The sequence below is a fragment of the Pleurodeles waltl genome, chromosome 1_2 (assembly GCF_031143425.1).
Source record: "Pleurodeles waltl isolate 20211129_DDA chromosome 1_2, aPleWal1.hap1.20221129, whole genome shotgun sequence".
Classification (NCBI taxonomy): Eukaryota; Metazoa; Chordata; class Amphibia; order Caudata; family Salamandridae; genus Pleurodeles; species Pleurodeles waltl.
Genome location: NC_090437.1, coordinates 571,439,858 through 572,016,573, shown reverse-complemented (window position 1 = coordinate 572,016,573; position 576,716 = coordinate 571,439,858). Strand labels below are relative to the sequence as shown.

The 576,716-nt window shown below is 45.0% G+C and overlaps 2 protein-coding genes across 9 annotated transcripts; one reads left to right on the top strand and one right to left on the bottom strand.

The window, feature by feature from the left end:
• Positions 1-96,052: 96,052 nt before the first annotated feature.
• SCLT1 (sodium channel and clathrin linker 1) lies at positions 96,053-515,482 on the bottom strand. Of its 5 annotated transcripts, XM_069242146.1 has the most exons (22): positions 515,375-515,442; positions 481,165-481,228; positions 453,387-453,430; positions 432,941-433,013; positions 417,037-417,092; positions 404,668-404,803; positions 399,105-399,227; positions 381,918-381,983; positions 366,925-366,995; positions 351,520-351,610; positions 340,503-340,594; positions 319,483-319,660; positions 303,325-303,423; positions 293,016-293,087; positions 264,588-264,662; positions 255,436-255,581; positions 196,336-196,528; positions 190,031-190,227; positions 132,836-132,914; positions 132,670-132,720; positions 111,632-111,727; positions 96,053-96,567 (listed from the first exon to the last, which is right to left on the bottom strand). In XM_069242146.1, the coding sequence occupies exons 2-22, from the start codon at positions 481,165-481,167 to the stop codon at positions 96,505-96,507; spliced, it is 2,004 nt and encodes a 667-aa protein (XP_069098247.1). In that variant the 5' UTR covers positions 481,168-481,228; positions 515,375-515,442; the 3' UTR covers positions 96,053-96,504. The 5 variants fall into 5 exon arrangements, with proteins under 5 accessions (XP_069098247.1, XP_069098252.1, XP_069098255.1 ...); XM_069242151.1 differs by lacking the exon at positions 481,165-481,228 and having other exon boundaries at positions 515,375-515,471; XM_069242154.1 differs by lacking the exon at positions 481,165-481,228 and having other exon boundaries at positions 515,409-515,467.
• Positions 515,483-515,588: 106 nt separating this feature from the next.
• Positions 515,589-563,823, top strand: LOC138301652 (UPF0462 protein C4orf33 homolog). 4 transcript variants are annotated; one of them, XR_011205114.1, is made up of 7 exons: positions 515,661-515,787; positions 538,381-538,561; positions 544,742-544,802; positions 556,220-556,271; positions 556,383-556,582; positions 557,438-557,604; positions 562,080-563,823. XR_011205114.1 is itself a non-coding variant. In XM_069242176.1 (6 exons), exons 2-6 carry the CDS (start codon positions 538,381-538,383, stop codon positions 562,183-562,185), a joined length of 600 nt encoding a protein of 199 aa, XP_069098277.1. In that variant the 5' UTR covers positions 515,589-515,651; the 3' UTR covers positions 562,186-563,823. The 4 variants fall into 4 exon arrangements, 3 of the variants coding, with proteins under 3 accessions (XP_069098277.1, XP_069098270.1, XP_069098284.1); XM_069242176.1 differs by lacking the exons at positions 515,661-515,787; positions 557,438-557,604 and adding an exon at positions 515,589-515,651; XM_069242169.1 differs by lacking the exon at positions 557,438-557,604.
• The last annotated feature ends 12,893 nt before the right edge of the window (positions 563,824-576,716 follow it).

The window sequence follows — 576,716 nt, the reverse complement described above, 5'->3', positions numbered from 1 at the left end:
TGCAAATTCACAAGCCTTGCTAGCAAGGTATGATAGAGCTCACTGGGACGAGATGCAGGAGCTATTACAACACCTGCCAGAAGAACATCAGAAAAGGGCTCAACAAATTGTTGAAGAAGGTCAGGTAATAAGTAATAACCAGATAAGGTCTGCCCGTGACGCTGCAGATAAAGCAGCTAGAAGTGTGAATACTGCTGTAACCATACGCAGACACGTTACGTTCTTCTGGATTCAAACAAGAAATACAGCAGGCAGGCAGTACTGAATATGCCTTTCGATAAGAAGCACCTGTTTGGTCCAGAGGTTGACACCACAATAGAAAAACTCAGGAAAGACTCAGACACTGCTAAAATATTGGGAGCCTTATACACAACACCTTTCAGAGTCTCCTTTCATATGCAGCACTTTAGAGGAGGATTCAAGCCCCAACTGACAGAGGTTTCTACCTCCCAGCCTAAACATGGTTAACAACAACAGTACCAGAGATTGGGATTTAGAGGGTCTTCTAGAGGTCAACACTTCTGAGCCAGAGACAAATTCCAGGCCTCTAAAAATGTCACTACTCCATCAAAACAGTGATTTCATAAGCATGCCACAACCCCACACATCTCCTGTGAGGGGCAGACTGCAGCAATTCCACTCCCAATGGCAAAATATCACCACAGACCAATGAGTACTTTCAATTATCCACAATGGTTATTGCCTAGAATTGATTTCTACCCCTCCAAATATGCCTCCCCGTTATCACAGGTTGTCCCCAGAACACAAAGTTCTATTACAAGAAGTACAATCGCTACTACTAAAAGAGGCAATAGAATTAGTTCCAAAATCTCAACACTGAACAGGGGTAGTCTCACTATACTTCCTCATTCCCAAAAAGGATGGCACTCTCAGACCCTTTCTAGATCTCAGACCACTAAATATATATATCCTGTCAGAACACTTTCACATGTTAACTCTGCAGGACGTCATTCCATTACTACAAAAACAAGATTACATGAGTGCATTAGATCTCAAAGATGTGTATTCCCATATACCCATCTATACAGCTCACAGAAAATACCTAAGGTTTGTGATAGCGGGAAAACATTACAAATTCAAAGTTCTGCCATTCGGCATAACAACAGCTCCAAGAGTATTCACAAAATGTCTAGCCGAAGTAGCAGCTTACCTAAGATGACAACGCATACATGTCTTTCCTTATCTAGACGCTTGGCTAATAAAATAAAGCAATTTTATACAATGTCAACAAACACGCTCAATACACAATAGAAACTGTACATACATCAGGGTTCACGCTCAATTACCAAAAATCCCATCTTCAGCCAGCACAGGTGCAACCTTACCTAGGTGCTATTCTCAACACATAAAAAGCCTTAGCCTATCCAAATACACAAAGGATACAAGCTTTCCAAAATCTCATACCACAAATGCAGCCAAATCAAATATACACTAAGATTTATCATGAAACTATTGGGAATAGCAATAATACCGCATGCAAGACTAAACATGAGAACTCTACAACAGTGCCTCTCACAGCAGTGGTCTCAAGCACAGGGTCAATTGCAAGATCTAGTTTTGTTGGACCGCCAGACACACAAGCCCCTTCAATGGTGGAATCTCAGCAATTTAATGAAGAGGTGATAATTTCAGGCCCTTGTGCCTCAGATCACAATAACAACAGATGCATCAATGATAGGTTGGGGATCTCATCTCAACAACCTTACCATACAAGAGGAACGGAAATCAAAACAGCTAAATTATCACATAAACTATTTAGAATTATTAGCTGTGTTCCTTACCCTAAAAGTGTTTCAACCACTACTCAAACACAAGACTGTTATGATAAATACAGACAATATGACAACCATGTATCATCTAAAGAAACAAGGTGGGACATGTTCATCTCAACTGTCTCTTCTAGCCCAAACATTATGGAAATGGGCAATTCACAATCACATTCATCTACTAGCAGAATACATTCCAGGAATACACAATCAGCTAGCGTATCTCCCAAGCAGAACACACCAACAGATACACAAATGGGAGATTCACTATCAGGTACCTTAACAGTACTTTCAAAAGTGGGGGACACCAAAAATAGACCTATTCGCAACAAGCAAAAACGCAAAATCCCAAAACTTTGCATCCAGACACCCACACCCTCTGTCCAAGGGCAATGCTCTATGGACCAACTGGTCAGGGATATTTGCTTATGCTTTTCCCCCTCTCCCACTACTTCTATTTCTGGTCAACAAACTGTCAAACCTCTCTCACCATGATACTAATAGCCCCCACGTGGGCATGACAACATTGGTACACAACACTTCTAGACCTGTCAGTAGTACCTCACTACAAGCTTCCAAACAAACCGGATTTGCTAACACAAAACAAAGGACAATTCGGACATCCCAATTCCAGTGCTCTCAACTTAATGATTTGGCTCCTGAAGTCATAGAATTTGGATACTTGCAACTTCCATTGGAATGTATGGAAGTTCTCAAGCACACAAACCTACAACCAAACAATGCTATGCTAACAAATGGAAACAATTTGTTTATTACTGCCAATCTAAAAATAATGACCCACTTACAGCATCAATACAAGATATTGTATGCTACCTACTTCATTTACAAAAGTCAAATTTAGCATCTATTAAAATTCATCTTACTGCAATATCAGCATATTTGCAGACTATACAAAATAACTCTCTTTTTAGAGTTCCAGTAATCAAAGCCTTCATGAAAGGACTAAAACTTATTATTCCACCTAGAACATCACCAGTTCCTGCTTGGAATCTGAATATTGTATTTGCAAGACTAATGGGCCCACCTATTGAACCCATGTATTCCTGTGAGATTCAATTTCTAACTTGGAAAGTAGCGATTACTTCATTAAAAAGAGTTACTGAAAAACAGGCATTCGCTCTCGAGGAACCTTTTTTCCAAGTACACATACATAAAGTTGTACTTAAAACGAATCCAAACTTTCTGCTAAAGGTTGTACCACCTTTTCACATAAACCAAACAGTGGAATTGCCAGTCTTCTTCCCACAGCCAGATTCAACCATAGAAAGAGCCCTTCACACTGTTGACCTTAAAAGAGCTCTAATGTATTATGTGGATAGAACAAAAGAATTTAGAAAAACTAAACAGCTTTTTGTTGCCTTTCAACAGCCACATTAAGGTAATCCTATCTCTAAACAAGGATTAGCTAGATGGATTTTTAAATGTATTCAAACATGTTACATTAAGGCAAAACGACAACTTTTAATAACACCTAAAGCTCATTCCACTAGGAAAAATTTGCATCTATGGCATTTTTAGGAAACATACCAATGGCAGACATATGCAAAGCTGCCATATGGTCTACACCACATACATTACTGTGTAGATGTATTTTCAAAGCAACAGGCCAATGTTGGTGAAGCTGTCCTACGAACATTATTTCAAACAACTCCAACTCCTACAGGCTAGCCACAGTTTTTTTGGGGGGAGAGCAACTGCTGTTTAGTCTATGCATAGCATGTGTATCTGCAACTACACATGCCATCGAACAGAAAATGTCGCTTACCCAGTGTACATCTGTTCGTGGCATGTAGTGCTGCAGATTCACATGCACCCTCCCACCTGCCCGGAAGCCTATAGTCGTTACAGTTTTCTTATTTGGTCATATGTATATACATTTACATTTGCATGGACATCTATTTTACTTATTATTTTGATAGCACATTTACATTCTTTCACTCTGTCACTCCTTCCTACACCCTTTTGCGGGAAAACAATCTCACAAAGGAGTCGATGCCCATGCGCAGTATAACTGAGAGGAGGAGTCACTCGATTCCGTGACTCAGAAAATACTTCTTAGAAGAAAAACAACTTGTAACACTCCGAGCCAAACACTAGATGGCGGAAGCAATGCATAGCATGTGAATCTGTAGCACTACATTCCGCAACCAGATATACACTGGGTAAGTGACATTTTCCATATATATATATATATATATATATATATATATATATAATCCATCAAACGGTCCTTGTGGCTCGCAACTTCACGGGTACACACATGAGGAAAGGACCATTCCTCTACAATCTCCAAAACAAACAATTGCCAACCAATTGACTTGTTGCACTCCAGGAGAGTTTATTGCTTTATCCAAAAATGTACTACAAACAACACCACCAACGCGTTTCGACCTCTCGGTCTTGTTCACAGTTTGTAACACCTTAAAGCTCGCCCAATGCCTTTTTTAATACAAATCCCAGAAACGACTTATTAGCTCCTACCAAACCCACAAACATTGGCATTGCGGTGTAAGAATCTAGCAGTCACTTAGGGATGTAGAAACAGCTCACCTAGTGCATAAACAGTTTTCCACCTGACTGTCCATGGCATTTCCTGATTCCATGATAGTCTTTTTTTTTTGTTCTTTTTAACTTTGGATTACATTTTTTTCCACTGATGCATTCACTGGTGGTTGTAACCAGTGTATTGTGGGTGGTTCACTCTGAATATTGCTGGTGAAATTAATGAATCATTATATTGCCACGTCTAAGAAAGTACTAGACTGAGCTGCCTTTAATCGCCTATAATTTTGGCCATCAGTATGGAGCCATTTAGGGACAGTTTAAGGACTTTTGAGGGCTATGGGCTAAACATATTTTGGGGGGCCCTGTTCCGAACACCTTTGAATTTATGATCCAATATCAGCTGTTTCATGACCTCTTTGGCCAGGTCACTGACAGTGCACAGGCAAATTGGTTCAAATTCTAAATGTGTTTAAATCTAATATTCAGGGATAGTGACCCGTGTTTTCAATATTGTAACAAAGTAGCAGCTCACTAACATTATTACATGATATCCGTGACCCCCTCCAATTTCTCCTATGTGAGGTCCTGTTTTGCTCTTAAATAATTTTTTTAGGGACGTTGAATAAAACATCAACATAACATTTCTCTGCAAAATGTATGGAATGGACTCCCACAGATAACCCAAATTGAATAAACTAACGGAAAACAGTATTTAAAAAAAAATGTTTAAGAATTATTCAAGATCATCGGCGCAAGACTCTCTACAGAACAGAGCTGGCTCTATCAAGGGGCCCTCTGATAGTCTGGGGCCCTGGGCCAGCACCCATGCCTTAAAATGTCTTGAGCCATTTTTTGAAACCACATTATTCTGTGGCTCCAGTAGTGGTGAGAGCCACTGGAATATACTCAACACCATCACAGCGCTCACTAGGAAATTCGTGGGTATTCATGAGTTGACATTAAATATAACTAAAGCATTCATGTATTAAAACTCACTGCACTCTCTATAATTCGATGAATTGTGTATCTAATACAGTTTATATTGAGGTTAATCTGTCCTGACAAGATGATGCTCAAATAGTGAAGATTTTCTGCTTAAAACTGGAGCTGTTTTTTACTCTGAGGTTTCCCTCTGCTCTTGCTGTGCTGTGTAAGCCGTTATTGGTAGATGTCTTTCTAATTATAGATTTGATAACTTTACAGTCTCAAGAGTTTCAGTATTTTCCTTTGTCCCAAGCCTTTCTCTGATTTGCTAATCTATTGTTAATTTAAAGCACCCACAAGTTGAGGGTACAGTATTGTGCTTGATAGCTATCCCCTGTCTTGCAAATCCCTCATAATCCCTTCACCTGCTCCCTTCCAGAAGCTAAAATATCTATGTTCAACAGGACTAATCCATAGATGTAATAAATATTTGCATGTCCCATGTACCTAGTTTTCCTATTCTGATCGCTTGATTCGGAGAAGTAATACCTATTTAGCTCAAACAGCTGTAGGAAAAAAAAGAATAAATCATCACAATATATATGTACAAAATATATACAATATATTACAATATATATTATTTCTAATTATAAAGAATTAGTCCCCACTTCACTTGTTCCCTTCCTAACCTAGGAGATCCCTCCCACTTCACACTCATGCACCTGGATGGGTGCCACAAGATTTTTAGTCCCATCTGGAAATTTTCTTGGCCCGCAGACATTGAAGGTATAATCTTGTATTATACTGAAAGAATGACTCAGTCACTTTGTACAGTGCTGCTAATCACCTGCCAGTGTATCCAGGTGCTTGCAGGCTGCATAAGGCTCAGTCGAAGGGCCAGGTCTTGAGTGCTTTTTGGAATTCCTGTAGAGATGGGGTGGTACAGACCTTCAGAGGGAGATCACTCCATGTCTTTGCTGCAGGTAGAAGGAGTGTCCTCCGCTAGTGCTTCTGTAGATGCGGGATGTGGGCTATTGATAGGGAGGTGAAAGTGAGTTGTCTGGCCGGTTGGTGGAAAATCAGGTGGTGGTTGATGTAGACCAGTCCCAGGTTGTGAAGGGCTTTGTACACATGGGTCAGTAGCTTGAATTGGTATCCCTTCTTTACAGCGAGCCAATGGAGTTCCTTCAGGTGGGGGGGAGTTGTGGGTCCGTCTGGACATGAGAGCCTGTTTTTGAATTGTCAGTCCTACTGGTGACTGGACTGGTGGGTGAGTATGCTTCAGCTCACCTCATTACTTGTCAAATAAATAAACAAAACATGTAGTCTTGATAATATAGGTATTTATTATATGTGAACCTAGTACAGAACATATATAGCAAAATGGTGGCAAATATGAGTTATATTGGCAATGGCAAACATTGCAACAGTATAAAGCATGAAAAACACAAGCATGGTATATATTTTTAGAATAGTCCAATCAAATTACTTCTGATGGGTACTTCTAACCACAGATTCGTCACCTTTAGATTATCCCCTGGAGCCAGATTGGATCAAGAGGATTTTTCAGCATAGCCCCTGCACTCTGGTAGGCAATGTTGCATGGCTGCTCACTGACCTCGTTGTACCCTTATGTGACAGTAGGAGCTACAGATAAGTGCCATCCTAGCGGGCAGTTTCTTTCTGCACCTCATTATGTTGATCCTAAGGTAGCTCCTAACTTTTATCCCCTAAGTTGACTAGTTTGTCCTCCGAATTATTTTCCAGTGCCCACGGGAACATGTTCCCTCCTAAAGTTGCAGGGTTTAACTCTTGTAGGGACTGTCGCAAGCAGATATTTGTAGCAGATCCACACGAGGTGTCTGGTGTTTAGGTTCTGGCTGCACAGTCATGTGAGGCATGTGCCCTTTTGAATCCAAAGGCAATCTGAGATCGCGAATTCAAGTTGTTCATCACCAACAGCAAAAGAGGTTATGTTATCTCAGTTTCCACTCAAAGATAAGGGTGCAGAACCATTCCTGCTCTCAGGGCCATTCCCACAATAGGTTTTTGTCCTGGTCTAAGGACCTGATTTAGAGTTCAGTAGATGGGGTTACTCAGTCACAAACATGATGGATATTCCATCTGCTGTATTACCATTGCATTAGACACTAATACGGCGGACAAGATATCAATCTCGTTTGTGACAGAGTAACCCGTCCGCCCAACTCTAAATCAGGCCCCAAGTCTTTTTTTTAGTAACCACATATTATTGAGTTTAACAACGCAAAGCATTATTGAATCGAAACAAATAAACACTAAGGTTGTGTGTGTGTGTGGGTGTGTGTGGGTGTTGGGGGGGAGAGCATGTCAGTCACAATAGTAACCCAATCCCAAGAAGTTGTGTTGACAAGACGATAGTAACCCAATCCCAAGAAGTTGTGTTGACAAGTTTTAGTAAGGGCTTCCCCTTTTATGGAAGAGGCAGTCTCAGCTAATCATGTCATGCTTCATCATTGACCACCTCTCCCCTCCCTGGTAAGACAATGCCACCCTGGCGTACTCAACCTCTCAGTAGACATACAGTGAAGGTAACAGAGTTCTTTCAGAATTAGGGATCCAGTAGACAAAGTGCAGACCAACAGGGACAGTGAATCTACCAGCCCCATCCATCCAGCAACAGCCCCTAAGCTACACACGACCACACTGTGGGAGGCAGAATCAGTCATTTCCTGTAGCGGTGACGGACCACAACATCTGACAAGTCGATTCTACAGATTTCTTTTCTGACCCTTGCATCTTCCACCCACATTACAGGGAGTGCAGAATTATTAGGCAAGTTGTATTTTTGAGGATTAATTTTATTATTGAACAACAACCATGTTCTCAATGAACCCAAAAAACTCATTAATATCAAAGCTGAATATTTTTGGAAGTAGTTTTTAGTTTGTTTTTAGTTTTAGCTATGTTAGGGGGATATCTGTGTGTGCAGGTGACTATTACTGTGCATAATTATTAGGCAACTCAACAAAAAAAAATATATACCCATTTCAATTATTTATTATTACCAGTGAAACCAATATAACATCTCAACATTCACAAATATACATTTCTGACATTCAAAAACAAAACAAAAAAAAATCAGTGACCAATATAGCCACCTTTCTTTGCAAGGACACTCAAAAGCCTGCCATCCATGGATTCTGTCAGTGTTTTGATCTGTTCACCATCAACATTGCGTGCAGCAGCAACCACAGCCTCCCAGACACTGTTCAGAGAGGTGTACTGTTTTCCCTCCTTGTAAATCTCACATTTGATGATGGACCACAGGTTCTCAATGGGGTTCAGATCAGGTGAACAAGGAGGCCATGTCATTAGATTTCCTTCTTTTATACCCTTTCTTGCCAGCCACGCTGTGGAGTACTTGGACGTGTGTGATGGAGCATTGTCCTGCATGAAAATCATGTTTTTCTTGAAGGATGCAGAATTCTTCCTGTACCACTGCTTGAAGAAGGTGTCTTCCAGGAACTGGCAGTAGGACTGGGAGTTGAGCTGGACTCCATCCTCAACCCGAAAAGGCCCCACAAGCTCATCTTTGATGATACCAGCCCAAACCAGTACTCCACCTCCACCTTGCTGGCGTCTGAGTTGGACTGGAGCTCTCTGCCCTTTACCAATCCAGCCACGGGCCCATCCATCTGGCCCATCAAGACTCACTCTCATTTCATCAGTCCATAAAACCTTAGAAAAATCAGTCTTGAGATATTTCTTGGCCCAGTCTTGACGTTTCAGCTTGTGTGTCTTGTTCAGTGGTGGTCGTCTTTCAGCCTTTCTTACCTTGGCCATGTCTCTGAGTATTGCACACCTTGTGCTTTTGGGCACTCCAGTGATGTTGCAGCTCTGAAATATGGCCAAACTGGTGGCAAGTGGCATCGTGGCAGCTGCACGCTTGACTTTTCTCAGTTCATGGGCAGTTATTTTGCGCCTTGGTTTTTCCACACGCTTCTTGCGACCCTGTTGACTATTTTGAATGAAACGCTTGATTGTTCGATGATCACGCTTCAGAAGCTTTGCAATTTTAAGAGTGCTGCATCCCTCTGCAAGATATCTCACTATTTTTGACTTTTCTGAGCCTGTCAAGTCCTTCTTTTGACCCATTTTGCCAAAGGAAAGGAAGTTGCCTAATAATTATGCACACCTGATATAGGGTGTTGATGTCATTAGACCACACCCCTTCTCATTACAGAGATGCACATCACCTAATATGCTTAATTGGTAGTAGGCTTTCGAGCCTATACAGCTTGGAGTAAGACAACATGCATAAAGAGGATGATGTGGTCAAAATACTCATTTGCCTAATAATTCTGCACTCCCTGTAGAATGGCATTCAGAGTAGCACCTGTCTGTTTTGCTGCAGTAAGTAACCGAGCAATAAAGAGAATTCCAGCCTCAAAGTAGCAATTGGACATTACTCACACTATTCTCCAGTGCCAAAAAAGGGCAGAGGCCTTCAGCCTATTTTAGATCTCCAACCTCTTTAATTTTCTCTGTGAGGGTACGTCTGGATTCCTGCATCCTGCTTGTCGACCATGTTACAAAGCATATTATGTGGACTCTGCAATGGAATATCATCTGAAGTGTTAGTGGGGCCAGCATCCATGGAACCTGTCTGATTTTATCTAGGTTTCAGAAAAAGACTACAGAAGATCTGCACTGGTCACTGTTGCAAGAGGCTGGCCCTCTATTGTAGTGTGCAAATCTGTGCAGGGGTAAAAACTAGATCACCTAATTCTCCTATTAAGGTAGCTTGATCGCGCAGTTAGGCCAATCTTGGAGAAGTGGAAAGCATTTGTTGAACTCAAAGTATCAATCTTGCAACTCACACACTCAAAGGAAAAACTCAAGAACAATTTATAAAAATACTTCAGAATTTTATGTAATTTGTAAGGCTTAGGTTATCTAAATTGGTTAAGTACTTTTTGAGATATGGTGTTTTGAAGTTTATTAAAAATAGTCTTTTTGTGCGTAATTACTCACCATAGGACTCAATGGAAAGGCACCTTTAAAAATACATATAAAATTGTACAGTTGGTTTGCCAAGTTCTTATTTTGCAGGTTGGTTGAAATCGTTGGTGGGTACACAGTGCAAGCTGGAGAAATTCCGGCGGGGCAGTGGTGAAAGGTCTCTAGAGCTGGTGCAGGGCCACTGCGGTGGACCACTTGGAAAAAGACTGCACAGCTGAGTTTAGAGGTAGTTCCTTGGGGTTCCTTTGGAGTGTCGATGTCACAAGCTGTGAGGGACCCTTAGGGAACAACAGGTTCTTCGTTGCAGGGCACAGGGTGGCCTGGTGCAGAGCAAATCGGTAAGCCAGGAGCTGTGTGCAATGATGCCCTTTGGAGCTTGGAGGTAAGTCAGCTCAAGTGTCGTATGCAGGATAACAGGGACTTTCTAGCGGGAGGTCCAGGGTGTTCTTGAAGTCCCTTGACTGGGGCGGGCTGGTTTTCCTAGTGTCGACGTCAGTTGACTAATACCCATGGTATTGGTACAGTCTGACCACTGGAGAGTGCAGTGCCACCAAACTTGGCACACTTGCAGGGTTTGTCCTCTCGGTTATCGGTGTGTCGTTGGGTCCAGCTACGACTTCCAGTTCGGGAGTTAGCAGATGGTCAATGAAGTGACCCTCACTGGATTGCTGGTTTCTTCTTATTGCAGAGTGGTACCTTCACTCTGAGGAGAGTTCTTGGGCGATTTTCAAAGCCTGGAGGTCCTCTGGGGTTCTTTAGAGTTTTTCCAGTGGTCCAGCAGCTCCTCATCTGTGATTGTCAGGTCCTGGGTGCAGCAGGCAGGGTTTGGCGCCTTCTCTTTGTGCAGCAGGTCCACATTTCTCATGCCTTGGATCTTCTTGGTGCTGGTCTTTTTGTTTGTTGAATCTGATTACCTGGTCTAGGGATGCCCACTGAATACTGAATTTAGTGGGCGCTTTAGGGGACCCTCGTAGTGTCCAATGGGACACCTACCTTGGGTGGCTACACCCCCTATTGTGACCACTACCTGTGGTCAGGGTCACTTCCATATCCATGATTGGCTTTTACCCTTCCATCTAAGATAGAGGAAAATAAAATGGAGTGTCCACCTCGTAGGAAACACCTTACGGGTGGTGCATGCCAGGTGGGGCCACTCATCCTACACTTTGTGTAGTTTTTCGCCTTTGCTGCCACCAAAAGTGGCGGTTTGCAAAGGGATTGGCCATCTGCTGCTTGCAGCAGGGCTGGGGGTTGAGTTTCAAAGGCGGTAATCCCTTTGAAGCTCGCCACCAGGGTGGTGCACATTCCTAAGGGAGGGGGTGTTAGCACCTTCACCCCGGAAGGGCATTGTTCTACAAACCAGAGAGACGGATCTTTCCCCCCAAGGATTGCGGATTGAGTATCTGGAGGTGGCAGGCTGGACAGGACCAGTCAGCAACCATTCCAGGGTAGTTAGTTTTTGCAGGGGGCACCTTTAATGTGTCCCCTGGGTACATTTAGGGATAAATCCAATACTGGTAACAGTTTGGATTTATCATTCTGAGTTGTTTGATACCAAACAACCCAGGGTTCAAAATGGCCATCATGTAGCTGGGAAACTCGTGTTGACCAGTGTCCAGCACACATATTAAAATGGCTGCTCTGTTCACTCACTATGTCGCAGGTTTGGCAAGCACACAGTGGGGGCAAATTGCTCGTGCAGCTGTACCCTCACATATAAAGTGGTGCACCCTGCCTTATTCATAGTGTATACAGTGTATGGTGGGCACGGCACACAGGTAGTGTAAAATAATAATATACTTACCTGTACTTACCTGGGACGGGGTCCCCCATTCTCCCCTGTCCCTCTGGTGTGGGTGGGGGTGTCCCTAGGTTCCCTAATGCATTCCCTGACGCAGGCAGTAAACATTTTTTACCCCTCCTCCCCCCGTGTGTGATTTGTGCATGGGAAGATAAATAAGGTGCTAGGACCTTAGAGACACTTTTTGCCACGGAATGCCTGCCTTCCATCTAATTGATGCTAGGTATTTTTTCACAGGCAAAAAATGACTTTAACTCCAATTCTTTGGCGTTAGACATGTCTAGCGCCAAAATATAAATATGGAGTTTGCACCGAATTTGCATAAAATAAAATGATGCAAATTTGGCTCAAACAGAGTATAAATATGCCCCATAATGTGTAATACAGTTTAAGCACTATAGACCAACACTATGAATATGCATTCATGTTATGAAGCTTATCTCAGGTCAGCTCCCAGACCTGAAGTGTCCCTTTGATTACAGGCTATGTGTGCGCAGATACCAGGCTGTGCAAAATTGTAGTCACGCTAATGCAGCCTGCACATGTGTGTGCTCACATGTAACAAGTCCAGGGCGCTTAAACTATCTGCACAACAGTGGCCTTATCTTTTAAGGCAGAAACTGGTGGTTACTACTCTCACTCCATTTGCTGTGAGTGAGACTCATGTAATAAGTCTCACTCACAGTAAAAGGACAAAAAACAAGTAGTCGAAAACAAAGTATAGGGTGGATTCAGTGGTCAGAACTGACTTTACATCACACTTCCTAAAGAAAAGAACTGTGATCCTTTACCACTCAGCGCTTGTACCCAATAGAGCATCAGCCCCTCCTAGGGGGTTCCCTAAAATGGATGAAGGCCCTAACTCACCAAAGTGGCATGCTTCACCATTGAGCCTCTCATTACCATGGCTCCTGAGGGTCCACACAGTGAGTTCAACCTGGTGCGCTTTTCAGAGGCTTGTTTCCTTCCCTACTGGTAAGTTATAGGGGGCGTGATAAGTTAACACAGCAGTATGGATGGTGAATTTTATAGCTACTTCTATTATTGCCTCTGTCGCATGGATCTAAACAGTGTACTCCAGAATCTGTGTAATGCAGACCGTCTATTTGCAGTCAACATGTTTCTGCCCCTAGGTTTTATGGCAGTAGTTGGTCCAGTGGATCTCCCGTTTTCCTATTTTCTACCCTGACTTAAATGACTGTCCATTTCCAGTCACTGTATTGTTTCTCTATGTAGCGAGTAACAACTTTTTCAGTTTTACGATTTGGATGTTACTGTGATGGTCAATAAGTTGGGTTTTGACTTTACGTAAAGTCATTCCAGTATATTGCAATTTACACAGGCATGTATTCAGATATAAAGTTGATCTGGTGTTGCAGTTGGTGTGTGAAGTCTATTTGCAAGGGTATTTTAGTTCTAAATCAAGTTCAGTGCTTGCTAAAGTGAACCAACAGACCCCACAGTTACCGCACGGATGGTTGAATGGATAGGTTTATTCATTTGTGCAGGTCTTCTAAAAATTAGGTGATCCCTTTTACCATTACCCCTTCTGTGAGAGAAAAAAGGCGTTTCAATTGTATTTTGCCACACACTTTAAGAATATTCCAATGTTTATCAGTGATTCTTTTCAAATGGTTTGAAAATGATTACACAAGTCATATTGTCCATTTTCTCTTTAGAATGGGTCTTTAGAAGGCATCCTTGTTATTGTTCCTAACTCTTTTCCTCAATCTCTGCATTCATTCTTTAGAAAAGTGTCTAGCTAGTAGTTTGTTAGTAAAACACTTAGACTGTTTGTCCTAAGTCCCTAAGTTTGAACAGTTTCTGCTAATATGCAGGAACAACCCTATAGGTAGATTATCCTTCAAAGTTGGTGGACTTCAAACAGCATTAGAGAGTTCGGGGGTTATTCTAACTTTGGATGAGGTGTTAATCCGTCCCAAAAGTGACGGAAAAGTGACGGATTTACCACCAGCCGTATTACGAGTCCATTATATCCTATGGAACTCGTAATACGGCTGGTGGTATATCCGTCACTTGACCGTCAGTTTACCGTCACTTTTGGGACGGATTAACACTCCTCCAAAGTTAGAATAACCCCCTTAGACTGTTTGTCCTAAGTCCCTAAGTTTGAACAGTTTCTGCTAATATGCAGGAACAACCCTATAGGTAGATTATCCTTCAAAGTTGGTGGACTTCAAACAGCATTAGAGAGTTCATGTCATTGTGTTTTGTGTAAACTTTATTGCTAAGTTTCCCTTTTTCAGCCTTAATGAGGAGATCTAGAAATGGAATCTCCTTATTATCCATATGCTGATGAGGGATCTCTTTGGTATAGCCACATCAAAGATTGTTTGGCGTACTCTTTATGAGCTTTCCAGACAAACGCATCATCTATGTAGCACTTTTATTTAGTCATTCTATTGTAGAATAGGTTATCAGTGTTATATAATTCAACTCAAAGTCAAGGACAATGACAGAGGCAAAACATGGCACAAATATGCTGACCATTGAAGGTTCCTCTCATTCATTAGTAAACAGTATCCTCAAATTGCAAAAGGTTGTGTCAGCACTATTTCTGCTACATCGTAAGGGAGGGTTTGGTATTGAGAAAGTGTTAAGTATTTTTTCCATGGCTGTTGATCTGGCCTCTGGTGGGATGTTGGTGTGAAAGGACACAACATCATTAGTAATTCATTATTTGTTGCAAAAGAAAGGTCTTTAAATATATTGAGCACATGTTGTAGTATCCTTGATGAAAGTAGAAATGTCTTGACCTCAGGTTCAAGGAGACAATCACAGAAATCTGATAAGGGGCTCAGAATCGAGCCTATTGCAGACACAGTTGATCTTTCAGATGGAGATAGCATGCGCTTACACATTTTAGGCAGGATATAAAAGTGGGGAATCCTAGGTTTGTTGCAATCTAATTTTGTTATCTTCAGGTTACTAGTCCCATTAGTAGAGCCCCTCCTTAATTTCTCATAATGTTTTTCATTGCCAAGGAGGCAAAGACATTCGGTCCTCTAGTATTTTCCTTACAGCAAAATAACTGCACACCATATGTCTACTTGTGTAATCATTAGGTTTCGCTGAGGTTCACCATGGTTGTTTTGTGGATTCCTCTCCCTTGCTGACCCTTCATCTGCTCTTAAGTTATTATAGTTGTGTTGTTCTCCCACTGGTTTTTATTTTTATTACCCCTATGTTCATTTCTCATCCATATTCTAAGCCTGAAAAGGGTATTATCCCTCTCTTTTGCGGTCTACCAAAGGACTAGTACAGTGGTTGCCAGGAATTGGATTGTTCATATGGGTTAGCTGATGTTCCAGGATATTCCTTATTGCTATTTTCTTCCACTAAAATAAATATCCACTTGGGGGGGGGTAGGTCTCCATTTTATATGATGCTTAAAAAGAAGCATTAGAGGAAGCAAAGAAGTACTGTAGTTGTTCACGGGTAGGATCTGGCCAGCATAACTCATCAATAGAATATGACTGAAATATGGCAGATTTGTTAACACGCTTTAAATAGTTAATTTGAAAGACAGCCTCACAGATTGCTTGATCCGCTGTAGTGTATTATTAATTTCTGCCCGGCTGTCATCTCTCCTGAAACACAAAGGAGATTGGTTTAATGTGTGTAAGTGAAAGTAATTTAAGCCACATTCTATTTAACTATTCTTTGTCCACTGTGCCACTCTGACTGGGACCAATTTTTGCAAAGCTGTCTTTCTCCTGCTACAATGGGAAAATTCCAGCTTTACCTACCACACCAGGTCCCCTTAGAATTTAAACACAGTCAACCCCAGACTGCTTGCATGCTTGTTGGTCCTTTTCATTGAAGTTCAGCTACAGGCCCCTGGCCTAGTCAGAGTGCCACTTCAGGGCAAGCTTGCAGGTATGACACAGACAGGTGTCACACTGGGCCACAAACCTGGCCACAAAACTGACAGGTATGTACAGATTTAGTCGGTAGACCCCTGGCTGCCAAGACGGCATCAAATGCAAAAAGAACAAGTGATGGAAGGAATGCTGAACAATGTCAAACATACTCCCCCAGTACAGAGATCTGGGCCTAAATCCATTGTTTTTTTGCCACCCATGCCATTCCAGTTTGGACCCAGCCATATGCAAATCAGTCTTGACCCCTGTTTCCCATGTGAACAGTCCAGCCCGTACTGCCAAGCCAGGCCCTCCTTGGACTGGGAACAAGCATCCTAGGACCGGTATCAGGGTATCACCCTTCATCAGCCAGGCCAGTGGCATATGGCTGGGTCCTAACTGGGGTGGCGTGGTGAGCAAAAAAACAATAACCGTGATCTTTGTGACTGAGGGTGAATGTTTGATTTCTCTGCATTCTGTCCATCATCTGTTCTTTTTGCATTTGCCAAGACGGCATCAACAACCACAGGAGAAAGTTCAAAAGAACTAAAATGCTGTCTTTCAATATTCAAGCTTGGAGGTGGTGTGTGCACAGGCTTGGATGCAGAACCCTGCCTTGCCACTACAACAGGAGAGCCTCCTGAAAGAGCAGCCTGAGTTCTGGATACTACATTTTCCATGCCCAATCCAGTGCCATTAGAACTACTTTAGCCCAGTTGTTCCTAATTTTCTTGAGAACTCTGGGCAGGAGCGGTATTGGCGGAAAAGCATACAGAAGTGCAGAATTAAATTCTAGTCGGAATGTGTCTTCGAATGAGAGATGCTTTGAAAATTCTAAAGGATAATTGCCTTCACATTGCACATTCTCTGCAGTGGCACAAAGATCAAGCCAAGGTTCTCCCCATTCGTGGAAGAGACTTTAGTCACCTCTGGGTGTAACTGCCATTCATGCATTCATGATGAACTTGGCGTCAAAGGCTTTCATCTGCCCTGACATTCAGAGATCCTACCAGGTGGTGTACTCCCAAGAAAAATCCCCTGGTATTCCAGTCACTTCCAGAGGTAGGGAGCCTATTGATGTGGAGTACACAACTGCACCCATCCTGCTTGGTGCAGCGCCACAAGGTGGTGGTGTTGTCTGTGAATCCCTTCACCAGCCTCCCTTTAATAACTGATAGGAAGGCTTTCAATGCCAAGAGAATGGCCCTCAACTCCATCTGGTTGTTGTGGATCGGAACCTCTGCTCGAGACTAGAGGCCTCTGATCTCCACCTCTCCCAAGTGGCCACCTCAACCCAGAAGCGAGGCATCCATTACCACTTTCCACTCTGGGTGGGATAGGGAGATGGGTTTGAAGCCAACTCAATCACATTTCTGTAACGGATCGTTTGCAGTCTCTTCTCAAATCTGGATGTGATCACAGAGGTCTCTCTAATACTGTGCCCATCGGTACTACAGATCCCACTGCATAGCTCGAAAATGCTACCTGGCATGCTCAACAAACAGGATGCAGGAGTTCAACAGTCACAGCAGCAATGTCCTTACTGAGATTCAGGACAGAGGCTTAATCATCAGGATTATAGTCCGAATGTCCTGGACTATTTTCTCTGGGGGAAAAGATCTGAAACTGCACCATGTGCACAGTGGTTCCACTGGAAGGGAATGTCTGGGGAGGAGTCAGTTGTGACTAGGTACAGTGACAGTGAACTGTAGGAAGCTGGCTCTTAATATAGTGCACCAAAATGAAGTACATTGTGTAAAGAGTCCAACCCCAGAGTAACTACAGAGGCACTAATGACACCCAAAAGCTCTCTTTTTTAGTAGTGTGGGCAAGCAGTTAGGCATATCAGAGGGTAGTGCTAAGCATGTCATGCACACATGTATGCAGTAAGTGAGGCACACTCAATGAAGAAACCAGACATCAGTTTACAAAAATAATGTACCTTTATATACCTTTTAATACCAAAATCACTGGAATCAGGTGCATGCTTATTGAGTTATCAATTTTTAGGGTCAGCAAAAGTTGACAGTGCATTTTTTAGATGCAGCAATATTATCCTATGGAGGAAGAACAAGCACTGCATATCAGTATAGTACAGCGACTTATGGACCAATCTCCTGGACTTAAGGTAAGTATGGGTCGAGGTCACACCAACAGGGCACCTCAGGCAGCACTGGGGCAGCCAGGTGCAGTTCAGAATTAGGTGCCCCATGTAAGTCTGTTGAGATCAGTCCGGTCACAAAGTTGCTGCAGGGGTGCACTGAGAGTCCAGTCCGGGCGAACCACCAAGGGGGTTCAAATCTTGGGATGCTTGAGGACATCGGGACACCAGTGGTCTTGTTCTCCTCGGTCCGGAGCATCTGGGTGCAGAGGTGGTTTGAACCATTGGGGTTTCTGTTGCTGGAGGTGGTTGAGGGGGCCCCGCAGAAACAGGCTTCAGGTGTGGACTGGGTGGGGGCTGAGGGGGTCCAGTCCGACTGAACCAATGAATGGGTTCAGGTCTTGTAGGGATGTAGGGACACCTGTGGTCCTCTTCTCCTCCATCCAGGGCATCCGGTGCAGAGAAGCAGTGGACTGTTGGGTCTCAGTCACCTGAGGTGGTCAAGGTATGGGAGGGATCGACAGGCTGCAGATGCCGCCGGGAAGTCCAAGGTGGACAAACTCATGCTGGGCATCATCTCTGAAGGGCCTGGGACCCAAGCTGCCACCGTTGGCCTACTTCAGCTTGGGCTAGAAGACTCAGGTGCCGTGGTGCTGTCTAGCATCATGTTTTTGGCGGTCCTCGTCCTCACAGTTCTTTCTTAGTTTGCCTGCAGACGCAGGGAAGCCACTCCTCTGCTCCAAGGGAGTTCTTCTTGGCAATTTGTGAAGCACTGGCAGTTCTCCCGGTTTCTTGGGGGCTACAGTGGCAGGACAGGTCAGTTGCTCCTCAAGGGTCGGGTGCAACAAGCAGCCTAGCAGAGTTGGTGTCAAGTCCGTTGTGCTCCTTGGTTCTCTGGTTCAGCAGGTTTCTTGTCCACTCCTTCTTTTGTGTCCAGCACAGATCTGAAGTCCAGGTATTGGGGGTGGGGGGGTCCTCTAAATGCTCAATTTAGGGGAGTGAAGAATAGTAGCAAATGGGCTACTTACCCTTTGGTCACAACGTCCCCTAGATGGCCACTTCCTTTGGGGGATTGGACATCAACCTTTCCCAGAATGCCTAATTCCACCACAATCAAAATGATGGAATTCATAAAGCTGTGTTAATTTCAGGCTGGTCAACATCGTTTCAGTGAAGCCATCATGTAGCTGGGGAGCTCGTGTTTACCAGTGTCCAGCACATGTACTTAAAATCGCTTCGGTGCTCACTTACTGTGTCTAAGAATTAAAGAAAAGACAGCAGGGTCATATCTGTTCTTGCAAATATGTCCTCACCTATAATATAGTGCACCCTGCCTCAGCGCTGTAAGGACTGCTGAAAGGTGACTTACAGCTATTATAGGCGGTGTTAGCGGACATGGCACACACTAAGTATGGAGCGTATGAGCTGTCCTTGGGGCAAAGTTAGTATGTCTGCATCAGGAGGATTGTTAAAAGGCTGCACCCTGTGTAGATCAGAGTGGGGCCTCAGTCAAAGCATCACAGATTTGGGGTCTGACAACACCATGGGTTGTCTAGCGGAGACATCAATAAAACCATACTCTTGTGGGGTTTGTGGCACCATGATGGGAGTCCGCAAAGGCGCCAATGCAGAACCCATAGTGGGTCGGCAGAGTCCGACCTCATGCTGAGGGTGGCTCTGCCCCCTGAAGCCCAGTTGGGAGGCCTCTCAGCTCTTTTTGGTGCAAAGGCACCACAGAGTTAGTCAGTAATGTTCCAAAGATGCAAAGCATAGTCTTGCAAAACTCCTTTGTTGGTTGAAGAGTTGCCATCGGCCCCAATAACTTGGGATGCTGTGGAACAAGGGTCGGAATCTGCTTTGAGGTTAACTTTAGGAGTGAGACTGGGAGGCATGTTTACCCCCTCCCATCTTCTTTGGTGATCAATGGGAAGGGGCTGAGTACCCTCTGGATTTTTTCCATTTCTTCTTGGACTTGGTCGAAGATTTTGACTGTGACGTCGATCTGTCGAGGGGACAGGACCTGAAGCAGTCACAGCATGTCATTTTCCAGTGCTTCATGACTTGGAGCTTCACTTCTCATTCCAGAATTGCTTTAGAGTGCATAAAGGTACATTTATTGCAGGCCTTGGGGTCCTGGTCCAACCCCAGGTAAACTGAATGGGGGATGTGTCCAGACATTTGTTTGCAACAGTCCCTACACTGTTTGAACCCCAAAGGTTTGAGAGGTGACATTCAGTTAGTAGAAAACAATTTCTGAAAATATTAGACGAGGGGTAGTTGAGGATCCGTCTGTGCAGGTGCAGAAAGAAACCAAACTGATGCCATCGCGCCTGAGTAGCACCTATATGACTCCACACATCGTTTTCGGAGCAGGACAATGCCACCTACTGGCATGCAGGAGTGCTGCTGAAGATTTACCAGATCCAGTCTAACATTTGGGGGAGCATTCAAAAGGTGAAGAATCTGCAGTTAGAAGTCTATCAGAATTATTTTTTTCTTACGTGGCCAGGAGGCAATCACGTTAGATCAGTGGGTGCTGCAAATATGTTAAAACAAATATGACTATCGTCTCTCCTTGTAACTCAACTGTCCCTGTTAAAGTTTCAGTAGATTGTGCTGACATCCTTTTGCCGAAAGTCAAGTTGCTTTTGGCCAAGGGGGCTGTCGAGATGATACCAGAATCAGAAATGGGCATGTTGTGATATTACTACTACTTTATTCCTGATGCCCAAAAATGAGAGAAGGGTCTGGCCAATTTTGAATTGTTTACCCTCTGCATGCCTTTTATTTGCCCATTCTGCAGTCTACTACATAGCCTTCAGTTCGTGGGGGCATCAGAGTATTTCTGTTTTGCTACTCTACCCTTCTGACCTTGTGAAGGTGGTTACAAATATTCTTGTACCTCAACAATAGGCTTCTCAAAGCGAGCTCAACACACTTGCAGATTGTCTCTGCAGATTGTCTCTGTCTCTGAATGACAATCGTCCTTTAGTCCTTGGGTTTTTTAATCAGATAACCAAAGCTCTTTTTGACACCTGCACATAGATCTCCCTTTATAAGGCCATCCTGAACACTGTTGCATTCATGGCCTTCTCAGTCTTATACCTGTATTGGGCCATGAGACTATGGCTCCATGACCTGTTGATCTTGGGTATTTGCACTCTGATGTGTCTGCCCCATAGGGAGGACATCCTGTCTTGGGTACAGTTCAGGGATCTGCACTCGAATATCCACAATCTATACATCCATTTGTGGATACTCATCACTGACAACTTAACTGTTTCAATTTGCCTGCTGAAGCTATGGATGTGATGATTCCTGTGGCTAGATGCCCTAGACTACATCCATGTTTTGGGAGCTTTGATGAATTTGCTGCTCAGTGTAGGGACAGTCATCCTGATACCCTATAGGCCATATTAGCAGAGGTTTTGTTATATGTCTTATCTTTGCTCTAGCAACGCTTTGTGGTGGTCACAGTTAAAAGGTATATGTCGACATTTTCAGCCTTATTTCTGCCTGGCCAGCTACCTTTATTCATGTCACCTACTTTGGCGAGGTTTTTAAAAGGTGTGATGCAGATGTTTCTGCTATGGCCCCTCATTATGCCTCAAAGCCACCTTAAGTTGTTTTTTGTGGTTCTGATGAGAACCCTGAATGAGTCCATGCACATTTACTCTGGCTCCTCACTATCACGACACATTTTTCTTATCACAGTCACTTCTGCATGCTTTGGAAATGAACTGCAGCTTCTTTCAGTGCAACCTTCTTACTCCACTTGTATTTCTTGACAGATTGGTGCTAGCAAGCCAGGCTTCTTTTCACCCCTTTATGTGAGTCAGTCCATCATATTTCCTACATTTCTCTATCTTTTGGGATTTACAAGTGCAAGCACAGTAGAGCAATTCCTCTTGAAAATCCATATCCAGTCTGGTGTATTCTAAAGGTAAGGAATCTGTAGCTAGTGTCCACCAGCTAGAACAGAAGTTTCCAAACTTTTTAGAAACAAAACCCCCTTTTTTTAGAGCAAAAAACTTTCATGACCCACCTACCTTTAATGGACATGAGGCAGAGGGATTTTTGAATGTAACAGAAGCATTATGTGGTAGCTTATTGTCATTTACAGACAGCACATTTTCCATTCAAATGGCTACTAAAGTTGCATAGACGTACATTTTTTTTCCTGCTAAAACTCTATATCACACAAAGGATAATGTTTAAAAATAATTTTTTTTAAATATTTACCATTTGTGCATGACCAAGTAAAGTGTCTTGATGTGTTTTGATCCTATCAATCTATCATGCTTCAGAACTACAAAAAAGTGCTTTGTTTTTGCTTTCCTGACCTTGGATGCATACAATTCTTTTATAGGTATTTACATTTTGTTGAGTTTTGCAAAAAACAACATGCTACATTCCCACATAATTCTCTTTAAACATTCCTTTCACTTTGCAGTCAGAGAAAGAAAAGTAAACACTAATCATCTTGTTAAAAAAATAAAAACAAAAAAATAAAGCAGGCTGACATTTGACCTCTGTGTTGAATTACCGGCAAGTGTGACAAGGTAAAGAATTTACAGGCATCTTTATTTATTGCTCGACCTTCGCGATCCACCACAAATCAGCTCATGACTAGGCTTGGTTGGAATTTTAATACAGCTCCAAAAATTGGAGAAATTTGTCAATGACAACAGAGGCAACACGAGGCTCCAGAATGCGAGCTGGCAAGCATGAGCAAGATTTGGCACCCCTTTGCAAGACTTCGGTTGCTAGGAGGACTTTCGGTGGGATTTTCTAATGCAGGTGGTCACAGTCATGGTCGGAATGCAGTTTCCCGATCAGACTTTCTACTCAAGATCCAGCAAAGTTAACTCAAAAATAGTTTTTGGAGTAGATATTCTACCTGAACAGACAGTTCAGGCAGTTTCTTTAACATGAATCAGATTCTTTTAATTTTACTTTATTTTTTTTTTTTTTAACAGGAAGGACATGTCTCAGGAATTTCAACTTCCTATTCCTATCTAGAAGACTCCTTCCAATGCTTTGTCCATTCCTTGGTCACTTTTCATTTGATTCTAGAAGGAAAGAATTACTCATTGTTCGCAATTTCTCCTGCAGCGTACATCACTGAATTTTAAAGGGTTTTTATTTGGTGAGAAATAAAGCAAGTTAAAGAACGTTTAGATACATTTTTTGTTTGACAGAGGGCATTAACCAGTAATTTTTCTTTTTAAATTTTGAAATGTGATTGGGGGTGGCCTTGAGTTGCAGTAGGGGTCTATGTTTTATTCACGTTTTCAGGTTTTTTTTTTCTAAGGAAAAAAGGTTGCACATTTTTGGGAGAGCTGTGGACCTGGTTTTAAAGTATTTTTTCTTCATTTTCATGTGTTTGAGAATTTTGCAGTAGTTTGCTCATTTTACTGCCTAGGACCTAGCCCATGGGTCACAGCTAAGCAGCACTAGGCATTGGGTGTATAAAAAAAGAAAAGGAAATTCTGCACCGTATGTTTTTTTTAGACCATCTTTCGATTTATGGATGGCCTTGGATTAAATGCATTTTTTTTAATGCTTTTCTGCAACGTTAGTGGACTTTGGTGAGGTAATTTTTAATGCCTTAGGATATTTGTGGTTGGGTAATTTTTCAAGGTGACTTGGGGGGGGGGGGTGTGTGTGTGTGTGTGTCTGTCTGTCTGTCTGTCTGTCTGCCATTTTCTCATTGCCCTACTTGTTCTCCATACCATGTGGCAGATGGCCATTTTGTATAGCCAGTGTGCTTTGCACTTGCAATAGACCTCCATGTATTCTTTGTTGTCCATGCCCTCTTGCTTGTTGTGAACATGTGGCTGGTGGACATTTTGCATAGTCAGTATGCCTTTGCCATAGGGCTCCATCATGTGTTCTTTCTTGTCCATGTCTTCGTCCTTGGTCTCCATGCGGCAGGACGCCCATTTTGTGTAGCAAGTGTGCTTTAGGTTTCCCATAGGCCTGCATGTCTTCTTTGTTTTCCATGCTTTCTTCCTTTTGTTCTGGCGGCCAGTTTGCATAGCCAGTGTTTAAATTATTTTCTTCCACTTTTCAAAACCATTTTCTAGGGATGGTGACAACAGACGTCTATGCCTTTTTGTTTTTTGTTCATGTCTTCTTTTTTCCCTGATATGAATGTAATGTGCTTCAGGATGAGGGAGGTTTCCTTGCACCACCTTCCTGCAGTAAGTATCTCATAGACCATAGGCACACACCAGCAATTATTTTGTAAGAATTATTGCCTTTTCCCCTGCAACCTCTGCTTGCTATAGGTGTTTCCTAGGTGCTCACCATCAATAATTTTTTGAAGAATTATTCCATTTTCCCCTGCCTGACACAGTTGTCTCATAGGCCATAAAGGCACATAAAGAAACATTTCCAATTTTTAGATAATGGAAATATTATGCTTATGCATGGTTTGGAATGGATACACTATTGTTAAATATTTGTGATGGCCTCACTGTTAGACCAGGCAGCCTTAGGGTGGTCACCCCCCAACCATTTGCCTGCCTCCCTCCATTCCATTTTTCTGATCCTGTTTTTGATGGTTTTAGGACTCTGCACACTTTACCACTGCTGACTTGTATTAAAGTGCATATGCTCTGTCCCCCAAACATGGTAATATTGGTTCCTACCCAATTGGCATATCTAATTTACCTATAAGTCCCTAGTAAAGTGCACTACATGTGTCCAGGGCCTGTAAATTACATGTTAGAAGTGGGCCTGCAGCACTGATTGGGCCACCCACATAAGTAGCCCCTTACCCATGTCTCAGGCCTGCCATTGCAAGGCCTGTGTGTGCAGTTTCACTGCCACTTCGACTTGGCATTTACAACTACCTGCCAAGCCTTAAACATTCCTTTTTCTGCATATGCCCCCCCTAAGGTAAGCCCTGGGTTACCCAGGGCAGGGTGCTATGTAGGTAAAAAGTAGGACATGTACTATGTGTTTTACATGTCCTGGTAGTGAAAAACTCAGTCGTTTTCCACTGCTGTGAGGCCTGTTCCTCTCATAGACTAGCATTATAACTACCCTCATATACTTTTGAGTGGTAGATTTTGATCTGAAAGGAGAGGCCCTGTCATGCTTAGTATTGCCAGAATGGCAATAGAAAACCCTGCTTACTGGTGAAGTTGCATTTTATATTACTATTTTAGAAATGCCACTTTTAGAAAGTAGGCATTTCTCTGCACTTTCTGCCATCTGTGCTTTACAGACTGTCTCCAATCCATGTCTGGTGTGGGCTGGCTGATAGCTCCCCTTGTGGATTCCACCCAAACAGCCATAAACACGGTCACATCTGTATTCTGAGTGGGTCTACCTGGGCAGGAAGGGTGGAGGGGGCTCTCTTATATTTCAAAGGCCAGTTGCCTGCCCTCACACAAAGGGCTGATACCCCCCACCCCGAGATCCTGGCAGACAGGACTTGACTGAAAGGGAAACTTGTGCACTTTTGAAGTTTCATCCCACTTCAGAGGCATTTTTGGGTATATAAACTGGGTCTCTGACCCCACTAAATCAGACACTTATGGATCTACACCTGCACTCTGTCATATGAACAGCCTGGCTGCCCATAAGACTCATCTGGACTGCTTTGCTGAGAAGGACTGCTGCCCTACTTGTTACCCTGCTAGTCTCTGCCTTTGCTGGAAGGACATCCTCCTTCCCTAAAAGTGCTCTCCAATGGCTTGGATTGAGCTTGCCTCCTGTTCTGAATTCTCAGGGACAGGAAAGACTTCACCAGATAGCTTTTAGCTAGTTTTCTGACTTCAGCAATGCCAAGAACGACTACAGTGACATCGGCACCAATGCCAGAGCTGCTCCCGCTCCATGGACAATTATTGGGACTGACTCCGTCAATGATGCTGTGATAGCCCCAGTTTGAGCTATTGAGTTTCTAAGCATTTTAGTGTGATTTAATCTTTAAAAATCCATAACTTTGCTTGTTTACATTGGCTTTTCATTGTTTTGTCCCTATTTTATTCAGATAAATATTATCTGTTTTCCTAAACGTGTGTGGTGTATTTTCGTGGTGTTTTCACTGTTACTGTATGATTTATTGCACAAATACTTTACACATTGCCTTCTAAGTTAAGCCTGACAGCTCAGTGCCAAGCTACCAGATGGTGGGCACGAGATCATTTGGATTGTTTTGTGATTTCCCCGGACTAGGACTGTGGTCCGTACTTGGACAAGGGGGTATACCTTTGCCAGCTAGTGACCCAATTTCTAACACTCACTAAATTATATTGTCTGTAGATTCAAACTCCAAACACTACATTTCACATAACATTTTTCTTGCTTTTAGGTGCACAGACACCTCACAAACATTATTGCCAGACAGAAAGCCAGCAGCGACACCACCTGAGTCTTCCTCTGATTCTGTTTGTGCTGCTAAATGCCAACTGCCAGAACCAAAAACTTGAAGAGGTCCCCAATAAAATGTGTTCCTGCCTAGAAAGTGGTCAGTAAGGAGGGGGAGGGGGGAGAATGCCATCCCTGGTGTACAGCCCCCAACCTTTTTCAGGAAATGTGGTGTACCTGCCACACCCTTCACTGGGCACCAGAAGGCAGGGGACAGCACTCCTGCATTAATGGTACCACCCCAACCTAAGCCCCAGCCCCCAAGCCCCACAGCAATGCAGTCACCACGACGAACAGTGAGTCTGAAAAGGATTTGTCTTAAAGTACTGATTTGTTACAGGACAATGGACAATAGAAGCTGCAGCCAGCAACAGTTCTTCTTGAAATGAGAGCAGAACAGGACGTTGAGCTTCCTGCTGAGCAAGATGTTGCTCATCAATGACTGGCTTCACGATTCCCAGCAAGAATAAGAAAGAATACTCCACCATCTTCTCCAAACCCCCCTTCTGATCAGCTGGACATGGTTTGGTCCCAGCTGAGTCTGAGACACACCACAAAAGACAAGAGAAAAGGAAAATTAATTAAAGCCTTAGACTTATGGAAAGTAACAGTCGTGACCAGCCAGTATTTGTCATTGTAGAGGGTAGTTCAGAGGATGTTGTGATGTCCCCATCATTCAACCTACTCAGAGGGAGGTTCTACTACCACCACCGGCTTCCATTTGGAAGATTCCCCACCCAGACCTGCATCCATCACTGTCAAAGTGTAAATAAGCCCTACAGAGTGGTTAATGGCACGCACCTACCTCCATTTCTTCAGATATTTGCAGTGGCACACTAAAAAGGCCATCCTCTCCAATTTGGGACTTCTTTCCAATTAGAAAACAGGAGAATAACATTGCAGTAGTCTCACAAAAGTGTTTGTCTGGGTACGCCAGGTTTGCACTGCAGTACTGGAGGCCAAACATCCCATCTGATTAATCCTCATACAATCCAATAGGAACAGCACACTAAAAAGATAGCTGCTGATAGTTGTGATGAGAGAGGGGAAGAAGCTCAGTTCACAATGATACCAGAAAAAGGTGGTCATGAGGAAGAAAAGGATGACAGCATTGCGTAAAGAATCCCTGTTCCATGTAGTATGCCAGCATCACCTGCATCAGCAACCTCTGAAAGGCACAATACTCTGCTGCAGATACAGCTGCATACAGTCATTTCTGCTTTAAGATATACATTAAATCTACCATCTCCTAATTCTCTCCATAAGTTGCCTGTGTCAGTGGCACCACAAAAGAAAAAAATCCAAGGTACTATTGTGAGTATGTTTAGGCAAGAGGGGCCCTATGAACACAACCATCCAGTGGCATTATTGTACAATGGGAAGCTGGATAAAACACTACAGCCAGACTGCCTCCCTTTCTATTTTGTTGAAGGATTGGAATTTTTAGAATGTGTGGCAGACATCTTCCCAAAGTGGAAGGTTGCCAGCTGGACCTATTTTGCCAGAGTTGCTGTTCCAGGGCTCCATAGTGATGTGCTGCAATTGGCTAGCCAAGTTGTACAGCAGAGTGCTGTTCAGACTGTCCACCTGACAACAGACGTGGACCAGATGTCAAGCCACTAATTACATGAATATCGCTGCATACTGGATGTCTATTGTGGTGGTCTAGGCAACAGCTATCTGCAGGTCTCAGGACGGAAGAAACCATTAAAGACATTTGGGGGCATGCAACAGTAGCAATGTTCACAATGGAGAAATCCCATACAACTGTAAACATTTTGGAAGGCTTTAACAGCAAGGTGTTTGAATGGCTTCGACGTGGAGGTCTCAGAACTGGATTTGATGACAATGGCAGTATTATAGTTGAGTCAATGGCATATGATGGATACTTCAAGGTCCTGTGTTTGCTGTATTGCATCAACCTGACTGTGCAGGACTTTAAAAAAAAATAAGACATAGTCAGCAAAATACTGACCGATACTGAATAATCTACACTCATTTGTCATTCTTTTAAAGCCCTGAAGCAGTTGAACATCATTTAGCATGCTAATAGAGTACAGATTAAAGCCCTCATACAGGAGGTGGCAACACATTGGAACTCGACCTACTTTTTGCGGCAATGTCTGTTTAAGCAGTACAGGCGTATCACAGACTATCTCCTCTAAGAGCTGGGTGTGCAACTGGGAAAAGCATGACAATGTAGTTGGACAAATGAGGGCCAGTCAAGTGTCTAATGCTACTTACTTTTGAGGTTTGTACAAGGAAGTCAGCATGGAGGACAGCAGGATGAACAAAGTAATCCCATTGTTGCATCTGCTACAGGACCAGTTGAAAAAGGTGGCACAAAGATTTGCAAGTGTGAACCAAAGACTAATATGTGTTAGTGCAAAGCTTAATCATTTGCTTGGCTGTTAATCCAATGTTGCAAAAAGAGACTGTGTCCTCCAGAGAGTACATGTTTGCCATAACTTGATCCACAGTGCCAAAAAACAAAAAAAAGCCCACTTTTGTTATTTTATTCAGAAGGGGATGTTTAACTTTGCAAGGCTTGGATTGTCAAAAAAAACTACGGCCGGAAGTTATAGACTTGGGCAGAAGTTGTGGTGTGCAGCCTTCAACCTCCTGAAAGAGCTGTGCTATTGTCTCACAGCCAACAACATCATCACCAGCAGCAGAAGAATCCAACCCAAGCAATGGCTTGATTTCAAGTGGAAGGACTTACCTCAAGTCCTGAGGTGAAGCAACAGAGGTTGAGCAAGTAGCAGCACCAATGACCATTCAGTGGATGGTCCAGGACTATCTGGATGAGCCAAAAGAGGTCTACCTGGAACAAAACCCATTGGTCTGTTGGAATGAGAAGATGAGACAATGGCTAGAGGTCAGCACGCTGGCAATAAAGTATATAGCTTGTCCGGTACCTACTGTGTCTTTTGAGCATGTGTTCAGTGCTGCTGATGCAGTTGTCACAGAGGGGCCAGTCTCGTCCCTCAAGCAAAACGTGGAGACATTGACCATGATTTAAATGAACAAACATTTCATGCCAAAAGATTACACTGCTCCTTAAACAGCACAGGAGCAAGATGAGTGCAATTTACCAGACCCAAGTGTGTTAGATGATTAACCTGTGGGAAAACCTCATGAATTTGAAGACAAACTCTACTTCTTTGCATAAGTATCCTACAACAGAACTTCATGTATCATGAAACTGCTTTGGAAACAAAATTATATAGAAAAATATTGATATATTTGGTGTCTGGCTTATGCGGCCCACATTTACATGTACATTTACATGTATTACATGTATGTAGTAGACCAGTGTGTACACACAAAGCATCTATTTACAAAAGCACATGAAGACAATGCCGCCCATCCCTATCCTTTTTTCAATTGCCGGGTGGTGCTGCTAATAAAGACCATTATGCAAAACTTCCCTTGAGTATCACTTCTATGGGGAAGCAGATAAACTGGGCAAATGTACACCACTACAGGAACTGGTAACTACTGCACCAGCTATTGACTGATTGATGACATGGTTGCTGGGAGGGTGTTGTAACAAATGTTTTTACTTGATTTGTAATGCTTGGGGCTTGGTAGATGATTCTGTCTGAATGCTTGCCTTGCTTTCACATTTCACTATAATTACTTGCATAGTCCTTTTGTGCGTTTTTTTTTTAAGACCAGGCAGTTTAGTTACCAAAACTACACAAAATGCTCACATTCTTTAAGTTTTCTTAGTCATCAATACTACAGGTCTAACTCATCCGGGTAAGGAGTCAGGTGGGACTACCACAACAGTGAGAAGAAGTTACGAACAATGGCTATCTACTTCAATGGGAAACAACATGACTCAAAGAAGCCTACTTATGTGGATTGGAGAGAGGCGCATTTGCTGGAAAAAGTCAGAGTAGTGGCTCCAATGTCAAACTCTAAGTAATTGTGGTCTGAGGGAGACTGACACTGGACATGTCACAAGTGAACATACACTGCTAAATCCTATTGACATTGGTGAGATTGATCAGCCAGATACATGCCGCTACTTGTCTGGGATTGGTGGTAAGAGATTGTTCTCAGTCAATCACACACAGCTGCACTACCCTATGCTTTGCCCTCTTGTTCCTTACCCACCATGAAGCTTTCTTTGACTCTAGAATATTGACATTTACTTTCTGGCATTCAATAGGCCTTCTCTTCTTCTGCAGGAATGCTCCATAACACTTCTGCTCACCAGACCAATTCAGCCTGGCACCCATGACAGACACTCCGAAAAAGAAAAATGTAGATGCACTGTCCATTTTGACATTTGTATGCTTTATCATGTTTCTTTTCTTAGCAGTAACAATTTTTCAGAACTGTGTGGATCCTCCCTACTTTGCATTTTTCAACCTTGAGTAACATAACATTTAGGTAACTTGGGACTCTTGGGCTGAAGGACTGTTTGCATTTTGTAACTGGACTGTGTCATTTCTTCCACAACAGATGTGATGATGAAGTGATTCTCATGGTCTTGATAAATGTTGTGTTTGTCTTACATTTCCCCTACGCCACCTTCCCATCCATTCATGAAACTCCTAGCCCTCTTCCCTCTGTTTGTGAGATCGATAGATGTTTGACTTAGTAATTCATACCATAAATTGATCACACATTCGCAGGGTGAGTGTGGTTAAAGTGAAATTAACTGTTACAGGGCCTACTTAACTAAACAGTAGCACACGCCAACTATACTACCCACTCAGTCACGAAAGGGATATCATTTTAGTCTTATAACAATGTCTGTCCAAGGAATGGTATTACTAGTATGTACTATGGCCTGATTCACAAAGGTAAAGTAACTCTTTTGGTCTAAGTTTACTCTTGCAGTACACCTGTACTACCAGTAACATTAGGAGTAGTAAGGTTAGTAACAAGTAAATGCCTTTAAGGATTGGTTTTGTGCAGGAAGATGTCCCTTCCTGCACAAACCTAGTCAAGGGTGTAACATGGCACCCTTACACTATGGCGCAAGGGTGCCTGTGTTGGCACTAGGTAGCACTCAATGCGCAGGGAGAGAGCAGGAATGCAATATATGTTGGCAAATAAATATGTCACATATATATAAAATAAAACCTACTGGCGGTAGGTAGTTATAGTTGGGGCCTAATTTTCCAAGGAAATTTGTTTTGTTTTGTCAATAACTTTGTCACCATTTGACAAATCTTCATGAAATTCTCAAAACTAGTATGACAGTCAGTTCAGCTGCTCTATTGAAAGTGTCAGACTTATTCGTCAAGCTGGGGTCTTTAAAAAAGGGGAAGGGTTCGAGAAATGCTTTTTTCCCATGCAATTTCCCATAATGATTTGGAACATGACTACAGCCCGAACCACTGAATGCAACTACACCGAATTTGCCAGAAAACGAGCTCTTGGTCCAGAAAGAGCCCTTTTTGTAATTTGGTGTAAACCCGTTCAGTAGTTTGAGATATTAAAAGAAAACCAAATCTGTATATCTAGAGGCTCGAACCCATCGCAAATCTAGACACTTTCCTGCAGAGATATGATTGACTGCCAACACTTCAACCAGGAAGTGTTGGCAGCTCCTTTGGGACTCCGACTCAGCTGAGTCCCAAACAAAAAGACGAAAAAAAAGCGGGGCGGGTACGAATACCCTGACCCCCACTAGCCCTGGTGCTTGGGTCCTCCCTGGGACCCAGCAGGGCAAAAAAGCATTTTTTCCAGGGTGAAAATCATGACTGATTTGCGTATCCCTGTGAAAATTTAACAAACAAAAAAAAGCTCCCATGTTTGTTTCTGGTTAAGCCCCTGGGTGGGCCAGGTCCTGGGGGCATATAATTATATATTCACCCCACACGATCAAAAAGGACACAGCAGCATCGCCGGTAGGGTCGGGAATCTACACAGAATTATCGCCCTCCTGCAAAGGAACCTACAGAACATCACAAGTAGTCGCCAATGCAATTCACAAATAACACTGGAGTAGCAGCACCATCGCCTGTCAGCACAGAAACCTATAGAGACTTCACAATTCCCCACACACACACATGATGTAAACCGTAGACATCTTATTTAGGAACCTGCTGAGCCATCAGATCATAAGCACAGTGCAAAGAGATCACATGGGTGACAAAGCCAGATTATCGAAGACTTCACATACCTACATCATTAGACAGATGCTTGCAGCTCCAAATGACTTGTCTGCTGACTACTTGAAGAGCCCACTCAATGAGGCTTCTATCACCCTCACTGGAGTCCTGACACCGTCAGTCACCACTACCACAGGCATTCACAGTAATGCAAAATGTATTTCAGGGACCTGCGACCATGCTGGAGGCATCCACCTTGACAGTATCCTTCCCTCAAGCTTCTACCCTCCACTTCTAAATCAATAGCCAGCCATAACCTGCCCATTTCTGGAAGAGGCATGGGTGCAAAACTTACCATGTCAACTCGTTGACTTTTCCGGTCCTTGTGAGGCAAGAGAAAATAGGGGGTCAGAGGTCACAGGTCACAGGCTTACAATTCCTCTCTGTATGTATGTAGCGCTTTCAGAGCAGAGTTCGCTTCCTTAGGTGCTTAAAAGAGATAGGTCGGGTGTGCCAGTTACGTCTGTCACATGCAACTGAAGGTTATTCTTAACTTCCGCCTCCCTACTCAAAGCCCTGGCTAAAGTGTGTGACAACAAAAGGTATAGTTATAGTAACCGTGCTCTAGAAAGACCCCATCAGTGTAAAACCCAACTACTAGCCCAGCCTCCCTTACTGCTAAAATAACTAACAGCCCAGCACCAGGGAATAATGTTAAACACAGTGATAACCTAAGCCCAAATAAATCCCTCACGGTAAAACGCACTGATAGCCTAGCATCAGATAAACCTCGTGATAAAAACACACTGATAACTGGGGGTGCAGTGGTGTAGTGTGGCAGGGCCACAAGTTATTTATAGGACGAAAGGAAACACATGTACACTGGATTGGGGTCTCAAGGGGAACTGCGTCAGCTCAGCCCCAGCTTTATTACGTAAACTCGGTTCCGCATTCCATCCGGATACGTGGAACCTGACACCAAAGAAAGGGAGAGCCTGGGTGGCTCTCTACATCCCTCCCATGTTTTAATTCAAACAGAAGAGAAGAGAAAATTTACCGGAAAACTAAAAATGCAAAATGAGACGGAAACACAATAATAACAAAACTGAGAAAAAGGATACAAAGTCCCGGGGACAACGCCCCTCTGGTGAGCAGGCAACGATGGTCCAACATTGCTTCCTAGGGACCCAGGGTACAGACAAAGGGGCATATTTATACTCTGTTTGCGCCGAATGTGCGTCAAACTTTTTGACGCACAATCAGCGCAAACCCTGCCCCATATTTATACCTTGACGTCCGACCCCGCGGGTGTCAAAATTCCACCATGTGCGTCATTTTTTGGAAGGGGGAACCAGCCTTGCGTTAATTATATGCAAGGTAGGCGTTCCCTTCCAAAAAATGACTTCAAACTCTGATGTCATTTTGACGCACAGGAGGGGGCAGGCCTTAAAAAACGGCGCACAGCCTGATGGGCGCCGTTTTTTAACGCCTGGGTCAGGGCAGTCGTTAAGGGACCTGTGGGCTCAGAAGGAGCCCAGAGGTGCCCTCCCATGCCCCCAGGGACACCCCCTGCCACCCTTGCCCACCTCAGGAGGACACCCAAGGATGGAGGGACCCATCCCAGGGAAGTTGAGGTAAGTTGGGGTAGGTATTTTTTTTCGTTTTTTTTTTGTGGCATAGGGGGGCCTGATTTGGGCCCCCCTACATGCCACTATGCCCAATGACCATGCCCAGGGGACACAAGTCCCCTGGGCATGGCCATTGGGCAAGGGGGCATGACTCCTGTCTTTGCTAAGACAGGAGTCATGTCAATGGAGGTTGGGCGTCAAAAAAAATGGCGCAAATCCGGTTTGAGGCCTGAATTTTGCCTCAGACCTGACTTGCCCCATTTTTTGGCGCACAACCCCCATTTTCCCATACGCCGGCGCTGCCTGGTGTGAGTCATTTTTTTTTACGCACACCAGTCCGCAGCGCCGGCTAACGTCATTCCATAAATAAGGCACCCGCATGGCGCGTTGGAATGGCGTTAGCCGGCGGTAAAATTTTTGACGCACAACTGCGTTGGCGCAGTTGTGCGTCAAAAAGCATAAATATGGGCCAAAATCTCTGAGCTGGCTTGCTTGGCACCGGGTTGGGGCGTAGATGATAACGTCCACCCCTGGGAAGTGATCCTTCCCAGCCAGCATTTCCACCTGGAGGGTGTCGTGCACTTGGCGCCACTACCTGAGCCTCTTCAATCTGTACCTCCGTAGCTGGGGGTTCAACCATCGAATCATTGATCTCTCCTGCTTCCTCAGATGTGACCAAAACCCCTGCTCTCCTGAAGTGTGATATATTCATAGTTACTCTCTGCCTGCCTCGTGCGGCTGTTAACATGGCACCCCGCACACTGACGACTTGCCAGGGTTCAGGCTCAAATGGAGTTTGGAACTTCCCCCCTGGCCGGCGGTTCTTCACTACCACCATATATCCTTCCTGAAAACTCCGGTACCGACCTCACCGTCGTTCAGTAGCTTTTTGATTAGTGTGTTCTCTATGTTGCTGAGTGGCTTCAACATCCAGTTCTGGGGATGCCCACTGAGGACCAGCCGGGATGCAATCTCGAGGCAGAACTTTAAACATAAGGGCAGCCGGAGCACACCCTGTGGTACTATGAGGCGTCTGGTGATACGCACCCAAAAATTGCTGTAGACATTGCTCACTGTCTACTCTTTGTTCAACACCTATTCTGAGGGCTCTGCTTAAAGTTCGCATGAACCTCTCAACATCCCCATTAGCCTGCGGCCAGTAAGGCATGACCTTGCAATGATGTATGGCTAAACCTTCCAGGTAAGACCGAAACTCCTGTGCATTGAACGGTGGACCATTGTCTGTTCTGACTTCGTCAGGGAGCCCAAACATAGCAAACGCCTTTTGAAGTACTGGCCTCACATTCTCGAACGCCGTTGACGACACCTCGTCAACAACAGGGAACCTGGTGCAAGAGTCAATGAGGACGACTGTCAGCCGCCCATCCGGGAAACTCCCAAAATCCATGCTCACTTTGGTCCAGGGCTTTGTGCTAGCCGGTTCAGTGACCACTGGACAGCAGGGTGGTTCCCCTGATGTGATAACGCAGGAATGTCATTTTTCCACCAATTCATCCACCTGACTATCCATGCCAGAGAACCACACCTTGGCCCGCAATCTTGCCTTGGTTTTCGCAGTGCCCTGATGGCCCTGATGGCCCTGATGTGCTAATTCCACCACTCTGTCCCTCAAACTCTGAGGCAGTACAATTCTTCTTCCTCGAAGAACCAGTCCTTGACTGTCTGTGGACAAGTCATATTGCACCCTCCACATTCCTTGCATCGCTAATTTGCATTCATGATTGGCCACTTTAGTCTCTTCCAAGAAAAGCTTCCACTTCCTATGACTCAATGCTTCCTTGACCTGATTGAGTACCATGTCCACCTTGGTGGCATCAACAATGTCTCTTACACTGAGGTCATTGGGGTGGCTCTCTACACAGTGGCACTGGAGTGATGGCAGTGAGGGGCCTCTGCACCCCAATTATTGTTAGCTGAGACAAGACATCACATTTTCCTTTCTTCTCTTATGGTCCTTTGTGCACCGCTGCTGATAACTTCTGCGTGAAACCCACTAATAACCTAACTCGGCTCCCGAGAAATCATCGTTAGGCTTGCTGATATCGCTTGTCCAACAGCCTAGAAGACGTTCGTTGCTTTGGAGGCGTAGTAGTGCTCCCCCTCTTCTTCTTCACATGGAACTTCATTCTGCACTCAGCTGTGCCCCTTTCCTATCTCCTGCATCCTTCCTCCTCACTGAGATCCTCACGCCTCCAGGGCTCCTTTTACTAGCATACCTCCTCTCTTCACCCTTCCTGAAGCTTCCCTCCTTCACTGAGGTCCTCCATTGTCAAGGTAGCACCGTCTCTTCACTGAGTCGCATACCACTCCAGGGCCCAAGCTCTCACCTTCTCACTCACACTGAGGCCCCATCACGCCACAGTCCCTCCATTCCTAAATCATCCGTTTTTACCTTTCAACTCTAGTCCGGAAGCATTCCTCCTACTTCCCCAGGGTGCAAAGTACAGCGCCAGGACTGAGCCAGCATCCTTAAGACACTGCGGGCAATCAGGTATAATATATGCAAGGAGAGTGTTCCCTCATTAGGAGTGCCAAATAAATGGCACATGGAAATCTAAGATATCCGTGCGCTATTTTGTTCAGCATCTTTAACACCTGCTCAGAGCAGGTGTTGAAAGGACGCTTCTATTGGTTTCAATGGGCCTCTCGGTGCTTTGCAGGATTACCATCAACATATTTATGCTAATCCTACAAAATGCTGGACTAGCATAAAAAATGATGACACTAGTACCTCTGAATACCGCCATGGAGCGATGTATTTTAAATACAGTGCACATATGGTGGCGTTGGGGGGGGCGCAAGGAAAGTGGCGGTGCCCTAGGTGCAGCACCACATTTCATAAATCTGCCCCTGCAGGTAAATTGTTAACACCTTGTCTCAGAATCCTATCACTCTAGGCATCTGACACCGAAGAGCTGAGGGGGTCTAAGGCCGATCACCCCGATTTCCTCACCCTCGCTGGCTGTCTGTACAAGACATAAATACTTTATTGACATTGCAAGTTAAACGTATGTTGCCAAAGTTCACGGTATGCAGGAATTGACACATGCAGGGTGGTTTACAGTGGCCTTTGGAGGCTTTTTCTTGTGGAATGAGATCTAGATAGAACTTCATAAACCACAGAGTCTCATGCCTGTGACCTTGGCCTAGGGACAGTATATGTACACAACTTAACTTGTCCACACTGTACTTATCTGTCTACACATGCACTACTGCCTTACTGCAGTCTGTGCACCGCCTTCTGCACACTCTCCACCATCTGTCTGCACGCTCTGCACTACCAATCTGCATAAACTCGACAGAGAAACTATAACACTTAGTGAGTAGGCTAATGTTTGGGCTCAGATATCTAAGATGGGACTATTGAATTCTGGTTTACTTACGGGTAATTCCTTTATTGTCGGATAATTCTTCCTCGTTTCAGCCATTACCTTGTTGAAGTGCACCTGCCTCCCAGGCAAAACCCTAATTTTCCTACTTCCTCCCTCTGTTCTGTAGGAATACAAGAGACATGCCTGGAGATTATCTTGTTCATTACACAAGAAAAAGGCTTGAGTTGCAAACCAATGAAAGGCAGGGAGTTTCCTCTCCGAGCAATAAAATTACTGAAATATTAACTTTTCGTCCACTTCCTCTCAGACACTTAAGCACCCACTAAGAAACTGAGTGAGACAGTCTCACACCCACTGACAGATCCACTCAGACACTCTCACAACCGTTCACACACCCTCTCAGGCAGTTATGTACCCATGGTCAGACCCACTCAGACACTCCTGCACTTGATCACAGACCCACTCAGACACGCACCCACTTACACTCCCACTGAGACTCATGCACCCCGTCACAGATCCACTCAGACATTCATGCACCCACTATAGCACTCACTCACACAACCACTTATACCCCCACACAATCACTTAAACACCCATACAGCCAGTCACACGCATTCAAACACCCACTTACACTCCCCTACAGCCACTCACATACCCAGGGACATTATAGTTACATAACACCTTAAGAACAAAGAAATTCACTGAAAAAACAAAAGGTTACAGAGACTTTATAGTTAGGAAATATAATTTAAAAAACCTTAGAAATTCACTTAAAAACACAAAGGTTATAGGAACGCTATAGTTAGGAAATAGAAAAAAAAAATTAAAACAACTTAGAAATTCACTAAAAACCAAAGGGTACAGGGACATTATATTTAGGCCCTGATTTTAAACGCACAAGGCATTTGAAATGCAGCAGTTATAGTTACCTGAGCTAACTATATGTTACGCTCCCGCAATGCACTGCATATGACCTCCCATATTACATCACTCATGACATGGTCAGTGACATCACTGTTGATATCTCAAATGACATCTCTCATGACATTATCCACTGAACTACTAACACACCCACTAACAGACCCATACAACCACTTACACACCCACTCACCGACCCATGAACCTACTCGCACATCCACCCAGTCACTCACACAGTCTCTCACTCACCCACACAGCTACTCACATACCCACTTATTCACCCATACAGCCACTCACACAACCACTCACCCATACAGCCTCTCAACAGAGCTGCTCACTCACCTACACAGCCGCTCACACAACCACTAACATACCCATTCACACATCCATACAAGCACTCACGCGTCCATTCACCTCTACAGTCACTCACACAGACACTTACTCTCCAATACAGCCACCCACACACCCATTGTCACTTACACACCCAGTCCCTCATAAAGCCACTCACCCACCCATACAACTCACAACCCACTCACTCAGCTAGTCGCACACCCATACACGCACACCCATACAGCTACTCACACACACAGTCACACAACCACTCACATATATGTTAGAAATAGTAGCACTCATTAGTAGTACACATAGGCGGTCATTCTGACCTTGGCGGGCGGCGGAGGCCGCCCGCCAAAGTCCCGCCGTCAGGTTACCGTTCCGCGGTCGAAAGACCGCGGCGGTAATTCTGACTTTCCCGCTGGGCTGGCGGGCGGTCGCCTTCAGACCGCCCGCCAGCCCCGCGGGAAAGAGGCTTCCACGATGAAGCCGGCTCGGAATCGAGCCGGCGGAGTGGAAGCTGTGCGACGGGTGCAGTTGCACCCGTCGCGTATTTCACTGTCTGCGCAGCAGACAGTGAAATACATGTAGGGGCCCTCTTACGGGGGCCCCTGCAATGCCCATGCCAGTGGCATGGGCACTGCAGGGGCCCCGCGACCCCCCCTACCGCCATCCGGATCCCGGCGGTCGGACCGCCGGGATCTGGATGGCGGTAGGGGGGGTCGGAATCCCCGCGGCGGTGCAGCAAGCTGCGCCGCCGTGGAGGATTCAATGGGGCGGCGGTACACTGGCGGGAGCCCGCCAGTGGTGCCGGTCCGACCGCGGCTTTACCGCCGCGGTCGGAATCCCCATTGGAGCACCGCCGGCCTGTCGGCGGTGCTCCCGCGGTCCTCCGCCCTGGCGGTCTTTGACCGCCAGGGTCAGAATGACCGCCATAGTATTCAAATTTAACTTTTGTAGTACCTTAGTATATATGTTTAACACTCATTAACATTTATAAAACACTCACAGGATGATGTCATAAGTGATGACATCAGTGATGTCACTGACAATGCATGAGGGATCTAATATGTGAGGTCATAATCAGTGCATTGGGGACGTAAGGTATATTTAGCTCAGGTAACTATAACTGCTGAATTCCTATGGTTTCGTGCATGTAAAATCTGAGCCTAACTATAATGTCCCTGTAACCTTTGTTTTTTTTGTCAATATATATATATATATATATAAGAAATTGCAAACATAACTTGCCTGTGATCATGCTGCTTGAAAAAAGTAATGATCAGAATTTTTAGAACTCCGACACCTAGCAGGTGAAGCAGGTTCTGTTCTCGGTCCAGGATGTCTGCCCAGCGAAGAAGTAGCTGCTGTTGGGTGCGCAGGGTGCCAGTGGAGCAACACATACAGCGTTGCACTCGTCCCCAGAACATCGTATGCTCCTGCAGGGCATAGCACTTGCCAGAACTACCTCCTGCTGCCAACATGCGAGGGGAGTGGTGCAGCACCCAGAAGATGAGTGTGGCCAACTCTGCCTTGCCAAAAATATGTCAGTGTTGCACCGCTGCTTGCGGGCATCCTCCACAGGGAATGCGAGTGGCAGACGCGGCAGTGTGTTTTAAAAGCTGTATTCAATAGGCATCTTTTAGTGGGCGTGTACAATGATACAATAAGTTGTGATACCAAGTCAGTGTGCTCTCTATTCTGACAAACGACGCATTCTGAAGGTACTAATTCAAACATCAAAGCAAGATTTGCTGTCGGAGGTTTCTAATAATGTAGTAATCTCAGCCCCTTTTCCCCACTCTGTGTTGTGGAATGCTGTACACAATTTCAGAGGTTCCATCAAGAGAGGAGATATTGGGGGGGTGGAGGGGGGATTAATTTCGCTCCAGTAAAAAGGTGAGTGTGTATGCAAGACCTGAAAGCCGCTCTTATGTGCAGTCTACAAAATCTAGGAAATTATATGACCCCTAGAAGAGACTCGTATTTGTGTAATCTGTAAATGCTTATCTTTTAAAAAAATATTTCACTGCCGAGAAGCTTTGTAATGTACTCCTTAGAAGGATATTCTTTTTGTGACGGAGGTTTATAGAATGCCCCAGGAACTGCAGACATTTCGACAAAGATGGAATCAACTTCTACTGAGTTAGGAGGAAGCCCCAGTTGCTAACCCACAAAAGCATGCTTAGGCATTCTGTACAGCATTCTGCTTCGAGATTCCCTTGTTGAGACAATTCCCTAAAAAAGGGAATACTGTTTGCTCTACTATCCTTAGATTAGATACAACCCATGCCAGGCACTTGGGGGCATATTTATCAAAGTCTTGTGTTGTCCTTGCGCCATGCAAGGTGGCACCAGGGTGACGCAAAACCTAGAATGATATTTACAAAGCACCAAAAGGCCACCTTGCATAGCCCTGCAAGGCTTGGTAAATCCGGAATAACACAAGGCAGTGCAAGTCACTGCCTTTCATTACTCTGCCTCGTGGATTTTGGCACATTCCCAGATTCACCAAGACTGGTAAACCTGGGAATGTGTCCAGGGGAGGTGTAAGAAATATTGTTATTTGTCTTTGATTTTTCCACTACATGTGCTGCATTCTGCAGCACATGTAGAAAGAAGAAAAAGCTTCAGTAGATTGTTTTTGTGCACAAAAGCAATCCTGTCTGTAACACAAGCTCTCTTGCACCATGGTGTAGGTGTGCCTGCATTGATGCTAAGCAGCACCCAGTGCGCCAGCACAAAGAGAAAATTTGGAGTTAGGTTTGCACCGAATTTGCGTAAAAACAATTACACACATTCGGCACATAGCAAGTATAAATCTGGGCCTTAGTGGTGTCTCCTGTTTTACGTGTTTGACAGCAACATCACCATTGTTTCCTAAATGTGATTTTCCTTTGAAAAGCATCTTGAGCCCCCAGTTCTGCTCCTCAAGCCAAATGATGCTCCTGTGCCATCATCGGGGCATAAGTACAGCAGCACCAGCAAATTGGAACACCGTTGTACTGGCCACACTCATAGTTGAATGGATGATAGCCAATGATGCTTATTCTCAGGAAGCAGGTCTTTGAAAGCAGCAATTTTGGCCCACATCTGCCTTGCATAGGAGTTAAGGTTGGCAAGAGTGTTTGGTATTTTAATGGAACTTGCGGACATGGCACTCACATGCTTTTGGGTGTATGTAGGCAGACTGGAGCACTGCCAGTTATTTAATATTAGTTAGTCTCCTGTTGTGGAACAACAGCAGATACAGTGGCCAGAGCGGACATAAGCATCTTAGCCTCCTCACCGACGTGCTCTAAGATGGGTATGGCTTTTTGGTGGCTCCATGAAGTTGTAGAGGAAACAGTCCTTTTGCTTAGTTTCTCATCGGGAAGTTAAAACTTTTGAGGGTATTTTCTGACCTTCCACTGGTACCATGTAGTCTTGCCATATGCTCACTACGTTGTCAGGATTTCCTTTCTTTCTCCACAGTAGCATCATCCCCTACTTGAAGCTATACCATTGTATGGTATTGTAGCATTTGTGTAGTGATTACCATCACTTGATATGGTGCATTATTGGAAGTGTGATGTTTTCATTTGGAGCCCTGTGGGAAGTGTTTCAATGTTGTAAATGATGACTACCACGGCGAGGTTATCATTTTATAGAACTTAGGCCCATATTTATACTTTTTGACGGAAGCCAGCGCTGGTTTGCGTCAAAAAATTTACCGCCGGCTAACACCATTCCAGCATGCCAGGCAGGCGCCTTATTTATGGAGTGACGTTAGCCGGCACTGCGGCCTGGTTAGAGTAAAAAAACAAATATTCTAACCGGGCAACGCAGGCGTAGAGAAGATTGGGTGTCGTGCGTCAAAAAATGGTGCAAGTCAGGTTAGAGTAAAAAATCATGGCTCTAACCGGACTTGCGCCATTTTTTGACACACAACCCCCATTGAAATGACTCCTGTCTTAGGAAAGACAGACGTCATGCCCCCTGGCCATGCCCAAGGGACTTCTGTCCCCTGGGCATGGTCATTGGGCACAGTGGCATGTAGGGGGCCCAAGTTAGGCCCCCCTATGCCACTTTAAAAAAAGAAATACAAAATTAGTTACCTCTACTTACCTGGGATGGGTCCCCCCACCCATGGGTGTCCTCCAGGGGTGGATGAGGGTAGCAGGGGGGGTCCCTGGGGGGCAGGAAATGGCACCTGTGGACTGCTTCCATAGTCAGAGACCATGGAAATGAGCCCACAGGTCCCTTAACGCCTGCCCTCACCCAGGCGTTAAAAAACAACATATCAGGCTGTGCGCCATTTTTTAAGGCCCGTCCCCTCCTGTGCGTCAAAATGATGCAGGAGTATAAATAAGGCGCACATGCCTTAAAGTAATTTTTTGGACGGGAACGCCTACCTTGCATGTCATTAACGCAAGGCGGTTTCACGCATCCAGAAAATGATGCACACAGCGGAAATTGGGCGTTTGCACGATCAGGCGTCAAAGTATAAATATGGTGTTAGGTTTGTGCCGAATTTGCGTCAAAATGTTTTATGCAAATTCAGCACAAACAGAGTATAAATATATGCCCCTTAGAGCTTGGCGGTGTGATAGATGGGGAAATTTAAAAAGGATGACATGTATTTTTAATACATAGTAGCTTTAATTAGCTGTGCAGGTCCCTTTATTTGATTGGCAGATTTTCTTCTATGTTGTCAATTGGATTTCCTGTGCTGTTTAAGGAGGGAGGTGGTTGACTATAATTGAACCCAGAGGTACATGACATTATATGGTGACATGGATTACCTGAGTCTAAGACTGGACAGACGGGCAGAAAGGCTAAAGTTATTCTCCTACAGTTTGCTGTTAGAAGTAGAGCAGACATTATTCAGTATATCTGTGACGGATTGGGGACGACAGTGAGAGACCTCCATCTCTTTAGGGAAAATGGAGGTCTTCGGGAGCTAAGTTGCATAGGGTACTTCCATTGAGTGTAGATGTATATGTTATTGCTGGGATGGTGTAGTTATCTATTCCGTTCATATGCAAGGCAGTGTTGAGAGGAGGTTTCCAGTTTGAATAGGGAGCCTGTCTCTGTCTTCTTGACATGGTGTGCTGGTGGGGACCGTTCTGTAGATGAGGGACATACTTGTACCAATAGGAAGAGGAATTATGGTTCCAAGTCCTATCCGAGAGTCAGCAGTTGATGTAATCTCCGAAACAACCTTGTTTTTACCTATCTAGCAAACTTTGAATGTTCCTCGATACATCAAATCCAGCTTGGCAATGGCTTCTAGAGCTTGGTAGCTTGTACAGAGAAAGTGGAGCCTCCTATGCAGTTCTTATTGTAAAGCAGCACGATTGTCTGTGGTGCTGAGCTCAAGTGCAGTGTCCTTTTCAGATGGTAGTACTTAGGGGCATATTTATACTCTGTGTGCGCCGAATGTGCGTCAAAACTTTTGACGCACATTCAGCGCAAACGTTGCCCCGTATTTAAACTTTGACGCCCGCGGACGACAAAATTCCACCATGTGCGTAATTTTTTGGGATGCGGCAACCCGCCTTGCGTTAATCATATGCAAGGTAGGCGTTCCCGTCCAAAAAATGACTTTAACGCCCATGCGTCGTATTTATGCTTTCGGGCAAAAATTACGCACGGTCGGGAGGCGGAGCCGGAAAATGACGCACAGCCTGATTTGCGGCAAAAATTAACACCTGGGTCAGGGCAGGCATTAAAATGGGGCAAACACACCTGTATTTAATCAGAACACACAGAAGCAACAGCAGAGCAGCAACAGGGAGACATGGAGGTGATTCTAATCCAGCGTGCACGCAGACGCAGAGCCCAGCAGCAACAACAGCAGCTACAACAACACCAGCAGGGACCCCAAAGGCAGCGCAGAAGGCAGGAGAGGATATTCCGCCCCAGAACAACCCTTCATGGCCTCAGGGAACACAACATCATCCAGAGGTACAGGTTGAACCGGCAGGCCATTCAGCAGCTGCTGCGCAACATTGAACCGCAGTTGGCACCCACTTTGCTGACACCCCGCACTATCCCAACAGAAACCAAGCTGCTTGCCGTACTTCACATTCTGGCAAGTGGCTCTTTTCAAACAACTGGTGCCCTGGTTGCCGGAATATCACAACCATCATTCTCCGCCTTTTTGCCCAAAGTACTGGATGCCATCATTGGACTTTTACACCGTCACATCTGCTTCCCTAACACACTGCAAAAACAGCAGGAAACAAAACAAGGGTGCTAGCTCATCAGTGGCTTCCCACATGTCCTTGGTGCAATCGACTGCACACATGTACGCCTTGTGCCACCTGCTGCAACTGAACACCTCTACCGCAACAGGAAGCACACACATTCCATCAATGTGCAGGCCATTCTCGATCACCAGGGATTGATCCCCAACATCGTGGCTAAATATCCTGGGAGTGTACATGACTCCTTCATCTTCCATCACTGCACCATCTATGAACACTTCCAGGATGGACGGTATGGCAATGGACTACTTGTTGGTAAGTACAAAAACCTACTTATATACACACTGCACAGCAACCCTCTAGGACACACAACACATACACCACAACAGCAACATGTGAACAGGAACACACAGAGGTCATGACATCGCTAGCCATGTTTCTTAGGTCTGCAGTGAACCTGTCACACATCTTAAATTACTGTACAGCCTAATGTTAAGATGTCAAAGATCACAACGTGTGGAGAGGGTTGCCTAAATGTCACCTTGCAAAATGTAAGTGTCCCAAAGACGTTTACATGAATCCATTGTATAAGTCTAAAGGTATGGGATGTCCAGGGAACATTGATTTGAACGTGTTACCAACACTGTCAATTTTAACCTGTGTATGGAACTATCATCTCACCCCCAGTGAAGACACAGGAACACCTGTATCACAAGTCACAATGCTAGGGAGGGCACACTGTACTGCAAATCCCAAAACATACTGCTGACAAACGGTCAGCAGGCAAACACTCGTTCAGCCAAGGAAACAACACAATGCAGATGGTACATCCTACAAGCCTAAGAAGGAACACTATAATACAAAACTGTCACAGACAACACAAGACAACTACTGCCATGCAAGGTCATTTCAATAGGGCCAGCTACATCATGATCCCATTCATTTTCTCTTGCAGCTGATCAGGGGTATGGCATCCAGCCATGGATAATGACACCCATTGGCAACCCGAGTACTGCTGCAGAGCGTGCCTACAACAACGCACATAGGAGGACACGCAGCATAGTTGAGAGGACCTTCGGCATCCTCAAGTCAAGGTTCCGGTGTCTCGACATCACTGGTGGTAGCCTCCTATATTCCCCGGAGATGGTCTGTAAGATCATCCTAACATGTGCTATTCTGCATAACATTTGCATCAAAAGGAACATTCCCCTCCTGGAACCAGAGCCACACATGCCTGAAGAGGAGGAAGAGGAGGATGCTGGCCTGCAACATGAGGGGGAATTACAGAACACGGCCGCTGGTATACGCAGGCGGCAACTTAGCATCAACAATTTCTTTTAAATATAATCACCTTCACTACTTTAGTTAACTAATTTAAATAAACACCTATAATAATCACCATATCATGGTCTGGCTAATCATTTTTGCACACCTTCATCTCTACTTATCAGAATAAGAGTGTTGCCTCATGGAGCATTGCTGAGATACTGATTAGGACACTGAAAATCCCAGAGCTAATGTGATGCCTAACATACAATGGTCACATACTCACACACTGTAAATGACATCTATCATGTACATTTCTCCTTTAAAGGCCAATAGCAGAGGACCACAACTATTTCACACATACATGTTGAAATCAAGGTCCAACGCAGCATATGGCACACAACTAAGACACCATCACTCAATAAGGGGAAAACAAGCCTCATACATGAGGCAGTCGATGTGCTTTTGCATCAGTAACTGGAATGTCTGTCCAGAACCCTGACAGCTGTAAGTCCAACTGCATCCAATATTTGCAAGGACTATCTGTGACTAGAGTTCCATAGAAGCAGAACATAGACAGCACAAGTGCCACTCATATGAGCATTGCACACATGACATTCCATGTACATGTCAGCCCATTTCCTAACTCCTGACACACCCATGCACCTGGTCACAACCCACCTGTCTGAAGAGGTCCCTGGAATACTAAGATGTGTACCCTGATATTACCTCCTCTACACACACAGACTAATAATAGCAATCCAGTGTGCTACACCCTTTCCTATGGTATGCCATTGTCATAGAACATCTGACTGCATGGACGTCAGGTTAATTTATACACTGTCTTCTAGTTTCTAACCTGGAGATTGCTTCCCATGTGAAAAAGGATGTTGGCCCTTAGAATGCAAATCTCACCTACAGGACTGGTGAGAAACAGATGCAGCCCACACCTGTGATCACTTCCATGCACACCACCCATTTCAACAAGCACTGCCCCTGCTGATGCCTGGAACAGCATAGGAGTTGCCATTTTGTCAAATACACCGTTAAGCATTGATACTAATTAAGCCGTGTAACTTAGCCCTTGGGTTCATTTGTCACCTTCAAAAACACAGGACATAAACAGTTTGACATGTCAACTCTCTAGTTCGTCCACCAAACAGTCTGAGTCAGACCACTGATTATGTAACTTGTCAAATTGCTGGATCCTGAATCACCCTGCATTCTGTCAGCCTGACTGGCATCTGTCTGTGCATCACACTAAAGTAGCCCTGTGTCTACATATGTACCACACTTGCGTTAACAAACCTCTCATTCATCAGGGGGTATTGGGCATGGGCTTCTTCAATGCATACCCAAATACATTGTATAGCATCATCTGCCTTTTAACTGTACCATTTGAGTAAAATCCTTTGTGAAAAGCTAAATTCATGGCCCATCCCCTGTCTGGGTCTCATTTATGCATGAATGACAAAGTGTCCCAGGGCCGTATGCAGGGATTGGGTACGGGGCCTTCAGCAGAACCAGCAACCTCTGCTAATGTCCATGAAAAATCCACACATGTCAGGACCATGACAGTTCATACACAGAATCACAGTGCTCACAACATATTGATGGGCCGTGTGTGGTTAATAACTGCAAGAATAATCAGCACAGAGGCTATGATGTTCCCAGATGCAGTGGGAATTGCAGAGGCTAACCTGTGTACAAATGTTGTAATGACACCTGCCAGAACTTGACCCCTGAGACATTATCTCACTCAGCACACCAAGGTTGCCCTGTTGACTGTCTCATTACACGTCTTTAGTGACAGGGTGGGACTATCCCCATGTAGGCTCACATGTCCTCATCCACTTTACTCACATTGATCAACCAAGGATACTCAGTAGATACAGGAATAGCTGCCACTGACTCATGATGAGTCCTGGAACGAACTGTGACAAATTACACCCCCAAACTATATAAAGGATAGTCATTGGACCACACACATGAACAAGACACCTATGTGCAATTGATCACTGGAAATATGTGGACACGTGCTGTCTTGTATGCTGGTCCACCACAACCACTTGATAGTTGTGGCTCACTTCTATGGTCTCAACTGTGGTGTCATCATACATTTGAGAATCACCCTTGTCTGTCTGTGCAAACAACATGGTACCCACTTCCTCAATGCATGTGTATGACTCACTGTGGGACTCACCAACCAGTGCCTAGGAAGCTATTACCAAAACTCTAGGACATAGGATGTTGAAAATGTGGACAATTGACATGAACAAGCGTCTGCCATCTATCTGGTGCATGCTTTGTCACATGTGGTGCCTACGTTACCCTGAATCTTGGAAGTCCACATTACGGATGTTGCTACATGTATGACTAACACATACCCTCTCTCAGTTCCACAATGACTTGCATCTAAGGATTGGACACATGGACGTCACATTCATACAAGCATATGTGCAATAATGCTTCATGTGATACACACACACTTGGTCAACAAATACATTAGTTGCCAAAGCACACACTTTGAGCCAAAGTCATTTAGGTATTGTACATATGTGCGTCACATTGCTATCCTCTCATTTATGCCAAACATGCCCAATTTGTGCAACACATATACTGTATGTAGGCCACGCTTATGACCATCTATTGCATCAGCCAACCGTAAAAATACTGTGAAGGGAGTAGTGGATCATGGTCCGCTGCAGTATGATGTCACACATGTGAACATACAACATCAACACCATAGTGTGTTCAATCAGCCTATCTCTGATGTGTCCCAAATGTAACATAACAAAAAAAAAGAAAAATTGCCCAAAACCAGTTAATGCACTGAAATGTTGACGTTCCTAGCGTTATGCGTAATTTTTTGCCCACCAATACTATATTTGCGTCATTTTTTTTGATGCACAGGAGTGAACATTAGGCCGCATCCAGATATTTGTACAGGCCATGTACTATTATTTGGATGCAGGCTAATTTTCACTCCTGTGTGTCCCAAAAAATTATGCAAATACAGTATTGGTGGGCAAAAAATGACGCATAACGCGAAAAAGGGCAGACATTTCATGCAGGAAGTGATGTAATAGGATATCCTGTTTACAGATCATGTACAGTGGGTGTACTTTCACTTTTGCAGTCTATGATTCTTCTAGACTGTGTAGCTGTGTAGAGAGTGGTGTCCTGAGATTTTGTGCTTTTTTTGTCCTATGTGCTATCTGTATTGTCCATTTGTGAAATAAATATTGTTGGTGTATACTGTAAGACTGTGTTTTGTGTACATTTGTTCATTTACCTAGTGTTTTTGTTGTTTGTGGGAGTCTGTTGTGGGTAGTGTTAGTTTGGGCATAGTTGGGCTCTTTTAGTGGTTGTTTACTTTTCATCTGTATTTGTACCCCTACTTTCCCCCTTTTCCCCTTTCTATTTCTTTTACCCCTATTCCCTTTCACATTTCCACTATGTCTGGTAGGCCACGTCTTGGCAGGATGGGTGAAGAGGAGTTGGGGGGGTTCATATGGCTTGTGTGCCATTTTTTGCCACTCATGATCGAGGCAGGGTGATACAGGGGCATCCAACAGAGGCGCGCAGAATCCGGTGGGGAAAGGTGCTGCATCACCTGCAGCGTGTGTATGCCAGCCAGAGGAGTAACCACCAGCTGAAGCACCGGTGGGCTGACCTCATCACCAGGGAGCAGGATCTCTTGGACCACCTGGGAATCGTGATTGGTGGCACTGTTTGTGAGTACTAATCATGTAAATGTGCACGATTAAATGCTCTGTAGTGACATAAGAGGATTTGTACTATGTCTGCCAGCTAACTTGCTGACTGTGTGTAATGCTGGGGAAACATACAGGGATAATTGATTCACTATGGTAAGGATCACAATTGCTAGCTGTCAGGTAGCACGTTCTCAGCAAACTTACAGGATACATTTCCATGAAGTAAATTGGTGCGGCCTTTGTGTCAGACAACCAAACAAAATAGGAGCCAATCATGTCTATAAAGGGTACTATTGACAGAGAAGTAAAGATGTACCAACATATTGGCTAACTTTGTTGACGCAATAGCTAGACTGACTTTAGAATCACTACATGATGCAGAAAATGAGTGCTGCCTTCACGTCAATTGATAATAGCAAAATGGCTCAGACACATGTCTCATATGAGTCTGGTGAGTGTGGAAGGAAAGCGTTCACAGAAGTACTATGAATGTTTGGGATTATTGTGTTCATTTATCTTTTTGGATACATGTCAGATCTGGATTTGAAAACATCGTGAAAAGGTGTAAGGTGCCCTCAGCTAACATCTTAGAATGTTTGTTGGAGTTAGTTGTGCCACATTCCAAATATGGATGGCAGTCCAAAGGTATGCACATGGCTTCACATCTCCATGATTGGTGCAAATCATCATAGCTGGGCCACATTAATTGAATCAAATGTAACAACAGGAGGGCTTACAAAAGTCCCTGCCCCTCCTTCTGTACATTGTACCTATGTGTAATAAATGTGTAATGGCCACAAGGCATGTTTGACTGGTAATGCAGTCCTCAAGAAACCAAGCTTTGGATGTCTCTCTTGGATGCACATGATGAGATGATTACACTCCATATTTTTTTCTGGTCACCAATTACGGGGCATGTTTGCAACCATATGATAGTTAGGGCCAATGTATGTGTGCAAATATGTGTGTAACTGTCACAGGAGACCCATGCTATGTACAAGTTGGCCGTGATATACCAGATGCAGTATCATCATGTCTGAATGGCTGCCATTTCCTTATTCAGCCTACACATTGTATATGTTTATGAAATTGTTCCTCTGTGCACAGATTTTGAGCATATTTCTTCCTTCCATGCCTTACAGGTGGACCGGCACCCTACACTGTGGGAGAGGTAGCGACATTTGAGGACCCTGACCACTCCAGTAAGTGTTGATATGTCTGTTATGTGTTGTGTTTGCTGTTTATGGACTCATGTGTGTTGAACGCATAGCAAGGCTTGATGCGTTGGTGTTGGACTTTTGCTTTTGCAGGGTCATCCCCAGACTTTTTTTGCCTCCTGCCTCCTATATTTTTCTGACATGTTGCTGTTGGCTTTTCAACTCTGAGCACTTTACCACTGCTAACCAGTGCTAAAGTGCATATGCGCTCCTGTTTAAATTGTATATAAGTGATTCATCCATGATTGGCATATTTGAATTACTAGTAAGTCCCTAGTAATGTGCACTAGAGGTGCCAGGGCCTGTAAATCAAATGCTACTAGTGGGCCTGCAGCACTGGTTGTGCCACCCACATAAGTAGCTCTGTAATCATGTCTCAGACCTGCCCCTGCAGTGTCTGTATGTGTATTTTTACACTGTAAATTCGACTTGGCAAGTGTACCCACTTGCCAGGCCTAAACCTTCCCTTTACTTACATGTAAGGCACCCCTAAGGTAGGCCCTAGGTAGCCCCAAGGGCAGGGTGCAGTGTATGGATAAGGTAGGACATATAGTACTGTGGTTTATATGTCCTGACAGTGAAATACTGCCAATTTCGTTTTCACTGTTGCAAGGTCTGTCTCTCTCTCATAGGATAATATGGGGGCTACCTTTAAATATGATTAAAGTGTAGATTCCCCTAGAGAGTAGATGGACATGTGGAGTTTGGGATCCCTGAACTCACAATTTAAAAATACATCTTTTAGTAAGGTTGATTTTAAGATTGTGCGTTTGGAAATGCCACTTTTAGAAAGTGAGCATTTTCTTGCTTAAACCATTCTGTGACTCTGCCTTGTTTGTGGATTCCCTGTCTGGGTCAGTTTGACAGTTGGGTTGTTTTTCACCTCACACCAGACAGTGACACAAAGGGAGCTGGGGTGTGATCTGCATTTCCTGATTAGCCATCTCTGCTAGGAGGGAGGGGTGGAGTGGTCACTCTCATCTGAAAGGACTGTGCCTGCCTCTGACAATGCTGTCTCCAGCCCCCTGGTGTGTGTCTGAGGCCTTGCCTGGGCAAGGCAGGATTTCACAAGAAGGTGTGAGTCCCCTTTGAAGGAAGGTGACTTCAAAGACTAAAATGGGTATAAGAAGGGCACCCAAACTTACAAACTTTAGAAACACTTCTGGAATCAAGAGGAACCTCTGCCTGGAGAAGAGCTGATCGCTGAGGAACAAGTGCTGCCCTGCCTGTGACTGTGCTTTGTGGAGCTTTCCTGCAGTGCTGCTTCTGCCTGAGTAAGAGGGCAAAGACTGGACTTTGTGTGCCTTCCATCTTGAAGAAGAAATCTCCAAGGGCTTGATGTAGAGCTTGCCTCCTGTTGTTGAAGTCTCAGGGATAGCAAAGACTTCTTCCTGCCAGCACCTGGAGTCTCTGGAGAGACCCCTACTCTGCTCTGTGGTGCCCTTCCAGTTCCTGGGACCCTGAAAGGAGAGGCTGGCAGCCTAAGGACAAAAATACACGCACCGAGCACCGTGCGGAGAAAAGATCGACGCGAATCCGATCGCGGCTGAGAAAACGACGCGACGCCGGCTCCGCAGCTGAGAAACGACGCCGCAGGAAACGCGACCGGAGAATCGACGCCCGGAGCAGGAGAAACGACTCGCAGCATCGCTGACGAAGGCTGAGAGATCGCAACCAGCGCCGCGGGACTTTCGGACCGTCGCGTGGCTGGCTTTTTCGACGCGCCTCGCCGTGCCGAGCTGTTTTCGACGCATATACCCGTGCAGGGTTATTTTCGACGCACACCGCCCGTGCGGGGTTATTTTTGCCGCAAACCAGGTACATTTTCACGCTAGCAGCGCTAGTGTGGTGTTACAACTACCTAAAGACTCTTTTTATTTTTAACCTTTAAAAAATCCTAACTTGACTTGTGTATGTTGGATTTTTGTCGTTTTGGTCTTGTTTTGTCTAGATAAATATTTCCTATTTTTCTAAACTGGTGTTGTGTCATTTTGTAGTGTTTTCATTAAGTTACTGTGTGTGTTGGTACAAATACTTTACGCCCAGCACTCTGAGGTTAAGCCTACTGCTCTGCCAAGCTACCAAGGGGGTAAGCAGGGGTTAGCTGAGGGTGATTCTCTTTTATCCTAACTAGAGTGAGGGTCCTTGCTTGAACAGGGGGTAACCTGACTGTCAACCAAAGACCCCATTTCTAACATTGGTGACCAGCGGTCGGGATTGGACTTGTATTTGTACTTGACATACAGTAATTAAGTGTACACTACTGTTTTGATCTCAGACCACTACGTGACCACATACTACTTGTCTTGTGATTCTGCTTTTTGTTCTCTGATGTCCTCCTGGAAGTATTGATGATATTTTTGGACTTTGTTTTTTGGTTGTGAAGCCTTTGCAGAAATGGAAGTCAATTTCTGGCACCTATCTATGTATAAAAAGTGGCAGCTTAAAGCATTCTGCATGGAAAGGGGACTGGCTGTGAACAAGGAATCCAGAAGGGAGGATCTTGAGTCAGCCCTGCTTCAGGATGAATTGAAACGTTGTCAGGCAACACCACCAAATGAGTCTGAGGAGGATAACTACTCTGAGGAGGAGGATTACTCCAAAGAGGAGGGCAGTGGCCCTGAGGAGGGAACAGAAAGAGATGATAGGCTCCTAGCTCGAATCCGGAGTCTGGAAGAGCTTAAGAGGGCCGAGGAGAAGAGAGCCTTAGCCCTGGCAGAAAGGAGGAGGGACTTAGAGATTAAAAAAATGATTTATGCTTACGAGCTTAAATTGAAAGAGCTGGAAGTCATGAGGGCTGAGTCCAGCTGGAATGGTGGCAGCAACAATTGTATATCCAGTGATGCTGCAGAAGTACACATGCCCAGAGAGGTGGTGCCCTACTTGAAGGAGGGAGTTAACACACGCCAGGAGGTTCAGGGGTATGAGGTAGCTCCAGTGATGCACAGGGTCTCTGAGGTGGATTGGGGAACTGGCATGGGGAGTCATATTCCTACTGGTGGGAGGGACACTCTACTGACTCTAGTTGAGAGTGACAGGGAGAGGGGTTCCCCCCAGGTAGAAGTCCTGGTTATGGAGTGTGAAGACATCCCAGAAGAGTGTGGGTTGAGTGTCAGGGACAGTCAGGTACTGTCTCACCAGTCTCAGGAGGGTGATGTGGGGTGCTTTGTCAAAGCAGAGTCACTGGATGGTTGGGTGAAGGGTACTTTGGTTAATTCATGTGAGGGGCTGAGTGATGTAATTGCTGGAGAGCATATGTCTAGTCCTTATTTTCCAGAGCTATGCCAACACCAGGTGGAGTGTGAGTTCTCTGACCCCAGGGAGCTTACAATGGAGGCAGACTTCTGGGTGAGTACCAGAGAGTCTGAAGAGGCATTTGGGGGTGCTCCTGAGAGGAGTGGTCTAGGTAGTTCCCAACCAGGTGAGGTAGGGAAGGATTGTAGTGTCCCAGGTAGGTCCCAGTGTAGTGGGATGGGTGAGGGACCCCATGTCCAGTCTCAGAGGAGAGGGAATGGGGATGGGTTGAGGCCCAAGGTGCCCGAGATCCGGTCCCAGGTCCTGGAGGGTTCCCTGCGGGAACACCAGGAGGGGAGCCTAGCCTGTACCATAGGGCCATCTGTTGAGGGAGACCCCACAGTGTCAGGAGAACTTGGGGGGGCGGCTGTAGCCAGCGTCCCACCAGTTCTGGTGTCTGGCAGTACCACTCCTAGTGAGGGGTTGCAGAAGTCCAGACAGAGGGTTGAGAGGGGGTTGCGGACCCCAGTGGAGAACCTGGAGGGTCAGGGGTCAGCTCTGAGTGCAGAGCCCCCCAGGAATGACCTTGGTGAGACCACTTCTGGGCTGGGGGGAATCCAGACTCTGTCAGATGGGCAGAGGTCAGGAGACCTGCGCCAGCCAGACTCTTGTATGGCCCTTGGGGAAAGTGTTTCCCTTGTGGGGGGTAGGTGTGCCCCCCAGGAAGTCCTGGTGCGCCAGGCAATGATTCAACCGCAGGATGGTGACTCTGGGTTGGATGATCAGGTTCAGGGGGTAAACTCTGACCTGATGGGGAGTACGTGTGCTCCCAAGGAAGTCCTGGTGTGCCAGGCAGTGGTTCAACCGCAGGGTGGTGACCCTGGGTTGGATGACCAGGTTCAGAGGGTAAACTCTGACCTGGTAGGGGGTAGGTATGCCCCCCAAGAAGTCCTGGTTTGCCAGGCAGTGATCCAGTCTGTGGGTACAGGCCCTGGATTGGGAAGCCAGGTTAAGGGTGTCCCCCCTGACCTGGAGGAAGGGGCTACTGCTAACAGTGCCCCTACCATGTTGTCTTCTGGGGGGGGCGCTCCTAGTTGGGTGGTTCAGGACCCCAGAAGAGAGGGCAGGGGGAGGGAAGCCTCACCCCTGGCCCTGGTCCAACCTGAAGGTACAGACCCCAGGTTGGAGGATCAGTTGCAGGTTAACATCCCTGCACTGATGGAAGAATTGTGCAGGACTGCTTATACAAGCACCCTGACAGTTTTTGACTCTGGGGGTGCCGCTTCTGCAGGGAGGGTACAGAGCCCCAGAGGGGAGGACCAGGGTCAGGTTGTCATCCCTGACCTGGTGGAAGAGAGAGTGGTCAAAGGGTGCCAGGCACCTGGGGCTACCACCCCCCACTCTCCACAGTCACAGTGGTTAGAGAGGCCTGAGGTCGGGCTCTCATCCCTGACAGTTGTCTGGGGCCACTGTGGCTTGCTGTCCTGGTGGACAGAGTTGCCCCTGGGGGGGGAAGGACGAAAGTCACACCCCAGGGGTGGAGTGGGCAACACCATTGTGTTGGCCCTGGTGGTACTATCTGCCCATTGCAATACATCTGTGAGCAAAGTAAAGTTAGGTGTTGCACAGATGGTGTCTGTAGATGTGGAGAAGGGTTCCCCATGGGTTAGCTTAGTGGGCCCTGAGAGTATGGACAGAGGGATCCAACTGGAGTCAGGAAGGCGTAGAACTGGAGCATGCCCCTGCTGTTGTGGGCCTGGGTCCCTGTTCTATCGCCCCAATCAGGGAAGTACATCAAGGTATTGATTGTTCTCCCCTGGCTTTAGGCTGGTAGGGGGTCGTGTTGGACTTTTGCTTTTGCAGGGTCATCCCCAGACTTTTTTTGCCTCCTGCCTCCTATATTTTTCTGACATGTTGCTGTTGGCTTTTCAACTCTGAGCACTTTACCACTGCTAACCAGTGCTAAAGTGCATATGCGCTCCTGTTTAAATTGTATATAAGTGATTCATCCATGATTGGCATATTTGAATTACTAGTAAGTCCCTAGTAATGTGCACTAGAGGTGCCAGGGCCTGTAAATCAAATGCTACTAGTGGGCCTGCAGCACTGGTTGTGCCACCCACATAAGTAGCTCTGTAATCATGTCTCAGACCTGCCCCTGCAGTGTCTGTATGTGTATTTTTACACTGTAAATTCGACTTGGCAAGTGTACCCACTTGCCAGGCCTAAACCTTCCCTTTACTTACATGTAAGGCACCCCTAAGGTAGGCCCTAGGTAGCCCCAAGGGCAGGGTGCAGTGTATGGATAAGGTAGGACATATAGTACTGTGGTTTATATGTCCTGACAGTGAAATACTGCCAATTTCGTTTTCACTGTTGCAAGGTCTGTCTCTCTCTCATAGGATAATATGGGGGCTACCTTTAAATATGATTAAAGTGTAGATTCCCCTAGAGAGTAGATGGACATGTGGAGTTTGGGATCCCTGAACTCACAATTTAAAAATACATCTTTTAGTAAAGTTGATTTTAAGATTGTGCGTTTGGAAATGCCACTTTTAGAAAGTGAGCATTTTCTTGCTTAAACCATTCTGTGACTCTGCCTTGTTTGTGGATTCCCTGTCTGGGTCAGTTTGACAGTTGGGTTGTTTTTCACCTCACACCAGACAGTGACACAAAGGGAGCTGGGGTGTGATCTGCATTTCCTGATTAGCCATCTCTGCTAGGAGGGAGGGGTGGAGTGGTCACTCTCATCTGAAAGGACTGTGCCTGCCTCTGACAATGCTGTCTCCAGCCCCCTGGTGTGTGTCTGAGGCCTTGCCTGGGCAAGGCAGGATTTCACAAGAAGGTGTGAGTCCCCTTTGAAGGAAGGTGACTTCAAAGACTAAAATGGGTATAAGAAGGGCACCCAAACTTACAAACTTTAGAAACACTTCTGGAATCAAGAGGAACCTCTGCCTGGAGAAGAGCTGATCGCTGAGGAACAAGTGCTGCCCTGCCTGTGACTGTGCTTTGTGGAGCTTTCCTGCAGTGCTGCTTCTGCCTGAGTAAGAGGGCAAAGACTGGACTTTGTGTGCCTTCCATCTTGAAGAAGAAATCTCCAAGGGCTTAATGTAGAGCTTGCCTCCTGTTGTTGAAGTCTCAGGGATAGCAAAGACTTCTTCCTGCCAGCACCTGGAGTCTCTGGAGAGACCCCTACTCTGCTCTGTGGTGCCCTTCCAGTTCCTGGGACCCTGAAAGGAGAGGCTGGCAGCCTAAGGACAAAAATACACGCACCGAGCACCGTGCGGAGAAAAGATCGACGCGAATCCGATCGCGGCTGAGAAAACGACGCGACGCCGGCTCCGCAGCTGAGAAACGACGCCGCAGGAAACGCGACCGGAGAATCGACGCCCGGAGCAGGAGAAACGACTCGCAGCATCGCTGACGAAGGCTGAGAGATCGCAACCAGCGCCGCGGGACTTTCGGACCGTCGCGTGGCTGGCTTTTTCGACGCGCCTCGCCGTGCCGAGCTGTTTTCGACGCATATACCCGTGCAGGGTTATTTTCGACGCACACCGCCCGTGCGGGGTTATTTTTGCCGCAAACCAGGTACATTTTCACGCTAGCAGCGCTAGTGTGGTGTTACAACTACCTAAAGACTCTTTTTATTTTTAACCTTTAAAAAATCCTAACTTGACTTGTGTATGTTGGATTTTTGTCGTTTTGGTCTTGTTTTGTCTAGATAAATATTTCCTATTTTTCTAAACTGGTGTTGTGTCATTTTGTAGTGTTTTCATTAAGTTACTGTGTGTGTTGGTACAAATACTTTACGCCCAGCACTCTGAGGTTAAGCCTACTGCTCTGCCAAGCTACCAAGGGGGTAAGCAGGGGTTAGCTGAGGGTGATTCTCTTTTATCCTAACTAGAGTGAGGGTCCTTGCTTGAACAGGGGGTAACCTGACTGTCAACCAAAGACCCCATTTCTAACAGTTGGGCAATCATTTCTCTTGTTCCATGAGTGGGATTTCAGTTTCTCACATGTTTTGAGTTGGCCAATGCGTATCCAATGGTATTATGTAGGGATTGTAGGACATTCCTGTAGGCCCCACTGTGAGTACTGGGGTTAGTCATGTGGATGACACTTGTATCAACAAGAGTCGCACTGGAAGTCAGCTCCGATTTAGTCAGCCTGTCAGACCCACATTCTCCAAGATTGGTACAGCAAATTGCTTTCCAATAGACTTCTGCTTCCCCATTTACCAACGTACTTATGAAACTGTAGGTAGAACCTCCTAGCAGCATGTACTTCCACATGTAGTGCTACAAGTATGTGGAACTTGAGTGCAATGGCCTAGGTGTGCATGCAAATCATGATCATGTGTGTTCTTGCAACTCTGTGTCTTGATGTAAGTCAGGCCCCACTGGAAGTATATGTTGTGTACCAAGTTCTGCATTTCCTGACATGTGTGGCCCTATGATTGGTCTAGGGTTTGCTGACTCCTAATTGTTGATATACCTTACCTGTGGTGTGTGTGTGTGTGTGGAGCCAAACACGTGTGGAGTTTTCTATACACTCCTCGGTGTACATGTTGCTGGAAATTTATAGTTGTTTATCCACCCCCCCACCCTCAAACACGGCCATGGGTTTGTGAATGGGGTACCTAGTACTGATGCTACCAGTATGTTACACATACATGTGAATAAGTGACTGGTTGTTTGGAACCTAGTATACACACTCAGGTATGGCACTTGGTACTATACTGGCAAGTCCAGTTACAACTTGCAGACCATGTGGCTTTAGTTTTGCATTCCGTACACTGACATTTGTAGCCCAGGTCTTGGCGGAGGATATGCAGCATGATTCTTAGCTGATAACTGGCAGAACTCAGATGGCAAGTCAAAACCAGTTGTTACCCATCTTGTAGGTTATGGATGTGCTATGTGTGATGTGACCTTTGTAGGCTGGCCTGCCATGTACTTCCTCAGGGACATTCAATGATCTGTATTGTGATATGAGCTGTTACAAGTACTGTAGATGTATTATATCAAAAACAGAGGGTGTGTGATGAGTGATAGGCGCTTCCTACTCTAACACCGTAGTAATGTACTCCACTATATCATACGGTGCAAATGACTGGGGTCAAACCCTCTATATCCCCAAAAATGACAACATCATGTTATCTAAAGTGAAAATGAATACATTTGCACACGTAATAGTAGCAAAGAAACCAATCTAGTTACAATAGTGTATTCAGATTCTATTATATGTACAATATAGACAAAAGAAAATACAATAGTCAAAATAATACAAATCAATCATCAACCCAACTTATATCCCAGATATGGGTGCCGCAGAAATCAGTTTAAAGTATATTTTTATGTCCTCTCCACAGTCCACAAATAGTTATCACCAGTTCCAAATGTATATCCTCATACTGATCAGTCCCGAATATGCTTATGACAGATCCACAGTCCAAAAATAGTTTTCATCAATTCAAATTAAATTCCTATGAGTTAGTTCCAAGATTACCGATTCCGTCCAACAACATCCTCCTTTGTCCCTTTGTCTGTCAACACGTGTTTCATCCGGGGAGTACCCCTGGATTTCATCAGGACTTCCTATAATAACATCATATGCATATTATTTTATGAAATATAAGTGTTATGTGTTCTAAGCATTTCCCAATTTACATTGTGACCGCGATTTTTCACTCAGCAGTGAGAATCCATATGAGTCCCTTACCAATAGTTGTGACACATTAAACATTCTCCATCCCCATGTGTAAATCCATCTGCCTTGTGCAAAAACCAGTGATTCGTTGCTCAAAGTATACATGCAATTTTCTTACAAATCAAAAGAAGTGCACATCCCATACATAAAAAAGCAACACATTTCTTATACAATATATTCTTAGTGGATACTCCCCCACAGATACAAATTCCAAAACATATATATTAACAAATCATACCTTCACAATATCTCCAATCGTCATATACGCTCCATATTGTCCATTTAAAACTGTTCCATTTATTCCTTATGTCCTCCTTGAACATAGGTATGATATTTGTATATAAGCATCATTCTAGCATAATACATTCCTAAATTAAATTTGTGTGTTTCGCTTACCTAGTACATATACATCTTCCTTAAGTCTCCGATCGTTGCTCTAATGTTATGTGTATTCCTGTGAAGTCATGTAAGAAGTATACTGTTTAGATATCTTTATACTTATATCCATAACTCCTATCATAAATAATTATATTTCAACTACTCTCGGCCACTATATCGTATGCTTACCTAATGGCTATCCTAATATACGCGAGTACGCTGCAATGTTGACGTCTTGTCCGGCTCCGATATTTTAAACCGAAGCCCCGTAACTTCCGACTATTTGTACGTCCCCCTCTGTGATAAACATAGAGGACGGACTGCATGCATTACAGTCTCCGTTTCCGGAGTTGTAAACACTAATGACGGATTATATTTTCAGTCTTTCCATATTGATCGGTACTATTTCCTAATATTGTTGACTGGAACTGTAACGTTCCCATCCAATCTGGCATTTCTCTATTAGAATGATAGAAAATAAATTACTTATGTGTATTACCTCCCCAAATCGGATCTATTAAAAGATTATTAAAAAAAAAAAACTTATGTCTCACATGTTATAGTATATTCTATTATCATAAATAGATATATTACATATATTACATCGAAATAAATGTATTGCATTATGTTATGACGAATCCAATTAATTCAGTACCTGTGTGTTCCCTAAAAAAATCACTGAACTGTATTTTTGTAAGGCAGATATAATGTATCTAGATTAGTATATTATACTTCACAGGACATGTCATACAAGGTCTTAAATAGTTCATAAGATAAGACATTAGTTAACGTTATCTCCGGGACTAGTTTTCCCCTAAAAAATATTCCATTTCATAATCTGTGTTTAAACCCCATTCTACTGCTCCTAGTCTCATAATCCATTTGGATTCCCTCCTCCGTAACTCCAATTCCCTATTGCCCCCGTGGGTTTATTTCACAATGATCAAAACCTATAAATTTGAACATTTTATGAACTCCCTGTGCTGTACAGGTTTTCATATGGGATGCTATGGGATAGCGTTCATCCCCTTGGTTGATTGCCCTCCAATGTTCTAAAATTCTGACTTTCAAAGGCCTAATCGTACTGCCAATGTATATTCTATCACACACACATATGAGCATATATATCACAAATTTCGTATTACAATCAATGTGCGATCGTATGAATATTTTTTCACCTCTAATATCCTCTAAATCCTTCTTTGGTTGCCACGCCCATTTACATACTGTGCATGATCCACACTTAAAGAAGCCCAAATTCCGCTTCATAAGCCAGTCTTTTGTAGTTTTATCTACCAAATAACTTGGACTAAGCATATTGTTGAGGGTGTTTCCTCTTCTAAATACCACTTCTGGTTTTTTCCCTACAAATTGCTTGAGTATCTCATCCCGACTTAATATAGACCAATGCTTATTCATAATCTTTATCAGTTTTTGAGAATTTTCCGTATAATCTAATACGATTCTAATTTTGTGTTCCCTATTCTGTGTATTATCCTTCTTGCGGCTGGTACCTAGATCCAGTGTCTGTCTACGGGGTATACTTCGCACCTTATGTAGAGATTTTTTTATAAGTGTCTCAGAATAGCCCCTGGCCATAAATCTTTGTCCCATATCTCTAATTTGTTCTTGAAATTCTTCATTCTTGCTACAGTTTCTCCTCGCTCTTATCATCTCTCCTAGTGGTATGGCCTCGATTTGATGTCGAGGATGAGCACTAGTGGCGTGCAATAAAGTGTTACAAGCAGTTGGTTTGCGATATAACCTACTTTCAATCTTATCACCCTCTATGTATAGTTCCACATCAAGAAATTCCAAATGAGTTCGACTGTACTTACATGTGAACTTAATATTCTCTTCATTCGTGTTCAAATATCTACAAAACTCCTGTAACACTGATTCATCACCTGTCCATAACATGAAACAATCATCAATGTATCGTCCCCAGTATAAAATATGTGTGTGCCATCTTGCTGCACCCGGGCCCCATAGCCATGTTTCTTCTAACCACCCCATAAATAGATTAGCATATGAGGGGGAAAATTTGGATCCCATTGCAACTCCCTGTTTTTGTTTAAACCATTCGCTTTTAAATAGAAAATAATTGTTATTCAATATGAAGTCTATCAGATTTACAATCATCTTAGTATGTTCTAAATAATGTACTGCTCTTCTATTCAGAAAGTGTTCTATCGCTCTCATTCCACAATCATGTCGTATGGAAGTGTATAATGCTACTACATCTAGAGTAACCATAATCATGCCTGGCTCCCACTGTATATCTGATAGTGTACTGAGTATGTGTTTAGTATCTTTAATATAAGACGGTAGATTACAAACAAATGGTTGTAGGAATATATCAACGAACTCTGAGAGTCTCTCAGTAGGGCCCCCCATACCCGAAACAATCGGTCTTCCAGGGGGGAAAGGTGACTGTTTATGTATTTTCGGTATGGTATATAGGCATGGAAACTTTGGACGGTATACCCGTAGATAGAGATACTCATCTTTATCCAATAGTTCTCTGTCTCTATAGTTTTACAAGAACTAAAGAGAATAAAACAGGGGAATTGGGAGATAAATCAAAAACGGAATCGAATAGGAAGACCAGAAGAGGAAAAAGAGGTGGAAAAAAGCGAATTGTACTCTGGAATGAAAACAAGATCACGGGACAAAAAGGTATAAAATTGCATACAGAGGATGGAAACAATGTAGTGAATTTGTCAAATAAAGAGTTATCTCCAGATATGATATCGTTGTTGAATAGGGGTCTTGGTTTCTGCCCATCATCAAAGGGGGACATTTGTAATTCCAAAATAGACCTATATAAATTTATAAGGAAATTGAAACTTAAAAAATACTTTTATTCTAGAATGACTGATGAGGATGCGACCCAACCTGGGGAATCATTATATGGTGGTTTATCTATTCAGGACATCTATGATACGGCTATAATAATGTCAATTACGGACTATGAGGAATATCCAACTACAGTTGCTACTGTTTTACAAGATCTAGACTTAGCATCAAATAGACATGTTACAAGTGGTCTTAAACAAAGATCCACCTGGGTGCCCAAATCCCTGGTGGATGGGAATGTAGAAACATTTTTCAGAATGGTATGGACTGACCTCAATAAAGAAGTGAAGAAGAAAAAGATTTTGAGAAAACCAAATCTTACGAGTCAAGAATATTCCGCATTGAAAGCTCTAAGAACAGATAAAGATATAGTTATAAAAAGAGCAGATAAGGGCGGGAATATAGTGGTTATGAATCGCAACGACTATGAGCAAGATATCTATACGCAACTAAATGATCCTAATTGCTATGAGAAGGTGATACGAAATCCCATTACGACTCTAACTAGGGAAATCAATGATATGTTGAAAAACTATAGAGACAGAGAACTATTGGATAAAGATGAGTATCTCTATCTACGGGTATACCGTCCAAAGTTTCCATGCCTATATACCCTACCGAAAATACATAAACAGTCACCTTTCCCCCCTGGAAGACCGATTGTTTCGGGTATGGGGGCCCTACTGAGAGACTCTTAGAGTTCGTTGATATATTCCTACAACCATTTGTTTGTAATCTACCGTCTTATATTAAAGATACTAAACACATACTCAGTACACTATCAGATATACAGTGGGAGCCAGGCATGATTATGGTTACTCTAGATGTAGTAGCATTATACACTTCCATACGACATGATTGTGGAATGAGAGCGATAGAACACTTTCTGAATAGAAGAGCAGTACATTATTTAGAACATACTAAGATGATTGTAAATCTGATAGACTTCATATTGAATAACAATTATTTTCTATTTAAAAGCGAATGGTTTAAACAAAAACAGGGAGTTGCAATGGGATCCAAATTTTCCCCCTCATATGCTAATCTATTTATGGGGTGGTTAGAAGAAACATGGCTATGGGGCCCGGGTGCAGCAAGATGGCACACACATATTTTATACTGGGGACGATACATTGATGATTGTTTCATGTTATGGACAGGTGATGAATCAGTGTTACAGGAGTTTTGTAGATATTTGAACACGAATGAAGAGAATATTAAGTTCACATGTAAGTACAGTCGAACTCATTTGGAATTTCTTGATGTGGAACTATACATAGAGGGTGATAAGATTGAAAGTAGGTTATATCGCAAACCAACTGCTTGTAACACTTTATTGCACGCCACTAGTGCTCATCCTCGACATCAAATCGAGGCCATACCACTAGGAGAGATGATAAGAGCGAGGAGAAACTGTAGCAAGAATGAAGAATTTCAAGAACAAATTAGAGATATGGGACAAAGATTTATGGCCAGGGGCTATTCTGAGACACTTATAAAAAAATCTCTACATAAGGTGCGAAGTATACCCCGTAGACAGACACTGGATCTAGGTACCAGCCGCAAGAAGGATAATACACAGAATAGGGAACACAAAATTAGAATCGTATTAGATTATACGGAAAATTCTCAAAAACTGATAAAGATTATGAATAAGCATTGGTCTATATTAAGTCGGGATGAGATACTCAAGCAATTTGTAGGGAAAAAACCAGAAGTGGTATTTAGAAGAGGAAACACCCTCAACAATATGCTTAGTCCAAGTTATTTGGTAGATAAAACTACAAAAGACTGGCTTATGAAGCGGAATTTGGGCTTCTTTAAGTGTGGATCATGCACAGTATGTAAATGGGCGTGGCAACCAAAGAAGGATTTGGAGGATATTAGAGGTGAAAAAATATTCATACGATCGCACATTGATTGTAATACGAAATTTGTGATATATATGCTCATATGTGTGTGTGATAGAATATACATTGGCAGTACGATTAGGCCTTTGAAAGTCAGAATTTTAGAACATTGGAGGGCAATCAACCAAGGGGATGAACGCTATCCCATAGCATCCCATATGAAAACCTGTACAGCACAGGGAGTTCATAAAATGTTCAAATTTATAGGTTTTGATCATTGTGAAATAAACCCACGGGGGGCAATAGGGAATTGGAGTTACGGAGGAGGGAATCCAAATGGATTATGACACTAGGAGCAGTAGAATGGGGTTTAAACACAGATTATGAAATGGAATATTTTTTAGGGGAAAACTAGTCCCGGAGATAACGTTAACTAATGTCTTATCTTATGAACTATTTAAGACCTTGTATGACATGTCCTGTGAAGTATAATATACTAATCTAGATACATTATATCTGCCTTACAAAAATACAGTTCAGTGATTTTTTTAGGGAACACACAGGTACTGAATTAATTGGATTCGTCATAACATAATGCAATACATTTATTTCGATGTAATATATGTAATATATCTATTTATGATAATAGAATATACTATAACATGTGAGACATAAGTTTTTTTTTTTTTAATAATCTTTTAATAGATCCGATTTGGGGAGGTAATACACATAAGTAATTTCTTTTCTATCATTCTAATAGAGAAATGCCAGATTGGATGGAAACGTTACAGTTCCAGTCAACAATATTAGGAAATAGTACCGATCAATATGGAAAGACTGAAAATATAGTCCATCATTAGTGTTTACAACTCCGGAAACGGAGACTGTAATGCATGCAGTCCGTCCTCTATGTTTATCACAGAGGGGGACGTACAAATAGTCGGAAGTTACAGGGCTTCGGTTTAAAATATCGGAGCCGGACAAGACGTCAACATTGCAGCGTACTCGCGTATATTAGGATAGCCATTAGGTAAGCATACGATATAGTGGCCGAGAGTAGTTGAAATATAATTATTTATGATAGGAGTTATGGATATAAGTATAAAGATATCTAAACAGTATACTTCTTACATGACTTCACAGGGATACACATAACATTAAAGCAACGATCGGAGACTTAAGGAAGATATATATGTACTAGGTAAGCGAAACACACATATTTAATTTCGGAATGTATTATGCTAGAATGATGCTTATATACAAATATCATACCTATGTTCAAGGAGGACATAAGGAATAAATGGAACAGTTTTAAATGGACAATATGGAGCGTATATGACGATTGGAGATATTGTGAAGGTATGATTTGTTAATATATATGTTTTGGAATTTGGATCTGTGGGGGAGTATCCACTAAGAATATATTGTATAAGAAATGTGTTGCTTTTTTATGTATGGGATGTGCACTTCTTTTGATTTGTAAGAAAATTGCATGTATACTTTGAGAAACGAATCACTGGTTTTTGCACAAGGCAGATGGATTTACACATGGGGATGGAGAATGTTTAATGTGTCACAACTATTGGTAAGGGACTCATATGGATTCTCACTGCTGAGTGAAAAATCGCGGTCACAATGTAAATTGGGAAATGCTTAGAACACATAACACTTATATTTTATAAAATAATATGCATATGATGTTATTATAGGAAGTCCTGATGAAATCCAGGGGTACTCCCCGGATGAAACACGTGTTGACAGACAAAGGGACAAAGGAGGATGTTGTTGGACGGAATCGGTAATCTTGGAACTAACTCATAGGAATTTAATTTGAATTGATGAAAACTATTTTTGGACTGTGGATCTGTCATAACCATATTCGGGACTGATCAGTATGAGGATATACATTTGGAACTGGTAAAACTATTTGTCGACTGTGGAGAGGACATAAAAATATACTTTGGACTGATTTCTGTGGCACCCATATCTGGGATATAAGTTGGGTTGATGATTGATTTGTATTATTTTGACTATTGTATTTTCTTTTGTCTATATTGTACATATAATAGAATCTGAATACACTATTGTAACTAGATTGGTTTCTTTTCTACTATTACGTGTGCAAATGTATTCATTTTTACTGTATATGTATTGTCTTATTAACTTCTTGTGCCATTTCACACAATGCAGTTACTAATGTAGAATATTTGCATTTGTCTTCACAGCTGCAAACATGACTCCAGACCAGGTCCGTGATTTCCAGCGCCGGGCCATGAGATACCAGCACATCCTGCTGGTGGAGTCAGGGTTCAGGAGGATGGCCTGGCGATATCGCCATGAACGGGACTCTGGGGCATGGAGAGCCTTCCCACAGGGTGGGCCTACTTTGCCCACCACAGCCACCACCAGCACAACAACCACTTCAAGCCAGGTGGGCCCACCCACAGCTGGGACTGTTGTGCCTACATCTGCTGGACTTCCAGGCCCCAGCATTGCTACAGGTGCAGGACAGCCCACTGCGCCTGGCTCCACACACACACAGACCTCCTCCACCGGTACCCAGACTGCCACAGCTCCATCTGTTGACCCTGCAGCCTTCCGCAACATGGAACGGAAGATGGACTGTGTGCTGCGCAAGTTAAGCCACCTGAGCCGGGATGTGCGCCACATTAACCGGCGTGTTAAGTCAATCAAGAGGACCCTCCGCAGGGCCAACCTATAGACTGTATTTGAAATGGAAATGATTCCCTCCCCTCCCTCCTCTTTCCTTGTTCTTATAGTTAGTGGGCTTAGGGGGCTTAGTGTTAGGTTAGTATAGGCTGTTAGTTTAGTTAGTGTTAGTGGGTGGGGGTCCTGATTCTTTCTATTTTTACTTATTAAGTGTGTGGGTGGGTGGGTGGTTGCTATGTTGGGGTTCTTGTGTGTTTAAAAAAAAACACAAAAATGTTTTTTTTAAATAATACAAAAATATATATATTTGTTTAGGATAGTATAGTATGTGTTTAGGTTAGTATGTGTTGTCCTCCATGTGTCCCGTCTCATAAGGGGGGTGAGGGGTAGATGTTAAGAACGTTTTATTACATGTGATAAGTAAGTGTAGCGTAGGTTAGTTAGGGACAGTTGTGGGTAATGAGTAGTCAGGGTAGATTAGGGTAGGTAAGATTTTTCCCTCAGTTTCCTCTTCTGTGATTAGCATTTAATAAATATTTGGTTAACCCTTAACAGTATGTGTTAAATGGTACTTGATCCTGGGTTTGTATTCAGTGTACATAAATTTTGTACTATTACATTTGTGTTCTATGCTACAAACAAAACCCAACTGAGCTGTACGATTGGCAGCTAGCCCAAAGCTACCTTGGATAGTGTCCACCTTTCGTTACAACCACCAATCACAGTTAATATGGATGACAATGTGTTTCTGTTGATAAGTGTGTTTTCAAGGTCACAAACAGTGCTTCCAGACTTGGTACTGGGGGAACAGTTTTAGGTCTGACTGCATTGTGATGATCAAGGACACCCTTATAAGATGAGTTCTCATTGGCACTCTTGTATTCCTGTCTTCATGACTCTCATACGTCATTTGTGACACAGTTCAGCATGATTACCTATTTGTATGTAAACTCAGACACCTTTATTTTATTCAGTTTTTGTAGTGTTTGCTTAGATTAGTGTGTACTGTTATATGTGTTATTATTGCATAGTGACAACATTTTGCGGCCACTATTTGATGACTTAGATATCCCTTGAGGAAGCATTATTCTGTCCCACACAGCATGATGGTGTACAGTTTCTCACGTCATCAGATCTTACCCTCAGGAAGGGCAGAGTATGATGCAATCATGGGCACTGTGCAGATTTATCTGACTACATAATATCAGGACAGTTGTATTGACAAGCTACGTAATTTGACAGTAGGCACATTTCAGTTATCTACTGCACAGTTGATATGTCACATTACCCAGAGTCAGATTTGTTGTGTAAGTGCTATTTATTGAAAAGTGCTGTAGTGCTATCTGTACATTGTTCATGATTGTGAGTCCATTATAGTGACATCTTACATTGTGAGCCTACACAAGGGTTTACTGAAATGCTTTTGACATGCTGGGGGTGATGTTTCAGACAGTGCAGAGGGACAGAATTTGTCAATGAGTAGGAGAGAGACAATCACTGGGCTGGGTGACAAGATATACAGTGGTTTGCAGAACAGTGCTTGAGTACAGTTGTTGCAAGACTGGCAAGTTACAAAGTGCAGGACCTTGGTAATAGTTGGCCATGTGGCAGGGACTAGTGCTTCCGGGTACTTTTCATTGTGAATGTGATCTGTTCCATGTCTTCTTCTTCTGATGTGTGTGTGTGTGTGTGTGTGTTGCCTCCTCTGTCCTTGTTGTTGTTGGTTGTGAAGGGGAAACACATACCTCAGTGTTAGAAGACGTGGAGTCAGACATCCCGGTCGCTGCTCCCTGTGAAGGTCTTAAGGGCAGTACCGCAGCAAGGAGTATCTGCTGGTTCTTGAGAATAGTAGCCACATCATGATGGTAGGCAGCCAGGTCGGCCCTGACGGGTTCAATGTTGCATTTGTGCATGCATTGACAGGACTGCTGCTGTAGGTGTTGGGTCAACTGTATTACAGCTGTGCTGATTTCCTTCTGGTTTTTCTGCAGTTCCTGCAAGATAGATGTTAGGGCTTGCATAGCTGCTGCCTGATCTGCAGATGACATAATGCATGAACGCACCCCCTCTAGGCTGGCTGCCATAGTTTGCATCCCCGCCCGCACCTCGTTGGCCAGCTCCCGCTGTACTGCAACTACAGTTCTCTCAAAGCTGGTGCCAGTGTCGTCTGAGTCCTCAGCTGTATTGGAGCTGGCAGGTCTTACAATTGGGGTGGTGGGTGGATCCTCTGTGATGGCTGTTTGTTCTGTGCTCCTCCTTGTGACTGAAGGTGGGGTCTGGAGGGTTTCAAGGACCTTTTGGATAGTCTCCTGGGGAATGTTTATCTGCCCGTCATCCATGTCATCAGGGTAATCTGGGACAGGCATATCCGCAGGAGATCCATCTTCCTCTGCAATGAAACAGGGTACAATTAGTGTGTCTGTGTTGTGGCAATTTTGATGTGACATACCTGCCTTGTGATGAATTCAATTTGTGATCTTGTTTCATGTTCATTGCTCCAGTCCTTCAGATGGGCATTCTTCCATGCCTATGGCCCACCTGCATGTCACATGTATGTTATTGAGTTATTAGACTTGTCAGCATCATCGCCTCTAGGTGTTGGTTTAGGCCAAATAGAGAATTGCCACCTTCTTGTCCTACTCAAGCCTCCGTCTACATCCATTCTCATGGTGAGACCTTTCACTGGCGGTGGGTGTTCTGATTGCCCTGGCAGCACACTTAACAATCTGGACCTGCCCCAATCTCTGATCTTTCACATCCACTTAAATGTATTTGACATGTGGCATATCCTATGCATAGCAATGTTATGACACAATATGGATGTTGGCATTGGTAATGTGTACTGCTGATGTTGGGGAATGTGTGTTACATTAGATTGCCCTGATAATCGTATCAGTGTCCTATTTGCTCCTCTGACTGTGCAGGTGTATTTCAGTGACCAGTTACATGTGTCCCCCCCTCAATGCTGTTGTCTGAACAGTATGACATTTGGGATATTGCATTGTTACCCAGGCACAGGATAGACCCTGACATATGCAGCATGAGTGTGTCCTTAGTGCTGTGTAGCTCCTATTGTTGTTTACATTGGCTGATGTTTGCGACAACGATGGGCATTGACATTTGACAGTACTGGGGCCTTTGTCTTGTTTCTGGGGATTGTTGAAGTTGTCATCCTCACCCCCTAATTTAGGTGTGTATGATCCATGGGGAGGTTACTGCCATTGGCTAGTTGAGCTGCACACAGAGCGGAGGTGGTAGTGGCAACTGTTGTCGCAGTTACATTCCAGTTGTCAGTATGGCTAGAGGTTGTTAAGCGAGCCCTAGTTAATGTAGGGGGTATGGTGGCTGACGTGTGCCGGGATGTCAGTTTGACGTTGTGCCCTTCCCTCCTGCCGTGGCTTTCCCTTTGCTCCATCGTTGGCATGACAGCATGCCCCCCATGAGACTGTTGTTGGTGTAGTGTAATGGTGTGCCCTAGCTTCTGTTTGTGCAGGCCATGCCCTCATGCCGTGCCCCTTTACCCATGCCAATCCATGTATATGATGACGACTTTGTGGCCGGAATAATTCCCCATGTGACTTACCCTGCATGTGCGTTGTCTCCTGGTAATCTGCGCTGTCCTGTCCTTGAATCCCTGTGACGATCTCCTCAGGGATGACGGCTGCGACCATCTCCTCCATGTGGTCCAGGGCCTCCTGGTGTGCTGGACTCCCCCCTCCAGTCTGCAGTGCTACCTTCCTGTTCCTGGCCATCTTTTCCTTGGTTCTGCGCTTGCAGTCATGACAGCATTTCTTGCACTCAATGACTGTTCTGCGTACTTCTGCCACACTGTTAATCTTGTGGACAATTTGTTGCCATATAGCCTCTCTCCTACTAATTGGCAACTTTGAGGTGACAAACAGTTGGTGCTGGTGTTCCGTCACCTCTTTAACCAGAATTTCCTGCTCCTCTGCACTGAAGCAACACTTTATTTTCTTCTTATAAGTGTCCTGGTTCTTGTGTGGGTCCTCCTGGCTGGTTCCAGGTCTGTTGTCATCTTCCTGGGGTCTGTAGTGGCATCTGGGATCCATTTTGGCTCTCCTCTGGTGAAATGGCAATGTTTGCGTTTTTTTTTTACGCTATTGCGTCAAAAAACAGCGCATATCCGGTTTGTGGGGTCGTAAATCGACCCACAGTCATTTCCGCCGCGTTAACGTTGTTTTGCTTTATGACTTAATGCTGCGGTGTGCGTCAAAAATAATGACTCCCACCTGTGGTTTGTGCTGCTGTGCGTCAAAGTATAAATTTGACGCCCGCACGGCGCACCAAAATGGCGTTATCCGGCGGTAATATTTTTGATGCAAAACTGCGCCAGCGCAGTTTTGCGTCAAAAAGTATAAATATGGCCCTTAATATTTTATCCATAGCTATAGAAGTTATTTTGTACAGTAGGCTCTAGTTGATGCAAAGTGCCTTGAACGTTGATTGTCTAGCCACAGGAAGCCAGTGAGGTGTTTGTAGTGCATGCATCATGTGCATTCTGGGGTTGAAAGTGGAAGAAGAGCCTTAGTGGAGGGTTATGAAATAATTGCACTTTGCATATGATGAAACAGGGGCCCTGTGGGCCTAGGCAATTAGTATAGTCAAATTTGGAGATCACACATTTTGGGATAGCTTGTAGTTGTTGCTATCCAAGGCATAGAAGATGCATTTCTGTGTTTACATTGTATTGAAGGTGCTCCTTGTGACCGCAGTGGCCTGTGCTATCAGGGATAGATCTGAGTCCATGATTATCCCTAGGTTTTCCCTACTCTGCACCTAGCTGGAAGGTCATCCAGGTACTTGGGCCATATGTCTGTAGGCTGCTGTTTGCTGCATTGTCCACAGGCCAATATCTCTGTCTTAACAGAGTTGAGCTTTCAGTGATTAATCATCATCTATGTATTTAAGGCATGGAGGTCATCGTCAATTGTTGACCTGCAGAGGTCTTCTGGGCCACGATTGGCACATTATCTGCATAGTTTTAACGGTAAGGTAAAATGGTCAGATCCGATTGGTAAGTTGGGATATGTAGATGCTGAATAGAAGAGGAGAGAAGATGGACCCCTCAAGGACGCCGCAATGTTCATTGTGAGATCTGGATATGAAAAGCGGAAGGAATATGAAGCTCTGCCTGTCTCTGAGGTATAAGACAACCTATTTTAGAAGATTTTCGCATATTAGGAGATAACAGAGTCTGTGTATTAGCGTCTGGCAGTGGACATTGACAAATGATGCCATCAGGTTTAGGAGCAGTAGGACAGCAATTATATTGTTCTGAATTTTAGGTCATTTCATAAGAATAAGAGGGCTGATTGTGCACCGTTACCTAGTTTCAAACCAGACTGTTTATCCAGTATGAAGTTATTTTGCTCAGTAAAATTACAGAGTGGCGTAAAAGCTGCTCTTTCGAATAGTATACCCAAAGACAGGTCATTTACACAATGGCTTGTAAATTGCTGGTTTGAGTGGCTCAAGGTTCTTTTTCTAGAGGGGTGGTGTAATGCAAGAGGTTTTCAACTCAAGTGGGAAAGACCCTAGTTTCAAAGACTTGTTTAGTATGTTTGTAGGTACTTCTCCTGCATAAGTTGTGCGAAGGGTATCCTAAGCATTTTCTTTTTGGGGGGGGGGGGAACAGAGCCAGAGTGTGATCCAGGTGGCCTGCTTGCATTGATAATGTCTTAGAATTATATTTCAGTGGACATTAATGGTGGTGAGAGTTTGAAGGTTTGTGTTGTCCTGTGTAGTGTCAAAGGTTGGATGCTGGATCTTCTGTGAATGCCTTCTCTTGATGATTCCAAGGTAAGGGTGATACCATGCAATAGCCACCTTGCTCCTTCTGGAATCAACTTTTTGTCAAGCTTTTGAATGAAGACTGGAGAAAGCTTGCTTAAGAGGGACTAGTGCTACAGTCTAGAACAGGTCTGAAGTACAATGACAGTTGAAGAATGAACTGCATAAAATAATGAAGGAACTTCTACTGCATTAGCCTAAGTTGTTCTGATGCATTAAAAACCTGAAAAAACAGGAAGTAACTCACAGGAAGTGACCTGCCAACATATTTGATTGGAAACCACTTAAGGCACCATCTTGCACCTTTAGAGGTGCCCCACAGAACATCCTTGCTGGACCAAAGACAAACCAAACAACAATAGATCAGATAGTTTAGCCTACAACTGGTCCCTCTGGCAGGTACCACACCATGCAACAAACCTATCCCAGTGCGCAGCATACACTGATTTGTGGAAGGGCACCTGGCAACCAGGATGACACCAACAACTTCACTAGGGAGGTAAAAAAAAGATCATCTGTCAGTGCTCAATCCCCACAAATGAAAGAGCAGGTTTCGCTCAAAGCAGCAGCCTGATCACAGGACAGATGCTCATGCCCAGATGTTTTGGGTACTACACTCTCCCTACCAGAATAAGTTGGGCCCGGTCATTTCTCAGGGCAGGAACGGTAGGATCAGGAAGGCGTTTAGACGTCTTGTGCTCCACTCCATGCAGAATGCATTTCCGAGAAGAGCTTTCTTGGGCAGTTGAGGCAGCAAAAGCATTAACAGTGCACTTTCTCAGCAGTGGCATAAAGGTCAAGCCAGAGTTCTCTCCATTGTTGGAAGACAACCTATGCCACTTGAGTGGATCTGCCATTCATAATCCACTTTATCCCATTGGCTGAGTTTGTTTAGACTGGTGTTTAAAGATTCTGCCAGGTTGTATACCACCAGAGAAATTCTCTGATGATTCAGCCAGGTTTTACAGGCTTAGGTCTTCTGGCACAAGACCCAGGACTCCACTTAGCCCTGCTTGTTTTCCGTACCAAATAGCGGTGGTGTTGTCTGTGATAACCTGTATGTCCTCCCCCCACCCCCCTTGATAGTGGGTTGGAAGGCCTTCAACACACAGCAAATCACCCACAACAAAAGCAAACTGAAGTGGAGTCAGGTCTAAAGTCCTCTGATCTCTCTCTCCAAGTAGGCCTCACAAATCCATTAATGATGCATCTGTCACCACTGTAAATTCTGGATGGATAGGGGCCTGCTGCTACTCCAACTGTGGTTGAAAACCCACCACTGCAGATTTTTCAGTCTCCTCTGAAACCTTGATGGAGTTCAACATGTTTCCTTGGTACTGGGTCCAGTAAAACATCAGATCCCACAACCAGAGCATGTGCCATTTTGTATGGTTGATGAGTAGGAGGCAGGTGTCTAGCAAGCCAAGTAGTGTCAGAGCATCCTCACCGAGACTCAGGACAAAGGCTGAAACATCAGGATCATAGTCCTAATGTTCTAAAGCTGTTGGTCTAGAGGAAAAGCACAAAAGTACAACACATCCAGGATAGCACAAATGAAAGGAAGACTCTGTGAAGGAGTCCGGTGTGACATCAGCAGATTAATTGAGAATCCCTGAGGATGTCAAGATGTTTGGAGGTGGCCTGTCACTGACCATGGTGAGCCCCCTTCAACAGCTAGTCATCAAGGAAAGAGGAGACTTGTACTCCCAACCTCTATAGATGGGCAGTGACCACCGCCATCACCTTTGAGAACACCAGAGGGGTACTGGTGAGTCCAAAAGGGAGCACAGCTTGCAAACTGCTCATGACCCACCTTGAATCACAGATAGCACCTGTGGGCCTGCAGGACAAGGATATGAAAAAGGGTGTCCTGCGGTTCAATATCACCATCCAGTTTCTCGGATCAGGGGTGAAAAGTCGTGAGCCAGTGTGAACATCTTCAATTTGTCAATGCACAGGAAGGTGTTGAGAGGGTGAAAACCCACATTAGGATGAAGGCCTCTGCCTTTCTTCAGTGCAAGGAAGTAGTGGGAATAACGCTCAATCCCCACATCCAAGGCAGATATCCTCTCTATTGCTCCCTTAGCCAAAAGAGCCTAATTGTCCTGGCGTAAACCGGCAGATGCTCCTCAGAAAGCTGCTGTGTTGTAGATTGCAGGTCCACTGACTCAAAAAGGAATGGTAGGACATAGCCCTGTTGGGCCATTTGAAGAACCAATCTTTCAGATGTGATGTTCTGCCACCCCTAAATGATTTGTATGACCGCATCTCATACCTAATGGCACACTAAAGAGGTTTTGAGGTTGCTGCTGGTGGATTGGGAACTGCGCTACTCCCAATGGCCTGGCCATTGTCTGTTGGGCTCACAACATGACTTTGAAAGGGCAGAAAGACCTGCTATGTGGTTGGTGGGGCCTAACACTGATGATACACAAGGGTGCTGAAACTTCTGGAAGGGTTGCCAGACTGGTGCCGAAAGGCCCAAATAGCCTGTCAATCCTACTGTACATGTCCTGGATAGCAGAGTAACAGGAATACTCCTATACTCGTAGATTTAAGTCTCTCATCTTCTATGCAGTCAACTCTGCTAATGACCTTCTGGATTGCTCCCACCATTGCAGGCTTCAAATGAAACTTTGGTGGATGTCTATCCATTACCCCAACAATTAAAGTCCATGGCCCATATAACTGGTATATCTATGTATGAAATGGATGATCCAAACAAAATAAACTGTTATCATCAGTATTTATGCATATGTACTGCTGAAACATATTTCTGTGCCATTCACTAGTCCATAAAGCAACAGGTAACCACCCTTGACATCTGGACTACTGGCACAGTGCAGAAAAGGGACACCAAAGCCATCCAAATAAACATCTCTCTTGAAAACGATGTAATTGCAGAGGAACACAATTGTCCCTGTCATATCGTTTGAAACCTCCCCTTAACTCTATTGATTAAATATGCTTCTTAGAGGAAGACAGTTTAACAGCCTGTCATGTGAGATGTGTGCATTCGATACTGTTTCACATAATCATTAAGGCCCCGAACATTCCGAGTTGCTACCTTAATTTCGGTGCCCATCTTGCATGCATCGGCTTCATTGCAAGTATGGAAATCCTTGACCAATGGGTCCCGAAGGCATAACATTGCAGTGTGCTATGATGCAGTGTGCAATCGTCTGAGTGCCTGTACGTTTTACAAGCGGTGTACCTGAAAACAAACTACCCTTAAACTTCCAAATTCCTATTCCTGGTCCTGATAACACACTGATTAAGCCAACTTGCCCATCACAGAGCTAGCAGGTAATCCCGAGACAAGTCCCTGCTTGAAAATGCATTTCCTTCAATAAAACTACAAACAAAATTGTTATTAAACCTAACCTAATGAGTAAATGATCTGGAAGAGTTGCGGCTCCTAAGGCCTCGTCCGCTCGATTGAGAGAGCGGTCTTTCCACAGGGCGATGTCCTAGCTACCTTACATTAATTAAACCAGTCAAAGTAAAAGAAAACAGGTATACTCCAAACTCGGGGATAGACTAGGGCGTTGTCTGATATCGTCCCTTAATGTATTTCCTCAGCACCTCAATTTAAGGTATTCCAGTGTTCTCAGAGCATTATGGCTTTCCAGGTCTAACACCACATCATCCTGAACTTCAATTCTGCTATTCTGAATTGCCCACGGATGTTTACTTTGCCCGATGTGTACAGTGATTCTGATGTCATCAGTGTAGCAGAATCCACCGTGGACCCCGGTATTCCTTCCATGTCCCACCAATCCTCCTGAAGCTCTATGAAGCAATAGGACTTTTCATTATGGATAACTCGCAGCTTGGCAATGAAGAAGAGGATGTATTTCAAATGCACTGTAAAACGTAAAGGCACCCAGACGATGTTACACTACGTCATCGCACACTGCATTAACTTCAGCAAATGTTATGCCTTCCTATTAAAACATACAGGCACCCAGATGATTGCACTCTGCACCATAGCACACTGCATTGACTTGAGCAAATGCTATGTCTTCCTCCCCTTCCTAATGGCAGCCGCACGCCGCCGGTGCACCAAAAGCAGCCTGTTTGGTGAATCCGTGCCTGGACCACACCTGAACCTTGCCCAGCGCCTCGAACTCTGATCCTCCGATTTTCCTTCGCTACAAGAGACCCTCCACGTGCTGAACACGGGATGCTCCACCACCTGACATTTCGCTTTACCTAGAGATAACCATGGACCATTCTCTTGCCTCTACTGCCACTACAGCCTGCACTGGACCCTCCTGCCACAGAACACCAACCCGGAGTGTCTCAGCTGCATCCTCCTCAACATTCTCTCCCTCAACAAACATGCCATAGAACTCCGGGACCTACTAGACTCCACCTGCCCGGACTTCGCCTTATCACCAAAGCATGGACAAACCCAGCGGCGGAACTGGACATCGCCATCCCCAGCACCTACAAACTGCTCCGCAAAGACAGACCTTCTCGCCCAGGCTGCAGCATGGCCATCGTACACAAATCCACCCGCTACCTGACAACCAAAGTGGAAGAAAACTCCCCACTCGTGGAGCACCTCCATTTCCAGATCCACACCACCCCCAAGTCTACCTTCTGTGGCACCCTCATCTACAGGCCACCCGGCCCCTGCCCAGCCTTCAGCAACTCCATCAACATCATTTCTCCCCACATACTTGCCTCCACAAACTACTTCCTCTTCAGTGACCTCAAGTACCACATCGACAACTGCAACATCAACACCGCTTCCCTGCTCGAGAATCTCACCACACTAGGAATAAACCAACTGGTCACCTCACCAACACACATCGCTGGACACTCTCTTGATGCCATCTTTTCCACCAGCAACATCATCACCGTGGATAACGCCTCACTGGACTGACCACCACTGCATTCATTTCACTGTCACCACACCGAACATCCACCCCCGCACACTCCGAGCCCCAAGCAGAAAATGGAACCAGATCACAGAGGAACAGCTCACTAACACCCTGAGCAAGTCTTCCCTCCCCTCACCACAGACGCGAACATCTCAGCACGGAACTTCCACCAATGGATCTCCAAATGCGCCAACACTCTAGCAACTCTCTGAAAGACCTCAGCTAAACACCACCTCAAGAAGGCCAGCTGGCTCTTCCCCACACTCCAGGACTCCAGGCGCAACTGCAGATGGCTAGAGAAAAGATGGAGGAACAGCAAGTCTCCGGAAGACTTCGATGCATTTAAAGCTGCCATCAAATTCCACCACCACCTCATAAGAGCCACCAGGAAAGCTGTATCAGGACCATCGCACACAGCACCAAAGAGCTCTTCGCCAAGGTCAAAAGGTTTGCCAAACCCCAATCATAAATGGCAAACATCCCTCTATCTCGAGTCCTCTGAGACAGACTAGCCAACTTCTTCCACTGAAAAAAATCAGACGTATATGACAGGACCCTCCGAACCCTGCAACAACCCCTCAGCCCCTACCCTTCAAACTGTCACAGATTCTGCACCACTGGACCACCCTCACCACAGACGAAACCCACTCCATCATGAGCAACATCCACTCCGGAGCCCCTATGGACTCCAGTCCTCACCACACCTCCATTGCACCCGAGCTCCGCCACACCCACAACTGTTCCATAGATACAAATACCTTCTCCGAGAACTGGAAGCATGCAGAGATTCGCCGCCTCCTGAAGAAACCCACAGCCAACCCCCTGGACCTCAAGAACTACTACCCCATCTCTCTGCTGCCTTTCCCTTTGTCATCGAAAGGGCCATCAACACACAGCTCCATAAGCACATCGAGGACAACATCCTGAACATCTCCAAATCAGGTTTCAGGAGCAACCACAGCTCAGAGAAGGCACTCCTCACTGCCACAGATGACATCCGTGGCCATACAGCAGTCCTCATCCTACTGGACCTTCAACACAGTTTCGCACCACACCCTTTGCTCCAGACTCCACACAGCTGGCATCCGCAGAAAGGCCCTACAATAGATATGCTCCTTCCTGTCCAGCAGAACACAGAGAGTCAGACTCCCGCCTTACCTGTCAGATCCTATGAAGATCAGCTGCAGAGTTCAACAGGGCTCCTTCCTCAGCCCCACACTCTTCAAAATCTACATGGGCCCACTCGCAATCAGGAAGCACGGGCTGAACATAGTCTCCTATGCCGACGACACCCTACTGATCATCTCACCAACTGAAAACCCCCACAAACTGCCAAGAAGAATTTCCATGACGGGATAGAAGCCGTCACTGCCTGGATGAAGGACAGCTGCCTCAAACTCAACTCTGATAAGACCCAGATCCTCATCCTGGGACCCTCCACATCAGCCTGGGACGACTTCTAGTGGTCCCCCCCCACCCCATCCCAACAAACCACACATGCAACCTTGGTTTTATCCTGGATTCTTCGCTCACAATGACCCGCAAAGTCAACTCAGATGCATCCTCCTGTTTTCACACCCTGCCACTTCTCAGGAAGATCTACAAATGGATCCAAAAGGACTGCCGCAGAATCATAATCCATGCCCTGGTTAACAGCAGACTCGACTATGGCAACGCCCTCTACGCCAGCATCACCAAGAAGAAACTACAGCACATCCAAAACACCTCTGCCAGACTCATCCTGGACATTCCCTGCCGCGAACACATTACCAATCACCTAAAAGATCTCCACTGGCTTCCTGTTGAGAAAAGGATCAACTTCAAACTCCTCGTCGACACATACAAGGCCCTCCACGACCAAAGACCAATCTACCTCAGCCACTGCATCAACTTCTACTTCCCAACCAGACTTCTCCACTCCACTAAACAGGCACTAGCCACCGTACCGCGCATATGGAAGACCTCGGCTGGAGGAAGATCTTTCGCCTACCTTGCGGCAAAGATTTGGAACACCTTGCCCTGGACCTCAGGCAGTCACCATCGTTACCTCAATTCAGAATGGACTTTAAAACCTGGCTCTTCAACTGAAACACAGAGGACAAACACCCCTCAATGCCTTGAGACCCTTAAGGGTGAGTAGTTGCACTCTATAAATCCTGATTTGATAGCTCAGAGTTTTTCCTTACCTCAACAAAGGATTTGTTCATTCTTTGGAAATTTTGGGTATAGTCTTAAAAAATACAAATCGTTCTGTCTTCAAACATTGGGTGCCAGGGTGCTTGGCATATTGCAGCATTCTATCCCTAACTTTATAATTCAGAATTCTCACGATCATCGTTCTCGGTTTAGCTCAGGGGTGGCATTGGTGCTAGGACTCTATGGGCCCTTTCGACCACAAATACTGTAGACAGGCCAGGCAGGTTTATGGTTTCCCTGATCCAGTTTTCAATTAATTATTCTATGGCATTACTTTCTCTGTTAAACCAATGAATCTGCGGTTATTACGGGGAGATCCTCCTTTTGCTTGTGCGACCCAAGACCAAAATGCAATCTATCAAGCCACGCACAGCCTCCTTGTGTAGTTCTGAGTGGTTTGATCAATTCAGAGTAAGGCAACACCGCTCAAAACACTGCATTGCGTTACACTGCCACAGGGAGTTGTTCCATGTGTGCTGCATGGGTGTTCCATGCAACACCTGTGGATTTTGACACATTCCCAGATTTACCAAAAGGGGTTGACCTCGGAAAGTGCTAAAATGGTATACCTTTCAAGGTAAGGTGCAACAAGGAGAAATATTTGTATTTCTCCTTGTTACTTCCAGCACACATCGAAAGAGTAAAGTGTCTCAGAGGATTGTTTTTCTGCAGGACGGTGCCCCTTCCTGCACAAAAACAATTCTACTTACAAAGCAGGCACCCTTGAAACGGTTGGAAATTAATGAAGAGCTTTCTGGCTTCTGTATGTTGGTAAAGGGGCCTGTACGAGATTGTCTTGCCCCAGCCAGTTTAAGAGATCATGTATTCACTGACGACCACCAATAGATAATGGGTCCCGCACCACAGAGTGAAATAATCAATACCAATTTGGTGATTAGTGATAGAATCACCTTTTTCAAGAGAAGACATTGAGTATAGGCTACACACTTATGAAATTATTGAGGGGTGCTTCCTATATTAATATTTCGTCCTGATGATGACCCTTTCGAATTAATTTCAGATTTTGGGTTGAAACGTCAACACATAATTGAAATGTGAACTGGATTTTTAAAATGTCAGTAGACTGTTGACACCTCTGCAAGATTGTTAGCCACATTTGTTTGTATTGCCTTGTAAATAACTCTGATGCACTTTGACACCTTACTCACCTACACTGCACCGTCACAATTTAGGAGCACCTGTTATAATATTTTGCTTTAGTTGTTCAATTTAAGTATATTATTCCTAATAAATGCATGTAATACTGAATGAATCCTGTTGAGTCGGAGGGTTTTAGTGGTACAACCACTGCCGTGGAAGTTCAGGATTAGACTTCCCCCGGGGGCACCATTGTTTACGGTCACATTATTACTTACCCATGTCCCAGGGTTACTGGGTTGTCCCCATCTTCTGAAACTGCATTGGCGCCAGGCAGCAAAAACCGCAACAGTGCAGGGACAAAGGCAGGAATGCGCATATTCTTTTAAACACAGCGCATTCCTGCCCTTTCCTCATCACACACTGCAGCGAGGTGACTTGCTGCACTGCGTGACTGTTATAAATATGCCACTTAATTCTTAATCTGTTATTTAATTCATGCAAACTGCCTACCACTGTTTTCAAAGATCACAACCTCTTCAATTTTGAGAAGTGGTTCTCCTGCAACCTAACACTACCTCTTCTGTTCTAGCCCACCTATTTACCCCACCAAATATAATCATTATCTCAAATATTCAGTTACATATTATTACTCTAATCTACTACAAAGAAACTGGAATGAATGCATGGAATGTTTTGCTTGAGCACACTAGTCTAGTCCCAATAACCAAAAATAGCCAATAACACTGGACATACTACTAACCCTGGGTTCTGAATCAGTGTGCTGACAAGAGTAAAACGCTTCAATGCCTCATCGAGTGCACTACGTGCAACATCAATGAAATTGCAATTGCAATTATTGTAAGGGGTGGAACCAGAGAATTTGGCAGCCGGGTGGGTAGACGCACAGGCAGACATGCATTGCACTTGTATTCATTGTAGACAGTTAATAAAATCAAATGAAAAATACACTTTACAATACTACATTGGTTACTGTTAGATAAAACGTAAAAAAAATAATAAATAAGTAAATTGGCTGAAGAATGAAGAGTCGACTCAAGCAAAGATGGAGAATACAGTTTGCTTTGTAATGAAGCATAGACACTCCGAGCTTCTTTGCTTTCTTCTTGTCTCATTACAACAGCATGGACTAAAGTGTAAATTCTATTCTTAGGATATTTCTTGGGTTTCTATAATTTCATCGTTGTTAATGTGGGGGGGGGGGGGGGGTAAACGTTCTTAATTGCTCATGGGGACAGCAGGTAAAGTCTGCTTTGCAGCACTCAAAACCAAGATGTTTCATGACCTATCACTCTCTAGCTGAAAATCAAACTCAAATTGTTAGGATATTCTGAATAAATACCAACTCAACTTTCTGTGCCCTGGTGCCTACGATAGAAATTCATATGACTGCTGCCAGGGATACCCCCAGCTGCTGTACTATCTCCAGCTCTAACTGAAAGGAGAGCGGGAGAAAAGCAGGATCACACTGAGGTTTTGGGTGTGCCCGTAGGATCAGATGAGGGGGCTGCTGAATTTGCAGAGGCACGCTGCACAGCAGTGGTACAGCAAAAAAAAAAAAAAAAAAAAAAAAAAGACTGGTACAGCAAAAAAAAAAAGACTCAGAAAAGTGCAGAAGTAGTAACTAGGGGTAAGCGGCACCAGCAAGACCACCTAAAGTATTGTAGGTGAAGGGGCTAAGGTTCTGTCATCTCATTGGTAACCGAGCCTCCGGCACAAATGACCGAGGCTCCGGCACAAATGATAACGTAATTTGAGGTGCAGATTCCTTTTTCAGTCTTGCGGGGGACACCACAGTTGCAGACCAAGCAGCATCACCATACTGTGTTGACGGGAAACTCCGGAACAGACAGAAGACTCACATTGGCACTTTTAAGCACACACTCTGGGAAAATAATGAAACAAGAACATGGTGGGCCTGTGAAAGCAAGGTGAAGTACAATATGTTTTTATCTTTAAGTATGTAAACAAATATGGGGTGTGATTTAACCCCTTAGCTGCTGGGCCGTTCCCCCCCCCCCGTGCAGAGCCCTTTTTTGGCTATTTGGGGTAGTTTGCGCTTAGGCCTTCATAACTTTTTGTCCACATAAGCTATCCACGCCAAATTTGTGTCCTTTTTTTCCAACATCCTTGGGATTCTAATGGTACCCAGAGTTTGTGGTTTCCCCTGGAGGAGACCAAGAAATTAGCCAAAATACAGTGAACATTTTGTTTTTTCCAAAAAAATGGGAAAAAAGGGCTGCTGAAAAAGGCTTGTGGTTTTTTCCCCTGAAAATGGCATCAACAAAGGGTTTCTAGTGCTAAAATCACCACATTCCCACCTTTCAGGAACGGGCAGACTTGAATCAGAAAACCAAATTTTTCAACACAAATTTGGCATTTTACTGGGACATACCCCATTTTTACTATTTTTGGTGCTTTTAGCCTCCCATCCAGTTAGTGACAGGAATGGGTGTGAAACCAATGCTGGATCCCGGAAAGCTAAACATTTCTGAAAAGTAGGCAAAATTCTAAATTCAGCAAGGGGTCATTTGTGTAGATCCTACAAGGTTTTCCTACAGAAAATAACAGCTGAAATAAAAAAATATTGAAATTGAGCTGAAAACAACAGCCATTTTTCTTTATGTTTTACTCTGTAACTTTTTCCTGCGATGTCTGATTTTTTAAAGCAATATACCGTTATGTCTGCTGGACTCTTCTGGTTGCGGGGATATATAGGGCTTGTAGGTTCATCAAGAACCCTATGTACCCAGAGCCAATAAATGAGCTGCACCCTGCAGTTGGTTTTCATTCTATAGTGGGTATACAGCAATTCATTTGCTAAAATATGAAGAGTGAAAAATAGGTATCAAGAAAACCTTTGCATATCCAAAATGGGCTCAAGATAAGGTTTTGAGGAGCAGTGGTTATTTGCACATCTCTGAATTCTGGGTGCCCATACTAGCATGTGAATTGCAGGGCATTTCTCAAATAGATGTCTTTTTTACACACTCTCTTATATTTGGAAGGAAAAAATGTAGAGAAAGATAAGGGGCAATCAATCACTGCATTTGTAAAGCGCGCTACATACCCGCAAGGGTCTCAAGGCGCTGGGGAGGGGGGGTGCTACTGGTCGAAGAGCCAGGTCTTGAGGAGTCTTCTGAAGGCCAGCAGGTCCTGGGTCTGTCGTAGGATGGTGGGGAGAGTGTTCCAGGTCTTGGCGGCGAGGTAGGAGAAGGATCTGCCGCCGGCGGTGGTTTTTCAGATGCGGGGGACTGTGGCGAGGGCGAGGTTGGCTGAGCGGAGGTTTCGGGTGGGGGTGTGGAAGCTGAGTCGGTTGTTGAGGTAGGTTGGTCCGGTGTTGTGCAGTGCTTTGTGTGCGTGGATCAGGAGCTTGAAGGTGATCCTTTTGTTGATGGGGAGCCAGTGCAGGCCTCTCAGGTGGAGTGTGATGTGGCTGTGGCGGGGGACATCGAGGATGAGTCGGGCAGAGGCGTTCTGGATGCATTGGAGTCGTCTCAGGAGCTTGTTTGTAGTTCCTGAGTAGAGGGCGTTCCCGTAGTCGAGTCTGTTGGTGATGAGGGCCTGGGTAACGGTTTTTCTTGTGTCGAGAGGGATCCATTTGAATATCCTGCGGAGCATACGGAGGGTGTTGAAGCAGGACGTGGAGACGGCGTTGACTTGCCTGGTCATGGAGAGAGTGGAGTCGAGGATGACCCCCAGGTTGCGTGTAACACTTGTTTTGCTATTCTATGTTCCCCCAAGTCTCCCGATAAAAATGATACCTCACTTGTGTGGGGTAGGCCTAGCGCCCGCGACAGGAAATGCCCCCAAAACACAACGTGGATACATCCCATTTTTTGACAGAAAACAGAGCTGTTTTTTGCAAAGTGCCTACCTGTAGATTTTGGCCTCTAGCTCAGCCGGCACCTAGGGAAACCTACCAAACCTGTGCATTTTTGAAAACTAGAGACCTAGGGGAATCCAAGATGGGGTGACTTGTGGGGCTCTGACCAGGCTCTGTTACCCAGAATCCTTTGCAAACCTCAAAATGTGGCTAAAAAAACAAGTTTTCCTCACATTTTGGTGACAAAGTTCTGGAATCTGAGAGGAGCCACAAATTTCCTTCAACCCAGTGTTCCCCCAAGTCTCCCAATAAAAATGATACCTCGCTTGTGTGGGTAGGCCTAGCCCCCGCAACAGGAAATGCCCCAAAACACAACGTGGACACATCCCATTTTTTGACCGAAAACAGAGCTGTTTTTTGCAAAGTGCCTACCTGTAGATTTTGGCCTCTAGCTCAGCCGGCACCTAGGGAAACCTACCAAACCTGTGCATTTATGAAAACTAGAGACCTAGGGGAATCCAAGATGGGTTGACTTGTGGGGCTCTGACCAGGCTCTGTTACCCAGAATCCTTTGCAAACCTCAAAATGTGGCTAAAAAAAAACACGTTTTCCTCACATTTTGGTGACAAAGTTCTGGAATCTGAGAGGAGCCACAAATTTCCTTCAACCCAGTGTTCCCCCAAGTCTCCCAATAAAAATGATACCTCGCTTGTGTGGGTAGGCCTAGCCCCCGCGACAGGAAATGCCCCAAAACACAACGTGGACACATCCCATTTTTTGACCGAAAACAGAGCTGTTTTTTGCAAAGTGCCTACCTGTAGATTTTGGCCTCTAGCTCAGCCGGCACCTAGGGAAACCTACCAAACCTGTGCATTTATGAAAACTAGAGACCTAGGTGAATCCAAGATGGGTTGACTTGTGGGGCTCTGACCAGGCTCTGTTACCCAGAATCCTTTGCAAACCTCAAAATGTGGCTAAAAAAAAACACGTTTTCCTCACATTTCGGTGATAGAAAGTTCTGGAATCTGAGAGGAGCCACAAATTTCCTTCCACCCAGTGTTCCCCCAAGTCTCCCGATAAAAATTATACCTCACTTGTGTGGGTAGGCCAAGCGCCGGCGACAGGAAATGCCCCAAAACACAACGTGGACACATCCCATTTTTTGACAGAAAACAGAGCTGTTTATGGCAAAGTGCCTACCTGTAGATTTCGGCCTCTAGCTCAGCCGGCACCTAGGGAAACCTACCAAACCTGTGCAATTTTGAAAGCTAGAGACCTAGGGGAATCCAAGATGGGGTGACTTGTGGGGATCTGACCAGGTTCTGTTACCCAGAATCCTTTGCAAACCTCAAAATTTGCCTTAAAAAAAAAAAAACATTTTCCTCACATTTCGGTGACAGAAAGTTCTGGAATCTGAGAGAAGCCACAAATTTCCTTCCACCCAGAGGTCCCCCAAGTCTCCCGATAAAAATGGTACCTCACTTGTGTGGGTAGGCTTGGTGCCCGCGACAGGAATAGATCACACAACGGTCAATGTTGGTCCTTACATAAGGCAGCTGTTGACCCTGGGGTGATCCATCCTGACGCAGGCACTAGGTGTAGGCACTCAAGTGGGGTAGTGTTTTTATCAGGACAGGTGAGGAATCACTGGGTGGTAGGAATTTTGTGGATCCCAGCATATTCCTATAGTTCGTGTGACAGAAATGCGAGAAAAACTTAGGTTTTATTCAACATTTCAGCTTTGCAGGGTATTCTGGATAAGAAAACTTTGGGGAATCCACACAAGTCACACCTCTGTGGACTCCCCCGAATGTCTAGTTTCCAGAAAAGTTTGGGTTTAGTGTGTTTCTCTATATGGCCGCCAAACCCAAGACCACAAACACAGGTGCCTGCCTTACAAAACCAGTTTGTTTTGCGATAGATAATTTTGATGTCTCCACAATACGATTTGGGCGGTGGAATTTGGGCCTGAACTAAATTGGGGAGCTCCCAAGAGAGCACTCTCTCTCTGTGCTTTCTGCCGCATTCACCTGCTTTCTGGGTTGGGCTAACCCACTATTACCCAGTTGCACAGACTGCTTGCAAAGGGACAGCAGTACTGTCCTCATCACCTCCCTCATAATGTACTGGAAGAGGAGTTATCGAATGGGACTCCTCCGACTGAGAAATCACTCCCAGAGTCTGTGCCATTGTCCTATCCCTCAGATGCTGTCTCAGTATCTGATGTCTCAGTCTCTGATCCTATGTCAGAGCTGTCCTCTATAACCCGAGTGACGGCAGCAGTCATCCATCAAGATGCCATCTCTGCTATTGGCTAAACTGTTGCTCTAAAACACTAGCCTACGTAGACAGTCACAAAATCGATGGTGTGTGTGAGATACGTGCAACAGTAGAGGCCACCTTACCTGCGCTTCTTCCCTCAATCAGCACGTTCTTTCAAGACACTCAAAAAACACCTTGTCACATACCATTCGTCACAGTCTTTAGCACCTCCTGCGCCCAGTCCAACAATCATTATTGGTGCTCCCACTCCCTCCTCCTCGGATTCCCTCATTACCACCCAGCAAAAGTGCCCTTCATCTCTCCATAGCCGCCCTCCACCCCGCACATACTTTTCATTTGTATTATAGCGCAGGTAATGGCTGACTTTACTAATGTACTCAGCTATTCACATAAAATACAGATTTGCTCTTTGCAGTAGGCATATAAACTTTCTGCGCTTCTTTATGGCACTAAAACTGCCACTAGACAAGTCTGACCCTTTTGTAGCAGAAACTTAATCACAATACTTACATGACTTTTTTATTGCTGCCTAAAAGCTACTGTTGAAAAGCCTCAGTTGAAGTATGTGCATTGCTATATATATATATATCACTTTTATATGTGGGTCTGGTTTTCCTGGGGGGCGATCGCAGCCCCCAGGAAAACCACACACATATTGACAAAAGTGATATATATATATATATATATAGATATATAGATATATAGAGATATATAGATATCTATGTATATAGATATATATATATATCTATATATATAGATATATATACATATTTTTTTTTTTAGTTGTTGTATGGTTTCCTTGGGGGCCAAAATGTCAAGGACCACTGCTGCCCTATCCACCACCATTGCATATGATGCACCCTCCTCTGTAGCCACTGTAGGAGGGGAGAGCAAGCCAGTATCTGGAGAGGTGTCCAGTCCACTGCCTCTCCTAGTTCCTCATACCAGTTCAATGGTTCCTGGTCCCATATGGTTTTCTAGAGGGTCTAAAGGCGACCCCCCATTCCTCACCAGTGCCTGGCTGTTCAAGTAAATACTCAGACATAGATCTGGCACCTGTGGGCACTGTCAGCTCCAGACTGTCGGTGATAAGAATGGGGCTTGCATCACCGGTGGACACCGAGAGTGTCGATGTCGGGAGTGGCGCCGGAGAAGGTTGACTCTATGAAGCCGGCACTGTTCCAGGTCCTGAATCGGATCCACAAAGCCCCATTGAAGCTGAGGCCTAATCCGCTGGTGTAGAACCCGATAGGGCCGCTCCCGACTCAGCTGGGCTCTAAGGCACTCTGAAGGGGCCGGGCCTCTCAAACACAAGGTGCATGGCCCCGTAAAACTTCTTTGATAGAGCAGGGGTCGCTCCGTCTTCTGGGAAGGGAGGAAGGCGCAAAGTCACCCCTGGCATTGGTTCTGTGGAACCGTGCCTGGAACCTCGAGACACCATAGATATACCTGGTGTCTCGTCACCAACATGGCGCAATGGCAGACACCCCATGGCCTGAATCCAGTCTTTCTCAAGGTCATCCTCGCACAGACGAAAAAAGTTTAGACAAAAAGGTAAAAAAAAAAAAAGGCCGGTCAAAAAGGAAATGTGTAGCTGAGAACTGACATATGCGCTCCTGAGTGGTGCCTTTACAGGTGATCGGGAAGTCACAGACAGCTCCAACGATGCCACTGACACCACATGGATCCATATGATGCCACCCGATGACACACGCAAGGGTATTTGCTCAGCAAAAGTTAGAAGCATGTTTTTAGGATTTAGGGTTGGTAAGATTATGGTAATAAGGGTTTTTTATGATTCAAGTGGCAGTAGGAGGTTGTATATTGTTTCTAAGGAACACATCTCAGGTGGCAGTAGTTAGGTCTGTATTTCCATAGGCAAAGCATTTTTTGTTTTCCTAATAACTTTGGCTGCATTTGACAAATCCTCCCAAAACGTCCTACAAAAAAGCTTAATCCATCTTGGCTCCTCCTGGAAAGTCTTGGGGTGACTTGTAAAGTGGAGAGTGAGAAAAAAGGCGGTGGGGTCCATGGTGTAGGAAGCTGGCCTGGTCTGTGGTGAGTACCAAAGGTAATTACACCTTATACCAAGTCCAGGTATCCCTTATTAGTGTAGTGTAGTCAGTGTCTAGAAGCCAGGCTTTCTGGAGGTAGCTGTGGATGAGCAGCCAAGGCTTATTTAGGAGATATGCAAAGCTCAAGTAATACCACTATAGTCACACAGCACTTACACACATAAAAGAAAACACTCAGTTGTACAAAAATAAAGATACTTTATTTTTGGCCACACAATACCACAAAATACTTGAAGGGCACCCATCCGATAAGAGGTAAGTAATACACTAATGATATACACTAGTAAACAGTAATAGGCATAGCAAAGGTTAGAAAACAGTGCAGTTGCAAATAAACAAGAGTGACCCTAGGGGGAGCCCAAACCATATACTAAAAAAGATGGAATGACAACAGAGGACCCCCACCTAGGTGTGTGGAATGTGTAGAGAGGAGCTGGGAGTACTAGGGAACCACAAAGGCAAGTAACACAGTAACCCCCAGCGACCAGGAAAGCAGGAGTAAATCACTGGAATTTCCCCAAACCACCCAAAAGGAAGGAAAAGAAGAAAAGACACCCAGACAAAACTGCGAGAAACCAGCGGTGAATTCCTCGAGAGGAAGATCTGTGGAGAGAGGGGACCAAGACCAAGAGTCACAGTGGTGTCCAGGAGGAGGAGGTGCTCCTACCCACCCAAATGTAGGTGCAGGAGTTGGTCGATAGTGATGAGAAGAAGGTCAGCACTGCAGCCGGAGAAGAGTTCCTGAGGGATGCAGATGACGTCCCATTCTGGAAGAAGAATTGCAGTCGGTGTTGGTGCAGGAATTCGACCAACAAGCCTTGGCAAAGGCAACTGTCGCGCATGGCGAAAAGTGGAGCTGCCGGGGACCAGCAAGGCCCAGGAGGACTCGACCCAGGAGGGAGAGCCAGAGGGGACCGTCAGCGACACAGAGAGCCCACAGAAGAAAAGGCAGCACCTACAGGAGTCCCACAGGAGGGGGACACAGGAGTTGCAGAAGAGCCCATGCAGGAAAAACTGGGGAAGGGTCCCACACTGCAGGAGAACCACGCAGAGGGCTGTGCATCACAAAAAGGAGTGCTGGGGCTGGAGCTACATGTAGCTTGAAGATCCCTTGGAGGAGATGCAAAAAAGCCTTGGCAGCTGCAACAGATGCGGTGCACGGAGTTACTGTCCTGCGTGGGAAGGCAAGGGCTTACCTCCACCAAAGCTGGATAGCTGGCAAAGAGGACCAAGAGAATCACTCCGGACCACCACCCGTAATGCAGGATCCACGCAGCTCAGGATGAGAGGATATCATGCAGTCGGTCATTGTTTCAGCAGGTGCCTGTGGATGCAGGGGAATGACTCCTTCAAGGGAGATTCCTTCTTCCTTCTTGTGCAGGCTGAAGATTTGCTGCCCCCAGAGGATGCACAGAGGAAATGTTGCAGGAGCCGTGGAAACAATATTGCAGGAAGAGTACCTAAAGGGCCCAGTCACGGTTCTAGTGGCTAGAAGTTGAAGTAAGGTTGCAGAGAGGTCCTGCTGGAATCTTGCAAGCTAAATCTGAGGACCCACCCAAGAGTGAGACCCTAAATAGCCCTGAAAGGGGGACTGATCACCTAGCTACGTCTCCACCTATTAAGAGGGAGCCCTGACGTCACCTGCCTGGCCTGGCCACTCAGATCTTGCCAACCTTGGATTACCCTCTGGAGGAGCTCTGGGCACCAACCCGAGGGTGGTGATGGACAGGGGAGTGGTCACTCCCCTTTCCATTTTTCAGTTTCAAGCCAGAGCAGGGACTGAGGGTCCCTGAAACGGTGTGGACTGGTTTATGCACAGAGGGCACAATATGTGGCCTTCAAAGCATACCAATGGCTTAGGGAGGCTACCCCTCCCAAGCCAGTCACACCTATTTCCAAAGGGAGAGGGTGTTATCTCCCTCTTCCAAAGGAAATCCTTTGTTCTGCCTTCCTGAGCTTGATCAGATCAAGCAGAAGGGCAAAAACCTGTCTGAGGGGTGGCAGCAGCTTGGGCTGCCCGGAAAACCCTAGAAGACTGGTGGTAGCAACGGTGGGTTCCCCTAAGGAGCACCCAGAGTGCATGGATCATACTTCCAAAACTTGCAACAGTATTGGGGAATGATTCTGGCATGTTTGATACCAAACATGCCCAGGTTCGGAGTTACCATTATATCGCTGGACATAAGTAGTGACCTATGTCCAGTACACAAGTAAAATGGCGTCCCCGAACTCACAAAGTCCAGGAAAATGGAGCTAGGGTTCATGGGGGCACCTCTGCTAGTGCAGGGGTGCCCTCACACAAAGGTACCTGCACCCTGCCCTCTGGGCTGAGCAGGCTTGTCATGGGGTGACTTTTAGTGACTTAGTTTCACACAGGCTGTCATGGCAGGCCTGCAGAGCACTTTGCATGGACTCTATGAGCGGCATAATATATGCTTCAGCCCATAGGAATCCCCAGGTACCCCCAAAGCCCTGCAGCACCTTTCCTCAAAAAAAGGAAAATCAGCCACCTCAGGTTCTTCCTGAAAAGTTTCAGGGTGATCTGTCAAGCGGGGGCCGAGAAAAAGAGGGGAGCCAAAACATGTTTTACCCATGTGATTTCCTATAGGAACTTTAGCCAATGCTACATCTGAAATGGCTGAACAGAAATAAATCAAATATGCCCGAAAGCTTGATATTTACCCAGAGAGCGTACTCTTTGAGATTTGGTATAAATCTGTTGGACCATTTTTTAGAAATTAATCTTCAAAATGTAAGCTATCTAGTGACGCAGTCGTACCAAGAAAGTACTGAGGTAGTTAACAGCAAATAAAGCATACGGATTAGCCGGACCCCCCCAGACTGAGACAGGCCCAGCAGAATCAATGGTTGTGAATTAAGTGGTGCAACATTTAGAGAAATGTTGTGGCTGCTATTTTAGGACTCTGGTCCGATGTTCTGTACTTAAAAACAAAGAAACATATAAGGCAGCAGGGTAGGGGTAGTGTGACTCGCTGGCCCCTGTGGGGAGGGGGGGGGGGGCTCCTTGATGGACCCACCCCTGGGGTCAAAGTGAGAACAAAAAACTGCGGTTCTGCAGTCTTGCTGTAGTACAGAGGGAGTGCCAAGTTACTAAATGGCAAATTAGGCATACTGATTGGATGGATCTGTTAGACCAAGAACTGTCTAACAGAACCAAATGTTCTGATTGGCTGGCCGCTTCATGAAGAGAAATGTTGCAACCTCCATTTTACGACTCGGGGTCTTGGTCCCCAGGTTAAAGTGATGTAGTTGGGTATGGTAAATATCTTACTTTAAATAAATAACAATAATAATCAGAAATTCATTGCAAACAACCTTAGGCTAAAGTGACATTATAGGTAGATGAAAACGTCAGTTAAAAAGTAAAATTAAAAAAAAAAAAAAAAATCCACAAGGTCTAGTTTACTGAGCCAACTTGAACTTGCCCCCCTACCATTTTTTGGTTTGACTGTTTTATTGCATTTTTAAAACAAAAGTACATTGTATTACAGTGCTTACATTTCCATGAGATCAAGGAATACATGTAGTGGTGTTCGAAAAACATGGACAGACCACAGTGCTCAGCATACACTGCGAAATCCCGACTTCCGCAGCACAATATAAAGTGGTGTTAGATACAGGGTAAATGTGGTTTAAAGTCAATATCGTTGATTATCGATTTGGTCTGTCCCAGAGTAAGCAGATCATATGTGTTACGTTTCAACAAATAGTTCAGGCAATGCACATTTACAGAGACATTTTAAACCAGTATAAGAGAAACAATCAACACAGTCAACTGAACTGCGGAACAAATAGAACCAAAAAAGAAAACCCATGACTGAATTAATAGGCAGGCAGACCACAAGATCATATCTCAGTTTCTTTTAGGAAAACATATTAACGACCACTTTATGTCAAACTGCATAAGGAATGTCTGGGCGTTGCCAGTGATTATGTGGATCTTGGTGTGGTGTGCGAGAAGGAAGGAGATAGTGTGTTGTGTGTTGCTCCCGGCGGCGTGCGTGTCAGCGGCGATTCTACTGCTCCCATCATGTGTCCTGGTGACAGTGTGTCTACATGGTTAGAAGTGTCAGAAATGGTGGTGTGGGGGTTCACTAGTATTGTGTCACAGTTAGCAGCTACAGGGTATTTGTGGAGCCCTAGGTTGTCTTCCCGGTGGATGGCTGCACTTTCCGCTTGCACCCAAACCGACATGGATTGCAGCCAGGCTTCGTAGCGTTGCAGGTCTGGTGTCCGACACCTGTGGGTGATGAGCCTCTTGGCCATTTGAAGTCCCAGGTCAAGGAATTGGGATGTGACTGTGTTTTTTGTCCCTACAGAAAGGTTCCAGCCCACAAGCTACCCAGGTGAACAAGATGCTCCTGTCCACGAAGTGATAGCCAGTGTATCACTGTGTGCCAGTAGTGATGTAGGTGAGGGCATGTCCACAGCATGTGTAGTTGGCCTGCATGTGCCAAGTGGTAGTGAGGGCAATTGGCGTCTGCACAGTTTAAATATCTGTTAATGTTAGTGGGTGTGAGGTAAGCTCTCTAACTTGCACCCCCACCATGTCTAGTGTTGTCACCAATTATGTCATTTGAGATGCTATCAGTGATCACTTCAATGAGGTAATTGAACATGTCATGAGTGATGCAATCTCTGAGGTCATAAGCAAAGAATGGTGGGGGCAATCTCAACCCTGCTGGAGGGAAATGATTGATGGGAAGAGGGCCTGCTCGGTCAATCAAAATGGTTTAATTTTTCTAATTCCCAGTTCCGCGGGACTCCCGAGGCACTACTGAGTGATCAACTCTCAATAGGTCTCTAATTTTTGGAGCTTCATTTCTCCAAAATTGTTAAACAGATTTACACCAAATGACAAAAAAAGCACTCTTTCTGGGTAAAGATCTAGCTTTCTGTTGGTATAATTCTCTTCAGTCATTTTTTCTATATGATTGCAAATTGCATGGGAAATTTTGTTTTGGGATCCCACTCAATTTTCTTGGCCCAACATGACAGATCGCCCCAAAACGTTCCAGAAAGGACCTGATATGGCTGAAATAAGTGGTTACAAACTGTAATGCACTGTAAAATACATCAGTGTACAATAACACATTATAATAGTTACGTTGTAAGACATATATGAGACAGGCATGTGTTGTAACAACTGACGTTCCTCATGTCACAGGAGCTGCCTGTTAAGGTGTGGAGTCCAAGAGGGGTTGGAGGCACCCACTAAAGGGTTTCTAGCAGGCTAGCTTTCTAAACTGTGTTAGAGCACCTGCTCTCCAATAAAGCCGAATGAGACAACTTCTCATTACTGAGTGGTCTATTATGTAAGAATACTTCAGTCCCTCCCCAAAAAATTAGCAAAAACAAATACAGGTACTATGATGGCAAAAGGATATTTTTCTGAAAATACAACACATGCGAAACAATTTTATCAAACGTAAGATATTTTATAAGACGTCTCCATAAACAGGCTTGTTTCCTTACCAAATGAAATGAAAAGGGTATTGCTGTAAGGTATTACAACCCCATCCATGGCTTGTGATAATTTACCCTAATTAAGACTAAAAAGAAAGCACGTTTTATTCTTGAAAAGAAAGCACATTTTATTCTTGAAAAGAAAGCACGTTTTATTCTGAGATTGCTTTAAGGTTTGTTTAACATGAACAGTACGTGTCGTAATTCGCATAGAACAAACTTTTCATGTTGGCTACATCTGGTCATTGTATTATGAGATCCGTGAATAAATAGATTTTGAAAGTAATAATATTTTGGCACGTCTCCTAGTTAGAACATTATCTGTAAATAGCTAAAAGATAAGTAGAGTGACTGCTTTGTTGCTATATTTAGAAAGCAGCACGAAATGATAATGAGCCTTAATTAGAAGCGTGTGTTCTGGGATTTACTACAGAAATTCAACCTTAAATTTTTAAGCGCCAAGGGAAATGACCTCATCGAGGTAAAAATACATGTCATGAAATACCTAGACAAAGTGAATATAAAATTGAAAATATGAATAAAAATGGATCAGACGCATACTGGATTTATTTGACAAAAAACATGGGTGACAAAAACACATGAACCGTGAGAGCGACAGCCAAATTCGACGAGAGTTTCGGCTGATTTGTAATCGGTTAAAAAAAAATCGTACACTCATAATTTCAAACATTTCAGCAGTACAAGAAGTATGATTTAAAATTAGCAACCCGACCATTGTTTATGCATTCATTTTTTTTAGAAAGATCCCGGGGGAAGAAACCTAGACGTTCCGCTGATGCAGAGAACATTCTGCTCCTCCTCTTCACTTTGTCTTCAGATGATAATTTTTTTCATATTTGTGACCATTAACTGAAATAATGGTATACGTAATTTTTCAATTTAAAACAACTGAATGTGCATTCGGATTGCAGCAGAATGCAGTTTCCCAATCTTGTGCTTTACAGGCTGCTTTCTTCTTCACGCTTTAGGTGAACCAGGTTTCATATATTTTCGATATCAACTGTGCTAGCTGCTTTTCGTCTTTGTGCTGTAATCCTATGAAGCTGCAACAAATAAACATGCACATTACTTCTTTAAACAGTGTTCATAAGAAATAGTTTTGATTAAAGTGTCATAATTTTGTGTGAACAGTTTGGAACAGATCATAAAAAATAGACACTAGTGTAAAACAAAAAAACAAACAAATCGATGCTAATGACGTAATTAACAGGGCTGCCTACTAACACAGGTATCACCTTTATTGTCCAATACATTTTAAGGAGGTAAAACCCATAGCCTGCATACTATACCTAAATATGGACATATATAAATATATATCAAAACCGACACTTGTTTTTCTTGAAGTTACACTTAGTGGCTGTTGGTTATTGCTGAGAGAGCATCAGCAATAATGTATTCAAGGCTACTGGGATGATGGCCTATGCAATCCGGCATGATGGTGTGGTTATCGTACTCTCCTGATCCCTGACCCTTCTATGATCATTCTGATACAACCTGGTTCAGCCTGCCTTGGGGGTCCTGCGGGAGCTTCAGCAATAATGTACTCAAGGCTACGAAGCATGGTAGATTCCAACTTGCCACAGCCTAGATGACGGCCTATACGTATATGCAATCTGCCATGACTGTGGACACACTACTCTCCTGCTCCGTGGGCCCATGCTATTGGTGATGTGGAGAGACATTCTTCCTCCAAGATAGCTAAGCTGTAGCTTCCTGATGGGGAGTCCAAGGGTGACCTATCTTGATAAAACGAGTCTCCAATAGTGTTTTGCCATCCTTCCCTGGGGTTTCTGATCTGTTGCTCATAGAAATTACACTATATTGGATTTGACAGGTGCCAACGTATCAGTTTCTGTGACTGACTAAGACGTTTATTTTGATTTAGTCTCATCATCTTCAAAACCCTTCAAACTGGGATGGCCTCTACCAAAGAAAACATTGCCAGTTGGATAGTGTACTGTATAGTCTGCTAGCAAAAGGCTAACAAGACTCATAGTGGTAAAGCAAAAGGACGCACTGCCAAGGAAAACTGTCTACTGCTACTTGGTTAAGAAACATTTCTCTTTCTCAAATCTGTAAGGCCGCCACATGGAGGTCAATCCACATATTCACTAGTTATTATTTGGATAAGACTACTAAAGCTGATACAATGGTTGGTCAGGCAACTTTGAATACTTTGTTTGGCTAAGGTTCTAAAATGTTTAAAGTTTAACCTTAAAGGTTTATTAGAGCTACTGATATTCTTTGTGAGCAAAATGCGTGATACTCTATTGTATGTTTATGACCATTAACATAGAGCCTACAATGCAGAAGTAAATGTTATTACTTGTAATTCCATTTCTGCATAGTATGAATCCTCACTGAACCCATTGACGGACCTCCTTCCTCCCCGAATACTAGTTATTTCTTTAGTAGTTGTAAAATCACGTTTTGCCATTCAAAAACAACTGAGGCTGTCAGGCAAACTGCTAGTACAATGCATTCTGGAAAAGGGAAGCTGCTGATCCCTTAAAAAGAGCAGTGTTCTTTGTGAACTAGTGGGATTTTAACCTATCAGGCTTTCTTTTCCTTTATCCTTCTGTACTTTCATGCATGGTTGGACATATTTCTAATGTGAAGGCTGACAGGTTTCAGCTAGGTGCTGAAATGTAACATTTATTACTGTTTTCTAAACTGGCTATTCCAGAGAGAAAAATGCTATTCCAGAGAGAAAAATGGGACCGTGGTTGAGCAGTGTAAGACTCTACTAAAGCTACAGTCACATTCCTTGTCAGAGTGAACCACAAAAAGGCAATAAATTAACCTGTGCTTAACCCTCTGGTAGCTTGTCACAAAAGCAGTCAGGCTTAACTTAGAGGCAATGAGCAAATTATGTATGCAGCCTACAAATGGAAAAAAAGTTAAAACCCAACACAAGAAAAATCCCACACCTATTTAGAAACAGAGTAAATTTTGATAAATTATTTGACATCAAAACAATAAAAATCTAACCAGTAGCACCTGAGAAATGTAATTTGAGTTTAAATAAGTATGGTGCGTAAAAACACAAAGTGCCACTCAAAATCATTTGGTCGTGTGGGATCGTCGGAACTTCACAAGTAAAGGCCGTCTGCGAAGGAGCATGGTGGTGAAGCAGAGACCAGCTTATTCTCGCTGACAATGTTACCTTCTAAAGTCCAGCACAAAGACTTCTGTTTGTGGTGGAGAAGTTGCAAGGAGAAGGGAAAGCATCGCAGACTGTCATCACTGTAGAGCAAAGAGCAGTCCGTGTGTCGGGAATGGTTGCCAGTGTAGCAGAAAGATCCTGTCAGGTGCCACAGTGGATCACTGCTGGAAATTCATGTTGGGAGTCAGCACGGACTTTTGATGCTGTATTACAAAGTGCAGATCTTGCATTGCCGACCATCGCTGTAGCTCACAGGGTAAGGCTCACTGGAGCTTTCTATTGGTGGGCGGCACGGGTGGCAAGATCTTGGTATGAACGGGCCTGTTCACGGTCTCGAAAAGCCCAAAACTTCGGATTTCTCCTTTTTGAGTCAGAGGAGGGCACTCTGATGCCAGCCAAAGGTCCAGTCCCAGGGAAGGCATCTCAGAGGGATCAGGGAATCACTCTTGCACAGGCCAGCAGGTCTCAGGCAGTTATAGTTGCAGGTCCAGTTAGCAGGTCAGCTGGGCGGATGAAAAGACGCCTTTGGAGGTCATGTCCCTGTTGCTCAGAAAAGGAGGTCACTGATCCTGTGATGAAGTGACCAGGTCCAGTCTTCCTTCTAAACAAGCAGTGAAGGCCTCAAGCAGCAAGGAGTTCTTCTTCTGTAGTATCCACAGATCCAGGAGTGTACTGAAGAGTGGGTCTACAGGTCTTATTTTTATACTTGGTGCCCCCTTTGAAGTGGAAGAAGCATCTAGAGTTTTCCCTCCTACAGAGGTGTCTGGAATTTTCTGCCTTCCTGCCTTGGCCCCAGTCTATCTGGGGCCACAACTGGCTAGTGTGAAGCCCTTTGAGTGTGAGCTGATCCAGTGACTTTAAAGTGCAACTGTGGTAGATGACAGGCCCCGATTAAGCCAGGATGGCTCCTTCGGCGTTCACCCAGACCATATATTGTGATACTGTCGGGAGGAATACACAAAGGCCAACTACACCTAGTCATGTGACCCAGGAACAGGCACCAAATGGTTAAGTCAAGAAAATGCCAACATTCTAAAAGTAATCAACCAAAAAGAGCAACCCAATAACCCCTTGTGAGCTTGCGTACACATTAGTAGGGTAAACTACTGACAAGGGGAACATATAAGCCCAGATACACAATATGAAAGTATATTTAGGATGCCCAAGTTGTAGCATCTAGAATGAAAATCAGACATTCAGATTTAAGGGTTTTATTTTTTTTTGGGGGGGGGGGGGGGGAGGAGTAGTAAAGCCAGTTCAAAAAACTGAAAAATAAGACAGACACATCAATTGATTAAATCATAAAGAAACCTGCATTCATAAATCAAATAACTGGGGTTAAAGATTCAATAAAATCTGTGTATACACAGACAATGCACTATACAAATTGTCCATGATGTAATTTGTGAATTTATAAGAACACACTCTCCAAAGGATCAATATCAAAGGTCCATCTATCACGAAGGAGATATACGAACCACACCCAATCTAAATGAATGAAGTAGCTGTTTCAAGTCTGCTCATAAGCATTTTTCATTAGTGAAGTCTTTTGCTTGAATCATTCAGCTCAAACAACACTTACTGATTTGAACTGGAAGTAATTTCTTCAATTCTTTGGTCATTCTTGTATCTCTGCTTAATTCATACTGGTCATGAGGATTGACAGCACTTAAGATCGAATTGTCAACGCTAAGCCCACCTCTCTTTCGATCTCATCATCAATGTTGAGTATATTGTTCGTGAGAGATGGATATTTAATATGGCGATAGCCTTGTGGATTGACAACACTTAAAATCAAATTGTCAACGCTAAGCCCACCTCTCTACTGATCTGATGATCAATGTTGAGCGTATTGTTCGTGATAGACAGACATTTAATCTGGCTCCTTAAGAGAGTGGGTTCTTATACATAGACAAATCATGGATTGTAAAATACAATTTGTATAGTGCACTGTCAATGTATGCACGGATATTATAGAATCTTGAACCCTTGTTATTTTATTTAAGAATACAGTTTTCCTTATGATTTAATCAACTGATTTAACTGTCTTAGTTATGAATTCTTTTCCAATGGCTTTACTCCCCCTTTTTCTTTAAAAAAAAAAGTACATTTGGAATGACTGATTTTGATTCTGGATCCGAAATGGAATATTTATAATATTTGCCTGAACCTATGGTTTGAAACTGGATATTCTTAATCAAGTATGATGCCTTAATGTCCTGGCCATCATTTGGCGACTTGCCTTCTCTGCCGCGTCTAACAAACAACTTACTTACATTCAGTAACACCTTATCTGGTAGAGAAAATATCTAATTGCAGATTCTGTACCTTTGAATTTCCCCTAGGGATCAGACTGGATCCAGAGACTTTAGTGAGTAGTACCCCTGCCATCAGGTGGCATCGATCAGCTTCATGTCAGTCATCGTCCAAGCAGGATATGACGTCAAGCTTCCTATATGGGCAGCACCCTGGCACACCGACATCCCTTTATTTTCAGGACTTTGCACAAAAGAAGCACAGAGCCATAAAGAAACTGACTACTGGTGCATCAAAACTAAGGCCCAAAAAAGGGAGTCTCTGCCCCTAGAAATCAGTTTGCAGGGATGGGTGGGTCAGGAAGGAATCTGCACAATATTATCTCTGCCAGATAAGGCGTTACCAAAGGTAAGTAACTTGTTCACCTAACAGACTTCTAGTTGCAGATTCCTTACCTTTGAATAGATACCCAAGCACTGCCTTCCACGGAGGTGGTTCTGCAAACCATGTTCATACTAGAAAGTCCTGCAGCACAAGACTGGCAAGGTGCCTGTCCCCACAGACCTGACTATCTAGGCAGTAGTGTTTGGTAAACGTGTGCAGAGATGCTTGCATTGCTGTCAGACAGATGTCGAAGACTGGTCGCAGCTTTACCTCGGGTAAACTGAACACAGAAACCCTCAAGGGGCTGCTTCTTCACCAGTGGATAGTAGAGATTACTATAGAGAATGACCCATCTGGAGATGGTACGCTTTTGCACTGCCCAACCATTCTTCGCACCCACATAACCGACCAAAAGTTGATCATCCACCTGAAACTCTTTTGTAGATCAACGTAAAACGCCAACACTTTTTTGGGGTACAGGCGCTGGAGTCGCTCCTCTTCCTTAAAAGGATGGAGGGTGCGTAACAAGTAGGCAAGGCGATGGACTGGCATACATTGAAGGGTTTAAACACTTTTGTTAGAGAGGGAGCCCTAGTGAGAAGCACCACTTTGTCAGGATAGATGGAAAGGCAGGGTGGCCTAGATGACAATGGCTGCTGCTCACTCACCCTGCGGGCAGATATAATGGCCACAAGAAAGGCTGTTTTTAAAGTGTGAGAAGCCTGCAAGGACAATTGTGGAGAGACTCAAAAGGAGCAAACATCAGAAATGTCAAAACCAAATTCAGATCCCACTGGGGCATAATGAAAGGATTTAGAACAAAGAGATGTGTGAGACCTTTGAGGTACGTTTGAGGTACCTATTTGGGACTTAAACAAAGAAGGTTGATAAGGCAACCTCAAAAAGGCAGAAATAGACAAATAACCTTTAAGAGTGCCCATAGCAGAGTCATCCTGGTCAGAGAAAAGATAAGCAACAGGACCTCAGAGAGAGGGTCAGAAAAGGGGTCAACAGACTTGTCTGTGCACCGTACCACAAATTCCTTCCAATAACAGGCACATACCGTTTTGGTGGAGGGATCCCTGGCTGACAGAATTATGTTACAGACTTCAGGAGGCAGGTCAAAAGCTGTCAACTGTCACTGCTCAATTTCCATGTAAGAAGGAGGAGAGGGGACAGGTTCTAGTGCAGAACCCTTCCTTGCTTTTCTGACCAAGATTCTCCTGAAGGGGCAGTCTGATCGGAGGATCGACGGACATGCTCAGCAGCTCGGGTTACTAGACTCTTCATGGCCAGTCAGGAGCTACAAGGATGACTTGGGCTTGTTCGTCCTTGATCTTCTTGAGAACACTGGGCAGAAGTGGTATGGGCGGAAAGGCATACTGGAGGCCTGAGTTCCACTCAAGACAAAAAGTGTCTCTGAGTGGCTGCTGCCTTGGAAACTCCAATGAGCAAAATTGCTGACATGGTGCATTTTCGGCAAAGGTGAACAGATCTAACCTGAGGCACTCCCCACTGGTGAAAAAAAAACCTGCGTCACCTCCGGTTGGAGATGCCATTTGTGACCCGCTAGGTATTTTTAGCTGGAGCTCTGGAGTTCACAGAGCCCGCCAGATGTTGAACCACAAGGGATATGCCCTGATGTTCCAGTGGGGGGGGGGGGGGGGGTGCTAACGAAGGGCTGCTGAGAGGCCCAAGTACCTAGCTATAGCCCAAGAGTCTTTGAAACACTCGAGCACTGAGTTGCCCTGTCTCCTAAGTGACCGGTGCCATTAATGGGCATGTCCATCAAAATAGCTGGGACATCCCCTGAAAAGCCAGACGTCCTCTGTCGGGTGTGGCGCCTCAAGGCCACTGTCGAGGAAACCTCTCTGGCTAGCGAGTCGGTCATGTCCAGTCTGCAACAGATAGTGAACTTCACTGCATCTCTCCTATTGGCAACAGCCTGAAAGGCTACAGCCCAGGCCCCCTCTGGGACCTGTAGCAACATCTACGCAACCGCATCCCACAGCCTGTGGGAATAGTGGCCCAAAAGGCATGTAGTGCTCACAGACTGCAATGCAAGGCTGTTGGAAGAAAATATCTACTTCCCAAGTGTGCCCAACCTTTTGGATTCTCTATCCGGGTGAGCGAATGGGAATGCTCCCTGAGAGGTAGAGACTGACAACCAAACTCTCAGGGGTGGGGAGTTGTGTCAGAATACTTGAGTCCCCTGTAGTGGGCAATTGTCCTATTCACATGCACCCCAGTGCTGGTTTTGGAAGAGGTATCCAGTAGGACATTCGCAATGGCCTCATTTAACAGGAACATGGGTTCTGAGGTAGAAGCTCCCGGTTGTAGCACCTCTGTCAAGAGATTACTTCTGATGGCAACTCAAGGTCCAAGACCTCAGCTGCCCTCCTCACCATCATAGAGTAGGAAGCTCCCACCTCCATAGCCATGGTAGGGAGAGAAAGCACACCAGTCTCTGGAGAAGTATCCAGTCCGCTGGCTTCACCCAAGTCTGCATGCCAGTCCATAGTTAGTCTTCATGAAGCTGGTATTCTAGAGGGTCCAGCATCCCCTACTCTTCATCCTCGTAACCTAGCCCATAAGAAATGGACTCAGGATCCCACCTAGGAGGTAAGGCTCCTGCTGGTGTCAGAATCCGCATCAGACGATGCCTATCTGGCTCTTTGGTGGAGTCATGGATTACAAAAGGGGTGGTATAGCCCATAGGCGCGGACGGCGCTGATAGCATAGTCGTCTGGAAAGGTTGGAGTGGTACAACCAATGTCAGTCCGGACAGCCCCTTAGCGCTGAGTCCAAAGCCGCTGGCACAGAACCCGAAGGGGCCTCTTCCGGCATGAGGTGGGTGGCCTCATATAACTCTTTAGGTTGGGCAGGGGCTGTTCTGGCTCCCGTAAACATGGGGAAGCATGGGGTCAGCCCAGGCTCTGCAGAACAAGGCCTAGAACGTCGGCTGACAAATTAGAAGTTGAAGAACACTTCAACTTCTTCTTAGAATTCTTCTTGTGCCTCAACTTACTAGAGTGCTCCGAGGACTTAGAGTGTGACAACGATGATGGAGGACTCCACAACCGATCCCAGGACCTTCCTCTATACTGTGATCTCGACTTGCGCAGAGTTGAGCATCGGGCTGCCAGTAGCTTTATGGACTGCTTACTTAAAGCATTTGGATTTATAGCTCGACACTCGGAACATGACTTCCAGTCGTTGTCATACTCCAGGCACCAAAGACCAATGAAGTGAGGATCTGTCATGGACATCAACCAATGACAAGATCTGCAGGGCTTGAAACTGGTCTTCCAAGATGAAATCCTCGAGGCACCAGGAGTAGAAAACCTCCCCAAAAATATTCAAAAATAAATAAATAATAATAATCAAAAAAAGCCAGTCAAAAATGAACAGCGCTTGCTTGTGTGGAAACAAAAGAACTGACGTCAGCGCGTCCTATTCCACGCGGACGACACCAACAACGGCTGCAGGGCTGATCGATGCCACCTGACGGTGCACAAGGGTACTGCTCACAAAATTCTCTGGATCCAGTCTGATGCCTGGGGAAGATGTCTCTATCAGATGCAGACTTTATTATCAATGTTCTTGCCTTCTTCCACCAGGCTTTCTGCTCTCTTTGTAATGCTCTGCTAAGTGCTTCATTAGCTCTGCCATTTTCTCCCAATGTTGTTAAGTATACATATTTAGAAAAGCGTTAGAGTTGGCTATCAACCACTGACTGGCTGCACCTCTCCCAAATGTTCTCTCCATCAGATCCATCTTGGTGCTTTCTTCATCTGGTGGGGGCCCAGACATTGTGAGGATACTGGCCCTTTTTCTTGCCGTAGTTGTGATGATGGTGTCTGCTGGCACCGTTCCTTTTATATATTAAGGGTCTTTAGATGAGTGTTTGTAGTTTTTTCTGCCCTTGGGAGGTACAGCTCTGCACGTAGCAGGCTCATTGAATGCCTGTTCCCTGATTTAGGATACTAGGCAGCAGTGGTGGAAACTGGTTCTTGTTTGCAAGGGCATCAAGATATCTAGGAGAAAGCTTGATTGTGATTTTTCCTCCAGTTTAACTTCATATTTTTCTGTCACTTTCTTTATGATCTGTCCGTACCTTAAAATTTCACCTAGAGGGGAAAGCCTTGATGGATAAGAGTCAAACCCCTCCTTCGGGGAATGTGTTTCTAGATCCTGCCACTGTGTGTCTGCATATTCTGACTCCTCAGATTCCTGGCAAACCCCCCATGATTTCTGTGTCCTCCTCTTCAACGAAGAATTCTTCCTCATCTTCTTGTGGCTCTGGTGTCATAGGCAGGTCCAGTTCTTTGACCTCCTCCTCTACTTGTTCTGTTGGCACAGTAGATTTTTGAGAGATCTGAATTCTTGAAGGGAAGTGTGAAAATCCCTCTTCTTTTGCAGTAATGCTGCTAATTCAGCCTCAAGATGTTTTTTCTTTCTTTTGATTTTGGCTGACTGTTCTTCGAGAATCAAGTGTTTGCGCAGAGTTTCTCTTCAACGTCAAAAAATCTTTCGATAATGTATTGATCGCCTATTTTTTCAACACCTCCTGAGGTCTTTTGAATCTTTTCGACTTTGATGGTCTTTCAACTTCATATTTTCAGGGCTTTTTCCATCTGCGGTGTCCCTGCTGAGGAATCCTAGGAGTTCCTTCTGTTTGGGTTTGCCTTCAATCAGCAGGTTTTTTTTTTTTTTTTTTACGTCAAAGTTCCTTTTTGTGTCTGAGTCTGGTGCTCGAGACTTTGGCTCTGAATGTTTTTTAGGCGTTACCTGGGGATCTCTTCCCCTTGTGTTTGAGAGATTCTCTCTTGATGATTCTTATCTTGGCGTCCGACCACTCTCCTTCAACTCCTTTAGCAATGTTATCTTCATCGTCGCTCGACCAACCTAGGTCTTTTAATGATGGAATTTGCCTCTGTCCCTGCACGGTGTAGTGTACCTTCAATGTTTTCCGGCTTGTCCTGGCATTCTCCACATTGACTCTGAAACTCCTGTTGTTGACAGGACTCTTCTCCAGTATCTCAAGTTTGTGGTCTTCTTCTGATTTTAATTGATTAACTTTGCCCAAACATAGTCTTTTTTCGCAAATTGGAGAGCCTTCACCTCTACTTCCAGACTCATCAGAATATGAGAGAATCATTAGCAAACTACAGCCAAATGTGAAAAGGTTTCACTGGGCAGCACCTCATCCAGTCCTCCACTTTGGCAAACTCCAAGATACAATTAAATAAGGCAATACCACAATGCACAAAGAAACATGTATTGGAAAGGGGGATATGGGCACCTGTTGTTCTGAGAAATGTAATTGCACAAATTCTGGTCTTGGTTCTCCTGACATTTAAACTAACTGAGGTGTATCCAATTCAAAATAAATGTCTACAGTTGGTTAAATGTTCAAGAAATTAAGAAACTCAAAGATAGTGCTATCTGTTAATCAATCTTTTCCCCTGAAGCACAAAATCATGGAAAAGAACCCATACACTGGTAAGAACGTGGAATGACCTCATAGTCAAGGCACTAGACCTCACGAAGAAATGTCAGGGCAGACGCCCTAGGTATCTCAAATTGTAAAAGGAGCAAACATAATTTTAAAAAACGTGCTATTGTAAAAGATTTGACACTCAAGGCCTCTGTTAGGGGATATGATGTTTCTTAACTGGAGCTGTTCTGTTTAATTATTCTTTAGCTTGAATTAGAGGAAAAGAACTGATACATAACTAATTTCTCTACACATATGGCCCTTTGCCAAAACAAGTGCCTTATTTTGGAATGCAATGTGTGGCAGAGACATAAAAAAATAACTAGAAAGATAATAAGGGAAGTAAAGAACAGTAAGTGCACTCTAAAAGAACTAACTAAAAAAGGACATGTGAGAAACTTGATGAATTATTTAACAAAATAAAAGAGACATCGTCTGCAAAACGTATGGCTACACTGAGCCACAGTCGTGCACAGGACGAAGAATAGATGCAAGCCTTGTCCGGGTAATACTTGCACAGCCTAAGTTAAACAAAGACTTAGTGAAATACATAATTTCATGTGCACGCTGAAAGTTAACAAAATTTGATAAAGCATACTGATGGACGGAAAAGGAAGGTTTGACAATAGGTAGGACAAGTGAAATATTTGTTTTTTTTTTATATGGCAAAGTATGTAGTATCGGCACACATTCCTTACATTACATAGTAATTAATTTATGTATTTTTATATGGCAAAGTATGTACAATCATCACACATTCCTTACCTTACATAGTAATTTAAAAGAAAAATGCCAGTGAAAATGGAAAGGTGGGAAACAAGATTTTTATGGATCATAATTATGGATCATGATGGAAAACTGTTCATTAACCAGACAAGGAATATAACCCAACTAACTATATTTCACGCCATCCAATACTAACATTAAAGGGACAAAACTCGGTGGCAAGGAATACATACGTTTCCCTGTAAGACAATCAGTGCAGGAAAGGCTAACAGAAAATTAATTGGTAAGCACTTCTTGTGAGGCTGTCACAAGTGATTCAAATAACACAAATGAATGAGGTGAAACAGATCAAATAAGTTTCAAGAAGGAGTAAAGAGCAACAAAATGCCAGTATACAAGCAAGTAGAACTTTGATTGATGATCTCAATAAAAGGACTACACTTGAAAAACGTTGCTTGTAATTCCACAACAATTAAAGAAAAGTAGTTTAAATAGCACATCACGGCCATAGGGATATATTAGCTTCAAATACATTTTTGAGTGAAAAGTCAGGTTTCCTGATTTAGATTCTCTGGTAGATGAGATGATACAATCCTGTCATTTAGGCATTGGAAGGTCTAGTGCCTTTGAGAAATGAATTGTGTCAAACCTTCGGAAAACATTTGATTGACTGTGGCTGTTCATGGGGTAATAGACTGAGGTCATTATTTGCTTGTCCTTATCAATCAGTATCCATGCTGTCCAACGGTTCGGCAAGCGAAATTTACATCTGCCTCAGTTATACTCGCAATACTGGATGAGGTACTTGTTTTACAGGGATATATGATATGCTCAAGTCAGACACGGGGCGCCAGCCAAAGGAATACAATGTCCATATGTCCTGCATTATATGAGTATTAACTACAGTTAATACGCACCACTGTGGCCACAAAGTGAATGGCATTGCTGAAAGGTTCATGGCCAAAAATGAACAAAAGAAGTTTGCACAAATTTCAGTGCAGCTGCCTTGTGTCAAGTTTTGTGTGATCATAGAGTGAGTCCACGCTTCAACACGTAAATCCCCTTGTGAGCTCCGGTTTGGTTGTGGCAGAGAGACTAGGCAACCAGATGTGCAGTGTTTCAAACATCCTGATCTTGACAGTGTATTTAAAAGTGACCAAAGTGCAAAACAGAAAATTTAAGCATATGCTGACAGTAAACGACCTGCAAAGGATTCAACCTTCAGGCGGGGACTTTGGGTACTTGTGAAACAGCCTCACCTGGGGAAAACTGATGCTCCTACAAGACATGCTCCATTCCAGATAACCTAGGTAAAAGGAACTGTGATTTCTGCACCTTCTTTATAAACATTCTTTGAAAAGTATGTTTCACCTTTCGAATGGGTGAAAAACTCAAGCTTATGATGCATGGAGCTAGATTCGGCAAGGAATCTGAACTGACATCGCAAGAGCACAACTGAATCTCACATAATGAGAATACTCTGCACGGAACATTCCAAAAGATGCTCCTGGCCAAGAAGTAGAAAGTACATTTCTTTGGAATGATATGTTAATGGATGCTAGTAGCACACCCATTCATAGATTTATGAGAACTATTCAGAGACCACAGTGATTCATTAAACACATTTAATAAAGAGGAGACGAGCTGGTTGTGTTTACATTTCTTTTTTTCTCTCTTTCTTTCTTTTTTACTTGAATATTTCAAGACAGGAAAGACATAATGATTAAACATTATTAGGTGTGTTCACTGTAAATGTGACCACACAGTAGTTCATGTTTCTTAGAATTAGTTATGGAATACTGGCGTGACAGTGGAGGACAATAGGTAAGGCACTGATTGAAAAAGATGAAACATTGCAACCTCCATTATATGATCCTGAAACACATGTGGCTTGTATGATTATTTCCGTAAGAATTATAGTACAGAGAACAGAACAAGGCAAGGGCTCTTATTATCAGCTTGAAGGGAGCAAAGTGCTTCACTGAGACTTTCTCAGTTTCAAGTGGGAGACACTGTAGCAGATCATACAAATGTCACAGGGTGAAATTCTGTGTTGCCCCTTGATCTGGAACTTCTTAATATATCGGGAATACCAGCAATTCCAGTGATTTGCCATTCTGCATGGTCTCCTTTTGAAATGAAATCTCCCTCAAGATTTACCTAGGTGCAGGCACCAGTTGCGAGCTAGCCCCACAATCTGGGTAACTAGCGGCACCTGTACCAGGAGGACTGGTTGGTACATACCAACTCTTAGGTAGGAAGGAAGGAGGCAATGATTTACAGACCATGGTTTAGTTTGCAATTCTCTTCAATCTTACAATGTTCAATCCGTCCCCTTTCAAAAGATCTGCAGTACATTTGAGTTTCAGTTTGAATACAGATTTGGAGTTTGTGTCCTTTAGCAGTAACAAGTGCAAAAAAGTTATGTTGTTACTATTTGGGTTCCATTAACTAGGCCGAACTAACCATCATAATTGTGAGTTCAGCTCTGCGTGGACATGTAAGTCCAATGCTTTTGTTGGGAAGTGAAGGTGTTTGGTGTAGTCCGTAATTCCTAAGGTTGTCCCCTTTTTCTTTGTTATTTGTCATGTATTCAATAAGGCGACACCTAGGTCCACTGTCAACTCAAATTCTGACCCGATGGCATCCATAAACTCCACTGAATCCAAAAGCGACCCCATTGTGGTGGGGCGAATAGTTGGGTCAGGTGTCGAAGTTGCAGGGCTTTGGTAGGTGGGACAATATTGGAATAGGTCACCTGAGGGAACAGTTCTGCTCCCATTTGAAGATACAAAAAGTCACTTATTTCAGCATCTCCAGCTGAGGCATGCGTTGACCGTACGTTACAAAACTAAATGAACTTCCAGGTCTCAATCAGCTGGAAACCAAATTACTGAAGGGGGTGAATGTAAAATATCCCAAATATACTGTTCTCTGGTTTAAAAAAAAACAAAAAAAAAACAATTGGGTGCTCAGTAAGTACTAAATCGTTAGCATTTTTTTGCAATATTAATAACGCCTCTTTTAAAAAGGATTTTCATTTCTTGTAAATGACAAGAAGCGTTTCATTATTGGTGACCCGTCAACATGCCCACTATTTCCTCAACCAGAATGACTCTTACCACAGATCCTGGTAATTCCAGGGAGCAGGAAAATAACGGGAATTACAAGGTTTTGGGGAACAACATGCGGGAATCGGTGCTTCCCTTTCCATTCCCGCAGGCTTTTTTCGACAGTCTTTTAAACAGAGATTTCAGCTGCTTTTATCAGCTAAAACCTGCATGTGGAAAACCAAAAATCGTAATTCCAATTGGCCCACTGTAATTTACAGGTCATTACTAATGAGGGCTTAAATGTGGCATACAACGAACTACGTACAAATTATAACAATAGAACAGGGGGGATTTTTTATAGGGCTGGCGCTCACGGAAATTCCACCATATATCGCTAATAAACAAACATTAATTGTCACGGTACTCTCGGAAGGAGGATCCTCCCAACTTCTCCACACTTCTCAGGGAGAGAAAACGACAACAATCAGAAAATCCAAGCCACACGGGTAGGTAACAAATCAGTGTCCATGTCTTGTAGTATATCCAGTTTTATTTTTAATTCAAGATTGCTCCAAAAGACAAACAGCCAACAGCCAACACGTGTTTCGTTGTGCAAAAATTGCTCGCAATGACTTCCTGAGGGCTCTTCAATTATTTCCGTAATAATATAAAGCCAAAGTGTATCGCGTGATTAGAGATCCAAACTAAGCACAAAATTCCAATATAATCGTCGTAAAGTGAAAAAAGAATAGAAACGGAAAAGGGGAGTTTTCCTTTCACTCCCAACCGGCGTGTACGCAGAACCTGAATCTAAATAAAAATTGTTGTGATAAAACTAGCACAATTCACACGTTAATTACTCCATCGCGAATACTCAAATTAAAATATGTAATGTACACGTTTATGTAGGTCTAACAAAGCTGCCCATCCATGGAGAAATCTGCAGTAATTAATCCTCTACAATCATGATAACCTCTATCAATCGTGAGGCGTTTATTTAGTGCCTGTGGTAGTTGGTTTACCTGTTGAGATGCTGATGCGGCCCGCTGTTCAGCCTGAATTAGTCGCCTTTGAAGCCTACTTGTCTTCTCTTGATATTCTGTCATCAACTTTTCATACTAACAAAAATGAAAGCACATGTCACAAGTATTTTTGAAGAAAACCGTACATGTAGAGTAAACTATAAGTAGCGGCCCACTGTATACCTCATTCAAATAATATCAAAAGCAGATTTCGCCAGACAATAATACTCAGTAATGTGGGAATGCTTCTCAAATATCTGTTTCAGATAACAAAATCACACTGAATTCAAAACATAATATGAAATTTATAGTACCTGCTGCTCAACGTATCTTTAGCTTACGTCACATATACTCATATTCAAACCTAGTGTTTTTATGGTTATATCTATGCATTAGGTACCAAGTTCCCCCTCCCCCCCATATACACTCTTCTCTCTGTCATTTGTGTGTGCTCCCTCTAACTTACTTGCCATTTTGTACGTTTATAAAATAGTTACAGAAATAGACAAACATTAACAGTGGAGTTAGTGGGTGAGTAGTCAGCAAAAAGAATTAGTCGTAGAGCACGGCATACAAAAGCCACTATGGAATACCTTCCACTTAATCATAAATCCCATCCCCACTCATTCAGACTAAGGACAAATAAATCCTCACAGCTGGTGCTGGTGTTTGAAAGCAGTTGGCCAAGTTGAGCATGGCTTGCCCATATTGGACATATGCAGTGAAGAGACATCCACTGCACAGTGTTTATAAGAAAGATGAAATGTAGCACAAGTAGTTGCTTTGCATACCACAAACAAGAATGCACAGTGGAAGAACAGCCTGCGACCCAACTGCAGTTACATAAAGAAAAAGACGCACAGAGTTCAACACGCCAAAGTAGAGGATACAAACCAGTAAGTAATAGAGCCAGGGAACACCTGCTTGTCTGGACTAGGGGTACCATACACAACAGTCTTCTCAACACTTTATTAGACTTTGGATGATCTAGATAGAACTTTATAGTTCTTTAAATAGCTAGACTGAGAAAACCATATCAACACAATATAACAGAAAAGTGAAGAATACAGCAAAGAAATGTTAACGAATTCTGAATGGAAATCCATGTCCAGAGAAGTAGTAAATAGCAAAAATGCCAAAGGTTTCTCAGAGAGAAAAAACAGTTTACATATTCTTAGTGGCATCTATTTCATTTTAAAAATGTAATGTCATTTGATGCCACTGGCTCAAATTATCAGTAAACACATATTAAACGATGTTCAAATACCAAACAAGATAGCATCTTTGAACACTGTCTCAGATTATAAAAGAGGCATCTCTTCTTCAACTAAGTAAAACACTGACAAACACTGGATTAGACTTTATCTGTACACTATTAATGTACTGACATTTTCCATACAAAATCACAAATGCAAGAATCGTATAATGGTGAAAGCTATGAGAGGGCATTATTGCCATAAGAAGAAAATGTATATATGATGAACAAGTTACTTACCATCAGATAAGCTTTCTGGTGGATGTTCTTTCTCACAGCAAGACTCCTCACCAGAATATTCCCCAAATGGCAAACAGGATCTGGAAACGTTTCATTGCAGTGCTCGAACACACACAAAAGGGGGAGGGGTGGAGGAAGGTTGGGGGGAGGGCTGTATAACTCCACATAGGCTTCGCCCTGGAAGTGACAGAGTGCAGTGTAAATAAATGGCAATGTCAATTTCTTGCTTGAGTCTTTCAGCACCCTGGGATGTGGAGTATAAAACAACTGTCCGTACCAGTGTGCGTATCACTAATGTGGGACCTTTGTAGAGGGTTAAAATAGACATCTCCAGAGATGGGGAAGTGGGAGAGCAGTGAGGAATCTGCAGTTAGAGTATTCACAGTAAAGAGTTACCGAAGATAAGTAACTTATTCCTCTGATGGATACTTCTAACTGCAAGTTCCTCGCTGTTAGAATAAATGTCATAGCAGTACCTCTCAAAGGTGGAGGGTCTGAAGTAGGCTCAGAAAAAGAAGACCTGCAGCATAGTGAGCAAATTGACCTTCCCTTAGGGCCTGGCTGTCAAGGCAGTAGTGCTTCATGAACATCTGCACTGATCCCCACATTGTGAAATAACAGATGTTAAGTATAGGCACTCCAAGTTCCAATACAGTGGTAGCAGCCTTGGTCCTTGCAGAATGCACCATTAGTCCTTCCGTGGGCTGCGGTTTGGCCAATGGATAGCAGATCTTAATGCAGAGGACTATTCTCCTTGACTGAGTGCTTTTCTGCACTGCCTTCCCTTTCTTTGCTCCAAATAATCCCACAAAAATGTTATTGCCTACCAGATGCTCTTTGGTGTGCTTGATTTAAAAGTTTAAAGCTCTTTTGGGGTCTACTAGATGGAGCAGATCTTCCTCTTTTGAGGGGTGAGGCGGCACAAAGAACACTGGAATAGAGATGTATTGCCCAGCATCAAAATGTTCAAAATGTTTGCAAAAAAGCTTGCCTGCGTCCTCAGCAGCAGCTCGCCCAGAAAACAGGTGGTGTAGGCCGACTGCACAGACAGCCTTAAGCTCATTCATGCGACAAGCTGAAGTGATCGGTATCAGGAAACCATCTTTTGGGTCAGAAGTTGCAGCGAGCAGCAGTGCATCGGTTTGAAGTGAGTACACATGAGAAATGTAAAGACTTACTTAAGGTCCCACTCTGGCATCACAAATTAATTGTTAGGAAACATATGGGCCAAACCGTTTAGAAAATGCATCAGGTGATTTAAACAAGGATGGTTGGTCTGGAAAATGCAGAAATGCTGAAAGGGCTGACAAATTACTATTAAAAGTGGTAAACACTTGCTGAGCCAAAGAGAAAACAAAGGAAAATATCAAAAAGTATAACAAGTGAAGGGTTTGCCTTGCGGAACCCACACCAGGCCAAAAATATGTCCTAGTGCCTAGTGTAAACAGGCTACAAGGAAGGACGACTGGTATAAAAAATGCTTTCAACAACTTTGTGTGGCAGATCAATAATCAACTGCATTGCTCGACCTCCATGCATGGAGGTGCAGACTGCACAGGATTGAGTGGAGAACCCTATTCTACTGCTGCAACAGAAGATCCATCCAAAATGGTAGTTTGGGCACAGAAGTTCTGAATACCACACTCTGGCCCAATCTGAAGCCACTGGGATGATTTAGGCCTAGTAATTCCTGATTTACTGCAATATTCTGGGCAGGAAAGGCAGAGGGGGATGGCGTATATGAGAGCCATGCCCCACTCCAGCCAAAGAACATCCCATAGAGAGAGGTTGTATGTGCACACCAATGTGCAAAGAACTGACACTGCAAGTTTGACAGTGGTGAAGAGATCTATAGCCAGGGTTCTCCCCATTGTCAGAAGACACCCTGTGCTGCTCTGGGATACAGATGCCATTCATAATCCACTAGGTACCACCAGCTGAGCTCATCCGCTCTTGCTTTCAAGGATCCCATCAGCTGGTTCACTATAAGGGAGATGGTCTAATGTTCCAACCACCTCCAAAGGTGCAGAGCCTCCTGGCCACCACACCACCCTTATTGCTGTAGTTCCACATGGCTGTGGATTTGTTCGTGAGGGCCTAAGCCAACATCCCTTTGATGGACGGGCAGAAGGCCTTCAGCGCCAGGCAGATGGACCACAATTCTAACAAGCTGATGTGGAGGTGGGTTACTGCTGATGACCAGAGGCCTCTGAGCTCCACCTCTCCCACATGATCTCCTCAACCCAGCAGGGACACGTCCATCACCACCATTAAATCTGGGTGGGGAAGGGAGAAAGGACTGCTATTGATCCAGACTGGTCGAGCAGATGCCATTGCAGATCTTCAGCAGTCTCCCTCGAAAACTGGATGGACTCGGGCATGCTCCTTTGGTGCTGGGCCCACTGAGTCTTCAGAATCCAATGAATAGCCTGACACAGTCTGAGTGGCTCTGGGGATTCTTGGACTCCTGCATCCTGCTTGTTGACTGAGACCCAGAACAGAGCCTGAAACATCAAGGATCATAGTCTGAATGTCTCAAACTCATTGTGACAGTGGGAAGGCCTTAAACTGCACTATATCCAAGATGGCTTCAATGAAAGGGAGCCTTTCGAAAGGAGTCAGGTGTGATTTCTGCACGTTGACTGGGAATCCCAACCATGTCAGAAGATTTGCAATGTTGGAAGGTGGTCTACGACTTTGGTGAGCCCGCCTTTAACAGCGAGTTGTCGAGTTAGGTAAAAACTGCTATTCCCCAACCTCCTAAGGTGTGCTCCAACCACCACAATCACTTCCCCAAATATCCAAGAGCACCAATGAGGCTGTGGGGGAGCATGGCAAAATGAAAATGTTCCTGGCCTACCTTAAACTGCAGGTAACACCTGTGGCACTGCAGGATGGGTATATGAAAATAAGTGCCTTGCAGATCCAGGATTACCATCCAATAGCCTGGATCTAGAGCGGGCAGAACCTGGGCCTGTGTGAGCATCCTGAATCTGTCCTTCCACAGGAAGGAGTTCAAAGGACGGAGATCTAAAATAGAATGAAAGTCTGTGCCATTCTCAGCCATAAGGAAATGGTGGAGGTAACAACCAGCCTCTCTTTCCGAGTCTGGTACCCTCTCTATGGCCCAAGACAGCCTGCACCTCTTGCAACAAAATGGCCTTGTGCTCCTCTGAAAGCTGCTTTGATATGGGTGGAAGATGCAGCAGGTCGGTTGAGGGACTAGAATGATTGATGTGCTTGGTGACCTCCACAATGTCTGCCCAAACCCAGCCCATAACCACAAAAGGAATGGGTACCTGCTGCTGGGGTGAGTGGGGAGGGGACTGATGCTGCCTGTATGACAGACCTCTGGAGCACCCTCAAAATGAAAGAAGTTGCTAGAGAAACTGCCTGGCAGTTGCTGAAAAGTCCAAGGTAAACACTTTGGCCCAGCTCTCCTGGAAGTGTTATAGGAAATGAGCTGGGGATCACCTTGCTGGTGGAAGTCACAACATTGGGGGCACCTGGTGCCAGTTTATGGCGCCTAACTACCTGTCTGTTCATTGGTGTGAAAGAACAAGGCTTTGCCCAAAAACCCATCCCTCTGTAAGTAAGGGCTTCTTTAAATGATAGCAAAGGCTCGGACGAAGCGTGCCAAGGCTGTAAAAACCCTGTGAGTACATTAGTCTTTACCGCCACAGAAGGGATTCGTGGGTCCAAACACTTAGCTGCATCTCTGATCACCACAACAAAGGAAGCGCTTCCTTCACTGGTGGTCTGGGGGGATTGAGGTGAGGGCAGAATCAATCCAGTATCAGGGGATGTATCCAGCCCACTGGCCTCCTGTATGTTCAGGTAGAAACGGTCATCCTAATGGGCTTGGCAAGTCATTCACATCATCTCCACTGCCATCTTCAAAGGCTGGCTGACTCTGATCAGAGGCAGTAAAGGTATCTTGTTGCTTCATTTGATAAATGATGCAGAACACTGTTGTAAGTGTACGTTATGAGGTCAGGTTAGAATGCATGTATAAGGTTCTAAGGTTCTAGCAATGACCGGTTAATCAGTTGCTACTAGGAACTTGGAAGTAAAGGACGTGTTTGTGTCATGGTCGCTTTGAGTACCAATAAAGTCCTTTTCATCAGTTTTCTTTGAGTTGGACTACTTACTTTATACTGGTGACGAGTGTTGAGGTAGTGAGCTCGCACCAACAGCGTTGGTAACCACATGCAGACAGCCCAGAGCGCAAGGGAGCTAGAGAGGGCACCAATGGATGGGTGAGATTGTATCATTACATCAGTGATGCTTCTCCCCTCTCACCTGTTTGCACCTTATCTGCAGGCATTGGTGATCAGGTGGAAAAGAGTCATCGCGTTGGTGACGTTTCCGCACAGCTGTCTTGGATTGGGCATATTGGGCAGGCCCAATAGACAGCTGAATCACGTGAGTGACACAGCAGCCAAGTTATTTATTGATCTAAGAGGTTTCATTCTGGCCTGCAAAATCGGTGACAGACACCCCTGATATCCAACCCAGAGGTACAGGCTTATCTTTCTTTAAAACTGCCAAAATCCCTTTGATGCATTTTTAATGTAGCCATCTGAGTTTCAAATGCTCAGAAAGGCTCTCAGGAACATTTGTACCTTAGTCAGCTGCATTGCTTGATTCATATATTGTGCTGTATATTATGGCATTATCAATGTCAACATACCAGTTTGAACAACCACAATTTCTTTAGAATCCTGGTAAACCATCAATCAAATGGAAATAGTGGCTTAGGTTATTTGAAATTTATTTGGTTGGAGTTGATGCTACGGATTATTCTTCAGTATGGAAAATGGAATTATTGTTTGGTAGCTTGGGGCAAGCTGCGCAAGACATTTTCAACAACTTACCAGTGTTGACACTACAACAGGGTCGGTCAGTCTGGGGATGGTGATTGGGATCAGAACAATATGGTTGTGGAAAGGTTACGCAAGCATTACTCCGATGAGCTCAGTTTTATGCTAGAGAAGCATGATGTCTTTAAACAGAAGCAACATGCTGGGGAGAGTTTGGAGGAGTATGTATTGGCGTTAAGGATACTTGCAGCAACATGCGAGTTTGGAGCTAATAGACAAGTTACTTACCTTCAATAACGCCTTATCTGGTAGAAACAATATCTAGGTGCTGATTCCTTATGTTATAATTTCCCCCAGGCGTCAGTCTGGAGCCTGAGATTTTCCTCAAGCAGCACCCCTTCACGCTGTTTAATGGCGTTCATCAGCTCAGCGTCCGTCGCTGGCTTCATCTGCACCGGATGTGAGATCGCAGGTCCTATATATCCTATCATATAAGGCATTACCGAAGATAAGTAACTTGTCTATCTGTTACAGACATCTAGTTGCAGATTCCTTATCTTAGTATAGATACCCAAGCAATACCATCCCCGGAGGTGGGTCTGTGAGCTTAGATCACACCAGAAAGTCCTGCAGGACTGAAAGGGCAAAGTGACCACCACTCCGGGCTATCTAGGCATGAGTGTTTGGTAAACATGTGCAGAGATGCCCACATTGTCACCTGACAGATGTCCAGGATTGGAAATCCGAATGCTAATGCAGTGGATGTAGCTTTAGATCTGGTAGAATGAGCATGCAAATGTTCTGGGGGTTACTTCTGAGCTAATGTGTAGCACACTTTAATTCATAGTACGACCATCTGGAGATGGTTCTCTTCTGCACTGCCTGCTCGGTCTTCGCACCCACATACCCAACATAGAGCTGATCATCCACCTGAAACGCTTTAGTATACTCAAGGTAAAACGCCAATGCAGGAGACGGAGTCTCTCCTCTTCATTTGAAGGAAGCAGTGGTAATAAAAAGTAGGCAAAATGATGGATTGACCTACAAGGAATGGTATGACCACTTTCGACAGAAAGGAGGCCCAAGTGTTAAGCACCACTTTGTCAGGATAAATGGAAAGGTAGGGCCCCTTGGATGACAATGCCTGCAGTTCCCTCACTCTGCAGGTAGATGTGACAAGGAAGGCTGTCTTCAGAGTGAGGAGCCTGAGAGGACAATTTTGGAGAGGCTCAAAAGGAGCACACATGAGAAAAGTCAAAAACAAATTCAAGTCCTTTTGGGGCATAATGAATGGGGATGGAGGAAACATGAGAAAAGCCTTTAAGGAACCTATTTACATTAGCAGATTTAAACAAAGAAGGTTGATCAGTTTATGTATACGAACCTTCCCATTAAACAATATTGAGTTATTTACTGCATCAGCCTTTGTATCACAGAGATCTCTGAGTAGACTTACAGAGTCCATGTGGAGTTTATAGTAATGGGAAAAAGATACAAGCTCCTGCATTTATTAAACACCATACATCAAATGGAGATGGCCACGTTATATGATAAATGGTGTCAATATTCAAGAAGCTAGCCAGCTGGTGGGAGCTGTCAATTTGGGGGTAACCACCTACCTGTAGGGCTTATTTAGAAGGGTGCATGTGCTTACTTACCTCGCAGATTCCACTGAGGCAGGGTAGGCTTACCATCATTGGGGTACGAGTGTATGCTCAGAAAAGAAATAGCTAGGGAATGTCTGGATAACACTCTTTCTCCATGTTGATTACATCCATGTATGTCAGATTGCCTTACTGGACAAACGGCTAGTGTCGATGTTATCCCCAAGGGGGCTTTATACTGGAATCTAGGAGGTTAAGAGTAACTCAGTGGGGCATGCTTTGCGGTTTTCTGTGCATGTTTACATTTACACCATACACCCCACATTGAGCACCAGTACAGCGGCAGTGTTCACATACACCTGAAACACTTACTGTCAGGGAGAGAAGTGTGCTCATGAGTATGTGATTGATCATTTGTAATTCTATTTCTTAATCAGGTTCCTGCACTTTGCAGTACGAATTGCTACTGTAAGATTCTAGATATGAGAAACCTAGGTGGCAAGGAGTAATTTTATTTTTATTTTTACTGTAGTGTAGGAAGTACCCCCACAGTCTTTCCACACATACACCAACAGTTGAGGTGTTAGGTACACACTTTCCTGAATTTTAGGGAACTAGATCATTATACTTTGCTTTCCCTTTCTAGGTTTTTAATCTTGACATTGGTTTCAGACTAGAGTAAAGATTGTTTTTTTTGTTCTAGTCCCTCAGACTTTCACTCACCACCGGCAATTTCTTTGAAAAGTTCTCCAGCAAAGAGCTCTCTAGAAAGGTCCATCAGGCATTGCAGTGCCGGCCTGACAAGTAGCATGGCCGGATGATGAATCATGTCACCTAATGGTAAGTGAGGGCTATTGTTCCTAGTAAGCTAATGCTTAGACCTCGGAACTGTGAATCTTAATTCATGGATTAGGTTCATGTAGGGGGACTGATGCACTGTTTTTTTCCCCCTCTTCCTTTTTTGTAAGGTTGATCAGGCAACCATAAGAAAGCAAAGATTGCAGACAAATAACCTTTGAGACTGCCTATGGCAGAGCCCTGCTGGCCCAAAGAAAGTATAAACAACAGAACTTCAGATAGGGGGTCACTAGATTTGTTAGTGCACCATGCCATAAATTTCTTCTAATGACAGGGGTATACCGTTTTGGTGGAGGGATACCTGGCTGCCAAGATTACATTACAGACTTCAGGAGGCAGGTCAAAAGCTGTCAACTGCCACCGCTCAATCTCCACGCAAGAAGGCAGAGGCTGGACAGGTTCAAGTGGAGAACCATCCCCTGCTGCTGTGATAGAAGATCCCCTCCCCGAAGGGGCAGTGTGTTGTAAGGATTGATGGCCATGCTCAATAGCTTGGGATACCAGACTCTTCGTGCCCAGTCCGGAGCCACAAGGAATACTTAGGCCCGGTCGTTCTTGATCTTCTTGAGAACTCTGGGCAGAAGTGGTATGGGAAGAAAGGCGTACAGGAAGCTTGAGCTCCACTCAAGACGAAAAGTGTTGCTGAGCGAGTGCCGCCTTGGAAACTTCAATGCTCAATATTGTTGACATTGCATGTTCTCTGCAGAGGTGAACAGATCTAACCAAGGCTCTCCCCACTGCTTAAAGAGTCCTTGCTCCATCTCTGGATAGAGATGCCATTCATGATCGACTAAGCATTGTTGGTTAGTTAGTTCGCTCTGACATTCAGAGATCCTGCCAGATGTTGAACCACAAGGGAAATGCCCTGTTTTTCCAGCCACATTCAGAGGTGTAAAGCCTCTTGACAATGGGTCCATAACCCCACCCGCTCTGCTTGTTACAGTACCACATGGGGGTGGTGTTGTCCATAAACACCTGTACTACCTTCCGTTTGAGAGAGGAAAGAAATGCTTTCAATGCTAGTCTGATCGCCCGGAGCTCAAACAGGCTGATGTGAAGTCCAGACCCTGCCAGAGACCAGATGCCTCTGATCTCCATCTCTACCAGATGGTCACCCTATCCCAGGAGTGACTACTGTCAGATCTAGTTGGGGAAGAGAGAGGGCTCTGCTTCTGACACAATCGTGGTTCATTACCTAACACTGCATATCTCACGCAGTTCCCCCAAGACCTGGATCATGGCAGAGAGATTCCCCTGATGCTGCACCCACTGGAACTTTAGGTTCCACTGCAGAGCCTGTATTTGCCATCTGGCATGTTACCAGCAGGATGCAGGAAGCCCTGAGGCCCAGCAGCCTCAGAATCATTCTCACTGAAATACAGGATAGATGCTGAAACATCAGTATCATAGCCTGAATATCCTGGACTCGCCACTCAGGAGGAAAAGCCCAAAACAGTACTGTGCCCAAAAAGCTCAGATGAAAGGGAGCGTCTGAGGGTCAGGTATGATTTTGGCATGTTCATAGTGAATTCCAGTGAATGCAGGAGGTCTGCAGTAGTCTGAAGGTGAGAGAAGATAGCCTGAGGTGAGCCCGCCTCCAACAGCCAGTTGTCAAGATAGGGGAAGACTGAAATCCCTGATCTGCGCATTTGAGCTGTGACCACCGCATCACCTTGGTGAACACCCGAGGGACGCTGGTCAGGCCTAACGGGAGTACAATGAGCTGAAAATGCTTGTGGCCTACCATGAACCGTAAGCAACATCTGTGGGCAGGCAGGATGGGAATCTGGAAGAAAGCATCTTACAAGACCATCGCTACCATCCAGTCTCCTGGGTCCAGGGCATATAGAACCTGAGAAAGAGTGCGCATTTTGAATTTCTCCTTCTTGAGGTAGAGATTGAAGGATGGAAGGTCTAGGATACGGCGGAGGCCCTTGTCCTTTTTGGGCACCAGAAAGAAGCGGGAATAACAAGCATCACCTACTTATGGCACAAGGACCCTCTCTATTGACCCCTTGGCGAATAGAGCCGTAATCTCCTCTGGAAGAAGCGCCAAGTGATCCTCTGTCATACGATCATAGGACAGTGACATGGATGGAGGAGTAGTCTTGAAGAGAAGGGAGCAGCCCCTTCGGACTAACTGCAAAACCCACCTGTCTGACGTGATGGGTTGCCAGCAGAGCAGGCGATAGTGAATCCTGCCTCCGAGTGGTCCCTGGTGGGGAAGAGTCAGACTAGGAAGACTTGGAGACAGCTGCAGGGGGGCTGGGTGGCGGAGGACTGGCCAGATTGCTGGCTCCCTGATCGACAAGGGTTGTGGATCCCACGTCCCTGGCCCCGCACAGGCTGTGCAGCAAACGCAGCGGCTGGACAGGAATGGACATTGTGGGACTCCCCTTCCGTAGCTTCAAAAGGGGCGAAAAGCAGACTGATGGGGGTGAGGAGCAGCCACGAGGCCCAAGGACCTGGCCGTAGCACAAGAATCCTTGAACCGCTTGAGCGCAGAGTCTGCTTTTTCTCTGAAGAGGCGGGTGCCATCAAAGGGCATGTCCATAAAGTTAGATTGGATATACCCCGAAAAGCCAGATGTCCTCAACCATGTGTGGTGCCTCAGGGCCACTGCTATGCAACCGCTATGCCCAGTGAGTCAGTCGTGCCCAGTCCACATCAGATTGGGAACGTTGCTGCATCTCTCCTGTAGGAGGCTGGATCAGTTTATGGAGTACACCTATGGTATGGCACCCTATACTGAGTCCAGGCAACCTTTAGTGATAGTGTTCAGGTGTCCAGATAGCAAAATCTCTCTAGGGGTAGCTGTGGTGAGTAGCTAAAGCTTATGCAGGAGGAGTGTAAAACACTTGCAATGCCACAGTAGTCAGTCAGTTATTGTCACCCAAGAAAGAACCAAACCAGGTGTTGCAAAAATAAGGTATTCTTTATTACAACACTACTTTTATACTAACAACAGTATATCGCCACTTGGAGATATCTACATACAAAATGTACACTTAGAAACAAGCAGGAAAAGCATAAATATACATGGAACCCTATGGAGGGGTGGGGGGGGACAAACCATATACTAAGAAAGTGGTCTAAGAATAGAGGTGCCCTACCAAGGTAAGTGTGTTAGAAACCCAGGGGCTGCAAGGAGTAAGGAATTACCAGAGGTAAGTATCGAAATTCCCACAGTTGCCCGGGTTTAGAGTTATCATCAAGCAGGATTTCCCATAGGCTAACAAAGGACCGTTGTGGTTGGAATTTCTAGTATTCCGGGCCCTGCCCAGGGAACCAGAGGAAACCAGCTAGCACAAAGAAGGGTGAATAGTACACCCAACCGTGGATACCCAGAAGATTGGAGTACCTACACCAGGGAGCCCAGGTGCATAGGGTTGAAGTGACGTTGGAAACCCTCGCTGGAGTCAATGGGAGCCTCAGTTGTCCAGCTGCTGTCACGACAAGTGGATCCCAAAGGTGGATTCCAGACATGAAGAACCTGAAAAAGAAGCGGACAGTGTCCAGAGCACTCGGAGATGTCCAGGCTGTGTAGGTAGGCAATGCCCACCCTCCTAGAGGTGAAGTTCCTGCAGGTCGATGAAGGCCGAAGCCGAACTGCGAAGTCCAGTGGATGGAGGAAGATCCTTGGAGTCACCCACAAGTTGTCCCACGTCAGTCGCTGGATTGCAGGAGGGTCAGTGATCATTAGGACCAGCAACAGGCATTGGCAAATGCAAAAAGTAATCACATAGAAGATTGCAAGTTTTTTGGGACCAGCAATGCCCACATGACTCGACCTTTGGAGGGGAGTCAGGGCTGGCCTTCAGCAGGTAGGAAAGCCAGGAGGAATCGTTGGAGCCCCCACGAGCGACCAACTGGCAGCAGGCACAAGGAGTCGCAGGGAGGCCTCAGCAGCACAAAAAAACCAGAAGTCCCACGCCGCAGAAGCTGCAGAATGGAAGCTGAACTTAGAGTTGCAGAGTGCCGGAGGCTGGGGCTTCTTGGAGCTAGAAGATGTCTTGGAGGAAGAGCCAACAGTCTTGGTAAGAGCAACAGTTGGGGTGCATAGGCGTTACATTCCAGTGATTGCAGCAAGGGTCCACTGCCTCCCATGTTGGTCAGAAGACATGCTGGACCCGGACAGGACCACAAAACCACCACCTGTGTTGCAGAGCTTTTTGATGTTCATGGGACAGCAGGATCCACCAGCCGGTCAGTGTCATCTTAGGGTGCCTGCAGATGCAGAGGAGTGACTCCTTCATTCCAAGAGAGATTTCGTCTTGCTTATTGGTCCAAATAGAATCCTTGTGACCCTGGAGGATGCACAGCCACAAATGTTGCAGAAATCTTGCAGGAACTGGAGAAACAATGTTGCAGTGGGTGCCCTCCCAACTGGATACAGACATGTTTCAGTTCCAAAAGCAGACCAGCAGTGGTTTCGGAGGCCAGGAGCATAAGATGCCTTGCAAAGAGTTCCTTGCTCAAAAGATCTGAGGACCTACCCTCAGGGAAGCCCTTAAGTAACCCTAAAAGGAGGTTGGTCACTATCTGCAGTGCCCAACCTATCAGGGACGTCATCTAGCTGGCCTAACCATTGAGATGCTCCTGGGGGCCTCTGCACATCATATTTCCAGGATGGCAGAATCAACTGGCCACCTAGCAGAGCTCTGTGCCCCTCCCTAGGGCAGGAGCTGCACAGCGGGGTGGTCACTTGTAGTGAATCCTAGTTTGTTTTAATGGGATACAGGAGTTAGCGTAACCTTTGGCTTGCAGACTTGTGCCCCCCTCACCTAGTGACTTTTACCCTAATTAGCTTGCTCTGGTTTAGCGCATTTATTTAATTAAATCTTTTAAGATGGCTGCCTTGTTTTAGTTAAGACCTATGTTTTAGTTCCCTATTATCAGCGCCACCGCGCTAAGGCGTCAATATTGACTGACAAAGATAAACAAACTGTAGGTGTTCACATTAGGTACTCTTTCTCTCTTCACGCTTCCGAGGGAATTGTTTACATCAATTACCATCCCAAGCATGTCTTGTTATCTATTGTTTGGGGACAGACCTATGTCAGGGGTCCAAGCAGATCTGTATAAATACTCCTCATTTAAACAGATAGTCAGTGGAATTCTGACCAGATGACATCGCTGCTGCACATCGCCTTGACGCTGACCCAGTCTCTGTGTCCCTACGGAGTCTGAGCTAGAGACCTCATTCCAAGGTAACAAGGGTTGGGTGGGGCTCTTCTCATGGACATGGCATTGGCTGATTAGGTTTAACATGCCTAGCTCTCTTATAAGTTAGAGATTAGGTACATGACATTAGGACATATTTCACATTTCATGATATTGCAAGATAGTGGAGGTCTTTGTATTAATGACTCTTGTCTTTACCATTCTGTTTCTTGCATTATTCATTATCCTAATCATTGCAGCCTTGCAACTTATCGCAGATTGCAGTTTTGCTAAATAAAACCTATTGAAACTTTACTGCATCTTCTTCATTGCCTGTGTTCGAATTGAGACATGTTGTTCATGTGAGAAAAGGGTAATCTCTGTTTAACCACAACACTCCCTGAGATGTCACACTCTTGAGTCCGTGCGTAAAGGCTGCCACAAATCACCTTTTACTGTTTGGGTTTTTGGTGAGGCACTGCTTGTGAGCCGGGAGGGATGGGACGACAGTTGCGAGTTGTTGTAGGACTGGCATAGTTGCCTACAAATGTAAGTACGGTCATCCTTAAACCAGAAGTCTTTCCTAGAGCAAGAGTCTAACTACGACACCCTCCCCTGTCCTTTGTGTGCTTTTGCGCTATAGCAGGAACTGGGGGTTCCTGGACTGGTCTAAACCTGTTTATGCAAGGAGGGCACCAAACGTGCCTTTCAAAGCAGTCTGGTGGTGCTGAGAGGCCACCCCACCCCGGCCCAGAGACATCTAGTTCTAAAGGAGAGGCGGTCACACCTCACTTCTAAGGGGAAACATTTGTTCTGTCTTCCCCTGCTTAGGTTAGGCTCAGCAGCAGGAGGGCAGAACCGTGTCTTGATGTCTGCAGCAGCGCAGGTTGGCAGGCAGACCCTGCAAGGTTGTATAGATCAATCTGGGTGATCATCTAAGGAACCCCAAGAGTACATGGTATCATGCAACTAACACAGGAATTGGTGTAGTTGCATGATTCCAACATATTTGACACCAAACATGCCTAGGTTTGGAGAAGCCATTATGTAGTTGGACTACTCAGGTTGACCAGTGTCCACTACATACCTTAAAATGTCTTCCCCACACTTACAAAGCCCAGGGAATGGAGTCTGGGGTTTGTAGGGGCACCTCTGCCCTTTGGGTGGCATAATACATGTTGCAGCCCATGGGAGACCCCTGGTGTACCAATGTCCCAGGTACCTAAGTACTATATATTAGGGGCTTACATGGGTGCATCAGTATGCCAACTGCAGGGTGTAAACGTTACCAAACAACCAAATTTAGAGGCAAGAGCACAGACACTGATGTTCTGGTTAGCAGGATCCCAGTGTTCTACAGTCTAAACACAGTGACACCAGGCAAAATCTGGAGGCAACTATCACAGAAAGATGCTACTTTCCTACATTTCCTGTCAGCAACTGCTTGAGAGAGTACAGCCTGGGCCTCCTCTGGGACCCGTGGCAGCACTTGCGCTACCGTATCTCACAGCATGTGGTAATAATGGCCCAAAAGGCATGCGGTGTTCATGGATCACAATGCAAGGCAGGCAGAAGAAAACATCTTCTTTCCAAGTTGGTCCAGCCTCTTGTATTCCCTATCTGGAGGTGCGGAAGGGAAAACACCGGAATACATCCTTGATGTGGAGGCTTGGATAACCAGGCTCTAGGGGGTGTGGTGTTGCATCAGGAACGCTGAGTCAGGCTGCGAGCAATAGCCTGTTCACAGGAGCTCCTGTGCTGCATTTGGACTGGGTACCTAGTAGGACAACGGTAAGGGTTTCATTAAAGGGCAATAAGGGTTCAGAGGATAAAGCCCCAGGCTGAAGCACCTCTGTCAGGAGGATAGTCCTGACTCCCACCGAAGGCTCCTTGAGGCCCAGGACCTCAGAAGCTCTCTGAACACCTATATAGGACCCATGACATCATATCTGGTGCGGACATTGCCAAACCCCGAGCCGATCGACACCACCTAACGATGTGAAGGGGTACTGTTCAAGAAAATTCTCTGCCTGACTGACCGACTGACGTCTGGGGAAAACTCTAATGTAAGTAATCTGCAACTAGATCTCTCTATCAGATATTCATATTTAACTGCTGCTCATGGAAAATACAAGAGAAATTGTTAAGGTGTAGAAATCCAACTCTTAAAGAAGTCATTCACTTGGCAAAATAAAATGAGCGATCCATGATTTCATCCAAAACATTGTTGACGTCCCCGTCAACATGTAAACTTCTACTGATGATGATATTGAACCTTGCAGAGTAGAAGTATGTTTGGTTAACATGCAGGAAAAGGGGGAAAACTGTTAAAAGAAAAACAATTTACTGTGTTATGGATGTGGTTCGTAAAATCATATTGGCAACAATCCGGTCTGCCGTGCTACCAGAAAATGTTGCATGTCATGTAAAAAAAAAAAAAAAAGAAAAAAGAATCATTTTCAGGCAGTATGCAGAAGTAATAATTAATGTCTACAATGCTGAAAATCAGCAGTGTAGACATTTCAGAGGATGCATGTGTGGAAAACCAATGTAATTTTGGCTATTGAATGTAATTCTGTTACAGGTACCACATTGGTGAAGGGACACTTGGTAGACGCAACCACTGGAGGTGCATCTCTGCAAGTCATGGCAGACTCAGAGTCACTATTTTAAGGGATTCTACCGTTAATGATGTGTGAAATAATGAAATCAGTCTTAGTCCGTCAGATGTTAACTCTAAAGCCTTCAGAGAGAAGGATATCGACATGACTGGGTATTTTAAAACAAAAGTAAAGTGTTTAGGAAGGATTGCCACTACTAAAGTTTATATGGCCGTAAGGGAAAAGAACCTTATTGGCTGGCAGGATTTAGCAAAGATGAGTTTATATTTGGTACATGGTGTTGAGAGCCCTGTTGTTGTAGGTGACTTACCCACAGGTTATGTTGAAGAAAATATGGATGAGCAAGTACCTTGTGAAAATGAGGACAGTGAGATATTTTGCGAAATTTTGGATATGTATTCAAGGAACAATTGATTAAACCATGTTCTTGTCCTGTGGTACATAAGGTGCACAATGTTCCTCTTAGTGTAAAGGAGGACTTGAAGGATGTTTTGAAGGAGATATGTTCCCAAGAGATCATTCGGTCAACTGAGCTATCCCAGTGGGTTTCTCAGATTGTTGTGGCCAAGAAAAAAACAGAAAATCAGATGAGATAATATGCGCCGATTCACGGTCACTGAGCAAAAATATTGTCATTGACTTTCATCCCATTCTTAAAATTCAGCAGCTATGGGCTAATCTGGGTGATGGTAAAATGTTTTCAGTAACTGGCTTACGTTCTGCATATCCCCAAATTGCTTTGACCCTGGATTTGCAAGAACTAAGTACATTTGTTACACTTTTCGGAGCATATAAATATCTGAGGCTTCCATTTGGTCTAGCTTTAGTGGCAAGTGTCTTCCAAAAATTGATGGATAATTTGTTTGGTGATTTGCAGGGTGTACAGGCTCATCAAGATGGTATCTTGATTTTTGCGAAGGACAAAAACTCTTAATTGCATCTTATGGAATGTATTAAAGGTATTATCAGAAACTAGAATGACCACCAGCTGTACTAAGGGTCAATTTGGTGTTCAGGAATTGGAATATTGAGGTCACAGTAATTTATCCTTTCTTATAAAACATACGTTTTGTTTCTTAAAAGCCATTTAAGAGGCAAAGATGCCCAAGTCAGAGTCTCTGGTTATTTCTAGGTTTATTTGAGCATTATACATATTTTATACAAGGATATTCCCAGATTGTAGAGCCATTAAGAGTTTTATTAAGAAAGGGAGTGAAGTATTCACGATCAACTGAGTTGGAGGAAATGTTTTGTAAAGTAGATAAAAATGATTTTAGAAGCTCCAGCTTACATGCTTATAAAGCTGAAGCAAAAGTGTGATTATAGTTATTGACAGCTTCACTGGTTTAGGGGCAGTCCTCAGTCAGTCGATGAACAGAAAAGGACAAACATTTGGTTTTGCTTCAAGGTCACTTTGACAGTCACAGGAATAATACATTAGTATAGAAAGGGAATCCTTGGCATGTATATGGGCAGTGCAGAAATGTAACATGTACATTTGGGGATGTCAGTTCGATTTATATAAAGACCATAAACCACTAGTAAATATACTTAATGGGAGAGGTTCCAAAAATATAACTGCCAGACTAGTAAGATTGATTTCTAAACTTCAGCAGTACCATATTGAGGTTAAACATCTTAATGGTGGGGAGAATTTTGAAACTGACTGCTTGTCGCATGTGATTAGATAATGATGAAGTGGATGACACTAAGTGTATGGAGACGGTTCTGGATGCTGTTAGTGACTGTGAAAACAAAATATCAGAGGAAAGGAGGTTGGAAGCATGTTGGGTCATGAACATTTGAAAAAAGTAATTCAATTTGTAATGCAAGGATGGTCAGAAAGTAGGTGTTCGTCTGGTGAGTTAAACACATTTGCTGAAATTTCAGAGGAGTTGTCAATGGAATGGTCATGAGAGGGGAAATGTTTCTACCACCTGACTGGTAGGGTTAGCTCATCAAGGTCATTTGGGAATTTCAAAGACTTGCAAAAGACGAAGCATTTTTTTGGGTGACTATCATTGGATGCTGAAGTAAAATATGTGACTGATAAATGTCTTGATGGTCTAATTTCCGATAAGCATTGGAAAACCACAGTAACTCCTTTGCATCCGGTACCATTTCAGAACAACATAAGGTATTTGATTTTCTTAACTGATTATTATTCAACGTAGATTTTTTTTTCCTTCATTGATTCGCCAAGTACCAATGCTGCCATAACATTTTTAGAAAACGTTTTCAATCATGAACGTGCACCTAAAGAGATTATCATGGAGAGTGATACTCATCTTGTGTCTGAGGGTATATATTGCCTTATATTATCCAACTTCAAATGGGTTAGTGAAGCGGGTCAGCAAGATCATAAAGTAAGGAATTCAAACAGCTGTAACCTAAGGTCAAGGAATGTTTAAACTTTTGAAAAACAGAACTTGTAATTATAATATCACCCCTCATAATATCACAGAGGGAGCTCTATTTACAATGTTAAGGGGACTTAAGGTGCATACTAGCTTGTTCCCCGAGTGGTTAAGGAACAAAACCAAGAAGGATAATGTGGGACAGTCTAGCGAGATTGTTTCTGACACTGTAGCACTGGCACAAGTTAACATGAAAGAATATTTTGATGAGAAACATAATTCTTATGACAGAAATTTTAGCACTGAGTAACGGTCAAGAATCCGAGAAGAGTTAGAAAGGATAAGTCTAATTTTCTTTACCAGTTTTCATTGTAAAAGTCACCAAGGTGCCATTTTCCTAGAAGGCAAGGGTGGAACAGAGGGCAGCTTATCATCATTTTTGTGAAACAAGCAGACTGTATTAGTCGAAGGAGAAGAAAGGATTCTGACTCCGACTGCTGTGCTTGGTTACAAGCCAGATAATGTGGAAAACACTCAGGATTCCAATTCCCAGTTCCAGTTCGGAATGATTTTCTAAATTTGAGAAGGGAAGTTGGTTTAAGTGTGGTAAAGATACCGAGAAGGTTCAATGATTATGTGATGTATTGGTGTTTTTAAGTACAAAGCAATTTAAATGATTATGTGGTGTGTTAGGTTGATTTAAGTTTTTTAAGCATGAATTATTTGCTGTTATTAAGATTATTTATTTGTAAATTTTTGTGTTAGTTTGTTGTCAGTTGTGTAAAGGGGAAGGTGTGGTAAGTGCACTTTATGAGGCCAGGTTGGAATGCATGTTCTATCATGCATGTTCTTGCAGTGGCCGATTTGTCAGTTGCTGCTGGGATCTTGGAAGTAAAGGACGTGTTCGTGCTGCAGGCGCTTTGAGTACCAATAAAGCCCTTTTTAATATTCTTTGGGTTGGAATACTTACTTCAAACACAGAGTCAGAAGTGCAGCTTCTTTTAGTCAGCACGGTGACAGAACATAAACGGCAGTTAGAAAACGTACACTTGAAAAGTTTGAGTGTGAGCAGAGCCACGTGCTGAGGCTGGCTTAGTTCTAAAATAAGCATGAGAACAATACTTCACAATGAACACAGTGAATCATTTACAACACCAAATATAGTCAGTCACATTAGGGAACAATACTTGGCCACAAACTGTGTCCTAGCGATGTTGCTACTCACCTGGTCTCTCTGGCCAGTATGTGTATGTGCTAATTCTCAACAGCATGGCATCCATAAAAAGGTGAAACGCTAATGGCAAGACACTTTAAGATGTGCCTGCCACCTGATGTGGCAATTGTTAGCTAGTAGCTGTCAGAAGCAGGAGAAATAGTTATTAAAAAAGCTGCACAAAAACTGGGGTCCCAATGAGCTGTGTCTGTCCCTAACAATGAAGCGTGTTCTTCAGTTAGATCAAAGATGACCTGCCTGCCGACTCAATACCTCTCACAGGCTCCATCCTTATGCTGCCCAAAAGTTAGGGTTTGCTGAAAATCCTCTCCCTAATCAAACCCTCCTACTCCCTTTTTTCGAAGCTCTCACAAACAACATCCATGGGACCAAGGTACAGAGGACTACCATAATAAATGTATGTGATGCAATACAGGCGTGGCTTGTCTGAGAAGCTGGCAATTTCCAAACTGTCTTTACCTTTTTGCCAAATTCAAAATGTTTTGTACATGAGGTATGTGATTCGCTACATGTGAGAACCAGGGACAGAGATTCATACAGAAAAAGTTACATGCAAATGTGTTTGCATGCGTTCAAATATTCCTATTGCCGATTATTGCATTTAGAAATACATTTGCAACTCATTTTGAATTTTCACAGCTTTGTACATCTAATGCCATCTAACGCCAGCTCACAGGTTTTGCTGACTTATAATGCAATACAAACAAAATTACTACATGTTCAAAGCATAACCTAGAAGGATAGGAAATCACGACAAAAAAAATTCTACCTATTCACCACAAAATGTATAGCTCATAAACTGAAAATTAATCCTTTCACTTTAACAGGTCTTGCTTTATGAGTGAAATTGCTATGCTATTTCTAGCTGCTAACAAGTACTTACAGCATCAAGATGACAGTGTGATTTCACAGCAAAATTAGTTGCAGCAATAGTCTAAAAATCATAGAGGTTAGATCAGCATAACCGTCGACATGATTAGAATTAGGCAAAATTACGCATAAATGCCACGTGTATTTTAAGGGAGCTCTCAGGAGAGTCATTAACTTACCTCAACTACCTTTTCAGTAGCAGATTCCAGCTGAGAAAGCAGCTCCTGGGTCCGGTGTTTCTGTTGACTCAGCTCACTTCTATCAATTAAAGCAGATGGAGTCGGATAATAAATGTATGATTTTGTACTATATCCATAGCCTTATAAAACAGCCTACATTTTTCTTGGTTTCATTTATGTTTTGCTTCTTTATATAGTGCGAGTTTCGGTTGAGGGCATTAGAGAGCTTTTTTATAACTAGCAGTTTATATTACGCAAGAGGAAATTAAACTATTCATCCAGAACCACAGGAAGTTGAGCAGAGGTACTGGGACTCCAAACGGGTTCTCTAGTTAAAAAGTCAGCAACTATGGTCATAAGCCCACAGTGTCCTTCTATATATGACTGAGTAAATAAGGATAGCTCGGGAAGAATGTGGGACAGTATTAGAACGAAAAAAAACACAAAGTGGTTCATCTTAGTAAGAAATCGGGTTACTAGATAGAAAGGAAGGGGGTCCTTCAAAAGTAATACGTTTGCATTCTTCCTTCTGTTGGGAACCAAGTACCCTTTGTAACACTTGGCTGTCAATGTAGCGAGGCAAAGTAGTCCAAGAGCCTACTCAGAGGATCTGATGTTGGCAAGCACCACATTTCATAGGCATGCAATAAGCAACACTCAACACACCACTGACCAAGTCTTTTCACTTACGAAAGGAACAGTACTTAATGACACACAGTCCTCAATATTTGTTAGAGGTGGGGTCTCTAGTTGGCAGTCAGTTTACACCCTAAGTCAGGACCCTCCCTCTAGTCAGAATAAGGGAATCACACTCTTATGATAACTCCTGCTCATCCCCTTGGTAGCTTGGCACAAACAGACTGGCTTATCTCAGAGGCAATGTGTTAAGTATCTGTATCCACACACAGTCACACAGTGAAAACTCTACAAGTGGACACCACACCAGGTTAGAAAAACAGCTAATATTTGTAGGAAAGTAGCATCTTTCTAGCTTGGTTACCCCCTACTTAATGGACTGTTTGCCAGTGTGTTTGACTGTGTTCACTGGGACCCTGCTAACCAGGACCCAGTGATTATGCTCTCTCCTTTAAATTTGGTTACTGGTAACATTTCATCCCACAATTGGCATACTGGTGCCCCCATGTAAGCCCCTAGTATATGAACAGTTTAGAAGGCTGGCTCTCTATGTAGTGTGCAAAACTAGGCACACTGTGCCAGTGGTCCAGGCAACCACACGTTCGTTTCCAGAGGAAACAATTAGACCAGCTAATGCTCCAGTTTTTAAGATAGCTGGTCGAGCAGTTAGGCTAATCTAGGAGATGTGCTAAGCATTTGCTGTACTCACAAATCCAATCATGCACCACACACACTCAATCAATAACTCAAGATCAGAATTTATAACAATACTTCAGACTTGTATATACATTGTAAGACCAAGATCTTTAAGATACGTTAAGTACTTTTTGAGATATGACTTTTCAAAGTTTTAATAAAGTTAGTCTTTTTGTGAGTAATTACGCATCATAGGAATCAATAGGCAGTCACTTTTAAAAATGCATTAAAAAACGTATAGTTGGGTCACCAGTCTCTTCTTTTGCAGGATGGTCACAGCCTTTGGTGGGCACCTTGTGCCAGCTGGAGAGCCTTGGGAGACTCCCGGTTCTGGTGGGAGCAGCTTTGGAAAGTCTCTTGCCACAGGCACAGGGCCACCTGGAGGGGCCACTTGGAAAAGGAGCTGGATTGCAGATTTAAAGGTGGTGCTTTGGGGTCCCCTTGGGCTGTTAAGGTCGCAAGGGGTTGGGGTCCCGGGGCACACAGCAGATCCCACGGTGCAAGCTTCAGGGCGGCCAGGTGCAGTTGTTTTGGAGGTCTTGGATGCTGTGCACAAAGGGACCCTTTGGAGCTGGGGGTAAGTCTTCTTCTGGGGGTCTTGCAGGATGTTGTAGATGCTCTGGTGGGAGGTCTGGGGCGTTACTGAAGTCGCTCTACTGGGGCTTCCTTCTGGTCCAATTGCAGATCTGGGGGAGCAGTTTTTGGTGGTGCCCGACGTGCACTGACCAGTACCTGGCGTTTTGGCACAACTTGGCCACAGGATGGCGCGGTGCCACCAAACCTGGCACACTTACAGGTCTCGTCTGGGCTGTCGTTGGAGGGGGCGGTCGGGTTCGGCTGCAACTTCCGGTTGCAGAGATATCGTCCGGTCGGTGAAGTGTCCCTCACCGGTTTGCAGGTTCCTGTGGTTTCTTGAGTGGTGCCTCCACTCAGGAGGGAGATCTTGGACTATTTGCGAAGCCTGGAGGTCCTCAGGGTCTTTTGAGGTTGGTCCAGTGGTCAGCTCCTCTGCAGCAGTGATTGTCAGGACTCTGGCATAGCAAACAGGTGTCTTGGAGCCTCTTCTTGTGCAGCAGGTCCTCTGTTCTTGTCCTGTCGGGTTCTTTTGTGCTGTCTTCTTTACTTCCAGATGAATCTAATCTCTTGGTCTAGGGGGAGCCCACTAAATACTGAATTTAGTGGGAGTTTTAAGGGGAACCTGGTAGTGTCTAATGGGACACCTACCATTGGGTGGCTACACCCACCACAGTGACCACTTCCTGTGAGAAGGGTCACTTCCCTAAACCTCACTGGATGTGTATTATCCTGCCCTCCAACATGGAGGAAAATGAAATGGGGGGGCCCACTTCACCTGCAAGCCACTAGGGGTGGTGCTTGCTCAGTGAGACCTCTCCTTCTACCCTTTGTGTCTTTTTCCGCCTTTGCTCCCACCAAAAGTGGGGGTTGACAAAGGGGGAAGCCATCTGCCGCTAGCACCAGGCCTGGGGGCACAGGTTTCAAGGGTGGTAGCCCTTTGAAGCTTACCGCCAGGAAAGTGCACATTCCTGAAGGAGGGGGTGTTAGCTCCTCCACCCAGGTGGGCATTATTTTACAAACCAGAGAGCCAGGGCTCTCCCACAGGTTTGTATATTGGCTGTCTGGAAGGGGCAGGCTGGATGGAACCAGTCAGCAAATATGCCAGTTAGGTTAGCTCTTTTGCAGGGGGCATCTCTAAGGTGATCCCTGGGTACACTTAGGGTTAAATCCAATACTGGTACCAGTTTGGATTTAACATTCTGAGTTGTTTGATGCCAAACAACCCAGGGTGCAGAGTGGCCCATCATGTAGCTGGGAAATTCGTGTTTGACCAGTGTCCAGTACATGTACTTAAAATGTCCTTAAAATGGTGCACCCTGCCTTAGGGCTGTAAGGCCTACCATAGGGCTGACTTACCCATATGCAGTGTAGGGTGGAAAGGGCACACAGGGAGTGTGCCATGTCAAGTTTGCCTTTTTAGGTGTGCCCCAGTACACTCAGCCTGCACTGGCAGTGCCGGGTGCAGGGCCGTAGAGGGTGGCAGAATCAGTGCTGCTGCCCTCAGGGGCCTATTCATACTATCCCATGCCCTGTGTACTGGGGTACTCACTTACTTACGGTGATATGTAAGAGTGTAACCAATTGTGCCAAGCATCACAACAGATTTAGGTAAAGAGCTCTGGCCCAGGGAATCTGGTTAGCAGGTGCCCTGGATACTACCAACTTCTAGGACACAAAAAGTGGGGTCTAACCATGCAGAAATAGAGAATTGGGGTTCCAGGGGATCCCTATGGACTGCAGCAGTTATTCTGCCAACCATAGGGAGCCCTATGCAAAGGGTACTGCAGACTTGCCTTGGGTGCATGCACCCGTTTTCACTATAGGTCACTGCACCAGGTCACTATTAGTCACCTCTATGGTAGACCCACTTGTAATGACATTAAGTATGTTTGACCACTGACTTTGTGTTTCGCCACTGTGCATATTAGTTGTTCAATGTTCACCAGTAGCACATTACATTTTGTATTCAGTTTAGCTGCCTATTGGCTTTAACGTGGCATTAGACATTTTGTATTCAGTTTATCTGCCTATTGGCTTTATCGTGACGTTAGACATTGCAGTTGAGACACTGAAGGTGAGCTGTGTTTTTCCACATGCTAAACCAAGCTGTGTTTTTCATGATTCTCTAACCGAACACTAATCATGATAAGGAAGCGCATATTTTGTGTTTTTTTCTAGTCAGCCTTGGGAAAAACAGGCCTTGAAGACTTGGCCAACCTTCGCGCTTGTTTTCTTCCAACACTGACCTACAGTAGCCAGCATGTTTTGACTATTAGAGGGAAGGGCGTTTTAATCTACAAAATGTGTCCCCGGGCAGTAGCGAGGGGGAATTTTCCGAGACATCAGTCAGGAGCGGACGTCAGCTGCCTGACCTGTCCCGTATGGGTGGAAAATCTCTTACTCGCAGTTGAACAGGAGTCATCAACTTGCAGGCATGAGAAAGATGAAGAGCAGTGTTAGGCCCTACGGTGATGAATTTTGACTTTTATTCTTTGCTTTGAAGTTATGCTATAATAAAATCACATATATGTGCTGTGTACTTTGCAATTGAGAATCACTTTGATACATTTTTCTTTCATTGCTGTGACTATCTTTAAACGTGTGCCTCCAACCTACTAATCTCCTTTCTCAGGAACCTTGTGGTGAAGTAATAATAAATGTCTTCTTTAAACTAAGAAGTGCATTCCAGAGATTGTTTTCAGCTCGGTCATTAGTGAAAGCAAAACATTTTGGCGTAGTCGATTGCAGGATTCGAAGGGGAAAAAATGTGCAGGTACCTGGGTGTGAGGGCATCCCTGCACTAGCAGAGGTGCCCCTACAAACTTAAGACCCACTTTACTGGACTTTGTGAGTGCGGCAACGCCATTTTACACGTGTACTGGACATAGGTCACTACCTATGTCCAGCTACATAATGCTAACTCAGAATGTAGGCATGTTTGGTATCAAACATGTTGGAATCTTACCCCAATACTTTTCCAAGTATTGCTTGTATGATTCCATGCACTCTGGGGGTCCTTAAAGGACCCCCAGCATTGCTCCTGTAGGCTGAGTTTGGTGCCGTACATGCATAAACCAGTCTACACTGGTTCAGGGACCTCCAGTCCCCGCTTTGGTGTGAAACTGGACAATGGAAAGTGGCATGACCACTCCCCTGTCCATCACTACCCAGGGGTGGTGGCCAGAGCTCCTCCAGAGGGTGTCTGGGTTTTGCCATCTTGGATTCAAGGTTGCCAGGGAATTCTGGGAGCATCTAAGTGGCCAGGCCAGGCAGGTGACGTCAGAGCCCCCTCCTGATATGTAATCACCCAGCTAGGTGACCAATCCCCCTTTCAGGGTTATTTAGGGTCTCTCCTTTGCGTGGTTCCTCAGATTTGGCTTGCAAGATTCCAGCAGGATTCCTCTGCATCCCTTACTTTGACTTCTGACCAAAGAAACTGCATCTGGTCTCTCCGGGACCCAACAATCTGCAACAAAGGTGAAGACTTCACCTGCAACATTGTTTCCACAGCTCCTGGGTTAAGTCCTCCTGGGTCTTGCTGGTCCCCGGGAGCACCACTTTCCGCCAACTGCAAGTTTTGCCTGTGCCAAGGCTTGTTGGTGAAATCCAGACAAGCAAACCCGACTACAATCTTCCTTCTGGCGTGGGACATCACCTGCATCCCCCAGGAACTTGACTCTGACTCCAGGACTGCAGTGCTGACTTTCCTTCCTCAGCATCGGCCAACTCCTGCTATCCTCAGCTATTTGGGTAGGGGCTCCTGCCCCAACTGGACTCTGCTGTGTCTTCTGGATTTGGTCCCCTCTTTCCGCAGGTCTTCCTCTTAAGGAATCCACTGTTGGTTTCTTGCAGTCATCTCTGGGTTTTGCAATCGTTCTTTTCTTCTAAGTGGGTGTTTTCGGGAAATTCTAGTAATTTACTCCTGCTTTCCTGGTCGTTGGGGGGTGTTGTGGTACTTACCTCTGTCCTGGTACTCCCAGCACCCCTCTACACACTCCACTTAGCTAGGTGGGGATGACACTCTTGCATTCCATTTCTTTAGTATATGGTTTGTGCTCTCTCTAGGGCCACTATTCTCTAGCATGTTTTACATTGCTTTGCACTGTTTTCTAACTGTTCTTATACCTATTTCTGACAACTAGCGTATATAACTTGTGTATTACTTACCTCCTAAGGGAGTATTGCCTCTACAGTATTTTTGGTGCTGTGTTACCATAATAAAGTACCTTTATTTTTGTAACACTGTTTGGTTTCTTTCATGTGTATAAGTGCTGTGTGACTACAGTGGTATTGCATGAGTTTTGCATGTCTCCTAGATAAACCTTGGCTGCTCATCCACAGCTACCTCTAGAGAGCCTGGCTTGTAGATATTGCCTATACTTCCCTAATAGGGGATACCTGGACCTGGTATAAGGTTTACGTACCTTAGGTACCCACCACACACCAGGCCAGCTTCCGACAATAGTTATCTAACTAAAACAAGACCAAAACTACAAAAATCCAACATACACAAATATATGAATGATTAAAGATTAACTCCCAATAATACGCTTAGAATCACACCAGTTTCAACTGCTACTATCACAGCGTAGTGACAGAGTTGTTCCCAACAGTCCAACGCCACTCGTGAGGGAGTGCGGTGCCAGTCACGGAGTCACACGAACCCCAAATACATTACCTTTGAAAGGAGGCAGAGTCAAAGACGTGCACAGAGTGGGGGTGGTGAGGCGGTGGTGGAGCTGGTGCGGCATCAGTTCCTTACGATCCGGTGATGTCGAAGAGTCCAGCAGATCAAGACACAATGGGGCGACCTCTCAGGGTCGCGGTCACACCACAGGGCCACAGACGCCACGGCTGAGTCGGGTGTCACAGGCGTTTGTGGCACAGCACTCAGGACTCGTGATGTTGTGGAACTTCAGAGGTGCTGCTACGGTGTCAGGCGTGTGGTGTCAGTCTTCGCATTTCAGTGGGGACCCTGGCTTCAGGTGCAGGCAGCAGCGCAGAGTCGGGCAATCGCTCCCGTTTTGGAGCTGTCCTGAGTAGATGGGCCTGCCTATTCTCGTTTTATGTCAGATTTCACTCCCGAGGGCTCAGGAACTGGAGCAGGCACCTCTTGTCAAGTCAAGGTCCTCAGCAGGAGAACCCAGAGCTGGACCCAGAGGCTGGCAGGTGAAGTATTTGATGTCCCTGAGACTTCCTTACAAGAGGCAAGCTCAGTCCAAGTCCTTGGAGAAACTTCACAAGCAGGATACACATCAAGGTACAGTCTTAGTCCTGTCCAAAGTAGATGCAGCAACTTCAGGCCAACCCAACAAAGCACACACAGCAAAGGGGCAGTACTCATCCTCACAGCTTTTAGCTCTTCTCCTTGGCAGAGTGGCCTCTTGATCCAGAAATGTACTAAAAGTCTGGGGTTCTGGTTCCAGTACCTATATTAATTTCTGCCTTTGAAGTACATAAACGTCAGAGGAAAGTCTTTGTAGTGCACACAACCCTGCATTTCCTGCCCTGGTCTCAGAAACACTCTAGGGGGTTAGAGACTGTATTGTGGAAGGACAGGTACAGCCCTATTCAGGTGCAAGTGTCAGCTCCTCTCACCAGTTTAGCCCAGGATGACTGATCAGGATATGCAGGGCACACCTCAGCTCCCTTTGTGTAACTGTCTAGAGTCAATTCACAACCAGCCCACCTGTCATCCTGACACAGACTTGGAGTTCACAGCCAGGCAAAGGCACAGAATGGTTAAGCAAGAAAACGCCCACTTTCTAAAAGTTTTTAAATTGTGTGTTCAGAGACCCCAAACTCCATAACTCTATCTGCTTCCAATGGGAAAGTATGTTTGAGAGATATTTCAAGGCAATCCCCATATTAACCTCTGGGAGGGATAGGCCTTGCAATAGTGAAAAACAAATTGGGCAGTATTTCACTATCAAGACATGTAAAACACACCAGTACATGTCCTACCTTTTAAATACAGTGCACTCTGCCCAGGGGGCTACCTGAGGTTTACCTTAGGGTTGTCTTACATGTACTAAAAGGGAAGGTTTGGGCCTGGCAAGTGGGTGCACTTGCCAGGTTGACATGGCAGTTTAAAACTGTACACACATACACTACAATGGCAGGTCTGAGACATGTTTACAGGGCTACTCATGTGGGTGGCACAATCAATGTTACTAATAGCATTTGATTTACAGGCCCTGGGTACACATGGTGAACTATACTGGGGACCTATTAGTAAATCAAATATGCCAACCATTGATAACCAATAACAATCCTAATTTCCACAGGGATCACTTAAGCAGTGGTAAAGTGCCAAGAGTATAAAAAGCAGCAAAAATGAATTCCAGCACACAGTCGAAAATACAGGAGGCAGAGGCAAAATGACAGGAGAAACCATGCCAAGGATACCAGGTCTAAAAATACTATACATCAATTTACAAATATACACGAGCTGGCAGATGGAAATACTCCCCAGCAAGCCCTGAATGCTAAAACCACAATACCTCCCAACCGCCACATAGGCCAGACACAATATAATGGGGTGTAGTTATCAAAGGTCAGGCTTACAGGTTTGTTCAGGGATGCGCCACCGCAATTAAGACAGAAATATTTCATCAGAATCAATGCAATTAATATCAAGACCTCCAAGGATGGCATAGTCTTACAATGACATTCATTAATATATGTAATGATTTACTATTAACATTGTTATTGCCAATATAACATTTACCATTCAATAGTGTGTGTGTCTGTGTGTGTGTCTCTTTATACTTTTACACATGCTGTAAAGCAGACTCAGTACTTCACAACAAAGGTCCCTGCAACCCAAAGACTAAGGTTACATGTTCCAGCTCCAGAAATACTTAAAGTAGTTAATAGTCATAAGGTGCATCCCCCGGGAATCATAGGGTACAAACCAGATTTTAACGTGAAAGTTCCTGTGGGGACTGCTGCCCTCCTGGGAACCAACAGAACAAGGTAGAATCACTGGTGGTTCCCCTCTTCCTTCCGATGTACCAAGAAAACATTGTGCACATTTCACAGGTCCTTCCAAGGCCTTTCCCTGTTTCATAATTAAGAAATGAGTTACTTACCTGTAACTAAAGCTCTCCAGTGTTGGTATATTTCATAGATTTGAATGCTCAAATTATTCCTATTGGTCAGCGTGGGAACCCCCAATAACCTTAAATAGCAGTAAATAATGTTAAAATGGCAACAGGGCTCAACAACAATGTTTGGTTAGTAAGACAGTCACATCATTTGAAACAACCCAAACTTCCACCAAGGAGATGGAGGTACTAGGCTTTCCTACTCACCTTAGAGATCAACGTAGCTCAGATTTCAAAGGACAAAGAGTGAGTACAGTATATAATAAATGAGCCTATTACTGGGGAGGAGGGTGTTACTATATGTGAGATATCAACACTGGAGAATTGGAGTTACGGATAAGTAACTAATTCCTTCACCATTGCTTCTTTCATAGATTCAAATGCTTGAATCAGAACACAAGGCAGTATATAACAATATGAATGAAGCGGGAAACATGCTCACCTTTAATAAATCTTTTGAAAACCTAGAAGAGGGGATCTTACACAGATTATTGACCGGCATTCATGTTCTCTCTGTTGGTGTCAGTCAACCCATACTGACAGTTCTGAATCACAAAAAGAGAAGGATGGGGCACATTTTGCAAGCTCACACAAAACAACCTTCAGTATTTTTTTCTTTATATGAAAAAACTTGACCAACACATGTTTTGTGTGCCAATCACTTCTTCAGGGCCACCTAATGAAGTGTCTGGCACACACTTGTTAAACTTGTTTCAGAGTTTACTCTCTACTGTGTACAAAGGACAGTTCCTTATCAGATTATTTTAATATTCTGTTTGTGATAGAATGTATCTGTCATAATGCCGATCGTATTTTCATTATACGCAAAAGTTTATTAAGTGTGCCGGACATATAATTATGCAGCCATGAAGAAGCGACGGACTTGTGAAACACATGTTGGGCCAGTCTTTTCAGGGTTAGTGAAATGGGTTTCTGAGGACTAACTGTCCCACTGCCGAGTCAGCTGCTACATTCATGCTCCCTCAGTACTCCTTTGTGAACATGTGCCTGCTCCTCTAGATAGCTGCATGGCAGATGTCTTGCAAAGTCACATCAGCATATAGCGTTGCAGTTGTTGCCATGCTGATGGTGGAACATGCCCTCACTCATCCCTGGACCTGGTTGTAGCAGGTTATGCAGTCTGACATCCAACAAACTATTCAATGTTGGGAAAGGAGTCAACATATCCTTGAATTGCCAAAGGATACAAATATTTGGACAGAGTAATGAATGTCTTTCCTCTGGTCTATGTAAAATCAAGGACATCAAGCAAGTGAAATTACTTTTCTGCTGACGTTGTGGGATTTTGAGAAAAAGGAGCACAGCATGACAAACTCATGCAGGAGAAGGTCAGTTGAGAACTTGCATATGAAATTAGTATTGTTCCACAAGATGACTGTACTTAGTAAAGCAGGGAAAGGGTTCTTTCACAGTAAATGCTTGCATCTCTCCTACTTCTCGTGCTGACGTAAACACCAAAAGAATGGCTGTCTTCCAGGAAATGATCATTAGATGAACTCTGTGGCTCCGCTCAAATGAAGGTATCATACATCAGCTATAATGCTATGTGTATTTGACCACCAATGCCATCTTGACCACTGACTCCATTTTGTGCTTAGCTTCAGGTGCCATCACAGCAGCAGTGCAGGGTTTTTCCACACCGAGCTTTCTACACCAGCACAGGGATACATCTTGCTGGAACACAATATGGGGGGATGAGGAAGGTAGACATTATTAGAGAGCCTCAGGCTGGGAATGCTTTCATCAAGGAAAAGTACAGCTCTGTCTCTGGAATGCGCATCGGGGCAGGGCTCGTTCCTTTTTGTGTTTTTGACACAGTCAGCACTTGAATTTCATAACCGAAGGGACGGGCATTACTAGAATCTTCCTCTTGGGTTAGTTTAAGGTATATAAGCTGGGGAAACTTGGCACTGAGGAAGGAGCTCACCTGAAAGTGGACACACTGTTCAGGGAAAATCCCATTTTGGTGACGCCTCCTGCCTTAGCCGTTCAGGGTTCCTCGGCTTGATGCTGGCAAGGACGATGGATTCAACCCGTATGGTGATGCATTTTAATTCTTAATTAATTAGCTTGAAAACATATTTTTTTATATACACACACATGTACATATCTACAAGGACTCCTGCCCCAGTACACAACCTTCACTTCCGGGCAAATCCAGAAAAACTGCACAATCCAGTACAGAGACTTGCTATTAAAAGGGTTTTCTTTATTCCATAATTATAAAGTGCAAAATGAGAGGTGCTACATAAAGAGACCTGGCCGACGCGTTTGGCCAAAAGCCTTCGACTGGGCCATCCCATGGTGCAGTGCAACACAGCAATTTAAAGGAACATACTCCATTTTCTTTCTTTTTTTTTTTTTATTTTTTTTTTACCTTTTCTAGTATAGCCACACCATTAAATAACAGTGCATACACACCTAACGTATAACAGAAAATATTAACATCTTTGCTTTATATAATTTTTCTCATTTGGTCAATGTCTTCCATAACCAGGCTTGGCCATCAACTGGGTTGTCATCGAAATTGAAGAGGCATATCCCAAAAGTGACAATGGTAGTGTTGTTGACAAAAACTGTTTTTTTCTTTGTCGTCAATAATGATGACCTAAGTCACCTGCAGGGCCTGGAGTTCAGCCAGGACATCAAGGGAGCTGGATTTTCACACAGGGCTTTGGCAGTTGGTGACAAAGGAAATGTCTCCCTAGTTTAAAAAAAAATTGAGATTTCCAACGAAATCACCCCAAAAGCAACTTGCAGTGCACTGGATGCTGAAGATAAGAATGGCTAAGCTTAAGGACGGACCAGAAAGTATCATAAGTTCAGTGAAAGACTAAAGCAGAGCTATTCTCAGGACTCCCTCACACATGACATGACAGTAGGAGAGCTTAGCATTTCCACCTCATTGCCTGAAAATAGAGTTGCTTCAAATGAGGTGGATGCCCAACTAACCAAACATGGCTGTTGAAGTCTAAGGCCATTTTAACACTGCTTGCTGCTATTTAAAGTTACTGGGCAGTCCCAGCCTGACAACGCAGAATGATTCAAACATGTGAATATATCAAAGATTCCAGTGCTAGAGAAGAAAAGAACATGTGCTCATCCTCTTAGTTTTTCCCAGATCGGGTGTGTGACTTCAAGCAGGCACTGGAGACACTCCGTCATGTGAGGGAATGCAAGCAAGGGAACCCAGGCCCCTGTGGTACCTGTTGGCTTCCACTACATGCATCACTGCTCCTGTGTACATTTGCAGGAGCAGGCTCATTTCTTACTCCCCCGGTTGCGTGTGATCACATCCAGTGATGCTACCAGGGCTTTGGCCTGTCTGGGCAGTTTCTGACCAGTGCACCACCACTGCACCTGTCTTTGGGGCAAGGAGGATCCCCTGAGACTACTTATATTAGAGGAAATGCCACAGGCACCCCCTTCCTTTGGGCAAGCTTCTACCCAGGGCCTGGACCTCCCTAGGAAGTTGTAAATTTTCACTATGAGGACGCCACACGTCTGAGCTTGCTAACCACACTTCTCCCTCTAAAGTTCAATGCAAAAGGCCTTAACAAACAGTGGGTTATATGGCCCTGGTGGGCTGATTTGTACTCAGTAAATTGCATTTTACCCATGGCACTCATCAGCCACCAGGAGTGTTTATATATGGCCTCTAAAACATAATTTTCTTCAGGAGCTTGAGTTTTCACTACTCTTCCTCTGATGTGGGATCGCTAAGGGCCTGCCTCCTGCCCATCACCTCCACAGCCAGGACCTGCCCTCTCTGCCTGGGCTCCTGGTTCCCTCTATTGCCCGGAATCTTGTTTATCAGCCCCCGCAGTAATCCAGCAGATTACCATCCCTGCCTGCACTCCCCTGGACCCAGACCTTCTTAGCCACTTGCAGGACACCTGTGTGTCAGGAGGAATCTGGGGTCAACCACTTTTGGGGGACTCCCACCAGCAGGACAAGTCCAAAGAAGCAGCAGAAGAACTATCAAGGACACCCGTAGCAGGTTCATAACACTACTGTCCCATAGCCTAGCGTGAGTGTGGGACGGGGCAGTCCCTGGCTGCCAGCTAAAGTCAGAAGCTCTTCAATCCCCCTTTCCATTGGGAGCCAGACATTTGTGAGTCTACCTCTGCAGTAAGAGTCTTTAGTCCTTGAGCCCAATTCAGCAGGAGTCAGAATTCTTCTTCCTTTGAACTGGGCATTGTTCTGTTGTAGCTTTTCCAGGGCCAGAATGTCCTCAAATGTTTCTAGTGCAGAGGTTTTTCTGTGGGGATGGAAAGTTCCATAAGGTAGGCCACTCTGACCAATCTCTATGTGATACAACATCACGCTATCCATGTCCTTAGCATCTTGCACAGCATTTTGGGACTTTACAAGATAGTTACTTCAAGTGTTCTGTTGATGGAGCTCTCTGAGAGCCTTAGCCATGCCCATAATGCCACAGCAGCTGATGCCTTCCCCTAAAACTTCAAGAGGGACCCTTCTGCGTTTGTCTCCAGAGGTTTGGCTACCTTCTTTTGTTTCTGTCGGGATGAGCTTTCCTGGGCAGGGGTTAGTCTAAGAAATAATTCATATATACCGATTCTGTTCCCACCATTTCCCCTACCAAGGGCATACCTAATCACTGTCATTGGCCCTATTGTGCAGGGAAGCCTTTGATCTACCTGCTGGTCAGCAGAGTAATTAACTTGGAACAGCAGGGTGAGTCAAAGCCAGAGTCCAATTATGCAGCTGGTTCAAACAATAAGGGATAACTGGATGTAGCAGAAGGAGTGCAGATATGTGAAAATTTATGTAATATGTGCACTCAGGATATTTATTTACCTGGGCATTCATGAATCAAGTGCCTCTCTAGGCCCAACTAATGCAAGCCTGCAGTTTAGTGCAGCTTTCGTCCATAATACACAATACAGTCTGGCACTCCATATACCTTAGTGAAGAACTACAGATTTACAATTTACACTTTGACTAGCACAGGCCATTACCAATTTATTAAGTGTCACCCTGCTGTGAAAGACTACCTATGGGCAGATGTTGGGATAAGTTAGATGGTAGCCTCAATCAGCTGATGCACACACGCACATAATCATGTGTTATGAGCAACCAGCCCACAGACTCTTTTCTCAGCTGTGCCACAGTGGACCGTAACTTAAAAATCAGACAATAGCAGTGAGCACTCCCAATCCATTTTGACTGAATTTACAGTAAGACTTGGGTATGGAGACTCACAGCAGAGGTCCAAAAACTGGACATTCCAATAACAAAACAGATAAGAGAAGTAAACATTCCTGAACACCCTGTCTCACAATCTTAATCTGTGAAACATAACGATGTTTGTTCAGAACATAATGATTAATGCTTATATTTCATTCTACTATATCTGATTGCTTTAACAATTAGACATATTAAATGGAAGAAATATTAACTAATTCAGTGTCATAAATTGTGCACCTGTAGGGACCAATGCATTCTCCCTTTTTAAATCACAGAAATTCTGGATTTCTTCCAAACACAACAATTCTAGGAGCTAGCCACGAAGGCATGCATATGTAATAAGCTTGAAAAGTCTGAAAGGGGTTGTCAATGTGTGATATCATCTGTCATCTTCAAGAGGCAGGAAATAGTCTGAAACTAAATTGAAATGAAACATTATATATAATTACAGAAAAAGGGAAAATGGTAGTCTTACTAATCTCTTTAGAACAAGCAAAAGAATAGATATGGAATAAGCACAGGAATAGACATTACCCCTGACAACACACAAGAGTACAAGGCTTTGATTACACACACTGTTAAGATTCCTTATAAGGGGTCCTGCTCTTGCTACAGTCCTTACTTATTGAGGGTGCCCCTTCCTTTGCAATAGGCATCTTGCTAACTTTAAAAATAATATAATTCTAAGGTGCAGCAACAACTGGGATGGGAAGACAAGCTATAGCAGAGGCAACAAGGGTGGTAAGGACCAATGTCTAAGCAACCACCATACTGGTTAAACAACTGAATTATGAAGCATTAAGCATTGGATGAATGACAATGTACTTGTGCCGCAAGGTAGTATTGCTCGAAGCCTGGAGCCCCCAGGTCACCAACTTCCACTGGGAGTCGCAGTTTAGACAATGTCACTTTGCAGCATCTACTACTTCAAACTAAGGGCCAGATTTAGAGTTCGGGAGAGACAGGATATTGCTATCATCTGATTACCGTTGAGCTTATCGATGTTAGAGTGATATATGTTACTGCCCATATATGTATTTATATGTATTTGAATAATTACTCATCACACAGTGGGTACACAAGATAAATAAGTACAATTGTATATTTATATATTGCAATGTAGGCAGAGAAGAGCAGCAGCTGAAGATTGGTTTCCTTATGGAATAGCGCTTTTTGCGACCTGCATCATTTCGTAGTCTATAGCACCAATATCAACACAAAAGGAGCATTCTTCTCAGCATCCCTTACACACATTTCACACTCCATACCCTCTAAAATTATTCCAGGCACCCCATATCTTATTTCTTGGGGCATCCCTTACTCTGGTAGACTACCTGCTCCGCTCTTTGGCGCCAGTTTAAGTCTGACTCCCAGTCTTCAGTTTGTGGGGGAGCTGTTCTGCCCCAGGTCTGTGTGATATTCTGTTTAGCTATCTCAGCTGCAGTAACCGCCCACAGTTTTGAGTATTTCGACCATGTCGCCTCTCCCGTTATTATCAAAAGGAGACATTTCGCATCCATGGGGATTTCCTTCAATAGGACAAGAGATATCCTCTCCTTTACCATACGCCAGTAATCTTGTGTTACTGGGTATTCCCAAATTATAAGGAAGAAAGTACCCTCCTGGCCACATCCCCGGAGGCACAACTGTGTGTCTTCCCTCTGTATCTTGAAGAGTAGGGCCTTGGACTGGTAAGATCTGTGCAGAATTCTCAGTTGTATCAATCTAAATGGGGTGTTGATTGCTATCTGCTGTGGGCCCTGTAAGGTTTTTGTCCAGTCGTCATCTCCTATGCCCCCTGGTTCTAGGCCCAGGCATCTCTCAGGGTCACCATCAGCTATGGGGAATTATTAATCAATTTTTTTTGTCAAATAGTTTTTATTGATTTTGAAAAGGCACAACAGTAACCATGACACTATCATGAATACGTAAGGCCATCAATCAAGTCAGACCGCAATTAACAGGTACAGTTTCAAAAAAATTTAAGTTCGGCCACATTTGTATATACGACTCAAACTAAATAATGGCCAAAGAAATTAGGCATATCATAATCTTGCAAATAAATAAATTTCCAAGTAATGTGCCATTGTCTTGTAGAGTAAGAGTGCCACAAATGAACAAAAGTAACACAGGTAAAAAACATTGAAACATGTGGATGGTCTTATAAGGTGGTGTGAGATGGGAGGGATCAGAGTCTAAGCCTGCCAGGGATGTAATTTGTGGACTGTCAATGTTTGGTGTTGAATAATGGAAGGAGGGGAGAGTTTTCACACTTGGAAGAGGTATGGCGCCCTTGTACGAGTGGAATATGAGACGAGTGGAAGGACTTGGAAAGAAATTGTACTAGAGGACCCCAAATAAAATCAAAGCCTTTGAGGGTATCAGCCAGTAGCACGCGCTCCATTGTGAGGGCTTGCCAGAAGTGAACATGTCATTGGGACGTGGAAGGAACCTCGAGTTTCTTTCATGCTGAAGCTAAGGCCATTTTGGCTGCCCCCAAACAAAGCCAGGGGATAGAGCGATCACCTGGTGTTTGATGTTTAAGGGATGTGGCTCTGAGACCTAAAAGTATGAACTATCGAATGCATGGGGCTGGGTAATTCAATATTTCATTTATTTGAGCTAAAGTTTAAGTCCCATAGGGTCATATGGTCGGACAGTCACAAATATGTTGAAAGTCACCCAATAGCCCACAACCTCTCCTGTAACGATCTGAGGTGTTTGGGAATATTTTCTGAAATTCTGCTGGATGTAGGTACCAATCGTACAGCACTGTAAAATCAGTTAGGAAACAGTGCAAATAGTGAAAATCACAATAGTCAGAAATGGGCCCAGGGGGAACACAAACCATATATTAAGAAAGTGGAATGCAAAAGTCGGTTTCCCGCCTAGGCAAGTGTAGTGTGTAGAAGGGCACAGGGAGTATTAGAAAACACCAAAGGTAAGAAATAGAACCCACCCAGGGCCCAGGAGAGCAGGAGTAAATCACAATAACTTTCCTAGAATACACAAGAGCATAGGAAAGAAGATTATGCAAGAACCAGAAGAGACTGCAAGACACCAACAATGGATTCCTGGACCTGAAGTCCTGTGGAAGAAGGGGACCAAGTCCAAGAAGCACAGGAGAGTCCAGGGAGAACAGGAGCCCCAGAAGGTGCAAAAGAAGAACCTTCGGTGAAGAACAACAGTCAGTACCACACCCAAGAACACTGCTGCAGGTTCCTGGCTGGTGCAGATGATGTCCCACGCCGGATGGATGACTGCAGTCTGGTTTATGTTGCTGGATTCCGCCAACAAGCCTTGGTACACGCAAAGCTCACTGCTAGCAGAAAATGGTGCTGCCAGGGACCAGGAGGGACCTGGTGGACTCCACCCAGGAGGGATAGTCAGAGGGGGCTCTCAGCAACTCCGAGAGCCCTCAGAAGACCAGGCAGCATGCACAGGAGTCCCACAGCACGGGGAAAAAGAAGGTGCAAAAGGAGGCCCACGCAGCACTACACAAAGGGATCCCATGCCGCCGGAGAACCACTCAGGAAGCTGTGCATCGCAGGAAAGAGTGCGGGGGGCCGGAGCTGCACGAAGAACTTCGTAGGAGGATGCCAACAAGCCTTGAGAACTGTAAAACACACGGTGCATGTGGGTACTGTCTTGCGTGTTGAAGCAAGCTCTTACCTCCACCAAAGATGGACAGTAGTCGTCAAGACCGTCTAGACCACTTCAGTCCACCACCTGTGATGCTGGATCCATGCACTTCAACAGCCGAGGGGACCCACACCATCTGTCGTTGCTGCAGAGAAATGCTTGCTGAAGCAGTGGAGTGACTTTTTCACTCCAAGGGAAATTCCTTCGTTCTTCTGGTGCAGGCTGAAGACAGGCAGTCCTCGGAGGATGCACGACCTGGAAACAGTTGCAGTTGCTAGCAGGAGCTGAAGATACAATGTTGCAGAATTCGGCTTTGCTTCTTTGTTGCAGTTTGTAGAGTTCACGTAGGGTCTAGATGCAGTTTCTTCGGTGGGAAGGTGAAGTAAAGGATGCAGAGGATTCCTGCTGGAGTCTTGCAATCCGAATCTGAAGAACCACCCAAAAGAGAGACCCTAGGTAGTCCTGAAAGGGGGATTAGTCAGCTAAACATGTAAGCACCTATCAGGGGATGGTTCTGATGTCACCTGCTGGCACTGGCAACTCAGATGCTCCCAGAGTGCCCTGCCAACTTGGAATCCAAGATGGCAAAATCCAGGGACCCTCTGGTGGAGCTCTGAGCACCATCACTAGATGGACAGGGGAGTGGTAACTTCCCTTTCCTTTGTCCAGTTTCACACCAGAGCAGGAATTGGGGGTCCCTGAACCGGTGTAGACTAAATTATGCAAGGAGGGCACCATCTGTGCCCTTCAAGGCATTTCCAGAGGGTTGGGGAGGCTACCCCTCCCAAGCCTATAACATCTATTTCCAGAGGGAGAGGATGTAACATCCATCTCTCAAAGGAAATCCTTTGTTCTGCCTTCCTGGGCTTGAGCTGCTCAAGCAACAGGAGGGCATAAACCTGTCTGAGAGGTGGCAGCAGCTGGGGCTGCCTGGAAAACCTCAGAAGGCTGCAATGGCAATACTGGGGGTCCTCTAAGGAGTCCCCAGAGTACACAGAATCATACAAACAATGCCTGCAAAAGCACTGGGTTGTAATTCCAACATGTTTGACAGCAAACATGCCTATGTTCGGAGTTACCATTATGTAGCTGGACATAGGTACTGACCTATGTCCAGTACACGTGTAAAATGATGTCCCCGCACTCACGAAGTCTGGAAAAATGGTCCTGGGGGTCGTGGGGGCACCTCTGCTAGTGCAGGGGTGCCCTCACACACAGATACTCTGAACCCTGCTCTCAGAGCTGAAGAGCCTCCTATACGGGTGACTTAGATTTGACCTGGTGCAGTGTAAATGGCAGTGAAAGGGTGCATGCACCTTTTCACACAGGCTGCAATAGCAGTCCTGTAGAAGCCTTTGTATGGGCTCCCTATGGGTGGCAAAAGAAATGCTGCAGCCCATAGGGATCCCCTGGAACCCCAACGCCTGGGTACCACAGTACGATATACTAGGGACTTATAAAGGGGCACAAGTATGCCAATAGTGGGTGAAATATTGGGTTACCAGTATGCAGTGACAGAATCTAGAGGAGAGAGAGCATAATCACTGGGGTCTTGGTTATCAGGATCCCAGTGCCCACAGTCAAACACACTGACATCAGGCAGAAAATGGGGGTAACCATGGCAATAAGAGGGTACTTTCCTACTATCTGTCACTACTGTGATATCCGGTTGGGGAAGGGAGAGGAGCCTGCCTCTGACCCAATCACAGTTCACTAACCACCACTACAGGTCTTTTGCAGGTCCCTCTGAGATCTGAACCATGTCAGCAGATTTCCCTGATGCTGCGTCCACTAAAACTTCAGGTCCCACTGCAGAGCCCTCATATGCCATCTGGCATGTTTGACTAACAGGATGCAGAAAGCCATGAGTCCCAACAGCCTCAGTGTCTGTCTCACCAAAATCCAGGATAGAGGCCGAAACATCGGTATCATAACTTGAATATCCTGGACTCGCTGTTCGGAAGGATAAGCCCGAAAATGCACTGTGTCCAGAATGGCTCTGATGAAATGGAGCTTCTGAGAGGGAGTCAGGTGTGACTTTGGCATGTTTATAGTGAACACCAGCGAATGCAGGAGGTTCCCCGACATCTGAAGGTGGTTGACAAGATCCTGGGGTGTAGAAGCCTTCAACAGCCAGTTTTTAAGGTACCTGCGCAGATGAGCTGCTACCACCGCCATCACTTTTGTGAACACCTGAGGGGCACTGGTGAGACCGAAAGGAAGCACGGTATACTGAAAGTGCTTGTGGCCCACCTTAAACTGCAAGTAGCGCCTGTGGGCAGGCAGGATCGGGATGTGAGAATACGCATCCTGCAAATCCAACGCTACCATCCAGTCTTCTTGGTCTAGGGCAGACAAGACCTGAGCAAGAGTGGGCATCTTGCATTTCTCCTTTTTGAGGAAGAGATTAATGTCCCTTAAATCCAAGATAGGGTGAAAACCCTTGTTCTTTTTTGGAATCAGAAATTAACAGGAATAACAACCACTGCCTGCTTCTGACATCAAGACCCTTTCTATGGCTCCCTTGGATAAGAGAGCCGTTAACATCCTCGCGGAGCAAGATTAAATGATCCTCAAAGGCAACATCAGCTTCGATGTGGAAACCCCCGGCTGAAGCACCTCAGTCAGGAGGTTAGTTCTGACTGGCACCATAGGTAAATTTAGGTCCAAGACCTCAGCTGCCATATGAACCACCATAGCATATGAAGCTCCCTCCTCTGTAGCTACAGTAGGAGGTGAGAGCATGCCAGTATCTGAAGAAGTATCCAGTCCACTGCTTCCCCTAGCTCCTCATACCGGTCCATATGCTCAAATCCATACTCTAAAGGGGCATAGGACCCCTCCCATTCCTCCCCTGTACATGGCTGTTCCAAAAAATCCTTGGGTACTAACCTGGCCCCTGTAAGTGCCGTAGAAGTATGAATCTGTGTCATACGACATTGTTCTGGCTCTGTATCATTTGGGATAAGGATGGGGCTCGCTCCACCGGTGGAGCAGGGAGAGTCAACATCGGGAGCGATGCTGGAGGAGGTCGACTGTGTGAACTTGGCATCGCCCCATATCCAGTATCCGATCCTGGAGTCCCCAACAGCGCAGAGGCCAATTACACCTGCATTGAACCCGGCAGGGCCCCTGCTGACCCCTCTGGGCCCAAAGGCATACCATCAGGAGCAGCCCACTTAAATACAAGGCGCATGGCATTGTAAAACTCTTTGAGCTAAGCGGGGGTCGCTTCAGCACCTGGAAAGGTGGGGCAGGGGGGAGGGGAAGCTCGAAGTCAGCCATGGCATCGGTTCTGCTGTACCATGCATGGAATGTAAACGTTCCCGAGATGCCTCGTCGGCAGACTTGGATTTCTTCTTCTTCTTGTGCCTCTTCCCCGAGTGCCCAGACAATTTTGATTGGGAAGAAGAGGACTTAGGGCTCCTGGAGCAGTCCTACAACCTCCTCCTCGATCGGGACCTTGATCTCCTAGGAGTTGTACCAACCAAAAGGCAGTCGGAACACAACTTCAAGTCGTGGTCTCGGTCGAGTCACCAGAGACATATCTGTTGGGGGTCCGTAACCGGCATGGTGCGATGGCAGACGCCACACGCCTTGAAACCACTCTTCCTCAATGTCATCCTGCAGACTTCAAGAGACTCGACAAAAAGGCTGAAAAAAGGCCTGTTAAAAAAGGCAGAGAGTAGCTTGATCCCAGACCTGAGCTTAACCGGCACAGAAGGAAAAGAACTGGCATACATGTGCCAGGGTGGTGCCTTTATAGGTGACTGTTACATCACAGACAACTTCGATGACACTGATGACGCCACGCTGAGCCTAACATCGCACGCGGATCCGAATGACGCCACCCGATGGCGCGCGAAGGGAACTGCTCAGCAAACAGTTCCTGATTCAAAGGTGACGCCAGGGAATTCAATAGTAAGGAATCTGCAGCTAGAAGTCTATCAAATGCCTGATTACTCTTGGCTTTCTTCGGCGCCATAGAGGTATCCATGTCATGTACAGCAAGAGTTCATATGGCAGTGATTGTTAAATGTGTATTGCCCAGCACAGCCCATAAGTTCAATACACGGAGGTTGTACCTGTTTAAAATGATTGACAATGTAGTGGACTCAGAGACGGCAATATCCCACCAGAAGGTAGGACGATGGCATACCCCAGAGCTCTCGCAGTTAGTAGTGGCCTCCCATCCTACTCAGGCAATCCCCATTGTTTAGAGGGATAGCTTGTATCCCTTCATGAATCCCACTACGCTTGCTGTGTAGACGGTGGCACCACAAGGTAGAAGTGATATAGGGGCACCCCCCTGGTTGATCCAATTGTGTCTCTGCGGGCTACACATAGGTGTAGGCACAAAACGCTTCAGTGATGAGTCCAGAGCATAAGGGGCAGGCCGCTCGATTTACAGCAATGCGGGCGCATAGGTCACATGTCGTAGCTGGTGCCATGAAAGACCACGGTATTAGACTCTGTCCCGGCCCCCTGCTTTCCAACGGTACTAGCGTCACACATCTGGGTCACAATGCAGTCAGGGCCTTAAGAAGGATTTGAGGGCCGCCCGCCTGCTGGGACTTCATGCAGGGTCTACGGCCCTCACCTTACTGCAGGCTGGGAGTGTCAGAATCGAAAGGGAGGGCAGCACACCCAGTTTAGGGATCGCACTCCACTCTCCTCACTGTGTCTTGAGGCTCCATATTGGGGAAAGCTTCTCCCACAGATGACAGGTGAGGCCTGGGGGTTGCTTAGTTCAGGCGGCTCGTCTCAATTCCTGCTACCACCATGTTGCATCAGGCCGGGTCAGTGAGTCACTGTCATCGAGGGTTGATTTTCACTGATAAAGGTGTGGAAATGGACAGCCTAGAGTATCAATCAAGTCAGTCCATCACTCTTGTTCCTTGCAGGGTGCATAAACCGGTGGATGTCATCAGATTCAGTGCTCTCTCCAGGGTGTTTAGCAGAGCCTTCGTGGATCATGTTCACACAACCATGACCGTTGACCACACCCTAATAATCAACTTTTTATAGATATTAGAGATCATCTTATCAGCAATAGGTCCTGTGAGTAATTGGTCCCCTAATGGAGTCACCTCTTGAAATTGTTCCCCCTCAGTTATACGTCTTCTGAGGGCATGTCCGAGTGGAACAATCTATATCTTTCTGACTCTGCCAGTAGGTGTTCCTGACGTAGATCTTCAAACTGTACTAGGGTAACACTCAAATATTTAAAGGTTGTAGCCTTACAATTGATCAGACAGCCTTCTATTACTATGTTTCATCTCGGGCAGTTGGAGTTTAGAGAGAAGATACAGGTTTTTGACCATTCACGCCCAGGTCGGAGACCTTTCTGAAAGTGTTAAGTTCCTGTGCTATGGTAATTACTCCCTTATGAATGTCTCTAATGTAATTCAGTATGCCATCGGCATACAAAGATGTTATGTGTATCTAATGGTCAAGGGGGATACCCCGTTCCTAGCCCAGGAGACGACGTTGAATCACTAAGGGTTCCATCACAAGGGCAAACAGTGTGGAGAGAGTGGACATCCATGTCTGGTATCCCACTGGACAGTAAAAGCATTGGCTATGAGTAGCCAGTTCTGATGTGGGTATTTGGATCAGTGCATAGTAATTCAGAAATTTTCCTTGTTCTTAGCCCTAATCCCACGTGGTGGAGTACATGCAGCAAATGACCCTTTTTGTGCACCTCTGCCGATTTGATTGTGTAAACGTCAAATGTTTAAAGACGTGGATCTCCCTGGAATGATACAGTTTTGGATGGGGTAGACCAGCAACAGCATTAGCGGCATTAACTTCATCATCAGTGTTTTGCTTAGGATCTTATAGTCATTATTAAGTACTGCCAAAGTTCTATAGGAGTCTATTTCAATGGGATCCCAGCCTCGTTTAGGCAGCAAAACTAGAAGGGTTTCTCTCATAGAGGGAGTGAGAGTACCATTAATCATTGCCGTACTATAAAGGCCAGCTAGGGATGGTGCTAGTATGTCTATGTAGAACTCAATGGGGAGTGTGTCTATGCCAGGAGGTTTACTTGTGGCGAAATTGTGAACCACCTAGTGTGCTGCTTGTACCACGATAGGGCTCTCCAGTATCTCCATGGGGTCAGCAGATATACCGGGAAAGACCAGGCCCTCGAGGAACTCGGATATGTGGCCCTGTGATGCGGAGAGTCTAGATCCATTTAAAACATCATAATGAGTTGTAAAGATGATATGGATAACTGTTTACATATAGGTTATGCTGTTATGTTGTGCGTGGATGGCAGAGATGGGAGTTCTGAGGGAGTCTTGTTTGATCATTTGTCTGCCTACCTACCACCCTTATCTTGAATTTTTGTGAAGTGAGCTTTATAGTCTAAAAAACTGAGTGCTTCGACTAGTTGTGCTTGGTGTTCCTCGGCCAAGGACAATTTTGTCTTGCGAATATGTTCCCAAATATTTTATGAAGGTCTTTGGCTAGGGTACATAAAACTCCAATTACTATGCAAATGCAGGGTCCATGGAGAACAGTTCTGAATGCATCCTATTCTACCAGGTTGAAAGAGGCGGAATCACTGTTGTCAGCAAAGTAGTTTATGATATCTTCTCAGATCTGAAATCCAAGCCCTCTCTTGTGGTGGGATGTAGCTTGTAGCTTCTAAGTCAGACCTGGGGGGGGAGGAGGAGGGGGGGGGGAGAGTAAATATTTGCTCAATGCAATGTGAGACACAGCAGCAAAGCTTTTGGTCTAACAATGTCTTGTCCAGATATTCAATAGTTAGGACCCATGACTGCAGGGAGTGAGAGTGAAGGAAGTGATTTAATCTGACATATAAGTCATGCTGGGCAGAGTAGTAGGAATAATCAGTAGTATCTGGGCGGATAGCCCTCCAATGTCTATTGAGGACCAATGTGAAAGTCACTGCATCAGCATTGCATACTGTATGCGTATGTGAGTGGAGGAAAGGACCTATTTAGGTGTGTGTCCAGAGTGCAATTGAAGTCCCCACCTAGGATCCAGTGAAGATGGGCCAAGTGAAGTAGGTGTGAGGACAGGTCTGCCAAAAATGTAGGCTGTCTGACATTTGGAGCATATATACAGCTCAACAATTGAAAACCATGAAGTCCATGCACTCCAGGGCCCCCACGGACCCATGCCCCCATCACGTATTCAACAGAGCTGCAGACACTATCACCCCCAAGCTCTGCTTCATCATCAACTTCTTTCTAGCTGCCGCCACCTTCCCAGAGGACTGGAAACGCGCCGAGATCAACCCCCTCCTCAAGAAACCCTCAGCTGACCCCACCGACCTCAAAAACTTCAGGCCCATCTCCTTACTTCCATTTACCGCGAAAGTCATTGAAAAAGCAGTCAACAGCCAACTCACCATGTTTTTAGAAAACCACAACATCCTCGACATCTCCCAAACCGGATTCAGGTCAAACCACCGCACTGAAACAGCCCTTCTGTCCACAACAGACGACATCCGCTCCCTACTGGACAAGGTTGAGACGGCGGCACTCATCCTACTGGACCTCTCTGTAGCTTTCGACACTGTCTCCCATCACACCCTGATAAGAAGACTCCACGAAGCCGGCGTCCAAGACAAGGCCCTCACCCCTTCCTCGCAGAACCCACACCCACCACCTGCGGAGTGCCCCAAGGATCGTCCCTCGGCCCCACGCTGTTCAACGTCTACATGGCCCAGCTAGTCACCATCATCAGAAGCCATGGAATAAACATCTCCTACGCCGACGATACTCAGCTCATTCTCTCCCTCTCCAACGACCCAGACAAGGCCAGACACAAAATTCATGAAGGCATGAAAACAGTCTGCAACTGGATGAGAGACAGCTGCCTTCAACTCAACACAAACAAGCCAAAGTACTCATCCTGGGCCCTCAACCCAACGCATAGAGCGACTCCTGGTGGCCACCCACCCTTGGAGTCCCGCCCACCCCCGCCAACAACCTCTGAATCATCCTTGACCCCCCAACCTCAGCATGAACCATCAGATCAACTCAGTCACCTCCACCTGCTTCCGCACCCTCGGCCTCCTACACAAGACCTTCAAATGGATCCCCCTAGAACATAGAAAGACCGTCACACATGCCCTCATCACCAGCAGACTGGACTACGGCAATGCACTCTATGCCGGAATCAACAAAAAACAAATCTGCAAACTGCAAAACATCCAGAACGCCGCTGACAGATTGATCCTCGACCTACCCTTACACTGCCACATCTTGCAACATCCACGTACTGTGCACTGGCTACCCATAGAGAAAAGAATCACTTTCAAGATCCTCACCTACGCGCACATAGTCCTCCAGACATCAGACCAGCCTACCTTAACCAGCGACTCAGCTTCCACGTACCCTCCACAGGGCCCTAAGCTCAGTCCAGCTCTCTCTCACAGAAGTACCCCGCATCAGGAAAACCAGAACAGGAGGACGCTCCTTCTCCTACCTTGCAGCCCCAGCCTGGAAACCCTACCCATCCACATCAGACAAACCACCTCCCTCCTGAGCTTCACAAAGGAACTGAAGACATGGCTCTTCTAAATCCACCTCCGGTACACGCTACACCCCCTACCGCCTTGAGATCCTAACGTGTGAGTAGATGCGTTTATAAACACTGATTGATTGAATAGCGGCCAGTCATCCTGCGGCCTGTCTACGAATACATACGCCACCTTCTTCATCTAATGGTACTTCGTTAGAGACAAAGGGATCTTAGTGTTTGACCTATATTATAGTACCTCTGGCATAGCTAAAGTGTTTGGTACAGTAGCATAAGCCTCTCCATCTTTTCTGTCATTTCGGACCCATCCCCTTGGCAAAGTGGGTCTCTTGTAGGAAAGCTATGTGGGAGCATCTGTGCAGCAAAACAACATGAATGCTGTGTCGCCATCTTGTCTACCTCATCCCTGAACATTCCAGGATGCCAATGTTATTGTAGACCTGATATGTGATGTGATGTGATGTCAGTTAAAAGGCCGTTTTCAATGGATGAGTTAAGAGTTGTAAGCACCCACAGTCTGGACATACTTCAAAGTGTTTAGAACATATTCAGTGAAGAATAAGTTACTTACCTTTGGTAAAATCTTTTCATGTAGAGACTATCTTACCACAGTTTCTTCATCTTATAATATTTTTCAGGTGTCAGACTGGATCAGGAAAATCTTAAGCAGTACATCTGCGCGATGGAAGGAGGTGTCTATTGGCTCCACATTGGCAGTACCAGAAGTGATGTTGCGGTGCCCATATAAGCAAACCATGGTGCTCTGATATCAGTTTATTTTGTGACTATTTCCACCCCAAAAACGAAAAGCCACTTAAAAGCCAATATTTTGACCAGTGTGGAGTACCTAATGAGATCTGTAGGGTTTAGAGCCCACTTTGCAGAGTGGGAAGGATGGGAAGGTCGGTGAGGAATCTGCAATTAGAAAGTCTCTACCAGAAAATATGTTACCAAAGTTAGGTGATTTGTTCTGCTGATCAAGACTTAACCGCAGATTTCTCACCTTAGTATAGATACTCAAGCAACACCTTAATCAGATGGGTCTGTGAACTGGCTCAAACCAGAAAATCCTAGGTTACTGAACAGGAAAAATGGCTGCCTTGATGGACCAGACTATCCAAGTAGTAGTGATTTGTGAACGTGTGGAGGAACGCCCACAAAGCAGCGTGGTAGATTTGTGTGCCAACTAAGTAATAGTGGCCCTGGCCTTGGTGGAATGGTCTTCAAGTCTTCAGTAGCCTGCTTCTAAGTAAATGCGAAGTAGATCTTAATGGAGAGTACAATCCATTGAGAGATGATCCATTTATGTACAGTATTTCCCTTTTTTGCTCCAGTGAAGCTGAAGAAGAGCTGACCACCTACCCGAAAGTCTTGAGTGTGATCAATGCAAAACGAAAAAGCTCTCTATGGGTCCATGTGATGGACTCTCTCCTCCTCCTTAGAGGAGTGAGGTAGAGTGAAAATGTAGGATGTATGATGCTCTGGTCAACATGAAATGGGGTAGAAAAAAGGCATATGTGTGAAGAACCAGTTTGTCAGGGAAATAAATGGTGTACAGAGGATGAACTGAGAGAGCTTGAAGCTCGCTGACTCTTCTGGTCAATGCAATGGCCACCAGAAAGACTGTTTTGATGGTTAAGTGTTTCAGAAAACAGCTATGTAGGGAATCAGAGGGGGAGCATATGAGAAACTTGAGGACCAGATTGAGGTCCCATTGTGGCATCACAAAAGTGGTAGGAGGGAACAAGTGCTGCAAACCTTTAAAAAAAGGGGCCACAACAGGTGAGTAGAACAAGGAGGTTTGATCCAGCAGCCGCTGAAAAGCTGAAATGATTGACAAGTAACCCTCAACAGTGCCCAGAGCTAGGCCTTGCCATCCTAGGGACAAAACAAACAGTAACTCCTCCAACAACAATGCAGTAAAGGGGTCCTCCTTGCGTAAAGAACACCAGGCCACAAACTTATCCCAAAGTCCTAGTGAAAGAACACCTGGCTGCAAAGAGGATATTACAGACCTCAGGAGGAAGATTGACAATTCTTAAACATTGTCGCTCAGTGTCCATGCATGAAGGTGAAAAGTACACAGGTTCAAATGCAAGACCTTCCATGTTGCTATTCTACTGAAGGGGCAGCCTGACCGGAGGCCTGATGTGCATGCTCAGGATGTTGGGATACCAAATCTTCCATGCCCAATCTGGAGTCACAAGAATAATTTCAGCAGAAAGGAGTACAGGATTCCCAAATGCCACTTGAGACAAAAATGTGTCTCTGAACGAGAAATGCTTTGGAAACTCCAATGCAAAAAGATTGAACCAAGGTTCTCCTCAGATGCAGAGATATCTTGTGCCACCTCCAGATGTAGTCACCATTCATGATACGCAAGGCATCAGTTGCTGAGTTTGTCCACCTTGGCATTCAGTGAGCCAGCTAGATGCTGCATGTCCAGGAAGATGTCCTGGCACTCCAACATAGTCAGAAGCAAACAGCTGCCTGGCATAGGGCCCATGAACCCACTCTGCCCTATTTGCTGCAACACCACTCTGGGTGGTGTTGTCTGTGAACACCTGAACAAGCCTTCCTTTGATGGATGGAAGTAATGTTTTGAATTCCAAATGAATCACCCTCAACTCCAGAAGGTGAAGCTAGGACTGCACTGGAGATTAGAAACCACTGATCTCCACCTTTTAAAGGTGGCCGCCCAATGCAGCAGTCAACACTGTCAGCTCTGGGTCATCTGCAGTTCGTTAGCCACCACTGCAGATCTTGTGCAGTCCCCTCCAATATCTGAAACAGATTGGGGAGATTTCCCTGATGTTGTGATCACAGAGATTTCAGGTTCCACTGCAGAGTATGCAAAGCCATTGTGCATGCTTCACCACCAGCAGGGTGCAGGCAGGAGGCCATGAGACCCAGCAGCCTCAGAGTCAGTCTCACCAAAATCCCAGAGAGAGGAAGAAATGTCGGAATCAAAGCCTGAATATCCTGAGCTTGTCGCTCTGAAGGATAGGGGTGGAATGTTTAAAATAGCTCTGATGAAATGGAGCATCGAAAAGAGGGTCAGGAGTGACTTCTGCAGGTTGATAGTGAACTCTAGCAAATGTAGGCATGATGTAGTCTGGAGGTGGGAGAAAGCGGTCTGGTGTGGTCTTGCCTTCAACTGTCAGTAATTGAGGTAGAGAAGACTGCAAACCCCAGCCTCTGCAGGTAGGCTCCAACCACTACCATCACTTTTGTGAATACCCGAGGGGCACTTGTAAGGCCGAAAAGGGGGCACAATTAACTGGAAATGCTTGTGGCCTACCAGGAACCACAGTGGAATTACATGGCCTGCATGCCCAGCGCTACCATCCAGTATCCATGGACCAGTGCAGACAGGACCCGAGCCAGTGTGAGCATCTTGAATTTCTCTTTCTTCAGAAAGTAGTTGGAAGGGTGTAGATCCAATATAGGACAGAGGTGTCTATCCTTTTTTGTCAACAGAAGGTAGCAGGAATATTAACTACACCCTACTTCTGGTGCAGAACTAAAATAAGAAAGACCAGCCCAATATGCCCACCAGGACCTAAGTATCTCAATAATAATATCAACTCTAGGGGAGCTCGGTTTCAAATGCTGTGAACCTCAATATATCAATCAGCAGAACCCTGAATTAATCCATGCATTTCATGGCTGTAATAAATACAACAAATGGACCTTCTTTTTACAACATTAGTCATTACGTTTATATTTCAGCATCAAGTAAGTCCAGAACATCAACTTGTTGCATAGTGACAAAAAGCGCAGACAACGTAGTGTAGAAGAAGCACATAATGTGATGATGTACAAATAAAAACAACAGCTTTTTATGATAGTCCCCGGTCTCTCTCCACAATAAAGTCAGATCCTTCTAATTCACAATTTTATCTTCCAACAAGATAGGAGCTTTGGGCTAGGGGATCATAATGTTGACGTTTATAACCTAGGGATACTTGCAAGGTCTCGTCAGGGCAAGTCGTCTGAAAGATATTGCCTACAAGAGACCCAATAAAAAAAAAAAGAAAATTTCAGTGTACAGAGTAGTGGTATGAAAATGTACATACTATTTACTCACCACATTAGTGTATTTGTTGAGAATCAGCATATTATTCAAGAGTCCATTCATGTGAAATTCCAAAAGGCAACACAAGCAATTAAATATTGTCAATAAAATGTATCAGATCTATCTACACCGCACGTGAACAGTTTTACTAAGCCTAAAGTGGTGGTGGACACCCACGTGTGCACTCATCATGAGCCCAACCAGATCATCTGCATATCAAAAACGTTCACCCTGGGTGCGAGACAGCGCATCTCAAGCAGATGTGGCCAGTACTAATCAGGGCTGATGCCTAGGTTGAGTCGTAAAAGTGGGTCAGCATCCCCTAGTATTCAGAACATCCCATCAGTACCATGTTGCTATGAAATGTGTCTTAGATCGAGTTTGCCTACAAGCTACCAGGTCATGCAATATATCTCAGAATAAATAAATACAAATCTGCAAACTACCAGCCATCAGGTGTAACAAGCAGATACCATGATATGTGACCGACTTAAACTGGAAAAGTCAATAAGATTACTAAAACACAGCATTTGTTGGAAATTATCACTAGTATCAAAGGCTTGTCAAATGTATGGGACAAGCACAGGGAACTTACATTCCCCGTAAAACAGGCACATCTCATGTAACCCATAAAAAGGGGGACATTACAAGAAGAAACTAAGTCTTCTGGTTGCCGACAGTACAGTGCTCCAATCCTATAAGCACTCACCACTCCTAAAGCCAGGACACACCTCCATTATCTGTTGCTATGTTTCAGGGGATGTAGACAAGTGGGAAGCTCTGCATTAGATAAAACCACTGTCTGTGCTCAACTAGACTGGCCACCATGTTGGGAGGGCACCCATCACCAATTAAATCTCACTCTTACATGTCCGCCGTGGATTATTCAGTGAAGCAACAGAATGTGATCATCAATACCTGAACCTATTGATTGTCGGGAACCAATGCGAAAAACCCACATCTGCAGCCATATAGACAAACCGATGCCTGCCTGTGGTGAGAGAGTGGCAGTTAGGCAATAAATAGAACCCTAAATGTCTCAAATTATGTAAACCATATCACATAAAGAAGTAGGCAACACGTGCACACAAAAAGGACAGCACAGTCATACAAAGAAAGTCACAACTTGAGTTCTATAATGTATATGTGTCTCATAAGGTGTCATGAATCAACAGAATAAAATAATCAAATGGTTGCAGTAGCAGTCTGCATGAAGCAGGGAAGACAATACTACAACTAAGTAAGCAGGCTGTTAACAGACAGTAGGAACAATGGCAGTGTACAAGATCTAGTGACATATACAACCCAATATGAGCACAACAGTTCATAGAAAGACAGTGGATGTCACATACACTATTTAGTCCATTAACCATACTTTTCAGTATGTCTATCCATCTGCAAACTCTCTGGTTCAGTTTGGTTGCTAAAGCTCCACCACGAATGTCACTGTTGACTACTTTCAGCACTTGCCACTGTATGTCATGTGCATTGGGATTCTTGTTCATAAAATGCTTCACCAGTCATGCCCCTTCTACCTTACACCTCATATGACTTCTGTGTTGGCAAATTCTTTGTTTGATCAACATTCAGTAGAGTGCATGGACAATGCACAACCATGAATCACATTAAATGTGTTACAGTTAGAAAAGACTCAATTTGTATTCTTTGGATATTGTGATCAAAACTGTGCTTGTGGTGTCTGACAATGATTGCATTTCTAGTGTCCTACAATCTCAAGGGAACCTCACATAGGCCTTAAAGAATTTGGGAGTTGGGGTTCTCTATGTGCTCTCACAATACGATTGCGTACATTTTTGTTTTGTTTGAATGCAAATAGTGGGGACTGGTTTCTCATGTTTTCTAGCAAATGCTAATGTCTCTTTATGATCTTTTGTATTCAGTTACTCATAGGATTAAATGTGCTAATCATAACTATCTGTAGTTTGTTCTCCTCTCTTCTGTGTTTTGGTCTCAAAAGTGATTCCCTAGAGCAGTACCATGCCCTCTTTGGTACTCTGTTGACGTCCTGCTTTGAATAGCCTTTTTCCATCAATTTGAGTTTTAATCCCTATGCTTCCTTAAAATAGTCATCCCTATTGAAACAGAATCTTCGTATCCTCAAGAATTGACCGTAAGGGAGATTATCCTTGCGTGCCCAAGGATGGTGGCTGTCATACCTAAGTTACAAATTAGTGTCTGTCGATTTCTTGTACAGTGTGGTTATAGTTTACCATCCTTATGTTTGATAAGGAGGTCCAAAAAATGAGAGTCTATACAATAATTGGACATAAACTTCAGGTCTTAGTATTCAGGCACTTACACACTCTTCGAGCTGCTCCTCAGAACCATGCCAAATGATGAATAAATCATCAATATACCTTTTCCAAGACACAATCCTGACTCTCTACCGGTTGTTATTGTTTATAATTGGTTCTTTTTCAAACTCTGCAACAGAGATTCACTTTATCAGGTCAAAACGAGCCCCAATAACAACTCCCTTGATTTGTTTTTAAAATTATTTTTCAAACATAAAGTAGTTTTTTCTTAACACTATCTTTAGTATCTGAATTATGAAGTTGGTGGGAACCTGGGCCTTCTACACATCACTGTTAAGTAGTCTATTAACCATGTTAGTTGCCTGATCATGAAAGATATTCGCGTACAGGGACAAGAATTTCATTTGAGTTATCAAACGTAGTCCCTTCAATCATCTTGATAAACTGCATGCTGTCTTTCACATTAGGTTCCACACGGCCATTGTGTTGATATTACTGCTTCTGTTGCGAGTACATTCTCAATGGCTTTTTTAGTCAGAAGAGACTGTATTTTCTAATGGAGCAAAGAGGGATGATTCTCAGTCAGCCATTCATGGGATGATGCGAAAGGCGGAGGGATAACCATGAATGGAAGGGCCTACCCCCCTTCTATACAATTTGAAGCAACACTTGTCAGAGGTTATTGCAGACCATTGGGGCAGGAGGTGCCTTCTGCCAACAGGATGGCTGTGCTGAATGGAGGGTGCACTAAGGAGGCTTAGAGGCAGCTGCTGCCAGAGGGGTGGAGGACTGGACAGCTCACTGAGTCTGACTCCAGCATCCCCATTGAGATCTGTGACCCCACCCATGAAAAGACTAAGCCTGTGACTGTACTGTTGGGTATGGTTGGTATTGCTAGTGACAATACGTGCCCCGACCACAGCTGTGGTAGAGGCGTAAAGACTGCTGTTTGAACTGGGAAGATAAGGAAACCTCAAGGGATGTGGCGATGATTTGGCTCTCTCGAAAGTAATTGAGCGCCAAGTCAGCTTTGTCGCCAAATAGGCAGGTGCCATTGAAAGGCATGTCAATCAGGAATGCCTGGACATCCCTGAGAACCCAGCGGATCGCAACCAGATGTGGAGATGTAGTGCCGCCCCATAGGCCATGGCTCTACCTAGGGAGCCTGTGGCATCCAGTCAACACCGGATGGAAAACTTTGCTGTTGAGATGGAGAAAACCTCCTCATGGTAACGGACATGCACCCCTGCCCGAGAGCCCCAACTGTACTGATGTCTGGATCCCTAATACAGATTTTTCTTGTTATAGGCAAACATGGATAATCTGTGTATGCCATGACAAAGACCTGTCTCATAGATTGCGGTCTTGTTGGACTAGGAAGTGCACCCAAAGTGCTACCCTTATAGTGGTGGAAGGCCACTGCCTTTACCATGAGATAAGCAACACAACCACAGTGTTATCAGCATACATTGTAGTGATCAGCAGGAGTGAATAGGTCCTTTCGATCTGTGTCACTGGACTACAGGCTCACACATTTAAAGTTCCCCGGCTGTGTGCTTAGCTCATCCTTGGCCTACATCAGTATGGTGTGTAGTGCTGCGCGATGCATGTGTGATGTACATGTGCTGGATGTACAGGGAGTGCAGAATTATTAGGCAAATGAGTATTTTGACCACATCATTCTCTTTATGCATGTTGTCTTACTCCAAGCTGTATAGGCTCGAAAGCCTACTACCAATTAAGCATATTAGGTGATGTGCATCTCTGTAATGAGAAGGGGTGTGGTCTAATGACATCAACACCCTATATCAGGTGTGCATAATTATTAGGCAACTTCCTTTCCTTTGGCAAAATGGGTCAAAAGAAGGACTTGACAGGCTCAGAAAAGTCAAAAATAGTGAGATATCTTGCAGAGGGATGCAGCACTCTTAAAATTGCAAAGCTTCTGAAGCGTGATCATCGAACAATCAAGCGTTTCATTCAAAATAGTCAACAGGGTCGCAAGAAGCGTGTGGAAAAACCAAGGCGCAAAATAACTGCCCATGAACTGAGAAAAGTCAATCGTGCAGCTGCCACGATGCCACTTGCCACCAGTTTGGCCATATTTCAGAGCTGCAACATCACTGGAGTGCCCAAAAGCACAAGGTGTGCAATGCTCAGAGACATGGCCAAGGTAAGAAAGGCTGAAAGACGACCACCACTGAACAAGACACACAAGCTGAAACGTCAAGACTGGGCCAATAAATATCTCAAGACTGATTTTTCTACGGTTTTATGGACTGATGAAATGAGAGTGAGTCTTGATGGGCCAGATGGATGGGCCCGTGGCTGGATTGGTAAAGGGCAGAGAGCTCCAGTCCGACTCAGACGCCAGCAAGGTGGAGGTGGAGTACTGGTTTGGGCTGGTATCATCAAAGATGAGCTTGTGGGGCCTTTTCGGGTTGAGGATGGAGTCAAGCTCAACTCCCAGTCCTACTGCCAGTTCCTGGAAGACACCTTCTTCAAGCAGTGGTACAGGAAGAAGTCTGCATCCTTCAAGAAAAACATGATTTTCATGCAGGACAATGCTCCATCACACGCGTCCAAGTACTCCACAGCGTGGCTGGCAAGAAAGGGTATAAAAGAAGGAAATCTAATGACATGGCCTCCTTGTTCACCTGATCTGAACCCCATTGAGAACCTGTGGTCCATCATCAAATGTGAGATTTACAAGGAGGGAAAACAGTACACCTCTCTGAACAGTGTCTGGGAGGCTGTGGTTGCTGCTGCACGCAATGTTGATGGTGAACAGATCAAAACACTGACAGAATCCATGGATGGCAGGCTTTTGAGTGTCCTTGCAAAGAAAGGTGGCTATATTGGTCACTGATTTGTTTTTGTTTTGTTTTTGAATGTCAGAAATGTATATTTGTGAATGTTGAGATGTTATATTGGTTTCACTGGTAATAATAAATAACTGAAATGGGTATATATATTTTTTTTTGTTAAGTTGCCTAATAATTATGCACAGTAATAGTCACCTGCACACACAGATATCCCCCTAACATAGCTAAAACTAAAAACAAACTAAAAACTACTTCCAAAAATATTCAGCTTTGATATTAATGAGTTTTTTGGGTTCATTGAGAACATGGTTGTTGTTCAATAATAAAATTAATCCTCAAAAATACAACTAGCCTAATTATTCTGCACTCCCTTGTATGTAAGCCTGTGAATGGTACAATACAGGTATAATGCTGTACTGTGCTGTGTGTATGTTATATGCTTGTGCAGGAGAGTATGTGTGCCTGTGAGTGATACAATTCATGAAGCATGTAGTGCGGGGAGTACATGCTGTATACATGAGCTGGGTGTATGTGTACATGTGAATGGTACAGTACATTGCTGACTCTGTGTTCCATTTTGGGAGACTCAGGGCTGCATGGTGAAACATGAGGAAAGGAGGTAGAGGAATGTCCCATACAGATTTGCATATTGCTGCATTCATCTAGGCTGGATGGGGCACACTGGAGAAGAGGGAGCCAGGCTCCTCCAAAACACTCCAAAGGGAGCTCTGTGATTCAGAGGGTGGTTACAAGGAAGCGGCCTGGGCACATCTCAAGAAGGAGAGGGAGGATAAGAGAATCATAAAGAGTAGGGCTGACGCCCTTGGCTAACTTTTTTGATACATATATCTCTGTGGCTGACACCCAGGTGTAAAATCTAGTCACTCCCACTGCCTGTGTTGTGGCCTGCTGTGACAGAGTGCTTTCTAGCAGAAGAGAGGGCAGAGGTGTGGGCATTTCAAAATGAACAGACCCCCCAAAAAATGTCACAGACTGTAAATCATATTTGGTGTCTGGAAATGGACTATAAGAAGGGGATCTTGAGACCCCAAACATTGTCAACTGTCAAGCACCCAGTTGGGCAGAGCCAGGAGGAGAGGCTCTGCAAAATCTTTGCTTGTAACCAAGACTGGGGTCCAAGCCTGCTAGTCTCCCAGCTGGGAGAGGAGACATCACCAGTGGCTTTCTGCTTGCCAAGAGCAGTGTGCCCTGTGAGGAAAAGGAGGGCATCAGAGGGAGCGAGGTGCAGTAGGGAATCCTGTTGAGCGGACTTCCTTAGCGGGGTGTAAGGAGATGGCTGCTGAACCGATTGGGTCACTTCTCATGTGCAGGAAAAAGTGATGAGCACGTATGCCAGGAGGGCTGCTGTAAAGTGAGCTGTGACCATTGCCATGCTGAGTGGGCCAAGAGGCGGACACCAGGAACAAGCAAGAACTGTGACCCGGTTGGGACTGTCGCCGGAGGAGAAAGTCTGACATGAAAAAGGACCCCCTTCTCTGGAGCAGTTACTGTCCCATATCTGTACTTAATGGGGGATGTCATAATACTGGTCACTATACTGGTCACCCATCTCAAGCGAGTCCTCCCCTCTTTTACTTACCATTGGCATGTGGTGCTTGTCCTGGACCACTCTTTGCGCAACCACCTCCGCACGCTAGCCCATGCGACCTGGCAAGTAGGGGACCTCCTGGAGGAGGCCTTGGTGCTGTCGTTGGACACCAAGAAGGCCTTCGACATGACTGAATGGAATTATCTGTTTGCTGAGCTCCAGCTATTTGGCCTGTGTGACAACTGAATCTCCAGGGTACGATGGCTTTACAACACCCTCTTAGCACAGGTCAATTGTGGGGGCTTCCTTTCTGATCCCTTCACGTTCCGCAAGGTTGCCCACTCTGCTCATTCTTCTTGCGATGGAGCATTTTGTGGCATTCCTGCACCTATCAGATTTTGACGTAGGTGAACCCACTCACTGCGGGCCCTCGACTCTGTTTATATGCGGATGACATCTTACCCCATCGGCCCTCCTCTCCTCCATCCCCCTGGTGCTGGAGATCATTGACACCTTTGCAGTGGTATCCAGCTACAAGGTAAACTGGGGAAGAGTGAGGCCCTACCGCTTTCATGGATCACCACATATGCCACGATCACTGGTTACCTATTTCAATAGAAGAACTCCCGCCTGTGCTATCTGGGCATCCAGATCAACAGAGGCTTGGAGTGCATAGTGGCAGACAATGTGGACCCACTTATGGGCTTGTTAGGGCTTCTGGCACTTTATCTTCCTGGGTCTGCTGCCAGCAGGACCCCAAGTCAACGCTGACAGCTATGCATGCCACCAGGATAAAGGGCCAACAAGCTCCTTTCAGTGGCCCTCTGGAATAATACTATCATTTACATCGGGGGAGCCATGCTTGACTAGGGCCTCTGGCATAGAAGAACAAGTTACCTTGAGTCTCTACCAGATACCCCGTTACCGAAGGTAAGTAACTTGTTCATCTGATAGAGACTTCTAGCTGCAGCTTCCTTACCTTAGAATAGATACCCCAGCTACAACCCATGGTGGCGGGTCTGAAGGAGATTTTTATACCAGGAAGTCCTGCAAGACAGAACGGGCAAAATGCCCCCTCTCTTCTCACCTGGCTATCCAGGCAGTAGTGTTTTGCAAATGTGTGCAAGGAAGCCCACGTTGCAGCCTGACAGAAGTCCACCACAGGTACACCACGTGCTAATGCAGTGGTAGCAGCTTTCCCCCTAGTAGAATGAGCTCTCAAGCCCTCAGGAGGCTGCTTCTTTGTCAAAGCGTAGCAGATTTTTATACAGAGAACAACCCAGTGCGAAATGGATTGTTTCTGTGCTGCCCGACCCTTCTTTGCACCAATGTACCCCACAAAGAGTTGGTCATCCACCCGGAACTCTTTAGTGCGGTCAAGATAGAACGATAACGCTCTTTTTGGGTCCAGCCGATGGAGATGCAGTGGTCTAAAGAAGGTGGGCAGGGTGATACTTTGACCCAGATGAAAAGGAGTCACCACCTTGTGGAGGAAAGAGGCACGAGTTCTGAGAACCACTTTTTCAGGAAAGATTGTGAGATACAGCGGTTTTGATGACAAAGCCTGTAGCTCACTCACTCTTCTGGCAGATGTAATTGCCACCAAAAAGGCTGTCTTAATGGTGAGCAGCTGAAGAGGACAGTTATGTAAGGGCTCGAAGGGAGCACACATAAGGAAGGTAAGAACCAGATTAAGGTCCCACTGGGGCATAACGAAAGGCACAGGTGGGAACAAATGCACAAGCCCTTTCAAAAATCTCTTTACTATAGGCGATTTAAACAAAGATGGTTGATCGGGCAACTGAAAAAAGGCCGATAAGGCTGCAAGATAGCCCTTGAGAGTCCCTAAGGAGGAACCCTGTTGGGTGAGAGACAATACAAACAAAAGGATATCAGACAGAGAAGAAAGAGGATCAATAGACCTCTTTGTACAATATGAAACAAAATGTTTCCAACAGCAGGCGTAGATCGACTTAGTAGAAGGACGCCTGGCTGCCAGAATGACATCACAGACCTCGGGAGGGAGGTCATAAACCATCAACTGTCGCCGCTCAATCTCCACACATGAAGGCGCAGAGTTGACAGGTTTCTGCTGCTGCAGCAGAAGATCCTCCCGAAGAGGCAGCCTGATTGGAGGACCGATGCTCATTTTGAAAAGCTCTGGATACCAAACTCTCCGTGCCCAATCCGGAGCCACTAGTATTACTTCGGCCCGGTCGTTCTTGATTTTCTTGAGAACTCTGAGCAGAAGTGGTATAGGTGGAAAGGCGTACAGGAGGCCTGAACTCCACTCATGACGAAAAGCATCGCCTAGCGATAGCCCCCTTGGAAACTCCAACGCGCAAAACTGCTGACATTGCGCGTTCTCTACGGAGGCGAACAGATCTAACCAAGGCTCTCCCCAATGCTGAAAGAGTCCTTGCGCCATCTCCGGATGGATACACCATTCGTGATCCTCTAAGCATTTTCGGCTGAGCTCGTCCGCCCTGGCGTTCAGAGAACCTGCCAGGTGTTGAACCACCAGGGTCATGCCCTGCTGTTCCAGCCATGTCCAGAGACGTAAAGCCTCTTGACAAAGGGTCCACGACCCCATACCACCCTGCGTGTTGCAGTACCACATTGCAGTACTGTTGTCCGTGAACACCTGCACCACCTTCCCTTTCACAACAGGAAGAAATGCTTTTAATGCTAGTCGGATCGTCCAAAGCTCCAGCAAGTTGATGTGGAGCCCTGATTCCGCCGGAGACCAGTGACCTCTGATCTCCAACTCTCCCAGATGGTCGCCCCGTCCAAGAAGTGACGCATCTGTCACTACTGTGAGATCTGGTTAGGGAAGGGAGAGGAGTCTGTCTTTGACCCAATCGCAGTTCACTAACCACCACTGCAGATCCTTTACAGTCCCCTCCGAGATCTGAACCACGTTAGTAAGATTCCCTTGATGCTGTGCCCATTTGAACTTCAGGTCCCACTGCAGAGCCCTCATGCGCCATCTGTCAAGCTAGACCAATAGGATGCAGGAAGACATGAGTCTGAGTCTGTCTCACCGAAATCCAGGATAGAGGCCGAAACATCAGTATCATAACCTGAATATACTGGACCCGCTGTTAGGGAGGATAAGCCCGATACTGCACTGTGTCCAGAACAGCTCCGATGAAAGTGAGCTTCTGAGAGGGAGTCAGGTGTGACTTCGGCACATTTATAGTGAACCCCAGCGAATGCAGGAGGTCTGCCGTCGTCTGGAGGTGGGTATGAGAGCCTGGGGCGTAGAAGCCTTCAGCAGCCAATCGTCTAGGTAGGAGAAGACCGAAATCCCTGACCTGCGCAGATAAGCTGCCACCACCGCCATCACCTTTGTGAACACCCGAGGGGCACTGGTGAGACCAAAAGGAAACACGGTAAACTGAAAGTGCTTGTGGCCCACCTTAAACCGCAGGTAACGCCTGTAAGGTTGGCAGGATAGGAATGTGGAAATACGTATCCTGCAAATCCAACGCTACCATCCAATCTCCTTGGTCTAGGGCAGACAAAACCTGAGCAAGGGTGAGCATCTAGAATTTCTCCTTCTTGAGGAAGAGATTAACATCCCTTAAATCCAAGATAGGGCGAAGGCCTTTGTTCTTTTGGGGAATCAGAAAGTAGCGGGAATAACAACCACTGCCTACTTCTGATATCAGCCATTCCTTTGCCAGAGGGATAGAAGGAGGGAAAGACTGGAAGGGAAGGGAGTAGCCCTTCCGTATGATCTGCAGGACCCACTTGTCCGTTGTGATGGAAAGCCAGTGAGCGAGATGAAAATGAATCCTCCCTCCAACTGGATGGACGTGATCCTGCAGAACCACACTAGGAGGGCTTGGGCGCAGTGGAGGGGGGCTGTGTGGTGGCAGACCTCTGGCCAGACCCTCTTGGTCTGATGGTACCACGACCACGTCCTCTTCCGGGATGTTGTGAAGCCTGAGGACGGTGGCTAAACTATGGCTGGCGTGGTACCACGCCCCTTCCGAAGCCTCGAAAGGGACGAAAGACAGACTGCTGTCATGCTGGCGCTGAAAGACCCAAGGATCTGGCTGTAGCTCGAGAATCCTTGAACCCCTGAAGCGCCGAGTCTGCCTTTTGGCCAAAAAGGCAAGTGCCATCAAAGGGCATGTCCATCAAGCTGGACTGGACATCCCCTGAGAAACCAGTTGAACGCAGCCAGGCGTGGCGACGTAGACCACTGACGATGAAATCGGTCTGCCCAGCAAGTCGGTTGTGCCCAAACCACACCTGATAGTAAACTTGGCTGCATCTCTCCCATCCTTGACAGCCTGGGTGAGAGTGTCCTGTACGCCCTCCGGGACCTGGGGCAGCACCTGTGCCTCCGTATCCCATCAAGTTTGGGAATAACGGCCCAATAGGCAAGAGGTGTTTACGGACCTCAATGCCAGGCTGGTGGAAGAAAACATCTTCCCAAGCTGGTCCAGCCTCTTGGATTCCCTATCCGGGGGAGCGGAAGGGAAGGCACCATGGAAAGTAGAGGCTTGGACAACCAAGCTCTCAGGAGTGGGGTGTTGAGTCAGGAAAGTAGGGTCGCTCGGAGCGGGTCTATGGCGGCGGCCGACCATCCTATTCACAGGAGCCCCTGTGCTGGGTTTGGACCATGAACCCAGAAGGACGTCTGTTACAGCCTCATTGAAAGGCAACATCGGCTCTGATGTTGTCACCTCCGGTTGAAGCACTTCTGTCAGGATATTCGTCCTGACTGGCACCGTAGGCAAATCTAGGTCGAAGACCTCAGCTGCCCTACGCACCACCATAGCAAATGAAGCATCCTCCTCTGTAGCCACATTAGGAGGAGAGAGCATACCAGTATCTGGAGATGTGTCAAGTCCACTGGCCTCCCCTAGATTCTCATACCAGTCCTGTTACAAACCACATTCGAAAGGGTCCTTAGACCCCTCCCATTCCTCTCCTGCGTCTGGCTGACCTAAATAATGATCTGGGCCGAATTGGCTCAGTCGAAGTCGGAGTTGACGTCGTACGACGTCACTCCGGCTCCAGATCATCTGGAATAAGGATGGGGCTACCACTGGTGGGCGCCAGTGGCGGAATCGTCGATGTCGGAACCGGCGCCGAATGAGGTCGACTGTGAGAGACCGGCACCGGTCCGGATCCGGTATCGGATCCTGGGGTCCCCAACGGTGCCAAGACCGAAGCCACCGGCGTCGAATCCGAAGGGGCCCCTGCTGACCCCGCGGGCCCGAAGACCCTTCCACAGGTGCAGCCCACTCAAAAACAAAACGCATGTCCTCGTAAAATTCTTTTATCTGAGCGGGGGTCGATCCGGTCCTCGGAAAGGGGGGAAGACGCGGAGTCGTCCCTGGAGACGGCTACACAGAACCACGCTCGGAACGTCGAGGTTCCACAGACGCCTCGTCGGCCGACGGGCATTGTGAAGACAAAGTCTGCTTGGACTTCTTCTTCTTCTTGTGCCTCTTACCTTCAGATGACCTCGAATGCGAGGAAGAGGACTTGGGGCTTCGGGAGCGGTGCGTGACCTCCTCCTACTGCGGGACCGTGACATCTGCGGAGTCGCGCCGACCGAGGACGAATACCGGGCCGCAAGAAGCTTGAGAGAACTTTCCCTTAAGGCCTTTGGAGCCATGGCCCGACAGTCTGAGCATGAGGTGGAATCGTGGTCCTTCTCCAGGCACCAAAGACAAACACAGTGCGGGTCCGTCACCGACATGGTGCGATGACACACCACACGGCTTGAACCCTGTCTTTCTCGAAGACATGACTTCAAACAGTCAAAAAAGCCGCGACAAACAGTCGAAGAAGGGTAGCTCTTTGCGGAACTGCGCTTTAACCGGCGCGGAAGGAAAAGAACGGACGTACGAGCGCCAAGATGGCGTCTATATAGACAACCGTGATGTCATAGACGGCTCCAACGATGCTGGTCGACGCACGTGGATCCGAATGACGCCACCCGATGGCGCACGTAGGGTACTGCTCAGAAAAAATTCCGGATTCGAAGCTGATGCCAGGGAATTCTAAGGTAAGAAAGCTGCAGCTAGAAGTCTCTATCAGATCTGGGGTCCTCACCCTCATGCACCTGACCTCAAACCGCATGCTTAAGTCCTTTGAGCCACAACGGGACGAATTTGACCTGTCTCACACGCAACAATGGTGCTACACACAACTGCCTGCTGAGCAAACTGGGTCCCCAACCTGGGTCCATCCCCTTTATCCAATGCTCTCTTACCTTAATACCTGTAGGCAGTTTAAAAGCGCGATGTCTGGATTTTACAATCTCCTTATCTGCCACCTCTACTTTCAACCGCAATTGATCAGCCGCAGGGTGACCTGCCAGACTCTTTTACAGATAGAGTATGGCGAGGAGGACTGGGCGGAAAACCTGGAGGGCCTAGACCAGTGAGTCCAGAAGGCCCAGATTAAGCTCATTCTCTTTATGATCCACCATGACTGACACTAGACCCCCCCCCAGTGCGGCTTCAGGCTGCAGGATTGCTCCCTCACTCCGCCTGTTGGCAGTGTGATAAGGCGTCCAATTATATTATTTGTATCCTGCTTAACTGTCCCGCCATCCACCCCTTCTGGATGGCAGTGGGGCCTATGCCCGTGGAAGCTATGGATGTGCCCACACCGCTCCCAAGCCCCTTGATTCTCCTCCCTGACCTGGTGGACCTTCCCCAGCTACCCCGCCATGCCCGCTGCCTACTCATCACAGCCCTCATGTCTGCCAAAATCTGTATCCTGTGACATTGGTGATTCCCGCAATTGCCGATGTATGAGGAATGGCTCACGGCAATGTAAAAGATTGGTTCCTATGAGAAGGTCATTTACAACTTGATGGACTTGCTTTACTGTACTAGGTCCCCGCCTGACCGGCCGACCTTCAGCTTCTCTTCTCGCCCTTCCCCCCATCTACTTTATCGTTCCACCTCCCCTCCCCACTTCACTTTTTTATTTTTTTATTTCTTCTTTCCACCACTCCTCCCTTTCTGATATATTAGTACTGTTTGGTTTTGATGCATGCACCGCAATTAACATTGGCATTTCACTGCAGGTCCAAGTTGGACTTACATGTCACTGTATGTACCACTTTTTCACGCAACTTTATTAATGCCAATAAAAATAATTGTTACCAAAAAAAAAAAAAAAAAAAAAAAAAAGAAGAGACAGCACGCCGTTGGGGTCTCCCCTTCAAGTAGTGTGGAACAGACCAAACAACTTACCTGGCTTGGAGGAGCCATAACCATGTGTGCGGAACTCGGGAAATGCTGAGCGCAGCTTGTCTGGGCTTCGTGCAGTGAACTCACCTGAACAAGCCGTTGCTGTTCCAGCACCTGCGGATGGTCGTGATCAGGAATTCTGGTCAATCGGATCCGGCAGGTGTGGAATAGACAAATTTCAGGCCAGTGAGCCTAGGGGAATTTGTTTGCTACATAGTGCTTTGGCAGTTGAAGACTTTTAGGACAGTCAGAGTGGAACTCTTGAGACCTGCGCTGCTAGTGGACTTACTCTGGATGCTGCCTATAGTGAATGGGGAATAACCATTATCGCTAGCGTGAAGAGGGAGCAGGGCACGGGGTAGTGTCTAAGAAAGGCAACAGTCCTGATCTAAGGGGGGCTGTGGAAGTTGTTTCTGATTGTCATATTTCTATATTGTGTTGGTAGCGGTAAAACAAAATGTATTTTTTCACAAAAGTGAGTTTTTGGATGGACAATCATTTATTTCTGCCCGTATTTTGAGTTGTCAGCCTCTGTTCACTCCCTGCATTTACCTGAGAGGGAGCCTTGCACTGCTCGAACCATGCTATCACTGAGAGTCAAGGACTGAAGGGATACTTGGCCCAGTTGCTCAGGGTCCCTAATAAACATCGAGGCCTGGGCCATCAGTAGTAAAAGGCCTCAGCCCCCATGGTTGGGCCCTGTAATCCCTGCTGGCCCTGTAGCTCCATCTTATCCCCCGGAGGGATTTCGAGCTGCAGCCAGGGAGGCACGAGCAGTCTGGAAATGCAGTATGGTCCTCTCTGCAGGGGGGTATTTGGCAAAAGTGTCCCATCAACCATACTTCCAGTGGGGAGAAAAAAACATAAGGTGGGAACTGAGAGCTGTTGTATTCTTTTGCACCACAGGGGGAGTCTGGCCACCACTGAAAGTGAGGTTGTATGGATGGAGAAAGAGGAAGTCATCCAGACTCAGGCCAGTAGTAGGCCCTAACTCCCAGATCAAAGTTCTGTGAGGTTGACTATCTCGGTACAAGGACAAGAGGGGCAATGCAGATGAGAGCCACAGTGCTGACCTATATCCAGAGGTTGAGACCCCGGCAATCCCAGGGTGGGCCGGATGACCCAGGCCAATTGTCAAACACGCGACTGTGATGACACACAAGGCCCTCTCCTACCTTCCACCCCACAGAAGGTGAGGTGCTGCAGTGGGATTCAAGGGTCAGATCATACTGAGCTCTCACCCCGATCCTCCATGGAAGTGGCGCTCCTCTAGGAAGCATGGTTGCCACAGTTCTCCCTTGTCACATCCCGGATGCCCTGGGGATGCAGGCTGCAACGGTATCCAAACCAAGAGTAGAGGCAATCAGAAGCCATTGTGGAATACAGCACTGTCAGTGCAGGGACATGGGGTATATTATGCACAATAGATGCCCACACGTGCTCTAGATTTTTCAGGATTTATTGGGCCGGCCGGGAATTCTTCATTCAGGCATCCGCCATTCACACCTCTTGAAAAAGAGTCATAAAATTGTGTTACAAACTTTTAGCTGAATCATGTCCATCCAACAGAAAGTGGGCTTGATTGTCAATCAGAGCTTGAAAAAGCCCCCACTAAAGAGGTATCCTAAAGTGCATTCAGAAAAGTTTGAAGAAACTTTATAGATGGAAATAACAGTGCTGGGACTTTAAGACATCTACGATAGAGCCCCAGCAAAGCAAATAGAAGTTTAAACAGTGAACCTGGATTCAAACATAGAAGCAAAAATAGCTGTTTAATAACATTTTGCAGTTCTAATGTACAATCTTTTCTTCGCTAGGAAAAGTGGAGAGTAAGCATTTGGATGGTATCTGCCAGAAGAAGATCTATAGATGAATCATGACACCAAGCTGTGAATGCTGTTCATCTAACGTTACAAACTGCCCTGGGAGACATCCATGTGGCCGACAACAATCCCCCAGTCACTTTCTACAAAGATAACACAACACCTTCAAATCCTATGTGGGCAAGTGTAATGTGTGGAGACTATCACAATTAAAATCAATAATTTGATGGGTTCTAAATCAGAGATCCACATGACATCATGCATACAGTTTGCAAATCGGAATGTTTGGTAGAATTCAGAAAGGGCTTGAAAATATTTAGTAAAGAGCAGTGCTGACAGCACATTGAAAATTAGCATTTTATATTTGACCACTGCAAATACATTTTAAGACTGCTTTCTAAAAAGTGCATAACAATAAAAGCATGCTTGGGATAATAGAAAGCAATGGTAAAAGTAGTCCTGGAAAACAAACATGCATCGTCTTTTGGTGAACATTATAAGCCAAAGCTAAAACCAAGATAATAATTTGCTACAGAAATTGATAGGTCACTAGTCAGTAGCCATACCTATTAACGTTGGCGGCAATAAGGTGGTATTTTCATTGAGAATTAAAAGCAAGAAGTAGGGAAGGTGCGCTTTTATTTATTTAAAAGCTTTCTAAAGCAACCATTACTCAAGAGTACATAAGCACTGTACAGCTGAACAATATTCTGTGCAGTGAAACTGTAACAAACAAGGAAATTAAATGTTAAATGGTCTCCATATTAGGAAGATCTACCCTAAACACGCAAGTCTTTAATTGTTGACATAAAGACAGGAGGTCTGTGTGGCACCTCAGGTCCTTTGGAAGAGAGCTTGTTAGAAATGGGGTCTCTAGACAGGAGGTCTGTGAGGCACCTCAGGTCCTTTGGAAGAGAGTTTGTTAGAAATGGGGTCTCTAGTTGGCAGTCGGTTTGCACCCTGACCAAGTAGGGACCCCTCACTCTAGTCAGGATAAGGGAGATACCCGCTCAGATAACCCCTGCTCACCCCCTTGGTAGCTTTGCACGAGCAGTCAGGCTTATCTCAGAAGCAATGTGTAAAGCATTTGCACATAACACACAGTAATAAGTGAAAACACTACAAAAGGACACCACACCAGATTTAGAAAAATAGCCAATATTGATCTATATAAAACAAGACCAAATACGATAAAAAGCCAACATACAGTAAGAAAAATATTAATTCTGCAAGATTTACTCAAAACTACAGTTCCTTAAAGTCGATAGCTCCACCTGGGGCTATCACGGCGGCGTGATCAACAAAACCAACAGTTCAGCCCGGCTGCAGCGTTGCGGGCCAGCTACGGTGTCGGGAAGACCCGCAAACAGTACCTTGGATTTGCAGGGCATTGTGATCCTCGCAGTGAGCGTCACTGACGTCGCATTGTTAGTTCCGGAGCCGGTGCAGGAGTCGTTGGGCCCTTGAGGTCACACGCGTTGCAGATCGAACTCCAGGATGATGAAGTCAGGTGCGCCGGTGTGGATGGCATCGGGGCTGGGGTGTGAAGCAGGACAATGAGACGTGCGGTGCCCACAGGTCAGGGTGCAGGCAGCGGCTCGGTGACAGAGTCCAGCGGCGTCGCGAGACCAGGGCTGCGGTGTGAAGCAGGGCGGTGCGATGTGCAGTGTCCACAGGTCACGGTGCAGGCAGCGGCATCGTCGTTGTTGAATCGTTGTCGTCAGTAGGCCCAAGCCAGAGGGCGGGACGGTGCTTCATGACCCTTATGAGCGGTGTCCACAGGCCACAGTGCAGGCAGGATGCCTGGTAACGACATAGGAATCCATGGTGCTGGCGTCGGTGGACCGGGGCTGCGGTATGGGATGGTATGGTGGTTTGTGTACCTCACAAGCGGTGTCCACAGGCCACGGCCGTTGTCAGCAGGAGCGGCGGCGTCAGGCTGCGGTGAGAGCAGGCGATGTCGGTGTGCGGGGCCCACAGGTCGCGGTGTGAGCAGCGGCTCGGTAAAGTCATCTGATGACGGCGTCGGTGAGAACAGGGTCGCGGTGTGAAGCGGGGCAATGCCACTCCGTGCGGCATCGGCAGGTCACAGTGCAGGCCAGCGGTATCGTTGCCAGCGTCGCAGTGGGTTCTCCTCTTGAATAGCACAAAACACACAGTTCCCAGTGCTGCAAGTCGAGGAAACTGAAGACTTTGGTGTCCCTGAGACTTCCAACAGGAGGCAAGCTCTACTTCAAGCCCTTGGAGAATTTTCTCAAGCAGGACACACAGCAAGGTCCACCCCTGGCACTCTTTTCAGGCAGAAGCAGCAACTGCAGGCCAGTCCAGCAAAGCAACACAGCAAAGGGACAGTATTCCTCCTTTAGCTCTTCTCCTGGGCAGAGGTTCCTCTTGATTCCAGAAAGATTCTAAAAGTCTGAGGTTTTGGGTCTTCTTCTTATACCCAGTTCTGCCTTTGAAGTTGGTAAACTTCAAAGAAAAGTCTCAAGTGTTTGCAAGATCCTTCCTGCCCAGGCCAGGCCCCAGATGCACATCAGGGGGTCGGAGACTGCATTGTGTGAGGGCAGGCGCAGTCCTTTCAGGTGTGGACGACCACTCCTCCCTCCTCTCTAGCTCAGATGGCTCATCAGGATATGCAGGCTACACCCCGCCCCCTTTTGTGTCACTCTTTAGAGAGGTGCAAAACAGCCCAACTCTCAAACTGACCCAGACAGATAATCCACAAACAGGCAGAGTCACAGAATGGTACAAGCATGAAAATGCCTACTTTCTGAAAGTGGTATTTTCAAACAGACAATTTAAAAAACAACTTCACTAAAAATGTATTTTTAAATTGTGAGTTCAGAGACCCTAAACTCCACATTTTCATCTACTCTCAAAGGGAATCTGTGCTTTAAGGATATTTAAAGGCAGACCCCATGTTAACCTATGAGAGATAGGCCTTGCACAGTGAAAACCGAATTTGGCAGTATTTCACTGTTAGGACATATAAAACACACTAATATATGTCCTACCTTAAACATACACTGCACCCTGCCCCTGGGGCTACCTAGAGCCTACCTTAGAGGTGCCTGACATGTAGTAAAAGGAAAGGTGTAGGCCTGACAAGTGGGTACACTTGCGAAGTTAAATTGGCAGTTTACAACTGCACACACAGATCTGAGCCATGGTTACAGGGATACTAAGGTGGGTGGCATAACCAGTGCTGCAGGCCCACTAGTAGCATTTGATTTACAGACCCTGGGCGCCTCTAGTGCACTTTGCTAGTAAATCAAATATGCCAATCATGGATAAACCAATCAATAGTACAATTTCTATAGGGAGCACTTGCACTTTAGCACTGATTAGCATTGGTAAAGTGCGCAGAGACAATAAACCAGCAAAAACAGACCTAAAAAAATAGGAGGAAGAAGGCAAAAGTTATGGGATAACCCTGCAAAAAAGGCCATTTCCAACAGAGCTACTTAAAGTTGTGGTAGCCCCTGAGAATGACTGTTGCTGGTCATGGTATGCTCTAAAACAGAGGCTTTCTAGGAAGCGCATATCCTTGTTTAAGGGGTCTAGTTGGCCTACAGAGACTTTAAGAAGGTTTGTGAGGTAACGAGGGTGTGTTAACATGTAAAGCATTGTACGATTTGACATTAAGGAGGAAGCTTATGGATTTATTTTCTAAGGTACATCAACAAATGCAAACTGAAAAGTGATATCAACATTTAAATGTGATATTCAAGAAGAGCGACGTGTTCAAGGATGACTCTCCACCGTTCAGGCTGGAAAGTGAAAACTTGTTGACAATTTTTTTTTTGCACACTGAATGACACAACAGGAACACCATACAAACACAAGATGTATCTATGCCGCGGGTGAGCCACCGGTAGGTGCCATTGTGCAGAGTACAGTTCTAACACGAGTGTTAAATGTAAATGAAAAAATTAATGAAAAAATCAAAGTATTGAGTTAACTGTCCTAGTGCAAACCATACAATGTTACACAAACTAACAAAGTCCAGAACTTACATATAAGCCACCTGTGAAGTTCCAGGACAGTTCCTATCAAAAGCTCGGCTGGGAGGCACATATCCAAGTGACTCCAAACACAGTCCGGATTATATCCTTAAGTATAAAATGCCATATCCAGTGGTTTGTAAGCCAAAGTTCGCACTAAATGTGGTTGGGTATTGTGTGAGCAAAAGTGTGACAAACCATTTAAATTTAGCAAGATGGACGGAAATGTTTCTAAAGGCTTGGTAAAAGACGTGATCCAGATTGAACTGTGCCATGCGCAAGACTGCCGCCCTAAGATCTGTTTATGGAGCAGATAAGCTTTCACAAATGGCAGTTCAAACAATTGCACCTGATGGCATGACATTTCCATTAGAAAATAGAGGCATGGTACTAGAATCAGCTGTTGGACTTTTTTCCTTATGCAGGGTCATCCCCAATCTTTTTGCCTATTTTTTCTGACCTGTTTTTGTTGGCTTTAGATCTCCGAGCACTTTACCACTGCTTTCCAGTGATAAAGTGCATATGCTCACTGTTTAAATTGTATGGTTGTCTGTATTTCCATGATTGGCGTTATCTTATTTACTGCTAAGTCCCTAGTACAATGTACTGGAAGTGCCCAGGGCCTGTAAATCAAATGCTACTAGTGGGTCTGCAACACTGGTTGTGCCACCCACATTGGTAGCCCTGTAATCATGTCTCAGACCTGCCACTGTTTTAAACTGCCAATTCGACTAGGCAAGTGTACCCACTTGCCAGGCCTAAACTTTAACTTTTCCTACATGTAAGGCACCCCTAAGGTAGGCCCTAGGGGTGGTGCAGTGTATGTTTAAGGTAGGACATATACTAATGTGTTTTATATCTTCAGACAGTTAAATATTGCCAAATTCGTTTTTCACTGTTGCAGGTCCTATCTCTCTCATAGTCTAGATTCCTTTTGGGAGCAGACAGACGTGGAGTTTGGGGTTGCTGAGCTCAAAATAAAAAAAAACATCTTTTAGTAAAGTTAGTTTTAAGATTGTGTGTTTGAAAATGCCACTTTCAGAAAGTAGGCATTTTCTTGCTTAAACCATTCTCTGACTGCCTGTTTGTGGATTCCCTGTCTGTGTCACTTTGACTGTTGGGATGTTTACACCTCTCTCTAGACAGTGACACAAAGTAAGCTGGGGTGAAGCCTGCATATCCTGATGAGCCATCTGTGTTAGGAGGGAGGGGAGGAGGGGTCACTTACACCTGAAAGGGCTGTGCCTGCCCTCACACAATGCAGTCTCCAACCCCATTGTGTGTGTCTGGGGGCTGGTTTGGGCAAGGCAGGATTTCAAAAACAAGAGAGACTTTCCTTTGAAGTAAGCCTACTTCATAGGGAAAAATGGGTATAAGAAGGGCACCCAAAACCACAGACTTTAAATCAAATCAAATCATTAGCATTTATAAAGCGCGCTACTCACCCGTGCGGGTCTCAAGGCGCTAGGGACAAAGGGGGTGGTTATCGCTGCTCGAACAGCCAGGTCTTTAGGAGTCTCCGGAAAGCGGAGTGGTCCTGGGTGGTCCTGAGGCTGGTGGGGAGGGAGTTCCAGGTCTTGGCCGCCAGGAAGGAGAAAGATCTCCCACCCGCCGTGGAGCGTCGGATGCGAGGGACGGCGGCGAGTGCGAGGCCAGAGGAGCGGAGGGGGCGGGTGGGGACGTAGAAGTTGAGCCGTCTGTTGAGGTATTCCGGTCCCTTGTCGTGGAGGGCTTTGTGTGCGTGGGTGAGAAGTCGGAAGGTGATCCTTTTGCTGACTGGGAGCCAATGCAGGTGTCTCAGGTGTGCGGAGATGTGGCTGTTGCGGGGTACGTCGAGGATGAGGCAGGCTGAGGCGTTTTGAATGCGTTGCAGGCGATTTTGGAGTTTGGCGGTGGTCCCAGCGTAGAGGGTGTTGCCGTAGTCCAGGCGGCTCGTGACGAGGGCGTGGGTCACGGTTTTTCTGGTGTCGGCGGGGATCCAGCGGAAGATCTTGCGGAGCATGCGGAGGGTGAGGAAGCAGGCGGAGGACACGGCGTTGACTTGCTTGGTCATGGTGAGAAGGGGGTCCAAGATGAAGCCGAGGTTGCGGGCGTGGTCTGCGGGGGTCGGTGCGGTGCCGAGGGCCGTGGGCCACCAGGAGTCGTCCCAGGCGGACGGGGTGTTGCCGAGGATGAGGACTTCAGTTTTTTCAGAGTTCAGCTTTAGGCGGCTGAGCCTCATCCAATCTGCGACGTCCTTCATACCCTCTTGTAGGTTGGTCTTGGCGCTGGCGGGGTCTTTGGTGAGGGAGAGTATAAGTTGGGTGTCGTCGGCGTAGGAGGTGATGATGATGTCGTGCTTGCGTACGATGTTAGCGAGGGAGCTCATGTAGACATTGAAGAGTGTCGGGCTGAGTGATGAGCCTTGAGGTACGCCGCAGATGATCTCAGTGGGTTCTGAGCGAAACGGAGGGAGGTAGACTCTTTGGGAGCGGTTTACGAGGAAGGAGGCGATCCAGTCCAGGGCCTGGTCTTGGATCCCGGTGGAGCGGAGGCGGGTGATTAGGGTGCGGTGACAGACGGTGTCAAAGGCAGCCGAGAGGTCGAGAAGAATGAGGGCGACTGTTTCACCGTTGTCCATCAGGGTTCTGATGTCGTCTGTGACTGAGATGAGGGCGGTTTCAGTGCTGTGGTTAGTTCGGAATCCGGTCTGTGAGGGGTCGAGCAGGTTGTTGTCTTCCAGGAAGGTGGTCAGCTGTTTGTTGACGGTCTTCTCTATTACTTTGGCTGGGAAAGGCAGAAGGGAGATGGGGAGGAAGTTTTTCAGGTCGCTCGGGTCAGCCGTAGGTTTCTTTAGTAGGGCGTTGACTTCGGCGTGTTTCCAGCATTCGGGGAAGGTAGCAGATGAAAAAGAAGAGTTGATGACGGTCTGGAGGTGCGGGGCGATGATGTTGTCGGCTTTGTTAAAGATGAAGTGCGGGCAGGGGTCCGAAGGGGCGCCGGAGTGGATAGAGTTCATGATGGATTTGGTTTCTTCCGTGCTGATGTGGGTCCAGTTGTTGAGGGTGATGGTCGGGGATGTGGGTTCAGTGGTGTTAGGTTGGGTCTGGTGTCCGAAGCTGTCGTGGAGGTCGCTGATCTTGCGATGGAAGAAAGTGGCGAGGGATTCGCATAGATCCTGTGAGGGCGTGACAGCGTTGGCGCTGGGGTTGGAGAACTCCTTGACGATGCTGAAGAGTTCTCTGCTGTTGTGGCTGTTTTTGTCTAGTCTGTCGGTGAAAAAATTCCTTTTGGCAGTGCGGATCAGGTGGTGGTGTTTGCGGGTAGAGTTCTTGAGGGCGGTCATGTCAGCGGTGCAGTCCTTGTGCCAGGCTTTCTCAAGTGCGCGACAAGTTTTCTTTGATTCTTTGAGGGTGTCAGAGAACCAGAGGGGTTTCTTGGTGTTGTTCTGTCGCTGCGAGCGTTTGAGGGGAGCAAGGTTGTCTGCGCAGTTGGAGATCCAGTTTGTGAGGTTGAGGGCTGCGACGTTGGGGTCGGTGGTGAGGGTGGGTTGGTTGGCGGCGAGTGCGGCGAAGAGTTGCTCTTCAGGGATCTTGTTCCACTGTCGGCGAGGGATGGGTTGAGTGCGGAGGTGGCGGGTCTCGCGTCGGAATGTGAAGTGGACGCAGCTGTGGTCGGTCCAGTGTAGGGCGGAGGCGTGGCTGAAGAAGACGTGTTTGCTGGCGGAGAAGATAGGGTCGAGTGTGTGTCCGGCGATGTGGGTGGCAGTGTTCACCAGTTGTTTGAGGCCGAGGTTGTCGAGCAGGGTGGTGGTGTTGGGGTCGTTGTTTTGTTCCAGATGGAAGTTGAGGTCGCCTAGGAGGATGTAGTCCGGTGAGGCGAGGGCGTGCGGGGAGATGAAGTCGGCGATGGTGTCGCTGAAAGGGGCGCGAGGTCCGGGAGGACGGTAGACGAGGGATCCTCTGAGGGTGGTCCTCGGGTCGGTGCGAATCTGAAAATGCAGGTGTTCAGCGGCAAGAGGGGAGTCTTCAGTGGAGGTGGTGACGCTGATGGAGTCTTTGAAGACGATGGCGATGCCTCCTCCTACTTGGTTGGTGCGGTCTTTCCTGGAGATCTTGTAGCCTTCGGGGATGGCGGTGGCGATGTCTGGAGCAGAGGAGGCGTTCATCCAGGTCTCCGTGATGAAGGCGACGTCCGGTGCTGTGGAGTCTAGGAGGTCCCAGAGTTCAACGGCGTGTTTGTGAACGGAGCGAGCGTTGACTAGGATGCACTTGAGGTGGTTGATGGCGCATGGGCTTGTGGTCGTAGTTGTTGCGTGGTGGAAGATACGTTTGCAGGAGTTGCAGGCGAAGGTTCCATGGGTGCGTTTGGGGTGAGCTTGGAAGCAGGTGTTGGAGCGTCCTGGGTTGAGGGCATGGAGGGTGGTGGGGTCATAGCGGATCATCCGGGCTTGGGAGCGCTGGGGACCAGGGGACATGGCGCTGGGCGCGGGCCAGGCGCGGACGGGCTTGCCTCTGGCGCGCCTCTGGCGCGCCAGCGGGGCACCCGCTGCGCGCTCGCGCAGCGGCTGCCATATGAGGTGGGGGGGTAGGGGTCAGCTGGGGGCGAATGGGAGCTGGGGGGCGGGGGCGTGCAGGAGGTCGCGGCGGGAAAGCACGAGGGAGGGGGGGGGACAGGTAGAGTGAGAAGAGCTGGGGGAGTGGGGTTTAAGGGTGGAGGGGGGAGAGTGTTAGGAGGTTTAGGAGATTAGGGAGAAAGATAGGTGTAGGGTTGTGAAGATAGGGGAGGGGGGTTGTAGAGGTGGGTGAGGGTGAGAGGTAGAGTGAGGGGATAGGAAGATAGGTAATAGAGGGGGTGGCGGGAGGGGGGGGGAGAGAGAGAAATAGGTAGAGAGAAAAGGTAGATAGAGAAATCGATAGATAGGGAAAAAGATAGAGAGATAGGAAGATAGGAGGAGGTGGAGAGTGAGGGAGTTGGATAGTGGGATAGAGAGATGGAGAGATAGGTAGATAGGAGGAGTGAGGGAGGTAGAAAGTGAACGGGTTAGATAGGGGAGATGCGAGTGGGGGAGGGGGATGAGGCAGGAGCACGAGGGCAGGCGCGGGGAGAAGAGGACGGAGGAGGCAGAAGAGCCGAAGGCAGAAGACAAGAAGACAAGAAGAAAAGAAGAACAGAAGAAAAGAAGAACAGAAGAGCAGAGGACCGGAAGGACTGAAGACCAGAAGAGCAGAAGACCGGAAGAGCAAAGACACACAGAAGAACACAGAAGAACAGAGAGGAGTACAGAAGAACAGAGAAGAATACAGAAGAACACAGAGGAAGACAGAAGAACAGAGAAGAATACAGAAGAACACAGAGGGAGACAGAAGAACACAGAGGAAGACAGAGGAAGACAGAGGAAGACAGAGGAAGACAGAGGAAGACAGAGGAAGACAGAGGAAGACAGAGGAAGACAGAAGAAGACAGAGGAAGACAGAGGAAGACAGAGGAAGACAGAGGAAGACAGAGGAAGACAGAAGAACACAGAAGAAGACAGAGGAAGACAGAAGAACACAGAAGAACACGGAGGGAGATACAAAAAACGAAGAAACAGGGTGCAGAATACCACAGCAGAAGATGAGGAAGAAGAGAAGAGGAGAGAAGACGGGGAGAAGAGGAGTACAGAAGAAGAATACAGACGAGGAGCGAGGAGGAAGAACAGAGAAGAAGGAAAGAGGAAAAGAAGCAGGAGCAGGAGAGAGGGTGAGTAGCGCGGGGCAGAACGAGGGGCTGGGAGGTGGGGGGTACTTACTGTGGGGTGGGTCTCAGGAACTCAGGAACCTGGAGGAGCTGCAGCGGCAGGGGGAGCGACCTACCCTTGGGTCAAGGGTCGCTTTAGATCACTTCTGGACATCAAGAGGAACCTCTGCCTAGAGAAGATCTGAAGAGCCGAGGAGAAGTGCTGCCCTGCCTGAGACTGTGCTTTGTGGAGCTATCCTGCAGTTGCTGCTTCTGCCTGTGCAAGAGGACAAAGACTGGACTTTGTGTGCCTTCCTGCTTGTGAAGAAATCTCCAAGGGCTTGTCCTGAGCTTGCCTCCTGTTGTTGAAGTCTCAGGGCCAAAGACTTCTCCTACCAGCACCTAGACTCTCTGATGAAACTCCTGCCCTGCCAAGTGGTGCCCTATCCAGTTCCTGGGGCCTTGACAGGTGAAGCTTTGAAAATCCACGCACAGACCTCCATGCGGGGAAAATTCTACGCACCTTCCGAGACGCGGCTGGAAAATGATGCGCTGCCAGCTTTGGGCAGAAATCGATGTTCCACTGGCATCACGGCTGGAAGATGGACGCACGCAGCTGGAGAAACGACACTCAACACCCACTGACAGAGGCTGATAACCTCGCAACCCAAATTGCGCGGTTTTGCTGATACCGTGCAGCAGGATTTTAGACGCAAACCTTGCTGGGCACGCAAAAACAACGCAATGCCTGCCCAGACCAGAGTGCTGCCCGGATTGATGCCGCCCCAACCGGAGAAGGAAAAACGACGCACAGTCTCGTTTGCGGGTGAGAAATCTACACACCACTTACCGTTTTCGATGCACACTTGCCCGGGCATGTTATTTTGACGCTACCCAGGTACTTTTCAACGCTAACAGTGTTTTACCTGTCTTTTCAAGGATTTAAGACTATTTTTGCTTTTTAATTAATAACTTGACTTGTTTAAGTTGGATTGTCGTTTTGGTTTTGTTTTGTTTAGATAAAAATGTTCTATTTTTCTAAACCTGTGTTGTGTAATTTTGTAGTGTTTTCATTGAATTACTGTGTGTGTTGGTACAATTACTTTACACCTAGCACTCTGAAGTTAAGCCTGCCTGCTCGTGCCAAGCCACCAAGGGGGTGAGCGAGGGTTAGCTGAGGGCGATTCTCCTTTACCCTGACAAGAGTGAGGGTCCTTGCTTGGACAGGGGGTAACCTAACTGCCAACCAAAAACCCAATTTCTAACATCAGCACATGTAGATATTTTTCTCAAAACTTACCTTAGATTATTTAGTCTGCTTTCAGCACCTTCTGTAAGCATTCTGGTTTCTTCTCTCCACCGGTTAGTTGCTTTCTGCTGAGCCATAAGTAAGCGTCTCAACTCATTGGCTGAACTTCGATTACTATCTTCCAGCTCTTTCAGCTGAATTTCAAACCCTTGTTCCTTTACCGAATATTCATGTTGCATTGTGCAGATCTGTTTAAATACAAATTAATTCCAGAAAAAGTGTCAGATAATTTTCTTTAAAAAATAAATTTTAAAAAATTGTTTTTTTTGGCATTTATAGTAAACAATATACAAGAGTCAGGACATAGCATAATAAAAGATTCACAGGCAAACATGGCATGCCAAAGCAAATTTGAAGCAGTGGTTGAGAACCATCGGACGGGGTTACTTCCTCAACTGGTACACAAAGTAATATTGACAATCTAGTAGTTCCCTGACGGCAGGGAAGCAAATCACAAGTACTGATACAACAAACAGTTTCACTTCCCCACCTCCCTCCCCCGGGGCTCAACCAGAACATGACCAATATGCCGTACACAGCAATGCCCAAATTAATTTATCTGTCCAAATCGTGCCTCAGTCTCTGTCAGACTAATAAAAAGGAGTGAGATATATGGGAACCATGGACTCCAATGTGTAAAAAAACAAACAAAAAAAGTAACCAAACTGTCTCAGAGTGCATACAGGTCAGAAGGGGGTGGGGGTGAGGAGGGTGCAGGCAGACAATGTCCTACGTGCCAATGGGGGATCCTGGAAAGTAGGTTTGATAACCAGAAGTTGGGGGTTAGAGGACAATTGCCCAGTAAGGCTACAACAGGCAAAGGAGATTGCTCATCCCGGGTGTAGGAAGTTGACTCTGTATATACTATCTTAAAGTGAGAGATAGTGTGCACAGAGTCCAAGGGTTCCCCTTAGAGGTTGAGAGTGGCAAAATTCGATAATTCTAATGCTCTATTTTGTTGTAGTGTAGTCGAGCAGTAGGCTTATCAGAGGGTAGTGTTAAGCATTTGTTGTACACACACAGGTAATAAATGAGGAACACACACTCAAAGACTTAACTCCAGGCCAATAGTTTTTATATAGAAAAATATATTGTCTTAATTTATTTTAGAACCACAAGATTCAAGATTTGAAGTAAATACATAAAATGCAAGGTACTCCACACAGGTAAGCAAGGAACTTTGAATTAAAGCAGTAGTAAACACAGTATAGGTTAAAATGGCTATAAGCTATTTTAAAAGTGGACAGTGCAAAAATCAACAGTTCCTGGGGGAGTTAACTATTGTTAGGTTTCTCAGGTAAATAAAGCACTTACACAGTCAGTTTCCTGGGCATCGGCAGCCCAGCGTTGAGGGTTCAAGGCAATCCCAAAGTCACTGCACCAGGAACACAGAGCCGGTCAGGTGCAGAGGTCAAAGGAGGGCCCGAAACACATAGGTGCCTATAGAGAACAGTGGTGCTCTGGTTCCGGTCTGCTAGCAGGTAAGTACCCGCGTCCTCAGGGAGCAGACCAGGGGGGTTTTGTATAGCACGGGGGGACACAAACAGGCACACAAAACGCACACTCAGCGGCACAGGGGCGGCCGGGCGCAGTGTACAAAGTTGGCATCAGGTTTGCTATAGAAAGCAATGGAGGGACCCGGGGGTCACTTAGGCGATGCAGGCAGGGCACAGAGGGGCTTCTCGGGCCAGCCACTGACTGGGCTAGGCAGAAGGTCGCCTGATGGTCACTTCTGCACTGGAGTTTGGTTCCTCGGTCCTGGGGGCTGCGGATGCAGTGCTGGGTCCAGGCGTCGGGTTCCTTGTTACCAGGCAGTCGCGGTCAGGGGGAGCCTCTGGATCCTCTCTGCAGGCATCGCTGTGGGGGTGCAGGGGGGTCATCTCAGGTTACTCACGAGGTCGCAGTCACCTGGGAGTCCTCTCTGCAGTGTTGGTTCTCTGGAGCTCGAGCCGGGGGCGTCTGGTGCAGAGTGTGAAGTCTCACCCTTCCGGCGGGAAGGGTGAGTTCTTTAGAAATTGCTTCAAAGTTGCAAACATTTTGCTGTTGGTGAGCAGTGCCGCTGTTCTCTGGAGTTTCTTGGTCCTTCGGTTCAGGGCAGTCCTCTGAGTCCTCTGAGGTCGCTGGTCCCTGTCAGATGCGTCGCTGTGCAGGTTCTTTGAGTCTGGAGACAGGCCGGTAGGGCTGGGGCCAAGTCAGTTGTCGTCTCTGCAAGGCTTTCAGGTCAGCAGTCCTTCTTTGTGTAGGTTGCAGGAATCTGATTTCCTGAGATTAGGGTTACTGAATTTAGGGGTGTGTTTAGGTCAGAAGGGCAGTAGCCAATGGCTACTGTCCTGGAGGGTGGCTACACCCTCTTTGTGCCTCCTCCCTGAGGGGAGGGTGGCACATCCCTAATCCCATTGGGGGAATCCTCCAAATTCAAGATGGATGATTTCTAAAGGCAGGGGTCACCTCAGCTCAGGACACCTTAGGGGCTGTACTGTCTGGTCGGTGACTCCCCCTTTTTTTTTTTTTCATTATCCTCTCCTGCCTTGCCGCCAAAAGTGGGGGCATTGGCCGGAGGGGCGGGCATCTCCACTAGCTGGGATGCCCTGGGTTGCTGTAACAAAAGGCAGGAGCCTGTGAGGCTCACCGCTAGGTGTTACAGTTCCTGCAGGGGGAGGTGAGAAGCACCTCCACCCAGTACAGGTTTTGTTTCTGGCCACAGAGTGACAAAGGCACTCTCCCCATGTGGCCAGAAACTCGTCTGGTTGTGGCAGGCTGCCAGAAACTGGTCAGCCTAGCACTAGGAGTCAGACTGGTATTCAGGGGCATCTCTAAGATGCCCTCGGGGTGCATTTTACAATAAATCCCACACTGGCATCATTGTGCATTTATTGTGCTGAGTTTGATATAAAACTTCCCAGATTTCAGTGAAGCCATCATGGAACTGTGGAGTTCGTGTTTGACAAACTCCCAGACCATATACTCTTTATGGCTACCCTGCACTTACAATGTCTAAGGTTTTGCTTAGACACTGTAGGGGCATAGTGCTCATGCACATATGCCCTAACCTGTGGTATAGCGCACCCTGCCTTAGGGTTGTAAGGCCTGCTAGAGGGGTGACTTACCTATGCCACAGGCAGTGTGGGGTGGGCATGGCACTATGAGGGGAGTGCCATGTCGACTTAGTCATTTTCTCCCCACCAGCACACACAAGTTGTGAGGCAGTGTGCATGTGCTGAGTGAGGGGTCCCCAGGGTGGCATAAGACATGTTGCAGCCTTTAGAGACCTTCTCTGGCATCTGGGCCCTTGGTACCAGGGGTACCATTTACAAGGGACTTATCTGGGTGCCAGGGCGGTGCCAATTGTTGGAACAAAGGTACAGTTTAGGGAAAGAACACTGGTGCAGGGGCCTGGTTAGCAGGGTCCCAGCACGATTTCAATCATAACTGGCATCAACAAAAGGCAAAAAGTCAGGGGGTAACCATGCCAAGGAGGCATTTCCTTACAATGCTCCTTTGAGGAAGCTAGGTACTTCACTCTCCCAAAAATCAAAGGAATGTCACAGGAAGACTTTTTCCACCCAGTGTGGTAAGGATTACTGAATACAAAAGTTCCTTCATGCTACCTTGTTATATAGAATATTATTTTAAGCAAGACTGTGGACTGACTGTCTATGTCCTTGAGTGCCAGTATTTTCAAACTGCACACGAACCCAGTTTAAGAAACAGAATTTGCGGTTTTCAGATGTATTAGGCCAACAGAGATTTTGTTCCATAGTGTGTTGTCACAGTTCTGAGCATCACCAGATAAAGTAGGTCACTAAAGAGAGACAGTAGGCTGCTCACAGGCTATTTTGACTAGTTTGGGAACAAAATGACAAGAGTCAAAGAGTAAAAAGATCACAACACCTGCCTAATGCCCTATTTAATGTATTACTCAGTCTCTGACTTTCTGTAAATTATCATCAACTCTTACTTCCCTTAAGTTTTTGTTGAATACTTGAATCTGTTTGCTGTCTGTCATATTTCCCCCCTTAACAGCAGGATGTTTCCTTCTTTCACTTGCCAAGGCCCTAAAAGCCCAACAATGTTGGTTCATTGTTCGGTGCCTCCAACATCTTCTAAGCGGTCTCAAATGAATAAAAAATGTTTCCAAGCAGGCCATAGACACATACCAGCGTTTGTGGGGTGCCAGCTACATTGCAATGTCAGTGAGAGACTTAGGCTAGAGGCGGTCTTCTCGGAGGATAAAAAGATGCAATACATAGAAATAGAATAACGACTTACATAAAAATGAGTGCTTGGCACTAAACTGTTAAATAACAAAAAAATACCATTGTTGTGATTTTGTTACTCACAGCTAACAGTCTCTGCTCTAGATTGCATTTATTGGTAGGATCAGAATTTGCTTGTGAAGGCTGAAAAAAATGAGAACCCTTTTGGGTCAGTGCCACACACGCACAACCATGCAGCACCTGCCCCCCAAATCCCTACCCGCATAGCTGCACACCATTCCTAATGTCCTAATAAATAAGGAACATTTCCACATGCGAGTGTCTAGGGCAGCGGTTCTTAACCTTTTGGCTTCTGTGGACCCCACTAAATGATTACTTGAACTCAAGGAAGCCCACTGAATCACCTTTGGAATCCAGCGACACCCACTGAGTCATTACTGGAAGCCAAGGACTCCGGGTTAAGCATTTTTGATTATCTGAACCATACAGAAGCAAGCATTTATCAAACAAATACACAAATGATAAATTATTTTACTTAATTTACAACAAACAGAAAATACATCAAAATGTAAACTTTAATTGAAAGTTTGGAGCTTTACTCAATTCATTTAAGGCCGTTCACTATCGATACTGTAATCGGTTTCATGCACTTGCAGTGCCCATACAAATCAATCTGAGGATCCTAACTTAATTTTTAGCCTCCAATTTCAAATTATTTCACATTTACAAAACGTTTTTTTTTTTTAAATAATCCATTTTAACATCTTGATGCAACCCTTTATCAATCTGCTAATATTATTAACATTTCCAAGCAGTCATGGACCTCTCCAACTTCAACTGAGAAAGAACATGGGTGAAGGAGAGCGACATGGAGTGTGGGGGCAAAAATATACTGTGAAAGAGCAACCTTGAGTGCGGGACGCATAAGCACAAGGGCGAGAAAGCAATACAAGAGTGGGTGATGTGAGAGAAGCACATGGACCGAGACAGCGAAGGGGAATAAAACGACGGAGACAGCTGGAAATCACATGCACTCTCATGGAGTGCTGTAAACAGAAGCCAGCTAATCAAAGACATGACTAAAGAGCCTATGCTTCATGGCAAGGACAAACACATAACTGACAGAAAACACCTAATAAGAAGTAGGCAAATAAGGGTGACAGGAAATAAACTAGTGGTATGCAATCGGTGGGCTCCAAGCCCATGTATGTTACTGTAAACCCACAATGTGTCTTTTGCAACCAGACAACATGCACTGTCTGGAAGGCCTAACCTAAAAATAACCCTCGCAGGTGGATAACAAAACACACAGAAAGAGCAGATATATCCAGACTTTAGGTTAAGAATTTCAAAAATTAAGACACTAAGGTTAGTTAAGAGTAGAAACAACCACTTATCCGACCAATTTAGTACTCATTTTGATCACCATAAAACAGTCACTCACTGATTTAATAAAACATGTACAGCTTTGTATGTGTGGCTGTCCCTTTAGTGGTTCTATCAGATTATGATAATTTACAGTATTCCCATCTGCGAAAACAAATGTAGTATATTCAACCACAGTGGAAGTGAAACAGGTATTTCTGATACCTTCTTAAGCCGGAAACATGTAGCACCAAATAGTTGTGATCTTTTCCAATTTTAGAAACTTTGCACACTGTAATGTGTTCAAGTTGCAATATCCACAGTGAGGGAGAGTTTTAGCTAGTAATAACTATGAGTTTATTATTGAGACAGACGAGTGATTATGACGTTCATGCTAAACTCTCAAGGTTGAAAAAAAAGACTTCTGCTCTTCATAAGGCACCACATCAACCCGTTATAATGGTTTCATTTGTCTCTACAGCCGTATTTCTATAGAGTAAAGTGCTGCCTGGAAAGAACTGCACACCACTGGCCTGAAGAACAGACATACTTTTATGCTTTGCTCAATGAGGTTCCTGACATTTCTAAAATAATCAGACTGTGCCTCTGATGGTAGTTATATTTCTGTCATCAAACATGGAAGAGACATCAAAATAAAACATTACATAGTTTTAATAAACAGACTATGCGAGAAAACATATATTTTACAAATACCTGAAATTTAGCTTTTTGCTGTGCTTCCATGCCGGTCTTCTTCCACTCCTCCACTTCTTTTCGCAGCTTCTCATTTTGTTGTTGTAGCTTTAATCGTTCTTCGCTTACAGAGGTTGAGTTTTCTCTTTCAGATTCCAGAGTCTTCTGTAGCTTCTGAATTCTTTCCTGGCACCTTGAAACTTCCTCTTCAAAACTGTAATGATTGAATTCCTTAATTGATAATCTTAAGCAAAGTTGTGTCGGTTTAAAATTTTACATTTTTGTGCCTTTTTACTCGATTGTAAATAAAATGTATTCTTCTGTGTGAGGTGTAGATAGTGTTCAAATAATACAGACTTTCACTGACATTTAAAAATAACCACTAAATAAATGTGAACTACAAAGCACATTGACATGTTTCTTAGAAAAGGTTTCGTCTGTAGCTGTGAAGATAACATCTACAGATATTAGTATTTTTGATCTGTAGATAAGCTTACAAATATTATTTTACACAATAAAACTTGAGGAGAGGTGGAAACCACTGAGCAGGTTAGAAATATTCCGAAGCTGCACTTTACTACACTCAAAATGATAAACTTAATCTGCTTAACTGCTTAAATGGTTCCTGTTGGAAAGTGGATTACTGGTAAGGGCAGGTAAGTACCTACACTTTCCAATTGGCCACTAACCGCCCACTTAGGTCCAGTTAGGTCTCAATAAATTAAACCCAGCTCAACCCTTGGTAGGTTGGCAACAAGCAACAAGGCTTAACTTAGAAGACAAGTGTGTAAAGCATTTAAAAATCACAAAACAGTAAATGCGTAAAACACAAAACAAAACAAAAATCCATCACCAATTTATAACAATAGATTATGTTTTTATCTTTAAAATGACACCAAAATGAATAAAATCGGATAACGGGAACCGGAGATGTGAATTTCTAAAGAATTAGTGTTTTTTAGCGCATAGAAATGAAAAGTGCCAATCTGGTCATCTGGGCGCACCTCGACCGGGGCAAAGTAAAAGTTTGAGGCCAACCGCGATGGAGCCCTGCTCGGCTACAGCAAGCGGGAGGCCTCCATCAAAAGTTTACCTTTGAACTAAGTTGTTTTCTTGAAGATTTTCTTCAGCTGGACGAAGTCGCCAGTCTGATCTGACCTTCCTGGAGCCCTTCCTCAGATACCCGTTACAGGAGACCTCGGTGAAGATTTCTACATTCAGACTTAAACAATTTTTTGAGACAAAAATCATTTGACCGGGCCAAACCTGAATTCTGATCTGGCCTCCCTGGAGCCCTCTTCGGATACACTGCGCAGGAGGTCCAGGTCAACTTTCTCATTTTGAACGTAGTCAGTTTTTCAGAAATTTTCTTCAGCAGAACAAACCTGCAGGTCAGGCCGTGTTGCAGTTGAGGCAAGCCAGCTAGGATCACTGTGACGGGTCAGTCCCTCTATGGAGCTTTTTCCAAAATGTTCTCCAATCTTCTCCAAACTTTTGGATCTTCTTCCAGAAGGTCTTTTAATGTCCTTTAGGAGTCCACAGCTCATCCCAAGGTTCCAGAAGCTCGGAGTTGATTCTTGCGGGTAAGGACTACAACTCCCAGAATGCACCTGGCCCAAACTCCAAAATAGCCACTGGACAGTGGGCAGCTGGTCAGTTTCTTCAGGATTTGAGACAGGGGACTTTGGTTAGCAATTTTTCACCTGTAGAAAACAGGGAGTCCCTCATTGAACAATTTGAAGTCAGGCAAAGTCCTTCTTGTGGTGAAGCCCTTCAGAGTGCAGTGTCCAGGTGTAGGTCAGGGGTCCAGCAGGGCAGTCCTTCTTGTGATGTTCTTCCTTGTAGGGATCTGAGGTGTGGGTGCAGGTCTGGCATATTTATCCTTTCTCCTGGGTGAAAAAACACGGGGGTCTGGGGTATCCAATCAAAGGCAGGCTCCTTCCCCCTTTGATGACCACTTCCTGGGAAGTGTGGCAAAAAAACAATCCCAAGGAGCAACATTCCTCAAAAATCCAACGTGGCTGAAAGTGACTTTTGGAGGTTAGATCTGGCTAAGCCCACCCACTGGTGTGGCTAAAAATTCTAAACACACCCCTCTCCTGCCCTCTCCTAATCTAATCAAGAGGGCCCGTAATTGTCTGGGGTTGCAGGATGTGAGGGAGGTGCTGGGTTGTTCCAAATGTCCATACCTGCCTTTAAAGACCAGTTTGGCAGCCCTCCCCCCTTTCTGCTTCCCCATCTATTGAAGAAGATCTCCTCCCCCAGCAACATCCTTTGTGTTCAGCCCAGGCCACTTCACACCTCAGAGGAGGGGGGCACATACCTATTCCTATTGGGGGAATCCTCCAATCTCAAGATGGAGGATTTCTAAAGGCAGGAGTCACCACAGCTCAGGGCACCCTAGGGGCTGTTCTGACTGGTGGGTAGCTCCTCCTCGTTTTCCTCATTATCTACTCCAGCCTTGCTGCCAAAAGTGGGGGTAGTGGCCAGAGGGGCAGACATCTCCACTAGTGGGGGTGCCCTGGGGTGCTGTAACAACAGGCATGAGCCTTTGAGGCTCACCGCCAGGTGTTACAGTTCCTGCAGGGAGATGTGAGAAGCACCTCCACCCAGTACAGGCTTTGTTCCTGGCCACAGAGTGACAAAGGCACTCACCCCATGTGGCCAGAAACTTGTCTGGTTGTGGTAGGCTGGCAGAAACTGGTCAGCCTAGCAATAGGAGTCAAACTGGTATACAGGGGGCATCTCTAAGATGCCGTCTGGGTGTATTTTACAATAAACTCCACACTGGCATCATTGTGCATTCATTGTGCTGAGAAGTTTGATACCAAACTTCCCAGATTTCAGTGTAGCTATTATGGAACTGTGGAGTTCGTATTTGACAAAGTCCCATACCATATACTCTTTATGCCCACCCTAGAATGTCTAAGGTTTTGCTTAGACACTGTAGGGAAATAGTGCTCATGCACTTATGCCCTCACCTGTGGTATAGTGCACCCGCCTTAGGGCTGTAAGGCCTGCTAGAGAGGTGACTGGTGCTGGGGCCTGGTTCGCAGGGTCCCAGCACAGTTTCAATCATAACTGGCATCAACAAAAGGCAAAAAGTCAGTGGGTAACCATGCCAAGGAAGGCATTTCCTTACAATGGGGATATGAAAATTTGCATCCTGCAAGTCCAACGTTACCACCCAGTCTCCTCGGTCTAGGGCAGACAAGACCTGAGCAAGAGTGAGCATCTTGAATTTCTCCTTCTTGAGGAAGAGATTGACGTCCCTTAAATCCAGGATAGGGCGAAGGCCCTTGTTTGTTTTGGGAATCAGAAGGTAGCGGGAATAGCAACCACTGCCAACTTCTGACATTGGGACCCTTTCTATGGCTCCCTTGGCCAAGAGAGCCGTAACTTCCTCGCAGAGCAAAACCAAATGATCCTACATCAGCCGTTCTTTTGTCAGTAGGAAGGAAAGACTGGAAGTGAAGGGAACAGCCATTCCGTATGATCTGCAGAACCCACTTGTCCGTTGTGATGGAAAGCCAGTGAGGGAGATGAAATTGAATACTCACTCCAACTGGATGGATGTGGTCCTGTAGAACCACATTAGGAGGGCTAGGGCACAGTGGAGGGGGGCTGTGTGGTTGCCGACCTCTGGCCAGACCCTCTGGGTCATATGGTACCCCGACCACATCCTCTTCCAGGATGTTGTGAAGCCTGAGGATGGTGGCTAAACTGTGGCTGGCGTGGTACCAAGCCCCTTCCGAAGCATCAAAAGGGGCGAAAGACAGACTGCTGTCGTACTGGCGCTGAAAGGCCCAAGGATCTGCACGTAGCTCGAGAATCCTTGACCCTCTCAAGTGCGAAGTCTGACTTCTCACCAAAAAGGTGAGAGCCATCTAAAGGCATGTCCATCAAACTTGACCCGAAAAGCCAGTTGACCGTAGCCAGTAGCGTAGTGGCGACGTAGGGCCACTGACGATGCAATCACTCTGCCTAGCTAGTCGGTCGCGTACAATCCACACCTGATCGTAAACTTGGCTACATCTCTCCCCTCCTTGACCGCCTGGGTGAGAGTATCCCGTACGCCCTCTGGGACCTGGGGCAGCACCTGTGCCACCGTATAACATAAAGTATTGGAAAAACGGCTCAATAGGCAAGAGGCGTTTACTGACCTCAATGCCAGACTGGTGGAAGAAAACATTTTCGTTCCAAGCTGATCCAGCCTCTTGGATTCCCTACCCGGGGGAGCGGAAGGGAAGGCACCACGGGAAGTAGATGCTTGGACCACCAAGCTCTCCGGAGTGGGGTGTTGGGTCAGGAAACTAGGGTCGCTAGGAGCTATGTATGGCGGCAGCCGACTGTTCTATTCACAGGAGCCCCTGTGCTGGGTTTGGACCATGTACCCAGATGGAGGTCTGTTAGGGCCTCATTGAAGGTCAACATTGGCACTGATGTTGTCACCGCTGGCTGAAGCACCTCTGTCAGGAGATTCGTCCTGACTGGCACCGTAGGCAAGTGGACCATGTACCCAGATGGAGGTCTGTTAGGGCCTCATTGAAGGTCAACATTGGCACTGATGTTGTCACCGCTGGCTGAAGCACCTCTGTCAGGAGATTCGTCCTGACTGGCACCGTAGGCAAGTTTAGGTCCAAGACCTCAGCTGCCCTACGCACCACCATAGTATAAGAAGCTCCCTCCTCCGTAACCACATTAGGAGGAGAGAGCATACCAGTACCTGGAGATGTGTCCAATCCACTGGCCTCCCCTAGATCCTCGTACCAGTCCTGTTCCTGGTCTTATTTTAAAGGATCCTCAAACCCCTCCTATTCCTCTCTTTTGCCTGGCTGTTCTGAATAATGCCCAGACAATGATCTGGGTCGAATCGGTGCCATCGAAGTCAGAGTCGACGGCATACGACTTGACTCCGTATCATCCAAAATAAGGATGGGGCTACCATCTGTGGGCGCTGGTGGAAGTGTTGACATCGTCCCCAGCGCTGGAGGAGGTCGACTGTGTGGGACCGGCGCTGATATCAGATCCCAGGGTCCCCAAAGGCACGAAAGCCACCGACGTCTAACCTGAAGGGGCCCCTGCTGACCCCGTTGGGCCCAAAGATCCACCTGAGGGTGCAGCCCGCTCAAAAATAAGAAGCATGGCCTCGTAAAACTCTTAGTTCAGCGGGGGGTCGCTCCAGTCCCCAGAAAAGAGGGAAGACGCAGAGTTAACCCTGGCGACAGCTCTGCAGAACCGCACTTGGAACGTCGGCGTTCCCTTCACGCCTCGTCGGCCGACGGGTGTGCCGAAGTCGAAGTCCGCTTGGACTTATTCTTCTTCTTGTGCCTCTTACCTGAATGATCAGATGACCTCGAATGCGAGGAAGGGGACTTGGGACTCCGGGAGAAGTGCCGCGACCTCCTCCTATTGCGGAACCGTAACATCCTCAGAGTCGCGCCGACCGAAGACAGCTGTCGGGCCGCAAGAAGCTTGAGGGATCTCTCCCTCAAGGCCTTCGGAGCCATGGCCAGACAGCCAGAGCACGAGGTGGAGTTGTCATCCTTCCTGAGGCATCAAAGGCAAACACGGTGCAGGTCTGTCACCAACATGGTGCGATGGCATGCACCACACTGTTTCAATCCCGTCTTTCTTGAAGACATGACTTCAAACAGTCAAAAAGGTGAAAAAGCCTCAACGTTCGTCGAAGACAGGGTAGCTGTAATCCAGATCTGCGCTTACCCGGCGCGGAAGGAAAAGATCTGACGTATGCGCGGTGAGGTGGTGTTTATATAGACAACCGTGACATCATAGGCAGCTCCAACGACTCAGACGCCACACGGAGCCGGACGAAGCACGCAGATCCGAACGATACCTCAACACAGCACGCGCAGGGTACTGCTCAGCAGGAAAATTCAGGATTCGAAGCGGATGTCAGGGAATTCTAAAGTAAGGAATCTGCAGATAGAAGTCTCTAACAGATATGTTCGAACTTTCGGGAGTCCAACGCTACAATCCATTCTCCTTGGTCTACTGCAGACAAGACCTGAGCCAGAGTGAGCATTTAGAATTCCTCCTTTTGATGAAAAGATTGACGTCCCACAAATACAGAACAGGGCGAAGGCCCTTGTTCTTTTTGGGTATCAGAAAGGAACTGGAATAACAACCACTGCCTACTTCTGATATCAGGACCCTTTATATGGCTCCCTTGGCCAAAAGAGCCGTAACTTCATCGCAGAGCAAAACCAAGTGATCCTCCATCAGCCGTTCTTTTGAAGGATGCACTACAGGAGGAAAAGAGTGGAAGGGAAGGGAATAGCCCTTCTGTATGATCTGCAAAACCCATTTGTCTGATGTTATGGACCACCAGTGATGGAGATGAAAATGAATCCTCCCTCCAGCTGGGCATACATGGTCTTGCAGAATCATACTAGGAGGGCTTCAACGCTGTTGAGGTGGGGGGCTGGGTGATGGACAACTTCTGGCCAGACCCTCTGGGTCGGAAGGCAGCACAACCTCGTCCCCACACAGGATGCTGCCCTGGCGGAGGACTGTGGCTGGTCTGTGGATGGTGTGGTACCCTGACCCTTCCGAAACCTCGAAAGGGGCAAAAGACTGTTGGTGAGGGGACGCCGAGGGGCCAAAGGACTTGGCCGTAGCCTGGGAGTCCTTGAATCGCTCCAGCGTCAAGTCTGCCTTTTCCCCCAAAAGGCAGGTTCCATCAAAAAGCATGTCCATAAGATTTGCTTGAACATCCCCCGAAAAGCCAGAGGTATGTAGGCAGGTGTGGCTTCGAAGGGCCACTGTCGAGGAAATTGCCAAGCAGAGCGAGTCCGCCGAGACCAAACCACACCTGATGGTAAACTTGGCTGCATCTCTCCCCTTTTTAACTGCCTGTGAGGCAGTGGCTTGTGCGTCCTCCGGGAACCAAGGCAGCACCTGCACCACTGTATCCCATAGTGTATGGGAAAAACGTCCCAATAGGCATGAGGTGTTTACCGACCTCAGTGTCAGGCTGGAGGAAGAAAACATCTTCTTTCCCAATTGGTCCAGCCTCTTGGATTCCATATCCGGTGGTGGGGGTGGAGGGGGACCGACAGGAAGGTGCCATGGGAAGTGGAACCACAGACCACAAAGCTCTCCGGGTTGGGGTGTTGCCTGAGGAAGCTAAGGTCAGAGAGTAGGCCCTGGCAACAGTTCAGCTGAACCGTGCCTGGAACGTCCATATTCCCTACTCATCTCTTCAGATGACAGACAAGGTGAACTTAAAGTCCTCTTGGACTTTTTTTCTTTTTGTGCCTCTTCCCTGCGTGTCTGGAGGACCTCAAATGGGATGAAGAGGACTTAGGGCTCCTGGAGCAGTCCCACGACCTCCTCTTTGACCGGGAATGTGACCTCAGAGGAGCTGAACCAGCTGACATCGACTGCTGGACCGCCATGAGCTTCAGGGACCGCTCCCTCACAACTTTCGGAGCCATGGCCCGGCAGTTGGAACACAACTTCAAGTCGTGGTCTCGGTCTAGGCACCAGAGACATACCTGGAGGGAGTCACTCACCGACATGGCGCGGTGGCAGGTGCCAAACGGCTTGAACCCAGTCTTCCTAAAAGCCATCCTGCACAACTCAAAAAAGTTTCGACAAAAAGACCTTGGCAAAAAAGACAGAGGGTAGCTCGATTCTGGATATACACTTTAACCGGCGCGGAAGGAAAAGAACTAACTTACGAGTGCCTGGGTTGTGCTTTTATAGGCGACCGTGACGTCACAGACAGCTTCAACAATACAAACACCACACAGATAAAAACAACGCCACCCAATAGCGCGCCGAAGGGTATTGCTCTGCAAAAGTTCTGAATTCCAAGCTGATGCCAGGAAATTCTAAAGGTAAGAAATCTGCAGCCAGAAGTCTCTATCGGATTATTCCATTCAGTGAATAAGATATATATCTCTTTTGTCACTTTGCTCAGATTTTTCTTGGTTATCGCCTCTAAGTTTTGAGTGTCAACAACTCCTAGGTAGCTAATCTCAGAACTAGTTTCTCTTTCAGTATACTTTAGATTCCAACACGTTATCTCTGATTTCAACCTATTCTTATTTACTTATTTATATAATTTATAAAGGGCACTGTCACCACACAGGTATCCTGCCGCTGACTGCCTCTGTCTGGAGAAACCAGTTCCAATTATCAGGGCAGGGTGTTGCATTACAGGTTGCATGGGAACAATACAGCTTTTCAAGGCTTTCCTGCAGTGCAATAATTCAGACAACGATCTTAAGGTAGCTGGTAACTGATTCCGTGGCTAAGCTGCTACAGCTACAAATGCTTGCCCACCATGCCTAGTTTACCAGACTTTGGCAAAATATATACGATTTGCCATTGCTGAGTGAAGACATCTCCATGGAGTGCATATTTTTAATTTATTTTTTAGGGGCACAGGGCCCTTGCTCTCGAGTAATTTAAAGACTATACACAGAGATTTGAAGGCCATCCTCTGTTCCTTCATTGCGTTAGATGCCAATGATCTCCTGGGTCGATTTAACACCAATTTTGCATCTGATGCCTAAACTCTGTAGAGTCTATTTATCAGATTGTCTGGAGATCCTAGATGTAGAGTGTTACAGTAGTCTAGTCTGCTTAATAACACACTGCGCAATCAGAGCTTTTGCAGGAGTTGGCAACAGTGAAGAAGTTTCCTTAGGCCCCCGGAGAAGGGCAAAGTAGATGTCCGTAACTTTGTTTGCATGGCTTTCCATGGACAACTTGGTTTCAAATGTAACCCCCAGATAGCGGACCATGTCTGAAAATTTCAGCTCTTCATCATTAGATAGTGACCAGAAACTTGAAGGGAGTTTCACTGGGATTTTGTTTGCTGAACAGCACAGAAACTCTGCTTTATCCCTTTAAACTTGAGGGAGTTTGTGTCTGGCCAATTGATAATGTTACTCATGCAATTGTGGAAAACATCCAAAGCACCCTGTTGGGTGCTATTCATAAAGAGAATCAAGTGCGTTTCGTCAGCATAGTTGACCAGCCTAATGTTGTAGGTTTTATTTACTATGGTGTCCTAAAAGCGCCCCATACTCATCAGGCATCTCTTCAATACGTGGAATCATCTGACTGGGGTCTGCCGTATATAATAGAATGTCAGCTGCAGAGTTTAAGGTTGTTGGAGAAACCCTGAGACACAAATGGGACAGCCAGATTGTCAGATTAGAATTGTAGGAAGCTGGCACGGTGTGTGGTGAACACCTATGAAGTTATCACCTTATACCAGGTATCCCCAATTAGTGAGGTGTAGGCAGTGTCTAGGAAGACAGGGCTCTCTAGAGGTATCTGTAGATGGACAGACAAGACTTATCTAGGTGACATGCAAAGCTTATGCAGTGCCACTATAGTCACACAGCACTTACACACATGAAAGAACCACAGTGTTACAAAAATAAAGGTACTTTATGACAGTAACACAGATACTAAAATACTGTATAGGCAATCCCCCAAGAGGAGGTAAGTAAACGCACTATTATATATACATCTGAGATCAGTAATTAGCATACAAAACAATAGGCATTGATAAAAGCAATACCAAATAGTGAGGGCCCTAGGGAAGGACCAAACCATATACTAAAAAAAAATTTGAATGTGAAAGGCAGATTCCCACCCAAGGAAGTGGACTCAGTAGAAGGGAGCTGGAGGAACTAGGAACCCCAAGAGGTGAGTACCAGAGTGACCCCAGCAACCAGGAGAGCAGAGGTAAGTACCTGATTATCCCCCAAACCAACAGGAGGAATTTGGAAAAGGACTGTCCAAGACCCAGACAAGACTGGAAGACCCCAAAGGTGGATCCTGACAGAAAAGGACCTGTAAAGGAAGGGGACAAAGTCCAGTTCATGATGGAGTGTCCGGTTGTGGCAGCATCCATTACCTACCCTTCTGTGGATGCAGGACCAGGTCGATGGTGGACGAAGAAGGTTAGCAGTGCCGTACAAGAGCAGAAGAGGAATTCCAGAAGTGATGCAAGTGATGTCTCACGTCGGCGGTCGCAATTCAGTCGGTCAGTGGTGCTGGAACACCACCATCAAGCTTGGCAAATTCAAGAGTCAGAGAAGAACATTTTGCAAGGGCCGGAGAGGACCAGAAAGGTCCAGGGTGACTCGTCCCAGCAGCTGGGAGAGTCACAAGAAGAGGAGGCAATCCCCTCAGGCGACCCACGGGCAGCAGGCACAGGGGTCACAGTGAGGCCCACTCGGCTCACCTGAAGAAGTGTCCCACGTCGCTGGAGTAGCTGGCAGGAGACTGTGCATTGCAGGGAGAAGTGCTGGGGGCCAGGGCTGAAGATCCCTTGGAGGAGGAACAAACAAGCTTTCATCGCTGCAAGAAACGTGGTGCACAGGGGTAAAGTCCTGCAAGGAGAGGCAAGGGCTTACTGTCTCCCAAGTTGGACAGCTGGTAGAGAGGACCAAGGGGACCACTCCAGTCCACCACCTGTAATGCAGGATCCACACAGCTCCAGAGGAGAGAAGATCCACGCTGCTGGTCATCGTTGCAGTTAGTGCCTGCGGATGCAGGAGAGGGACTCCTTCTCTCCAAGGGAGATTCCTTCTTACTTCTTGTGAAGGCTGAAGACTCATCACCCTTAAAGGATGCACAGCTGGGGAAATGTTGTCGTTTCTAGGAGAAGTTGGAGAAACAATGGTGCAGAGCGGAGTTGTCTCTGAAGTTGCAGATTGATGGTTCCTGGAGGGACCCAGTGGCCAGAAGATGAGGTAAACAATGCAGAGGAGTCCTGCTGGAATCTTGCACGTTGAACTTGCGGACCTACCCAAGAGGGAGACCCTAAATAGCCCAGGAAGGGGGATTGGCCACGTAGCTGGATGACCACCTATCAAGTGGGGGCAGTTAGGTCACCTGCCTGACCTGGCCACTCAAATGCTCCCAGGGGCCTCTCCCCACCTTGGATTCAAGATGGCAGAATCAGGTGACCACCTGGAGGAGCTCTGGGCACCACCCCAGGGGTGGTGATGGACAGGGGAGTGGTCACTCCCCTTCCCATTGTCCAGTTTTGTGCCAGAGCAGGGACTGGGGGTGGGTGGACTGGAGCAAACTGGTTTATGCAAGGAGGGCACCTAATGTGCCCTTCAAAGCATACTGGTGGCTTGGGGAGGCTACCCCTCACAAGCCATGTAACACAGACTTCCTAGGGAGAGGGTATTGCAATCCTCTCCCACGTGAAATCCTTTGTTCTGCCTTCCTCTGCCTGAGCTGGTCAAGCAGCAGGCAGACAGAAATCTATCTGAGAGGTGGCAACAGCGCGGACTGCCTCGAAAACCCAAATAGACTGGTAGGAGCAATGCTGGGGGTCTTCTAAGGGACATGGAATCATACAACCAATACTGGAAACAGTATTGGGGTATGATTCCGACATGTTTGATAGAAAACCTGCCTAGGTTCGGAGTTACTATTATGTAACTGGAGACAGGTTGTGACCTGTCTCCAGTACACGGGTAAAATGGCTTTCCCACACTTACGAAGTCCAGTGCAATGGAGCTGGAGTTCGTAGGGGCACCTCTGCTCATGCAGGGGTGCCATCACACACACAGGTACCTGCAACCTTCCCTCTGGGCTAGGAGGGACAACCGTAGGGGTGACTTACAGTGACCTAGTGCAGTTACCTGTAGTGAAAAGGTGCATGCACCTTTTCACACAGGCTGCAATGGCAGGCCTGCCGATACATTTTGCATGGGTTCCCCTGGGTGGGGCAATACATGCTGCAGCCCATGGGGAACTCCTGGTGTCCCAATGACCTGGGCACTCAAGTGCCATATACTAAGGACTTCTACGGGGGCACCAGTATGCCAATTGTGGTGTGTGCAAAGTCCTAAGCAACCAAATTTGGAGGGAGAGAGCACAGTCACTGGGGTCCTCGTTAGCAGGATCCCAGTGAACATAGTCAAAACACACTGACAGCAGGCAAAAAGTGGGAGTAACTGTTAGAAATGGGGTCTTTGGTTGACTGTCAGGTTACCCTCTGTTCAAGCAAGGACCCTCACTCTAGCCAGGATAAAAGAGAATTACCCTCAGCTAACCCCTGCTTACCCCCTTGATAGCTTGGCAGAGCAGTAGGCTTAACTTCAGAGTGCTAGGTGTAAAGTATTTGTACCAACACATACAGTACCTTAATGAAAACACTACAAAATGACACAGCACAGGTTTAGAAAAATAGGAAATGTTTACCTAAACAAAACAAGACCAAAACGACAAAAATCCACAATACACAAGTCAAGTTATCAATAAAAACGGGGGTGCGTTGTTTCTTCTCTCTGCAGGAGATCGATGCGTCGATCCGGTCAGCGCTCTCAGGTTCGGGCAGGCCTTGCATTGTTTTTCCCGGCACAACGGTACTTGAGTCGGAAATCCAGCCGCACGAGGATCTGAAAACCCTGCAGCGCGGGTTGTAATCTCCCAGCCTCCGTCAGCGATGCTGCGCGTCGTTTCTTCTGCTCTGTGCGTCGATTCTTTGGTCGCGTTTCCTGCGAGCGTAGTTTCTCAGCTGCGGAGCCGGCAGTGTGTTGTTTCTTCAGCCGCAGATCGGAGTTGCATCGATCTTTACCCCGCACAGCGCTCTGATTGCCTTGTCTTTAGGCTGCCAGCTTCTCCTTTCAGGGTCCCAGGAACTGGATGGGCACCACAGAGGCACCTCCAGAGACTCCAGGTGCTGTCAGAGAGAAGTCTTTGCTGTCCCTGAGACTTCAAACAACAGGAGGCAAGTTCTAAATCAAGCCCTTGGCGATTTCTCCTCAAGATGGAAGGCACACAAAGTCCAGTCTTTGCCCTCTTACTCTGGCAGAAGCAGCAACTGCAGGATAGCTCCACAAAGCACAGTCACAGGCAGGGCAGCTCTTCAGTTCTTCTCCAGGCAGAGGTTCCTCTTGTTTCCAGAGGGTTTCTAAAGTCTGTGGTTTTGGGTGCCCTTCTTATACCCAATTTCTCCTCTGAAGTAGGCCTACTTCAAAGTAAAGTCTCTTTTGATTGTGAAATCCTGCCTTGCCCATGCCAGGCCCCAGACACTCACCAGGGGGTCGGAGACTGCACTGTGTGAGGACAGGCACAGCCCTTTCAAGTGTAAGTGACCACTCCTCCCCTCCCTCCTAGCACAGATGGCTCATCAGGAAATGCAGGCTACACCTCAGCTCCCTTTGTGCCACTGTCTAGTGTGAGGTGCAACCAGCTCAACTGTCAAACTGACCCAGACAGGGAATCCACAAACAGGCAGAGTCACAGAAACGGTATAAGCAAGAAAATGCTCCCTTTCTAAAAATGGCATTTTCAAACACACAATCTTAAAATCAACTTTACTAAAAGATGTATTTTTAAATTGTGAGCTCAGAGACCCCAAACTCCACATGTCCATCCGCTCTCAAAGGGAATCTACACTTTAATCATATTTAAAGGTAGCCCCCATGTTAACCTATGAGAGGGACAGGCTTTGCAACAGTGAAAAACGAATTTAGGAATATTTCACTGTCAGGACATATAAAACACATTACTGTATGTCCTACCTTAACCATACACTGCACCCTGCCCTTGAGGCTACCTAGGGCCTACCTTAGGGGTGCCAAGTCAAATTTACAGTTAAAACTGCACACACAGACACTGCAGTGGCAGGTCTGAGACAGGATTACGGAGCTACTCATGTGGGTGGCACAACCAGTGCTGCAGGCCCACTAGTGGCATTTGATTTACAGGCCTTGGCACCTCTAGTGCACTTTAATAGGGACTTACTAGTAAATCAAATATGCCAATCAGGGATAAACCAATCAACCCTACAATTTACACAGAGAGCATATGCACTTTAGCACTTGTTAACAGTGGTAAAGTGCTCAGACTTCAAAAGCCAACAGCAACAGGTCAGAAAAAATAGGAGGCAGGAGGCTAAAAAGACTGGGGATGACCCTACATAAGCAAAAAAGTCCATTAGTAACCATGCCAAAATGAGGGTACTTTTCTATGAGTCACCAAAATGTGTGCTGACGTGACCTCAAAGTTTTTTTGACTAAGTTTATAAATACCGGATGTAGGAAGCTGGCCTCGTGGAGCTGTGGAGCCCAGGAGCAGAAGAGGAGTCCTTGGAGCAGTGCAAATGGTGTCACACGTTGGTCGTCGGGTCACAGATGGTCAGTGGTTTAGGAGAACCACCAACAGGCATTGGCAAATGCAAGAAGAAGCAAAAATAGAGTTGAAAGGCTGAAGAGGACCAGCAAGGTCCGGAGGGGGAGGGGGTGTGGGGGATTCCGTGCTGACCCTCAGTAGTCGGGAGAACCAGCAGAACCAGTCACAGCCCCCACAGACAACCCACTGGCAGCAGGCACAGTAAGTCCCAGTGAGGCACAGTCAGCACACCTGGAGAGGAGTCCCACGTCGCTTGGGTGGCAGAGCGGAGACTGTTCTTGGCAGGAGCTACACTGAGCCTGAAGATCCCCTGGAGCAGGAGTCAACAAGCCTTGGTTGCTGCAAGATTTGCGGTGCACAGGTGTATTGTCCGGCAAGGAGAGGCAAAGTCTCACTGTCTTGTCTCCCCAGTTGGACAGCGGGCAGAGAGAACCAGGGGGACCACTCCAGGCCACCACCAGTGATGCAGGATCCACACGGTTCCAGAGGAGAGCAGATCCACGCAGCCAAATTTTGTTGCTGTAAGTGCCTGCAAATGCAGGGGAGTGACTCCTTCACTCCAAGGGAGATTCTTCTTGCTTCTTGGTGCTGAAGTCTTGTCGACCCCAGAGGATGCATAGCTGGGGAAATGTTGCAGTTGCTGGAAGGAGCTGGAGTAACAATGTTGCAAGGCGAGGTCGTCTCAGGAGTTGCAGTCTTCTCGGTTCCTGAAGAGTCCAGTTGCGGTTCCAGTGGCCAGAAGTAGAAGTAAACGATGCAGAGGAGACCTGGTGGAGTCTTGCATGTTCAATCTGGGGACCAACCTGCAAGGGAGTCCCTAAATAGCACTTTCCATGGTGACCACCTATCAGGAGGGGTCTCTTACGTCACCTGCCTGACCTGGCCATTCAGATGCCAGATACTCCCAGGGACGTCTGCGGATCTTGGTTTCAAGATGGCAGAATCAAGTGACCACCTGGAGGAGCTCTGCGCACCACCCCCTTTGTCCAGTTTTGCACCAGAGCAGGGACCGGGGGTCCCTGGTCTGGTGCAACCCAGTTTACGCAAGGAGGGCACCAAATATGCCCTTCAAAGCCAACTAGTGGCTAGGGGAGACTATCCCTCCCAAGCCTTTAAACACCTATTTCCAATAGAGAGGGTGTTGCCTCCCTCTCCCACAGGAAATCGTTTGTTCTGCCTTCCTCTGCTTGAGCTGGTCAAGCAGCAGTAGGGCAGAAACCTCTCTGAGGTGTGGCACCAGTGCGGGCTGCCTGGAAAACATGAGGATCCCAGTGAAAACAGTCTAAGCACACTGATAGCAGGCTAAATGTGGGGTTAACCATGCCAAAAAGAGGTTACTTTCCTACACCGGACTTATCACAAAAGATATCATAATCTCTCCCAGAGGTATGTCCAGTTTACTCAGAAAACACCTTTGCAGCATCTAATGTAATTATGGCCAATGGATTTTAATGACAAGGTTGCTAAATCTGCTGAACCAATGAGTAAGTGGGTTAGGTCATGGATCTGCCTGCCCAATCTGGCTCAAATGCCCATCTAATAAACAGCTGGCAATATTAGCCAAAAGCCATGCTAAACTCCTACCCAAACTTACACATATAGATCAGAAAAGCTTAAGCCCAGAACTAGGCCTCGTTGAAGGACATATCCACAAATGAAGCCTGGGCATCTCCTGAAAATCCTGTGGAACACTACCAGACATGCCTATGAATAAATATCTTGGTTCGTACAGTCACCAGCAAATGAGTATTGACATCCACGCCAGAACGTAATATCCGACTGGCTCCATCCTTTCTATCTTTAACTGTTTGTGCAAAGGATGCTTGAATTTCCTCTGAAACTTCCCATGCCACCTTCTAAAGAGTGTGGCATTAGCTAGTCAAAAGTAAAAAAGCATTCAAAGAACACAGTACCAAGCTGTCAGAAGAGAATATTTTCTTGTGGGTTTCAAATTCCTCCCAAGAGGAGAAGAGAAAGAATCTGGGTTCACCTTTCAAGTAGCACAAGTGGTCTCACACTAGGCCCAGGCATAGCGTACTCTATCAGAAACGTCAGGTCTCCAAGTGCTGGCCTATCGCATCTGGTAATGGGGCAGGAAAAAGCCTTGTTTAAAACAGCATAGACCAGGCTGCAAAGACCAGGTCAACCAATGCTTAACTGAAAGGCAAACGAGGATGAGAAATAAAGGGCCCAGGCAGAAGAAGCTCCATACACAAATTAGCACTACTACTAAAAAGGAAGTGCTCTCTTTAGTAGGACAATTTCGCAAATTAAGGGCTTAAACAGACGATGTGTCAATGACACGGGCATTCAGGAAGTCCAGATAAAGTCAGTGTGACTATAGTGTGAAGGAATTAAATTGGAAGGAGTAAGTTGTCTGCCTCTTCCTAATTATCCTCATTGTGCAGAACTGGCAGAAATTTGCCATATGAAAAAGCTTTAATTCTCCTAAAATACAGGCCTCGAAGAAGTGGAGTGCAGGAGAGTCACCACTGCCACTTGGCTACTGTAGTAACTGTGTAGAGCAGTGGTTCCGAACCTGTGGTTCGAGGACCCCTGGCAGTCCGCACAGCCTCATCAGAGGGTCTGAGACTGCACAGAAAACTAGCTGATATTAACAGATTTTTTACGTGTTTATAAATAAAGTGGCTAAATGTACACTTGAACATTTTAAAACGTAAACATCAAGGAATTTGTAATTGGAGGCTAAAAATTTAATTAGTATCCTCAGATTCATTTGTGGGCGGCTTCAATAGAATAGAAAAGCTCCAACCTTCCTATTAAAATTCTTTTTTTTATTTTTTTTTATTTTAATTGTTTGCAAATTAAATCAAATGCTTTATCATTTGTGTATGTGTTTGATGGAATGCTCGCTTCTGTATTTCTTTGTGTTGTTTGTGGTTCAAATCATCGACAATGTTTAGCCCTGGGTCCTCGGATTCCAGTAATGACTCAGTGGGAGGTCCCAGTATTGCAATAATGAGTCAGTCGGGGTCCCTGGGTTCCAGTAATGATAAAGTGTGTGTGCGGCGGGGGGGGTCCGTAGATGTCTAAAGGTTGGGAACCACTGGTGGAGAGTGACATGGGATGGGTTCTCACTAATGAAAGGTCAGAGATCAGCACCTCGGGATCCAATATGACTATGGCTTGAACCAGTGGCAGTCCAGTCGAGCAACATCCAGCAAGGCCATCTGTATAGCAGGCTTTGCAGACTCATAATGGAGGGACCTCTGGCGAAGGAGTGACTGCAGGCCTTGGTGGATCTGTGGTGCCAGAAGGCACTTCACAGGGAATTGGAGCAAAGTTAAACATCTGAAGACTAGTCATAAAAGCATCTACTTGTCGCAGAGCAGCAGATGGCTGGATAAACTCAGGTGCTTTGGATCAAGATTTGGAAAAGGCTCTGAGGACAAAGATTAACCCGAAGTCTGGTTCTGTGAACACCAAGTACAGGTATCCCAATAAATGGGAATATATGGAAGTCAAGGAAGTCTGCTTATTTATTTTGCTTTCTATTCTACTTGTCTTTTGACTTTAACTTAGCTGACGAGGGTGATTGGGATCAGGACTGACCTCATATGTTTGGCCTTGTAAAGTTTTAACTCGTTCCTCCTGATAGTCTTTGGGTGAATCAGGGAGCATTTGTCACAAGGGCTGGAGTCGTGTTTGGCACCCCATATCTGTTACTGGTCCTTGCCTGTAATTTGTTTCTGACAAGCGTAACACTGTTTGAAGCCTGTAGTCTTCTGCAGGTACCCCTGCTAACCTGCCAGAATATTTAGAAATCGGGAGAGGCAGAGCCCTGGCTCTCTGTTGTTAAACACAGAAAAAAAACTAGCTTAATTACACAAGGGTAGCAGGTATATAGCTCTGTATTGTCATGTCAGGGACACAACAAAGTCACCATCTACCAGCATGCAGGAGCTACTACAAGTTTTTTCAGATCCTGTTTTGGCGCCTGGTGATCCAAGAGGGGAGGAATATGTGTGCAGAAATCTCTATCAGAAAATTACAGATGTCTGCTGATGTTCTTCTCTAGTTCATCCATATAATATGTGAGATTAGAAAGAAAATGCCATGTTGTGATACTCACAAGCACGGAGTCACCATCAGCCTGCATGGCTGTGGAAAGTAGAATTCCACATTTTACGGAATACAAAAAGAGGGCTGTGGTGTTGTCTGAATGGATTACAGTCACTCTGGATTTCATCACTAGGAGATAGTCTTTAAACCCTAATCTTTCTGTTTAGGAACGTATCTCCCATGGTTTACTCCATCCCATTGAAGAATTTGTGGTGACTAGATGCTGCCAAACGGACACCCCATAGACCAGTTCAGAGCATATTTAGACTATCCCAGTGTCCGGTGTAACCGTGTGGGAGTGACCGCTCATCCAGCAACTGTTCCAGTGTTCCACCAGGTTAAGTTTGCTTTCCCCCAAAGTATGGCTAGTATAAGAAGCTCTTGGCACTGTAGTGAAATGTTTGTTTTGACCAGTGACTTCATGTTGCACCACTTTGCACCTCGCTTAGCTGTCCAATGATCATCAGTTACAAACTCCATTTTGTATTCAGTTAAGCCTTAGATTCATTCTGCCTATTGACTTTATTGTAGCATTAGACACTGCCATGTTGAAGGCTGCCCGTAATTTTCCACATTGTAAACTGTGCATTCTGTCTTGTTTTTGTGCTTTTTCTCATCAAGGGCTTTGGTTGATAAGGATGTACTCAGACGGCAGGGAACGGCATTGCTTTGACTTGACATCTTGGGATTGTGGCCAAACCCCAACGTGTTATTTTCAAAGCATACCTAAACTAGCCAGCATGTTTAAATACTTCTTGAGCAACAGGAGGTTTTTTTTTCCAGAAAGCTCCTTTGTTTTTTTAAGATATAAAACAGACCCAGTGCGACAGTGAGAGTTTCAGAGGCCTCAGTCAGGATTCAGACGTCGAATGCCTGATATAGATTTCCCGTGAGGGCGGAGATCTCTCTTTCTCGCAGTCGAACGGGGTCATCAGCTTGCTGGCAGGAGAAGGATGAAGCACGTGACAGGCCCTACAGTGATGCATTTTTATTAATTATTTGCTTTGCATTATAATATATATATATATATATATATATATATATATATATATATATATATATATATATATTTGCTGTGTATATTGCAGTGGAGAATCATTTTGGTATGTTTTCATTTCATTACTGTGACTATTTTTAAACATGTGCTTTCAACATGCTAATCTCCTTTTAGAAACCTTGCGTGGTGAAATAACAAATGTCTTCTTTGGACTAATAAGTGCATTCCAGAGATCTTTTTTCAGCTCTTGAGTAGTTCAGCTCAGTCATTAGTGAAAAGCAAACAGGCACTTCTAGGTTTTGTCAGACAAAGTAATCCACTGACCGGAAGATCATGGTAATCCCCATGAGGAGGTATAGATTTTACCAACCTTGGGTCCACCCCTATTGAATGCATTCACTTGGTTAGAACCAAGGATGATTAGGTAGCATTCACAGGGAATACAATTTTGTATCAGGTCCAGGCTGTCAAGTCTATATCAGACGGCGTATTCTCCATTTATGCTTACACTGATCATACAGTCCTCTCGACAGAGACAATACAGGACCATCTGTTGCAGAAAAAGGCTGTCACTTGAGCCGGGATCATGGCTATGACCCAAGGAGCATCACTGAGTCTGAATGGAAGTGCCCAGCTTAAAGAGCTGCCAGCACCTGAGCCAAAGTCCATACTTTAGAGTTCTGAAACAGAATAACTCTTTCAGATAATGGAGATTTAGGATAGTGCAGAAATAATTAAAGTTATAGCCATGTCCCTTTTCTGGGGGTGAGGCAAGGTCGATGTATTAAAAAAGGGGGCCCTCTCTACCGCCTAAAGATGTTGATGTGCCAACTTGGTCAGAAGTGGCTTGGGTGGGGAAATCAATGAAAGCTACATAGCATAACCCCATATACACAACTGAGAGGACCCAAGCATCGATTATTGTTTCAGAAGTGCAGTGGTAATGAAGGAAAAGCTTCTTCTGCCCCTTCCCACTGGAGTGGAATGGGCTGCCTGAAATGCTTCTGAGGAAGACGGCTTGTTCTTGGGAATGACTATTGGGACGTGTTGGCCTCTTTTAAAGAGGAATTTTCTTCTCTTCAAGTGCCACAGGCATGGGCAGTGCAGGGGCCCCCAGGGGCCCCACGACACCCGTTACCGCCAGCCTATTCCTGGCGGTGAAAACCGCCAGGAACAGGCTGGTGGTAAGGGGGTCGGAATCCCCATGGCGGCGCTGCAAGCAGCACCGCCATGGAGGATTCCCTGGGCCAGGGGAAAACCGGCGGGAAACCGCCGGTTCCCCTTTTCTGACCGCGGTGTTACCGCCGCGGTCAGAATGGCCCAGGAAGTACCGCCAGCCTGTTGGCGGTGCTTCCTCTGCCCTCTGCCCTGGCGGTGTTACACCGCCAGGGTTAGAATGAGGGCCATAATCTCTTCAGGAAACTCCTTGTGCGCCGCAAATCGCCGCACAGCCTGCCAGAAACCACACAGACGTTTTGCGATAGAAACTGCTGCACAGCTAACCTGGAACGATGCAGCCTGACTTCCCGAATGAAGAATCTACGCAGCACCTGCCTTGCGGACCGATATTTGACGCCCAGCCTACTGGATCGACGCACAGCTTAACCCGAACGTCGCAGCCCGACTTCCCGAGTAAAGAATCAATGCAGCTCCTGCCATGCAACAGAACATTTGATGCATCGTCTACCGGATCGACGCAAAGCCTGTGACTCTCCCCGAACACACAGGATTTCCCTGCATGATCTTTGGGCGTCAAAAAGATCCCCGCTTAGCAGTGAGGAACCAAGACTGCGCACTGGAAATTGACGCAAAGCCCCTTCCAGCGTGGAAAGAAACAACGCATTGTCTGTGCTGCGTCCGGAAATCTGACGCACAAATACATCCAATTATATCCAATTGTAAGCGCTAAAGTCCGCTCTTAAGGGAGGATACAGGAGCTCAAAGGGCTATTCGGAACGAATACTACTTAGTTCATTGCAGATGAAGGTCGGCAGTGTTGGTATAAATGATAACAGAATCGATGTTACAGGACAAATAACCCGAAAATCCACCAATTGTCACATATTAAACAGCAACTCAGAGAACACAACAAAATAAAAACCTTAAGATTCTGTGTTTATGTCTTTTAGCCGATGGTGCCAGTCAACCAACTGCTAACATTGATCCCTTGCATTCTTCACAATAGACACGTCAGTCTTGGTTTGTCTTAGATATGTGCATATTTTTCTGACCTCTCTCTTTCTAGGGCACATATATTAAGTTACAGTCCTCCATAGGACTTTTATCATTCTTTATACTACATTTACTTCTGCTTGCCAGTACTTTTCCTGCCATTCTCAATCTATAGAGACAGACTTTCAAATATACAACCCTCTGGACATGAATATCTCCAAATATAGGATTGGTAAATATCTGTTGGGTGCAACATAATTCACCCTGTTGGCATATTGTTCATGGAGTATTTCATAAAGAAGAATTTCAACATGATACGTGGGTGTGCCAACTGTCACGTTTTCTTGGCAGCAAAGGACATTGATATTTGTTTAAAGTGTTGAATTTTCATTTCTTTAAAAAAAAACAAGCGGTATTCACAGTGGTTATTGTGGTGGAGCATGATATTGGTTGAGGTTCTGACTATAAGCCACATTGACTGAATATCAGGGTGTTTGTTATGCTTCGAAATTATTATAGAATATATCAAAAGCAGACAAAGATAAAATGTGCCACAAAACATTGATTGATGATCAAAATGGTTATTTGTAGATAAATACAAGAACTAATTTGTTAAGTTTATCCTATTAGGTACTTAGGGGGTCATTACGACCTCAGCAGTCTTTTTGCAAGACCACCGATGGACTGCCGTGCGGAAGACCGCCTGTGCAGGCGGTTTGCCGCACAGCGTATTATGACTGTTGGCTGCTCTCCGTGTTATTCTGACGGAGAGCCACTAACAGCCATACTTGCGGGCGGCGGGGAAGTGGAGGTTGCTCCACCTCCACCGCCACCGCCACGGCAACAGAACACCGCCCAGCGAATCACGTCCTGTGATTTGCCGTGGCGGTGTTCTGTTGGCGGTGTGGTGTCGGCGGAGCTGCCCCCATGGCTCCCGTCCCCTACTGGAGGATCGACGGACCAGGTAAGTCGATCATCCGTTAGGGGAGGGGGGTGGGGGGTGTTGTGTGCGTGCATGGGGGTGTGTGTATGTAGAGGGGGTGTGTGGGTGCGTGTATGCTTGCGGGGGTGTTGTGTGTATGGGAATGAGTGCGTGTATGGCTGTGGGTATGGCTGTATGGATGTGTGCGTGTATGTTTGAATGTGGTTGTGCGTGTCTGACTGTGTGTGTGGATGTAGGCATGTATGTCGGGGTGTGTGTGTTGGTGGTGCCTGCATGCGTGTCAGGTGTGTGTGAGTAATGTTATGATCGGGCTCGGGGTGGGGAGGGGGGCTCTGCCACCTTTGGGGGTGGCAGGGATGATGGGGGGTGTAGGGGAGGGAGTCGGGGTGGGGGTGGGAAGGTGGGGGAGACCCCTTTCAGTGCCAGGGAAGGAATTCCTTGGCACTGATAGTGCTTACCGCCATGGATTTCATGGCGGTTGAAACCGCATGAAATCCACAGCGGTAAGCCAGGTCCAAATACCACCAGCGGTATACTGACGCCCGCAGGGCTGGAGACCCAGGTCTCCAGCCCGGCGGTTGTCTCCGCCTGGCGGGCGGGACGGAGAACCAGTGGATGACCATGGCAGTAACCGCCATGGTCATAATTCACCAAGGTAAGACCGCTAGCCTGTTGGCGGTCTTACCGCCGGTTCTCCGCCATCCGCCAGGGTTGTAATGACCCCCTATATGTTTTAGGTAGGATGAAGAGGTCCAAATGAGTATGGAAGTACGTAAGATGGCTTGTTTGGCGAGAATGTTGCTTGCATAATATGTATTTAAATTTTTGGAAGTAATTTGTAAATTTGATTTATGAGACATTGTTTATATAGGAAAATTAGAATATTTATGATCAAACACCTATTTATTGTTTATTGTTAGTAAATACATGAATGTAAAGAATATATATTATCTCTGAGAGATACATTTCTTATGAATTGATATATGAATGAGTAAGGCTGCTGGGGCTTTTTCTGCATTGTTCATATTTTTCAGGCCCTAGGAACCTTTGATCTGTAGCAGGGGGTCCCTTTTTGTTATAAAATGAAACATGACAGGGAGAGTTCTCTGCTGGTTTGCAGCTGCCTTACACACCTGATCAGGCCTCACCAAATACAAATATTTAAATTGGGCGCTTTGTGATGCAGATACTGATCCCTGCTTGGCAACATTTAATTTTCCTGTAAATGAGCCCACATCACCCTCTGTCTGGGACAGTAAGGCATGTGAAGATTCTCTTACAAAAATTGCTTAAAAATACACATTTTGTCTTCAACAAAATAACTTTCATGGGCCTTGTATACATTTGTTGATCTCTCAGCTCTCTCTACCATTAGGCCTTTGACGTTTCTGATATCTGTCACTGGCCATCTGTGCTGTTGTTCACTGTTAGTTTACCCTTCCATTTTCAGGTTAGTACACTGTCTTCAAATGTTTCATTAGTATGTCATTAGAAATATAGTACTGCAATGATGTTTACTTCACATGTCACATACAGTCTAAGTACATAGTAAACTCAGGCACTATTTATAAACGGAGAAAGTTTAAATATTATAGATTTAAGAATGTTGACAAGGTTTCCTTTAAAATGCACAATTTATGCCGTTTCATTAACAGTTATTACAACACAAGCACCTTGCAGAAACGCAGATTAAGTCAGGAAAAGTCAAATGTCTAATAGTTGTGGCCTTGGTAAGCTGATTCAATGGCCAATTACAAAAACAAACAACAAAAAAACATAATAGCATGCAAATGCACTTGCATGTGCTACAAAAATAAACAGAAGAGACGCCACCCAAACATGGCAGGCATACGATGCCAATACAAATTTTAAAATGGAGAAAATAACCATTGCACATTCTTCTAATTGAACAGTAGCAGTACTTCCAGGCAGGTGGATATAGTACAAGTGTAGAGACCCTTTTTAGTTGTTATGTACATAATGGGAAAATATGGTTTTTATCTGCACAAAGAAAGGGATTATTCGGTGTGAACTGCAGCAAAACGAATACATTTTTTAAACACAAGGATTTTTAAAAATCGAGCAAATGAATGGAAAATAAAAAGTATTGGCAAAGGAAACTTAATTGGTGCCACAGCCCTGTCAGTGACACACAATTCTTTTGAAGGAGATGTGCACACGTGAACATGAGAAATTAGCTATTCACATTGCAAGAAAGTCAGTGGATGCAATGGGCTGCCCTATTGACCTATGCTGAATGCTGTGGTGGGTGAAAGTAACATGAATGAGAGCTTAACAGACCAAATGATGAAGCGGTATGACTCAAAGTCAAAGCATGTTATGTTATGTAAAGGTTATTTTTACAGCGCCAGTAAACCAAAGTTTCTTGGTACTATAATAACCTAACGATAGTGGCAGAGCTAATTTAATAATAAGTTAGATTTAAAGCGTAATAAGTGAAGATTTCGAATTAATTGATAAGGCTAGAGAAGTATTCTGCCTACTGTCTGCAATTGAGAAAGCACTGCTGCCGAAGGTAACAGTTCTAGGGTTCGTGAGCAGAAACTTCTAATTCGACCTTCAACTCAGAGGGTGCCCGTTCCAAGAGAAGTTACATGCAATAAAATGTGGAAAACGTTGAAAAACAGGTCTACGATCTAAGAACTTACAAATATTTCTTTAATGGACTAGAAGCCTATATAATCAGAGACGGCTAGCAATGCAAAAAGATGGTGGGGCATGATGGTGCACAACTCACCATTAATGGTGCTCCCGCCTGCTGCGGCACTCCTATCCCCCAATACATACTGGTGTCCGCGAGCAGGGAAGGGAAGGATTTCCTTCTTGCCCAGTTAAGCGCTAATCAAACCAATCGTGAAGCTACTCTCATGCTGTTTTCAGCGTGAGAGCAGCTCCAGAATTAGTTGGAGCAAGCTAACCCAGTGTTCATTTTGAGGCTGGGGGCTGGTGCCAGCAATTCCACCGTTTCACAGCCCTGGCGTGCTGGGTCTACAGTGCGCACATAAGGCTGGCAGTCGCAAGACAGACAGCCAATTCGACATGTGCACTGTAGACCCAGCAGTCATTCTGCAATCCCAGGATTCAGCCCCACACTCTGTCCTCACACTCGCGCTGGTGGCAAATTAAAATGACATTACTATGCCATTTTTTTTATTTGTTTGCGTGCGGCGCTCCTCCGCCCTTTAGGAGGAACTGCCCCTGTATGTGATTGCTTTAAAACAGATTAAATATTTTGGTACATTGCACATCAAATGGGCAGCCGCTTTGTTTCAGTGATTTGTCACTGGCTGATAAGACTCACAATGCCATACAAAATGAACATATACATTCATCACAGGAACATGATATCTATTATGTATGACTGGCAGAGTATTTCATGTAGTTTTCAGATGGAAAAAGCAGATGCTTGAATTCTTGGAAGCATGACAGCCAAATATAAGTTGGCATCAAGATAGGTTCCCAAATAATAGATTAATTTTTTTATAAATCGTTGTATTGAAGGCATGGCAAAAATAATAAACACAAAGAAAATAAACTGTTGTACATTGGCATAGCCAACTGAAGCAATTTTCATCCCAATCACAAACAGTCCCTGTTCCCTCACTATCCCCACCTCCATCACATTTCAAATGACATCTGATTCGGAGTGATTAGCGAGCAACACATCAGAACTAGCACTAATAAGGAGAGTGCTTGGACTTCCTGTACAGTCTTTCAATTTTACCCACATTTTTGTCCATTTTTGAGGACAGCCACACCTTTCATACATCACTTTTTTCAACCAGCATGCACCAATTCATGCCTAATTTCCAGTCCCCAAGCTGTGGCGCTTGCTCCAACCCCCATAATCGCACAATATTTTGTTTGGCTATCGCCAGTTCCAGGGTCATCAAAATCTGCTCCATGCAGTTTATTTCTGTTACATCCCAGACACTTAGGAGACACAATTTTGCAGAGGCGCCCATGTTGCTCCCACATACAGGCAACCACTGACTCCCCGATTGCTGAAACTCAGGGCAGCTTCATATAGTGTGGAAAAATTTACCTGTCTGGCCGCACTGTCTAAGACACTGTGCCTCTGTTGCCCTACCCATTTTTACAATGGTGGTGAGTGCACAATAGGATCTATGTAGAAGTGTTAGCTGCACTAGATGGAATCTTAACCTCACAGCCACCTCACTTGGGGATGCCAGGGCCTGAGGCCACTCGTCATCTTCACGACCGTCTAGATCACACTCCCACCGTTCCCATAGTTGTTTTAGGATATCTGGTGAGTTGCTGATTAGTTTTTGATATGTAAGGGAAGTTACGTTGCGGGGCATGTAGTCATCTAATAATCTGTCCTCTAAGGGCAAAGACTCTGGAAGAACCTCTCCTTTCGGCAATGCAGCCTGTAATGCATGGCATATCTGTAAATAGCTATAAGTTTCAGTGGGTGCTAGTTGGTACTTGTGTTGCAGTTCAATGAAGGGTATGAACTCTCCCAGTGCCGAGAGTTCTCCACTGTGGGGAGACCGATGAGGTCCCACTTATCAAATCCAGAATGTCTCTCTAGTGTTCCTAATTTCACTGTAACCCAGAGGGGAGTGGTGCGAGTTATCTTATCCCTCCAGTCAAGTGTGTGAAGTGCTATGTGTGACAGAGGCTGAGTGTTACTGCCGTTGGGCCATTAAGAGTTATGTTCCATGGTCCGCCATGGATGGCTCTAAATAATCTCCCTGGTTGCATGGTTTGTTTATTCATTGGAAATGCAGGTTCTTATACAAGGAGGTATACCCAGTGGTTAATGGTGGTTAGCTGTGCCACCCAATAGTGTAACTGAATGTCAGGGAGGGTGATCCCTCCATCATACCATGCCCTCCTCAGTTGTTTAATGGCTATACGCGTGGGGCCACCATCCCATAGTAATGTACCAATTTCACTCTTGGTTGCTTTTATTGTAGGACACCTGAACTGGGTTGGGGGAGTTGTGTAAAGCATAAAGGAAATGGGGTAGGCCCTCATTTTAAAAAAGTGAGGCTCTGCTAAGTAACAACAGTGGTAGGGATCTCCAGTGTTGGACAATGCGCCTCAGCCGTGCCAGTGGTGGTAACAGATTGTTAAATATGTCAGGGTCAGTAGTGATGTAGATTACGCAGTATTGAACCCATCTGTGGCAATTATCACCTCACAGTCGCTGGGCAGTCATGGCATTTGTCCTTGTAGGATGTAGATCAGGGAGTTTATGAAGTTAATAGTATAACCAGAGTAGCAGCTAAACTAGGTGTGTTTTTGCTTAGCTCTGTCAAGCGTAATGACGGGGTCCAACAAGTAGAGCAGAAAGTCATCCACACAGAGTGATATTTTATCCTCCCAGTGGTCGGTCCATTGCAGACCAAGTACCAGAGGGTCCCACCTGACCCAAGATGCCACAAGTTCTAATATGAGAGCGAAAATTAATGGTTAGAGTGGGCAACCCTGTTTAGTACCACGTTGGAGCTGAAATGACTGGGAAATTCCTCTGTTAACTGTCACCTATGCCAAGGGATCAGTGTAAAGGAGCTTTATCCAAGCTGTAAAGCGTGGGCAAAAACCCATCCTAGCCAACACTTCAAACATGTATAGCTATTCTGGTGTCTTCCTAAGGCCTGTCGGATTGACCTAAAACACCTTGGAGATGCAGTAGACTGAGAGCAGGGCTCTACCCCAGCATAAAGCCCGGATGGATAAGAATTGTGATTGCCTGGATCAGTTGGGAGGCCAATATTTAAGCCAATATTTTGATTTTGGCAATTAAAAGTGAAATAAGCCTATATGAGATGCACTCCTCTGGTGGTCTGTCATCTTTGTGTTTGAGCACGGTATTGGCCAATCTGTGCTCTCTAGGGAGTAAGCCCAAATTGCGACTTTCCTTGAACAATCACAGCAGGTGTAGGGCAAGTTTACAGGCAGTAACCTTGTAAATTCAATTGGCATGCCATTACGCCATTCCTCTTTCCCCGAGTTTAAGTCGCAGATTGCTCGTACGATTTCCTCTTCAGTAAGTTCTGTTTCTAGGAACACACTGTCTGAATATGAAAGGCTTAGGAGATGTACGTCTATCAGTATTTCACAGGATTCGTCCACTGCAGCAGTAATAGCTGGGGAGTAAAAGTGGGTGTAGTAAGCAGCAAACGCGCCCTACACTCCCTGTGGGATTCCTGGGAAGCTGCTGATCCAGTTCTCTGGTGCTGGGATGAGCTTTGGTGTTGTCGTAAGCCCCCAATTCATGATTTCGGTCCGGGGAGCAGTTTTCACGTTGCTATTGTCTGAGTTGGGTCCGGGGCCTGGTTCCCCCAACTGTCCTCCATTCGCCCAGCCAGTCTCAAGCTGCATTTTGAGTCACAAAATACCAGGTCGTTCCGTCTTCCACCACTCTCAGTTTTGCTGGGAATATTATAGAGTATTTCATCTTGTGCTCTTTCAGTGCCCTTTTGACTTTATCAAAACTGCAGCAGGGTTTCTGGACTCGGAGCATAAAGTCTGGGAATAAGCTGATGCTGGTGTTTTCGTATTTGACTGATGGGGCACTGCGAGCTGTTTGTAATATGATTTCACAGTCCCGGTATTTGAAAATAAGAGCTATGATCGAGCAAGGTGGGGCACCCTGTTTTGGCTGGGCGCCGGGGTCACGATGAGCTCGCTGAGCAGAGAAATAGTTTGAGAGGCCAGGGGATTGTAGCAGTTTAACTATGAGGTCTACTCAAAGAAATCAACTGCAGGCCCTTACGATCATTCAGGGACTCTGATTAGTCATGTTAATATTGATAAAAACTATGTAAATGTACGCCATGATATGCATATGCATAACAACAAACTCGCATCACTGTTCCACGCTATGTGACTTCCTCATCAACCCAGAGTCAGAAATACGTGGTTAGACAAGCCCTGCAACCTATGCCTCAAGCACCTTATTGACTGAGCACAGGTAGGGTTTAATGTAGCCCGTAGGCAAACGCATAGGAAAAACCCAGATCGATCCCTCAGATAGGCAGCAACACCACAATGATCCTAGGAGATTGACCCCCTAATAAAACACATTGGGCCATAGGGGCACATATTCCCAAAACACCATAAAATGTAGATACCACATAAAGTTAGGAACACACAACCAATCAGAACACAACACAACATGCAGTGATTACGCGTGCCCCCTGCTGGAAATCTTGGCATGTTATTTACTGGTCTGCCGTGTCCCCACGCAAAGTCGAGATCCACCTGCGCACTTTATCAGATGGTCAGATTTAGGACTCCATGACTAGGCCCAGATTCCTTTATCTAAAGAATGCATAGAATTGTTTTATGATGCTTCGAAAGTGTATATAAGGGCGCTCATAACCAATATGTTTGAGGCAGTGATCAGACACCAGGCTCTGTACTGCTCTCCCGGCCGCTGCGCTTAATTAAACCAACTGTTCCTGTTTTGCCAAATGCCTTTTGCCTTTCATTTCTTTAAGGTAAATCCACATTTGAGCAACATTTTGGCAAACCAGATAGGAAAGACTGGTTCTTCGAACCAGTCTGGAGCCGAAGGCAGAGGACCACACCCGTACGGTTTCACATCTGGGCAACAAGAGAGGTGAGCAGACGCCGCAATTGATTGAAAATTCTGCTGAATCCGTGGGACGGAGGTCCCTTCTGAAGCCGCCATTAGTGGGTAAGAGACTACATCTGATCCTTGGTCCCAGTATTTGACATATGGCTAACTAGGAAGAAGAGTAAAAATTTAGGCTGAGCACCCTGCACTGACAGGTATATGACTTATTGAACATTTCATGTGTCCAAACTGAGTAGTCGCGAGGCGGCCTCAGAGGCGATCCTACGGAGATCACCCTTTTAGGTCAAGCCTAGGCAGCACGCATACCCTCTCTCGACATGCTGTAATCTACTTCTGTGGGCTTTCACCACACCCATCACTTTTCACTTGTTCCTTGGCCTGCCTTTCAAAATTCCTTTGGTTTATTAGGTAAATGCTTTGGGTTTGTCCCGCCTTGAGGCTGTTTTGTTACCACGTTCAAGACTGACCCTGTTACATGGATTACTGCAAGATCGGCCATATACCTTAGTGTCGGTCCACAACTTATCTTTTGCCTCTATGCTTTGCGCTCGTGGCGCTATGTTGTTATTTCCTCTGGCATCTTGCAGTTTCTTTGCAGTGTCTACACCTGAAAAGGCTGCAAACTGGAGGGGGATGCGTTTTTATTTATTTATATAGCGCAAACAGAAGATTGGAGTGCTTTACATGAACAACCGTTAAATTTGCAGCCCCATTCCTACATTATTCCCAAGTTTAGCAGTTGAAAAATATACAAACTGGGCCCTTTTAAATGGAAAAAACACAAGGGAAACCCTCAACTGGTCTCTCCCCAGCACAGTGGGAGAGCCGATACTACAATATTCACTGCACTCGGGAAACTCACCCCATAATGCTTTGCAGGGCATTCCTTACAACACATTGTAGCCCATAACTCAGCCTGTGGTGGTCCTAAGACAATAGGACCACCGACAGAATGTTCAGCACGCCATGCTCTTTCTGTCCATCTCATCTTATGAGTCCCCACACTAGGTTGGGGGGGACAAAATCATATCCTCTTCCACCATTCAATGTATTTTTAAGTTCTCTCATGGCTGGAGCTTTTCCTTTATAGCTGGGAGTAGTTTGTGTTGTAAAGGCCTTGTTTGTAATAATATTCTAGCAGGCCTGTTAGGCCTGAAAATGTGTAATGCACTATGCTCTCTAGGGGCTTAATGTACAAGTTATTTACCTTCGGTAACGATATATCTATCTGGTGGAGACGTAGTCTAGTCGCAGATTCCTTACCTTAGAATTTCCCCCAGGCGTCAGACTGAATAGAGATATTTTTCTTCCAGCAGTACCCCTGCACGCCGTCAGGTGGCGTAGGTCGACTCTGCGGACGTTGTGGTTGCCATGATGATGTCGTAGTCGTATATTGGCGCCACCCCGGCACGTTCACGTCAGTTTATTTTCAAAACTTTCCACACCAGTAGCGTGGAGTCATGAAGAACACTGAGGATGGTGCTCCAAAACTAGGGCCTTTAAAGGGAATTTCCTGTCCCTAGAAATCAGTTAGCAGAGCAGAGAGGATTGGTGGGTCGGTAAGGAATCTGGAACTAGAATATGCCTCTACCAGATACATTGTTACCGAAGGTAAATAACTTGTACACCTGAGAGAGATTCTTTACCTTAGAATGGATACCCGAGCAATACCATCCCCGGTGGTGGGCTGAGAACTAAGATCACACCAGAAAGTCCTGCAGGACCAAACGGCCAAAGTAGCTGTCTCTGCAGACCTGACTGTCCAGGCAGTAATGCTTGGTCATCATATGCAAAGATGCCCATGTTACCGCCTGGCAGATATCCAGGACTGGAACTCCGCACGCTAACGCTGTGGTAGCAGCAGTTGCTCTGGTAGAATGAGCGTGCAAACCCTCAGGGGGTTGCTTTTTCACCAAAGCGTAGCACATTTTGATGCAGGGGACTACCCATCAAGAGATGGTCCTCTTCTGCACCGCCCTTTCTTTCTTCGCACCCACATAACCCACAAAGAGTTGATCGTCTACCCAAAAATCTTTGCTACAATTTAGGTAGAACGCTAACACTCTTTTTGGATCCAGGCGGTCGAGTCTCTCTGCATGAAAGGGATGCAGGGGCACGTAAAAAGTAGGCAAAGTATCTGACTGGCCTACGTGAAAAGGTGTCACCACTTTGGGAATGAAGGAAGGAAGCCCTAGAACGAAGCACCACCTTGTCAGGAAGTACTGCTAGGAATGGTGGCTTCGAAGAGAGAGCCTGGAGCTCACTCACTCTGCGAGCAGAGGTGATGGCAATCAAGAAGGCAGTTTTAAGGGTCAAGAGCTGTAGAGGACAGTTGTGGAGCGCCTCAAAAGGAGCGCACATCAGGTATGTGAGGACGAAGGTTCAAATCCTACTGCGGCATGAACGGGATAGAAGGAAACGTGCGAGTCCATTGAGATTTGAACAGAGAAGGTTGGTCTGGTAGCCTTAAAAAGGCAGACATGGCAGACAAACAACCTTTGAGGGTGCCCAGAGCAGAGTCCGGCTGAGCAAAAGAGAATAAAGAGGAGAACCTCAGAGGGGTGCAGGGAGGGGATCAACAGACTTGTTGATACACCATGCCACAAATTTCTTCCAATGACAGGCGTATACTGTTTTGGTGGAGGGATGCCTGGCTGCCAAGATAACATCACAGACTTCAGGCAGAAGTTCGAAAGCTGTCAACTGTCGCTGCTCAATCTCCACACAAGGAGGCGGAGACTGGACAGGTTTGGGTGAATGACTGTCCCCTGCTGTTGCAACAGAAGATCTTCCCGAAGGGGCAGTCTGATCAGAGGATCGATGGCTATGCTCAATAGCTCAGGATACCAGAACCACCAGGATTACTTGGGCCTGGTCGTGCCCGATCTTCTTCAAAATTCTGGGCAGAATTGGTATTGGTGGGAAGAAGTACAGGGAGGCCTGAGCTCCACTTGTGACAAAAAGCATTGCTGAGCAAGTGTTGCTTTGGAAACTTCAACACGCAGAAGAGCTGACATTGTGCGTTCTGTATGGAGACGAACAGATCTAACTAAAGCACTCCTCACTGCTGAAAGAGACCTTGGGCCACCTTCAGATGGAGACCCCAATCGTGATCGACTATGCATCAACAGCTGAGTTTGTCTTCTCTGATGTTCAGAGTGTCGATAGATGTTGAACCACCAGTGAAATGTCCTGGCATTCCAGCCATGTTCAGAGGCGAAGAGCCTCTTGACAAAGGAACCACAACCCCACTCCGCCCTGCTTGTTGCAGTACCACATGGCAGTGGTGGTGTCAGTGAACGCCTGCACCACTTTCCCTTTGAGAGAGGGAAGGAATGCTTTCAATGAAAGTCGGATCACCCAGAGCTCCAAAAGGGTTGATGTGGAGTACAGACTCCGCCGGAGACCAGGGGCCTCTAATCTCCACCTCTCCCATGTAGTGGCCCCATCTCAAGAATGACGCATCTGCCACTACTGTGAGATCTTGTTGGAGAAGGGAGAGGGAACTGCTGTTGACCCAATCTTGATTTGACAACCACCGCTGCAGTTCTTTTGCAGTTCCCTCCGAGGTCTGGATCATGTTGGAGAGATTCCCCTGATGCCACGCCCACTGGAACATCAGGTCCCACTGCAGAGCCCACATATGCCATCTGGCATGTTGGGCCAGCAAGATGCAGGAGGCCATGAGGCCCAGCAGCCTCAGAGTCATACCCACCGAAATCCAGGATAGAGGCTGCAACATCGGGATCATAGCCTGAGTATCCTGGACTCGCTTTATGGGAGTATAAGCCCGAAACTGCACTGTGTCCAGAACAGCTGAGAGGGAGGCAGGTGTGACTTCGGCACATTTATAGTGAACATCAGCTAACGCAGGAGGTTCGCCGTAGTCTGAAGGTGGGAGACGACTTTATGGGGCGTGTTCGCCTTCAACAGCCAGTCGTTAAGGTAGGCTGAAGCCCCTAACCTGCACAGATGAGCTGCAACCACTATCGTCACTTTCGTAAAGACCCGAGGGGTGCTGGTAAGGCCAAAGAGGAGCACGGTAACCTGAAAGTGCTAGTGACTGACCACAAATTCCAAGTATCGTCTGTGGGCCGGCAGGATGGGAATGTGAAAATAGGCATCCTACAAGTCCAACGCTACCATCCAGTCTAAGGGCAGAAAGGACCTGTGCTAGGGTTAGCATTTTGAACTTCTTCTTGAGGAAGAGATTGAGGGACCGGAGATCTAGGATAGGGCGAAGACCCTGGTCCTTTTTGGGCACCAGAAAGTAGCAGGAATAACAACCACAACCTACTTCTGGCGAAGGAACCCTCTCTATGGCTCCCTTGACCAAGAGAGCCGTGACCTCATTGCGGAGGAGTGCCAAATGATCCTCCGAATAATGATCGTATGATGGTGGCGTGGCTGGAGAAGTCTTGAAGGGTAGGAAGTAGGCCCTTTGGACAATTTGTAACATCCACCTGTCTGTGGTAATGGATTCCCAGTGGGGCAGGTGATGGCGGATCCTGCCGCCAACTGGTTCCAGATGTTCCGACGGACTAGGAAGGCTTGGAGGTGGGGGTGGACTGGGTACTGCTCGAAGAAAAATCTCTGGATCCAGTCTGATGCCTCAGGGAAATTCTAAGGTAAGGAATCGGCAACTAGAAGTCTCTATCAGCTATATGGTTACACTGCAATTCTCTCTTCCCTTCTCTCTTTGTGTGGTTATGCCCTCTAGGGGCAGACTATATGGTTACATGACCATGTTTCTTCCAAATGCTATTTTTATTGGACTGCCCTCTAGGGGATGTTCTGATTATTACAGTCTAATGCCAAGTGTATGAAGAAATGCACAAACACAGTTTATTGCTGAAAAAAGGTTTAATGTGCTGTATGGCTAAATACCTATAAGGTCCCAAAGGTGAGACCTCTCAGCTATGCCAGCATTTGTTACTATATTGGGCACACGGCTAGGGAAGGTGAGAAAGCTGTTAAGTCGCTTGGACCGCTGGGCGTGAACGCTGGGCGTGACACAGATGGTACACTTGACCCCTGGGTGTGACAGGGTTGAGGCCTCACCGCTTGGACCATTGGCTGTGACACAGACAGAGCGCATAGACCCTGGGTGTGATTTAGGGCCAACACCTAAATCTTATTTATTTTAGTCTAAAAGAGTTTTCTCAGTGCCGTGGGTTTCTTAACACTGGTGGAAACTGACAAAAAGTGAGAGAAGTTGTTTGCTTGGACTACTGGGGGTGACGCAGATGGTATACATGACCCCCAGGTGTTTTTTAGGGTGCAATTTGGATGTTGGGGAAAGATGTGGATCTTAGAGATTAGGAGTAGCTTGTGATTTGCTGAGGAGGGATTGTGATTGACAAGTGTCACACAGATGGCATGCTTGACCTCTGGGTGTGACACAGAGAAGCGCTTGAACCATGGGGCGTGACACAGATGGTATGCTTGACCCCTGGGTGTGACATAGTGTGAGACCGCACCACTTGGACCACTGTATGTGACACGCTGTTACCACTGCCAGTGGGTGTGATATAGGGTCAACATTTTAATCTTAGTTTTTTAGTCTAAACGGGTTTTCTTAGTGCCATCAGTTTCTTAACAATGAGATATGTTATTCACTTGGACTGCAGGGCGTGACACAGATGGTACACATGAACCCTGGGTGTGATATAGGGTGCAATTCGGACATTAGGGAAAGATTTGGATCTTGGAGATTAGGTTTAGCTCGTGTTTGGCTGAGGAGGGCCTGTAGTTGTCGAGTTGTTCCTTCTATTCCATGTAAATTGTTGCTATCTTCGTCTCAGAGGTGATGTTGACAGACTATTGGGCTCACCTGATCTTGTGTACGGCACAGAGCCTCCCCTTGGCCTCAGGCAGCATGCGCTAGGAGCGGTCTAAGTTTTCTTTTTTTTTTTTGGACAGGCATTTTTTTTCTGTCACTTTTTTCTCTCTTCTCATTTTACTTCCATTGTGGTTTTCAATTGATGCATTATTGATGTTGTGGTGCTGATAAACTACTGCAACTATATTTCATGTTGAAATGCTATGCCTCATTAAGTGATTTAATGTATGCATGAATATGTCACTATCTTTCTCTCAGAAATAATTATTCCGTATCTGCTATTCTGCTGCTAAACAACGGCTCATAATGTTTTGAATTAACCAATGTACTTTCTTTCAGGTTTTGACCCTTCATATGTGTTGTTTTATGTATTGCAAAAAGTCTGTTTGATGCATCTCTGGCTAAATTTGAGCTTGTAGCTAACAGTTACTGATGGCATAGTCCAGTGTACATATTTCCTCACGTTCAGAGTAGAATTTAGGATTATTTAAAACTCAAAGTTAGAACTATGCCAGTCCCTTAAAAGAAGTTCTCAACCAATCATGGAGTCACTGTTAAGCCACATGCAAACTAGATTACCCATGCAGGCTAGATAAATTTTGCAGTGAAAAGCACGCACACACTAAGGCACACGTGTTCCTTTGGCCAGAGGAGGAAACCTTCAACCCCCGCATCTGGCGCAGATCCTCCGGCGGCAGATCGTTCTCTTACCTCGCCGCCAAGACCTGGAACACCCTCCCGTCTGACCTGAGACAGACCCAGGACCTGCTTTCCTTCAGAAGACTCCTCAAGACCTGGCTCTTCGAGCAGTAGCAGCACACACCCCCCCTCCTCCACCCTCACCCAGCGCCTTGAAACCCTCACGGGTATGTAGCACGCTTTACAAATAGATTGATTGATTTATCTCACCCTGCTACTATGATCTCCCTAACCCCTTCCAAAGACTCTTCCCGCCTCCATCTTCCTTTACTCATCTCAAGCCTAAATCCTATTACCATATACTCCCAATTAACACTTCTGGATTCTTCCCTCCTCCACCCCTCCATTACTCCAGTCAATCTAACTAACAAACTCTCATATCCGCGGCTCAAATTAACTCATAATAATACTAAAACTGTACTCATATTTCCCGATACTAATTCATCATTAATTCTTGTTGGGTTCCGGAGTAGCGTGCTACTCGCCGAAAAGCGCTTCAACGCCTCCTCAGGGGTAGTAAGCGCTATATAAATACTATTACATTACAATACAATACAATACAATACAACACAGTAGCACACAAGGACAGTCCCCGCAAAATCCACATCCACAAAACCAAACCCAGCTCAACCCAAATGCAACCTACTTTCAGCTGCAGGGAAATCAGGCAGCCACCACACCACTACAGTAAGGATCAGGTGGTTGTTCAAACACATAGCAACAGCAGCTGCAGACAGGGAACCCAGCCCAGCAAGGACCAAGGCCACAACCATGGCAGAGAGGGGTAACTGTCTGGGGAGGCAATTACTTTACACAATTGCAAGATCCAGATAGGCAGTTATTCCGAAACCCCCAATAAGTTTACATTCACATCATACCCACTTCAAAACTCATTTAAAAAATAAAGACTAGAGACAATATTGAGAAAAAAACTCAAGCCTTACTCTCATTTGGAGAAACTTAGGGCCACTATACACTCTGTTGATCAGGAATTTGCACTAGAATCTGCCATTCGGGTGCCTGCAGGGGCCTTAGTCGCACTCTGCTGATGGCCCCCTAGGACGGATTTGGCTGGCCATGCCCCAGGTGGAAGGTAGTACGACGAGGGGGTAGGGCAGTCCCTGACCAGTGCATAAAAACAGGTACCCAGGTCCCGTCACCCAAGTCACTAGGGCGGGCTAGAGGCCTGTTGTTGAAGAATGGGGTCCTTTCGACTTGGAGCCAGGTTTCCAGTGAACTTGGGATAAAGATGTCTCCATAAAACTACAAAGTCCACGCACAAATCTGACAGATTATGAAGCAACCACATGGCACCAAGTCATTAGAGAAATTCACCGGAGCAATCAGCAGTCCCAGTTAATTACCCGTACAGGGCATACCTCAACGAGCACCTGACTCCCATCATAAGCAAATGCTCTGCTTCCTCTCCCCAAAAGGCTTCCAAGCATCCAAAGACTGCTCGTCAGATCATGTCCCTCCAAAACAGCAAGACTAGCATGTCGTCTGGTGTAGGAAGCTGGCCTGGTGTGTGGTGGGTACCTACAGTGCCTACGGTACTTACACCTTTTACCAGGTCCAGGTAACCCCTATTAGTGAAGTGTACGCAGTGTCTAGAGGCCAGGCATTATAGAGGTAGGTATGGATGAGCTGCCAAGGCTTATCTAGTAGACATGCAAAGCTCATGTAATATCACGGTAGTCACACAGCACTTACACACATGAAAGAAAACACTCAGTTGTACAAAAATAAAGGTACTTTATTTTTGGTCACACAACACCACAAAAAGACTAGAAGGGCACCCCTCCAATAGGAGGTAAGTAATGCACTAATTATATACACTAGTAAACAGTAATAGGCATAGAGAAGGTTAGAAAACAGTGCAGTTGCAAATAAACAAGAGTGACCCTAGGGAGAGCCCAAACCATATATAAAAAAATAAAATGCGAACACAGGACCCCCACCTAGGTAAGTGGAATGTGTAGAGGGGAGCTTGGAGTACTAGAAAACCACAGAGGTAAGTAACAGTACCTCCCAGAGAACAGGAAAGCACTGGAATTTCCCTAAACCTCCTAAGAATACGGAAATGAAGAAAACGCAACACTCAGACAAGACTGCAAGAAACCAGCGGTGGATTCCTGAAGAGGAAGACCTGTGAAGAGAGGGAACCAAGTCCAAGGATCAAAGTGGAGGCCAGGAGGAGTAGGAGCTACTACCCACCCAGTTGTAGTTGCAGGAGTTGGTCTACGGTGATGAGAATAAGGTCAGCACTGCAGCCCTGGAGCCGGAGAAGAATTCTTGAGGGATGCAGACGATGTCCCACGCTGGCAGGAGAATTGCAGTCTGGTGTCTGTGCAGGACTTCCACCAACAAGCCTTGGAAAGGGCAAATATCGCAGTTGGCAGAAAGTAGTGATACCGGGGACCAGCAAGGCCCAGGAGGACTCAACCCAGGAGGGGGAGTCTGAGAGGACCCTCAGCAACACAGAGAGCCCACAGGAACAAAGGCAGCACTCATAGGAGTCCCAAAGCACCGGGGACACAGAAGTTGCAGAAGGAGCCCACGCAGCGCACAGAAGATGGGTCCCACACCGCAGGTGAACCACGCAGAGGGCTGTGCGTCGCAGGAAGGAGTGCTGGGGGCTGGCGCTGCATGTAGCCTGAAGTTCCCTTAGAGGAGATGCAGACAAGCCTTGGCAGCTGCAAGAGACGCACTGCATGAGGGTACTGTCCTGCATGGGAAGGCAAGGGCTTACCTCCACCAAAGTTGGACTGCTGGCAGACAGGACCAAGAGAACTACTCCAGAACGCAGGATCCACGCAGCTCAGGATGAGAGGAGAGCCACACAGCCGGTCATCATTGCAGTTGGTGCCTGCGGATGCAGGGGAGCGACTCCTTCACCTCAAGGGAGATTCCTTCTTTCTTCTAGTGCAGGATGAAGACACACTGCCCTCAGTGGATGCACAGCCAGTGGAAATATTGCAGAAGCTGGCAGGAGCTGTGGAAACAATTTTGCAGAAGAGTTCTTCTTCTTGGAGGCAGATTGTCGGGCCCCGGAGGGTCCAGTTGCAGTTCCGGAGGCAGGAAGTAGAAGCAGAGGTTGCAAAGGAATCCTGCTGGAAATTTGCAAGCCGGATCTGAGGACCCACTCAAGAGAGAGACCCTAAATAGCCATGAAAGGGGGACTGGTCACTAAGCCAGATGACCACCTATCAGGAGGGGGCTCTGACGTCACCTGCCTGGTCTGGCCACTCAGATGCTCCCAATGGTCCCGGCCAATCTTGCATTCAAGATGGCAGAACACAGGGACCCTCTGGAGGAGCTCTGGGCACCACCCCTGGGGTGGTGATGGACAGAGGAGTGGTCAACTCCCCTTTCCATTCTCCAGTTTTGTGCTAGAGCAGGGACTGGGGAGTCTCTGAACCAGTGTGGAATGGTTTATGCACGGAGAGCACCAAATGTGCCCTTCAAAGCATACCAGTAGCTTGGGGAGGCTACCTCTCCCAAGCCAGTCACACCTAATTACAAAGGAGGAGGGTGTTCCTCCCTCTCCCAAAGGAAATCCTTTGTTCTGCCTCCCTGAGCTTGATCAGATCAAGCAGCAGGAGGGCAGAAACCTGTCTGAGGGGTGGCAGTAGCTTGGGCTGCATGGAAAACCCCTAGAAGACTGGTGGTAGCAATGCTGGGGGTCCTCTAAGGAGCCCTCAGAGTGCTTAGGATCATTCTTCCAATACATGCAATACTATGCCCAGTATACATGTAAAATGGTGCCCCCACACTCACGAAGTCCAGGAAAATGGAGCTGGGGTTAATGGGGACATCTCTGCTTTTGCAGGGGTCGCCTCACACAAAGGTACCTGCACCCTGCCCTCTGGGCTGAGAGGGCCTGCCACAGGGGTGACTTACAGTGACCTGGTGGAGTGACCTGTAGTGACAACGGGTTCGTGCACCTATTTCACGCAGGCTTACATAGACGCCTGCAGAACACTTTTCATGGGCTTGCTATGGGTGGCATCAAATATGCTGCCGCCCATTGGAATCCCCTGGTACCCCAATGCCCTGGGTACCAAATACTAGGGACTTACATGGGGGGGGGGGGGCAGTATGTCAAATGTGGGGAGAAAGAGATCCAGTTGCCAAGTTTTAAGGGACAGAGCATAACCACTGGGGTCCTGGTTAGCAGGATCCCAGGGGACACAGTCAAACACACTGACAACAGGTAGAAAATGGGGGTAACCATGTCAAGAAAGAGGGTACTTTCCTACACAAATCCCCTCGCCACCCATCCACCCCCTCCAAACGAAGGACAAGAAGGCTAACCTTGCCCCGATGAGTCATCACTGTTTTAGTGGAAATGTCTGGAGAGGCCTTCTGCATTGGAGTGGTTACTTCCAGGTCTATGTTCCAATGTATAGTCCATTCCCTGTAGTTTAGTTTAGTTTAAGATATTTATAAAATACATAGCTACCCAAAGGCCTCCCAGTGCTAAAAGGAAGTGTTAGCTCTGATAGGGAAAATATAAACTAAAAAGAAATAAGGAGGTTAGATCCATTAAAGGACAGTTTTAATTTTTTCCGGAACGGAAGTTCCAAGGCTTCTTGCCAGAGTTCTAGAGGTAGGTAGTTCCAAAGGCGCGCTGCCTTGATTGAAAAGGAATTACCTCGCCATGAAGACATCTTGAACCGTGATATGTGAACTAACTGTGTGGTGGAGGATCTCAGCGTTCTTGTAGGGGCATAAAGAGAAATGCTTTGCCTAAGAAAGTGGGGTCCCTTATTGTGCAGAGCTTTAAGTATCATGCATAGGGCCTTGAAGTGAATACCCTGTTTTATTGGTAACCAGTCAAGAGAAGCTAAGGCTGATTTGGCTGATTGATGTCTAGGTAAATTCATAAGTAGTATTGCAGCCGCATTCTGTACAACCTGGAGTTTGTTCACTACATAGTCCAGAGAACTGAGAAAAAGAGAGTTGCCGTAGTCCAGTCGAGAGAGCATCAGGGCCTGGATAAAAATTCTTCTGGCCAGAGGGGGTAGCAGCTTAAAGATTTTCCTTAGGGTTTTAAGGAGGCCAAAACAAGAAGAAGACATCTTTTTAGATTGCTATTCCATTGTAAGGCGACAGTCCAGCCAGAAGCCAAGGCTCTTTATATGATCTTTAGGAGGTGGAAAGTTGCTAAGAACCTCTGTGTACAATGCCGAAAGATTAGAAGGGGCACCATTGCCTACAATCATCACCTCTGATTTCCAGTCGTTAAGTTTCAGTTTGGACATATTCATCCATTTGCCAACGTCCGCTAGAAAGAAGGAAAGATTAGTTAAAGAAGGATCCTTAGTATTGGAAAGAGAAACTACTAGTTGGGGATCGTTAGCATAAGTGACCACTGAGAGGTCATATGGTTTGACAACTTTAGCTAAGGAAGAAAGATAGATATTAAAAAGAGTAGGGCTCAGAGAGGAGCCCTGTGGGACTCCACAGGTGAGGGGAAATATGTCGGACAAAAAAGAACGGTCAAGGACTTGCAAGGTTCTTCCATTAAGGAAAGAAGAAAAACAAGCTAATGCTGTACCTTCTATCCCTAGACCGGAGAGCCAATGAAGGAGGGTGTTGTGATCTACAGTGTCAAAAGCGGCACTGAGATCCAGTGGAATAATGGCTGCATGACCTCCATGATCTAACAGTTGACGGGTGGATTCAGTAACTGCCAGAAGAGCCGATTCAGTACTATATTGGGGTCTAAATCCCATTTGAGTGGAGTCGAAGAGTTCATGGTCCTCAAGAAAACATGTCAATTGCTTATTGACATGCCTTTCCATGATTCTGGCTAAAATTGGAAGAAGAGCGATAGGCCTGTAGCTACTGAGCAGGGTAAGGTCGAGTTTAGGCTTTTTCAAAAGAGGTTTAATGATCGCATGTTTAAGGGATTGTGGCAAAGATTCTGAAGTTAAAAGGTGATTCAAAGTCCTCGTCAATGGCAGGACAATAATGTCAGAGGCCAACGCCATAATAGCGGGAGGGGCGGGATCAAGAGGGGATCCTGACTTGATATTATGGAGGAGGTCCGTAACCGAAGCTTCAGTTAAAAGCTGAAAAGCTGCAAATGAAATCAATGAGGGCTGGGGACTGGCATACTGCCCACTAATGAGTTAATAGTTAGTTATGGTTGGAAAGAAAAAGTATATATCAGTAACCTTCTCCTGAAAGTAGACTGCCAGTTTATTACTGTGCTCAATAGAAGCCTCTATTGGTGACCCGTCAGAGTGTATATGGATAAGTGCTTTAAAAATATGAAAGATCTCTTTCTGGGAATTTGCTGATTGCTCTATTCTAGTGCTATAGAATAAAGATTGGGCTAATTTAATATTATCATGGTAGTTTCTGATGGCCTTTCTATACATTTTCTTGGAGGAAATACTGTAGTCTTTCCTCCAAATTCCTTCCAGCTTCTTACATTTTTGTTTTTGTTCTAACAATTGAGGAGAAAACCAGAAATTGAGCTTATGTATAGGCCTTTTTATTATCTTAATTGGCAAAGTGGAATCTACAGAGGTGGAAATCCAATTGTTAAAGGGATCAACAGTTTTGAGATTGGATTCATAATAGTTGGGGAATGAGGAACAAAGAATATTCTGCCATTCTTTGGAGTCAAGTTTTGACCATTGACGACAAGTTGTTTTTGTAAAAATTTGGCGGCAGGAGGAAGTTTCACAGAGAGGTGTAAATGATAGTAGATAGTGGTCTGTCCAAGTAAGAGTCAGAGGAGTGTAGAATGAGAGATCCGAAAGTTAACTGTAGGGATATGGACCACCTTAACAATTTGGGGTTTTCTCCTTTCATCTGTTTGAGCCAAAGAAGAGACTTGTGGTCTGTTTGAACAAGGAAGTGAGTGCCAAACCGGTATGTCCTCAGCTCTTCAAGGCCCAGACCACAGCAAAGTCCTCACTTTCTATGGCTAACCAACTCCTTTCCCTGGGGGTCAACCTTCTGCTTATGAAAGAAACTGGTTGGTTCTGGCCCTCGGTGTTAAGTTGAAAAAGAACTGCCCTAACTCCTACCTCTGAAGCATCTGTTTGTACTATGAACTGTTTGGAGTAGTCAGGGCTTTTTAACATAGATGCAGAGCACATAGCCTGTTTGAGGTACTCAAAAGCTTTTTGATAGCTAGCTGTCCACAAAACTTTCTTTGGCATCTTTTTAGAGGGGAGGTCATTAAGATGGGCTACAATAAAGCCATAGTTCTTAATGAACCTCCTGTAGTACAGAGTGAGACCGAAGGCGGCTCTCACCTGGGTCTGTGTAGGAGGGGGGAGTACAATCTAAAATAGTTTGGACCTTCCCATGTAGTGGTTGAATCTGGCCCCACCTACCAAGTGGCCCAGATACACAACCTTCCCCTGCCCTTAGAGGCCATGATAGTGAGGCCTGCTTTTTGCACAGCCTCCAAAACATTCCAGAGGTGGACCAGGTGGTCATCCCAGGTGGAGCTAAAGACAGCTATATTGTCTAAATAAGCTGTACTATAAGTTTCCAATCCTTGGAGGACTGTATTCACCAGCCTCTGAAAAGTGACAGGTGCATTTTTTAAATCAAGGGACATCACTGTAAAATGATAATGCCCTCCAATGGTTGAAAATGCAGTTTTTGTTTTAGCATCATCCGAAAACTTGATCTGCCAGTAGCCTGCAGTCAGATTAAATGTGCTAAGATACTTAGTGCCAGTGTATCTATGAGCTCATCTGCCCTAGGGATACAATGAGCATCTGTTTTTTGACAGTGTTGAGCCCTCTGTAGTCAACACAGAACCTCATCTCTTTTCCCATTTTAAGAGTGGAGTTTTGGGACCAGCACCACTGGGCTAGTCCATGGGCTGTCAGAGTGGACAATGACTCCTAGTTCCAGCACCTTTTGCATTTCTGCTTTGATGCAGTCTCTAACATGGTCAGGCTGCCTATAAATTTTACTTTTGATGGGCAAACTGTCTCATGTATCAGCATTGTGTTCACACCATGTTGTCTGTCCAGAGTTCTGAGAACTGCTCTAGGAGGTTCCTGCAGTCTTCCTTGTGAGGTTCAGAAAGATGGTCTGCTAGGATTACTCCATCTACTGAGCCATCAGCTGCAGTGTTGGAGAAGAGGTCAGGGAGAGGGTTACTCTCTTCTTCCTGTCCCTCATCAGTGGCCATGAGCAGGGTCATGTCAGCCCGGCCATAGCAGGGCTTAAGGCGGTTCACATGAAGCACCCTAAAGGGGCTTCTGGGAGTGCCATGGTCCACCAAGTAGGTGACCTCAACCTTCTTCTCCACTATCATGTGGGGGCCACTCCACTTGTCTTAGAGTGCCCTGGGGGCCACAGGCTCCAGGATCCACACTTCCTGCCCTGGCTGGTAAACAGTTTGAATAGCCTTCCCGTCATGGCACTGTTTTTGCAATTGTTGGCTGGCCTGAAAATTTTTAGTGCCCTTTTTCATATACTCAACCATCCTTGATCTGAGGCCAAGTTCATACTCCACTATTTCCTACTTAGGGGGCTTGAACGGTTGCTCCCAGCCCTCCCTAACAAGAGCAAGAGGACCCCTAGCAGGGTGTCCAAACAGAAGTTCGTAGTCAGGTAGGTCTGTGGACACAAAAACTTTTTTAGGACCAGGAACACCCCCCTCCCCCTCAGTGGTAAGACCAAATCCATCTAATTGGGCAGACCTTAAAACTGTGTAATTGTCAGTATCTTCTTGAAGCCTATCTCTACCCTTGTCAGAGAAGGAGAGCCAAAGGATAGCAGCCCACTGTCTCTGGGGAACCCTCTAAACATTGCAGGCTCTTTCCAGAGCAGAGAACCAGTTATGGATGCAATCCCCCACCGTGAGGGGGTGGGGGGGAACAACTTTGCTAAGGTTTCTAGAATCAAAAGAGTTCTCCAAGACCCTAGGTTCCCTAAAACCAAAGCTGCTGCCACCATGGGATTATAACCCCAATCCCGGCCTTCCTCTCTCCACTGCCAAAGCCTCCCTGTCTAGGGCTGTGTTGCTGCAGCAGCCTCAGCCTGGCCTCCTCCAGCCTCAGCTTTCTAAGTTCCCTATCTAAGGATTCATCTTCTGGAGTTGAGCAGTTAGTCCCCTCTGATACACAGGTGACACGAGTGGCAGGGAGAGGATCTGTTCCTAGGCTAAGTAACCCTCTGAACTAGTCCCCAGGGAACAAAGGGGGTCCTACTGACATTGCCACCTTTGGCACTACCTGTAATGCTCCCAGCTACACTAGGGGGCTTACTAGAGACCTTGTGATCCTCTGAGAGACCCTCCTGACCCTCCTCACTGTCCAGAGCCACTCTTTCTAACACTGGGGGCTAGAGTCTACATCCTCCTCCCTCTCCTCCTGGCTACCAGTGTGTCCTAACAGCAGACTTTTATTAGGGTTCCTCCCAGTCTTCAGTTTCCTACCCTTACACACTTCCCTCAGTTCCTGAAAGGTAAGGTCCTCATAGTGAGAATCCATGTTCTGAGCTGTGCTAGGTACTGAAGACATGTTAGGGTGTGCCTAACCTCCCTAACCTCTAGTCTCTCTTACATACGTTTGGAGCAAGGGCTATGCCTAGACCCCTCTCTTACCCAAACCCTAGAGACTATGTCCTGATACTAGGTGTTTGTTTATGTCCCTAGCTAGTAAGTGGTATTTCCTGTGGAAAGTACCAAGTGACAGAGTGGTAAGACAATTGCAAGTGAGTGCTTATCCCACTGCTTCCATCAATGTATGAAGCTTGCCTTGTGTGTGTGTGGTGGGTACCCAAGGTACTTACACCTTATACCAGGTGCAGGTATCCCCTCTTAATGAAGTGTAGGCAGTGTCTAGAAGCCAGGATCTCTAGAGGTAGCTGTGGATAATGAGTCAAGGAGACATGCAAATCTCATGCAATACCACTGTAGTCACACAGTACTTACACACATGAAAGAAAACACTCAGTTGTACAAAAATAAAGGTACTTTATTTTTAGAATACATCACCACAAAACACTAGACAGGTAACCCACGCGTTGGAGGTAAGTAATACACTAAATATATACACTAATAATCTGAAACAGGCACAGAAGAGGTTAGAAAAGAGTGCAAATAGTAATAACCAATAGTGACCCAAGGGAGAGCACAAACCATTGACTAAAAAATGGAATGCAAACAAGGTACCCCACCTAGGTAAGTAAATTGTGTAGAGGGGAGCTGGGAGTACTAGAGAACCACAGATGTAACACAGTACCCCTCAGTGACCAGGAATGCAGGACTGAAACACTGGAATTTCCCCAAACCACCCAAAAGGAGGAAAAGAAGACACCCAGACAAGCCTGCAAGAAAACCAGCGGTGGAGTCCTGAAAAAAGAAGACCTGTGAAGAGGGGGGACCAAGTCCAAGAGTCACAGTGGAGTCCAGGAGGAGTAGGAGCTGCTACTCACCCAGCTGTGGATGCAGGAGTTGGTCGACGGTGATGAATAACAGGTCAGCTCTGCAGCCCTGAAGCCGGTGAAGAGTTCATGATGGATGCAGATGAAGCCCCACGCTGGCAGGAAGATTGCAGATGGGTGTCGGTGAAGGAATTCCACCAACAAGCCTTGGCAAAGGTAAACTCACGGTTAGTGAAAAAGAGGTGCTGCCGGGGACCAGCAAAGGCCCAGGAGGATTCAACCCGGGATGGGAAGTCACAGGGGGCCCTCAGATTTACAGAGAGTCCACAGGAGCAGAGGCAGCACCCACAGGAGTCCCACAGGACGGGGACACAGGAGTCGCAGAAGAAGCCCATGCAGCACTCAAAAAGAGGATCCCACGTCACAGAAGAACCATGCAGGAGGCTGTGCTTTGCAGGATGGAGTGCTGAGGGCTGGAGCTATACGTCGCCTGAAGATCTCTTGAAAGGGATGCAAACAAGCCTAAGCAACTGCAAGAGACACAGTGCACGGGGTACTGTCCTACGTGGGAAGGCAAAGGCTTAGCTCCACCAAATTTGGACAGCTGGCAGAGAGGACTAAAAGGACTACTCCAGACCACCACCTGTGATACAGGATCCATGCAGCTCAGCAGGAGAGGGGATTCACGCAGCCAGTCGTCGCTTGTTGTAGGTGCCTGCAGTTGCAGGAAGGTGACTCGTTCACTCCAAGGGAGATTCCTTCTGCTTCTTGTGCAGGCTGAAGAGTTGTAGTCTTCGGAGTATGCACGGCCGGGGAAATGTTGCAAAGCTGGCAGGAGACCTGGAAACAATGTTGCTGAAGAGTCCTTTCTTCTTGGGAGCAGCTTGTTGGTCCTGGAGGTTCCAGTCGCAGTTCTGGAGGCCAGATGTTGAAGCAGAGGTTGCAGGGGAGTCGTGCTGGAATCTTGCAAGCCGAACCTGAGGGCTCACCCAAGAGACAGACCCTAAATAGCCCTCAAAGGGGGATTGGTCACCTAACCAGGCAAGCACCTACCAGGACACCTGCCTGGCCTGGCCACTCAGATGCTCCCAGAGTTCTCTGCCAACCTTAGAAACAAGATGGCAGAACCCAGGGACCCTCTGGAGGAGCCCTGGGCACCACCCCTGGGGTGGTGATGGACAGGGGAGTGGTCACTCCCCTTTCCATTGTCCAGACTCTGGGTCTCTGAATCCGTGTGGACTGGTTTATGTACGGAGGGCACCAAATATGCCCTTCAAAGCAAACCAGCGGCTTGGGGAGACTACCCCTCCCAAGCCAGACACATCTATTTCCAAAGGGAGAGGGTGTTACCTCCCTTTCCCAAAGGAAATCCTTTGCTCTGCGTTCCTGGGCTTAATCAGATCGAGCGGAGGGAGGACAGAAACCTGTCTGAGGAGTGGTAGCAGCTGGGCTGCCCAGAAAACCCTGTATGGCTGGTGGTAGCAATGCTGGGGGTCCTCTAAAGAGCCCCCAGAGTGCATGGAATCATACTTCCAATACTTGCAACAGTATTGGGGTATAACATGTTTGAAATATAACCTTCCCAGGTTCGGAGTTACCATTATGTAATTGGACATAGGTAGTGACCTATGTCCGGTACACACGTAAATTAGCTTTCCTACACTCACAGAGTACCGGAAAATGGATCTGGAGTTTGTGGGGGCTCCTCTGCGAGTGCAGAGGTGCCCTCACACACAGGTACCTGCAGCCTGCCTTCTGGGTTGAGAGGGCCTACCATAGGGGTGACTTATGGTGACCTGGTGTAGTGACCTGTAGTGAAAACGGGTGCATGCACCAGTTTCACGCAGGCTGCAGTGGCATTTCTGCAGAAACTTTTTCATGGGCTCCCTACGGGTGGCAGAATAACTGCTGCATCCCATAGGGATCCCCTGGAACCACAATGCCCTGGGTACCTAGGTACCATATACTAGGGACTTACATAGGGGGACCAGTATGCCAATTGTGGGAAGAAAAAGGTACAATTTAGAGGAGAGAGCAAAACTACTGGGGTCAGGGTTAGCAAGAACCCAGCAGACACAGTCAAACATACTGACAACAGGCAGGAAATTGGGGTATCCATGTCAGGAAAGAGAAAACTGAAAGGGTCCATTCCTGGAGCAGGGAAGGATGGATACTCCTGATCATGTTGAGGTGGAGCCACTGGATCCACGTCCAGAGTCAGATCAGGACATTGGGGCAAAGTGAGTAGCAGCCTTAGACTCGAAGGAGATGCTGGAAAAGCCACTGAAGACTGCACCGGGCTCACTTCACCTCGATCTTCATATGATGCCAGACATGGAGATACAGACTTTGGTGAATCGTCTTTTGCTGGGAACCAAGACGATGTTTCTTCTTGTGCTTCCTTCTCACCAACTTCGATGAATGGGGAAACTGACTTTGCACGAGACTTCTGACACCTCCTCTTCTCAAGTCTCACCTAGGCCATGAACAGATTTGCCTCCCTTTCTTTCAGTGCATTGGGGTACATATTCTGCTATGATGAACAAGCCTCAATATCATGGTCGGAACTCAAGCACCAAAGAAAATTTCATGAGGGTCAGTTATAAGCATCTAACCCTTGTACTCCTTACAGGGTTTGAACTGAGACTTCCTAAGTGGAGAAATTTTTCCTGAAACAATGTTGCAATTCTGGAAAAAAAGTCTAAAGACTTCTACCATTCCCTAATGGAGAGCAACAGAAAACTGTTACGTGTCAATGACATAGAAAAAAAGGGAACTGACATTAACATGCCGACGAGGGGGGGCGTGGCTTCGGGCGTCAAGATGGCGGTCGCACTCTGAGAGTGCTCTGGACCCCTCCGTCATCTGCCCGACGTTACCACGATTTAGCGACCCAATGGTGCCGTGCCAACCGTCCCCGCGGTCTCTCCGTCCCGCTAGGATCCTGATGTGGTGAGCGGTAGTGAAGCCGAGCCCCGTACACGCGCCGCGGCGCGAGTGTCAAAATGGCCGTCGGAGCCGGACCGCCTCGACGAAACTGACTTTGAACTGCCTGCCCTTTGGTGTGGCTGCCCTGGGCCGGAGGTGCCGTGGAGACCGAGAGGGAGCCGGCGCTGAGCTTCGGAGCGCGGGCTCCTGTGGATTGAAGGGGCGGCGCTGCCCCGACCTGCAAGCGGGGCTCCTGGTGTCACGGGCTGCGCCGCGCACCTGATTGGTGGCGCCGGCTGCAAGAGCCGCGGCGTCCGAGCTGCTTCGGGGGGAAGACCCCTGGGATTCGCCCGGGTAGCGAAGGAGCTGCAAGAAGAGCGTCCCCTGCGGCGGGGGCCCCCCGGACCCCTGATCGAGGTGAGCGGTATACCGAGGGTCTGCGGCAAGCTGGGGGGTGACGGCTGTGCCAGGGCCCAGACGCTGGAGAATGACACACCCCCAAAAGAAAGACAGGGGAAGGGGCTCAAAAGAGAGAGGAGCCCGGCGCCTTGGACTGCCCTCCGGGCCCCAGACCAAGTGGGGCCTACTGCAAAGTGCCACAGAGGTGTGAAGTGAGCCGACCAGACAGGAATAAAATCCCCTGGGCCCCTACCCTATCGGATCGCGCGGTCGCAGCGCAGTCAATACATACCCACCAACACCAGCCGTGGGCCCAGCAGCCGGGCCGGAGCGGTGGTGGATCCGCTGCCGGGACACCGCGTCCCTGAACTCGTGCCCTTTGGCGATCCTGATCTGGGGCTACCCGACAAGGTCCCGGGCAGGCCCGGGTGACTCTCCGGGGCTTCCCCCCGCTGCGTTTGATGATTCGGCCCCCCCAAGGGGAGGAGTGGACCTGCGACCATTACACTCCAAATAAAGAACTGTGATCACACAAACCTGCCCACCACGAAAGAGCCCTGCCGGCAGATGCCCGCCCTGAGGCACGACCTGGAACACCCCAAGAAACTATACAACTGACCCTCGCCCCGCGCCAAGATGGGTAAGGACAAGGCAAACAAACAACCCCCGGCCTCCCAGCAAAAGATCGACCAGTTCACGATGCCGGCGGGTTCCCGGGGAGGAGGAGACGCGGCTGGTGGAGGTCCAGCGCTGGACGGAGTGAATGCCATCCTCCAGGCAATCCAATCATCGCAAGCAGCCGTAGAGACCGGGGAAGTACGAGAGGACATGGGCCTTATTCGACAAGACCTCAGAAACGCAGTGAGTCGAATCACCGAGGTGGAAGCCCGTGTCTCCCAGACTGAAGACGAGCTACCCGATCTCAGAACCAAGGTGGCTGAGCTACAAACTGGAACCAGTGAGTTGCACCGTCGTGCGGAGGACGCGGAAAACCGATCAAGGTGCAACAACCTGCGCTTTATCGGATTCCCGGAGGGCGTGGAGGAGGACAAGGCCCCCGAATTTCTAGAGCGGTGGATTAAGACCTGGATGCCAGATCAAACTCTTTCGCCTTGGTTCGCAGTCGAGCGTGCCCACAGGGCCCTTGCCCCACACCCCCCACCGGGTGGCCCTAAACGCCTGATGATTGCACGCTTCTTTAACTTCAAAGACCGAGAAAATATCCTCAAAGAAGCTAGACGCGCCGAAGACCTCCAATGGGAGAATCATAAGATCTTAATCTTCCCAGACTACACCCGTGAAGTTCAGACCCACCGCCGATCATATGAGCACGTAAAGCAAAAGCTCAGAGCAATGCAGCTCTCATACATGCTCCTCTTCCCTGCGAGACTTAAGGTCCTCATGGCCGGGAAAGCGTACTTTTTTGAATCTCCTGAGAATGCGTGGGACTGGCTAACGGAGGAGGGTGTCGGAGCCCGAGGGGTCCCCTGAAACCAGTGGGGGAGACTACCTGTGAGGCACCCCCCCCCCTTGGGGAGACCCCGGAGGAGCCGGAGACGTACCAGATCCCGTAGAGAGAGGCCGAAAGACTCAGGCACTCCCACAAACGACGAGACGGCTCGAGACCACGATACACAGACCGAGAGAGTTCCGGTCGGACCCTCGGGACCCCGGGACACAACGCAAGCCGCTGATGACAACCGCCTGAGCCAGTCCCCGGTGCTTGGTTGATCTGAATCGTTAGGTCCCCACCGAGATGCGTTGGGAGGACCTGGGCCACCAGGTGCGCACCAGTGGGCCCTGGAGGAGATATTGCGAGAGGCCTTGCACCTCCTCAGCGCATGACGCGCAAAAACTTGAATTATGTCTGCTAATTGCAATTGATCCGACTAAATGGAGGGGTCCATCTCTCCACCCCAACGACAGTCCTTCTGGCTGTTAGGTTCTGGTTGGGTATTTGGGTGACAGATGCTTCCGGGGGGGGGGAGGGGAGGGGGAGTATGGGGAGGGGGGTAGTTGGGGGGTAAAGAGTTTGAAACGGGTTTAGATAGTAGAATGTTGAATATGTTTCTTTGTTATCTTAATAATATTTCACGGTTATGTTTGAAACAGTCGTCCCGGGGTCCACAGACAGGTACTCAATACCATATAGCACCCACGCAACCCACGCCCGGCCCTCACTAACCCAGATCATCTCATGGAACGTAAATGGCCTATTAGATAAGATCAAGAGATCCGCAGTATTCATTACTCTCCGCAGATACTCCCCATCAGTGGTCCTATTACAAGAAACCCACCTCCTCAGGACTAGGTGCCACATGCTCGCACGAGGAGGGTACGACAGGGTTTATCATGCGGGCTTCTCTAGAGGCTCCAGGGGGGTGGCCATTCTGCTCCACCGCTCGCTACCCATGGTGGTTACAGCCACACAATCCGACCAGCAGGGCAGATTTGTAGCAGTTACGGGGATTCTTCACGGGTCACCGATAAATCTTGTATGTGTGTACGGGCCCCCGGCGGGACTTGACGCATTCTTACTCTCGCTCCACCACGTAGCAGCGGGTCTCCCCCAGGGTACTACCCTGCTGGGAGGGGACTTCAACGCCGTCCTCGACCCCAGTCTGAATGTATCCGGCGAAATTACTGCTAGTAGATCCACCCGGGCCTCGAGTCTTAGCAGCTGGGCTGAGAGCCTCGGCTTGTGCGAGGTGTGGAGAACCTGGCATCCCAGGGAGCGCCGGTACACGCACACCTCGGCCGCCCACTCGACAGTCCAGAATTGACCTTGTATTTATGCCTGCTCTAGACATCACCAGCCTCACGGGTGCGGAGTTGCTACCCCGCGGGGTCTCAGATCACGCACCAGTGCGCGTCCAGCTGGGCGGTACAGACCCCACCAGACGCCCGATGTGGCGCCTGAACGCATGGTACCTACAAGACAACGACTACACCCATGAAATTAGGAACCACCTCACCCAATATTTCGAGCTGAACCTGGGATCGGTCCGATCTCCAGGTACAATATGGGCCGCCTGCAAGGCCACTCTCAGAGGACATGGCAAATATCTCCTGCGTTCACGCGAACGTGCCAGAGACTCGCGACTGAGTTGGAGGCCAAGGCGCTAACCCTGGAGCGCCAGCAAGAGACCTCAGCGTCGGCCTCTATTCTGAGACAGCTTACTATGGCTAGAGAAGAAATTAAGCATATAGCACTAGAATCAGCAAAACATATTTGGAGGGCCTCAGCAGCACGAATATATGGCTGGGGGGATAAAAACGGGAAACTCTTACACTGGCTGACCACCCGCCCTCTAGCTAACAAGGTCATACCTGAAATTGTGGAGGACTCGGGTTCTCTTTCCAAAACACCCACTGAAATTGCGCAAAGTTTTGCTTCTTACTACGCGCGATTATATGCAGAGCATCCCCGACCCATCGCTGAGAGAGAGAGAGAGAGTCTCCCCTTTTAAACGACATAACTCTTTCCAGAGTTCCCCTGGCGACAAGGAATAGACTAGATGAAACTATTGGCCTCGCGGAAATCACTAGCGCGATCGCCAGCCTGGCACTGGGCAGGACCCCGGGGCCGGATGGGTTCCCTGCAGAGTTATACAGCAGATGCAGCGACATTTGGGGTCCCCACTTGCTCAGTATGTACGAAGAAGCCGAGAGGCAGGGCCGCTTCCCCAGTGGGATCGACCAAGCCACAATTGTAGTGATCCCCAAGACCCAACCTCCGTCGCGACACTGCTCGGCATACCGGCCCATCTCACTTCTAAATACAGAGATCAAAGTGCTGTCCGTGATCCTTGCCTCCAGACTGAAGGAGGTGATGCCCACTCTGGTACATCCTGACCAGTGCGGCTTTATGCCTACCCGCAGTACCAGACATTGCATTAGGCGGTTACATCTGGCCTTGGCACATAGTGAGACCATGTCACACACACCCCTGGCGCTACTCCTGCTCGACTTTGAAAAAGCCTTTGACACAGTGGACTGGTCCTTCCTTGACCACGTGCTGCAAAGAAATGGGATCGGGCCTAAATTCCGAGGCCTGGTGAGGCTCCTCTACTCTAACCCGAAGGCCTGGGTACAAGTGAACGGAGTGGTCTCCCACTCGTTCCCCATTGGCCGTGGCACCCAACAGGGATGCCCGCTATCCCCACTACTCTTCGCACTAATAATAGAGCCCCTGACGATACTGCTTCAAGAAGACTCATTGATCGAGGGTTGGCCCTGGCCCGCTTGCCCAGAGGACCGAGTAGCGTTATACGCAGACGATGTTCTACTGAACATTTCCAACCCGGCTAAAAGCGGTGCTCGCGTCCTACAAATTCTGGGCCTCTTCGCGGAGGCCTCGGGACTGATTCTAAACCCCCACAAGTCCCTATTGGTCCCCCTACATCGCTCCCGGGACTGTGTGGACTGGCAGCGTAACATCCCAGTGCGAAGGAACAGTTTTAAATATTTGGAAATACATATCTCACTACTCCCTGAGCTGACATGGGAGCTCAACATTACACCGCTAACTAGAAGAATTAGAACTGACCTACAGAGCTGGAGGACTCTCCCCCTAAACCTGCTCGGCAGAATAGGACTCCACAAGATGATGATCCTCCCCAGACTCCTATACCTATTGCAAAACTTCCCACACCCCATCCCCAAGAAATGGTTTAAAGAGATGGACTCGCTGGCGCGTCAATTCATGTGGAACGACACCTGCCCGCGCCTGGCGCTCAGAACCTGTCAAAGAGATGTTTACGACAGGGGGCTGGGCATGTCCAACATCCATTACTATCTCCTCGCGATGCATTTGCTTGTGATCAATGACTGGGTGGGGGGCGGGTGGTCGGACCGGACGTATCGGCTGGAACTCCGATCGCTGGGCTACCCGCGGATCTTCGATACCCTGTACGGGGGCCCGATCTCCTGGTACATCCCAGAAGTGACTAAAGTGATTTTATTGGGTTGGCGAGAGGCCCAGAAGTTGTCGGGGTGGTGGGGCGCCTTACCCAGCAGACCCCGCTATGGCATGGGAAGCACCTAACGGAAGTGGCGGGCCTGGAGGGTTTTCAGAAGTGGGACAATATAGGTATCTCTACACTGGGCGATGTTTGGGAAGGGTCACATATGCGATCATTTTGGGACCTCCCAAAACTCTTCTCTCTAAATAAGACACAATTCCATAGGTACCTCCAGCTCCGCCATGCCCTACTAGTAAATGTGCAGGCAGGAGACAACATACCCGAACATAACCCCATGGAGGCAAAGGTACTGATGGGGAATCTGGGTAGGGGAGGTGTTTCCCAGATATACCGTACTTTGATCGCTAACACTGCTTGCTCCCTGGGGGGCTCTGCCAGAGATGGGAGGGATGGGTGGGTCCTATGGAGGAGATGGACTGGAGTGAAGCACTGATTGCCCCTCGTAACCTAACAATGGCCACTCGCTTCCGGTTAATACAGACTTTTTACCTCCACACAGCCTACCTCACACCCACCAAACTACACTGGGCGGGCCTCCAACCCACAGCTGAGTGCCCACGATGCATGAACCCCACGGCTGATTTCTTCCACATGGTATGGACATGTCCGGTCATAGTGGCCTACTGGGGGGGCGGTCTTAGAGGAGATCTCGGGAGCCTTACAGGAAAACATAGAAAGGGAGCCACTGCCCCTCCTACTGGGGATCCTGGGAGACACTGGGTTGAGAAGATCAGATCGAACCTTCCTCGGGTGGCATGCCTGGTGGCCAAGAGGGATATAATGGCGGATTGGAAAGCCAGAGGTGCCCCAGCACTGACTAAATGGAGGCGGGGGTGGACTGGTGTGCGCAACGTGAAAAACTGGTATACGAGGCCAGAGGATGTCCGAATAAATATGATAGGATATGGGGGAAGTGGGAGGCCGCAGCAGTTACTTAGGTGGTGTTTGACCTTCATTTACACTGTGTTGCCTGGAATCTGGGACTTGGGACCGACCACTGTTAGGCGCCACGTTGGCACCTTGTTAAATACATGTATGTATCATTGACAATTTTTTTCTTGCAAAATCAATAAAATGTCTTTATCAAAAAAAAACATGCCGACGAGGGCTTCTTATGGCTCCAGGGCTGTCACGCGAGATCACATGCGGAGCCGTGAAGATTCCAAAGTCCTTTTCGACACAGAACTTTCAAGAAAGTTTCTGTAGAATGTGGTGCATGAGAGTAATCAAGAGGGGAGGAATCCACAGGTAGAAATATCCATCAAAATAATCTGTTTGGCATGAAGTGCACAACTCCTGAAATGGTGAGGTAGGGAACAGCCAAAAGAGTCAACTAGGGATTTCATCCTGAGGACAAGAAATGCTAGTGCTTGAACAGGCTCTCCAGAGAGAGTCCTGCAGCTATACCAGGAAAACTAGGACCAATTCTGGCTCCTTCTGGCATTGTATCAGGGGAGAAGGAGGCAGGGTTAGGTATTCACTGGAGTAGTGTCTATCTAATGGAAGGATGACAAACAGGAAAGTGCAGCATGTTTGGGTGCCTCCTGTGTTTTGGGTGCTGGGGGAAATAACTGTGGCTCTAAATGGGTGTGGAAGGCCTACCTCCTGTGCTCCCTAAACTGAAACAAAGTGACGGAAGGAGTGCCTAAGTTAATTTCAAACTTCTTTCGCCCTCTCTACTATCATCTACACTTGGGTGGAGATCTTCCTATTGTAAAGTACAGAAGAAAATGTACAACTTTTTTTCTATCGGCATCTAATGGTGGCCTCAGCCTCTGTCACCATCTCTCCCTCTGGAGCTACAGAAAGTTTGGATGGTGCACTAGGCTGGCCCTGAGTGCTGCCTCTGCTAGCAGGCAAAGCCACCTGAGTAACCCTAGGATTGTTGGTAGAATTGGCAAGCTGGGGATAGCCTCATCAGAGTGAAGGCGAATGCACCCTTGCTCCTTGCTTTGTCAAATGGCATAGACATCAATGATAGAGAAACTGGTGGCACACATCCAAGCATGTCACATGATGACGCTTCTGCCCATGGCACCCCTAAGCACCTATTTGGTCACATCCTGGTCATCATGCACTGTTTGAGCACAGGAATCCTTAAAGTCCTAAGGAAGAGTGGGCAAAATGTCACTCACCATGTCCCAAAGTGAATGTGTATAATGCTCCAAACAGGCAGACTAAGGTCAATGAACGAAGAGCTAAAGTGGCAGAAGAAAAGACTCTTTTGCCCAGAGTACCAATCTTTTAGATTCTCTATCAGGCAGAGCAGTAGAGAAAGAATTAGGATTCATCTTGGTCTCCAAAGCTTGAGCAACAAGATAATCCAACGTCGGAAATTTCTGCATCACAGACAGGTCCCAGGGAGTAGGCATCGCGCAAGCAAACAGGCATCTCTCAGGGAATGCAACACAAGGATTAGATCAGGTTGCCATAGGAGTCTCAGCCAATGTTTCATCAATCAGCAGCAAGGGTTCAGTAGATGATGACCCAGGTTGCAAGATTTCAGTCAATAAGTTTGCATTTGGCTCCAGAGTGAGCAATTGTAAATCCAGAACTTCTATGGCTCTACATATTACGACCACACAGGATGTACTCTCTTTAATAGATTAATCCATTTAACTTTCAGGAAAACTGTATAAACCATTGACATTTTAAAGGTAGAGGTTAGTATCACTGTAATGGGGGAAGGGAGGATGTAACGGTCTTCCTCCTCATCATTATTGTAAGAAACAGATTTGAGTCCCTGAATCACATTAGAGTAAGAACTTAAAATTGCTTGCACCCTCTGATAGTACTGATGGCAAAGCAGAGGAACAGGATGCAAAAACTCCCAATTCACAGGCATTGACATTAGTTATTACATAGACTGAAACATGCTGAGAGCTGGGTGAAGTCATCTTCAGAACTGGAATTAGGATGGAGACCAAAACCGTCGCCTCTAGAGCCAAGCTTCGCACCACTAGTGGGAGTGGAGTCAAAGTACAAGAGGGCCTTTCGCTATTGAGGGCCAAGCAGAGGAAACAATAGAGGGAAAAGAGACGCTAGAGGAAGTTGAAATGGGGGCCCCTATCGGCAGCAGAGGGACTGAAATTACAACATCGCTGCCATGAAGGCCAAAATCTGCTGCAAGGTCAAAGATGATCTGGGACGTTTGGGGCTCATCTGCTTCAAAGTTGAAACTGGATCCAAATCGGACACTGCCAGGGGAGTCTGTGCTTTTGAGTACAGACTGCACAACTTCTCCCTGGAGTGGGAATGGCAGGACATGGTCAAAATCGTTTTGCCTTCTTCTGCTTGCATCTCGACTTGCATTTCCAGTACATCTTGGACCCAACTAATGGGCTCAGGACCTCAAATGGGATCGACCCCACTTCTTGTGCTTGGTGATGTACAGCTTGACTTTGCACTCTGTGATGGCTTCAGAAGCATCATGGTGCATTTGCCACAGGCCTTGGAATCCTGTTTGGAGCTAAGGCACCAAAGACAGATGTCTGCAAGTTTGTGATTGACATCCGTTTCCAAAATGCCAAACTTGTAAAACCTGTGGATTTATGGGGAGGCATCACTGTACAGTGTTGAAAAAAAATTTGGCTTTACCTGAAAAACACTGAATAACGGGGGAGTAGCCCCGGATACTCATCGGGGAAAAAGATCAACTGACATCTGCACACATGTGTAGTAGCAGTTATATGTTCCTCCATCTTGTCACTTCAAGAGGTGGGATACAGCCTGGCGCCACAGGCAGGAGCATGGAAGCTCTTCCGGGACGCTTTACGGATGAATTGTTGCACCAGGGAGGACGCAAAAGATGAGAAATCAGTGGTTGGAAGTCAAAATCTACTGGTGCGAAGGACAACAAGCATTTGCAAACTCCCACATTATTTCATCAAAAATATCGTTTTAACACTGATTAAAAGATTTGCTGCATACTATTGCATACACATGACCTACTTTATCTCAAGTTGTTTCACTTTGTTTTTTGCAGTCTGAAGGCTTATCTGAAGGTCATCTTTTGAACGCTCTGCCAGCAGGCACCGTTGGTGAAGCACTTCTAACTTTCTGACATCACCATCATTTTCTCTGCCTTCACGGTACACCTATGAACAGATCACCACGTGTAAATTAGACCTAAGACACGTTATTTAAAAAAGACCGCATCAACATTTTGAATACAGGTTTTATGTTAAAGAGGAAAGAAACAGGAAATGTAATGGACAAAATAATTGGTTCATCAATCGAGGACCTCTTATTCTTGTAATAAATATAAGAAAAACAAACCGAGAAGAATCAGAAGATAGGCACATTTTCCACTATATATCATACCTCAATAAATAGTCCCATTTATGGTCCTTCCTAACTCTTTTATGCTGCATCTCAGGGATACACATGCTTATGAAACATTCCTTCAAACACACACGTCCTCCGCCCTTTAATACAATACAAATGAATAAAAAAAAACGTCCTCGTCATAGCCGCTCCTTTTTTTAGGCTCAGCAAAACAGCATAGAGTAAATACACTCAATATTTACCTGGGATACTGGCGGAAAAGTGGCCCTAATTTTAATGGCCTCTGTAGCGCTAGACACAGTAACCCGTGAAATTCTACTGTCATGTATTCACTGGAATGCGCTATATTTTATTTGGCAGATCGAGAACAAGCTGTTCAACTGCCCCTGTTTCAATCTTCTTATTTTATCTCTGCCGAGCACTATTTAATGTGTACATTCCCTAACTGGATGCCTTTTTAGGTCCAATGAACCTCGCTATTGATGTAAACCGTAGACACAATTTGCCATTCGGTTCGATGACGCTTCGGACCATACTCGAATCCACTATCCAAATCGTCTCTCAAATGTGGTTAGCTGTATGAATGCTAAACCACTGAAACTGAACGCAGAGAAGCCTAAGGTACTACCAGTTGGAGGGCGATCCCATTTGTTCGGCAAACGATGGCCAAAAGATCTTACCCTGATCTTTTCTTGCATTTATTTTTAAACAGTCGTTTACTTTACACCTAGATAAATAAGTTGTATCTGTGTGTTCTTTATGAGTATGCCATACACCATCTGCCCCTTTATTCTACTGGCATGGCACAACATAGATATCCGGGCCACTCTTCTGTCGCAACTAGATTATGGAAGACTCTAAATTTCTGTGTATGTGATACGTTTTTGCCAGATTTCAGGTCGTACCAAAAGTGTCAATCTATTTATTTTTCGGATTTCATTGCTACACTCGTAAGACTCCACATATATGACCCCCTCCATTGGCTTTCAATTGTCAATGTCTTCATCATGGGGGATTATTTCTCTTTATTCAATTCTTTAGTTAATCACCATGTTCCCTGCAGTTTTCTTTGGACCAACAACTAGTTATTCCTCGCACTCTCTGCACTTAGGCACTGTAAAGACAGACGATGTGTCTGTTACTGTTCATATGTTGAAGCAAAACAGTGGGACCCACTTCCCTTCAGGCCACACCTGGAGGACGAAAACCTACTGTACTATAAGACTTCTAAAACTTGTCTCTACTCCACATGCAATATAATGTACCCTGCCTTAGGGCTGTAAGACCTTCAGGGGTGACTTGCAAATACCGTATGCAGTGTTAGGGGACATGGCACACAGTCTGTGTGCCATGTCGTGTTTTCACTATCTGCACCAAGACATGCAGCCTGCAGTGGCAGCCTGTCATGGGCTTGATAAGGGGTCCCTTAGGGTGGCACAATTTGTGCTGCAGCCCTTGGGAACCCTCCTTAGTACCCCAGGCCCTAGGAACCAGTACTTACTAGGGACTTAGAGTGTGCTAGAGGTTTTGCCAGTTGGGGAAACAACTGTGCAATTGTGGGGAAAGAGATCTGGCAATGGAGACCTGGTTAGCAGCAACCCAGTGCACTTTCAGTCGAAATCACATCAGACACCAGGCAAAAAGTGGGGGAGCTAACAATGCCAAAAAGGGTGCTTTACTACAACTACTTAGAGCCACTCGGCCCTGCTGGCGCCAGGATCAGCAGCAATTGACACTATTCTGACTGTGAGTCCTCAGGGATGAGAATGGGGCTGATGCCGCTACAGGGTGCAGGCGGAGCTAGAAGCATAGGATCGGCAATGGAGAAGGCCACATAGGAACAACTGGCATCAGAGATCGGATCTGTGAAACCCCATCAGAGTTGAGGCCAGAGCACTTGGCACGGAACCTGATGGGGCCTCCTTCGACCCCCGTGGGGCCAGAAGGCCCTCCAGAAGGGTCAGCCCGCTCTAATACGCAGCGCATGGTCTCGTAAAAGTTCTTTAGTTGAGCAAGGTCACTAAATGGCAAACATGGCAACGACTCCGCAAAACAGTGCCTGGAACCCAGATGTTATTCACTCATCACATCAGCCGACGGACGAGATTAAGTCAAAGTACATTTAGACTACTTCTTGTGCCTCTTCCCAGAGTCCAAGGACCACGAGTGTGAGGAAGAGGACTTGGGGCTCCTGGAGTGGTCCCACAACCTTCTTAATAAGGACCAAAACCTCCTAGGAGTTGCACTAACTGGCATTGTCCGCCAGGCTGCAAGTAGCTCAGGGACCGCTCCTTCAAAGCTTTCAGCACCATGGCCCGCAGTCCATGGCCTGCAGTCCGAGCACAACTGAGTCATTGTCACACTTGAGACACCATAAACACAGTAGGTGAGGTTCCAAAATGTCAAAAAAAGCCAGTCAAAAAGAGACAGAGGGGTAGCTCTTCTCCGGATCAGTGCTAACCTGCATGGAAAGAAAAGAACTGACAGCCGCCCGCCTGGGTGGCGTCTATATAGGTCAGCACAACATCTCTTAAGGGGCTGCCGATGACGCACAAAACTGAACAAAGCCCCAATGGTGCACGGGAGTACTGCTCACACAAAAGTTTCCAGATCCAGTCTAAAGCCTGGGAAATTCAAAGGTAAGGAATCTGCAGTTGGAAGTCTCTATCAGATGTTTGTGACAGCAGTACCTAAATCTAACACACAGATATAGAAAAATTATTCCTTGAACAGTGTAATAATTAACCAAATTTGACAAATTCATGTCTCCCTACACAATAACTCACAAAGCATTTGTCACCGGGAACCTTAATATTACTAATACATTTCTGCAGGATTACAGGGCAACACTAAATGCACATGCAGAACAATTATTCTATAATCTGACTGCAAACAGTTTAGACATTTGGATGCAGTTTCATGTCTGATGAATGTCATCATGCAGACTGGTAATGGTTGAAACATAACACTTATTGCAATGCTTGTTTTGTGGAGTGATGACTTTTGAGATAATCCTTGCAGTATTCGTTCTGCTGCTGATCATTTACATTTCCACACAATTATGCCAGTGAACTATTTGTCTTCTCACAACCAGCAAAAAAAACATTGCCTGTTGATTTTCATGAACAATTACTGAACACGACAAAAGCATCCTTGATGACTATGTAACTGAAAATTTAACAACTTTGAAATACCATTGAGTAGTTAATGGCAACAGAACAACTTTAGGTTTTGCAGCTAGAGGTGCAAAATGGAGGAGATTGTGAACTTGTTTAGTTTTTTTCTGATGTTTTAATAACACATTTGCTAACTGCCATAATTGAGTAATCTGCAGCCATTTTTTATGCTCATGTTGTACTAATGTGCTTGAGTTCTCTCGCCTCCAACATACCCAGCCTCAGTTCAGTGCCTAACACCACAAAGCAAGGATTCTCAATTAGCCTAGCTCAGCATCTGAGATCACCCTTGTCACATCTCTTTTTATAGTCCCCTTTCATTCTCCTCAAGAGAAACACAGGGACCTGTTAGCACCATCATCTGAAGTTTCAGTTTCTGTCACTTGTAAACTGCTTCTACCACCTATGTGAAGAAACTGTTGAGGAAATTTGGGGGAAGGTTAGCATTAGATGCTCAATTCCTTTGTGAGGTGCAGCTCTGCCTGGCTGAGTAGTGATATTGCTTTATTTCTGCTTAATAAGAATGTATTAGACTTCAAGTGAGTTCAGGAAGATGATTTTCTTTTACCCATCACTCCAAAATGCTCGCCCTACAAGTTGCAATGTAATTATGTAAAATTTTACTTACAAGTGCACAAACACAGGGGTGCCTAGAAGCTACTGAATTAACACAACAAGCAAGAGGGGAAAGAACAACTTTAAAAACGTAGAATGCTTTGACTAAAAAGCAACGTTTTTAGACTTTTGCAGAGCGTGTGTATGTAAAGAAGTGCATACAACTTTAGTGTGAGTTTGTTGCATTCTTTGCCGTAGCAACATAGAAGGTCTTGCTGCCTAGTGAGACTGTTCTGGTCCACGGAACATCAAGTAAAAAATGGTCAGCAGAAAGCAAGTATTGCTGCGCAACATGGGTCAGGGATTCTTTGCGGTCGAGAACGGAGAGCAGGAATCAATGATCCGCTAAATTATTAATAGAGATTTGAGAACTACTCTTTTTTTGATGAGTAACTAATTAAGGTGTCTTAGGATGGGGGCGATATGATTCTGCCCATTACCAGGTGGACAGCAACATTTTGTGCCAGGTGGAGCAATTGTAAGAGTCTGTTTGGAAGGCCTATGTTCAATTAATTACAGCAGTCCATTCTAATTTGTATTGACGACATTCCCACTGTAGTGAACAAATTACCTTCTGTAATGGTAATTCTGTTAGATACTTGATCCAGATCTCTCGCCTTAGAATATTCCCAAGATGCTTGACTGGATCAAGAACATTTCTGCAATGACACTCCAGAAGTCAGAGTGGATCAGTGTATCAGTGCAATCCCCCAGTGTGCTGATGTGAGTTTTTTGCTTGACTCTGTCTGTGATGAGTGTCTTTGTTGGACAATGCCAAATGCACTGGCGCCCATGTAGCAGCCTGGCAGATATCAAGGACAGACTCAGTGTGTGCTAGCATACTGGTAGCAACCTTGGCCCTGCGGAAATGGGCTCTTAGAACTTTAGGAGGCTGCTTCATGGTCATTGCTTGGCAGATCTTAATGCAGCAGTCTATCCACCTCAACACACCACTACCTTCCATTTCTTCACCCCATAGCACCACACAAAAAAGCCAGATGGTCCCTGGTACAATGAAGACAAAAGCAGAAAGACCTTTTTGAAGTCCAGACGATGAAGCCTGTCCTCCTCTTTTGAGGGATGAGGAGAAAAAATGTGGCGTGGGGGGTTGCACCAACAGTGCCTGAAGTTCACTCCTGGGACGTACTGAAGTGATCACAATGAGAAAGACATTCTTTAAGGTCAGAAGATGCAACAAGCAGCTGTGCATCAGTGTACATAAAATAAACATCAAAACCAAGTGAAGGTCCCACTGTGACGGGATAATTATCTCTGTGCAACCTTAAAAACATGAGGTCTGACAATTGTGTGGATGCTGATAAACGCTTCAAAGTCTTTCTGGCCATAGGCATGCTGTCAGCAATGAGCAGGCTATTTAAGGAGCTGCAGTAATCAATTCTGATCTGGCAGATTCCTGACCATACAGACTACAAGACAAGTTAAAGGCACTGAATTGACTGTCAGCAAGAGGTTGCTAGTGTAGCAATTGTAGAAATAAAGTAGAATGATTTTAATTGTGGAATTATGTAATTAGAAGATTCTTAGATCTAATCACCCAAAAGCCTTGCAGACCGGGGTTTTCCATCTAAACACGTGTTGGCTATGTGTTTTCTTCTCGGAATAATCACAAATAAAGGATTTTGTAAAGAGTAAAATGAAAAGGACTTCTGTGACACTGTACAACCCTGGCACCAAAGTCCCCCCAAAGCAGTCAGTTGTATCTAGGCAAGCACAAATCAAATACTTGGCAGGGTCTTGTCCATCATGAATTGTTCCAGCCTGAGGACTTCCAGCACCGCTGGCAAGATATTGCTGGTCATCATCCATAAGGCATGCATATAGCAGTCCAGCAAACAGACTGTACTGACTGATCACAGTGCCAAGTTGGCTTAAGCGAACATTTGTTTCCAACCGTCTGTCCTCTTGGACTACCTATCCAGAAAAATCACAGGGAAAGAAATCGGGTTAACTTTATTGATTGAACCCTGCACCATCAGGCTCTCTGGAGTAGGATATGTGGTGAAAACAAAAATCAGGTTCGCCAGGTGCTTATCTGTAATGCCTAGCTGCCTGCCTATTCACAAGAGGGCAGAAAAGGGCATTGGGCAAGTACCCTTCAAGAGTATCAGTGAGGACCTTGAGGAAGATGAACAAGGGCTCGGAGGTTGCAGGATTGCTGCAAGGACATTAGTCTTGGGCTCAGAGGGCAGCCGCAAATTCATACTGTCAGCTATCTGCTGGACCACAACTGCAAATGATGCACTCTTGTCAGTTGGTGGTCCAAGTAGGGAGTCAATCCCTGTATTAGAGGAGGTATTAAGTCCACTGTCATCTTATATTGTAAATCTATATAGAAATTGTGATCATCAAAATGAGAGGGAAGTTCGTCATCCTCTACAACACCATCCACAGTATTTCCCTCTGGTAGTGTACCTTGTTCAGACTAGAGACGAAAAGATAATGAAGCGTCTGTGGGCACAACTGCTCTGGTGGAGGCATTGGTGGAGAATTAGGCAGTATGACGACCAGTTGCTCTTGGGGTGACGTTAGTTTAGGGTCAGACATTGTGATCAGAAACTGACCCTCTTCTGGCACCAGCAGTGTTAGCACCGGCTGCGATGAGTGTCAGCATACCTAAGGTCCAAGCGCAGGAGTAAGCATCAGTTCTGGAGTCAGCAATTGACCATGACCAGGTTCCAAGAGGTGAGTCAGTGCTGGGGAATGCTCCATTGGCGGTTATCTAACAGGAAGCCCCTGCAGATCCTTGGGGTCTACAGGCACACCAGAGGAGGCCAGCAAAGTGACAATAATCTGCAGCATAGGGTCTTAGAATGTCTTCATCTGCAGCAGCATCAACCATGGCATGAGAAACTCAGGGAGCACCTGAATCAGCTGGGGAATCAGCCCCATAGTCAGGGAGCACAAAGAACACTGACTAAAATCTCGTGCTCTCATGCTTTCTCCTTGGACAGAAGTGCCAGGATGAGGTTAAGGTCCCGCTTTGATTTTTATAATTGTGTTTAGACTTTACTTCAATTTGGACTTACCAGAAGACTTGGACCAGAGATAGACCTCTCATGAAACAGGTCTCTGGAGTGAGATCAGAACTGTGTCCTGGAGTGAATTTACAGAGATATAGCTTCTGTGGACCAGTAGGCAGGTGGCATCTGGGTTTTGGCTGAACTTCAATGAGACTTCAAGGGACATCAACCCCTGTGGCCAAAGTTGCCCCACTGAGATCGTGGACCGAGACGTGGTCCAAGGAAGACACCATTATAGGATTGACATCCTGTATCCCTTGCATCAGGACCACTTCATTGCAGTCTATGGAGGTTAGCATTAACACATTAAACAGAAGAGAGCAAGAATCCCTGCAGTTCAGTACAACTGATAGGTTGATTTCAGACCTGAAAGATGGAAGAGGGACTGTCTGCCATTGATCTGAGAAAAAGGAGTCAACCCTTTCAATGGAGGAGAGTGTGTCTACCAGATTGCATTATATTGTAATGTACTGTATTGCAGAAGCATCTTAAATAAGCCTTCGATGAGGCTCTTTGGCAGATGGATAGCAGGTTGCGCTTGGTTTGAATTGAATACATTGGTGTCATGCCTGATGACCAGTGTGGTGCTCTTGTTGGGTCAAATGTCTGTGCACTTCAGTATGGAGTGGAGTATCAACTTTTTTACACAACACTGTTGTATGTGTATGGAAAGGTGTGGATTGTAAGTGTGGTCAGTTCAGGTTGTTGGTGTGTGTATTCCTAAACCATCTCTAGGGAAGGAGCCAAGTACTTATTTCTATCCTTTATTTCAGATGGGGTTACTGGTTCTTGTCTTTGACAGGAGTGAATTCCATAATTCTGCTGACTGTGTAGAGAATGAGGTTCCACCAATGCATGCCTTCTAATTAGGTGGTGTGGTGGGGAGGGGTGCCAGTCTAAAGTGAAGGTTTCTATTCTGGAACTCTTTGAAGTTTGATATAGATAGCCATGTGCTCAACAGAGGATGCTTTGAAGCAGAAGGCCTGGGCCATGAGTAGGCAATGACGTGCTTGGTGGGATGGAGTGGTGTGTCCACGTAAGCACACAGATGTGCATATTGTCTTGATAATGCTTTCTTGGTTCCATGGCGTTTACAGAGCAGAAATAGTGAGCCTTTCTTTTGAGTTGTTTGCAAAGCCTATCTAAAGCAGGACTAGGGGGATGGTAGCCTCTAGCTTCTCTGTGTGGAGGATTTACAGGGGGAGTAAGAAGATGCTTAATCTGTCAGGGAAGTAGAATGATATCCAGTTTAGGAAGTCTCCTTGGGTATCCCTAGCCTCACTAATCACTGAAGTGCTGGTGTCACATTCAAATTAAAATAAATTATTTATTTGCTGACAATTTAGTCAGAGATGTCTGCCCTTTGCCACTCTGGACAGATGATGGTTGCCATTCTCATCACTGAAATGCATCATATGCAACGCTTGAGAAGCTGTTGATTTAACGGAGTCTACATTTCAAATACACATCACCTTTATAGTGTTTCTCACAATACCAGAGCAGTAGACTAATATTATATCCCAATACCTTGCATATATTTTATATAAAACAATACAAATACAAAACATACAGTTCAATATTATATTTTCTATAAATACAAAACCACGTTGTTGTTTCTCAATGCCTCTGCATATAGTGGGGCAGCCATCTTTAGAAAAAGTCACAATGTAATAAACTGTCAGTGGTATGACCCATTAGGAGCTGTATAAACTCTGAAGGAAGTTAAAAGCCTCCTTCAATTGTCATGCGTACAGTTAATCTTTTTTTCACGAGTTCCAAAAAAGCCTCACAATCATTTTTCGGCAAAAGTGAGACCTTACAGGTAATGGCTAGTATAGATGGAAACAATAGATGTCATTAGATTTCCTAAAGATATCACCATCAGTCCTATGCTAATGCCATACCAGCTCCATAACTAAACAATTGCTAGTGCCTTGGCATGATCGCAGTTAACAGTACCTACAGAACTAAATGGCATGCTTACTTTTTCAAGCTCTTCTTCAGCGGCTCTCTTCTCTCGTATGGCACGTTCAATTTGGCTTTGCTTGTCCCCACACTCCTAGAAAATTAAATTCAGAGGGTCTGTAAATGCAAAGCATTCTGTCTAAATTGCTACACACCATATTTCATGGATGTAAACAAATATCAAGATTGTACACTTTTTCTTAACATGCTTAGAACATCTGTTGAAAATTGCAATAACCAAGCAATTATAAAACCCCCTTTAAATGATGTTAAAGAAAAAATACTTGGTAGATACGTGGTCTACCTGCAGTTATATTAGCTGTTGAATAATCCCAGGTGTCAGACTGGATCCAGAACGTTTCAAAGGTTTATGATACTAGTAGGGGTGATACCTTTGAAATAATTCCAGAAGATGAAATCACTGAAGCCACATAGCGGCCACCTGGTGCAACACCCTCAGTTTTTGTCCCTGTTTTCCAAGCCTTCTAGATGAGCAGACAGAGAAACACCAAATATATGAAGTGCAGGGCCAAACATTTAATTGGAACCTTATTAATCTATCCCTGTACTTATAACCATCAGACAGGGAGGTGGGTGCGACTGGCAAGAAATCTGCAGGCAGATCGCATCCATCAGGAAGCTAATTAGCGAAGGTAAGTAGCTTTTTCTTCTGATGGATACTTCTACCTACAGATTCCTCTCCTGTTGAATAGATTTCCAAGTAGTATATTTCCCAGTGGAGAGCTGAAGAATTGTTAAAGAAAGATGAATAATGGCACAGATCTGGACAATTTCCTATCATTGCACACCGCCAAGTTCAAGAAATAATGTTTGGAAAAAGTTTGTAAGGATGTCCATGTAAACACCTTGCAGATTTCTGCAACTGGAATCTCTCACGAGTGCAGAAGACAAGGACTTGGCTCTGGTGGAGTGAACTCTGATTCCTTCAGGGGGCTCCATTTTGGCAAGTGCATAGCAAATTTTGATACAAAGGGTGATCTTGAGGGATAATGACTGTTTCTGTACCACCTTCCCTTTTCTACTGCCACAGTAACTGACAGAGGTGGTCATTCAATCTGATGTCTCTAGTATGGTCAAGATAAAAAATTACTGTCTGCCTAGGGTCCAGGAGATGCAGCTGGGGTGGGAGACAGAATGGTGGGATGGTAACAGACTGACCCAAGTTGAAGGAAGTAACCACTTTTGGGAGGAAAGCATCCCTGATTCGCAACACATGTCTGTCAGAGAAAAAAAGTCATAAACGGCAAGTGGGTGGCCATCCACGGCCTGCAGCTCACTGACCTGCATTGCCGTAGTGATGGCATCTAAAAAAAGACGGCCTTTATGCTTAACAAATGCAACTGTGAACAGGTTCAAATGGAGAGCCCCATCAAGAATGTTAAAACAAGATTTCGGTCTCACTGGGGCTTAACTAAGGGGGTTGGAGAGTACAGATTGGTCAACCCTTAAGGAACCTCATTACAATAGGAATTTTGAAGAGAGATGGTTGGTCTGGAGACAAAGGAACACCGACTACGCAGCCAAATGCACACCCTCTCTGAACTTGAGAGAGTGCAAACTGGAGGACCTCTGAAAGTCAGGTTTGCTAAGGGCCTACATTGTTGTCTGTCCACCATGAAACAAAATTGTTCCACCTCCCAAAATAAACAAACTTTGTTGAGGGGCAACAAGCTGACAGGATAACATCCACCCCTACGGTGGCAGCTGAAAGGAGCTTAGATGTCTGTCCACGATCAATCTTCAGGTATCAAGGTGCAGGCCTCGGAGGCTGGGGTTCAACACCATCCCCTCTGTGTGGGAGAGAAGCTCTACTCTGGATGGGCAATTGGAGAGGTGAGACACAGAGACAAGCAAAGGTCTGCATACTGCACCCTCTTCGGCCAATGGGGGGTAATTAGAAGGACTTGGACCTGGTCCTGGAGAATCTTCCTTAGTGCAGCTGAAAGATCCACCTCAACTGAAATGCATCCCCCAAAGCTCTCCTCAAAATATACTGGTGGGCGCAGAACTGTTGGATTTCAGCATTTTCTGAGAAGGCGAACAAGTCCACCTGAGGAGTGCCTCACTTGGCGAAGATGTCCAGGATTACATTCGGCATAAGAGGCCACTCATGATCAGCAAAATAACACCAGCTTAAGATGAAAGCTCTGAAATTCAGAGACCCCACCAGGTGTTTAGCTGTTAACCAAATCCAATGATGGTTTGCCCACTGCTACTAGAAACAGAAGTTGAGACTCTTCTATCCTCTTGGTTGTTTACATACAACATTACATTTGTATCATTCATGAATATCTGGACAGAGATACCAACCTTACATGGATGGAAGGAGGCCCTGAGCACCAGCCAAATCACCCACAGCTGTAGCAAATTGAAGTACCTGCTTTTCCGGAGACCACAGAACTGTGATCTCTACATCAGCTGCCACACTAGAGTGGAGATATCCATTACTACCATGGCAATGGTTGATGGGGGGACTGAAGGGCATCCCTTGGAGAAGGCTCACCTCGTTCCCTCACATCCACCGCAGCAACCAGCGAGACCACAAACATGTCTGACAGATTTGCCTCTTTTTGAAACTACTGCCTGTGAAGGAAGCACAGCAAAGTCCTAACTTGTGTGCGTGACCAGGGGGATACAGGAAGCTAGCAGACCTAGCAGTAGCAAGACCGTCAGGAATGGAACGCCTGCGGTCTTCTATGAAGGATAGCATCATCTTCTGGATGTTGTGGATCCTCTGAGGGGACAGATAGGAACGGACAAAAGGTAGTTTCCAGACCAACCATCTGAGCGGGAGACTTTTGGAGGGCTACAGGTGAGATCTGGGTTTGTTTATTGAAAACTCCAGCACAAGCAGCAGACTGTGCTGACTGCAGATGGTGCGACCCCCAACTATGGTAACTTGCCTTGAGCAGCAATTTGTCCAAGTATGGGAAAATTAGAATACCACACCATCTGAGATGAGACAAAATCACTGCCATCACCTTGTTTAAGACTCAAAGTGTTGATGGAAATACTGACAATTGGTAAAGGTGGGATACACTACATAACACATCAGCAGGACCAAAGTTAGGATCAGCACCTTGAACTTCTCCTACTTGAGATATAGGTTCAGGACCCTTAGGTCTAGGATCGGACACAAAATGTCATACTTCTTGGGAACAAGTAAGTACACTGAATAGCACCCCTACCTAATATCCTGCTCTGGCACTAACTCCACTGCTTCTTTCAGGAGGAGACCTTTCATTTTTTGCTGCAAGATGGAAAGATGGTCCTTGTACGGGAACGAGGGAAGGAGAAGCATGAAGAAAGGGTAGGGTATACCACCTTCTGCAGGACCCACTAGTCTAAAGTGATGTCTTCCAGGTTGGTAATGATGTATAGCTTCCCACAGGCTCCTGTTGTGTTAGCAAAAGCAAACTAGGTCTGCTACCTTCTGGTACTTGGGGGTGGAGGTGGTGCAGGTACAGGGAGAGGAACCTAGATGGAGGAATCTGCAGTGTGTACTTCTGGCTCTGCCTCTTTATTGTCTAGTAACAGTGTTTGGGGACTGATGCGTCTGGGTGGGCAGGTGTTGGTGAAAGCTGAACACGACGATGTTGAGGGTGTTCGAGGCCTGGAGATCTGAGAATAGCCTTATTAGCCTTAAATGACTCCAGAACTGAGTCCGCTTTATCGTCAGCTAGAGAGCTCCATCAAAATGTAGATCCAGGAGGGTGGCTTACACATCCATGGCGCACCCTGACGTGCAAAGCCAAGCTTGGTGGCTGACCGGCACTAGAGCCTCTCCCCCCCCCCCCCCCCCATGACACTGCTGACTAAGTGGCCCGTGCTAAGACCATATTGTGGTTGTATGAAGCATTTTGCCTCCCTTTGATAACTTCTGATATCATAAGGGGACTGGGGGAGGACCAGATGGGCTGTGCCCCATAGGGCATGATTATACCTTACTAGGAGGCAATTGGAAATCAAAAATTTTAATGCCATATCTCCAGCTCGGAAAACCTTCTTGCTGCATGCCTACAAACATCTTAATTCTCTGTATGACAGGGTCATAGGATAAGTCCCAAACAACTGTCCAAAGAACAAGAATCCTGAATAGCCAGGCTCTCGGGAATTGGGTGAGCAGACTAGAAGGGTGGATCGCCTGATGCTGGATGATAGTGCCTTGCTACTGATCTGTTCACTGCCGGATGCTGAAGCAGGCTTCTCCCACACCACCAGGACTTGTTTCAACAGGGCATCATAGAAAGGGAGTAAGCGCTCGGAGGCCTCTGTCAAAGGTAGGAGGACCTCTGTAAGAATATTAGACTTTATATCCACAGAGGTATGTGACAAGTGTAGTACCCCTGCAGCTTTCTTCACTACTGTGTGGAAGAATGTTATTTCTTGGGATGAAGGCCCTAAAGGGTACTTTAATGCCATTTCAGGGGTGGTATTCAGACCACTGGCTGAGGAAGTGCCAACAAAGACGGCCAATTGATCAGAGGCTTACCCCATCCCATATAGGTTTAGGGGATCAGAGTCAGAGCCAAAGAGCTCATGGATTGTTTGGCCATAGGACATGCCCTTATGACAGTATGACTCTTCAGCTAATGAGCTTTGGGCTTCTCTACTGGAACTGTGCTGTGGTGTGGTACTGGTTCTGCTATACTGGATGTTGAAGCAACTACAACAGAGTTAAGTCAGAAGCAGGTTTGGAGAATGCAGTGTCAGTGGCCTTGGGTACTGCGCCGGTCAGCATCTTTGGTAGAGTTGGTGCAGAGTATCTCTGCGCTGGTGACTGGAGGGGTACCTGACTAACATTGGGAGCCAGAGGTGTAGCTTAGAACAGCTCCAGAACAGTAGGCATAAAGAAAGGCCATACAATCCCTTTGGCTGAAGGCACGCAACATCAGGCAGTTCCCCATGCAAAAATATTCTATATAGCATCCAGAAATGCTGCTGGATCAGATTATAGTGACAGAAAATCTTGGTATACAACTGCTGGGGGAGAGGGAGGGCCTAGTGGCTCAAGAGCAGACTCCAACGCCAGGGAGCTAGATGGCAGGTCCTATAGCTCCACTGCTACTAGCTCGGCTCCAAGGATTAAGATCCTGTGGGAGCCGGAGGGCGCCTAGGAGTCTTACCTTTTGAATGTTTCTTGTGCTTCTTATATTTCCTCTTTTTTTACTAGAGGAGTGGAAAGGACCTGACCTTGTGTGGGCCAGTGAGCAACATCAGCCTCTCATCGTCATGGTCATGAGCTACAAACAGTTTGGCCTTCTGCCCCTTAACCGCCTTGGTTTACATGCTGAAGAAGGACTCGTAGGACTTGGTGTCATGGTACAAACCCTAATACCAAAGACAAATAGAGCAGCAGTCGGTGATAGACATCTGGCCCTCCCAGTCTCAACATGGCTTGAAACCGGAACACTTCGAGGTGAGGACATAGCACTGCACTTAATGCTTTTTCTGTGTGAGAGAGTGAGCTCCATATCAGGGTCAAAGGTACAGAAAAAAGTGAACTAGCATAGTTGCACTGTCTATGTATATCTAATTACATTCTTGAATCTTCTAGGATGCTTAAAACGGGAAGGACAAAGGAGCATTCCAAGTACTCTGTTCCAGATAGGAGATATTGAAACGTACACTCCTTGACAACCCTCTCTAACAACGAGCTGCATTAATGGAACCAGGCTAGGAAGTAGAGCAAAGGAGTAGAAGCAATGGAATTTGTCCATCCTAAAAAATGCCTTCCAACCCCACCCTTTTTAAAGCACAAGGAGGGAAGGGGAGAAAATTAGGATTGAGGAAACCCTGAAAACATCATCTACATCCCAGGGTACCCCTTGATCTGAATTAGAACATAAATGATAGTGGAGACTTTGCTGGAGTGTATGCCATTGTAGAGGCATCAAGTTAGAGCCAGGGTGTATAACGACTGGTTGCTCTTTAGTGATCTTGTATTGCGACATTGGTCAAGATTGAGCGAAAGCCAGTTTGGTGCCTGACATCGGTATCAGTACAGTATTCATGTCTGGTATCAGTGGTGTTAATGTGGAAGGGACCTTACTGACTATACTGGTGTCAATATCAGGCCTGAATCAGGTCCGACAGCACAGAGGACAGATCTGCCAGCAGTAGCCCAACTAGGGGTTTCCTCAGTTCCTTAGGTCCTGAGGGCAAGGCAGAGGGAACTGTAAATATACCAAAAACATGCAGCATGGCCTTCTTGAAGGGGTCAATCTACTGTGGAATCATCAGTAGCCTGGTAAAAGTCTTGGCTCACCGGGATCAGCTTAAAAATCAGCTCAGTGATTAGATAATTCAAAGGTGAACGACTCACATCATGACGCACTCACCTCAGTCATTCTCTTTAGGTTCAGAGTAGCAGGATTCCATTAAGACCCACTTCCGATTTTTATGTTTACTCTTGGACTTTGACTTACCAGAGGTCTTTGAGCACAAAATTTACCATTCACAGGAAGAGCCTTGGGAGCAGGAGCAAGCCTGTACCCCTGTCTTGGAGCAGGACTTATACAAAGAATGTGAGGACTTCTTGTGTTTGGTGACGTACGGCTTCAAGTTCTGCTCCAGGATCATTTTTAGGTGCACGTGGGTACATTTATTGCATAACTTCAGGTCATGGCTCAAGCCCAAAAGACCAGACACCTTGGACGGATCCGTGGCCAACATCTGTTTTCTGCAGTTGCGGCATGATTTGAAACCTGTGATTTCGGTGGGGACATAATTCCCTAGCAGGCATAATTCTTTTTTTTTTTTCTGAAGTTACTGGAAGGCCGATAAAATTGGGAACGTAGTTCTTGATCTGTGTCACAAGGCGCAGAAAGAAAGGGACATACATGAGAGACAGGAGTAGTGCTTATGTACTGCTCTGTCACTTCCAGTACAGTATGGAACCACACTGCACCATCTAGCAGTGCACAGGAGCATTGCTTAAGAAAGGTTTATGTATCCAGTCTGGTATCTGGGGTGTTTCCTAAGGAAAGCAATCTGAGGCTTGAAGTATCGATCAGAAGTAGTCCATAGCAGTTTAATCAGGGATAACATCCCCAGCCCAGCAAACTGAGAAACATTTTCTGTTTTAAAAGAAGGCCCAGAAAAAAGTGGGAAGGTAATTGTCTGATTGAGAAGGTATTCCGAGATACATTTAAGGAGGAATGAATGGTGAGTTGTTAGAAAAACAAAGCAAGAGGCCAAAGTTATGCCATGAGAGAAGTTGCTTTCCATGTCACATTTTGGAGATCTAATTTGTGCCAGGGTTCTAAAATAAGTCCATTAATTTGAAAAGGGCACTATTTATTGTCTGGGGAGGAGCTGATATTATACCTGGAGGGATTTTTTTCTTAAGATCTATTAGGAAATCTTGTACCACAGAGGCAGTAAAATAAGAACATCTGATCTGTACACTATATACTGATGGTAGTCAAATACACTTTTATGGATGATAACTGAAGGCTTGAGTCTGCCAAATAAAGATAAAGGCAGAACATTCTTGTCTTTCTTGCTTAGGTCCACATCCTTGGAAACAGCAGATGCAGAAATTCTTTCACTTAAAGGCACATGAAGACTAAGTGGAAAGACAATTGGACTCCTTCAAGATGTGCATGCAGTCATATGGAGAGTTCAGAAGGTCATTTGGCAGGTATGCAGGAGCAAAGAGGTCGGGGTCAGTGATGACATCCTGGGTTAGAGGATCTTCCTCAACATACTTTTGAGAAGGCTCAACCACCTGGTGTCTTCGCTGTGGTTCCAGTTAAAGCATTTTTGTATTGGCCATTCCAGAGTAATTAGGAGTATTGTCATCTTGGATTGCCTCTACGTCAGAATCACATTGGGAAGTAAAAGGGTCAAAGAGAAAGCATAGGCAAATGTCCCTCACTAGTCTATGAGAAACATTGCACATAGACAGGGGCTCTGGAAATTCAGACATTTTGTAAATTTTGCAGTGGTAACAAACGTGGCATGTAGAAGTGCAGACCCTTGACGTGCTGCCACCAAATACAGAATACACTGAACAGAATGGAGGATCACTTTGAAAGAATTTATCTGTAGACCAAGATCAAGAAACAGAGTTGTCAGTGCATCCTTTTGTAGTTTGAATGCTGGGCTGTCCTACACTAACCCCAAGCTTCAGATATACTGTGATCCCTTTGTGACTCAGAGTTGCTGCTACCACTGCCATACACTTGGAAACTGATTGAGATCCCGATTTCATATTGAAAGACAGAACTTGTTCTGTTAGTTGGAGCAACTACACCTCCAACACCTCAGAAACGTCCCATGATCTTTTGCAACCAAGTAAATGAACATATTTTTCTTGCAGATGTTTTGAAAACATTCAGTGTTCTTCATGAAGATGTGGGAAAATTGGATGGAAGGTTACCATCATTAATTGTTTTCCTACTGACTCACTGGCATATTTTAGAAGCAAGGTTTGTCAATATTCCAGCTTTGGGATTTTTATTTGCTATTAAATAACTGGAGTAAACACCGTTGCTGTTCTGTTGTTAGGATACATGCTTCACCAAAGTCTTACAGGAATCAAACTTTCTGCACCCACATGCTTAAGAGTAATGGTTTCAGCTTCTTTGATTGAATATAAGGGGTACATCATCAGAACTATCAATATTGATGGAATTATCTAGTACCCAACTGTCTATACCCAAATACTATCCTTTGCCATGAGGTGAGGTGGTTAGAAATTGGCCCATACCGTGTAGTGTCAAAGTGTCAAAGTGAGGAAGGCAAAGACTGTTGAGTCAAGCCTTCCCAACAGCAGCAAAAGAATGTTGAGAGCTACTTTCTCTCAGAACGTTTTGCGTCTGAAAACACAAAATGTGAGGCTGCTGCCGTCCTGGTGCTGGATCCATTGCTAGTCCAGAAGGGAAACAGAGTGCAGCTAACCTATTCCATAGTTCTTAAATTGTGTGTCTGTAAATAAATGTTCTCTTTTTGTTGAGGCTGGGTGGACAGCAATTTGAGACAAAGCCATGACTACTGTCTTATAAAGAGACTATGACAGTTGTTTGTGCCACCAGATCTGTATACGTATTCTTTCACTGTACAGATTGTCTGGCTGGAAGTGATCAGGCCTTCCTTCAGAACATCCAGAGCTCCTTTAGAACTTCCAGAGTAGGCCTGGGATGAATCCCCTTCTCTGATGCTCACTGCAGCTCTACTTGAAATTAGCATCTTCAGTGAAAGTAACCCCTGTCCATCCACAGTGAAGACTGTGGACAAATCCAAAGAGTGTACTGGACACCTGACAAGCTATGTAAATTCGAATTGCATCTTTGATACCTGGTACTACAGAAAAATTATAAGCTGAAGATTTGGACATGCATCACCAATAAAGTGGTACTACATGTACCCAGGGCCTGTAAATTACATGTTACTAGTGGCCTTGTAGCCCTGATTGTACCACCAACCTCAGTAGTCCTTTTAAACATGCCCCAGGCCTGCCATGGCAGCCTGTGTGCATGCAGGGCCAAACTGCCATTTCAACCTGGCATAATAAACCTTTTGCCAGGTTGAAACCTTCTTTTTTGATACATATAAGTAATCCCTAGGTTAGACCCTAAACAGCCCATAGGGCAGTGTAGAGTGTAGAGTGTATTAAAAAAAAATCGGACGTGTACTTTGAGCTTCTACATGTCCTTCTAGTGAAAACCTCCAAAATTATTTTTCTCACTACTGCAAGGCCCACCTCTCCCATAGGATAACAGTGAGTTGCCTTATTACATTCAATAAGTGCCAACGTTTCTTTGGGAACTGGTAAACATTTCATGTTTGTTTCTGTGAAATTGTAAATTAAAATTCTCCTTAATGGTAAAGTTGGATTTTGAAAATGCCAGTTTTTAAAAAGCAGTAATTTCCCTGCCCTATTTGGTGCCTGCCGACAGTTCCTGGGTCACATGAATTGGGGTAGTTGCCAGCTGGACTTTGCTTATTCCTCCCAGACCGCCACACTGTTGGACCTGGCCCTTTTGCCAGGGCCATCCCAAAACATTTTGCCTCCTTCCTCCAATTTGTTCTGACCCGTTTTTGTTGGCTTTAGGACTCTGGGTACTTTACCACTGCTAACCAGTGCTAAAGTATATATAGTCTCTATGTAAATTGTATTGGTGATTGGTTTAACCCTGACTGGCATATCTGATTTACTAGTAAGTCCTGTAAACATGTCTCAGACTTGCCACTGCAATAACAGTGTATGTAGTCTTGCACTGCCAAATCAACCTTGCAAATGTGTTTTACATGTCCTGATAGTGAAATACTACCCAATTTGTTTTGCCCTATTGCAAGGTCTATCGTTTCTATAGGTTAACATGAGGACTGCCTTTAAATATCTTCTACATGCAGTTTCCCATTGGGAGCAGATAGAGATATGGATTTTGGGGTATCTGAACTCACAATTTAAAAATACATTGTAAGGAAATGGCTCCCTGTTGCAATTACTCCCCCCAACACACTTTTTGCCTGATACTGATGCTGACTTGACTGAGAAGTGTGCTGGGACCCTGCTAACCAGGCCCCAGCACCAGTGTTCTTTCCCTTAAAATGTACCATTGTTTCCACAATTGGCACACCCCTGGCACACAGATAAGTCCCTTGTAAAAGGTACCAGTGGCACCAAGGGCCGTGTGACGAGGGAAGGTCCCTAAGGGCTGCAGCTTATGTTGTGCCACCCTAAGGGACCCCTCACCTAACACATGCACACTGCCATTGTAGATTGTGTGTGTTGGTGGGGAGAAAAAGGCAAAGTCGACATGGCATCCCCCTCAGGATGCCATACCTACAAAACACTGCCTGTAGCATAGGTAAGTCACCCCTCTAGCAGGCCTTACTGCCCTAAGGCAGGGTGCACTATACCACAGGTGAGGTCATGGCTGCATAAGCAATATGCCCCTACAGTGTCTAAGACTATTCTTAGACATTGTAAGTGCAGTGTGGCCATATTACGTATATGGTCTGGGAGTTTGTCAAAAACAAACTCCACAGCTCCATAATGGCTACAATGAATACTGGGAAGTTTGGTATCAAACTTCTCAGAATAATAAACCCACATTGATGCCAGTGTTGGATTTATTAAAAAATGCACACAGAAGGCATCTTAGAGATGCCCCCTGTATTTTACCCAATCCTTCAGTGCAGGACTGACTGGTCTGTGCCAGCCTGCTGCTGAGAGACGAGTTTCTGACCCCCTGGGGTGAGGGCCTTTGTGCCCTCTGAGGCCAGCAACAAAGCCTGCACTGGGTGGAGGTGCTTAACACCTCCCCCCTGCAGGAACTGTAACACCTAGCAGTGAGCCTCAAAGGCTCACGCTTCATGTTACAATACCCCAGGGCACTCCAGCTTGTAGAGATGCCCGCCTCCTGGACACAGCCCCCACTTTTGGCAGCTAGTCCAGGGGAGATAATGAGAAAAACAAGGAGGGGTCACCCACCAGTCAGGACAGCCCCTAAGGTGCCCTGAGCTGAGGTGACCCCTGCCTTTAGAAATCCTCCATCTTGGTCTTGGAGGATTCCCCCAATAGGAATAGGGATGTGCCCCCCCTCCCCTCAGGGCGGAGGCACAAGGAGGGTGTAGCCACCCTCAAGGACAGTAGCCATTAATAATTTTTTGATTAAGATAAATATTGGCTATTTTTCTAAACTGGTATTGTGTCACTTTTGTGGTGTTTTCACTGTATTACTGTGTGTGTGTGTTGGTTTACTCGTTGCCTTTGAGATAAGCCTGACTGCTTGTGCCAAGCTACCAAGGGGGTAAGCAGGGGTTGTCTGAGGAGTGTAACTCCCTTAAGTGAGGGTCCCTGCTTGGACAGAGTGCAAACTGACTGCCAACAAGAGACATCTTTTCTAACATTGGTGATCAGTGGTGAGGATAGGACTTGTATTTGTACTAGACATACAGTGAATGGTGCACACTACCGTTTCAGTGCAGAACATTATGCAACCACATACTGTTTTCCCTTTTTTGTTCTCAGCTGTCCTCCTGGATGTATTGTTGATACTTAGGACTCTGGTTAGTTACACCTGTGAGGCCTTGGCTGAATGGAAATCAGCTTCTAGCACCTGTACATCTATACAATGAGGCAGCTAAAAGGTGTCTACAAGGAAAGGGGACTGGCTGTGAAGAGAACGTCCACAAAGAAGGATCTTGAGGCAGTCCTGTTTTGATATGTGCTAAATTGCTGACAAGCAACACTACCAGATGATTCTGAGGAGGAGGACTACTCTGAAAATGAGGGCAGTGGCCCCGCGAGGGAACCAGAGAGAGGGATGGCTTCTAGCTCATGAGCAGAAGCTAAGAGAACTGGATGAAGAGCTCGGGAGAGGTGAGACCGAGAGAGCCTTAGCAAAGGAAAAAGAAATGTTTGTGGCTCATGAACCAAGCTTTGAAGAGCTTACGTTGAAACCCAAGAGTCCAGCTCAGATGGTAGCAGCAAAAGTGTAACATTCAGTACTGAGGAAGAAGTCCACATGTCCAGAGACATGGTGCCCAAGGACGGGGATGACATACACCAGGAGGTTCAGGTTTAAGCGATAGCTCCAGTGATGCACAGGTTTCCGGAGGTGGATTGGGGAACTGGCATGTGGAGTCATATACCTAATGGTGGGAGGAATGCTCTACTGACTCTAGGTGAGAGTGACAGGGAGAGGGGTTCCCCCCAGTTAGATGTCCTGGTAGTGAAGCATGGAGACACCCCAGAAGAGTGTGGGTTGAGTGTCAGCGACAGGCAGATATTGTCTCACCAGGCTCAGGAGGGTGATGTGGGGTGCTTTTCCAAGGCACCGGGTAGTGAGGGGGAGAGTAGTCTGGTTAACACATATGAGGGGCTGTGTGGTGTGATTGCTGGAGAGCATATGTTCAGTCCTTGTTTTCTAGAGCTACACCAAAGCCAGGTAGAGTATGAGTTCTCTGACCCCATGGAACGTGCACTGGAGGCAGACCTCTGGGTGAGTACCAGAGTCTGAAGAGGCATCAGTCACAGCCAGGGGTGGTGTCGGCCACACTACTGTGTTGGCCATGGTGGTACTGTCTGCCCACTGGGATACATCTGTGAGCATAGCAAGGTTAGGAGCTGCACAGATGGTATCTACAGGTGAGGAGAGGGGTTCCTTAGCTTAGTGGGACCTGAGAGTATGAACAGAAGGATCCAACTGGGTTCAGGAAGGCATAGAACTGGAACATGCCCCTGCTGTTGTGGGCCAGGGTCTATTTTCTATAGCCCCAATCAGGGAAGTCCATCAAGGAATTGATTGGACTCCCTTGGCTGTAGGCTGGTGGGGGGTTGTGTAGGACCTAACCCTTTTTACAGGGCCATCCCCAAACCTTGTCTCCTTCCTCCTATTTTTCTGACCTGTTTTGTTGGCTTTAGGACTCTGGGCACTGTTAACCAGTACTAAAGAGCATATGCTCTCTGAGTAAATTGTATTGGGGAATGGTTTATCCCCGATTGGCATATTTGATTTACTAGTAAGTTCCTAGTAAAGTGCACTAGAGGTGCCAGGGCCTGTAAAACAAATGCTACTAGTGGGCCTGCAGCACTGATTGTGCCACCCACATGTGCAGCCCTGTAAACATGTCTCAGACCTGCCACTGCAATGTCTGTGCGAGTAGTCTTGCACTGCCAATTTGACCTGGCAAATGTACCCACTTGCCAGTTGCAAACCTTCCCTTTTTGTACATGCAATGCATCCCTAAGGTAGGCCCTGGGTAGCCACATGGGCAGGGTGCACTGTATGTTAAAGGTAGGACATGAACTGATAGGATTTACATGTCCTGATAGTGAAATACTGCCAAATTACTTTTTCACTATTGCAAGACCTATCTCTCACATAGGTTAACATGGAAACTGCCTTTAAATATCTTTTAAGTTCAATTTCCCATTGGCAGCAGATAGAGATATGGAGTTTCGGGTTTCTGAACTCACAATTTAAAAATATATATTTTGGCAAAGTTGTTTTTTGGATTGCCAGTTTGAAGATGTCACTTTTTGAAAGTGGGCATTTTCTTGCTTAACCATTCTGTGCATCTGCCTGCCTGTGGAATCCACGTCTGGGTCAGACTGACAGTTGGGCTGTTTGTGAATTCCTTCTAGACAGTGACACAAAGGGAGCTGGGAAGTGGTGAGGGAGGAACGGAAACTTACACCTGAAAGGGCTGTGCTTTTCCTCATACAATGCAGTCTCCAACCCCCTGGTGTGTGTCTGGGGCTAGGCCTCGGCAAGGCAGGATCTTGAGAACAACAGAGACTTTCCTTTGAGGTTTGCCTACTTCAAAGGGAGAAAGGAGTACAAGTAGTGGACCCAAAACCCCAGATTTTGCTAGAGCGAAAACGGTCTACGACGCCAGGCGTACTCTTCGAGCTACATTGATGACCATCCATTGTGCTCTCCTTGTTCCTCAAGGCCTCTTCCACCGTGAACTGAACTTTTTGTGGTCAACTTTGAAGGCAACTGTTTCATTGGGACTGACCTGGTGCCTGTTTCCAGGCCGCGCTCCATCATGGTTGCCCTGAACTTGTGACTTGCACCTGATCGCGCACGACCAGATAACTGTGAGTAGCACTTTATGCTTTTAGGGGCTTGACTTACCTGAAATCTTTAAAATTGCGTATCTCAGATTCTACTGATTGGATTTTCGTTACTTTGGTCTCAAATAATTTATTACATTTTCCTAAACTGGTGTGGGTTTTTTTTGTGTTGTGTTTTCACTCTTTTACTTTGAAGTGATGCTTAAGTACTTCACACATTGCCTCTAAGTTAAGCCTTGCTGCTTTTTATGCCAAGCTACAAGAGGGATAATGCCAGCTTAACTTGGGGTTTGTTTGAGTTGCAACCTGACAGAGATTATGGCCACTGGTAGAGTAGAGTTTCAACCCCCTCAACCAGTAACTCAATTGTCAACAGTTACCATCCTCTTGTTTTATCCATACAGGTCACAAGCTATCATATTCGACAGATGAACTCTCCTAAAGACAATTAAGTTAAGCTATGTTTTTCCAAGATTATAAAACACTGATCTGCTAAACTAGAATAGATTCTATATCAGGGCTGGAAGTGAGTGATAGTAATAAAAAATTCCCTAGCTCACGTTAAGGAAAGTTTCAGTTCTGTAAGGACACGGATGTGCGGGTTACGCTGTTCTTTCTTCACTTTATTTCAAATATCAGCCAGTTACGGATGGCAGCAACTTATTAACAAAACTGCAGTTTGCATGAACACTAGGGAAAGTGAAGAAAAACAGCAGCAGTAATAATCAACCAATGACAGAGCCACATGCTGTAATGCAGTCATTTCTCTCCGTTATCACTCCCTCTTTCTTCACAGCTCTGCAGTCTTCAGGTAAGGTGCCTGGGTCTCTGCTGGGACCGGACCAACTTTCATGTTAATTTTAAGTAATGTTGGCAATTTTCTGTCATCTTACCGTTCCTTGCAGTATGCTGCTCGCTGGATCGCTTGCCACTCCTTATGTGAGCTAAAGCTAATTCAGCTAGTCGGTGCATGGTATGTGGTTCATCCTGATTACTGCCAGAGGGCACTCACACAGTCTCATTGAGATGCGCACATCTCTGGCTCCACGATCGGCATGCATGGATTAACAAACCAACTGTCAGAGGAGTCGGTGGCCAATCGCGAAGCCCATCTTTCATCCCACCGGGCCTGGAGTCTGATGCCCTGGTCACAAGCGGTTTGTACGTGACAATAGGCCCTCATTAACATAGGCACAAATATTCTGCATCAGTACACTGCCCCACTGCCTCCAGTATAACAAGGGCATATTCGGTGTCCAAGGACATATTTGATGTCCCGGGGATAAACCCTCCATTCAAGCGATAGTCCACATCACTATCACTTACATAAGCATGGTAACCCCCGCGCCCGTAGCATCTGCCACATGCAGACCAGGGAAGCCTCCCTTCTTGAGGGGGGAAAAAAAGAACAGTCTCAAGTGCCCTGGAACCCAATGAAAAGTCCTTACAATGGATGGCCTGTTGGCCTGACAATCTCAATGGCAGCCCGGAGTGCAGCTGGTAAAAGCAAAGGGCAAGCAAAAGCATGAACAGTTTCTCAACCTGGATGCCACGGACAAGCTTAAAAGTGCCTTCCTCCCACGGGACACCTACCACTCAGGAGCCTCTCCTCTACTTACTCTCTCTGGGAGCCAGGAACTGGGGCCTCTGAACCAGCCCCCTCAACACCTCCCTCTACAAACCCTGACCCAGAGGATCCTCAAGCCGAGTCAGATGGGGATGGGAAACATTGAAGGTGGTGGAGACCCACTATAGAGTGTTCCTCTCCCACCCCAACCAATCCAGATGTGTACAGCCCACCAGGGGACATGTTGGACCAGGAGGACTTAATCCACCTACAATCATCTGAATGGCTCCTGGCAACAAAAGTGACTGCCTATATTGCTGGCAGGTTGAGTATACCTGTGGACAAAGAAGTTAAGAATTGTCTTACAGAAGAACAGCAGAGTGTCCCTTCCTTCACTGGAAGACAAGGGTGCTCTGACCCCGAAGCTGGACATAAAAATGCCGACCTTCCTGGCTAAGTACTTGCAGGACCCCAAGTAGAGAATAGACTGTTCCTGGTGTTCATGCCAGGACAAACTCCTGGATGTGACGGGTCCCCTAACAAACATATTGGGTATTGCCGGGAAAGCCAAGGCATCAGGTTACCTTTTCACCCTGACATCCTCTCAGGCTGAGCCCAATCAGCCATTATTCTACTGGGCAATTCCAACTGTGCCCTATCTACGGAACATGGCAGACCTTTTCTCATCAAGGTGCACCCTAAACAGAGGGATCTGGCATCCTTAGAAGTGTGTGCAGCAGCACAAGGGTCTCTCTTCAGAGATCTGTTCATAAAAGAACTGGGAAAATTGACGAGAAACACACCTCCATCAAAAGGATCTTCAAGACCAAATTTTCACCATGGCCGTTCGTGGCAGGAGGCACTCAAATGGCTGCATCGCAGTCCAACCCCCCTCATTCAGAGGCCAAGCCACCAAGGGCCAGATGTACGACCCTCAGTGATTGCAACTCGCAATTATTTTTTTGCGACTCACAAACTGTGAGTCGCAAACACTGATGTAAAACAGTGTCTGAGACACTGTTTGCGATCCCCAAATGGGTTGCAAGGGACCTGCCTCGCAGGTTGCAATATGTGACCCATTGGGAATGGCCAGCACTCACAGGTATAGTGGCCTGCTAAGGTCAGCAGGCCACGATGTCTGTGGCTGCTTTTTAAATTAAGCCTTTTTTTTTTTTAATGCAGCCGGTTTTCCTTAAAGCAAAATGAGATGTAGTTCAAACAAAAAAAAATGAAGTCTCCTTTTGGGACCACCGCCTGCTCTTAAAGAAATGTTGGCACCCCCATTCACAAATGGGAAGGGGTCCCATAGAGACCCCTTCCCGCTTGCGAATGGCTTACAGCCTTCTTCATGGATTCGGTAAAGTATGAATGTTTTGTAACTGCATTCCGGCCACAAAACATTTAAACAGGCCGGTGCGATTCGGTAATAGGAAAGGACACCCTTATCACGCCCCTTCCTAATAACAAATCGCAAAAGCAAAATGCGAATCAATAACAAGTTACTGACTTGCATTTTGCCTTTGGTACATACCAAAATGCATTTTACCCGTCGCAAATCCCATGGGAATTTTGTGACCAGCAAAATGCATCATACATCTAGCCCCAAGAGAGGACAGTGGCAGGATATGGCACGGTTTGGAGGCTTCTCCTCCTACAGGGTTGGCCACGTCGCTGCGGCTCCAGAGGTACCCAAAGAGGGCAGCTTTCCCAAGGAAATAATGCTAAGGCCTACTCTTTCTCCCTATGTAAATTTGGGGACAGGCTGACCAACGTTACACACACAATCACTTTTGAAACCTGGGTGCTACAGACAATCCAGGGTTTTCTGATCAAGTTATATGGCTCCCCTTTCCAACACAGCCGTCCATAGCCCACTGCTTTCTCCCAATGAAACACCTCCCTTACAGACCAGGAGGTATCAGAGGTTCTAGAAATATTGGCCATCTTTCCTGCATTCCTTCACCTCAGCGCGTTCCTGAGCAATCTGTTCCTCATAGAGAAGTGCAATGGCGGCAAACAACCAGTATCAATCTAAAAGGAATTCAATGTGTGGCTGGTCTTCTGCCACTTCAAGATGGAGGGAGAGCCCCCTCCTGCGAGATCTGCTGCATCTGCAAGATTGGATGATGTGCCTCGACCTCAAGGATGCCTATTGATCGATCCCCATTATTTCCTCCTCATGCAGGTTTCTCCAGTTCCAGTGCAGAGGACATGTGTTCAAGTTCACAAGACTCTTTTTTGGCCCGTCGTTGGCACCATGGTACTTCACCAAGATGCTCAAAACGGTGATGGAACATCTGATGGCCAGGGGCATCCGCTTGATAGACTATCCAGACAACATCCACTTGATAGACAAAAGCCCTTGAAGACTATTGCAACAGCTCTAAAATGTGGTCTTCCTCCTAGAATCCTTGGGCTTCATGATCTACTGGAGAAATTGGGATGTTTTCTGGCTACAGACTTAATGAGGGGAAAACGCAGATGATCTGCACAAAAGGAATGGGATTTGATAGGTGGTAGAGGAGGCAGTGTAGCTAAGGATTAGATCATTTAGCTGAACTAAACTTAGTCCCACTGCTACATAGTATTAAGTAGAAACTTATGAGAATTAATATTTTACCTCTCTCATTGATGGGGAGGTGCAACGTGTTAAAAATTACACTATTGACAAAGGGGATATATATATATATATATATATACTGTATATATCTATCTATCTATCTATCTATCTATCTATATATATATATATTTTCATGTCTGTCCCTTTGGAGATTAATAGATCCTGGTTGACTAAAGTTGAAAGTGGCTGCCTGCTTTAGCTTTTTGCAGAAATTTAGGAAGCCCAGAAGGGCAGCAAAGTATATGTTTTTCCCAGAACTAGAGTGGGATGGGGAGTACCCTATCTTACGTTCTTCTACTGGTCCTGCATGCTTCAGCATATGGGGATTCTCATTACGGATGGGTCACCTGGATTAAATGTTAAGAAGCGCCAACAATGTATGAGCTAATTTCAGGGATGTGTTTTTTTTTTAAGAATATCAAACCCAGCTATTACAGAACACCAAATTTAAGATTGTAAGAGGAGCATTTAGAGTAGGAGACAAATAGTAAGGACAGTTGGTGTCGCCAAATGTAATTGTTAAACACGCTTATGAGGCTCACCAGCGCTATCATCTATATATAACAATGGAATTGGCAGGTGATGGACACGTAATGGGGTTACAGTACTGGGCGATCATTATGAGTATCTCAGTGAACTTCAAGAGATCTATGGTCTAAACAGGGGGGACTTTTTTTTAAATACCTTCAGATACAAAGCTTTTTTAGTAAATTAGATAACAATCAGTTCTCTATTAGTCAAAACCCTCTAATAGAAGCATGCATCAAGGGGGCCATGATCTGAGCTATGTATAATTAACTGATACAAGCACTGCAGGATGATTTAGAGGCCCAAAATATTAAATGGGGAACTAGACTTGGGGTAAAGGGACCAGTGCTTCAGGAGTCATTGGAGATTCGGGGAAAGTTCTCCTGATGGCTGGGTTAAAGAGTCAACATTTCAAAACAGTATTTGACCTTTATTACACACCGGCCAAGTTACACAGATGGGGTAGAAGACCCAATGACAATTGCTAACAGTGTGGGGAGGAGCATATGTTTTTTTAAAGTCCTGTATTAAATTTTTTGAATCAAGATCTGGACATTTATTGGTTGGACTGTAAGTGAACAGTTTCAAATCACCCCTGTTTGAGGTTATTAGGAGTGAAGGGCAGTATGAAGAGTAATGTCTCTCTCTGGAAAAAGAGGTGTACCTGCTATTTATTGCTATGGCCATTGCACGACTGGATACTGCATTAGGTTGGATAAGCCTGAAGTCACCTACCTTAACGGAATGGAGGTCCCAGTCCTTGGCAATACAGAACATGGAGATTAATCTATATGAGTGTAAGGGGCGGAAGATGCAGAGAGGCTAGGATCTGGTCATCTGTAACTAAGTGAATTGACAGTATGAACTAGCAACCTCATATTCACTAGAACTTTATAAGCTGTATTGCACCTTAGGCATACCTTGGATAGTCCCTGCTCTAGACTGGCATACATAGAGTGAACTGATGTATGAAAATAGCAGGCATTAATTAAATTTTCAACATTCTTTTTTGTTAGTGGTATTCTTCAAACATTGCGAAAGGCTACATGTTGTTTTATGCAAACATGTTATGCTTATTGTATTTTGCACTGTATACATAACTGCACTTTACTAGTACCACAGGTCTGGACATCAGCTCTAGGTTTATCATTGTTTAAAACCCCACTGATGATCCTAAGCTTCTCTCAAATTATAGACCTAGCTCTCTGCTTCCAGCTGCTACTAAAATCTAAAATCCTTGAATCCTATGTTAACATGAATCTTGTCTCTGTTTGAAACTTCCAACCATGTGCATTATTTAGGTTTCTCTTCTGACATTAGTACTGAGTTTGTGTTAATCACAATTCTAAATGAAATTTGTGTTATTCTTATCCTTATTGAGTTATTGGCTGCCTTTTACACAGTCATCCACTTTATTCTACATTGCCACACGAAGAAAGGAGTGGGAAGCTGTTTACACAACTGGTTCTGTCGCTTTCTTTCAAATAGATTTCAGGTTATCTTCCTACCTTTTTCAATGATAATGTCACTCCTACTGCTGATATTATCCACTCTTGGTTTTATCTACTTTACCAATGAAGATAACAACTCAGTGTTAGGCTTGAAGGACACGCCCCCCTACTCAGTCCAGATTCAGGCAATGTCTGGCAAAAAAAGCTAGCTGGCTTCACAGAAATACTCTAATTCACAATTCATCCAAATTCGGAACGACTAGTATTTGTCAATGCCTCTACTATGAAATCTGACTGGTGGCCAGCATCTCTTGATCCTATATCTTTTCCTAATTTGCTGCAGAAAGAGTAGGTGTCATCTTTGATACTAATGTCACTCTTCAGGGTCAGATTTCTAAACATGCCTCCTCCAGTGCTTTCCTTCTCAGAGTTTTGAGGGAAGCCCTTCCTCTGTTTCCAAAAGCCTGTTGGAAAACTATATATCAAGCAACCATACTTTCCTGATGTGCTTATTGTAATTCGGTCTGTCTTGGGCTCCCCTCAACCAACTTCAAAGGCTGCAAGCACTGCAGTACACTGCTGCCAGACTATTGTTAGCACTGAGGAAATAGAACCCACTCCTCTCAAGCGGTACTCGTTACCACTGTGTAAAAGATACATCTTGAAGGTGCATTGCTTTTGCTGCTGAACTTTCTTCAATAAAGGCCGCTCTTAACTGAAAAAAAAAAATCAGAAATATTCTGCCTTTAGTGCTTTAGGATCTTAATCAGCTGGCATTATTAATGTTCCTAACATCAAGAAAGTAAAGGCAGGTGGCTGGTCTTTTCAATAACTGACAGCCTCTTTCTGGAACAAACTTCCTTTGTCTCTCCATGCCATACTCTATATGTGACTTTCAGAAAATATTTTAAAGCAATTATGTTCTCTTTTTAATTTAAGCTTTTTACTTTATCTGTAACCTGTTTTACATGCTTTCAGCACAAAGACACACAATTCGAGTAACAGCACACTTTATAAAATACTCAAAAGATAAGCTACTCATAATCAGTGGCAATCCCTACGTGGATTCTGTACCTACCTGTAGATTCTTCACATCTTAAATCTCCTGCAGATGCCAGATTGCATATGAAAACTTGAAATAGCTCTCCTGCACCACTACGTGGTGCTAGAACTCAGGCTTTGCGCTTTGGGATTCAGTCCAGAAAGTCATATATGACACCTCCCCAGTGATGTCACTCATTTCACTTCCTGGTCCATTTTCCCCACAACCTTAGAGACCGAGACGTGACATTAGAGTTTGATAAACATTCCTATGCATCACAACTGACTTGGAACCTTAGTAAAAGTCACATGACCACTCCTGAAAATGGCGTCTCAGTGGAGGTGCACTATCAGTGAGGATTTGTCAAGTAGACTGAGTATCCACCAGAAAGATAGTTGCCAAATAATTTTATCTGCAGAATCCTCCCCTCGTAAATCAATATCAAAGTAGTAGCTCCCAGGAGGAGGGCTTGAGGTCATAGCTACAAGTCTTGCAACACAGATGTGACAAAATGCCCAAGCCTACAGACTTCAGAGTTGAAGCTATAATGTCTGGTGAAGGTGCGGACTTGAGCCTATGTCAGAATTCAGCAGATACCCAGGAAAGAAACACTTCAGCATAATGGCGAAGAAGGGGTTGTTGCCCTTAGTCTAGTCTTATGGTCCCTGATGCTCTCAGGAAGGACCTTCTCGGCAAGAATGTAGAAAGATCTTAATGCACATCATGATCCAGCAGCAGATGGTCCATTTTTCAATATCTTTTCCTTTCTTGGAACCAGCACGGCCAACCGAAAAGCTGATGGTCAAACATGTACTCGTGGGTCCTGCCAAAGTGAATATTGAGGGCCTTGTGAGGATCCAGAAGGAGCAGAGCTTCCTCATGCCTGATAGATAGAATGTCGGAAAACTGTTGCACTATCCCACATGAAATGGAATGAAAAATTCGGCCAGAAGAAAACCTTGCGTAACAGGACCAGTTAGTCCAGAAAAGTATGTGGCAAAAAGAGGACAAAGAGTCAAAGTCTGCAGTGTGCCAAGATGCTGAGCCAAGGTAATGGCGATTAAGAACAAAGTCTTTAAAGTTAGCAGAACTACAGAAGACTTCAACAAGTCTGATGAACAAAGTATTGTCTTTAACACTGCCCTGAGCAAAGCTTTGCCGGGCCAAGGAAAGCACAAAGTGCAACGCATACGATAGGTGCGCTTTGAGATGTTCAACTTGTGCCTCAAAGCATCAAGAGACAATATGGGACCAACACCCAGAATAAACAGATTTGATAGAGGACCAAAAGGGTTACAAAATCTTTGACAGACAGATGAAAGGAACTTAGATTGCCCTGCTCAACTGCTGGGCATGAAGGTGGAGGCTCTGGAGATTTGGATTCAGGACATGCTCCTTTGACAGCGTGAAGAATTATGCACTGAGCCGAAGCAGAAATGAAAGGAACATGGACAGTGGAGCAAACCAAAGCGCCACAAAATCAGAGGTAAGACCAGCACAATTACGAAAATCTGGGCATGGTCCCACCAAATGAATTATTACCAGCCAAACATTGTGAGCCTTAGTCCATGACCACGGCCCCAGTGCCTCCTGGAACAGGGAATGCAAAACCTCAGAACTCCATTTACTGGCATACCACATCTTGGTCATGTTGTTTGTGAAGACCTTTTCCAACTGATCAGGGCAGGAATAATTTGCACAAGCAGGCTGAAGCAGACCAGAGATCCCAGTTCTTCAATGTCTCAAGATAACTGTACCACCTGAGGGAGGAAGTAAGGGTCATCATGCTGCCACTGCTGACAGAGAACAGAAGGGCTTGCCTCATGCAAAGTTTTGAGCTGCCTACATGGAATTCCAAACGGTGTACCTGACGGCTCCCAGTGGTAGGACCACTGAAAAGTGAGGAACCAATGGTGTGCACACATGTGACAAAGAGCGCTTAGCATAAATGGATAAAAGAGAATATCATGCCCAGAGGCAGAGGATTGTCCTAGCTGGAAGCCAAGCTTCCTCCTGAAATTATAACCTGAATGTCCCAAACTCCCTGGGGAGGCAGGAAAGATTTCAGAGGAACAGCTTGTAAGGGCTGGCGGTTGGACTTGCCGAGAATGATGAAAAAAACTCAAGTTGAAGAGCAGGGAGATAACGGTCAACAGTCCAACACCGGCTACGTGATACCACCTTCAGAAGTCAATCAAGCTATGGGAAAACAGAGATGTTCGACCTTGTAAGATGTGCAGCAAACATTGTCATCATCTTGGCAATGAATTGAGGTGTATATATCTTAAACCAGCTGGGCAGGACTACAAACCAATACTGGGTGGCGTCCAGCGCATAATGCAACTAATTGAGGTGCAATTTAAAAGGGTGTATGCAAATACATTTCCAAGTCAAGGGAAACGATCTAATCTTCTACTTCAATTGCAAAAATCTGTACAGAACATCTTGAAAATCTCCTTGTGAAGGAAGGCTTACACAGCCCGAAGATCTAGAATAGAAAGCAAACAGCTATTGTTCTTGAAGAAAGAAAAGTAGTGGCAGTAGCATCTCTGTTTGATCTCTTTGTCTGCAACCAATGCCACAGTTCATTTGCCGGATAAAGCAAGATCTTCCTAATGTAAGACGAGGACATGGTCCTTTTGAGTGACCAAATGGGCAGGGAATGGGAAGACGATAGTCTGAAAGGGAAAGGGTAGCCTTGTTGAAGGACTGAATTTGAAGTTTACTGTGGTAAACGGTCAACATGACAAGTGAAAGACCACCCTCCCCCTACATGCTGCAAGTGTTCCCTCAAGGGTGAAAGAGCCTGGAGGAAGAAATTAAGGACTACTGCCCACAAAGGACTCTTGAGCCTCTACACACTTTGTAGGTGTGAAAGAACTAAGAACATTGTTGATTAAACTGGCATGTAGGGGAAGCCAATACCAAGGCTCTGGCTGTGTCCCGCACCTGCTTGAAATGCTCCAGGACAGAGTTAGCTGAAAAGAGGAGCTCCCTTAAAGGGCATTTCTATGAGATTTCCTTAAAACCTGGTGGCGCACATCTAAGTGTGACAGCAGCTGACAGTTAAGACTTGCATCGGCACCACATCCACTGTGTCCAGAAGAGAGGGGAGGATTTGATTTACTGCATCCTGCCCTTCTGGCACAACTCTGCGAAATGGTCCCCAAGATGGTTTGTAAGGTTCAGGATAGTCATTTGTGCTATAGCAAACAAGGAGTGGCAATAAAAGACCAGAAGGCAAGTTGCATTTGTGGAGCAAAAGGCAAGGCTTCTGAAAGAGAATGCTACCTTACCCATTGCCAGAAACCTTTGACTCTCTATCTGGTGGAGCACAAGGAAAGGAGTCAGGGTTCGTATCGGAGGAGTAAAAAATAAAAAACAAGGATCTCTGGGAGGGATAACCCTCAAGAATTCTGAATCCCCAGAATCCGTGTGAGGACACTGGGTGAGTTGGCAGATCACAGTTGGTTTGCTCCATGTGACCACAATCGGTTCATCAGCACCTCAAAGGGTAGCAATGGCTCAACTCCCTAAGAAGAGAGCTGCAAAACTTCTGGGAGGAGGGACCTTGTTATTTTCCACAGGTAAGGGCAGCTTAAGGTCTTCCACAGCCAAGACAGGTGTGCAACAGGTAACGTCTTTAGTGGACAAGGACAATCCACAGACACTTCTGAGAAAGTGTCCAGATCAAAGGCGTTCTTCAGGTCCAGGTAGCCACCAGCACCAGTCCCAGTGAGAGAAGAGAGGGAGGAGAGGATGGTTTGCCTCAATATGAACATTATGGTCATAACTGATGCTGGGCTTCTGAATGGGGTCTGAATCGGACAGGAAAGGTTTCCCACAGCTACCAAAGTATTTACTGCGAGACATGGGGACTTTTCCTCTATATTTTGTTCAGCTTTTGATCTAGGTCTGACTAGAATTATTTTAGGCCGTGGAAACTGTGCTATACTGTAGCAGATCGAAAGTTGGCACTAGTGGCATAAAAAATGCAGGATGAATTGCTGGAGTAGTGTCGACCGGCACCAGGGATTCAACTGCCTGCAGAAGCAAGACCTAGGCTTCTTGGGGTCTGTGGGCATAATAGAGGAAACCTGAAACTCAGTGGAGTGGCAAAGGGCCAGCAGGGCCTTGTTGAAGGTTGCTGTCCATGAAAATCAGCACTAGGGACCTGGATTCCAAAGTGGAGCAGGGGCCTCAATGTCCAGAGGCAGCCTCAGGGTCAAGACCAACGCCAACGCCGATGGAATCTTCACCACATCTGGTGAAGCTGCCTCCTAAGAGGGTGCTGCATCTTGGTGGGCTTCTTCTCTTTAGTGTTAAGGTGTTCTACTTAAATGATTTACCGGTTGAGAGGGAGCCAGAGAGGGACGTGGAGGAAGACAAGTATCTGGAATAATGCCACTTCTCCCGGTCCTCATCTCACACTTGAGCCACAAACAGCTTAAACTCTAGCTTTTTGATAGCCTATGTGAGCACGCAAATGCATTTCTCTCATGACTTGGAGTCACGTTTGGGCTCTCAATCTCCAGAGACTATTACTGTGTGGTTCAGACATTGCCAGTCTGCTGAAAAAATTGTATTTCTCCTGACATTTTTTTGAGGAGACATTTCAGAAAAAATTGCTGTAAAACAATTTTGTATGGGAAAATATTCTGAGGAGGACAAGTCTGGATCTGCATCAAAAGATGAAGAAAAAAACGGAACTCACGTCAGTGATTTGGGATGGCATTTTACACAACAGCGGAGTGTCCTATATGCGTGTGGATCCCAGATCCAAAACAGAGCCATAGCACCAGTTAATGGTGCAGTGGAGTAATTGTATCTGGATCCAGTCTGATGCTTAGGTCAGATTCAAGATGTGGGGAATCTGCAGGTAGAATTATCCATGGAAAAAAAGATGAAGACAGGTTGGTTGAAACAAACATGATCTTAACTAGAGGCAATGAAGGGACTGCCATGCTTGGGAAACATGTTCCTTTCTCCATAGTTTGTGTGCTCTTTACAGATGTGGAATTTGAAGGGCAAGAAGAGCTGTATAAACGCTGGTGTAGCAATCTAGTCTAGAATTGATATCCACACTCATCAAGGTTTCACAGGTATTAAAATGTAGTGGTAAATTAAGCGGCATTTTAGTCAGTTGGTAGACACAGCTGCCAACCACTGCTGCATCGAACATTACACAGAATCCAATTAATGTATTTTCTATGGCATGGTGGGGATGACATCCTGGTTGCTTTTGGGGGAAAGGCATTATTAATGTCCAATTATCTCTGGAACAGGGCCATGAACATGTTTTCAATATACCTGCGATGACATTCACGTTGGAAATGCGGTCAAAACTGTGGTGTTTAGAACTGTTTTTTGAGCAGTGAAAAAAAACATTCTTTTTTTGAGCATGGGATGTGTCCTTATCAAGTGGGAAAGTGTAAAGCATGACTAAAAGGAGGGGCGGGCACCAGTGCAAGCTTCCTAGAAGCCGTACTCGAAACGGACTGCACAGGTAAACTTATCTGTTTTAAAGATTGCAAAAAGGTTTCTGCGTCAGTTGAAGAGATTGGGTTCAAGAAGAAAGGCTGGTTGGTTTGGCCTAGACAGAATAGCAGTGGGCCTGTTTTTTTTTTTTTTTGCAACAATACCTACTTTCCTATCTTGTTATTTTTTTCTACAAAGTTAAAAACGTGGCATACTTATGGTGAATGGGGCACCAAAGCATAACAATGCAAGGGTAAAGAATAGCAGCTATAAATTTAAGAAAGTATCTGCCCAGGGGCCAGGCAGTTAAAGGGTTAACTCTCAGCGAGCCAGAAAAACAAACACCGCCAACTGATCTTGCAGAGCATTATCGGAAGCTGTCAGTCTCTAGAATCCTTAAAATTGTATCCTTCAGTTTTGCACTATGTATGTGTGCTATGATAGAGGCTACATCTTCCCTTCAATGTTTCACATTAAAAACAGGTAGAAACAATCATGTCAGTCACATGACTGATTTGGCTGATTGGATGATTTTTTTTTTTTAAATAATCAAAAAATGTTTAATAAAAAGGTTCCCTTCTAAAAGAATGTATTCTTGTAATTGATGTTTTTCGCATGACAGAATATGATATAAAAAGTGTTCTAGTGCTATTCTACAGTTTGTATATAGCAAGGAACATCCATGAAAAAGTTGTATTTTATTTTATTTTTCAGAAATGTTTAAAAAAACGATCATTCAGGAGTACTGCATGTGAGAACTTTCCGCTACCAATCAGAATATTACTCTGAAGAAAGCTTTATCTCTTGTTATCTGACAGAAAACACAAATGGCCTTGTGAACCTGATCAACACTCAGTCAGAGCTGAAGGTAGAATATTGTGCGAGGTTTCTGCACAGAAATGAAAGTAAAAAACTAAAGTTCTTTACTAAAAACTCTGGCAGTAGACATCTTCCAAATTCACTTAGCATTTATAGATTTACAAAGACACTCCCTTCACGCTATCATCTTCGAGATGTAACGTCCTAGTGCATTCAATTCTCAGAAAGAACACTGAGTTAATAAAGGCTTATGGCGTCTATTGTTCTGATTCTATTGCGGTTCAGAAATGTGAACTGGGTCACTCCAGTCGCACTTAATTTCACATCATATGTTGTCACATTTGCTACTGCCAACTACATCACTGTATCCAATAGCACATACCATTTGGAGAGCCGAAAGTTCTTCTGTTATTCGAAATATCTGCACATTGTAGTCTTTTCTTGCATTTTCCACCTGGAAGAATGAGAACTGTTTAGACTGCTCGTGTTCGAGGAAGATTATTTCACCAATCACAAAAAGTAAATACAGAAACGAAGCACTAGGAATAGACTTGACGAGTCCCCTTGATTGAAAGGTTAGCAGAGTAACACACTTTACATTCAAACTTTCAGGCTCTGTATTTTATTAAGAAATAATTACATGTGGAAGGTCAGGTCTTGATCCTATAGTCTACAATACGCTAGTGCTGAATTTGTACAGAACTGTATGACGTCACTTAATTCTATTTCACATAAAATTACTGATCGTTAACTTTGTACTGTAACTGTTAATATTGTCGCTGTTCGGTCTTTTTGGAAAGCTCAGTCTACCACCTAGCATTAGCCATAGTGCTTTCGGATGAATATACATTATGAAAACATTTAAAATCTGTATAGAGAATCCTCATATATTCCTAAGAGCCAAGTTAACGACCACATGTGTAGTTATGTAGGTATTAACTAATATTCAAATAACGATTTTGCCTTGTATTTTTTTTTTAACTTACTGTTTTATGGAAGTGTTTGCAAAAATTTTTACAGCCTTAGCCAGTCTGAAAGCCATAGTGCTCAGTGTTGTACTATAGCCATTTCCATGAGCGTAACCTTGTCTTATGTATATGTGTGTATATATATATATATATATCTATATATCTATATATCTATATATATAGATATATACACACACACACACACACAAAGGGCATTGTGGGCCAATGAAGAAGACTGTGATGGTTGAAACGCGTAGCCCTATTCTTGTTTTTGGAAATTGTTGTTGACATGAAATGGAGATTTGGGTCTGAATAAATAATCCAGTTGCATGGAGTGCCGGCGTTTGAATTAAGTGTGGTGGAACATATTAAATGGGTCCTGCGCCCAATTGGATCACCAACCTCGGTAGGCGAGCGCAGGAAGAACAGCAGGACTTTTTTATATATATATATATATATATTCACAAGAAATATGTGAAACGGAAACAGACCAGCACCCGTGTGATCAGAGCACAAGGAGATAACACAAAAGACAGTGCTGCAGTGTGACTGGCAGGCAGTAACGTGACTAGGTCACAGACTGATTCCGGCAGCATGCCTGCATTCTGCCCTGAATGGTACGGACTGGCGAGAACAAAGTCACAGTCTTGAAAGCTTGTGACAAACTGTAGGGCAGCTATCTAGATGACATAATTCTTCTCCCCATCCGAAAGATAAGGATGATGAGAGGCTGTCCATTTCTATCGCTTTCCCTTAGATGAACTAGCCAGCTGCTATGGGTGGAGTCACTGGCCAGGTTCCCCGGACCACCTCTGACTTAATGTAAAGAAAAAAATCCCTAACATAAGAGAAAAACCCAACTCAGTTTTGAGAAGAATTACAGAGTGTTTTTTAAGTATACTGATCCAATTGGACACATTTGAATCAATTGTTCCAATTGACAGTGCTGAGTGACGCAAGAGAAAGTTTGGTTAAGAAAGCGCTGGGGCTGTGAATTGACCACACGAATGATGGTGAATTGAATTTAAAAAAGGATGCACAGTTGCAATTCTGGAGCTATAGCCAATAAAAACTGAATGGATTGAATTTTTTAATTGTAAACTGAATAAACATGAGGTTCTGGTTGATTATTTAAACAGAATTAAGGATTTGTTTGAAAGGTACTCAGTTATAGCCCGTCCAGTGGAATTGGCACACAAAGCAGTTGGTGTTACTTTTGTGCAAGTATTGTTAAGAATCAATTGACTTCTATTTGTCTTGGATGTTAGACTAAGAAGTTAGCACAATTAGTAGTGAACCACTGTTGCATGTCACAAGAGAAAAAGAAAGAGAACATTAAATCCAAATTGATGTCTTTGAAATTGCAGAACATGCAGCAAGTGATTAATGGAGCAAGGTGAGGTGCTCCAGTAAAGGGGGCGGGGAGGGCCAGGAGTTCAGGAAGATGGGAGAATTGTAAAGGGAATCATTATGGTCCACAGGGGCGAACGTGTGCTATTAATCTCTTTGATGGAACCCACAAAGGGTTCCATCAAAGACACACTTCGGACACACTATGTTGAGCATAGTGTGTCCAAAAAAGTCCCCTGTTCAGTATACAGGGCATATATGGACCCTATAAGTAGGGGGGTGGCCAGCGAGGTGGCCCTCTAGAAGGACAAAGCAGCCCTCCTTGTCTACTGTCATGTGTAATTCATGGAAGGGTCACCAGGGCAAATCCATACGAGGGCACGTTGGTGAGTAAGTGGTGGCGTAGATGTGGCCTCTCCAGCATTTGCACAATTGGTTCACCTCCCCACAGGAGATGTGTGTCTCCTGTAGTAGGATTACCTACGCTCATCTTCCTTAACTGAGGTGGTGGTGCCCAAGTTGGCCGCTGCCTGGAGGGCACGTCTGCGATAAATTATAATTTGTTCCAGATTAGGTGAGGAAGTTGTTGGTGGCTGTGGGGACGACTTTGGATGTGGCTTTCCCTATTTTCTGTTTCAGGAGTATGAGAGTGATGAAGTCAGTTTGCTGTGTGGATGTGGTTGTTCTCCATGGTGGCAGTCTGCCCAATCTCAGGTGTCCTTTGGGTATGTAAAGAAAGGGGTGCTGCCATCCAGCATTATTTTAAGCCAGTCTAGGAATAGTAGGGAGTATTGCATGCCCAATTAACAGAGTCTTTTCTTTACTTCCAAATAGGAAGATCATTGGCGCTGGACGGCATGAGTGTAATCAGGAAAGAGCATCACTACTTTGTCCTCCACTTGAAGGGGACCACCTCGTTGGGCTGCGCGGGGTCATGTTCTCTGAAATGCGAAAGGTTTGCTAGCATGGGGAGGGGCCCCTGAGGGAGGGCACTGTGCATCTTTCCAATTAGTAGAAAGGAGAGAGCTCAGTTGCAGGAGTGAAAGATCTAAACCAGATTCGCCGATAACTGAGAGGGTCTGACCCCTCAATTCCCTCTGGGAGACCCATGATGCAGATGTTTCTTCTCCAGGAGCACCCCTCAAGATCCTCTGCTCTATTCTCAAGGTACTGGACCCAGTCACAAAGGTCTTGGATTACAGACTGGTTGTCAGTCACAAGTGGGTACACAGTAGCAAGGGTTTTCCCACTGTCGGAGACTTTATCTGCAAGTTTTTGGTAATTGTCTCGCATGAACCCGAGTTCTGCAGTTAAAGAGCCAAATCTGGTCTCCACTGAGAACCCCGAGTGTTCAATTACTGCTAGCACCCTACCTTCCCTGAGGTAGACAGTGCAGTGACAGCTCCCAGTTGAGGAGATCCGGGACGGTGGACACCGGGTCCATTTTGGGTGGGGCTACAGCTTTGGAACGGAGCCCGTCCATAGTCTTTGGTTGCCCGTGTCAGATCAGGAGCAAAGAGTGAGGGTGTTTAGAGTGAGGAGTCCAGGCAGGAGGGGGATGGACCTTTTCCAGAGTGGGGGAACAGGGAATAGCACAGAGTGGTGTCAGGTTCTTGACACAGTGACGGTTGTGGCAGTTGGTGAAGCCCCAGCAAGACAGGGGTATCGTTGGGGTAGAACAAGGTGGCTAATACAACACAATGCTCACAATATCCATTGCAGAATCAGTGGAGAAGTGAAGGTTAGGAAGCCAGGTGAGATAAAGGTTCTGAGTGTTCCATGCTGGGGCCCCGTCAAATAGACTGTGTACCAGTCCGAGATGTGGAAAAGGGCGAAGTGTGGCACAGACAAGTGATGGCTTGTTTTAGTCTTCTACTTCAGTAGCTGTACTCTGCACGCCTCGATTATGACGCAAATGGAGAGGGCATGACACTGAAGGAGTTCCAATAGGACATCTGTGTCCGTCTGGTGTTTCCGCAGAGGGGGTTACAGACCACAGTGTGCCTAAAAGGTAGTAGAAGTCTAGCCAGGATTCAGGGGTAGAAAGGTAGGGGTATACAGGATAGAGTCAGTTCTCAGGGAGTTATCTTCAGTGTGCCTGGTAATGCAGCCTCAAACCAGGGGAAAAACTGAGCAACAATAAAAAGCAATGTCTACAATTGTCGCTATGATGCACTTGGAGCGGGTATGAGTGCAATGATGAGCTACCCACCGCCAATTCGCCTCACCTGATGTAGTACATGGAGTTGGAGGCCTTCCAGGGTAGCCTAGTTTAGTCTGGGGTGGCGTGCTGAGCAAACAAACGACAGATTAAACCCAAATATTTGTGACTGGGGGTGAATGTTTGATTTGCTCTGCATTCTGTCCATCATCTGTTCTTTTTGCATTTGTCACCCCAAGTGGGAAGGGTATGCCCAGATGTGGGTCTCGTGCTCACTGCGCCACCGGATTCAAGCTAGCCTAGCTGATGAAGGGCGATTCCCTGAAACCAGTACTAGGATGCTTGTTTCCCATCCAGGGAGGACCAGGCTTGGCAGTTCGGGCTGTACTGTTCCTATGAGGAACAGAGTCAAGACTGATTTGCATATGGCTGGGTCCAACCCGGGGTGGCGTGGTGAGCAAAAAAACAATGGATTAAACCCAGATCTTTGTGACTGGGGATGAATGTTTGATTTTCTCTGCATTCCGTCCATCATCTGTTCTTTTTGCATTAGTTTAGCCTCTGCAGCACACTGCAGTGCAAAAGTTGTGCCAGAGAGGAGGACAAGTGGGGGGCCAGGTGAGCAAGGTCCTTGTGCTGGTCCCGTTGCTGGTGTCCAAGTGGAGGAGGCCAGGTACAGAAGGGACTAGTGCAGGTAGAAAGTGCTGGGTCCAGTCCCTGAAGGGGGCCCACATCAGTGTCCAGGCCACATGGTGCCCAGGCTCTCCCCTAGGAAGGGGGCAGCATTGCAAAGGAGAGGTGGGTGCAAAACAGGTCCTGCACTTTGTCACCTGTGGCATTCAGGAGAAAAGTGGGTGGGATGTAGGCCTAGCTGCAGTCAGTCCGGGCCGTCTGTGGCCCAAGGTGGAGCCTAGGGGCTCCAGGTACAATAGGGCCGCATTCAGATAAAGCAGGGGCTGTTTCAGTCTCAGTTCATCACAGATGAGGGACAGGTGGGCGATACTCCCCCACATCCCTCGATAATGACAAGGTGGTGGGGAAGCAGGATTGGTCTGAGCCCGTTGTGCAGAGGGGAGCCGAGCTCGAACCCCTCAGAGTGGGTCCCAACAGAACTGCAGGCAGTGTGGCAGGAAGGGGCGTTCACCTCGGCAAGTGGTGGGGCCCCAAGTGGAGGGAAGATGCAGTCAGCAGGGCTCCGCCCGCAGTGCAGCCTCTAACTGTTGCTGTGGGCCGCTGTGATCTCCATGTGAGTCAGACCTGCTGCAGCAAGGGTGGACAGCATCCTGCTGATGACAGAATCAAGAGCTACCTGAACAGCCTCTGCAGTAAACAAGGGGGGCAGTGCACCCGGGAGCCACGGGTCGTTGACGTTCCACCCAGGGCCTCTCAGGCAGGATGAGCTATTGTCAGGGGGAGCGTTACTGAAACACATTCACTATCTCGGTTAGCTTGGCCATGCCCACTCCAACACCCTGATAATGCTGTTTCAAGAGGCAAAGCCCTACCCAATTCTGCAGCTGCAAATGCTATCATGTCGAAAGGTGATTGATGCTGCCACGTGCATTATGAAAACAAATCTATTTCCTGTACCACTGTTAAAGGAATTGGTTTTAATTGCAGGAGCAAGCTTCTGAGAGTGAAAAGCAATCCAGGATCAAGCAACAATGTAAAAGAGACCTTAAGGGGATGCAGAGGACCAGCACCAGACCTGTAGTTGCACCAACATTTCTACTCTCCATCCTGGCCAGGTTATATCATGGAACAGCCCTCACTGGTGTGCTTAGTGGTGTTGCAACCCTTGGTGTGTGCCCTTCTTGTATTCAATATCCCAGAGATATTTCAAATCCTGTGCCACATGTCTGTCATTCATTGTTGCAAAAGGGGCAAGGTGAACTGCGCCTGCTCTCCATCCCCACTAGGGCCCCTTTTTTCACCTCCAAGTTGAGATCATGCAACTACCTAAGTGTGTGAATTACTCCTAAGTGCTTTGGGCTTGCATTCTTTTGGGATGGGTGGGGGGAGGGGCATACCCCTATGCCCCCACAGATACCACCATTACTGTTCCTAAGTGGTTACACAGAGACTTCATGACAAGGTTCAAGATACAAAGCCAGAATAGTAGTGATTTAGGAACAGATTTAATTTATACAGTAGTGCAGACAAGCTCGGAAAACACTAGTACTTACATTGTGTCTATCACCCAGAGTTAGTGGGTAAAGTGGAAAGTAATAATGGCAATGCTAAGATATGTTCAGAAACACAGTTAAAATGGCCGGATGCTTTAACAATATACTTTGGTTCTTGAGTGTGACCTGCAACCAAAAGACTAAACCAAGCCTGCATGACAGTCAGGGGCCGATCCATGATGTATCCTTCAAACCACACTGTGTCCTCTGCAAAATTAAATCTGCAGTTAAATTAGGATATTGTGTTACAATACTGCAGAAATATTACACAATGTCCTTACAGTTTCCATTCTCAGCTGTAGGATATTTTACCTAGCTATGACGTCTGCTGGTGCTAATGGCGGTCGCCAGTAGGTATAGCCTAGTTTCCATAGAAAAAGCATTTTCGGTTTTACCAATAACTTTGCCTAAGTTTGACAAATCTTCACAATGTTTTTAAAACTAGTTTGCCACTTATCTGCTGTGTTGAAAGTTTCGCGGGGGATTCATCAAGCGGGAGCCGAGAAAAAGTGAAGGTCCCAAAACATTTTCCCATAGGGTTTTTAGATCCGACTACAGCCCAAACCGCTGAACAGAACTACACCAAATTTGGCAGAAAGCTAGATCATGGTCCAGAACGAGTGCTCCGTGTAATCTGGTTTAAATCTGTTCAGTAGTTTTAGAGTTATTGAAGAAAAAAGATTTATATCTATCTAGGGAAGGGAAGCCTCAGTGGATCTGACAGAACTCATGGTGAGATCTGATTGGCTGACAGAACCTCAACCAGGAAGTCCTGGCAGCCATCCTTGGACTCAGGCTCAGTCGAGTCCCAAGAAAAACCATTATAAATAAGAAAATGGTGCATGGTAGTAATACCCTGCCCCCCTAGGCCTGGTGGCAGTTAGAGTTATCGCAAGAAACTGTAATTCAGGCCCTAAGGTAACTAACTTGCGACCACTGAGATGCACTATTATCCCACATATTACATCATTCATGACATCTTCTATGAAATCATTGATAATATTAGTTCAACATTTGGTGTAAAATTATTGATGGCAAAAATCTGCATGGCAAGGGGGTGAGTTATAGTCACCGTAGGACAGGAGTTACAGTGTCTTGAGATAACTAACTATAACTGCTGAATTTCTATGTTTTTTTGTGTTTTAAATTTGAGCCTAACTACAACATACCTGTAACCTTTGTTTTTTTCCAGTGAAAAATAAATAAATAAATATATATATATATATATACAAAAGGAGTAGTTCTTTAAGGGACATTTTGGTACATAGTTATACAAGGAAGAAGAAAGAAACTTTCTTAGATAAATATCAAGGCTTCTATAAGCGTGCCAACTGTAAAGCATGCAGGTACAGTTCAAACCGGAAGCAATATGAGTTACCCACGGGTAGGCAAGCAGATATTAAAAAGTATATTAATTGTAACTCAGATTTTGCTATCTATGTAATAGAATGTCCATGTGGATTACAATATGTCGGCAGCACAATTTTTCCTCTGAAGAAACGCATTCTTGAGCACTGGAGAGCGATATTGAACAAGGATGCTGCGTATCCAGTAGCGAGACATTGTAATCTTGAGCATGAGGGGAAAGTTGAGAAGATGAAATTTTTTGGTATAGACAGGGTCTTGGCCACTCCGAGAGGAGGGGACAGAGAAAAACAATTGAGAAGATTGGAGTCTGAATATATTATTCAGCTTAATAGCCGTTATCCTTGGGGATTGAACAAGGACGAGGAACTTTCTGTTCATATTGGTTAACAGGATGATGTCAAGGCAGGGTCCCATTAGAACAATGTTAGGTCAGATTACCTCTTATTGTTTGATTGAAAGGCCTACAAAAATATTTATTTGATGATTCATTGTGTTACAATAGTGGCTCATCCGATTAGTGATATGATTTTTGGTTAAATAGGAGCATTATACTAAAATGGGAAGAGTATATAAAATGGACATTTAAAATGATATTAGAACGTATATTCCTATGGATATATATAAATATACATATATTAAAAAATAAAAAAATAAAAAAAATGTATATATAGATATATATCTTCTATGTCTATTGATGATGGTATATATAGCAGATGGGAGGGGCCACATTTTTTCTGTTGTATAACTCTGTAAGAAGGGCCAAGGAAGAAGACCGTGAAGGTTGAAACGCGTTGCCCTATGTTCTGTTTTATGGATTTTTGAAATAAATGAAGGCCATTGTTTTGCAAGGAGCGCCAGATTTTGAATTGTTTTTGGCGTGGATTTAAAATGGGTCCTGTGCCCATTGACTGAGCACCAACCTCGATAGGCGAGCCCTGGAAGAAACACAGGATTCCCTCTTTGATGATATATATATATATATATACACATACATATATATAATAATAATAATAATATGAAAATAAAAATAAAAAAATCTTTATTATCTTTTTAAAGCAAGTATTTTAATAACTCATAAGAGTCTACACTGTTCATCTATGTTTTTAAAAAACAGACAACAATGTAAAATGGGTCATTTTAATTAACTTAGTGACAAGACAACTTTTCCATAAACCTTTTTTTAAAGGTAAGAGTAAGCGAAAATGAGAGCAATGTAGCCTAGTAGGCTGCAGTTTGAAAAGCTGGGAAAACTAACACTGCTCCTTTAATAGCATACTATGATATCAATGCTAATGGTAGAACGGAGGTTAATTCTTTTTTCATATCTCCGGGGATGAGGAAGTGTTGCTTATGACTATAATGAGGATTTCCCTGGAGGATAACTAGGTTTACGAGTACATAACAATTAATTCTCTTCACGCGGCATTTTCATTATTAGTCAAAAGCACTACATTTAACAGCCAGCCATCCCTACAAAGGTGGAGAAAGATGCAAAGTTAAACACCAACTAACCAAAATGTTTTTGCAGAGAAGCTTGGCCCACCTGGACATCTGCTCTGGAGCAGTATCAAGAAAATAATGTCTTGGAAAAGTATATAAGGTCTTCCAAGTAGCACATTTACCTTTACCAGCAATGGATATACATACTCCTTAAGGAATCCTTCAACGGCTACCTTACCTTTTGCTGAAAGGGCTCAGGCCTACAAGATAAGGTTTTGTTACCATTTTGTTACCATCGACACGTTGTAGGGCAACATGTAATCACTGCCTGAGCCAAGACTCACAGACCAGGTCAAAATAGGACAGAGACTGTGACAACCATCCAACTGAGTGAATGGAACAGAACAATGGCATATATTTGTAGGGTATCCAGTAATTTGCAATTACTCCTCACTCACTTTCGATTTCTCTATAGAACATATTTCACCCTGTTGTGATACATAAAAAATTCCACAGCATTTATCCACTTCCCTGGGAATACCTCGGAGAGTGTTGACATGTGTCATACAACCTGGACATGCGGAGCAGTGACTGGGTTTTCGGTCAGGGTGGTCACTACCTTCAAAGGGAACTAAGCCCTACAGGTGGGCTTAAATGTAAGCACTACATATTATGCCTAGACCAGATCCGGAAAGTAAGGAGTATGCAATTTCGCCTGAAAGCACTGAGGCTGATTTTGGACATTCAGCAAATTGTGATGCACTAGAAACATGTTGCAGGTCGGGAATAAGATTTGTGGCAAATAGTTTTGAGTAATTAGTAGATGATTGCACCTTCGTATGAATATGGCTAGGAAAGACCGTAAAAGGGATACATCACTAGAGGGAGATAAATGAAGGAATATATCAACAGTGAAACGACTGTAAGTGAGGGCTTCGACACACTGCCTGCTGGAAAAATAAACACACATACACACTACACCCACACTCTTTCACCAAAAAACTGCAAAACACATTTCTATTGAAAATCTCTAGGTTTAGACACTTATTAGAATAAATAAAATAGGGAGTGAAAAGTTACAAAGTATGTGTTGTGTTCTAGACTTTAAGTCTAATATAAAGCACCTGATATTGACAAGTACAAGGCTCTCGGTAACATGCACAATTAAAACAGTAGAAAAGCAAAAAAACAAAGGCAGATGGGGCATAAGTGTCTTACCTCTTTCCTAGTTCTGACAGCAGCTTCTTGAATAATTTGAACAAGTGCTTCCTTCATTTTTTCAATTTCTGCTTCTTTTTGTCTCTCTTTCAAAAGGGCCTTTCGAAATGGAGACAAATATTTAATCAAGGTTTCAAAGATTCCTTTGAAAAAAAGTCTACTTGCAATTGAAACACGAATTAAATTTACAACTCAATATCACTGACAAATAAGGCCTCAGTACGATTATACATACAGGGAGTGCAGAATTATTAGGCAAGTTGTATTTTTGAGGATTATTTTTATTATTGAACAACAACCATGTACTCAATGAACCCAAAAAACTCATTAATATCAAAGCTGAATATTTTTGGAAGTAGTTTTTAGTTTGTTTTTAGTTTTAGCTATGTTAGGGGGATATCTGTGTGTGCAGGTGACTATTACTGTGCATAATTATTAGGCAACTTAACTAAAAACAAATATATACCCATTTCAATTATTTATTATTACCAGTGAAACCAATATAACATCTCAACATTCACAAATATACATTTCTGACATTCAAAAACAAAACAAAAACAAATCAGTGACCAATATAGCCACCTTTCTTTGCAAGGACACTCAAAAGCCTGCCATCCATGGATTCTGTCAGTGTTTTGATCTGTTCACCATCAACATTGCGTGCAGCAGCAACCACAGCCTCCCAGACACTGTTCAGAGAGGTGTACTGTTTTCCCTCCTTGTAAATCTCACATTTGATGATGGACCACAGGTTCTCAATGGGGTTCAGATCAGGTGAACAAGGAGGCCATGTCATTAGATTTCCTTCTTTTATACCCTTTCTTGCCAGCCACGCTGTGGAGTACTTGGACGCGTGTGATGGAGCATTGTCCTGCATGAAAATCATGTTTTTCTTGAAGGATGCAGACTTCTTCCTGTACCACTGCTTGAAGAAGGTGTCTTCCAGGAACTGGCAGTAGGACTGGGAGTTGAGCTTGACTCCATCCTCAACCCGAAAAGGCCCCACAAGCTCATCTTTGATGATACCAGCCCAAACCAGTACTCCACCTCCACCTTGCTGGCGTCTGAGTCGGACTGGAGCTCTCTGCCCTTTACCAATCCAGCCACGGGCCCATCCATCTGGCCCATCAAGACTCACTCTCATTTCATCAGTCCATAAAACCTTAGAAAAATCAGTCTTGAGATATTTCTTGGCCCAGTCTTGACGTTTCAGCTTGTGTGTCTTGTTCAGTGGTGGTCGTCTTTCAGCCTTTCTTACCTTGGCCATGTCTCTGAGTATTGCACACCTTGTGCTTTTGGGCACTCCAGTGATGTTGCAGCTCTGAAATATGGCCAAACTGGTGGCAAGTGGCATCGTGGCAGCTGCACGCTTGACTTTTCTCAGTTCATGGGCAGTTATTTTGCGCCTTGGTTTTTCCACACGCTTCTTGCGACCCTGTTGACTATTTTGAATGAAACGCTTGATTGTTCGATGATCACGCTTCAGAAGCTTTGCAATTTTAAGAGTGCTGCATCCCTCTGCAAGATATCTCACTATTTTTGACTTTTCTGAGCCTGTCAAGTCCTTCTTTTGACCCATTTTGCCAAAGGAAAGGAAGTTGCCTAATAATTATGCACACCTGATATAGGGTGTTGATGTCATTAGACCACACCCCTTCTCATTACAGAGATGCACTTCACCTAATATGCTTAATTGGTAGTAGGCTTTCGAGCCTATACAGCTTGGAGTAAGACAACATGCATAAAGAGGATGATGTGGTCAAAATACTCATTTGCCTAATAATTCTGCACTCCCTGTAGTTTATGAATGTGTTTTTATTTATTACACGGGACAGATTTAGGTCAAAAGAAAGTTTTGGAATATGAAAATATTTCAATGTGTGAATGTATTCATGATATGGATTCTTGTGCTCCTACGGCTAGACCTCAAAACCAACTCTTCCACCTTCCTATTTCTACAGTCTAGAAGGATCTTTGTGGGCTCTCACCAAGTTAAGATTGGAACGCTAATCATGCGTTATGGAGGTACAGAATTAAGATGACCTTCTTTGTAACCCTCAATTTACGATGCTCAAAGCAACAAAATGTTGAAAAACGCTGAGGTACAAAAGAAGATGTCCCTGACGACTTTCCTTTTTTACCTCACACAAAGATGCACACAATTTTACTTTTTCCTGTGACATGGGACAGATCTGCACTCACCCCGTCCACCCAAAATAAAAACGATAAAATGATGGCTTTCACCAGAAAAGCAGAATTCTTAAATACTTTCAGAAAACAATATGCGGTGTAGAAAGTAGGAGCCAAGGTTAAACCTTTGGCTCTTTGCCGAAGATAGCTCTCAAAATAACCAACAGACACGACCAAGACCAACGATTCCCAAGCCGACTCGAGTGCTACCGATATAATAAAGTGTGCAATGGGAGCATTGTTACAGCATGCAGGTGCTATGAAAACTTACGAGTAAGAGCATCTTCTTGTTTTATTTTTTAGGAGCTACTATTAAATATTGTAATTACCAGATTGCTAACAAAAAAGGAGATGCTGAACCCTGGGAGAATCACAAAAAAGTGATGGATGCAATGTTTGGATTCATCTCAGCCACCAGCAATTACTCAGCAGCACCCAAGATCATCGTCCTTACCCCCATAACAATTTAGACAGGAATCGGCCATAAGCAATTGCTCCTTAATCCTGCTTCAATATAAGGAGTCAGGGTAGATTCTGCTCGACGACGTTCTCAGCCAGTCTTCTTGCAGGTTGTGAGTTATTGGATCTAAAGTATAGTCACTAAACCTACACAATGAGTAGGTAATTATCTGGACCTAATCTAGTTTCTGGAGGCTTTATATCAAGGACATCCAGGTCACATAGTCAGACCATTTGACATTGATTTTTCTTTTTTATTATGAGCTTGGTGGCTCCAAACCTATAGCTTTACATCTTCCATGGACCAAACTCAAACGTAATAAATGCTTATTCACAGACCTGCATCAGCTGCAGGATAACGCTTCCAGGATTACTAAGGAAAATGTGCATGTTAATGATGCAAATTTGAATTCATGGGTCACTATGGCCGTAGACAAGGGGTTCCATTAACTGAGATCAGGCCTCATAGAACACGGCCATTTGTTCCTTGGTGTTCTTTGGAGTTTGTGAATTCTAGGAGGTGGTGCCAAAAAAGAAAAAGACAAAACAAAAACTAGCTAACAGATAGCTCAATTATTGGGAGTAATACGAGGATGGCTTAAGTCTTACACATGGGCGGCTCCGCCATGAGGGTGGAGGAGCGTTGCCGCCCCACTAGCAGCGACAACTGCAAAATCTTTACAAGGAAAAGATAATAAACAGTGTTTATTATCATTTCATTGTAAAGGGGTGGGGCCACAGGGGTGACGAGTGTGAGGGACACTGCTCAGCACTCCCCCTCAGAGCGCATGCGTGTTTGGCCAACAGCGTCAGGATTGGCAGCAGGGAAGGTCGGCAGCCAGCAGAGGAGCGCAGCGCCGCGTGGCGTTCAGGTAGGTTTTGTTTATTTTATAATAATAATAGGTTTAAGGCTTTACTATTATATTGCGTTACGTCTTTTAGATGTACTACCAGTAGAAGGGTAGGGGCCAAGACGGCATTGAGGTAGGACACTTTCTCCATGCCTCCTTCTTGATCTTCTGCGGAAAAGGCAGTGGACCCTCAGAAGGAGCTGCGATCTCCGGCAATCCAGAGTTCGCCAAAACCTGGAAGCCCTGTGCTTTAGCAGGAGGGTGAGAATTCTGCATGCTGGTGAACTGGTGAGACATTTTTTTGAGACCGGTGCAGAGGCATGTAGGCAGCCTCCGTTCGGAATTGAAGAAAAGAGACTGCCTTGGCATGGAGGAAATGGCCAATCACCAAGCTACGGGATGGAGGTCTAGGGACTCCTCACCATCATGGTTTCTGAGCCCAACGCTCAGACCAAGAGTCCTGACAAGTGAGAAACAGCGATGGGAACATGAACTAGAGCGCCAGCAGACGTGCACAAAAAACCCAGAGGCCTATGCAGAGATCAATGTGTTTCACAGACAAGGCCAGTAAGTGTACAGAGAGCTGGTGGGGGTGCCATCAATTCTAACGGACACAAGCTAAGCAGTAGTGGGACCATGGTGGCTTAGTAATCAAGACCCACTGCTACTCCTCACCTACAGGATTCCCACTGGATGCACAGCAAAACTCCTCAATGATCCACACAGGCAGGACACAGGAGAGCAAGCACAAATGTTCACGGGTGGAGGAGAGAAAATGCCTGGCACAGGGTAAGCAGACCCTATGTATCTTGAACAGGGCAACCGCACACATCTTCAAGTGATCCCTTGAACACATAACATCTATTATGTGCTAAAGAATACTGACTGCAAAGGCATCTAGCAAGAAGAAAAAAAGACTAATCCTGAAGCCATATTGTCCAAATCCCACGAGAATAAGAATAACCTGCCAGCACTCTCTATACCAAATTCCCTAAGCAGGGACACACAACCAAGCCACACAATGATGTAGGCAGAGCCCCCATGACAGTAGATCATGGAGAAATTAATTCAGTGTCTCTGAGAAGACTTCTCAGCTCTCCACAATGAATAAAGATCACACATACAGTCTCTCAAACAGGACACAAAAGAAATAGGAGACAGGATCATAACTCTGGAAAAAGCAAGAGAAGCGTGGGAAGAAGAAATGAAAAGCCTGCAGTGCAAAGAATCATATGGAGAACTTACATGCCTATCTGGAGGACACTGAGAACCACTCACAAAAATAAATTCAGAGTCAAAAGGGCACATATGTCGGCAGGAGGGGACGACATAGTGGTCTTTGTTAACAGACTTTTTAAAGAGGTACTCCCTAGCCTGAATGAATGACACATTATAGTGGATGGTACTCATGGCGTAAACTCAAGCTCACCCAATCTAACCAGGCCTCCGACATTTTGACATGGCGTCACCACTTAGGCCAGAAGGAAAGCATTGTGGAGACTGTAAAGAATTGTGGGTCAGATTGTGTTTGAGGGCCATAAATTGACATCGAATCAGGATTATGAATCAACATTGAAAATGTGTTGCAAATTCAGCCCGTTACAGTATTCCTGAAAAGGCGTTCGCTACAGATGGGCTCACCCTTTCAGGATTACATTTACCTGGGAAGGAATTCTCTATCAGTTTAAATCACTCAGGGAGGCTTGCTACATACTCGGGGTGGAGGATCCCAAATACCAGAGAATGCCTACAGCAGAGACACAGCCCGACAGGAACAACACAATCCTTGAATGCCAGTTGATGCAGGAGAGTGCAATCCAGGAGTAAACATTCAAAAACCTCAGCTGACGCTGTGCAGCAGAGGAAAGCAGTAGTCGACCAATTAAAAGGGACCTGTATCACCACAATCATGAACAGGCAAATCTGTGACAGACATTTTTAACATCGCATCAATGCATGAACAAGAGGTTGGGACAAGATGATAATATAAGCTGCGCCTGGGTGGGTCGGGGAGCAGAGGTAGGCATTGGGAGATTGAGTATGAACTAGTATAGTGCAAGGGTATGCAGAACACTTGCCCCTTGACCCTCTATTGTGAGGGGTTGGACTCCAACAGTTTTTGATGAACAGTTTGAGATCACATACTAAGGAGTAGGGTCTCTAGCTAGTGCAGCAGATGGGACTTAACGACAGCACAGTGCACCGCAGAGATATACCAGGACTCCTGGACCTCATGGATGACAAAATTCTAAGCTTTAATGTTAGGGGATTGGAGGCACCAGGTAAAAGGGGGCTCTATTGTTCTTAAAGACTCTGGCTGCCAGATATGCTTATTACAGAACACCTACTTACTTAAAAAAGGAATTAAACTAAATGTGCTCAAAATAGTTCCCCCCCCACAGCCAATATTTTCTTCAGAACCCAAGAAAAAAGCCAGAGTAGCGATTTTGTTTGAAACCTTCTCCTGGGAGGTTGGGGTGGAGGAAGTACCATTATAGTATACACCAAAGGTAGGGCGCTAGCACTAAAGATCCCTGGGTGGGGAGGTGCAAACATTCACACTAGCATTGATCTGTTCCCCCAAACAAGAGTCAAGAAAAATTGGTTTAAAGACAGCTATCACTCACATCTTCACACCCCCCCGACTCGATAAAGAAGTAATGATTGGAGGGGATCTCAACCCCTTGAACAACGAAAAAGACATTCCTGCACACCAGATGGGTCCAGTATGGACAATAACTACGGGAGGGGCTACACTAAGTGAGTCTAACGGATGTTTGATGCTTACTACATTCTACTGAAAGGGGTTGCACCCTTTATTCAACAGCTCATAAAACATATGCTAGTTTACACCATTTCCTCAGCTTGTTGTCAGCAAAGGGCCAGATAACCACAACCAAGATAAGTGTGCTAACTCTCTGATCAGACCCCCAAATCTAGGACAACATGCATACACTGCAAACACCCACGCAGCTAAACAACTCGCATCTGAAAGAATAGCCTCCTTTTTAGCGAGCAGAAAAGAAAGGCTATTCAGACCACTTTCACAATGTTTCTCCAAGATAACAAGAAAGGGGGACAAGATAACATGCTCTGGAATGCACTCAAGGAGACAACTCGGGGTGACACTCATATCTATAGCAGCATCAAACAATAAAGACGTGAGGGAGAATCACTAGGAACTGGAAGACCAAGTGACAGAGTTGGATGGAACAGGAGCATCAGCGGGTGGGGTCACAAAAGAAATGGTGAACGTTACATGCAGTACAAGCTCAACTCCAGGCTGTAGACACTGACAGAACAGCATATGCTCTGCCCAGAGTGAAAAGGAGATACTACAAATAAGTCAATAAAGCCAAGGGCTTTTAGCATGCAAGCTACGAGCTCAGGTGGCCAAGAGTCACAGTAACTCCACCCACATGGAGACAAGCACAATATATAACACAGCTTCTGTAATCGGGATGAACTTCCATGTCATTTACTCCAAATCATATAAGGAATAATCAACTCTGAAAGGGACATGTAGGATTTGTTAGAGAGGATTACACTTCCCAGTTACTGAATCCCAGACCAGAGGCCTGGGGACGGCCACAACAGAGGAGGAGGCCATTACGGGTATATCAAGACTCACAAAACAGAAATTCTGTGGCCTATGGCTTCCCAGCATAATTTTTTAAGCCATTTTCAATGAACGCAATTGCTAAGATAGTACTAAAAGAATTTTGCACAAAATTGACAAGTTGGGGCAGGCCGGCAATGTCCTGGTAGAGGTTGGCACTGAGAAAGCATTTTACTGCGTACACTGGCCTTTCCTCAAACTAACATTACCCTGAAGTGGAGCAAAGCTGTGGTTCATCACGTAGGTCTTTAGCAGTTACTGCAATCCCAAGGCTAGAGTCCCGATCAGTGGTTCTCTGGCACCTTCCACACAGATGAGGTGAGGAACCTGGCACAGTTGCCCTTTGCTCGCTTTCCTAATCAGGTTATATATGGAAGCGCTAGCCTTAGCCATGAGGTAGAACGCCACTTTTAGCAGAGTGACTATTGGACAAACTGAGCATAAACTATGCATGTTTGAGGATGATGTACTATTGATCATCTCCAACCCAGAGGAGCCTTGCCATTAGTGATAAGCAGGCCGAGACGCTTTGGTGAGGCTTAGGGATTTAAAATGAATGTTCATAAAGCTCAGATGCGGGGTCTGTCTCTCCCCTGGGCAATGAGAGCATGAATACATTCACAGCTCCCACTCTAATGGGCGAATGAAAACCTAACATATCTGGTTTGAAAGTAACACCAGGCACAACTGAACCGTCTAGGAAAAATTACGCTGACCTCATACAGCAAATAAAATCGAACTTCCAAGACTGGCACAGAGCCAACCTGTCTTTGTTGTGTTGTACTGCAGAGGCCAAGATAACTGCATTACTAAGGTTTTCTTTCTACTACTGACAATACCACTCCTTCCCTCTATGGCTCACTATGCCTCATACTACAGCTAATCAATAACTTTATATGGGCTAGAAAGTTGCCACGAATAGCTGCTAAGCAAATGTATAGACCGATAAAGGAGGCAGGTCTAGGTATCCCAAATGTCATTCATTACTACTACAGCACAACTGCTGCATATTGTAGTTGCACTGGATAAAAAATGATAAACATGTTTGCTTCATGGACCAGGCTACCGCTGACATGCCCATTTGGAAGGTTATCTAGCTCCCTGGTCACGCATGGCATGAGGGGATAGTTAAGCAAGGCCTAGTTACCATACCGTCGCCCATGACCCCAATAATTGTGAATCCCGATTTCACACCAGCTTTAATATAGGACTTCACAAAGTGGCAGAGAGCTGGATGCAAGGGGCTTGGGCACATTTGCGTTTTGGAGGGTATCAAATCCTTTGAGCAGGTTAAACTATTCTATGGGTTATCAGAGAAGAAAAAATATATGTATTATCAGGAATGTCACTGGTTTTGCACCCTACAATTAAGCAAGCAGCTAATAGCCCACTGAGTTTCTTCAAGAAGTGGCTCATCACCAAATCAGTAGACAGTAGCATTCTCTCAGAAATATACAAGTACTGCCTACAGAGGCAGACTCGTGAAAAGTTAGAATTTCACAAGAGATGGGTAAAGGAAATGGGTGGACACTGGATGCTATGAAATAAACTGCAGTATTTCAGAAAGCGAGAGCCACAGCAACGACTGCAGGAGTTAAAAAAAATATTAATAAAGTGGCCTCATACCAGTATTACACCCCAGAGACATTGCATGTGTGAAATAGTACTAAATTCCAATACTGCTGGTATGGATCTGTGAGGCAATTGGCTCACTTTTACGCTTATTCTGGTACTGCCCGAACTCAAAAAATATTAGGAAGAAGTTCAGAACGATATTGATATGATGTACAACTGCGCACTTCTGAGATTTGTAGTTTAAATAGCCCTCTGGGTTGATGACAAACTCACATAACCACTTAGGGCCCCAGGAGAAAGCCGATGTCCATAATATGTGTTGCCAAAAAAGTCATCTTGAGGTTTGGGGTACTATTAGATCTGTCAGCCCTATAGTGGTCTTCCCCCAAATGTTTGGTCATCTCCTCTATGTTTGCTGAATCTAATTTTGTTGGCCTTAGGATTCTGTGCACTTTACCACTGTTAACCAGTGCTAATTTGGGTGTGATCACTCCATAAAACATGATAAAATTGTCTCTCACATGTTTCGCCTATATAATTTACTTAAAAGTCATTAGTAATGTGATATATTCATATATATATATAAATATATATATATATATAAATACCTGGCAATTCAACTTGGCAAAATAAGCATTTTGCCAACCCCACAGCTCCCTTTTTAATACATATTTTGCATGGGTAGGCCTTAAATAGCCCGTAGGGCAGGGTGCACTGTATTCAAAAAGTTGGACATGCATTTTAAAGCTTTATATATACTCATAGTGAAAAACTATCATTTTTTCACTACTGTGACTCCTATCTTTTAATTGGGATAATATGAGGTTGCTTTATTACATTTATTAAATGATAACGTTTGTTTGAAAGCATGCAGATATATCATGTTTGGTGTCTAAGAAACTGTAATTTAAAAATCCTCTTTAATGGTAAAGTTGGATTTTATGTCACAATGCCGAAAATGCCACTTTCAGAGAGTTAGCATTTTCTTGTAACCATTTGGTCCCTGCAGCCTGTTTCCTGAATCACATGACTAGATGTAGTTGGCATTTGGCCTTTGTGCATTCCTGCCAGAGAGCTACACAGTATATAGACTGGGTGTTGGAAAGATGGACCAACCCTGAAATTCCAGACACTTCTGCTTTAAAGTGGACACCATGTATGAAAATATGAAAATAAGGCTCTCAGACCCGCTTTTCAGTTCACTTCTGGATCTGCGGAAAGCTTCTCAGGCGGCTGCTCTGCTACCTGTTTCCTGCTGTTTACTTCTTTGGACTGCTCTGCTGCACCAAGAGGACTGCTATGCTGCCTGAAGCCTGCCTTGTGCCTGTGAGTACTGCCCTGCTTTCCTGCTTGAATCCAAGATTTTCAGAGTGACTCCATGGCTAGTTGTCTGGCCTCCTGATCAGAGCCTCCTGAGCCCACACCTGGACACTGCCTGTGCACTATCTGTGGCCCTCCACGTGATGCTTCTCTATTCCCAGAGCCTTGGAAATGGTGGTAAATGAGCCCAAATAGCCCAAATCCAAAACTTGGGGCTTAGAACTTTTTGGTGAAATAATAATAAATGTCTTCTTTGAACTTAGAAGTGCATTCCAGAGATTTGTGTCAGCTCGGTCATTAGTGAAAGCAAAACAGCTTGCCCTTTGAGACTCCTGGCATTGTCTTGGTGATCCCTGGCCTCAGAGCTGGCAAAAACAGAGCCAGGAACACAGTGGCAGCTCGTCCTTTAAGTCGGCTGGTGCTCCTCTGTTTTCTTTCAATGTTTTCAATCACACTAATAGTGAATATTATTCCATTATTCACTGTTAGTGTAGTAAAAATAGAGTACAATTAGCTGGAATTTAGCGTTCCCCGGCAACTGAGGAAAGTATAAAAAAAAAGAAAAAAAAAAAAAGTGATTTTAAATGGATGTTGTGTGCGTGCTTGGGGGTGAGTGTGTGTTTATGTGAGAGAGAGTATGTGTAAATGTGTGTATGTGTAAGAATGCGTGTGGGAACTGAAGGTCAAAGTGCTTGTGGAAGCCCCTTTGATAAGCTCAACAGGTCACCTTTCTGTTGCTTATAGCTATATTTTGGAGTTAAACTGGTGCTAATGAGGTGCAACCAATGCCCAGAAAGTGTTCTCAAGTTTAAAAATTATACAATAATGAAGTATTATTGCACAATGTGCCTCATTAAGCCACACAATTTGCTGTTTCTTGCAGCATAATTTACTAAATCCTGCTGCATAACTTAGCCCTCTCCTTTCTCATAATTCCAGTGGCCCTGGATATAGCTTGAGGCCTATGGCACAGTGAGCATGGGAGCCATGTCTTGGCATACCTGTTGCATTCAAATACAAAAGTGAGTGTATAGGCTTTAGTCCACTACGTTTAAATGAATCAGATTGTTGTATACAGCACCAATGTTTGCACTCCATATTTGCTTTAACTGTAGAACCAGTGGGGTGTATGTTTCAAGTGGCCCTGGGAGACTGAGTATAAAAGAAAGAGATACTGCACACAGTGTGAATGTAAGAGGATAAAACCCATGTTTACTTGAGGAAATTCGAGGAATCTGTGATGATTCTTTTAAGAGAGCTGACCCAATTTGGGGGTTGTAGAGATTACACATTAACTGAATAAAATTGAAACAATTCTTTTTAGGGGGCTGAAGAGACTGAATAGAACTATAAACCCACAAGTGGGCCTGAAATAGAAAGCTACATGACAGACATTATGGTGGCACAAAATGGAAAAATTCACTACTTGGTTAACATGGAAAGGGTCTGAGATGGATTGAATGAACTGTGGAATGCACAAGCTCTTTTCAGTATGATAAGATTTCTTTTGCTAAACATATTTCTACTGAACTGATTTGTACGCATTGTATGGCACTATGGGCCTGATTCTAACTTTGGAGGACGGTGTTAAACCGTCCCAAAAGTGACGGATATACCACCTACCGTATTACGAGTTCCATAGGATATAATGGACTCGTAATACGGTAGGTGGTATATCCGCCACTTTTGGGACGGTTTAATACCGTCCTCCAAAGTTAGAATCAGGCCCTATGTCCCCGATTCTGCAGTGGTTCTTCAGGAAATTAAAGCCACTCATGATTTCTGTGTTCTGGGTGGGTAGGAACAACAGGCTAAAATCTGACATTTTAAGATACCCTGGGGAATATGGAGGTAAGGACCGCCCTCCACAAGATGTACTAGAGGGCGTTCCACTTAAATAGGTTAATGTGGAGGTTAACTGGGAGAAACCTCTGTTGAAGGGATCCAGGCTCAGTTCAGGATATTCCTATGCTGTGCAAAAATACTCCAGTTAGCTGTCCATATGTTATTAGACTGTTGGAAAGAAAATGGGCCACAGTGCGAAAGAAAGTAGCAATATAACAGTTCTAAAATGTTGTTCCTCCCATTGATATGGATATGCAATCATCCTCTACACAACAGCTCACTGCGATTGCATTAGACTTACACAGTGAGGTGGAAGGAGAGAGGTTGTGAAACTTATGGCTATCTTTAACCTGGTAGCAAATGTGTTACTTTTGTTGAATCATGGGGGGTTTGCAGTAGGCACCAGTTAATTTCTTCAGTATGCCTATGTTGCTTAGAACACCAAGGAAGTATGGAAAACATTTCCAGAGACTCCATAGATTACATAAGCAATGGTAACAATGCTTTGCTTAGTACAAGCAGCGAGACTGGTGGCTAATTTCTATCAAGCACTTAAACTGTTTAGGAGTAGTAACTCAAAGGTGACCACAAATAAGTGGATATCCCTCCTCTAGACATACATGTTGCACTCAGAGTAAAAAACAATATGATGGTTGGTAAAGTACTTGAATAAAAAGTAATACATTTAAAAATATGATACACATTGAATACATGGTCATAGCATTTTCTTAGCCGGATATACAACCTCAACTCTCTTTTTAGGTCCAATTGTCTTTTTAGCTCCCTTGTGACACGTGCTATAAGCTTGAGTAACATGGAACCACATGACCAATGTTATACATTAGGTGGGACAGAGGTTTTTGGACTGTTCACTTTAGAACACCTATCTGTGGTACCCAACTATGCTTCTAATAAATGGGTCACCCTATCTTAAAATGCTACTCCCCAACACCCATCATACAAATAAGGTACTCCACTCACAAGAAAGCCTTTGGTGCATCCTTGGTGCCCCAGTGACTGATAACTGGTAAGGGACACAGTCCGATCTACTGAAGATCACAATTTAGTTAATGTCTCTGGTATACCGTTCCCAAGCCCCAAAACAACCCTAAACTGGGGGATTATTCCTACTGTCAAATGCTTACTCCCATGTGTCCAAACAGAGACCATTGTAAGCTGTTTAACTTATCAGACTTTGCCTTGTCTAGATGTTTTCTTGTCAGAGGTGATGGCTTTAACACAGGAAATGAGGAGAGGTAGATTTGACTGATGCAGGGGAATCCTGTACTGAAACAAATCAGAATGGTCTGGCAGCCTGCCCACCAAGTACACCAATTTCAGGGGAGAAGGTCATGATGCAGGCTTGAATGACTAAGGTGGACATGACATTACCAGCCCCAGCTCAAAAAGACCATTTTGTGAGGCATAGGCATCAGACACACATGTTCAGTCAAATGGACCCCTATGATCACAAAACCATTTTCGTACAAATGCCTATGCCTCACACACGCACTCATATACACACACACACAAAAAGAAATCCTTCATACATGTCCCACATATGATGAATGCCACAAACCCCAATTACAGGAACCAAGACAACTTATTAGCGGGCGAAGTACTTCCTCTAGTGTATAGAAAAAAGGCCAGACTGTAACCTGTCTGCCACCAGTCCTCGCATAGTCTGGGTTGTAAAGGTTTTAACCATGTATTGAAAAAAGGCCAGACTAACCTGTCTGTTACCAGTCCTTGCATAGTCTGGGTTGTAAAGGTTCTAGCCATTGTATTGAAAAAAGGCCAGCCTGTAACCTGTCCGCCACCAGTCCTCACATAATCCAGGTTATAAAGGTTCCAGACACACAACTTTGGGTCCAGTTTGGATGCTGAACAAAATACACATACAACAAAACGAGCACCTCCAGTGAACATGCATGATTGTTATGTTAAGTGGGGAAAAGTACACAGTGCTATCCAGAACCATATAAAGGCAGAGTAGCACAGCTTGTTCAAATTCATATAGAGAACCAGGCTATCCAGAAACATACAAAGGCAAGGAAGCACAGCTTGGTCAAATCTACACAGAGAATCTTGGTACTAAAACAGTAAGCTGAAGGACTTTTCCTATTGTGCTTGTTTACAGTGCCTGACAGAAGATGCCCGAAATGAAACTCATTTGTGGGGTAAACACACTAGTGTTTCACTAGGGGCATGGCAAAGACTCTTCTAGTCTGGCAAAAACCTGACATTTTTGTTCTGGCTATTATTCCTCTGCTCTTCAGAGGCTGCCTGGCCTTTGAAGTCACAGCAGACGGCACAGGACTTTAAGTCTTACATCAGGTTCTTGCACTTGCTGCAATACTTAAACTTGAAAAGCAGGGTGCTGTGCTAATTTTCAGAAAATAAAACAAGTCAACAAGAAATTTGTGCTTGAATGATCTTCAGAATTATAACACAAGTAAGCATTATATTTCGGTGAATTTGTATCTTTGGTGTGGAAAAGAGAACTGAGGACCAACAACAGAGCAACACAATTTATACTTAAGTCTGTCTTCATACCTAAAAGGTCCTTGCCACCAGCGCTGGGAAATTAGGGGAACTCCCAGGTGCTGTGAGAAAGGTTTTAGTGGCTGTACTTGGGAAGAAAAAATAACCTGCAAGGAAAGATTTTCATCAGAATACAGTTAAAAACAATAATTGCTAGGAAACTGTCTCACGTACTTAGGGCCTGGTTTACGGTTTGGCGAGCTGCCCTCCATCCGTCAGGGTGGCTGAGGATGTTAGGTCTACCCCTCTTATAGACTACTGCCCATCAAATTTAGATATTTCTGGTGATCTCTATACTTTCAGAGGAACTGCCATAACGGCAGTCTCTCTGAAAGTACCAAAAGTTTGGTGGACGACCCAGTCTGTTTGGACTGCCATCTTTTAAACTTTTTGTTTTTCAAAAACATACTCCCAAACTGGGAGTTTGTTTCTTAATGACCCTCACATACCCTGGGTTCTTTCGTTGGGTGAGGCAATAGTTATTTTAATTTGTCTGTTCTGGAAAACCTAGCGGTGATGGGCAAAAAGAGTACCTCATAGTGTCAGCCCTAAATAGAGCGGTACTGTGATGCCCTTATTCCGACTGTCAGCACTCCATCAGGCTGTCAGAGTAAGCTCTCAGTTGACTGAGCTAACAGGGGAATCACTGATGGAAAGCTGATGGTCTGCCCAACTATACATAGCAACACCACAAAACAAAATAAAATGATGGACGGAGTGTTGAAACCTTTCAACCACTCACCCCCAGTCACAGATCTGGGTTTAATCCATCGTTATTTTGCTCGCCACATCACCCCAGTTTAGACCCAGTCATATGCAAATTAGTCTTGACACTGTTCCCCATGGGAACAGTCCAGCCCGAACTGCTAGGCTAAGTCCTCCCTGGACAGGAAACAAGCATCCTGGGACCGGTTTCAGGCTATCACCCTTCATCAGCCAGGCTAGCTTGAATCCAGTGGCGCAGCGAGCAAGGGACCCACGTCTGGGCATGCCCCTGCCACTTAGGGCGCACAAAGCAACATCACAAAACAAAATAAAATGATGGACGGAGTATTGAAACTTTTCAAACACTCACCCCCAGTCACAGATCTGGGTTTAATCCATCGTTAGTTTGCTCGCCACATTACCCCAGTTTAGACCCAGCCATTGCAAATCAGTCTTGACCCTATTCCCCATGGGAACAGTCCAGCCGAACTGCTAGGCTAGGTCCTCCCTGGATAGGCATACCCCTGCCACTGAGGGCACACAAAGCAACATCACAAAACAATCTGTGACTGGGGGTGAGTGGTTGAAAAGTTTCAGCACTCCGTCCATCATCCTTATGTGTTGCTAAAATTGCCCTAAGTGGGAAGGGTATGCCCAGACGTTGATCCCTTGCTCACTGTCCCACTGGATTCCAGCTAGCCTGGCTGATGAAGGGTGATACTCTGAAACCGGTCCCAGGATTTGTTTCCGGTCCAGGGAGGACCTGGCGTAGCAGTTCGGGCTGGACTGCTCCCATGGGAAACAGGGTCAAGACTGATTTGCATATGGCTGGGTCCAAATTGGGGTGGCATGGTGAGCATAAGAACGATAGATTAAACCCAGATCTGTGACTAGGGGTGAGTGACATTACATTTGTGACGGAGTACCCTGTCCTCCAAGCTCCAAATGGGTTCCTTAATTGCTTATAAGTGATGAGGGGCATGACTGTAGGGATTTTTCATCATGTAATTGTGAACCTGAATAATACAAATACTGTAGAAACAATTCTACCTCATCCTTTTGTAGGTTAGCTTCCTCCAAAAGTTGCATGCTGTCTCGTACTCGCTCCACGGCCACATATTTCTCTTCTTCTAGCTCAGCACATTTGGCCTGCAGCTCACCAATTTGTTTTTCAAGACTTGTTCTTTCACTTCTTAGTTGCTCTGCGTCTTGTGCAGCCACTCGTAACCTACAAAAGAGATAATGGTTTAACATATTGCTGTGTCACTGATGGAACGACTGATTAAAAAAAAAAAAAACAATATATGTACCCTCAACAACTTTGGTTATGATGGAGGTCTGTTCTCATTTGGGGAGAAGAGGAAAACATGGCAGCAGAAGGTAAGGACTCAACTGCATTGGTTAAGGTGGTGTGCAGGTATATCACTGGGTCCATCCTACTATGGCACAGCAAAATGTGGCAAGGGCAACCTCAGGGTAGTGAAGGACAGCAGTCACAGACTTATCAGGGAGGAAATAAGAGGATGCTCGAACCGACAGACACAATCTCAATGTCCAGCCCAGTGCACACCTTTTCAACTAGCTTTAGTCACACAGTTGCAAAAAAATTACACAAATACAATGACTCTACAAGTCAGTCTCTCTAAGTGTGAATCTCTCAAGGCGATACACCTGCCTGCTCGATCTACTACTCCCTCCAAGCCCTCCCCCCCGACTCCTGGGACACCTGGTCCCCCCCCCCTTTTAGGAGTCAGGCCATCACTGTGAATCAAGCTCAGGTGCAGTATTATGCCCACAGTCAGTTGCGCACTTAGTCTTTTTTAGACATACCCCCTTCTTGGAACGGATGACATGCTCATAGTTCTTGTTTGCCTCCTGTTGGCGGTAGGCCTCCCGCTTATTCTTCAGGGCTTGTGGTGAGCCGAAACATCTGCTGAACTGGGTTTGGAGGCGAGGAGTGAGCCCCATCCACGAATGTACCCATCCAGTTGCAGTGTCAGGTATAGGCCAGTCTGTGGCCGTTATTAGACATTACAGTGATGTGGGGCTTCTGGCTGGGTCGAGAACAGATGCAACCCGTTTTAGGCTGGGGTCACAGCAAATGAAGTCTTGATTGGACCAGGCGTAGATGCAGTCTTGGTCAGGCCTACGGCAATCAGGCAAATGTACCCCTTGCTATGACCATGTGGTTGGAATCCTCAATTGGACCTATGGTAATGACAATTGTAGCCCTTATCCAGGCCTATGGCAACCATGTGGTTGCAGCCTTCATCAGTTCCTATGGAACTCACATCACACATTTTCATCGCCTTCTGGGTGAACTATGCGCATAGTGTTGTGGCTCTCACCACCAAACTGGGGTGAGGGACATAAGAAGTAATGAGAGGGGGCTCAAAAGACACAGGGGAATCCCTAGTCTACTTGTGTTCTCACTAGATGTTATTGGGGACATGCTGGACGCATCTCCTCCTGGACAGCCTCTCCTCCTATGTGGCCAGGTATATTTCCCTATTTCAGCCAGCACCTAGGCTACTTAGTGTTCAGGTATGTCCACAGCTCTTCCAGTAGAAAGTACTGATTTCAGGTGATGTTCTCTGATCGCTGGAAAACTGTCCATGACACAGACACTGACCCAGATTATACAGTAGTTGATTGAGTAGTCAGTGGAGCATTCCCTTCCTTGTCATAATGGACCTGGAATTGCAACTGGAACAAAATGGGGTGGTTTGGTCCCCATTCTATACACAAAATCTTGACCGTGGATATCAATCCAATGTCCAAAACCATGGAACTAGTTTGAGGTAGTTATTGATTTCAGTGCCCGCCTCAAGCTCTGCGCTCCAAACAAACCTTTGAGAAGAGTGATGCTTCTCACAACAGGCAGTACTGGAGCAGTTTCCAGTCAGGACTACCCAATACAGAGGCACAAAGAGGTGTGATGTTTCTGAAAATAGCTGTCACCAGTACAACTGAAGGAGTAACTAGAGACATGCAAAAGGGTAGGCATCACCTAGAAACTTCCTCATCTCTAACAGCATCTGCAACCCCACCCCTCACCCCTACCATCCACCAAATGACAGTGCTCTGAATGATTAATTAGAAGCTCTTTGCCAACAAAAGGATTCATGGAATTTATAAAGTTAGCTCTGTTACTCTGTTATCTCCTCCACACAGATACATAAACTCAGGCAATACACTTTTGCTTTCTGGGAGCAGAGTCCTCCTACTCCATGTAGTGCTTGGTTAGGCCTGTGCATCCACAATGGATCTCACTGGTTTCCATTACTCAGGATCACTCATACACACAAGTTACCACTGTGCATGTGTTCCACACACACTTGACACACGATTTCAGCGCAAAGTTAAGCACAAAAACATAGTAGTGAAAATGTAGACAAGTGGGCCAGTAGGCCTCTATCCCCAGTAGTACAGTTAAAAGGTCTGGTCACACTATGTTTTCCTCTAAGAAGAGGGTATGCTAGAACCACTGGTTTATGTGCCATACACTGGGCAGGGACAGTAGTGCACTGCCCACAACGACGGCATGAATGGGAGCCCCCTGCAGGTTGCTGTATGTGCCCGGGACCTCAAAGTAAAGGACAGGCCTAGGGCTCTGTACACACGCTTAGGTTACAACGATGCCAGGACAAAAATAAAAAAGTCAGGATACCAGATATACATGGAGTTAGGGTCGCAAGGAAGAGGACCATACCAATATCCCATGCTGGGTGCATTCCAACCCCAACAAAGAACAACAGATTTTGTCTGAACATTTGTAACCTCGGACAAAGCCCAGCACAAGATTGGGACTCTAAAAACCTTTTACAGAGAGAACAGCTGGGTTATTTTTAAGAAAACTATTCTGAAGAAGGAATCCTATTCCTTAGAAACCATCATATTAAACAGAAATGCATACAGTCATGTTTTCGGTATTCTGAACGACATTGAATTGTGTACCAGTCTTTTTTCAATGATATCCAGGGGCAGCCATGCCACAGCAGTGCGTAGATGTTTGTGAGGCAAGTAGCTGTGGAAATTACAATATTATTCAATTTTTTTAACCGAACGCAAGAATGAAAACTATAATTTCCATAATATTTCAGTATTTCATGGGTCACCAGAGCTAAGAGGCAATGTGAGCTAGAACTGTCAAACCAAGGGTGACTATTCCACAGTAACTCTAAAATGACTAATATCAACAACATATATATTTAAAACGTTTGGGTGCATTGGTACTTTTATTTAATAAAATACTGAGGTATAAACACTCCATATTTCGCAAAGAACAGTGAAATGCAGAAAATTGTTTATGGTTCTCTGTGACATAGGGTGTTACACTCATCATGACAGCCCCCACAACATCATACAGAGCTTTACCATTGTCAGGGTGACTCTGATTTTGTGGCATGCAGTAAAGTAATCTAAATTATGTGGTGTAGGAAAGCAGGTTATTAATAGGGGTGGCTGTGAGTCCACCTGAAGGAAAAAGGCCACAAACTTATATGGGTAAAATGTATGTATCTAAGCATGTTTTGGTATTCATATATTACAAACCTAGCTGTACATTATACACAAGGAGTCAAGAGATTATGTCAATTGTGTACATCAAGTGAGGATAACACAAGTACATTTTACACTTATTTTGGTGCAGGGAGACTTGGTGATTTGCCCAGAATCATATAATGCTGAGTGTAGTGCAGAGGCTAGGATTTAAATCTTCCCCCTAGGTTGGCTGCATCTCCTTGCTTAAAAATGTAGTTCCAATAATTTAAAACTTGCCCCAACCCCCTAGTAGCGATGGCACAGAGCAGACAGGTTTAACTTAAGAAAATGTGTAAAGTATTTAGCAGTTAAAAAGTAAATACACAACATATGAAGAAACTCACAACAGATTAATAAAAAATAGAGAACATTTTCATAAGAACAATTACATCGAAATGTCAAAAATCAAATAAGGGGAAATAGAGATATCATTTTTAAAAAAAGTTTTAAACCAAAAAGTGCCAAGAAGGACGAGAAGCAATCAAAAGTCCCAGTTTCAGGGTGCCAGAACCTAGGTGTGATTTCAGTTAGACTTTGATAGCGCAAACATATGAAACCCAAATCACGTTATCCTCAGTCAAAAAGTTTACCTCAGACAGACTCTCAAACTGAAGTTGAAATCCTCCAGCGCGGCAAGGCTGCAGACCATCTGGAGAAGTTTTCTCAAAATTTAGTAGTCATGGGAAGAGGTCTGCTAAAGCCATGGGTTTTGCTGGGAAAAGCTCTGCTGGGAAAAATTCCCATGAAGTCCTTTCATCTATTGGATACTTTTCACTCTTTTGCTGGGCAAAGATTTCGAACTTTGGAACTGATTTAATTATTAGCAGAAGGAGTAATTACTGTCACCATTTTTGCCATGGTGAGCGTACTCGACCCCTCCACCACTCTTCTTTAGAGATGTCTGCTGCCCCTGCAGATAGCTCTAGCATTTCCATGCACCTCTAAAATTGCATCGTAAGCTTGAGGGATAACTCCCAACTTATAACTTTTTTTTCAAATAGAAAATCCCAAAGTCAGATTTTATTTTTGAAAATAAAAATAACAATGTTCCACTCACTATAGGAGCATTAATCTATGGCTTGTGGGGGTGGGTGGGGGGGGGCTTTAAAAGTTTCCACTTCTCCTTACTGCCACGTTTGGTGTGGCAGTGAAAACTAGCCATGTGGCCGTCCAATCTAAATAAGACGGGTGAACACATGGTCAAACCTCCGAGGGCCCTTAAGCCGTCGGGCTGTTGGCGTTGTGTACAGGCATGGAAATGGAGTAGTCCTCACCCTTTATATGCTGAAGGTCCATCAAATTCTAAATGAGGGGAGAGGAACTTCAGGTTGGTGGAAAGGGTGAAATCGGAGTACCGTTTCAGCCAATATTTAAATCAGCAGACTTTCTAGAGCAACTTCTCTTGGTAACTTTTAAGGCTCTCAGGGACAGCAGTAAGGGTCATAAGTCACTCCACCCAAGTTGGCCAGCACTGTCGAGTTGCAATTGGTCAACTGGGCACTTCATGAAAAAGGCCTCTTGCAGCTTGTTGTATCCCTGTAGTCACAAAGGAGGTCAGCCATCTGACCTTGGAGTCCACTTCTCGGTCTTGGGTACAAGTGGGAGCAGGTTCAGCCATTCAGGTCACCACACAAATCACGGACAGCAGGTCCAGTCTTTGTCTGTTCCTCCTCAGGTCCAGATGTGTCCTGATGAGCTGGGGATGAGGTGCCACTTTTTAGGATTAAGTAGCCAGTGGGTGAGGGTGACCCCCTAGACACTCCCTAACCAATGATAAAGAAGTGGCAGATGTGCCAGCTTGGGGCGTGTACGGGGAATAAGCAATCCCCTCCTGAAGTACTCTAAACTGGTTCTTGGACTAGCTTCCCTTACACTGGACTGGGTCTCCCTCTACACTTAACTATAAATGGGCAGGCCATACCATGGTGCCTTTGAAGTTAATACCATTCATGTTCTTCCCCCTCTACCTCTCCAACCAAACTGCCATTCCTACACCGAATTGAGTCACATTTTTCACATTCAGGTCTTCCTGTCAAAAGGTCTAAGCAATTGTTCCTGCTCTGTGAGCAGTTTTCATACCTCGTTAAGGGGAAGCACCAATAGCCTAATGCCAATTAGCCTACTGAAGATTCAGACAAAGCCTAACGTTTCATAAATATTTATTCAAAATATGCCTTCACCTCTCAACTGGATTTTTAATAAACATTAAAACAGTGGTAGAATTATTTTAGTAGCGTGTCTCAAATCAAAGATAGCAGTTATTATGATTTTATTCTGAACTTTATTTTTATCATAGGACAACTGCAGACCTTCACATTGAAAATAGCTTTAAGGTACTGCTCACTATAGGTTCACAACAACACTAAATTCTTACCACTTTTAAATATCTTGTGGGCTACAAGGCCCACATGGGGGATGACTTAATTTTTGAAAGTAGGGTTTCTTTCTGTCAAAAGGGGCACTGTATATTACAGTTAGGTATTTATTTCCATAGGAGGAGAGTTATTTTGCACAAAACCTTCCCCCCAAAAATAAATATATAAATAAATAAATGAATGAATGAATAAATTCCTCCACTTCGGTCTTTTTCATGGAATATATCACTCTGATCTACCAAGAGCAGGCCAAGACAAAAAGGATGGGGATCTCAACATTGTAATTTCCCCATGTAAATTCCCAATTGGAAACGTGCTTTTCAATAAAGAAAAAAATGGCTTAACAGAATTACACCCAATTTAAGAACAAGTAATAACTTTAAACTGAAAGTGTACTTGTTGTGATTTTGTTGAAATCATTTCAGATGTTTTGAAGAAGTTACAATTGAAAGAGGAGCTCGGGTTGTGCAAAAAGGGGTTAAAAAGTAAGGTGTATCGGGAACACTGGTGTTCAGATATGCTCTGACTTACCGGTTTAAAGACTACCCTATCTTAACTGGTTGGCCACAACATTAACAATATGTTGCAGCAGTAATTACAAAGATGAATAAAATACTTTTACTCATTTAAGTAGGCAGAACTACAAAATATTCTATTTTAAAGATGGTAGTATTGTTATGCCAAGAAACTAACAAACACGAACATGGTACATTTGACCAGACTCAAAATTACAGTTTCACAGTAGACATATAGGCAATTTAACAAATCTATATTCCGAGAGTATCCTACCACTCACTGGTCCCTTTTATATTGCTGCTCTAAATATTAGATGAAGATCACATCACGTTGAAATAGCAAAAAAATGAAAAGAAACACCTCTCTTCTAAAGCCAAAACTATTCTCAACAATATGGAGATATTCTTCCAAAATGAAGCAAAGTCCCCCCGACATCAACATTGAAGTGAAAATCCTTTAAGATCACACATATGTGTAGTTTATAATAGTTAGATAAAGCCACCAATAATTGGGTAAATATTAGAAGCAGACAAACATCAATAAGTGAGAACCTACTCCCTCTTACAGATAAACTAACTGCACAGAAGAGATGGCATGCACAGAATAATTTTATTGGGATATTTCAGTATTTGAATTAAAGGCCGTCTCTGGCATATCAGAGGAATCTCTCTTGAGCAAGCTACGGAAATGTGTTAAATGCTCCAGCTGTCTCCAGAAGAATAACTAGAGCTTAATTCATAAAAAGAACAGCTTTATGGGTCACAGATTTATGTCTAGCAATAATAAAAAGTTGATCACTTTCAGGGATTCAACAATTGTCATTGTAACAATTTTCAGAAATCTCAAACCCAATGATGAGACATTGTTTATTATGGAGCAGAACTTTTTCATGCTTTTTCAGCGTGAGCAACACCCTTTTCTAAACAGCAACAAATGTTGAAGGTGTGTTAAAGGTGGTGCCTCACTCAAACACATGATTACTTCATGCCCATTCTCTACCTACTTTTTTAAAGAAATAAAAAAAACAAAAAAAAAAACTGTGAGGTCAAGAAAATACTGCCCGTCACTGGCATAACAATAGTACCCACAGGACCCACGATGCAGGGGCCCCTGAACTCTAGGGGGCCCCTTTTAGCACAGTAAACTGTGCACGGTTGATGGACCCCTGCCTGAGAGCCCCTGACTGGATCAGTTGTGGGGGGAGGGGGCTCGATGTACTTTGAATTGGGGTGGGTGGGACCCTCACATTTCGTTACACCACTGCTGCCCAGTAGAACGTGAAATATTGAAGAACGAATTCCACTCTTTCTTCTAACAGCTAATTCTTTAGGCAAACAAACCATTAGACATTATGTTAAGCATTTCCATGCAGTCGGTAAAAGGCATTTGAAGAAAACTGTGTTACAATCATCTTGCATAAGTGGTTATAAGCGTCTCATGTGGTCCCATCTTGAATTATTTCCTCATAAACCACCTCTAAGAAGAATATACACTGTTCTCATAGAGGGGGAAGATGATCCTAAGCCTCCATAGTTTAACTGAAATGGGCCTATAAGAGTGCTGCTCCATTGTCCTTTGTTTCTGTACTCCTTTTGTCTCATATAGAATTTGCCAGCCCACTCACAGGCTCATATTTACAAGTCCACAAATAAATGCTTAAAATATAAAAATGACTTTTAGTTACCTACCTGAAAGGCATTACTTTCAAAGTCATACTTATTCCTCGTAGTGTACTTACTCCTTGTAGTTGCCCAACCAAGGAAATGGTGTTGTTCTCCCACCCTCGTTATCCCTCTTTCCTTATCTTCCCCCTTATTCTCTAAACCTCCTAAAGAACGAGTTACTGACCTTCGGTAACGACTTTTCTGGTGGATACATTAGCTACCTGTGGATTCCTCACCTAATGAATACTCCCATTGCGCCAGCATTCGATGGAAATCTTCTTCCTAGCTTCTGCCCGTCGACGAGGACGTCACAATTGCCCATGCGACGCCGTCTGACGTCATACAGGCAATAAGAGGTCCTCGCCGACGTGCCGACGCCAGTACCAACATTTTTTTACGTGCCTGAGAATAATAGGCCATAGAGATAAAAGAACAAATAGAAATATTTAATGATATTCCAAATAAATACATCATCCTAAGAACTTAATTCATCCATTTTTTTTTTTTTTTTTTACAAATTAATAAATATATGAACTATATATATACATATAAACATATATACAAAATATATACAAGTCCTCAGAACCAAGAGGAGCACACCCAAGAACAACTTGGTTAGACCAGACAGGCAACAGAGAGGCGGGTGGGACCGTGAGGAATCCACAGGTAGCTAATGTATTCACCAGAAAAGTCGTTACCGAAGGTAAGTAACTCGTTCTTCTGATGGATACAACTACCTGTGGATTCCTCACCTAATGAATAGAGTCCCAAAGCAGTACCGCACTCGGTGGTGGGTGCCTGAATGGTCAAACCAAGAAATCCTGCAGCACCGACCGTGCAAAATGGCCATCCCTTCTGACCTCAGAGTCAAAGCAGTAATGCTTCGCAAAAGTGTGAAGGGATGACCAAGTTGCGGCCTTGCAGATCTCAACCACAGGAACACCTCTAGCCAAGGCCGAAGAGGCTGACTTAGCTCTGGTGGAATGAGCTCTTATACAATCAGGAGGTTCTTTCTTTGCTAACGAGTAACACATTTTAATGCAAAGAACAACCCACCTGGAGAGTGTTCTCTTGTGTACTGCCTTTCCTCTCCTCTTTCCCACGTACCCGATGAAGAGCTGATCCTCCAGCCTGAAATCCTTCGTTCTATCCATATAAAAGCTTAGTGCCCTCCTAGGATCTAAGCGGTGAAGTCTCTCTTCTTCCTTTGAAGGATGAGGCGGAGGATAAAACGTGGAAAGAGTAATCGTTTGGGCCATATGAAAGGGTGAAACAACCTTCGGTAGGAAAGCAGCCTTGGTCCTCAACACCACCTTATCCCCATAAAAAAGATGTATAAGGGGGCTTCACAGATAGAGCTTGCAACTCACTCACCCTCCTTTGCAGAAGTAATTGCAACCAGAAAAACCGTCTTTAGGACCAATAATCTTATGGGGCAAGAGTGCATGGGCACAAAAGGGGACCCCATAAGGAAAGTTAGAACCAAGTTTAAATCCCATTGAGGCATAACGAAAGGGGTAGGAGGGAATTTATTAACAAGACCTTTCAAGAATCTAAGTACTATAGGGGATTCGAACAAAGAAGGCTGGTCTGGAAGGCAAAGAAACGCTGAAAGGGCAGACAAGTACCCCTTAACCGTAGCCACTGCACAACCTTTCTGTGCTAGAGACAATGCAAAAGATAAAACATCTGACAAGTGAGCACGTAAGGGATCAATCTGCCTCTCTCCACACCAAACCACAAATTTAGACCACCTATTAGTGTAGATAGATTTAGTGGAGTGTCGCCTGGCCGCTAAGATAACATCCACTACATCAGGCGGGAGAGAGAAAGAACTCCGGTTGCCCCGTTCAATCTCCAGGCATGAAGGTGCAGGCTCTGGAGGTGGGGGTGTAAAACCTGCCCCTGCGACTGCGAGAGGAGGTCTGCCCTGAGAGGGAGACGGAGCGGGGGTCCACAGAGAGAGTTGGAGAAGGTCCGTGTACCATACCCTCCTTGGCCAATCCGGAGCTATTAAGATGACTTGGGCCCGGTCTTGGCGTATTTTCCTCTAAACTCGAGGAATCAAAGGTATGGGGGGAAACGCGTAAAGCAACTGGTCGCACCAGGTCATCTGAAACGCGTCCCCCAATGCTCCTTGTCCCGGATACTGGAGGCTGCAGAATAACGGGCAGTGCGAGTTCTCCTGAGTGGCAAACAGATCTATCCGAGGAAACCCCCACATCTGGAAGATTAGACGGACTTGATCCGGATGGAGGCTCTACTTGCGATCGGCCGAGAAATGGCGACTGAGAATGTCCGCACGTACGTTCAAGACTCCGGCCAGATGATTTGCTACCAAGCAAATCTGATGGTCCTTTGCCCAGGACCATAGCCGAGGAGCTTCTCTGCAGAGAAGGTACGACCCTACCCCTCCCTGTTTGTTTATATACCACATCGCGGTAGTATTGTCCGTCAGGACCTGAACCGACTGACCGCGAAGGGATGGGAGGAAGGCCTTGAAAGCCAGACGTACAGCCCGTAACTCCAACAGATTTATATGAAACATCTGTTCTACTGGAGACCAAAGACCTTTGATCTCCAGGTCCCCCAGATGAGCTCCCCACCCTAGAGTGGAAGCATCTGATATTACTGTGGCCACAGGTGGAGGTTGCGAGAACGGCCTTCCTCGGGAAAGATTGCCGTCCGCAATCCACCATTTCAAATCCATGGCAGCATCTCTGGAGATCCTCACCGAGCCTTCGAGATCTCCTTTGTGTTGAGACCACTGCCTTCGGAGGCACCACTGAAGAGCCCTCATGTGCCAGCGAGTATGTGTGACCAACAGAATGCAAGAAGCAAACAGACCGAGCAGACGTAGGACCTTGAGGACCGGAATAACTGATCCAATTCGAAACATTGGAACCAACGCCTGAATGTCCTGAATCCGCTGAGGCGGAGGAAAGGCTCGATTCAATGTTGTATCCAGTACTGCCCCTATGAACAGGAGGCGCTGTGAGGGCTCTAGGTGAGATTTGGGCACGTTCACCGAAAAACCCAGGTCGAACAACAACTGAGTGGTCGACTGAAGGTGATGCAACATGAGCTCCGGAGACTTGGCTTTGATCAACCAGTCATCCAGATAAGGAAATACTGCTATCCCCTTCCTTCTGAGCTCCGCTGCAACCACTGACATCACCTTTGTGAAGACTCGAGGTGCGAAGTAAGACCAAATGGGAGGACCGCAAACGGATAGTGCTGCGACCCCACCACAAACCGGAGATACTTCCTGTGCGACTTGAGTATCTGGATATGAAAGTAAGCATCCTGCAAGTCGAAAGACACCATCCAATCTCCATTGTTCAGCGCCAAAAACACCTGAGCAAGGGTCAGCATCTTGAACTTTTCCTGTTTGAGGAACCAATTCAAGATCCTCAGGTCCAGGATTGGCCTCAACCGACCATCCTTCTTAGGTATCTCGAGTAACAACCTTGACCCCTTTCCTGCTCTGGAACCAACTCCACTGCGCCCTTTGAAAGGAGGACTTGAACCTCTTGTTCTAGTAACAGGAGGTGTTCTTGTGAACAGTAAGACGGGGCGGGATGGGGGGCGGAAACTCCCGAAAGGGTAGGGTATAGCCTTTTCCCACAATGCTGGTAACCCAGGAGTCTGATGTTATGACCTCCCACTTGTGGAGAAAATCCAGTAACCTCCCCCCTACAGGAGTGGAGTGAGAAGGAATTGGCGGAAGCCTAAGGCTGCTTCCCATGCTGCACCCCTCCAGAGGATGAGGAAGAGGCAGAGTGCTGCTGAGTGGCTCCCCTGGTATGGACCCTACCCCTCCCTCTAAAGGATCTATAGGAGAGAGCAGCGGTGGGTTGTTGGAATTTTCCTCGAAAGGAGGAGGAGGAGGAACCACGACCAAATCCTCGAAACCTCCTAAAAAATCTGGAGGAAGTAGAAGAAGTGGCATGCAAGCCCAACGACTTGGCAGTGGCCCTACTGTCCTTGAACCTTTCTAAGGCCGAATCCACCTTGGCGCGAAAAAGCTTGTCACCATCAAAAGGAAGGTCCAATAATGTCGATTGCACATCCAAGGAAAATCCAGAGCTACGAAGCCAGGCCTGCCTCCTCGTAGCCACAGCAGTGCCCATTGCTCTAGAAACCGAGTCAGATGTATCCAACCCAGATTGAATAACCTGGGTTGCAGCTGCCTGAGCATCAGAGACCAGGCTTAATAATTCCTGAGGAACCTCTGTGTGCGTTGATTTAATCTCGTCCATCAGGGCGTAAATATATCTTCCTAAGATGCAAGTAGCATTGGTGGACTTCAACGCCATGCTACATGACGAGAAAACTTTCTTGGATGACATGTCCATCTTCTTAGAGTCTCTGTCACGACTCACGTGCTGCTTGCGCCTGGAATCTGCAGATCTAGTGGCGTGGATCTTGAGGGTTCGGCTTTGGCCCAAAAAGGGGCGACTCTTTCTGGTAGCCACGGTGCTGTAGGCAATGGAAACGCCAAGAACAGACCGTGACCTTCAGAAAATAGCGCCAGAGGGAAAAACCCCTTCCAAAGAAGGGGAAAAAACCTCCAACAGAAGATTCACAGAAGATTCCTGAAAACAAGAACAGAAGAACAGGAATCAAAAAGAACTGTAGTCAAATAGCACAGAATTGGCGAATTCCAGAACCAAAAGGCTAGGAAATCAGGAGCGAAGACACCATCTGAACAGAGAGTGTTGCAGCGCAAAGAAAAGAAGAAAGCACCTCCCTTAAATACCACAGGACAGGAAGTGACCCACAGGAAGAAAAAGGACACCATCTTAGATAGGGAAAAGTAGATAGAATAGAATGGAGTAGAAACCATAGAGAATAGGGAAGGAGGAATGCTGGGAAGAAAAGGGTAACCTGGGAAGGGGGAAAAGACAAAGGAAAGTGCAAGAAACAAACCCAGGAAAAAGAAAGAAGACAGAAGAAAGAAGAAAGGAGCCACAACAGGTAAGAGGGGTCAGGCGACCCCAACAAAACGGAGGGAGAGAGCAGAGCGAGGCCCCATGTAAGTTCTGGGGCCTCGCAGGGTGCAGGAAAGGCTCGGGGCGCGCCGCGTCTTTAGAACACGATGCGCGGCCCGAGCCGAACGCCCGGCTTGTGCCGAACGCTCGGCTCGCGCAGCGACAGTAGGCCCCCCTCCCGAAGGCCCTGGTTTGAGAGGAAATAAACGGTGAAAGCGCTGAATCAGAAGAGGTGCATGAACAGAAGATGCATCTTCCCAAGAACATTCACTGAGAGGATAACCCTGCCAATGAATCAGATACTGCAGACGTTTGTGAAAAAGTCGAGAGTCACAAATTTCCTGAACCTCATATTCAGGAACATCATCCACTAAGACAGGAGGAGGACAGGAAAACTGACGAGAATAAGGATCCGGCACATAAGGTTTGAGTTGGGAGACATGAAAGACTGGATGAATCTTCCACGTGTGAGGCAAGTGAAGACGGACAGTGACAGGATTAAGCAACTGGAGAATACGGAAAGGCCCGTAGTAGCGAGGTGTGAACTTGTTCTGAGAAAGACGTGAGGGTAAGAATTTAGAAGAAAGCCAAACTTTATCTTGTGGATGGTAGTCCGGAGTGGTCCTACGTTTCTTGTATGCTACTTTCTTCATATATCTTTTGGTGTGTAATAGATTGGATCGAATTAGTCTATGGATTTGTAGAAGGCGTTTGGAAAAATAAGTAATAGCGGGCAGGGGAGAGAGAGACCGAGAAGAAGTAGGGAAAGAGGTAGGATGAAAGCCATAAGAACAGAAAAAAGGAGTGGTCTTGGAGGCACTATGGACAGAATTATTGTAGGAGAATTCAGCAATAGGGAGATAAGTGTTCCAGTTGCTTTGAATAGAGTTGCAAAAACAACGAAGGTATTGTTCTAATCCTTGATTCAGACGCTCGGTCTGTCCATTGGTCTGAGGATGGAAGCCCAAAGACAGAGCTCTATTGATATTAAGTGTTTTACAAAAATATCTCCAAAACCGGGAAATGTACTGAGGTCCTCTATCAGATATAATGGTATGTGGAAGTCCATGAAGACGGAAGATATGGTCGATGAATATCTGGCTTAGTTCTTGGGATGTAGGTAGCTTTTTCAGGGCAGTGAAGTGAGCCATCTTAGTAAAGGAATCCACAGTGACCATGATTACCCGGTTTCCTGCTGAAGGTGGTAGCAAACACATAAAAACAGTAGAGATGGTGTGCCATGGAGTTGGCGGAACAGGCAAAGGCTGAAGTAATCCTGCAGGTCTGGTTCGGGGAATCTTGACTTGAGCGCATGTGGGACAAGCCTGAACGTATCTTTCAATATCCAGTTTCCAGGTAGGCCACCAGAAAAATCGTGAAAGAAGTTCTTGTGTGGCCTTGATGCCTCTATGACCAGCAACCGGTGAATCATGACACATTTGTAATGCTTTTTCTCTAACTCTGTTAGTAGGAAGGAATAACAGATCTTGATAATAATAGTATCCTTGTCTCTTATGTAATAGAGGTCTTAATTTCTCTACTTCGTCATCAGATAGATTGGAGTATTCCAGTTGTACCTCCTCCAGAAAAGACTGAGCTACCCCAATGATCTTATTAGGTTCCAGTAGATGTTGAGCTGGGGCAGGAGTACAATCTGGATAACGACGAGACAGAGCATCAGCCAGAATGTTTTGGGAGCCAGGAATATAAGTAATGTAGAAATCATACTGGCTGAAGAAGAAGGCCCAACGAGCTTGACGACTATTCTGGCATACGAAATTTCGTAAACATTGTAAGTTACGATGGTCTGTTCTCACTTCAAAAGGCTCCTTGGAACCCTTCAGAAACTGTCTCCATTCTATGCAAGCTGTTTTCAGAGCCAATAATTCTCTTTCCAGTACTGAGTAATGTTGTTCTGCAATAGAGAGTATATGAGACAAATAGAAAACAGGATGTTCAAGACCATCATCCTCTTGTTGTTGGAGTAGGACGGCTCCAATGGCTTTTTCAGAAGCATCGGTAACGACAATAAATTGTTTGTTGGTATCTGGATGTCTTAAGATGGGAGCTTGAGTGAATGCCTTCTTTAAATCTTGAAAGGCTGTTTTGGGCGCTTTAGTCCAGACAAACCCTTTAGTTAGATTTTCCTTCTTTAATGTGTGAGTTATATGGCTAGTTTGTTTTGCAAAGTCTACGATGAATTGCCGATAGAAGTTCGCTAATCCTAGAAAACATTGTGTTTCTTTAATAGAAGATGGAGAAGGCCAATCTAGAATAGCTTGTACTTTTTCTTGATCCATAGCTACGCCTGTGGGACTTAAATGATAACCCAGATATTTGACTTCCGTCTTGTCAAACTCACACTTCTCTGGTTTGCAAAATAGTTGATGTGCCCGAAGTCGTTGAAGGACTTGTTTCACATGGGAAGAATGGAGTTCGGGATTTCTAGAATAAATAAGAATATCATCTAGGTAGATTACAACTGTCTGGTTCAGAAGATCAGAAAACACCGAGTCCATGAATCTCTGGAAAATTGCGGGGGCATTAGTAAAACCAAAAGGCATTACCCTGTATTCAAAGTGACCAAATGGAGTCCTGAAGGCTGTTTTCCATTCATCTCCTTTCTTAATGCGTAAAAGGTGGTAGGCTCCCCGTAGATCTAGTTTGGTAAACCGTTGAGCTCCTCTGACTGCTTCTAGAATATCCCTGATGAGAGGCAAAGGATAACGATCTTTAATAGTTATCTTATTCAGGCCTCGAAAATCCAGGCAAGGGCGAAGATCCTTTGTCTTCTTGGGTACGAAAAAGAGAGGAGCCCCGGCCGGAGAAGACGAGGGAACAATAAGACCACTTTGTATGTTTTCTTCCAAGTACTCCTTTAGTACTTCCTTTTCAGGTTCCGTGAGGGAATACATCCTTCCAAAAGGAACAATAGTGCCAGGTTCCAAGGGAATAGCACAATCGTAATCTCGATGTGGAGGTAACACAGGTCTGGAGGGTTTTTGGAATACATCTTTAAACTCCAAATAGTGTTCAGGAACTCCTTGGACTGTATTAATGGTCGAACCGGTAGTACCTTCCGTGATTATTGATCTCTTAGGTGACCAATACTTGTCAGAAGCAAAACAGTGTTCGTGACAAAACTGTGAAGACAAGGAGACCGTCCGGGTTGCCCAGTTCACATATGGATTATGTCTGATGAACCACGGGATTCCAAGAATGATGGTATGGTTGGGGGATGTTATGAGATCAAAGGAGATGTATTCTTGATGGTTACCGATCTGTAAACTCAGCATCAGGGTAGTTGTATCAACTGGACCCGAGGATATCAAGGATCCGTCCACTGTGTGTACTTGTTCGGGAATCTCCTTAGGTTGTGTAGGAACTTGTTGAGTAATGGCCCACTTCTTATCCATATAAATACCACTAGCTCCACAATCTAGTAGTGCCATAGTCTTTTCTTGACGGCCATCAGGGAATTGTAACATGACTGGTACTATAAACAAGGATGTGGTATTGTCATTAAAGGAACTGATGGAAGGTATAGCTGATAATCCCGTCCCCTCCCTTCTTACAGAGGATGGGAAGTGGCGTTTCCCGATGGCCTTGATGGACGTACTGGACAGGTACGAAGCATGTGGCCAGCAGAACCGCAGTACAGACACAACCCTTTCTTTCGTCTGTCTTCCCGCTCGCTAGAGGAGAGAGGGCCTCGAGTAGTATCCACCTGCATGGGTTCTCCTTCGATGTCTCTGGCAGGGGGACGAGGTTCCTCAGAACGATGCGGATAAACTCGTGAAGTGCTTGGTTGGAAAGACCCTCTACTCCTTCTCTTCTACGATCTCCGTTCCTGAAGGCGATACTCGATGGAAAGGGCTTGATCCATCAGGCCACGAAGATCTTCTACTCTGGTGGAATGTACTAGTTCATCTTTTATTTCTTCTTTGAGTCCTCTACGAAACAAAGTCACCAAAGTACGTTCCACCCAGGTGGTCTCTGCCGCTAGCTGACGAAAGCGTGTTATGTATTGAAGGACATCTTGTGAGCCTTGATGAATATCGCATAAGGCTTCTTCCGCTGAGGCCTCCAATCCCGGACGACTAAACATTTGCTTGAAGCGATTCACGAAGGCGGGATAGTCCGACAATACCGGATCGTTGGATGATACCATCGGGGTTGCCCAGGCCAAGGCAGGACCGGATAAGGCACTGATGAGATAACCCACCTTTGTTCTGTCATGGGAGAATTGGGTGGGTCGGAAGGCGAAGTACACTGTTAAGGAATCAAGGAACTCACGCAGTTTGGTTGGTTCACCAGAAAAACGATGGGTAGAGGCGGAGAGCATCGGAACATCACCACTACGGAAAGCCAAAGCCTGTCGTAACGCAGCATTCTCACTGCGTAGTTGTTGTAATTCTTGAGCTTGTTGCTGAATTGTCGTCGGGAGAGATTGATCCGGATCTGCAGCAGCTACCACTGTGTCATCCATGGTGTTAGAAGACGTCGGGATGGTTGGGCGCTGCAATCTTTCACGACTCACGTGCTGCTTGCGCCTGGAATCTGCAGATCTAGTGGCGTGGATCTTGAGGGTTCGGCTTTGGCCCAAAAAGGGGCGACTCTTTCTGGTAGCCACGGTGCTGTAGGCAATGGAAACGCCAAGAACAGACCGTGACCTTCAGAAAATAGCGCCAGAGGGAAAAACCCCCTTCCAAAGAAGGGGGAAAAACCTCCAACAGAAGATTCACAGAAGATTCCTGAAAACAAGAACAGAAGAACAGGAATCAAAAAGAACTGTAGTCAAATAGCACAGAATTGGCGAATTCCAGAACCAAAAGGCTAGGAAATCAGGAGCGAAGACACCATCTGAACAGAGAGTGTTGCAGCGCAAAGAAAAGAAGAAAACACCTCCCTTAAATACCACAGAACAGGAAGTGACCCACAGGAAGAAAAAGGACACCATCTTAGATAGGGAAAAGTATATAGAATAGAATGGAGTAGAAACCATAGAGAATAGGGAAGGAGGAATGCTGGGAAGAAAAGGGTAACCTGGGAAGGGGGAAAAGACATAAAGGAAAGTGCAAGAAACAAACCCAGGAAAAAGAAAGAAGACAGAAGAAAGAAGAAAGGAGCCACAACAGGTAAGAGGGGTCAGGCGACCCCAACAAAACGGAGGGAGAGAGCAGAGCGAGGCCCCATGTAAGTTCTGGGGCCTCGCAGGGTGCAGGAAAGGCTCGGGGCGCGCCGCGTCTTTAGAACGCGATGCGCGGCCCGAGCCGAACGCCCGGCTTGTGCCGAACGCTCGGCTCGCGCCGCGACAGTCTCTGTCCGAGGGAACTGTTGGAAATGACCCAGGAGCAGATCGAGCTGAGAATGAAACCTGGACCACTAGGCTTTCAGGTGTTGGATGCCTGCAAAGAAAGCCTGGATCAGCCGGTGCAACTCGATACCTCCGAGCCACAGATCTATTGACGGCTTAAGAAGACACCAGCTTCTTCCAGACTTCCATAATGGGATCCAGTAGAGCTTTGTTGAAAGGCAAAGTTGGCTCTGCAGATGTAGAGGCAGGGTGCAATACCTCCGTCAAGATGTTCTGCTTGGCTTCAGTCACAGACAAAGGGAGGTCCAGAAAGTCAGCTGCCTTTCTAATGACAGCATGAAAAGAGGCTGCCTCCTCCGTGTACTCCCCGGGTGATGACAAGTCCCATTCAGGGGAGGTATCTAGACCACTGGCAGTGTCAAGTCCATGGAGACCCTCACGAGAGTCCTCAATCTCCCCTTCCTCCAAAGCTGGTCTCCGGTACTCCTGTTCTTCCAGGAGTAGAAGAGCCAGCCTCCTCGAATACAGCCTCTCCTCTACCCTCGGCGTCGACATGGCGTAGCGGACATCGAAGATTGACGCCGAGCCTCGGATCCGTCAGACGCCGGGTCTAAAGGCACCATGGTTTTCTTCGGCGCCGAACATGGAGCCGGACGGAGAGAAGACTGTCCCGGAGTCGGTGGAGGTCTAGTTGGCGTCGCTGGCTGAGACATCGAAGCCGCAGGAGCCGAAGTCGTAGGAGCCGAAGCTACCGGAGTCGATACCGGCGCCGAGCCCACATTTCCCAGGGGAAGAAAGGGCATAAAGGGTGCCGGTCGAAGTGGAGCCGGAGCACCCATGTTGAAGGCCAAAGGGCCTGAAGGACCAGCCGGTCCACCACCTGGAGCCATCTGCTGGAAGATGGAAAACATCGCATTCAGAAATGCGGTACTATAGGCTCCAGGGGCGGGGAAAGCCGGGTACTGAGGTGCCTGGTTAGAAGGCGACATCGACGCCTGTCTCGACGTCTGCATAGACGGAGAAAACCCCTGAGGCTGCGGAACCTCAAACACTGAAGGAGGATGACCCGATGACATGGGTGAAGTCGGCAAAGCCGGAGAAGGTAACGGCGTCGTCGGCTGGGGAGAGACCGTGGGACTGACTTCCCAAAGTCTTCCGACGTCGAGTTGATGGTGACCTTGACCGAGACCTCTCCCTGCTCCACCGGCGCCGAGATTCTCGTCGACGCCGGGAGTGTCGATGACGCCGATGAGACTTCGGTGACGACGATTTTCGGTCACGTCTCTTCTCCTTTTTCGATTTCGCAAGAAAAAGCTTGGCCTCACGTTCTTTCAGGGCCTTAGGATTCATATGTTGACAAGAATCGCACTTATCAACATCATGGTCGGAACTAAGACACCACAAGCAGTCAGAATGTGGGTCCGTTACCGACATTTTGCCACCACACTCACGTCAGGGCTTGAATCCTGACTTTCTTTGCGACATTGTAATGTCTCAAAGTAAAAATAGCCAAAAAACACACTGTAACTGTCAATACAGCAACGGTAGCTCCCTCGAAGATAACCGTTTCGAATGGCACGGAAAAAAGGGAACTGGCGTCAGCACGTCAGCGAGGACCTCTTATTGCCTGTATGACATCAGACGGCGTCACATGGGCAATTGTGACGTCCTCGTCGACGTGCAGGAGCTAGAAAGAAGATTTCTGTCGAATGCTGGCGCAATGGGAGTATTCATTAGGTGAGGAATCCACAGGTAGTTGTATCCATCAGAAATTTTAAATTGTTAAGATATCTATAGGTCCCTTTCAATGAACCTATATAACAGCGTCAATACCAGAATTATATGTTAGACATCTATTTGTGCCAAGTAATTTTTAAAGCAATTAAAGTCAATGAACTAAAAAAAGGATTAACTTTTTCAGTCTGCATGAAAAATATTGCTTCCACAAAATACATGTGTTCCCATACATGCTGTGAAAAGTAGGTGGTGTCTAAGGTCCTTTCACATCCAGTTCAAGAGATGTGAAAAACTACTGGTAATGTTTGGGGAAAACCCACAATGTTATACCTTTGAAAGTGATCAACACATTCACAAAGGCATTCCCTGCCCTAGAACCTGTGAATGCTCATGTTTCGACTTGTAACATTTACTGAGTACTTAAAATGTGTAATATGAGCAGATGCAAGAGGGTTTTAGTGTTGGAAAATAACCCAAATCAAGATTCTGTGAAAAAATATTTGTTATTTACATCCCTAAATTCAAATGTTTGCAGTTGTAAGAATAATTTGTGATTTCAAAAACATTTGTGAAAGAGGGCTTCAATGATGTGGTTTGCAGGGATGTTATCAGAGGCAAGCCACGATGAACAAGAGAAGACAACCCACTTGATCAATTTAATTTAACGTTGCTCACATTATTTTGTGGCTCTTTTTCTCTGCTGAAGGATTTCAAATATCACTGGACAGATATTTGTTTCTATAAAAAAAAAAGGGAGGATTGCTGGGCCTTAATAGGCGAGTCACTGAAACTTGTTGGTCTATTTCCTCAATTCCACCAGTGTCACACATTTACCATTTTCATAACTAAAAACATTGTTTCAGATTTTTAGAAATATATTTGTTAAGCTTTAATGTAAATTTAACAGCCCAAATCTATTCATTACCTAGCTTCTAGTTGTGTCACAGCAGTTTGCAACTGTTGTAACCGTCTGTCAGATGCTTCCTCCCGCCCTTGGGCAGCAACCACATCTTCTTCCTGGAAACAAATATAACTGAGTGAAGTGAGTAGCTCATCACTATCTGAAATTTATTTTTTTGTTCTACCCTTTTGAATAGTACCAGAAGAATAAACTTAAGACAGTTGCAGTGAGAGATACGTTGTTATAGATTTCATGTGATACTTAAACACATTTACCAAATTGATGACGATTATTAGATGTCTGGCTAGAACGTAGTAAAATTAAACACATTTTGTGCAAGCTTGGGTTCTGTATCTACATATATGTGCAATATACTGGCAGTTAGACGCCCTTCCTTTCGAAAAGGGCAGTTTCCTGTCATTGCTGAAAACAGTTGAGAGATGCAGTCAGACAACATTTTATGGCATTCACTTGCAGAGAATAAAAAAGTGGGACCAAGGAACCTACAAATAAAGGCACTGGTAGTCTCTGAAATAACTTTGGATACACCTACTTCTATAAAGGCTACACAACACTACAGTAGAAGAGGCCTCATGCTACACTTTATCATTTATCTAAGGTCCTACTGCACTCCCCCTCATTGTTAGCCCCCACCCACACAAACGAAATAACCCATTTTCATCAACCCTTCAGTTTTCCTTAAGCATTCCACACAGAAAGAAACAAATACACTCAAGGCTCTGCTCTCATCCGCTTCAAACTAATAAACATATACAATTCAATCACCATCGTTGGCTCTCATTGCAGACTATCACTCTCATGACAGACTACTGCAGAGTTTTCAAATCAAACAGTGCAGAGCCCTTGATAAATAATTAAAGGATCTTTCAAAATATTCCTTTACTGCCTGAATGTTGACAAACACAAGAGCTCACATTTATCATTTGATCAGTATAATTTAGTGAGTGAGACCCAGGGAGTACAATAGATCAATGGCCATCATTGACAACCTCCGACTTTGCTACTGCAAGAAGTGTGGTTACTGTTCATGTTCCAATAGTGGAGGAGGGAGAAGCAGGACTGTGTACAGCTGTAGTTTGGTCTGTGCATTTGCTTTGCAGGCACTGCTCTCTTCTCACAGACCTCAAAGTCTTGGAAGTGGTGAATAAAAGCAGTGGCTCATGGAACAAAAAACAGGTAGCATCAAGGTGATACAGTATTAGTCTTGCTGGAGGCTCACAGTGATGGACTTCAACTGTGCTACTTCACTTCTGTCTCCATTCTATACCAGAGCTGTGTGAAACAATGCTTTATGACTACAACAAAAACATAACAAAAATGTATAATATGCATTACTTATTTGCTTGGATGCTCTGGGCAAAGCGAACATCCTTTACATTTAAAGGGCTTGGGGTACAAGATTCTCAAGCTGAAAGTGTGCTTAAGCCCACTGGAATGAACAACCTACCCAACATCAAAGAGAAGAAGATGGATTGAGAAAATGTTAAAAGTTGGCATCCGTATACCGAACATTAATGATGATTAACAGGAAGTTTCCCACACAATGGCTCTTATTCGCATAATGCCTTCCTTATTTAGCACCATACTTCAATATCCGTAAGATAAAGCACCAGCAAATTAATTCTGTTCTAAGACCAAATCGGACCCTGAAATGGACCAGAGAATGTCTGAACTGAAAACCTCTGCCATCTTTTCACTCACTAACATTTACTTATAATATATGATGGAGTATGGTGCGATGACCAAATGGCCATATTTCAAATATACACATGATGTGGACAGTCGTAAAGTGTTAGCAGTCACACTTTTGAAATAAATCACTCAATCATAGAGACAGTACAGTTTCAAGAAATGCAGCACAGTCAGTAGGCAGATCACACAGTTTGGATGAAAATGTTTTCAGTTTGACATAATCACAGCACATTTGCACTATGAAACAGTTTGCGTGAAAATGAGCTGTTTTACCACTGAGGTTTAGAAAGTTTATAAGTTCTTATTGCAATTTCAGTCAGCACAGCTTTCCGTGTTAAAGTTAAAACATGTAAAATTAAAATACTTGTATTAAAATGATGAAACATGCCTCATAGTTTTCTTTCAGCATAACATATAGAAAAGCACGCTATTCAATCTTATTCATAACAGTTCACACTCCTTGCGCCGGATACTGGAGGCTGCAGAACGACGGGCAGTGCGCATTCTCCCGAGTGGCAAACAGGTCTATCTGAGGAAACATCTGGAAGATGTAAAGGACCAGTTCTGGATGAAGACTCCACTCGTGATCGGTCGAGATGTGCCGACTGAGACTGTCTGCACGTACGTTCAAAACTCCGGCCAGATGGTTTGCTACCAAGCAAATCCGATGGTCCTGTGCCCAAGACCAGAGTCGCAGAGCTTCTCAGCAGAGAAGGTACGACCCCACCCCTCCCTGCTTGTTTATATACCACATTGCGGTAGTGTTGTCCGTCAGGATCTGGATGGACTGACCGCGACGGGAAGGGAGGAAGGCCTTGAGAGCCAGACGTATTGCCGCAGTTTCAACACATCGATATGAAACATGTGTTCCACTGGAGACCAATGACCTTTGACCTCCAGGTCCCCCAGATGAGCTCCCGAACTTAGAGTGGCAGCATCTGTTATCACTGTGACCACTGGAGGGGGGGCAGCGAGAACAGCCTTCCTTGAGAAAGGTGCCGACCGCAGCCCACCATCGAAGATCCGCTGCAGTGTCTCTGGAGATCCTTATCTATTCCTTGAGATCCCCTTTGTGTTGAAACCACTGCCTGCGGAGGCACCACTGAAGAGCCCTCATGTGCCAGCGTGCATAAGCGACCAACAGAATGCAAGAAGCAAACAGACCGAGCAGACGAAGGACCTTGAGGACTGGAACGACTGCTCCAATCTGGAACATTGGAATCAACGCCTGAATGTCCTGAATCTGCTCCGGCGGAGGAAAGGTCCGATTCAATGTTGTGTCTAATACTGCCCCTATGAACAGGAGGCGTTGAGAGGGCTCCAGGTGAGATTTGGGCAAGTTCACCGAAAAGCCCAGATCGAACAACAACTGGGTTGTCGACTGTAGGTGACGCAGCACAAGCTCCGGAGACTTGGCTTTGATCAACCAATCGTCAAGGTAAGGGAATATTGCTATCCCCCTCCTCCTGAGCTCTGCTGCAACCACCACCATCACCTTCGTGAAGACTCGAGGTGCTGAAGGAAGACCAAACGGAAGGACCGCAAACTGATAGTGTTGCGATCCCACCACAAACCAGAGATACTTCCTGTGCGACTTGAGAATCGGGATATGAAAGTAAGCATCCTGAAAGTCGACAGACACCATCCAATCCCCTTCGTTCAACACCAAAAGCACCTGTGCTAGGGTCAGCATTTTGAACTTTTCCTGCTTGAGGAAACAATTCAAAATCCTCAGGTTTAGGATTGGCCTCAACCGACCATCCTTTTTGGGGATCAGGAAATATCTTGAATAACAGCCCTGACCCCTCTCCTGCTCGGGAACCAACTCTACTGCACCTTTCGACAAAAGGACTAGAACCTCCTGTTGTAATAAAAGGAGATGATCTTCCAAACAGAAGGATGGGCGGGGAGGGATGTGAGGGGGAAACTCCCAAAAGGGAAGTTTATAGCCATTCCCCACAATATCGGTGACCCAGGAGTCCGATGTTATTGACTCCCACATGTGGGGAAACTGCAATAATCTCCCCCCTACAGGAGATGCATGCAAAGGGATTGATGGAGGGCTAAGGCTGCTTTCCCTGCTGCACCCCTCCAGAGGAAGAGGCAGAGTGCTACTGGGTGGCCCCTCTGGTACGAACCCTACCGCTTCCCCTATATGATCTATAGGGGTGAGTAGAGGCAGCCTGCTGGCCTGTCTGCTGAAATCTCCCTCGAAAAGGAAGAGCCACGCCCAAACCCCCTGAATGCTCGTGAAGGAGTGGAGACGGAGGCTTGCAAGCCTAATAACTTTGCAGTGGCCCTACTCTCCTTGAACCGCTCCAAGGCAGAGTCAGCCTTTGTCCAGAAGAGTTTATCCCCATCAAAGAGTAAGTCAAGTAGGGTTGACTGCACATCGGGAGAGAATCCTGAAGATCGTAGCCAGGCAGGCCTTCTTGTTGCTATAGAGGTGCCCATTGCTCTGGCCACAGAATCACATGTGTCAAGTCCAGATTCGATGACCCGAGTTGCCGCCACCTGAGCGTCCGTCAAAAGGTTTAAAACCTCCTGAGACAATCCAGGAAGTGTCGTCTTGGCCTCGTCCATCAGGACACAGATGTACCTGCCCAAGATACAGGTTGTATTTGTTGATTTCAGGGCCACGCAGATTGGTAAATTCTCTTGGATTCCCTGTCTGAAGGGACCCGTGGAAAAGATCCTGGAGCTGTGCGGGAGGAACATGAGGCCTGCACCACCAAGCTCTCTGGAGTTGGATGTTTTGACAAGAAATCTGGATCCCCTGGAACCACCCAATACCTCCTTGCCACAGACCTATTCACTGCTGTTGAAGTCACAGGCTTCTTCCACACCTCCATTATCGGGTCTACTAGTGCCTCATTAAATGGAAGAAGTGGCTCCACCACAGGTGAAGAAGGGTGCAACACTTCGGTGAGAATGTTAGTTTTTATTTCAGCAGCTGGAAGAGGAAGGTCAAGAAAATCCGCCGCCTTCCTCACCACCGAATGGAAAGATGCAGCTTCTTCGGTGTACTCCCCAGGAGATGCTAAGTCCCACGCAGGGAAGTGTCCAACCCACTGGCAGTGTCCAAGCCCTGTAGGTCTCCCAGGGGCTCTGCGATCTCACCCTCTTCCAAGAACTGTCTCTCGTATTCCTACTCCTGAAGCAGCCTCAGAGCCAATCTCCTGGAGCGCAACATGGCCTAAATTCTCTGCGTCGATAAGGCGTTTGCTGGCGCCAAAGGCCTTGGTCGGCATCGATCCTCGGATCCATCAGTCGCCGGATCCATCGGCGCAGTAGGCTTCTTTAGCGTTGATTGAGGTTGTGGTTAACTCATTGGCACAGGGGCAGCTGACGTCGTCGGCGTCACAGGCCTTCTAGGTGACGCTATTGGTACCGGCATCAAGCCAGCACTTCCCGTGGGAAGGAAAAGCATGAAGCACCTGTCTGTATGGAGCCGGAACACCCATGTCATATGCCAAAGGACCTGAAGGTCCAGACGGGCCACCTCCTGGAGCCATGTTTGCAAAAATGCTAAACATCGCATTTAGAAATGCAGCAGGGTCTGTACCTGGCGCCGGGAACGCCAGATATCCCTGTGGAGTTGGCGCCTGAGGTGACACCAGCATTGGTTCGGGCATCTCAGTCTGCACCGGTGAAACCGCCGGATCCTGATGAGGATCGACCTCATAGACAGATAGAGGAGATGTAGGAGAAATAGGAGTCGTCCGAGGCGGAGGTGTTACCATCGGACTAACCTTCCATGTCTTACGGTGTCGAGCTGATGGGGACCTCAAGCGGGATTGGTCCTTACTCGACGTCGTGATCCATGCCGGCGCCGGGAGTCTCGATGACGTCTGTGCGACTTCGAAGATTTAGAGGAAGACCTACGATGGTGATGTCTCTCCTTCTTTGATTTCGCCAAGAATAACTTGGCCTCCCGCTCCTTGAGCGCTTTCAGATTCATACGCTGGCATGAACCTCACACCTCAACTTCATGGTCAGAACTCAAACACCACAAGCAATTTGTGCGGGTCTGTCACCGACATTCGGCGAACGCACTCCCTACAGGGTTTAAAACCCGATTTACGTGGCTGAGACCTAGTAACACTTGGAGTGAAACAGTAGCTCCCTGGAGCCTCAAAGAAATAACCGTTGCACGAAGGCACGGAAAAAAGGGAACCGACGTCTGCACGCCGACGAGGACCTCTTATTGCCTGGATGATGTCAGACGGCGTCGCATGGGAGTCGGGCAATTGTGGCGTCATCGTCGACGTGCAGAGCTAGAAGAAAATTTCCGTTGGATGTTAGCCCATGGGGAAAATTCATTAGGTGAGGAATCCACAGGTAGTTGTATCCATCAGAAAAAACTAAGTGTGTCACCTTTATCTTAGGTCTTTTTGCTCAGAGGATTGCAAGTGGGAGTTCTAGTCTTGCCATAAGTCTTAATCCCTGCACTTTTGACAACATTTGATACCCAGAGGACCTACTGCAGAATTCAAAAATACTTTCTCATGCAAAACTCAACTTCTTTTTTAAATGATTATTGACAGAAATCAGTGAGGAACGAGGTACTAATTTCCTTTAACACGCTTCTTGATGGATACTCTAATCACAGATTTCCCACTTTTAGAATAGCTCCCAGGCGCCACACTGGATCAGAATAATTTTCAGCAATGCTCCTCTGCGCTGCCAGGTAGCACCATGTGGCTCTGCAGTGACTTCATGCCACTCCATAAGAAACGGAGCAAGATGCAACCTTGGCCCTAACTGAATGAGCCGTCGGGCCTTCAGGGAGCATTGCTCCTTGAAAACACATAGTAGATTTTGATGCAGAGGACTAATTCATTTTAACAAGGTTCTTTCCCAAACCACCTTGTCTTTCTTTGATCCCGAAGACTCCACAAAGTTCTGATCATCTACACAATGGCTTTTTGTGCAGGCAATACAGAAATTCAATGTCCTTTTGGGTTTCAGCCGATGGAGCCGCTTGTCTTCCTTTGAAGGGTGAGACAGTGATAAAAACATGGACAACATGATTGACTGACTGACGTGAGGTTATGTCACAACTATGGATAAAAAGTTTCCCCAGGTCCTCAACAGTCTAAGAAGAAAGGGATGTAGGGCATTTCCACCAAGAGCACCTGTAGTTCACAGATTCAGATGCACAGAGGTGAGGATAATCAAGAAATCTGTTTTGAGATTCAGGGGTAGCTGTGAGCAGTTGTACAGCAGCTTAAAGCGTATAAATAAGAAATATTAGGTTTGGTCCCTTTGTGGGATGATGAATTGCTTTGGGGTAAACACAGGCATCACAGGTTACTTATACATAGAGGGTTGATCAGGTAAACCCAAGAAGACCAAAAAGACCAAGAGATGATCATAAAATGTGCTCACTGAAAGGCCTTGAAGGCTAATGATAGAACAAACAATAATACATTCACCAGTTTTGCCTGCTGAGGGTCAATATGACAAGCACCACACCAGGCAAGAAATTTCCATGACCACCCAGCATAGATTGACTTTGTCGAAGAGAGTCAGGCTGCAAGGATGACATTGACTACTTCTGTCAGCAGATTAAATGTATTTAACTGCTGCTGCTCCATCACCATGTATGGAGGTATAGGCTGCAGAGCATCAGTTGCAGAGACAGGATGTTCTCCCGAAGTAATTGCTGATTCAGAGGGCAAATGATCATTGCAGGAGCTATGGGAACCCTAATCTCATAGCCTAGTCTGGGGGTAACAGAGATGATTTGCATCTGATCTGTCCTGACTTTCCTTAGGCAGTAATGGGAGAAGTGGCAACACGAGCAGATCATTTCTGTCCCAGTGAAGTCTTAATGATTCTCCCAATGATCTTTCTAGAGGAAACTCCAACTTGCAGTAGTTTTCACAGTGTGTGCTTCAAAGGAGGAGAACAGGGAATGCCCCACTGGTCCAATATGTCCCTTTGCACCTCACGATTGATATGCCACTTATGGTCCACTAGTCTATGTCTGCTCAGCTCTTCTGCTTTGGCATTCAGAAATTCTGCTAGCTGATTGACTACAACAAAGATGTCTTGTGGATACAGCCACATCACGAGACATAGGGCCTCCTGGCACAGAATGCAGGATCCCACTCTGCACTACTGCTGCAGTACCATATGGAGTGAGGATCTGTACCAACCTCTATTTGATGGATAGAAGGAAGGCTTCAGGACCAGACAGATCATTTGCAGCTCTAGAAGAGTAATAAAGAGTTGACTCTCCACCAGAGGCCTCTGATCTCCACCTCCCACAGGTCACATTCTCAACCTTACACTAATCCATCTGTCACAACTGTGAAGTCTGGGAGGGCAAAGGAGAATGACCTGCTGCATGTTAGGTTGGCTCTTGTCTGCAATCACGAAAGATACTGCCCTGATGCTAGGCTTAATGAAACCTGAGGTTTGGAGGTTTCACTGCAAGGCCCACATATGCCATCAGGGGTCTAGGACATGAAAGATGCAGTAGGATGGAAGTCCAAGAAGCGTCAAACCTGCAGTCTCCAAGACACAGGATTGAGCCCGAAACATCAGCATCATACCCTCAATAAACATAACTTGCTGAGGCGGTTCAAAGACATAGAACATCATTCGGTCTATGCCAGTACACATGAAGGAAATCCTCCGAGTGGAGCTCAGGTGTTTTTTGAGCTCATTGATAGAAAACACCAAAGATGTCAGTTTCTCGTCAGTCATCCTTAGGTGGACCATTATTGATTGCGACATGCCTACGTTTACAGCCAATGGTTGGCGTACAGTAACACATGTATTCCTGACTTCTGAAGATGAACAGTGACCACTGATGTCACCCTCGTGAACACCTGAGGTGCCCAGGTAAGGTTGAAAAACAGCACAGCAAAATGAAAGTGCTCCAACCCAATTGTGAAACATAGATTAAGTATGTTGGACTGCATGATGGATTATGAAACTACACGTCCAAGAAGTTCAGGAACTCCATCTAGTCTCTTAGATCTAGAGGAGAAAGGATCTCAGCCAGGGTGAGCAGTTTGAATTTGTATTTCCTCAAAAAAGGTAATCCGTGGGCAGATGTCCATGATAGGCCTTGGGCATTCGGTCTTCTTATATAACAGAAATTAGCACAAATATCACCCTTTTCTCTCTGAATCCAAAACCTGCTCTATGGCACCAGTGGTCAGGAGAAGGTTGCCTTCTAGCTAGAAGATTGTTGAATGATCTATTCTGATGTTAGAGAATAACGGGATGGGGTGGAAATGAAAGCTGTGGAGGAAGGAAAGGCAGGGGTAGCCCCTCAGAATGATTAAGACCTATCCGTCCAACATGATAGCATCCCAGTCAAGGAGGAAATGTAGGATGCTTTCTACTAGCTGAGTGTGAACCTCTGAGGGCTTGGCAGCTGCTGAGCAGGGGCACAGAGTGAGTCAGAGGAGCACTGTCCCTGCTGGTGTGAACAAGGTTGACCACTGCCGTACACTCTGCCCTGAAAGGACAAAGGTATGTAACCTGGTCCACAAGAATGGGGAAAGGCATTAGGAGTGGCTTTACCAGTCAACACCTGAACCACCAGACTTTCAGGCACAGGATGACTTGTCAGAAAATCAGCAAAACTGGAGGTGGGCCTGTGTTGTGTGGCCACAAGTCAAGAGGCCGGAAGACTGGAGGATGACGTAGACCAGTTGGCCACAAGAGTGTTGGTAACAGCTTTGTTGAAAGGCAAGAGTGGCCAGGAAGAGGTAGGACCTGGTTTAAAGATCAGAGTTAATAAAAATGTCTTAGATCCAAATGTAAGTCTAGCACTTCTGTTGCACTTCACATTACTTCTGTGAGATAAGCAATTCCTTTAATTGGTGGCCTAGGGGGCGAGTTCAGGTAAGTCTCTGTAGAAGTACCAAGCCCACTGGCATTCTGAAAATCCAGCACTATTCTATTATCAGTATAGTGAGAGGGAGGAAGTTATCAGGCTCCTCCTCATCCTTTGAGACATGGGAAAACTTTTGCATACCCAGAACCACATCTAAGTCATATCCAAATAAGGACCCCTAGCCTCTGCTACTTGTGGCACTGAGATAAAGGCTGAGGATTAGAACCTCATTACATTCTACTGGTTGCACAGGACTCAAGCAGGTTGAAGCCTATTAGGGGTCAGCATGGAAGGGAGGGGCGTGAACCTAGGGAGCTGGTGTGGAAGTCTGAACTAGTGCCAGTAAGATCCTGGGAATGGGTTCAGCAGGGTCACCGATACCAAGGAAGGGCTTAAAGAAGTCCAAATGGAACTTCCTGTGGCTCTCTGGGGCCCAAAGGTGCACCAGAGAAAGCCAAAAGTGTTGAAATATTTACAGCATGGCCTATGTGAAGGCCCAAGGAATTTGGAGCACGTCAGGGCCGGATGTGGGATCAGGTCAAAGAATATTGATTGACACCTTTGCACTTTCTTGTTTAGCTAGCAGTGGTGGGATGAGGTTAAGCTAAGCTTAGCGTTCTTGCACGTACGGCACGTTTTCAACTTACAGGAAGACTTCAAAGGACTGGCGTCTTGAAGAAAATCGTGAGCAGCCCTGCAACAGAGTGGGTCTTATATTTTGACCACAACCTTTTCTTAAGATCAGCAATGTAGAGTTTTGCCTCCCATTCACAGACTGCCTTCGGGTGCATGAAGACACACTTATCTTACAGATTTCAGTCATGTTTGGAACCAAAGGACCAGAGACATGTTGCAAGGGTCCTTGACTGACATTTGTTCCTGCAGTAGAAGTGCAACTTGGACTGTGACATTTTCAGGCACAACATCTTCCCTGGCATATGTCTGGGGTAAATTTTTAAGTGTCTGGAAACTGAAAGTTCAGAGTGGAACTCTGGCTCCACATCGAAGGACGCAGAAAGAAAAGAACTGATGTAAGTGCACAGGGGTGCCACGTACATGCAACCTTACTGTGTCATTTCCAGAGAGGTACATTGTGCCCACAGAGCTACATGGCGCCAGCTATCTTCACATAAGAGCATTGCTGATAAATTCTTTGGATCCATTAACGTGCCTGGGATATTCTAAAGGTGATGAGTCTACACATTGAGGTATCAACTTGAGTTTGAGATCATATGTATACAGGTGTCTATAGAAAGGGGGAACAAAATCTAAATTAATCACTTAGGTTGAAGCTTACTGTTGCCTAATATTCTTCCCAAGCCTTAAGTAGGCCTCCTTGAGCTGGTGGTCCTTTAATGTGACGAGGGCGGTATTCATAAGTGAATCTATAAACTTTATGTTATTGTTTATCCTATTGACATTAACATAACAGTTATTACAAATGTACTAAAAAAGATAAACTACTACCTTTCGCTGTATTTGCTCCTGGTAGTTGCAGGTCATTTTAGTCATTTCTTCTACTTTTGTTGTTGCAATTCGTAGATCCACTTTAGCTTCTCTAAAGAGAAAACCGTACAGAAAAAAAATTCTAAATCAATTTATAGAACAGAAATTTGTAAAATTAGACAAACCAATTTTCCTAAATTACATGAGGTCATCATTACCATGGTAAATACAGAGGTGGACATTAAACAACACTTATTGACTTTAATTTAATGCTCCAGTAAAGAGTAAAAATAGATACAGCTACAACTCCTATGCATCTGTGTAAAGGAGAACAAAAAAACAATTGTTATAATTATATAATATAGCAAGAAAACATTTTGAACATAATGAAGTATTAATTTCCCTCTTCCTGTTTGAATGTTCCTATTCCAGTCCCCTGACAATTGGCCGTTCCCAAGTGGAGCATGGTTTAGAATGTTGAAGCAATGTCAGTTGTTATGATAGTTGCGGAAAGTAGGTGACTGAATAAAGAAGTCTTTCCCCCCTCACCTTGTCTTTGACCATTTCGTCAGTCTTAACAACAATCTAAGTGTATACTGCATTCTGTCTGATGCAAAAAAACTGCATCCCATGATGTGTACTATCTGCATTATTGCTGCTATAAAATACGTAAAACATGGAAAATATTTCTTTCACTTGAGCCTTCAGATTAAAAAAAGCAGTAAAGGAAAGTTGTAGCAGCTAAATATTTACATTCCATTTGTATAAAATAAAACGTTTTAAAGGTACTATTGTATGACCTGTCTGCAACATATTCAATAATTTTTAAATGACTATCTGGAGAAAGCCTCAGATGCCTCTTCCACTTAAGCTAAATGCATCATCTTAACTTAAATGGCTAACCGGGCAAGGTACGTAGTTTTAGGATATTTAACTGAACTCAATGAGAAAGATTTAGAATTAATCATAAGCAATCATAAGATTGAGTGTCATGATACCAAAACAGTGATAAAACCCAAGGTAAAAGACTTCAGGCTGTCCAAAATGAAAAAAAAAAAAACTTGAATAGCTTAAATGGGAAAGATTGGTAGGGCACAAAAAGAGGCTTTAAAAATAGTGAGTCTTATCAATAGAAAAGTACAAAAATGACTAAGACTGAAAAGGACATTGCAGTTGCTTAATCTAATTTTTAAGTGATGATAGGCTCAAGTTCCAGATTTGTAATAACCTAAGTACCAAAGGTTTCACTCTACTAAAATCCCTTCTATGTTAGTGTTAATTGAAGAAATGACTGAACTATATTGTTGGGTAGGCCGGAGTTTGCTACCCCAGTGGACCACTATTTTGAAAGATGCTCACCTCCAAGTGTTGTCCTCCTACAAGATCCTTTTTTCAATATTTTTTTAACTTATTATCCTCAAGTCGAATGAGCATCTTATAACTTCTGTTTTAGTCTCCTCCACTAGAGGACTTCTTGAGATTGCTTTTTTTCCGACCTCATTTCAACTCAAGTTTTGTCAGAAAGTTCAAATGATTTTGAAAGCAAACAAAGGCTGGAATGGCTCAGCACCTACTATGGCTTCACATAGGTGTACCAAAGGTTTGAGGTGTATCTTAGAATAGACCAGTTACAGTAATATGGGGGCACCTATGGCCTAAAGGTACCCATGAGACCAAATGGCACTACCAGTTCCCATTTGGAACCGGAAAAGAGGGTAGGTCTACCAGGACCTTTCAAAGCGTATATAACCAGAACCACACAAGATAGACGGTGGAAATGGTTGTTTGAGTCCGAACAACTGGGTGTAGATTGCTGCAGATACAGAGCTATAAATGGGCAATGTAAACTCCTTACAGGTGTTTTACAGAAAACCATCACTGCTGCTCCTCACTTTATGTTGTTTAACAATTATGGGCAACCTTCTGGGTTTTTGTGGCTTCTGGGTTGCCCAAACAGTTGAAACATATTCCCCACAGAAATTTCTGCCAACTTAACATTGTCAAGTCTTCAAGAAATCAGGGGTTAGCGTTCCTCCCCACTCGGAGGTTAATTTCCTCTTCGTCATGTCTGGTCACACCAACAAGATGCTCTAGTGCCCCAACCACAGGAGACAGTAATCTTCAAGTGTCCTGGATCTGTCAAATGCCTTCTGATCACTTTGTGTGCAGTATTCTTGAAGACCAAAGGGCATACAAATTAATATATTAGGGATGTACCTCTTAACCCAACTTTGTGAGTAATGCTGGGGAACCAGACACAACCAAAGTTTACCTGTCTTCAAATTTTAGAATTCTCCTTCAGGCAGACAAACTAAATCTTGGTCTCCATCTTGCTTTATAAAGGTTTGCTGAAGCTCCCGTGCTCCCTGTGCCACCGGACTCAAGCTATACCTCAATGATGAGACCTAAGTAGGTCGAAACTGGTCTGGGGTGGCTTGTGTTACCCTCTGGAGGGGGCCTGGTGTGGCTGTTGGGGTTAGACTGTTCCAACTGGAGCAGCACCAAGACTTATTTCCATAAAGCGTGTCTCTGTCTAAAATGGCAAAGCAGAGTGGGTGAAAAATGATGGTCTGGAATGCAGCTCTTAGGTATTGCCAGTGGCTGCGAGCAATTTAAGTATTTCTTCGGTCACCTTGTTCTTTGCAGTAGACAGAGGCAAGGTACTGGGTCCATAGTGTGGAGCCTGCTGTACATGGTTGAAAGTGTGGGCAAAAGGTTTAGCTGGCCAGTGCTTATGGTGAGCATCAGTCTTATACAAAACAGGTGCCCAAGGCAGTAAATAAGTGGTGTGGGTTGGACAGGAGTTGTTCACAAGGCCTTGCACAAGATTAGTCCCCGTGGAAAGAGTCCTCTGTGCATAGCCATACAGCATGAGCAGCTGCATTGGCTGAAAAAAGGCTGGGTCCACTGACAAAGCTCGAGGTGATGTTTATAAGAAGAGTGCGTTGCATACTTCTGAAGTTTGTGTCCAATGGATTCTAATGCAATATACATAGAGAAAAATATAAGAAGTTGCTTCTATTGAATTTGCGATTATTAGAATTTGCGATTTTGGCCGCGTATAAAGGAAAATAGCTACAGTTAGTATTGCAGATGTTTTCCTTTATCGTAATGTGACAAATTCTACTTCTAATCTCACTGGTAACACCACAGACCTATTCCTAGAACTGGCAATAAATACCAGATACCTCCTTAGCATTTAACAATCAAAAACAGGAAACACTGGTATAAAGAATATGGGTGACCAGGATTTCCACCTCAAGCAATACGTCCCAAAACACCGTTGAGTTAAACACACTATTTAAATAATTTAAACATGGGCCCCAATCCTCTAGTAACTATGGCAGAGACCAGACTGGATCAATTTAGGTAAAGTGTATAAATTATTCAACAGCACCAAAAAAACAAAAAGAAGGGAAAAACACAACACAATAAAAATACCATAACAATTTAACCCCTTCGCTGCCAGGCCTTTTCCCCCTCAGATGCCAGGCCTTTTTTTGGCTATTTGGGGCAGTTCGCACTTAGTCCCTCATAACTTTTTGTCCACATAAGCTACCCATGCCAAATTTGCAATTTTGCATCCTTTTGTTCAACATCCTAGGGATTCTAGGGTTACCCAGTTTGTGGGTTCCCCTGGAGGACATCAAGAAATTAGCCAAAATACAACGAAAAATTTGTTTTTAAAAAAAAAAGGGGGAAAAGGGCTTCAGAAGAAGGCTTGTGGGTTTTTCCCTGAAAATGGCATCAACAAAGGGTGTACGGTGCTAAAATCACCATCTTCCCAGCTTTCAGGAACAGGCAGACTTCAATCAGAAAACCACATTTTTCAACACAATTTTGGCATTTTACTGGGGCCACCCACTATTTTTTGTGCTTTTAGCCTCCTTCCAGTTAGTGGCAGAAATGGGTGTGAAACCGATGCTGGACAGCTAAACATTTCTAAAAAGTAGACAAAATTATGAATTCAGCAAGGGGTCATTTGTGCAGATTCTTCAAGGTTTTCCTACAGGAAATAACAGCTGAAATAAAATCATTTTTAAACTGAGGTAAAAAGAAACACCCATTTTTCTCCACGTTTTACCCTGTAACTTTTTCCTGCGATGTCAGATTTTCAAAAATAATATATCATTACGTCTGCTGGACTCTTCTGATTGCTGGGATATACAGGGATTGTAGGTTTATCAAGAATCCTACGTACCAAGAGCCAATAAAGGAGCTGCACCTTCCAATGGGTTTTCATTGTATATCGGGTATACAGCAATTCATTTGGTGAAATATAAAGAGTGAAAAACAGGTATCAGGGAAACCTTTGTATTTCCAAAATGGGCACAATATAAGGTGTTGAGAAGCAGTGGTTATTTGCACATCTCTGAATTCCGGGGTCCCCATAAAAGCATGTAAATTACAGGGCATTTCTCAAATAGTCATCTTTTTTACACACTGTCTTACAGGAAGGAAGGAACGTAGAAAAAGACAAGGGGCAATAACACTTCTTCTCTTCTGTATTCCCCCAAGTCTCCAGATACAAACAGTACCTCACTTGAGTGGGTAGGCCTATTGCCCACGACAGGAAATGCAACATGGACGCATCACATGTTTACATTGAAATCTGACCTGTTTTTTGCAAAGTGCCTAGCTGTGTATTTTGGCCTGTAGCTCAGCCGGCACCTAGGAAAACCAGACCTGCGCATTTTTAAAAACTAGACACCTAGGTGAATATAAGATGGGGTGACTTGTGAGGCTCTCACCAGGTTCTGTTACCCAGAATGCTTCGCAAACCTCAAACTTTGGCAATAAAAACACTTTCCTTACATTTCAGTGATAGAAAGTTCTGGAATCTGAGAGGAGCCACACATTTCCTTCCACCCAGCATTCCCCCAGGTGTCCCGATAAAAAATGGTACCTCACTTGTGTAGATAGGCCTAGTGCCCACAACAGGAAATGCTCCAACATTACGTGGACACATCTAAATTATCAAATACAAAACTACCTGTTTTTGGGGGGGGCACCTGGTTTTTGGACCAAGGCTCAGCAGCTATCTAGGGAAACCTAGCATACCCAGACATTTCTGAAAACTAGACACCTAAGGGAGTCCAGGGAGGTGTGACGTACATGGATTCCCCCAGTGTATTCTTACCCAGAATCCACGGCAAACCTCAAATTTAGCAAAAAGGAATAAGTACATTTTTCCGACATTTCAGTCTTCCGATGAAAACGATACTTCACTTGTGCAGTTGGGCCAAGTGCCTGTGACAGGGAAGATCCAAAAACAGGTCGGAATTGAGAGGGAACGTTTTTAGGCTGACAAGTGGGGCAGAATTATTATCAGTATAGATGTGACAATGGAGGGTGGTAGGAAATTTGTGGATTCCTGCAGATTGCAGAAGGTTCAGTCACAAATATGTTGTACAAATGTGTGAATTCAAGTAAAGTTGGAGGTTTGCAGGGCATTGTGGGTAAGAAAATGGTGTGGGGTGCATGTGAAGCACACCACCCTGGACTCACCCAGATGTTAAGTTTTCAGGTGTGTCTAGGTCTCGTAGATGTTTCTACAGGGCAGCGTCCCAAAGTAAAAAACAGTGCAGCCCTCACCGTTCCAAGTGGGACGATTATGAGAGTTAGATGAGCTCTCATGGCCCAAACGTAAAATCAAAATAATCAGTTGTCCTCATGCTAGCCTTGGGATAAGATGTTTTAGTGTGCCAAGGGAGAGCTGAAAGACTGTTACCCTCTTCAGTTGGGGTAGGGCCATAACCATGCCCATACTGGTTGGTAGCCACCACCCCACTATTTTTTTTCTTTTTAATTCCCTGGCATCTAGTACACTTTGTGCCCCCACCCACCAGGGAGTAGATCAGGGGTAATTGTCCCATCTGCCCACCTGTGGGCAGAAGAACTTGGTCCTCATTTATTTGGGGTTGGGGTATAGGGTAGAAATGGCCAAAAGTAATGTGCCCCCATGGGGAGCGAACCTTGCCCAAGGGGCTGCCCCCCAAAAAGACAAATACACACACAAATCCCCGATGTCTAAGTGGTCTCTACCTGCCCCCCACCCCTGGGGGCAGAAATGGCCAAAAATAAATTTCCCCCTTCAGGGGAGCGACCCTTGCCTAACGGGTCGCTCCCATCTGTAAAAAATAAAATAAAATCCCTGGTGCCTAGTAGTTTCTGACCCCCTTGGGGGCAGATTGGCCTAATTGAAATAGACCGATCTGCCCCCAAAGGGGGCAGAAGTGGGCTAAAAAAAAAATGCCCCCCAGGGGAGGGACCCTTGCCTAAGGGGGTCGCTTCCCTTGCGTGAAACTGACGAAAAAAAATCCCTGGTGTCAAGTGGTTATTGCCCCCCTTAGGGGCAGATTGGCCTAATAAATATAAGCCAATCTGCTCCCAAAGGGGGCAGGAATGGCCTAAAAAGAGTTTTCCCCCAGGGGTGTGACACTTGCTCAAGGGGTCACTCCTTTTTTGTATATGTAAAAAAAAAAATCCCTGGTGTCTAATGGGTTCTGCCCCCCCCCCCGGGGGCAGGTCGGCCTAATTAAAATAGGCCGATCTGCCCCGGGGGAGGGGGAGAAAAGGCCTAATATTATATTGCCCCACTGGGGAGCAGCCCTTGCCAAAAAGGCTGCTCCCCTTATATGGAAACAAACAAATAGACACTAACACAAAATTCCTGGTGTCTAGTGGGAATTTCTGCAGCCCGATCGCTTCACGATCGGGCTGCAGAAATTCCCACTGAGACATGAAAGGAAAGGAAAGGCCTTTCCTTTACTTTCATGTCTCTGTGTCACCCCCAGCATTGGAAGAGAAATGCTAGCATTTCTCTTCTGATCGTGCTGGAATGGGGCGGCATCTGATGAGATTAGCGCGGGTGGGGGCGAAAATCAGGGGTGGAAGGAGAAGTGTTCTCCCACTCCCATTAAGCCAGTCCCAGGACATAACTGTTACGTCCTCGCGCCTCAGCCAAGGACGAAACCGCAACCGCAGTTGGAACAAGGTCACTGAAGACCCTCTCCCAGAACCCACCCATCAACTCTACCAACACTGATGCAGCTGCCCGCAACTTTAGACAATGGGTCAACACCTGTGCCAATACTCTTGCCCCAATCAAGAATCCCTCCAATAGACGCACTGACAGAAAGGCCGTTTGGTTTACCGCCGACCTCCACGAATCTAAGCAAAGCTGTCAAAGACTTGAAAGAAAGTGGTGCAAAGATCAGACTCTTGACAACCACAAAGACCTCAAAAACGCGAAGCCGTCAAAAGAACCACCTTCAAAGACCGAATCAACAACAACAACGCACACAGCCACAAGGAGCTCTTCAACGTCGTCAAGGAACTCTCCAACCCCAGCTCCAATGTCAACGACATCCCGCCATCCCAAGACCTCTGCGACTCCGTAGCCTCCTACTTCCACCGCAAGATTGCAGACATCCATGACAGCTTTAGCACCCAGACCCCCCCCCCCCCCCCCGGCAACTGCCAACACCACAGATTCACCTCCCACCAACCTCCTGCTCTCCTGGACCACTGTCAACGACAACGACACCATTGAAATCATGAACACCATCCACTCCAACTCTCCATCTGACCCCTGCCCTCACCACATCCTCAACAAAGCAAGCTCCGTCATCGCACCCCAACTACGGAAAATCATCAACAGCTCCTTTGAGTCCGCCATCTTCCGAGATAGCTGGAAACATGCTGAAATCAACCGCCCCCCTAAAAAAAACAACAAAAAAAAACAAGGCGGACTCAAAGGACCTCAAGAACTTCCGGCCTATCTCCCTGCTCCCCTTTCTGGCAAAAGTCATTGAGAAGGCTGGCAACAGACAACTAACCCGCTTCCTATAGGAGAACCGCACCCTGGACCCTTCCCAATCTGGATTCCGCAGCAACCTCAGCACCGAAGCCGCCCTCATCGCCGCCACCCACGACATCAGAACCATACTGGACAGCGGCGAAACCACAGCCCTCATCCTCCTTGACCTTTTGCCCACGTTCGACACCGTCTGCCACTACACCCTACGCTTAGCCTGTGCTGGAAACCTCGACAGAGCCCTGGCTCCTTTCTCACCGTCAGAACCCAGATAATCTGCATCCCCCCCTCATTCCGCTCGGAGGCCACTGAAATCATCTGCGGCGTACCCCAGAGTTCATCCCTCAGCCCGACCCTCTTCAACATCTACATGGCCCGCTCGCTAATATCGCCCGATCCCACAACCTCAACATCATCTCATACGCTGACGACACCCAGCTGATCCTCTCCCTCACCAAGGACTCCGCCAAGACCTACCTCCATGAAGGAATGAAGACCATCGCCGAATGGATGAAGAGCAGCAGTCTCAAACTCGATTCTGACAAGACGGAAGTCCTCATCTTCGGATCCACCCCCTCTGCTTGGGATCACTCCTGGTGCCAGCCACTCTCGGAACCACTCTGACACCCACCGACCACGCATGCAACCTAGGATTCATCTTGTACCCCTCACTATCCAAGACTCAGCAAGTCAACACCATCTCCTCCTCCATGCTCCAAAAGATCTACAAATGGATACCCACCAAAACAAGAAGAACAGTCACCCAAGCCCTTGTAAGCAGCAAACTGGACTACGGTAATGCCCTACCGCCAAACTCCAGAACAGACTGCAACTCATCCAGAACGCCTCCGCACGCCTCATCCTGAACATCCCCTGTCACTGCCACATCACAGACCACCTGAAAAACCTGCACTGGCTCCCAGTCAACAAGAGAATCCCCTTCAAACTCATCACCCACGCTCACAAAGCACTGCACAACACTGGACCAGAATACCTCAACAGATGTCTCTCATTCTACACCCCACCCCGGCATCTCCGCTCCGCTGACCTCGCCCTCGCAACTGTCCCACGCGTCCACAGAACTACAACCGGCAGTAGATCTTTCTCGTGCCTCGCCGCCAAAACTTGGAACACTTTTTCCACCCATCTACACCAGATCAAAGACCTTACCTTCAGGAAACTTCTCAAGACCTGGCTGTTCGAGCTGTAGCAGCACCACCGTTACCCCCCCCCCCCCCCCCCCGAACCTTCTCCCCCCTCCCGTCCTCGGCACCTTGAGACCCTCTCGGTGAGTAGTGCACTTTACAAATCCCGGATTGATTCAATGATCCTTGGTGGATAAGGGGTTAAAAAAATAAATGAAAACAAGACATATTTTATGAGAGAAATGACACCAAAATGATTAAATTCAAATCAGTGGACACAGAAAAAAAGTGCCAAGAAAAAGTAAAGCGCCAATGAGAAATCTCTGCTCCTGGTTGACCAGGACCCTGCTGTGATTTCTGGCTGACCGCAATGGAGAATAGGTCACATACACCAATTGACTCATCCTGGTTAATGTTTTTATCTGCTAACTTAGGGTGCAATTTAGAACGGTATAACTTGCATGCTTGTGATTGAGCAAACTGTCCTCCAAAGTCTTACTGAGGCCCTTAGTGTTTTTGATGCAAGTTGAAATTTTCCAGCAGGGCATGGTTGAAGGTTGTTTACCATTAAAGTCCTCTCGAAATCTGAATAGTCATTGGATGAGGTCCTGATGAAGCTGTTGATTTTGGCAGAAAAGGGTCAGAGTAGGAAAATCCCAATTTTCACCTGTTGAAGTCTTCTCTTCAGTCAGATACTTTTCCTTCCTCATAGATTTGTAATTTGGGACTAGGTCTGGCGTTTGGAGCTCCAAAACCCTCAGCAGAACAAGACTGGCACCGTAGCTGGGCAGGCCACACCGAACTGGATATGTTAGCTGCGATTTCCTTGCCTTCAGAGGTAGCAACTTGGGAGGATAATCCTAGGGTGGTTAGTCTTGCACCCTTTAGGCTGAAAATTTTCCAGCCACAACTTTTCCATCTTTTTGGAATGGCTGTTTCTGGTCACTTTCAAGGCTCCCCAAAACACAGGATAAGCAGTTAGGGTACTGGACTCAATCCAGCAGAGGCCACATGCACAGATCAGTCCAGGTCTACTTGCCAATGATCAACTGGTCTTTACAGTAAAAGGTCTCTTGCAGTTGCTGATGTCTTTGCAGCAACACAGTCTTGATCCTGGGCACAAGCAGGAGCAGATGCAACCCTTAAGATCTCCACACGGGTTACAGACAGTAGTCCCAGATGGGTTTTGAGGAGTTGGGGTTGATGTGCCATTTCCATAAAATTGACCACCCTGTGTATTGAGGTGACTCATGGACACTCCTTAATAAATGGGCAAAGGGTTCCCTAAGGCAAACCATCCGTATTGTGCAGCATCTCACGTCTCCCATACTACAAACTATCACACAGTGCACCATTCTAAGGGACGCTTCTGCCCATGAAAGAGGCTGGAAAGGATGCGTCTAGGGAAATGAAGAGTCCTCTCCTACCCAACAATAACAAACTGGTTCTGGAACCAGCTCTCCTTCCCACTAGAATGTGTTAAAAAAAACCTTCTTTCCAGGTGCCAATTTAAAGTTAACTATCAATGGGTAGCTTTCAACCTGGCCCCTTTGGAGTTAATTAGGCTCTGTACCCTCCTAAACTGCCTTTCCTGAGAGAGAATGAGTACGACCAAAAGGCACAAGCCATTGTTTTTGCTCTAGGAGCAGTTTCCAACTGACAAATCAGAAAGCTGCTGGTGGGCTAATGTAAAAGGGCTATGGAATCTTCCAGTAGGCCATGTCTAACCTTTAATTTTGTTTATTTTTTTTCATATTTCTAAAAAAACAAAAAACTGTACAACTGAAGTGGAGTTGTAATAAATATTAGCAATAGTTACTGAATACATTGCTTACTCCAAACTAATATTATAGAATTAGAACTTTAACTGTCCATTAGCTTTTTCTCATGGAAAAAGCCACAGCCGTATACATGCAAAATAGCTTTTGGGGGCTACTCAGTGCAAAACATGCAAACCTAATTTCTTTCACATTTTACTTTTAAATACTAGGCACCCAAGCTTGTGGCCTACAATGTCTATTTGGGAGTGACTTACTTAATTTTCAAAAGTAGGTTATTTTGATAGGTTCGCCTGCACGTTTAAAAGCTGCGGCAGTTAGACAACACACGTAAGCCTGAAGCATTATTTTTCTTTTCAGCCAAGTGGATGACACAACAGGTGACATCTAACTTTACATGCCAGTTCTGTATTTTTTGCACTATATGCTACAGCCGTCCTGGAAATATGCTAAGTGGTGATTCACTAATCTTAGCATGTTTTAGGAATCAGAGCACATGCACTCGTGACTGGTCAGCAGTACCCCAGGTTGCACAGTTCAAAATCCAGCAATATCATTCTGTAAGGCAGGCCAGGCAACAAGAGGGATTTTTTCCACAAGTGGCATTCTAGCGGCGCGTAGCTCAATGCATGCAATGCTACAATATAATATAGGAAAAATGTTTCACTGACACTTTTGGTGAAAATTAACAGATAGAGGTATAGCTAGATTCTGGTGGTCACCTTTGTCATAGGATAAAATACAATTAGCTATCTGCAAAGGAGTGATTAAGAAAATCAAAAGCACATAGCATGTATCTGTGAATAAGGAAACCCAATAGATATATTAATAGTCTCATGATATGAAAAGAGTATGTTGTCCTGAAAATAGTGGGTTTTGTAAATCAAGAAGATTCCACTGAAGGTGTGCCAATTATGTCTTTAGTATGATGTTCATTGTTTAAACAACCTAGCACTGAAAGTAGGATTTGGATAGGTTTGCTTCATTTGTCAAAAGTGCTTGTGTTAAACACTAACATATGTATGTTAGATATCCTACATGTATTTGTTTTTGTAATGTATTGTGACAAGTTGTATGGCATTCCATTTTTCTAAATTAATGTTTTCTGTACAGAAATGTGGTTTAACAGAAAAAAAAAATCTGTCATACCTTTAAATGATTAGCAATATTTGGTATGTATTAGGCATACATTGGCTTACTACTGTTGTAAAAAAAGCTACGTATGATGAGAAATTAACAAGAGGTGTCTACGGTCTTTCTTTATGTTTTATAATACTACAAAGTACCACAGGTCATTTGATAGATAAGTCAGGATACGTAGAATGCATGTTGTTGAGAGGGGAATAACTAAAGCACAGACAGTAGGAAGGAAGACCATAACAAAGCTCTTAAGGACACTCATGTTCAGTCAATTTTCGTCAGTGCCTTTTTCCTTCCCAAATAATGTTTTGCCCCCTTGCTATACATAATATTATTTTCTCACTTTAGTAACAAAATACTTACTGGGATTTATACTCTTGCAAATGCTGTAGTCCATTGTGTTTTATATTTTGGACTGAAAGTCTTTTGTTGAAGGAATAATAAAAAAAGAAGACAAAGGTAGACCAGCATTTATATGTCTAAGTATGGAATTCCTCATAATTGGATTTAAAATTGTTGAGACCAAGCCAATCCAACTGTAGAGTGTGTTCGTTCTGCTCACTCTTCTTCAGAACAATTATTCATTGGATGTGCTACGTCCAACTAAAATGTGTGGGTGCTTAAGAATAAACTCACTTTGAAATTATTTAAAGGTTTATTATGTGATAATCGGTTACCGGGAGTGCATACTAAAGCATGAAATTTGGATTTGTCTTATTGGAATGAGCTATTGCAGAGGCAGGCCTAGGGTGCACAGAACGCTGTTGTGATTACACTGCTCACAGTTCCCTTGCAGCTGATCAAAGGTATTAGTTTGTGTTTAATTGGGTTAGTGTAATGCAGCATAGTGTGGTCCGTCTCAATAAGCCTAAGCATTGAAAGAATTTGTTACAAAACAAACCATTGTGTATAGTGTACCATTCACTAGTTAATTTGAAGGGCGCAGACAGCGGGCGCTCTTCTTTAAACCAGAACATATAGTAGCAAATGACAAGGTGGTGCCATTCTTAAGCAATTGTCAAAATGTAATGTGGATCAATTAATAATAGTAAGACCTTCTCTGCTGCCGCCCTGCCCCGTGCTTGTGCCCGTTCACCAGATCCACATTTACATGCTCCTGCACTTGTCCCGCGGCTTAGCTGTCTTGCTACAGTAGGAATTGCACACCTTAAACATACAGTGAAAGCTTTAAGGATGTGCTTGAATTTGTTGTGCTATTGTTGGGTGGGGGGACAGTGGGTTTTTAAGTTACCCCTCAAATTTAACTTTAGGGGTTCGTCAGTGCTGTGTTATAGCTCTGTTCCAGTTTTTGATCTATATTAATGACTTACGAAGCTTTCTGTGTACAGTGGGGAAGGATTTGCCTAAATTTGGTTCCCCCTTGGTCTCTGCCCTGCTATATGGTGGATGAAGTGGTGCTAATGGCAAGAACCGCAAACGGCATACAAAACCTCCTCATATTATTTGTACCTTTATGGATAATTTGGGGCTGAAAACAAAGCTGACAAAATCCTTTATCATGAAATGTTGCCCAAAGAACACAAAATCTAAGAAATTCAGCTTGATAGGTGCGGAGGAAGTGTCCAAAGTCCAACATTTTACTTGTTTGGGCAAACAACTGGAAGCTCCTATTCAAAGTTAGGTCCCTACAATTTCAGAGATTTATTGACCTGTTTTTTCGATTTGCCACAAGATTTGCCCTAAGCCACTGAAGGACATCTTGTATATTTACAGGAGTAAATATGTTGCAATCTGCACTGTAGGAGTTTGGGGACATGGCAATGTAGAAAATATCCAAAAAGTAAAACATTGGTTCTTAGCAAGACTTTTGGGTCTCCCCCAATCCGCACCAATCTTACTATGCCATGCTAAAGTTGGATTAGGCTTTGGGGAAGATGTCGTCAAGCTCAATCATTTTTTTTTTTTTTACATTTTTTTTTTTTTATGGCTGCCGGTATAGAGTAACCCCGGAAGCCAAACTCACAAGGATAACAATCTCGGTCTCACACTGCCTAGCCTTGGGCTTCATCTCGGTCGGATATCCCATGGCTGGTGTACATCAAAAGAACTCCTTTAGCAAACTAGGAATTCCAGACATGTATACACAGCCAGATAATATCTCTGCACTATCAATAGCCATGGTGGAAGGATGCTTTCATAATGCACTTAAGAAGCCACGATTTGAGGTGAGAAAAGCCTTACAAATTGGTGTCCGACCCTCTCCGCCATTAAATGGCGCACCTGTGCCAGTGTTTTATTTGACCCTTATAACAGATGCTTGGTTTATATTCCTTCTTACTAGTTTATGTTCTTACCTGGTGTTTTTGGTAGCATTTCCTATTCAGGGTCAGTGGTTTCCAAATCTTCTGCTGTGCCCTTGCGATGATTCTTCCAGGCAATGTACTCTCCATTAAATTCTATTCTGTACTGTTTACCATTTAAATAATTTTTTTGCCACATTTTTATGTGGTGCCAATGTTATGAGTTATAATCATGCATTTTCATTTTTACAATAATTGTGTAGCCTGAGAGTTTGATATGCAGTAATCAATTGTATAAGATGTTCGCTGGCCTCGAGGAAGAGATACTGAAGCGGATCAATAGCATAACTCTTAGGATGCCTCACTTTACAATAGTTTGTATTAAGATTTTAATGTATTTTGCTTGTAAAACAAAATTGCTTCAGCGATGAAATATTGTACGTCAGTCAGTTTAAAACGTTATTCAGCAGAAAGCCATAAGTGTCAAAGATACATAAAATATACAAATATTAGCAGAAAACTACAAAACACTATTAAAGGCAACTCTTATTAAAAAAAAACAAGTCTTGGATAATTGAAGTGGCCAAAGATGCAGGATTGTACTATAGTGATTAGCTATGCAGTCGCTAGACATCTGCAATAATCTGAGTGAAAGTAGTTATAAATTTCCTAGCCTCCACCAACATCCTGCTGGGTTTAGAGCAGAGACAATAAATATAGAGCAAAATCTGTACATAGACTCTACCGTACCAGAATATCCATCTATTTTAGAACCAGAACAGGCAGCTTTGAAATGTTTTTGATTTAATTAAGTAGTAATAGTTGTAAAAGTAGTACTGAGTTACTACTGGATGTTTGACAAAAACATAAAACGTGTAATGGTCTTTTAGAGTAAGGTGAACTACATGCCAATAGACTATCTGGAGTATGTCAAAGCCTACTTAGTGCTAGAGATATGGCATGTGACGGTCTTTGGCAAAAAGCGAGACTGCCATATTGGAAATGGACAGATGTCTTATTTTTCTACATTATGTGAAGAAATTGAAACAGTTGGAGAAGTACAATTATGGCTTTGAAATACTGCGCACGGCATTAAATGTCTACTGCTAATTGCTATTTACGATCATTTAATCTCTTTAGTTTAAATTGTCTAAGACACTGAAAACGTCATCACTTATCGGAGGTCACACTCATTAGAATACAATAAAAATGTTTTTTATTAATATCGAAAAGAGAAGCATGTGGTAGGCATTTGGACATATACAAAGAATATCTAATCGTACCTTAGTTGTTTACGGAGTTGCTCCATTTCCATATTTTGGCCTGTTACTGTTTGCAGAAATTGTTGATTTGTCTGAGAAAAAGTATTTCAAGGAGTTATTATCAGCATGAGTATATCAAGAGCGCATCAGATTGCTACATTTTAGTCTACATCTATAATGCTCCCAGAATCAGTCTTCCTTTTTGTTAAGAATGAGAATAATAATCAATGTGGTAACATTGTAAGGAAAGAAGTCTGCTGCTTGACAGAAAATAAGCAACCAAGATTCACGTCTCTTTTCTAATCCTCAAAAGAAAGGGTTAGCTTTTGGAAGAGAACAGCCAAAGATTATGGTGGACACCTTGAGCAGAAAGTTTCAGTCACCACTAAATAATAAATCAACGTATTATGGAATTCAAGATTTCTGAGTTCTTTAGCCAGCACGGAGGACGTTTTGAAAAAAAGAAGAGCCTTAGTACTCTACAGAGCAAAATGTGGACTGTGTCATACCTTTGCATACGCATACTTATGTATTAGTGTGTGTGTGTTTGTCATGTAGTTGAACACTGGCGACCACAAACCAAAATTAGTTTTTAAAATTTGTCAATAACCTACAAAAAGTAATGGGCAAAACAAAGTATTTATAGGGATCAACGCCATTTCCGCGTTCGCTCCAAAAGAACAGCTGTGTCCTCCTGTTTCTCAATAAATGTTGCACCAATACTTACAACATATTAGAGGCTATCAATAAATGAAATTTGGAAAATGTCTTTCACTCCTAAAACGAATGTGGCAAAACTGAGTTCACAAGGACACTTGTATGCATTGTGAACTGAAGGGTCTTGGTACAACCAATTGCAAACTGTCTCTGTTATTTGCAGCTTACATCTGAACATTTTTTTTTTAAATCACAAGCTTAACCTTCACAATTGAAATGGTGAATGTCAGATATGGATAATCTTTTTCTAATTTATAATGCGCGAAGTACAGTCAGAGAGGATATTTATTAATTGTCATCTAAGTTCTTCATTATGGGACTCTTCATTGATGTCATAAACACTACATATTTCAGTCCACGAGTGAGATCCAAAAGCATTTTTACAAAGTTTAATAATAAGGCAATTAATATTTATAAATGACAATTGTGAGAATAAGTGCTAAAGAGCGAGTCTAGACAGCAATATATAGGAAATAAGCAAACAGAACTCTATGTTGCTGTTTTGCAGATTTCAAATAGACCTATTTATCAATAAAGTTAGAGTATCAACTTCTCCTCCCAAGGGCTGTCGGTCTCCCAGCGACTTTCATGCTAGCCTTATGGCAACCAGAAACTAGCCATCTACCTGTGGATTGTATGCAAATGGATATCCAAGAACAAGTTGGCCTGAAACTGTGGGCCCATAATTCGCAACAGATATTCGGATTTCTTGTTGACTTAAGTTTTTTTCAAGAAAAAAAATATAAAGCCTATTTCATGTCTAAGATGTGCAAGTACATCTGTCCAAATTAACAGTTCTGGAAAAATGTAGGTAGTGAAGTGGTCGGTGAAAACAGAAATTAAACGCTACCTTAGGCAAGAAGGAAATAAACATAAATTATCCTATTTTATGTCTATTTGTGTAGCGCATGGCTACAGTGAGGCTTCCCTGCACTTTGAGAGAAAACAATGAACAAGCCTATTACAGTGTGCAGCACTTAGTCGGTGTACAGCCAGGTTTTGAGAAGTTTCTAAAATAGAGTTCATTGGGCTCTAATCCCAACCAAATAGGCATTGCATTCCACAGTTTGGGGATATATAGGAGAAAGATCTTCCTCCCCATCTGGACTTTTGAATACAAAAGGACCTTCAGCAGACCAGTGTTGGAGGACCTTAATGACCAATTGGGGGTATAAGGAATGAGATGATCCCTGTTCATCTTGGGTCCCCTCGGATTGATTACCCTGTGAGCAATGCACAGTGTCTTCAATGTTGTTCTTTTCTCCACTGAGAGGCAGTGCTGAGAGGTCAAGGCATCTCTGGCTGATGAGAATTTGGGTAGCTTTAGGATTGTCCTGGCTGCAGCATTGTAGACCACTTGGAGACTCTTTAGGAGTGTTTTGGGTGAGTCCAAATAGAGGGAGTTCCTGTAGTCCAAGCGTGACAAAAATCAGTGCCTGGACTACAATTCGTCTGGATAGTTTAAGAAGTGAATCCAGAATGTTCCACAATGTTCTCAACAGGGTGAAGCATGTACAGGTCAGTTTCTTTTTTACCCCTGCGTCCCTAGACAAAGAGCTGACCAATCATATTCCTAGGCTTTTTATAGGGCCAAAAGGCCAGTTGAAACTTGAATCCACAATGTTCTTGGAAAGGTTGTATATGCTTAATTAAAGACTAGGGTATGGAATTTACAAGCCCTATATTCTGAAGTAATAGCTACAAGGAAGGCTCTTTTCAAGTAGGACTATATTGAACTCCTAGTGTATTCTAACTGAACAGGAAGCAGTATCGTGATTCAGGAAAAGGTAAAAAGGGAATCCTGACTATTTCCTTTTCTAAAAGCAGCAATCATTTTTCATCAACTTGCTTTTGATGAACTGCACATCAGACAAATGAAGAAGGTCTAGAAGAATTGTTTCTTCCTGGCCTGTGGAGGGGTTGCTGGCCTTTGACAATAATAGATGCTTTTTCCACTGGAATGAGTATGATCTTCATGTTGAAGGTTGTTTAGTTTGATTCAGGATATCCAAGTAATAGTGTGATAAATTCAAGTGATCGTGCTGGATAGATTTAGCAGTAAAACTCAAAGATGGTAGGCTTGACTCTGTAGTCTAGTTAAGAGATGAAGACTGCATGGAAGTTTATTGAAAGACCTGTCTGAAACGAGAAGCAGATCTGGGAACCACAGCCAGAGGGTTAGTTTACTGAGTTGAACATTTACTGCTGGAACAAAGCAGATCATAAGTTCACATCTCAGTATGGCTGACTCAGCTGTCAATCTTCCAAGAGAGTGGTAAATTGAGTAAGATCAAGGTATAACTTGTGACGATGGAAATGTAAGATGCCATGATGTGGAAATATCTGTGGGAGTGCCAGGGCGATTAAGGGTTACTGGGCTAGGATTGTGTAACTCAAAACCATTTACCAGTAGTATCCCAAGGTCACAGCTTACTAGTGGACCCAAAGCGGATCTCCAAGTACAACCCTTCAGACCTTGACCCTCAGGGTATCGAGGGTGATCAGTCCAAGGCTTATTCAGGGAGGCACGGTGGGCTCAAAGACTCGGACCTCAAACAGCAACTAATGCAAGTCAAAACCAGAATGTCCATGCTTAAAACTTTAAAAAGAAAAAGCACTTTAAATCACATAAAATAATACTGTACGTAACAGGTTCAGAAGCAATAAATGAAAAGGTGAGCAGTAATACTGCTATTCAGCAATTACTGTAGGTGGTAGTCTAGGGTACTTCCATGGGACAACCTCATATGACACATTAATGGTACAATCTCCCCCTTAGTTTCTGGGGCTGTCCGCTGTAGTTCATTTGGGGTTAGACCACTGGTTGCATCAGGGGTTTATTTCAGTAATTCCCCTTGTGTTGAAATATGGGCTCATTATCCCCTCTTGCAGCTCTCTTGTGCTGCACAGGACCTTTTTGTTGTTGAGATGTCTTTGGTGCGGGCTGTGCTTGCGTAGGTTAAGCACTTTAGTGGGACCACGCTTACCATGGCCTGTATACAAAAGTTCCCAGTGTTCAGTGGGCACCTACCTCATCCTGTCATAAGAGGCGGCTGTGGGGTCACAGTGCCCCTAATTCGGTGAATCTTGCAGTTGTGCAATTTACTTTGGTCCTAGGTACAAAATCCACTACCCATGTAGGTACTTGCCCACCATGGATGAGTACTCAGCTTTGGGCGTCAGCCATTCATTAATGCAGCTCTCCCCCGGAACCTCAGCCTGCCTCTTTCTCAGACCACAGAATTATTTCCTCCAGTGCTACATGGCATGGGGTGTTCAGATGTAGCGGGCAGCCTCAGATAGGCTAGAGTTCCCAGGGACCTTCCATCCACCGGGGTACATGGTCAGATCATTCTGTAGTGGCAACTCAGTGACTCCTTGGTCTCACACTCGGAAAGCGGTGCAGATCCTCCACCAGTACACAGTGGATATTTTCAGCACATCTCTGAATATACTCCTAAAGTGCCCCACTTCTAAGAAGCAACAATCTAGTGCTCCACCTGGGCATTTCATCAGATCTCGCCAGGCAGAGTCCAATCAGTCTTTCTCAGCAGTCCAAACAGAGGATTACACGTTTCTGGTCATGAACCAGGCAAAGGGAGTTGATGTGCATACTCTGATCCTGCATCACAAAAAGCTCCATATTGCCACTTGTGTGGACTCTATGGAATCCAATAGAGAAAACTTGGCACACTTGCTGGAATAAGGCAGGAGGGTATTCCGAATGTCAGCTCTGACACCGGTTGTAAATAGCTCTGCCACTTTGTTCATTGCACTCAGACTGGTCTAGCCAAGGTCTTTGCTGCAAGGTTTGAACAGGAAAGTGGGGTACAGCGGTAAGTTGCCAGACAAATGAACCCAAAACAAAAGCACAAAAAAACAAAAAAGAAGGCTGCCACACTAAACTACTTGTTAACATGTGAAGGTAACTCTTCCAAAGATGGATGGGCAAGGGAAACACAAAGGGGAGCATGTCTTCTCTCTTCAACACTATTCATTTTGCGCTCCTACAAAAGGATCATTAGAGTGTCTTGGGGGATCTCTGCAATTCACTTTCAGGGCTCATGCTCCATTCAACAATACATTTTAGGTGCCACTTGAATGTAGCAAATAAAAAAATTAATCCTATTCTGGCGCTTTATCGAAATCAAGCATGCAGAGGCAGCATTTATGCAGTGCCTGTTTTAAAAAAAAATCTTTGCAGCATATGCTAGTAATAAAAAGTAAAAAATAACAACACCCTGCCTACGCCAGATGTATTGGCTTTTGCCAACACTTGTTCTACGTTGAAATGCCTTCATTTCTCACCATTTTTGCACTCTACTTCCATTGTCCCCTGGTACAGTCTGATGGGAATATTCCAGGGTTTTCACCTGAGAGTCCCTTGCAGATTGTACCTGATGATATCATACAGTGAATAAGCATCCAAAGGGACTTCTGTAAAGAGAGCAAGGTCTGCCCTTCCTAGGACATTTTCCTGGTTGGCAAAACTTTGAGAAAGTAATGACTCTGCAAAATAATGGAAATACAAGCTGGATCTCTAATCTAACTCAAACAAGATCTACAATGACTTAGACCTCAGTTGACCTTGCAATGGTGTTTCATAAACTAGAAGTTACAGACTTCCCATCTCTTCAAGGCTAGGGATAAGCATCATGCTCTTCAGAAGCATTACTGGCCTGTCCCTTCCTGCAGACCTGGACTGTGTGGAAGCATCTAGCTGACCAAATGTATCTAAAGAGACAAAGCACACAAAAGAAAAAACAGGGGATACCAAAGAAATTACCATTTACAAATGCGAGAGAGCTCGGTCTTTTACCTGTCAAGCACACCTTTCCTGTGCAAACCAACTGTATTTTGCCTTTTGTCAGTTTTTTGGGATCTGCTACCGCTATCACTTGCCATTTCCTGGTACCCACTAGAGTCCATCTAATGTGGCGGTAGTACCAGGCTCATCAGGAGCATAAAAGGACATGGGTGCTGGGTGAAGTACCCCTGAGCTACACATGGGAATGTTTGATCTCACCTGACAGTACAGAGGGTCATCACTTGGTTAGCTTGCTCTATAGTCAAAAGCAGGTAGCTCCAAAAGGGTCGGCGCTGGTTTAGTATATGACAATGGATGCACACAGATTATAGGAAAGAAGGCCATCTTCTAGCTATCAGTACCAAGATCACGCCCACCCGATTGGGGATATATGATCCAGAGTTAGTCAGATCATTAATCCAGAGCTAACCAATTTTCACTGAATATCAGATGTTAACCTTAAGCCAGTAGCATATTTTCCTTGTTTGATGGACTTGATCAGACACTTAATTCACCAATTGTATTTCGAATGTATGGTTTCTGATTTGTTTTTTGTTTTTTTAAAACAGGTAGTGCCCTCATACAGTGATAAAGGGTAAATGATTTTGTTGGAATGCTCATGATCCTGTGTTCTCTTTTGTCAAGAACCATGCTCCATTTGCAATCAGTTAGTGATCACCGATAGTAAATATATAATGGGTATGACTTCAGTGCCCAGTGTATTTTACCATGTTCATCTATGGCTTTTTGATTGACTGAACGCTATTTTAATATTTGTCTGAAAACTGTGCTTTAAATGGGCAGGTATGGGGCCCAGCAAACTGGGCATGAGGACGTGATATCTCTGCTCGACTCACACAATAATCTGGTGTCAGAAATTGGGGTTCTAGTTGGCAGAGGTATGTACCCTGTCCAAGCAGGAACCATAAACCTAGTCAGCATAAGTCAGACACACACCATAAATTAGCCTGTGCTCATCCTCTGGTAGCTTGGCACAGAGCAGGCAGGCTTAACTTAGAAGGCAATGAGTAAAGTATTTGTGCAACTCTTAAAACAGTGACACAGTGAAAATATCATAAAAAGATTCCATGTTCTAGTAAGAAAGCCAGATTATATTAGTAGAATAATAATAAGTAGAAGTTGTGATAGGCATTTTTAAAGAACAAAAATGCAACATAGTACTTAACAGTCCCAAGTAAGGCCTTTTGAATTTTTACCTTCCCAGAATTGAGCCCAGAGTCCTGTTCGCAGGGAAGAAGTTTGTTGGGAGCAGGAAGAGTGCCAATGGCAATGGTCCGCGGGCACGAAGAGTCAGCCAGGCATTACAGATGGGCAGACTGGAGCCTTGGGGTTGCGAATGGCAATGCTTGCGGTACGGCAGCTCGCGCTAATTCATGAGGAGCCCAGAAGCTGGATTTCATGAGCCACAATACCACTTTAAGGTCACAGGACTGGAGGTGCGCCACTTGGAGGTCAGGAGTTGGCTGAAGACGGACCCAGGAGCTGTAGAGGAAGTGTTGGAAGTCTTTTCTGTCCCTAGGACTTCAAAAAACAGGAGGCAAGCCAGCAAGCCCTTGGAGTCACTTTCGTTCTAGGATGGAGAGATGCCGGTCCAGTCCTTCTCACTCCCCAGCAGAAGGGCATGAGGTCAGTTCAGTAAAGCAATAGTCCAGCAGCGTCCAGCAGAGTTCAGTCTTGTAGCAGCATAGCAGCTCTTCTTCCTGGCAGAGTATCCACAGGTTCAAAAGTGTACTGATTTGGTGGCGTCATAGCCTCAGTACTTATACCCAGTTGTGCCTTTGAAGTGAGGGAGACTTCAAAGAAGTCCATTCTTCCCAGCCCTGGCCCCAGAGTATCACTAGGGGATAATGAGCCCTTTGTGTGGTAACAGGCAGTGCCTATTCAGGTGTGTCAGTCCTTTCTGCCCAGGAAGAGCCATCAGAATGCAGATGAGTGCTCAGACACACCTAACCTTCTTGTGTTTGTGGCTGTCTTGAGGGAATGCACATTGTGTAGCTGTCACCCACCCCAGACGTGAACTGGAGACAAGTTGCAAGCACACAGCTGTAGGAGCAAGGAAATGTCCAGTTTCTAAATGTGACATTTCTAAAATAGTAATGTAAAATCCATTTATCATTACCATTCCAATGATATGAAACATGACATAGCTTCTCCTTCTTAATCAGTATTTACAACTTAAAAGTATAATAAAGTATTACATTTTCTACCTTTTACTTACACAGCACCCTTTCCAATGGGCTACCTGAGGGCCTACCGTAGGGTTGAATTTGTGCCATAAAAGGGGAGTTTAAGGCTTGCCAAAGGGTTTTAAATGCCACATCGAAGTGGCAGTAAAACTGCATATACAGGCGCTGCAATGGCAGGCCTGAGTCATGGTTAGGGGGCAAATGGGGTAAGTGGCAAAAAAAACAAAAAAAAACAGTGCTGCAAACCCACTAGAAGAATTTAATATACTGGCCCTGGGTACATGTATGGGGGACTTATAAATTAATTAAATATGTGAATTGTGGTTAGGCCAATGTTACCATGATTTAGGTGACAGAAGACAAGCCCTGGATAGCAGTGGTAAGGTGTACTGAGTCCTTAAACCAGCAAAAAAAAAAGAGGTCAGAAAATGGCAGGAGGGAGGCAAAAAGTTCGGGTGGGAAGAACACCCTAAGGCTGTCAGGTCGAACACCAGGCATAAATTATGTACCTGAACTAATATTTCCAGCTTGAAACCCATGGAATATAGAACAGAACACAGTGGCTTCGCTTTAAGAAATCGAAAGCTGAACCTGCCCCAGAAAACACTGAATGGGGAGGGTGATACTTGAGGCACCAGTGTGCTGAACAAGAACCATGATCACGAGATGACCCCCTAGACCTCATGTTTATTGAGGCAAGAGGGAGAGAATCTAGAGTTTGTGGTGTCTGTAGGCTGTGCAGAAGCCTGCTGACCCGGTTTGTGGGAACAGATCTCTCTTGCTAATGCTCATGGAGGACACAGCTGAGAGTCTGAGAGGTGTGGGATGCCCCCAGCCACCCGGAAAGGACAAGAGAATCCACAGTGGACAACGTCTCTTGGTGTCTCCCTTTCAGAACCCGGATGGCCCCTGAGTGTGCTACAGTCCACTATAGCCACAAGTAGAACTGTTTGAATATGCCAGCATAACTCCCAGAGGCCTGGGGAGTAGAAAGCAGCTGTGACTTCAGAGAGGGCATAGGCTCAGTATCCTACCAAAGTCGAGTAGATTAACAGGACCTTGAGGGCGGGAGAACAAATAAAGCCTCTCCGCAGAATTCCCCCATTGAATTGAGACAACACAACCCCTTCCAGAGATCATGTGGAGGAGTAGCCAAGGACCTGAATGGAAGACGCATGCCGCAATGAGCAATGGCAATACCCGTTGGGCTCTCTCCTTTGTTGGAGATGCCACAACCCCTCCCTGGCTGCACATGCAGGGTCCTACAAGGTAACTAAAAACAAAGCATTCACAACCCCTAACTGAGACAATATTGTCTGCACTGACCCAGACTCCAATGTATCACATTCTACAGTACATAAAGCCACCCTGAACTGAGTGACACACAAGAAAAGAGATGAGGGTCAGGGAACTGCATTGCTGGTAAAATCTCAGGTGAGATTATAATTATAAAGCTAGGTACTAACCTAGGTGGAGCTCCATATGCACTAAATGCACTTGCTGCTGAGAGGGAAGGGCAGACACGGATACGAAGGGGGACAAAAAGACAACAACCCTAGCAAAGAGTGGCACAGGTTAGGAAGAAGGGCGCAAAGTTACCCACATAGCAAAGGAAAAGGAGCAAAGGTTGATGAGACAAGGAGAAATGGACAACTATGCAAAGGCCATAGCATCCTTACCAGAGTCAATAACGAAAGAAAAAGGTGGAGCGATTGAAATAGGGGGAAGGGGGAAAGGGATCCGGAGCCCCAGGCCACAAACAAAGACTTTCAAGTGATACACATTCAAAGAAATACTTGAGAAAAAAATAGGTGACATCAGGTCGGAATTGGCCCTCATGGGACACAATCTATGAAATGTCTCAGGCAGAGTATCAGAAGTAGAGACAAAAATCGGACACTGGAGGACACAGGTACAGATCTTAATAGTGCAGTGAACCACTGTTGGCCAAAACTAGAGAACTTGTGTGCCCAAAAATCCCCACTTTGAGGGATTCCCAGTTGGTGACAAAAGGAGCTGATTAAATAGACTCTCTCAAAAATGGCTTTTGACAGTTGGTAATCCAGAGAAATTCATCATCAAGAGAGCACATAGGATGCTATCAAGGCCAAAAACAGCTCTATCTCTCAACTATCAGGACAGTGACCTCATTCTCCGGGAGACTAGACCAAAAGGTAAGATATTGTTCGAATTGCATTTGATAATTGTTAACCCAAACTATACCATCATGGTGCAAATGCAACAATAAACCTAGGATACATTAAAACTGAAAAAGAAAACAATGGGGCTAAAATACATGTTATTATGTACTGCCAAGCTGAAGGTCACATTCCAGGCTAAAACTTTCTTCTTCGAAACACCTCAACAGGCTACACACGGATACTGGCCAAAACAAAGACTGGAACTCTTATAGCCCACATACAGTGAGGCCTTTTAGGAATGCAGAATGAGCCACAGGCGCCTGACTCAAAGGAGACAAATTGTATAGGTCCCCTCACTCAAAACAGGAGCCAACTGGAGTGCTGGAATGGATGATATAACATATGCTGATGAGAGTCGGCAAGAAACTATGGAGAGGGAAGCAAAGGAAACTGATCACACAGAACAAGCTGGGAAGAGAGAGAGAGAGAGAGAGAGAGAGAGAGAGAGAGAGAGAGAGAGAGAGAGAGAGAACAACAGAGATAACAGGTTGACAGCAGTATGAGAAGGATGCCTTCACAAGACCGGAGGCTGGTGACTATTGCTCTACACAGGCTTGAGGTTTAAAGGAACAAAAACAGAACTTCGAACAACTGCAAGAGTTAGGCCATTTTTGTTAATCTGGAGTTAGCTTTGAAGTACAGCAGATCATAAGAGATTTCTGAAAAAGTTACAGCTTGTCATGATGCTACAAGTATATAAATACACACACCACAAAACATACACACAACTCCACCCCCATGAGAAAGGCAGTAAGGGAATAAATATAATTTTTGTCAATATATTTCTGAATCTGAACACATGATTCTATTTATGTTTATAAGTTACTGATTTAATTAAATGCGGAGTGCCCATTTGGGATTGAATTATGCATTTTTGCATGAGTTGTTTTTTCTATGTTTGTGGGTTATCTTATGTGGCCTTTTGGTGTACGATTATCAGGGAAGCATGTCCCACATTGTGTCACCATGTCAATTCAGGCTATATGTAGGAAAGTTACAAACACAAATGTGAGCAATACCTCTATCCTGACCCCATAAGTATTTCTTTCAATGTTTTTTGATCCCCTTGGACTGATGCGACAAACAAAATGGCGGACGCAACCTGGCACCCAGCCAATCAGGGATTTGATTTTCCCCAGGACCTGCTCATCCCCAGCGGTTGCATCTGCGAAGGATCTGCGTCCCTAGATATACACATTTATTTTTTCTTTAATAACTCCAAAACTACCGAACAGATTTACCACAAATTCATAAAAAGACATACTTCTGGACCAAGATCGAGCCTTCTGCCAGAATTGGTGCACGTGCATGCAGCCGTTCGGGCTGCAGTCGTGTTCAAAACCCCTATGGGAAACTACACTAGGAAAACACATTTTGGGCCCCCCCTCCTGTTATTCGACCCTGCTCGTGAATCACCCCGAAACTTTCAAGACAGCAGCTGAAGTAATTAGCGTATTACTTTTGAAAAATGTGTGAAGATGTGTCAAACAGCACCAAAGTTATTAGCAAAACAAAAAATGCTTTGTCTATGGAAATTAGGTCCCAACTATAACTACATATTGGCAAGCACCAGTAGGTTATATATATATATATATATATACACACACACACACACACACACACGTCTCAATATTACTACCGAATGGCAGCCACCACTTGGTAATCTATCCATATATATCCACTAGGCAGTAATAGTTAGGACCTAGTCTCTATGGAAAAAGTATTTTTTTTTACTTGCCTATATCTTTGGCGCCAGTTGACGAACTTTCATAGAATTTTCCAAATAAATTTGATGCTCACATCAGCTGCTTTCGGGAAAGTTTTGAGATGATCAGTCAAGCGGGGAGCGAGAAAAAGGGGATGGGGTCAAAAAAGTATTGTTTCCCATGTTGATTCTCATAGGGATTCTGAACAGGACTAGCGCACGAGCCACTGGACAGAATTACATAAAATTTGGCAGAAAGGTAGCTCTTGGTCCAGAAAGTGCCCTTTTTGCTAGTTGGTGTAAATCAATTCAATATTTTTTGAAATATTAAAGAAAAAACAAATTGTATATATAGGGACAACAAGGCGCAGCAAACCCTCCAGATCTCGTACTGAAAACTGATTGGCTGCCAACACTTCCACAAGGAAGTGCTGGCATCCATTTTGGGACTTGGCTGAAAAAAAGCTTAAATAAAAGAAAAAAGGGGCCTGGGTAGGGACATCTTGACCCCTTAGCTCTGGTACTGGTGTCTCAGAGAGAATCCTCAAAGCAAAAAAGATTTTTTTTATTTTCATGGCGAGACATGGCAGATCCGCTGTATTTGTTTTTTTTAAAAGACCCAAGTGCGGGCTCGGGTGCTTGTTTAAATGCATGCCCCGGGTGGGCCAGGTCCCAGGGACATGTCAAATTTTGAACGCGAGGGGGCCTCCAGGCCCCGCCTGAAGCCCCAAGGACCACCACCTTCCTGGGTCTTTAATCAAATGTTATGCAGGGGGCCACCCCCATGCCCCCTGCAGCCCCGGGCACCGCCACTTTCCCTGGGCTGCTCTCACTTGCAGAAAGTGAAGTTTTCATCTGTTTCCCTGCACGCAAATATGGATGCTGGGAAACAGATGAGCAAGCAGGGAGCTGCTATTTAAAGCAAAGTACCAACTGGTGAAAGCAAGGGGAGACAGCAAACAGTGAGTTGTAAAGCCTGTGAACAAAGATTGAAGATGATTTGGCAGCCTGGGGGGCAAGATTCATTCAATAAGCATAGCGAGTTGAAGGCAAGTCTGGGTGATCCGGTAATATGAAGTTGTATAGCGTATTCTTGAATAAGAGAGATGACCTGTCAGGTTGGAATTAATCTGATCATTGTTGAGTTTGTAGTGTACATCTGCCTGGCACGTGCTGTTTCTTGCACTGAAACAGTTCCAATGTTTTCTGTAACGGAGGAGGAGTGATGTGATACTTGCACTTTACATCATCCACAAGTTGTTGCAACTGTTCTTTTTGAAAAAAAAATGCAGATATAAAGGTTTAAAAAATACTTCAGTGTCAGGTGTGATAATCTTGGCACTGAACAGGCCATCAACATACTTGTAAGTCTCCGTGTCATACCACGTCTCAATTGTGATTTTTTAGGAACAATGCAGTTTTTCATTACAAACCTGTTCTCAGCCCAAGCGTGGCTAGGGACTGAGGTTAATTACATTCTGATGTGAGCTAGGTTTTGCAAGGCCGAACATACATCTTTCCTTGACTTTAAGGACCACAGCAAATTCCAACTCAGGAATCTGCTGATACATTCATGCATTTTTCTCCCTCGCAGTTTAACATCTTTTTTTGTTGGGAAGGGCTCTTTTAGAAGTATTCTTCAAAACTGACAATCCTTCAAGTCGTATAAATCTGGGAGAGAGGTCACACAAGACCTTCAAGGTCCCTTTTGATCTTCTCCACCCTAAGATGCGGCACATCACAAACGCTAAACGTTTATTAAAAAACATTAGAAAATAAATATGTTCAGTTAAGTATGAATGGAAACCTTGAAAGAAGGTTGAGGTCAGCGGCAAAATACAGAGGTAGCTACTAGTAAAGAGCAATGTGACCCTCTTGAGGTCAGGATACTTAAAAGGGCTAACACTCTTTAACTTTGTTAATTAGCCTCTGATGAAGTTTCACTGCCATCAATTTCTTTACAGTCTACACAGAAGGCACTTTTGACTAGTGTCTCTTATAAATGAAATGGTCTTTTTCATTAAAATAAAGTATATGAAATTCTGTCAATGTTAATATAAGAGAGAAAAGCATGAAAACAAATTTCGAGAAGAGATTAGCTCTTGGCAAATTGCACTGCAATTTTACTTGTAGGCGGGTTGCTTCAATTTACATGAGTTCAATGAAGAGCCCATAAACGCAAACTATGTTAAGAAAACTATTTTATATTGTCAGATAGGTTCTCATTATCCTAATGAGACTACGGATTCAGGCAGCAGAATCACTAAGGGCCATATGTACAAACACATTTCCCCATAGACACAGAATGAGTAAAACCCTTTGCTACATCTGGCCCTAAGTCTGATCCCGTACCATGTGACACCTTTTGGCCTAATCCGGGTTTGTTCCAGCTAACTAGCAGTGCCTCATCTCCACTCAAGAGCAGGGATGATTGGGCAACTGTTCGCATTACGTACATGACTCCTCAGGGGAATCGTGATCACTCAGATCTCACCCATTTCTTTCAGTTACATTAGTCTCACATATGCAAGGACAATCAGAGGCAGAGTACAGTTCAATAAAGTTTTATTGAAATAACTGCATCTTAGATAATAAGGTATGTATAGCAAAAACTAGGACAATGAAGCACAACAGGATGAAAATTATAGCAATGAGAGTAAAACACAAAAATAACGCTACCATGTTGTCACAAAGGTTTTTAAGGAGAGTTCCTCCCTATGCTACGTTAGAGCACAGCATGTTAAGCTCTAATCCTGCCCTTTAGGTTTCCCCTGGGAAGACATCATCCCTCATACCTGAGCAAGAGGCCTGTAGTCTACATAAGCAGCTGCAGCGAAGCAATCAGCATACAGTTGTGGTCATCTGGCTGGAATCTCCCTCTACAGTACATGGGTCAAAGTAGTGTTTTTTTAATAATAAAACAGCTGTTGTTCCAAGAAAGGATCCCACGTAAGAGTGTGTATGTTTCTGTGAACACTGGAGACAAAGCGTACCACCTTTGCCGGCAACCTATCTTACTGCAGCCGTGAGAAAAGCACAGAGTGAAAGAAATGTCTTGTTTAAGAACGCAGTGCTGACCTAGGCGAAGAACAACTAGATACAGAAATATAAAACAAGACCGCTACTGTTAAAATAATACAATAAAGCGAATATCAAACATATCTAGGGTAAAGAGCACAGTGGCAGGCCTAGTGTGCTAAAATAATGTATATAATACCCATAGCTAAAATGGCTACACAACAATATAAAGAAGCAAAAGGTTGGTCAGTTCCTTGTACAGTAACACTTGAACTTAATGCATGCAAGCTAACAGTATCCTGATTAAGTAATTCACAATGCTGTAACTGGTGGTTACAAATGTCAATTCTTTTGCTTACCAATTCCACTCTCTCATTTGCTTCCTGAAGTTGTCGAGTTAGTTGTTGAAAACTAGTTAACTGCTCCTGAAATGGGACATCACAAAATAAGTACTTTGGCAAACACAAAGGTTGTCGGACACAATCAGATAATCAGGATGAAGGAACATTTTGTGACCATAAGTAGTAAAAGCTAAACCTACGTAAAATGTTAATCCATCATCATGCCAGCACTACAAAATTATAAAACCTTGTTCTTATGGCAGAGTCTTCCCTGGGTATAGCAAGGCAAATAGACTTTGAACAAATATAAAATAATTTATCATTCAACAATTTTACCTATCAATTAGAAATTACACCAATACCCAAACAATCACTTCATGAAGAAAAATGACAGATAGGAGATGTACAATCTACCATTTTTAAAGCATGAGAAACCAATGCATAGGCAAGCTGGTAATTTAAGTAAATCCTATTTCTCCACAAATGCAGCAAAGTCTATTTATGTTATGCCAATTCATATAATGTGACTAAATAAAACAATGTATTAAGACCAGAATATAAGTAAGCACCCAAATGGTTTACAAAGTGAAATTTGGGCTTCAAAAATTATGCCAACACGAAGCAATAAATAAACCCTTTAAAAATTTGAAACCATTGTTCAACAAATCCTTTAAAAACGTTTTAAACAAATTCATGCTCTCACTGTGGGGCTACCTTGTGTGCTATCAAAAGTAGCATATCAGCTGACACCAAAGTCCGACAAGTACAAAGATGATTAACAAATGAATTCAACAAAATGAAACAGTTATCACTTCAAAATATTTCTGCAACTCCACCATTTTCTTCTTTTCCTGGGAATAGACAGTTAAAAACACTTTCCAAAAAACAAAGAAGCTCACAAAGATCTTGCTTTGTATATTTCTAAATGACAGCAGCAACTGACAATGGAGGACAAAGCACAAGCAACAACTCGATTTTACTGGCAAATGCTATGTTTTATGCAGGAGATACACCAGAAAGATAATAGCTCAGCTGGTGTTATGATGAAAAGAAACATAAAAGGAAATTAAAAACAAAATACAATAATGAAGAGGAAATAAGTTGCTTACCTGTAACTGTAGTTCTCCAATATTGGAATCGTTCATAGATTCACATGTTTAAATCATTCCCAGTCATCAAGATGAGAGTGCCACAGTACCTTAGAAAAAGCAGTGCAATGATCGAAAAGGCCCCAGGCCCTTCAGTTTAATAACATAAACTAGTTGTTCTTAATAAAAATAAAAAAAAGACTACACTTAAGTTCCAACCAATCAGGATGCACTACCATTTGGAACACTCCTGTGTGTAGCTCCAGTCTCTCAGCTTTTCAGAGCAAAGGGATAAATAAATACCCAATGAGAGAGAAGGTGAGCTTCCCAGTGGAGGAGGGTGGGTCACATGAGAATCTATGAAAGATTCCAGTACAGGAGAACTACAGGTACAAGTAAGTAACTTATTTTCTTACTCCAGTACTGGATCTTTCTTAGATTCACATGCTTGAATCAGAGTAAATAAAAGTTACATAGCACATTTTGCATGAAGTTTAAAATATATACATATAAGGATAGAAACACATATAGATATCTATCATACATTCACATTAACAGATATAGAAATGAGGCAAAATGTGTGTTATGAATTAGCGGATGATGGGAACAGCTTAGTGTAATGGCTCACCTTCACTGGAAAAGATGTTGCAGTACCGCTTGGCCCACTGCTGAATCTCTGTGAAGTGCAGTTTCCAAGCAGTAGTACTGAGTAAAAGGGAGACTATTTGTCCAGGCTGCTGCCCTGTATAGACACTGGCAAATAATGCAGTTGAAGTAGACAGTTCTTGTAGAATGAGGTCTGTAACGGCATGCCAGCTTGAATGGCACTGGATATCCTTTGAGCTATGACCTGTTTCGATGAAAGATAGCCTTTCCTCCGGGCTGGGTATGCTATGAAAGGTTGATTCGATTTGTGGAAGTGTTTTGTTTTGTCTAAGCAGAACTTTAAGCACCTCTTAACAACCAAAGAGTGCACTGCCCTTTCAGCTGGCGTCTTTGGGTCTGGGAAAAAAGGTGTGAGATCATTGGTTCATTGAGGTGAAAGTCTGATGGCCCTCTTGGAATACATTAAGGGTTTGTTTGAAGAACCACTCTTTTCTTTCTGTATTGCAGGAAAGACTCTTGAATGGTGAAATCCTGTATCTCACTAACTCATCTCCCAAATGTTAAAGCCAATAGAAGAGCTAATTTCCAGGACAGAAATGTAATGTCCACTTTGCTTTCGGTTCAAAAGGCCCTCTCATTCATTGTGTAGGCACAGTGTTTAGGTGCCAAATAGGTGGAAGACGCCTTACTTGTGAAAAGACCCTGAATAATCCCTTCAGGAATTGCTTTATGAGCCTGCTCAACCATAATGATGGTGATGTTGCTGATCTTCTGAAGCGGGAAATAGCTGCCAAGTGAACTTTTATGGATGACGGAGCAAGACCTGATTTTGCAAGATGTAGGCGATAAGGAAGAATTTCTTCCACTGTGGATGATACTGGATGTACATCAGAAAACTGTAACTACATGCAAAAATAGCTTCCATTTGAGGCCATACGTTTTATTTCTACTATCTGTACAAGTTCTGGCTAAGATGTCTCTGCATTCTTCTGGAATATTTAAATGTGCAAATTTGTTGAATTCAGGAGCCAGGCTGAGAGATGCAAGGATTTGGGATCCGCGTACAGAACTCGGACCTGGCTCATTGTCAAAAGAGACAGTATCAGTTTCAACTGGATGTGAGGTCTCTCTGTGAGGTGGAGCAAATCAGTGAACCAATACTGATGTGGTCCTGGTGGAGATATGAGAATGATTGTGCATGGCTCTGTCTTAAACTTCCTGAGGATTTTTGGGAGGAGAAGAATCTGAGGAAAGACATAGGCATAGATTCTGGACCATGTGATAGAAAATGCATTACCCCACACTCCTGATTGTGGATGCCAGCTTGCACAGGACTGGCATTTCTGGTTCTGGGATGTTGCGAAGAGGTCTAGATTCAGATCACTGGTGAAATATGTTCTCCAGAATCTTCTGATCAAGTTCCCACATGTGGCTAGTTGTTCTCATTTAGCTGAGAGTATCTGCTTTGGCATTGTGCTTCCCCAAAACATGTGCTGCATTTAAATGCACTTTGTGACAGATGGACAATTCCCAGATTTAGGGGGTTATTACAACTTTGGAGGAGGTGGTAATCCGTCCCAAAAGTGACGGTAAAGTGACGGATATACCACCAGCCGTATTACGAGTTCCATAGGATATGGACTACGGCTGGTGGTATATCTGTCACTTTACCGTCACTTAACACCTCCTCCAAAGTTGTAATAACCCCCATAGTGTGCTTCCTGGAATAGCAAGTGAGATCTCGTGCCTCCCTACTTGTTGATGTAGTTCATGGTGGCAGTATTGTCTGGGTGAAGGAGTGCACCAGAGTTTTTGATTCTGGGAAGAAAGGCTTGCAAGGCTAGATGCACCACCTTGATCTTGAGCAGAATGATGTGAAAAAGAATCTGAGAGGATTTCCATTTGCTGCTGACTTGTAGATTGTGTAGATGAGCTCTGCAGCCCTCTAAGGAAGCGTCGGAGGTTGAGATCAAAGCAAAGGCCTGAGCTGTAAAGGAGAGACTGACCGAAAGGTTTGGTTGTTGAGTCCACCAGGATAAGGCCTTAATCATGCCCGGAGTGACGTGGATGAGGTTGTAAAAAGATCCTGTCATTTGTATCCATTGCCTGTCTAATTCCTCCTGGAGCCGACATTTGTAGGCAGTAAAAAGAAACTGAAAGGAAATTACAGGTATTTGTAAATGCAAACGGAAATATACTTTTTCCTGTGGACTAACTACGTTAGGATTAGCAATTTTCCTTGTCTTTCTGGTGATGGATATGCTTTGTTGAGCAGGGTCTCCAGTGTGGCTCCCCAAAATGTTATCCTTTGCAAAGGGTGAAGACTTGACTTCTGTGGATTTAGTGTAAGATCCAGACCGTTGATTAGCATGCAGGGGACGGTCGATCTTTGAGTGGCTTGGTGGGAGGGTGCTTTGACTAACCAGTCGTCCAAGTAAGAAAACCCTTGGTATTTCTCTTGTCACAGAAAGGTCACTACTGGTACCAAACACTTCGTGAAAATGAGAGGGGCAGACTTCAGGCTAAGTGGGACCACTCTGAACTGATATTGGCACCCTGCTACGTGAATCTTACAAATGATCTGTGTTTTGGGTGGATAGGGACATACAAATATGTATCTAAAAGATCGAGGGTAGTCATATGGTTTAGGAGGAGGGTAGTCCTTGGTTTAGGAGGAGCAGTATGTCCTGCAGTGTTACCATGCAGAACATTTGCTTCTTTAGGTAGGTGTTCGGGTTTCTTAGATCTACGATCGGTCGCCACTCTTCTGACTTCTTCGGTATCAAGAAGAAACAGTAGTGTGGTGTCCCTTTTTGAGCTGAGGGGACTTGTTCGAAGTCTCCTTTTCACGACATGGCCTTGACTTAACCCGAGGAGATGCAGATTTTGTACAAGGAGTTTTGAGAGGGGGTTGGTGGTGGTTTTTGGATGAATTCTAATGTATGGCCAAACTGAATAAGGCCAAGACCCAATTGACGATTGTGATCTTTTGCCAGTTTTGAAGATCGTTGGGTATCCTCCCTCTAAAGTGGGCTGTTAGGATTAGAGGATAGGTAGGCTGTGCATTAATTTTGCCGTTGACACCGTTTGTGTCCTTTCCTTGTCGTCCCAACTTTCCCTTTGGAAGTGGTCTAGTACAGGCTGCCTGTGGTGGTTGCCTTTGTTGACACTAGGAACGATACTGTGGAGTTGTCATTGAATATGCTGGGTAGGGGTTCTGCTGGTAGCCACCTCAATAAGAAGGCTATCCCATTCCCCGTGTGCTTCAAAAGGGCAATTTGCTGTATTGCAGGGTACCTAAAGATTTGGCTGTGTAGGTGTCCATCTTGATCACCTGGATGGTATCATTGACATGTTTGACAAAAAGAGATTTGCCATTGTATAGGAGGTCCAGGATCCTGCTTTGAACCTACGATCTAAAGGAGGTGGCCACTCCTGCCACTCTTGCTAGCTGTCGGAAACCAGTATTGCAATCTCCAAGATGCAATTGATTATTTCAGATGACGCGTGTTCTCTCTCCTGCAATATCTTTTGGCTTAAGCCCCTACTTCACCTGGAAGACTATCAATGTAGGAATCTGTATCTAACCACATCTGGCGTCACATCTCCCAAGAACAGTTAGAGAGTTTGCTGCTCACACCCTAAGATACGCCCTAACAATAAATAAAAACAACGAAAAAGATGGGCAAAGAGGACAAACTATCATACAAACAAAAGCATGAGATGTTGTAACAAGCAATACATCAATCTAAATTAGTATCACTTTATGTTAAGTCTTAATTCGTTTATAGGTTGTTAATAAATTTCAATTGGCTGCTAATCACCTTCCGATCTTCATGGTTTGCCACATATAGCTGGCAATAGCCAATCATATTATGTAACTGCTGTAGAAAGATTACAGCAGGTTTAAACTAAATCAAACTTAAGTTCCTAAGAAGTATTTTAATATAAAAGTGCCTCATCCGGAATAAAATCTTTAAAAAAATAAATAGAAACTGTAACGTGCCATGTATAGAGCAACAGTCACAGTGACACATAGTTAGGTTCTCAATACTGTGAATTTTGGGGGGAAACACCACCAGGAGATGAACTGTGTTCAGATGGAACTGCATCAACACAAATCTATGTGGAACATGTGTGACCATTGTTAAATGAGGCTGGGCGCCATTCTTAGTTAAAACAAAAGTTAAGATATAACTGTAATTTTGTGGCCATCCTTTACATCAATTCTCGCTTCGCATAGACCCAGCAAACAGAGATTTTTATTCATCTTTGGTCTTCTGGTGCATACACTCAAGATTCTTAAAATATTCTTGTAGGAAAGTACCATCTTGCCTGGCATGTTTACCCCATTTTTACTGTATGTATGTTTGTTTGTGCCTAGGTGTCACTGGGATCCTGCTAGCCAGGACCCCAGTGCTCATAAAGTGTGCCCTGTATGTGTTCCCTGTGTGGTGCCTAACTATCACCGAGACTCTGCTAATCAGAACCTCAGTGTTTATGCTCTCCCTGCTTTTAAAAATTGTCACTGTAGGCTAGTGACTAATTTTACCAATTCTCATTGGCACCCTGGAACACCCTAATAATTCCCTAGTATATGGTACTTAGGTACACAGGGTATTGGGGTTCCAGGAGATCCCTATGGGCTGCAGCATTTCTTTTGCCACCCATAGGGAGCTCAGACAATTCTTACACAGGACTGCCACTGCAGCCTGAGTGAAATAACGTCCACATTATTTCACAGCCCTTTTACACTGCACTTAAGTAACTTATAAGTCACCTATATTTCTAACCCTCACTTGGTGAAGGTTAGGTGCAAAGTTACTTAGTGTGTGGGCACCCTGGCACTAGCCAAGGTGCCCGCACATTGTTCAGGGCAAATTCCCCAGATTTTGTGAGTGCGGGAATACCATTACACGCGTGCACTACATATAGGTCAATACCTATTTGTAGCGTCACAATGGTATCTACGAAAATGGCCATGTAACATGTCTAGGATCATGGAATTGTCACCCCAATACCATTCTGTCAAACTAACTTTCCGGGGTCTCCTCTGCAGCTACCGCTGCTGCCAACCCCTCAGGCAGGTTTCTGCCCCCCCTGGGGCCTGGACAGCCCAGTCCCAGGAAGGCAGAACAAAGGATTTCCTCTGAGAGAGGGTGTTACACCCTCTCCCTTTGGAAATAGGTGTGAAGGGCCTGGGAGGAGTAGCCTCTTCTGGCCTCTGGGAATGCCTTCACGGGCACAGATGGTGGCCTCCTTGATTAAGCCAGTCTACACCGGTTCGGGGATCCCCCCCAGCCCTGCTCTGGTGCGAAACTGGACAAAGGAAAGGGGAGGGACCACTCCCCTGACCAGCACCTCCAGGGGAGGTGCCCAGAGCTCCTCCAGTGGGTCACAGACCTCTGCCATTTTGGATGCAGAGGTGTGAGGGCACAATGGACAGCACTGAGTGTCCAGTGCCAGCAGGTGACGTCAGAGACCCCTCCTGATAGGTGCTTACCTTTCTCTGTAGCCAATCCTCCTCTGTGGGCTATTTAGGGTCTCTCCTGTGGGCATCTCAGCAGATAACTAATGCAAGAGCTCACCAGAGTTCCTCTGCACTTCCCTCTTCGACTTCTGCCAAGGATCGACCGCTGACTGCTCCAGGACGCCTGCAAAACCACAACAAAGTAGCAACAAGAGTACCAGCAACATTGTAGCGCCTCATCCTGACGGCTTTCTCGACTGTTTCCTGGTGGTGCATGCTCTGAGGGCTGTCTGCCTTCACCCTGCACTGGAAGCCAAGAAGAAATCTCCCGTGGGTCGACGGAATCTTCCCCCTGCAAATGCAGGCACCAAACTTCTGCATCACCAGTCCTCTGGGTCCCCTCTCATCCTGACGAGCGAGGCCCCTGGAACACAGGAGCTGGATCCAAGTGTCTTCGACAGTCCAGCGGCCCTTCTGTCCAAATTTGGGGGAGGTAAGTCCTTGCCTCCCCACGCCAGACAGTAATCCTGTGTACTGCGTGAACTGCAGCTGCTCGAGTTTCTGTGCACTTTTGCAAGACTTCCTTCGTGCACAGCCTAGCCCAGATCCCCAGCACTCCGTCCTGCATTGCCCAACTCGCTGAGTTGGACTCCGACTTCATGGGGCTCTCTTTTGTTGTGCTGAGTCGACCGCCTTCCTCAGATCTTCTAAGCGCCTGTTCAGGTGCTTCTGCGGGTGCTGCCTGCTTCTGCGTGGGCTCCCCGTGTTGCTAAGTGCCCCGCTCTGTCTCCTCCTCCAAGGGGCGACCTCCTGGTCCTTCCTGGGCCCTAGCAGCACCCAAAATCCTCAACCGCGACTCTTGCAGCTAGCAACGCTTGTTTGCGGTCTTTATGCGTGGAAACAACTCTGCATCATCCAGCACGCTGTGGGACATCGTCTGACCAAAGGAGAAGTTCCTAGCACCTTCCGTTGTTGCAGAATCTTCAGCTTCACCCGGAGGCAGCCCTTTTGCACCTTCATCCAGGGTTTAGTGGGCTCCTGCCCCACTGGACACTTGCATGACTCTTGGACTTGGTCCCCTTCCTTTACCGGTCCTCAGATCCAGGAATCCGTCTTCAGTGCTTTGCAGTCAGTTGTTGCCCTTGCAGAATCCCCTATCTCGACTTTACTGTCTTTTTGGGGTAGTAGGGTAACTTTACTCCTACTTTTCAGGGGCTTGGGGTGGGGTATCTTGGACACCCTTAGTGGGTTTTTTTTACACTCCCAGCGACCCTTTGCACACTACACTAGGCCTGGGGTCCATTCGTGGTTCGCATTTCACTTTTGGAGTATATGGTTTGTGTTGCCCCTAGGCCTATTTTTCCCTATTGCATTCTATCATGTTCTACACTGTTTGCACTACTTTTCTAACTGTTACTTACCTGATTTTGGTTTGTGTGTGTATATTTTGTGTATAGTACTTACCTCCTAAGGGAGTATATCCTCTGAGATACTTTTGGCATATTGTCACTAAAATAAAGTACCATTATTTTTAGTAACTCTGAGTATTGTGTTTTCTTATGATATAGTGCTAAGTGATATAAGTGGTATAGTAGGAGATTTGCATGTCTCCTAGTTCAGTCTAAGCTGCTTTGCTATAGCTACCTCTATCAGCCTAAGCTGCTAGAACACCTCTAATCTACTAATAAGGGATAACTGGACCTGGCACAGTGAGTAAGTACCACAAGGTACCCACTATAAGCCAGCCCAGCCTCTTACAATTCTTGAATTCCTAAATTATTGCAGACGTTTTTAATGTACTTTAACAGGGGCATGTGATGAACGAAATCTAAAGATGGGTAGTCATGTAACAACGCTCTGCTGAAAACAGCCTACAGTTGAATGCCACAATAAAAGAGGACATAACCGAATGAGATCTTCCAAACATGACATACCCATTTCTAAATGACTGACAAATGTCGAACAGCTTTTTGGTTCAAACAACATCTTCCTAAAATAGGCATTTTACATCCTGTTAGAAATGGGGTCTTTGGTTGACAGTCAGGTTACCCCCTGTTCAAGCAAGGACCCTCACTCTAGTCAGAGTAAAAGAGAATCACCCTCAGCTAACTCCTGCTTTCCCCCTTGGTAGCTTGGCAGAGCAGTAGGCTTAACTTCAGAGTGCTAGATGTAAAGTATTTGTACCAACACACACAGTACCTTAATGAAAACACTACAAAATGACACATCAGTTTAGAAAGACAGGAACTATTTATCTAAACAAAACAAGACCAAAATGACAAACATCCGACACACACAAGTCAAGTTATGAATTTTTCAAGATTAAACTCAAAAATAGCGCTTAGAAACACAAAATGCTTCGATGAGGTGTTAACACGGCCTCGTGACGGAGTCGTTCCCAACAATCTAACACCTGCGGTGCCGGACACGGAGTCGCATAGACCCCTAGATACAGTGTGAGAAGGTAGCCTCTTTCTAGCCTTGTTACCCCCACTTTTGGCCTGTTTGTGAGTGTATGTCAGGGTGTTTGTCACTGTTTTCACTGTCTCACTGAGATCCTGATAGCCAGGCCTCAGTGCTCATAGTGAAAACACTATGTTTTCAGTATGTTTGTTATGTGTCACTGGGATCCTGCTGGTCAGGACCCCAGTGCTCATAGGTTTGTGGCCTATATGTATGTGTCACTGGGACCCTGTCACACAGGCCCCCAGTGCTCATAGGTGTGCATGTATATGTTCCCTGTGTGGTGCCTAACTGTCTCAATGAGGCTCTGCTAACCAGAACCTCAGTGGTTATGCTCTCTCATTACTTTCAAATTGTCACTAACAGGCTAGTGACCAATTTTACCAATTTACATTGGCTTACTGGAACACCCTTATAATTCCCTAAGTATATGGTACTGAGGTACCCAGGGTATTGGGGTTCCTTTGGAAAATGGTGTGAAGGCAGGGGAGGAGTAGCCTCCCCCAGCCTCTGGAAATGCTTTCTTGGGCACAGATGTGCCCAATTCTGCATAAGCCAGTCTACACCGGTTCAGGGACCCCTTAGCCCCTGCTCTGGCGCGAAACTGGACAAAGGAAAGGGGAGTGACCTCCCCTGACCTGCACCTCCCCTGGGAGGTGTCCAGAGCTCCTCCAGTGTGCTCCAGACCTCTGCCATCTTGGAAACAGAGGTGCTGCTGGCACACTGGACTGCTCTGAGTGGCCAGTGCCACCAGGTGACGTCAGAGACTCCTTGTGATAGGCCCCTTCAGGTGTTGCTAGCCTATCCTCTCTCCTAGGTAGCCAAACCCTCTTTTCTGGCTATTTAGGGTCTCTCTCTTCACCTTCTGATAAGGAAACGACTGCTGACCGCGCTGGAAGCCTGCAAACCTGCAACATAGTAGCAAAGACGACTACTGCAACTCTGTAACGCTGATCCTGCCGCCTTCTCGACTGTTTTCCTGCTTGTGCATGCTGTGGGGGTAGCCTGCCTCCTCTCTTCACCAGAAGCTCCGAAGAAATCTCCTGTGGGTCGACGGAATCTTCCCCCTGCAACCGCAGGCACCAAAAAGCTGCATCACCGGTCCCTTGGGTCTCCTCTCAGCACGACGAGCGAGGTCCCTCGAATCCAGCGACTCTGTCCAAGTGACCCCAACAGTCCAGTGACTCTTCAGCCCAAGTTTGGTGGAGGTAAGTCCTTGCCTCACCTCGCTGGGCTGCATTGCTGGGAACCGCGACTTTGCAGCTACTCCGGCCCCTGTGCACTTCCGGCGGAAATCCTTTGTGCACAGCCAAGCCTGGGTCCACGGCACTCTAACCTGCATTGCACGACTTTCTAAGTTGGTCTCCGGCGACGTGGGACTCCTTTGGGCAACTTCGGCGAGCACTGTTTCACGCATCCTCGTAGTGCCTGTTTCTGGCACTTCCCAGGTGCTACCTGCTTCAGTGAGGGCTCTTTGTCTTGCTCGACGTCCCCTCTCTCTTCAGGTCCAATTTGCGACCTCCTGGTCCCTCCTGGGCCCCGGCAGCGTCCAAAAACGCCAAACGCACGATTTGCGACTAGCAAGGCTTGTTGGCGTCCTTCCGGCGGGAAAACACTTCTGCACGACTCTCCAAGGCGAGAGGGATCCGTCCACCAAAGGGGAAGTCTCTAGCCCTTTTTGTTCCTGCAGAAACCTCAGCTTCTTCTGTCCAGTCGAAGCTTCTTTGCACCCGCAGCTGGCATTTCCTGGGCATCTGCCCATCTCCGACTTGCTTGTGACTTTTGGACTTGGTCCCCTTGTTCCACAGGTACCCTAGATTGGAAATCCACAGTTGTTGCATTGCTGGTTTGTGTCTTTCCTGCATTATTCCTCTAACACGACTACTTTGTCCTTACGGGAACTTTAGTGCACTTTGCACTCACTTTTCAGGGTCTTGGGGAGGGTTATTTTTCTAACTCTCACTATTTTCTAATAGTCCCAGCGACCCTCTACAAGGTCACATAGGTTTGGGGTCCATTCGTGGTTCGCATTCCACTTTTGGAGTATATGGTTTGTGTTGCCCCTATCCCTATGTTTCCCCATTGCATCCTATTGTAACTATACATTGTTTGCACTGTTTTCTAAGACTATACTGCATATTTTTGCTATTGTGTACATATATCTTGTGTATATTTCCTATCCTCTCACTGAGGGTACACTCTAAGATACTTTGGCATATTGTCATAAAAATAAAGTACCTTTATTTTTAGTATAACTGTGTATTGTGTTTTCTTATGATATTGTGCATATGACACTAAGTGGTACTGTAGTAGCTTCACACGTCTCCTGGTTCAGCCTAAGCTGCTCTGCTAAGCTACCATTATCTATCAGCCTAAGCTGCTAGACACCCTATACACTAATAAGGGATAACTGGGCCTGGTGCAAGGTGCAAGTACCCCTTGGTACTCACTACAAGCCAGTCCAGCCTCCTACATACAGTACCTTGGTGAAGAAATGATAACGAAGCGATGCGCGAAGTCGGGGATCGCGGCATCTGTGTGAAACGTTGAATCCGCGCACTTCGTGTGGCGTCGGTCACGGCGTGATGCGGCGACTTACACTGAGTCGCAGACTTCGGTGGGGCTGCAGCGATGTCGGGCTTGCGAAGGTAGTCGTGTTCCAACAAAGATCACATAGTCGGTTGCAGGCAGCATCACCGGATTCAGCAGCGGCATCGGTCCGAAGTCGATTTCCTTGACTTTTCACCAGCTTTCCTTTCAAGGGCCCAGGGACTGGCTAGGGCACCACTTGTTAGAGCAGGAGTCTCTCCAGAGACTCAGGGTGCTGGCAGAGAGAAGTCTTTGCTGTCCCTGAGACTTCAAACAATAGGAGGCAAGCTCTAAATCAAGCCCTTGGAGATTTCTTCTCAAGATGGAAGGCACACAAAGTCCAGTCTTTGCCCTCTTACTCTGGCAGAATCAGCAACCGCAGGATAGCTCCACAAAGCACAGTCACAGGCACGGCAGCTCTTCTTCCTCAGGTCTTCTCCAGGCAGAGGTTCCTCTTGTTTCCAGAAGTGTTCTAAAATCTGTGGTTTTGGGTGCCCTTCTTATACCCAATTTCTCCTTTGAAGTAGGCCTACTTCAAAGTAAAGTCTCTTTTGAATGTGAAATCCTGCCTTGCCCAGGCCAGGCCCCAGACACTCACCAGGGGGTCGGAGACTGCATTGTGTGAGGACAGGCACAGCCCTTTCAGGTGTAAGTGACCACTCCTCCCCTCCCTCCTAGCGCAAATGGCTCATCAGGAAATGCAGACTACACCCCAGCTCCCTTTGTGTCACTGTCTAGTGTGAGGTGCAACAAGCCCAACACTCAAACTGACCCAGACAGGGAATCCACAAACAGGCAGAGTCACAGAAATAGTATAAGCAAGTACATCCTCACTTTCTAAAAGTGGCATTTTCAAACACACAATCTTAAAATCAACTTTACTAAAAGATGCATTTTTAAATTGTGAGCTCAGAGACCCCAAACTTCACATGTCCATCCGCTCCCAACGGGAATCTACACTTTAATCAGATTTAAAGGTAGCCCCCATGTTAACCTCTGAGAGGGACAGGCCTTGCAACAGTGAAAAACGAATTTAGCAGTATTTCACTGTCAGGACATATAAAACACATTAGTATATGTCCTACCTTAACCATACACTGCACCCTGCCCTTGGGGCTACATAGGGCCTACCTTAGGGGTGCCTTACATGTGTGAAAAGGGAAGGTTTAGGCCTGGCAAGTGGGTACACTTGCCAAGTCGAATTTACAATTAAAACTGCACACACAGACACTGCAGTGGCAGGTCTGAGACATGATTACAGATCTACTTATGTGGGTGGCACAACCAGTGCTGAAGGCCCACTAGTAGCATTTGATTTACAGGCCCTGGGGACCTCTAGTGCACTGTACTAGGGACCTACTAATAAATCAAATATGCCAATCATGGATAAGCCAATTACATACACATTCTGTAAAGGAGCACTTGCATGTTAGCACTGGTTAGCAGAGGTAAAGTGCCCAGAGTAACAAAAACAGCAAAATCAGAGTCCAGCACACATCAACAACCTGGGGAACAGAGGCAAAGAGTTAAGGGAAACCACGCCAAGGATGAAATGTCTAACACATCCTATGTAACTCATCGACATTAAAGTATTGCCAGTTGTCTGCAGCCCAGAACACCACCGAAACGAAATTGGTCTATACAGTGGACATCTCCCTTTGCAGATTAGTTCCTAGTTTCCTGGTGATTCTAAAGCCAAGGTAATCAAATTGTCAATAGCTTACTACGAGTGTTTCTCAATTAAGACCAATTTCCTAGATAATCAAATTGCAGATCCAAATATGGGAAAATATTACCTTTGCTTATTTTGACTCCCTTTATTATTAGGATATGGTTGGCTCCAAACAGAGGTGGCATGGTGTGCAAAACAAATGATGGGTTAAGAATGCTACCCTAGTGATTGCCAGTGGTTAAACAAATTGCAATCATTCCTTCTATCTCATTTTGTGTGTTTGATTAGTTTGCAATGAAAGACAGTTCTGTTGAATAGCCAACCAAATTGTACTTTCCCCTTGTGAGACTTACCAGTCTTTTCTGAAAAAGATCCTACAATGTCCAATTGGAGAAATACACTGAACTCTCCTTGTAATTAATTTTAACAAGTAACCTGCATGCAGGCAGACTGATGCTGTTGCCTGAGTTATTCCAATTCTTTCCTGCTAGTTAGGCAAAACTGTCATAATCACAATACAGATTGGCACATATTCAGGAATAATGCATTTTCAAGGCCCCACGAACGTCTGTTATGGCTGATAATGGGTAGGAATCACTCCCTCTCCATAAACTATTCCATAGTTTGCCTAGAATGGTGCTCCATCCTTCTATCTCATTCCTTAGGTATTTTCTCGGGTTTGGTGAGCCTTTATCATCATGAATTAGTTGTTATTTGTGGATCTTCTCTCCTGTCCAATTGTGGCCACCTAAGTATAGGCAGGTGCACGTGTCTCTTGACATTGAAGATTCTCCACTTACCACTCTAACTATGTAACTAAGCATAGTGAGAATTGCTGGTAATGCTTTTTTTTAAAAACCCTAATTCATTGTATTACATTCAAGTTTGACTATTGGAGTGTTATGGTTACACTGATGTCCATACCTTTACTGGAAAAATTCAGTAGCTTTTTTATGGCTCTGCCTTTACATAACTTAAAGCAGATGTTTTAAACATTGTTTGCTAACACTATAACGAGGATTCTGTTATCTAAATTGCTAACCACATATGATATCAGCACAAAACACGAAACAGTCCATCTTGCTGAAGACTATTTGGTCGTGGCCAAGCCCTCTGTGACAAATTTGTTAACGACAAAAAAGTTTTTTTTACTTTTTAATGTATTTTTTCTACGTAAAATACCATTCTCTCATTCCAGCTATGGAGTAATCTCTGGGCTAGAGAGTAGCAAGGTGCACCTACATGGATTATAGCTCAAGATTTGATTTTAAAAGGTGCAGAAGGGATGGCTGGACCTGTCCCTCCTGTAACATAGCAGGATCAATGGATTTCTGCAAATACCACATGTAGAATCTCTTCAACTTTGCAGGGTAGGATTCCCTGTTGGATACTTCTGGGATTAGATCTTTTCGATAGTATGGCATATAAACAAAGTATTACAGAAACTGAAGACTCTCAATGGATTATCCCTTTTCTATTTCTATGTATATATTTTAATAGATTGATCCTTTGCATCCACTATGGAGTCAAACACAGTGGTCTCAGAAAAATTCAATTCAAAATATTTTAATTGGCCTTTATTATTTCTATGTATATATTTTAAAAGATTGATCCTTTGCATCCACTATGGAGTCAAAAACAGTGGTCTCAGAAAAATTCAATTCAAAATATTTTAATTGGCCTTTATTCCCTGGACTTATAGTGTCACTCACACCATTTTCGTGCCCACAATGTAAGAAAATCTGTGTGGTTACATAAGCAACACCTGCAGATACTCAAAAAATCTTTAGAACAAATTAATCCGCCTCCATCGTTGCTTGAACCTGCAAGAACTGCTCTTCCATAAAAAGCTAAATAATTTTTCACCTTTGCAATGCATTTCAGCACCCTTTGTTTTTCTGATAGCTTTGGACATCTTTAAGTGAATGAAAGGTACAATGGAATTGTCATCACCAATATACAGTTGCATCCCTATAACCAACTATTATGCTCTGTGATCTTGACCATGAGGGAATCATTCTTGCAACATGCGAATTGAGGAGACCACTTCCTTTAACACTCAAAGTCTCTTTTGCACTGGCCACTATGACAGCTGATTAGTTCAGCACAATCGGAGTCTTATATCATTTTTTCTACCAATTCTATCAGTTGTGGGAATTTGTTTTCATAAAATGGATTGACGTTAAGATTGTAATTAGTCTGCAAAAATGCATTTACTGCAACCTGGATCTCTTCCCTCATCCGGGTGGATTTTTAATAAACAGTGATATTTCCTCTCCAGACCATCTCCCTACCTCTTTGGATTTCCTCAGCCTGTATGCGGGCAACCTATAGGGGTGAACTAAAATATTCTTTGGTTAACCAGAGATATTTACAAAATGTTGGAGGGCAATCTATCTTGCTCAAGGAAAGATCACTTCGAATTGCCTCTGTTTATTTATTCACTTAGGGTTTTATAAATCACGCACTTCACTGATAAAGCCATGTCGGAGTGCTATTATGCAAGCATGGAAGAAACCGTGGTTCACAAATTTTGGCCAAGTGTAGTTGAATTGCCCAAAACTGCCTCGATCTGTTGAGCAGAAATATTGGTAAAATACATATAGCAGGGGCTACTGGATATTATTTGCGGCTTGCTGTAACTAGAAGGGAGGCCGTCCTTAAAATTAAAACAGCACTAATGACAAGCAAGAGTGGTGTCTCATGTAGGAGTGGGATCATTCAAAGGACTTTGTGCCCCTAGTCAAATGTGGAAAAGAGAAACTGGGTTCAAGTCTCTATACAAATGTAGTAATTCAGGGTTGCACTGATCGTCAGCCCTAGCATTAGGATTACTGGTTCACATCTTTCTTTATCTAGCTGAGCTGCTAGGGAAATGGCCAGCAGGTACTATGTATAAAGGAAAGAGGGAGAACTGCATTTTACAGAAAAGCTTTAGTAAGCCTCTATATATTGATGATACTTTACACTCTAAAATGGCTCATCATTTTTTTCTAAAACGATAGACGCTCTGTTATAAAGATACAAACACCGAAGGCAGTAATTTGCCATTCGGCGGCTGCCCTTTCCCCCACACTTGAGTTCTTCTAGTTTTTATGTTCTTTGACATGTGCTGCTCGGCAGGGACCTATTCTAAGGGGAGACGGACCACTGCATTTCCACTGTTTTCTTCATGCCATTTTATCAACCCCTCCAGTTGAAACAGAGACACATATGTAGAGGTAATCGAACACCTAATCTGAAACTCACAATTCACTTGGACTCTTGTTTAAGTGAATACAGAAGTACCGTAATGGCATTTTAAGATTGACACTTACTTTGTGTTTTTGTCTTTCATGCACATGAATCTGGGCCTCTGTCATCTGTTCCTGGTACTGATGCTGCACTTCATCTAATTCCTGCGCCACTGTCTGCCAAAGCTCCAGAGCTTGCTCCTTTTCCTGAAAGTGAAATACAGTAAAAGACTGTACATTTCCAAGTAAAGTGTAATCCTGTTTGTAATCCTTCCTAGAAAGCAGCTCATTTCAGTGCTAACATTATATCTTTAATATGGAAAATAACCTTCTGGTTACAGCTGTCCATTTGCATATAAGCCATCTAATATGGTCCCATTATGAGACACTTTTGCGGGATGGGAAGAATAGGTAAATACTAAGAAGCAGCAGATGTGTTTGTTGCTTAGAACTACGAATATTTCTTCAGTTATTTGAAGACAGTTAACTCTGCTACAGCACCTCCATTTCAAATCTATTTTAAGCAGCCAAAGCTGTCAACCTGACCACCCAAAGACACGGTATGAATTTAATGAACAGTAATAATCTCATGAAAATGACATCTAATGCTACTAGCATGTAACCTTTCCTTCTCCTAAAGGCCTTGTACTGCTTTTATTAAAACTGCGAGGCCTATTCATTGTTCTGGGGGCAGTCCGAGATAATGAGGCAGCACTAAGGTCGGTACTGTCATTAACCACTGGTGTCTCATGTCCAATGGTCACCACACCTACTGCAGCGCATTAGGATGCCCAGGTTACTCCCTTCTGTTCCTTACCGTTCTAGAAGTATCAAATACAAGCAGTAAGTGCTTACTCTAGGAGGCTGCATGGTTTAGAGATACAAATGCAGCATGACACAAAAACATAACACAAGAGAATGAATGCCCAGATAGTGCTTTCACTTGTAGGAGAACTGACAAGTTACTTACCTCTAATTCAAGGTCTCCATTTATCTTCTTTGAGTTTATTAACACTCAATCTGTCCACCCATTTGCAGGATCCTTCCAGGAAACAAGCTCTTCTTTTTACATTAGAATGCACACTTTTTGCAGAGTAAGGAAAGGTAATTACTTTTAAAGTTAGTTTGCATTTGCCTTGTACTAGATTACATGCTGTGTGCTCTCCTGTAATCGTGTTTGGGGTTGGTAAAAATGTTTATTGAGAAACAGACAGCCTCCACCTTAGATTATGTATATTGTGCCCAACCAGAACAGATGTAAACGTGCATATACATTTCTCTATATTCTTAACATTAGTCTTCTGTGTCTTTCCTGCACCCAGAAAGGCGGGTGGGTGACCTTTGAATTCATCACAACTGCAAAATTACTGTTAACAGGAAAATAATATTTTCAGTTTTTAATGTGTGAAGACACGTGCTGTGCACGAAATGCAAAGAAGCATCTTTTAGTCTTCCACTATTGTGGTGGCTGGTGGATAGTAGGAAGGTGACAAAATAAAGGGTCTGATCTAGTTTTGTGGATAGGTTACTCCATCACAAACATGGCGGATCTCCTATCCACCATATTGCAAGTACATTATATCCAATGGCACTTTTAATGCGGTGGACAGGATATCAGTTATGTCAGTGACTGAGTAACTTATGCACTGAACTTTAAATCAGGCCCAAAATCTTTAGAACTGACCAACTTGTGCTTTTTTCCTGGATTGTATAACACAATAGTAGAACACTGGAATGTTGGGAGCTACACTGGAGACAATAGAGTGCTCTGGGCTTTTACTGGCTGGTAAAAGCCTGGAGCGTCAACATTCCAATGTTCTTTGTTCACAGCAATGTTCTTGTAAACAGAGACCTTACTGAGCTTGAGGGGATTTTTATTTCCTCGGGCTCCATGACGACTTTATTTTATTTATTAGAACATTCTGCCATCTAGTGTCAAAATGTTTTAATAGCCTTATAGCCTTTTGTAGCTGGGCTATACCGGCAATTAAAGTCCCTCTTCCTTGTTAGAGGTCCGAGTCAATAGCTAAGGCTATATTAGAGCATTGGAATTTTGGGAGCTCAATTGAAAACAAAGGAGTTCAAACAAAGTAGCTCCTGAAGTCCGAGAGAATCTCAATCCCCTCGGGCTCCATGAGGCCTTTGTTTTATTTATTAGAGCCTTCTGCCCTCTATTGGCAGAATGTTCTAATAGTATTATAGCTCTCCGTAGATGGGTTATACCGGCCTTCGAAGTCCCACTCCCCTCTTAAAGGCCCTCGCCTTCAGCTCTGGCCTTTAATGGTTCATACCCCGTTCAGTTAGTCTGGAGTCAGGGCGGGGGAGGCAGAAAGCCTGTGGACTTTAAAGGGACACCTCAAGAAGCTTATCCCACTTCAAAGGAAGGCCCAAGTATAAATACTGGACCCCAGACAACTCCTCAGTACACTTCTGGAACTGCTGATACTCCACCAGGAAGAAGGAATGCTGTGCCGCAGAAAGGACTGCCATTCTGCAGGCCTACTGCTCAGAGAGACTATTGTCCTTCCATGCTGACCTGCTGCTCTGTTGCCTGGGTGAAGACTGGACCTGCACCTGTTGAACCCAGGACTCTAGAGCGACTCAAAGGGCTAGTTGGTTGGCCTCCTGAATAAAGCCTCAGGGACAGAAGGCTCCAACAATGTTGCACCCAGCACCTGGACTTCTTTGCCATCTGTGAGTCCTAACGTGCTAAGTGGTGCCACCTCAGTCCTGGACTCTTGGAAGTGGGCCTGAAGGTGCTGTGCCAGCTGTAGATCTAGCAGAACAGACGCATCTACTATGCTGTGCCGAGCAGAACCAATGCATCACCTCTGCTGCACGGATTCTTGCAGCACAATGACTCCACATCGACCTCACAGGCCGCATCAGAACCATCAATGTGCCATTCTCACATCACAAATCTCTGTCAATGGAAGCCTCGACAATGCAGGTTCTCTTATCACAGCCTCACAACTGCACAGAACAGCTGCATTGCCATGATTGCACAGCGCATCCTTGACACCAGACTTTGCATCAAAACGCCTTATCAATGGATCCTCTACAAAGCTTGCATGGCAGCTTCGCAGCTCTTCTGAACCAACACATCACCTAGGCTGCGAAACACATCCTGGACGCAGGACCTCGCAACATTCCACAATCAGGATTTAAGGTACTCTTGTTCAGCAGGCCTAACTGGGTCCCTGTAGCTGGCCTGTGCGCCATCTTGGTCGGCTTGAATTTGTGACTTTGTCTCGGTTCAGCAGGACCAGATAGCAACAGTTAGAGTGGTTTTTGCCACTATTTTCACTGAAATCTTTCAAATTACATATCTCTAGTTCTATTAAGTGGAGTTTGGTCGTTTTGACCTTCCTTTATTTTTTAAAATTTAGTAACCTTTTCTAAACTGGTGTGTGATTTTTCTTGTGTGGTGTTTTCACTTAATTATGGTTTGAACTGTTGCACACATACTCTATATAAAGCACTACAAAACTTCGGGTCCAAAACACAAAACACGACAAAAAGAAAAGCTATTGAAAAAAAAAAAAAACTGTAGAAAGACAAAACAAAACTAGCTGTCAAGGAATATGCTGTTAAGGGAGAGTTCCTTTTAAAGGACAAATTACCTTACCTACCAATGGTGCCATGATTCTGCAGATGGAAACTCCTTTTGCGCGATGCCTAATCACATCTGCAAACCCTTCACTGAGAGGGAGGAGCTCAGTAGATGTTTACTGGGGTTATGATGGATTTTGGATGGTGAGCAAGGGATGGTGAGGTAAGCAAAGTGTGAACAAAAATATGAAGATAAAACTGACTACAGGGTACACAGAGAATTTATTAGGGCATCCCTGAGTCAGGATTAAAAACAGAAGAAAGGCAGGGGAGAATTAAACCTGCTTGTTTTGAGTCACTGATTGAGGGTCATTAGTGGGTAAGGGAATTCCCCTTTTAAAAGAAACACTCCCTTGACAGCATATTCCTTGACAGAGTTCTGTTTGGTCTTTTTTGCCTTTTCTTCAGTAGCTATTCTTTTTGTTGTGTTTTGTTTTACACGCAGAACTTTTGGAGTGCTTTATCATTAGTGGGTTTGGGAAATTAACTTCTGTAGGTCTTTAAAATTCCCTTAGCCCCCTTTTGTGATAAGGCACAAATACTTTACACATTACCACGAAGTTAAGCCGGACTGCTCTGTGTCAAGCTACCAGAGGGTTGAGCATAGGTTAATTTGGGGTTTGATTGTGCCTCACCCTGACAAGGATTGTGGTTGCTGCTTGAGTAGGTTTTGACCCCCCCCCATCCCCATGCCATTAACCAATTTCTTACACCCCTCAATAGAACACCTGCTGCAAGTGATAAACAAACTTTTACAGTTGTATCTGTGAGTCAAAGCCTCTTTAGGGAAATTCACACGTTTCTTGATTTATCCCAATATAACACATATAGAATGTTATATTGGCCATCAAATTCGGCTTCACAGGTCCAGATAGGTTAGAATATGGTCAATAAGTGCCATAAATGAAAGAAAAAAAAAAGCTCACGCCCCTTCATTAAAACACTGGGTGCCTGAGTTACAAAGCTAAATTACACATTTGGATACGTTTACACTTTGCAGCAAGATAACCACTTTTGGTATTTACAAACTGAGTGATGTAAACTTACTACAAAAGTTTAAGTTACATGTCTCTATCCCCAGAGGGAAGCAATTGGCTCACTCTTGTCTGGGTGGATGACTTCCTTCCCTATACCCCTCTTACTCACCTCTAATCCAATCCCCTTCAGTAGTAATTCTGCCCTATTTTCATGAGCAGAAATACTGCAGTCGGGGTGGAGAACTCTGCACACATACGTATAAGCAAACTGTACATTTTGCAGTACTACAAAACAAGCTAGAAGTGTGGTTAGAGAATCAGGTCTTATGTGTGGAGGCAAACTGTGTCAGAGAAAGATGGCAGGAATAATCCACAAAACGTTTACTTACAATTTATCTAGATCTGTTGAACATTAAGAGACAATGGAATGTAACAATGCATTATGCTGTATTGAATATAATTGTAAACTCATTTCTGAAAGTCTTATACATTGGGGATAAGCCAGCACTTGGTAAACGATCTTACGCTTTGACCATTATAAATTAATAAACCCATTGTCATAGACAACCTTACTGAGGAGCAATTCTACAGATGCAAGTAGAATATAATGAACTACAATGCACTGTAGATTGTTACCTACAACTGATTCCGTGCTGTCTTGAATAAACCTATATAAAGCATCAAATTACAAACTGTGTAACTACATGCAGGAATTAACTCTGCACATTCTATGTGTCTGACTTGCAACAATCACAAGAGATTATTCAGCCACTTTGCTTAAATTGTTTTTGCAGCTCAAGTTTTTTGGGCAAGGTGGTAAGAAATTCTGTGTCAGAAAACTGAACAACCTGAAAACGTCATGCAGCTATAAATCTCTTATGCACAATTCCACAAACTGCTGTAAATCTAATTTTGTCTGCAGAGAAGTAACCAGGAATCTATATCGAACGTCAACAAGACTAGCATTTAAGGAGAGAAAAATATTTTCAATTCATTGTAACATCAAACATAAACCAAAACCAATAGATAAAATTAAAAGGATCTTTGATGCAATATACTTGATTGGCCAGTTGCAACTGCTCCTGAAGATTTTTGATTATCTCTTCCTCTGTAAATAATTCATGGCCCAATCCAGTAGGATCAGGCATTGACTCCAACTGCCTCTCAACAGCTTCCCGTAACTGCTGGTGCAACCTGTAAAAACAATTAAAAGTAATGAAGGCAAAAACAGTATTGTACTTTAAAAAAAACACCACATTTGTCACAAAATAAAGGAATAATTGATAGGCTAATATTACTCAAGGACTCATTACGAATCGCCTTTTAACTTTTTGGAGAGGACAAGATATCCTGGGCAAAGCCGTTTAAAAGGTTTTCGGTGGAGCTGCGTGCTGTAATATCCCATGCAGGATTATCTTGTTGGATTCCAAAGACAAATGCTTCAGGTCAAACATTGAGAAAGCCTAGAATTACAGGTCTACATGCAAAAATCTGTGCAGTACCACCGATTTCCGCTTGTAATTTTGCATTCCACAGGGAGGTACTGATGGTTATTTCATAATAACCTGGAAAAACCACAACCATGAATCACTGATACCTCAGTAACAGTAATAGCTGGCTCGTTAATACATTCCTGCAAAAACCAGGGCACTGGTAATGAAAGTTTCATTTACAATGATAACTTTTCATAAATAGTAAGCACTTATTGGTAATATTTGCTACTCATCTGCAAATATCACTGATTTCCACATCGCCGATATCCTTTGTAATAATATTGAAAGCAACAAAAGGCTAGCCTACAGATACTAAAATAGCACTTGCAGAAAATATCACCAATCCCTCCTGAAATTGGATCTGCACGCAACTTGAATGGATAAAAAGGGAAGAATAAGAACTACCTTGAAGAGATAAATGTAAGTATGTACACATTGTTTATTACTTGTAAATTAATAAACATAGAGCATAGTTATGCCTAGTGCCATATTTTGGATATATAACGGAGACATAACGATTCAGTACCAGCAAAAAATAATAAGTCTTAAAAATTCTATCAATAAAAAGATCTTTGGGTACAGAAGATGTATTCAGCATAACACTACAGTGGTGTTCTTATACCATTCATACTTCAAAACACGAACCAAGGGGGCATGGCCAAGATGGGGGTGTAGTCGGACTTTCATTGCTGGACCTCCCGATCCAGTTAAGTTTGCTTTGGCTTTTATTAAAAATACTGGTAGTACGGATGGCACTGTCGGGGATGTTTGCTGGTCCTTGGGAGCGGAGCCCATGTCATGGAGATTAGTGGGGCTGCTTACATCTCCCATGGAGAGCAAAGAGGAGATAGGTATATGTGCTATACCTGCAATTCGAGGAGTGGTCCGTGTAGTAATGGGATTTGTGACAGGCCTTTGCTAGGCTGGGCTAGGGCCCAATTGAAGGGCGCAGAGAGGATTTGGCTAGAGCCCCTGGAAAAGAAACTGTGAGCCGCCTTTGTGCATGAGACCGGACGAGGGAGCCTCTGATGAGCTGCTTGGCACACTTCTTCTGAGGGCACGGGCCTATGCTGAAGCTCTTATTGTGCGCCCCCCCCCCTCCCCTGTGGCCTAAACATTACAGGTGAAAATACCCTTGGCCTAGGAGATTCTGACAGGACTGGTAATGAGGAGGGCCTGGATTTTAAGCCAGGTGGCCCTCACTGGCCTTTGCAGTGTAGATGAGTTCTCATTTTGTGAGAATGACTGGCCCAGGCCTTGTGGAGTTGGCTTGAGGGCCAATATGCAGACTGACTGAGGACAGTGGAGGCCCTGGCAAATGACTGATGCTGTTGATTTCCATAGACATAGGGGCCGTTGTGTCTTTTGCACAGCTGGCGAAGGCACGCCCTGGTGTGGTTGAAAGGAACGGAACACTGACTATTGCTTGCAACCGAGTGGCCGCTCCTTGATACCTGGCTCAGATTTCCACCTTGGAGCTGTCTCACTTGGGTCTTTGCCCCCAGGGGGAGAAATACAGGCCCCTCCTTATGCCCCCGAGAAAATAAGATGACCTTTTAGCATACCAGGATAATTCCCAGCCTGGACCAGTGGACATAAGCAAGGACAACAGTAGCACACCCCAGCCTTCTCCTGGGGCCATGTCATTTACCAGACATGAGCTTTTGGAAAGACTCTGCGTTTTTAAGATCAAGCTATGGGACGAAATTTCACAGGACCTGGAGAAGAGCATCATGGACCAAAACTAAGACCAGGGGTCTAAAATTTAACAACTTAGGTCACACATCGACTGTGCTGGGCAGAGGATGTTGGGTGCTGTGGCCAAAAAAGAAGGAATGGAAGTGTTGTGTCTTCATGATCCCAGCCCCAAAGTGAACAAGTGAGCAAGTTTCTTCTTTATTCTTCTACCTGGGTCACACAGTGCGTTCATTCCCCTGACCGGAAGTGGTAAGTGGGCAGTCCCCTCCTCCCAGTCGGTGGGTGTGTGTGGTCCTAGTGCCCACTCCTGCTTTCGCCCGTCATTCCGATACCTCCCCCTTTTGTTGACAAATATACACATTCCCCATGTTTTCCTTGGTTAGTGATAACAGGTATGCTCTATGCTCTCCCCATGCAACCAATACACATGGATGTGGAGACAGATGGGGGGGGAGATTATATATATATACATATATATATATAAATATATAAAAATATATATATAAATAAATAAAGGTGTCATGGTTGGTTATTTCAACAGTTGTTCTTCGACTCACTCATCATTGTTCTTCAATCAGTCTTTTGAGCTTTCATTGGACGTGATCTCTCCTTTTCATGGCCTTTTTCTTCTCTTATGTCTGCAGCCAGGAAGGGGCCCTCTCCTGTTGGTGGAACCATTTGCGTTGGACCTCCAGTGTCTGAGCTTGAACCTTCTATCTGGCACTAGGCCGTGTCTCTCCTTCCTCATCATCCAACGCCATGAACTCTTTGAAGTGAGAGCAGTTTATGGTGACGGAGTAGGACCCTGACTCTGCTGTGATAATTGGCTCTTTGATGTCTGTTATCCTCAGAGGCTGGCATGAGAAGGGGCTATTTGATTTCTATGTCTGTTGATGCACAAGGTCTAGCTCTCCCAGCTGTAGTACAGGCACTGTGGCATGATGCCCAGTGCCGGCATGTCATTTCATTGTCCTCTTGGCTACAATGTTGCTGTGTTCTCACAGTGCCTTAGTTTCCAGTTGGGGCAGACGAGTCCTACTTACTCTTCCCAGTACCAGTTCTGATGGGCACCGCCCTGTGGAACTATGGGGGTGTTGCAGTAGTCCCGAAGTACTTGGCACAGGGCTTGTCCTAAAGAGATGTGTGCCAACTTCCCTTGCTGGACAGCCTTTCTTAGATTACCCATGAACCTTTCCACCATGCCATTGGTTTGTGGCCACTTCGGTGTTATTATCCTATGATGTACTCCCAGATATGCCATGAATTTGCGCAGTTCATAGTCATGTCTTCTACCAGACAGTCAAGTCTTGGAAACCATACTTTCTCCATCAGCATTTTTTTTTTTTTTGCCACCATGCTTCGGTGGGTCTCATGTGCAAGGCTAACTGTCTGCTGTTGAAGCGTTGTCTGTATTATTATTCTGGTGCCAGGGAGCAGTATCCCTCGCTTCGTTCCCGACAGCTCCTCCTGCACTTGTTCAAATGATAGTAGTTCCTCTTTCCTGACCCCTTCACCCACTGGACTGTTGGTGGTCACATGTCCCCACGCATTATTGTTTTGACTTCTTGTAAAGTGACGTCCGTCATCGTCTTCTGCGCCAGTTTCTCCAATGTGATAGGGGTAGGTGTATTCTGTCTCAGCACAAGGTTGAGGTACTCCTCGGCTATGGATGGTGTTTCTGTTGTCTGAAACAGAGAATGACATTTAGGCGGCAGGGTTGTGTTCTTTCCCTGGCTTGTGCACTATTTTGAAGTTATAGTCCATTAGGCGTATTCCCCCATCATTCTGTGCGCAGTGGTATTTTTGCATTGGGTTGCCATATATTGCAACCAACTCCAGGTGGTCTGTCACAATGATGAATGGTTTCTTGTAAGTGAACATGTGGTAATGTTCACATGCCCATACTACAGCTAGGCTTTTTTTCTCTGGTTGAGAGTATGCCCTTTCTATATCAGACAAGCTCCTGCTTGTGTATGCAAAGATGTGTCATGGTGAGTCTCTTTCGGGCCTGTGTTGAGTAAGAATAGCTCCTAAGGTGAGTTCCATGCATGGAGATGCGTCAAAATAGGTGAGATGGCCTACAGCTGTGTAAGTATGTCAGATGGCTTGTCGCATTCAGAGGTCCAAAGCAATGGTTGTCCTTGTTTGGTCAGTTCACAAAGTGGGGTGCTCACAGTGGCAAAGTCTTTGATATATTGTGCACAGTAACTCGCTAGACCTAGAAACAACCTCACTTCTGCTACGTCCGCTGGAGGTCGTGTTTTGCATAGTGTTTCTACCTTGCTGGGGTCTGGCTGCATCCCTTTCCAGGAGAAGATGTGTCCAAAGAAAACAAGTTCTCTATTTCTTAGCTCGCATTTGTCCTCGTTCAGTGTCAGGCCAGCTGTCTCTAGCTGCTTGCATAATTCCCGCAGAAGGTTGTGGCCATCATTCATGCAACCATATACCAGGATGTCATCACTGTAGTTTAACCATTTTTTTTTTTTTTTTTTTTTTTACAGGCCTAATCACTCGTCTCACCATCTCCTGAAATATTTCTGCTGCTGACAACACCCCAAAGCTTAATCGCTTGTACCGAAATAATCTTAGGTGAGTGGAGAATGTGGTGATGTAGCGGGACTGCGGATCTATTCCATTTGATGGTATCCCTTGAATAAGTCTAGCTTGAACAACACGCAGGATCCAGTGAGGCAGCTGATCATGTCATTCAGATGAGGGCCAGGGTGCCGTTCTTTCGATAGCTGTGTTCGGCAAGCGCAGGTCAATGAATATTCATATTTTCTGTGTGTTTTTGTTTTCACCATAGCCATGATGGGGGACACCCACGGCGTCGGTCCTTCTACGGGCTCGATTATGTCCTGTGCTAGCAAGCTCTTTAGTTCTTCTACCTGCGGTTGGAGGTGTAAAGAAACTATGTGGTGATTTTGAGCCACCAGTTTGACTGCTTCGTTGATGTCCTGGGTAACTTGCTTACCTTTCAGAAGCATAACAACAGGCCGCCTCTGCCTTTGAATCTGTTCTGGAACACCACCTAAAAGGTGCCTTTGTAACAATTTTCTAAATCTTCCAATTTAACCGACAGGAGATTCTCATACTCCAGGGACTGACCAAAGATATTACGGATACCAAACTTACCACTTTTGTGACTGGCCTTCTGTCCACAATGCTGGAGATGACCACCTGAAGGATGCTCTGAAAAGGGTCCACCGAGAGGGCCTCAGGAGATCCCCACCATTCCCCAATGTAGCAGTGAACCCTCACTAATGTGTAGCTCAAATTTCATGGTTTCTTTCCAAAATTACTTGTGTGTGGGAAAGCACTCACTGGGGAGCGTCAAGCTATGGCCTACAACTCACAAATTACCAAAAGGAGGCATCCTGTATAGATAACATTTCCAATTTGATCTCTTTTTTGAATCTGAGGGTAAAAGGCATGCAGCGTGGGATTCGGTGGATGCTTTTTGACTGACTGGACTCACAGTTCCAGGGGCAGAGTTAGTTCTGCAGTGGCGCCAAGAACAGCAGAGCAAATGAAACAAACTCCAGTGACTGGAGTCGACGGGGGAACCAGATCACCTTCTCCCACTACACCAAACGCGAGTAGGCGCACATGGAATGACATCAAGAGTCTACCCCCCTCCGGCTTTTGGTTGACACTATTGGTGTCTGAAGCCACCCAAGAAACTGTGCTTCTACACTGCGTGGTTCAGGGGATCACCAATAGCTCCAGTAATGAACAGACTGGCCTGTTGGACTTATTGAATAGGACTGCCCTCACGGAGAGGTTTCATTCTCTTTTCATGATACACAGATACCTTGGTGCCGCTCACTGATGAGCCTGACCTCCAGGCTTACAGTAGTCCTCTGCTGGAATTAATAGACTGTCAAGGGCATTCGATACTTGTCTCCCTGTCATTTTTTTTTTTTTTTTTTTTTAATAAAGAGGGGACGGATGTTCTCTCCTCTTAGCTGTATCAGGGGTGGGAGAGAAACCTTGGAATAGGTGCTAGGACCCTGGTCAGTAGCCATCCGTCATGGGGGGGAAGCAGTGGGAGGAAAAGAGGAATCCAGCCATATTCTTGGCAGTTTTTCTGCAAAATCTGCTGTTGCCCTCTCCTGTTTTTGGGGATTTTCCTTTCAATTATTGTTGTGTGTGTTCTTTTTTCTTCTTCAAGGAACACAGGCTCTTCTCTAATTCTTGATGGTTAGTTTCATTACCGTTAAAATAAAAGGGTTTAAATATTGACATAAGTGGGGAGTTATTTGGAAGAGTCTTAAAAGTGAATCTGCAGATGTAGAATGTTTGCAAGAAAAGCACCTGCCGAGGAAAGACCTGGGGAAACAGACACTGGACTTTTCCAATGAACTAATAATCATCTCGATCCACTAAATAGCACTGAGTAGCAACACTTCTAAAACTAAACTTACCCTTTAGAACCACAGATGTTATGTTAAATAAAGAGGGAAGATATTTGTTTTTAGTCAGCACTCTACAAGACCACCCACTCACTCTTGCTACATTCTATGCACTCAAGCCAGCACAAGATAGCTTTTTAATGCAATTTTTGAGCATACTTGGTAGGGGAGAATCGAGGTTGAATACTGCTTGCCATGGACCTTAATGCAGTGTGGAACTCCCATACAGATAGGCAGGTGTGTTGTTCTGACACTTACAGGGATTTCAATGTGAATTGGGCTTGTGCGATGCATGGACAAATCCTCGCCCTACAGATGGGGAATACATGTTTTATTCCCATGTGCACTGGATACACTCACATATTGACAATGCCCTGGTTTTAATTCGCACATGGTGGCAGAATGCTCTGCTGACATTGGTGTTATCTCAGTCTCAGAACAAAAGCCCGTACCACACACCCTAGCGCTGAGCCCATGGCAGAGGCAGGTTTGTTGCATAGCTTGGGAGCACCACCATTATCCGAGTTGAGCCATACCCTTCTATTTCCTTGGGCTAGACAGTTCATCAAATAACTTGAAGTGAATATTTCCAAGAACCTGAGAGAACTTTTCAATGTTAATTATCGTCCATTAATGACATCTATTCAGCGGGATTTAGAGTCGTGGAATAACCTTTTTTCGTGGATGAGAAGGATCAATAGAGTCAAATTTAATATCCTTCCAAGTATCCTTTAAATATGCCAGGGGCTTCTGGTCTGGGTGGACACTTGGCATTCAAGTCAAATTCAGTGGCGACTGATGCGTTTTGTATGGAGGAGCAAATCGCTTAGGCTTCCCCGTAGCCTGTTAATTCAACCTTGAGAGGTAGGGGGAATGGTGATGTCTGGCATTCCCCATTATTATGCTGCAGACTGTGGCTGAATGGTTCAAGCTTGAATTGGAAAAGAACTAGAGGCAGATGGATCCCACTATAGTGTGCAGACCGCTGTGGGATCTAGTTTGGTTGGAGAAATGACACAGACTTTTAAATGCATTCTTGCGTACACCTGTGGGCGCCACCCTGAGGGCAAGGGACGCTCTAGAGGTGGCCAGACAGTGCGTAACATATTGTGTGCCTCATACACTAACAATATCTTCACTCCCGCATGGGAAATTACCACTTTTAGAGCATAGTGGAAATGTGGTTGCCAGATGGTGTTGGACATGCTTAGCGCCTTCCACCCTAAATTGTTTCTGCCATGTAAGGTAGGCTTTGCTTATCTGAAAATGAATGCCTACATTATGCTCAACTCCCAAGGCCATGGCCTGCCAAACAAGATAAAACCTAGTTCAAAACACTCTTCCCTTAACACATTGGCCTAGGAACACTATTTCTAACCTGTACCGTCTTCCTCATCTATTTAAAATGGGGAAATACATATAAGGTCTGGTAGGAGTGACATTCCACTCCCTTTCATTGAACCATATGTATTCTACTGCTTGTCCTACTAGTTGGAAAGAATGTGAAGCTATTGGGGATGCACTGCACATCTGGTGCTCCTGTCCCAAGGTGAGGTCACTCTGGGAAAAGGTTGCAAACACAATGAGGGTGTCCTGTGGCTTTATCACTGTAGGTGCTGCTCATAGAGGTGAAGTCCCGTTCACTTGATTCCATGTCAAAGAATGAATGGAATCTGGTGTTACAGTGCTTGGGAGCAGCTAAACTAAGTACTGCACGTAACTGGAATATTGGAGAACCCCTTCCTCTTACTCTATGTCTCCACAGACTTTGGTCCCTCCTGGCCATGGAGCACCTTGTCAATAACTTGTCAGGAGCACACCTCTGCTTTGAGGTTTACTTGAATCTAGTGTGTAGGCTGATGTGCACTGGCTTGCCAGCCACCGTTTTCCCGTCTCACTTGCAGTTCTTGGGCTTGTCTGAGTGATGTACTCAACCTTAGATTTTTTTGTGGGTGAACCATTTTATATTGTCTGTACTTAAATTCATGTGCTGATGGTGATTTTTTTTGTTTCCTCTTTCTTTTATCACACCAGTTAAGGAGAAGGGGAAATAGTCAGGGTGCAGAAACTTGTGGTTCCTGGGAGTTTTAGGCTACTACTTGCCCGCTTCCATAATAGCAGGTCAGATATAAGCAGAGATACTTAATAATGATTATAAGACCCCAACCATTCCTGCCTTCAATGACGCTACAGAATGGTGTACTAAACAGGAAAAAACAACTTATACAGTGAAAGGTTGCCCTCAGAAACACAGTAAAATCTGGGTGAGAAATGGGAGCGTATAATGGTCTGGTGGGGTGAGGTCCCAGCACAGGGAGAGGTCATGTAATAAGCTACTTGTGGATGGACTAATCTGCCCCTTCTGTGGTTCCACTACTCAATGTTATGTTGTATACAAAAATCTATAAATTAGGTGAACAAAACAAATTATTTTGAGTAGTGTACTCACAGTCTCAGTCCGTGCTCTATTTCCAAACAGAATAATCTAGCATCACCTTGTTTGGAAGGTTCCTGAAATTAAATGGAAGGACTGTTGCATGTCTATTACTGCTATTTATCTGATCATGCCCTTCATGCATAATCAAACATTCCAGAAATTATGTTGGTGCACAGCAAGTATAACTGTAGCAGACCCACAGCAGAACCGCAAGGCACCATATCAAGATTAGAGTCCAGAAATCAAGTGACTAGCATTCACCACATTGTTTAGAGTTAAAACAAACTTCATGCCTATGGCATATCAATGTGAACTGCACACTATGTGGATAACACAGGATGACTGGTGGTATAAAGTCAAGCCAAGAGGACAACATGCGCTATAAAAGACATCAAAAAGTAATGACTACAGAGCAGACCTTGCAGCTACCTTGCAGAGCTGTAATTTGAAAGTCTTTAAGGAAAGCAACAGATGCTGATGCTTCTCTGCTTAGGATGAACAAAGATCTCTCCCATTTGGCCCGAGTACACTTTAGATCTTATATCATTAGGCCATGAATGAAATAGTCTAATTACTAGGCAATGCTGTGTTTCCTTTGTTTGATTTGGAAAAGCATAAGGATGAAATCAGAGAGAATAAATCCCAGTTGATTTAAAAAGATATGAATGAAGATAGGATGATAATGAAGGATCAGCAAATCTGAAAAAATGAATATCTTTTACAAGCAGAGATGGAGTTTACAGCTAATAATATTTGCAATTATGTTTACAGTGTACTGCCTTCCAAGACTTTCAGAAGAAGTTTCTTGCCTGTAAATAGGGACTGCCAACATTCATATGTTTCATAGATTCACATGCTTGGATTATTCCCCATCGTATGTCTTGGAAACGTCTCTAGGTAATGTTTAAACAGAAAGGCACACACATTGAACTAACATTATGCTAGCCATATTCTAGAGGTACTCTATCCTTTTTATTATGTGATCTAATCTTGAGCCAAGGAGGTGGAGGATTAGAGTTTTGATGCTCTTAGAGACTACACAGGTCATTCAAAGATCATCAAAAAGATGCACTTGTAGAGCCTCATAAAAAGGGAGGTAGGAGTGGAGAATGTGAATCTATGAAATATACTTTCCTGTAACAAAAATTCCTCAGGGTTGGTAAAAAAATTTCTTTCCAGCATCTACATTTTCTTAGAGTTACATGATTAAATTAAGATTAACAATGCAGCACGGAGAAAATAGAGCTAAGCAAAACTTAGGTTCCCCTTATACGAACAGGTTTGACCATTGTAAACTGCACTCTAGATTGTACATCGAGCCATTAATGTTTGTCAAAGAAGTGTTTTGTCCTCCAAGTCGCCAGTATGAAGATATCTTGCAAAGGTACTCAAGCAAGAGTAGTCAGATGCCATGCAATGATCCCTCCACGTAATGTATTGCTACATAGGGCACTTGGCACGCGAACATTTGGTGGGGTTCCCAAACACTGGAGTACTAAGATGAGCTGCCTGATGTTGGTCTCCCATTCAATATTGCTGGACTGCTGCTGGCCTGGTAATCACCTTGACTATGAACATCATCAACATATTGTCCCTCTTTCTTGCTCTTCATCATCAACATTTGCTGCTCTTTTCCCACCCATTCTGTTTGTAGCAGAAGTATATAGTGCTGTGAAGAGGCTGCAGTTGAAATTGTAATAGAGGACGCACTTGCAGAAGCACCACAGCTAGCTGAGAAGGCAGTAGCTGCGACTTGAGTGGGATGTGTTGGGGAGGTGTAGGGCCATTAGAACTCCTGTCTCATATCCTGCAAGGAGTGGAGAACATTTGCAGACACCTGTGACAAGGGTTGAGGAGAGATTTGTAAATGGTCAGACCAATGATCAACACAGCGTCTAGCTGGGTTAATCTTCTTCAAACTGCAGGCCAGTGTGTTTTTCATGGCTCCTTCATCATCATCTTCACTGAAAAAGACATAGACTGGCACTTCTTCCCCTTCCTAACCAGAAAGAGTATCTTCCAAACTACATGCAGGTGAATAGAATGCATTCCAAAGGGGCAATACTTGAATCATCTATTCAAGCTCATGGCTATGAAAGCAATCTCCATTAAAATCACCAAGAATGGCATCAACAAAGTTGTTGCCAACGGTGGAGTCATCAATCAATGTTGTAGTGTCAAGTCGTCCATCAGTGCTTGGCATGCTGATGGACAGCAGATGATGTTATACATTCAGAAGGTGACAACAAGCCTATTGGGAGACATGAATTTTCAACATGGGACCTCTGCTTGACTTGTCTAAGAAGAGATGATTAGACAACAGCCTTCATGGGTATCTACAGTGGGAACTTTAGATACTTGAGGGCAGAAGACATTCAAGCTTTACAAAAGTTGTTGAGGTGGATTTTATCCATGAAGAGGCTTTCTTGACTGCTGATAATAAATAAATCTCTATTTCCAAGGTTTCCTTTGTGAATTTGGCTCCGAGTGTCCAGAGATCCTCCTGTCATGATGGAAAGATCAAAAAGTGATCAGAATGAAGGATTAGTTTAGTATCTCCAACATCAAGAGTCTTACTGTAAATGTTGCTTTTACGAGCTGTGTGTTAACCCATCAGTTACTTTACAAAGTGTTAGTTTAACTGCAAAGCAGAAACATCTAAATTGGGACTAGGAAAGCACGTACTAAAATATGGGAAATTAGCTTTCTTGAGAGCCACACAGAAGCTGGCCATGACACTGATGCACATTGCTTCATTGGGATAAAAAACAAACATATCAAATTTAAACCAAGTGTCAGGCTTAAGATCCCACTGTAGCAAAACAAAGGTACAACCGAGGAAAAAAGTGCTAACACACATCAAATGCATTTGAATGAAACTCCAAAATCTCTGACAACGAGGAAGACATGTTGGGACACTCTTAAATCAAATTCCACTGTCCTACTGGATATTTCACAAATAATTATACAAATTCCATTAAATGCCTACTGAGGGTACATGTGAATGCAGAGAATTAGGAAAAACATAAAATATATGTTGCTTGGGTAAATCAATATAAAGCGAACAAATTGGTGAGTACATTAAATGTTAGTCATAAAATATAAATAATGTTTCAAAATGAGGGCATGTGTTCTCTACTTCCTTTTTAAAGGTTATACACACTTGCATAAGTGCTGCAAACATTGGAAAAAAAAATGCACAAGTATCCACATTTTATACAGAATTTGCTATTAAAAGCTACTTCGTATGAACCATTTTAAAAATGACCCACGAGGAGAGACTCTTTCAGGGGTTATGTTTTGCAGTGAAATAAAATACAATTGTTTACTAGAACCATTTCAAGCGCTGGTGGAACACTGTAAACCTAGACACACCAACCTTACCTTTCATTTTCCCTTGTGATTTTTTCCACTTTAAGCCTCATCTCGCCCATCTGTGCCTATGACAAAAAAAAATGTGATATGTAATTTTGAAAACATGCAGCACTGCTAAATATTACAACTTAATCTGCAGGGATGTTTACATTCTCTTGAAACATACAGAATTAACAGAACAGTAGATGTCAATAGCAGGGTTGTTTAATCGCCAAGGGATTTCAAGAGACATCACACAGACAATGAAATGAAGGAGAACATGTCTATGGCAGCAATTTTAGCGTGTGGTCGTGGGACCCCTGCGAATGGCGACTTCTACTTAGGAGGCCCGTGACTGCATAGAAAATTAAAAATTATATAATTTTTCAAGTATTTAAAAATAAAGAAGCAATATGTAAAATTTTACATTTTGAAACGTTCTATAAATGCAAACATATTTAAAATTAGAGGCTAAAAATTAAGTTGGCATCCTCAGATTGATCCGTGGTAGCAGTGCAATGCGTTAAACAGAATATAATATGGGTCACTGATTGCCTCAACTGAATTTAGAAAAGCTCCAACCTTCCTATAAATATATATATATATATATATATATTTTTTTACTTCTTTGTGAATTAAATAAAATACTTAATAATTTGTGTATTTGTATGATGAATGATTGTTTCTGAATTTTGTGTATTGGTTTGAAGTTCAAATTATTGAAAATGCTTAGGACAAGGTCCCCGGTTGCCAGTAATGACTTAGCAGGGGATCCAAGGATTTGAACAGTAATTCAATGGAAGTCCCCGGAATTTAGTGATGAATTAGCGGGGGTCCACAAGAGTGAAAAGGTTAAGAACCACTGATTTAAGGTATAAATAGAAACTCAGGTGAAAAACTCCACCTCACTGACAGCTGCCATTTATAATTGTAGGTTGTGTAAGGAGCCCATAAATTCTCCCCAGTTGCTCAACTGAATTGGGTGCCAGCTCCCGATCCAGCTGCTCCTGCTAAAGGTCAGATTAATTCACAACGCTGACAGATGAACAGTCAAGGATAAGTCCACGTGCACCTGAATCTTGATAAGACAGATGAGACAGACTGCTTGTAGAAAGTCAAGTTCCTGAAAGCCCTCATGTTGTGCAGGTGTTTGATTGAGGGTGGTGAAAATCCTTCCCAAGCAACTACCATGTCCTTGTCAGGGTGAATGACAATAGTCACTAAATTAACCTGTGCTTAATCTCAAGGTAGCTTGGCACAAAAGCAGTCTGGCTTAATTTAGAGGCACTGTCTTAATTATTTATATAGCACACAAACCGGAATCAAGTGAAAAAACAACAACTAAAATCCAACACTAATTTAGAAAAAGATAGTAAAATTGGATAAATAATTTGAAATCAAAACGGCAAAAACCCAATCAGTAGAATCAAAGTTAACATTTTTTTTTTTCAGGAAAAAAATGGCAACTAAAAAAATCAAAGTGTCAACCGCAGGCATCTATTTGTGCAAGACAGGGGGAAAAGTCGGAAGTTTTAGCTGACCGTGTGTCGGAAAGTACCATCTTGCCTGGCATGTTACCCCCATTTTTACATATATGTAAGTTTGTTTTTGTCTGTCTCACTGAGTTCCTGCTAGCCAGGACCCCAGTGCTCATAGTGTGTGCCCTGAATGTGTGTACCTGTGTAGTGACTAACTGCGTCACTGAGGCTCTGCTAACCAGAACCTCAGTGCTATTGCTCTCTCTGCCTTTAAATTTGTCACTATAAGCTAGTGACCATTTTTACCAATTCTAATTGCCACACTGGAACACCCTTATAATTCCCTAGTATATGGTACCTAGGTACCCAGGGTATTGCAGCATTTCTTTTGCCACCCATAGGGAGCTCAGACAAATCTTACACAGGACTGCCACTGCAGCCTGAGTGAAATAACGCACACGTTATTTCACAGCCATTTTACACGGCACTTAAGTAACTTATAAGTCACCAATATGTCTAACCCTCACTTGGTGAAGGTTGGGTGCAAAGTTACTAAGTGTGAGGGCACCCTGGCACTAGCCAAGGTACCCTACATAGTTCAGGGCAATTTCCCCAGACTTTGTGAGTGTGGGGACACCATTACACGTGTGCACTCCATATAGGTCAATACCTATATGTAGCTTCACAATGGTAACTCCAAATATGGCCATGTAACATGTCTAGGATCATGAAATTGTCCCCCTATGCCAAATGTGGTATTGGGATGCCAATCCCATGCATCCCCGGGGCTCCACTATGAACCCCGGGAACTGCCAAACTAGCTCTCTGGGGATTTCACTGCAGCTACCGCTGCTGCCAACCCACAGACAGGGTTCTGCCCTCCTGGTGTCTGGGCAGCCCAGTCCCAGGATGGTAGAACAAAGAATTTCCTCTGAGAGAGGGTGTTACACCCTCTCCCTTTAGAAATAGGTGTTAAGGGCTGGGGAAGAGTAGCCTCCCCCAGCCCCTGGAAATGCTTTGAAGGGCACATATGGTGCCCTCCTTGCATAAGCCAGTCTACACCAGTTCAGGGAACCCCCGGTCCCTGCTCTGGGGCGAAACTGGACAAAGGAAAGGGGAGTGACCACTCCCCTGTCCATCACCACCCCAGGGGTGGCGCCCAGAGCTCCTCCAGTGTGTCCCAGACCTCTGCCATCTTGACTCCAGAGGTGTGAGGGCACAATGGAGGCCTCCGAGTGGCCAGTGCCAGCAGGTGACATCAGAGACCCCTCCTGATAGGTGCTTACCTGACTAGGTGGCCAGTCCTCCTCTGAGGGCTATTTAGGGTCTCTACAGTGGGCTTTTCCTCAGATAACGACTTGCAAGAATTCACCATAGTTCCTCTGCATCTCCCTCTTCGACTTCTGCCAAGGATCGACCGCTGACTGCTCCAGGACGCCTGCAAAACTGCAACAAAGTAGCAAGAAGACTACCAGTGACATTGTAGTGCCTAATCCTGCTGGCTTTCTCAACTGTTTACTGGTGGTGCATGCTTTGGGGGCTGCCTGCCTTCATCCTGCACTGGAAGCCACGAAGAAATCTCCTGTGGGTCGACGGAATCTTCCCCCTGCTCCAGCAGGCACCAAACTTCAGCGTCACCGGTACTCTGGGACCCCTCTCATCCTGACGAACGTGGCCCTGGAACACAGGTGGTGGACCCTAGTGACCCAGACTGTCCAGTGGGCCAACTGTCCAAATTTGGAGAAGGTAAGTCCTTGCCTCCCCTCTCCAGACAGTAATCCTGTGCACCGCGTGAACTACAGCGGCTAGGGCTTCTATGCACTTTTGCAAGGAATCTTTTGTGCACAGCCTAGCCCAGGTCCCCAGCACTCTGCCCTGCATTGCTCAACTCCTGAGTTTACCTCCAGCTTCGTGGGAACCTCTTTTGTAGTGTTGAGACGACTGCTGTGCTCAGTCTTCTTGAACCCATGTTCAAGGACTTCTGCGGGGACATCTTCTGCACAAAGGTGAAGTTCCTAGCACCTTTCGTTGTTGCAGAATCTTCAGCTTCTTCCATCCGGAGGCAGCCATTTTGCACCTTCATCCGGGGTTTAGTGGGCTCCTGCTCCCCCTCCCCCTCCTCCCCCTCCCCCTCCCCCCCCCCCCTGCCCCTCCCCCTCCCCCCCCCCTATTGACACTTTCACGACTCTTGGACTTGGTCCTCTTCCTTTGCAGGTCCTCAGGTGCAGGAATCCGTCTTCAGTGCTTTGCAGTCTGTTGTGGTCTTTGCAGAATCCTCTATCACAAGTTTAGTGTGTTTCTGGGGAAGTAGTATCACTTTACTCCTACTTTTCAGGGTCTTGGGGTGGGGTATCTTGAACACCCTTAGTGTTTTCTTACACTCCCAGCGACCCTCTACACACTACACTAGCTTAGGGGCCCATTCGTGGTTCGCATTCCACTTTTAGAGTGTATGGTTTGTGTTGCCCCTAGGCCTATTGCATCCTATTGTATTCTACAGTGTTTGCACTATTTTCTAACTGTTTTACTTACCTGATTTTGGTTTGTGTGTATATTTTGTGTATTTTACTTACCTCCTAAGGGAGTTTATCCTCTGAGATATTTTTGACACATTGTCACTAAAATAAAGTACCTTTATTTTTAGTAACCCTGAGTATTGTGTTTCTTATATAAGTGGTCTAGTGGGAGCTTTACATGTCTCCTAGTTCAGCCTAAGCTGGTCTACTATAGCTTCCTCTATCAGCCTAAGCTGCTAGAACACTACTAATCTACTAATAAGGGATAACTGGACCTGGCACAAGGTGTAAGTACCATCAGGTACCCACTATAAGCCAGGCCAGCCTCCTACACCATGAAGGAGTGTGGTTTGAATACACAGGGAGAGAATAGGCCCAGTCTTGGATTAGTTTCAGACCTTCACATTTTGAAGAAAAATCTCAGAGAAGGTGAAGTTAAGCAGGGCAAGGAAGCCGGCAGTGTCCAAGGAGGAGGTGTCATCGCCGGGGAACTGGTGGACAATGTTGCAGTGAAAATCTCCACATTTGGACTCAGTTGTTTTTTTGGAAGTCTAAAATCTCTGGCGTACACAGCTGCACCAGACACAGGCTACACAAGACTGGATACCGCTTCTGCAAAGAGCTGCTGAGCAGGACTTACTGTTGTCGAGAATAACTTACTGGAAGCAAACACAAACTCAGGCCAATCATGAATGCATTATGCGCAGATCGGTGAACAGGGATGTCCCAGTCTACACAGCACTTTTTAAGCTAACATTTCTTTAAGCCCCATGTTTTGTTTTTTGGATGTGTGGGTGCCTTTAGCACCTACTCCAGGGGCCCATAACCTACTTGAAGGGTAGGACACATTTCAGGCAGGGTCCAGGTGCAGGGTTCAAGATGTTTGGGTTTTTTGTGTCCGGGTATCTCAAAACAGGAGGATAGCCAACTAGTCCTAGGAGCCACTCTGATAGTCCTGGGTTAAAACAGCAAGGCAGTCCCCAAACAAGAGGACAGTCCTCTCAGGGTACAAGGCAGGCTTCAAGAAGCATAGCAATCCTCTGGTAGTAGCAATTCAGTCCTCTGAAGTACAAGGCAGGCCTTCGGAGTCTCTTCCGCAGGTCCAGGATTGAACTGAAGAGTGGGACTGAGTGTCCTATTTTTATACCTGGTGACAGCTTTGAAATAGAAGAAGAAACTTCTAGAGCTCCCCTTCTCCCCACCTGACAGTTAATTCTGTAATTTCTTTCCTCCCTGTCCAGCCTTCAACAGGTCTAGTATGAAAAAAGACTGGTGTGAAGTTCTTTGAGTGTGCTGAGGCAAATCCCTTAAAATGTAAGTGGGGCAGGGAACAGCTTTGCCCCTCCCATCCTGGCATGATGGATCATCCTGCCAACAACGAGTTTCCCTTTGTCTCACTCTCTGGGAGGAATACACAAAGGCTGTCACTCTAATCACAGTACTATGACCCAGAACACAGCCTGCAGGCACTAGACGGTTAAGACAAGGAAACTGCAACTTTCTAAAAGCAGCATTTTCAAAGTTATGTCTTAAAATCCAACCTTATCATTAAAGAGGATATTTCATTACAATTGTTAGAGACAGAACAAACATGACATTTCAACCTGTTCCCAATCAAACTTTAGCACTTAATTAATGCAATAAAGTAACCCAATATTATCTTATGGGAGAGGCAGGCCCCATGATAGTGAAAAACAAATGTAAGAGTTTTTCCCCAGCAGGACATGTAAAAGTTAAAAGTGCATGTCCAACTTTTTTCTAAATACACTGCACCATGCCAGTTTAGCTGCTTAGGGCCTAGGGCAGGGGTCACATATGTATTAAAAAGAGAGGTTTAGGCCTGGCAAAAGGATTATTTTGTCAGGTTGACTTGGACGTTTAGAATGCACACAGGCCGCAATGGCAGACCTGAGACATGTTTTAAAGGGCTACTTAAGTGGGCTACTTAGTGCTGCAGACCCACTACTAACATTTAATACGTAGGACCTAGGTACATGTAGTACCACATGGACTAGGGTCTTACAAGTACATTAAATGTGCCAATTGGATGTAGCCCAATTATACCGTGTATAAAGGTGTGAGCCCAAGCACTTTAGCACGGGTTGACATTGGTAGAGTGGCCAACAAAATCAAATTTCAGAAAACAGAAGAGGTGAAGACAAAAGGTTTGGTGGTGGCCCTGCACAGAAGGCCAAGCTCAACAGCAGGGAAAACCAGACACTACTTTTGCTCTTCCAGTAAATTATTTAGCAGTAGCAGCGAAAGAGATGGGGACAAACACTAATTTGGTGCACCCCCAGTGTCAGGAGGACCAGCCCCTAGGACTAGAAGAGCGGAGTATCCGGATAAACCAGCTTTCACTTCTAAATGCCTCTTTATGCTGATCGCAGACTGGGTGAGGCTTGTTTTCTCAACTGCTACCTGCACAGTTTGACAACCAGGTTCAAGCAAGGAGGCTGCCAAAGATTCAAAAGATGGCAGTACCTGATTAGGAAGTTCTGTGACACAGACTGCATGCAGGAGGTGCTGGTCTTGCATCCCCAGTGTAAAAAATTGGGTTGTTGGCTGACTGGGATATGAGCCCTGGTCAAGCAGCAACCACATTATGTGTCAGAATAAGACACAAACAAACCCCAAATTAACCTGTGTTCAATCCCCAGTATCTTGGCACAGAGCAGTCAGGCTTAACTTAGAGCTATGTGGAAAGTGTTTGTGCAACACTTCAAACAGAAGTACAGTGAAAACACACCACAAAAGGAGCCCACAACAGAGTTAGAAAAACAGAGAAGTTTTTAATAAAATCCAATTAGTAGAACCGCAGTTATTAAAATTTCAATGTTTTTTGTAAAAATTGCGGCAAAAAGGACAAACGCTAAAGGGGATAGCTGGTTATGTCGGACCGGGACAAAGTCACAATTTCAGATTGACCGCGATAGAGTACGGCCCAGGAAAAAGGACCCAGTTAGGCCAGCTGAACAGAGTACTTTAAATCTACATTGCAGGGATTCACGTTGAAGATGAGTCGCGCAGCCAGGGTGGTACATCGGTTTCAAAATGCAGCGTGGCTGCACTGCAAGGTCCTGTTGTGTCGTTGTTGAGGATCACGTTGATGGGGCTTGCGATGCAAAGTCCGAAGTCAGGGATGAAGCATGCAGCTGGCAATGCGTCTGTTTCGATGAGCTTCTAGGCTGTTATGTGGAGTCCGGCGTCATCATCAAGGCTGCCATCGACGAGAGATGTGAAGACCTGGACTTTAGATGCGCTGCACCAGCGGGCGGATGTGCCAGTTCAGAGAACTGCGGTGGGCGAAGTGGGTCTGTGTGATGGGCCCAATACACCCAGCAGCAGTGATTCATCACTCAACAGAGGAGATGCATCGATTCCTCTGGCAAGCACCTTACGCCCACTTCCAATGGTCCAGGACTGGTGTGGTACCGTTTGGCATGGTAGACCCATAGGAAGCAGAGTCCAGAAGCAAGCGCAAGCAGGGAGGAAGCCTGTTATGTCCCCGTGGCTTCAGATCAGTAAGCAAGCCAACTAGCCCTTGGAGTCACTCTGAGGTCTGGGTTCAAGAGATCCAGGTCCAGTCCTTCTCACTCAGGCCGGAGGGCAGCAGGCTGCAAATCAGCAAAGCAGGAGACCAGCACAGTTCATTCTAACAGAGTGGCAGTCCTTTTGCAGCACAGCAGTCCTTCTTCCCGTCAAAGTATCCAGAGCTCCAGAATTGTACTGAAGAGGTGGTGTCCGAGGTCCAGTATCTATACCCTGCTGCTCTGGTTCTGGAAGATGGAGGAACCGCTAGACAGTGGCTTTCAAGTAGAAGGAATTCCCTGCCATCTCGGACCTGGCTCCAAGCTCTCTGGATTAATAATTTAGGATTGTTAGGCCCTTTGTGTGGGGACAGGACACATCCTATTCATGTGTAAGTGTGGCTATGTCCAGATCTTCCCTCCCATCCTGCCCTAGATGGCCATCGAGTCACAGCTATGCTCCCATTGTGCGTGGCTGTCTAGGAGGAATACACAAAGTCCAACTACACGCAGTCATGTGACCAGAGGCAGGCTACAGGCACCAAATGGTGCAGACAAGAAAATCCCAACTTTCTGAACGTGGTATTTTGAGAGTTGCAATTTAAAATCAGACTTCACCATAAATTAGAATTTTAAATTATGATTTCAGAGACTCTAATTTTGATACGGTTATCTCTTCCCATTTGGAAATTACACTTATAAATCAATGTTTTCCTGTAGAGGAGATAGGCCTTACAGCAGTGAAAAACTAATTTGAGTTTTCTTTTTATTACCAGAACATGTAAAATGTAAATGTCCATGTCCTACATTTTAAATACATTGCACCCTGCCCTCTGGACTGTCCAGGGTCTATCCTAGGTGTGACATATGTATTAAAAAGGAAGGTTTGAGTTTGGTAAAGGGTTTTATTTTGCCAGGTTGAGATGGCAATTTAAACTGCACACACTGGCTCTGCAATGGCAGGTCTGAGACATGTTTAAAGGGCCTCTTTAAGTGGGTAGCAGACTCAGGGCTGCAGGCCCACTAGTAGCATTTAATTTACAGGCCCTGGGCATATGTAGTGCCCTTTACTATGGACTTATAAGTAAGTGTTTAACAGCCAGAGCACAAGAACGTTTGCTCTAGTTAGCAGTGGTAAAGAACACAGAGTCCTAAAGCCAATAAAAACAAATTCAGCAGAAAGTAGGAGGAGAAAGGCAAAACGTTTGGGGGTGATCCTGCAGAAAGGGCCAGGTCCAACACTCACCAAAAGCCTTTAATGATACTGGAGTGAATTTAGGCTGTGTCCCCTGAACTGCATTCATAGACAGATCCTGGTTTGACTTGTTGGTGATACGACCTGTAGGACTGTGCCCAGAAAGAGAGAGTGGGTTAGTTCTTGGGCACAAAGGTCACTTGGGGCATTCCTACAGAGATGAAGAGCTGGGCTAGACTTCACACTACATGAGAATCTCTGAAGCAGGTGATGGTTTGGTCCTCCCTCAGCTCCTAGTTGCCTCTCATCCCTTCCTTCGACTGTTAGAAGAGGGTACTTTTCGAACAAGGTGCATCATAGGGAAGGAAAAACGGTCTTGTGTCCGGGTAAATTCACTTTCAGACTAAGTATATATGCAACTTGGTAAAAAAAAGGACTGTGTACTTGCCTCCAGCCTCTTCTTCCTGAAGAATCCTAGGGATTGCTGCACTTTTCTAAGCATGCAAGCCAGGTAGATCTAGCATATCCTCTTACTGATAGTAGGACATAGCAAACATGAGCACCAGATGATTACTCCCCAACTATGAGGGTCAGAGGGTGCGTATGTTAGTTGCTAGAAAGTGTCAATGGCAGGCGCATGTGGCTTAAAGCTGCACTGTTATGGCACAAACACCTGAAGCTGTAAGAAGAATGGTAGATGAAAAAAACAAAACTCCAAAAAGGTCTAAAAATATCTGGTCTCGCCAGACATAAGAAATTTGCTATAATACAAGCAATATTCAGGCTACAGAAAAAAAGATGCCGGCTCTTATTTTTGGAAATATTGACATAAATTCCAAACAGCCCAAAAAGAAAACAGTTTCTGAAGAAATCTTAAAATTAAAGGAGGACAATGTGTGGGGTATCCCGGGGATTGTTCGGCTACGCGCAAGGAAGGATAAGGCTGGCCAGAAATTTGAATGCATTGGATCTTAGAAAGTGAAGATAACCCAGGACCAACCTGCTGCTTGCTCTTATATGACAAGCTCCTGTGTATCTTTAATAGATTATATTCGGATTTCTACTTAGTATTCACAAAGGTCAGCAACTTCAACGTTTTCCACACATTAACCAGTGATCAGGCAAGGCTACCTTGTACTCTTCATAGGGATGTTCTAAGATTTACACAACTGCAAACAATTGGCTCGGAAGAGGGCACTAGTGGGCTGCTAAGAATAAAATGGATAACAAATCCCTCACCTGCTGCAGTAGTGGAGCTGAGAGAACTCCTACAACAGGAGGTCAGCATATTTTCTCCATTGCCTATGAAGTGCCCGAATGTACTTAAAAACCTCACTGATAGATTTGTTAATATTTTCAAAAAGGTAGGAAGCTCACAGATACACGTGGGATCACGTAATCTGGTGTTGGGATCTCTTAAAAGATAACAATCAACGGCTGAGATGAGCGCAGAAAAGCAGTAATACCTCCCCACAAGCGGTTGAAATTTGGAAGGCAAGGAAGGGTTATTGATTCAAAGCCTGGGAAAGCACGCAGCACAAGAATACAAGCATTTGCAATGCAACGGGTCTTGCATTTGTTTGAGTTAGAGCTATTAGCGTTGTAAACTCCTAAATTGACTTTTCTTGCCACATAAATTGGAAGGAAAAAAAAAGAGCGCAATCACGCTAAGTAAAACCCAGCGCAATCGCGCTGCATGGAAAATAAAAAGATAAAGTAGTGTGAAAACCAGGCTGAAAACATGGAGCCTCGCATGTTTTCAGCAGTTGGCCGGTGCCGTCGAGGAGGGCTAAACACCAAAAAAGGCATGACATATGCATACCTTTCACTAATGAAATCCAGCGGATTTTAAAAGGCAAGCCCAAGAACCAAGGAGAGTGACAGGCGTGACATGGGTGTGCTTAAAAGCCCAAAGAGATTAAAACTTGTGCACTCGACCCTAAAACTGGCATGGATTAAACTACATGAGGCCTTGATAACAAAATATCCTGCAAAATTCTGGAACCTCGTTAAGAAAAGACCAAGCAAAAACTCCTTGAAAGTACTGCCAACCATTTCGGTCGCCAAGTGGATGGACTACATTTCCAAGCTTTGCAACACCGTAGAGCAAGGCAGTAACTAGGCCGTGCCATCAGAAGATAGCGTTGAGATTTGTAATGAAGATCCGTTATATTGAGGTAAATTATTGTCTTGTCAAGACATGATTAAGCATGTACTGGCCTAATTTCGAGAAGCTAGAGCACCGGGCTCAAATGGCTTGCCCAGAAGAATATTCAAATCTACCCTAAATGATTGGGCAGCTCTGCTTAGTCCACTTTTTAAAAACTGCATATTTGGGAATGCAGTGCCAGATAGTTGAAAAGGTGCTATACTCACGCCAATTTATAAAAAAGTGTCATGTGATAATCCAGATAATCCTCCTTGATGTGGAAGGCAAATGCTTTGCAAAAACCTTAAACAATGAGTTAGAAGAATGGTTCAACTCCAGGGCCCTAATACCCTTACTCAATCAGGATTCAGGCGCAGGCATGGCACTGAAGTAACTTGATTAAATTCTCTTCCTTGATTAAAGCCGCTAACATTAAAGGGGCCCCTCCGATCTTTGTTGCATCTATCGATTTTAAAACCTCCTTTGACAAAGTTGACAGGGAGAGACTTTGGCAGAAGTCACCTAATTGGTGCATCTTTGAAAACCTATTAAGAGCCTTTGGAAGCGCATACACTAGAACTTGAGTAAAGATAAAAATTACTCCCAATAAAGTCACAACTGATACAATTTCGACCAAGACGGGAGTAAAACAATGATGTATTCTTTCACCATTGTTGTTCAACCTCTATCTGGGGGACATAAATAAAGCTTTGGTGTCTGCCTGTGGTTTACTCCTTAATTTTCTGGGACCCACGTTCATTGCCTCCCGTATGCTGATGGCAACCTATTATTTGACCATACGGCGGTAGGGCTGCATTGCTCTTTGGTGGCTCTCTCCACTTATTGTGCAGAAAACAAATTAGAAGTTAATTATGCCAAAACTAAAATTATGGCATGTGGCGTGAAAAACGGACACACCGCCAAATTTAATTTTACGATGTACATTGTAGTTCTGAAACAAGTGTCTAGCCATAAATATCTGGGCATTTATTTTAACCAGCGTGGCTCCCATTGCACATATTTGGCCAGCCTAAAAGATTCTGCCCTGGCGATGACAATCTTTAAAAAAACTGGCATCTAAAATGAGTGGTCCTGATTTAACTGGCATTTGTACAGTAATTGACATAAAATTCATGCCAGCGCTCGACTTTGGCTCTTTGATCTTTATAGATCATATTCCTTCTTGGCTGGACAAAGCCCAGGCAAGATGTTATAGACGTTTATTTAACCTTTCGAATTCTGCATCATCCTCACAAATTCGCCTGAAATTTGGCCTTTATAAATAAACTTATGTCCAAAGCCCGGTTCTTGAGATACTATGCGAAGTTGAAGGACGCCCTTTCAGGGTCTCTTAAAGAATTGATAGGTCATGATATCCGAGACAAAACATTGTCCTGAGAAATCTATCTGATGAAAGCCATGGAAGCTCTTAAGGCCCGAACATCTTTAAACCAAATCTAAACCCGACGCTCACTGCAAAATTGCTGGGTAAAACGGCCAAGTTTCAATCTGGAATTGAAGATAAACAAGATCTTTGGCGAAAAGCCCATGCCCAACTATGTGAGACATGGTATCATGATTAGGAGAAAGCATCATATTTAACCAGACCCATAAAATGGGCTTTAAAAAAAGACCTTTTGAGGCTGAGAGGTGGCTTAATTCCCCTAAAAGGCTACAAGTGCATCCGTTTAACTGGGTCAGTGGACCAGAACTGCCGTTTATGTCATTACAAGACAGAAAGCTTGACGTGCTATGCCTCTGTTCAGTTCTAAAGAGCTTAAGATGCTACTTGGCATAACACAATGTAACATGGCCACTGCTGTGTGTCTGAGCGGGTCGATGTGCAACTATCAGTCAGATGTTTAAAATTTCTGACTGAAGCTAATGACTTCATCGTCGGAAACTTGTTAACACAGAGAACTTTGTGAATCCATTTTCTTTTAAAGTTCCCCACTAAGGAAAAGTAGATGAGGAGTGATCGGCCTATATACAGTGGTAATCTACTGCAGTCCTTCTCTAGCCGGTCCACCTCTCCGAGTGCTACAGATAATGTAAAACAGACTTCCTGCATGATATTGTATTAGAAAGTGACTTTTTAAATTTTAAATCTGTACCCCAGTTATTGGTTTTACCGCAGAACAGTTCGCCTGACCTTATTCTATTTGGCTTTTTCCAATTTCAGTTTGTCTGGTTTGCTTCAGATTATGTCCAAACTATTTTAAAAGAACCGGATTATTAGATTACAGTTAAAATGAATTTTCATTATTGTGTTGCTCTTTCATGCTTTCTTGAACGAGTTTTACATTTGTTACAAGGTTGCCCGTAGGGATGTCATTCAGTATTTCCTGCATATGGGACTTTCTATTTTATGTTGCTGGGCACGCTCTTAGAGCGTGTGTCCACTACTTTTAAACGCTCTAGACGATCAGAGTTAATTTGTAGGGATTGCTTGTTGCATCTTATTTTGACTTTGATTGAACTTTAAATTTGTATTCTTGTCATTGGTTTCGCTACAAAGATCTCTGTAAATTCATATTGTATTATGTTCTTTATAGCTCTAATAATATGGTTAGGTCGGTTTCAGATCACTGGTACCACAATGTAAATAACCAAACCATTATAGTACATTTAAAAGGGATATCTAGCTGCACCAGCATTTTATTTTAATTGTAATATCTGTACCTCAGTTTCTAGTTTTGTCGTAAACACTAAGGGGGTCATTCTTACTTTGGCGGGCGGCGGAGGCCGCCTGCCAAAGTAACCCCGTCAGAACACCGCGGTCGAAAGACCGCTGCGGTGATTCTGAGATTTGCCCTGGGCTGGCGGGCGGCCGCCAAAAGGCCGCCCGCCAGCCCAGGGCAAATCAACCTTCCCACGAGGACGCCGGCTCAGAATTGAGCCGGCGTAGTGGGAAGGTGCGACGGGTGCAGTGGCACCCGTCGCGTATTTCAGTGTCTGCATAGCAGACACTGAAATACTTTGCGGGGCCCTCTTACGGGGGCCCCTGCAGTGCCCATGCCATTGGCATGGGCACTGCAGGGGCCCCCAGGGGCCCCGCGGCACCCCCTACCGCCATCCTGTTCATGGCGGGTTTCCCGCCATGAACAGGATGGCGGTAGGGGGTGTCTGAATCCCCATGGCGGCGGAGCGCGCTCCGCCGCCATGGAGGATTCAGAAGGGCAGCGGTAAACCGGCGGGTGACCGCCGGTTTACCCTTTCTGACCGCGGCTGAACCGCCGCGGTCAGAATGCCCTTCGGAGCACCGCCGGTCTGTCGGCGGTGCTCCCGTGGCCGGTGACCCTGGCGGTCACCGGCCGCCAGGGTCAGAATCAGGCCCTAAATTTCCTATGGTAACTGAAGGACCATTAATTCATGTTTTTTTAATCTGTTTGGCCTGTTGTAGGCCATCTCAACTGCTTGACTCTGAAATTGGTTATGGACTTTTGTGGTCATGGGTCAGAAGTGTGTTTGAATTATTTTCTGTTATCACATTGCACTTTACATTTTATTGGATTATGGTTCAAATTGGGTTCACTGTTTTTTTTAAATTATGATTGTCCAGTTGGCCATGGTTTTTTAGAGGGCCGGTGTATGTATGAAGTGAACAGGTTTATGTGGTTTTTCTTCTTTAAAAAATAATAATATTCGTTGTATATTGTGATGGTTTCTAAATAACTTTCGATCTATCTGTCTGGGGAATGGCATCTTCGCTTCTTTGTATATTTTCCAGTCAGTTTTACAAAGATCCCCTTCTCATGGCCATGTACAAATCACAGGCTTCTACTGGATAGTTGTGTCTCAGATTTGTCACTCAGATGTACGAGTCGGTTTTCACAAACTGCTCTCTGTACGTCAGGCATGGTTTGAAATTACCTGACAAGCATATTGTGAGAAAAAAATAGCTTGAAAGGGTCAGAAAAAGGTGCCTGTCAGGGGTCTGCAGTACAAAATAACTTTACATGACACAAATAGGTGAAAAGAAACATTGACAAGGGCGTGCAACTGAGCAGCGGAGGTTATCTTGACCACAGATATGCCCGAATTCATGCACATTATCAGCCAAGCTAATTTCGAAATTCAATGGAGCCGAGACGTAGTTTCCAGTTGCAACCTTATGTCACAGGATAGATTTCAACAGGTTGCCAATAGAAGAGGTCCATATTGCAGAAGCAACCACCGATTGAAAAAAATCTTAAAGAAAGGCATCACCACAGAAATGTAAAGAAAGACTAGGAGCACAGAAGGGAAAACATTCTAAAGTGTTCAAAATCGTGGACAGAAAAGCAACAATTTGGAAGCCTCTGGGCATAGGGGGCGATGAGCCATAGGTGCAGCTGGGAGTGTACGCACTTGACAATTAACTTTTTTCATCTGTTTGGTGCTGGGCAAAAATGTTATTTATTTGTGTGTTGCGGCCTGTCACCTTGGAAATCCAAGAGCCTCAAAGAAAGCAGACAACGCTTCCTTCTCTGTGAGTCTTAAAAGCCACTAACAAGGTAAACATTATACACCAGATCCTCACAAAAGACTCCACGATCCAAATTAACTTCGAAGCATAAAGTGCATTTCTTAGACTGAGGGAAATCCCTCATTCAACAGCGGTAAAACGGGAATCGGACCTTAATCACTGAAAAATTTACAAGATTTTGCTCGGCACACGAAAGCAATGCTTGGAACTAATTCAACCTAAATGTCTAGCATAGTTCGTAAACTCCAAAAAAGTAATGTATTTGCAATTGGAAACACAGTTTCATATATACTCTTCTTTCAAGGTGTGAGCAACCTGTATTTTCTGTTTCGGAACTGTTCTTAACCCAGTTTTTGGGTGTTGTAACAGTAAAATATGTCTGTAGGCTCTAAATGCAGTTTTATCACCGAAATCTAAAGCCACATTGGCAGCTTTGAATCGGCAGAACGTGAGCAGACTCCAGAGAGGAAAGTGTTCGGAAATACATTTAATCCATTGTGGTCCTCTAGCATGGGCTAACCTTTACTTCTTGATGCATGCCATTCTTGTCAGTAAAACATTGTTTCAACAAAAAAGGCTATTCCATTCATCATTTTACCTGATAGTACTGCAGCTGCTTACTCATCTCCTCCATGTGATTGTCATATTCACCGATAAGGGGCGCCAACGAGCTAAAAAGAAGTGTCAAACAAAATTATTAAAAACTCAATATCGATTATTTTTATAAAATTATTTTTGCTGCTATATGTGTACAAGTAGCTGGATCCAAGAGGTTTGACACCGATCTTAATATCAAACTCTAAAATTAACCTTCATACCTATCCATAGGGAAAATGGTATATTTAAGGAAAAATAAATAATAATTTGGAAACCAATGCCAAAAAGTAAATCATCACCAGTATCAAAAAGCACTGGTGAAGCAAAAAGGTTTTGCCGTTCAATGTCATTGCCCATCCTATTGGCTTTGAAAATTCTTTAGTAATGTTATTCATCATCAGCAAAAACGAAAAAATAAATGATTTGCCAATACAGGAAACATTGGAAAATCAAGCAAAATAATGATCAATGCAGAGTGATGACGTGTAGGCATACAAGAACCATCACACACGAGGATGTATGTAAGAGTGATGATATGGTGGCCTTTTTTAATTGTAATTTAACATTCCAAGATGGCAGGCACCAAAAATAGCAACAAAAGCACAGCAAAGAAATCCGAAAAATTAAACAAAGAATGCCACAGGGAAGGCATGGGGGAAGCAGAAGAGAGGCACAGCACGCCAGTCAATGTGGCAGAGGAGCAGAGAGAAGTAGCAGACGAGCCGGGAGTGGGAGCAGGTGAATGAACCCTTTAAAAAAAAAAAAAAAAAGCCAGAAAGGGAGGGGTTAGGAAGGGGCACACAGATGAGCTCGGGAGGAGGATGGGCAGCGTAGAAAGCCTGGGAGCTGGTCTTAAATTGTCATTGCCTGTTATTTTACAGGTAGACACACTGCAATCTTTCACCTCTTCCTCACCAAAATAAACATTTCAACAAAACAGCTCATATTAAATTAAAGTAAATGAGAAAACAAGAAAGCAAGTCAAGTAGCAGGATAAGTGGATGTGGATGAGCTACAATTGCATAGCGAGGTAACGATGGGCGATGTATGCAACCCTTTTTTTTGCTAAAAGTGAATTTCTGTTTGCACGATTAGTTAAAATCATTGCAAAACGTTAAATAAAAAAAATAAAAATAATCATGCAATACAATAATTCAAAAGGCTTCCTGAACATGTTTAAAATATCCGAAAGAAAAAAAAATACACAGCCAGTCCAGGTCGATCATAAATAAAATTCATAAAGATCAATTACAACATTTAAACCCAGATTGTACATGCAGTTACTGGTTAAACAAAGGTAGCATTCAGAAGGCTGTTATCAAACATTGCAGATAGCCAACAGGACCTATAACAATTAAAATGGGAGCCCAAAGCAAAGTGGAAGCGAAAAAAGAAGCTCACTGATCCAAGAGCCTTAAAATTATTTCTTGCTTTGACAGATCTTTAGCTACAGTTGATAGAAAGGAGGATGTGGATTACTCAGAAGCTGGTAAGAGCGGTCTTGAAGGATCAGTCCCCCAAGCAAACTAGTGTAATTATATTTTTGGCCGAGATAAAAAGGGACAGGGTCGGTTTAATCTGAAACGAGGAAAAAGTATAACTCTGATCCAGGATTACTACAGTTGTAGGAAATTAGTCCCCTGGCCAAAGTGATTGAGACCTTAAAAACATCTTGGTGGGGGGAGCTGACTGTTTACCTGCAGTTTTTTTTATTTTATTTAAAAGGACTCTTTTTGGGGGGTGTGACTTGACCACCGTGCAGAATGGCAGCTCCTCTGTGAGCTCCATGGAGTCACAACTGCATCAGAGCACTTGGGGCGAGTGTTGTGAACGTCTTCCCCTCTCTGAATACTGCGGGGGACACTTGGAGTCTTGGGGTGCTTTTGGGGATGACTGGACAGCCCATGTGCACAGTCTATCCTCCACCATGGATTTGTACTGGAAAGACAGGCAGCTCCCAAGATGACGCAGTGCATACTAAAAGAGTTTATGAGGCTTGTGACGGCCTCGAGACACCAGGAACTGGCAAGATTTGTCCAATTCGGGTCGGGTGTGTTGGGGAATGCAGGGGATTTTTGTGAAATCTCAGATACTGCCTAGAATGTTTAGAAAATCGACTTCTGTCCCTGCTGCAAACTACAGAAAACCTAAAAGTAAACAGCTATGCACGGCTGGATGGAAATTCCGGACTCGAATTTTGTGTATGCTCACTATCAATGAACGGCAGAAGCAGGAAAAGTGACAAAGTGAATCTATAGTCATCATAATTCTGCCATGAATGTGGAATTTACCACTAAATAGACACTGCAAAGTTCTTCTGTGAGTGTGGAGTGTACATATCGGTGCGCTCCCCTCACCATGGATTAACGCGTCACTTGACAATTTCTTGTGCTTGTCTCTAAGTGATATTGTTGGACTGGGGGTCCCCTGGTGGTCACACATTCAGAGTCTCAGACATTTATTTTACGGCCTGAGTATGCAACCAATATATGATTTGTCACTATGATTGGGCTACTATCTACACTTCTTAGCTTCGCTATGCTACACGCAGCACTGGCAGATCACCACTGTTAAGGTGTTGGCCTGATGGTCTTAATAGTGGTGGATGGACGTGTTTACAACTACTATCATATGCTTTTTTATGATCCATCCTTTCTTAATAGCGGGTCCTGGAAGACTGTCGACCACTGGACTGAGTTTGTAGAGTGGCCTACATTAGGAGTGCTGGTCTCTATAGGATCTAGATACATCGGCCACTCCATGAATACTCTTCGCCTGGATTCCTGTGTTTGGTGCCATGCCTCTAGACCCCACCTTTTCTGAGCAATTTAAGTATATCTGACAAATTTTGAAAAAGTTCAATGATGTGCACGATATTGCACAAAGTATCAAGACAAAAACAGATCTTCTTTAGGTGGAGGTGGCAGTGATCAGAAGGTACATAAAAGATTTAAATATTAGACTCAACCAGGCCAAAACAAGAGTTAGCAAGGTCGAAGACCGTACCATGGCATATGGGAAACAGACAGCTGATAAGGCTATTTCCTCTCTCAAGCGTAATATAACCTCTAGGGATGATTGCAGTACACGTGGTAATCATAGGATTTGTAGGCTTCCTGAAGGCGCTGAAGAAAAGGCCCCCCTCCTTGGCTACGTTTTTGGAGTCCTGAATTCCAGCTACACTACAGATCCACTTTCATAGAAACTTTGAAATCGAGTATGCACATCAGATCCCCTACTCTAAGACACCACAACCAGTACTCTTTAAACTTCTTCACCAACATCAGGCAGAAACTATTCTGGTCTATTTGAGAAAATGTAAGCACACCTAACAGGGTTACTTGGCAGGGGAATATGATCACCATTTCTCAAAATTTTGAGAAGGACACTGTTACTAGAAGGAAAGGTTTATTTGCCCTCCGAACCAGACTCCCTGAAAGAGACATCTTGCACTCTTTTGCAGGTCCCTCGAGATTTAAAATAATCTATAGAGGAAGAATAAAATATTTTGATAAGCCCATGGAGCTCACTACCTTTTTAGATAATATGTCTGAAACTCATATGGATGAAGACAGTGCTACAGGATCTTCGACTTTTCCTGCCACTTGATTTTTGGGGCTAGATACTATTTATTCTGTACACATTCAGGTGGAATTTTCAGGATACATTTTGACCCGGTGGATCTATTCCCACTGATGGCGGTCATATCCCAGATTAACTCCAGGAGTGATGCATACTGTGTGCCTGACTATACAAAATAAATTGTGTATCATTTGCATTACATTGATGTTATGGTCTGATGGTGGCCTTCTTCACCTGCAAGTTTTCTTTATTTCTGTTTTTTGCTCTAGGTGCTATGCTTCACTATTGTTACATAATTTACCTTTTCCCCCCATCTTATTTTTTATATTATTCAATTTAGTAAAGTTAGGCACTCATTTCATTTGTCTCTTACTGCTCCCAGAGCTAGGTTCTGGATTAGGGGTTATGGTTTCTTTTTTCACCATTTTCTTTTACATATACTGGTTTGATTGAGATGTTCTTTTTATTCTCTTTTTATTCCCTTCTTAACACCAATGTACAACTGTTGCATCTTTATGTCAATATTTCATTTAAAGTCGCATTTGCAAATAGGCATTTTTGTTCTGTAGAGTGTCGCCACGTCTGTTGGGTTCCAGATGACAGAAAATTGACTAATCGTACCTATGTTCTATATGACTGTATATTTATTTGGTCTTATGTATATCTCAATGTTTTATCCTGCCCACTTGAATAATCTCATAATGCAATTTAAATGCTCCGGGTCTTTATTACTCAAACAGGTATGCTATTTAGCTAACATTTATATCATGTTTATATCTCTGGTTTGTTGCCTCACTCTATCTTCAATGATTGTTTTGTTATGTTGCCAGTGTGGCGTATCTCCCCACGTTCCATCCATACACTGATGTTCACACAACCCCTTAGGTTTGCACTTCGTCCCCTAGGACTTCTCCTCTCTTTTTGTAGAGAGGGTTTTTGGATTTGTATTATTTCTAGTTCTTAGGTTCTCTTCTGGTCTTTTCTCATCTTTTCATCCCTCTGTCATGCCATGGGGAATGTCCCACCAAGCCCAAGTAAACATATGCTGTGGCCCTTTGCTTTGGGCACTCGCATTCCAGTTAATGATATCTTCTACACTTTTCCTTTAAGATGACAGATTTAGGCCTGCTCCCCTGCATATGCTAAAAATAATGGTTTGATTACACTAACTACAAAACCTTAACTCTCTTCAATTTCAGCACAACAAGACGATGAGGGCAGGTGGTCCATAGCCAGACTCTACCATAGAGATGGAGAAATGTATACAATTAAATGTTTAAGCCCCCAGTGGCAATGATCCACAATTTTGGCATGCCATTAACTCCAAGGTGACCTCTTTACCACAATCTGCATGCATTATTCTAGGGGTGACTTCAATATACCAATTGAACGAGTTACTTACCTTCGGTAACGACTTTTCTGGGGGATACATTAGCTACCTGTGGATTCCTCACCTAATGAATACTCCCATGGCGCCAGCATTCGACGGAAATCTTCTTACTAGTCTCTGCACGTCAACGAGGACGTCACTCTAGCCCACGCGACGCCGTCTGACGTCATACAGGCAATAAGAGGTCCTCGACGACGTGCGGACGTCAGTACCAATCATTTTTTACGTGCATGAGAACAACCAGGCAATGCAATGAAAGAGCAAGGCAACATCCCATTATATTGTAAAAATACACAACATTGCATGAATAACTGTAAATCTTTTATATATATATATATATATATATATATATATATATATATATAACTCTCTTTTTAAAATATATATACACATCAAGTATATACACAAAGATATATACATATATACATATATATAAATATATTATATACAACATCTATTGCACCCTCAAAGACCAAGAGGAGTGCACTCAAGGATTACTTGGTAAGACCAGAAAGGCAACGGGGAGGCGGGTGGGACCGTGAGGAATCCACAGGTAGCTAATGTATCCACCAGAAAAGTCGTTACCGAAGGTAAGTAACTCGTTCTTCTGATGGATACAACTACCTGTGGATTCCTCACCTAATGAATAGAGTCCCAAAGCAGTACCACGCCCGGCGGTGGGTGCCTAAATGGTCAAACCAAGAAATCCTGCAGCACTGACCGTGCAAAATGGCCGTCTCTTCTAACCTCAGAATCCAAACAGTAATGTTTTGCAAAAGTGTGAAGGGACGACCAAGTTGCGGCCTTGCAGATGTCGACCACAGGAACACCCCTGGCCAAGGCCGAAGTGGCCGACTTAGCTCTGGTGGAATGAGCTCTAATGCCCTCAGGAGGATCCTTCTTTGCCAAAGAGTAACAGATTTTAATGCAAAGAACAACCCACCTGGATAGTGTTCTCTTGTGGACTGCCTTTCCTCTCCTCTTGCCCACGTATCCAATAAACAGCTGATCCTCCAGCCTGAAATCCTTTGTTCTATCAATAAAGAAGCTCAACGCTCTCTTTGGGTCCAGACGGTGCAGTCTTTCTTCCTCTTTGGAAGGATGAGGCGGAGGATAGAACGTGGACAAAGTAATTGCCTGAGCCAAATGGAAGGGTGAAACAACCTTCGGGAGGAAAGCAGCCTTGGTCCTCAACACCACCTTATCCCCATAAAAAGTTGTATAAGAGGGCTTTACTGATAAGGCCTGCAACTCACTCACTCTCCTTGTTGATGTTATAGCTATCAAGAAGACTGTTTTTAAAACCAAATACCTTAAGGGGCAAGAATGCATAGGTTCAAAAGGGGACCCCATAAGGAAAGTCAGGACCAAGGACAAATCCCATTGCGGCATAACGAATGGCTTTGGAGGATATTTATTTAGAAGACCTTTCAGGAATCTGATAACAATAGGGGATTTAAATAAAGATGGTTGGTCTGGAAGACATATGAAGGCTGACAAGGCCGATAAATAACCCTTAATGGTAGCCACGGCACAACCTTTCTGCGCTAGAGACAGAGCAAAAGACAAAACGTCCGATAGAGGAGAATGCAAAGGATCAATCTGCCTCTCTCCACACCACGCAACAAATTTAGACCATCTATTAGCGTAGATAGATTTAGTGGAGTGTCGCCTGGCCGCTAATATAACATCCACTACCTCAGGCGGGAGAGAGAAGGAACTCAGGTTGCCCCGTTCAATCTCCAGGCATGTAGGTGCAGACTCTGGAGGTTGGGGTGTAAAACCTGCCCCTGCGACTGCGAGAGGAGGTCTGCCCTGAAAGGGAGACGGAGCGGAGGGCACATTGAGAGTTGGAGAAGGTCGGAGTACCATACCCTCCTTGTCCAATCCGGAGCTATTAGGATGACTAGAGCCCGGTCCTGGCGAATCTTCCTCAATACTCGAGGAATCAAGGGTATGGGAGGAAACGCGTAAAGCAACTGGCCGCACCAGGTTATTTGAAACGTGTCCCCCAACGCTCCCTGCATCGGATACTGGAGGCTGCAGAACAACGGACAATGCGCGTTCTCTCGAGTGGCAAACAGATCTACCCGAGGAAACCCCCACCTCTGGAAGATTAAACGGACTTGATCTGGATGGAGACGCCACTCGTGGTCTGCCGAGAAATGGCGACTGAGACTGTCCGCACGCACGTTCAAGACTCCGGCCAGATGGTTTGCTATCAAGCAAATCTGATGGTCCTTTGCCCAGGACCATAGTCGAAGAGCTTCTCTGCAGAGAAGGTACAACCCCACTCCTCCCTGCTTGTTTATGTACCACATCGTGGTAGTATTGTCCGTTAGGACCTGTACCGACTGACCACGAAGGGAAGGGAGGAAGGCCTTGAGAGCCAGACGTACAGCCCGTAACTCTAACAGATTGATGTGAAACATCTGTTCCTCTGGAGACCAAAGACCTTTGATCTCCAGATCCCCCAGATGAGCTCCCCACCCTAGAGTGGAAGCATCCGTTATGACTGTGGCCACTGGTGGCGACTGCTGGAACGGCTTTCCTTGTGAAAGATTGTTGCTTGCAATCCACCACTTCAAATCCACAGCAGCATCTCTGGAGATCTTGACAGTACCCTCTAGATCCTCTTTGTGTTGAGACCACTGCCTTCGGAGGCACCACTGAAGAGCCCTCATGTGCCAGCGAGCATGCGTGACCAACAGAATGCAGGAGGCAAAAAGACCGAGCAGACGAAGGACCTTGAGAACTGGAACTACCGCTCCATTTTGAAACATTGGAACCAAATCCTGAATATCTTGAATCCGCTGAGGCGGAGGAAAGGCCCGACCCAATGTTGTATCCAGTACTGCCCCTATGAACAGGAGGCGCTGAGAGGGCTCTAGGTGAGATTTGGGATCGTTCACCGAAAAACTCAGGTCGAACAACAACTGGGTTTTTGACTGCAGATGATGCGACACAAGCTCCAGGGACTTGGCTTTGATCAACCAGTCGTCCAAGTAAGGGAATACTGCTATCCCCTTCCTTCTGAGTTCTGCCGCAACCACCGACATCACCTTCGTGAAGACTCGAGGTGCTGAAGTAAGACCAAACGGAAGGACCGCAAACTGATAGTGTTGCGATCCCACCACAAACCGGAGATACTTCCTGTGTGACTTGAGTATCGGGATATGAAAGTAAGCATCCTGCAAGTCGACAGACACCATCCAGTCTTCCTTGTTCAACGCCAAAAGCACCTGTGCTAGGGTCAGCATCTTGAATTTTTCCTGCTTGAGGAACCAATTCAAGATCCTCAGGTCCAGAATTGGTCTCAAACGACCATCCTTCTTGGGAATCAGGAAATACCTTGAGTAACATCCTCGACCCCTTTCCTGCTCTGGGACCAACTCCACCGCGCCCTTGGAAAGGAGGGCTTGTACCTCCTGTTCTAGCAACAGGAGGTGTTCTTCTGAACAATAAGAAGGGCGGGGCGGGATGAGGGGCGGGAACTCCCGAAAGGGAAGGGTGTAGCCTTTTCCCACAATACTGAGAACCCAAGTGTCCGTTGTAACAGTCTTCCATTTGGTGAGAAAATGCTGTAATCTTCCCCCTACAGGAGAGGAGTGAGTGGGAAATGGTGGAAGCCTAAGGCTGCTTCCCCTGCTGCACCCCGCCAGAGGATGAGGAAGAGGCAGAGTGCTGCTGAGAGGCTCCTCTGGTGCGGACCCTACCTCTCCCCCTGAAAGATCTATAGGGATGGGAAGAGGCAGGTTGCTGATATCTTCCCCGAAAGGAAGAGGAGGAAGAGCCACGCCCAAATCCACGAAACCTCCTGAAAAATCTGGAAGAGGCCGTGGAAGAAGGAGCTTGGAGCCCTAACGACTTAGCCGTGGCCCTGCTTTCCTTAAAACGTTCCAAGGCCGAATCAGCCTTGGCTCCAAACAGTTTGTCCCCATCAAACGGGAGATCCAACAATGTGGACTGTACATCTGCAGAAAAGCCCGAGTTACGGAGCCAGGCCTGTCTCCTTGCCACCACAGTTGTGCCCATTGCTCTGGCTACCGAGTCGGTGGTATCCAGTCCCGTCTGGATAATCTGGGTCGCAGCAGCCTGGGCATTTGAGACAAGATCCAAAAGACCCTGGGGAAGCTCTGTAAACGATGAGGAAATGTCATCCATCAGAGCATGAATATACCTCCCCAGGATACAGGTTGCATTGGTGGCTTTTAACGCCAGACTGCAGGACGAAAAAATCTTCTTCGACTGCGCCTCTAGCTTCTTTGAATCTCTGTCCCCAGGCACCGTCGGGAAAGAACCAGGCGCTGACTTGGATGAACAGGAGGCCTGCACCACCAAGCTCTCCGGCGTAGGGTGCCTAGATAGAAACCCAGGGTCAGTCGGAGCCGCCCGATACCTCCTGGCCACGGCTCTGTGAACTGCTGGGGAAGATACCGGCCTCTTCCACACCTCTAACACCGGATCCAGCAGAGCGTCATTAAATGGCAACAGAGGCTCCGCCGCAGCTGAGGCCGGATGTAGCACCTCTGTTAAAAGGTTTTGTTTAGCCTCCACCACCGGCAAAGGCAGGTCCAAAAAACTAGCTGCCTTCCGTAACACTGCATGAAAGGAAGCAGCCTCCTCAGTATATTCCCCCGGGGACGAAAGATCCCACTCAGGGGAAGTGTCCAGCCCACTGGCCGACTCCAGTCCACGCAGCCCATCACCCGAGTCCTCTAGCTCTCCTTCCTCCAGGGCTCGTTGGTACTCCTGCTCTTCTAATACACGGAGAGCACGTCTCCTGGAATGAAGTCGTTGTTCAATACGCGGAGTCGACAATGCCTCCGCCGAAGTCGAAGATCGGCGCCGATCTTCAGAAGCCACCGACGCCGCGTCCGGCGCCACAGGTAACTTCGGCACCGACAAAAGAGCAGCTGAAGCAGATGGACCCACCGGAGTCACAGGCCGAAATCCCGACTTCGACGTCGACGGGATGGAAATCCCCGGGGCCAATCCTTCTGAAGCCACCGGAGCGGCCACCGGCGCCGACACTGGCGCCGAGCCCACGTTCCCAAAAGGGAGAAAGGGCATAAAGGATGCCGGCCGAAGAGGCGCAGGATCACCCAAAGAAAAGGCCAAAGGCCCAGCCGGAGCACCCCCTGGAGCCATCTGTTGGAAGATGGCATACATCGCATTCAAGAATGCGGAACTATCGGCTCCAGGGGTGAGAAAAGCCGGATACTGAGGTGCCTGTCTCGGAGGCGACCCCGACGCCGGCCTCGGCGTCTGCGCCGGAGAAAACACCTGAGGCTCCAATACCTCAATCACCGACGCCTGTCCAGGTGAAGTTGGAGACGCCGGAGAGGGCAACGGCGTCGAAGGATGCGGCGTAACCGTGGGACTGATCTCCCATGTCCTTCGGCGCCGATCCGAAGACCTGGAACGAGTCTCCTTCGAATGACGCCGAGATTCTCTACGGCGCCGGGAGTCTCGATGACGCCGATGTCTTGGAGAAGAAGACTTCTTGTGATGCTTCTCCTTCGATTTAGCCATAAACAGCTTCGCCTCACGTTCCTTGAGGGCCTTTGGATTCATGTGCTGGCATGAATCACAAGTCGAGACGTCGTGGTCGGAGCTCAAACACCAAAGGCAATCGGAATGAGGATCCGTCACCGACATCTTGCCTCCACACTCACGACAAGGCTTAAATCCAGACTTTCTCTGCGACATTATTACCACAGCGAAAGACTACGCAGCAAAAATACTCTGTAACCAAAAAAACAGTTGCTCCCTCGAAGATAACCGTTTCGAATGCATGGAAAAAAGGGAACTGACGTCCGCACGTCGTCGAGGACCTCTTATTGCCTGTATGACGTCAGACGGCGTCGCGTGGGCTAGAGTGACGTCCTCGTCGACGTGCAGAGACTAGTAAGAAGATTTCCGTCGAATGCTGGCGCCATGGGAGTATTCATTAGGTGAGGAATCCACAGGTAGTTGTATCCATCAGAAATCACAATTCTTGAAAGACAATCTGTATTTCAATATGGACCTCCCAAAACACAGAAAGATATGCTCAGTCTATGGAAGACCCACTCTTCACTGAATGTTGGCATGTTGCAGAATCTTTCAGGCAGCGATTTTACATTTTTCTCTCCGTCTCACATTTACTTCTCTAGAATCAATTATATTTTGCTTAGCATTGGTCTATCTCAAGATGTTTTAGATTCTACCATAGTGTCTGACCATGCAGGCATTACAATCTCCTTTAAATTCTCTTCTACGTCCACTGAGAGAGGCACATGTCGCATAAACAAAGAGCTTATGGATTCTGAGAAGGCTAGGCTTTGGTTAGATAAGGAAAGCTCACAATTTTTAAAGGAAAATACTGGATTGGTATCTTCTCAGTGACATTACGGGATGCATTGAAATGTGCCACTAGGCATTGAAATGTTCTGTAACAGTCGCTTGGCTAAAAATTATAAAGACATCAAAGCCTCTTTATGTAACCTTGATAAGGCTATTAAATTTAAAACATCTTTATATAGAAATTCCAAAGATCCTTTTCTAATGGCAAAGATAAAGACACTCAACTATAAATATAACTCTGTTGTTTTTAAGAGAGCACACATGGCAGCCCAAGCCTTAAAAAGTAAAAACACTTTTTTTTAAAAAGGCGGCAAATACCTAGCATCTTAATTGAAGTTCAAACACAATAGTTCCACAAAGATTCACAAGGTGGCACTATAACTAAAACTTAAGATATCTTCGAGATCTTTAAAAATAGCTATGCCCCTCTTTAAACCCCGAAGATTGCAGCTACTAGAGAAGCCTCACCAACAACCCTCCACCCGACGCAACCGACCCGAACACAGCCGCCATCAACCTCCATCAATGGATCCTCGACTGCGCTAACACCCTCGCCCCCCTAAAGAAACACACCGCCATCCAAGGAAAGAAAAAACCAGCCTGGTTCACAGATGACCTTACAACCTCCAAAAGCATCTGCCAGAAGCTCAAAAAGAAATGGATCCAAGATCGCACACCCGACAACCTCGCCACCCTCAAAAACGCCAACCGTGAACACCACCAACGGATCCGCGTCGCCAAGCGCACCCATTTCACCGAACGCATCAACAACAACGCCCACGACTGCAAAGAACTCTTCGGGATCGTGAAGGAACTCTCAAATCCTAAAGCCAACTCCAACGACATCCCGCCCTCCCAGAAACTCTGCGACGACCTCTCCACTGTCTTCCACCAGAAAATCGTTACCATCCACGACAGCTTCAACTCCAGCCCACCGCCAGACCCCACCCCCGGCGTCTCCTCCCACGACTGCCGCCTCACCGCCTGGACCCACGTGGACGATGCAGAAACCATAACAACCATGAACACCATCCACTCAGGCTCCCCTACGGACCCCTGCCCTCATCATGTTTTCAACTCGGCAAACGCCACCATCGCCCCCGAACTCCGCAAGATCATCAACCTCTCCTTCTCCTCCGCCACCTTCCCGGACAGCTGGAAACACGCAGAAATCCAACCCCTTCTCAAGAAACCCAAGGCTGACCCCAACGACCTCAAAAACTTCCGACCGATCTCTCTCCTCCCTTTTCCAGCCAAAGTCATCGAGAAGATCGCCAACTCTCAGCTCACCCACTTCCTCGAAGACAACTCAATCCTGGACCCCTCACAATCCGGATTCAGACGAAACCACAGCACTGAGACTGCTCTCCTCGCCGCCACAGATGACATCAGACTTCAAATGGACAAGGGCGAAACCTCAGCCCTCATCCTCCTCGACCTATCCGCCGCCTTTGACACAGTCTGCCACCGCACCCTACTGACCCGCCTCCAGGAAGCTGGGATCCAAGACAAAGCCCTCCACTGGATCTCATCCTTCCTCTCCGACAGAACTCAGAGAGTCCGCCTCTCCCCGTTCCGCTCCAAAGCCTCCAACCTCATCTGCGGCGTCCCCCAAGGATCCTCCCTCAGCCCTACGTTGTTCAACGTCTACATGGCCCCCCTCGCCAAACTGGCCCGCCAACATCATCTCCTACGCCGATGACACCCAGCTCGTCCTCTCCCTGACCAATGACCCGCTCACCGCCAAAACCAACCTCCACGAGGGACTTAAATCCATCGCCAACTGGATGAACATCAGCCGCCTGAAGCTCAACTCCGACAAGACGGAAGTCCTCATCCTCGGGCGCACTCCCTCGGCTTGGAACGACTCTTGGTGGCCCTCCGCCCTTGGTCCCCCGCCCACCCCTGCCAACCATGCAAGAAACCTCAGCTTCATCCTGGACTCCGCCCTCACCATGTCCAAACAGGTCAGCGCCGTCTCCTCCTCCTGCTTCAACACCCTTCGTATGCTCCGCAGAATCTTCAAGTGGATTCCAACAGAAACCAGAAAGACGGTGACCCAGGCCCTCGTCAGCAGCAGACTTGACTACGGCAACGCACTCTACACAGGCATCCCTACCAAAGACATCAAACGACTCCAACGGATCCAAAATGCCTCCGCCCGACTGATCCTCGACATACCCCGCCGATGCCACATCTCCCCACACCTGAGGGAACTCCACTGGCTCCCAGTAGACAAGAGGATCACTTTTAAACTCCTTACCCACGCTCACAAGGCGCTTCACAACACCGGACCCTCCTACCTCAACACCAGACTCAACTTCTACACCCCAACACGCCAACTCCGATCCGCCAACCTCGCCCTAGCCATCGTACCCCGAATCCAGCGCAAGACCTCCGGCGGCAGATCCTTCTCTTTCCTCGCCGCCAAAACCTGGAACTCTCTCCCCACTCCGCTACGCCAGACCCAGGACCTCCTCACATTCAGAAGGCTCCTCAAGACCTGGCTCTTCGACCGCTAAACAGCCTCTCCACCCCCCCCCCCCCACCTCAGCGCCTCGAAACCCTAACGGGTACATAGCGCGCTTTATAAATACTATGATTGATTGATTGATTGAAGCCTGTGCCTCCTTTCTCAAACATATGCCTATGAAAACCCACTCAGATATGGATAATGCACCTCTCAATGCACCAATTGATTCCAGAGAAATCTTGCAAGAGATTAAACTTATTCCAAGAAATAAAGCTCTCGGGCCGGTGGTCTCCCAATTGAGTTCTACAAACCCTTATCCCATTCGATCTTGTGGCCCCTGGAATCAGTGTTTCAGCATTTTGCTCTTTCAGGCTGTGTATCTGCTTCAACCATTGAGGCTACCATAGTTGTTCTCCCTCAGGAGGGGGAAAAAAGACCATCTCGAGACTAAGAACCAAAGACCCATTTCCCTCCTGAAAATTAAGGCAAAAATATATGTGAAGATATTAGTGAAGCCTCTATAATCCCTGGTCTGATTCATCAACCACAGTCTGGGTTTGTTAAAGGTAGACTTGCATGTGACAATACCCTTTTGCTCTGGCTTTAATGGAGAACACTGCCCTCCCTACATCCTCAGCTACCGTAGTCATCGCAATGGACACAGAGAAAGCTTTTTATAAAGTCTACTGGCCTTTTCAGGAAGCAGCACTGGAACGCTTTAACTTGGGTACCTTGTTCTCTTCAATGGTCATGTCTCTATACATCGCTCCTGCAGCTAGAATTAGAATTAATGGTGCACTCTCTCTCTCCCCTCCTTCTACATCAAGGCACTCATTGAGGGCTGTCCTCTATCCCCTCTCTTCTTACCTTTGGCAATAGACCCTTTGCTAGTCCAATTTAATGAGTTTTCTGATATCAAGGGTGTCACTTTCAGTCCGCAAACATTTAAAATAGCCACGTATGCTGACGACATACTAATTTCCTTCAACACTGCGATCCCCAAGTTAACCTCTTTGATTCAAGCTTATGCTGAATTCTCAGACAATACTTTAAATAGTGACAAGACAGAAGTTATGCCCCCCAGCGTTCATTACCATTCCTCTTTTATTAGCCAGTTTGGCCTTCAATGACAACCAAAAATGATAGATTATCTTGGTATCTGGTTCTCCAAAAATCTTTTAGCCTCATTAACTATCAATGAGCAGAAGACCTGAGATATAAAGGAACTTCTGTCCTCTTGGTCCCCAAAATGTATATCACACGAAAATTGGATACTCTGAAGAGGATGACGATTACAACACATGTACATTTTCTGGTCATGATGTTCCCTCTAAATCAGTCATCATATTTCTGTCTCTGCAATTGATGTTAGTTTTGAGTTTTTCTGCGGTGCGACAAAAACATAGAATGAATCTTAAGAAGCTCAGAACGCCACATCCGATAGGGGGATGCAGGCATCCTAATTGGTTCAACTACCAAACAGCTTCTCTTGTTTCTCAGGGGCACACTGGCTAGATACTCATCCTAATTTAACTGTTTCCTGGCTTTTATTAGAATGCCACCTTGTTTCCCTGTACCATGTGATTGTGAGGTTAACAATGAACAATCTGAAACTTTCCCATTCCACGCATATTTTTCTTGACACCATTTGCGCCCTCAAGATGGTGGATAAATTGTCATCTCATATGATATATAAATCCTCAGCCATTTCTCTATGGAATAACCCAAAAACATTAATACTGGTCTCAGCAGAAGTGGGACCTGTATAGGCAGCAAAGGGCATCAACCTGGCATCAGACTTGCTGGAAGATGGAATACTGCTATCATTTGTTTCCCTCCAGGAGAAATACCCTCTTTGAACTATGGATTTTTATAGTTTTGTAAAGATCAAAGCAAAACTAGTCTAGTCTAGTCTAAACTAGATTCTCTATCGCACTAAGTTTCCTTCCCTTTATTCAACAGATGAGAAGAGGTGGCCATATTGCATCTAAAATATATAAAGTACTACTTAGTCCTTCCGTCTTCACCCATCCAAAGCCTTTAGATAAAGTATCTTTACTCACTACGTCTCCCTTATATTTTGGGCTCTAAGTGGCCACTTCTAAAAAAAATTCTTAGTAACAATTTGATTTCTTCTTTATCCCAAACTTGCTATTACACTGCACATTTCTCATACTGGACTTTGTCTAAAATATTTAACCTAAAGCTAATTGAGCCTGACCTTTATTGGCCATGCAACAAAGCTATTGGTACTCCTAACCATATGTTTTTGAGTTGCAAATTTCTTACTGGAGGTTCATGATCGACTTTCCAACATCTTTAAGACCTCCTTTCCTCTAATGGTTCTTCTTGTCATGCTAGGCGAGTATGCTTTGAACCCTTCGCTGAACTTATCTGATGAGTATACAGCTTTGCTGGACTTACTTTTGACAGTGGCAGTTAACGTTATTTTGGTAGACTGGAAGAAGTTCAATAATGTCTCCTTTCATACCTGGTGGGCATGAGATACTTATCTCAGAAGTACACAGAAATGCTTGTCCTTTTCCCCACAGTCTGTTTATTCCCTCACAGTCACTATGACACACCCTTGACAGCTTCATGTCTAAGACATGATGGCCCTTTTCTCAACACACATTTTGAACACCCACAATGGGTGATCCCATTCTTGACATAATGAGGACCCCCTTGGTGTTTTCACTCCCTCGTTTCCTCTTCCCTTCTCCCTGAGCTATTCCCTTATTTTCAGAGATTCATTTATCTTTTTTTTCTCTTGTCAATCCCACGGTCCAATGTCTCTTTGTATCACTCCTTACTTATTATGTCACTCCTCTCTTGTCATGTACTTTTTTGTTAATATCTAGCTCACTTATTCTCCTTTTGCCTTTCAGTTCAACTTTAGATTACATGTTTAAATAGATATGAAGCATTGATGTCCATATGCTATAATTTATGTGATTGGTTGGATGATATCATTTGGTTAATCCCATTTCTGAACACTCAAACAATTACTGTTGAAGTATGTAGCTATGAGGCCTCTAGCTATTATTGATATTCTCTTGTCATGTTCGGCCCTTCAAATAAGTATCTATGACATATTATTTCCTGTCTGTATTTTACTCTGCAAGATCAAACTAATCAAATATTTGGAACGAAAAATATGACTCTTTTTGGAGCACTCCTTACATAGTTGTTTCTTCGGAAGGTTATAACTTATGGCTTCATCCCAGATTCTTGGAGGGAGAGCTTTCTAAAATACATATTGGGGAAGGGTGAAGAAGCAGATTCAGCTAATAGAATACTATCTTTGCTGGACAGTTGATCAAAGAATGTTACCAGGACTGTGCTAAACTGTCTGGAAAAATGGGTAGATAGCTTCAATTTAATTCCCAGGAAACAAGGGGGGGGGGGGATCAGAATGAACCATTGGAGTACTGCTCACTGCTTTGTTTGTTGGGCTCTAGCAAGAAGAGCAACTGATACCATTGGCAAGTTCTGCTGTTATGTAGATTTACATGCAACCTTTGACCTTGTTTATTGTAATACGCTGTGGTGTAAACTCCATGACTGTAAGATTCACCAAAGTCTCTTAAACATTATTCATCTGTTATATGAACAGAATTGGGTGAAAGTGGATCCCAACAGCTGTGGAGCAGAAAAAAATTGCTCATATCAGACAGACAGACAGACAGACAGACAGACAGGTTTGTCTGTTTGCAGTACTGTTCTAGCACCAGTAAATCCTATTGGGGATGAGATTACACTTTATAATTACTTTACATTCTACAATAGATATCAGAAAAATGACTGAAGCAAAACCTGGTCTTGTGTGTCAATCAATAACAGCTATGAAACTTGCTCTCTTAGTGTAGCAGAAACCAACCAGCTGCAACACAGCTTTTTGCAAGATGAGGTTGGGGTCAGATGCACCCAAGATTTGGGGGAGAGAGGGGGATTTTCTTTATCCTTCAGTGACAGAGTTGCAATGGTTTTAGGTTTAGTTGGCGAAATCTAGAGAAGATTTTGGGGAAGTGTGAGGTAGCTATGTTAACCAAGGCTTGTAGGACATTGGGATAGCTCTTGCAACATCTTTCTGACACAACTGGGTGGTCACACTGTGGTATACCTTAAGCCTGAAAACTGTAGGAACTTATTTAATTGGCTATGAAGCTGTTGTCAATCACAGACATGCTCATCGTTGAAAAACTGTTGTAAGCCCTCTGTTAGCTTGAGATATTACTCAAACAAAAAGACTGCTGCTGCAACCTGCAATTATTTCCACATGGTCAATAGGAGAATGCAGGGTGAATGTTCTCCAGTTTTATCTTGAAGGGGAAGACCGCTCTAAAGGCTAAGGCAGATAACCTCTTGCTAACCCACAGAAACAAAAGAATTCAGGCTGTGTCCTGGGGATCCTACTTGCCTATAGGAACTTCACTCTTAAAAAGGGAAAGTGAGAAGGTGCAGCAGACAGAGAAACGTCATCCACCTTGAAGACAACTAGCAAAGCAAATCACTGTGGACATTTGACTATGGGTCTGAATAGGACTTTTAGAGACAACATAAACCCATATTTTACCATCCAAGAAGACATTCCTAGGTCGTGACTTACAAACATTTTCATCTTTGGAGATCTGGGAACAGGGTGCCAAAACAACCACAAAAAGATTAAATCTCGCTGGCAACAGGTTCCAGATGTGTCCGCTTAAGTCATTTGACTGTGAAGGTCAAGGCTACTTCAAGAATGTAAAAAAAATGTATAGGGCCCTGTGGAAATCTGTCCCTGCTAAAAACAAAATAAAATAAAAAAATCAAAGTGCAAAGGTTGAATGTTTTACTGGGATTGACCACCAACCAGTCTGTTACCTTACTCCATTGCTGTTCATTCCCAAACGGTGCCAAAATCCCAGTCTATCAGAACATCACACCAGGTTGTACGAGCAACTTATATACAACTCTCTTCCATCAGTGTTCAGCCTTAAAGGGTGTCTATGTAAAATTGAGAATGGCCTAAAAGGAAGACAGATGAGTAGAGCTATGGTCTTCTCCATAAGACAAAATCTTCTGAGGGAAAACGGCAACCCAAAAGTAGCCAGCTATGCCGATATATTCCAACATATGGTATAGTTGTGCATGATCTGCTTGAAAATACAGAGGTGCAAAAGGGAAAGATGAGCTAGAGTGATGCTATGGTAGAGTAGGTTAATGTTAAGTTCTTCAGTGTCACATCACATCTGTCTCTCTCCCGAAAATTACAGATTTTAAGCTTGAGGCATACTAGCATCTCAAGCAACATTAAGCCCTAAGGTCAATGTTCTCCACAGGTGAAGAGTTGTCCGGGGAAGTCCTCAGGATTCACAGAATGTATGTAAAGAGAACATGTGATAGAGGTGTCAAACAGCAGGATAAAATGCATCTGGATTGCTACAATCTTCCTTGTACTCTCATTTAGTGTCTTTAAGTGGAAGGCTTGGCATCTCAGTTAATTTGAGACCCTGTAGCACTTTATCAAAAAAAAAAAACACACGCAACGGTGTTCTCATTGATAAAAATTGAGTATGTTGTAATGTGTCAAGGGTAATTCAGTCATGGCGTCCAGTTTAAAATTACAAGCAAGCACTCCAACAGATCTCAGTCTCTTAAGTATTTGCAAAGGAGGATGAAAGGTGGAGTGTGTCAGCATACCTAAAGGATGCCAGAGGATGGCAATGTATGGGCCCTTTGGTCAAAACGGGGAAAATCACTGTCAAGTTTCTCCACTGGTAGAGGTATCTCCAGCAATGAGGGGCACAAGCTATGCTAAAAGGACACAACCAGTCCCAAACAGAACTGGAAGCCACATATGGCTGTAAAATTCCATGTGTTTGGAACAGCAACATCTGCAGGGATGGTTTCAAAGGTTCCAGAATCAAGATGAACAACTATAAGCAATAGAGTCCACAAGATCCGAAGGCTAGACCAGTCCCACCTGGGATTCAGCATTAGAGGACACTCATGAATTTTAATTCAATAAATCTGAAACTGCACAAGACAGAGATAGTTTGATAGCTTTCAAACTCAGTCTGAGCGTCTGCAACAAACAAAAAGTAGTTCCAAATGGAAGAGTAGAGAGGATATAGAGCAGAGTGTTTCCAGGGGCTCGATGGCAGTAGGTAGGAGCACTTAAAGTGTACTGGACAAGATAATGACTGTACAGCCTCACTACTTTAAGGAAGACTGTTCACATCTTGTAAAAAGGCAAAAGGCACACTTTTAAAAAAATGAAAATGTTAGCAGCTGTACATTAAATTTGAGGGAGAACGATGAACATAAGGAACGAACCAATTAATGTTCTTGCTACCATCCATAATTCCACTGGGCTCCAATTTAAAACACCATAACAAAATATACTACTTTTTCAATGTATCTCACTGGAGACAGAATGTTTATTTTACTCGCAACAGGGAGGAGGGAATCTCATGTTCAGAAAAACTGTTTCCTACAGACCATACCTGTGAGGCTGAAGATGATAAACAAGAGAACAAGCAATAAACACTTTTTTTTTTTTTTTTTTTAACTGAGAACACGCTCCGATATGAGAACACTTTGTGGCAATACAAATATTACATAATACTGTTCTCTCAGGCCAGCTTTGGCACGTTATCAAATCCTTATTACCTTCCATCTGGCGCTGCCATTTCTACTTCTCTCAAAGCAACTTCCTGCAAAAGAGAATTGTGAGTATTATAAATTAAAAATGGCAAACCGTAGCTACAAAATAAATGTCAAACAGAAGATACAAAAGTAAGACTCCTGCTGTATTCCCAGTGCCAATGATCAGGCCTCAAAAATGGACACATTATTCCCTTGATTACTTTGTCAAAAAACATCAGAACTAAAACAACTCTCCCTACACTTAGATATCTTCATTAAATCCACTTACACAAGTATCTCCACACCTTTGAGAGAGATGCAGAAAACAAATATTTCAAAAATAAAAAAAATCCACATTTTTGTTTTTTAAACATTACTCGTCTAACGACAATATTTCTTTTCTTCGGAAACTCGGAGCACATTTAAAGTAACGAATGAATGCGTACAAGGATCCTTTTTTTAAGTCGCAGCTAAAAACATCTTGTTGTATTTTTAAAAAAATATTCTTTATTGAGTTTGTTAAGTAAGCAACAACAAATGACCAATATTCACAGGTAAGCTTACATTATCACCAACACTGTAGCAGTGCACCCTGTGCTTCAAATTACATTGTTCATCTTATCTGGTCCAGAACCTGGGCGCTCTAGCAACAATACTCCAAAAAGCACAAGGCAATGAAAAGGGATTAATCTTGCAACTTAACCTGTGAAGGTCATCCCATGGAGGAAAAACCAGGGAAGGGGAGGTCTGAGGGGGGGGGGGGGGGGGGGGCAAGGGGGGTGTAAGGGATTCCAGCACCACCAGCAATATCAGTCAAGAGGTGTGCGCTAGCCCATCACTCAGGGAAGATCCAGCAGGGTGGGGCTGCACATTTCCGCACCTACAGCTAAATCACAGGCTTAAGTTAGAGTCATAAGGTATATCTGGAGGGGTGCCTACACATTAACTGGACGAGAGCTTGGTGGCATCATCTCCCAATAGGCCGTCAGTTGCTCCTGACAGTACGCCTTATCTCTCAACAAATCCATCCTGCAAGGCACCTGCCTCCTTCCCCAGCACATTGCCACTCTGCGCTTCGCCAGCACCAATAGCAAGCCCACTAACTTCTTAAACTCAGGCCGACTCTCCTTTACATACCCCAGGACAGCGAATTTGGTGGTGCGTGGTGCCTTTGTGACACCCATTTCCTAAATTGAGCCCAGTGCCTCGTTCCAATAACCCCTCAACCCACCGCAGCTCCAGGAAATCCACATCAGGCGCCGAGCATCTAATGCAAGTTGCATCCGCTCTAGCACCCCTCCTCCAAAGGCGCTTAACGAATAGTGTATGCGGTTCAGAAACTTAAAATGGATTAAATGCAGGCTGTAATTGTGTGAAAGTTCGCGCATTTGAGCACAGCAATATGGACGGACATCATCTGGGAGGGCCTCACCCAGGACCGTCTCCCATTGCAACCTAGCCTTGGTGATCGCCGAGGGTGCTGATGCCTGCATACTAGCATATGGACCGGTGATGAGGGAAATCCGGGTAGCGGGCACGCACCTACGCTTTAATCTACAGGTATGTTAGGCAATGCAGGGCGGTACTATGGGGTTCGCAGAGCGTGGCCTCCAGGGAGATAAACAAGCCCACTGGGTACCATGACCCCAAGGTTGTCAGTTTCATGTTGCGGAGTTGCGCGCAGATCTCTCCCCTCTCCAACAACTGCGTTCTCTGAAGTTCTAGCACTGCATCGAAGGCACATACATCTCCGAAGCCCCTGTCCCACGAAGGAGCAGCCACCAGGCCCACGCTGAGCACGTGACCGTATCAATGCTCATCCCCTGCGGCTTTGGCAGGCAATAACTAGCGCCTGTGAGTCTGAATGGCCATATGGAGTCATGTTACGGAGTCAGATGCAACAAGTATCGGATCGGAAGAATACGAAAATGCGCGAAATGTGCCTGGCCCATTTATAGTATAATTCCAGGACTGGGGCCGCCAGACCATCCATCTTGTAGGGTTGAGTTCGCATTTCCCATGAGATTCTTAGCTGCTTACCCACCCAGACAAGCGTTATAAGTAGCGATCTGAGCTGCTTTAGGAAGCTAGCTTTAAAGATGAGGGGAATATAGATAAACAAATGTAAGAAGATGGCTCTGTATATAATATCTCAAAGTGAGGGATAGTGTGCACAGATTCCAGGGGTTCCCCAAGAGGATTGACAGAGGCAATAATAGAGAATACTAATGCTCTATTTGTGGTAGCGTGGTCGAGCAGTTAGGCTTATCAGAGATAAGTGTTCAGCATTTGTTGTACACACACAGGCAACACACACTCAAAGACTTAACTCCAGGCCAATAGGTTTTTAAATAGAAAAATATTATTTTCTTAATTTATTTTAGAACCACAAGATTCAGATTTCAAGTAAGTACATAAATTGTAAGGTACTTGGCATAGGTAAATATAGAGCTTTGAATGAAAAACAGTAACTATTTTAAAAGTGGACACAGTGTAAAATTCAACAGTTCCTGGGGAGGTGAGTAAAGGTTAGTTTGTCAGCTAAGTAAAGCACTTACAAGTTCAGTCTCCGGGGTATAGGCAGCCCGCCGTTGGGGGTTCAAGTTAACCCCAAACACCTGGCACCAGCAACACAGGGCCGGTCAGGTGCAGAGGTTAAAGAGGGGCCCAAATAGCATAGGTGCCTATGGAGACTAGGGGTGCTCTGCTTCCAGTCTGCTAGCAGGTAAGTACCTGCATCCTCGGGGAGCAGACCAGGGGGTTTCGTAGAGCACTGGGGGGTCCCAAACAGGCACACAAAATACACCGTCAGCGGCACAATGGCGGATGGGCTCAGTGTGCAAACAAGGCGTTGGGGTTTGTTTTGAAATCAATGGAGGGACCTGGGGGTCACCCTGGCGATGCAGGCAGGGCACGGGGGGGAATCTTGGGCTAGCCACCGACTTGGCAAAGATGAGGGCCGCCTGCTAGTCACTCCTGCACTGGTAGTTGGTTCCTCTCGGGCCTGGGGGCTGCAGGAGCAGTGCTTCTAACAGGCATCGGGTTCTCTGTTACTGGGCAGTCGCGGTCAGGGGGGTCCTCCGGATTCACTCTGCTGGCATCATCGTGGGGGTGCAGGGAGGTTGTCCAAGGTTGGACACATCGTTGAAGTCGCCTGAGGGTCCTCTTGGCGGTGTTGGTTTCTCTGGACACAGGCCGGGGACGTCGGGTGCAGAGTGGTGGGGACTCAAGCTTCAGGAGTGAGGTGAGAGACTGTTTAAAGATGGTTTCTTCTCGTTGCTTTAAATAGAGCCACTGTCCACAGGAGTTTCTTGGTCCTTTGGCGTTGCAAGGCAGTCCTTTGAGTCGGCAGAGGTCGCTGGGCCCGCTGGATGCGTCACTGTTGCAGGTTCTTTGAATCTGGAGACAGGCCAGAAGGTCTGGGGCCAAAGCAGTTGTTGTCTCCTTCTTCTCTGCGGGGTTTTCAGGTCAGCAGTCCTTCTTCTGGTTAAGTCATCAGTAATCTAAAATCCTGGTTTCAGGGTCACCCCGAATACTGAATTTAGGGGTGTTTTAGGGTCACAGGGCAGTAGCCAATGGCTACTGTCCCAGAGGGTGGCTACACCCTCCTTCTGGCTTCTCCCTGTGGGGAGGGGGGGCACATCCCTAATCCTATTGGGCTAAATCCTCCATGCCAAGATGGAGGATTTTCTAAGGAAGGGATCACCTCAGCTCTGGACACCTTAGGGGGCTGTCCTGGCTAGAGGGTGACTCCTCCTTGTTTTTCTCATTCTCTCCTCCGGACTTGCTGCCAAATGTGAGGGCTGTGTCTGGGGGCGGGCATCTCCACTAGTTGGATTGCCCTGTGGCGTTGTAACACCAGGCTGCAGTCTTTGAGGCTCACAGTCAGGTGTTACAGTTCCTTCAGGGAGAGGTGTGAGGCACCTCCACCCAAGGCAGGCTTTGTTCCTGGTCACAGAGTGCACAAAGGTACTCACCACCCCATGTGGCCAGAAACTAGTGTGGAAATGGCAAGCCGGCAGAGACCAGTCAGCCTAGCACTAGCAGTTGGGCTGGCAAGCAGGTCTGAGTGCATTTCTCAATAAATCTCACACTAGCATCAGTGTGGATTTATTGTGCTGAGAAGTATGCTACCAAACTTCCCAGTATTCAGTGTCGTCATTATGAACTGTGGAGTTCATGTTTGACAAACTCCCAGACCATATTCTCTGTATGGCTACCCTGCACTTACAATGTCTAATAATTGGCTTAGACACTGTAGGGGCATAGTGCTCATGCAGCTATGCCCTCACCTGTGGTATAGTGCACCCTACCTTAGGGCTGTAAGGCCTGCTAGAGGGGTGGCTTACCTATGCCACAGGCAGTGGGATGTGAGCATGGCACCCTGCCGCTATGCACTTTAACCTAGATATATTTTGTTCAGTTTCATTTATTATTCTTACAATAGCCACTTTTGCGGTCTTGTTTTATTTCTCTCTATCTAGCTGTTTTTGCCTAGGCCAGCACTAAGTTCTTAAACAAGACATTCTTGTTCACTCTGTGCTTCTTTCAAGGCTGCAGAAAGATAGGTTGCCGGTGAACGTGGTACAAGTTTTGCCTCTGACATTCATAGAAAAACACACATCCTTACGTAGGGACATTTTCTCAGAACATCAGATGTTTTATTATATAAACACTTCCCTGTCCCTTACAGGTTAGAGGGAGATTCCAGCCAGAGAACCACAACTGTATACTGATTGCTGAACGCTTCGCTACAGCTGCTTATGCAGACTTCAGGCCTTTGCTCAGGTATGGGCGATGATGTCTTCCCAGGGGAACCTGAAGGGCAGAATTAGAGCTTAACATTCTGTACTCTATTATAGCCTAGGTGGGAATTAGTCTATTGACTCTAGTGACAACATAATAGCGTTATTTCTATGCTTCACTCTCCTTGTCACAATTTTAATATTGTCATGCTGTACTGTCCTGGTTATTGCAGTACATGCTTTGCTATCTAAGATGCAGTCTCTTCATTAAAACCTTATTGAAACATATACTGCCTCGCTTTGTCACGGTGTATGTGAGATTAATGTAACTGAGAGAAACGGATGAGACCTGAGTGACCATGGTTTCCTTGAGAAATCAATTATGTCATGCGCTCGGCTGCCCAATCATCCCTGGTCTTGGGTAGAGATGAGGCACTGCTAGTTAGCCAGAGTAAAACCCGGATTAGGGTGACAGGCGTCACCTGATGTAGGTAAGACTCAGTGTCCCACACCACAGGCGATTCTGCGGCTCAAAATCCAGTAGCCTCTTTAGAATAATGAGAGCCTACACGACAGTACCAGGGGTACCATTTACAAGGGACTTATCTGTGTGCCAATTGTAGAGACAAAGGTACAGTTTTAGGGGAAAGAACACTGGTGCTGGGGCCTGGTTAGCAGGGTCCCAGCACACTTTCAATCAAAGCTGGCATCAACAAAAGGCAAAAAGTTAGGGGATAACCATCCAAACAGTGGCATTTTCCTACAACAACTATAAAAAATTTGGGTAAGATTATCATCTTAGTTATTGCTATGCAGCTAGTCAACAGAAGTGGCAAGGAGCGCCAGTCGACAACTTTATTTTCCAGCCACACAATGACCCTTCCATAGTTTGCAGTTCAAATCTCATCCACCCCTCTGAGCCAGATACCCAAGTAACAAACCAGTTTAGACGCCCAGCTTAGGGGGAAGTCCCAGTGGTATGGGACTGTAAATTCACACAGAGGATAAACCGCTGGCGTGGCCCAGTTTATTATAATACTCAAAAGATTACTAAAGCGCACAAACTCCTCCACAATAGGGTCTAAACTGACCTGCGGATCCCGTATATACAGGGCAACATCGTCTGCGTACATGGGCACGAAAACTGGACATTGACGGCATGCAAGACCCCGGTTATTGTGATGCTGCCTCAAATGCGCAGCCAGCGGCTCCATCGCCACCGCAAACAGCAGTGGCGAGAGAGAGCATCCTTGTCTAGTGCCTCTGGCCACCAGGAAGGGGCCAGTGACAGACCCATTAATTCTCATTCTGGCTGTTGGGTTGGTGTAGAGTAAGCAAATTAATTGAATAAACCTGGGACTCATCCCCAACCTGGCCAGTAAGCCGAACATGTAATGCCATGTGAGGGAATCAAAGGTCTTCGTGGCATCAAGGAATACTGCTGCAGCTCGGTCTTCCAGTTCCACCATCAGGGCAGCCAAAAGAATGTACGGAGGTTATATAGGGTTGATCGACCAAGAACAAAGCCAGATTGGTCCGGGAGAACCAAGGTCAAGAGCAGGGGCTGTAGCCGGGATGCAATCAGCTTTGCTGGGATATTATTGTCCACATTTATGAGAGACAGCGGTCTGAATAAATTGCATAGACAAGGGTCTTTGCAGGGTTTCAACATAGTGACAATAAGGGCTTCACGGAGCGAGGGAGGGAGAATCCCTTCCTCCAGTGCCTCCGCATACATTTCCAACAAGTGTGGTGCTAACAAATCTACATACTGTTTATAAAAGGCCGCCATAAGCCCATCCAATCCTGGAGCTTTGTCGCCAGGTTAGCTGCATATAACTTGAGTAATATCTTCAACTGAGAAAGAGGAGTCTAGACATTGTCCATTTGAGTTCTCCAACCAAAGCAGACTAATGTCTTCGAAGTACTCTGTGTAGGTTGCCTGGTCCGGCATCGCCGGCTAAGTATATAAAGAGGTATCAAAGTCTGTCATCACTCTGTACCTCCGCTGTTCTGACACGCAGCATGCCGTCTGTATCAGTAAGCTCAAAAATGTAATCTTCTACCCATGGCTTGTGCAGCATTGCCTCAACTGTCTTACCAGCTCTCTCACCATCCCCGTACCTCCTCGCTTTAGCCTCTCTAACCAAAAAGCAAACCTCGTCCATCGCTGCTTCCTTGTACTGGGACAGCTTTTCCCTCGCCTCACCCAGAAGAGCACCATCCATACCTTCGTAACTGTGCTTTTCCAGCAATGTCAACTGGGTCTCCAAGTCCACCAACTCGTGGCAAATTGACTGGAGCACTCCATGCTGCTTGGCAAGACAGACACCCCTCCCTCCCCCAATCACCACCTTGAAGGCCTCGCACAGAGTACTAGCGGAGGATACAGAGCCCTTATTATTAATAAAATACTCCACTGTAGCTGCTCCGTTAGACTCCGCGTGCGTTTGACCGGGAGATACGCCCGGCGAGCTGCCTGTACACTGAGGTGGTAGTCTGGGAAGATACTGAGCAACAGTACTTGCAGACGCGGGCAAGATGTAACACAGTGTCTCCATCCCTGTAATTGAGCAAGACCGTGATGATGGGGCACGCCGGCTTGCCAGGCAGCGGCCTCGGGCCAATCGATCTATATGCCCGTTCCAACATCAACACCGAGGAGAGCTCGCCTGGAAAGAGCGCAATTAGCATGGTTTCCACATAATCCTCTATGAGGCCCATATCCGTTGATTCGGGAACCCTAGGATGCGGAAGTTGTTCCTGCATGAGCGGTCTTCAAGCTCTTCTTTCTTGTTGCAGATTAATTCCAGCACCCGCTCCATTCGGAGAAGGCTTTCACCCTCCCCGCGCCGCCCATCCTCCAAGTCTGAGACACGGAATTCCACCTGATCTAGGTGTGTGTCGTGATCATCCACCCTGTCCAATCGATCTATACGGAGTGTGAGGTGGTCTAGTTTGGCATCTATGCCTGCCAGGCGTTGCTTGAGGTCCATAAACATGGCTTTTATAGAGGTGGACTGGGACTCATCCTCCTGGGGCTGCTCTGTGTCAACCATCTCTTCCACCTGTCTGCTTGCAGCCTATTCATCTTCAATCTGTCATAGGCGTGAGACCCGGTCCACTACTCGGCCAGTGTCCGGACCTGCAGTGCAGCCACTGCTGGCTGTCACCAACTCAGCCCCCTCCAATCACATCAGCGCTGTGGCCCCAGACCTCACCTCCTTTCTCTCGCGCTGCCGCCGGTAGGGCACGCAGCCCCAAATGTCTCCGCACACCATGTGTTGCACCGATGCTCCGCCACCAACACACCAGGTCACCACTGATCAGCCTGTTCAGACCTCACCATCTCCATCCAGTTGGGCTCAGGATTCACTACCATTGCATCACATCGGGTTCCCAGACTGCCGGGAATGCCCCCACCGGGAGTCGACAGGGGCAGCCAGGCCCCACACCCTCAAGCAGAGCACCACAATCCTGCTTCTTCCCCAGTGCCAGCCAAGTCCTTCGTAATCTGCCTCAGGGGCCAGCTGGCCACCAATCCTGTGCCACAGAGTCTGCCCGCAGGTCACAGGGCCTAGCGGCTCCCCCGGCATCCGCCAGACCTACAGGTGAGGGCAACGCCACTGGCCCGAGCTAACGCTCAAGTGCCTCCCTCGCCAGCAGTGCAGGGTCACTCCCCCGCCAGACGTTGGACCTCCTCCTTGTTCCAGGGTATCGGCCAAAAGTGCGTCCGCCCTGATCTCTGGTTGTGGGTACCTGGACACTCCAGGCCACAACACTACCCGGCTGACCCTTCCTGCTCCAGGCCCACCACTCTGTGTCTCTACCAGCAACCCGGGGCCCGACTTGGAGAGGCCCGCTCCTCCGTCAGGCTCACCGGGCCCGATCCCGCCACCTGCCGCCGAACTGGCACCAGAATTCCAGCAATTTCACCTCCAGCAGGTCAGCAGCCAATTTCCCTTCAGGATGTAATTCCAGGTGGCAACCAGGCCCAGATTACGGCAGGATTAATGCTCCTGTCACGTGGAGCCTCACAGAGTGTCGGCCATCTTGTGGGCTGGCCAAACGACGCCTGCTAAAAACATCTTGGAGACATTCACAAAGCTGACCAAGGAATGTATTCCGCCAGTTGCTTGCCATCAGCTTTGTGGTTTGTAACTCACATTTTCTGGCTTTGCATTTGCTGGCTTTATTTGTTTTAGGGTGTCCAGCTTCAGTTTGTCCCCCCAGTTGCCCAAACCATGATTACTGTATTCTTCCACAAACTCGCCTTCTGCAAACAGGCCTTTATATCTTGTTTATGTCTTGTCACATTTGTTGGACATTCAAAAACAGAGGTTGAATGTCAAGCTGTGCCTTCTGCGGGAGCTTGGTGTTTACTCTGCTTTCGCAGACTTCAATGTGAGAGAGTTTTTAGGAAAGAGGAATGCAAATCACTCTCGCTGTGGAGCCTGTTCGTGCCCCTACTATGCTACAGTTTGAGGCTGTAACATAACCCTTAAATAGTACATCATTTATGCAGATAGTAATACATTGATCAATGTGTAAAGTAAAGTCAAATCAGTAATTCCGCCTGAATCATGAAAGTTTAAAAATTTAGAGAATGTTCCTTCAAGGCAGACTCTGACTTCCATTGGATAGCTGTGTATTAACCTAGTTACCTGTAAATAGAGATTCTTTGACTTCCAGCAGCAAGATGGATTTTCCTGGAGATGTATGGAAATTTGGGAATACTTCATAAACTGTTTTCCTTTTTAAAGCGCACCTTTGACTAGAAATTTTGTCAATTTTATGGAAATGCCATTTGAATGCTTTACTTTTTCATTTATGTCAATTTTACTTTGTCTACTGTCACTGTTTGATGTTGTTATTATTATTATTATATCGGTAAAGAAAAGGGGGAGGTAGCAAGTTAAGTATGCTTAAATCCATAATTGCAGTCTAAGACTGATTTTCTGGCAAGCACTAACAGGTTTGGGTCTCTGTGACACAAACTTCAACGTGTTCATGAGACATCAACACTAGGTTACAAGGGTGCTTAACTGTCCTGGAAGTCTCAGAGTGGATGGCGGAAGCTCCTGTTAAACTCACTTGCAGAATTCTGATGCAGTAATTAAGTATGAAAAATACTTACAACTATGCTCTTTGGCAAAATAACTTCAAAAGAAGAATATTTTTTTTTGAGTGTTGATTTTATGATTCCACAATCTGAAAGCACCAGGACACTGGTGCTGCTTAAATATATAATAAAGTACATGCAAAGCCTATCCATCTAAATGAATTTTTAACTACATTTTCTACAGCTTACTTTTATGATGCATGGTGAAAGCAAATATTTGCCTTATAAACGCAATTTGTTTTTAGTGTGCTGCACCAATTCTCTTGAGTTTTTATATGCACCCATTATTCTTGGTGTGCCACCATCTCACTCCACCCTGCCACAAACCCCTTTAAGGAGTCAGCTTGTGAATACATATTTCAAATTTTCACACACACTTTCATTGTGCTTTTAGAGTGGGCAGGCGAATGGCCTGATTTAAGGTGTAGGTAACCCGCATGCTAAACCAACAAGCTTATAGTTTCCGACTTAAGCAGTGGGGTTTCCCTTCCCTAGAATGACTCCTGTCGTCAGGTCAGGAGAAGGGGCCTAGCTATCCATGGCGCCGTGGAGTCAGGGCCCAAGGGGCCCGTTGAATCCTAATTATTGCCTTTATTGGGGTTTCTGGAAAAGCGATCTCTTGTATTTCAAGAACATTTTAAAAGGGGATTACAGCCCGCCCATTGCTTACCTTTACTTTGGCTGGCTGCCATGTAATTTTACTTAAAATTGACTAGCTCTCATGTGGTTCCCACGTCACTCTTGTTTTGTTGCCACAACTTAATGCCACTCTCCTCTTTGTCGCTCTACTCTACACCACTGCACTTTACTTTAAACCACTGTAGTCTACGCCACTGCTCCCTATGCCTTTCTACTCACCATTGAAGTTTAAGCCACTGCACTCAACGCCACTGCACTAGATGATGCTGCACTGCTCGCCGTTCTACTCTGCATCACTCCACTCTACACCACTGCACTCTGCAGCACCCCTCTACACCACTACTCTGTTACTGCACTCCATGGAAATACACTCTACTCTGCACCACTCCTCTCCAAAACAATGTACTCTACACCACTGCACTTCTCGCCACTCTGCACCACTCCATGCCACTCTACTCTATGCCATTTCCATCTACGCCAATGCACTCACCTCTTAAGCTTTGTACCCAACACCACAGCACTCTATTCCACGGTACGCAACTCAAGTGCACTCTACGCCTATCTATGTCGCTACACTCTACAACAATGAACTCTAAGCCACTCTACTCTGCACTACTGCATTCTATGCCAATTCACTCTATGGCACTGCACTCTACTCTACATCACTGCACTCTACCTCACTCTATTCTGCACCACTCCATTTTGCATCACTGCTCTCTACACCACTGCACACTACTATACAAGACTCTAATCTACACCACTGTATTTTACGATGCTGCATTGTACACCGCTGAATTATATTCCGCTGTAATCTATGCCACTGCACTCTACTTTACCACGCAACTCCACTCTATGCCACTCCAATACACAACACTCTATGCCACTTCACTCTACGACACTCTACTTCATTCTACACCATTCCACTCTACGACACTCCACTCTACTCTACTCTGAAACAATGTACTCAATGCCACTGCAATATGCCACTCTAGTCCACTCTGCATCACTCCACGCCACTCCCTTTGCCACTCTTCTCTATTTCAATACACTCTACTTTGCATCACTGTACTCTATGCCCCTGCACTCTACACCACTGCACATTATGCCACTACAATCTCCTCTGAACTACTTTACTTAACGCCATTGCACTCTATTCCACTGTATGTAACAACTGCACTCTATGCTGCTCTAGTCTACACTACTAACATTTAGACATGCTTAACAGCAGCAAAGCTGGTGGCACATCGGCAAAGTAAATAGCTCTTGCATTAGCGACAACTATTGGCTTTGCCAATGCTTGTTAAATTTTGATTTTAAAAAGAGAATCCCACTCCACTCCACTTCAAAATACTTTATTCGATTGTTTAACACTATCATAAAAGCAAATAAATATACACATAGCAAAGAGAATTCAAGAACGTGGACAGAAAGGGAGAAGTCTTCATTTGCGAGTAATGTCACACTGCCTCTTTCAGGCAGGAGGTAAAGTAGGTCTAACATTACAAAATACATTGTAGCGATTGTGTGCATTAATTAACTTGGGCGACCTGTGCAATTCTCACATTCAATTTAATTAACCGCTCGCTTAGCCTTCACCATAGGAGGGATGTCCTTTATGAATCTAATAAATTCCTACAGGACAGAGAACTCATAGGTAAGAATATTGCTTTCTCCGTTGTGGAATTTTCATCAGTAGTGACTGGTGATCCATCAAAGTAGTTGGGCGCAATTATTTGCTTTAAATCCGGCAAACAAGCCTGGCTTCTTCAGGGAGGATTTGTGCCTCTACTAACCCCACACAGAAGATTTTGAATAAAAAAAAAATAATAATTTTAGTTCGCAGTGCATTTTAAAACAATTTCACATACATTTTTTTAAAAGCTGTAGGTTGTGAAAGACACTCATTAAATATTCAAGTACTTTCGTTGTGTGCCTGATGCTCTCCAAAAAGTTGTTTATGTTTTTTTCTTCTAAATGTGCTAGGGGCATTCCCCACATGTTAATCATTTCCTCTAGTGTGGCAGGCCAAGCATTGCCATTGTTGCTGTCCACATGCCATTGGTGACCCTATTTGTCAACGAGTATTAGCAATGCCCATAGATCTGGCTTAGAACAAAAAGCACACTGTCAGTCACTGCTGAGGTTAGGAACTGAATAGGTCATAATAAGTGAACTGACATCCATGCATTCATTCATCATCGACCCACTGACTCATCCTTGCATTCACCAACTTTCTCATCTACAATAAAATACACATTCAACAAGCATACGTAAGATAAATTAGAATACAAATAGGAAAAAGCATGCCACAGTTTAAATGGTGTGCTTGCAATACAAAATACAATTAAACATAGCAGCAGGGGGCCACCTTACAATGATATTGTACGCAGTGTAAACTTCCAAAATATCTCTCTACAGGTTTTAACATGTTGTAATAACAATACACAATTAAGACCTAATAGTTTTAACATATATTTTTCAAAATAAATATATTAGGCCTGCTGCTTTTGCCATAACTTTTCATATCTGATCAGACCTATGGCATCTGACAAACCTTTTACTAGTGAACCAATGGGGCCTATAGTCTTTATCACTAAAGTATCACCATGGGGAACTCAGGGCTTCTGTATTGAGCATAAGATTTCCTGTAAGGTAAGCATCAGACATACAGCATTAAAATAATAGATATGTACAAGAGTATAGTTGGCAAATCAATATATTACCCCTCTAATAGGGGCCTAACATGGATTCTAACAGTGCAGATTTTCTACTCTAAGGTTTTGTCAAAGGGGATAACCAACTTCTTATTTCACTAGTATGGTTATCTGTGACCGTCCATGTAATCAAAATACCTGGCTGTGGTTTTTAAGACAGTATACGTCCATTCCACACTTAAATGCTTCTTGAGTTTAATAAATGTGTTTCACAATATATGCCATAGTAAATAGATCAGACCTACGGCACCTGACATTTTTTTTTTTCTTTTTTCAAAGAACCAATCAAGCAATTATCCTTTATCATTGGCTTGACACCATAAACTGTTCAGACTTATTGCATTATGCTTAAACTGGCAACGATCAGGCAGCATACTCTTATAAAATTGCAAATATGTATAAAATTACTGTTGGCTAAAGGGACTTACAGGTAGTGTCCGGTTGCAAATCTTCAATCTCAAAGGTTTTTCAGGAGTGACCAACAGGAAAACCCTTGCCTACTACTGTAATCCTTGATATTCCACCTAACACAATTCCTGTCTACAGCCTTTAACACAGTGTAATTACAATCCACCCTTAAAATGGTATTGCTTTAACATAGGCTTTTCACAATAGATCTGTCAAACTTAGTTCCTTTGCCGCAACTTTTAATAATAAATTGATCAGCTCTAGTGTGTCTAACATAACTTTTCCCAGTTGCCCAACTCAGGCTATATATAGCCTTTGTCATTGTATTATAACCATAAGCAACCTTCTGCTTTGAGCATAAGCCTTCTCGAGAGGCAGCCATCGGGTATACAGTCATAAAATTATATATATATATACACACACACACACACACACACACACACACACACACACACACACACACACACACACACACACACACACACACTTATAGCTAGTAAAACCCCTTGAAAGAGGTGTTTAAAAGGATTATCGTAGTGAAAATTCTTCTGTTTTCCGGATTTGTCAGAGAGGTTGCTAACAGCAAAGCCCTTGGCTTCTACAGTAAACTGTGACATTCGTTATAACAACTGCCTATACGCAGTCTTCAACACAGTGTAATAATCACCCAATCTTAAATGCATATTGGCTTTAACAAATGCTTTTCACAATAAATAGGCCAGGCCTACTGCCCGTGTCAAAACTGTTTATAATAAACAGATCAATGAGACCTATGGCACTGGACAAAACTTTTTCCAGTGAACCAATGAGGCCCATGAGTCAATGTCTTGTCACCATAACCAACTCAGCCCCAATGTATTGAGGATAAGCTTTCCCACAAACCTACCATCGGGCATAAAGTCATAATATTGTAAATACATACAAACAAATTATTGGCAAAACAAAATACTGCCTTTCTAAAAGGGCGAAAGAAGGATCATCGTCAACTCTCTGGTAAGCAAAACACTTGCCTGGGCTTGTTTGAGTGGTAGGCAAAACACTTGTCTACCACAGTATTCTGTAAGAGTTTATGAAAAAATAATTCTTTAAAGGCTTTAATGTAGCTAAATGATAATATACCCGTAAAGGCCTACTGGTTTTAATATAAGTTTTGCACAATTTAAAACCTCTGCCCTACTGCCTTTTCATAACAAACAAATCAGACTTATGTCATGGGACTTTTTCCAGTGAACCAAAGAGGTCCCAAGCCTTCAGCACTGGTTGGTCACCATATCCAACTCAGTTTATGGTACTTAGCATATGCTTTCCTACAAGGCAACCATCAGACATGCAATCATAAATTCTAAATATATATTCAAAATGGCACGGGGGAAAAATGCAATCCTCATAAATTGCGCTACCAAGTATCCCCATTGTGCAAATTTTCCATTCCCAGAGTCCATCAGAGGGGCTACTACGGCAGTCTGTGTAAAATACCGCTCAAGAGGTGTGGACATGATGTGATAAACATCCACCTGTAAATGCCTATTTGCTTTATCATATGCTTTTCCCAATAAATGTGACAGGCCTATTGCTTTTAAGTAACCTACAATAATAATCAGATTAGGTCTATAGCTTTGATAATTGAACTGGCATCACAATCAACTCAGGTCTACTGTATTGAGAGCAAGCTTTCCTAAAATGCAAGAAGTGCAACACAAACACTCTTCTTCAGATGGAAAACACACAACTTTAGCCAAACCAAATGATGTGCTCAAAGCAACCAACATATAGGTAGAGACAAAGCCCCTTTCAGTAGTGCTTTTGAAAACTCTATTTCTGTTGGGTAAGATACAGTGGTGCTCTTAAACCAGGCCCAAAACCTACTGCCAGTAAGTCAGAACTAATGGTGCCCACTGACCATCCCTCGCTTATGCCAAAATTACCTCCAGCACATCAGCAACAGCTTTGTGCCGTGGGAGACCTAAATGCCAAACATTACCACAGGTATGACAGGCCGTGCATACTGTCATGGGGTGTTTCTGTAAGGAAAGAATTGCCTTTAGTTTGCCACAAACCAGCAGTAGAATTGCAGTAGCATACCACACTCACACATGTTATCATTCATACTATCCCCCCTCACACACACACTCACACACACTCACACACACTCACGCTCATTCAGTTACTATAAGAAATTTGATTATTATTTGGGGTTGGCGATTGCCCACTTCAAGAAATTATCACAACAGGGTGAACTCTTAAAAGTCACTAAATTGTCCTAACATTAGCCCCTGGGAGGTATGACACAGCAGACAGCTTAACTTAGAACAATGTGTAGAATATTTATGAAGTATGAAACAGTAATAAAGTCAGAATGCATAAGAAAAAAAATACTAAACCAAATTAGAAAAACAGAGTAACATTTATGACATCAAAAGGAAGGAAATCAAATATAGGGAACAAGAGATGTGAATTTTTAAAGTTTTAAGTAGAAATAGCACCAAACAAATCAGTAATCAAGCAAGACCCTGACCTAGGTGCAATTTGGGAGCCAATGGTGATTGAGCGCCCATAAGATATACCAACCAAATTTGTCTTGGTCAAAGATTTTACCTTCAGACTTAAGGCATGATTAGGAGTTGGGCGGTTGAACTGCCACAACCCTAATTTGGCAGTGGTGAGGCGGCCAACAAGCCGGTGGCCTCACCACAGTCTTATTATGATGTTTTCACCGGGCTGCAGCATTGGTCTCAGCTCCCTTAAGCATAGCAGAGAGTGCGCATTCCGATGGTGCCGGCAGAGGGGCCCCTGCACCGCCCAAGGGGTCTCCCTGTGGCTCACAGCACTGCCTTTCCACCAGCCTTTTCATGGAAGGTACCCCACCATGAAAAGATTGTCGGAAAAGGAAGTTGTAATCAGCATGGCAGTGCTGAACTCAGCCCCACCATGGCTGACCACGACTTTGATCACCGCCAACCCATCAGGATCCCTGATCCCGGCGGAAGCGGCGGTCCAACCGCAAGAATCATAATTTGGTGGTCGGATCGCCAGGAGTGCGGCAGTCCAACCACCACCGCGAGTTTGACGATCTCAAGACCACCAAAACTCGTAATTAGGCCCTTAGTTCTTAAGGTCCTCAGCAACCCCAGGAGTAACTAAAGACCTCTAAGACCTCTAAGACTTCAGAGGGGGGCACTTAGAGATTTACCGGATGTAAGGCAGAGGTCAACCGCAAAGTCAAGTCCAGGTCCAGGTATGACAAGTCAGCTGGGTGCTTACTGCAGCTTGTTACCTCTCTATAGCTACACAGGAGGTCAGATGACTCACCCTTTGAGTACACTTCTTGGACCGGCCATAAGAGGGAGCAGAACCAGGCCTTCATGGCTCCTCCCATGTCACAGGTAGCAGGTCCAATCCCTTTCTGATTTTCCACAGGCACAAAAAGGAATCTGAATCCGAGGTGCCACATTTACACCTTGCACTAGCTAGTGGGTGAAGTGGACTCCTTACCCCTACCCAACCAATAGGATAAAAGTTATTGGGAGTAACCCTATCCACTTATGTAGTGGTTCCAGCTTGCCTTACTGCAAACAGGCCCAAATGCCATGTGTCAGGAAACTTTCAAGATGGCAAACATCTTTGGCCACACTATACTTGGGCTCTGAGTTGCATGCCCCACTGCAAGCCCCACTTACCTCTCCCCTCCGCTCTCTGCTACTTTCTGTTCCACCTGAACACCTAGACCGCTTTCTCTGCCGTTACCACACATATACGTAGTAAACACATGCTTAGTAAACACATATGCATTTTAATGGCAGTGTGGTCAATGCATAGTGTTGCACTGACCATGTTGTAAGTGATGTTTCCCCTCTTACGAGGTAGTGTAGTTGAGCAGCCTTAGGCTTATCAGAGAGTAGTGTTAGGCATCTGCAAATACAGACAGTCAGTACATGAGACACACTACTCAATATGGAGATCCACACTAATTTACAAAAATAACAGGTCTCTTTATATATGTTTAGGCACCAGAATCAATACATCACATTAGTACATTTTGCAAGAGAAATATTTTCAGGTTTCAAGTCAACAGTGCATTTTTCAGATGCGGCTGCATTATCCTATGGAGGAAAAACAAGTACAGAATACACGTATAGAACAGCAACTTAGGGGGCCATTCTCCTGGACTTAAGGAAGGTATGGGGCAAGGTCCAAGGCCACACTAACAGGTCACACTGGGCCACACTGGGTGGGCCAGGTGCAGTAGTGTTGGGTGCCCAATGTTAGTCAATAGGGATAGGTCCAGTTGAAAAGAGGCTGCAGGTAGGACTGGGGCTCCATTCAGGGTGAACCAGCAAGTGGTTTCAGTTCTTGCAATGCTCGGGGACATAGGGACACCAGTGGCCCTCTTCTGCTTGTGACGGAGCATCCAGAGGGTTCTTGGACCATTGGGTGTCCATCAATGGGGCAGTTATGGTGGAGGGGACCCACAGATACAGGCTGCAAGCATGGACTGGGGGACCAGTCACGCTGAACCAACAGGTGGGCTTAAGTCTCACAAGCCAGAGGGTCGGAGGGACACCAGTTGTTCTGTTCTCATCAGTCTGGGGCATCCAGGTGCAGAGGTTCAGTGGACTGTCAGGTTTCTGTCACCGGAGGCAGTCATGGTTAAGGGGGCCTACAGAAAGAGGCTGCAGGCTCCAGCTTGAAAGTCACAGTGAAGAGACCCCACAATGGACTTTGTTGCTGGAGTCTTGGGACCATGCTGGCACCATTGGCCCACGTCAACACTGGCTGGGAGGCTCGGTGCAGTGGTGCTGTCCTGCATCGGGTTTTGGCACTCCGGAGTTCTCTTCAGCCTTTCTCTGATGCCTGCAAGGATGCAGGGAAGCAGCTCTGCTATTCCACAGGAGTTCCTTATGCTGGGATGAAGGCTGGCTGACTTCCCGGGGTTTTGGAAGTTTCAGCAGCTGGAGGGCAAGCCAACTTTGGCATGACTGTTGCTGCAGAGTCAATCACTGGTCTGCAGTTTTCACCTTTGTGTCTCTGGAGTGTCCTTCTTCTTCAGATCAGCAGGATCTTATTTCCTGGTGTCAAAGGCTCCCCTAAAGACTGAATTTAGGGGCATTAGGGGTGTGTAGGGTAGTATTCAATGGGCTACATAACACTGGCTTCCCTATGCCCCCTATACGACCACTTCCTCTGGAAAGAGGGCATAACCCTGTCCCAGAGTTGCTAGTTCTGCCATCACCAAGAAGGCAGGCTTTCAAAAGTTGTGTCCACATCAGGTCACTTACCTTAGGGGTGGGACTGACCTGAGAGGTGGGCATGCCTTTCTGACTACTAATTTTTCCTGCATTTCCAGGTACCATATGGGACCTTGGGCAGGGACGGGACAGCATCTTGTCCTTTGAGCGAAGCCAGATCTACGTATCAAGGGTGGTGGGCTTCTCTGAAGCCCCCTGCCTTGGAATGCAGATTTGCAGGTCATCCTGTTGGGAGGTGTTAGACCAGGCAGCTCTTGGCGTGGTTTCCCTGTACTGTTTTGCTTCTGACCTCCTGTTTGTGGAACCTGTACTGTGATTTGTTTTTGCTGGTTTGATACTCTGGGCACTTCACAACTGCTAAGTGCTCTGTCTAAATGGTATTGGTATTCCATAATTGGCACATTTAAGTTACTGGTAAGTCCCTAGTATAGTGCATCATGTGTGCCCAAAGCCTGTATATCAAATGCTACTAGTGGGCCTGCAGCACTGATTGTGCCACCCACATGAATAGCCCTGTAAACATGTCTCAGACCTGCCATTGCATTGTCTGTGTGTTCAGTATGGTACTACCAATTCGACCTGCCAAGTGTCCCCACTTGCCAGGCCCAAACCCTCCCTCCATCTTACTGCCCCTGAGGTAGGCAGTAAGTAGTGACATGTGCAGGGTGCAGTGTATTTGAAAGGTAGGACATGCACTGGTGTGTTTTACATGTCCTGAAAGTGAAATACTGCCAAGTTCGTTTTTCACTATTGCAAGGCCTTTCGCTCCCATGGGTTAACATGGTTCATGCCTTCAATAACTTTTAAGTGTAATTTCCCTTTGGGAGCAGATAAACATGTGGAGTTTGGGGTTTCTGAATTCACAATTTAAAAATACATCTTTTGGTGAAGTTGTTTTTTAGATTGTCTGTTTGAAAAAGTCACCTTTAGAAAGTTGGCATTTTCTTGCTTAACCATTTTGTGCTTTTGCCTGGCTATTGAATAAACGTCTAGGTCAGACTGACAGTTGGGATGCTTGTGTATTCACTCTAGACAAAGAGACAAAGGGCGCTGAGGTATGTCCTGCATAACCGGATGAGATTTCCTGGGCCAGAGTGGGAGGGAGGAGCCAATACCTACACTCTAAAAGGCCGTGCCAGCCCTCACACAATACAGACTCCAGTCCCCTACAGTGTGTCTGGGGCAGGGCAAGAAAGAGGCAGAGTCTTGTGCATTACAAAGACTTTCCTTCGAAGTTTGCCTACTTCAAAGGCATAAATGAGTATAAGTATTGGATTGCTGATCCCACAACTTCAGAACACTTCTAGATAAAGAGGAACCTCTGCCAGGAAGAAAGAGCTGGATGCTTGAGGAGGATCTGCAACTCTGCCTGTTGCTTTGCTGTGCAGGCCTGCTGCTGCTTCTTCTGCCCTGGGAGTGAAAAGGCTGGACTTTGCTGTGTATGCTGCTTGTGAAGATTCTCCAAGGGCTTGGACTGAGCTTGCCTCCTGTCAAGAAGTCTCTGCTACATCCAAGACTTCACCTGCCAGCACCCAGTTACTCCTGCTGAGACCCTGACTTGCCGAGTGGTGCCAATCCAGTTCCTGGTCCCTTGGGAGTGAAAGCTGGCTTAAAACCAAGAAAAAACAGGCACACTGACTCCAGAACCAGCACCACTACACGACTCCACAATGCTGCCTACAACTCCAAGCTGTGGTCCTCGCTGGAGTGTGACGACCCCAACCGATGCAGCAGGCTGGCAGCCGCCTCGCTGAAATCCCGCAACATTGTGAGTCCTAAGGGCTGGGTCACCAACGTCCGTGACACCCGACTCCACCACAGTGCCTGTAGCCCTGTGGCGTGACAAATCCAGTGACGCCTCACCACCTCCGTGCACTGGCTTGTTTTCGTTGTTACCAAAGGTATGGACCTGGGGGTCGGTGCAACTCCGTGACCAGTATCGCCCTCCCCTCGAGTGGAGTCATACTGTTGGGAACAATTCTGCCAATGACGTTGTTAGACTTTTCATCCTTGGCGTGGTCTCCCTTAACATTTTGCCTCTGTTTCCCAGGTTGTTGATGTGTGCTGGGCTCTGTTTTTGCATTTTTTTTTACTCTAGGCACTTTACCACTGCTAACTAGTGCTAAAGTGCAAGTGCTCCTATACAAAATGTGTATGTAACTGGTTCATCCATGATTGGCATATTTGATTTACTAGTATGCCCCTAGTACAGTGCACTAGAGGTGCCCAGGGCCTGTAAATCAAATGCTACTAGTGGGCCTGTAGCACTGGTTGTGCCACCCACATGAGTAGCTCTGTAATCATGTCTCAGACCTGCCACTGCAGTGTCTGTGTGTGCAGTTTTAACTGTAAATTCGACTTGGCAAGTGTACCCACTTGCCAGGCCTAAACCTTCCCTTTTCCTACATGTAAGACACCCCTAAATGAGGCCCTAGGTAGCCCCAAGGGCAGGGTGCAGTGTATGGTTAAGGTAGGACATATAGCAATGCGTTTTATATGTCCTGACAGTGAAATATCGCTAAAGTCGTTTTTCCCTGTTGCAAGTTCTGTCCCTCTCATAGGTTAACATGGGGGCTACCTTTAAATATGATTAAAGTGTAGATTCTCTTTGGGAGCGGCTGGACATGTGGAGTTAGGGGTATCTGAGCTCACAATTTAAAAATACATCTTTTAGCAAAGTTGATTTTGAGATTGTGTGTTTAAAATGCCACTTTTAGAAAGTGGGCATTTTCTTACTTAAACCATTTCTGTGACTCTGCCTGTTTGTGGATTCCCTGTCTGGGTCAGTTTGACAGTTGGGCTGGTTGCACCTCTCACTAGACAGTGACACAAAGGGAGCTGGAGTGTAGTCTGCATTTCCTGGTGAGCCATCTGTGCTAGGAGGGAGGGGAGGATTGATCACTCACACCTGAAAGGGCTGTGCCTGCCCTCTCACAATGCAGTCTCCAACCCACTGGTGAGTGTCTGGGGCCCGGCAAGGGAGGATTTCATAATCAAGAGAGACTTTTCTTTGAAGTAGGCCTACTTCAAATGAGAAAATGGGTATAAGAAGGGCACCCGAAACCACAGACTTCAGAACACTTCTGGAAACCAAGAGGAACCTCTGCCTGGAGAAGAGCTGAAGAAGAAGAGCTGAAGAAGAAGAGCTGAAGAAGAAGAGCTGAAGAAGAAGAGCTGAAGAAGAAGAGCTGCCCTGCCTGTGACTGTGCTTTGTGGAGCTATCCTGCAGTTGCTGCTTCTGTGTGTGGTAAGAGGACAAAAAGACTGGACTTTGTGTTGTCTTCCTTCTTGTGAAGATCTCCAAGGGCTTGATTTAGAGCTTGCCTTCTGGTGTTTGAAGTCTCAGGGACAGAGGGACAGTAAAGACTTCTCTATGCCAGCAACATGAAGTCTCTGGAGAGACTCCCACTCTGCCAAGTGGTGCCCATCCAGTTCCAAGGACCCTGAAATGAGAAGATGGGATCCCAAGAGTAAGAAATCCAGGCACAGAACGTTGTGCAGGGAAAAGATCGACACGACTCTGATATGCGGCTGAAAAATAAAATAAAATAAAATAAATAAATAAAATATCGACGCTCGCCTGCAACGTGACCTGAAGATCGATGCCCGGGGCTGGAGAAGCGACGCACAGCATCACTGACGGAGGCTAGTGAGATCACAACCCGCGCTGCGTGGTTTTCGGATCACCGTGCGGCTGGATTTCCAATGCAAGCACCGCTGGGCGTGTAAAAACAACGCAAGGCCTGCCTGGACCCAAGAGTGCTGACCGGATCGACGCATTGCTCTCCTGCAGAGAAAAGAAACAACGCACGCCAACCCAACTAAAGGAGAAACGACACAAGGTCTCGCTCGTGAGTGATATCGACGCATTGCGAGCCCTTTTTGACACACACTCGGCATTGCAGGGTTATTCTTGACGCACCAAAGGTATATTTTTACGCTAACAGTGTTAGTGTGTGTTTAAAATTACATGAATACTCTTTTTGCATTTTTAGTGATAACTTGACTTGTGTATTGTGGATTTTTGTCGTTTTGGTCTTGTTTTGTTTAGATAAATACTTTCTATTTTTCTAAACCTGTGTTGTGTCATTTTGTAGTGTTTACATTAAGTTGCTGTGTGTGTTGGTACAAATACTTTACACCTAGCACTCTGAAGTTAAGCCTACTGCTCGTGCCAAGCTACCAAGGGGGTAAGCAGGGGTTAGCTGAGGGTGATTCTCTTTTACCCTGACTAGAGTGGGGGACCTTGCTTGGACAGGGGAGTAACCGTACTGCCAACCAAAGACCCCATTTCTAACAGACGTTGTGATAGCCCCCGTTGAAGCTATTGTGTTTCTAGATGTCTATTAGGATTTAATCTTTTAAAATTATATCTCTGCTTGTATAAGTTGGATTTTTGTCGTTTTGGTCTTGTTTGATTTAGATAAATATTGGCTATTTTTCTAAACTAGTGTGGAGTCCTTTTGTGGTATTTTCACTGTATTACTGTGTGTGTTTGTATAAATACTTTACACATTGCCTCCAAGATAAGCCTGACTGCTTGTGCCAAGCTACCAAGGAGGTGAGCAGAGTTTATCTGAGCTGTGTAGCCCCTTGTATTTCCCTTACTCTGACTACAGGGGTGTAAACTGACTGCGAACTAGAGACCCCATTTCTAACAGGAGGAGTGTGCCAACACTCTTGCCAGAGCAGGCTTTGTTTCTATCCGTCCGAGAGCAAAGACTGGTGTCTGGTGGTAGCAGGCTAGTTAGAACTAGTAAGCCAGCAGACAGGTAGACGGTAGGTTGTCAAGCGGCACCTCTAAGATGCCCTCTGGATGCATGTATTAATAAATACATCATTGGAAACAGTGAGGGTTTATTAATATGAGATGTTTTTGATACCAAACATTCCAATTTTTAGTGAAACCTATATGTAGCTGGGAAACTCATACTGACCAGTGTTCAGCATATGTACTTAAAATGGCTTCCCTGTTTACTCACTATATATGAGAGTTGACAAAGATATAGCAGAGGCATATCTTGCTTGGGCAGATATGTCCTCACATGTAATATAATGCACCCTGCCTTAGGGTTGTAGGGGTGACTTACATATATTGCTTGAAGTGTTAGGGGAGAAGGCACACAGGTTGGGTGCCAGGTCCTGTGTTCACTTTTAGCTACACCAAGACACACAGTCTGGAATGGCAATCTGCTTGTGCTAAGTCAGGCGTCCCTAAGGATGGCACAATACATGCTGTATCCTTTGGTGATCCTCTTTGGTACCCATGCCCTAGGTACCAGGGGTGCCATTTACTAGGGGCTACCAGGGGTACCAAAGGTAGGGCCAATTGGGAAGCAATTGCCAGGTAAATACTTAAGGGCCAATCCATGCCTCTCCTCTACTCTACTCTACTCTACTCTACTCTACTCTACTCTACTCTACTCTAACAAGCAACATTTGATCAAAGTTGGCAATGTTATAATTTATATGAGTAGAAACAAATGAACAACCTTATTCTTCAGTTGTTCTGAATCCTCAAAAGTCTCAAATTGCAAAGCTGGCACATTCACCACAATAACCACAAAAGGATAAGCAGTAGAAGGCAAATTAAGAATCTTATAAGTATTTCAAAGCAAGTCTGGTGTTAACCCTTTGTGTGGCCTAAGATTTGAGCAAGTCTGTTAAGTTTGTGCACAGGGAATGCTAATAGTTCGATGTGGCTCTATACATGTAGGGATAGTTGAGGACAATCTTTCAGCAGTTTATCCAACTTCTGGGATAGCAGAATAGGCCCCAGCTAAATAGGCAGCATCACCAATTATAATGGATGAGAAACATGCTGTGGAACCGAAGAAGAACAATGACCTTCGATACAGTAGATGCCCGATCGCTACACAGCTTCAGAGGTGGTAACTCTGGCATATTGATAGAAACAGGTTGCAAAATTGTGGGATTGAAAACTTTGTTCTAATGATCTTCAATATTTTTAAGCCACTTCAGGGTGGTGGTGGGGGGAAATATAAAACTTTTGCATCATCGCACCCAAGTTCCAATAAAATTCCTTTGTAATAGTTGTGGAGAAGGCAACAGCAGAGATCAGGGCTGTATTCATACCTTTGTAACATTTAATAGTAGGAAAAGCTGCTTTATTTGTATGTTCTGCAGCCAGGCCTGACTGAGTGTGGGGGCTAGTAAATGTAGAGGCAGAAATTGGAGGATCAACACATTTCAGTGTAAATAATTTATGGTTTCTAGTACAGTGATCAATATGTGAAAACAAACCATTGTTTCATGAGTGAGCGGTATTTTCAACAGAATGGCAACATTATGACAAATCAATCTCTTTAGATAGGTCCCCTACAGCCCTTTCAAGAAAACTGTTGAAATTAGAGCCCTTAGATGAGATAGTGGAGCTACAGATAGGATTGCCAGTAATTTTTTGCTTACTCATCCCATCATACTTCAAGGAGGGGTGGTGTGGCACAGTCAAGGCTCTTCTGGGCTCAGACGGGTGCGCTGCAGGGAAACGTAATGCGAGATCTGTGCAGTGGTGTGTGCTGGCCCTTCCTCCTGGAGGCAAGGAACTGTGGGCTTTGCAATCCTGTTCAACCCTTATTTGCAGCTCTAAATTGTGTCCTATGTATCGAGTAAAGAATTGTTAGTCTGCAATTAAATATAGAGGCTGTGAGAGTAACAATGTAGCTTATTTTCCAGTCAGCTGGGTGACTCGCCTAGCAGCTGAAACAATTCAGAGAGGCTTGTAGAGTTTTGCTTCTCTGCTCTTCTGTGTCTTTTCTGTGAAGCTCTCTCATCTCCACTACAAGGTAGCTGGCTGTTGTGGGAATAATTCACAGGGCTGCTAGAATGGAAATAAGTGGGGCTATGTTGCAACCTAGGCCTCTCCACACTGGCTCATCACACTTACTTTCACCGTAACGGCCTTCCTCATGCACATCGCCCTCCTTCAATTAATTCCATCTACTTTGGAATTTTTACTGTTACTCACTTCAACAATTTGGTGACAATTGTGCTGGCTCTGAAAAAAGCCCACATGCCCTGTTAGTTACATTGAGTCTAAACAAGCCATCAATGGTTTGGTTTGGTTCTTCTTCATCTACTTGCAGCCGCCTCTCGGTGCCTCCGTAACTATCTTTGCTGCCATGAGTCAACATCTGTGGGAAGTGCCTAGCGCTTTATGGTGTCCTAACCTGTGGAAGGTGTACCCACACATTTTCAGCTCCAGCCAATGTACTCTTTTACATTCAGGCCCCACAGACACGTCATTGGTTTAATTCTTGCTAGTATTTCAATCTGTACTTTGGTTTTCAACACAGGACAGCTAGCCCTGTCACAGTGAAAAATATTTTGTCACTAGAGGAACATGGTAACATTAACTTTCCACACGTCCTACTTGTAAGTACCATGCACCCTGCCTTGCAGTCTAAAATGCTTACCTGAAGTGACATAAATATATTTAAAAGGGAAGTTCTAGCATGTCAAAAAGGGTTTAACAGGTTGCAGTACACATTTACACTGCAACAGTCAGGCTATACAGGGTACACCTGGAGCCATGTTTGCATTACCACAGCTATGGATGGCACAACAGGTTCTAAAGTCCACTCGTTGCATTTAACTTCCAGGACCTGGGTACACTTTGTACACCATATAATAGGGAACTGTAGGAATAAGCCAATTTAACCATATTTAAAGGGGAGCACAGGTACTTTACTACTTGTTAGCCGGGGTAAAGAGCACAGAGCTGTAAACCCAGCAAAAACAGGGTCAGCAAAGGCAAAATTCTGGGGTGACCTTATTGAAAAGGCGGATTTCTTACACTTACAATTGCTCATTCTCACTCACTCTGACCTAGTTACTCACACTCACTTCCCATCGCTCACTCATTTATCTCCACTTTACTAACACACACCATACATTTTATTTTAACATACCCTCAACTTCCAGCGCAAGGTCAGATCCGAAGCTGCCTGCAATCTATTGACCCATTTGCGCAGTCATACAGCTCAGCCTGTGAAGATGGGTCAATTTTCAGTTTGAAGATACAGGCAAGCTCTTTGCTTTTTCACACCACCCTTTCATAACTCATCACAAGGTGTGCTGGGATCAGAGAGGCTCACTGACCTCACTCCCATCCAGTAATGAGATACCAAAGGGTGGTGTGACTGGCTAATTGACGTGAAGCCTCAAGCTTTACACGGCTGAAGTTTAAAGTGCGCAGGGCTACCTTCACAAGTCACACTATGGTGTGTCACAAATGGGAGGATCCCAGAGACATGCTCAGCCTGTGAGGCGAGGGCTAAAACTTTGTCAGCCAAGGAAAGTTTGTATGATGAACGGCAAATCTATGTGCATGGTCCAGCCACTGTACCAATATATTTCCTCAGACTGTTTGAACCTTTGAGGGTCACCATTTTTATTATACCAACAATGTTTATTAGCTTAATATTCTGTATTACTATAATACAAGAAAGAGACAGAAAAAAGGAAGCTTGATTCCTGATGCCTGTAGGAACGAGTCACCCCAAATGTAATTCAATTTAATAAAACAATTGAAAGATAAGTGAAGTACGTTAAAGAAGAATATAGCAAATAATTCAAAAGTTATGTAAGAGACACTGAAATTCTAATTAATCAAAATTTGTAAAGGCCTAAATGATTAAGGGTCAGTTTTGGAGCAGACTTCTGGTGGTAGACTATAAACAGAAAAGTCTATTCTGAGGTTATCAGCAGCAGATGTAAGATTCCAGTAGTTGACCCTCACTAGTGATAATAGACTGCTTGCTTGTTCACCAAGCAGAAAGGATAATCAAAAAAGTATATCCTGCTATCAAACGATTTGATATTTGCAAGAGTGTGTGCACAATCTCTCTAGTTACTTGAAACTCACAATAGTTGGGCATGCCAAGCAAAACCAAACATCTACTTTACCATCTGAGTATGAAATGTGCCTCCTGCTCCACAACGGGTATCACTGAGTTTTAATTTGCATTGTCTGTATAAAAAGAAAAGTTGAGAAAGGAAAATTGAGAATCTAAAGATTAGTATTGTGTTGGAATAGCACAAGCTTCATATGAATGTTTAAGTTAATCTTATCCAACATAAGTGTGGCCTTTATCTTTTAATGCAGTTTGAAAAAGACCCAGTGCTGGAAAAAGCAGGAAACTGCAATATGTAGTGTGCCATACATTTTCAAGTAAATGCTAAAGTGAGCACTTTGGTGGAGCTCTTTGTATTGCCACAGTCAACCAAGCAGAAAGAGAGGGCTTTCATTTGTTGTAGTATGTGGCAATCTCCCTCTCGCATTCACCATTCCAAACAGTATGTTATGTGCAACATGGCCTGGACATTAGCACCTACACGAAACAGCTCAGATCCCATGATGAAACTTGCATGAGTGCTGTGTCAGATGTGTTTCCGCTGCTGCAGTGACCATGCCAAATCAGGCATTTTTCTTGACATCTCAGTGGGTAAGGAAAGAGGTAAAGGCAGTTCTTTCCAAATCTGTCAGAGACGGATAGGCTCCCTGATCAACCTGCAGCACTCCTATTAAAAGGGTGAGGAGAGGAGCTTCTTTCATCATGTTTTTTTCTTTCTCCCTCCTCTGAAGGGATTGCAAACCCGCCGCCAAAGTACTGAGTTTTAATGCATTCTTGCAGAGGTCCTAAATCAATGATTGCTTTCAGAAATATGAAGATGTAAGGGGTCACTCAGCTGAGAGGTGACGATACCCGACAAATGGCTGAATGTTGCCTTAAGAGACTGGTTTCTTCAGAACAAAACATTGTCTCTTTTCCAATTAATACATTTTAGTTTGGTTTAGGACTATGAGTACTCTCAAGTACTAAACGTTTCTAGCAAAGGTACATGTATGAAATCTGCATTTTCTGCATTGTCAACCCATATCTTTCACCTTTTGATAGATCCTGTATGTTTGCTGGCTTCAAAATACTGCTACCCAGTTGCAAAGTGCCTGTAACTTCTGTTAAACATGGTTAAATTGGCATATTTCGAATTGGTATATTTAAGTTACCTATCAGTCCCTAGTATACTAGTATATAGGACAAAATATACTCAGGGCCTAGAAGCTAAATGATGGCTTCCGATCTATCACTGTAGCTGGACTGTGACAGTTTAAACACTGCAATTCGACCTGTCAATAAAACACCCTTTGGCAGATCCTCCCTTTTAAATATTAATACATCACCCTATTTAGTCTATAGGGCACGGTGCAGGTTATTTACAAGTAGGGCATGAAGAAATTCAAAATTTCAATGTCCTTATAAGTGACTTGCACCAATTTCCAATGTGTAGGCCTAGCTATCTTCTGTAGAACACCAGTGTACGAATTTAAAATTCAAATATTTTAAATTATACTAGCTAGAAAAACAATGAAACTACTATTTTAATAGTTATTTCAAATGCAATTACATTTCCTAAAGGCTGATTTGCATTTGCTCTCAAACTTCTCTAAGTGCGTCCCCTTCTCTAAGTGCCTCCCCCGAGGGGTTTAGGAAGTACACTACAGTGGTAAATTGGGACTTAAAGGACTAAAGTCCGAAGGTAAAATCTTTGTCCATGTTAAATCTGGTTGGTGAATCCGACCCACTCTCCATCATGGCCAAAGTCGAATTGTGCCTAGGTCCCAGTCTTTTGTGACCATTGACTATCATTGCCACTTTGTTCTATTTTGCGCTATTTCAATTTAAAACGTTTAAAAAATATTATCTCCTGTTCCCATTGTTAGAATTTTGGCATTTTTGGTGTCATTTTGTTTTTAGGAAAATATAGTCTATTTTTTTTTTTATTCAGTTTGGGATTTTTATTATTTAGCATTTTGACATTATTACGGTTTAAGAAGGGGTTGAGCTCAAGTTTAATTAGTGAATTTAGTGGTTCACCCTAATAGTGATTGTGATTATTACTTGAGGTGGGTAGTTAACCCCTTCAACTAATACTCCAATTTCCTACAGTAAATAATAGACATGACTAAAAACGACTGTCCTGGTTGTCTGGAAATATTATAGACTTTGATTCATGAGTTGGCCATTAGCAATAAGTCATTTAGATACAGGTGAAAGAAAATATCTTTACTTCTCAGAAAAGATGCAACTAACACCATCCAGTTTACACTTGTTCCGCTATGTGCCGGCCCCACACTTCATACAATGGTGCAGGCACAAAAAGCAGAGCCTCTTCCATTCAAGGAAAAAGGAAGGGGTAACTGGGGTCATCGCATCCATGAAGGCTGAAATAGCATGGTAAGGCATTGTCAGGTGACATAGGATATTCAGCTGTCTTCATTAAGTAACAGAGAGGTCACCCAATGCTCATCATCAGGAACTCACTGCACAAAATTTAAGGTTATTCCAAATTGTCCTATGGTGACCCATCTGTTGGGTGGTGTAGGACCAAATATCACTTGGTACAGTGTCTATGTGACAACCTGCTCCTCCCCTAAACATTTTGGCAGAATGGGGGTGTTTTCAGGTAAGGTAGCTATGTGGCACAACTGTCCTGATGGTGGTATGTTCCTCACTAATACAGTACTAAACTTGATGGGGGGGTGGGGAGGGGGGGAGGGGTCGGAACTACTCAGGATCTAATTATTTTCTGTGTGGGCAGCTACCATTCCCATGACCAGGCTATGTCATTGTTGGAAGTTTATGGCAGCAGATTCTAGTAGTGGGCACAGTATGTTTTACCTGGCCCTCACTGGGAGATTGCCAGAGGTAGCTTCCTCACCTTTCCAGCAACATTCCACATGCTGGTCCTTTAGATGCCACCCTCCCTGTGGAATTCATTGCATGACCAAAAACAATCTGTGGTTTTAAATACTTTTGTCAAGTAGCGAGGTTTGAGACTTGTTTCCCCCGGAAGGAACTGGATGCCTCACAAGACACTGCCGGAGGGTTCAGAGGATGCTAGATGTGATGCTTCTTTCTGCACTGGCATGAAGTGCCCACGGCGCACAAGTGTCGGATCAGGCCCAGGCCTCACCACTGGGATCTGATCGTAGGAGGCAACGCGCAGCTCCCTACCATGGGCAACCAGCCTTCCGGCCTCACCAGCTTTGTGACTGTGCTGTTGCTTGGTCGTTCAAGAATGTGGTTGACCGCGAGGCCCTCAAAAAACACACGGACATCCTGCCTCTTTTGCTCTGCCCTAATTGTTCTGCATCCGTGATGCTCCAGCTGCATTTGCTGGGGTCTTCTCTGCCACCTGATGGCTATCTCCTTTGTGGTTGGACTCAGATAGCCTGGTGGGATTGACATGGACTTGCCTTCTTCAGTCTTTACCTTTCACAACTGCTTGCACCTGGGGCCACTGGTGGCCCTCCCCTGGGTTTTAAGGGGTTGCCCATGGGAAGCAATGGTATCAAATCTCCCCCAGTGATTTTGAATGGCTGCTGAGTCCTGCTGTACAGGTGATGACCCATCCTCCTCTGGCTGTTCTGGGCTACTTCCACGCGGACACCAGGGGTACCACAATGACTCACACATCAGGAGCAGTACCTTCGTCAATTCCCATACCCTAAGCAGTAACTGCAACAAGCCCCAAAGTGATAATTTAACATAGGCAGTCCTGTACATTCATCAATAACCCCTAGGCATTATTCTCATTGCTCAAAACCAGATACGGCCATCATCGCCAATGTTGGGTCTCTGCCTATCATTGCACTGTCCTGGGCTGGCTGTGCCCTTGGTGTTCTGCTTCTGGTTGGTTCTGCCTGAATTACATATAAACGGCAAATATGGAGGACTAGCCACCAAGGGGTATTCCATGTGGTGGCCCGAGGGACCACCATGACTCACACACCCGAAGCAGTACCTGTGACAAGTCCCACTGTAATAATTTGACATACACCCTGCTTTAAATTCATCACTAATCCCTAGGCATTATCCTCATTGCTCAACACTGGACACAGCCATCATCTCCACCTTTGGGTTTCTGCATACTAATGCACCGTCCTGGGCTTCTTGTGCCTTTGGTGTTCTGGTTCCACCTGGATGCCAACAATCTGGGCCCTAAGGTGCATTATATATAACTGCAAATCTGGAGGATTATCCACCAAGGGGCGCTGCAATGGGCCGCCTGCGCTCAGCTACCCAGAATACAACCTTGCACCCTACTGATGACACCTGCCATGACAATAATGGCCACAAATCTCTAGTGCTGTTCTGAACGCTCCACATCACTTGAAGATAAGCTGGACGCAGTACTGGCAGCAACTGAACAATCCAGAACATCTCTTGAAACAAAAATTGACACAGTGGCAACTGACCTCACCTTACTGCATGCAGATCACCAAAAGCTCGCTGACAAGCTGGGGAGACAGAACAGACCCTTGCAGATCTGCAACCCCAAGTCTAAATGCATGGAATCATCCCTTCAAACACTGTTGAAATGCATTCAGATACTGGAGAGGAGGGTCATGTACGAAGAGCGGAGATCCTGAAGAAACAACATCGGTGTGGTGGGACTTCCAAAGGACGTGGAAGGACGAGACATGGTTGCTTATGTTGAAACATAGCTGTGCAACTTTTCCATCCTGCTGCCCAATCCCAATTCTTCTTTGCTGAAAGAGGGCACCGAGTCTCAGCACGCCAGCCCCTGCTGGGCTCAAATCCATTCCCGCTGGTTATCCACTTGTTAAACTACCTCAACAGGGACGCTGTGTTGCAAGAAACCTGGCAACTTGTAGAAGTCAAAGTGGATAACGCTCCGATCATGTTTTTCCCCCTTCTACACAATAGCAACATAGCACCAGCAAAACTCCTTCTTTGCTGTCAAACGTTGTTTGCGAGAAGTGAGCATACGCTACTCCCTCCTATTCCCTGCATGGCTACGAGTGGTAGCAGAAGGCACTACACACTCTTTTGATTCCCTGCAGGGTGCATGGAGTTGGCTGGAGACATCTGACATCTAGACAACTAAATCAGCACAGCCCAATGGAGGGGGAAACAGTGCCTTCCCAAAGGACAGACGACGATGGTGGGGGGCAGAGTCGTGGCCAGTGCAGGGCCCCCAGTGGCAGCCCCAATCTGGAATCAAGACTGTGTATTACTCTAGCCCTGAAGCAGAGGATACTCGATCTTCCAACAATAAAAGCTCCACTACCACTTGGCCCACTTGGTGAGACTCGGTCCCTCAGTCGGAGGTGACCCCGCATATGGCGGACACAATCATCTAGCACCCATTCTGTTTCTCATTCCCCTGATTGATTCTCCCTATTACACTGCTAGGGTATGTACACTCACCCCGTAATGCCTACTACTAGCCAAACTGTGGCCTTCTGCTTCCTGAAGGTCTTCGCAGTGCCTCCCCTGTTGGGGTTCTGCTGCTGCCATCCACGGATACCAACCTACAGACTTCACCAGCTGTGCACACAAGAGACACTATGCAGGTGTCCCACTTGATCCAACATGTGGGGTTATCCGCGACTGGACAGCGGTACAGTCCTCCACCCAACGCAAGCAACCTAACTGTTCCCTTAAGTCACAACACTTCACAGTTTTGGCAGATACTTCTTTTTCTGCACTTCTCTAATGGTATTTATTCTATTTATTGTTATCATTATTGCTGGTTTGTTCTTTTTGCCATGCCGTTCTCGCATAGGCAGCCAGAGCTTCCTTCTCCTGATCCTAGCTTATTGCTGTTCAACCCCTCTGCCGCCCTGCTGCGCTCTCTAATGCCCACTCCCTTCGAGAATGGCTGCAGAACTGGTACCTCCTAGCTATGGCAACTTTGTAATGCTTCCTCCAAAGTATACTCCTTTTATTCAGCCCCACACGGACTTCATGTAAGGATAGATAGACTGTTCAGCACAATAGACCTTATCCCATCCATAACTCACACGGATCATTTAGGATGCACCTATTCCGATCATAATACTCAATACTTACAGCATACACAGGACACTGCCCCCGACCCTACCTGGCACCTACAACCTATGCATCAGGACCCAGCATATTGAGCTTTGGTTAGTTGGATGATAAGCACCTTTAAGGCGATTCTTTGGGGACACTGCCTATGATTGAGCTGGGGCGTGTACCGGAAATTAGACAAACAGGTAACTGTTGTAGAACATAGGCTGCGGTACCTTGAAAATACATCGGCCCAGGACCAAAAATTCACAGTAGAGCTGTATTAGTTGAGGTGCAACTTGGGAATTCCACACTTCTTGAATGACTGCACTGCTTGAACTATGCGGCCCATTCCGCCAAAACGCACACTGCAGCTGACAAGGCGGGATCCCTACTGGCATGGTTGATAAGACAGGAACAACCCCATTGCCCAATCACAGAATAGCAGACAGCACTGGGCACCCTACTCTATACACAATGCGAGATACATGCTCAACAAGTACTTCACTACACAGGCTGGTATCAATCACTTTCTGCTACCACCCCAGGTGCCATGGACTCCTTTCTCTCTATAATTCACCTCCCTTGAATCGTGCCTCAACAAAAAGCGGAGCTGGATGAACCTATTACCTCTTTGGAGATACAAGAGGCCATCCGTGCCCTTTCCACTGGGAAGGCCCAGAGCCTCGACGAGTTGCCGGCGGAATTCTACAAGATATATGCATCACTGCTGATGCCCCAGTTGCAAGCCCTTTATGAGGAGGCTCCGACATCCACATGTCCCCCGGACCGCCTTGCAAAACCTTTTTGATCTGGTTTACTAAGCTGAATAATGACTCTGAGCTCCTACATTCCTATTGGCCACTGGCACTGCTCAACTCTAAATATGAGATACTGGCAAAAATTCTAGCAGACCGTTTGGCCCCACTGGTTCCAGCCTTGGTACGTTCAGATCAAAATGGCTTTGTACCAGTTCAGGTAACATCACTCAATCGAAGGCGTTTCTTTCGACTCTTTGAATACACCTAGTCTCTCTGGGCTACTGAGAGCTGCTTAGAGTGAGATCTGGAAAAGGTATTTGATTCACTCGAATGGCCCTTTCTGTTCGAGACATTTTTGCAGTGTGGGTTTGGACCCCACTTCCTCAAGTTAGTATGACTCCTGTACACTCTACTATCAGCCTGAGTCAAATCAAGTTCCCTCATATCTGACCCCATTGCAACAGGCAGAGGCACTTGGCAGGGTTGCCCTCTCTCCCCCCTCCTTTTTCCCTGGCCATAGAATCACTAGCGGAACCTCAGTCGCTGTATGAGAATGACCAAGTCACATACCTTAGGAATGTCTCCCAGTTTCCTACCGGAGTAGCCAACACCCTAGACAATTATGTATCCCTCTCCGGAGTGTGGGTTAGCTGGTCTAAGTCATGCCTCTTCTCACTGGCCCCTACCACACTTATTCCCGGCTGGTCACTAGCCGCTGCTCCCCTTGTCTGGCAGCCCGACACATTCTGATATCTGGGCATCGAGGTCTATCCCTCACCCTCGGATTTATTTGACAGTAATCTGATGCAAGCTGCCACATAACTTAGAACCCAAACTTTGTATTGGAAGATGCTATGCGTTGATCAAGATGGTTGTCCTTCCTCATCTTTTATACTACTTTGGCAGCCTTACACTATACATCCCTACTTCCTTCTTACAGCGTACCATAGCAGACTTCATCTGCAACACCTCCCGTTGTCGAATGGGGCTTTCTAAGCACTAAAAGCCGACTGATCAAGGTGGGCTTGCAGTACCCAATCTATAGCATTATTACCTGGCATCCCAAGTGCAATGAGTGTCGCAGGGTTTGCTGCCCGTCAATTGGCCAATAGAGCCCCGGCGTCCCCCAGCTGGAATCTTTCCAGTATCCTCTGACTATTCCACCTCCTGTGCCAGACCATCTCTGCCCCAACGTTTGCTTCTTCACGTGGCATACTACTGCTTTCGCTGCTGTTTATATCTTACAAGGGTGATAACTCCTTATGCCCTGACAGTAGCCCTCCTGGGAATGTCACGTGGGCCCCAGACCACCTCTGCAGTGTAGTTAGCGAGCTCGCATGGTGTGGATATACACACGTTAGGGGATCTTTAAAGCAATGGGAAGTTTCTCCAACACGAAGACCCAACTGGAGTCCTCCAGGTAGCTTTCTCCTATACATCTCCCTTATTGAAACATTGGGCTAGGCATGGGGGGACATGGCCCAGCAGCCACCCATGCATCTAACCCTGCAATACTTGCATGTGTTTGGCAGGGGTAGGCATCTGGTGCTTTGGTTGGCTGACTCACTGCACATGCATGCCTTGCCACAGCTCATATCCCTTCGAGGCCACTGGGAATCTGAACGGAGCATCCCTACTCGGAATAAGAATGGTCTTTCATGTTGGAAGGTCCTGTTCGCAACCCATGCAACACCGGTTCCCCCTGATACAATGTTATTTAGTCCATGGAGGTTACCTTACAACAGCCAAAATATATCTGTACTTCTCTCACGTAGATGCTGACTGCCCCCCGTCATTTAGTAGACTTGTCACACACGCTTTTGACAAGCCCTCACTTACAACACTACTGGCGAGAAGTAACAGAGCAGCTAACCCACCCCACGAGAAGGAATGTCCTATCCATGTGGGAGGCTTGTATACTGAAACTTTTTCGGAGGGGTAAGAAATACAGGATCATCTCTAGCTTCCTTGATCTAGGATTTCTATTGGTCAAGAGACTCATAAAAGTGGAAGTCGCCCAAACAGTCGCGCTCTGAGGCGTGGTTGCAATCCACAACAGTCTGGGTGCCAGTATAAAGCGTAGTTCTCCATTGGGAAGATAATCTGGTGCCTCAAAAATATCCAATAGCCATTAACTGGCACACCAATATGACAGACCTACACACCCAAATACCTGTCATTCCTGGGCCACAGAGCAAGACACCAATGGAGGGCAATGTGCCGGAGGAAGAGATGCCCTCAAAGCATACACTGACTGAGGAGATGCACAACTCACAGTACCATTCCCCGACACATGCCACCCCAGGATACAACTGAACACTTAGGATGCTTCAGACACACCGCGAACATCCGTAATAGAATACCCGTTACTGCACTTCCCTACATGAAAAGGAAACATGATCCTCATGGTCCGCCGGAATGATAAACTGGCTATGGTTAGAAAAGTATTTTTTTCTTCTTGTGTTTTTCTGGTTATTGCTTTTGTTGTTTACTGCAACAATAAATTCACTGTGCATTATTCCCAGTACTTACTGGTCCACACCAGCAACGTTAGCAACACAAAAGGATGATGGACCAAGTACTGAAACTTTTCAAACACTCACTCCCAGTCACAGATCTGGGTTTAATAAAGGTTTCTTTGCTCACCATGCCACCCCAGTTTGGACCCAGACACATGCAAATCAGTCTTGACCCTGTTCCCTGTGGGAACAGTCCAGCCCAAACTACCAGGCCTGGTCCTCCCTGGACCAGAAACAAGCATCCTGGGACCAGTTTCAGGGCATCACCAGCAACGAACCTGCTTATATTGGAACAAAGACTTTCCCTACTCTAGGGCAAGGTGTTCATCTCCATTAAGACTTATACTTTACAACTTTACACTTGTTAGAAATTGGGTCTCTAGTTGGCAGTGGTATGCACCCTCTCCATGCAGGAACCACAATCCTTGTCAAGGTAAGTAACAACACAATCTAAATTATCCTTTCCTCATTCTGCTGTAGCTTGGCACACAGCAGCCAGGCTTAGCTTAGAAGGCAATGTGTAAAGTATTTGTGCAATAACTCATACAGTAACACAGTGAAAATACTACAAAAAGTACTTGTAGGAGGCTGGCCTGGCTTATAGTGGGTACCTTGTGGTACTTACACCTTGTGCCAGATCCAGTTATCCCTTATTAGTAGATTAGTGGTGTTCTAGCAGCTTAGGCTGATAGAGGTAGCTATAACAGAGCAGCTTAGGCTTGTAGGAAAGTACCATCTTGCCTGGCATGTTACCCCCATTTTTCACTGTATATATGTTGTTTTAGTTGTATGTGTCACTGGGACCCTGGTAACCCAGGGCCCCAGTGCTCATAAGTGTGCCTGTATGTGTTACCTGTGTAGTGACTAACTGTCTCACTGAGGCTCTGCTAATCAGAACCTCAGTGGTTATGCTCTCTCATTTCTTTCCAAATTGTCACTGACAGGCTAGTGACCATTTTTACCAATTTACATTGGCTTACTGGAACACCCTTATAATCCCCTAGTATATGGTACTGAGGTACCCAGGGTATTGGGGTTCCAGGAGATCCCTATGGGCTGCAGCATTTCTTTTGCCACCCATAGGGAGCTCTGACAATTCTTACACAGGCCTGCCACTGCAGCCTGAGTGAAATAACGTCCACGTTATTTCACAGCCATTTTACACTGCACTTAAGTAACTTATAAGTCACCTATATGTCTAACCTTTACCTGGTAAAGGTTAGGTGCAAAGTTACTTAGTGTGAGGGCACCCTGGCACTAGCCAAGGTGCCCCCACATTGTTCAGAGCCAATTCACTGAACTTTGTGAGTGCGGGGACACCATTACACGCGTGCACTACATATAGGTCACTACCTATATGTAGCTTCACCATGGTAACTCCGAATATGGCCATGTAACATGTCTATGATCATGGAATTGCCCCCTCTATGCCATCCTGGCATTGTTGGTACAATTCCATGATCCCAGTGGTCTGTAGCACAGACCCTGGTACTGCCAGACTGCCCTTCCTGGGGTTTCTCTGCAGCTGCTGCTGCTGCCAACCCCTCAGACAGGCATCTGCCCTCCTGGGGTCCAGCCAGGCCTGGCCCAGGATGGCAGAACAAAGAACTTCCTCTGAGAGAGGGTGTGACACCCTCTCCCTTTGGAAAATGGTGTGAAGGCAGGGGAGGAGTAGCCTCCCCCAGCCTCTGGAAATGCTTTGTTGGGCACAGAGGTGCCCAATTCTGCATAAGCCAGTCTACACCGGTTCAGGGACCCCTTAGCCCCTTCTCTGGCGCGAAACTGGACAAAGGAAAGGGGAGTGACCACTCCCCTGACCTGCACCTCCCCTGGGAGGTGTCCAGAGCTCCTCCAGTGTGCTCCAGACCTCTGCCATCTTGGAAACAGAGGTGCTGCTGGCACACTGGACTGCTCTGAGTGGCCAGTGCCACCAGGTGACGTCAGAGACTCCTTGTGATAGGCTCCTTCAGGTGTTAGTAGCCTTTCCTCTCTCCTAGGTAGCCAAACCCTCTTTTCTGGCTATTTAGGGTCTCTGTCTCTGGGGAAACTTTAGATAACGAATGCATGAGCTCAGCCGAGTTCCTCTGCATCTCCCTCTTCACCTTCTGATAAGGAATTTACCGCTGACCGCGCTGGAAGCCTGCAAACCTGCAACATAGTAGCAAAGACGACTACTGCAACTCTGTAACGCTGATCCTGCCGCCTTCTCGACTGTTTTCCTGCTTGTGCATGCTGTGGGGGTAGTCTGCCTCCTCTCTGCACCAGAAGCTCCGAAGAAATCTCCCGTGGGTCGACGGAATCTTCCCCCTGCAACCGCAGGCACCAAAAAGCTGCATTACCGGTCCCTTGGGTCTCCTCTCAGCACGACGAGCGAGGTCCCTCGAATCCAGCGACACCGTCCAAGTGACCCCCACAGTCCAGTGACTCTTCAGCCCAAGTTTGGTGGAGGTAAGTCCTTGCCTCACCTCGCTGGGCTGCATTGCTGGGAACCGCGACTTTGCAAGCTACTCCGGCCCCTGTGCACTTCCGGCGGAAATCCTTCGTGCACAGCCAAGCCTGGGTCCACGGCACTCTAACCTGCATTGCACGACTTTCTAAGTTGGTCTCCGGCGACGTGGGACTCCTTTGTGCAACTTCGGCGAGCACCGTTTCACGCATCCTCGTAGTGCCTGTTTCTGGCACTTCTCCGGGTGCTACCTGCTTCAGTGAGGGCTCTTTGTCTTGCTCGACGTCCCCTCTCTCTGCAGGTCCAATTTGCGACCTCCTGGTCCCTCCTGGGCCCCAGCAGCGTCCAAAAACGCCAAACGCACGATTTGCGTGTAGCAAGGCTTGTTGGCGTCCATCCGGCGGGAAAACACTTCTGCACGACTCTCCAAGGCGTGGGGGCTCCATCCTCCAAAGGGGAAGTCTCTAGCCCTTGTCGTTCCTGCAGTATTCACAGTTCTTCAGCCTAGTAAGAGCTTCTTTGCACCAACCGCTGGCATTTCTTGGGCATCTGCCCATCTCCGAGCTGCTTGTGACTTTTGGACTTGGTCCCCTTGTTCCACAGGTACCCTCAGTCAGGAATCCATCGTTGTTGCATTGCTGATTTGTGTTTTCCTTGCATTTTCCCTCTAACACGACTATTTTTGTCCTTAGGGGAACTTTGGTGCACTTTGCACTCACTTTTCAGGGTCTTGGGGAGGGTTATTTTTCTAACTCTCACTATTTTCTAATAGTCCCAGCGACCCTCTACAAGGTCACATAGGTTTGGGGTCCATTCGTGGTTCGCATTCCACTTCTGGAGTATATGGTTTGTGTTGCCCCTATCCCTATGTTTCCCCATTGCATCCTATTGTAACTATACATTGTTTGCACTGTTTTCTAAGACTATACTGCATATTTTTGCTATTGTGTATATATATCTTGTGTATATTTCCTATCCTCTCACTGAGGGTACACTCTAAGATACTTTGGCATATTGTCATAAAAATAAAGTACCTTTATTTTTAGTATAACTGTGTATTGTGTTTTCTTATGATATTGTGCATATGACACTAAGTGGTACTGTAGTAGCTTCACACGTCTCCTAGTTCAGCCTAAGCTGCTCTGCTAAGCTACCATTATCTATCAGCCTAAGCTGCTAGACACCCTATACACTAATAAGGGATAACTGGGCCTGGTGCAAGGTGCAAGTACCCCTTGGTACTCACTACAAGCCAGTCCAGCCTCCTACATTGGTTGTGCAGTGGTGGGATAAGTGCTTTGAGACTACTTACCACTCTTGTCATTGTACTTTTCATAAGAGAAAAATATACAAAACAAGGTCAGTGTATATACACATAGCCAAAAAGTTTTGCATTTCCTCTTTTCACTCTTTTCTAAGTGCTGAAAAGTACTTCTAAACTTTCAAAAAGTTCTTAAAAGTTTAAAAAGTTTTTTTCTGTCTTTCCAAAAAGTTCTGAAAACTTTTTTTTCTTTGTCTATCACTTTAACTCTCTCTAAAAATGTCTGGCACAGGCCAAAAAGTTGAACTGTCCAAACTTGCATATGATCACCTTAGCTGGAAAGGAGCAAGGAGTCTCTGCATAGAGAGAGGTTTGAGTGTAGGGAAGAATCCTTCTTTAGAACTGTTAATTAATATGCTTAGAGTACAGGATAAGGCCATAAGTGCCCAATCTGTTGAAAAAGTAGCTAATGGTTCTCAATCTGATCCAGGGACTCCCCCAGGAAAAGGTTCAGGAAAGAAACTTCTCAGCCTGCCCATTACTAGACAGTCTAGCATAGTTGGTACAGAGGTTGAATCACATCATACTGATGATGTGCTCTCACATTATACTGGTAGCCAAGCTGTTAGGGTGCCCTCTGTAAGGGACAGGTCTCCTTCTGTTCATTCCCATCATACCTCTGTATCTAGAAATGTCCCTCCCACCCACCCTGATGACAGATTGTTGGAAAGGGAGCTCAATAGATTGAGAGTGGAGCAAACCAGACTGAAGCTCAAGAAGCAACAGCTGGATTTGGCTAGACAGTCTTTAGAAATAGAGAGGGAAAGACAGAAAATGGGTTTAGATACCCATGGTGGCAGCAGCAGTATTCCCCATAGTCATCCTGCAAAAGAGCATGATTCCAGGAATCTGCATAAGATAGTTCCCCCTTACAAGGAGGGGGATGACATTAACAAGTGGTTTGCTGCACTTGAGAGGGCCTGTGCTGTACAGGATGTCCCTCAAAAGCAGTGGGCTGCTATCCTATGGCTATCATTTACTGGAAAAGGTAGGGATAGGCTCCTTACTGTAAAAGAAAATGATGCTAACAATTTCCAAGTTCTTAAGAGTGCACTCCTGGATGGTTATGGCTTAACCACTGAACAGTACAGGATCAAGTTCAGAGATACCAAAAAGGAGTCTTCACAAGACTGGGTTGATTTCATTGACCAGGCAGTGAAGGCCTTGGAGGGGTGGTTACATGGCAGTAAAGTTACTGATTATGACAGCCTGTATAACTTAATCCTGAGAGAGCATATTCTTAATAATTGTGTGTCTGATTTGTTGCACCAGTACTTGGTGGACTCTGATCTGACCTCTCCCCAAGAATTGGGAAAGAAGGCAGACAAATGGGTCAGAACAAGAGTGAACAGAAAAGTTCATACAGGGGGTGACAAAGATGGCAACAAAAAGAAGGATGGTAAGTCTTCTGACAAGGGTGGGGACAAATCTAAAAATGAGTCTTCATCAGGCCCACAAAAACACTCTGGTGGGGGTGGTGGGCCCAAATCCTCCTTTAATCAGAACAAGGAAAAGAAACCATGGTGCTATTTATGTAAGATAAAAGGCCATTGGACAACAGATCCCAGTTGTCCAAAGAAAGGCACCCCAGCTCCTACCACTACAACCCCTACTGCTACACCTAGTGTCCCTACTAATAGCAGTGGTGGTGGGAGCAAACCTACTAATAGCCAATCCAAGGGAGTAGCTGGGCTCACTTTTGGTAATTTAGTTGGGGTTGGTCTAATTAGGGAGACCACAGAGGCTACTTTAGTCTCTGAAGGGGCTATTGACTTAGCCACTTTGGTTGCTTGCCCCCATAACTTGGAGAAGTACAAGCAACTAACCCTAATAAATGGTGTTGAGGTCCAGGCCTACAGGGACACAGGTGCCAGTGTCACAATGGTGATTGAGAAACTGGTGCACCCTGAACAACACATACTTGGACACCAGTACCAAGTAACCGATGCTCACAACATAACACAAAGCCACCCCATGGCTGTTGTAAATCTCAACTGGGGGGGGGTATCTGGTCCAAAGAAAGTTGTGGTAGCTTCAGATTTACCTGTAGACTGTCTATTAGGGAATGATTTGGAGACATCAGCTTGGTCAGATGTGGAGTTGGAGGCCCATGCAGCAATGCTGGGCATCCCAGGGCATATTTTTGCTTTGACAAGGGCTCAGGCCAAAAAGCAAAAAGGACAGGGAAGCTTGGATCCTGGAACAATGGACCAAGTGCTCCCTAAAGCTAGGGCTAGTAGAAGCAAACCACTTCCTACTATCCCTCCCTCTACAGTGGATTCTACTTCTGAGGAAGAAGAATTCCCTCCCTGTGCAGAACCTACACCAGAGGAGCTGGAAGCAGACACTGCTGAGCTTTTGGGTGAAGGGGGGCCTGCCAGAGAGGAGCTGAGTGTGGCACAGCAAACCTGTCCCACATTAGAGGGTCTCAGACAGCAAGCTGTCAAACAGGCTAATGGGGATGTCAGTGACTCACACAGAGTTTACTGGGAGGACAACCTCTTGTACACTGAGCAAAGGGATCCTAAACCTGGAGCTGCCAGGAGATTAGTGATTCCTCAGGAGTACAGAAAGTTCCTCCTAACACTGGCACATGACATTCCCTTAGCTGGGCACCTGGGTCAACTGAAAACTTGGGACAGATTGGTACCACTGTTTCATTGGCCTAGGATGTCTGAGGACACAAAAGAATTTTGTAAGTCCTGTGAAACCTGTCAAGCCAGTGGCAAGACAGGTGGCACTCCAAAGGCACCCCTTATCCCACTGCCTGTGGTTGGGGTTCCCTTTGAAAGGGTAGGGGTTGACATAGTTGGCCCCCTTGACCCTCCTACTGCTTCAGGCAATAGGTTTATCTTGGTGGTAGTGGACCATGCCACAAGATATCCTGAAGCTATTCCTTTAAGGACCACTACAGCTCCTGCAGTGGCAAAGGCCCTCCTGGGAATATTTTCCAGGGTGGGCTTCCCAAAGGAAGTAGTATCAGACAGAGGAAGCAATTTCATGTCTGCATACTTAAAGGCCATGTGGAAGGAGTGTGGTGTAACTTACAAGTTCACAACACCCTATCATCCACAAACAAATGGACTGGTGGAGAGATTTAATAAAACTCTCAAGGGCATGATTATGGGACTCCCTGAAAAACTCCGCAGGAGATGGGATATCCTTCTACCATGCCTCCTTTTTGCCTACAGGGAGGTACCCCAGAAAGGAGTGGGCTTCAGCCCCTTTGAACTTCTTTTTGGACACCCTGTTAGGGGTCCACTCACACTTGTAAAGGAGGGTTGGGAACAACCTTTAAAAGCTCCTAAGCAGGATATTGTGGATTATGTACTTGGCCTCAGATCAAGGATGGCTGAGTACATGAAAAAGGCCAGTAAAAACCTTCAGGCCAGCCAAGAGCTCCAGAAGCAATGGCATGATCAGAAGGCTGTTTTGGTTCAGTACCAACCAGGGCAGAAAGTGTGGGTCTTGGAGCCTGTGGCCCCAAGACCACTCCAAGATAAATGGAGTGGTCCACACACAATTGTTGAAAAGAAGGGTGAAGTCACCTACTTGGTTGACTTAGGCACTGCCAGGAGTCCCCTTAGGGTGCTCCATGTCAACCGCCTGAAACCCTACTATGACAGGGCTGATCTCACCCTGCTCATGGCAACAGATGAGGGACAGGAAGAAGACAGTGATCCTCTACCTGATCTCTTCTCTTCCACAGAACAAGATGCTCTTGTGGAAGGTGTAGTTTTGGCTGATTGTCTTACTGCTGAGCAGAAAGATAATTGCATAAATCTCCTAGGACAATTTTCAGAACTCTTCTCCATTGTGCCAGGCACCACTTCTTGGTGTGAGCACACTATAGATACTGGAGACAGTTTACCTGTCAAAAGTAAGATCTATAGGCAGCCTGACCATGTCAGGGACTGCATAAAGCAAGAGGTTCAGAAAATGTTGGAACTAGGAGTGGTTGAGCACTCTGACAGTCCATGGGCTTCTCCTGTGGTACTGGTACCAAAACCCAATTCTAAAGATGGAAAGAAGGAAATGAGGTTTTGTGTAGACTATAGAGGTCTCAACTTGGTAACCAAAACAGATGCTCACCCTATACCCAGGGCAGATGAGCTAATAGATACACTGGCATCTGCCAAGTATCTAAGCACTTTTGATTTGACTGCAGGGTATTGGCAGATCAAAATATCAGAAGATGCTAAACCTAAAACTGCATTTTCGACCATTGGAGGACATTACCAGTTTACTGTAATGCCTTTTGGTTTGAAAAATGCACCTGCCACTTTTCAGAGGTTGGTGAACACAGTCCTGCAAGGGCTGGAAGCTTTCAGTGCAGCATATTTGGATGATATAGCTGTCTTTAGCTCCAGCTGGGATGATCACCTGGTCCACCTATGGAAAGTTTTGGAGGCCCTGCAAAAGGCAGGCCTCACTATCAAGGCTTCAAAGTGCCAGATAGGGCAGGGTAAGGTGGTTTATCTGGGACACCTTGTTGGTGGGGAACAGATTGCACCACTTCAGGGGAAAATCCAAACTATTATTGATTGGGTTCCCCCTACCACTCAGACTCAGGTGAGAGCCTTCCTAGGCCTCACTGGGTATTACAGGAGGTTCATTAAGAACTATGGCTCCATTGCAGCCCCTCTTAATGACCTCACATCCAAGAAAATGCCTAAAAAGGTATTATGGACAGCAAACTGTCAGAAAGCTTTTGAGGAGCTGAAGCAGGCCATGTGCTCTGCACCTGTCCTGAAAAGCCCTTGTTACTCTAAAAAATTCTATGTCCAAACTGATGCATCTGAATTAGGAGTAGGGGCAGTCCTATCACAACTTAATTCTGAGGGCCAGGATCAACCTGTTGCTTTTATTAGTAGAAGGTTGACCCCTAGAGAAAAGCGTTGGTCTGCCATTGAGAGGGAGGCCTTTGCTGTGGTCTGGGCTCTGAAGAAGTTGAGGCCATACCTGTTTGGCACTCACTTCATTGTTCAGACAGACCACAAACCTCTACTTTGGCTAAAACAAATGAAAGGTGAAAATCCTAAATTGTTGAGGTGGTCCATATCCCTACAGGGAATGGACTATACAGTGGAACATAGACCTGGGAGTAGCCACTCCAATGCAGATGGACTCTCCAGATATTTCCACTTAGACAATGAAGACTCATCAGGTAATGGCTAGTCTTATTGTCCTTCGTTTGGGGGGGGGTTGTGTAGGAAAGTACCATCTTGCCTGGCATGTTACCCCCATTTTTCACTGTATATATGTTGTTTTAGTTGTATGTGTCACTGGGACCCTGGTAACCCAGGGCCCCAGTGCTCATAAGTGTGCCTGTATGTGTTACCTGTGTAGTGACTAACTGTCTCACTGAGGCTCTGCTAATCAGAACCTCAGTGGTTATGCTCTCTCATTTCTTTCCAAATTGTCACTGACAGGCTAGTGACCATTTTTACCAATTTACATTGGCTTACTGGAACACCCTTATAATCCCCTAGTATATGGTACTGAGGTACCCAGGGTATTGGGGTTCCAGGAGATCCCTATGGGCTGCAGCATTTCTTTTGCCACCCATAGGGAGCTCTGACAATTCTTACACAGGCCTGCCACTGCAGCCTGAGTGAAATAACGTCCACGTTATTTCACAGCCATTTTACACTGCACTTAAGTAACTTATAAGTCACCTATATGTCTAACCTTTACCTGGTAAAGGTTGGGTGCAAAGTTACTTAGTGTGAGGGCACCCTGGCACTAGCCAAGGTGCCCCCACATTGTTCAGAGCCAATTCACTGAACTTTGTGAGTGCGGGGACACCATTACACACGTGCACTACATATAGGTCACTACCTATATGTAGCTTCACCATGGTAACTCCGAATATGGCCATGTAACATGTCTATGATCATGGAATTGCCCCCTCTATGCCATCCTGGCATTGTTGGTACAATTCCATGATCCCAGTGGTCTGTAGCACAGACCCTGGTACTGCCAGACTGCCCTTCCTGGGGTTTCTCTGCAGCTGCTGCTGCTGCCAACCCCTCAGACAGGCATCTGCCCTCCTGGGGTCCAGCCAGGCCTGGCCCAGGATGGCAGAACAAAGAACTTCCTCTGAGAGAGGGTGTGACACCCTCTCCCTTTGGAAAATGGTGTGAAGGCAGGGGAGGAGTAGCCTCCCCCAGCCTCTGGAAATGCTTTGTTGGGCACAGAGGTGCCCAATTCTGCATAAGCCAGTCTACACCGGTTCAGGGACCCCTTAGCCCCTGCTCTGGCGCGAAACTGGACAAAGGAAAGGGGAGTGACCACTCCCCTGACCTGCACCTCCCCTGGGAGGTGTCCAGAGCTCCTCCAGTGTGCTCCAGACCTCTGCCATCTTGGAAACAGAGGTGCTGCTGGCACACTGGACTGCTCTGAGTGGCCAGTGCCACCAGGTGACGTCAGAGACTCCTTGTGATAGGCTCCTTCAGGTGTTAGTAGCCTTTCCTCTCTCCTAGGTAGCCAAACCCTCTTTTCTGGCTATTTAGGGTCTCTGTCTCTGGGGAAACTTTAGATAACGAATGCATGAGCTCAGCCGAGTTCCTCTGCATCTCCCTCTTCACCTTCTGATAAGGAATCGACCGCTGACCGCGCTGGAAGCCTGCAAACCTGCAACATAGTAGCAAAGACGACTACTGCAACTCTGTAACGCTGATCCTGCCGCCTTCTCGACTGTTTTCCTGCTTGTGCATGCTGTGGGGGTAGTCTGCCTCCTCTCTGCACCAGAAGCTCCGAAGAAATCTCCCGTGGGTCGACGGAATCTTCCCCCTGCAACCGCAGGCACCAAAAAGCTGCATTACCGGTCCCTTGGGTCTCCTCTCAGCACGACGAGCGAGGTCCCTCGAATCCAGCGACACCGTCCAAGTGACCCCCACAGTCCAGTGACTCTTCAGCCCAAGTTTGGTGGAGGTAAGTCCTTGCCTCACCTCGCTGGGCTGCATTGCTGGGAACCGCGACTTTGCAAGCTACTCCGGCCCCTGTGCACTTCCGGCGGAAATCCTTCGTGCACAGCCAAGCCTGGGTCCACGGCACTCTAACCTGCATTGCACGACTTTCTAAGTTGGTCTCCGGCGACGTGGGACTCCTTTGTGCAACTTCGGCGAGCACCGTTTCACGCATCCTCGTAGTGCCTGTTTCTGGCACTTCTCCGGGTGCTACCTGCTTCAGTGAGGGCTCTTTGTCTTGCTCGACGTCCCCTCTCTCTGCAGGTCCAATTTGCGACCTCCTGGTCCCTCCTGGGCCCCAGCAGCGTCCAAAAACGCCAAACGCACGATTTGCGTGTAGCAAGGCTTGTTGGCGTCCATCCGGCGGGAAAACACTTCTGCACGACTCTCCAAGGCGTGGGGGCTCCATCCTCCAAAGGGGAAGTCTCTAGCCCTTGTCGTTCCTGCAGTATTCACAGTTCTTCAGCCTAGTAAGAGCTTCTTTGCACCAACCGCTGGCATTTCTTGGGCATCTGCCCATCTCCGAGCTGCTTGTGACTTTTGGACTTGGTCCCCTTGTTCCACAGGTACCCTCAGTCAGGAATCCATCGTTGTTGCATTGCTGATTTGTGTTTTCCTTGCATTTTCCCTCTAACACGACTATTTTTGTCCTTAGGGGAACTTTGGTGCACTTTGCACTCACTTTTCAGGGTCTTGGGGAGGGTTATTTTTCTAACTCTCACTATTTTCTAATAGTCCCAGCGACCCTCTACAAGGTCACATAGGTTTGGGGTCCATTCGTGGTTCGCATTCCACTTCTGGAGTATATGGTTTGTGTTGCCCCTATCCCTATGTTTCCCCATTGCATCCTATTGTAACTATACATTGTTTGCACTGTTTTCTAAGACTATACTGCATATTTTTGCTATTGTGTATATATATCTTGTGTATATTTCCTATCCTCTCACTGAGGGTACACTCTAAGATACTTTGGCATATTGTCATAAAAATAAAGTACCTTTATTTTTAGTATAACTGTGTATTGTGTTTTCTTATGATATTGTGCATATGACACTAAGTGGTACTGTAGTAGCTTCACACGTCTCCTAGTTCAGCCTAAGCTGCTCTGCTAAGCTACCATTATCTATCAGCCTAAGCTGCTAGACACCCTATACACTAATAAGGGATAACTGGGCCTGGTGCAAGGTGCAAGTACCCCTTGGTACTCACTACAAGCCAGTCCAGCCTCCTACAAGGCTGAACTAGGAGACATGCAAAGCTCCTACTATACCACTTATATCACTTAGCACTATATCATAAGAAACACAATACTCAAAGTTACTAAAAATAAAGGTACTTTATTTTAGTGACAATATGCCAAAAGTATCTCAGAGGATATACTCCCTTAGGAGGTAAGTAATATACACAAAATATACACACAAATCAAAATCAGGTAAGTACAACACTTAGAAAAGTAGTGCAAACACTGTAGAACACAATAGAATGCAATAGAAGACAAAGGCCTAGGGGCAACACAAACCATATACTCCAAAAGTGAAATGCAAACCACGAATGGACCCCAAGGCTAGTGTAGTGTGTAGAGGGTCACTGGGAGTTTAAGAAAACACTAAGGGTGTCCAAGATACCCCACCCCAAGACCCTGAGAAGTGGGAGTAAATTTACCCTACTACACCAGAAAGACAGTAAAGTCGAGATAGGGGATTCTGCAAAGACAACAACTGACTGCAAAGCACTGAAGACAGATTCCTGGACCTGAGGACCTGCAAAGGAAGGGGACCAAGTCCAAGAGTCACGCAAGGGTCCAGGAGCCCACTAAACCACGGATGAAGGTGCAAAACAGGCTTCCTCCGGGTGGAAGGAGCCGAAGATTCTGCAACAACGGAAGGTGCCAGGAACTCCTCCTTCGGTCGGAAGATGTCCCACGGCGTGCTGGAGGATGCAGAGTTGTTTCCATGCAGAAAGATCGCAAACAAGCCTTGCTAGCTTCAAGAGTCGCGGTTGAGGATTTTGGGTGCTGCTAGGGCCCAGGAAGGACCAGGAGGTCGCCCCTTGGAGGAGGAGACAGAGGGGGTGCTCAGCAACACAGTTAGCCCACGCAGCAGCAGGAAGCACCTGCAGAGGCACCTGAACAGGCGCTTAGAAGATCTGAGGATGGCAGTCGACTCGGAACAACAAAAGAGAGTCCCACGAAGTTGTAGTCCAACTCAGCGAGTTGGGCAATGCAGGACAGAGTGTTGGGGACCTGGGCTAGGCTGCGCATGAAAGAAGTCTTGCAAAAGTGCACAGAAGCCCGAGCAGCTGCAGTTCACGCAGTACACAGGATTACTGTCTGGCGTGGGCAGGCAGCACCCGCAGAAGCAACTGAACAGGCATTCAGAAGATCTGAGCACAGCGGTCGTCTCAGCACAACAAAAGAGGGTCCCACGAAGTCGGAGCCCAACTGAGCGAGTTGGGCAATGCAGGACGGAGTGCTGGGGATCTGGGCTAGGCTGTGCACAAAGGAAGTCTTGCAAAAGTGCACAGAAGCCCTAGCAGCTGCAGTGCACTCAGGTTTACTGTCTGGTGTGGGGAGGCAAGGACTTACCTCCACCAAATTTGGACAGAAGGGCCACTGGACTGTCGGGGACACTTGGATCCAGCTCCTGTGTTCCGGGGACTACGTTCGGCAAGATGAAAGGGGACCCAGAGGACCGGTGATGCAGAAGTTTGGTGCCTGCGTTAGCAGGGGGAAGATTCCGTCGACCCACTGGAGATTTCTTCTTGGCTTCCAGTGCAGAGTGAAGGCAGACAGCCCTCAGAGCATGCACCACCAGGAAACAGTCGAGAAAGCCAGTATGATGAGGTGCTACAATGTTGCTGGTAGTCTTCTTGCTGCTTTGTTGCAGTTTTGCAGGCGTCCTGGAGCAGTCAGCAGTCGATCCTTGGCAGAAGTCGAAGAGAGAAGTGCAGAGGAACTCTGGTGAGCTCTTGCATTCGTTATCTAGTGAGAAACCCACAGGAGAGACCCTAAATAGCCCTCAGAGGAGGATTGGCTACAGAGAGAGGTAAGCACCTATCAGGAGGGGTCTCTGACATCACCTGCTGGCACTGGCCACTCAGAGGTCTCCGTTGTGCCCTCACACCTCTGCAATCAAGATGGCAGAGGTCTGGGACACACTGGAGGAGCTCTGGGCACCTCCCCTGGGGAGGTGCTGGTCAGGGGGGTGGTCACTCCCCTTTCCTTTGGCCAGTTTCACGCCAGAACAGGGCTGGGGGGGTCCCTGAACCGGTGTAGACTGGCTTGTGCAAGGAGGGCACCATCTGTGCCCTTCAAAAGCATTTCCAGAGGCCAAGAGAGGCTACTCCTCTCAGGCCCTTAACACCTATTTCCAAAGGGAGAGGGTGTAACACCCTCTCTCAGAGGAAATCCTTTGTTCTGCCTTCCTGGGACTGGGCTGCCCAGGCCCCAGGGGGGCAGAAACCTGTCTGAGGGTTGGCAGCAGCGGTAGCTGCAGAGAAAACCCCGGAGAGCTAGTTTGGCAGTACCCGGGCTCTAGGCTGGAGCCCCGGGGATGCATGGAATTGTCCCCCCAATACCAGAATGGTATTGGGGTGACAATTCCATGATCCTAGACATGTTACATGGCCATGTTCGGAGTTACCATTGTGACGCTACATATAGGTATTGACCTATATGTAGTTCACGCGTGTAATGGTGTCCCCGCACTCACAAAGTCAGGGAAATTTGCCCTGAACAATGTGGGGGGCACCTTGGCAAGTGCCAGGGTGCCCTCACACTAAGTAACTTTGCACCTAACCTTTACTAAGTGAAGGTTAGACATATAGGTGACTTATAAGTTACTTAAGTGCAGTGTAAAATAGCTGTGAAATAACATGGACGTTATTTCATGCAGGCTCCAGTGGCAGTCCTCTGTAATCATTGTCTGAGCTCCCTATGGGTGGCAAAAGAAATGCTGCAGCCCATAGGGATCTCCTGGAACCCCAATACCCTGGGTACCTAGGTACCATATACTAGGGAATTATAAGGGTGTTCCAGTGTGCCAATGAGAATTGGTAAATTAGTCACTAGCCTGCAGTGACAATTTTAAAAGCAGAGAGAGCATAAACACAGATTCTGGTTAGCAGAGCCTCCGTGATACAGTTAGGCACCACACAGGGAACACATACAGGGCACACTTTATGAGCACCTGGGTCCTGGCTAGCAGCATCCCAGTGACACAGGCAAAAACAACATACATACAGGTAAAAAATGGGGGTAACATGCCAGGAAAGATGGTACTTTCCTACAGTACTCCACACCAGTTTAGGAAAATATATCTGAATAAAATAAGAAGAAAATGACAAAAATCCAATATACGCAAGTCAAGATATCACTTTTTAAAGGTTTAAATGAATTTCAATCCTTAAGAATCAGTGGTTGTATCCTTTTAACACACAGTACCTGGGATGAGTCAAAAATAAGGATGCAGAGGAAGAGATGCATCGAAAAGTAAAGCAAGGTGTCGGTTTTTCAGATGGAGCAAAGGGGATGCGTAGTTTCTTTCCACGCTGCAAGGCAATGAGTTGGTTTCCAGGAGTACAGCCTTGGATCCTCACTGAGATGCAGGGATATTTTGACGTTCAGGGACGATGCATGGGAAACAGCAGAAAACTTTAATCAGAGGCAACAGGTGTTGTGTTGATCCGGCAGGCAATGAGGTGATTTTCCAGCCGCGAGGCAGGCGCTGTGTCGATCCAGCGGGCGTTGCATTGAATTTTGCAGGCATTACACTGATTTTTGACGCAATGGATTTTCTCTTCTTTGGTGAAGTCTTTGATAGTCCTGAGACCCCAGAACAGGAGGCAAGCTCAATCCAAGCCCTTGGAGAGCACTTGAGGAGAAAGGCACAAGTCCTTCCAGCAGTCAGGGGTCAGCAGGGCAACATGCAGGCCAGCAGTCCTTCCAGCAAAGCAGTCCAGATGAGTACTCTGATCAGCCAGGTAGTACCTCTAACAGAGTCCAAAGTGCCTTTGAAGTGAAAGAAACTTCCACAAATGGTTTTGAGAGACCAAAGTGGAACAAACTTCCACAAATGGTTTTGAGAGACCTGTGGGGGGGTCATCAGTCCTTTGTGTGAGGGCAAGTCACTGTCCTTTGAGGTGTAAATGAGCCCCTCCACTTTTCCATCCTAGGGAAACCCATCTGTATGCAGATGCATGTCATGTGTTTATGGCTGTCTGGGTGGAATGCACAAGGGGAGCTGTCAACCAGCACAGACCAGATGTGGATTGGAGTCAGGCTGTAAGGCATAGATGGCATTAAGTGCAGAGAAATGCTACTTTCTAAAAGTGGCATTTCTAAAATAGTTATGTAGAATCCAACTACACCAGTAAGAAGGATTTATCACCACCATTCCAACCATACCAAATAGGACGAGTCTATTCCTCTCGGATCAGAAATTAACACTTAAAAGCATATAAGGGAATCTCTAATGCTGGCCTATGAGAGGAGCAGGCTTCCCAGTAGTGACAAGGGGCCAGATGTAGCAAAGGGTTTTTCCCATTCTGTGTCAATGGGAAAATGTGTTCGTACATACGGCCCAAAATGACTTTAGGAGTTTTCCACTATCAGGACACTTACAACTTATAAGTTCATGTCCTGCATTTTACTTACATAGCACCCTGCCCTATGGGTTATCTAGGCCTACCTTAGGGGTGACTGACATGGAAGAAAAGGGGAGTTTAAAGTTTAAAAAGTAGTTTTAAATGCCAAGTCAAAGTGGCAGTGACACTGCACATACAGGTCTAGCAATGTCAGTCCTGAGACATGGTTAAGGGGATACTTATGTGGGTGACACGATCAGTGCTGCAGGCCCACTAGTAGCATTTAATTTGCAGGCCCTGTGCCCATCTATTGCACTTTACTAGAGAGTTACAGGTAAATTAAATATGCCAATTGGGTATGAGCCAATGTTACCATTTGTAGGGGAGAAGGCACAAGCACTTTGTTCACTTTACCACTGCAGACCAGTGCTAGAGTCCTAAAACCAGCACAAAGGAGATAAGACAAATGGAAAAAGGAAGGTAAAAAGTTGGGGGCGACCACCCTAAGACTGTCAGGTCTAACAACACTCAACAGCAACTTACTCACCAGTACTACTCTTTTGCCTTCGTTTTCTACACTGTGAATTGTAAATCGCTAAAACTGTCTATCAGTTACCGTATGTATCATTTAAATTGCTAGTATGTAAACTTTGGAAAGAAGTAGAAACATGCAATAAACAAACAAAAAATAGAGACTGGTCAAGAATGGTCTGCATATAAATGTGCCCAAAATCATGTGGCACAGTGGGGGCAAATGAACAATGGGTTGGAATACTACCCAGAGCGAGTGTGAGCAATTGGACAAATTGCACGCATCCTCCCATCACCTTTGTGTGATGGAACATTTTGTTCAGAGCAAGGTGTAAGCTGAGAGACAACAACACTTGGATGAAGACTTTTGTGTAGAGAAAGGCAACCTGCTACATAAACAATACAGAGATACCTGCCCCACCCTACATCCTGTGCACTGTGCTAAAAGCAAGGACCATCTAACTGGTATACAAAAAGATTGAGTAACAGTTACTATGGAAAGTTCAATTTGTTAGGATTCCTTCATTTCAAAGGTTTGGGGAAGAATTCTGGATTTGATTGCACACCTGGAAAAGCAAATTCTCACCAAAGCTGTCACAAGCTGGACCCTCAAGCTTGTCCAGCATTTACTTTTCACTCTTGGCGCTATGCCCGTTTATGTAGAAGGTGGTGAAGCCAGAGATTGGATTGTAGCAATCTTTATTCCTGGAAAAGGACCATACAGCTTGACAGATGGAAAAGACCTGTGTTGCAGCACAAAGGAATTAGGAGTGCTGCACTGTAGAGAGAGGACCTACCCACTTTAGAAAGAGTAGAACCTAGCATTCAGCTTCTTGCGCACAATAGATCAAAGATACTGAACCTGCCACGACTTGAAGTTGCAATTGCTGCCCAGCCTAATAGATTCTCTCCTGAGGGGCATTTGCGGAGCTAGAGTGTTTCATGGTTGTTGCAGATGCCAAGACTGATCTCAGTGTGGTGCAGACATTGTGATGCCTATCAGTATGTCCCATGCATTGCCACACACCTGTTCCCAGTGAGTCATCTGGGATATCATAAGGGCCAGCAGCCTGCACTCTGCATTATACCTACCTGTCCCCCGTGTGCTGGTTGGCAACAATGACACTTGGTGGGCCAGTGAGCCTGCACTCCTATACACCTGCTCCCCTTTTTCCAGCAATGACACTGAGGCCTGTGAGTCACCTTTTTTTTTTTTAAACTGCCAACACCTTATCCTCCAGCAACACGAGGATCAGAGCAGACCTGCACTATTGGTGCACCTTTTTCCTCAAGTGTTAGTGCCCTACAACTTAGCTATACCTGTTTTGGCTACGAGGAGCCGTCCACTAGTGCTACTCATTCATTTCCGCTTCATCCTGACATTGTCTCTTTCTTCCAAACAGCCAATCCAGCAAATCTGGCTGATACATGTGAGTCCCCAACCTAACTCTCTGCATGCCTCCTTTGAAATTACCTACAAAGCTAGTTGGATGATTACAGACCAGCTCCAACAGCAGCAAAGAAATCTTTGCAGTCATCAAAGACTTCACCACACCCATAGCTGTCACAAGAAACGTCAAGCCATCACAAGATCTGTGCACTGAATCTTGAACTTCTTGTGCAGCAAGGTCACAACCATACACAGCAACTTTCCCTGCAACTGGACCCCATCCCTCACCAGAAGACTCCACTTGATCGAGGAAGTCAACACAATCACTACATGGGACACCACTAGCACAGAGGAAACCACAACAATCATGAAGCCCATTTACTCGGAGGCCCCGGAAGACCCCTTTCCCAACCATGCCTTCGACATAAGATCAACCCATATAAGGGAGGCTCCCGCCCATATCCTCCACACCTCCATCTGTAAAGCCACTGTTCTGGAACTGTAGAATCATGCAGCCATCAACACTCTTCTAAAGAAGCTCTCAGCCAACCAGACCAAACTCGCCAATTACCGACCAATATTCCTTCTTCCTTAACCAGCAAAAGTCCTTGAAAAAGCCATCAGCAAGCGCCTCTCCAACCACCCTGCCGAGCACCAGCTTCTCGAAACCACACAATCAGGATTCAGACCCAATCACAGCATGGAAACTGCCCTTATAGCAGCAATGGGTGACATCCAGATGATACTTCTAGACATATCAGCGTCCTTTATCACTGCCTACCATCCCATTGTAACTAAACAACTCCACAAAGCAGGGATCCTGGGACTAAGCTTTGAATTGATCTTCTCTTTCCTCACTGGAAGAACCCAACTGTCAACATGTCCACCTAGGCCTCTGAAGCACAAGCTCTTATTTGCATTATCCCGCAGGGTTCCTTGCCCAGCCCTAAGATCTTTAACATCTACATGACCCTGCTGGCTGACGTCATACAAGCTCACAACAAACATTGTCACGTAAGCTGACAACACGCACTTGATACTGTCACTCCGAGACAAAACAGCCAACAACAGAAACAAGCTCACCACATGCATGACAGAATGAAATGAAATGTAATTGCCTTATATTGAACTTGACAAGACTGAGGTGGTAGTCTTCAGAAAATATGCCTTGCCATGTGTCTCCACCTGGTGACCCAGTTACCTCGGACCCACCCCTATGCCCTGCTCACAAGCAAGAAACTTCAGAAACATAGATAAACTGGATATGACCACATAAGCCAATGCACTGGTCACAGCCTGCTTCAACACACTGAAGGAAATTGTCAACTGGCTACCAAATACCAGGAAAATGGTCACCCAAGCACTCATTGCCAGCAGACAGGACTATGGAAACACCATCCCAACCAGCTCACAAGAAGACTGCAGACTATTCAAAAATCAGCAGCCAGACTAGTCCTCAACGTTCCACGTCGAGCCCACATAACACCAGACATCAGGGAACTCCACTGCCCCCCCAACACACAAGTGTGCACACTTTAAACCCCTCATCCACACCTACAAAGCTCTACACAACATTGGTCCTGCCTACCTGAACAGCTGCATTCACTTCCACTAACCTTCCAGATACCTCCGCTCTGCCGGTCTCTAACTGGCCCACACTCCACACACAAGCAAAGTAAGGTGTTTGTGCCTTCTTGTATCTGCCCGCTAAAGCTTGGAACGTGCTCCTACATCAGAGCTTCCTCCTCTCTTCTTGACTTTCCCAAAGAAGCTGAATAACTGGCTTTTCGAGTAAGCCCCCAGGGATGGCCTCACATTCCTGCATCCTAGTGCCTGGATACCCTCATGGGCGATTACCACGCTATAAAAATGCTGATAACAAAACAAATGAGTTAATTAACTCTAATGGAAAATGGTGAAGATGAGCAGTGCCCAATGAGGTAAGGAAATACAGGCACTTGATGCAATTGGCCCCCCTGTGGCAGATCTCCAAGCTCAAGCATAAAAAGCCGGGCTTCAAGGTTATCTTTCAAAACAAAACTTAAGCATGGATATTTTAATACACCATGCTCCTGTCTATTAAAAGGTGGATGCCTTCAAAACATACAAACAAGTCTGCCGATCACCACAACAGTCGTGAGGCAAGAATCTGGGCAAAGGTGACATGCTGTATGGATTTCTGCCTCTTGTACAACTTTTCTTAGTGCTATCACTTGAGTTCTGGCAATTAACTAATAACTTGTTCAGCATTGCAGTAGGATGAATAGGGTTCACCAGCATATTTTTTTATCTATTATGGATTGCAGTCTTCGCTAAGAGTAACCAATTTTTTTTTCTAAGTATAAAGCAAAAGTGGCAGGTGAGAATCTTTAGAAAAATAGCAATTTTGTTGGATTTACATACAAGGAGGGTGAATATGAGTGAAAAGGGTGCAACACTGACGAAATGAGGATGAGTTGACAGATAAGAAAATTGGCATTTTTGAGTAAAAAATTGAAGTCTCAAGCACAAAGTAAGTGTTGTCAGGCATGAGACCACATCCTGAAATCTCATCCAGCAGGCTACTTCAAAATGTTGAGAGGTATGTATGCACACGAGCAGGACTTTACCTAGGACAGGTCCTACCAAGTCTCAGGTGTAGCTATAGTTAAAAACAGTTTTTTAAACGTGTTCCAATCAGGTCCGATATTCATGTCCTTTCGTGCACATTCATTTTCCAGGCAAAAACCTGGATCCGTTTTTCCACAGTGACTTAAAGAACCCCTTACGACATCTGAGAAATCCAGTTCCTGTTTACATTTCACATCATCTTACACTTCCTAAAGGTATTTGCATTTTGCAGACATTGTGTTTCTGTAGTTTTTTTCCGTGCAACGTCTGACTCTTATATAGTGCAAACTATAAATTCATTTGACCCTAAATATCTGGGTGAGTTCACATTGTCGAGGGGTGTTCAAGATGGAGCACGATTTAGAGCTCTAGAGTTGAGGCTGCAGGCAGTGTAAGTGTCTCACAGTGCCAATCAGTGTGCCATAAACGTGTTATGACTACATGCTGACCAAACCCTTGGCCACTCTTCAGAGGACACAGGCAATGGTCACATATGTGGCAACTGCAATTACAGTTTTATGTTAAAGTGTCTGAATGTGTTACACTGTTGTCAAAATACTGACAGTGACAGAAAGGAAACAACAACATCCTGCGTTTACATGTGAGGGACACAGAGTGCATGTGTTTATGGAAAAGGAACCACTGAAAAAGAGGTGACGCAAGAAAGTACATGCAAAAGGGACAATTGAAAAGACAGCTGGGAAAGAGCAGGGCTTTAAGTGGGATGAAAACACTTGGGGGGGTCTCTCAAGGGGGCGTGGCTGATGTGATGAAGGGCATGGCTGTCGAGTCTGCACATTACACTATGCACATCCAGGTAAAGATAAGAGGATTTATTGTGAATAAAAGACTAGCATGACTGCTCGCAGTAGCCTCCAGGGAGCAACTGACATCCTGGAATGTTCAGTGGCTCACTGGTGACCATCGCGTGCACACGTTCTAACTTAACCTCATTAGACTGGATTCAAAGGTAAATACAGCACATATTCCCTCTTAATGCAATTCACAACTTAATACTCTAAAATATTTAAATAAAAATAATACATAACCAATTGGGAACATTGTAATCATAGCATAACATACAACAATATAAACTACTGAAATGTTTACATATGTAAAGCAATACTATCTTGCAAGTATATAGGTCATAACATAAAAAGATGAAACCTTGAAAGATTGTGTGTATATATCAATAAAGCAACATAATCGTGCAGATAAGCAGGTAATTTGATTCCTCTTCAATATCTGCTACTCAATGAAGCATTCGGAGTTCTACTTTCCCCCGTCTCTTCGTGTACATTACTTTCTACAAGCTCCCCACTACTTGCACTATTTTCATTACTATCTTTATCATTTTTTCTTAACAACCGTCCTGAATCAGTCGACGCATCTTCATCCTCAAACGTCCACAATCCATCTTGCTCATTTTCTCCTTCCATTTCCTCTTCCTTTCCTTCATTTTGTTAGGTGACTCGTGACAGACCTTGCCATCTTCTAATCTCACAAAATTGTTAAAAATCTCTCTAACTTCTAAGGGCTTGGAAAACTTTGCATCACCCTTGCTTACTTAAATTGTAGTTTCACCCAGACTAGATCTCCTTCCTTTATCTTGCATTCACTATCCCCGTTTCTACAATCCTCATATATTTTGTATTCTTTTTGAGCACCCAAAATATTTTCCTTTACTTCAGTAGGTGACCAATTTAATAATCTGGACTTCCCCAGCCAACCTTGGTTATCCTTCATGTAAGGAACACTCCCTCTCATGATTGTGAATGGGCTGAATCAGGTCACAGTAGGTGTTGTGCGATACATCAAGACAGTGATTTTTATGCTTACTTTACAGCTCAAATTCTTACTTCTTGCCATTTGTAAAGATCCATTAATCACTCTATTGAATCTCTCAACTTATCCATTACCACTGGGATGGTATAAGGAAGTTAATTTGTGCTTAATGCCATTCTGCGCTAAAAAAATATTTCATAATTCCACTCTTTAACTGCACTCCATTGTCTGACAAGATAAGATATAGAGATATAGAGACCTTCCTTTGAAAGACACCTTCAAGGAATGCTACTACGGTATCAGCACTGATATCACAAACAAAATCTGCTTTAGCCCATTTAGAGTAATAGCCCATGATTACAAAGACATACCAATTACTACCATCTTCTTCACACACTGGGCCCATAATATCAACTCGTGTGGTTTCCAATGGCATGTCAGGACAAACATAGGATGTAGGGGTGGTCTCATTACTACTTGAGATTCATCAGCTCCCTTATACAAATCACATTCTCTGATAATCCTCTCTACCGCAAAGTCGATCTCTGACCACCAATAACTGCTCCGATTTTCTTTTTACTCTTTACTATGCCCAGATGTCCTTCATGGCACAATTTAATTATGGTATTTCTCAGTCCCTTGGGTGGTACCACCCTTGCACCTCACAAAATAGTTCCATCCATTATTGTCTATTTGTGACGCACTTCCCAAAAGCTCTTACAATCTTGCTTTAGAAGCCTGTTTAAGCAATCAGCCACTCTATTCTTGATTTCAGATACATAGAACACCTTGTACCAAAAATCCATTAACCTCAGAAACATTCTCGCTATCCTGTGAGTGGCATTGAGTAAACCCTTGAGGGTCAAGAGTTTTGCTAGAGGCTTGTGGTCACACCTAACCTCAACTTTATATCCCCAAATAACATTTCTAATATGTTCCAAACCCCACACAATCACTAGTGTCTCCTTCTCAATGACAGAGTATCTCTCTTCTGATAGAGTAAGTGCTCTTGAAGTGAAAGCTACTGTATACTCATTACCTTTGTTGTCTACCTGGTGGATCACAGCACCTAGACCTTTATTGCTACAATCTGAGGGGAGTATGCTCTTAAGGTTAGGGTCAAAACCATGTAAATTTTCTGCAGATTTGCTTTTTACTTTTTATATATTCAAACTCTTACTCTTGCTCCTTAGACCAATTGAATCTTACTTTGTTTTTTTAATAGTTGACGTAAATTGTACGTTTTTTTCCAAAAAGTTTCTAAAGCATTTTGCATAAAATTTGGCCAACCTTAAGAAGCACCTCAATTTATCCTTACTGGCTGGAGGCTGCTGCGAGCGGTCGTGCTGGTCTTTCTGTTATTCACTATCTTGAATATGTAGGGCAAGTAAATGAGGGTTCTTCTACATACAGGCTGTACGCCGCTTGTCGCCAAAATTGTTAAAGTCTGCACATTACACTACACACATCCAGGTAAAGATAAGAGGACTTATTGTGAATAAAAGACCAGCATGACTGCTCGCAGCAGCCTCCAGGGAACAACTGATATCCTGGAATTTCCAGTGGCTCACTGTTGACCATTGCGCACACACGTTCTAACTTAACCTCATTACATTGGATTCAAAGGTAAACAAAACAGTTTCTTAACCACACCTAAGCTAAAAATCTGTGCTTAGCATAGTGTGTCACCCAACTGGTATTTTGCTGCTTCTTTCTGTCATTGCATCAAGATATATAATGCAAGTAACATTACACCAACAACAAGCCAGGACTAATGGCTTTGTCAAAGGTTGTTAGTTGCATAAGATAAATAATCAATAGTGGTTTCGTTGTATAAAATATTCAAAATGCTTCAGTTCTAAAATGAAGAGACTGTAAAAGAACTATAACGAGTCTCTTTGAAGTTGCATCAAAGGCAGTTTTGGGTGGCCTGCTGCCAAGTTAAGATTTTCTTTTCACCCAGAGGGTAAGAGCATAAAAAAAGGAGATGGGGACCGGTCTCAGCACCTGCTTTTTAGAACTGACCCGCCCACCTAAAGCCCTGGGAAAGAGGAAGGCGGTGACTTGTCAAACATGCAAATGAGGGATTTCAGAAATACAAAGGGAGGCAAAGAGAGTAGGGGCTAACAGAGTTATAGACTGCAGATGAAAAAGGTGAGAACAGAAGTTATTGACACACTCCAAAGACTACTATCTCTTCCACCGACCAAGCCCGCCACTCGGACTCCCCACTCTGATGCCAACCTAGCAAGGACAGGTCAGATGCATACAAACACCTCAACTAAACACTCACACAACGCATACTGTGCTCTCCATACAGTCATAAGCTTCCCCAGACGCTATCTAATTTTCCATACCTGTCTAGCACCCTGCTTTCGCCGTGCCACTTACTAGCTGGTGCCTTCGCCTGTCTGCCTACCGAGCTGTATTTCTGAAATTAACCGCTTACACCTATACTTGTCACATGACCGACGTGTGCAACGTCGTTGCTAAGGAAATCTTTCCTCAAGTGTAGTGTATCCAAGGGAAGTGATTGCTTCACATTAGAGGAAGGAACCTAGTAGTTCTGCTGAGTCACGTGACAAGGAAGTCGAACACGTCTTGCTTATTTGCGTCGCATGCAGACATAGAGAGGTAGAGCGTTGTGTTTTGTTTTCTTGCGTGCATTTTGCAGGCGGAGGGTCTAGGCACACCTTTCCACCAGAAGAGAAGATGCTTGTCAGTGGTCGGGTGCACACCGATTGCCTTATCTTTAGGCTCAGGGGGTCTTGTAAGTCGTAGGGACTGTGGGGGTGTGGATTCTCTATAGGCAGTAATTTCAAGTTGTTCAAATTCTTTGGAGTACTATTTGGCATAGTTGATGACGTCGCGAGAAGGCACGCCAAACTACCTTTATTATCAATAACTGGACAGAAAAGTATCCTAATTCTTAACTTTGCATGCATGCAGTTACTCTCAACTTGACTCAAACATAGATGCTGTTTCAATCCCGTTGTGGGCATGCTGTTTGCAGGTATGACGGTTACTATTACATTACCGAAGGTGTCTTTCAATTGTACTTTCTCATGATAGGAACGACGGAGTGATGTTATTGAAATGAAATAACTTAAGATAAATCTTACTTTTGTGCAACATAGTGGTTTAGAAAGGACTTTAAAATAACGTCAATACTCCTGAAGTGTATATGCGAAGCATACCATTTATAAAAATGCTCCGAAATTCCTGTCTATGCACACTTCAGTCTAACACATGTGAATACAACAGTTGAGTCCGCATGTGTATCAGAAGTACACAGCTGGACGGCCTGGCTCGTATGGGTCACACACATATAGACATAATATGCATCTGCTGACCATGGGATCCCGTTGTCAGTACTGCAGTCCTCCGTTCATCTCAGCTAAACTTTCCATTTTATTTATATACCACTTTCTGCAAATAGTGTAGCTCTAAAGTACTCTTACCTTCAGAACTCATGTGCGTCCTCTCCAGGGATGTTGGTTGGTGAAGCCTATCCAAGTTATACGGCGTAGAAGAGGACAGGGGCAGCTCAGAGCAGAAGAGATGGCAGTGTGGCAGTATAGACAGTCAGAGGATATCCTGCCAGCCTGAGAATGTCAATGAGAATATCTCGTCAGGGCCACTTCACCTGGGTTCTGCCTTTCCGTGTCCGACATGAACAGGGGAGTTTGGAGAAAGTGCTCAAAAGTCTGTCTGGACCACGTTCATGCTACTATTTGAGGCAGTTTCACAGGGCTCTCTAAATTTACAGATCCGTTCTTAAGTACCTTATTCAGCCCAGGGTTTTACTAAGTGGTCAAAGTGCATAAAAACAAAGTATGGGAACTGTGATACTGCATGCAATGGGGCGAGGTCAATGAATGTGGAGGCAGGGACAAAGGTGTGGATAAAAAATAAAATATTCAGAATTTGTTTTTGGATTATCACCTTAAGGTAGCTACATACAAAGCACGCAGCTTAAATGAGAAATACATTGAAAAAGTTAAGTTAATCAGTGACAAATGCACCATACTACACTGTGAAACCTCTATTAATTTATGCATTCCAGAGGTCTGGGTGTAACCAGAGAGAGAGAGACAGACTTAAATCTTGGTGCAGTGGAGAATAGTGATTTATGTATTTTTAGTGCTACGAGGTCACAGCCTGTGACAGAAAGCACTGTGAATATGTAAGTCGTTATTTTAAACTTCCACTACACACGGCGTAAGATAGGCTTCTACTAAATGCACAAAATGATGCTTCCAAAATATAGTGTTACCCAGTCCGCACATGATGCATTTTAAAAAAAATATTGCTGTCTCTTAAAAGCAAGCACTTCACAGCTCAGCTGATCCTCCTTTACACTACCACTCAAAAAAAGTAAATCTTTGTCATCCCAAAGCGCCAAGAAGTTCCATCAACTAAAACCAGTACTGACTCTATTGCACCATTCACATATCCAGATTAATCAGTTGCACATGTTTGCATTTCTTTCAGTCAAGAAGGCACCCTGACAAGAAGTCTTGTTTATTGTTAAGCTGTCTGCTGGCCTTCGGTTTCCCAGCACAGGAGACTCTGTGAATGACACTTTAGCAGAAGCATTTAATATTGGAATATACCGTCATGGGACGGTTGACTTTCCCAAAAAAGTAAGGGAACGTTTTTTCATATGTTAAAATAGTAGGAGCACGTTGTGCCCCTCCTATCCCGTCCACTTCGACCACTGGTTTTGCTTTGCTTTCTGCAGCATTCAGGACTACAAGTATAGGATTGCAAAGATCCAGTGATCCCAGCAACTGAAAGGCATTGCCTGGCTCGCCATAACTGTTCGCTCCCGAATGTGGAGCACATATGTAAGTAAACATGTTATGTACGTGTGAGCTTGCCCATGCATACATTACAATTTAAAACATAACAGCATTTCCTTCCTTTAACAAAACAATGTTAAACATTTGCCTCGTGACTAAAACTAAATTACATGAGGTTCAATTCTTGAACAAGCAAGCTCTTTTTTACGGAAGAAGAGATAATGGGCAGAATTAATGATCTGTTGATTAAACTGCAACCAATTAGGCAAATCACATTGATCATTCTCTCCCTGATGTCTCTTCTTTATTAGATCTGCTTTTGAGGAGGTTAAACATACCAAATTTCTTATGTTCCACCACCCTTTATCTTCCAAAAGAGCCCAACTCTTCGAAACTCTCTTTACCTGCACTGGAACTGAAAATTTTGATAAGCCTTTTCTAACTTCTCTTGGGTTTTTAATGAGAACCCAATCACCAACATGTATATTTTTAACACACGTTTTACCTGTGTCAAAATGTTGTTTCATTTCATTTTATTTTTTTCAATACTTGCATTTCATCCCGAGCATCTTTGAAAGCACAGTTATCTTCACTGTATTTTCCTCTGCACCTTAACCATTCAGGACATAAGTTGGTATGTTATTTCCTCAATCTAACTAAGGTAAATGGTAAAACGCCTGTGGTACTATGTGCTGTTGTATTATAGTTCCAACTTTTGTCAATTATTAATTCTTGAACATTCTTTCCTGTTGCAATGGCTGTTTGGCTCCCCTCTTTTATTATTCTATTTGCCCTCTCAACTGAACTATTAGAGGTGGGGGAATACAATGCCACTTTAAGGCGTTGAATATTATTACTGCCTAAGAAAGAGCACATTTTATTGGACACAAAATGTGTACCATTATCAGTAACAATAAACTTTGTGGATCCTTCTATTGCAAATTCACGTTTAAGAAATGATATAGCATTATCAGTGCTGGGAGAAACACAAAATGGATAGTGCACCCATTTGAAAAGATAATCTATCAATATTATCAAAAATTGACAATTATTATGAAGGACTCCATATAGTTCGGACAAATCCACACCAACCTTATCCCACGGCGAATCAGGAAATGGAACAGGATGAAGGGAGTCATTCATGGTTTTCCAATTCTTGTCAGATAAGCATTCTGCACAATTGTCAGTCATGTATTTCACTTGTGTCTCAAGGCAGGGCCACCAATAGTATTTTTTAATATGCTTACATGTCCTATTAGTTACCAGATGACCTTGATATGCGTTACTAAAGATTTATTTTCTCGGTTTCCTGAGTGGAATAAATAAGTCATGGCGCAAAACCATGTCATTCATCACTGATTGCTCATTAGCTACTTGTGCAAAACATTTTAAATAACCTGATAAGTTTGCATTCTCTGGCCAACCATTCACTATACAACTGTTTACCTGGTCAAGTTCAGTTTCCTTAGAGCTCTCATCCTGCCACATTTGTTCAGAAATACAAACATTTCTACACTCCACTACAGCATCAAGGGCAGAAATAAAACACACTGTTTCCTCCAGGATATCTGGGTCTTGCTCACTCTCCAGGGACATGTGGGACAAACAGACAGCCCTGAAAGTTTTACCTCCTAGTAAATAGTTGACAATCAGATTATATTCTTGTAATTTGGATAGTAGATGTATTAATCTTGCTGAAGCTTTGTTGACCCAGAACCACCGATTAGGTGCATGAATGGTTTATGATCTATGAAAAGTTCAAACTCACGTCCCCAAATATATGTTTTAAATTTGTGAACTGCCCATACACCCGCGAGTGCTTCTTGTTTAATAGTACTACAGTGTGTTTCAGAAGTCAGTGATATTTATCCATTGTCCTAGAACAGCACCAATGATTGTCATGCTGGTATCCACACTGATAAATCTTTTGCAATCATCCTAAAATGGAAATAAGGCAGGAGCTTTTACAATTAGATTCTTTACTTTGTTGAAGAATTCTGTAAGTTCAGACCAAGTATATGTGGAATCTTGTCTGAATAAGTCTCAAAGTGGTTCCACTGTTTGTGCATATCCATGCACAAAATGGGCATAATACTCTGCCAACCATAGAAATGAATACAGAGCGTCTTTATCCACTGGTGATGGAGCATCATGTATTGCTTTGATTAAAGAAAACTTTGGTTTAATCCCATCCGATTAAATTGTGTGTCCTAAGTGCTCTAGTTCCTGTGTGCCATATTTACATTTTTCTTTCCTAATTACCATACCCGTATTAGACAATTTGGTTAAAACTTTGTGAATTTTTGCAGTATGCTCTTCCCAGTTACTTTCAAAGACTAAAATATAATCTTCGTAGAATCTTGACTGTCTTCCAATAGATTATTCATTAGCCTCTGGAAGGCACTAGCTGCCGAGAACAGGACAAAAGGTAATTTGAGATATTTAAATGTACCAAAAGGAGAAATACATGAGGTAACTTCTTGTGACTCAGCCGTAAGCAGGACTTGATGGTATGCTGAGCGTAAGTCAATAATGAAAAAAACTTTTGCTTCACCCAGTTTCGCCAACAACCCCTGTATCTTTGAAAGTGGATGGCAGTCAATAAGGATATTCTTATTCAGTTAGCACTAGTCTGCACATAACCTCACCTCTCCAGATTTTTTTTTAACCAACTATGACAATGGGTGAAAGCCATTCATCTGAGTCACGAGGTTCTATCACCCCATCAGAACATAGAGCTTTGAGGGTAGCTTTGACTTCCTTTCTTGCACTCAACGGTTGGGGACGTGCCTTGTGGACCACTGGTTATGCTCCAGGTTTTAACAGAATCTGATGAGTTAAACCTATGACAGTTTAATCAGAAAAGTCATCTGGATACTGATTGACTAATTTTTGTATGTATAAAAAGTGAGTATCCTCAGCAATATTCATAACTTCAGGTTTTCCATGCACATAATCCATAGGTGCTTCACCAACCACAATAGGATTTTCTGTACCAGGTATTAAATATAGGCCCATCTTGGCAAAATCTAGCCAGCCAGTGATGTTTTGTCCTCTGACAGCAACGTATATTTTTGTAGTGATGTGCCTACCTAAACATTTTGCCCTAGAAACAAAATATTCCAACATTTCAACATCAAATTCTCCAAAAGCCTTTGGAGACACATCATAACTCATTAAAATGATTTGATTTCTTCACTCCGATTTTTATTAAAAGTCACATCAGAGATAATGGTAATTAGTGGAGCCGAATCAGCCATAACCTGAATTTGTACATTATCAATTAGTGATAGGCACAATGGACCCTTAATAGTATGTTCATCCATAATAGAATTACATTCAGTAGTAAAAATGAGGTTAGACAATTTCTCTGTAGCCACATCCACGTTTTCTTGAACATCAACACTATTAATGTGAGTATTCTTTTTAATGCTTTTGCATAGTACCTGGAAATGACCCTTTTTTTTTTTTTGCAAAATAAGCAGTTTTTCCACTAGCTGGGCAGTTAGGGTTATTACTGACGTTTTTTGACCCACACCTATAGCAAATGACTGTACTCCTTTTTGCAGACTGCTTTATGATTTTACTCCCCACTTTTAGTGCTTTAATAGAATCATAAGATTCATCATTTGACATTTGTGGAGTATTACCAGAGTGATTGTCTTGTATAGCCTTAGTAGATATCATAGACCTCTCAATGCCCCTTGCTAAATCTGTGGTTTCCAATAGTGTTGTATTTATGCAACTGAGTAAGCGTTCCTGTATCTTTTTAGAGAACATGAAAAAAACAAATTGTTGATATATATCACAATTGGCTCCAAAATCACACGTGGCTGCCAGCACCCTCAGTTCGGCAATAAATTCCTCACCTCCTTCATTTGTGCCCTGTTTTCTTTTAAATAAGTTGTCTCTTTCCAACATTATGCTTGGTTCCTTAGCATACTGTTTATCTAAACGCACCAAAGCTTCTTTATATGAGTTCCAGATATCAGTATTATCACCTGCTCCCCGCGGTGCTGGCATGGGAGGCAAATTATCAAAGACCTGCAGTGCTGCGTAACCAATACAACTATATAAAATTGCAACTTTCCAATTTGGTGCAAAGGTCGCCGCGTCAATGGCTATTAAATGGTTTTCAAAAATTATAAGCCATTTAATAGTTGGTTTGCAAGGATGTTGCAAGTAAGGAGAAGGAGGCAGGGAAATATGCTGCGATGTGGCCATAAGTGCGATTCAAAATGTAACCAAAAGTATTATTCAATAAAATTATGTGATCACACTTACAGTTAGGCTAAAAACAGTGGAGCACTGTAAAGAATATACTTTAATCAAGAGGTGCATTGGGGGAGAAGCACGTGAACAAACAAATGTTCAATGCTGCTTAAAGCTTATTTGCCACGCAGTCTGAAGTGTTGTAATGGAGCACGAGCACGCGTTTTAGCTTAAACACGGGCTTGTGCGCGTGCACGTTCCCTTGTATGTGCAAGCGCATGTCTCTCATACGCGCATCACAAAGCAGCTTGAGTGGTGAAAAAATGTCGAAATCTGGTGTAGGAGGCTCCGTGACAAGAAGCTGAGGATTGTGTGTGGGCTCGCGGGCCTCTGTAACAAGAAGCCAAGGACCGGGTCTGGTTGCATTGAGGATGGGGCAGAGACAGATGCCACTGCAGCAGGAGAAGACGAACGGAGACGTCAGAAGGCTTGAAAAGAGCCAAAACAGGTTGGTGGGTGTCGGAGGAGTAGGCTTGCTGCCTTGTTGCCAAGTTGAAGAAAGTGGCGAAGACGTAATGAAATTAAATCCAAAGTTTTTTTTAAGTGATTGACATCCACAACCCAGAGTGTCCAGTGTCTGCTTGTGGTCCCAGCAGCTGAAAAACATCGCCTGGCTAGGCATAACCATTTGCTCCCGAATGTGAAGCACATATGTAAGTAAACATGTTATGTACGCGCAAGCTTGCTCACATGTACAATATAAAACATAACTACCACATTCATGCTACTATTTGAGCCAGTGTCACAGGTCTCTCTAGATTCAACAATACATTCTAAAGTACCTCATTCAGCCCTGGGTTTTACTTTGCATTCTGCTCCATTCAGGACTACAAGTATAGGACAGCAAAGAAACACCCTTTATTGGATGAGTTACTCATGCTCGGAACTGGAAAAGTTGAAAGCTCTGATGACAGAGAAATATCCTTGTTTCCCTTGAACCAAACCGCCTGCATCTGACTTTTTGTGCTGCATATCTGGCATCCTGTTTTAACTCTGTATTCTGGTACTTGTAATTTGTACAGTTATCGCGGTGGAACACAAAACCATATGCATCAGAAAGTAAAAGAAAACAAAGGCTTGGATGGCCTAAGTTAATCAAAATTATTTTTTCAACCCACAAAGCACAATCATATACAAACTAGCATTCTATTCTGTTTATAAGGAGACAAGCTTCAGTAGCATTTTCGTTGACTGAAATGAAATAACTATGTGTTTTTAATGTCGCACTAACAAAAATAAATTATACTACTTCACCCTTTACTCATTTTATCAACCTCAAAAGGATACTATGCCGAGTTAGAAATTCCAATATTCAAACCTATGCCTGACAGGTCACCCCAGATATCAGACGCTAACCAGCTGAGACATTTTTTTGTTGCTGTGCAGTTCAGCAATCCCTTAAAAAAGGGCAGTTTCTTACTGACGTACGGGTAACGTTTGTAGAATAAATATAGGGCCTTTGGCTGAAGCTATACTCCAATAATTTGGAGAGTATAGGGGTGGTAGCAGTCCCCTCCTCCGCCTAATGATTTGGATATTTGATTTATCCTGCCACAATAAATTCAGAAAATAAGTCATTGGATTGATGCTTCACTGTTTTTGATGCTGTAGGTAAACAAAAGTACCTCCAGCTGCTTTCTTTATTAGTGAACTGTATGCAAAATTCTCCCTGTTTTAAATATTGACTGCAGAATTGCTCTGGTATGAGGTCCTAGATGGGTTATGGCAAGTGATCTATTTTTCAGTACAGGAAGCTTGACTTTGTTTCAATATATCTTTCAGAATAGAACATCATATTTAAGTTGTCATGCATTGAGACATCACACTACCAGTGGGACTGACCGGATGGAAGATACATCCTTATGTACCTGCTTGCTTTCTATACTCTGGGGTGGGGGTCATCTTCTACAAATTCCTCATATTAGAAAGTTGCTGGTCTATCTTTCTCTCTTTCTAGCTTTGTTTGTAGTTGTATCATCAAAATTAGGTTAACCGCTGAACATGTGCCCAAATATTGAACAATTCACACATTTTCCAGGTACCACATTTTTGATTGGGCATGGAGACATGTTTACCCTGTCTCTTTAAGGCCATGAGATCTGATAGATATGATAGTCAGTAGACATGCTGCACTTAGGTTCCTTGCTTCCAAGGCAAACTGAGCAATGAAAAAACATGGCATTTCATGTGACGATAGTTGATCCTTGTAAAATGCATTACCAATTGGGAAAATATTCCTCTTTTTCACTAATCCATGTAAAGCAGAGTGCCGTATGTTGTAGTGTCAATATCACTTCAAGTATGAATTCCAGGTATAGATACCTTCATCATAATTTGATATATTATTCATTTAATGTTTCACAATTTGTGTTTATATTAGCATATGAAGCAGCAAGAAGAGGCAAAAAAATTAAATAAAGTTTGTTTGACGAAATGCTCACTTAATTTAACAGAACTACGACAAGGTGATGAAGTTATTTGGATTCCTTTAGTGACACTTGGATTCCAAAAAGATTTCTCAGTACACAGGGACTAGTCTAGCAAAACTGGAAAATAAATTGACACATGAAAAATGTAAATATTTTACGTTACTCTCTTTTTTTCTCCTGAACAAAAGTCAGTACAATTTGAAAAGTGAAATATTTCTCTTAAACTCTGGCTTTGCATTCGGTTTGCCTATAGAAAGGAGGTGTTTTTGGTCAAGTTTCAGTCTGACCATGAGTCAATGAAAACAGGTACATATGTCGATTGTCTGGCATGGGGTGTTAGTTACTGCAGCACTGCAAATTGCTTTCACATGGAAGGAAATGCCCGCTTAAGAGACCAGGCACTCAGAGGGCTTCTATATTTAATGATCACCACTCAGTTGAGCGTGAGAATCAAGAAGTTACTAATGAGGTCAGTTTGCAGAGACACCTTTTTGTGGTTTTAAGTCTCAACAGAATTCCTCACGGTGGAGGTTTTTAATGGTTTAAAGTTGTTTGTTTGGTAATTTATTTTGTTTGTATTTTAATAGGTACCTCTCTCTCCGCTAGTCCTGATGAGGCCCGTACTTAAAGTGGGCTGAAATGTGTCACCCTTTTGTGTGTTAAGAGAGGTTGCGAGGAAACTATATGCTCCCTACAAGGATTTTTGAACACATCTTTCTTTAAACATGGATAGAAATAAAGAGGACATAGAGATGTGTTAGATGATGCAACCATCTCTTTGATGTTGATTTATGTTGAAAATATTGGTGATAACCACACTGTTTTGAAATGAGGAGATGAATAAAGGACCATATGTTTTATGGAATTAATTGTTTGTTTGTACGTTGATTCATCTGTATTATATGTTTTATACAGTCTATTGGCTATTCTTATGCTGGAGTGAAATGTAATGAATTAGGAGTATGTAATTAAATTGCAGTTTCAGTGACTGATTTACGGTTTCATTTTTTGATATTAGGGAACTGTATTTTTCCCTACTATTTGACCACTTCAGGTTTTGTGCTTAAATTCTACCCAGGTATAGTGGGTTTAATTGGGTAGACGCCTCCTGTTTGTATATGAGCACATGAAGCAGCAAGAAGAGGCAAACAAAATTGGTAAAGGTTGTCTGAGGAAATGCTCACTTATTTTAACAGAAATACGACATACGAGGTGATGAAGTTAACTTCGATTCCTTTAAAGTTACACTTATTGGATTCCAAATAGATTTCTCAGTACACAGGGACAAAAAGCGTTCAAACCAGTCTAGCAAAACTGGAAAAGAGATTGACACATGAACAGTGTAAATATTTTACGTTACTCTCTTTTTTTCTCCTGAACAAAAGTCAGTACAATTTGAATATAGCAAAATACTTTCAGATTGGATTAATATGTGTGTTTTTAAACAGAAGGTATATTTTACCTGAAAGCAAACATGTTGGTAAATGTGCCAGCTATCCCTCCAAAGTGTAATAGAAACCCAAAAAGGTTAAAAGTTGTCCTATTAGAGGTGCTAATACAAATTAAGTTGAAGGTCCTCAAAAATTGGCAAACCTTTTCCCAAATTGCCTACAAAGTCCTACATTTCCCCCTCCCTCCCACAAGCAAGCTCAGAATAAGTGTGCACTTATTGAAACATTGTCAACGGGCTACAGTTTTCCAGGTGGTTCTGAGATCCAGGTAATCCACAAATATGATTTAGGATTATGAGCAGAAAGGTCAAATGCCCTACATTTAAATCACTGGTTTGATATAAAGGATACATTGCAGCTAAAATGATTACAGTTTCTAATGTCTTCTCAGACAGCACACACTGGAAGGCTCAATGACAAATGCTACATTCATAGTTCTGTTCAAATCTGAAAAACTAACTTAATTGGAAGCAATGTTCCTCAGTATAAAATTTATGCTAAATAATGAGTAAAAATACAGGCTAAACAAACAAGCTCCAGAATTTAGTGACACATGAAGTAGCTTTATTAAAGGAAATTTAACAAGTGATGATACCAGAATATTATGTTGTCTGCTAGTGGTGGCAAAACGCATGTCCAGGCTTACAACTGTGGCAAAGGTTAAGGAAACATCATGAAGGTGTTTGCCTTATGTAAGGAAATGCCTCCTTGGCATGGTTGCCCCCTGACTTTTTGCCTTTGCTGATGCTATGTTTACAATTGAAAGTGTGCTGAGGCCTGCTAACCAGGCCCCAGCACCAGTGTTCTTTCCCTAACCTGTACTTTTGTATCCACAATTGGCAGACCCTGGCATCCAGATAAGTCCCTTGTAACTGGTACTTCTAGTACCAAGGGCCCTGATGCCAAGGAAGGTCTCTAAGGGCTGCAGCATGTCTTATGCCACCCTGGAGACCTCTCACTCAGCACAGACACACTGCTTGCCAGCTTGTGTGTGCTAGTGAGGACAAAACGAGTAAGTCGACATGGCACTCCCCTCAGGGTGCCATGCCAGCCTCTCACTGCCTATGCAGTATAGGTAAGACACCCCTCTAGCAGGCCTTACAGCCCTAAGGCAGGGTGCACTATACCATAGGTGAGGGTACCAGTGCATGAGCATGGTACCCCTACAGTGTCTAAACCAAACCTTAGACATTGTAAGTGCAGGGTAGCCATAAGAGTATATGGTCTGGGAGTCTGTCAAACACGAACTCCACAGCACCATAATGGCTACACTGAAAACTGGGAAGTTTGGTATCAAACTTCTCAGCACAATAAATGCACACTGATGCCAGTGTACATTTTATTGCAAAATACACCCCAGAGGGCACCTTAGAGGTGCCCCCTGAAACTTAACCGACTATCTGTGTAGGCTGACTAGTTCCAGCAGCCTGCCACACTAGAGACATGTTGCTGGCCCCATGGGGAGAGTGCCTTTGTCACTCTGAGGCCAGTAACAAAGCCTGCACTGGGTGGAGATGCTAACACCTCCCCCAGGCAGGAGCTGTAACACCTGGCGGTGAGCCTCAAAGGCTCACCCCTTTGTCACAGCACCGCAGGACACTCCAGCTAGTGGAGTTGCCCGCCCCCTCCGGCCCGGCCCCCACTTTTGGCGGCAAGGCCGGAGAAAATAATGAGAATAACAAGGAGGAGTCACTGGCCAGTCAGGACAGCCCCTAAGGTGTCCTGAGCTGAGGTGACTCTAACTTTTAGAAATCCTCCATCTTGCAGATGGAGGATTCCCCCAATAGGGTTAGGATTGTGACCCCCTCCCCTTGGGAGGAGGCACAAAGAGGGTGTACCCACCCTCAGGGCTAGTAGCCATTGGCTACTAACCCCCCAGACCTAAACACGCCCTTAAATTTAGTATTTAAGGGCTACCCTGAACCCTAGAAAATTAGATTCCTGCAAACTACAAGAAGAAGGACTGCCTAGCTGAAAACCCCTGCAGAGGAAGACCAGAAGACGACAACTGCCTTGGCTCCAGAAACTCACCGGCCTGTCTCCTGCCTTCCAAAGAACTCTGCTCCAGCGACGCCTTCCAAGGGACCAGCGACCTCTGAATCCTCTGAGGACTGCCCTGCTTCGAAAAAGACAAGAAACTCCCGAGGACAGCGGACCTGCTCCAAAAAGACTGCAACTTTGTTTCGAGGAGCAGCTTTAAAGACCCTGCAATCTCCCCGCAAGAAGCGTGAGACTTGCAACACTGCACCCGGCGACCCCGACTCGGCTGGTGGAGAACCAACACCTCAGGGAGGACCCCCGGACTACTCTACGACTGTGAGTACCAAAACCTGTCCCCCCTGAGCCCCCACAGCGCCGCCTGCAGAGGGAATCCCGAGGCTTCCCCTGACCGCGACTCTCTGAAACCTAAGTCCCGACGCCTGGAAAAGACCCTGCACCCGCAGCCCCCAGGACCTGAAGGACCGGACTTTCACTGGAGAAGTGACCCCCAGGAGTCCCTCTCCCTTGCCCAAGTGGAGGTTTCCCCGAGGAAGCCCCCCCTTGCCTGCCTGCAGCGCTGAAGAGATCCGTTGATCTCTCATAGACTAACATTGCAAACCCGACGCTTGTTTCTACACTGCACCCGGCCGCCCCCGCGCTGCTGAGGGTGAAATTTCTGTGTGGGCTTGTGTCCCCCCCGGTGCCCTACAAAACCCCCCTGGTCTGCCCTCCGAAGACGCGGGTACTTACCTGCAAGCAGACCGGAACCGGGGCACCCCCTTCTCTCCATTCTAGCCTATGCGTTTTGGGCACCACTTTGAACTCTGCACCTGACCGGCCCTGAGCTGCTGGTGTGGTGACTTTGGGGTTGCTCTGAACCCCCAACGGTGGGCTACCTTGGACCAAGAACTGAACCCTGTAAGTGTCTTACTTACCTGGTAAAACTAACAAAAACTTACCTCCCCCAGGAACTGTGAAAATTGCACTGTGTCCACTTTTAAAGTAGCTATTTGTCAATAACTTGAAAAGTATACATGCAATTGAAATGATTCAAAGTTCCTAATGTACTTACCTGCAATACCTTTCAAACAAGATATTACATGTTAAATTTGAACCTGTGGTTCTTAAAATAAACTAAGAAAAGATATTTTTCTATACAAAACCTATTGGCTGGATTTGTCTCTGAGTGTGTGTACCTCATTTATTGTCTATGTGTATGTACAACAAATGCTTAACACTACTCCTTGGATAAGCCTACTGCTCGACCACACTACCACGAAATAGAGCATTAGTATTATCTATTTTTACCACTATTTTACCTCTAAGGGGAACCCTTGGACTCTGTGCATGCTATTCCTTACTTTGAAATAGCACATACAGAGCCAACTTCCTACATTGGTGGATCAGCGGTGGGGTACAAGACTTTGCATTTGCTGGACTACTCAGCCAATACCTGATCACACGACAAATTCCAAAATTGTCATTAGAAATTGATTTTTGCAATTTGAAAAGTTTTCTAAATTCTTAAAAGACCTGCTAGGGCCTTGTGTTAGATCCTGTTTAGCATTTCTTTTAGAGTTTAAAAGTTTGTAAAAGTTTGAATTAGATTCTAGAACCAGTTGTAGATTCTTAAAAAGTATTCCAACTTTTAGAAGCAAAATGTCTAGCACAGATGTGACTGTGGTGGAACTCGACACCACACCTTACCTCCATCTTAAGATGAGGGAGCTAAGGTCACTCTGTAAAATAAAGAAAATAACAATGGGCCCCAAACCTACCAAAATACAGCTCCAGGAGCTTTTGGCAGAGTTTGAAAAGGCCAACCCCTCTGAGGGTGGCAACTCAGAGGAAGAGGATAGTGACTTGGAGGAAAATTCCCCCCTACCAGTCCTATCTAGGGAGAACAGGGTCTCTCAAACCCTGACTCCAAAAATAATAGTCAGAGATGCTGGTTCCCTCACAGGAGAGACCAACACCTCTGAAATCACTGAGGATAACTCCAGTGAAGAGGACATCCAGTTAGCCAGGATGGCCAAAAGATTGGCTTTGGAAAGACAGATCCTAGCCATAGAGAGGGAAAGACAAGAGATGGGCCTAGGACCCATCAATGGTGGCAGCAACATAAATAGGGTCAGAGATTCTCCTGACATGTTGAAAATCCCTAAAGGGATTGTAACTAAATATGAAGATGGTGATGACATCACCAAATGGTTCACAGCTTTTGAGAGGGCTTGTGTAACCAGAAAAGTGAACAGATCTCACTGGGGTGCTCTCCTTTGGGAAATGTTCACAGGAAAGTGTAGGGATAGACTCCTCACACTCTCTGGACAAGATGCAGAATCTTATGACCTCATGAAGGGTACCCTGATTGAGGGCTTTGGATTCTCCACTGAGGAGTATAGGATTAGATTCAGGGGGGCTCAAAAATCCTCGAGCCAGACCTGGGTTGACTTTGTAGACTACTCAGTAAAAACACTAGATGGTTGGATTCAAGGCAGTGGTGTAAGTAATTATGATGGGCTGTACAATTTATTTGTGAAAGAACACCTGTTAAGTAATTGTTTCAATGATAAACTGCATCAGCATCTGGTAGACCTAGGACCAATTTCTCCCCAAGAATTGGGAAAGAAGGCGGACCATTGGGTCAAGACTAGGGTGTCCAAAACTTCCACAGGGGGTGACCAAAAGAAAGGGGTCACAAAACCTCCCCAGGGGAAAGGTGGTGAGACAGCCAAAAATAAAAATAGTCAAGAGTCTTCTAAAGGCCCCCAAAAACCTGCACAGGAGGGTGGGCCCAGAGCCTCTTCACAAAACAATCCTGGGTACAAGGGTAAAAACTTTGATCCCAAAAAGGCCTGGTGTCGAAACTGTAGTCAGTCTGGACACCAAACTGGAGACAAGGCCTGTCCCAAGAAAAGTTCCACTCCAAACTCCAATCCAGGTAACACTGGAATGGCTAGTCTCCAAGTGGGATCAACAGTGTGCCCAGAGCAAATCAGGGTCCACACTGAAGCTACTCTAGTCTCTGAGGGTGGGGTGGATTTAGCCACACTAGCTGCCTGGCCTCCTAACATGCAAAAATACAGGCAGCAGCTCTTTATTAATGGGACAAGTGTAGAGGGCCTGAGGGATACAGGTGCCAGTGTCACCATGGTGACAGATAAACTGGTTTCCCCTGGCCAATACCTGACTGGAAAAACTTATACAGTCACCAATGCTGACAATCAAACTAAAGCACATCCCATGTCAATGGTAACTTTAGAATGGGGAGGGGTCAATGGCCTGAAACAGGTGGTGGTCTCCTCAAACATCCCAGTAGACTGTCTGCTTGAAAATGACCTGGAGTCCTCAGCATGGGCTGAGGTAGAACTAAAAACCCATGCAGCCATGCTGGGTATCCCTGAACTGGTGTGTGTAAAAACAAGAGCACAATGCAAGGCACAGGGTGAAAAAGTAGAGCTGGAGTCTGGAAAAATGGCCCAGCCTACCAAGAGAAAAGGAAAGTCAGTTGGGAAACCAACTGCAACACAGTCAGAAAAAGGGAACCTCTCTTCTCAGGAAGAAGTTCTGCCCTCTGAGGGAACTGAGCCTTTGGAGCTTGAACCTTATCAGGTTGAGCTCTTGGGCCCAGGGGGACCCTCAAGGGAGGAGCTGTGTAAGGGACAAGAAACCTGTCCCTCTCTTGAAGGCCTTAGGCAGCAAGCTGCTGAAGAGTCCAAGGGCAAGAAAAATGGAACACATAGGGTCTATTGGGAAGATGGACTCCTGTACACTGAGGCAGAGACCCCAAACCTGGTGCCACTAGGAGAGTGGTAGTGCCTCAGTCGTTCAGAGAGTTTATTCTGACCTTAGCCCATGATATTCCCCTTGCTGGGCATTTGGGACAAACCAAGACGTGGGAGAGGTTAGTCAACCACTTCTACTGGCCCAATATGTCCTAGAAGGTTAAGGAGTTTTGCCTCTCCTGCCCCACCTGTCAATCCAGTGGTAAGACAGGTGGGCACCCAAAGGCCCCCCTCATTCCACTTCCAGTGGTGGGGGTCCCCTTTGAAAGAGTGGGTGTGGACATAGTTGGTCCACTGGAACCTCCCACAGCCTCAGGAAATATGTACATCCTAGTAGTAGTGGATCATGCTACTAGGTATCCTGAAGCTATTCCCCTTAGGTCGACTACTGCCCCTGCAGTAGCCAAGGCCCTCATTGGTATCTTTACCAGAGTGGGTTTCCCTAAGGAGGTGGTGTCTGACAGAGGTACCAACTTCATGTCAGCATACCTAAAACACATGTGGAATGAGTGTGGAGTGACTTACAAATTCACTACACCATACCATCCACAAACTAATGGCTTAGTTGAGAGATTCAACAAGACATTAAAAGGCATGATCATGGGGCTCCCAGAAAAACTCAAAAGGAGATGGGATGTCCTCTTGCCATGTCTGCTTTTTGCTTACAGAGAGGTGCCACAGAAGGGAGTAGGATTCTCACCCTTTGAACTTCTGTTTGGTCACCCTGTAAGGGGACCACTTGCTCTTGTAAAAGAAGGCTGGGAGAGACCTCTTCATGAGCCTAAACAAGACATAGTGGACTATGTACTTGGCCTTCGCTCTAGAATGGCAGAGTACATGGAAAAGGCAACCAAAAACCTTGAGGCCAGCCAACAGCTCCAGAAGTTTTGGTATGACCAAAAGGCTGCACTGGTGGAGTTCCAACCAGGGCAGAAAGTCTGGGTTCTGGAGCCTGTGGCTCCCAGGGCACTCCAGGACAAATGGAGTGGCCCTTACCCAGTGCTAGAAAGGAAGAGTCAGGTCACCTACCTGGTGGACCTGGGCACAAGCAGGAGCCCCAAGAGGGTGATCCATGTGAACCGCCTTAAGCTCTTCCATGACAGGGCTGATGTGAATCTGTTGATGGTAACAGATGAGGATCAGGAGGCAGAGAGTGAACCTCTCCCTGATCTTCTGTCATCAGACCCAAAAGATGGCTCAGTAGATGGAGTGATCTACTCAGACACCCTCTCTGGCCAACAGCAAGCTGATTGTAGGAGAGTCCTACAACAGTTTCCTGAACTCTTCTCCTTAACCCCTGGTCAGACACACCTGTGTACCCATGATGTGGACACAGGAGACAGCATGCCTGTCAAAAACAAAATCTTTAGACAGTCTGACCATGTTAAGGAAAGCATCAAGGTGGAAGTCCACAAGATGCTGGAATTGGGAGTAATTGAGCGCTCTGACAGCCCCTGGGCTAGCCCAGTGGTCTTAGTCCCCAAACCTCACACCAAAGATGGAAAGAAAGAGATGAGGTTTTGTGTGGACTACAGAGGGCTCAATTCTGTCACCAAGACAGATGCTCATCCAATTCCTAGAGCTGATGAGCTCATAGATAAATTAGGTGCTGCCAAATTCTTAAGTACCTTTGACTTGACAGCAGGGTACTGGCAAATAAAAATGGCACCTGGAGCAAAAGAGAAAACAGCATTCTCCACACCTGATGGGCATTATCAGTTTACTGTTATGCCCTTTGGTTTAAAGAATGCCCCTGCCACCTTCCAAAGGTTGGTGAATCAAGTCCTTGCTGGCTTGGAGTCCTTTAGCACAGCTTATCTTGATGATATTGCTGTCTTTAGCTCCACCTGGCAGGATCACCTGGTCCACCTGAAGAAGGTTCTGAAGGCTCTGCAATCTGCAGGCCTCTCTATCAAGGCATCCAAATGCCAGATAGGGCAGGGAACTGTGGTTTACTTGGGCCACCTTGTAGGTGGAGGCCAAGTTCAGCCACTCCAACCCAAGATCCAGACTATTCTGGACTGGGTAGCTCCAAAAACCCAGACTCAAGTCAGGGCATTCCTTGGCTTGACTGGGTATTACAGGAGGTTTGTGAAGGGATATGGATCCATTGTGACAGCCCTCACTGAACTCACCTCCAAGAAAATGCCCAAGAAAGTGAACTGGACTGTGGAATGCCAACAGGCCTTTGACACCCTGAAACAAGCAATGTGCTCAGCACCAGTTCTAAAAGCTCCAGATTATTCTAAGCAGTTCATTGTGCAGACTGATGCCTCTGAACATGGGATAGGGGCAGTTTTGTCCCAAACAAATGATGATGGCCTTGACCAGCCTGTTGCTTTCATTAGCAGGAGGTTACTCCCCAGGGAGCAGCGTTGGAGTGCCATTGAGAGGGAGGCCTTTGCTGTGGTTTGGTCCCTGAAGAAGCTGAGACCATACCTCTTTGGGACTCACTTCCTAGTTCAAACTGACCACAGACCTCTCAAATGGCTGATGCAAATGAAAGGTGAAAATCCTAAACTGTTGAGGTGGTCCATCTCCCTACAGGGAATGGACTTTATAGTGGAACACAGACCTGGGACTGCCCATGCCAATGCAGATGGCCTTTCCAGGTTCTTCCACTTAGAAAATGAAGACTCTCTTGGGAAAGGTTAGTCTCATCCTCTTTCGTTTGGGGGGGGGTTGTGTAAGGAAATGCCTCCTTGGCATGGTTGCCCCCTGACTTTTTGCCTTTGCTGATGCTATGTTTACAATTGAAAGTGTGCTGAGGCCTGCTAACCAGGCCCCAGCACCAGTGTTCTTTCCCTAACCTGTACTTTTGTATCCACAATTGGCAGACCCTGGCATCCAGATAAGTCCCTTGTAACTGGTACTTCTAGTACCAAGGGCCCTGATGCCAAGGAAGGTCTCTAAGGGCTGCAGCATGTCTTATGCCACCCTGGAGACCTCTCACTCAGCACAGACACACTGCTTGCCAGCTTGTGTGTGCTAGTGAGGACAAAACGAGTAAGTCGACATGGCACTCCCCTCAGGGTGCCATGCCAGCCTCTCACTGCCTATGCAGTATAGGTAAGACACCCCTCTAGCAGGCCTTACAGCCCTAAGGCAGGGTGCACTATACCATAGGTGAGGGTACCAGTGCATGAGCATGGTACCCCTACAGTGTCTAAACCAAACCTTAGACATTGTAAGTGCAGGGTAGCCATAAGAGTATATGGTCTGGGAGTCTGTCAAACACGAACTCCACAGCACCATAATGGCTACACTGAAAACTGGGAAGTTTGGTATCAAACTTCTCAGCACAATAAATGCACACTGATGCCAGTGTACATTGTATTGCAAAATACACCCCAGAGGGCACCTTAGAGGTGCCCCCTGAAACTTAACCGACTATCTGTGTAGGCTGACTAGTTCCAGCAGCCTGCCACACTAGAGACATGTTGCTGGCCCCATGGGGAGAGTGCCTTTGTTACTCTGAGGCCAGTAACAAAGCCTGCACTGGGTGGAGATGCTAACACCTCCCCCAGGCAGGAGCTGTAACACCTGGCGGTGAGCCTCAAAGGCTCACCCCTTTATCACAGCACCGCAGGACACTCCAGCTAGTGGAGTTGCCCGCCCCCTCCGGCCCGGCCCCCACTTTTGGCGGCAAGGCCGGAGAAAATAATGAGAATAACAAGGAGGAGTCACTGGCCAGTCAGGACAGCCCCTAAGGTGTCCTGAGCTGAGGTGACTCTAACTTTTAGAAATCCTCCATCTTGCAGATGGAGGATTCCCCCAATAGGGTTAGGATTGTGACCCCCTCCCCTTGGGAGGAGGCACAAAGAGGGTGTACCCACCCTCAGGGCTAGTAGCCATTGGCTACTAACCCCCCAGACCTAAACACGCCCTTAAATTTAGTATTTAAGGGCTACCCTGAACCCTAGAAAATTAGATTCCTGCAAACTACAAGAAGAAGGACTGCCTAGCTGAAAACCCCTGCAGAGGAAGACCAGAAGACGACAACTGCCTTGGCTCCAGAAACTCACCGGCCTGTCTCCTGCCTTCCAAAGAACTCTGCTCCAGCGACGCCTTCCAAGGGACCAGCGACCTCTGAATCCTCTGAGGACTGCCCTGCTTCGAAAAAGACAAGAAACTCCCGAGGACAGCGGACCTGCTCCAAAAAGACTGCAACTTTGTTTCGAGGAGCAGCTTTAAAGACCCTGCAATCTCCCCGCAAGAAGCGTGAGACTTGCAACACTGCACCCGGCGACCCCGACTCGGCTGGTGGAGAACCAACACCTCAGGGAGGACCCCCGGACTACTCTACGACTGTGAGTACCAAAACCTGTCCCCCCTGAGCCCCCACAGCGCCGCCTGCAGAGGGAATCCCGAGGCTTCCCCTGACCGCGACTCTCTGAAACCTAAGTCCCGATGCCTGGAAAAGACCCTGCACCCGCAGCCCCCAGGACCTGAAGGACCGGACTTTCACTGGAGAAGTGACCCCCAGGAGTCCCTCTCCCTTGCCCAAGTGGAGGTTTCCCCGAGGAAGCCCCCCCTTGCCTGCCTGCAGCGCTGAAGAGATCCGTTGATCTCTCATAGACTAACATTGCAAACCCGACGCTTGTTTCTACACTGCACCCGGCCGCCCCCGCGCTGCTGAGGGTGAAATTTCTGTGTGGGCTTGTGTCCCCCCCGGTGCCCTACAAAACCCCCCTGGTCTGCCCTCCGAAGACGCGGGTACTTACCTGCAAGCAGACCGGAACCGGGGCACCCCCTTCTCTCCATTCTAGCCTATGCGTTTTGGGCACCACTTTGAACTCTGCACCTGACCGGCCCTGAGCTGCTGGTGTGGTGACTTTGGGGTTGCTCTGAACCCCCAACGGTGGGCTACCTTGGACCAAGAACTGAACCCTGTAAGTGTCTTACTTACCTGGTAAAACTAACAAAAACTTACCTCCCCCAGGAACTGTGAAAATTGCACTGTGTCCACTTTTAAAGTAGCTATTTGTCAATAACTTGAAAAGTATACATGCAATTGAAATGATTCAAAGTTCCTAATGTACTTACCTGCAATACCTTTCAAACAAGATATTACATGTTAAATTTGAACCTGTGGTTCTTAAAATAAACTAAGAAAATATATTTTTCTATACAAAACCTATTGGCTGGATTTGTCTCTGAGTGTGTGTACCTCATTTATTGTCTATGTGTATGTACAACAAATGCTTAACACTACTCCTTGGATAAGCCTACTGCTCGACCACACTACCACGAAATAGAGCATTAGTATTATCTATTTTTACCACTATTTTACCTCTAAGGGGAACCCTTGGACTCTGTGCATGCTATTCCTTACTTTGAAATAGCACATACAGAGCCAACTTCCTACACCTTAAAACTGATTATAGCACCTACAGTGCAGTACATTGTTAGCATGCTACCAATATGAATCAATTCATTTTTTTAACTATAGATTCAGATGACATGGGAAATGTTGCAACAGGTAAGTGCTACCAAATGAAAGGGGTGTTTTAATATTCCAGATGTGAGAATAGGATTAATAGGTATTCCTCTGGGTGTCTAATCCGCAAAGGTATTTCCACATCTTGGGTTCCATTATGATTCTCCAGTAGAAGTATTCCAGGATTTACTTTTTTGTTCTGTCATTTAGATTACCATACAAGTGGTATGCAGAAAAAAAACAAAATGTCCATGTCCCCCATGTTACCCATATTGAGAGCAAAACCTTAATGCAGAATTTAGCGAAGCAAAAGTGGCATGTTGTGTGGTGTAACATTTATTTAAAAAAGATGCCTGTGCATTTCAATGGTCCTTTCTCCGAGTGGTGGCCAATCATATCCTTTGCCGAGAGCTGTAGTAGGTAGCGTATACAATTTTGCAAGCTCCTACACACAAATGTAGATCTCAATATGTGTTATCAGGAATATGTTAATGAGGAGCACCAACTCAGAGGTGTTACATTACATCCTCTTGACTCATAAACTTACTCATAGTAGTTTTTAGTTTTCAGACCAAGGTTATCTTTCTACACTGATCTCAAACTGCCACCTACATTTTAAAGAACATTTTAATAAAGGAACTCAAAACAGTGTAACAGGAATACACTAAAAAGGAAGTCTGATCGGTTATACTGTTTATCTATGTTGACTTACCATACTTGTTATGATTTATTTTATAGTAATTGTCTTGTAAGGCAGGCTATTACACTTGCTGTCTTAGCCTATTTTGTGGCTAGCATTACTGTTTTTTTGTGTATTATTTTTAAGTATAATTTAGTGTAACACTTTGAACTGATGTGAGATATGAATCCTTAGATAACAGTGCTCAGAAGGTACTGCTGGAATGCTTTATAGTACTTAAAATCACAAGTGACTGATCATTGACTTTCATATGTGGATTGACATTACTAATTGTGCACCAGCAAACAGCAATCATGACATATCAAGAAACATTACATTCTGATTTAATTTCTTGAAATATGTTGATTACTTTCCTAAAAATAACATGTTATTTTGTTGTGTCATGTTATCTTGCATGCTTAGTCAAGAGAAAAGTTGGTTTATTTGTGTAAATCGTACCCATTTTGCTCCTTTACCCATAATAATACATGTGCTCTTTTCTTTACTCCGTAATGTATTTAGATGGAGTTTAATATTGAGCACACATGGGATGGCTTACCAGTAAGCCATGAACCTGTGACTGTCACCTTAAAGTCAACAAAAAAAGGATTGCTGATGGAGGTGAAAGCCCCATTCTTTGGCGATCCTCCAGCACCTCAAGGGGAGCCAGGGCAGGCTTTTCTTGGGCTTTGGGACTATGAAGGTCAGTGCTTATTTCATACGAAACTAACTATAGAGATCTTCGCATTCCTGCAATGTTGATAAAGGCATTTAGCATTAGTCGTCTTTACCATGCCCTAGGTTCGGACGTGTGTCTCACCAGTAATATTTAACCTTAATCTATGGTAATTCTTCTAACCCCAGATCAAACTTTCACTAATCTTTGTTCCATGCTTGGTTGTGTTGACCATCCACTCCTTCTTTGTTTGCACTCTACAACTTGATAAAAAAGGTTTAAATAAAAACAATTTAATCAAATACAGTGGGAACACATTAACTGTTTTGACAGTTGAGGACATTAAGGGCCTGATTTAGAACTCAGTGGATGGGTATCTCCGCCACAATAGTGATGGATATCCCGTACGCCAAAATCTATATCCCATTCTATCATATGGGATTTAGATTTCCGCATATGGGATGTCCGTCACTATTGTGACGGAGTAACCCGTCCGCCGAGCTCTAAATCAGGCCCCAAGTCTTGGCTTTAATTTACATTGGCAATGAAAGAGGGTTTAGGTATCTCTAAAAAGGCTGCATGGAAATTTCATTAAAGCTTCTAGTTACGCTGGCTTCTTTCTTCTAGCAAAAAAGTGAATTTATTCATACATACATTTCGAATCACTAAAGTTTTCTGCTTGTTTATGTTTCATTTCCCATGTGAAATATCATTACGTGACTTTTTGGAATGGATGGTGGAGGGTCAAAAGAGCACCAATATGAAGGTTAATGTCAAAGGACAGGCCGGTGCACCATATGCCTGAAGTGGCAGCTTTCACTGCCTATGGACCTGGCCTGAGTTTAGGCCAGGTCCGATTCAGTTCTTGTCTGTGCACCAGTGTGCACAAACAAGGAAAAAAAAAAAAAAAAAAAAGAGAGACAAGGACTTACCTGGATCCTCCAGCGGGTCCTCTCTCCTTGTCTTCTTCCACAGCAGTCTGGCTCTCTGCCTTTCTCTGCCCTGTGCTCCCGCGCTGCAGGCAGACGGAGGCCTGTCCCTTGATCCATAACCGGAGCACGAGGACCAAAAGAAACCCACTCCAGAGCCCTCAGCTACATCCAGATTTCCCTACAACCTCAAGGTCTGTATCTTTTCCATACAACCACCTAATTGCTATTCAGTACAGCTTCCTGAGCCCTCAGTGGTGTATTTGCTGCATACCAAATCCCCTTCAATAAATATACCTCCGTAATTCTAAGACCCCACAACAACCACTTATATTCCTATAGCCATCAAATAGAACCACCCTTAGATCTTTCACTCAGTGAATACCTACATACATCTCTCCCTCTGTACATAGTCTGGTGGCACTGCCCCATACACTGCCTGTTGGATCTGGCCGTTTTGCTGGGTCATCCCCAAACGTTTTGCCTCGTCCTCCTGTTTTTCTGACCTCTTTGTGCTGGCTGGAGGACTCTGGGCACGTTATCACTGCTGACTAGTGCTAATGGTCATGTGCTCTCCCTTCTAAACTTGGTATGATTGGTTTACACCTAATTGGCATATTTAATTTAGCTGTAAGTCCCTTGTAAAGTGGTATAGCATATACCCAGGGCCTGTAAATTAAATGCTACTAGTGGGTGTGCAGTACAGATTGGGCCACCCACAGAAGTAGTCTCTCAAACCTGTCTCAGGCCAACCACTACAGGGCCTGCGTGCGCAGTTAACTGCCACACTGACTTGGCAAGTTAAACCACTTACCAAGGCCTAACCTCCCTTTTTACTACACCTAAGTCACCCCTAATGTAGGCACTAGATAGCCCTATGGGCAGAGTGCTGTGTATGTAGAAGGAAGGACATATGTATTATGTGTTCCATGTCTTAGTAGTGACAAACAGCCTATTTAGTTTCTCACTACTGTGAGTGCTGCTCCTCTCATAGGATTGCAGTGGAAATGCCCTGACAAATGTCTAAGTGGTATCTTCTGATCTATGAGGAATAGCGTGGGCATGTTTAGTATGTTTGGAATGGTAGTGAGAAATCCTGCTTACTGGTGTAGGTGGATTTTTTATTACTATTTAAGAAAAGTCACTTTTAGAAAGTGGGAATTTTTCTGGGTTTATAACTCTAGTGCTTTGCAGCCTGACTCCAATCCAGGTCTGGGCAGAGTGACAGCTCCTCTAGGTGCATACTTTCCAGACAGCTATAACACAGGAAGGGCTGGGTGTGACAGAAGAGTCATCTGCATACTGATAGTCATCCTGGGCTGGGGAGAGGGAGGATTGTTCTCACCTTACATGTCAATAGGCTGTACCCTGCCCACACACAGTGGACTGATTACCCCCTACTGATGTCTGGAGACAGCGTTGGGTTCAAAGGGTGTTGTGCTTCACTTTAAAGGGCTCTTATGAAGTTACTCCCCAAACAAAGGCATTTCTGAGTATAAGCTTAGTGTCTGTAGCCCCCTGATTTTTAGAGCACTTTTGGAACTGGGACTGAACCTCTGTCAAAAGGACTAGTGGACTGCACAAAGGGGTCATCTGGACTTCTCTTCCGTTTGTTGCCTTGCTGCCTGGTATCTGCTGGGTGGCACAAAAGACTCATCAGGATTGCTTTTCTACTTGTTGCCCTGCTGCCAGTACTCCATGACTTGGACTTCCCTGGCTCTGCTGGACGGCCAGGAGGAACCACCACTGTTTGCCCTGGTGTGCTAGCCTGCCTGGTCCTGTGTGACCCAGTGTTTCTCTCAGGAAGCCCAATGTGTGGGGGGCGCCGTTTTTGTTCCTGATCTTCCTACAAGTCTAGCGCCTGAAGAGCGCTGCATTTTTCTTTACTGGTTGTTACCTGGTGTAGAGAGAGCTCTTCATTCTGTACTCCTGCAAGATCAGAGCATGGGGATTGCTTCATGTTTCATTCTCGTCGTGAACAGCCCCTAGGAAGCGCTTTTCTGTGCCCCATCACGTGTTAAATGCTCTTGTGAGCTTGCCCGTCAGGAGAGAACAGAGCCACAGTCCAGATCGGGCTGTTCTGGATGGCACTGTTGGTGGTCGAGAGTGTGCCCCTCCAACACCTGGCGAGAGAATCACAATGGGCAGCCCACCCACCGTTGACAACAGCCTGCAGCCCCCTCGACTGGCCTATGTTAATGCTGCACGACCCTCGAACCCCCCCTTTGCCCCCACCCCAGGTGGGCTCTGCCAGTCAACCCGGAGTGCTGCTCCCTGCAAAGAGACAGCCGCACCAGGAGAGCCCATCCCTCCCCCAAGGGAGGCCCTATCATCCAGAACAGGAGTGCATCTTAAAGTTAGGTGCAGGCTGTACTGTGAGGCCTCCAGTCCCAGTGCAGCCCCACTCTTCCCGGGCGCTGAAGGTTGCCAGTGGAGTAAGCACGGGCTGGGCGCTGGTAATCGAGGCCGCATCAGAGGCCTGCTTCGGGCCGCCACAACGTGGAAAAGGTACTGTGTGGTGCAACCGTACCGCATGGCTAGAGGACACCCGCGGCAGCCCCCAACTCCATTTTAAAGAGCTCCCCACTACCACTCCCAATGTTGGTGCTCCCCCCTCCCTGTGGCGACAAGATTGTGGGAGCACTAGTTAGTTTGAGAGAGGTCCGAGGGGGAGTGACACGGTTGTCTTGATTTCCCCAGCGAGCGGCCTTCTATCTTTTCCTCCCCCTGCTGAAAATCCGGCAGTGTACTTTTCAGACGCGAGTACGACTATGTCATTACCGGCTAGCCCCAAGGGGGATATTATTATGTAATCCCAGCAGGTGTACCTTACGGCTGCAACATCGTAGCGCCCCTGAGACCAGAGCACGCCCCCTGTGCTGGCCGCACTCTTGGACAGGGTATTCCCTGCAAATAGCCCATCTGTGTCTTGGTGCTGTACATTTAGGGTCTGATGACTCTGTTGGGGCCTCTGGGGGAATTTGTGATTTCGTTCCTTACCAACTGCATGATTATCCATGATAATTCCTGCACTTATTCATACTGCCCATGCAGTAGTGGTAACCGATGATTACTCCTGTAATGTACCACTGCATCTCATTCCTCAGGGTGATAATGTATGTGGTGTTTGATGACCTGTATTTTCAGCATAGCAAGTGTTGGCATAGGATGTGCAGCACTCATGAACAATGTCATGTTGATCTATGATTTATGCCCAGTAACCTAGGACGTATGAATTTCTTGGTTCATGACATACACTTACAATATAAGACATATATTTTTATATAACCTGTTATGAAATCTCTTTTGTGGTGTATTTATTGTGTCACTGGTGTGACTGTGTTGCACAAAAGCTTGACTTCTGGGGATAAGCCTGACTGCTCTGTGCCAAGCTACCAGGGTAAGCACTGGTTATCTTTGGTATGTAACTTACTCACCCTGACCAGAATGGTGGTTTCTGCCTGGCTGAAGTGCATGCCCTAGCCAATCAGAAACCCCATTTCTTACAGTGCCCCAGTGCTTAGTGCCGCCCTCCCTCCGGACATCGAAGTCGACAGAGGCTGCCTACATGTCCTAACAGAAAGCTATAGAGAAAGCACACGTTTCAGAGTCAAGACTGAGGGCAGAGACCTATTATCACCAGACCAACTCTTACACTCAAGACCCCAATCATTCACATAGGTGAGCTGAGCACTCTTACACTGGGGTGATGGGAAGGTGGGTGTCAGAACCCCCATCTCCCGTCCTGAAAGGGAACATGCCTGCCCAACATACAAGGGGACTGGAAGGTCCAAGTCATTGCTGGCAAGGAACACAGAAAGCATACTATTGAACTAAAAATCACTTGGGTGATGCCTGAATATACATTATTAGATTCATTTGTTGATTCATTTGTTCCCTAAGAGCCCAGCCTGTAATAGTATGACAACATTCCAAGAGGTGGGTGCTCTTACAGGACCCCTGACTGGGAAAGTTGTTATGAAAAGGAGGAATAATAATTATCTAGTGCAGGTATCATTTAGGCAATTATAGTGTCTTGCCCGTGATACTGCTTCTCCGCACATACAGTTCTTGATCTTTATGCTAAGAAATGCATGTTTTACAGTTCTGACTGCAAGAACCGGTAATTAACTACACGTGGTGCATGACATTTCAAATACATTCTGCTTTTCTAAAGAATCTGAGGCAGGTGGATGTGAAAACATGAAATTTCCCCAGGAGTTGCATCCTCTTACCGTAAATTAAAAAGCAAGCATTGGCAAAGCTAATAGAACTATCTTTTGAGACCTATTGGCTCTTCAAGTGCCTTCTGTTCATGGTGTATAGCATAAACAAAGTTGATTTTTTTTTAAATGTAACGTAACAAGATGGATTAAAAAAATCTGAAAATCAACTAGTGCAAAAACTTTTATTTGCAAAGCAGAAGAACTATCAGCATTTTGTTTCCTGTCCCTCCAAAAAAAGGCAAAAAAAAAAAAAAAAAAAGAAATGGGGCCACAGAGGGTGGGGGGCAGTGGAAGAGCAGGTCGGGTTTGAGGGAGGGGAGGAAGGCGAAAAAAGCACAGGAGGAAGGGGTGGAGGTGATGCATATTATAGAGATAACAACATGGGTGAAGGTAGCAGCACATTTCGAGAGCAACACAGAGTGTGTGGGGTGAGACGCACATGGGCTTGAGAGAGCAACACTGAGAACGGGGGAAAAAGCACATGGCTGAGAGACCGCAACAGCGCATGGGAGAGGAAAGCACACAAAGGAGACAGCTGGAAAACGGATGCACACTAATGGAGGGCTTAACAAAAAAGAAAAATAACGTTCCCAAATGATGAGCAGTGGAAAAGACAAAAGTAAAAAGACTGTTTTCCAGAGAAGGAACAAACACAAGCTGGAAAAGGTAAGCCACCGAATAGGAAGCAAGCTAATGAGAGTGACACTAAAGCCAAAGAATGATACACAATGGGCATGCTTTAACCTCACTGTAAATTCTTGGTACGATGACAATAGGTATTTTGCAACCAGACGGCTTATATTCTGTAAAAGGTTTGGACTAAAACATCACCCACCCCTGTTCTGCATGAAAATGATCAGCTACAGAAGCAGTTATATTAAGTGGTGCATTATTTATTTGTTGACATCCAGAGAAGATCTATAGCTATGCACTAAAAGTAATGGAGTCGTAACCCAACTTTCAGAACAAAAACATGGCTTTTGAGTAGATTGAAAGACTGTTTGCCTGCAGTTGGTTCACACACAGACCAATTATTGTTGCTTTGTTTTTAGTGGTGGAAGCATTTTTCCTGTGTGATAAAAGCAAGCAGTATCTGGAAGTTGAACTTTGCCCGTAAGTGCTATTTTTTAATGCTTTTTCCTTCTTTTGAGTAGGCTGGTTTTAAGTTATCCGTTATCCACTTGCAATTATGTAAAAAGGTTATTTTTAGATATTGCATTGTAAACTGTTTGACAGATGGGTACATGGTATGCTTGACGTGGATGTTTTTATTGATTTATTTAGAAAATGAAGTACAGGCATGTCATTTCAAAGAAGTCTCCTTTTTGTTTTACATTACTATTGACCACCTTGCCCCCATTAATGTGACTTCAAATGTAATCTACAAACTTTTCGGTCTCAAGTGTGGAAATGATGGGTGCTTCTGAGTTTAAAGACAGAACTGGTAGAAAATGTCACACACGACATGGGTAAATTAGAAGATAAATATTTGTTTTTCTTCTTCCTTAGCTCCAGTCACCTTATTTTAATTGTTGAACATACATTCACAACTATGGCTTTTAATTCCGATAAATGTGAGCATATGTTGTACCTGATTAGACCTCTTGCATGAGTATGGCTCTAGACTGTCACTCACTGGGGCAATAAAGTCCTTATTTGGGAATATTTTTTCATCCTGGTTAAGCAATACATATTTTTGTTTGCAATGCATTGCAAGTTTAATAACAATTTATTGTACAGTTGATTAGAACCTTAACAAGCAAACATTGCATTAGTATGTAATCAAAACAGCAATTCAAACAAGAATACCCATGATAAAACAGTATGAGAAAGTAAAAGTTGCTAAAGCAACATTTTGGTCAGTGACAAGGATCTTATGGCCTTCAATCTTTAGCATCAAAGAGTATGATGCAAAGGGCTTTGAAGGAATGTCCCACGGTTGTTTTAGATGATGTCTACAGGTGTTCCACAAAGTGTGTAGAGTCAGTAGAGGATTATCCTAAGGTTGCTTCAGAAAATGTCTCAGAGCCCTCCACAGAAATAGATTTAGAGGATGTAAGCAAACTTGGGAAGTGCTAGTGCATGCAGCACGATTGTCCAAAGGTTAAATGACGGATGCACAAAGATGTGTCAAGCAGTTAGGCACAAAAAAGTGCAATATGCAGAAGACAGTGGGGGAATGTCCCAGGATTGTTTCAGATGATGTCGCTTAGCACTCCTCAGAAGTTCAATGTACAGAGACAATAAAGGATTATCCCAAGGTTGTTTCAGATATTGTCTCTGGACATTCCGCAGCAGTTCATTCAGAGGTTCCAAACAAATGCAAACAGTGCAGGTACAGATAGCACAGTAGACACAGTTGGAATGTGCCTGCCTACTCAAAAATGTGTATCAATTGAAGATTGCCTTTGGGCCTCTGGCAGGTAGAAAGCCGCAGAACAAAGTGAGCCGCAAATTAACTTTGGAGGGCCTCAGTTGTGTGGAAATGTGCATTGAGGTGAACAGATTTTAAGGCCCAGGTTTGCAGCACAGATGGTATTTCATTACCCAGTTTTGCTGTGGCTTCAGGAGGAATTTGACTGTTTTGATGTTTATTGTGGTGTTATCTGTGTTCAGGCTAGCAATTACCACCTGACGGCAGGTTCAAACTCCCAGACAAAGTCTTTATGGAAGATTACTTTTCTTTGCTGCACAAAGGAAGGACAAATGCATACAATATGATTAGTGGTTTCCTTGTCCAAACCACAGTGATGGCACATTACATTGTGGAGTTTTGCGTTACTTCAAATACAATAGTCTATGGAAAATGCATTGGTGAAAAAAACGTGTTCTGGGACTCTATTTTATCTTTGCATTCCCTAAACGATTCACCGCAAAAATTTACATCATCTGAAAATACAGAAAATGCTAGAAAGTTTTGTGGTGATTCATCCAACAGCATGGAAAGTAATTAGTGAGGTAATATCCAAGGAATTCCTATCTTTGGGAAAACTAGCTGTAACTACAGAGTGACAATCAGATTTATTGTGATTTCTTTGTTTTTATCTATTGTATTTGTTATGTATTTTTTATTGCTTTACACAATCATGAGACCATAAATGTATCTTATTATTGTTCATGTAATAATTCTGAAACTTTACATATGCAGTCTAATTTATTGTTTGGGCTTCTTTGCTACTTTTAGTAGGATTGTGCTACATATGATTCCCAGAGTGAAGGAAAGCCAATCATCAAATTATGATTATTACTGTTTTTCCTAATGGCCAGTTATCATGTTCTTCTATTAGTAGTTTGTGTAGCTCATTGATAGGTCACTTTACCATTTTGTTTCACAGCAGTACATAAGGAAGATGGTATTTGGCAAAGTTGTATTTTGTGACCCAAAGAGCATGCAAAAACAACAGTTTCTATTAGCATGTGACTATAAACGATTCTTGTTCATGAGTGTTCATGTAGTAAATCTGAAACTTCACATATGCAGTCTCTATGCAGTCTATTCTTTGGGCTTCTTTGCTGTTTTTATTAGGATTGTGCTTCAGATGAAGGCCAAAGTAAGTGAAAGACAGTCATTGTTATTGTTATAAAAATTGAGATCATTATATTTTTCCTAGTGACCAATTATCTCCTCCTCCAAATAGTAGTCTGTGTGGCTCACTGTTAGGGCAATTTTTCATTTTGTTGCAAAGGGAGGGCATATGAAACATGGTTTTTGTTTGGCTTCTTGGGCCACTTCTATTTTGTGAGCCACAGAGCAAGCAAAGGAAGCTTATGTAGATTAAGATGTATTCTATTTGTTATTTATTTTGTTTATAGGTTTCTAATAGCATGTGACCATAAATGGGTCTTTCAGTTCATGTAGTAAATCTGAATCTTTAAATATGCTGTCTAGTTTATTTTTTGGGGCTTCCTTGCTACTTTTAATAGTATTGCAGTACAAGATATCACTAAGTTGAAAAACCTTATCAATTAGCAGCACTTACTTATTCTATTTACCTGAAGTAACCTACAGAATCACCTGTGCCTTCTAATGTGTAATACTGCCAAATGTCGGAAATATCCAGCTGATATATTTTGTGCTATGTGAAATACAACAGTCTATGGAAAATGCATTGGATTTGAAGCCTGTTTTGGGACCCCTTTTGTCTTCGAACCCCCTTGACCACACGCTGCAAAGCTTTAGCCCTCCTAAAATGAAATGGAGGAAGCAAGTCTGCAAAGTTTCATGCTCTTTCGTCAAACGGGTGCAAAGTTATTAAGGGAAAAAAATCAGAACTATAACTACAGTGTGGCTACTGCCACTGTTAAATATATTCACAAACAAAGGATACAGGGAGGTTATAGTGAGGCTCACATTTTAAATGTATGAAACCATAGAAATTCACTAGTTATAGTTAAAGTTACCTCAAGTAACTATAGCTCGTGCCTAAGGTAACTATGACTCACACTGCCGCCATGCACAGGAATGTGATCAATAATTTTACTGCAGATGTTACAGTGACTTTATCAGTGATATTATCAAAGATGTCATGAGTGCCATAATTTGTGGGGTAATTAGCAGTGCATGTCGAGGGCGCAAGTTATAGTTACTTGAGGTAACTCTAACTATAACTGGTGAATTTCTATGGTCTCGTATTTTAACATCTGAGCTTTACTATAACATCCCTGTAGCCTTTGTTTTTTTAAGTGAAGTTCTATGTTTTTTTTAAATTCTATTTCCTAACTATAACCACCTTGTATAACAACCCTGTAACCTTAGGTTTTGTCATTGAATTTCTATGTTTTGTTTAAGGTATAGTAATTGTCATTACGTTAATCCAACCACCATAGTGCGTGGCCTTTGGCTGTGTATAACCACCCAACCTTGCACCATGCGCGGCCTAAGCCCATGCGCTGTGGAGGTTGCCCACGAGACCTGGACTGCAGCCAGACCCTGTGGCGAATCCCCTTAACCACCAGACCCCATGCTCTGCACAGCCGTTTGGCCATGTGCGGCGGAAGTTAACCGCAGCCTTTCTGGGTGTCAGAATAGGTGTGAGAGGATGTATCTGTGGGTGAGAGTGGCTGTGAGAGTGTCTGTCTGGGTGTGATAGTGTGTACATCAGTGTTTTAGTGGGTGTGTCAGTGTGTGCGTGGGTCTCTGAGTGGGTGTGAGAGTCTGAGTGGGTCTGTGAGTGGGTGCATAACTGTCTGAGTGGGTCTGTGAGTGGGTGCGTGAGAATATGACTCAGGCTCTGAGTGGGTGCATGAGTGTCTGAGTTGGTCTGTGAGTGGGTGAATAAGTGTCTGACTGGGTCTGTGAGTGGGTGCGTAAGTGTCTGAGAGGGTGTGTAAGTGGGAGAAATTGATTGAAAGAGAGACAGGGAGAGAGAAAGAAACCGAGAGGGAGAGAGATAGAGAGCTTTTTTAGGCTATGATGCATGCTATACTTAGAATGAGATAGTTCTGTACAATTGAAATTTTTTTTATGTCATTTAAAAAAATCAAAAAAATTGTACTTAAAAAAAAAAAAAAAAGAGGGAAGCGAGTCCAGCTGGACTAGAATCCTGAGTGCTGAACTACTGCTTTCTTTTTATTTATTTTCAGCCCTTTATGGACTATCTGGGACTGCGAAGGAGACCTCAAGGGCTCCCTGCGGTCCCTCCTTATCTATTTATTTTAATTTTTGTCAAAAGGCCCGTCACAGGCTGTCTGGCACCATGGGGAAAGCCTTCAGGCTTCTCTCACGGTTCCATTATTTCAGCAAGCACAGAGCTGCTTTAACAGCAGCTCCCTGCTTTCTGAAGCATTTAATCGTTTTGACAGTGGGACCTGTTTGACCAGTCCCGCTGTCAAAAACCAAAGTGTTTGCTGTGGCATGGCTGCAGGTTCAGAGCTGCAGCCAAGCCACAGCAAAAGCTATGTCCTGGGGGTGGGAACCTCAGGACATAGCAGGAGCCAGCCCCAGGGCCATCAGTAGTTTCTTGAGGGGTGCCGCACGGCCCCTTTCAACATGCACATAGCCCTGGAGAGGTGGTGATCCCTGGGGCTAAAGGTGGTCCGAAATGGCCCCCATTCACTTTTTTTTTTAATAATAGCTCCAGGGAGGTGGTGGTCCCCGGGGTGGGGTGTGGGGCCAGGCACCCCCTTATTTATTTGATATAGCCCCAGAAAAGTGGTGATCACTGGGGTTAAAGGGGGAGTCCGACGGGCCTCTCCCACGCAAACAAACAATTTTCACCCCAGGTAAGTGACGATCCCCTAGGCACAGGGGGCTGTATGGTCCCCCCGCACATTATTTCCATTTCACCTTGGGGAGGTGGTGGTCCCTGGGCCTGCGGGTGGGTCAGTAGGCCCCAGCCCGCCCACTCAAAAAGAAATTTCCCCCAGGACTTGGCCCACCCAGGGGCATAATTACCAGAAGCACAGGAGCCCGTGCTTCCATATAAAAAAAAAAAAATCGGCTAATCCGCCACACATCTGTACAAACTTTAAAAAAAAAATGCTTTTAGCCCCTGGGTAGTGAGGGGTCCGTCTGGGAACCCACCACCAACACTAAGGTGTCAGTGTGTCTGTACTCTGGCCCCTTTTCTTTTCTTTTACATTTTTTTCTTGAACTCGACTCCCAAGTCCCAAGCAGGCTAACAACACTTCCTGGTTGAAGTATTGACAGCCAATCAGATCTATGCACGAGAGCGGGAGTGGTCACAAATCCTTCTTGTCCCTATATATACAAATTTGTTTTCTCCTTAATTTCTCCAAAACTACTCAGCAGAATCACACCAAAACAAATAAAGGTAGTTTTTCTGGACCAGGACCTACCTTTCTGCCACATTTGGTGTAATTCTGTCCATTAGTTTCAGCGATATCACGGTTCAAAGTCCCTATGGAAAAATCAGTGGGGAAAATGTGTTTTGGACCTCCCTTTTCTTGCTCCCCACCCCCTTCCAACGAGCAGATCACCCTGACACTTTCCTGACAGCAGCTGGTGTGACCGGCAAATGGTTTTAGAAAGTTTTGTGAAGAAGTGGCGCCAAAGCTTTAGGCAGGTAAAGAAACGCATTTTATATAGAAACTAGCTATGGCGACCGCCACTAAGTTTATTCGTCAAAAAGTTTTCTACAAATATTACATTGATATTATTAATTATGTTATCAAAGATGTCATCAGAACCATCATTTGGGGGTAATTAGAAATGCATGGATGTTTGCAGACTCTCCAAACCATAGTCTTATCAACGTAAAAGGAAAATGTGAAGTGGTTGGAGCACAGGGTCAAGGATACACGGGAAAGGGCGTATCAGAATAATCTCATGATCTTAAGGATCCTTGAGGTTGTGCAAGGAACATGTAGCAAACAGTTCCCCTCTAATTGGCTCAAAACCTGGATGCATACCTGAATATTTTTACCATGCTTCGTTATACAGCGGACACAATGTGAATTGTTGTCAGGCTTCGTCTGGGTCCTACACCCTTCCCTTTCACCTCACAGTTACTTAATTATATGGCTCAAACTAGAATAGTGTGTGCTGCTCACTTCATAGGGAAATTGATTCTCCTAAGTAATGTTATTCATAGTCAACACAATCCTAATCCAACAATACAAATGATTCATTTTTACAGTAATGCAAAACTATGTGTTATGCAGTTAGGCTATGTTTTGCTGTACTCTTAGATACGCCGAGGTCCTCTCGGGCCCTGTTAGTATGATCAAGGACCCCTTTACACTTTGCGATGTTTGCCTCAACAGTGTCCTCCTGAGAGAGAAGAAATCTGAGAAGATGTCAACACTGTGCCTCAAGTGCTTCACAGACCAGAACCAGCATTGACCAGGGTGGTTCTATGGAGCCTGATAAGCAAAAGAGGCAAAAGCACTGTATGGAGACTGCAGCTACAGCCAAGAGTGTGTTTTAAATGCTTTGGGGTTCTGAATTCTGTGCCTTGTCTCTGTCTCTGACTTTTGACTCTTTCCTCTATTCTTATGCCTTTACTATTATCCTGTGAAGTTTGGATGAGCTCTCCCATTATCCATTTTGTTAGATTAAACTCTAGACTGGGCTCCTGCAGGACGTTGGTGATCCAGCCCCAATGCAGATACTGTTAAGGCTGTTGGTATCAAAGTGAACTGTTCTACCTTCTTATATTCTTTTCGTAATTTGGAGCACTTGGATTGGTGGGGAGGTCTGCGGAGCACATCCAAGGTGTTGCTGTTCTTAGTTGGGTCAATGTTCTTTCAATGCAATGGATGCTTCTGTCGTGGTAGTATGAGGCAAGGGGAGAATTAGAAGAAAGGGATTTGCTTGGAGTTTGAAGTTATTGTTGTGGCAGTGTACTCATATCACTGGGACTGATGTGGATGAGAATGAAGGAAAAGTAGCAAGCCTAGTGAAAGCTTGCCTCCCCTAATAATTGAACTTCTTGATAGGGCCAAGCATGCACAACTCAACTGCTTCCTCTCCCTCGGTTTCCTCAGACCCTGTGGTGCCTGTGCAACACATCACTAAGCATGTTATATGCCACATGCTATCCGGAAATGTTAAATATCTCAGGAATAGGGTGAAACATGGGAAAAAACAAAAGAGTGTATTCTGTGAGGTTCAGCAGGGGCTCCAGATGAGTGACTTTATTAGTAAGTATGCCCTTCCATTAGTGGTTTCCCAGGTACGTTCAGATAGCTTAAGGTAATATGACCTGGTGACAACAGGTTGCCTGTGGTTGATCTTGCTCGTTTATCTTATTCCACCCCCTTACTCGGGGAACTCATTAGATAACAAAGAACTTATTGATGAATATACCCCATAGGCTTATAATAGTAAGAGGTGATTCCAGTGTAATTATGGATGGCAACTTTGATGTCTGCCACTCTCATGCTACTAGAACTCTTACGAATGCTATGCTCACTGATTCGGTGACCTCTTTGGGTCTGTGTGACATATGACTGGTCTGGCGCCCAGATAAGAACTCTTTCACCTTTTACTCAGCTGCTCACCAATAAGTTTCTGAAATTGACTATTTTTTCCACTCATCCACTGATTTGCATGGATCACAGGTTTGTGCATTCTTACCTGAGGCCTATCTGAACAATTTTCCATCTATTGCACATAAGCTGTTGCACCTGTAATCTGGCACTTGAATGTGTAATGGCTGATGGAATATTATTCTCTTCCTCCTTTGGAGGGAGGCAGATTTATCCCAGTATATTGTGGGAAATCTTCAAAACAGTGCTTTGAGGGAAGACTAAGGCATATCATCAGAGTATGAAGCAAGATAAATAATTTACTATGGTTGCATTAGAGACACAGATCCTTGTCATACCACCCTGTGAATTAGCAACTCCAGTCTGTCTATGTCTTATCCAATTAAATTACTACACAGAACCTACTACAACCCTGAAAGACTGGGGAAGATGGGTAGCCGCCACCCAGGCACCTAATAAAGTTACCACTAAGAAGCATATTGTACCGTTATTTGATTTTATCCTCCAAGTCTGCCATTAGCCAAGACCTACTAATTTTACTAAAACTGTGTATGTAAAATACTTACTTACAGACCGTAGGAAAATGGCCCTTGTTGCAGTTACCCCCCCACTTTTTGCCTGATATTGATGCTGACTTGACTGAGAGTGGGCTGAGACCCTGCTAACCAAGCCCCAGCACGCACCAGTGTTATTTCACTAAACATGTACCATTGTTTCCATAATTGGCACCCCCCTGGCACACAGATAAGTCCCTTGTAAAAGGTACTAGTGGTACCAAGCGCTCTGTGACCAGGGAAGGTCCCTTAGGGCTGCAGCATGTTTTGTGCCACCCTAATGGACCCCTCACCTAACACATGCACACTGCCATTGCAGATTGTGTGTGTTGGTGGGGAGAAAAAGGCAATATCGACATGGCATTCCCCTCAGGGTGCCATGCACACAAAACACTGCCTGTAGCATTGGTAAATAACCCCTCTAGCAGGCCTTAAAGCCGTAAGACAGGGTGCACTATACCACAGGCGAGGGCATAGCTGCATGAGCAATATGTCCCTCGAGTGTCTAAATCCATTCTTAGACATTGTAAGTACAGAGTGGCCATATTAAGTATATGGTCTGGGAGTTTGTCAAAACGAACTCCACTGTTCCATAATGCCTACACTGAATACTGGGAGGTTTGGTATCCAACTTCTCAGAATAATAAACCCACACTGATGCCAGTGTTGGACTTATTAAAAAATGCACACAGAGGGCATCTTAGAGATGCCCCCTGTATTTTACCCAATCCTTCAGTGCAGGACTGACTGGTCTGTGCCAGCCTGCCGCTGAGAGACGAGTTTCTGACCCCACTTCAGCTAGTGGAGAAGCCCAGCCCCCGGACAAAGCCCCACTTTTGGCAGCAACTCCAGAGGGATGATTGGGAAAAACAAGGAGGAGTCACCACCTTAGCCAGGACCACCCCTAATGTGTCCAGAGCTGAAGTCACCCCCTCCTTGCAGAATCCTCTAACTTGGCTTGGAGGATCAGGGTGAATATGGATAGGAATGTGCCCCTTTCCCAAAGGGAGTGGGCACCAGGAGTGTGTAGCTACCCTCAGGGACAGTAGCCATCGGCTACTGCCCTCTAACCCTAAAAACGCCCCTAATTCTTGTATTTAAGGGCCCCAGTCAGATTCCTGATGACCTCACAAAAAAAAGAAGGACTGCTCATCTGAAACCCCAGCAGAGAAGGAAAGGAGACAACAACTGACTTGGCCCCGGCCTTACCGGCCTATCTCCTGCTTCAAAGAACCTGCAGAAGAAAAGCGACGCGTCCTGCAGGTTCAGCGATGTCTGAAAAACCTCTGGCTGCATCACAGAGGATCAAGAACTCCCGTGGACAGCGGCCCTGTCCAAAGAAGAAAAGAAGAAATCTCCTCTGAAGGACTCCCACCTCCCTCCAGAAGCGTGAGTCCTAACCACTCTGCACCCGACACCCATGGCCGGAGTCCAGGTGGCCCAGCCAACCAGAGAGGACCCCCAGGCGACGGCGACCAAGTGCCCACCCTGGGTTGACGTCTCCACCCTTCAACGACGACGCCTACGGAGGGAATCCCGAGGACCCCCTGACCGCGACTGACCTGGACAAAGATAAACGACGCCAAAGGACACACTGCACACGCAGTCCCCAGGCATTGGAGAAATCGACACCCAGTGCAGCGACGATCAGCAGGCAGCCCTCTTCCCTGTCCGACCAGTGGTGTGCCCAAGACACCCCCCTGGACCTCGCCTGCAGCACCTGAGTGACCCCCCGGGGTCCCCTCATAAAGTTTAATTGGAAACCTGATGCCTTGTTTGCACCCTGCACCTGGCCGCCCCAGTGCCGCTGAGGGAGTGGGATTGGTGCCTACTTGGGGACCCTACAGTGCTCCTCTAATCCCCCCCTAGTCTGCCGTCCGGGCCACGGGTACTTACCTGCTGGTACACCGAATTCCGAGTACCCCCTGTCTCCATAGGAGCCCACGTTAAAATTGCTCAACTTTGACCTTTGCATCCGGCTGGCCCAGTGTGGCTGGTGGTGGGTTTTTGGGGTTGACTTGAACCCCCAACGGTGAACTACCTATAACCTGCACACTGGAACTGTAAGTCGTGTACTTTCCTGTAAAACTGTACTTAATTTTCTTCCCCCAGGAACTGTTCTGAAAATGCAGTGTCCACTTTTAAAATAGATATTCTTTATTTTCTTAAAAACTGTTTACTTGACTAAAGTGAAACAAAGTTACATTGATGTCTATGCTAAGCACTTACCTGCAACAGTATTTACTTCTGAACTAAGTCTTGTGGTTCTAGTGATAAAGTAACAAAAATATATTTTTCTATATAAAATCCTATTGGTCTGGAGTTAAGTCATTGAGTGTGTGTTTCTTCTATTGCTTGTGTTTGTACAACAAATGCTTAACAGTACCCTCTGATAAGCCTAACTGCTCAACCACACTACCACAAATACAGCATTAGTATTATCTATTATTGCCTCTGTCAAGCCTCTTGGGGAACCCCTGGACTCTGTGCACACTATATCTCATTTTGATATAGTATATACAGAGCCAGTTTCCTACATAGACTCCATCAACCAGCCCTCTTCATCCATTGATCTGTTATTTCCCCATTTATGTTTTTCTTTTTTCCACTTCAGAATGCATCTGGGGGTATTGGTTCTACCCACTTCAGCCATTGGCTAACTTCTCTGTGAGTGACGGCCTTCTACCCTTTCACAAGTAGCACATCCACACACAAAATAGTTCCCTCCAATCCCAATGACTACTATGCCAGGGACTTGAGACTAAAATATATATATTTCTGATAGCCAAAGATATTTTCTTTAGATTGGCAAAGAGCCAGACAATTCCCCATCAATAAAGTTTTGCGAAAACCATGTAAAAAAAAAACAATAATTGAGAAAGTTTAATTCTTGTGCAATGCTTGTGTAGGGGCAGCACAAGCAAGCCTTATACAAATTCTTTTTGTTTTTTTTGTAGGCTTACTACGTGTAAAGACATCAATTTGTTTAATTCTAACGTTTTATTATATATTGCATTTCCACAGCCATGGGCAACATTTGGTTTTGCTGCTTTCAGGCCGAAGAAATGCATGGAAAGTAGGTGATAACATACATTAAAATTGTGCTCCTTCCTTTCTTCCTAGCAATTCTTCATTCTCCTTTTCAAAGCATTCAAATGTTTATATTATCTCTTTTTAACCATTCCAGCAAGAACTTGCATTAGAATGTGATATGACTAGAAAAGGAAGCAGATGGGAAGGCCAAGCTGTTATTCCTTGGATCTATTTTCCACCTGGTATTGACCGGTTCAATGCATATGCAATACATGGATCAGGTGAAATGAGAACATATGAAGCACTATATCCTATACCCCAGAGTGAAATTGAAGCAGGACAGCAGCCTGATTTGTAAGTAGGTGATTGTGACATGTAAATGTCTAGACTTACTATAAAATATAAAGTTTTGTGTTGAATTTGTATATGCCAACAGAATCTGAATGTTCTTTAAATCCTTTGACATAGACATCTTACTGATTAATGCCACTGTAATTATGTTTGACTTCTCCGGCCGTTGGTCCTGAAACAACTTTACTTTAACATTGCTATGTAGCTGGATTAAATTTAAGCTACATACAATACTATGACTATACTGTCTAAGTACATGAAGAGGAAAGATTCAAAAAATTTACTTTAGAGGACTCTCCGTCAACTGCTGATTGAATAAGATCATGCACAAGGATTCCCGCCAGTGTAGCATCTATAGGACTTATTGCCAAAGAAGACCAAACTAATTTCAAAATGTTCTAGATGTCCTCGTGTTCCTGGATCTGAACAGTAACTATTCTCTTTGCGCCCAATTCACATAGTTGTTTGCACAACTTATGTGCACACAAGTTTGATTTGTGGGTGCAGTTCATAAATCCTGACCCAAACAATCCAGAAAAGCACTTTTTTCAGCCTGCATATTCAATTAACTACAGAAGACATTATATTGTATTCCGTTAAGTGTTAAATGTAGGAACAGATGAGTCTCAGGATGTCCAATGTTAAACCTTACTGTCTCTTCCCTGTGCTCCTTGGTCCTGAGTATTTGACTCTTTTCTGCCGCTCTTTAGTAGTGGTATGATTAATTGTATTCTCTCCTGCTATGAAGCGTTGTGGTCCCCATATGACCAGTTAGGCGCTAGAATAAGATGTAGAGTAAATGCATTTGTGAACCTAACAAGTTGACATTTTTCCCCAAATACTATGGCTAATTCCAAGGCTTCAGAAGAGGACTGTAATCTTGACAGAGAGCAGCATTCAAGAGCTACCTGCACAGTCGGTCTACTTGAGCAAACACTGCCCAGACAGACAACTTACTTCATGAGGAAACATGCACTTTTTTTCAAGAAGCACTTGAGGCGTTAAAGTGAAGACTGCCTTACATGGTAAAATACTAATATCCTTCTAAAACAAGAAATGTAAGCAGTATAGTGGGAAGAGATTTTGTGCAGGGGTCGAGATGTGCATTGTTACAGGAAAGGGTTATAAATATCCGAATGGTGTGTGGTGGGGGGACGGTGATGAGGAGAGCAAAACTCTGCAAGAGGCTCAATCAAGGGCCCTTTTGATTATCTGTGGCTTCTTTCTTGGTCGACAGCAGGCCCTTTTGGTCACGAAAACAACAGTGCTGAAGAGCTGCCACCTCCTACGGGCTAGGAGGCTTGTCTGCTACTCTGTGTATGACATCTGAGCCACCATTCATGTAGTGAACTTCCAGGGGAGGGGATTCTTTGTGCTCCTCTTGGGCTCCTCCAACAACTGCTGGATGACCTTCCCCACAGTGCTTCTCCTTGCCCTGTTTAACATGCACCAGACCCGCCTCCCTTTATTCTTATCGCTGATCCGGTCATTAGAAGAGCAGACTTGACCCAGTTCAGTTTTGGAAAGTGAGTTTCAAAGTCCATGCACAATGTGCCCGAAGGTGAGCAGTCCGCTGGGGCGGCGGCCCTTGGCACAGGCAATCCAAGAACCTGCGATGTGGCTCCAGAGTATCTGCCCCCTGCCAGCCCGACTCAATCTCTGGAATGTGCACTGTGCTCTGCTGTCCGTCATCCAGGATATCAAAGACCATCTGCAGAAAGGCACAGGGAAGTCCCTCCAGCGGCTACAGGACACAGAAGGGTTTCCCTTCCTTCTCCTTGTTCACACCGAACACACTGGAGCAATTTTCACCAAGATACACTTGAGAGCATATAACTGTGATCCCTCAGAAGGCTCCTTTCTGATGCAAACCAGTTTGGATATTGATCCAAATCATTTGAAAGGACACTTCTAACAATGTTTCCAAAGAGGCAGAATTACAGAAAGCACACACAGGAGTCTTCCCCACGTATGGCTTATGATAATCATTGTCATTTTCTACAAGAGAATGCCAAAATCTTTCCTCTCATGATGGCAATCAAAGAAAAATATTAAGCTATGCTGATCTCTCCTTTTTCAATTATGATGTTAGGATGTTTAGGGCCAGATGTAGCAAAGGGTTTTACCCATTTTGTGTCTATGGGAAAATGTGTTCATACATATGGCCCTTAGTCCCTGAAATTCTGGATAAATTTGTGGTAAAATCCCAAAGTTGTACTGTTAGACTCCATTCAGGGGTAGGTCACAAGGCAGACGGGTGTTACTAAGCACAGCTGAGGTCATTTGTCCGTGTTGTCCTGGGGTCCACCCAACTATAGCTTTGAAAACTGGGCCAAGTACTCCTCTTCTGCACTTGACTCACAAGGTAACTAAGGTGAGTAGTCAAAGCCTTTTCAGGCGGCTAAGGTGTGGGACTGCAGCTCAGAACCGAATTAGTCAAATAACAGACTCAGTAAGCCACTTTCCAGCCAGGTGCTTGTTTTAAGGAAAAAGAGAGTACATTAAAGTCACTGCAAAACAAAATGCTACACAGTTGGCTCATGGGTTTAGCTACATGGTTCTAGTTAATCGTCAAACCATCTACAGTGCCCTATCTTAACTCTAGGGTAGCCTCCAATATCTTTGGTGACTTATCAGAGATAGTCATAAGCAAAGTTAAGGCACAGGTGTTAGTTCACTAAGCAGTTTCCTTTGCAGGTAATTTGTAGGTCAGTTCAATCATTTTTCCAATCATAGAGTTCACAGTGGCAAGTGGAATCTTCATACTGGCAGGTTTATATTCGTACATTCAAGACACAGTCTCTCAGTCTTTCGATCTCAGGCCCTGTCTTACAGAAGAGGTATGTCGGAGTGTGGTGCTGGAGGTTTGTTTAGCGGGGTCGCAGCGGGAAGCTGCCTTGCTTCTCACTCTGGCTGCTGGGATGAAGAACATGGAAGATAAGATCGGTGGGTGCTTGTCTTTGGCAGTTGTGGCCTTGGGCTATGACATAGGTCCTCCGATACGGCATTGATTATTACTTTAGTATTTTATGCCGCATGTCAGGCAGCAGCAGCACAAGAGCCTTTGGCATTCTGCAGACATACCGGTTGGCACACATTTGTTCTCGCTTGTAGTTCTTCATATCGATCATATGACCTGCAGAAGGAGACTGGGTGACCTAACATGGCTTGATTCAGTACTGGCATGACTCCCGATGTCAGTCAGCTACTTCTGGGTGCTCCATACTACAGGAATACCACTGGGCTTCCACTCCCGGGTAGTCTGACCTCTTGTAGGGCCAGCATCTCCTTCCATATGTGACCAGGAAGGCAGGCTTTTATGTGCACAGCTGATCCAGAGCTTCTCCCTTCAAGTGATGTCTTCACACCTCTGAGATACTGGCTGTCATGTAGACATCAGCTCTCTGTGGAGCACATCCTTCCTTTGCCAGTGAAGCAGCCTAGAATTGGAACAAAGTGAGGTGGTTTGGATTCACCTTTATACAGAAAGTTGATCCACTGTCTAAAGCCCTGGGACCGTTTTGGAGTGGTTCCTCTTCAAATGTCATTTTCTAGCTGTGTTGCAGGCAGCCTTTTTGTTAGCAGATGGCTCTCACATCGTGTAGTAATGATCATGAATCCAGGCAGGAGTATCCAAAGCCCAAAACATGGGCACAATAAAGTGTGGAGACTCTGCACCTGGGTGTTGTCAGCCTTTCTGAAGTAGCAATCGGAAAAAACAAAAGGGCAGACCCTGTCTAGAACATTTTACACCTGTAACAGAATCTTCTGACTCACTTTGCCTCTCCTACCATTCACCAAATGGCAATAAGTGTATGGACTATTCCTCAATCCCCTGCTAAAAGGTCCCTGTAGAAATTCTAAGGGTTGCCCTGTTACCATCCTTCTTCACTTCATTGTCTGGATCTCCATCCTCCATCTTCCTGGAAGGCGGGCAGTACCCTTCACTGTTTAGGGAAATTTTTTTCTTTACCTTCTAGTGCCATGCTAAATCATAAACAATCCGAAATGAATCCCAGTGATCCCAGAATTCTGACTCTCATAACACATTGAGTCTTGCTACCATACTGGTGCCACATATTCACCAAACATACATGCACTCAGCACACACACAAAATGTTAGTGAATGGGTCTGGTTGTTAAAGCTAAGCAGAACTTTATATGAGTTGGGCCAGTTGACCGCAAGGTCTGCTGAGGACTGTTGACAGTAATCTGCAGGCTGCCACCTTCATTTCAGTAACCCTGGTCATGACATGAGTTCCATGCCAGTAAGAGGGCATGCTTTGTGTGCCCATCAGGGTCACAGAAAATATTTTGGACCTTGGCTTTACCATATACATGCCTAGGTCTCAGTGTGTTAGCCAACAAAAAAGGGACGATACCCCGTTCACATGCAATTGGGTCTCACAGGGCAGGGCACACCTGTTTACATACAAGGTATATTCCTATCCCAACAGGTGCATTTCCAGATTGGATTGTGGAGTGATTCATGATTCTCTGAAGCCTTCCTGTCTGTCTTACTTTTGTAATGTTTTTTTCTTTTTCTTTTTTAAATCAGGAGATTGAAATCCTGCTGTTGAAATCCGCAGACGAGTGCCCAATAGGTGTTTTTTTATATGGACGGTATAGAGGGTTTTAACAAGTTGCAGGATACCAAACTAGGCCTACATTATTATAGATGTAAATGTGGACCACAACCAGTGGAATATTAGACTTTGGTAAACTATATTTCCTCTCCCTTTGTATCAGTTTTCTCCTAGGGATTCCTGTTTTAGTTGTACCACCAACTAAACATAGCCCTGTCTCTTACGTGTATGTGATGGTTTAAGTATAGAAGATGAGAACCATTTCTTGTGTATTTCTATTTTCACTTGTGTAAGAAAGAAGTGGTCCTTTGAAACCAATATCGAATGATAAAGGGATGGTGAACGCTTTATTCATCTGCAGAAATACAAGTGTTGTGTATGTGTAATATTACACTGGTGATTATTTGTGGTGGGACTGGGTTCATAGAAAATACCGTGCTACAGAGGGTAGATAGATTTGGTGGGACAAAGCTTTAACATGTATTTGATGGTTTGATGTACACCGAGTTAGTGAGCCGTACATATGAAATTTTATCATCGATTGATGTGACTTTATGCCGATGTTTTTGTGTACTTTGCATTGTTTGAGGGAAGGATTGTTATGATTGTAGTTTATTGAATAGTGCCATAGATCAGTGACTGCTGTGAAATTCAGGTGCCATTGCCACATGGTGGAAACAAACATTTTGCCACAGTTAAGGCACGTATCTGATAGCGCAAAGCACGGTTTTAACTTTCTCTCTAATTGCTGTATTAGCACTGTGCTCTAGGTACCATTTAATAGCAGTTGCTCAGAGAAATGGGATGCATTGTGTGTGCGAGTAGCCATAATTTGCATCTTTAGAGCATAGATGACTATGTATTGTATTCAAAGACTCACTTGTTGAAGTATGTCATTTTGTTTTGTTTTTCAGCCACCGATTAGAATATTTTAAGCCTTTTTCATTTGGTGCCGTAACAGGAGAAGCTTGGAAGCAACCTGAGTCTGATTTGTGGTTGACATCTCTGTCTCACAAATAGGGAACCTTCCATGGTTCCTGTGTGTATTTTCTATAATCACAAACTTATATGAAGAGAATAATTTGAATCTACATCTTTCTCAACTGTTTGATTTAAATGCTTATTTGCTACAGTGAAATTGTGACTTTTCCCTCAGTTTCAACTTTTTAAAAAGACAATCGGAGCACAAAATGTTTGTTATCATAATGAAATGTATACAAATTAAGAGTATTATTGTAAATTGCCAGTGTGACATTATCATAGTATTTATACGAACGAAGGAGGCTCTTGGGTAACTTCTGCTTCTTTAGGGTTACCTGTATATTCAGTTCTGAGAAACATCTGTTGCCTCATGCTCAGCAATATATACCCGCAGCCATATAGACCATTTTTTGCTTTCCTCCAAAAATGTCTGCTTAATTAACTGACTCCGAGGTCAGGCTGTCGTCTACTAAATCCAAATTCCGGAACACCATCAGAATATATCTTCGTTCTATTTTGCTCGTTAAAGGTTTTGAGAAAATCCCGATTCAACCTGTAAAAGGAGGTGCTAGCTGAAAACCTGCATAATGAGAATTTCTCTTGCACATTTTGCCAAATGAAACCTGGTGAAATGTGAATGCGGTAAATGCCTGGTATTTAGGGGAAACAGTAGAAATGGATGCAGAAACTCTGGCTTCCACTGTCATTCCCCTTTTGGATACAAAGATTTTGTAATCAGGAGGCAATCTTCCTTCTGAGAATTACTGAACCCCGTGGAATTGGTATGTTGCCAGTATAGGAATTCCCCCACAATTACAAAGAAACTCCTAATGAATTAATTCTGTTAGAGATTAATAAAATATCAAAATAATATTTCTGTGGTAACTACCTCACTTCCTTACTATGTGTCATGAGTCCATCTTCATCGCCGCCAGCACCACAAACCGGCTCTCTCCTACATTTACAGGGTGCAGAGTAATACTCAGAATCCACACTAGTCTTTTCAGGGGGACTAGTTATGCTGCAGGATCTGCACATCTTGTTTGAACTGTTTATGTTCTCTTATGAGGTGCTAAATCTTTTTTATTCTTTCTTTGCTTGCTTGTACCTGCACAACATTGCCTTTGTTAATATCCTATTGAATGATGTGTTCCTTTTCTGGTTTGAAAATTAAGATTCTTAAATTTTGAATAGAGGCCTTGCCTTAAATGACCTTGACCGACTAAAGGTTGTTTTAGTTCTTAATATTCACAGCTCGTAATCTTATACGCTTTTAAAAGGTAAACACAAGGTACAAAAAAATATTTAAAAAAGGAGAAATGAAGAACTACATTTCCTATGCCTTGGGTTTATCTAAAGGGTGTATACTGATGTTAATGTTGTCCAGTCTTACGTAAAGCATGAATTGTGTCAATTTTGGTACTAAGAAATCCAAGATATCATAGGTTTGTTTGTTTAAAGGATACAGATTCACACATTTGTTGTACACAGATATCCTCAGTGTTTTTATTTAATCAAGGCTCCAGACGCCGTCTTATATTCATTCACATGCACAATTATTAGAGCCTATTACTTGGTGTACTACAACTCTTGACTTACAAGTGTTTTTCTGGTTTCATTTAAGCCTGTGTAAATGTATCCAATTAATTAAAACGTTTTTGAAGTTTTTGGTCCTTACTGAATGGGTGTTAGTTATTTTTGCACTTTAACTGGTATATTTATTCCGCTTTTCTGTCAGGGTGTGCAAGAATCACAAAACCTGACTGACTAACCTTTTTCCAGCTTTCATGTTAGCGAACACGGTGAAAACTCTTCACAAAATTATGCAACACAAAAATATTGCTTAGTTTTCCAATAAGAATCTATAAGTGACAATCTAAGATGTTTTAATTTAAAATTACATTTCACCCCTCCTAGGTCACACCAGTTTTAAACTGGTCTACCCGCATCCTATTGAAAGGAGACATGCCAGCCCTATAGTAAAACTAGTTAACCCTTCAAAATAAGGCTCTGCTGGTGGAAGTAGCCTGAAATCAGTTACACATATTTGGAATAAACTGTACTGTGAGTGTGTAAGGAGATGTATTGTTAAAGATGTCTGAACGTATGTGATTTATATATCTCATGAGATCAACACTGCACTTTATGCCTGCTGTAACCAAAATTATGTCCATAGTAGGATGTGTAGGTCCTACATGTGAGCACAAGTGTGGCCCAACCTGTTCCCCGAAAAAAAAAAACGCAAACAATTATTGGGATGGTACAATCTAAAATCCATCTAAAATCAAGTATTACGTCAGTCAAATAATATTCAAACACAAAATTTGTAATTCTGTCTGAGTCACACATTTTTTAGTTTCTTAAGCTTTATTTTTCTTTTTTCTTTTTTCTTTTTTATATGTCTTTAGTAAATGGCTAACAGTGTTAGTCTGGGATGTTATTTTTGCCACTTACAGATGATGCACAAAAAAATGAAAAAAGAAAATAAATTATTATTGCAACTGTTGGGTGTGTCTATTATTTGAATGTTATGTTATGTGAATGAAGTGACGTCATAGTTGATGTATGGTGTCAGTGTACCAATCACTGTTTGCTTGTATCCATTTGAGATTGGGGGCTCTACCTTTGGCTATAGAATATATCCAGACACCAGCTAGAGGTAGCATCACACATATAGGCCCCCATCACAACTGGAAATTGCCGGCTCCGAAATACCACCAGTGCTGGCGGTCTTAAGACTGCCCTAATACCTCGGATTTCCGAATTCTGCCCAAAATCAAGTGGAATTCCGAAACCAGTCATGCTGGCGGTTGGCGGTGCAGATGCAGTACCGCCACGGGTACCGTCACGCCAAAAAGAGACCGCACACCGTATTACAACCTGTAATACAGTGTGGCGGTGTCCAGGTGGCGAGGCACTGCCGGTGGTGGAAGCGGCATGACCCGTTCCCTCCCGGACAACCTCCTCGACAAAAGAGATAGGTGGATCATCCGAAAGGTGGGTGGGGTGGGGTGGGGTGGCGGGGGGCTGCATGTGTGAGTGCATGTGTAAATGTCATGAATGCAGGGGGTGGGGGTGTGTGTGGGTGTGTGTGTGTGGGTGTCATGAATGTGGGGGGAGGGGCTGTGTATTTGTGGGTGCGTGTCTGCGTGTGTGAACCCATGTGTGAATATCGTGAATGCGGGGGAGGGAGGGGTGTTTGGGGGTGCGTGTCTGCTTGTGTGAGTGATTGTGGATGGGGTGAGTGCGGGTGTGAGCGATTGAGTGATTGTGCAGATGGAAGGGGTGAGTGTGTGTATGCGTGTGCATGTGTATGTAAGGGGAAGGGGGAGTGTTTTTGTAAGTGGACAGGGAGGGGGTGAATGTTTGTGTAAGTGGATGGGAGAGGGAAGTGCATGTTTCTGTGAGCGGACAGGGAGGTGGTGAGTGTTTGTGTGAGTGAATGGGGAAATTTGGTGAGTGCGTGTATGCGGTGCAGGGGGTGTGAATGTATGTATTCGCCAGGAGTTCAAGGCGAAGGGGGATGTGAATGTAGGTATGCGCTGGGGAGAGGGGGGAGTAAATGCGTGCGTGATTGCGGTATTTGTGTATGTAAGTTAGTGTGAATGGGGGTGTATGACGTGAGTGCATGGGTGAGTGGGGGAGTGTTTGTTTCTGTGTGGGAGTATGTGTACGGGTATGTGGATGTGTGTGCGAGTGTATCCTTGCAACAGGAATGCTTATTCCTGTCGCCAGGGTGCCAGACCGCCAGATTTTTCTGGTTGTGCGACCGACAGAAAAACGCTGGCGGTCTCCCACCTCGTGATATCACTAGCGGTATCACGCCTTCTGCTGTGCTGGAGGTGCTCACCTCCAGCCCGGCAGAACGCTGTAATATGGCGGGTCGGGTGGAGGCTCAGCGATTTGGCTTTGGCCAAACCGCCAAACTCCTAATTTGGCAGTATTCACCGCCGGCCCGTCAGCGGTGACACCGCCACCACAGCCCTGGTGGTCTCATGACCTCCAGGGTCGTAATGAGACCCATAATCTTTCCTGATATTGATTGATCTAGGCTTTGGGGCATCTATATCTCACCAGTCCCCGAAGAAAAAATTACTTTTGTGCTTGGGTGACTGCCAGGTGATGAATTTACACAAATATAAATAGTCTCTAGACAGTAAGAGACAGCTCTTGTTTGTACACGGTAATTCCTGTCAGACCTTTCCTGGTTTTCCCAACATCTAACCATCCGATTGTTTCATGCTAAAGACCTTTGTCAAAGTTAAATTGTGCAGTCTGAATTCAGTTAATCGTGCCATACATCCGCATTTTTATACTTGCATCAGTCAGAAACAAGTTTCAAATAGCTTTGTTGTGGTGATTGTTGTGGTGACTGATGTTGTGTTGCATCTGCTTTGGTTGCTCTGCCTAATTCTTTGCCTCTGTCACTCACTGCTGCTGTACTAATAATGTGGATATGGGGCTGAGACTGTTCCCATCCTGCTGCTGTTCGCTGCGAAGTTGGCTTATGCAGTCTCGGCCTCTATTTCTTGTTTACAGTATTCAAGGCAGTATCTAGGCTTTTTTTTAAAGTGCAGGTGAAACACGCCTCTTCCATTTATGTTTTTTTATGCTAAAATGGTACTAGCAAGAGATGAGGGCGCTCACTCTTTCAGCAATACGGCCAATGCTAAGCAGTCTTAAACCAACTGAAAATTCAATGTGAGTTTTACAAGTAAAGTTCTGTCGACCTCAGATGGCAGACACTTTGATACTCCTGGTGCACTTATGGTTATAGTGCCTCCACTTTGCATAGTCCTGAAAAGCTTTGATAACTATGTGTCAGTTCCTTGTAAGATGGGAAAAACATTATTGCTGAACATAATATGCCCACCATAGCCAACTCTCCATACCATAGAACTTGGGTGTAAAATAATTTTTAACTTTAACGGGCAGCTGAACGTGCAGTTCATAGGCTTTAGGGTGCCCGAAGCATTATTTGCACCCCTCAATTTCTCTTCCTTTATGCACCTTTGATTCGGGTAGCACTTAACCCTCCTTTCTAATGAGGTGGCTGTATGATAACTAATTCTGAGTTTATTTCTAATCACACTGCTTCTACAGAAAATGTGCTCTCCTCACCAGATTTTGCTGAATGTCCATAATTCACTTCAAATATACATTTTGGCCATGTGATTGTACTGAATTTATGGGTATATGTGCTAATAGGGTGGTCTCCATCAAGAACCCTATCCTTTAACTTCTTCACACCGATTCACCACTATGTTTCCATACAGTCTAAATCATCCTCGCTATTATTTAAGTCAAACAAGGGATTTTGGGCCAGATGTATCAAGCCTTTTTGCATTTGCAAACGGTGCAAATTCCCGTTTGCGAATGCAAAAATGCCTTTCAGTATTTATGAAAGGCATTCGCAACGCAAATTTAAGGAATCGCTAAAATAGCGATTCCTTAAATTTGCAAGCTCGTTTAGAGAATTGCAAAAGGAATCCTTATTTGCGATTTCTAAACCACATGTATCAAGCAATTCCTTAATGTGAATTTGGCATTAAGGAATCGCAATTACCACCAAGTTTTACCATATGCAAATTTTAAAAATGCATTAAAAATGCATTTTTAAAATTGACATGTAACGCACACATGCCCCTTTGGCATGTGTGCGCCCTACATGTCCGAAAAAAACTTTTTGCGGTGCAGTAAAGGGGGCCTTAGGCCCCCAGCACCCTGGGGTTTTGCATTTCCAAAATTGCGAATTCCAGTTAGGAATTTGCTATTTGGGAAATGCAACAAAATCGCAAATAACGGCCTACAGGCCCATAGGTGCGAATGGGGGCTGTATCGCAATTTGCCATTCGGTAATAGCATTTGTGATTTTTAAGAAATCGCTATTACCGAATTGCAAATATGATACATAGCATTTTGCGAATCAGAAATAGCGATTTCTTAAAATTCGCTATTACCAATTCGCAAAAGGCTTTTTTGATACATCTGGCCCTTAATCAGTTACCTCAATGCTGCTCAGTGGGTAGAATCCTGGTAGTTCATCTGAAATATTATTTATCTCATGGTTCCACTTATATCTCCAGGAGTCATAGAGAGTAAATTAGGTTGATTCACTAAATTACAGCAGGAATTTCAGGAACCTGGGACATCTCTCAGAAGAAGCCGGAAAGAAACCTGTTAGCGCTTCGGAACTTAATAAATAAACTTACAAGGGGACGCGTATAGGTCGATCAGCCTTTTGACTCGTTTAAGATATTCTTACCATAGTTCCAAAACAGAAACAATAATCAATACACAATAACCAATAATCATTAGTCAAATCAATAATCAATTAAGTCAGTAATTGTCACACCACATGTCCTTTCAGCCACGAATAACCACACCTTTAGTATAAGTTTAATAATTTTATTTCCCTTATATTAACAATGTTAAAGCCATGTAGATAAATCTCAAGATCAAATGAAACACATATAAGAACAATACTGGTTGACCAAAGCGACTAAAAAAACACAATCTAATCAAGGCTTGAATCCAAATACATTCTAAAGCAAAGGTACGGATCAATAGCAAAGTCAGTTGCGATGAAGTAATCACGTGCATAGAGTTCAGCGAGATAGCATTTTCCTGCTCATCCTACCGCTACCAATGAAGGTTGAGGATGACAAGTCCGTGGTGTTATGTATCACTACTGTTGCTATAATTCAAAGACAGACAGATTGCTGGGTTGACGGGCAGTCTCTGACTTATGGTGGAGACTTTCCAGATACAGCGCTTCATTTCTTTACAAGACTGCACTTATAAGACAATTCCAGTCCTGATGATGACCAGCTGTTGATTTATATCTGTATAAAGGGTCAAAACGTCGACAAAAAATTCAATGTGGATTGATGTAAAATAACATAGTGACTTCAAGACTCCTGGATTGAAGGAGTCCTTTGGAAGTTCACTGCTTGTTTTTAGCCACATTTTTGTATATATTGTATATAACACTGGCATTTTATGCATCACAATATTCACTTTCACTGTGTTTTTATTTTAGGAGCACCTAGTACTTATCAAAAACTATAAGAAATATTTGTGATTGAACTTAAAGGTCATAGTGAATGGTTGTGCAAAGAAATAAAATATGAACTAACTTAAGGATACAGGATTGAGTAAAAGGAGTTCCTTTGCTTGATAAATTAATTTTGCCGTGGAAGTCAAGGCATATACTTCCCCCTTCTTGACCATAAATTGTGTTTATTGCTTTTAAATAAAGCAGTTTTTTAAAATGCAGCCCGTTTTCCTTAAAGGAAAATGGGATGCATTTCAAAAACGAAAATGAAAAGTTTTCTTTTCATTTTTAGAGCAGGCAGTGGTCCCCTGGTACCCCTTCCCGTTTGCAAATGGTTTAGCACCAATTTGAAACTAGTGCTAACTGCAAATGTTTTGTGACTGCATTCACGGTCACAAAACAATCTTACATCACACTGCGACTCGCAATTAGGAATGGAACGCCCCTTCCTAATTGCGACTTGCAAACCTATTTTGCAATTCGGTTAATAGATTGCCGAATCGCAAAATAGGGTCTGTACATACCAAAATGTTTTTTTTCCTGTTGCAAATGGCCCGATTCTGCGAATCGGGCCGTTTGCGACAAGAAAAATGGTACGTACATCTGGCCCTTAATCTTAGTATAGCACTTAGAAACACAATAGATGTAGCTGGAGCTATCATGATGTCATGATGGAGTCTTCTCCAACACTCCAATGCTACTTGTGAGCGTGCGGATCAGTCACTAAGTTGCACTGACCCTGGGTACAGTAACCTGAAAAAGGATGAGGAAACAAAGGCATTTCAAGGAGTCGGGGAGGTGAGGCGTTACTGGAGCTGGTTCGGTGTCGGTTCCTTACTGACGCTGGGGAGGTTAGGCGTGGGTTCCTTAATACTAGGCAGGGAAGTTGAGGCGACGGTTCGTTACGGTTGCAGGGGAAGTGAAAACGACAAGGCAGGGTCGATTAATCCAGTGGGTCAAGACACGAGGTGTTGACTTTGCTGTGTTAGAATCACACCACAGGGCCACAGGTGCTGCGGCTGAGTCAGGCTCGGATACCACAGATGCCGGTGACAGGGCACTCTGGACTCGCTTTGTGGCTGGACATTGGAGGCCCAGTGGTGGTGGTGGTGTCCAGCCTGCTGCAACAGTCACAGTCGTTAGACTCAGGGGGGACCACATCTCCAGTGCAGGCAGCAGCACAGGGTCTGAGAGCAGCCCTGGTTACGAAGTCGTTCTTGAGGTAGATGCACTTGTTTCTTCCTTGGTACACCAGAACTCGCCACTGCCAACAAGAAACTCAATTTTTACCAGACTTTTTAGGTTTCACCTTGTCCAGCTGAGGAAAACAAAAAGCTTTTATTCTCTGCCTTTTTTTAAGGAGTTATGGGTGGAGCACTGCTTACAGAATTATCCCCAAAGAGCGGTCATCCTTAGGTGAGGCTTCCCTGTGGGTAAAATCAGCCTTCTTTTTTTGTCCTCCAGTTCTAGTAAAGTCGGACAGATAGTATACTCCTTAGGCACATAGTTTGAAAGGAGGTATTATAGATATTCCTAGTACGAGTCTTCAGCAAAGATTGTAGTCAGACCATAAGAGGTACAGAGACAAGACAGCATTTTGAGGATGATTTAGCCACAGTTGTGAGTTAACAGTTAGTGACTGCCCCTCAGTACAGAAACTCACAATTAACACATAGAGAAGCTCTTCAGTATAGTTGAAGATAATCCAGAGAAACAAATGTAAAGCTAGAGTCTTGTCTAAAAAAAAGTTATGAAGAGCTGCACTGTAGCAGTGAGCTCCCTCTCACACAACATGCAGGGGAAATCTGATCTATTAGATCCGAAATCTAACCACAACACTCAGTCCAAATTACAATAGATGTAGTTTAAATGTCTTTGAAGTCATAAAACTTTCGGGCCAACCTTTCTTGAAAAACAACTTCTTCTTTATTGTAATCTTGCGATAAAGGGCCCAGGAAATGGATTTGACAACACTTGGCATGTCAGGGCTCACACCAAGAAAGCCCAAGCGCTGGAAGGTGAAGTCTTTGATGTCCCAGAGATTCCAAACAGGAGGCAAACTCAGTCCAAGTCCTTGGAGCTTGGAGAACCTTTGGAAGCAGGATGTAGGAAACAAAGTTCAGTCCTTTCCCTCTCTGGGCAGAAGTAGCAAGAAGCAGGCCAGCACAGCAAAGCAACAGGCAGAGAGGTAGTCCCTCCGACCGCGTCCAGCTCTTCTTCCTGGCAGAATGTCCTCAGTCCAGAAGGATTCTAATTATGTGGTGTCAGAGGTCCAGTACTTATACCCATTCCTGTCTTTGAAGTAGACAAACTTCAAAGAAGAGTCTTTATGGTGCACAAGACCCTGCCCTTGCCCCAAACACACTTCAGGGGGTAGGAGTCTGATTTGTGTGAGGACAGAAACAGCCCTATTCAGGTGCAAGTGTAAGCTCCTCCCAAGACACTAGCTCAGGAAGAGCCATCAGCATGGTGATGGGCTATCAGGAGATGCAGGGCACACCTCAGCTTCCTTTGTGTGACTTCCTAGTATGAATGCACAAACAGCCCAACTGTCATCCTGACCCAGACTTATATTCCAAAGAGGAGCCGAGGCACAGAATGGTTAAGCAACAAAATGCCCACTTTCTAAAAGTGCCATTTTCAAACCTACGATTAAAAAACCAACTGCACCAAAAGATGCATTTTTTAATTGTGAGTTCAGAGACCTGAAACTCCATATCTCTATCTGCTTCCAATGGGAAATTACACTTAAATGCTATTTCAAGTCAATCCCCGTGTTAGCCTATGGGAGAGATAGGCATTGCAGTTGTGAAAAGCAAAATTGGCAGTATTTCACTATCAGGACATGTACAGCACACCAACACATGTCAGGGGTGTGGAATTTAATGAAATATCTACTTGTCCATGGGACAGGTTGCTTCTTAAACCTACTTGTCCTGTGAAAAAATCTACTTGTCTCTTTGGTGCCAAGGTGTTGCGGTGACAAATTATGGCAGCAATCTCATTATGTAAGAGCTCTGATAATAATCTCTTTGATTATGCCAGGGCTAATACTATAGTAGGACTTGAATACCCCTATATAGCAATTTCCTTATTTTGCCACCTTTTTGCAGATCTACCTCCTGGGGCTGGGGGAAGCAATAAGCAATAGTTCCAGGGCTGGAATGCCTTTGAGTCTGCAATCCTACCAACTTGCATGTTTTAGGGGTTTTCACCTGCTCTTCTCTAATCTTTTCCCATACTGAGAAAGGTTGGAAATTTACTCCTGAAATTGGCAGAATTAGAAGTTCTTCCAGAGTTGGGAAAAAAGTGGTTGGAAGGAAAATTAACTCGTAAACGCTCAATAGATTTTCGCATGAGCAAATCTACGCATGCATATTTGCTCGTGCTAAAATACAGTTCACAAATATTTTCTAGGAGTACGATTTCCTGGTCTACTTTTGTAAGTTCTTGTAAATTCATGAAAGCCACTAATTAGAGACATATACCATGGTTCCACTTTTGTTACTTTCTTTAAGAATTGGGTCCCTTATTGGGTCTGGCATTAACCAAGACATTTGGTTTTATTAAACATCTATTTCTCTCTCTAGCTATGTATCGGCTGGCTTTATTGTGAGTGATCGCATTCTGCTCTTCGACAAGGAGTATATTGGCACATTAAGTAGTTTTGTTCAGTGCCAGGAACTGCTGCTGGCAAGTTTTGGCGTAATGAAACTGGAGGAGCTCCCCCTGCAAAGAACATGTAGGGTGCCCCCCTTCCAGACTCATTTAGTGCAGGTGCTGTGCTGAAAGGGCCCTCTTCATGGATCCCCCGCACTGTAGGGCCTGTGGGGCATTTGTTATGCCACTGGTGACAATGTGTGCTTTTTTAGATGTTTTTTCTTTTTGCCAGTGTTTGTTACAATGGTGAGGGCCTGGTAGCTCCCACAACAATAAATTGTTACAAAAGCCATGTCAAAACAAGACACGCATTGACAAAACCAAAAGACTCACAATAAATGCCTAATTGTTTGGTTTTGCCAGTGCTTGTTTATTTTTATGCTTCCCATATGCTCGTTGAAAATGGTTACTAGTGCTCACCCTAATGATAAAGGCTTTTCATTAATAAACCATAAGTACAAGTTTGAGCATCATTAACCTATGGGTACATAAATTACCTCAATCGCAGGCAGTTCCCTTCTCTATAAACTGGCAACCGGAGGGTTTGTGCTGTAGGGGGTTTGACCTACTTAGCGCTGGGAGGCCTTTGGTTAGCCATGCGCTTTATAAATCCTATAAATTAAACTAAACTAAACTTGTCCCAAGGATAAAATAAACATGAAAACGTGTTGCCCTTGACCCCCCAACAATATGGGGCTATAGTAATTCCACATCCCTGACTTTTCCTACCTTTTGAATACATTGCACTCTGCCAATGGGGCTGCCTTGGGTCAAATTTAGGGTTGACTAACATGTAGTAAAAGAGAAGGTTTGCGTCTGGCAAGTGGTTGCACATGCTAAGTGGAAATGGCAGTTTAAAATTGCACACTTATACACTGCAGTGGCAGGTCTGAGATATGTTTGCAGGGCAACTCATGTGGGTGGCACAATCAGTGCTGAAGGTCCACTGGTAGCATTTGATGTGTAGGCCCTGGGCACACCTGGTGCACTATACTAGGCACTTACTAGTAAATCAAATAAGCCAATCATGGAGAAACCAATCATTAATATATTTTAGACACAGAGCATATGCACTTTAACACTGTTTAGAAGTGGTAAAATGCCCAGAGTCCTAAAGCCAACAAAAACAGGTCAGAAAAAATAGGAAGAAGAAGGCAAAAGGTTTGGGGATACCCCTGCAAAAAGCACCAGGTCCAACAGTCTACTACTAAAACAGCTTCTGTGGGAAGAATCCTTCTCCACCTCGTTTCCTCTAAAACACCTCAAACATACCTCCCACATGCTACAAGATTTACCTCACCCACCTTTGGCCCCAAAACCTAGCATCTTCATTGATTTTCTCACATAGATCCTCAGAGATGACTACCATCTCTTACGTAGTCCTCTAAGGTACAAAGGTCATTGTTGATTATTGTCTTGTCGACTGCTGCCTAGTTGCTAACAAAATATATTCTACCAGTGAAGTGTGGTGAATTTACCACCATTTTTACATCACATGCGCTAGCAACTTTGAAGGGACTACATATCCCAAACTGCTTGGAGGCCCCAGGAGGTGGCCATTTTCATCAGCACCTGCACCCACTTGACGAGACCAGCGAGCGCTATAAAGGGCGTGGGGGCACTTTGCAGTACGGGACATGCATGGGCCGCGCCCGGGCAAAGACTGGGCCCATCTTAGCTCGTCAGAGACTGGAAGAGACTGGGCCCATGCTCTTTAGACTTTAACTTTTTGATGCATATATTTGGGTTATTACTGTTGTAGGCATTTTTAGATCTTGGTAGCCTTTTCCCCAGTGACCTGTGGCATAATGGGGAAAAATAAGGTGACCACAAGTTCCATGTCCCCTTCACAACCTCATTCCTGGTCCTCCATTGATAACTTTCTGGTACGCGCAGTGGATTTGGTTTCAAATGAAATTTCTTTAGTAGCAGAGGATATTGAATCTAGGCTCCCTAGCAAGCCCCTAAGCCCTGCCGCCATATGCAACATTAGTTCTGCAACAAATACTCCGCATGATACTCCACCCCGCCCCCTGTTACTCAAACCCCTTGCGTGGACCCCAAAGGGGTGGTTTCGGGTAACATAGCTGGGGATGTAGATGTGAGTACTGTTGATTGTCTTGGTGTGCCAGATGTTCTGTGTGGCTCCTTTGACTCCAGCCCATTACCAAAAAGGCGAAGGAGGATTGCCAAATCAAAAATTAAATCTGCCCCAAAGTCACAGCCCTTGACTCAAGATACTCATTAGTTCTGGGCCTTCACACCCCCTAAATGTTGACCCTTGGGCCTCGCTGAAGATTTGGTTCAACGATTTATTGGACTCTAAGCTGCAACTAATCCATACTCGATTAGCAACACTAGAATCTAGTTTGGGTAATTTACTCTCAGTGTCGGTGAAGGACCCCCTGCAAGCACGTTCAGTAGCATCTCAGTCAGGGGCCCTCGATTGCCCCTCTGTTAGGGGGATGGTTTTGAGACCTAATCATCTTCCTAGAGTAGCCACACAAATCTCTACAGGCTTAAAGACCGTGGGTAGAGAAATGGCCACTCTTCCTGTAAATTCACACACACAGGAATCCTCAAATTGCAAATAGTACTTCATCCCTTGGTAGCCAGCATGAATAACAGGAGACTGTCCACCCACTACCCCGGTACCCGGTTATAAATCTGTCACCAGCCTCTTGCCCAGATGTGGTCATTCTGGATAATGTCCCAAAGCTTCAAGGCCCCATAAAGGAATCTACCTCAGCCCTTAAAAACAGTTCTTTTTTGGTTAAATACAAATGTAAGCTGTAAGTGGGACCTTTTTAAAGAGATCCTGTTTGTTCGTCTGGTGGGTGGTATAGCCTCAGTGAGGAGACAATCACTTGGAGCCCTCGTGATTGTCAACTTCCGAGATCCGAATGGTGGCTGGGAAATTTTTGCGCTCGCTGATGCCAGTATGGCGAGGCTGAAACAGATTAGAATTGTACAGCTGGGTTATAACATCTAGCCCCCACGAGACGTGCTCAGAACACTGAGAACACCCAGACTTTCCATTAAGCCCCTATATGGGGCACAGGGAGCTGCTTCCTTCCAAGAACCATTCCACTTAGCAATCACTACTCAGTTTTGAGTGAACTGGAAGAGGTGGATTGACTACAACCGGCAGCCCAAATTGAGCCTAGTAGAATTCGGGGGAGAAGGGACATATAGTCACCAAGAAGATTGTATCTGAAGTTAATCCATCTGTAAATGTTCCAGGGGAACTGGCTGCTTTGCCATCCAAGAGGTGTCCATCAACTGATAAAACTCATCACTTGAAACTCCTTAGTTGGAATGTGACTGGTTTGGCTTCAAAATTAGAGGTCGAGGGTTGGCGGCTATTTATCAAATTTTTATGTACTGTTTATGCAGGAAATCTGGGCTGTTTCAGAATTGGTTATTGGTGGATACACTAGCTTTAGTAAGTTTGCCACACCCTCACCCTCAGGTTGCACTAAAGGGGGCCTGGTGGCCTGGGTTAAGGTCAGTCTTGGTTACAAGGTCTTACCAATAACAATGGACTCAGATGGAATTCAAGCGTTTGAAGTTCATTGGGGTGGCAAGTTAAGAATGTATCTGGTGAATTACTACAACAATAACTTTGCATCTACTAACAACTCTTCCTTTCTTGACCTCTCTATAGCTATCAGTTGTTTGGCTGATAGGGCTCATGCGAGTGGGGGGGCCTTTTATGTACTTTTGGCAGGGGATTTCAATGCCAAACTGAGAGATATATCTACTTCAGTGGATTCTCCCTTCGATCCTGTTAGTAGGGGAGTGGATCAAACAGGACTGAACCTGAAGGGATGGCACCTATATGCCCTCCTTC

Bases quoted from the DNA above. Each gene is read 5' to 3' on its own strand.
- SCLT1 (XM_069242146.1), bottom strand. The intron at 264,663-293,015 runs GTATGTGCTATT...TTAATTTTCTAG, and splicing joins AACTTTCGGCTCTCCAAATG to GAGTGTGGGGACAAGCAAAG. The intron at 132,721-132,835 runs GTAAGTTAATGA...TATGATTTTTAG, and splicing joins CTACTGAAAAGGTAGTTGAG to ACTATTGCTGCAACTAATTT.
- LOC138301652 (XM_069242176.1), top strand. From the start codon at position 538,381: ATGGAGTTTAATATTGAGCACACATGGGATGGCTTACCAGTAAGCCAT. The intron at 538,562-544,741 runs GTCAGTGCTTAT...CTTTGTTTTTAG, and splicing joins TGGGCTTTGGGACTATGAAG to TGGTGGAAGCATTTTTCCTG. The intron at 544,803-556,219 runs GTAAGTGCTATT...GCATTTCCACAG, and splicing joins CTGGAAGTTGAACTTTGCCC to CCATGGGCAACATTTGGTTT.